A 477126-nucleotide genomic window follows, 5' to 3' on the forward strand; every position below is an offset into this window, starting at 1 on the left:
AAATAACTAACTGACTGAAGTTGTTCATGTGTACTTCCCTCCCCCACCCCCATTATAGTTCAAAAACATGATTCTAGATTCCTGGTGCTTTACCTAGTTGGTCTACTTTACTGTCTGTCTTATAGCTCAAGAAAAAAGGGAATTTATGAAAAATCTGCAAATTAATCTGTGGCTTTCACATTCAAGACACAGCATTATATAAAAGCAGACCTTTAGCAGTTCTAGTTTACCACCAAACCTCAAACAAGGAAATGCACAAACCCAATTCCCCTGGAAACAACCTGAATGCTGAATGAGTACTCCCTCCCTATTAAGAAAACACATATTAAGGTTTCATTTTATAACTCGCAGTTAAACATGATTTAGCCTTAACTTAATTACAAGCAAAGTCTCAATAGGATTTACTACATAATTAAAGAATGAACATTTGTGAACCCTCACACAATTATGCAATGGTGCTCTTATTTGTAATCAGTTGTGTGTATTCTGTCATTATCAGTTTGCATTATTTAGTCTGTTGCAAGTAAGTATCCATTGTGCATACCAGTAAGTATGGAATGTGTGTATTTAACAAAATAAAGTAGCCAAGAACAAATGCTCAGTTACAACCTGGATGGCACCCATTGGCAGAGCAGGCATTTTACTGGGGGTATCCAAGTAAATTTACTTGGTCATGGATGAAATGGCAACCCCTTGTCACTGTATAACACACTTCAGAGTCCAGAGCCCTACCCACACTGCAGCCCAGTGTAGCTGGACCATCTAACAAAACTAATGCTTGCAGAGTAAAGGCTCAGTTGAACACATTTCAAGAATGTAGCTCGGACTTCGACACACAAGAACTGCTTACTTATTTCTGTTCCAACCGTTCTCCCGTCCCATAGGTCTGCCATGAGCAATCAGAACTTTTATGCAATATGTCATTTTGTTTCAGGGTGTTCCGACTTCCCAATATGTACACTTGAAATGCCATTTACAAACCGTCCTCCGCTGAGGTACTGTTTGTCAGACAGTACCTTTAATTATTACAAGGCCCAGATCCATGAATGGCAGTAAAAAACAAAAACCATGCTAGTAATACAGTACTTGTAATACCTTAATAGAAACTATTGTCAAACATTTCCTGTACACCCAATGGATTCCGGTTATATATTACATATTAACAAAAGCCATCATAAAGTGCTGAAGTAACTGATATTAGTAAGAAATAATGGTTGGTAGTGAACTTTTTTACTGAAACTCAGTTGGTCAAAAAAAAAAAAACATCTCTGTGATCGGCTATTAGACAAAAATGAAGCTTTAGTTTAATGGGAAGATCACCAAGCATGGCCCAAAGTAGAGTACATCTATGCCAGTTTTGGAGGGCTGCTCCTGTTTTATAGGTCTCTTTGAATCAGCACCATTCCAAGACCTGGGAATATCATTTAAGATGCTCTAATTAGGCTAGAATGTACCCAAACCAAAACCATGGAACTCCAGGATAGGGTAGGAGAACCCCAAGTCTCGTAAAGAGAGAGTAAGACTAGATAATTAAAGAATGAACTTTGACCATTTGAGAACCCTCACAATTGTGCCATGGTGCTCTTATTTGTAATCAGCTGTGTGCATTTTTTCCCCCCCATTATTTAGTCTGTTGGATACTGACTAGCATTTTGCATACCAGTAAAGTGTGGAATATAATTCTGTATTTCAATTCAATTTATTTTTATATAGCACCTTTCACAACAAGGCTGCCCCAAGGTGCTTAATACTGTACATTGTCAATACAGAACAGAAGACAATGGAGGAGAGGAACCAAAAACTCCTTAGTAAGGAGAGGAAAAACCTCTAGAGGTCCAAGGTCATCTGGTTGCTCAACCCCTTTGGGAATGCTAACATTATAAAATTTAAAAAAGGAAAAGATGAGGGTATTAATCCATCCAGCCATCATGTCTGTGTGTTAGTACTCCATGCAGATCTCTGTAGATTCCTCCTAAACAATAGCTATTTCCACAATGTCCCTCATGGCAGTGATGCAGCATCCAACTCAGATGGTACCCAGCCCGGGCACCATCCAGACATGTGGGGAGGAGAATAGGATAGTTTGGTCAGAACACATGTACAGGTGGTGGGCCAACACAGAGAAACACAATGGCATGTACAGCAGCACCAGCAGCCATGGTTGCAGCAGGCTATAATGTAACAATGTACTTTATGTAACAAAATAAAGTAGCCGAGAACAAATGCTCTCGGGAAACAAAGTCTACAGTGAGTGCTGCATAATTGAATGATCCATCAACCAAAAACTCAATTTTGCAAATATTCAAACATGGTTATTTGGTTCACATTAAATTGCATATTCTCTTACGTCTTCAATGTATTACACTAAGAACTTGAATATTTAATCGTGGAACTCACATAACCAAAAAATTATTAAAGCACCCAAAATCCCTGGTTAAATACCTAGGGATTTTATTAAATCTGTTTTTTACATTACTGTAATATACACATCACACTACTGAATACACTAACATTTTTATAGGGAAGTATAAAACCCATTGCAATAGCTATAAAAGAACTTGGAGAAAATTTGTTTTGTTATGCGCCTTGGTAAAAGTACAAATTTCCCATAATACATACTGTGTGGGAGTTAAATTCAGCACCCACACACTGGCTGTTAGTGTTTCAGTGGCACAAGTGCTGTTGAACTCATTTTAGGTATCCTTGCCAATACAACATTTCAGATGTCCTTTCACAGAGCCAGAGCAGTGTGAGAGAAAGTAGTTGCAAAAAACATGCATACTCCCTCAGATTATACCTTCTCCCTTATTAAACATCTTTTTTTTTTTTAGGTTACTGGACAGTTTTTTTTTTGCTATATTTTTTGGAAAGAAAATCCCACTGTAACTTTCATGTTTCCCCCCCCCCCCCCCCCGCTGTAGGCTCTCTCATTTCAAGTCTCATGTCCTTACAGAGTATCCGGGGAAAAAAAAAGAATAAGTTCAGAATTTCGTGGATAATGGCAGGACACATTATAGGACTGATTAGGACCGGCCAATTTAAAGGGTCTGTGTTTTCATGTTTGGCTGGTTTTACATCATGTCTTATCCAGCCCTGTCGCCTGATTCAAAGGCCCTTACATTCCTGCGATCTGCCTTCAGGGCAGAGAGGTTTCTTCAACTCGGCGGTAGCGAAGAGAAAGGACAGGGGCTATTTTCATGCAATTGTTTTAGTAAAAATTGACGCACTTTCCTAAACTGCTGTGGGTAGAAAAATAAAAACGTAAAATAAAACTGGATTTTTTTTTTTTTTTTTTTTACAGAAATATACACAGGATCCGACTGTGCACATCTGGAAAATTCCAATAAAGTTGTGGCGAGCTCCGAGGAAGAAGGGAGGAGTTTGCCAGCTGCTAGAACGGTCACACCCATGACCTACTGTATAGATATAGCGGAGTGCAGGAGCTTCACGGTACCAGAGCCGTAGGATATCCATAAACCGCAGATTGCATAGATTTACCTCTTCTGTAGATAACGCTAAAGAGGATTTTAATACGACTAAGAAATAATTTTACACCGGAGGCATTTAGCATAGCCGTAAACGAGGTAAGATGAAGTTTGTAGATACAGAATTCTATGAAACTTGCATATCGGTGAAGAATCATTGTATTTTTATACGTTTTAAGCAAAGCGATTCCTTAATTTTCTCGTTTTCAGTTGTGATTATTATCGTGCTTTTACTTTCATTCATGATAATTTCGCTGTAATGAAAACTGATTTTTCCTCTCCTTTAGTCAACTAAGAAGGGAATTCAAGTAACTGCACTGAAGCTGTAAGGCGAATGGCTTTTCTTTTTAATAATGTCTGTAGCTGTACAATTTCAGGATCTTTTTGTTTTGCTTATGGAAAGGCTGAGTCATATAACGGGATTTCTGAATTTTATTTGCAACAGCCAATCGCTTGAATTCGGAAGCGAGAGAGTAACATTAAAGCTAAACTGCAAACCGCTACTTTTAATAAAAAGTACAGTACACTTACAGTACATTTGCTACGAAAAAGTTCAAAGATTAGAAAAAGTGAAATTGTTTTTTTAAAGAATGATCTTTTGAGAATTGATCATTTAAACAGAAAACGAATGTCATGCGTTTCAAGATGAGTAAATAAACATTTAAGGTGCTTTTAAAGCCAAAGCACGAAATCTGATTGAGGTTTGAAACAAATCATTTCTAATTGAATCCACGTGTATTAAATTACCTATTCCATTGATAGTTCTAGTTATACTGTACCTAGTTTAAAAATGACGACGTCTTTGAGCGGTGATGGAATTTAGTGATGTAATCTCAGGAGTGAATGCTGATGAACAGCTTCAGACATTCCACCCCAAAAAGAATGAAGTACAACTCCGAACCTATAGCAATCTACAGTATGTGGTACTTGACGTGAAAACTAGTCTTCCGATTTGTCTCGCTTTTTTATATCCGAGCTATTAGGATCCTTCTACTCTTGAATTGCCGATCAGACAACTAATAAACTTTTGTATAGTCACCATGTCAAAATTAGAAAAAGACCTGATAATTCTGTCAATACCAGCATGACTGTGATAAGTGACTAAGACGCGTTGTTACATAAATGCTCAACAATTATTTCCTCAATAAGCCCTTTTTAAAAGTGGAAATTTCAAAGTTAAATATAAACACTAATTATGTAAGCACTGCGTTCAAAAGCACTTTCAATTTCCATTCCACTGTTGCATTTAGAGGTTTTCTTTGACTGGGAGACCATGAGATCAGTTTATTTAGATCTAAGCCTATAGTCCGTTAGGGAAGCACAGCAAATGACTGCGATTCGAACAGAATTAGACAATTAAAGGACTAAGATGCACGGAGTTGCGTTTCTGTATTCTCCTTCCAAGACAACTACTGGTTTTTGCTCAGATATGCTTTTTACAGAAGCATATTTTCAATTAAATGGGTTTCACAATTTCGCTGTAATATGCTCTGCTGCCTGTTTTTGTTAGCAGTGGTTTCTGAAGGCACGGAGTGGCTCATCCTCCATGTTGTGCTTGTCAGTGTTTTAAGAGAAAAATCTATCACAATTCTAATCACAGGCACCTTTACAGTCCCTCCAAAAAATATTGAAGGTGGGGTGGATTAACCTCCCGCAAGCCTAACGCAAGAACCGCCCCGCCACTAATTGCAAGCTATGGTGTCATCTTGCATTTCTAGAATGTCGCCAAGTTTCATTTTCTCAGACATATCATACTGGGAGAATTTATAAAATGTTACATTTCCATAACCAAAATAAATATGGATAAGCTATATTACTTACTTCAAAGCTGCATGTTGCTAAGTGAGAAAAGAAAAAGGATCTCTAATTACTGCATAAAGGTTCTCTTTGCAACTTCAGGCCCCTTTTTCTTGTGATGTCAGTCTTTAGTGGGTTAATTGATTTACCAATCAGAAACCCCCACTTCTAGCATTCTCATGCAGTGCACTTGCTTTAAATTACATCTAAATGTGTGAATTAGATCTACAGATGACAAAGACCAAAAAAAGGAAAGGAAAAGGAATTCCAGTGTTTACATTGTGGGCTAAGAGAGACTATAAAGGGGGAATAACAAGGTAAGTTGCCAGTGTTGGTCCACAAAGCATTACCTTTCAGGGACTTTTACCTATTGTTTCAGGTTGCAGGAATGTGAAACTGTGTCTATGGTCACCATTGTAGAGGAGAATTTATTCACTATTAACTTATTTGGCTAAATGAAGTAATCAAGTTTAAACATCTAGGTAATGCTGAATTTATACAGCCTATCACAAAGCAATGACGCCTGACCAATATGCATTGTAGGTAATCAGTTCTGTCTTTTCTCCCTCTTACTTTAATTTAATATTTTAATATTAAAAGAATGTGCAGAGTTCTTTTTCATTTCATTTTGCAGAATGTGCAAAAGAATGTGAAAAATGAAACATTTAAAAATATATATTTTTGCGGTTTTATTTTAAAGTGCTTTGAGGCAATATCATATGATGAAAGACGTTACATTAAATACATCTTGAAAGTGGAGGCCAACACATTTGTTATTGCTTTTCTTGGGACTTCTTTTTTTAGTTGTACATTCATTTCTGTTTGAATTTATTACCAGTGAACAAACCTCTTGCGCCTAAAGAGCAGCTATTACAATTTTCTTATACCTAACCTGCATAATAGTAAAATCTTCACACTTTTGTATCAGTCCTATCAAAGGAAAATTATTACATTCAAATTGAGTATGTAATAATTGATTCTGTTTGGTCTAGAGTTATTTGAGGCATTTTGGAAACTGTACTTGTTCCTGATCTCTGGGTTTCCATTATCAGATCTCGACACTCCTCATAGAGGAATTCTGTGGTTAAATCTAAATTGGACCAGTTTCTTTACGCAAACAGTCAGCATTTGTCTATGACCCCCTAGTTATTGTGGATTTTTAACAAGTCATGCCTTTTCCTGTTGGAAGAAATTCAATTGTCATCTTCCGGAAACTTGTGTCTTGTGGTTTTGCTGTAAAAATTATTTGAGCTATGTACTGTATAGTATGTAAGGTTATGACAGACTCTTGTCATTTGTCCAGATTATTTAGAACTTCTCAAATTACTCTAATTGGCCTACTAAAACAGCTATTCAGTCTTCACAGTTGCTTTTTCGATATTGGTTATATTTACTTTCTGTGACAGAAGGATGATCAATCCTAAAGCGAAAGGTCACTATTGGAGAGTTTAGTACAATTAAAGTCTCAATCTTATTATAAAGAAAATGGAATTGGTATGAGTCTAGTACGTTCCCACTGTGTCAATGGTGTAAATATTGGTCTTCTCTATAGCCATGCATCGGAATGCTGTTCATGGTTAATGCACCAGAAACTGTGGATTTGTGTCTGAGCCATTGGTTGCATTGTATTGTGATGCAATTGACTAGATAATGTATAACCCATGTGTGTGGAGCCATGTGCACATTTATCAGCTGGTATAAAGGTTGCTTCTTTGCAGGTTTCTCTACATGAAAATGTATTCTATTTCTGCTATTTGTAAATAAGTAAAATAGGGCTGTGTCTCCCTAGTCAGCTGCAGCTTAACAGAACTGGAGCAGTTTAAGCCAATAATTTGTTGAATTGGCTCATGAAAGGCTGAGCTGGAATGTGATGATATGCAATAAGTTTGCCTTACCATACATTTATAGGACATGTGAACTGGATAGGTGCTCCAACAGGAAGAAGCATTATTTATTTTCATGCTTTAAAGTTATTCTGACCTGGAGCCATCGCTGTGATGACTCAGAGGATCATTTTGCATTCTGAGTGACTACACTGATCATTGCAGCTTTGATTCATATCCTTGAATAGATGAAACAGGGTGTTTCTTGAAAACAGTAATTATTTGCAAAGATCTGAACAAATTCAGTGACAATAGACTCCAGAAGTTAAAAGCCCCTACCTTTGTTGACACATCTGAAACCTGTGGCTGCAGTAGACTTACATGGTGCCGTGTTACAATTAGTTTCTCAGTTCATTTACTTAGGCTGCAGTATCTCAAACAGTAGCCTACTGTAGGTGTGGAAGATGAACCAGTATCGGCTTGATCTTTTCAAAACTGTTTCATAAGCCATTAATGTCTAGAACAAGGTTATTCAGAATTTGAATCACTTTGAAAGATTAACTTTCCCTACAACTGCTGCTTTCTGTTTGCTCTGTATTTATAGTGGTGGCAGAGGAAGAAAGTATATTGAGCATCAAAAGATGCTTCTAATTGCAACAAAGTCATAAAGTTATTGACTGGAAAATTACAAACTTTTTTGTTGGGTGTGCTGACATTGAATTGAACAGACATGACATGGGTAAATTCATTATGATTAACATTTGTCATCAGTAGGGTTAATCAACAGGGGCTCTAATGTGAAAGTCACAGACTAGTAGCTCATTTACCATGGCATGCAATACAAGCTGTACATCTGTGACACAAGCTTTGCAACAGGTTCCAAAGGACGTCTTGCTAGATATTGTACCATTCGTCTTGTAGGGACTAGATATTCAAATAAATATTCAATGCGCCTCAGGTCTACTGCATAAGATGTCCAAAATATGGGAACATAATCTCTAAGGGTAGCTTAGATGTGGAAAATGAAGAAATATTGAAATAAAAATAGTCACAAACAAAAGGAGGGCATTTAGCAACCTATTAGTTAGTAGTTCATTGATTCAAGCATCTCATCAAGCCATTTCTTAATACAAGCTAGTGAATCCACTTCATACTCTTGTAAGCTTGGGTAAAAGCGTGTTTTCGTGTAGTTTCTGCTTGTCATCTGGTTCATGTTTCTCTTCTCTTTCTGAAAAGCTAGTCTTTTCTGCCAGTGAGGGCTAAGGAAAAACATAATCTCATTATGTTTTCTATTCAAGACAAAAAATGTTCAGTTCCTTGAGCCACTCGGTGTTGGTGACTTAATTATGCGGTCCTTCATTTTTATTTTTTTTTGCCCTTTGTCTTTGCTCTCCATGTAATCTCTCTTAAGATTTTCTTTGGTTTCTCCCCTGACATTCTCATTTAAATCTTTCTGGATTTCTTAGTCTCTCACATCTAGTGATTATATGATACTTATATAGCTTAAGTGATTTTGGCTATTTCAGGAATACAAAAATTCATTGGATTTTCATCAGTTTCTAACCATTTCTAATCAGGTCTAACCATTGCTAATTGTACACCAGGAATAAAGCCATAAAACTGTTTTGGATTCAAAACAGTATTTCCAAAAAGCAAGTAATAAACTAAAAATAAAGTTATAACTGCAACAGGGAGATGGAGTTGGGGCAGCCCAGAAGTACCACTTTGATATCAAGATGTATCAAGGATGGTTGGATGAGCATAAACAATCCTTTAAATGCAATAATCCCTGACCTTTGGATCAAAAGCATGACTAAACTTCTCTTCAGAATGTTCTTATTGGCCATCAGTTTTGTTTTTTTCATATCATTAGAAGAACTGCCTTGGATTAGCCTTCAGAAGCCCTGGGGATTTCTGAATCATATGGAAACAAATGCTTAAGCTTATGTCACCTGCTGCATGAGCACCGAGTAATAGAATAAGTCTGTCTTGTGTAGAATAATCAGTCATGTGAGGCATGGTTCCTCTTTCACAATGTAGATATTGGCCTTTTTGCTCAAAAGAAGAGTTTCATCAACATTAATATCTAAAGTGCAATGTCTGTTCTCTTAAATGATTACAGCTTGTGTCTGAGTAAAAGTACAAGCTGCTTCCTCCTCTGTTTCACCTGAGAATTTCAAGATGTGTCCCTCCCCTGAGGATTTCAAATGCATGAACAACTCCCCATGCTCTAAAAGAATCAAGCATTAGAATGCTTCTCTTGATGTTTTAAATTAACATAAAGTCTCCTAGCCCTTTCCACAATAATGCCTAAACACTGCATTATACCATTAATCGTGATCCTACAGTAAAATGATTAACAGTTTCTCAACTTGCACTAGAAGTCTAAAATACTGTTTAGTTATCACAATCAATTGCATAGGAGCCAGTACCTTATTACTCATTTTTAGGTTTAGACATCCAAAATGCATTGAGATCTCCTCTTTTTTTCAGATCTCTTATTACCATTTTTGTTTCCATGTTTCTTAGAAAAAAAACTTTAGATTCATACTTTTCTGCTATCATCGTGGGCAAAGTAACCCCTTCTGGAAACATTTTAGAAATGCCCAGATTTACCAAGTAAAAATGGAATGGGAAGAGAAACAGAGCCTCTTTGTTCTGTGCTGACAGTCTCCCTGAATATTGATGCACATGTATTATCTTTTGAACTTGTTTGTTACCATGGTGTTGTGCAAGCACGAGCCTCAATAAGTTAAAACCATCACCAGATATCTGAAACGGGCAGTGAATTTATAAAGGTGATGTTTGTAAATATAAACAGAGGTATGCGTCGCTCGTCGACTGAGAGGTTTAGCTCCACCTCCCCAGGCACCATTTACCTGTTGTCACTGGTTAATGGATTCATTGTTCTGTAAAATCACCCGGGAATGGTAAAACAGGTTTAATTATATTAGTCTGACTAATTTTATCTTCTGTTCAAAGTTCCCAAACTAATCTAGTCAATAAGTTCATTGATTTGCAGTGCAAAGATAAAAATTGATTTCTTTTGAACAATCACAGCAAGAACAATCCCGGATTTGATCAGGGACTGTGGCCAGTGTTTTATAGGCCTGGAATATGATGGTATTTACTCCTGTCCAATGAAAACAATGTCCTCTGCAGCTCCGTTGGAGACTTGTAGATTCTGGTATGAAAAAAGTGGGGGTGTAAAGGATTGTCAGTGGGGGAAAAAAAATGAATTTATTAACATGAAAAAGGTATTCGTTCTGCTGACCAAATAGGAGAAATAGTACTAAAGACTCAAAAAGTTTTTATTCCAATTAAGCTGTTTAAGTTTATTATTGAGCTGTTTGCTTAACTGCATCATTATAAATCGGCACACTGGATATCCACCCCTGGCGTTCTTTTTTTTTTATTATTATTCCTGGTATTTGAGGCTCAAAGAGAACCACAGAATGTCCATAAAATATTCTGTATGTGTTGTATTATTAACATCCTAAGCATGGTTAGATGAATTGGTTAATTAATTAATACAAGTAACTGTCAAGTGTCATTTTTAGAAACTCAGATTTAGCTTTGTGCTCTGTGAAGTGTGGCCTTAACCCCAAGATTTTGTATTTGTTTCATTAGTAGAAATTTATTTTACGGATCACATGCAAGCCTTGTGTTGCTTCTTACTTACTGAAAGCTTAATGAGCAATGGTAAGTAATTAATGCATAGCTAATTCGGGGCTTGTTAGTGCAATAGATAGGCTATGTTTTGGGCATTTATTAGTGACAATAACAAAAGTACTGAGTTAGCATTTATACAGGTGTTTTTCATCATTTGGTAAGTGTTAACAGACAATATTCTTCACCTTTTCAGGCCAACTAATCAATGGACTGTTGCAGGTAGCCAGTTCCATGTTAGTTTTCCACTGCTTTACAAACTGAAGGGATACTGCCTCCCTCTTTCTGATCCTTCTTTTGAAATTCCTATGAACAACAGAGTAAAGCTAGGTCAGTCTCTTAACAGGAATTCAGACCTCTAGAAAGTTTATACTAACGTAGTCTAGAGCAGATTTTTGTTTCGGAAATATTTTGTAGCCGCTTAGTTACAGCGTGTTTCTGATAACTTTGATCAGTGTTCATTCAAATGTTTTGCCTTAGTGGCAGGGTTGAGAGTGGAAGCTAATGAAGGTGCTGTTTTTTGATAGAACTTGTACTCTTAACAATGAAGAGCTGTGCATACTGAGCACAAAGTCTGTCTTGGCTGTCTGTCAAAACAGTGAACATTCCCTGAGAAGTTTAAGCATTGCTGTTGAATAAAATAATTCATGGGTCTATGTCATGTTTCTTGCAATAAAAAAGCTCTTAAGTGTTTTTAGTGACAACTGTGAGTTGTTATATTTACTGTGAGTACAATTTGGTGTTCTCTTCAAAATGCCATTAAGAAAGCACTTTGCCAATTATTGTGCAATAAATAACACCTTTACGTTTATAAATGTCACGGGTAGAATTTTAAGAAAATAATACTTAGGACGTTAATTATGTTAAGTTCAGGTAGTAACATGCATGCCTTTCTTTGAAAATAACACTGAAGGTTTTATTATTCTTTCTGTAACACATACCTCTTCCAAGAAGAGGACAAGAGTTGTGTAGCAACTTCACTTAAGTGGTATTGGTTTCATACACAGGCCATGCTTGTTAGTTTCAGAAGGTAGTTATCTGGTAGATATAATTACTGATGTCGGGGATAGAACTTTATTAATGCAGAATATCCTAAGCTTACAAAACGAATATGAAGAGGATCTTAAATCAAAAGAGAAGGGGGCTATTTGAATACGTTTTTATACAGGATGTGACGGTTTGGGCCTGTTTATGTGTTATCTGCAAATGAATATACTGTACCATTTAAGATATAGTTGGGTGTAGACTGAGCTCCTTTATATATATATATTAAGCTTAAAAATTTAGAATGTTTTTGTTCAGGTTAAAGGCAATGCTAGATGGGCCCCTGCTCATTTGTAAGTCTTCCTGCATTGTTAATCTCTGAATGGTCTTTGAGTAGGAACAGTCTTTGACTTGTTGGTATACCAACAGATAGCATCTTGTCATCCATGTAATCCATGCCAAAGGAGGATTTACCAAAAGCACTGGCAGCAGGGAAGTAACACGTGCATGTGACTTTTGAGTTTTTTATAATATAATTACATTTTAGTGAAAAATGTTACTTTGCTATGTACAATGCTTTTAAGTTTAATTGTTAGGTATATCGTAAATTAATGCAATAGATGTTACTGGATACATGAAAGGTAATCCTACCAGTTTTTATACCAATTGATCCTATCCTTATCATTTGTATTGTGACTGTACTGTTGCATTGGAAAATTGGATCTTCCCTCATTAATATATTAGTAGCAAAAATATTATGTAATTTCCGTCAGGACACAAAGGTTGGAAGTTGTGGTTTTAACTAAAGAGCCACCTTTGGAACACTTGCAAATAGCTTTGAATTTGTCAAATGGATGTTCTGGAAAAAATTTAAAGAAAATCTTTAAACCTTTTTTGAGGTATTACGGAGCAAACAACGTTTACCAAAATACAAGATGTAATGCACCACTTTGGAATTTCCTGTTCTTATGCATTTCAGCATGTCTGCACTTATACTACCATGGAAAGGATGACTACTACTCACCTGTTATTGTGAAATGAGCACTATTGAGCAATATGGCATTTTTTCACTCTGCGAATCCAACTGTGATGGCAGAGGAGTTTGCAATGATTAGGGAAATGATGCAGCTCTCACTGGAGCTGGAGGGCTTTACAAATGTTTTCTTAACATTAATGAAGATATGCTACTCTATCCAAATGAAAATTGCCTCTGTACCCTGTATTGAAATCGGAACAATTCATGTTAACCCTGTACATGTGACCTGGTATGAAAATGTATCTATGCGTACAGTTCTTGTGCTGTTACGCCAGCGAAATGCCAGATGGGTGGTTTACATTCACAAAGAACATTTACACAAGAGACTGACATCATGAAATCTGGGTTTGCAGTGTGATATCTGGTTTAAATTAACTGAAAGCGCAGTGATAATCTGCTTTAATTAACCTGCAAAGCCTTGTGTGCTTGTTTAGTACCGCTCCCCTTCTTGTCCCTGAGGATGTCTGAATAGGAGCTCGTTTACATTTTCACCTGAAATGTGGATTTCCTTGTGAATATGGGTGTGGATTTTGTATTTCATGTCATTCCCACCTGAATGGGATTTGGCGTGGCCTTTTCCAGGGCTGTTTTTGTGCACCACAAACATGCTTGTGTATGGCTGCTTCTTGGGCCAATGCCACCGCAGGTAAAGATCCCCAGTGACAGCACTGCGAGCTCACCTGACATGTTCCAGGTGTGGTTGTTAGGCAGCAAGCAGAGGGTACTATTCACCCAGTCACAGTGGCCAGTGTGTTTCCACTCGGGGAATGCCAGTAACGGCAAACTAATATTTCCTAGACTATAGCCAGTGATTTCAGGATTCAGTAAGAACCTACAGTATAAAACAGAAAGCTCCCTACTGTTGTTTCTTATATCACAGAAAAAATTACAGATGCTTTTTTTGGTTAAAGTCCAGTGGGGGATTGATCTAAAAAAGGAGGCAGCAGAGGAATCTGGTTGTTGACTCTGTCTCGCGGTTCTGGGAATCCTGAGATTTGATTCTGTCCATTAGCATCTCTCTGTGTGGGGTTTTCTCCTTGTGCTCTGGCTTCCTCAGAGATGTCAGGGATTTGTTTGACAAATCTACATTGTTGCTTTCTGTAGTCCTATAATAGGCCATCATCACTGTCAGGAAAAGAGCTGTCCCAACCAGAGGAAGTTGTCAATTTTGTGGAATAGAGTCTGTTTTATGCAATCTTCAATACAAATAAGCAGCTTTCTGTTAGTGCTTGTGAATGGACAAAGAGTGGAACATAATATTATTTCAGGTTTTTTCAAGTCACATTATCAAAATAAGTACTTTATATAATCATTACTACTTTGTGACATTTAATTTGCTCTTTTGTGCTTAATGATGCCTTCATGCAGTATGGCAGAAGCACATCTTCAGATTATAAAGTACATGTTCCTGGAAGAACTGCAGTCCGCTTTTTCATAGAAGCGTAAACTCACTGTTCCGGAACATAATTTGATGGAATGCAAGTATAAAGTCTCCTAAAAACATTACTTTGTGACAGAAGGGGGGAAGGTTAGTCTTTCTTTGTGAGTGAAGGTGAATCAAAGATTTTTATCTTGCAAATGTGGTTTGGCTGTTGTAATGCAATCCTCCACCCTGATTCCTCAGAATCATTGAAATTGCTCAGATGCCAAAATGTGACTGAAGCAAATGCAGTAATCAAAAATTGACAGGCATAGCACACTTCACTTCCCAGAGCCACCACTTAGATGTCTTTTAATTTGTTTTTTGTTGTCTCCTAGGTAATGATGAATTTTCAGACTTCCAAAAAATGTTACATTTAGAGCTTTTATTAAATACTGGTGTAGATTTTACACGTGCCACAATAACAGATACAGGAGTGTTCTTGTACTATTTACTAAAGATTAAAAACAAAAACTCTACTTGTCAGTTCTGTTTGTTTTGTAGTTTTGAGTTTTAAGGTGTCGAGTGACCTCGGCACAATATGGCCACAATACAGTATATGGTCAATATACAGTAGAAGAGTTAGAAGTATAGTCCAAGTCAAAGGTTTGAGTACAGTACACCTTCTTGAAACCAGGTGTTTCATGATTATCTGTGCTATAAACTTATCTATAAACAATATTTAATTACATGATACAGTATGTGTACTTATACGCTTAAGTGAACTGCATTGAAAATGACAATTTTTAATTTTCAGTAAAATGAACACCCAAAGCAAGCAGATTTCAGTCTGAAGCCCTGGTTAGTTAAATGTCAGAAATGTGTATAACATGGTGTTAGAACACTAAAATAAGTTTAAAATTGTCTTTGTTAGGTGTTCTCACAGTTAACTAGCAAGTTAGGTTGCGTGAAGCTAGCCTCAAAGGTCCAGTTTCTGTGTTTTTGGCCCAGGCAAGTCTCTTCCTCTTATTCTGCACTCTTAACAATGGTTTCTCTGCAACAGTTGTTCCTGGTAGGTCGGCTTCACACAACCTCATCTGAACAGTTGATTTTGAAACATTTGCAAACATCTAGTTGCATTGAGCTCAGCTTGTATTTCAGGGGCAGTTAGTGACTGGTTTTGCAGACTTGTGACTTGTGAACGTATTCTCTTATTCCGAGGTCCTTTGGCCTGCCGGACCTTTTTCAGTCCTTATGAGTGCCAGTGTCTTCATATCGTTTGATAGTCTTGGCCACAGCAGTAACTGACACTTGCAAAGTTCTTGCAATTTGTCTTAAAGATTGACCTTCATTTCTTAAAGTAATTATATATTTTTTTTCCTTGCTTAACTGAGCAAATGATGCCATGTTCATTCAGGAATTACAAACTTTTGCCCATGCTCCCTATACTTATAGTAATCGTGGACCCTGCCCTGTTTACCAATAATTGGTGACAAAAGGTAAATGAGGTAACATCTAACAAAGACAATTTTAAACTTCTTTAAGTGTTCTAACACCATGTTATACACATTTCTGACTTTTAACTAACTTTGGCTTCAGACTGAAATCTTCTTGCTTTGGGTGTTCATTTTATTAAAAATAAAAATAAAATACATTTTCAATGCAGTTTACTTACTGTAAGATTATAAGTACACATATCATGTAATTAAATATTAAGTGTTTATAGACAAGCTTATACAGTTTAAAGCTCAGATAATCATGAAACATCTGGTTTCAAGCAGGTGTACTCAAACCTTTGACTGGTAACGTACTGCATGTGGCTAACAAGACTTGCTTTTATGGTTTTATTTTTTGCATTGTAGAACACATTGAAGTAAATATGCTTAGGGTATAGAAAGCACTTGTATTGTTGCATGTGGAAATTGTATTAAATAAGTTAGTAACTAATAGTGAAAAGGGTTACTTCAGATACTTCACATTTTTGATAAGCCAGTCTTTATATTCACATATGAGTCAAGCATGCATAAAAATGGACTCACTGTGCAAACAATCCACCTTGAATGTATATATACAGTATATTTGCTGGCTCATGCAGTCTTTGCTCAGATCCTGGTATTATGCAGATACAGAGTATTTAATGTCGAATCTATCATATACTAATTAGATATCCTGGCATTTCTTGAAATTATGCCATCTTGCATTTTTCTCATATTCAACAGTGAATTGTACAGTTGTGTGATTATCCATACTGTATATCATATTAAATATAATTGCAGAAAAAAATGTATTTTAAATATAAAGGAAAATAGCCTCACTGTTGCTTATTCCTTGTGTGTGGAAATGTAATGTCTAACAATTATTTTAGTCACTGATCATAAGAATTTATGTGAAATTAGTTTTTATGGCACCACTGTGTTAACTTCATAGTTGCTGTAAGATTAAATTATATTCTGTCAGTTACTAGGAAATAACTGATTTTGACACCAATAATTTATTGTGCAATGTCTTTTACTGTTCTTCTCTTGTTTCTTCCTGAAAATGTCACATTTATCTCACAGGGTGCTTAAAAGAAAGTGACAAAAGCATGAAGAATTGTTCCTCAGATGTCTTATCTGTAGCTCTGCACCCTGGCACATTCTCAGCATATTTATCTTTCAGGATAAGGACGCAGATTGAATGAAAACCTTGTACTTTCTGGCTTGTATCCAATGGCTTCCACCATCTGGTACAGGGTTTGAAATTTGTGATAAGTGGGCATCTTGAAGTTTTTTAATGTGGGCCTGGTTCAGACAACAGTTTTGAATAACTTTAGTAGCATACTGTTTTTCTGATCCAAGAACAAAATGATTCGTTCTCACCTGAATTCGGGTTAATACAACCAAGAAAATAATTCTTGAAAACAGCTCTAAATCAAAACAACCACCATTATCTGAATACTGAGACAGGGTGAAATCTGCTTTAAATCTCTTATCCCTGGTGTTTACAGTTCTACATTCATTTAAGGTTATTTCCCAGATCTGTTAAAGGATATTTTTACATTTTGGGATTAGAAAGAATCCACATTGAGTGCATTTCAAATCACAGTAAAAGTAAGAAATACACAGAAACTTGTAAAACCTCAGATTTTATACCGCAAAATAGACAACATTTCCAGGTTTGTGCAGCACCATATTCTGTGATTCAGAATGAGGCAACAAAACTTCTGGTGACGTGATGCGGCCCTATGACATTGTAAACAAGCAGGCTAACCTGATGGAAATAATGTTCTTGACTTCATGACGGTTTTGCTGACAAGTGGAACTTATTAACTCTGCATTCGGATCACATTGGAAACTTTCTATGGTGAAATGTCTGCTGCACAACTACATTGCGCTACTTTAGTCATTACAATGACTAACGAGCAGGAAGGGCTGCATCACGTCACAATTCGTGGGAACTCTCGCTCTCGCCCGAGGCAAGACCAGGGCTTTGCGCCAACATGGCGACTTGCAGTACTTTTGCAAAGGTGACAGTTTTCTTGCTTAATTTGAAATTTATATTTTTTTCTATACCGTCAATTAATTTATTTTGTTACTAAGTTTTTAATAACTGGTCTGAGAGACTGCAGTTCCCCTTTAAATCGCATACACTGATTCAAAATCTTTCCACCTTATTTTGTTAAAGTAATTATAAACATGAAAATATAAGACGGGTATGCTCAGTATAGAAAAAGGAGGCAATATGCACTTTTTTAATTTTAACAATACTTTTATGTGGCAATAGAAAATGCAGTATGAACTTTTCACGTGTGAAGAAAGCTTTAGGAGGTTTCTTGTTGCTGTTGTTTTTCAGAATGTAAGGGATATAAAAATCAGAAGCAGCCCTTTGGACTTGACGCATATCAGGGTATATACACCAATTTTTGGAGCATACATTAATATATTAATACCCTGTGTATTGTATGTTATAAGGTACTTGGAACCATCCAGGCACACATACATGCAAGTGTTTTCAAATGCTGTTCTAAACCCGCCACTGAGAAAGTGTCCTTCTAATGCTAGTCTGCCAAGGATCTTCACATCTAAAATTTATAATTCTGCATGTAGAGATTTTTATTTGCCTGATACAGTACCAGTTTTTATTGTAACATGGCACTCTGAGTAAGTCTTGCATTATTAATATTGTTTTTCAAGTAAATATTCGTTCTTTCTAGACCTTTCTCAAAAATGAAGAATTGTCTACAGTTTCCCCAGCATAATACTGTTTAATTTATTTCTGGCTCTGAATAGCTCTTTGTTTCCCATCCCTAAATGGGATGGGGACTGAGCAGTGCTTTTGGCACTGTCAGTGCTGAGATAGCAGCTGCTGTTTCATCTGTTTCTGAATATGCAGAGTTTTTGCTTTCCCTGAATGTGCAACCCTGGGATTTTTTCCCCTGTATTTTTTAACAAGGACACAATTAAAACAAGCCTGTCACAGTGTCTGTGTGCACTTGTTCAGTAAGATGCCCCTCCATTGTATTGAGAACAAGCTGCCAGGATATGAAGTGTTTTACAGTGGGCTACTATGTTTTTATTGCACCTTAATTTAAGGCTAACTAAGATACAAAATAGTCTTTTCCTTGATCTTCATTCATTCCTTCCTCATTTCACTTCCTGTTTGCTGGTCTGTGGTTCTCTGTCAAGAATTTTGCTTACAAAGTTGTATGCTGTAGGAACAGGCCATTCATTAAAAACAAAATGTGTAAACGTTTTTGGAAATCTGTCTGAATTTTTATGGTGATCCCATTTCTAAGAAGGAATCAGAAAACCTTTCTGCATAATATATCATGATTATGGTGCACAATCAAACTGGTCTGTTTATGTATTTGTGTATATCAACAAGAACAAAAAATAAATTAGTCGAACTACACTGTTGCACACACAGCAACTCAAAGCCAACTACAAAGATGGAATGACATGTTCAGTGGTATCTCACAGGAAACAGCTGGTATGTTCCACAATTCCTTTCCTTACAGAGCAGATGTATGTGTGTCCTATAATGGAAGGAGCAATCTTGTGCATGTCCTCTGTAGATGGTTAAATGGCCTTCTAAGATGCTCTTCTTACATTCTTCAGGTACAGTGTGCCTCTGTGTTTATGTGAAAAAGTATGCCTGCTACATTACTGCTTTGTAGGGGCTCTCTATGGTAAAAGTCTGAACTGTGTCTTGTGAACCGGTTTCAGTTCAGGCAGCTGCACTTATTAACATAGCATTGGCCACTGTTCAGAACTGCACCTGGGATTGAAAGCTAAAATGAAAACAATTCAAAATACAGGTTTATAATGATGTACCATATATAGCTGTGTATGCTATATAAAACCACCTGCATCTGGCAAACAAAGAAAATAATGTGCATGTGAACATGTTACCAGAATAATGAACCATCCTCTTTCCCATAACCTGTTATACCGTCATATGATATTTAAGGAGTATTTTATCTCGATACATCCACAACTTTGGTAAAATGTCATTCTTTGCATGAATATTTGCATCAGAGCCCTCTGATACCCAAGTGCAAACTACTGTTTTGTGTTTTGCCTGTGTTGTCTACTTTCATGCTTTGTGTGTTATTCGGTAGATTTTAAAAAACCTTTTCCTCTGCATTAAAAAAATTCTGTCAACATGAAGTAAAAACTTGAACCCTTCATCCTTACAGGACTGGTAGCATTGAACAGCAGCATGTCAGTGAAGACGGGTGGGGCCCAGACAAAATGGGTCGCTCTCAAGAGCAAACTGAACACCTCCCCAGACCCCGACACCCAAGCAGAGGCCAACCTCGAGAATGCAGATCCGGAGCTGTGCATCCGCCTGCTGCAGGTGCCCACGGTGGTGAACTACTCGGGGCTAAAGCGCCGGCTGGAGGGCAGCGACCGGGCCTGGATGCTGCAGTTCCTGGAGCTCAGCGGCCTGGATCTGCTTCTGGAGGCCCTGGACCGGCTGTCCGGCCGCGGCTGCTCCCGAATCTCGGACGCCCTGCTGCAGCTCACCTGCGTCAACTGTGTGCGTGCCATCATGAACTCCTCCTACGGCATCACCTTCATTGTGGAGAACGAGGGCTACATCCGCAAGCTGTCGCAAGGTAGGCTCCAGTCTTGCAGACTGTTGGGCTGCCTCCACCTTCCAGTTCTCTTCCAGCCTGAGCTTTCCATTAGTTCTTGAATCGCTTGCTAATAGCGCATAAAGGTTATGTGAAAACATGGTTACGTTTCACAATTGCCACCTTGGATTTCTTCTTAAGTGTTTGCAACTTTGACTAGCCCACCAGCTGTAAATTGCAAACTCAGTTCTTGGTGGCTGCTTAGTGTTTGCTTCTTGATTCTACCAAAGAGTATGATACTCACTGTCAAATACTGAGCTTATAATTTACAAGTGCCACAGGGATCAAAGTTCTGGTTTAGTCTGAACCCAAGTCAAGATTTCACACTGCTTTCTTATCAATGGTAGTTTTTATTGGTCCTGCATATTAAGTTAAATGTCACATACAGTATGGTCAGACATGTATGCTGCATTTTATAATAAGAACAAATGTTTAATATTTTAATATCAGTATTGCATTCTCAATAACAAGTGAAGAATAATCTGCTATTCTGGTCTAATTTGTCTTCTATTGCAACAGGTCAGGAAGGTATCTATCAACTGCAATAATTGCGCTGTGAAAATAAAAAAAAAACAAGTTCAATTGCAGTGAAAGAAAGAATTGTTATTCACAATGTGTCCCTACAAAACAATAACAAGAGCCTATTGTAATGTTTACAGCAATTATTCCAATGACACTGAAGACATAAAGACCAATCACAGATTACAGTAGGATCAGACATATTTATAGAAACATATTTTCAATCAGTTTTTCCCATAAACATTTTCTGAAATTTCAGAAATTGACAGAACCTTCCAAAATACTGTATGTCTTTCTTTGACGTTGTTGAGCACAGATTTATAATTTGGTGCAATTAGCTGTATTGTGAAGAAAGACCTTGGTACTTTATTTAGTGGTACTGCCCTTTTGGATCGAATATAGGACTGTTTTGTCTCACAATAAACCTGCTTTATAGATCAGTATGTTTCAACAGTAAGATATCATCCATGATTGACACTACCAGTTTAGGAAAAAAATCTACCTGTTGATTGCATGATTTGCATAAATTGCTAAATAAAGGGTTTAAACCAGTTTTGTTATAATTAACATATTCCTGTCAGGAGATGTGAGAATTGAGAATTCCTGTTGAGTATTAAATGTACTGTAGTTTACAAGGTTTAAAACAAACAGCCTTGTTTTTGTAGCTGTGAAAATTTACTAAAGGTCCAATAAGTCAGTTATTGTTATGGAAGAGTTAATAAAAACAGGATTTCTGGACTGAAAGATGAGACTATTCACTGAAATTTATCAAAGCTTTCAATCAGACACCCATTGTTACTGCTTTATTTTTACAGTATGTCAGCTTGTCATGAGTTTATTACTGCTTTAGTATTCTGAATACAAGTACTATGCTCTCTAAATGCCCGAGCTAGGGTTAGGATTTGAGCAACATCTAGACATTTTGTAATGCATTTGCTGTGCTTTAGGATGTATTTGAAATGCAGGAAAAGTGTTGTTTTTGTTATTTCCTCAAAAACAAATCGGCCCAATTTTGCAATTTCAGCTGACTTGTGCACATGTCAATCAAAAATCAGAAGCTTGAAAACAGACTTTTTACATGCTAAAATCTCTTATTTATTGTACTTAAAACCAAAACAAAAATATGTTTTGCCAAAACTTAGTGGTAATTGATGTACTTATCAGTAAATGGTACCAAAAGGCTAAGTGTATTCCCTATTTCAGCAGCAGGGTACAAAAAAATAAAATACTGGAAATTTGAAACCAATTCACAGCAGAAACATTTAAAAATCTTTAAAACTTACTTTAAGTGTTTCGGGATAATTTGGAGTCATTTAGGTAACTTTTTGAACAAAGTGTTATACTGCAGGGCTTTTGAAATGCTTTTAGTGCGAAAACAAACTTGTCAGGGTTTTAAAAAAGCAAAGAATCTTTACATTTGTCACAGGGCAGTTTATTTTCTGTAATAATGGATGGAAAATGAGCATTGCACGTTTGTTTTAATGTATCTGCTTCAAATAATTAAAACAAAGCATATTTTCTGTGGTGGGGAAAAATGTAAAGAAGTCTTAATGGCCTTATTTTCCTTGAGAGGAGGGGTAATGGGTTTGTATGTCACTAATCCAACAGATTGAGAAATAGTAAATATTATTGATTTCAGCTCTGGACACTTCAAATACTATGGTGAAGAAGCAGGTGTTTGAGCTGTTCGCTGCTCTCTGCGTATATTCCACTGAAGGCTACAACTTGGCCTTCGATGCTCTGGAACATTATAAGGCAAGTAACTTGCATAAATGTGTAGGGTCATGCTCTTGCAGAGTACAAAGGCACTGCCTGAAATGTTAGAACTATGGATGCAAGCATATACTGTAATATGGTATCTGTTGGACCTGATGTGTTGCAATGGAGCAAAAATTACAATGCATAAACTAGTGCCTATTTTGAGTCACCAGGTTATTTGTATTTTAACAATCCAGATTTTTACATCTGCTTTAGAACATGTTTCTCTTTTTTTCAAAAAGAAATATGTATATCCTTTATTTTATGAAAAAAAAATAGTTAATCAGAAATCAAATTCAATGTAAAAAGAAAATGTTTTCTTTGTGGCTTTTATTTAGCATGTATTTAAATCAGCACAATATAACCAAACTTCAGCTACTGTACATAACACCAGCACTGCCTGCCCTGTGTACATGATTTTGCTGTACTGTATATAATTACGTTCAAGGCGCTAGCTGGCTGTGATTCTTATTGGGAATAAACAGCTTTAAGAGCGATTTATGCAGCCTTGAAAAAATAATTTTTGATTACATCCTAAGTAATTTAAAGCCTTTTTCCAATCTATATTGAAGGTAACACACAAAATCTTTGTTTGCATTTTCTGAGCTACACATGCTTTAATTAAAGTATTTTTGGAATAAATTAAGCTCATTTTGTTCAAGGGCAGAAGACTTTTGAATATAGCAGAGGCAAAAAATTGGTTTGCAATGTTTGTTATGTTATCATAAAAAAAGTGGGCAAACACCTCTGAAAAGTTGGTGGATGTCCTTAAAATGAATCATTTTTGTTGTGCAGATCTGAATGTTAACTTGCATTTATTTTTATTTCCCCAACAGATTGTAAAGACCCAGGTGTACCGGTTCAGTGTCATCATGAATGAGCTACAGACCACAGACAATGTGCCTTACATGTGCACCCTTTTGAGCTTCATCAATGCACTCATTCTGGGAGTTGAGGACCTGCATCTTAGGGACAAAATCAGAAAGGAATTCATAGGTGCCTTACTACTCTCTTACTAATCAATCAGAAATACAATCCAGAAAATTATTTTTATGTTTGAATGAATCTGAAACACTCTGCAGTTCCTTGAAGTTGGCCCACTCACACACTGACATTGTAGTTTCTCACAGGTTGTGTTATGCTCAATGCTCTGGGCTGCTGATCCCTTAAAACCAGTTAGGGCCTGAATGTAGTTAATGGGAGATGTCATTCTGACCAGTTCACCAGTCCAGCCACATCAAACTTATGATTGTGTGGTTGATATTTATTTTTGTACATTCGAGGCCAGCACTTATTTTGTCTTTGTGCCAAAGATGTATTTTTGTACGCATTTCCTTCTGAAGAGATCAGAACTGCCCTAGCTGTGTTTCTAGGCTTAATAGAATTGAATATGCACCTTTTTAAATTCAATATCTGCAACAATTAAAGCTTTTGAACTAAAATTAAAAGGAACTGCAGGCACTTTGGGAGGTATAACCAAGGAAAGCCAAATCCATAACAAACTAGTGTTTTGCATCCAAGACTCTTAGTCGTGTGAAAATCACATTTCTACAGCTTAAAAACTTGAATATACCTTTCGGTCACTAGTGTCAGCCTACACTGTGATAGACAAAACTTTAAATGGCAAAATAGACTCACAGTAGTCTTTTTTAAAAAAATTTAGTTTATAATACATAATCACAGTAATGAAAATACCAAACAAAACATCAGTCAAGAAAGACATGAGCAAACCCATGCCTTTCCTTTTCCCATCTCCAGCTGCTTAGAAGGGGATTCTTTGATTTTAATAATTTTAGAAATACTTATTTAGTATTTAGTATAGTACTTTAGTCTGAAGTACTATAAAGCCTTTTCAATTCTACAAAATCTCACACCTCCATCCTGGATTTTCCAAACTCGAGAAGCACAGTGGAAAAGTAGGTGAACACATTACTGAATTGTGTCACACAACCACTTTGTATAATCAGGGCAGCCAGAAATCTAGGCAAAGACATAAGGTAGGTAAATGCATGAATCGGTATCTGTAGATTTGCACCTTTTCAGATGTACTGGACTTTCTTTTTTTGCTGCTGTTTAACTGTGAAACAAGTCATTCTTAAGGAAAGACAATAGAAATCAATTTTAATTTTTCAGGTGGTACTGTATATTAATGCCAGTATCACTCATTAACCTCATTCTGGGTCATCATAATCCTTTTACTGTTTTACTGCCATGAACCTGAGGTACCATATTAAGGTTGCTAGTGTTTAAATCCATTAATGGCCTCTCAGCATAAGTTTTTTTATCCCCTAAACAAGAAGGCAATTAAAGAGACAACAATCTGTCCGTTTCTAACACTGTACCTGGTTCCTTTGTTACAGGTGTGTCATGCCTGAAAATGATTTATCAGGACTTTATCCCATTCTTTGGGAGATTTGTACAATTTACTACAACATCTACCCATTAAAATAAAATGGGTTAATGTTAATGGTGAACCCCGCAGCAGCGCAAGCTTTAACAAGCACTACTGATCCTACTGATGTTATCCATAACAATGCTTTCCCGTCACATCGTGCTTATAGCTGCCTCCTGTTTTTAGTTTTAGCGTTGAATTAAAAGGACCAAATGCATAACCCGCTGTGACTAAGACTACCTTGATATGTGTAATATGGTTCGGCAGAAACATACTGCTGCGGTCTACGTTTTATATTTATAATAAAGATTAATTTAAAAGGCTGTACAAGGTTTAAATATAATATTTTTTAATATGCTTTAAAACTAAACATTTTATCGTGAATAATACCAATTTTACAAAAAAAATAAGACTTCATCTATATCATCTACATGCCTAGAGAGAACGAAGCCCCGCCGAATGCAACAGCTAACTTTTAATTCTCAGTACTACGAATACGAAAACATTACTCTTGTGAACAAGAAACACACGAATGCTTCTTACAAATATTCGTAAATACGAGCATATTATGTGATAATTTTAGTATATAAATTATTCTTAGTGCATGATAATATGTATATACTTCTTTTAATCTTGTTGATTGAATTCTAAATAGTATACACGTGAAAGCAATTAGGTTGGTCTTTAGTCCTGTGGCTCAAACAATACATGTTTTCTAACTTCCATGTTCGTAAACGAAAGGCAATGAATCATACCTTAAAGTCAAGTGTTTAACAAAAGTTAAAAATAAAAATAAAAATACAGAAAGTAAACGTCTTCCTTAAAAGGACAATCCAGTGATCATGTGTATTCTTCTTTCCTTGTTTTAGGGCTACACTTGTTGGATATACTGCCGAATTTAAGGTAAGTGTGCAGTATGTTTATGTTGATCGATGATACAGATACTTTGTTACACCTGTAATGTCTACTGACAGACAATGATTGCATGAAGCTGAAAAGCACCCATGGTTCATTTGCTGTGTCCAGTTTGCAGCGTATATGGTTTGCGTAATCTTAATACATTCTGGTCTATATCTTTACATTTGTTGCTGTACAATTGTACTTTTGATTACGTATGTTCTGGGTTTAAAGATTTTCATCAAATAAACAAAGCGAGATAACGAAATCGGCAGTCGTGCACAATAGCGATTATCGGACTCTAAGGCAATTACCCACATTAATAATTGCCTGCTGAAGAAATGAACAATATTTAACCGCCCCTCCCCCTTTTTAAGAGATCCTTATAAACCCCACAGCATGATATCCGCATGATTTCAAATGTAACATAGTCCGTAATCAATGTTTTCCAGCTGTAGTAAATCATAGAATAATATATGATAGTTTATCCCCTAGTTAATAATATGAATGTGAAACTGGTCCCAATGATACTTCTATTCCCAGATTATTTAAATTTAGATTTTATTGTGCAGGTTATCCAGAATCATGATAATCTTCCAAATGATTGTGTGTGGAGGCCCAGTGGTCACATAGCAGTTAGCTTCACAGCTCTTGGATCCTGAGTTGCTTTCCAGATTGTGGTACTTTCTATATGGAGTTGACATGTTCTCCTCAAGTCCATGTGAGGCCATGTGAGTCTCCTGCTGCTCCAGTTTCCTTCCAAAGGCATGCAGGCTAGACTGTTTAGTTTATCTTGTCATTGTCGGTGCATTTCCTGTCCAGATTGATGTAGCCCTGTTTTGAACCACATGTTTTCTGGGTCTGGGTTACTGAGCCCTTACTGGGAATAAATGTCTTACGACAATGGATAGTGAGATTTGACATTTGTGTATCCATAATGTACTCTGAGATTTTTCAAAGTGACTGATACAGGAATAACTCAAATGGCTCTCAAATTAAAGATTTCAGCATACAGCATGATGTATACATTGAACTAAAAACTACATGTAGGCAAATATTTTTGTTTGTTCAGGAACTCTTCATTTTCATTCCTCCAGGTTTTGAGAGCTGTATCTGCTTTGATGATGCAATTTCTTAATTCTTACCAACAGGGAGAAGGAGGATGTAGACCTGATTATCCAATGTGAAACATTTGAGGAAATAATGTCTGAGGATGAGGAAGAACTGTTGAGGATCTATGGAGGCATCGATATGAGCAACTATCAAGAGGTTTTTACCACACTCTTTAATAAGGTTAGCATTTATAGCATGTTGCATGTGCAGTATTTGTTATACAAAGGTTAAGGGACTACAGTGCGTGTCAACTGTGTGCAATGACCATGTGTACTGTATGTCTTTGCTGAAAGCCTGTTATGATTAGTGATTCCACCTCTAAAACCCTGTGAATACATTCAGGTGAGTCATTACACATTGGAGGTTGTATAATCAGCTTGCCAGTGTCAGTGGAAATACCGTACACTACAAGAATATTTTTAAAAAATCCTGCCTCTTAATTTCCCTAATAAAACTTTAGAATCCTAGAACACATAATACAGAGTGGGAGTTCAAGGGTAAGAAATCCATTGTAAGGTATTGTATGGTCATTTTGAATTGCACGAATAGTAGCAGATATATGAAAAACACAAGACTGGCTACTAATCTGCCCATCTGGATGCTTTTCATGTTTTTCATTTCTTGCCAATGTGAATCATTTTTAGTGGTCTAAGGCTGTAGAGGAGACAGCAGTCCAGGATGACTACCTGAACAGTTTGTCATCAGTGAAGCTGAAAGCTATATGCGGTGTAATTCGTATTTGTAATGAATCATTCAACAAATATAATCATGTGGTGACTTTTGTGATCGTAACATGGGAAATATATTGATATTATCCTGAGCAACAAAACAGAATTGTTCAGTTACTTTATTTATTATTTTTCATTCCTCTTTATTTTTTCTATATTTATCATTTTCCTGCTGTATTCCAATACCGCTTTTTTTCTGTTTTGCCGTTATACCTCAACACCTTTCCTTTTTTGTTTCTGTTTTATATTGCTCCCCTAAAACCAGAGCCAGCAAAGTCTCAATCTACTTTGTGTTACATCATATGTTCCCCAAGATTCTTTAAGTCCTGTTGTGTGAGCTGGGAGATTTCACTGCCCACTCGGTGTATCTCATTTTTTCATGACCGGAACCTGATGTTCTCTATTATTCACGGAAGTATAGGTTATGATCACAATCTAGAAAAAGAATAGAAAAAGAAAGGCTTAATATCGTAGTAGAAAGTAATAACATGAAATAATAAGATTTATTATTTAGAACATGATAAACAGAATATTAAAGGCTGATTTCATAAAACAAAAGAAATATTATAGCCATAAAAGGTCTAACAAAGTCATTGAGCCATCAGTTTTTGCATTGTTGCATTCTTCTCCAATTGAGAAGTGTCATGGTTCCAACAAGACCAGAGTGTTTTTGGTTTGCAGCCTTGCCAAGTTTGATAACAGTATTGAGTTCTTGCTGGGGCCCGGTTATTTCTGACCCAAGGCCCAAATCTGATATCTGTGGGACAAATTCAACATAGCCATCAACAGGAGTTAACTGCTGTCTTCACCAGGTACACTGGAAGAGGTGGAGCATTCGACAGTAGTCTGTTTAGAGGCTGTTCCGGTCTATGTGATGATACTGACATGGTTCTGATCATGTAGAGGGTGGTTATAACAAATATTATGTAATGTTTTGGTATTGAAAATATATTGGGACTTTATTTTGTAATTTATGCATTTGGTGATTTTATCAGTATAAATTGCATAATGACTCTTGCAGGCCTGGATGAAGGGTAGATCATTTCTCTCCGTTGTGTTTCAGGTGAGCAGTACTCCTGTTTCTGTCCAGCTGCTGTCAATTCTCCAGGGTCTTTTGCATCTAGGGCCTGCAAACTGCAACATCTGGCAAGCACTAGATATCCTCACCAACAGAGCTATACTGCTGGCCGAAGACGGTGAGTCATCTCCCCACCCTTGCCAACTTGCACTCTGGAAGAATGGAATTTGAGCAAAACTTTCTACTTCCAAGTTTTTTGTTTTTCAGTTCGTGACGACTCGGTTGAAACCATTATGAAACGTCTGGTAATCTCCAAAAGAAGATCCTGCTGGGAAACTGCCACTAATGGAAGTTCATCAAAGAAGGTGGACACGGGGGTGCAGACTGAATTTACAGGTTTTGGACATGAGAGATCCATCCACTGCCCTGTTTCTGTGACTGTGCCAGCTTCCTGTCAGAGTGGGAGAACAACGCCTTCACCCCCTCTACCCGATACGGGGAGTCCAATACCTTCTCCTTCAACACCTGTGCCTGGGGTTGTGCCACCTCCTCCTCCACCTCCCCCTCCTCCACCTCCTCTGCCAGGCATGGGTGGGGCCATGCCCCCACCTCCACCTCCTCAGCCAGGCATGGGTGGGGCCATGCCCCCACCTCCACCTCCTCTGCCAGGCATGGGTGGGGCCATGCCCCCACCTCCACCTCCTCTGCCAGGCATGGGTGGGGCCATGCCCCCTCCTCCACCTCCTCTGCCAGGCATGGGTGGGGCCATGCCCCCTCCTCCACCTCCTCTGCCAGGCATGGGTGGGGCCATGCCCCCTCCTCCACCTCCTCTGCCAGGCATGGGTGGGGCCATGCCCCCTCCTCCACCTCCATGTCCAGGAATGGGCGATGTTGTCGTGGCTCAGACCTCCCACTCCCTCGGTTTTTCCGTTCCAGCTTCTTACAGGTCCAAATGTTACCCCACCCTCAGAATGAAGAAACTCAACTGGCAGAAGCTTCCTTCCCAAGTGCTCACAGGTAGGAGAACTTGCACTAACCCAAATGTAAAAAAAATGCACATAAAGTCACCAAAATGACTGGAAGTAGACTTGATCATACTTCTCCCCAATATGATGATTTCCTGTAATTTATTCTGTTTCTCAGGCCCAACTTCCCTGTTAGATGTCTGTCATGGTCGCTTTGTTCAGTGATGGTATTCTTAGTGTGTATGATACCTGATATATTGTGTCAATAAGGAATAGGTGAGGGATGGGTAACCCAAGTCCTTAAGGAATGTAAGATCCTCTAATTTATTCAATTTCTTGTATAAATTAGTTCAATTAAATTCATTTAAATGTCAAATCATAGTTGTACAGTACACGGTTTTAGAAAACTTTTACTCATTGCTGTTTTGAAAGCAGTGAATATAAGATTTTACATGCCATGCTTTTACTTCTCATTGATTTGGCTCATGCACCGTTATATGATGAAATCAGTGTTGCTCTGTTTTATTAAAGAGAGCATCCATGTCCTGTCTCCGTCTGTATACAGATAGCCATTCCCTTTGGTCTTCAGTGCAGCAGCAAAGCAGCCCCTTGGAGCCTGACTACTCCAGCATTGAGCAGCTCTTCTGCCTGCCTGTGGCCCAGCCCAAAGGCAAGGAAGCCACCACACCAGTCAAGAAGGAACCCAAAGAGGTGAGCAGTAGAGGGTTCTCAATCTGGCCTACTCTGTTCACCTCACGCTTTTAGAGTACTGCTACAAGAAATACCTGTAAGAGATAAAAAAAGGCTTGTGTATGGATTTTGATGGAATATGGCAAATCTGAAACAAATATGCATATTATACGACAGTGGAAACCCCTTTTTGTGTCGCTTTGCTTTCAAATTAGTTTTACATGAGCACATTTTAGTTTTAAATTGTAATGCGTTAGTGTTCACTTCAAAATGCATTTTTAATGATGGACTTTTTGCATTGTCAATCTCTAAATCAAACATAGTGGGAGTTTTGTCACAGAGCCACAATGACCTCATCATGTTTATTTTTATAGATATTTTGTGGTGGGAATGGTACCAAAGCTGAACAATCATGGCCTCTAGTGGTCAGTAAGAGTAATTGCACTCAGGGTGTTGTCCTTTTTGCAGAAGCCTGTTTGTAAAGGTACCTGCACTAAATTGTGAAATTAATATTAAATGCAAATACAATGAACTATAAAGGCAAAGGCCATGTAAACAGAAGCAATTAGACCAGTGGACAAGAATCACTAAATTAAAATTGAGATTGTGTGTGTTGAGGGCAGGTGTATCTGGAATTGAATTATACAGAACACCTGTTTGACCAGTTTTCATTGATGTGATTTTTTTTGTGGTCAGGAAGGATGACAGAGGCCTCATACTCTTCAGTCCAACTATTCATTACCTGCTACTAAGACAGAATTCTTTCAATGGGTGGGTTTCCCAGCAAGGGAATACAGGTGTTTTACCTTTTGGTCTTTGTTTTATCAACAGATTACGTTTATTGATGCCAAAAAGAACCTAAATCTAAATATATTTTTGAAGCAATTCAAGTGGTAAGTCATTTTTTCTTCTGTTTCAGAATATTGTCTAATATACAGATTGAGGCAGTGGTTTAAAAATGTCCTTTTGTTGTCCCAGCTCCAATGAAGAATTTGTTGCCATGATTCGGAATGGCGATCGCTCCAAATTTGATGTGGAAGTATTGAAGCAGCTTCTGAAACTTCTTCCTGAAAAACATGAAGTGAGTTTAAAGGATAATCTGCATGGATTGTGTCTTGGGACATGTGTGGGAGAAAGAATCTGATTTAGTCTTTTTTTTTTTTGGGTGTACTGAGTGTTTATACTGTAGTCCAGTGATGCTTTGAGGTGTAGTTCACCTTGAAATGTAGTTAACCGTTTTGAAGGTGTGGAAAAGCACATCATTCATTTTGCTTATTTTGTAATGATCCTATCCTCACATAGAAGTGATATATTGCTACATTTACTTAAACACTGCTTTATGATATTAATGCTCATTCCTAAGATTTATGATCCCATCGCAAAACCAGTCAACAAGTGTCATCACACTACACATTTTCTACAATGCCTTTTAAAGTAGATACAGTAGAACTGAAACACTAGGTAGAATAGTTCTAAAGAAAACACTGATGGGGGAAAATGTATTCATCTCAATTTACAGAAAAATAGTTATGTAATTTCATGTATTGCCACTGAGCTCTGATTTTTTTTTTGTCCTTATGCACAGTTTGTATTAACTTTTTTTTCGAACAGATTGAAAATCTGAAGTCATACCAAGGAGAGAAGGAGAAACTGGCAAAAGTGGATCAATTTTATCTCCTGCTTTTGGCTGTCCCATGGTACTTTTATTTTGATCATGCATAGAATCTCCAGTCTTTGTCAACATATATCATTTATAAATAATTGGATAGATTGATATATTTTTTTTGGGGGGGGACATGAGCTCATCTTATGAGAGAAAAGAACATGTGCGTATTTTCCTGTGTAAAGTCATCCATTAGCCGAGTCTCTTGCAATGGGCTGTTCCAGTCTTGAAGAAGATGCTGAGTGACGGATCTTTCTCTCCCCCCCAGCTACCTGCTGCGGATTGAGTGCATGCTGCTGTGTGAAGACACAGCCTCCGTGCTGGAAATGCTGAGGCCTAAATCTGAACTGATCCATACTGCCTGTGAAAGTAGGTTTAAATCCACATGAGGTTTTGTGTGACTTTTCTGCACGTTTAAGTTAATGTAGGGTACGTGTACATTGAAAGTCCGCAAATCTAAATTAGAATCCACTTCAGTGGGCTTCCACAGAGCAGGGCTATTTATGACTGATTTAATGAATGAAAATGTTATCCGTTAGCATGTTGCCCTTAAATCATCAAACATATATTCAGATTCAGAGCCAGCCGAAATGTTGGGTTTCTTTTCTTCTCTTTTCAGCATGGAATAAACCTATTACTTGTTCCTTTGACGCAGCTACTGTACCTACTTGAAGTATTTTCAGATTTGCAGGAGATTGGGCTTCATCTTTCTCCTGTTACTCTCTACACTCTGATGGTCATAGTTGGCTTTGCTGTAATACGGAAAAGTTTTAAGTAAAGGTTTATTCCTTGCTAAAAGAGAAGAAATAATATATGCTATATATGCATATAGTTTTATGCAGTAATATAACTAACTGGTGTCAGAAAAATTAGTTATGCAGGTGCATGAGTGGCACATTGCTAATATCCACTGAAATCAATTTAAAAGTGATTTAATATGAATCTAACATGTTTATTTAAAATTAATTCTTGAGTAAGAAGTGTAATGAGTTTTTTTGGTAAATTATAATTGGTGCCGTTTCTTTTAACTTTGCATTGCAGTGCTGAAGCTCTAGTAGATTTGTGCTCTGCAGGGCTGTAGGAAGTCTGTTCTGTGCCGTTTGTAGTCTACTGTGTGAATTTTTAATTTCTTCAAAATTTTTCTGAACTCATGAAACCTTCCCACAGTCTCCACAACAGTCTCATCTTTTTCCTCATGTCTAGGTCTCCTTACAAGCACACGATTGCCAAATTTCTGTAGACTAATTCTTGATGTTGGGAACTTTTTAAACTACGTAAGTGTTGAACGCTTCGTATTGAAAGAAAAAGCTTTCTGCATGTGTTATTTAAGGGATCTTGAATAAAATAGTAAATGATTTGTGTATGAAGCCTGGGTGTTTTCAGTTCAAATGTAAACGTGGAAAATTTTATTTTTAGACTTAATAGTACCATTTCTTGGGAAAATCTACTATCCTTTACTGAGCTTTCTAGCATAAGATATGCTTACTTCTCTCTACATTGCATTGAAGAAATAGCTTATAAGTCCATTCTGAGTAGCATTCATTTAATCTTTTATTTGATTGAGTTATATTGATTTAATTGAGTATATTGACTTATTTGAGTTAATTGAGCACATTCTCATTTACAATGGTTTCGATTTCAACCCATGAACCTCTGGCTTGGATTCCATTGCACTAACCATTACTCCACATTTATATTGCCATTATGTTGCCAAAGAGAAGAGTTTATGGGAGCCTTTAAGTCTATATTGTATGTTTTGGATGGAAGTGCAGGAAATGGAAACTGAAAACATGAAAAAACTTCTGATTATTTTTTGTGCTGTTTCCTTCCTTTTGTAGGGAACTCACACAGGAAATGCAGAAGGATTTAAAATTAGCACCCTTTTGAAACTAACCGAGACCAAGGCAAACAAGTCGAGGATCACGCTACTACATCACATCCTGGAGGTAGGATTCAGTTACCTTCAAGTCCGAGTTGTAATAAGTAGGACAAATTGTCACCGTGACAACAGTAGTAGTCCCTGCTGCAAGCTGTTCCCAGTGCTCACAGCACCACCACTAGGCAGCCTTATTTTCACATTTTTCCCCACAAAGGCCCAAAATGCACTGCTAGGCGCGTGTATACCTTAATAAAGAAGGAAACTAACCATCTGCTTCGAAGAATGAATAAAATTGACTTGCATCCGGGAGTGAAAGCAAGTAGTTGGATCCACATTTTTTCAACAAGTGGATCAACACCATGTAAAGTATATTGAGCCTCTGCCAGTTCTCCATTCTCGTACTGCCCAATGTACACTGAAGTGAAAGAGGCCCATAGACCAGTTGTTGTAACAATACTGAAGGGAATAACAATCATATCATTATACAGAAATTGTATTGTTTTATTGCCAGACCTATTTCCTCTGCTCTGATATATCATGTTGGGGCAGAATGCGGTTAGATGTATTTTGTTTCTTTTGCTCAGCGTTTGTATTAATACTAATGAAACCAATTGCTGAATGTCTTGTTTGTGAAAAGCAGCTCTTGAAAATGTTAACTTTTATGACAAAATGAGTATGAAACTACATGACAAAGCTTGAATCTCTAGGCTTGTCAGTGTTTACACCTCAGCTGGAAACATACTACAGGGCACAGCATACATGTTAGAGCCAACATGAATAAATCTTTGAATAAACGGCAATTTTTTTTTTTTCAGGAAGCTGAGCAAAACTACCCTGATTTGTTAAACCTACCAGATGATATTAAAGTCTGTGAAAAAGCTTCAGGGTAAGAGATAGTGCACACTCTTATTTCTTTTGATTTCTTGTTATGATTTGATTTCTCATATGCAATTACTAGTTACTTGCAAACATCCAGTGACTACAGCTCGTTTAATTTTAACTCTCACAGTGCTTTCCTCTTTAATGGTTATCCACAACTCCCCTTTGATTAAAATAAGATCCCAGATCCATTATTTTACTGTACTTGTCCAAAAAGTGTCTATTTCAGAGAGTTAATTGAATGAGCTGAACAATGTGTTTGTCCTTTTTTTGTATTTTATCTGCTATCTCCACACATCTTAAATTAAAATGATGTGCATTTAAAGAGTCACTTAGATAATTGCACAGTTTATTTTAAGTGTTTGCAACAATATTTTAACATGTGATGAGAAAAAACAATCTCCAGTTTTTGTTTGAGGTGTAAAACTTCCTTTGAAAAATCCATCCTGCTTTCTTAAGTCTGTGCTGTGTTTCAACCTCACAGAATCAACATAGAATCCATCCAGTCAGAAGCTAGCTCCCTTTCCAAACGCCTGAAAGATGCCGCAAAGAAGTTAGCCTCATCTGTGGAAGATATGAAAGAGCAATTTGAAAAAGTGACACAGGTATGTTTAAGAAATTAAGTAAACCTTTTATCATGGGGACACACTTTAAAGCCTTTTGGCCCATTTGAGATATTACAGTGTAAATATAGTCCTAAAAAAGAGGCCATTAGTTAATAATAAACTTAGTTTTCCTATCTGTAGAAAAAGAGCTTTTTTTCTTTATTTAAACATACTCCTGTATAGCTGAGAAACACAGTATCCCCTAGTTTAATAACCTTGTTTGACCTTTCCTCCTTCTAATTTTGTCCTGCAGTGGACATAACTCTTCCATAGAGGCTGGGGAATGTCTGAAGGCATATTGCTGGCTTGGTCTTACAGCAGTGGACTGGAAAAGTGCTGTAGCATCATGTTAGCCAACAGAGGGCATCTGTCTTGTGGTGTCATGGCTGCAATGTCAGCAAGTGAAATCTATTGGCATCAAGGGAATATTCTATAAATAACATTCTATAGGTAATAGCTGATGAGATGGGGAATAGCAATTAATATGAAACTAATAGTAATCCATCTTCCAAAAACATTACAAGTAAGATTTAGCATATGGGGCCTGTTGTAAGTCTTTCTAGTTTTTATTTTAAGTGCCTTCAGGTTTTCCTCTTTTCACTAGCTTTGCACAGAGAGCAATTAATTATATGAGGGAAGTCACTAAAGAATGCATGAGGACAGCTCTCCAACTTCATTCTTCTAACAAATACTTCAGGATCCATCTTACTTGGTGTTGCCCATCAGGGTCTATAGCTGGCGTCAATTAGAAATAATATACTTTTCTCATCTCGGTTTAAAGGAGTAGATTCAAGATGGAATCAAAATCTAAAATGCAGGGAAGCTGTTCTACATACAGTATGAGCTATATGTGCAAGAAAATAATAAATATTTCTGTTAACAGAATTCCAAACTAAATAGCCACATTCTCTGATTTCTGCACAATGTGACTGAATTATGCATTATTTGGCCATACCATTTGAAGTACAAATTTAAAACATGATGTACAATGTCAGAGGTTTAGATTTTGTAATGGCAGGTTGAGTAATCAAATGGTTTGTTTCCAAATTGGGTAACTTGAAAAACAATCAAAGGACATTTTCTTTGGTGAATTGGAATGAAATTTGTCCTACTATATGTAGACTAAGACAGATTCCCTCTGAAGACTGTTTTTGAGAACATACAAAAGTGTGTTATGACCCTAAAGAGCAAGGCTGTCCAGTCGAGGCCTTGAAGGGTGCGTCTGTAGGGTTTTTAACTGTCTTAAAGGCAGCAGCACTTTAAGAATTTAGAGAAACTGTTAAATTGGTTCGGTTAAGCCAGTAGCAATTTGACGTAGCTCATAAACAGCCGACCTGGACAGCTGCTATTGAGGGTGCAGACAGGGCTTTGGTTGTTATTATGGAACACGGATAGAAAATCAAGTTTTCTAAATCATCTCTTTGAAATAAAATGCAGAACTGTGTACAACTCGGACGATATGTTGACTTTTACTCACGAATAATCACTGCTTCCATTTCTAGCAAAATCTAGAAGAATGTATGAAACTTGAAGACCGTTTTGTAGCCATAGAAAAGAAGAAAGAGGAGCTAGCTACTTACCTGTGTGAAGACCCAAGCAAGCTGTCCTTAGAGGAGCTTTTTAACACCTTAAACACCTTCCAAGGCCTCTTTGTGAAGGCTCTCAAGGTACAGTTACACCATAAACTGTAAGCCATATAGAGACCAGATTGATACCATTTGCTTAGAGAAGTCACTCTTCAGTCTAGTAAGGGTATTATTTTCCTCATATTGATTGAAAACTCAGAACCAAGAACTATGTCTTTGAACAGCTAGGCACAGGACAGACTGTTAAATATTGGTCCTCATATTCTGACTGAAGGTGATTTAATGTCTTTCAGGTTTTAAAGATCTGTTAGCCTTTTCTAGTTTTATCATTATTAAGAAAACACGTTATTTTGACTGTGAAGCTATCTTTTTTATTAAAAACTATAATTTGCTTTCCATTTTCAGCTGCTTCATTTTTATGCTTCTGTGAGTCCTTTCTCTCTCTCCCCCCCCCCCCCCCCCCACCTTAAACTTGTACGTCATAGTACTGCTGTAGGATGTGCAGCTTTTGTACAGTGGGAATCGCATTGCTTTCTCTCAGGTTCAGTCCCAGCTCTGCTCTACATGGAGACGCCTCTCACAGTGGTGGGTCCTGCTACACCAATACCCCAGCCTCCCCTTCTCAGGAGAATTAATGACTAATAGCTTTATATAAGCAAAGTTTTGTGCAACACAGAAGGCAATTAGAGAGTTACTGTCTTGTCAAGTAAAACCCCGCCTGTTAACTTTCAGGAGAACCACACATGGAAAGAGCAGGCTGCGAAGGCAGAGAAGCGGAAGAAGCAGCTTGAAGAGGAGGAGTCCAAGAGGCAGAAGGGGGCAAATGGAAAGATAAGTAAGTCGTATGCAAGATAGTAAACATGGATTTAGAAAAGGAGGATCTTGCTTAGAGTCTGTTAGCGTTCTTTGAACAAGCAACAGCAGCAGTGTTAAGTAACTAGACTATATGTACAAGTATGTCTGGCTGGTCTTTGAGGTGATGGTTTAACACTGAACTGTCACTAGAGAGGAGTTCATTAGATTACTGGTGGTGGTTAAGTCCTCGGGTGGATTGTAATTAATAGTGTTTGGGGATGTAAAACATTTCCACTACGTTAGTGGTAGGTGGTTTGGGTGTTTGATAGCAGCCAGGAAATACTGCAGAAAAGTCTGCTTAGCAAATCTCTACCATAAAGTCTTCTTTGGCTTCCTGTATTTTCCTTTGTGAGTTTTTATGAGTTCAGATCCCTTGAGCCATCGAAGTTATGGGTGGAGTCTATGTCACAATTGCATAGAATGTCGAGATTTTCCAAAGGCTTGAGTTAAAATAACTCATGAAGTCTTTATTCTTAAATGACCGGCAGTAGGAATTCAATTAAATGTGTTTGGTGGCAGCACAGTGGTACGGTAGTTGGCATTGCTGCCTTGCAGTGCTGGGATCCTGGCTCAATTCCAGAGCTGGGGTGCTATCTGCGTCGTGCGTGTTTGTATGTTCTCCCTGTGTTTGGGTGGGTTCCCTCTGGGTGCTCTGGTTTTCTTTCTTGTGCACACTGCTTGAGACACTGTCACGGGGTAGATGGAGCCTGAATTGCAATGGAAAAAGCAGTTCGAAAATTGATTTATTGTTTGATATATATATCTGTTAATGCATGGATCACCTTACAGATAAGGGGTGAATACTGAACTGAGGTGGTATAATGTGTTACAGGCATAATTTTTGGGAGCACTGTTCTTCATAGGTTTTATTAGTGTTTTAGATTCTGAAATGGCTGACTAGTTACGTTATTAGAGAATACCAAAACAGGAGGATTTGTAAACACTAGAAGCAAGGAAATTAAAAATGAGTGTGATATTATTGTAGAATTTAAACCAATGATATGGTATAAATGTACAATACAATAATAAGCACTCATTTAGAATATTGTGTAATATTTCTGCTCTAGCTATGTGTTGCTGGACCGATGTGAGAGATTTTCCTGGGCTCAAAAGGGAACGTCCTACTATGAAATTCTGATAAAACTGATATTTTTTAAGTCTTGACTTGGAAGTGCATTTAAAGTGGAGACCAGGAGGCACTTCTTTACCCAAATGGTGGTGGAAATCTGTAACACATTAACCAGCCATGTTAACTCCAATATCCTGGGATTTTATCAAGAAACAGTCAAATTAGATTAATAAGTTCCTAAAAACAAAATGTGCAAGAAGAACCCAATGTCCAACCTTTCTTACATTCTTGTGAGCCTGATGTTTCAGCAGTCCATGGCCCATCTGCAAAGTGCGTTTCCTGCCTCTTCGACCGACTTTTCTTCAAACTGCACATGAGCCAAAGCTGTTTCTCTGCTTTTTGCAGTAAGAAAAGTCCCCGCAAAGCAGGAGGAAGGCTGCATTATCGACTCTTTGCTGGCTGACATCCGGAAGGGCTTCGCTCTGAGGAAGACTGCTCAGCCCAGGTGCGAAACAGAAAGCCTTCCCTCTAGTGAAACACACAGAGGTAAAACACAGCCTGGTAAGGACAAGACTATTACAGTACCTGTCCCTGCTTCGCCACAGAAATTAACTGGTTATGCCAGGTGTTGTATCGCCTTTGCAGCTCGGCTTTCAGCTGTGTTCCTGTTTCACCATTTCTGCTGTTTTCAGTGTCACTCCTGCAGCTTGTCAGGATTTGGTCTTGCTGTGCTTCTGATTTTGCCTCTAATGTGTGTGTGTGTTTTTTTTTTTTTGTCATTTGGATGTAACATAGATATGACTGAGAAAAGTATTTTTGTTTACTAAAGAGGAATTTTCAAGTAACCTGTAAGGTGCAGGATGATACCATAAGTTCTTCTACCACCACATGTCTACAAGATGGTAGATTCGTGTTGGAATACCATCTTTCTTTGTAGATTAAATATCATAATGAATTCATTTTGACAAGTGTAGCCACACTCTTTACTAATGGATTTTTAGTAAACACTAAATTTAGTAACTTTTTAGTGATGCACCTGAAGGAAATTGCCCTCTTTGTATATTGGTTCTAAGCCAAATCTACAAATCAAATTTATGATAAAGGATTTATTAAAGGGCTGTCTAACAAACTACTGTTTACTGTAGAGTTGTTGCAGAGATGTTAAAATTCAGCTTCTAGTTTATTTATTCTGCCAAATTTGTAAATTACTATTAGGTGATCCCTTTGTTTTTCAAAGACGGCCTTGGACAGCAATAAGACAAGTCATACTTTTGTTTAGTCAATGTACATCCTGCTCGGTATTTATATTTATTTTTACTACTGTCTTCCAGTTCAGTTTGTGTCCCAGTCACTGCTACTTCTGAGGCATTGATAAGGGACTGAAATAATGATCTGCTTTCCAAAGGCGTCACCTTGACATCTGCCGGGAAACCAGGAGGAACAGACCACACAGGCTACAGTTGCTGGGTTTATCCTCCTTCCACCACCTATTTACAACTATAAACTCCCAGCACATTTATAATGGGGAGATGTTGGGGAAATATCGTTTAACACTGTATGTCAGTGGTTAGCTTAAGCAAAATCTTCCATCCAAGGAGGCTTCTACCCCAGCAGAAGTACCTGGTGTAAGCTGCAAGAGTTACAACCCCTTAATTTGAATGTTCTCATCTCCTTTTCTCCAACAGACAAGTGTGCTATTTCTGCAGGTGAAGAAGGAGCCTCGGCATCCACAGACACCACGACGGACAGCAGTCAACTAAACGGGACCACGACACAACCCCTGGAAAAGGACGACACACTTTCTCCTTCTGCAACCGACCCCATAAAAGAGGCAGAACATGACGTTGGTAATCTACAGCCTGGCCTCCCTGCTGAGAACCCACCAGAGGATGATGTTTCAGAAGAGAAGAATGCAGCTACAGAGCTTCTTTCTTCTCCTCCTCCTCCTCCTCCTCCTACCATCCCGGACAATGACCCACCTGAACTGAACAATAATGGAAAAGGATATGAAGTGGAAACAATGACTTGTGCAGCTGACGAAGCGCAGGAGGACTGTGAGGCTGAAAAAAAGTTTGCAGCAAACTCTGACAGTGAAGTGACCATCCAGCACAGTGGAGGTCCGTTTCTGCCCAGCGACCAAGACTGTTGTGACCCTGCCTCACAAAATGCCGACAGAAGTAATGACATGCCATCGGCAGCATATACAGATGATAACTGTCACGCCTTATCCCAGAGCTCTACTTCAAACTCAACCACCAAAGAAAATGATGTGATTGATGGTCAGGATATTGTAAATGTATCCGAGGTGCCAATCACAGTGAATGATTCAGAAGGAAGTTCTTCCAAGTCAGCAGACTGCACAAAACCTGAATCTAAAAGGCTGCCTAAGCACTTCAGAAAGAATAGAAAGAGTGGAGAAGGTAATATATTTAATTTTTGTTGTTCAGCCTAATAAAGATACATGTATAATAGTATAAAATTACAATATTTGTCTTAGATTCAAAGAAAGGTGTTTAAATGAGAAATGATTATGTATTTTTAAAACCTGTTTTGGGCACAATGGTGATTTGGCAGTTAGCAATGCTGCCTCACAGGTCCCAGGATCATGGGTTCGATTCTGACCTTGGGTGTATCTGTGTGGAGTTTGCAGGCTACATCTTCACTCACATGGGTTTTGGACAATTGCTCTGGTTTTCTTCTTTGCCAAAAAGACATACTTTCTGGTTTGGATTGGCTCCATTTATTGCTATAACTATGTTTGCTATATGGTCCCTATTTCTCTATTTTTCATTGATTCCCACTGTCAGTCCTGCCTTGTGCCCTATGCTTTCAGGACAGGCTATGGCTAAGACCCCAGTTGAGCTAAACGGCTTTCTGAAAGTGGGTTGAGAAAATATATAGCTTAGCAATTGATAAGACAGTGTGATTTTTTTTAAATCTAAGAATCTTTTTTTTTTTTTTTCTTCCACACCCACACGTTTTGGATAATGGCCAGTTGTGTGTGTCACATCTTGGCTTATGCCTGCAAACCCTGCCATTTCATATGGGGGAGAGTGAAGAAGTGCAGACAGACTTCTTCGACACACACCTGCCTTTGAGCCGCTCGTCTTTGAACACGTCACAGGCTAGTCATCCCAGTTCTGGAGGAGGGGCGTGGGTCTTGCCCACTGTGCCACAAACCTGAAAGTCATTGCCAGCTAATCCCACTTTACCTGAGTGGTGCTCAGTGATACATACACTGTGACTGGGGGAACCCTGGTCACAGTTGCTGTTATGACCCAGGCTCAAGCACATGAAACCTGGAGCATAGACCTCAAACTGCTCTCAGGATGCAGGTCTCAATCTGCTCAGCACCTTTGCAGGTGGAACCACTCAGCAGCCCCAGTAGATCTCTTTGTGGGCCCTGATTGGAACCGACATGTCCTTTTTTTCTAGAAAAGACGATTCCCACTAAGAATTTTAGTTTTTGTTCCAACTTTAAGGTTGGACTATGCTCAAACTATCTGCTATGTGGAAAATTCATATTTGTCTCAAAGTCAGTGCAGATATTTGAGAGTTAGATAGAAGTCTGTTACTTGGTATTCTGAAATTTTGAAAATAATATTTAAATTTTAATGTATACGTACTACAGTTTTTCTCCTAAATTAAAATAAATCTATGATTGAAAAATATTTTACAGAAAATTAGCTTTAACGTTAGTTTTTCCAAAAACCGGTAATGAATAAAATATTGTAAAGTTTACTTTTCCCCAAATTTTTTCACAATAAGAATACCTGCAATCTGAGGAACTATTTTTTTTTAGATTTCTATGAAATGTTGAATCGACTCGCGTTCCTAAGAAATAGACTCAATTTTCCTTTTTTCATTGGGAACCTTCTGACCACAATTAATTATTTTAATATAATAAAGGCTAAACCACAGAAGATTAAACTTGATGACCCCGATCTGCTGTTTCATTCCTTTGTGATCTCCCCCCCCCCCCCCCAGAAAGAAATGTTTTTGGTTCAGATGTACAAAAACTCCTAAAATAAATCCTGATTGTTTGTTTTGCTGATTTTTTTTTTTTGTACAGTTAAGGTCTATGTACTTTGTGTCACTACTTGCACAGCATTTAATACCATTTCCTAGTGACTTTTCACTGTAGTGGTGTGAGTATTTTGGGTTTAGTCCCTGAAAATTCTTTCATTTAGGTATTGTATCCAAACCACAGAGTTCCAAGATTTTGTACAGCCATACAACAGGCAAGTAGCCTGCTCTGTTCTGCAGTAAGTTTTTACTGTTCTAGATAGAGACAAGTCCGCTCAGTGCACCGCCAGAGCTTTATTCCATGTGACACACCTTGTAGAACTTGTACCTCTACATATAACACATCTACCTTGCAGAAAGTTAGACTTGCTGCATTTCCAATCTATAGTGCTTTTTGTTGCGAAATAAAATAAAAATTGACCAGAATCTGTTGTGACAAAGAAACTTTAAAGACATGGGGAAAATACTCATTTTTAAAAATCAAGTATAAAATGTCAAAAAGCTTAGCAGTATTATTTATTAATTGTTCACTCTGTTGGTTGTGTAAAACCATGTACATTGCTTCAGTTTCTCATTGTGTTTCAATTTTCTGAAAACAGCTGTTCACAATGGAAATGGACACAAAAATTCTAAAAAGGGTTGTGTGATGCAGTAAGGTAGGTGAAATAGATATGTGTGAAACTAACAGCCTCTCAAGGGCATATCCTTGTGATTTACAGCTCTGCTAACTAACAAATCCACATTTCTTTAACCAGGTCCTTGCTGAATTTTGTTTTAACTGATCTTCCTTCTCATTTTGGAGTTTTGGATATGCCTTCTTTCATCTCTTGTCCAGTAACATCGTGAATCCATCCTGGTCATTCTAAATTATTGGGATCACTAGGGAGAGGGCACAGTTAATCTCTATAGCTTGAGGGGGAAAGTATGGGGCCAAGAAACATTCAGGTACGTTTAGCAACTCCAGCAAAGTGCACTGAGCTGGGTAACAAGTCTAGAGTACATGGTAAGCATCCACTTGCAAGGAGGAAGTGAGATTGCGTCTTAACCTAGGATTAGTTAAACAATATAAATCTCACTTTCTTGTTTAGTGCAAGAAGGTTATTCTGGTTTTCTTTTCCATAAAATAAATACATTTAATTTAAGTGGAAGTATATTTCATTTTTTCTTAGTTGTTATACAAGATCAGGCTCTGTAAATCAATTTAGAATTAGTCTTATCTTGCGTTGTAATAATACAATATGAAACTTTGCTTTAAGTCTGAGTGCAGATCACTTTTCATTATGCCATTGAAATGAAGAGTTGAACAGCTCTTTGGTAGTATTATGTCCATTGTCAATAAAAATTACACCTTTTCATAAAAACTAACACATTTCTTTCCTGTGGCTGAGGGAGAACTCCAACTACAGTTCCTTATGTCGTTTTCCCCTGCAGTAACTCAATACATTCTTACAAAGGGGAATAAGAATGTTTTTGCAAGTATGAAGTCACTTAACTCCTACTAAACAGAAGAAAATGTAGTTCTTACACTGTTTTGTTTTCTGCCAAAGTGAAAATTGGAACTTGTTCACGAAGACGTCTTTTCTATGCGGGAGGGATGAGGCTGATACATTTTCCTTTGGAGGGCCTTTTTTGCACTATGTTTGCTATTTCCAGAGAGATAGCACAGATTACAACAATATGGATGCACAGAGAAGGGCATCTGGATACTGGCTCCCTGTAGTGTCGCCTGATCTTTCCCCTCCAACGATGGCCTGGGCATCTCCAACTGTCAGAAATCTGGCAGAAACATGTGGTCTGTAAACCACCAGAGACTGGTCTCCCCCATTCTGAAACACAGAAGGGAACCTTCCCTGGATACCTTTCTAATTTCTCCCCACCAAGGGGTCTCCCTTACTGCCACTAATACCAAAACCCAGACTTGACCTGGTCTTTCCTGGACTTTGGGGCTCAGCCTGTACTACAAGAGAACACCTTTATTAGTCATGTCCAATGACTATAGTACTTTTGCTCCTGTCATATATCTTTTATTTCTTTCACAGATGCCATAAATGATCCAGTGGGATGGTCCCCAATTAAATCAATTCAAAATGCAGTTGGCTGCTCATGTTCAGAGATTATAGATTTAAGTCTAGGTCTAGGATACATCTTTTGGGGACTGACTGAGCTTCTCCAGCCCCTGAGTGTTAGTGAGAGTGGGAGGTAGTGTGGTCAGCTTTGATAGTATGAACTTCCAACACACAACTGACCCATGTGGAGTACAACGTGCTGTTGCAGTGCTGTTGGCAAGAGCTGCATCAGTTTTTGTTGTGCCTCTTTTCTGCTGCTCTTCACAGTTTGAAGAAGGCCTAACCTTGTGTATGGTTTTCTTAATCTTTTCCATACTGGTGCAAGTTTTATAGCAGTGAACTGAGCTGATGGAAAACCCCAAGATTCCTTCTGTGGAGGGGAAGAAAATTAGGGTTGACATTGGAAGCAATTCCAATTATGTGTTTTAGAAATAAAATACTATAAGCTTTTCTCGCCAAGTCCCTCTTTGTTTTTAAAAAAAGCTATCGTACATGTCCATGACCAGGTCCTTACAAATAGTCAAGCATCTTGTTTAGAATTTTATTATTAGTTTATTAGCAAAACAGAGCTTCATCCATTATTGCAAAATTGAATAAAGCCCTAGATTAAAAGTGGTTTCCAGTAAGTTACATGAGATGCCTTTTTGATTTAAGTCCAGATCTCAAAGATTGCTATTTATATCTAATTCATTGATTTATACCAATGGGTGACTGGAGCAGTGGAAAACCAATTTTCAGTTTAGCTCTGCTTGCCAGCAGGTATAGGAAGATCTGTCAGTTTCTCAAAGGAAGCTGTGCATTCTCCTGATGCAATTATGCCAACACATGATGATGATCTTTTTAAATTAAAGAAGAATTAAAAAAAAAAGGATCAAGCTTCATTTCTGCTTTTGCATTAACAAATATGACATTTCTGTTCAGTTTTAAAAAACATTATCTCAATGCGGAGAAATAAAAAAGAATTATCTAAAATTTTAGTCAGTTTTCAGTAAAACTGCTGCTGCAGAGACTATTAAGCACCATACAGCAAATACCTTAATCTTTAGCTTATAAAAGACAATTGCCCAGCATTTTCTGTGAATGAACAGACTAAAATCACTTTTATTATTCTGAACTTAATCAGTGGTTAATTCACAGAACGTTTGGTCTTTCCCCTTTGTCAGATTAACATCCATCTTCAACTAAATAAAATGCCAGAGGTGCTCCATAAACTGATGATCATGTACTGCAGCTATGCCCTTCAGAAAAATATTTGTATCTGTTTCACTTACTGTTTTTGCACCAGAATCCATTATGTCTTATCATAAAATCACGTGGCATATTGTACAAATATGTCACATTATGGACATTATTTAAAGGACTTCTTGCAAATTCAGCCTGAGTTAATCTTCAATATTTTCACTCTTCGTGTCCCTTCCAATCACTAACTTCACTGCACTTAATGATTTCATTTTCAATTAAAAGTGTTGATATCTTCAAGTAAAAATAAAACTAATTTGGTAGTTGCATTCTGATTAAACAATGAATCTAGACTGCTGCTAGGGTGAAGATGGGTGGAGAGAGAGGTGCTAACAAAGATACATGCATAGAGGAGTCAGTAAGTGAGTAGTATGATATGACAATTTTGGCTCCCAAACTTCTTAATGACACCATTTTGAACCAGAATTTCACATCTATATTAAACAAAATGGAACAGTAAAATTCATTGAGGGGGAAAGACAATGGATAAAGGTTGTACACAAGAAGAAGCTTTAAGGCTGATGTATTGAAGAAGATGGATGTAGAAATGTTCTGCTGGTATATTGTGAATTGGTTGTTAGCAGTTCATGATTAAGATGAGTGATACAGTGCACATACTCCTTTTTTACTGTAGCTCTTTGGCCACAGTGATATTATATCCAAGATGATCACTACATGTGATTTTTTATGAAAACTATAAATCAATCACATGCTCAATTTCATAATGAAAGATATGATATATTTTGAATTTTTAAAATAATTCAACCCACGGACCTGAACTGGGTGAAGTGATCAGAAAATGGATGGGAAATCAAAAGTAATTTAAGATGGACTAGTATACAGATTTCTTTCATCTTTCATGTTCTGTAATGGTAGATGTTATTCCATTTAACCCACTTAAGCCTTTTCATCTGTCTTATTTGTCAAACAGCTGCTGCGTTTTTTGTCATAAAAGCAATATGTCTGATTTCACGCAATGTCATCTTTTAAAATGAGAACTTTATAAAACATAAGCAGTAGGTCTGCTATTTACATTTGCCTTAATTTGTGCCTAATGGTTACCTAAATGTTTGATCAAAATTATGTTTCAAAAGACGGACCTTTCCTTTATGGTAAACTCCCTTATATGTCCTGATAACAATTAGATTGAGTCTCAAGATAACTTTAGAATTTGAATCTTGTTTTAGGCATCCTGTTAAGTGTTAACCATATAATTGTTAAAAATACTGAAGCACAACAATTTAAAATAGGTTTACCTTTTATTGAAGAACATTTTCTTGAAATAAAAATCTCATTAAATTTCTAATTCCAGTTTCTCCTTTGTGTTTTGCAGGTTTGTCCAAAAAGAAGAAGACAAAAGTCAAACAGAAATCTTGAGATTTTAAGTGGAGATCTCCTCACAAGCCTTGAAAAGTATTATCACAGAACTCTGCAAACTCCTGTGGGAGTAGCAGTTCTTGTCAACTGTGTTTATGGAACAAATCAATTGTTTGAAATGCAGTTGAATTCAGCAGAACGAACACTGGGATTTGTTTTACACTCCAAGGCTCCAGTTAATTCCCCTGTTCACACTTTTGAGGGAAAATATGATCCTTCTTTAAGAATTGAAGATCTTCAGAAGTCAAGCACATGAATAGCCCACAACGTGCAGCACTGGCAAAGATACAAGTTCATTATGGACAACATCAGAAAATCAATTGTGGCTGATCCGACCAATTGTACGACACGGTTACAGAAACCTGCAAGAATGAATTCCTAATTCTTCTTCCATGGAGAACTTTGTAAATACGTTTTGCATATTTGGGAGACAAAAAATTGAATATTTTCAAACATGTAATCCATACTTTTCCACGTTGTCAACAAATGTATAGCAAGTGTTTCCAAGTTGCTCCGTTTTCTCTGTCACAGAAGCATAACAACACAAAACTAAGTGGCCCATATCTGACTTCACAGGTTTCGTTCACATTTGACAATACAGTGTTGCCACTGTTAGGCCATTAATGGTCTAAAGCCATGAGCATTATTTCAAATTGAATGTGAATAAAGATTAATCAATGAAAACAAAATCATATGTCTCTACTGAGCTATAGAGAAAGTTTTAGTGAACATTTGAATGTAATTACAGCAAGGAAGATCTTTGTGATCAGCAGGCATATTTTTTATTTTCCCATATATTTCTTGTGGGTTGCAAGGTGTCATGGCACATTGGGGCCTGTGTCTTGATTGCAGACTGGAGCACTGTCTGTTAGGAGTTTGCGTGTTCTGCCCCTGTTTGTGTGCATTTAGTCTGGGTACTTAAGTTTCTTCCTGCCTCCCAAAGACATGCTGGCTAGATTATGTCTTTAAACTGTTCTCTGTGCATGTTTTTCCTTCCAGGATGTAGTCTTGCCTTGTGTTCCCAGGATAGACAGTGGGTTGCAGCAGACCTTAATAGGAACAAGCAGCTTCCATGAATAGATATATTCCTTGCATATACTTAGTAATGGTCACCAGTATTAACTTTTCAGTGCTAGATGGGTTATTTATTAGTTTTATTTTTATTGAAACAAATAATGTACACATAAATATATTTGATATACTGTATGTGGTGAAAAAACGATGTAATCTTTCAAAGGTTCTTCAGAGAAAGAACTTTTGTAAAATAAGAAATAATTTATGATTTCCATTTGTCGCATTCAAGAGACCAAGCTGACTACATACAGAAACATTTTTTTGTGGGTTGTAAAAACACATTATTGTAGTGCTGTGTAAACATCAAGAGATGACTTTGATCAAAAAAGGGAAACAAATAGGTGCAATCCTGGAGTAATCCTTGAGGGTTTTTAAAGATGATCCATAGTATGAGTCTTGATGCATCTTGAAGGTTTCTAAAACACATTTTATAACAAAAATGAAAATAATAAGATCTACCTACAGTATGAATGAGGAAAGCTCACAAGGCAGTAGATGTACAGGAAAATGAGGGTTAAGCTCCTTCATTAAATTTTCTTTATGTTCTTAAGGGCTGGAAGGTGATACCTACTGTACCAAAGCATGAATATTAACTTGCACATCTTAACACTTGCCAAAAGTCATAGGCATTTACTGTAGGTCAGTCCCCCTTAGCAGTGTATCTTGGTCACAACTGTGGACTAAAAAGGGGTATGAACATGTGTACTTGTACAGTAAATCCACTTTCCAAAAAAACTCCAATGATTTGTTATAATACAGAAGAGCAAGAGAAGACTGTTTCCAAACTGAGAACAAAGCATGGTTTTAAAATTGTGTTTTAGTGACAACCTGGAAGTTGCGCAGGCTTGCTGCTTTAATTCAGCTGTTACTGAGGTAAAGAGAAAAGACAGTGTGTGCCTTAGTTTTCTGTTGTACATGTACTGTATGTACAGCAGTACAGTATGTATGTTATACTGTACATATCCTTCCTGCTGGCTGTTCCTGCTTGGATTTCTAATTGTTGTGCTCAGTGAAAAGGCTTACCAAAGCCATACACAGTCATGACATAAGAAAGAGTCAGATGTGTTTAAGCACATACATCTTAATCAACAGGCTCAAATACACTGCACATTGCTAATTTCCTTCTCCTCTATAGCAATAAGGTATTGCAGTAAGGTTTCATGCTACTTTTTCTTTACTAGAGTCTAGCACGGCAAATAATACTTTAAGTAGAAACATGAATAAACATTTTTTTAGAAATCAATCAGAAATAATGCATCATATATAAAGTACCCCTTTAAACCTTTTCTTCTGTACAGGTCAGATTGCTATGTAATACTTTTATTAATGTATTTTTGCAGTGTGTTCTTTGAGCTGATTAGCGTACTGTGTCATTGCATTTTTACTTATTGAAGCTGTCAACATGATCTGAAACGAGTCATAATTCCTTAATGTTCTAAATACATTTATGAAAGCTGTTTGAACTGATCTGTTCTTATGAACCGCGATATAAATGATATCAAACCTTCATGTAACTGTTCATTTTTTGTTTCAGAGAACTTTCATAATGTAATCAGATCACAGTAGTGGTTGTATTTCTGTGGACCGGTTCAGGGAGTTTAATTTACATATACTGTACTTCTGTCTCTACTGGAACTGTGTTTGGTGTGTTACTACCAGTATTTGATTGAGTACTGTGTTTTGTTAGCGTCTGGTATGGCGAAGCCTCAGCTTTATTCACTAGCGTACCTTAGCGTGTACTGGATATGTGTACTGAATGCGTAGATGATTGATGAATGGCTACTTAAACGTATTCATCACTAACAAAACGTCTATATAAAATTTAGCTCTTAGTCGAGATTTTTATTGGATATATTTTATTAAAATTAAATGTTTTGGTGAAATGAACTGATTAATAGAAGCTGGCGAATAAGAAGCCAACTTCAGCCTCGTTATCTGAGATGCATTTGGAATATGTTAGCAGTAATAAACATGCAAATTACTTCTAGTTAACTCAGTTTGCATAGACTTTATTCTACATCCTAGTGCTAAGCAGCTTCAATACCTATTTTTAAAAATGCATAGTACTGTAAAATATTTCCCTACAGTAAAACCGCTATAAACGAATTAAATTACACACATTTTAATTGTAAAAAAAAATATTTTCACAGTCCTTCCAAGCTTTGATTATTCTAATATAATCGCTAATTTGCAATTATCCTAAACGAGATTAAATATTCAAGATGAAAACATACGAATTTTAAAAGGACATTTGCCTTACATATAAAAAAATACAAACATGCGGATTACCAAAGTCTAAGCATAATATACAAAGCCAGAAGGATAACAAAATAAAGAATGCGCTATCATTCAAGAAGTTTCATTGTTGCCAGTAAACTCTCATCTTTTTGATAAAATTCCTCTGCGCTCTACTGTACACTGTATAACCTCCTCCGCCGCTCTCAAGTCATGTGAAGTTGTTTATGTGCTGACATCATGGTGACCCGTATTTGGTTACTGTAGGCTCTGGAGTGCAGATTCAGGGAGATTTTTTTTTTATTTTAGACGGGCTGCAGTTGCAACTGCGCTGGTGTAAACATGTCGGGCGGCTGGACAGCAAACGATCACAAGAGTTACACGAACCCTCCGAGTTCGGGGGTAAAGCGACCTCGAAGCGACGTGGGGAACAGGGTAACAGTCGTATTGGGGGCTCAGTGGGGAGACGAAGGCAAAGGAAAAGTGGTCGATTTGCTAGCGACAGAGTCTGACATCATTTGCAGATGCCAGGTAAAGACAGAATTAATCGTGAAAGTTGTTTAAATTAAGGTATTTGGCTTATGGTGTGTTTATTTATCATCATAGGTTTGTATCATAGATGACAAGGAGCAGGAGAAACATTTATCTTGCGTGTTTTAACGAAGTTTAATTTTTACCTTAGTTTCATTCAGATGGCTCGATTATTTGTTGGTCTATGTCACTGTTCCATTACAAAGATAGTATAAACGAAAGGGATTTAGGTTTGAAGGACATAATGGAGTCAAAATTGTTCCGTGTCAGTGGCGGCGTCACTCATATTTACATCATTATTGCACTTTAAATAAATTGCGTTATTGCCGATATCAACCCTGATAATCTGAAGTTGATATCAGAAACCTTACTATCATGACATTTAAAAACTTAACAGTTCACTTAAACGATATTAATCGAAATATAACACATGCTCGTCTTACAACTAAACAAGAGCACACATAGACCATTGCATGTAATTTAGATTTGCAGACTGTGAAACAGACGCACTGTGCTGTTAATCAAGTTGCGTGGTATGCTACTTCAAAGTTTCCTGACGGTTATTAATACAGACAAATGATCATCCGATGTAACCGGAGTAATATTTTTCTCGGCACAAGATTGGAAGCTCTGTTAAATGAATGTAAGGATAGCTAGGAGGCTCCATTACAGTCTAGGCTGCTGGTGTGTGCTGAACATCGTGTCTTAAGCTTGGACGCTAAAGGTCTTGGGGCCATCAGTGGCAGCCAGTACCCTCACTGAGAAATGTCAGGGCAAGTTGAGAGGATGCCAAGTCAGCAGCATAGGATGCATGGTAGTATCTTGTCTATAATAACTCAGTTGTGGGTGTGTTTGGAGACTAATATGATGCAGAACCTGGTTTTATTTTGTCATTAACCAAATTGTTCTCTGGACGTTTCAAGCTGCTGTAGGTGGGCTGTTCTCTCTCAATATCTTACCACAGCGGAATGCCTCTAATTAAAGAACTGCATACACAACAGGTGTTTCAACACAACTGTGATGAAGGTCACCTACTTACAACATCCAGCCCATGCAGGGACCCATTTATAGACCTCAGAAGGGGGCTGGTGAAACTTAACATGGTCACCTTGTCCCAGTGTTTCTGCGTGTAGCTGCTGGCCTGGAGGCATGACCATTACAGTATGTTAAGAAGCAATGAAAGAGATTTTTTTAAAATAATAAGGTTAAATTGCACACTATGATGATTTTATTAAATAAATTATAGGGTTAAATTGGACTGAATGAAGCTAACCCTATTTTGGCTTTCATTGTTATTTGGGGAGTTATGGATTTCATGCACTCATCATGGCATGACATGCGCACACACACATGCAGACACGCATACAGGGCGAATGGAGAGTCTCCGGTTCACCTAGCCAGCAAGTCTTTGGAGGGCGAAGGACATTTTCACCAGAGGACCTGATGAAAACCCCTCCAGGTTATCATTCAACTGAATTCTCCATGGATTGATGAAAACAATTGGTTTGATTTATCCACCTCATGCTGCTCAGCCTTCCCCCAGCATCATTCAATTATTAAAGTTTTCTTTCACTTTTTATCAATAATGATCATAGTGAGCCAACATTTGGTTGAACTTTTATATTTACAGAAGAACTGCGACACTCCACTCTTTAAATGCTGCAGCTGATCACACATCACACCATCAGCTTACACAGTCTCTCCACCTTTTTACAGTAGGATACTCTCCATGGTATTTCTACCGGTGTGCTAGCACCAGGGCTTTAGCTGCTGACATTGCCAGTGATGAAACTTTCCTTTCAGATTTAAAAGGATTAATCCCATTTGATCTCTGACATTGACCGCAGAAGTGTTAGTATGTTTTCATTGCACTATGCTGATATATTACTAACAGACTTCTGGCTTCTGGGTTCTCAAAGTCTTTTTAATTTTTTTGTGTTGTTTTAATAAAATTTAACATGCTACAATGGCAGCACAAAATCAGTACAATCTCGTCCACCAACTGAAGTTGCCATCTCTCCAAATGTTTTGTGACTTGCAGTGAATTCTTTGGTATATACAATGTCCAGTTTTTTCCTAAGATATTCTTTATCCATGATATTCTTCATCTCACTTGCAACTTTGTGATTCACAGTGGAAAGAATGGAGTTTAGGATGAAGAGAGGAAACCATGTTTGCAAAGTGTGAGACAAGATGAATCAGGCACATGTGCACTAATGGCTCTTCAGTGGGCTTGGCAAGGAAATGTCAGTGTAGCACAAATGTATGATTTAGAAGGTAGACTTAGAGTCTGTTTGCTAAGTGTGGTGGACAGGCCACCAATATCTTGCTCTAAAGATGAGGAGGATGTCTAAAGCGACACAATCCCTATTGTAAATGCAAAGTTTTTGGCTGGGAGAGCAACTGATATTTCAAGAAGAAAAGTACAAAAGAGCCATCAAGTGGTTTATCTAAAAAAGGAAGCCCAGAGGTCTATAGTTCTGGTCTGGGAAATGTTATTAGTCACATCTGACTGAAATTCTGTGATTAAGGTAGTAAAAATGAAATGTATGATTCTCTCATTTTTAAAAAAGGTCTCGTTCCAGCTTCTTAGTATATAGCAGCATATCACCCTGCAACTCACAACTGGCAACCCACTGAAGCTAAGCAGGTGTGAGCCTGGTCAGTACCTGGATGAGAGACCTCCTGGGGAAAAACTAAGGTTGCTGGTAGAAGAGGTGATAGTGGGGCCAGCAGGGGGTGCTCATCCTGTGGTCCACGTGGGTCCTAATGCCCCAGTATAGTGACGGGAACACTATACTGTAAACAGGTGCTGTCCTTTGGATGAGACGAGGTCCTGACTCTCTGTGGTCATTAAAAATCCCAGGGTGTTTCTCAAAAACAGTAGGGGTGTAACCCCGGCATCCTGGCCAAATTTCCCATTGGCCCTTACCAATCATGGCCTACTGATAATCCCCCTCTATGAATTGGCTACATTACTCTGCTCTCCTCCCCACTGAAAGCTGATGTGTGGTGAGCGTTCTGGCGCACTATGGCTGCCGTCGCATCATCCAGGTGGATGCTGCACATTGGTGGTGGTGGAGGGGAGACCCCATTACCTGTAAAAGTGCTTTGAGTGGAGTGTCCAGAAAAGTGCTATATAAGTGTAGTCAATTATTATAAACCTTAGCGTGTGAAGAAACCACTACTCAGCTGCCTAGTTAATTATTATATGTTTTATCTTGTTCAGGATCTGAGAGCATTTCACAGTTCTGTTCTGTGAAAATAGCTATGCAGGTAGATGATGAAACAAGGAATGGCATCTGAGATGTCTTTGATTTGTGAAACGTGTTACATAAGGGGGACCCAACTGGAATTCAGTTGCCATGGCAATCTCAATGCCATTTGACAGCCCTGAGGGGATAAACTGAGGTCACGTTCTTAAAGAAATATGAAATGTGAGAAGGGCAGACAGAACGCTCCCAGACTCTGGCAGCAAGCTAAAGCCAGAGCAGTGATGTTGTCCTGCCACAGCCTCTTGAGCTAAAATAGATCCTTCTGTAGAGGAAACTAGGGCACACTTGACTCCTAGGCAAACCTCTGGTATGCAGGGTGAGCAGGCAGTACAGGGATTCAGAAATAGATATCAACTTGTTTACTCTTGAAAATAAAACCAGAAACCTATAGAGAAACAAGTTACATGCAGAAAATGAAGTATTATAAGACCATGTTTGTTGGAAAAAGACTTTGTGGGTATTTGATGGTCATGAGTTGAAAGATACAGTGCCTTGCAAAAATATTCAGGCCCTTCCTGTGGTGCCCCATTTTGTGAAGTTACACCATGATTCATACACCTTTTATAAACTTAATATTTTGTTCAAGACGTGAACTGAATAATTCTAGTGATAAGGTAAGTTACAGTAAATGGCAGCAAAAATTAAAAAATGAACCCTGAAATATGTTGATCCCATAAGTATTTAGACCCCGGAATTCAATATTTGGTGGATATTGGCAGCAATTACAGCCACAAGTCTTATTGTGTGCGTCTCTACCAACTTTACACTCCTGCTTAGTCCAATTTTTGCCCATTCCTATTGGCTGATTTGCTGAAAAGCCAAGCTACTTGGGAAACATTTCTTGACTGTGAAAAGCACTTTTCAAGTCTTTCCACAGATTTGCAATTAGCTTCAATTCAGGACTCTGAGTGGACAACTCAAGGACATTCACTTTTTTATTCTTGAGCTTCTTCAGTGTAGCTCTGGCCTTGTACTTTGGATCACTGTAATACTAAAAGGTGAATTTTGTCCCAGTTTTAGGACTCAAGTAAGGTTTCCTCTAAGTCTGGCCAATACTTTGCTCAATCTGTGTTCCCATCACTCTTGACAACCTTCCCTTTCCCTGCTGATAAGAAGAACTACAACATAATGCTTCCAGTGCCATGCTTGAGAGTAGGGGTGATGTTGACTGAGTGATGCACTGTGTTGGGTTTGTGTCAGATGGAAGGCTTTGCACTTACACCAGGTAGTTTCAGTATTGTCTTGTCTAAACACAGAGTCCCTTTGCCATGGTTGTAGTATCACCTTGGTGCTTTGTATTCTGCCATATCCTGTAGATCAGCTTTGTAGAATGACTGGGATATTTTCTCCCATCTCAGTCATTGAACTCAGTAACACTTTCAAAGTCACTGTTGGCTTTACAGTTGCATCCCTGACCAGTTTCCTCCTTGTTTGGCTGCTGGTTTGGAGGGGCAGCCTGATCTAGGCAGTGTCCAGGTGCCTTTCACTTCTTAATGATTGACCATACTATGCTTAAATTGATATTAAGGGTCTTTGAAATGTTTTTGTACACTTCTCCTGATCTATGCTTTTCAATGGCTATACCATGTATTGAAAGCCTTAGTCGTAATGGTTTTGTCTTTGCTTGAACCTCAGATGTTTTTATTTTGAAATAATGACAGCCACTTTTATTGCACACAGATAGAGACCAATCAAATAGTTATGTGTAAGGGAATTTTGTGCACCTACATTATTTTAGGTATTGCCATAGGAAAGGATTTCAACAGTAACTCAATCATGCAATCAAGACGTTCCCATTTTTCTTTGATATTAATTATTTACTTCTTTCTTTCTGTTTTTTGCTTTGTATTTGTGGAATATATTGTGCATTTAACAAATATTAACTGCTACTTTTGAGTGTCATGACAACAAGAGACTTTCTTGCAACCAAATGTGAAAAATTGTACAAGAGTCTGAAAACTGTAAGCTGTTATCTACCTGCTTTTGACATTCAAGATTCAAAGCAAATAAACAACAAGCTAACAATGGAACAAGGGATGCAGACTCCCTGTGCCCATATGCACAATGTACATTGAAGAATTGTATCCCAAGCCAAAGATTCTGGTTGGAAGTCTACAAGCACAACAAGTGGAAAAAATAATGGACAACGTCCCATACACCATAGATTTCATATTCTGAAAGTGGATAATGTAAAACACACATGGTCCCTTCAGGTGTCTCTGCATTTTGTTCTATGATACCAGTCATAACAAGGTTTATATGCCAGGCACAGTCTCCACCGATTCTGCTGAGCTTTCTTGACTCCAGGCTGCCATGCCTGGCAAAACAAGAATTCCCTAGCTGATTCTGCCACATTGAAACCTGACTTTAATGAGTCATCTTTGTTCTGATGCTGGGATTTTGGTGTACTCTGAATTTAAACCTATGAACTCCACACTATGGCATTCTTACAACTTCTTCTTTTGCTTTTTTTAACAGCTGAGCAACTCAAGATCTTTGAGAATATGATGAAAATTAAACCTACTTTCTGTTTATGTATGTGTTAAAGCAACATCATTATTGTGAAATGAACTTAATTATCTTGAATTTTGTTTGCCTTTGGGACAGGTGTGGCTGGATCTGTTAATAATATAGGCTTGAATTTTCTGAAACATATTACACCATCTGTTATCTTTGCCAGATCTTTCATCAGTTGACAAGTTAGTGGCATGTTACTGTACATGTCTACATGTAGAGATAATGACAAACATCTTTAATTTGCTTAATTAGAACAATGCTTGAAGATTGAAGGTCTTGAAGGTCTGAATCAAAGTTTGATCTGAGATGTCCTTTGCTGTCCTTGAGACATGCTATGGTTGTCAACACCTAGTAAGGGAAAGGCAAAGGGGAACTATATATTTCTTTAATTGCTTTTAATCCCCATTGGTGATGAATGAATATACTATTTATAATCAGTATTGTGTGACCAGTGCTAAATCACAAAGTTGTCTAACCCATGTAGGAAATGTTGATTTGTTAAGGCTGACTAGGTAACAGACTATATCTGTTAACAGTCAGCATCATATAGAGTGTCTGTGACAGATAGTTCCATCCATCCATTTTCTAACTGCTTCAGGACAGACAGTTGTCATTTTGAAATGTCCAGTCCTAGCTGTTTATCAACTGCTGTTAAATGGAGTTTAAGTATGAGAGTGATGAAAACAGCCAAATTAACCTCTGCTATCAGTATTTGTTATCACCCATGATGTCATTTCCTCACCTAAAACATTATAAATACTATAAGTAATCCCCTTCTCTCCCTCTCATACTTATTTTTGCATCTCACCACCAAACATCTCCACCTTTGCCACTACCACTTGGTCACCCCTCACTCTACAGGGGGTCGTGGCCTCGTTGTCCTATAGCCAATTGGGTTAAGTAAAATTTTGTTGTGAATTAAACACTAAATATACCTTTCACTATGGTTAATTCTTGTATGTTGTTATGTCTAGTTAATACCCGATTAAAATATAATAATTATATTTAGTCATACTAGAAAATGTTGCTTTGGCCCAAGATAATACTCTTAACAAAGCCCCCTTACAGAGTTAATCAGTTTGACACTGAGTACAGCACCAGCAGTGATGAAAGTCTTAGACAGGGTGTATGTACCATCATCTGATCCATTGTGAGGAGATCTGGCTTGCAGAGAAGTGTTCTCCCAGACATCTCTGAAGGCAAAATAACAAGTCTGGGAGTTCAGCAAGCCTACATAAGGGAATAAAAAAGACAAAAAGTATGTCAGAGGAGCATCTTATCTAGGCTGCAGCTACAAGCAAATGTTACTGAAATGCCACTGTCAACATTTGCAGTTGAGTAGTAGCTTTGTATGCCTTTAAGAGCCATGAAGAAACAACAGCAATAACCATCCACAGTGTAATACTATCTGCTGTCTTGAGGTTTTAAAGGTCCAGTATAGGGGATGTTAGGAAGAAAAAAAAACATTAAGCCTAAGTTAAACTCAATCCATTATTAAGGTAAGTGTTTGTTTCTCTGAGTCAAACTACAACTGTTAGTCCCACTGCTGGGAGTAAATAGGAGGATGTTGTTTAACCTTTTTTGGGTAAATAAGTATGTAACTCACGTAAGTTTGAAATTTTTGCTGACTACAGGGAGGAAACAATGCAGGACACACTGTGGTTGTGGATGGAAAAGAATACGATTTTCATCTCCTTCCAAGTGGGATTATCAACACCAAAGCCATATCCTTCATCGGTGGGTTTCATTCCTAATGGTAACTGCCTGAAGATGGATACTTTGGTTCTGAGTCATTTACTTGCTCACTTTCTTAATGTAGTATCTAATTTTTCTCTGCAGGAAATGGGGTTGTGATACATTTACCTGGCCTTTTTGAAGAGGGTGATAAAAATGAGAAGAAAGGTACTGTAGGGGTACTTTTATTTCTGATGTTTTTGTTGGAAATATGGAAATAAGGCAGAGGGGAAACTAAACTACCTTTGTTCCACAAGCGCTCTGAATTTACATAATCTTATACTCTGCAACATGTATTGACTACATGCTAATCATTTCATTGTACATTATTGTATCGTTTGAAATCAATAGCTGTAAAACAATGACATAACTTGTTTTCCTTTGTTCTTGCAATTTGCACATCACTCAGGCAATAACTGGAAGACAGACATAGGCCTCTGTCACTGTTCTTCTATTTTGTCTCTTGTTTGAAATATTCATACCTTCCTTGTTGGCTAACTACCTGTCTTTCTCACATCCCTTTTCTACTTCACAGGGCTCAGGGACTGGGAAAAGAGATTGATCATTTCTGACCGAGCCCATATTGGTATGTAATGATCCTAGACTTAAACATGGGTAAACTCCATTTTTATACAGAGGGAAAAAGAAGAGGAGGCTATACACACAGCATTAAATCAGGGGCTAGTGGGGCCCAAGTTAAATGGTCTGTCTTTATTCTACACAGTGTATTACTGGGCAATGATAAATAAGCAGTGTGAACAAAGCTAACCAAAGGCAATTTTGAAAATAGTATATTCTGTATATATAAATGGTTATGTTGTAAGTTTAATGTGGATATATGCTCAGTTTGACCAAATGATGAAATTATTTGTAATTGTACTTTTCTTTTCCCCTTGTTGACAGTGTTTGATTTTCACCAGGCGGTAGATGGACTTCAGGAAGTCCAGCGACAGGAGCAAGAAGGGAAAAAGTAATAATTTTCCAACAACCGCACCATCAATTTTAATAAGACTAGGCTGACAAATCAGATTTCTTTAGGAGTTGAAATGTGTGATTTACACATCCACCAAACACGTGGTTCGTTTTCATTCCATGTCATTGAAGAGATGTTTGAACATGCTGCACATATTTAATTAAAAAAGCAGCTGTCAGTGTTGGGCTTCAATGTAAGAAATGAGAGGAAGCCATTCGGTCCAAGTTGCTCATTTGCTTGCTGATTGACACATTAATCCAATAATTCCACCCAGATATCCCTGAAGGTATCTGCGTCAATAGGTTACATCCCACAACTCCTTATTTAAATAACTGCTTCATGATTTTAGTGCTAAATGCAACTCATGGTAACACTTGTCTCTTTTCGGGTCATTGTTTACCCGTGGCTACTGTTTACCCGTGTCAAATTACTTTCAGGATTTGAAAAACAGTACTTCTATCATGTTCACCCAGATTCATGACTAAATGTTTCTTGGAAAGTTTATTTTCCATTAATTTGTTAGGAATTGTGCTCATTCAAACTTTTCAGAGAGCAATACTGTCTGTTTTTTGTAACATTTTTTCCATTTCAGTTTTTTTTTCTTTTTCTTAGATAGAATTTCACAAAGAGAAAAAAACGTCTGTAACTCTGTCCAAGCCTTTGGCAAGTTATTTTGACATTTGCTTTCGCTGGATAATTGAAACTGCTGCTGTCCTTTACTTCAACAGCATTGGAACTACAAAGAAAGGAATTGGACCTACTTATTCCACCAAAGCAGCACGGACAGGCCTGCGGGTGTGTGACTTGTTAGCCGACTTCAAGGAGTTCTCTGCTAGGTAAAAACCTATTCACTCAGGCTGTCTGTTAAAACATTTTTAAATGAGAACAAAACACTGTTATAGTTATTAGTATTTATTTGTGCCACCCTAAGATAATATCATTTGTTTTTTTTTTGTTATCTTTTCAGATTTAGAAATCTAGTCCAACAATACCAGTCCATGTTTCCTTCTTTGGAAGTAGACATTGATGGTCAGCTGAAAAAGCTAAAGGTATGAAACCTTTAAAAAAAGTATTCAGACAAGCATTGTCTCTCTTGTTATCGTTTTTACACTAGGCAGGCAAATGTTTTTCTTTAGCCCCCTTTATAAAAAGGTAGAGGAAGAACAAGACACTTCAGACAAAGTATTGAAAATGTTCATCTAGATTTCTACAAATTACAAAAGTATCTATTCCTACATTGTTTTGCAAAACAAATAATTAAGAGCAGTGTTCTGAATGAAACAAATCAATGTTTAAATAATCCTTATTATATAGTCTTGTATATGTAATCTTGAAAGAGCTTGCACTCAGGTCTGTATTAAGTCTGGAACACTTTTCTAGAAACAGATAAAAACTGAAACATAAACCATCTTATTTTCTGTTTCTGAGTGCAAAACACAACGTCTGAATTAAATACTTCTATAATGCTGCTTTGCAAGTAGATATTCAATTAGAATTACTTTTATTCACCAAGTTGATTTAATTTACAAGGAATTTATTCTGGACCTGCAAAAACATTCTACGTCTACCATCTTCCACAAACAAGACTAATAGACAAAATTAAGCGAGAAATAACTATAACAAGGAATTCTAGTTAAGCAAAAAGGCAGTCCTCGGAAAGTCCTAGAAAAGAAGCTGTTCAAATACCAGGGGGTGCTGGTTTTTATAGACTGGTACCTGTAGCTCTTCCTGAGGGAAGTTTTTAAACAGGTGGTAACCTGGGTGAGAGGAGTCATCTGCAATCTTTCCTGCCCACTTCTTTGCTCTGGAATTGTATAGATCATCAGTGGAGGGTAGATGACAGCCAATGATCCTCTGTGCAGAGTAAACAACACACTGCAGTTTGAATTTGGAATGGGCAGACATTTTGCCAAACTAAACAGTTATAGGGGCCGTCAGAATGCTCTAAATAATGGCTCTGTAAAACTGTCCGAGACTTGGTTCGGAGATACCTTTGCAGAAGAACGCCACTCCATAGTGAAGGATACAAATGTAGAGAAATCATGCCAGATGCCACTATTTCATGGCCTTGATGATATTGGATTTAAAAATGTACTAAACATTTGAGTGTGTTTTGTCATTCTTGCGTGAAATAATATAAGAGCCCATTGAGAAGGTCAGCTTCTGTTGTTCATACTCTTAAATGTGGACAAAAGGATTTTTTATCGACCAGGAATATGCAGAGAGGATAAGACCCATGGTGAGAGATGGTGTCTATTTCATGTACGAAGCCATTCATGGGCCCTCAAAGAAAATCCTAGTCGAAGGTGCCAATGCTGCCCTGTTGGACATCGATTTTGGTAAGAAAATACTCCCTACGCAGTGACGTAATCAACAGAGTGAAGACGTGTAATGAAGATGAGAGCGCTGCTGAATGCAGGTTTTAAGACCCTGTGGGTTGCATGATGTTATTGTAGTCCTAGAGTTTACAGCGCCGGATTGCCCTCCCAGTTTCTTTGGCTGCAGTCTTCTTTACTGGCAGCAGAGGGCAGAAATGTTGCATAAAGATGACAAGAATGACAGGACTTGAACCCATTAAGCAATGGAAAAATCACATTCCTCTTACTGAAACCAGTATGGTTTCTGAGCTTGTCTTTTTTTTCTTCCAGAATATATACCACTGTTTTCTCAATTTTTTTTAGATATTTAATTCCTCAGAAGGAAAAACAAATGTGGTAGCATTTTTTTTTTAATGATAAAGGATGCACTTTGATGGAAATGTGCATTTCTTTGATTTATCTAAAAGGATAAAGTTTTCTTTTTCAGTTCTTATGTAGTGTATATATATTTAGCACACAAATATTATTTAATGAAGCACTACATTACATACAGTGCTCATCATTCTTAAAATGATATATATGTTTATAATAATAATAATAATAATAATAATAATAATAATAATACTTGCTTACACTTATATAGCGCTTTTCTGGACACTCCACTCAAAACGCTTTACAGGTAATGGGGACTCCCCTCCACCACCACCAATGTGCAGCATCCACCTGCGCCAGAACGCTCACCACACATCAGCTCTCAGTGGGGAGGAGAGCAGAGGTTTAACCTGAACCAAGTACATTACAGACTGAAAGGAATTTGTGACTTGTTTAGCAGGGTGTTCCATTCGTGTTCCATTGCAGGGTGTTTATTCGGCTCCCTTGTCTCTGCTCTCCAGGCACGTACCCCTTCGTGACTTCCTCCAACTGCACTGTGGGTGGGGTGTGCACAGGCCTGGGCATCCCGCCTCAGAACATTGGGGAGGTCTATGGAGTGGTGAAGGCCTACACTACCAGAGTGGGCATTGGGGCCTTCCCTACGGAACAAACCAATGTAAGTGCTTATAATGACGTTCTCCACAGAGAGCATTTACTATAACCATGATAGAAAGGATTTCCACTCTGTATGGGACATCTAAGGGAGTTTTAGAGATGAATCCTGTTTAAACTTATTTCGCTGACACTTTGTTCTAAAGCCATATATATTTGTAGTTATTTATATATTTTACTTGAATAATTCTCACATAATAAGTTTGTTTGATATGGAAACTGCAGTCAGCACACATTGTTTGTTCAAAAAGCCAGGTAGGAATGGAAACCCAAAGAACAATGAAGGAGTGGGCAGGATCCACATGCTATTGAAGAGGCTGTTGTGTTTGGATGTGAATGGGAGGCTAAGAAAATGGATTAAGCATAATAGCGGGTTCTTATGAACCATACGTTTTCAAATGAAATAGTTTTAAATACTGGTGTTTCCCAGGGCTGTATTTGACACCTTTACTATTTCCCATCTATACAAATGACATGAAAGTGCAGGAAGTTTAAAGTGATAGATGATAGAGAAGGACTGGACAATTACTTTGAACAGATAAGTACTGTAAATTGAAAAGGTGGTGTCAGGCATACATGCTTCATATTAACATTGATAAAACCAAAGAAGTGGCTACTTCTGACAGTAGTAAGTTAGCTTTTCAACCTCTCTCTCTTATTAATCAATCTGTGGTGGTTTTTCAGTGTTTGAAATACATAGGAACAGTAATAGATCAACATTTAAACTTTGCAGAGAATACCAATTTACCAAGGCTAAGCACCATTTATTTTTGATCATGAACTTGAAAGGGTTTGACAATAAAATATTTAAGAGAGGATTTATAGGATGTTGGTAGAAAGCATCCTTATTTCTGGTATCACAATGTGGTAAGGTTGCCTGAGTGTTAAGAGTAAGGGGAAATTGGCCAGAATTATTAATATTGCTGGTAAAACCATTGGCTGACCTCAGAATCATTGTAAAGAGCTTTATCATATTGCAGTTCAGAGGAAAGCTCAGATTATTATTTACAACCTCTAATAAAAATAAGACTTATTAAGCTTGTAAATGGCAAATTGGTCTGTGCTTCAGGAGATTGGGGAGCTGCTGCAGTCCAGAGGCCATGAGGTGGGAGTGACCACAGGCAGAAAGAGACGCTGTGGCTGGCTAGACCTCATCATCCTCCGATATGCCAACATGATCAATGGGTTCACTGCGTGCGTTGCCAGTTCTCATCTCTCTCCTGTCAGGGCCTCTGCCTGTGGTTACCTCAGTGTTGTCACAAAATCTGAAAACCTGCTTGATTTTCCTCTGCAGTGTTGATATTGCTTCATATTAAAAATCAAAGTTTGCATGATTGTGCAATACTTACAGACGTAGCCCTTTTTGTAATACCATCATTTTTTGTTTTTATGGATAACAAGTAAAGTGGACCATCTGACTGGGTCACTGTGTTTGCTATAAACCTATGGTAAATGCAAGAATAAGGGGATTAGAGCCAGTTTGCAGAGTATAACCAGTAAATGAAATCACATTCCAGTTTTTATTACTACCTATTTACAGCTAATAAAACTTTTAAAACAAATATTGTTTCAAAAAGTTTAGATAAAGAAATATTGGGAAATCCATTTAAAAAACATTACCATCTCCCCATGAGCCTCTAATCGAGCTGAATTTCTTTTCCTTTGTTATTGTCTTTTTGTTATTAACCCGACTTGGGTTATTTTGTAAATAATGTCCTCATGTTTTCCAATCATCTCTACAGTTTAGCATTAACAAAGCTGGATATCCTGGATGTTCTGGATGAGATCAAAGTGGGCATTGCATACAAGCTCAATGGAAAAAGAATTCCCTATTTCCCAGGTACAGCCTGATTGATCTATTGTAGATTTTAGCTTCTTGGGTTATTAAATGAATGATTTTGTAGTGCCCTACTTCCAGAACAGTAAATGTTTTATTTTTGTTAATTTCTTTTTGCATGTTTTTTTTTGTGTGTGCATGCATGTTTGATTCTATTTAATATTGGTAAGCACTACTGCCTTACAGCACCAGGGCCTTAGGTTCAATTTCTGGAGAAATATCTGCATCGTTTTTGTATGTTTTCCCTATTTGCATGTGTTTCCTCTGGGTGCTGTGATTTGGGTGGGTTAATTGGCTTCTGTATAAATTGACCTTGGCTTGAGTTTGTGCATGTCTGTGATTGTCCTGCGATGGACTAGAGTCCAGTTCAGGGTTTATCTTGCCTTGCATTTGTTGCTTGCTGGGATAGGGTCCAGCACTGAATGGATGGATACATATTTAATCGTCCTACAAAAACATCTTTTGAAAGTAATTCTTTAAGCTCTCTGCCAGTAAGTGAGTTTTGGAAATATAATGAGTGAGAGACATTCCATTTAGCACTGAAACACGAAGGAATATCCTCTTAAAAATTACTCTCAGTTAGATGACCAGTTGATTTGGGGGCATTTGTCCAGCACTCCTACCTAACAGTAATAGAAGTCTCAAAATCAATCACACCCTATCTCTGTCAAGACCTAACTAAGCCTGATCTATGATGACTATGGAGGGTTTCTTGAGTGTATTTGCTCTGTGAGAAGAAGCATTCTTCATTAGACTGCTGTAATGCCCAATTCCTTATTACACTTCTGCTTCTTCAGGTTACCCAAAGCCATATGTTGTGCTAGAATAGTTCAGACACTAAACAGTAATATAAACCTGTGACAACACTAGGAATATACTTAGTGTACAAGAGGATATGCAACAATTAAGAAATCAACAGTACAATGACAAATAATACAAAAGACTCCTGTCACCGCTGTCCGATTTGTTAAATAACGTCAAAAGGGAACGTTGAGAATGTGCAGAATGACCTGGAAGGATACAGTGAGGTTATCCTCTTCTTTTTCTCAGCCAACATGGAGATCCTTCACAAAGTTGAGGTGGATTATGAAACCCTACCAGGCTGGAAGACCGACACCACTGCAGCGAGAAAATGGGACGACCTGCCACCCAAGGCCCAGAACTACATTAGATTTGTGGAGAACCACATAGGTGTTCCCAGTAAGTCACAGACAGGGAGGGAGACTCCAGAAAAACAGAGCTACGAAGTCTCTAAAAGCAGAAGTACACAAAGCACACTGTATTAATTTAGGAACAAGTAATAGGTTTATTCCATGCTGAAAAAAAGAAGAAAGAGAACACAACGTTTCGGCCGTGGAGCCTTCTTGAGGTGTGACACCTGAAGAAGGCTCCACGGCCGAAATGTTGTGTTCTCTTTCTTCTTTTTTTCAGCATGGAATAAACCTATTACTTGTTCCTTTGCAGCCTACGCATGCTGACGCAGCTACCCACCTGTATTAATTTAGCTACAAATTAGTTTATTTTGAAATTTATAAACAGTGGTATAGGATCTGTAATGACCAAGCAGTCAGGACTTCCATTTAATATCTCATTAAAAGGATGGCATCTCTTAAAGAGCAGATCTTTGAGATATGGGTCCAAAATGAAGACTGCCACCTACTGGTCCACCTACGCTGTTTGGCAAATAATTAGCTGGATTCAGTAATTAAGATCAAAGCTGCAGGAAAACCAAAATAACTCTGAAGTCCCCTATGACTGGATTTGTGCAACCCTATAAACAAATGTTATAGTTTGTTGAAGAAGATACAGTATTTTAGACAGCCTAAGGAAAAGGAGCGGTTTTACGATCAGAAAGTAGTCTATAACATTAGGAAGCCCTTTTGGTTGATGCCTTTTTATCCTTTTTAGACTGATTTATTACAATGCTACCTTTTTCTCTGTTTCAGTAAAATGGGTTGGTGTTGGGAAGTCAAGAGAGTCCATGATCCAGATGTTCTAGCTGAAGAACTGCCTCCCTTTGGTCAAAACAAATATGCTCATGGTGGCTTTGCTCCTGTTCACTTCTTTTCACACATGGTAGATGGCATTTTGTGGCATTTTAACTGAATGTTATGCAATACTAAGTGACAACAGAGTCTAATCTCAGAGTTCCCAGTAATTTTACAGGATTTAGAGACAGGGTACATTTTTAATTACTACTAATAAGATGTATTGAGATGCAGGCATTATGACAGTATGTATGCTGTAGACATTGCTCAGTTGATTAATCAGTTGTCTTCAGTGCATCTCTCAAAAATGTGATTCCCCCAGGGAACAGGGTCACTTCTTTTCAGGTATATAACTATGGGTTAAACTGATGTTTCTTGCTGTCTTTTCTCATGTGTTTCTGTAGAATTTGCTGTGCCAAAAGAAATACTAGACTTACTGATAAGCAAACTGGAAGACAGTATTAATCTCAACAAACTTTGTGTTGAGAGGAGGAAGCTGTCTTTTACAAAGAGAACTGTTGCACTGCTTTCCAAAATATATTAGGCACTTGATTTTTAACTCTGGATTTAACAAAGCTTTTTGAATGGGGCCTACTCACTCCATCACTCCTGAAATATTTTCTTTAAAAAACTGTTAGCTGTAGTAAGTCATTATAACTGTAATGAAATACTGATTAATCGAATATTTGTGAATAGTGAATAATTGAATAGAGGGAGGTTAAAATTATCAATAAGATCAGTAAAATTAACATTAAAATCATGATATGCAAGCAAATTTATAAAAGGAACAATTTTACACCCCTTGTTTTGTCAGGGGATACTGAGTGTCATATAGGGGTGTGTTCTTTGTTTCTTCAGCATGATATGGTAACAAAGTGATTAACTTAAACTGCTCTCTTTTATCAAATCAAAGATCCAAATCGGGACTAAATTTATCTCCGAAACATATGCTAAACAAGTGGGAACATATTATCCTGTGCAAACAAATGTAGCACTAACAAAATGAGAGATTTGCTTTAGCTTGGTGGATATCACAAATAGAATATCAGTATTTACGCAAATATTTAAAACAGTCCCTTACTTAAGGTCTGAAGTCAGTCTATTGACTGCAGAAATTACTTGGACGTTCTGTAGTCCTACTCTATAAAGAAAGAAGCTCTCTTTGAGCTAATTGCTTCTTCTCTCGCTTCTGTTCTTTCCTCTTCTGTCCTTTCACTTTCTGTGTGCATTTTCTTCCATCTTGGTCCATCCATTTCCCATGAAGACTGACTTAACTGCAAGTGGTGTAGTCCTTATTAAAAATGAGTACATTTGTTTGGCCTCCTGGAACTTTGGCCAATGTGATTGCCTCAGTTGAGAAAACAAGATTAGTGGAAAGTCTGTGCAAACACTCCCAAGACTGCCCATTGTTTTACCTTTCAGGAATGGATATGAAATTTAAAAACTGTGAAAGTAACATTATCATATAACATCTTACAAAAATTTGCTACCATAAAGTTAAATGTGCCCTGTCTCAAAGTCTCTGGTGACAATGGAGCTTCCTCAGAAAATCAAATATGTCTATTGTAAAATTACTGAAACAATTTACAAATGTCCTTATCGTGAGGCTTTTATCTTCTATTACAGTTTCATTTTTGTCTATTCCTATACATATATTTTAAAATGAATTTACTTTTGTTGACACCAAATTTCAATTGTAATTTATTTATTTGCTTGGTCTAGTAAGTGGTGGTCCCTTAAATGACATTGACGTCAATTAAAATCAATGTTTCTGTATGAATAGAAGATTCAAAAAGCTCTTTTTATTGTGATGTGAAAAAACAACATCACTAAGAATTTTACAGTATTACTAATTGCTTAATTGCTATTTATGCTGTATGACTCATTACATAATACAAGGAGATAAGAATTTCCCCTTTGTGGTTCCCCTCTTCACAGGGAGAAAAGCCAAGTCTATCCTAAGAAAAAAGTCAGAATGTCAATACAAGTACATAATTTTCCATCTGAAAGTCTCAGATGGAAAGTCTCATACTGCCTATTCAAATATATCTTTTTTGAGAGCTACAGTTGAGCACTGAATGGAAACCCATATACTTCTGCTGTGGTCTTTTTTGCAGTGTTTCATTGAGTGAAATTCCATAAATTCAGCTTCAGGTCTCATTAACTGCAGGCAAAGGCCAGAGCAAGAGTGACATCATGCTGACATCCCTCTGATGACACTAATTGCAGTTCTTGGGATATTTTTCATAAACAAATTTACATGTCCTAGGGCAGCTGTTTTACTTTAAAGAAAAAAAAAAGTCCTAGGTATTTTCTATGAGCCACTGTTTTTTAACAGATTGAGAGATGTAAAAGCAGCATGGCCATTAAAGCTAAAGTTATCGCTTTAAAAGAAAAAAAGTGAAGATAAAGTCTCTGCAGAAACCATAGCAGAGTCAGCTAAATAAAACAAAACAGGGTCAACAGATCTTAAAAATTAAACCACCATAGGATTGTACAGGATGGTAACATGTGGATGGTTGAACAGCTTTTTGAAATATTTTAAAAGTCTTCAGTAAGTTTACTTCCCTTTTTAGTGGTGCTGAATACTTTTATCGGGAAAATCTGGACTCAAGAAATGAGTTAGTAGTAGCCCCATCTTTCCAACCTTTCGGTACATTTGCTTTGACTTGAATAAACTCTGGCCAGTACATAATGAAACCGTCATGGATTTTACTTGCTCAACACCTTTGCCCTTTTCCTAGTATATAGAAACAATGGAGAAATTGTTATTTTAAAACTGTAATAATTGACATTATATTTTTTTGTGATTTTTTGTGAGGTGCTGTTTATTATAATTCTATGGAAGGTTTCCAGTGCTAAGATACCTGTTTTTTTTCCACATTATTTGCTGGTTTGCCAAGTGGCTACACCAGGGAGCTTTTGGCAATCAGTCTGAATTCTGTGATGTGTGCAGCTGAACCTCATTTTAATTCAGGTTTAAAATGAACTCCTACATTGTTGGGGAGACAGAGCTGATATAGTAAGCCAATAAGCCATTTTTCCCTAAACCCTATGAGTAAGAAAAGATGTATCTTTTTAGAACTATATAACATTCGTATCTTTTTCAAGCCCAACTTGCTGCTGTTACTATGTTGGATCTGTCTTCTAGCAGTTGGTGTTGAAAATGATTTAATTGCATTGCTGTATTAAAGAATGGAAATTTCCAATGCAAATAAAATCAAATACACATTGCATATTTTTTTTCCATGATGTATTAATTTAAAGGGTAAGGGGACAAGGAGTTAACATTTTTTCTTGACTGTTTAACAATTCCATACAGTATATATAAACTCAAGCACAATTATACTTATTGTTTAATTTCATTTTTACTGTATTTCTGTAGCATCTCCGCATATGTGACACTGCTTACATAAAATAAATATGACACTTTAATAAAATTAGATACCTCAATAAACACTGGTGAACTTAATAAACACTTCTCTGAAATATATGGTGCGATAGAGACAGAAGGTTAGAACATACGTGAAAACCTAGATGTATGCGATTTCATTTGTTTTGTTCTAGGGGAGGGGTTGGATACCCAGGCCTCAGAAAGCCAGAGTCTCCCAGCTTTCATTCTATCTGAGCTCTGAATGGCTTGCAGTAAATTAATAGAAAATTTGCTCAGCAGAAGTTAGTGTGCTAGCCTTTTGTCACAGGATACAGGTACTTTTGTTACAGGGTAGCACAGTAAGATGTATTAATGACTTTATTAAATCAGGGAAAGAAAGGCATTTGGCATTTACTGAACAATCCAACATTTCATATTTATTTTGTACGAATCCTGTAAAAGAAACAGACATTTTCTTTCCTAGTGACAGCTCCTATTAGCTGGTGCAGATCAGCAATAAATAAGCATCTTGGCTACAGCCCAGGCAAAGACATCCCTGAACTGACACAGCAGAAGTCAGAGAGTCTCCTCTTTCCATGTACCCTGGAAGGGAGAGAAAAATGAAAAATGAGATCAAACTATGCAGCTTTCTGGCTTGTGTTTCCCCCTGTGTGATAGTGTCGTGGTCAAGAGAGGCTGCTGACAGCAAGAAGTGGCACCATCTTTGTTCATATTAAAGGGAAAGTATGATGCTTTCAGCCATGGGCAGTGATGAGTGTCTAAGGTGAACAGTAAGAACCTTACTTGGATGCAGTTTAAATCAGTGCCACCCACTACTTGTGCTCATGGCAAGCCAATCCAAAGTTTTATACTTATCATATAATCTTCGGTACCTAAAGACTTGGAAAGTTAGGCAATTTAAACAAATGCTTGAGTCACTTAAATCATTCAGGTTGTGTCCGGATGTTGGAGCTTATGTTCACACTACTCACTTAACAATCAGTAGTAGAGTTTCATGGCCCCACAAACAATCTGGTATATCTAGTACCTTTGTAAACCTATATAGTTTTTTGTTTTGTGTCCTAAAACAAGAATCACTACCACTTCATGTCATAAAGCTTACATCCTGGCTGATGTTGAAAGCACAGTCATATTCGCTTTTCCAGCGGTAGACCTCAGGCTGTCCATAGATATCTCTGGGTAATGGAGCACCTGCACCTCTCGTGAAGCTGGTTGTAGTTTTTTTCCCCACCACTTTCTGCTTCTTTGCTGCAAGAAAAGTAAGTATAATTTGGGGCCCAGGCTTTGAAAAGGACTTCAAAACAAGTGTGCAACACGTTCAGAGAAAAATAATACATGTAACCAAAAACATCACACCCAGCATGGTTCATGTACAGTACAGTAAATAAACTTATTTAAACTACTTAAATAAACAGTAAGTATACTATACCATCACAATAATACAGTATACGGTATATAGTACATGGACAGTATATACGGCGAATCACACGTACGTGAAAAAAATGAATTTATCACGGTCTGAGACATGGTTGGACCAGCCATATTAAACCTGAAACAAAACAAAGTAGAAAATATTCATTTTCTCCTTTGGTCACATATTTTCTAACCGACCGATCAGCACGAAAAACATTACACAAAACATTAACTGCGGTTTCCAATGCATTTAGTGTTTAAATGCATCGCGTAATTCAGTGATTCAGAACACTGTCGACAATTACATGAAAGAAATAGATGTACAGTACCGAAAACTATTACTATTACCACACTGTATGCAACGGGAAGCATTGTTTCTATGTTTTTTCTTATAAATTAACTTACACCCCTAAAGTAACTATTGTCATGAGGAAAACGTACGTATTCCTGTTTTTGAAATTACTATTACTGGTACTTTTGTAATCACCTAATTAAAATATCATGTAAAAGGCAGTTCATAAACTTACCCGGTGATTTGTTTTGCTTCAATTACCTAGTTACGCATTTAAACGCATTCCAGGTCATGCTACTATGGAGATAGGACTTGAGAGTGTTGAAAGCTAAACCACATTAATTAAGCACATGCATTTTTGCTTTGATGACAGATTAATGAAACCATTTACAATAAATTATTTTAGCTGCTAATTACATAGGGAAAATGTTATTGTTAAAATATGACGATCTATAAAATGTTTGCTATATAAATACGTAATGATCATGTCGTTTATGAAAATATAAAGTGAATCAAAATGGAAATTAGAGATTGACATCAAAGATTGTAATCTTTTAATTTAAGTAGTCACTTTAAGTAGTTTTTGTGTACTTGCAGCACAATAATTTCAATATAAATTATATCTGACTGATTTTAAATTAATAATTCCATACATATTATAATTCAATAATTCAAATTAGGGAATTATCAATTTAAATCTCTCTCCATTTGTGTAATTATGCACTCACAGCTGATATGATTTTTTTACGTTTTATTTTCTGTGCTACAAGAACAAAGTTTAATCCTACCTGAATTATTGAAAAATTATATATCGGACAAACATTTCTTTGAACACAGCGATATTGTAAATATGTGATGCAAATATCAGTAATAAGACAATGAAAATACAGTTTTCTGCCTTGATTTTTTGGAATGAACACAAACTGCAACTGCAACACCTGAGAACCACTCAAAAGGAAGGATTTCTCCGACGTCACTGGGTTAGAGTTTAAAGGTCGCAGGGCATACATTTCCCGCGAAAGTTGGTGTGTTTTTCAGAAGTATTTGTTGGTTGTTTAAATATTTATTATTATTGTAATTTCTTGCGTTTAAGTTTCTTTTTAAATACAGTCATTAAAGAAACATGCCAAAGAGAGCCTATCCTTTCGGCGAAAGCTTCTCTTTGCAGTACAAAATTCACATTGGACAGAAAGAAGTGAACCAGGGTGTATTTGGAAACGCGTACAGACAAGAGATCTACGGTAAGGTTTTGTTGACGAGATCTTTTTTTGTGGGGAGGGGATGGTCAAAAAATGTTACTGTTTATGAGGTTTTGCCTTTTCTTGCTTGTCTTGCCCTCGTCGCTGAGTAACGATAGTGCATTTAATTGCAAAGCCCCTAGAGTATTACACGGAGTCAGGTGAGAGATACTTGGGCATATTTACCTGTGATTGAGTAGTTCTATGCCCAGAGTTGGGAGAAAGTTAAGTATTTGATTTGCATCGAGCCTTCCTTAATAAAAGTCACGGCTATAATGTCAACTCAGAAATACCTATGCCATTGCTAATGGAGAACATCTATACCTTAAGAGGTGAGGTGTGAGGACCCCCCCCCCTTGGTCACCTGCTTGATATGAACTTCAGGTTTGAGCATCTCGTCTGAGTCTGCTTTGAATACGGTGTAAACTATTTGAACGTCTGGCTGTCTCTCCAGGCTGACGTTTCAGATCTACATCTACAGCCCGTGCCTCAAAAAAAGGGGATATTTCGCCTTATGTTAACGTTTTCCGTTTGCAGCGAAAACGAAGGGTTTGCTGTTCAGTGGCGCCAAGGCCGTTATGGAGAGGATCTGGAAGGCGGAATCCGGTGTCGGAGTCGATCCGAATGATTCTTCTCCTCGCCTGGCAGCGGCGGTCACCCCCACTCTGTTGAGGGGGCAGACGTTGATAGGGCACGATGGCAAACTGAGGAAATGCGACACTCGTTCTGGTGCAGGTAAACCTTGGCGAACGCTAAGCTGGCTGGTTCCTTTAATTCCGTGGCAAACGAAAACCGTTTACTCCTGCCGGTGTCCCGGAAAGTGGCGCATTTTCTTCACTTCATTTTTCTAATGAGCACCGTCCTTTTTAATGTGAACGTGTAGTTGCCTTTCAGTCGCATAAATCGCTTGAATGAATCGGTATGCTTGACATCTATGATTTGTGCGTAAATTCGCTTTGATTCATCGTATTCTGTGAAATTATTAGAGCTACTGAGCTTCTATTCCAGTTCACCTCCAGGCCGGCCGACTGTAACTTCCCGACCAAAGGCGAAATTTAAAGGCCCGTCCTTTGATTTTAGTGTTATCTCCCTGCCTGTGGAGCCCCGTTCCCTCCATTGAGAGGGACTCTATTGTAAAAGTAAAAATGGCGTTTAAAAACTTTCACTGAGAAAATAATTGCCTTTTCTTGTACAGCCCTCTGATTTTAGTTATGAAGTGAGATTTTATGTGTAACTATCAAAACTTTCCCTATCTTTAATGTGTAACATCCTTTTCCAAGGTAACTGGCCACATTTACAACTGAATGGTTTAGTGTGCTGTTCTTTCATGTTGGCTCCCTCTTTGAGATGCTGTTTTCTCTTGCGGTGAGCCATTTAATCTGCTCTATGCTGTGTGAATGTGCTCTAACCTGTGGCCTGCACTCTTTCCTAGGTACCCATGATGCTCCTGGAACGTGCTGTGTGTGTCTGAAAGCAGCTGGCGTGAAGGCACACTGTGCGCAGTGCGATCGCTCTGCCTGCCCAAGCTGCAGCCGGCAATGCAGCAGCTGTACCAGCCTGTGCTGCTCTGTATGCACCATGGTAGAGTAAGTGTCGGGAGCCGTGCCTGTTTCAGAAATGACTGTCTATGGTAGTAATGTCTGCACGCAGTCCTGGATAGTTCCAGTCTTTAGGATTGTATAGAGCTCTTAAGCCAGCAGGCCTGTAACAGTGCTTCCCTGGCACAGCACCCTGCATTAACCAGCACTGCTCAGGCTGTGGCCAACGCTCAAACCTAATATTCAGGATTTCATGTATGAGTGTAGGCGACTGTAGGGGAACGGTATAAGACATAAGAGGTCAAGAAAGGATGTGTCCTTCTTGTGCACAGAAATAGGATGGACCGTTTTGTCCAGAAAACGATTCCAAAGCCTAAACAATTGGGTGGGGGGGATCTAATTAAATAATGCAATACCTTTTGTACATACTGTAAAAAAATGAATTTCTTTACAATAGTTTTATAACTTTTCTAGTAGTTTTCTGTAATACTTGACTGTATGGTAAGTTTATCCTTTTTAATGAGTTGAACCCACCTGTAGAGTACTGCTTCAAGTCTGTTCCTGTTTTTTCATTGTGATATGACAGATTTTGTAGCAAAGGGAAATGGCAGTTGAACTTCAGGTTTCACCACATTTTCTTACTTCTGAATTTGGCTTTTCTAGAAATTAAGTGGTGTTCCTTAAGCATATTCTGGTTGCTTTGGGGATCTTGGGCTCATTTTCCATCCCATAACGAAACATGCAAAATAGTTACACATTTTTAGATTTTTTTTTTTAGAAACATTTTGGGAAATGCCACTCTAGATGAACTTTAAAATGCCCAGCTCTTGATAAATACCATCCTAGCAAGTGAAATTAAGTATCTTGCAATTACAAACATATTTAATTGTGCCCAAACGAGAAATGCAAATGGTTATGTTTAATTATTTGGACACCTCCAAATAGTTTAATACAGTTCAGTTGAAGTATAAGGACTTATTTGTAGTAATATAAATAAATCAAGAACATGTGCTCTGTGGTTACAGAATGGTCTTGTTCCTTGGTGCAACAACTGCTGTATGCGATTCTCTTTTTTTATATTCCATATTTGGAATTGCCAGTTTCTAACTGGTTTACTGATCTTGCATCTGTATCAGAGAGGGGGTACATTCGTGTTACAGATCCTTTTACCACTTAATGGATCACCTTTTGAACTCCAAGCCAGGGCAGAGACAGTGTTGATTGCTAAACTCTGCAAACTTATAGATTCCATGTGACTCCCAGGGGTAGCTGTTGCGTGATAAAGCAAGGATATGCAGGCTAATTCAGGTCTGTCTGACCTTGGTGGCTTTCAGCCAACTGTGAAGCACTGCTTGGAGAATCCCAGTCAGTGACGTAATCCAGACATGATCTGGCAATGTCTGCACTGTAGGGCTCAACCTGTGTTCCTTACAAGTGCTTTTAATGGCTGAGCCACTTGGAAGCCTTAAAGTCAGACAAACTAAAAGCAATTATTGAGCTTTACCAGTTTAACAGTGCAGAAACTTGATGTAATGGAGTATAAACCAGGACCTTATTGCAATACTGGGGTCCATAATAGGCTGTAAAATCACAATGTACAGTAAGTAGAAATAGTAATAGCACAGCAATAAAGAGGGGAATCAAGGATTTAAGTGTCTGTAAAGGTGGCTTTTGAATAGGTGTTGGAAGTTTTGGTAATGGTGCAGTTTGTTTTAGATGCATGGTTCTGCCACAGGGAGTGCAAGACAGGTTATTGAGCTGGATCCAGCAGAGCAAAGAATGAGATGTTGTAAGGAGAGCTGAGGGAGTAGTGAAGAAACCGGTAAGGGTGGGGGTTTTAAACTAGACGTGGGCAGATGAAGCCAGCTAGGAGAGAACCTCTGTGTGCATTGAAGAAGCAGGAGGCTTGTTGATGTAGGAAAGCCAATTAGGAGTGAGTTGCTTCATTGCAAATGTTGAGTCTTGCCCTAACTCAGTCCAACATGAGTTAATCTGATGTGTGTCTGTGTGTCTGTGTGTCTGTGTGTCTGTGTGTCTGTGTGTCTGTGTGTCTGTGTGTCTGTGTGTCTGTGTGTCTGTGTGTCTGTGTGTCTGTGTGTCTGTGTGTCTGTGTGTCTGTGTGTCTGTGTGTCTGTGTGTCTGTGTGTCTGTGTGTCTAAACTGGTTTATAATTTAGTCAATCAGATGAAGTTACTCTGATCTGAGCCACAAGTTCTTGATCTAGTAGGCCTTTAGAAAAACTCGCAAGGAAGTTGGAATACATGACTAGGTGTCAGGAGAACAAAATGGAACTAGAACCAGATCTCTGAAGGATATTTGAACTCCATGCAATACAGTATGTGGAGTGGTGATTTAGGAAGTTGGCTAGATCAAGTGTAAAGAAAAAGGCAGAAATACTTGATTTCTCATCAGTGTGTAATGATGTAATTGGGGGGGGGGGAATTAGGCCTGCTCTGAACCCAGCACAGCATTTCAACCAATGATGGTTTGATTAGTCTAAGTCTTGGATGAAATGGAACATTCCTATAACTAAAGACCCATAGTACATAGTTTGCAAAAGTAGATCTTGGGATGATTTAAGTGATTAGCATTCTGATTTTCCCCAGTGTTGGTGGATCATTAGGTGACCAGGGGTACTGCTGTAGTTGAGATGACATGAATACTGGGGCATTAAAGATCTCATGGCATTTCTAGTCTCTTTTCTGCCTGATCCTCAGTGTAATGGGTTGCTGGCCCAGCTGGTTGCTGCACATCAGTGGTGGATGAAGTGGGTCCCCTCCTGTGTCTAAACTCTTTTGGCCTAAAGCACTTCTAATGCTAGAAAAAGCGCTTTAGTTAAAGAGAACTTGCTTTTTGTTGATTGTAATGTTTTAATCTAATTCAGCAGATACTTTCATGGATGACATCCCTTTTGTAATTCAAACATTACGATGCTTTTCATGCTCACTGTTCACATTATCATGAAAATCCCCTTATAAGTCACTGATCTTTACTATGTACAGTAGTAATTCAGCCTTCCCACTTTCAACTTAAGACAAATTTGCTATAGCCTGTTTTGTTCTCCCACACGTGGGTATTGTGTTGTAGATCTTGAAGTATTTTTTGGTTTTCTGCTGGTTTAACTTATTCCATTAATCTTCTGCAAAGTGTCTTTTTATAGTGAAAATGTAAATGCAGTGTAATAATTCTACTTCAGCCAACATGTATGCAGAAATAATATCCCAGTTCATAACGCTTAACTGTTCTTTCCCCCAGTTACAGTGACCGGTATGACAGAGTGCTGTGTTGTGACTGCTCTGCCTGATCAATGGGGAAATGCCTTGGATCGCCAGATGAAAAGCAATAAACTGGACTTCTGCTTCCATTGTTTGCTTTTGCACCTGGAAATGCTGTGGACTGCAGTTGCAGGTTTTAATGCATGTTCTGTATAATAAACTTTGTAAATATTTTTATTTTTTGCCAAATAAATGTACGTTACCTTTCTCATATCTTTTTAAATGCTTGTCCCTTATCTGTTCTGACACAACCAAAAGATGAGAGCCATCATCCAAAGCTCTTCAGAAACTACACATGGCTGCAAGTCTCAGGAATGGCCATTCCTTTTTTCTGGGGTGTCTGCAAGATCATGTGCTATTAATCCAAACATGTTAGGGTGACTCCAAGGTGAATTTCTCCATTTGATAAGGGTTATACTAACCTTTTTACACCTAGTCCCTTTTATTGTGTACAGAGAAATGGTTGCTGGTATCATGTCTGATATTTTCTGGCATAGTAGTACATTGCAAATAAACTCAGTACATTTCATTTGATTAACTGTACTATTTTTGAAGGGCTTTATAATAAACACTTCAATGAAAAAAGCAGCATTGCTAAAATTTTTGTATCCAAACTGGACTGTAAAAATCCTTCAACTTGATTAAAGAAGGTAGGTAAAGTTGGGAGCCTTATGAAGGAAAGGTATGATTGCCTGTTTCACAAGGTGTCATACTCAAATGTCTATAGAAACTAGCCATTATATTCCGGCTGGGGATTATTTAAAACAGATTGTAGTCTAATTTGACTCTCCCAATATCTACAATTACTCTTTGTAACTTTCATTTTAAAATCAACCTGAATTCTTTGATTACTCAGTGTCAGATTTGATTCAGTTGGAAAATTTAAAACTGATTTACTTCTTGCCAGTGGGTGGCAGTGAAAGATCTCATAAAGCAAGATGAGATTACAGCAGGCTTAACCTGTTAGCAATTCTGGTGATTGTCCTTGTCTGTGTTTTTATTTGTATATTAAAATACCAAAATAAGAAACTGAACTGGGGGGGTGAACTGTGAATGCAGCAGTGTACAATATCTGCTTCATGGAAGGACTTTGCAGAAATATAACATCAGCATTTTTAGCACCTGTCTGAAAGTTATGTAATCTGGAGTGGTTGACATGGGAAATGATTTTGTAACCTGAATCCTTATTTCACATGAAGCTGCTGAAAGGGTGCTGGTTTTGTATGGCTATCTACAAAAGAATGCAGGAAATTGTGTAGTAAAGGATACAGCAGTGTAGGGCTGAAGGATATGCTAGTATCAGTGGAGGGGGTTATCACAGGTTGGTTGATAAACTGAAATTTGGGTCTTGTCAATTTACAGCAGACTTTCTATTTGACTTCAGACTCTACTTTGCCAGCCTAATTAAAATGTCAATTTTCTAGAATTGTTGGCCTTATTTCCATTGATATGTGCTGTTAATTTATGTGGTATACCATTCCTGTTGTAAAAGTACTGTCCTCTAATGCAAAAAAAGCATTTGTAGCTAGAATATGATTGGAGCATATCCATTTGCTCCCCTTTCATAGTGTTCTCTTCTAAGTCCTGTCTTCCCTTTGAAATGCTTCTGCAGTGATGTGTACTTGTCCCTCTTTAACCTGCTCTCTTTTTAACACCACCTGTACTTGCCTACTGCCAACTGAAAAAACTATATCTTGTCAGATTACTTCACATGTCCTTCTGATATTTTTGCATTGTCCACTTCTAAAAGAGGTGACGTAACTGCATACAGCATTACTCTGTACTTTTCACCACCGCACTCAGTTCCAAAGTTAGAATTATAGCTCAACCTTTATTAAAGTGGTACAATATTATAATGTCTTAACCAAAACATTGATTTTTTTTCCAAGTATATTGCACAGCCCACCCTTGTTTAAGTTTTATTCCAATTTTCACATTATTAGCTTTATTATTATCCATAATGCACCGAATTTCCAGAAGAGAAATGCAGTTAAAAAGACAGGTGGACTGACTATGATCTTACATAGGCTGTAAAGCAGATTACTATATGAATTGATTTATCAGGATCATGTGTACAAAGCTTAATAAAAAGCTATTACTGAAATTCATTTTTTTCAAAATCATCTTGCCTTAAATTAATCCAGCTTGATGTTTTTGGATCTGTTAGGGGGTCATCTTCCTGGAATATAGAATGCCACATTCTGCCCAAACAGCTTTTTTTGCAGATGAAAAAACTGATTTAATGCTGAATTGTTACAATGCAAAGGCTAATCTATAACTCTTTTGAGAAGATCAACACTGCGCTTTTAAAAGTTCATGTTCCTTTTCCTCTAACTACTTTACTTTAATATGCATTTTTTACAAAGTACATTACTTAATTGTTTTAATTTTATTTTTCAGAATATTACAATACTTTGGTATCAATTATAAATTAACTACAATAACATTGTGGTGTTTGCTTTACAGCTTATTTCAAGACATTAAAGAAGAAACATGAGTTGTAAATAGGACTGGATTTGGATTGTAGCTGGAACATATGCCACCTGCCAGTATTTCTTTCTCTTTTCCCTGGCTATTAAAAGGCAAAAGCAGAAATATGTATGGGCTGACAGAATTCTTAATAAATTGCTTGTATTCAATTAACATTTAATTCCTTGCAGATAAAGACCCTGTTATCTTTTAAATCCATTTTGATTTGGCATGCATTTCACCATAACTGGTAGAGATAGGATCAGCTCATTTCATCTCTATAACACTTGTCATTCCAAAGATTGCAAGAAAGCTTCACATATGGTGCAGGCAGAGATCCACTTCATTCATCACTGAGGTACAGCACCTACCTGTATAAGGCACGGTGGCCTTTATGTATCGGAAGCCCACACAAAACAGCAGTACAAGCCCAGAACAGAATTTTAGCCAGGACCCCAGTCTTCACATCCTCTTTTTGTGGAAAAAAAAAGTGCCATGCATTCTTTGTGGACTATGTAGTTGGCTATGAAAGACTGAAGATCTGTTTGACACTAGTAAGTCTAGTCCATTAATGGCATGCATTTGTATAGTGGTGCTTTATTTCCCCAAAAGGTTTTTTGTCCACACTCTCGGATACCAGGTAGCCATGACATTTTTTTTTTACTTTTTATCTAAAGGATGGTATGTCATAAAGCATAATGTCGGCTGTCATAAGCATGGGGTGCTGGATTTGGGAAAATTTGAACCTGAGGAGAGACTGCCACCAGAACCATATACAGCAGCAACCTAGTTTTCCTATACTGTATATCAATGTGTAGGGCCATGGAACTGAATAGAGAAGTATATTTGTTGTTGTTTTTTCATTTATTTATTTGGGTACTTGTAAGAGGGCTGAGTTTCTTGCTAGGAAATAGACCTTAATTGTGAACTGTTTCTCTGCATATTTTTCTCAGTTATTTTTTAGTGATTCTGATTTTTTAGTGATTGATGGTCACTTACCGTAGGTTTAATAATAGGACTAGAGCTGATGTAATGCTCTTTGAGTTAATAGCATCATCATCCAGCTTGGTTTTTATTATTATTGTAATTCACCAGTATCTACTGTTTCAATGCTATTGCTCCAATATGCTGTCACCAAGGCATGTCAAGTGTTCACACTTCAAAAAAATAACCGTTTTCTAGAAAATATAATTCTCTGCAATAAGCTGTGGTAACACAGGTTTCTTCCATTTACAAACATTAAAACCGGGGCATAGAATCTCCTATGGGAATCGGGATAAAACGGAGCAGAGGACGTGATTAGGTATACAGCATGAAGAAGAAATCAAGGATTTCATCTGTGCTAATGCACTTAATTTGCTTAACATAATATAATGAGAAGTACTGGAGATGAGAGGATGTCATTTTGAGGAAATGTTTGCTTTCAAAAACTTCAATTTAATGGGAACATCTTGTGACAAATCATCATTCGGCTTGTCAGAAAGAACTTTATGCAATTCTGCCATGTGGGGAGTAATTGGAGAGTTTAGATGTAGGTCGTTGTCAAAGATCTGTGACGTGTGAGCTCTGTCAGCCAGAGCATGATTCAGAGTTTTGGGGAATGCTTCCAAGAGACTTGAGAACTCGTAGATGTTGGAGGCAAGGTCAGCCTCTGCAGTTAAATAAGATCCTTCCTGTCCCTATGACAAGAACTAACTGACGGCTGCTGCATAGTAGTCAGGATCTCACAAGAGCCATGTGAAGTTTTGTCTCAATGCACATGATCAGGAAGTGGCTAGGCCAGCCTAGAATCTGTGCCAGACAACTGACTGTGTCTCTTTACAGCTAGGGGGTGGTTGAGGCCAAGTGAAATAATGTTCATTCACCTTTGACCTTAGTGTGCTCTGCGAAGAAGCTTGCTGTTGCTCATGCTGTATATATGGGGAAGGGGCTGGTTATGTACAGTAAATTTTGAACCTCTTTTCTATGCAAAAGATGCGCTTAGAAATGGTGATGTGGAGAGATCTCATGAAGGGATACACTGATCTGCATTTGAAGTTAGGTACTGTACATGCAATCAACAAGTTAGAATTGCAGCCATTTGTGTGACTATTCAGTCACTGTAAAGGAGAACTTGGTTAACTTGTTAATTCCTTGGTTTGTATTGTGTTTAAAATTTGTGTCATCTCAGATTTGTGTTATTGGAGGATGTACTCAAAGCTCAGAAATGTTTTCTTTTGTAATGTGCATTGCTTAGTTTTTAGTATTCCATTGTTTTGTATTTCTAAATGCCTAACTTTGGCTGTTTATTAAATTTTGACAGGACACTTTGTGTGTGTGCATGTGAGTAAGCTTGTGGGCATGCATTCTTCATCAAGCAGGGTTGGCCTGCGCTGTGAATCAGGGTTTGTATATGAGGGCAGCATCTCTGAGAGCTGGTTCAGTGAGCAGGCAGCAGCTGTGACTGGCAGGGTATCGGCGTGCCACAGCACATCTTTTATAAAACCCGTCTGCTGCACAAGCTACTTAGGGAATCTGTCTTAACACATTCTTCCATGAAGGCACTGCTGTTGCTTCCCTTTCAAGATGTACTACAGTGTCTTAAAAATACAGATTATATGTGCCATTCACTTTGTGGACTTGCTGTGTGTTTCTTTTGCATGTTTGCTGTGGTTGAAGCGTAGTAAGGATTGCCTTAAACCTGTAGGGATCTAATTGGGGCAACACAATAATTTCCCCAGTCCTTTGGGTCTCCCTGCTTCTCGAGCCTAATCCAAAATCTGGCAGGCCACAAAGAAAAATGTTTGCTTTCTTCACATCTCTATCACAGACTTTATGTTTCGAAGCTTTTTTCTTTCTGAAATTAGCCGAGTGAAAACAATTACTATAGCTTTAAAAATGTTTGCTAGATTGCCCTTTAACTGGAGTACATACTGTATAGATGTTCTCTTCAAACTGTTCTAGACACATCATACTGATAAACTGATAGAAATTACATAATAACAATAAGTTGAATACTGGTGCAGCAGAGGTTTGGTAATAAGAGTTGTCGTCTGCCTTCAATGTTGCCCAATCGACTAGTATTTCTAGAGTTGATTGAACTTATCTCGTTAATGAATTGGTAGCAATTAGGTTCTAGACTGTATCAATTTCCTAAAAAATTGATCATTCTAGCTCCTAGACGCTTGATTAGGCATAGGTGCTAGGCTTTTGAAGATTTCAGTATACTGGGTGTATTGCTATTTGGGCTCTGAGTTTTGTTGCCACATGAACAGCAGTTGGTTTGACTAAGTTCCAAGGCACACAGCAGATAAAATAAGGACCAAGATGTCCAAATCTGCAGAGCCATGGTGTGTTGGATAAGAAAAACATTTTTGATGTCCTCACTGGTGTTACCACTGTGCCTATCTGCAGTCTGCTTGAATTACTGATGAATAACAAGATCAGCAATGTAAAACTGGGGACTCCAAGCTGCTTGAAGCACCTCTGGCCATGTTATTCTGAAGCCTGCGGTAGAGTTTGGGTCTACTGAATGTGCAGTATGATGAAGTGATCAAAGTCCAAGGAAGTTATTTTCATGAAGCATACAGCCAACCAAGAACCTGGTGAAAGATTAAAATTCTGTCCCTTCTTAACACAAGTCCTGCTTGTGTTTGTGCCTTTAAGTTTTGAACAGCTGCTTTTTCTCAACTGACTCTGGGGGTTTGCTGAAAGTCTGAAATGCTGTCAGGAAGTTTTTTTGTGGTTTCCTCGCTGGATCAAGTGTGTCTGCAGAAAATATTGAAACTGTTGAGATGTCAGGTGGCATGTCTCAATGAAAACTGAAGTTTGCTTGATTTATAAGGCACGTATGAAAAGCAGTCCCCAAACAATCAAATAATTTACACCTTCAAAAAAACAGTCCAAAATGCATAAAGTCCTTCTCTCATCACACAAGTTGTACAGTATATCACTCAGAGAACTACTGCACTCGTACTGTACATTTCTTTTGCACAACCGTGATGATGCAGAAATTAACAACTTAACATTTGATTCGTTAGTTCTTATTCTTCAATGTTTCATTCTTCTAGGTCATGTGTTTGATGAAGACAAGTAGAATTGCCCTCAGTTGCACTCAGGTACAGCAGCTTAGTCACATATTGGTTCCTAAGTGGGAAAAGAAGATCTGATGGAATCAGAACATGGTCAGTGTTCATTGATCTTTGAAGCTTGTCTTTCAGGTACAGTATATGTTACAAAGGTAGAGTATTTGTAAAGGTGTGCAAAATGTAGGCTATTAATAACAGAATAAACACGTTGCAAATTTTACATTGTATTTAAAATTACAATCTAGAAAGAAGCTTCTGAAGAAATGAAGCAGCATCTGTTTTCTTTTCCATGCATGTTTTGACTTCAGCAGTATTTCTCAAATGGTAAAAAGGAGTTCTAATCACTGACTTCAAATGTAGGTCATATGAAAGCTCAGAGTCCAGAATGACGCCCAGATAGAATTGCTGTCATAAGTTATCGGAGAAGGGTTAGATAGATTTACTCTCTGTTTAATTTACTGTTTTCTCTTTTTTTAACAAATTAAAGGCCTCCTGTGACTAAATTTGTTAGACATTCTGTGAAGAAAGACACTGTCATGACAGTTTGGGCTGAAAAGGATGCATTGGTGTATGTCATCAACATTGAAATCAAAGCCTAGTTTATTTTTCCTGATGAAAGTCCTTATTCTAGTGGTAGTATTTACACCCGAAACAACAAACACCAACAAGCTTTCAATTTAGAACTGTCTTTATCGTCTAAGACACAATGAAAGTGTTGAGAAAGATAGGAAAGTCAGTCTACTCTAAAACCTTTCCAGAGAGACCAGTGCAGATATTTCAAAAAGATCTCAAGATTTATGACTCAAATGGCAGCCCGTCCAATCCACACAATTTTACTACAGCCACTTCCTTAATTATTTAATTGATAATTAGCAAGATCAACAAAGCAAATAAGAATCTTTTTATTCTAAGTACTAAAATGGAGTGGATAGGAATGGTTTCAAATCAATGGTATTAAATGCAATACAGAGATCTAACATAAAAGGAATGTTTGATACTAAGAGGAGATCATTACAGACCCACAGCAAAGCAGTCTCAGTTCTACGACCAGAATGAAATCCAGACTAAATTTCTCTAGCGTGTTTACTTTGCAGGCATTATAACTTGAAAAAAATGTTTAGGCATCCGCATGCATGAAAAGAAATTTCGTTTTTATTGCACGAAACATTATGCAGTTTTTTGAGGACACTTATTGATTTAATTTGTCTTGCAAGCCTGAATTGCATCCAAATTTATGCATATCATTGTACTGCTTTTATTTATTCATGTTGCTTTTAAGAAATAATTGCTAGATAAGGCTTTTAACAATTTGTAATTATAGATATTTCAGAAAAGACATTCGGAAAAAGTCCTAGAATGCATTTGCAAGATTGCAAGATTTTCTGCTGTAGAAGTTCATGAATCCGCTGACATTGAAAGACCAGTTTAAATTTGGATTTAATTGATTTGTGCAGAATGGGGTTGTTGACTGTTTCACTTTTCTAATGTCAGTATGTTTTTCTTTTCCGAGCAAAGGCAAGGGGCCGTTTAGAAAATACTATGAATTAATAGTCGTCCATTCTAGTTAAAACTACAGAAATTGAAATGATCCTGATTGGCACAATGGCATGGTGGTTAGTGCATGTTGCCTCACAGCTGGATCCTTCAGAGACCACGTCTTTGCCAGTCACTGTGGCCATGAATCCCAGCAACAGGTAAAAAAAGATCCCACATCCCACACCCACCTGTACTCGGCTAACATAATGACTCCTCTTGCTGGGGGGGGGGGGGTTGAGAAGTATCTGCTGTAGCTGCTTCCATTTTTAAGTCTACATCTTCCACTGAGCTGTGGGAACTTTCAGCAGTTTGTTTTGGAATCATACTGCAAAAAAAAATCCATTGCAATATTATTTGCTTAGCAGATGACCTTATCCAGGGTGACTTCCATAAAATGAAATTCACATTACCAGTTGTGAACATACAAACAAAATGAAAGATAAGGCCAGCACAAGCTGCATGAGCAGTAAGCACGAGCAGCGCCAGGAAAAACGAAACACATCTGAACAAGTGTGCAGACAATGTAGGCACCAAGCAGCAACCAGGCAGCCTGCACAAGGCAACAAGTTGGGCTGCAATCGAAATCAAAAGTGAGTGGTTATCAGAACCACAGCAGTTCTCAGAGTGTGCTTGTATGTGACTGGATTTCCTAAGTAAATTTCAGGGTTAATCACTACTCAAGCTAAATAGGAATTGCATTAAGGCAGTACATAAAATAAATCATTGTCAGTTTTAAATGGAAAAAGACGACATTTTCAACTGCATCATAGATTCTATGTGGTTCATTCTCACTCCAGGTTGTGGGTTTAATTGTATGTGGAGATTACAGGGTTTTGATGGGTTTTCCAGCATTGTCACATATACAGGTACAGTATATACAGTATAGAATTCATCGTAACGCTGAATTTTGAAATTAAAAGAATGACATTCCTTTATTTTAATAAAAATTGCACTTATACTGAAAGCAATACCTTTTTAAAGTTTACAGAGAAACATAGTTATCCTTGTAAGCGTAAAGCATCAGGGAGAATTTGCTCATTTCAGAAGGAGGGTGCCAATATTTATATCTATTACCTTTTATCTCTGATTAAACTGAAATCATTACTTCCACTCACTAGGAGTGCTTAATACACTTTGGCGATATATCACAGACATGTATTGTATAGTTTAGTTAACAATACTTTTTACACTAGTTAATAGTGTCATTCCAGATTAATTCTGGATTAAATTCCAGTTAAGTGTGCCAATAGTCTGTGACTGTATATAGAAAGATACAAAATAAGTCTATAAGGATATTTCTGGAAAACATCAACACTCCTTGAACTGTTTTACTGGGTTTTGCTGTATTACAATATGAGGTATCCACTGTCTATAGGACTGCTTTGTGACACCAAATATTCCTGACAGGCGTATTTGTGACAAGAACCCACTGGTGACACTTGGGCCCAGAACTTAAATGTATTCAGTTGTCTTAAACCTCTTCAATCCTTAATGCTACTGTGCACTTTGAATGAAAAATAACAGCTGCCGACTGCTGAAGTTTTTACTCTCCTATCCCCCCTCTCCCTCCTTCACTTCCACCATCTCAGTCTAAAAATGACATGGTTAGACTTCAAAACCAGCTGCTTTCCCCTGGCACATGCCAGAATCCCCTTAAGGAAAAAAAAAACTTTTGCTAAACGACTCCAAATGTATGGCTTTGTCTTTCACCCATTCTTGTGTTTACCAGCTGTGCTAGGAGAACATTCGCACTATACTTTGAAGCAGATGCTAAATATATATACAATAACTACAAGTGAAATTCAGGCAGCCATAGGATGGCATGAACCCACATGCCATCTTAATATTTTAACAGCAAGTCACACAAAACCCAATGACCCCAGCTTGAAGACAGGTGATCACTTGGCTATTTCAGCTCAGTCCACTTACTAATACTTCTTAAGGTACAGGACTATCCTCCAGGGGTATATTCAGAGACATGTTTTGCAAGGGATCTTCAGAATCACAAGAAACACATTTTTGTTAAAGCTAAAATTGATTCCCTTTAAAGTATAAAGGTTCAGATCCAAGAAATAATTAAAGGTGGCTATGAGGACAGACGTCTGATTGATATTCTGGTCCTCAATCCAGTGGTTGCTGTCTCAAGGGAATCTTTGCCCCCTGTAGTGCTTCTCTTTTCCTTTTGTTCATGTTGAGTCTAAAGCAGTTTTATCAAATACCTTTTACATTTCTTCTGCTTCATATTCAACTGAAAAAATACAGGTGGAGTTATGAATTATATTCTTTACATTTCCTCATCTTACAATGAATCAGATACGCTTCTCCAGTGGCATCATCATACCTGCAGGATTTTTAGTTCAAATTGAGAGAGCAGTCAGTTAAGAACATTTGGCCCATCTTGTTTGTCTATTAGTAGCCAACAGATCTGAGACTCTTGGGTGTTTCTTGAAAAAAGAGAGGATATCAGCTTCTACAACATGGGTAGGGGACTTTTTCCAGACTCATACAATGCGTTTGATAAAAAGTGCCTTCTGTTCTGAATTTTAAATGTACCTTTCTGCTTGTGTTTTCTGGGTCCAGTTTCACTGTGAATTTTGAAGAAGGCCATTGGGTTGACTTTGGCCATCTGTTGGAGAATTTTGAATACATGAATCAGGTCCCTTCATTCTTTTCTGTGTTGAAGACTAGAAAGAATTGGTTATTTTAATCTCTTAGTGTGGGGCATTTCTTTAAAGCATAGGCATGTACAGTACTTGGTTGCTTTTATTTTGACTGATTCCAGAGCAGCAATATATTTTTGTGATGTGGCGTCCAGAGGTTGTATTGTAATTGTACAATTTGAATATAAAAGCAGGGTCTCGTGACACAGCATTACAAACACGTTCAACAAGATTATGGTTTAGACATGACTCTTGGCAATAAGTCACTAGTCAATCTTTTCCTGCCCGAGAACTAGCATTCTGGAATCGATTCCATGCTAGTGACCACAAATTACTTACTTTTTCCTTTTTTATCACAAAGAGAGATCTACAAGGAAATCAGGATCATTAACCTTTAATTAGTCATTGGTTTGTTTACCATTTCATTCTCTTTGAATTGACCATTTAAAATCCTTCCTCAAACTGCTAAAACTGATAAATTTAGACTTAATGTTGTTTTTGTTTTTTTAACTCCTGAGCAATGCATTGAAATGAAACATTTCATTGCTGTAAATAAGGTTATAAACAGGGATACTATTTTAAGAGATCACATTTTTTGGCTCACAGTTTGATTTAGGTGAGTGAACGTTAAAAAAAGGATGTTTAAGTTTGCAGTGGCAGTAGAAGGCACATGTAATTAACAGTGTATCAATGCTAAAAACACAGCATTGTCTGGCTCCTCAGTACTCTTCCTTTTATTTCCTCTCAGTTATTATCTCTTTAAAAAATTACGTGAAACCTCAGTCATTCTGAATCCATTGTAATGAGATTAGTATTGTTTAATTAAGAGAGTTTCTGTTGCTGTGAAAAATTGTACAATTAGTAAACCTTACATTAAATATTTTCCAATTGACCATAAATTATCTTTAAAAGTACAAAGTATATTAAAACGTTTTTTTTCAATATATCAGATATCTCCTGCTCTCCCGTAAAGTAGTTTGTGTGCTGTTTTTAATCCCAACTGCAGTTGTTACTCAACAGTGTTCCAGCAGTAACCTAACAGGACATACCAGTATTCCATGTATTTAAATATTTTATAGATCTACAGTATGTATGAAAGGCTAGGGATTGCTTATATGCACAGTGTCTGGCAGTAGGAATCAGACACAATGAAAGGCAGAGTAAGGGAGCAAGGGCTCTGCTTGCAGTTGTAAGAGGAAGGTGAGTTTTATAACCACTGCATTTCAGTTTTCACAGTCTAGTGAAAAGAGAGCCAAGGGCACAGCACCTGCAATTGTTTTTGTCACTCGCACATTTTAGATGTTTGAAGGATTTCATCTGAGGCCAGATGCAGACTCTATTTGTTGGCAAAACCAAAAACTCATTTTATAAGATTTAGATATGCCTGTTCAACAGTATTGAATACTATATGGAGGGATTTTATTTCTTATTGTTTTTAAGAAGAACAAGACAGTACTTTTCATCCATTAGGACATTGTGCATTCAGCCATTATCGAAAAAGGAAACGCCACACCACAGCTCAGTGCTAGAAATATGTTTACCGAAGAATAAGAAAACACTTTGTTTTTAAATATCTGTTTTTGCAGCTAAATTAATTTTGCCTTCATCTTGGGAAAATATTTTTTCACTTTTTAATTGATTTGTGTGTTATAAATGAAAACTAGTTATACAGTACGTTTTCCACATTTTGTATGTCTTGTGCTTCACAAAAGAGCCTTCAAACAGGTAGAACACGCAGCAGCACTTCCCACACAGTCATCTATTCTTGTTTGTGCACTGCTGATCGTTTCATTTGTGACAAAATGGCTGCCAAAAACCCAAAAACAATGAATAGAAAAACTGTGACTGAACAGAAAGAAATATTATTCCAGTGTAATATTTGTCATAAGTCACAGACTTCATTTCCATTTCGGTTGCAGGCATGTTAGCTCTCCTTCCTTTTCAAGTGTGGCCACCTGTCTTGGGTTTAAAAAAAAAAGACCAAGCACCAGCTGTCTCTGGCAGGAAGGTCAAAAGTCAAGGGCACACACCGCTGGTCATGGTGTGATGCTTGACATTAACAATACAGCTCTCTGTTTGGTGGGATTACAAGAGAGGAGAACAACTTTAATTAAGTGAAGTGTGTCCCTAAAATAGTCTCGAGCACCTCCCAGACACACCCAACATTTTACCTTCCATGAAACAGTGGCATTATTAAATTAGACGTCTGAAACCCTGATCTCAGAGAATACGACAGCTCCACGTTTAAAAGTAACAGACTTAGAATTATGTTTACTGGTGATAATTAAGCAAGCGTTGGGTCCAATCAAGTCATTTCAGTTGAGTCAAGCTCAACACAGAAGGTTCTCTTTGCAAGACCAGAGCTGCAATTCCTTTTTAACATATTTTCATACTGTATGGTAGTGGACACGTTTTGAATACTGTAGCATACTTTAAACAATTTAGATGGGAATTTTGTGGGTAATTAGGCCATATTTACAACAAAAAATGATATGGTGCAGATTGTCACCTTGAGTCCCGTCATGAACCAGGCACATTTGTATAGTTCAGCTGTATTGTAATTCAAGAAGACTATAGAAGATTGCATCGGTCAAAAACTAAAATGTTAATTGTTGTAACAAAAGAAAGTGATACCTGCATTACGTTTTATGCGTAATTTTACTAAGGGAGAGAACAACTGTTTTGTCAACTGCTGTGTTGTATCTTCATACATAGAAGCTGGAAGGAGCTATAGTAATAACAGTCAAAATTAAATATCACTGGAGAGGGGCACTATTAAAACAGTCATTATGGTGATACTGCAGTTCTTAGTTTATTTTCTAGTGAACAGCTTAGCGCTAAAAGAATCATTTCTGCACAAATACTATGGTAAATGAATATATATATATTTTCCCTGCTATTCCTGGGAACACAAATAGCGCTAAAAACTTTTGAGCCGAGTTCATATTTTGATTGACATTGGCTACCCTGGATCACAACCCTTGTTTACAAATAAGCACCACAGATGACGCTTGTGGGGTTTATCAAAGATCTCGGAGACAGCGTCTTCATTGTTCGGTGACAGGCGGAGCAGTGCAGTCATGTACGCTGCTCATGCATTAAGTAAGTGCTTGTGAGTTCTTGGTAACAATGGAGCGGCTGAACTACTACTGTGGTTACAATAGGGGCTGAAGGACAGAGCTGGGACGCATTGTGGGGACAGTCTCGTCTACAGCTCGGGTGGGGGGCGCTGGGGGGGGAGGGTGGTGGGAATTGAAATGCGGCTCCATTGGGATTGTATAGCGGAGCAGCTGGATGTCTTTAGAAGTGCAGTGGGGGCTAATTGCAATCCCTTCCCAAAGAAAGTGACCAGTGAATTGGCTCAGGGGCTTTACATTCGGTGCGCTTTTTGTTTACTCTCTTGGCGTCGTATAATCTCGAGTAACCAGAACCGATCATTATTTTTCAGCTAGAACCTTCAAATACCATCTTTAGAAAAGTGTTTTTAGAAGCTATTCCAAAACAAAACTAGATTATATTAATTCAATCCCACTGATTTTAAATAGTAATGAGAACATGTATTAGCCTGTAGCCGTTGACACAGGTGTGCCTTTTTATTTACTCTGAATGTCAGAAATAACTGTATATTGTCAGTATTCAAGTTGTGTTATAAGTCGTCATATTTTAACCTTCAACCTTCTGCCTCTTAGGCATGGGATATTAATACTTTTTTTACAGTTTCTGTATTACATATTAGTTCTGCAAGCTGCTTTTACCCCTGTTATAAGTAAAGTGATTTCAAATTCAACATCCTTTTTCTTTATAACATCTCAAACATAGACTGCTACAGCCATTCTTTCAAATATGGGATGTGTATGGCTTCAAGAAAATTCTGAAAGCTCACACATGTACTTGAAATCCAGTTTATATACCAAATATACCACATATTTAAAAAATAATCTACTGGACAGTTTAATATTACCCACTATGACTAAGACAGTTTTTCATTTGTTGGGCGTTAACAGAAAACAACGCTTTATCTCAGGGCTTCAGAACAAGCCCAGACAGACACATCTGCATTTACCACTCAGGCTCGCTTATTTCATTGACTTTACTTAAGCAGACCAGCAGAAAGTTATATAATGGTATCTGTTAATTGGCACAAGTAATGCAAAGTGTAATGCCATATTATATGATCTGCTATTATGGACAATGAAATAACAAATTCAATAGAATATGTAAAGACTGCCACACACAGTAACTCATGACAGTGGTAGTACCCATTGACTGCACAATATCTACATTAGCACTCATTCATAATATAAATCTTAAAAAAGTAATTATAGACAATTATTACATGTATGTTTATAGAAATGACTAGAGAATCTATCAAGCCTAACTATAGCACCATTTCAGTGGAAATAAGATTGTAGAAGCCGACCAGCAAGTATTTAGAAAAGGTAAGTATTACAACAAGAGATAAGGAACTGAACATATGAAAGGTAGTTTTACTAATTTTCAAATTGCAAGCAAGATTTTGTTGCATTAATATCTTTGGATTGACAATTAAACAGTTAATGAATAGAAAACAGAATAGAGGTAAGACGTGAATTCTAAGCTTGGGATGATGTAACTAGTGAGATATCACAGGTGATCAGTTTTAAAACCACTGATCCTCTTAATTTACACTGAGGATCTATTTTCAAGAATAGTGTTTTAAACTAGTCAGGTTTGCAGTTACCAGAATAAGATTAGCAAACACAGCAGAAGTAAAAGGAAATTTAAAAATAGGACTGGGAAAACTGGACTGGCAGATGACAATTAGAGAGTTACATGCAGTTAGTGTACACATAAATTATAAATTTAAGATGAGAATACCTGATTTTGAATATACTACAGTATATGAAGAAGACTTAGGAGCTAACTATAACATCATTTTCATATTCTACATATATGTAGAAAGGTATTAAAAAGGCTAAGATATATGATTAATACAGTGGAATTTAAATCTAGGGATGTTCACATTAAAATTGGACAATGCTCTAGTAAGGCTTCATATAGAATATTGCATACAAGACTGGTCACAACACCACAAAAAGATTCTGCTGCTCTGGAATATGTCCAGAGAAAAGCAACTGCATTCCAGTCTCAAGGAATTCCCAGTCTTAACGGAATGTCCTATAGTCACAGGCTAAAATAAGTGAATATTGTTAGTCCTGGAACAGGGAAGATTTTGAGGAAAAGCATCTGAAAAGGTCAGCTCCACTGACTTGTTTAGAAATACAATCAAGAAACAAGAACCAGAGAACACATATGGAATCTAAGCAGAAGTACACTTAAAACTGAGAACAGAAGGCCCTCTTTGCACAGAACTGTAGAAGTCTGGAACAAAAACACCCAGCTATGTTGTTGAAGTTGATACCTTGGATTCTTCCAAGGTGCCCCTTTAGTATGGTTTCTTGTTCTAATGTAATACCGTTCAGAGTTGTCTGTAAACAGTTTCGTACTATCGGTTATTTTTTAGGATAGTTTAACATATTGCAGAATACCTGGCTTCATCACCTTGAAATTCTATAATAATTCACTAGGTCTGATTTTCAAAATCTTTTTAGAATTTGTCACTTTTCAGTCTGTCTTGAAAACATATAAATCTCAAATTAACCAAACAATTAAACATGTTTCCTACTAGGGAACTTGCACCACACTGAGCAAATTGGGAACTATCAGTGAACAAGGAGCTCACATTAAATACAAAATACGAGAGAGGTGGAAAAAATTATATTTCCATCTGTATAACTATGCTTTGCAATTCTCTTCCAAGATGGATTAGTTAATAATTAGGACATTATTTTAGACATTTTAAATCCTATTAAGAAAACAAAGAACATCCTAAGTGTGTATGGTCTTTTATAAAAATCACAAGAGAAAGCATCTTCACCTCTATGAACACTATCAACTTGATATAATTATTAGTGTACATCCAACTAAAGATGCCCAGGTATTTTCTGACATTCAGTCAGGAAGATAGACAGGTTGGGTAAACATGCAGTTAATCTTTTAGCTCAAGTTTAATAAAAAAATAATGCTTCGCTGCCTTATTCTCACTTCGCACAACTACATATTATTCTTCAGAAATGTAATAATTAGCAGGTAAAACATATTTCAAGACAGATGAGTATGAGTATATGTAGTTGTATTCTGACACCAAACGGAACAGCTTAATAAAACTCCACACAGGGAAGCCCGGTTGATTCTTTTTTAATTTATGCAAAACTAAGGACAAAACAGGCCTAAATCAGGATTGTCACAGTTCCACAGCACACATACACACTCCCAAGCACGCGCACACTCAAAAATGCGAACACAAATTCACACAAATTAAAATAAGCGCCAACAGACCTAAGCAATGCCTTTTTGTAGCATTCCGATTGTCCTCTATAGCCTATAAAGCACTAACACTGAAGCATTTGTTTTCTATAAAATAGACTTTTCTTATAAAAAAATTATATTCAACTCTAGTGGCACTTCTACAAATTCTATAAAAAATTTCCATTGACATTTAGTAGTAGCTTTCATTGTACACATCAAAATTCTGAGATACAGTAAAATTTCTGCACAAGAAACAAACAATAAATACTTTTCATGATTATACACAATTTCACAGTGTGGACCTTAACTGCAGTAGACAAGATTCCAGTTTTAATATACATATACACATTTCATTTTTTTAACTTAAAAGACTAAGTTAAAAATTAATATAACATCCCTAAGCTGCAAGGTGCAAGGGATGCTCTAGCAGTTACTGCCACAATTACTCTATGAATCTGTACTCCAGTGTTTCACCTTTAACCCCTTAAAATCCTACTGAGCCACATGTAGACACATTCATTTTATGTGTTTGTGTTTAAGGCTTGTTTGTTACACAATGTACTGCCCTCAAAGTTGTGGTATACATTACTCTCAGTTACAAGCATGTACTTCTCAAATACATAAGGCTAAAATCAGTTAAGCACAATGTGACTCAAAACCTCTCAAATAAACCAACTTTGTTGGTTCTGCTTAAGCAATTTTATTCTGTTAAAATTCTCATATCTTATAATGGTGTTTAACAGAACACCACATGCTTTTTTACATTAGGGTAGGGACCAAATTCAGCACTTTGATCGAATTCTAACTTTGCAGCAAACAGATGAGATGAGGAATTCAAACTCCATGTATGAAGTTTGGCCCTTTGTGTCTACAAGGCACATAGAACAATTCCGAACATATAAATAAAAACACTAAAAAAGTCAGACAATCATAATCCATCTCCGATACGCTCTACACAAAGAATTTATATATTCACAGTTTTGTTTTCCTAAATGTGAACATTTTAAAATCAGCAAAGAAAAAACTAGAGCAAACTAGCTGCATCAAAGAAGATATTTCCTTCCTTCGTTAAAAAATAATTGGAACTTCTCTCCTGTGTGTGTTCAGGGTTCAATTAGCACACAGTATAAACAGAAACATTTTGGAGAAATCACGAGATCAAAATGTTTAGAAAACAAATAACCACTTTTCATGGAAATACTCTGAAAGTGGATTTTCCTCTCAAGTCAAGCATAGGGTCAAAACTAGGGGTAGATCGATGAATGCTTAACTCCAAGGCACCATTCCTTCTAAAAAAAACATCACCTGTAATATACACAGCCCTTTAATCTATGTACATTTAAATACATTTCTCCCCCTAACTTTCTAATTACCACGGTGTACCGAAATTAAAATATTTACTAATACACTATAACAACTCTAAATATATGAATGAAAGTGTTTTTAGATCATTTTCAGAAACCTGATAATTTCGAAATATTGAAAGAGTTGTAATCCAGTTACTTGTGTTCGAAGTTCAATGTAACTTCTTTTAGTGTGCAATCTTTATTCAAAGTGGTACAACAAAGCACTTCTCTTAAACATGCCTGGAAAAAAAAGTAGATCACTTTATGCGGTGAAATGAAAAAAAAAAGTCAGCAGTTACAATTGTTCAGCTCTCCATTCAAAAAAATCCCTCACTCCAAGAAGTTCATTCTTTTTAACAAAAAATAAGAAGTGCAAGGAGTTTCTCCTTAGCAGAGGAGAAAAATACAGTCATTAAAGTACATTCTAAATCATAAAAGTGAAGAAAATAAGGGCACACAAAGTTCCAAAATACCTATGATGGGAACATAGGAAAGTTTGTTTTCTATAGAGATATTCAGAAACTAAGGTCTACTAACCCAAAGCGTCCATTATTCTCTTTCAAATGAGCTGTTTTTCTCTTGCTGTCTTTTGTTTTGCCAGTCTGAGCTGATAAAGCATCCATTGCTTATTTTCCCTGTATTGTTTCCAGCAGTTAAGTACAAGAGCCTGCAGTATTATAAATGAGCCTTAAGAGCCTTAAACCCTTTAGGAAGAAGAGAGAAGCTTAGGAAGAAGCTACCACAGCGTGTTTGAAAGTCTCTGAAGACTGTGCCTCTAGAAATTTTGTTCATCTAAAACCTGCACGTTGGGAGGTAAATAAAAAAGGAAAGACTGCAGGCTATTGTAACTTAAAAAATATTTAAGAATATTTTTTTTAATAGCAGCCTATACAGGTCTTGGGTAATGAAGCAACACTTTGAGAATGTAATATATGCATACTCAAAACAAGTGCTTTTTTTGTTTCTTGGGTAGCAGATCTTAAAAGTTTCATTTAAGATGTTTGATCTTTATCACTGAATACGACACCACTAAAGAGGTGATTCACATTACAGTACTGATATATTGCAAATAAAAAATCAGATTTTAGCCGACACCACTGAAGTTAGTACCTTTGTCGGGAGCTAAACAGTCCTTCAAAATGTATGTTCATTGAACAAGCCAAGATTCTCAATTAGTCATGCATAAGAACTCAAGCTAAGTGTGTTGTATCTATTAAAATAAAAAAAAAAGATATATCAGTGTGCTTTGATATTGTAAATAAAAAGTAATACTAAGCATCATACTCTAGTAAACCCTGAACCAAAACAAAAATCTAATAAATACTATATCAAGTTTTATCAGGAAAGATAAAAAGAAAATAACTTAGTTTAATTTTAGTGCTATATCCAGCTCTTGTAGCATCTCACACAAGGAAAATTAAAGTGAATCCAAAAACAGTTCTAACGCATCCACAGTACTGACCAAAAAGGCTCAAAAGATAACTTGCCAATTTGTGAAATTAAGTTAAGTCCACTAGAGTTGCTCAGACTATGTGCAGAATTAACTGAGTTCAGTAGTTTTCTAGCTGTAGTATATCATATAGACTGTAACTTACTCAAAACCTGGAGAGATACCGAGATACTTTAACCACTGCACTTTTTAGAGCTACTCCACTGGCAACAGGTGGCAAAACAAATGCTTTAGACAGGTCAGAGAATAAGAACAAATTATATAATATAATGCAGCTTTCCGAGAAGACTTATATGCGTGTACAAATATACAAGATCCTATACAAGTTCTTTTTGACTGATAAACACGTACCATAAAAGCAGATAAAGACGCATCTGGGTCAGTTTTCATACTCAGCATATGCGTCAGTACAGCAGGCAATGTCACCATAGCCAAATATATTGTTTTGTTCTCCATTTCAACCGAGTCAAGCCATAAAGCACAGCAGCATTCAATTTCTCAGCATTGTCTTAACTATTCTTTCTAGTGCATGCTTCCAGGATCATTAATTCACAGTAAGGACAGGAATGCGAGGACTTTAAATAAACTCCTTTTAAAGGCTCCAGAAGTATATCCAGGCCTTTCTAGATCTTGCACAAAATGAATTTTTAAAGAAGAAATCTCACTGGCTTTTTGTTTAAGCTACCAGCTGCAGATTCAGTGAAAGGGGTCACAGAACACATCCTATAAATAAACATCAACACACTGTGTGGAAAAAAAATCAGTGAAATACTATCCTGTTAGGTGTGCTTTCACCTCCTTTACACTGTAACTCTTCGAATTATTTTCTTCTTGCACTTGTATCCTGGAACTACCAATTATGGTAATTCATCATAAGCCCAGTGCTACTGATTCCATTTAAAAAACCCTCATATCGGTATATTTCTTAAATTAAAAAATAATAAATAATATGGAAAACAAAGATCAGCAATAGATTACCACAATTGGACCGGTTGTGATTTCCTAGACTTTTTTTGTTCAATTTACACAAGCCCTAGTGATGGAGGTGTTGCTGTACACCGACTAGTGAATCTGTGGTTTGCTCTTCCTCATCACTAAATCTTATGCTCTTGGCATTTTAAACTGTGGAGCCCTGCGCCTGCAGGGGATAAAAAAAGAAAGAAAGACAGCGCAGAGCATTTCTCCACAACCTGTCATGGATGGAGAAACTTTGCCTGCTGGTGTTGACCAGTTCCCAACAGTTAAATGCTTACTGGAAGTTTCTCAAAAGATAAATTCAAGTCCAATAAACGTTCCGACTGCCATAGTTTAGGTGCTCCCTGTTAATTTAGTTGATTGAATGCTGCTACGCTGCTTTGTAAAACAAGACGTCTGCAGGGCCTCCTCGTCTATCGCGATTCTCAATTAGTGACACCCCTGACAGGTTTTCATATGTACAGGCTTTACATAGTGGCATTCCGTTACAGGTGTGTAAAACCACTCCGTCCTCCCTGTGGCGCGCGGAGATGGATTATCCGATGGCCAGTGTCTTGACCAGGCCGCAGTGGAACTTGCGGATGTGGCGGTAAAGGTCTCCGGACTGGGTGAAGCGCCGCTCGCACCACTTGCAGGCGTGCGGCTTCTCGCGGGTGTGGACCACGGCGTGGCGGCTCAGGTTGTGCGAGTACTGGAAGCTCTTGCCGCACTGGGCGCACGTGTAGGGCTTCTCCCCGGAGTGCGTCCGTTCATGGCGCTTCAGCGTGTACATGCAGGAGAAGGTCTTGCCGCACTGCGAGCAGGTGGGCACCGAGCCGTCGGGCGACAGCTTGGAGCGCGGGCCGTCCTTCTCGCGGAAGTGCGAGCTGAGGTGGAGCTGCAGGACGTGGGGGCTGGGGAACACCTTGCTGCAGAGCGGGCAAACGCAGATCTGCTGGCCGGGCGGCAGGAGCACCCCGCTGGAGGTGGAGATGTCCGAGGAGGCCAAGTCGTCCTCCTCTTCCTCCTCGCTCCCCCCCAGCGCCCCCCCCTCTTCCCCTCCGCCACCTCCGCCGGCTCCCCCCCCTCCTTCCTGCTCCATCAAGTCATCCTCCCGGGAGAGCAGAGCCGCCGAGGAGCCGTTGTTGCCTGGGAAGAGGGCAGCGAACCCTGTCACCACTGAGCTCCTGGCACTATTCCCAAAGCGCTGGCTCTCCGGGCTCATCGGCTCACTGTCCTCCTGCTCTGACAGCAAGTCGTGTTCGTCTTTAACAAGTGGCTCGGTGCCCTGCTGCTGGCTGTCGAAAGCCAGCTGTCCCGAGACATAGGAGGGGTGTAAGGAATCTCTGCTAGACAGAGGCTTGAAAGACAAATCCAGAGCGCAGTCCGTGTCATCCGAAGCCCGGGACCTCTGGGACAGAGATGCCGTGGAACTACTGACATCAGCTTTTGTTTTTCCAGCTGTTCGGACGCAGGACTCGGCCTCAGCTGACACATAATTGACACCTACAAGGTCCAGGGACCCGCCAGGGTGACCGTTCGCCTTCTGCCTGCACTGTGCAGACCTTTCACAATCCGTGACAGCCAGCCTCACTTCCCCGTTGTCTGTGTCAAATTCATCTGCTGTGGGCGGCTGCTGCTGCTGCTGCTGCTGCTGCTGCTTCTGCTTTAGATGCTCTCCGTCTGAAGAGTTCTCTTTTTCCAGGCAGCTGAGCGCTATCCTGTCCTTAATCTTTTCATCCAAAGAGCACAGCTCCTTATCTTTTAGCTTGCCTTTGCACACTTTTACAATGTCGTACATGTGAAGGTAGCTGGCAGCCGCCAGAACATCCTCCACAGGCAGGGTGCTGAATTCCAGCTTCCCCTCATACATAAATTCAAGGAGCAGGCTGAAAGCCGGGGCTGTCACAATGTCACTGTTCAGATGCACAACGTCCCTTTTGTCTAGCTGGTCCCTGTAGAAGAGATGGAAGTACATGCTGCACGAGGCCAGCACAGCTCTATGGGCTTTGAATCGCGCCTCTCCGACAAGAACAGTACAGTCACAGAGGAAGCCTTGGTGACGCTGCTGACTCAGACACTGCAGCAACTGGCGGCTATGGTCTGGGAACTCCATTCTTCCTTCATAACCTGATCAAAAACAGGAAAAACTGGATATTAAAGAAACAAAAGGCAGACACTCCAAGGACTGCAGCGCAAGTTAGCAACCAGTATTGTCTTGGAAGCGAGTACAGAAAATAACAAACAAAACTAAAAAAAAAACGTAAAACAAATTCCATTTACCTCGAACCTTTATAGATTTTAAGTAGCAACCGAGAACAAGATTTAAAAATAGAACTCCATTGAAACACTAAATTACATCATAACACCGCATGTCTGAAAGCAAACCAAATTCAGGAACAGGATGGGCAGCTGTAATAAACTACAACAGTAAAACAAAAAAAAAACACTTTTTAAAAGCAAATAAAAGTTTGTCGTAACAGCGGTGGCCCTGTTGTATATTTTACGTGCACTTGTCTGCATGTGCAAGAATTGTGCCGAATGAACTTGGCAAACACCGCCTATACTAAATGCGCCTATGTGCCTTCGGGATAACTTTCTAAAAACTACACAAACTATTCCTTACTCTAAAATACCACCGGTTTGTTCTAGCTTCTTCTGCGTGCCCTCTAATGCCCCCGTCGTAGATGGCTGTCACCGCCACTTCGCAGACTTACCTTTCTCTCCAGCTAGCAACATAACAGATTTCGATCAGTGATCAATACTTTTTTTTTGCACTTTCCATGTAATTTCAGAGGTAAGTCACCGAACCCATACACACGGCGATTGGTAAGCTGGTCTTCAGGTTTAATTTGATAGCATACATTTACACACACACAAAAGCAAGCCTCGCGTATATCGCCACTAGTCCAGCGAGCAAGGTTAAGAAAAAAGCAAGGGGAGTAAAGTGAAGTGAGTGCTCTGTTTGCTAATTACACTGCAAGCTGTGGAGTCAGCTGCTCTGACATCACCGCAATGGAAATGCTACCTCCAGCTGTGCTCCTTTTAATGCCATATGTTACTCCAAATCGAGCTACCAGCTAACCCACAGCTTGTTTCCTTTAAAGTTCCAGCAGCCCATTTATAGGCATATGAGATGACACAAACTTATTTTACACAGCCTCCATTCGAAACACAAACTCCACTGCAATCAAGTCGATTACCCTTAAATAAACACGCTTGTGTCCTCATTCACAGGTTGGCTACCTACGATAACGCACCACGACAAATACTTGCTCCAAAACGGAAGGCGGACGATTATTGTTTATATTCACAAAGTTCCTCATAATCGGCACACAAATGCGTATTAATTCTGAATGTTTGCGGCGGAACACTTGTCAGAGAAAGTAAAACTCGTCGTCGCTAGGGCCAAGTTAGGGGGCAGTAGCAATTAGCAACACGCATAAACTCCAACTCACAAGGAGGTGTACAACCACAAATGAACTCCGCTGCTGCTGCTGCTGCGCTAGCGCTAGACTGTGCGGTAAGGTAATCTAGTAAGTTTCGGTTACTGCGATCTACTCACACATGAGGCTGAAGCAGCCGAGGAGCCTGGTTTGAAGTGTTCCAAGCTGCAGAGTTGGCTAAAACTACCGTTGTCCTTTCATGATGTGCTCCCAGATGTTGCGTCTCCTGTCGTTTCTTGTGAGTCTCTGTCTGTCCCTGGCAGCCTAGCAGCGCCCTGTAGTGTGTTTGTCAAGCAGGTTGTTAATGGGCCAGTCTCGCGATAGTGCCTACTACAATAGGTACTGTACTACTGCATAACATCACACAGTGGCAGCAAGTAGCAGCTAAGCCTGGAAGGGAAAATCATGCACGTATTAATTTAGAAAATTATAGCATCAAACTACATCCGAAAAGTTGCGTCGATTTCGTTTAATCCACCATTCAACGCAACTTTATTTTCCCTACATATTAATTTGTTATCGAGAAGTTGGAAACTAACAGTATTAAACTCCTGTTCTCTTGACTCACTATTATACCTATTACAATTCGATACCTTTACACAAAGCCAACACTATGTAAACTTACAGTAGCTTACAGTAGTATAGTAGCACTTCAAAAATATGAATAACGTGCTGTTAATATTATTTGTAAATAGATTCAGGCAGCTCTAAAATGTTATAAAATATGGAAAATGCCTTCCTTCATTCTGAAATAAATTGGGAATAAAGGAAGGCAATTACAGTGGGGGTTTTTTTAATGAAAGCTGAAAAGACCAATTAAAATAATTTTAAATAAGAGCCATGGGTATAATCAACAATGAGGGGGAAATGTAGTAAAAATAGAATTAAAAAAATATTTCTACATTGAAATGTTTTTCTACTTGATGCATTTTCCGATTTGCTCCTTTAAACCTGAACTGATGGCAACCTTTTAGATTTTACTGTAGCCATATTCCCAGTGACCGATCGTGACTCATCTCCTGTTTGAAGCTGTGTGGAATTCTCATTGTGGAGCTGCTCAAGTGCTTTGAAGATTGTATTTTTTTTTCTTACACTCTAGGCGTCACAAAGAAAATGTCTTTCTCTTTTCCTGACCCAGACAAAAAAATCCAAGCCTTTAGAAAATGCGCACAGGGACACAGACACAGCACAAGTGGAGCTGGTTAGCAAGGGGTTAAATTTATGGCCCAGCACGAGATTCCACGCCACATGTTCAGTTTTATTTCAGGGGGTCAGGAAGGCCCTTCATGAGAATAGGAAGCCTTTCACCTCCGGGTCATTGGTGCATTTCAAGGCAGGGTCACCAGTGATCAAAGGTCTTTTTCCGTCTGTGCTCTGAGTTCTTTCCTGTTTCTGGCCAGGTGTTGACATGACTCTCTCAGCTGGTCCTGACTCAGCAACGCCCTTACAGGTAATCTCTGTGTAGGAGACCACAAATTGTAGAGCCAGTGAATCCTTCTTTATGTCTCCTGAGCTCTCAGGCATTAGAAAAAGAAAGAAACCTTAAGCAAAGTGGAATTGTTTATAATTAGCTGCAAAGTGTAACCTAAATAAAATAATGTCAAGGACTCACCTGCTGTTACTAATCCCAACTCGTTAATACAGGCACACACAAGTGTGCTACTGCCTTTAGCCAAACTGCCCCACCCCCTCCAAAAGCATGTAGTCCATATCCAGTGCCCCCTCCCCCTTGCACACTTTTGTTCTAGGTGGCTTTATGTGTATAAATGGAGGCCCCCTCTTCATGTCTCCATTATGCACTTATTCTTTTGACTTTCCTTTGCTGCTGCAGTACTGGGTAAAGGTATGGCCATTACAGACCTCAACTCAAGGACAGATCCCCAATCCATCATGTGGGTGGAGAGCTTAAGCACTACACTATTCATTAACTGTGTTATTGTTACCCCCATGGCATCTCAATGGACCTCAGTCTTGGGCACTCACAGTTCATCACAGCTCCCTCACTGCATGTGTCATGTGAATTTAAGAAAACGTCTTGTGTAGCTGCAGAAAATGTCTTGTTTAATTGCATATATTTAAGGATTTGCAAGATTTTTTAATAATCACCTGCAGGAAATTCCCTTCTGGAATTCCATACAATGCTGTTAAAGAGCACTGGGTGGAATTCTAAGCGTTGCACAAGACAATGCTCAAATAATTGCAACACATAAATGGGTCTCAAATAAAATAAGCTTATCTTCAATAACTTGGAGCCTTGATAATAAGGATACAATGAGTGACATTTTCTTTTTTTGGTTAAATTGTTTAAATCATTAACTTGAGTAGGGTTGCCCCCTCTGTATGCTTAATTAATTCACCATAGTTAGCTAATAGTTAATGGACACCAGTCAGTTAAGGCTTCAGAAGAATTGTTTTCGAGTATTTGTTTGAATAGTTAGCTCTCAAAAATGATAATTTGCACATAATTTCCTTATGATTTATGAAATGCCAGTCTACCCAGACACTTGCTTAAGCAAGGCAATAAGCAGGTGCTGGCTCAGTGTTTTACAGGTGTTTCACAGCTGTTTTTATTAATTAACATTCCAATTAATATTTAAAGAACACACCATAAACAACAGTTGTTCAAAGAAATATTTCTCATCTAAAGTGAACATTTTGCCTGACCATAAAAGTTGAGCTAACTTATTCAGTTTTATTTTTATTTTATTTTTTTCAGACTGTAAACATAGCAGAAGTGAGCTCAAATGTGAACAAACTGCACCATTAATCATGAAAATATATTGTCTGTCCTTACATTATAATGTACAGTACCTTACAAACGTATTCAGACAGTTTTCACATTCTGTTGCTTTAATGTTTGCAACACTTTGAAGTAGCAGTTAATATTTGTTATATACATGACATATTTATTTCATAGCAAAAAGGCTGAATTAAACAAAATAGATATCATGAAAAAATTTAGAAGTCATGATTGGATGACATGAAGTGTTCAAAACTTTTGCTGAGACAAAGCAAAATTAATTAAGGTTCACAGAATTACCTCAATGAGCCACACAGTTAGTTGAGCAGTATCTGTAAGTCCATTAAAATCAAGTAGCTTTCCAGACACCTCAGCGATAAATTTGTATAAAAATAAAGATCAGAAGAAGGGTATAAAGACATCTAAAAGACTTCATATTTGTTTGAGCATGTGGCTAATCATTACAAAGTGGAAGACTCTGAGAAGCTGGGCAAGAAGGAAAAGGCCAGTGACATTGGAAGAGTCACTAATTTTAGTGGCTGAGATGGGAGAAAATGTTCATGGCTCAAAAATATCCCCCAAACAGTTCATCATTCAAACAGCCCTAAACGTGGCTTGTATGAACTGATATGAACTGAAAAAGATTCAAAACCCTCATGGGGTTTGCAACAAAGCACCAAAGCGATACTACAGATATGTGCCAAAGGATTCATGGACAGACAAGACAAAACTGGAACGTTTTGGTCTATTCTGCAAAGCTCTACAATGGATTCAAACCCAAAACAGTGTCTGACTTAGTCAACACCATCCCTACTGTCAAGCATGGTGGTGGCAGCATTGTGTTATAGTTCTGTTTGTCATTACCAGGGAATCAGAAGCTATTGTAGCATGATGTTTAATCCACTGTACAAAGTTTGAAGATATTTAACCAGAGAAGACTTGCAGCTATAATTGCTGCCAATGGTTCTTCCACCAAATATTGAGTTCCTGGGTCTGAAAACGTAATGGAACATATATCATATTTTTCTCTTTAGTTTTCTCTGACGTTTACTGTATCTTGTTTTATGCTTTAAAAATCTTGTTTAACCTTTCAGGTTTTGAATGAAATATTAGATTCAAAAACTGTGTGTGCAACATTTTATATTTTCACAAAATGGGACACCGTAAGAGGGGTCTGACTTTTGCAAAGCACTATATGTCTGCATACAAACTTACATTTCTAGTTCATGCTTTCATTTTGATTTTATGTTTACACTAGTTTGTTAACTGAGCTGGATGCAATGTATATACTAGAGTTACGCATTCGGGACCAAATCCTTTTCAAATTACAGCACCTACAGTATCAAAACAAACATACAACATGCAAAAGTAAAACAAAAAAAGTCATTATGGAAAAATAACCTGGAATCTTACTTTCTCTAATCCCTTGTGCTTGTTTCAGATGTTTATATTATTAGATAATGAAATATGAAAAATCTACATAAAGCTGTCCTGAGTTAAAAGTAACTTATACTTCTTGTCAATATGTACAAAAATAGGGTATACATTTATATGTATTTAAAAAATTATATGGATTTGAAGAGTCTTGTGGCTCTGCACAGCAATTTCCCAGGAAAGAAAGTATATCAAAATCAATGTAAAGAAATTTAGATTTTTAATTTATAAAAAATTCTATAAAGTTAATGCTTCAGTGAGTAAGATATCATGTAATTACTTGAGCTATACTCTTACCCTGATATATACAGAATATATTCATATAGAGTGTATATAATGTATTCTGTGTACTATATCCAGTGTACTATGTTGTATAGACATTTATGAATGTAAATTAATTGTAATGATAATAAGCTATTTTTAACTAAAATACTTCATGTATAAGGTTTTTAGTTAAATTATTTCATTTTCTCAATATATGCAAAGGGATTCAAATCATGACAGTATACACTGCTCTGATTGCAACACTGTATGTCGATGTGCTTCATTCAACTGTAGAAACACCTTGCCTTTGTGATGTAAATATAAAGTAAAAATTGCATGATCACTTTAAAATGCATGATAGAAAAACAGATTTGGATATTATATACAAAGTGACCTAAGGAGATATAAATGCAATGAAGTGTATTTATTACATTGTAACTAATACACATTCATTAAATTTGTTGCGACAAGATGCCAGCAAGGGTCACTTTGATGAACCAACTATGCTCACACTTGTACAGATGTTGCTGAGTGATATTTTCTCTGTGCACTCTCTACTTTTCCACTAGGGAAGCCTGGGGTTTTAATGTGCAGAGGATAAAAGATATTGACTCAGTCTCCAACAAATCAAAACAGTCATTAATTCTAAGAGCCATTAAGGTCCCGCAGAGACGACAACCTTGGTTTACAGCTGCTTGTCTTGTGTCCCCCCCAGCTGTTCAGGTCACCTCTGCGCCATGTTCCAGCTGTCACTTCTTCTGTAGGGGCCATTTGCTGTAAAAACTTTATTCCCACAGAGACTGGGAGAGGGGCGGGGGATGAGCTGTGGAACTGATTGGGTTTTTCAGTGTCGGCTCTGCTAGTTAAATTCAGTTCTTCTTACCAGTGGGCATCTCCAGATACTGTGATATCAAATCTATAACTGCTGTTGCCCTCCCTTGATGATCATACTGTTGTGAAGAACAACTTGAAAAGCAACTCATACACAAGATTCATGTGAAGAATTCTGTGGTATTTATTTAACAAAAGTGGTGCCATTGTGTTCTTTTCATTGGACACTGAAAATTTAATAAAAAAGAGATTACAATATTCATTTGTCTAAGGCAGGAAGAGTCAATTTACCAATAGATATTTAAACTACATCTATTTACAGCTCCTATCAGTTTAATTGCCTAATATTGTGTTGTGATTAATTCAAGGGGCTTCTAAGGTGACCATGACAATACTCTGCTTTACCATAACAGCTGTTTCTAAGAAATATTTACAATATTGGTCCATAGTTTGCTCATAGTGCCATATTGTGATGCTGAAGATAGCTATAAAAGAATGTTAACATAAAAGACCACAATGAAATTAAAGATAGATCTTAAATAAAGGTTTATTTCCTTTCATTGGTTTATTGTGTCCAAGTGACTTAACACTTAACTTAGTTCAACTGGTACATTATCTGTAGCTTAGCCATGTGGTCAACTGGGTAAGATAACTGAAAAATTGATATGTACATACTACAGTAGTAAGGCCATGACCATTAACCAGAGTTCTACTTTAAAATCTAAGCAACTATATTGTTGTGCTCTGTGTTTTATAAAGAGAGCATCTATTGTGTCCATCACAATGATTGGTTTGCCTGTGGTATCATATCAAAATCCTTAATGACACAAAAGTTGATATTTTATTTTTTGTGTGTGCATGTATTATCTTTAGTTTTATTTTTTTCTGATTTTTAAAATGTCCTTTGACAGAGTTTGGTTTCTTTTAAATTAGGCTCTTTTGATGCAGGGCTAAAACCCAAATGAAAACGTAGTAAGTTAATAACTACCGAATCTCTGTCCCCGAATCCTGTATGTATTGAGTTCCTTTTCTCCGTGATATTTCAAGGGAATGGCATAGGCAAAAAGGTGATATTATAGAGTAAGTTCTGCTGGGCTGGTTTTTGACTAGACTTTATTCATTGTATTCTTTTTGGATTGGGTTCTGGCTGCATACAACACCTTAAGTATTAAATATGAATCAATTTTCCCTAACTATAGTAATGACTTTACTGTGTTCAGCAGCTTTGTTTAACACCCTTAAATTGAAGTAACACTTCAGGGGAATTTTAGCATTAGGTGTTTTAAGCAGCTGGTCACAGAGATCAAAGTAGCCACATCCTGAGCACATGGCACTTCACACATTGCAAAGTGTGGTGTTTCAATCTGATGCCAGGAGTTACTATGCCTATTGCTGTTTTTGTTAACAATAGATATATTTTGCAATTATTGTAACATGTTGTAAAAAGCAGTGCATCATAACTTAACATTTAACACCAGCATAGGGTTGTAGATTGTAACATTGAGAAGTTAAACCCCCACAAATATAGCAATGCTGATGTCTGATTAATATACAGTGGATTATATCTTATAATTGGGATATTAGATTCTTAGTACCATGTATACCATACAGTATATCATTATTTTCTAACTCCTGTGCCAGGACACCACTGTGTTTGCTGGTTAAGTGTTCCAGCTGATCTTTAAATCTTTAGTGCTGACTTTAATTTGTCTGTTTGTTTAGTCTTATGGCTAACTTGTTTCCGTTTTGAGTTTTAAAAACACCTGACTTTCATGGCTGCTGTTTCCAACAACTTCAGCAAACAGAACATTAATCATCCTCTCCTCAACTTCCTTCTGACTAAACAGCTCTTAATAGGTGATTAATGTAAGATGAACAGACACAGGAAGGAATGACAAGATATAAAAAACTCCATCAAGTGGCGTTTTTTCCCTTTCTCCAGAGGTCCAATTGATAACACTTAAGGCAACAGACCCATGTGATGCCAGTTCTGATACTCTGAAATTGGTACAGGGTTGATACCAATTATAAATCCCATTGGACCAATTAAGCAAATATATGAATATGCCACAAATAAAACACTGAAATCAACTAGCCTGTAATTAAGGACTGGGCTGGAGCAAAACAAGAATTCAGAGTCCCTTAAGAGAAGGGATGGGAACCACTGCCATATGAGATTAAGAATTTCACTAATGTAATATTTATAAATATACAATAAATTGTAATATTTAAAAATGCCTTTCGCATGAGAATAGCAGAAAAGTAGAATTTTCTTCTATCGAGCAAAATTAATTTAATACAGCAACAAATGTCAGTATTGTGCAGAACGCTCTAAAAGTAGAAATGTTAACTGCAAAGACTGACACACAGAGAGCAAAAGGCATAGCATCATGGGTTGGAAATAAGAATACATTGCTTTTGTGCATACACACACAGAGGAACATAAACAAGTACCAGACATACACATAACCGCATAGCCTGAAAGTGGGAGAACTGAGACAGAGAGGTGAAAAAAACAAACAATAGCCGTGTCTTAACAAAAACAAGACAGTCTCTCAGCAGAACCAGTTCCATTATCCTTTACATTAACTATTCAGACATGCAACTCTGGGTCCTTTTCTGGAGGAGGAAAGACGTTCCAGCATGACCAGTACAGGTTCTAGTATGACCAGTACTGGTTTTGCAACTAAAACTTGAACGAAATGAGCATGATGGCCTGAATGAGATCCTCTCGTCTGTAGCTCTTTTTTTCTGATGTGAACACAGTGCATTTCATTGCTTTCTTCACAAAACCGTTAGAAGTGTGACAAGTTTACCACAACATATCTCTTTTGTGTAAGAGGAGACAAAAGATCGTATCGCTGAACATTTCATAAACATTCATAAACACCTCAGGCGATGATACAATGAGAGAACTGTTATATTTCTCACTAATTAGTGCTTGGAGGTCCCTGCCTCTCTCCCTTTTGTTTAACACAAACAAAAACACTTGTGCGAAGACAGCACAGTGCCAGATGCTTTATGAATATGCCTCTTGCTGGGTTTCAGCAGTTACCTCCAAACTCATAAGCTGGGGATTCCCCCAGAGAATTTCAGTGTTATGCAATAGCTGAAGTGGAGGGATGGAGACAGATAGCAGTGGTATTCAAAAGACAAAAGACATGGGAAAACTAACGCATTTCATACTGCTCAGAAGTGAGGATTTCTTGATGAGTCAGTTTTGAAATTTTGAATCGGCAGAGAGCACAGCATGGTTCCAGTCTTTCATGAAAGTAACAGAAAGAGTATCCCAACTCCCAGTTAATAATGAAGTCAGCAAATCCTTGTCTCTCAAAACCTGGCATCAATTTGAGAACAATGTTGTTTTAAACTTAAAGGCTAAAACGTGGCTCATGCATTTGTATTGTCAAGGGTGCTACAGTAAGTGGTCTCTGAGAACCCCAAATTAAAAATGTTTGGCCTCCGTTTTTTATTACACAATGATGATTAACAAAAATATTTTAAAAGAACATTTATATAAAGCCAAAATCGATTTTTGTATCTGTTCCCAAATAACCATATATTTCAATACAACAAATAAACCTAATAATGTTTCTTAACACAATGTGCGGAATAAAATTATCTGACAGTGACTGTAAAAGACTAAATCTATGTTTGAAATCCAAGTACTGTTGCTTGTTCTTGCTGTGTCTACAGAGATGCCTTATTGTTGTGCTTTTAAAGGCTTGTGATACTTTGCTCTGGCTACACATTTCACTAGTCTATAAAACACTGTAATCTTACAGTCCAGTTTCCTCATATTACATATCAGTCTTGATATGACTCTAACACTATCATTTTTGCAACTAATTTCCAGGGAAGAAGAATAATAATAAAATAATAATAATATTGAATTTGCCGTTTTTGTGTCAACATACCTTGACATTGTATTACTGCAATGGATGACTCAAATATTATGTTTCTAAGGAATGATTTATTGTAGCTTGTCATTGGTCTCTCATTGCTCCTCACACAAAATTGGTAATGATCTAACAATAAGAACACAGATAAAACGCAGAAACTACAGTAAAAATGTGAAAATCAGATGATATATCTATAAAATCTAATAAACATTTAATAGCAAAAATGATTTTAAAAAAAAGTTCAATTCTTTGAAGAATAAAATGGTTTCCACTGCAGTCTCATGATGGACTGAATGGTTATAATTGTTTTGATGCACTTCTGGGGTCATAAAGACTAAAATACTGCAGCACTGTCCTCCAGACATGCTTTTTTTGGATTTCTCCTATCAGCTGAATGACATTCCTTCCACTGGACAATGTTTGTCAGGCAGGAAGGTGCCGTGGAGCTGCATCTTGGACTTCTGTGTTTCATTGTCAAGACCTCCTAACAAAACCCCTGTTATGGACAAAATTACTTTATCTTCTTGTCTGTTAATCAGGGGATTGTTTGAATGAGCTATTACCTCTTTATAACTTATGTATGTCAGTAAAAAGCAATTAACATAATTAGGCCTTTAAAATTCAATAATGAAAGATATTTTATTACTGTGAGCAGTGCATTACCAGAGATTTATGCAAACTGATACAAAGTGCAGTAAGGCTTTCAGTGTCTCCATAGGGAACATATATATTTTTAATTTTGCACTTTAATTACATCGATTGAAAAATTATGAAAAAGCACAATAGAAAGTCATTCTTCAATTAACTTCTCTTGTTATGTATCCTATCATGTGTATTTATGTCCTTTGTTGTGTTTAGTAACTATTCCAGTATAAAATGAGATTTGAAACAGCTCCCAGAACATACTGTAAGTTAGTTCAAAGTGGAAGCAGAAGAAAGTTGCATGCTCTAAAGCCCAATAAATTATCTCTTACTAACCTGATACCAAAATCCTATTGGACAAACATACTTCCCAGAGACCACTGGGAAGATAAAGGTTTACTTTGAGACCTCTTCTACCTTTAAAACTAACTCCCAGCCAATTTAAAGGAAAGAAAGGATGTGCTTTATTGTCTACATTTTATTTACTATATGTACAATAACACTGATGATATAAAAATTTTAATTAAGTTTCCATTTTTCTATCCTTAGGTACAATAATTGCTTTTGCTGACTGCTGTGCTTTTGGTGAAGAAACGTTGGAGGATATATAAGTGAGATGTATTATATACTACTGAGGAAAATAACTCCCCTTTTCAAGATTTTAATAGCACAGCACTTTAATGAAGAATGCATTTTAATTAATTAGATGCATATTGAACATGTTCGACACTATCATACTTCCTTACTGCTGCTTAACAAATATATTTTATGGTCATTTTTGGTGGCAAAGGTAGAAAAATCAATAATATACTAATCCAGTTAAGAAACAACAGGAGTAAAGTATTGGGATTGCATCCAAGAGAACATGCAGACACAAAAAACTACAACATTCAAAAGTACAAAAGATACAAGTCACGTTTTCCAATTTTTGTTATTTTTAATTTGGAATAGTGATAATGAAATTCTTAGTCCTTAACATGGAGTGCTGACTTTGCCAAAGCAGTTTTATTTGTTAAACTCAGAAATTAAACATAAATCACCGATGCTTTCGTAAAATGTAGTGTGCTTTCAATTCAAAAAGAATTTAGAATACTACTCTCCTCACTACTTTAGGAGTGATTTAGTGTTTTGAGTATGATGATTATAGCCAGGTGGTGCTAGAATTTTTAATTCAAACCATGCATCAAAAGCGTGATATTCTATTATTAAGAATGTCAATTAGAAAGAAAGTATGTATGACATAACTCAAGTGCTTTATGGTGAAACGGTGGTCTTTACACATAAGCAGAAAAGCCCATAAAGTTCTGCAAATCACTGAAAAAAAATATGTAAGCACTTTTAGCTTTGTCTTGCTGTGATTTTTGAAATGTTAGAATAGTTGTAAAGTTGCGTTCCTTTTTTAATAATGATGAAGTGAAGAGAAAACTGTTTGACAAAGCTAGAGTATTACTTTGAGGGGGTAGGTTCTACGAACCTTCTCATACTAATGAATAAACTTTAAAGTAAAAAAAAATGTTTTCCAATACTAATTTTTTAAGAATCGTGGAGCTAGGTAAAATAGATGTGCAGAATGATTGACACTACCCAGTTTGTTAATAAGTTTACATACAGTACTATAAGCCACTGAAGAGAAATCACGACACTGTGAGAAAATGGATCAATCAAAATGCAAAGTACAGTTCTGCTCATACAACGGAGACACGAGTTGCCGTTAACACAAATGGGTGCAAATGACAGTTTTGGGTGCACGATCCTTAGTGAATGTGACCCTCTTATTTTCAACACTGACTGTCTGGCTTGAAAGTGTGGGCGAACAAAGCAACAGTTGTGCTTTGGGGCTGGGCTGGACTGCCCAAGGTCTGGCAGAGTACGAGCGGTGTGGTTTCTCACATGGGAATGGGCTTCCTGGAGATGCATTCTTTCTTGTTACCATCAATAGCATTCCCCACCAGTGTTACCACAATACATTCCTTGTGAGGGGGGAACAAAGGGCTCACATTCCTATGGAATCTGCTATCAAGTCATAGCGCTCAAGCCTGAGGCACTACACTAGTAAGCTGTTATAAATTTGCACAGCAGCTTTGTATGTCTACCTGTATCATTTTGTCAGCATCGCCGAACTCCAGCTGAACAGTTACTACAGCTGCAGTAAGAAATCTCTTTTAAAAATGTGTCCGAATAAACAGAACCAAGTGGTTTTTAAAGCAAAAAAACAAATAGCCACCACCCCTTTGGAAAAGCCTGCTGTTGCCTTAAGCAAGCACATTCTTCCAACTTTGAGCCCATTTTAAAATAATTTAAACATGTAGTGAGAATAGAAATCATGTTTGTCGCTTCCAAGTGCTACTACATTTTCAGCTCTGATTTCACTACTGACTGGGTGCCAATGCAAACCAGCTGATGTGGCTCAATGGCATAATCTGCATAAACATTTATGCACAAATTATTCATCAGGGTACTATAAAATTCAATAATAAAGGACAGTAGTTTTGCTGTTGCTATGCAGTTGTATGATGTTTGCACTAAAGCGTACCCATAGCTGTAGCCTACATTAGTGGTTTGCTTTTTGATCATCATTAAGCCTGTGCCAGATGTGGTCCATCACCATTGCACTCTTACACGCCTGAATTTATAAAGGCACCAGGCACCATTATTCCAAACTCAGGTGTGCAGTGTTTGTCTATTTTTCCTTCTATCCTTCTTCCCTGTCTTTTTATTGTTCCCTGTTTATGTCCTTTAACTTTTCCTGTGTACTGCTGACTCAGACATTCCCCCTGAAAATGCTTAATAGTCATTTTTATATGTGGAGCTGTGATACTTTTTACAGTGAAAAAAATAGACAGCTGAGATATGTGCATGGAGGGAGACACAGTGGTACAAAAATGACCATGTAGTAAAAGTGGCAGGAAGGGAACCATGATGTGTTCTGAATGGACCAGAGTGCTGATGTTTGGCACTTGTGCTGCCAGTTATGGGAGGAAGCTTTGCTTAGTTGTCAAGCACAACTTCTATCCTTTAATGTACTTGACTGATTTCAGGAGTCACCAGCAAAAGGAAAAGCTACTAATTCACAAAGCCAGACAGACAGGTTTTCTTCCAGGGTTTTATTTTTCTGTGGAATTGCAGTGATGGATGTATGCCAAAGCTCATTAATGCAAAAAAAAAAAGCATGTTAACAGTATGTTTAGAATCATAGTGAAGTCAAACTATAGTGTCAGTGTTAAATTCTTAAAGTGTAATGGTTTATGTGCAGGATCTCTATTTTAAGTATTATCCTGGTCTTTATACTGGTTCTATCAAAAACAATGTTGTGATGCTGTTTAGCATTTTTGTCTCAGTGCCACACTACGTGTACGGTATGTCACAACAAATGCTATTTCACATCTGTCTGATATTTTTTAAATACTGAAGCAACAAACAGTTTCGCCCTAGTTTTAACAATAAAAACAGTGTCCTAAACATAAATAAAAAAAAACATTGTTTTAACATAAATACAGTGTGCTACAATTGATAAAACCCATACAATGGAAAACTGAATGGTTAAAATAATAATGATATCCTTGGGCAAAGATTGCTTAACCATCAGGAAGGACAACTAAGGACTAAGCAGCAATATTTTTTATTTATTTGGAAGGTCAGCTATATCCCAGGGTCTTTATGCCATTGATCTGTTACAGTGAACTTCAAAAGATCATTGTCAGTCATTAGGACTAGTGCTTGCAGGCACTTAAAATGTCCTTGGAGTTGTTTGAAATCCTCACTTTTCAGCTGTTTTATTCTGTACAACCCCAGTCTCCAGCTTGTGGCACAATAGAAAAGGGAGTTTGGATGCTGTTGACTGCAGCCTCTTGTCTTGGAGCTTTCTGGTCACCGTTTCAGTCAGGGGATTTCCTCAGAAGAGTAGACGCACATCTCGGAAAACCCAGCATTTTGGCCTAATTCATCACACGACTCCTACTTCTAAGAATACCTGACTATTCGAAACTGAAAATGGAAATGCACTGCATAACTTTAGAGGGGGAGGGGGGTGGTACTTCCCACAATTACAGGATGCTCTTTACATGTGTGCGCAGTTTCAGATACTAGGGTTGCCAGAAAAGAGATCTATCTTGACTGTCTGTTACCAAAAAAGGTGACATACATATTTAGAAAGTATTTTTGGTAGTGTAGTTCTGATTTATACTCATTATTTTCATTCATTTTAACTGTATCACAGACAGCTGTGCACCAATTGTTACATTCACTGACTATCAAAAAAGCAACTTAAAAATAACCAGATGTAGTCATATGTGACATCATACTATCTAATTTGAGGCTATAAATCTTTGGTTTCCATTTTTTAAGATGTTAATTCCAAAACCAGAGCTTTTGTTCTTCTGTTCTTTTCAAACATTTCTTCCCCTAGCCTCACAATCACAACTAATTAGTTTGCTTCAGCTTAATTAATTGCCTTAGCGCTGCTCTGAGACATATTTGAATTAATTAATTGTATGTCTAGATCACAAGGATTAGGTGTCTTCTGAATATTGAAGTGATGCAGAATAATGATATAAAGAGGCTATCAAGTCATCAATTATTATTACATTTTTACTTACAATTTTCTCAGCAGGTGTGTTTCACATATTCTGAATTAAAATATCTGGTGAATACCCAAGAGACAGCTCCAATCATTAGGTTTTGATTTTAAAAAATCACTTGATCTGCACTACACAATTAGAAATGTATCTGCTGGTGATAAATGACAATGTGAATATACCTAGATCATAGAAACCAAACCATTATTATTTCGGGTGGGTAGCTGCGCCAGCATGTGTAGGCTGCAAAGGAACAAGTAATAGGTTTATTCCATGCTGAAAAGAGAAGAAAGAAAACACAACATTTTGGCTCACACCCGAAGAAGGCTTCACAGCCGAAACGTTGTGTTTTCTTTCTTCTCTTTTCAGCATGGAATAAACCTATTACTTGTTCCATTATGCAATTATTGTGGATATATTTAAATACTAGAAACTGACATAAACATAAAATATTTTTCATCATACTGCAGTATGTTTCAGGTTACATTTTTGTTTTTTCTATCCTAACCAGTGTGACTGTGAAATACAATTTCTTAGATTTTAGCTGAAACATGTATGCATGTGAAATGTGTGTACTTTAAATAGTTTTAACTCTAGTTTGCCGGAGTGGCAAAGAGAAATAGTAATAAAAAATATATAACTTTTAAAGGTAACTAATAATTCCTTCTGCTTCAAGACATGTTAGGCACAGTAGCCAGAATATGAATAAATCTACAGTCTGATTCACTTCAAATGACATAAGCACACTGATGTTCTCAACACATGCATTTTATTTGTCAATTTGTGGAATGTTGGTGGTGAGGTGAATGTACAGTATATTTCCTGTTTTGTAGAATGTTTCTGAACATTTAAGGTTCTGTCCTGATTATTAGTTAAAAATTAACAGGTGTCAATAAAAAAAAACTAACCACCAAAGTCAGTCGGAAATTCTTGGAGTTACAAATTATGATATGAGGATTCCACCAGACCAGTTAGGGGGATTAAACCAAGTATTATCTACTGTTGTCATATCTGGAATTTGCTGGTGCAATGAAGGTGAAACTAGATGTTAAAATTTGGAAAGGAAGTAAAAAAAAGCTAAAAAGCGCACAGTCAGCGTGTTGTTATTGAACCTGATAAACTGATTTTAGGTGCTAGAGGGGAATTTTGCCGTTTACAGTTCTTTGCTATTGGAGGCTTTTAAATGCTGACTTGATTTGAAGAATCCTGTTACACAAATATTTATTTTTCTAAGGGTGGTTAAATAACGTTTGTTGTGGTGTATGCGTTAGGGTACTGGCTATTTGCTTAAATCCCGCTGAGTGGAGGCATGAAGAGTCATCATTCTTCATTCTTACAAAGCAAGGCAGCCGGCGGAAAGTGAACCTTTCCGAGTTGGGGAAAAGGCAAATAAGGTGAAAGAGCATTGATCTGTCGGCTTTAGGACCCGGGAGAAAAAGGACTGTGTGACACAGGAGCAATAGAGAGACCAGGCTTGGGAGGTGTAGTGGAAGAACCAGCAAGAGAAACGGAGTAAATGAGAAGAATTTTGCAGACTATTGAAGGACATAGCAGCTTAATAAAACGCGTAGGGCGTCCATAATAATGACCCGAAGTCACTTGTGAAACCTTGGAGCAGGTAAAGTGTTGCATTTTTACTGATTGCTTTTGGTCTGTGCCCGAATGCAGCCATAGAGGCAAAATCCCATTGTAGTGAATGGGATGCGGCTATTTCTCACCCAGGCTGCCCTGGCTAGGCCCAGAGCACAGTCAAAAACTAGCAAAATAAGATAAAAATACATGTACTATATTCCGATTTCTTCAGCGCATTTTACTTTACGATATTTTCTACTTTATAACGAAGTTACTTCACTACCCAAACTTTGGTGTTCTGTTAGGCTTTACCGCTGAGAATTTAATTCTTGAAAAATTCTCTTGATTTTTAATTGGTCATTTTTTTTGTATTGTACACCGTCGTGATCGCTTCTGAGATGTCTAGGCCGATGGTTGTATCTCTCGCCTTTCTCTGCACTCTGTGGAAGTTTGAATTTAAACGCACATCTCCGAAGCCTCAGTTTGAATTTAAAAATCCACTCAGTGTTTGTTTCCTCACTTCACTGAGTAAAGTAAATACAGCTTCAGTAACAAGCGATTTAAAAGACAAACTTCAGTGGCCGTTTTGCAGATTTGTTCTCTCTCTTCAGAGCAACAGGAATCGATTTTCCGATATTGCCTTTGCATTTGGGTCTTTTCTAGAACGTGTCGCTTTAAGACCTTTTGCTTTTTACAACAGGCTTACATTTGTGCTGGCGTTTCTTATATAAAAAAGAAAGTATTTTGATGCGTCCGTGCAAGATATTGTTAGAATATATTTTTTCTTGAGATAAATATTTATATCTCAACTCTTATGTTTAAGGCTTGGCGCCATAAACATTTAATTAGGTAGCAATGCATTTTTTTCAAATACCAAAACAGTTGTCTTTATATCTGCAAATGTTTACGTCGTACGGTGGAATGCTACGTTTTGCTACTGCCTGACGTTTAGTGTAAATAATCGGTTTTATGAAGCGCTGTCTGGAAACGTTACTGACATCTTACGCCTATGCACGATCTCGAACCCTAACTTAATCTGAGTTAATTTCAGTTTTTGCAATAGACTGTTACCCAAGTTGAATAATAAGTGCTCGATAAATTATAGCCAAGATTTCTACTAAATAGCAAATTCACCATTGTCTTAGTTTTTCAGAAATGACGAAGAGTAATCACAGGGTTATGATAAATGACATTAGCACGTGGGCAGTAGAAGACAGGTCTCCCACAGCAGTACTGAAGTGTTGTTATATTAGAACGAGCTGTCTGATTCATTTTTTATTCGGCAATCCTGTAGTAAGTTCACGCTGGAGAACCTAAGGATTCTTGCCAATATCAACAAATGGGCTTTAAAATCCACAGCAGCTTTATCTCGAGAAAATCTGATAGTGAGAAAAAAACGAACATTATCAACCGTTTCTGTGATTGTACTTTTTGTTTCGTCGTACTATCGTGACAAACATAAAAATGGAGCACTCTTTAAAATTTTAGTCTGCAGTCTAGCACAATTTTCTCTACCACAATTACACTGCACTATCAAGTCAAATAAGTAACAACATGCTCAGTTTGCACATCAGCATTTTACTAATATTATTGCTTTATCAGTTATATCCCTTTTGAAACCTAACCCTATTAATGGCAAATAGCAAATTAGCTATAGTCATAAAGCAAAAAAACAAACAAACCTAAGTTCTCTTTTATGTGTTGCACTGTGCAGAAAGTAGCTATGTAGTGAATGTGGTCCAATATCAGTCAGGGAGGTACAGTGATGGAGGTTTCCATCAGAAAGGTGATGCAGCAGCATCATAATTAGTCTTACATCATGCAGTCATTTGAAAATTGTACAGTCCTTTTTGATTTGGAGAATGCCCATAAACCTGAGGAGTGCAACTAAGAAGTAGTTTCTGATAGACTGAGGATATTCACTCTTACGTTCTACATCTAAAATCAGACACTGGAGCCTCTTCAGAGGGATGTTAACATGTAACATCTGAGTCTTTGAGAGGCTATTTCAATTGAAATTGTGATAACTTCTTCATCTTTCAAGACCACAAGTCACACTCTTTTGTGACTTCCTACTCGGGGTGTCTCTGCTTTCTGCTTACATTCCCTGAAAATTATTTCAGTTTCATTAGAGGCTGAGTTCATTTGCATTAGCAAACAACAACCTGGATTTACCACAGGTACTCATCTGCATTTTTTTAGTTAGTGTGATGTGTTAAAAAGGATCCATTTGAAAGGTTCCTCTTTCCTCTATTGAGTAGACCAACTGAGGAATTTTGCCCATTTATATTTAAAAACAAGCCTTTCCAGTTTAAATTGCCTTCTCAGCTTTGGAAAGCTCAAAGCCATTTTCACCTCCCAGTCGGAGGCTGTGTATTATGACATTTACTTCTCACTAAATGGCCAGACAGTCTTCATCACTCACAGTGAATTGGAAGGATTTTTCTTTGTTGTGAAATCCTAGAATGCTGGGATAGCTCTGAGAGACTTTGGTGTAAAATACTGTCAATCCTGGTATAGTTTAAATTTGGGCCTTGAGAACTTTGCATGCAGCAGGCCTTTGTATTCACATTGCACATGATAGTAATAAATATTAGGAGGGTTTGCAGATGCATGTGTGTAACTAATTGGGTGTCATTTCTAAATCCCAGGAGCCTGGGTGCTACATTAGTGCTCCTCTATAAGCTTATCAAACTGAGTGCGTCGAAGACATGGACTGGATCTGTCCTCTCTACACCAATGTAGTACAGTGTGCCACCATTACCATAGTGATTTTAACTACCATGTAGCAGTAGCCTGACTGTAACAAAAGTAAAATACCCGCAAACTAATATTTAGCCTGTAGCTTTGCAAACTATTCATTAGGTTTTAGCAGCAGCTTTGCCGTCATACAGTTTAGAAGCTGAGTAAGGATGGGTCTGATCAGTCCTGGGATGCAGCTGGGATGTTACAGCTGTAAGAGGTGGAAAGGAATCAGTAGATTGCACTCCGGACTCTGGAACTGAATTTCGAAACCAGTGCTCCAATATGTTGACCAGGGTCACTGTGCTGTCAGAGGTGTCATCTTTCCTTAGAGATGTTAAACTTGGTTCTTTACTACAATTTTGTCATTAATTATCCCCTGACATTCACCTTAAGTGTAGGTTTGTAAACCATGGTGTCTTCATTAAATTCCACTCTGGACTTTCAAAGTCTGGCTTCCCTAAAGTTCCCACTTATTTCAGTTGGTGAAGCAACGTCTCACTTCTTCACCTGCTTTGTTGTGGTATGTGGTCAAGTGAATGGCGCACTTCAGTCATGAATGAATTGAGTCTTCTTCTCTTCCTGTGTGTACTTCTCTTCTTTGGGATGAGAAGTAGTCATTTTTATTAAGGATTTCTTAAGGAATTATTATAGTAATAAATTATTAGTCGGGTGCAAAACAGAACTATATTGGAACAAATAAAGATTTATTCCATACTCAAAAGAAAAGTGACACACTGTTTAGACTGTGGAGCCTTCTTCAGGTGTGTCTGAGAAAACAAAATTCATCAAATTTCCTCTTCCTAAAAGCTTTAGATAGATAGATACTTTATTGATCCCGTGAGGGAAATTGCAGTGCAACAGCAGCTTAACACACACAACACACAATAGTACAATACATACAATACAATACAAGAGTTACTCACAGTCCGGACACACAAGAGCAAACTAGAACAGAACAGTACACAGAAAATCGTATCACACATATGAATATAAATATAGATGTAACCATAGATATAAATATAAATGTATTGCACAGGTCCCTGGCCTATATTGCACAAAAGTGGTTGTAAATGGGGAAAAAAAAAAAAAAAAAGAGAACAGATGTAGCAGTAGATGTGTATATGCGTTTAGTCCAGAAACAGGTCACTGTCGATGTTGCCTCTGCCAAGACGCAAGGTGGATGCGTTGTACAGTCTTATGGCAGACGGCAAGAATGACCTCCTGTAGCGCTCCCTGTCGCACTGTGGATGAATCAGTCTATTGCTGAACGTGCTCTTCATTCCTGCAAGCCTGTCATAGAGGGGATGGGAGAAGTTGTCCATGATGGCCTCTAGTTTGGACATCATTCTCCTCTCAGCCACTACCTCCAAGGGGTCCAGGTCAGACCCAATGACAGAGCTTGCTCTCCTGATGAGCTTGTTCAGCCTTTTGGAATCTACTGCTCTAGTCCCAGAGCCCCAGCACACCACTGCGTAGAAAATTCTACTGTAAGCATACTCTTGTGTTTTAACAGATGTAGACTAGGGGATAAGATGTAAACTCCAGTGAAAGTACATTGCATGTAAAAGATGTCCACAGCAGTGTTTTTGCACCATGTTGACATCAGCTAGGTCCACTGCTCTTTGACAGTTGCCAACCAGACAAAATAAGCTTAGTGTGTATTTAGCCTCAGAAGTAAAGTTTCTGTAAAGCCTCTCAGGATGTATGACAAAAATCACCCTCTAATGTAGTGGTTCTTAACCTGAGGTGCACCCTGGGGGTGTGAAAGATACCAGATTTTTTTTAGAAAGTGAATAATTGAAAATACAAATTACTTAAATCAATGATTCTTTATAAGTAATGGGAGAACCAGAAGGGTGGAAACTTCAGTAAAGCTTAAGAACTACTGCTCTAAAAACGTTCTTTCCAGAAAAATAAGCAGAAAACATCTAATTTGCATGCACAGGCTGTGTTGTATAGTGGCATAATATTGTCATGAGAAACCCTGAGAGAGCGACACACGCGTATGTATTTTGTTGACTGGTGTAAGAATTTCTGGACAGGTTTTATTTTTAATGAGGGGAAGCCACAAGAAACCCATGTGACAGTTGAGGCCAAGCTTTTTTTCTGCTCAGGTATCTGTTTGGACACTGTTTGAATATAAGGGGGGAGGGGCTGAAAAATTTATGGACAACAGACTTTGTGGTATCATAGCAGTGTCTGCCAGGAAAGCAGGCCCAAATAGGAATAAAATAATGGAAAGAATAGGAAACATCAAGCATCGTACTGGAAAAATCGTTTTTATGAATTTAACCTCTGCGAATGATGACTTGTTTCCATGTAATGCTCAGAGTCGAATCATATCTGGATTTTGTCGCATGGTTAAAACAAAAGCCAGTCAACCACTGCAGTTTATTTGAATTTATTGTGCTACTTCACACAGTTTCACAGGAATGATTAGGAAAAATAGGTCTTTCTCAAATTAAAATGGCTAAACCTTTCCCCCCCACCCCCCATAATTACAGTGTTGAGTCATACCATGGGAATTAGGAATAGAGCACAAGAATTTCTTTTGGTCCAAGATTCTGTTGCCAGGGACTCAAGGCTGGGCATTTTCTTATCCCTTTGAAAAGAATTGAAAACTGCTCATTTTCTAAATGCTTTTAAGTTGCTCCCTCCTTCTTACAGAAGAGAAAGACCTTTAATCTTAAGTAACTTAACTTACGTGGTCTTACGTAATTAACAGTAGTATTTGAAATGTTATTCCCTTGTATTCCAGGAAAGCACTCTGTTTAGACATATACGATACAGAAGCACAGTGATAATTAGCTTAATCTTTTGTTGCCATTTAGTATTACCTTCCAGGTAGTAATATACTTTTCATTTAGTTATCTAAGATGAAAATCATATTCACCATCCCAGAGATTTGAATTACTGTGGCAGCATTACAGACTGTCGTACTCTTGACATCATAATTCATGGATTTCTGTAGGAGAACAGTTGCAATGCACGAGATTATGACTAATCATCCACTGATCAAAGTAAAAAAAAAAAAGTCATTCATGTCAAACTCTGTGGAACGTCTGTTTTAATCATTTATTTATAATTTATTTATGGCCTCCATTGCAGGCCATTGTTTAATTTCTGCGTGTCCTAAAATAATCAGAATGTCAGACTTATATTTCCATTTTAATAGACGTCACGAGAAATAATGCTACTAAGTTGTGCTGTGGAAATTTGAAATATTCCTTGCGTAATTGTATATTCAGAGTTTCAGGGTTACGAGCAAATTGATTTTGATTTGGCTTTTAATTGGAAAAATCATTTTCCCTGCCATTTCCATTTAGAGATGAAAGTTACAGAAATGTGTTTTAAGACCAGTTTCGCCTCATAACTGCTTGTGTCATTTCGCCACAGGTCAGAGGCTGTATATATTGCATAAGGCTTTAAAAGTCTTTTAAACAGGTTTGTTTTTTATATTTATATTTTATAAGATAATAAAGGTACACAAGATTCAGCGGAACGTGTGTGTGGAGATTCTCATGCTATCTCCCTCTATTCACATCACATGACTTTTTTTTCCTGTTACATTGCTGCGCTCTGCATTTGCTATGTAGTTGCTGATAGGAAAAGGTACTGCTGGTGTGTCTGCCCGCAGAATTCTAAATTAGGTCACAGACCGGAGCAGTATCAAAGAATTCCAGTCTGAGTCAGCAGCAAAGCTGCTAAGTCTTGACAGATTTAGAAAGCAGGTACCAAAAGGTGAGCCAAGTACAATATAGACTTAAGAAGTATTGCCGTCCCTACATCAGCAAGATCAATGTTGTGGATGTCTCCACTACCTGTTGTAAAAGGTATTTTGAATGTAGTGCACTGGACAGATACTGTAAATGCAGCTCAAGTGGGCCTGCATCAAGAGTGAATTTGCTGTTCATGTTTCCATAGTGTGTGGTAAACTGAAACCTTTGCATTTTTAATTGTTTTTGTCTGATCACAGGTTTTGATTGTAGATGGATTTGTCTGTGATTGCCTTTTAAAGTAAAATCAGGACAGCACAGAGGGGTTACAGTTAATGCTGCTGCTTCACAGCTCTTGGGCACCTTGTGTGGAGTTTGCAAGTTCTCCCTGCATCTGTGTGAGTTTTCTCTGGTTGCTGCGGTTTCCTTCCATCTCCCAGACCCATGCTAAGTAGGTTAATTGGTGTCTGTAAAGTGTTTGTGTCCTGTGGAGGGTGCAGCCATGTCTTGTGCTCTGTAGGTCATGCATAAGCTCCAAGCTGCTGTGACTCGTACCAGGAAAAGGTGATTATGTGGTAGTAGATGGATGTTTACATCCATCATACATATGCTGTTCGCATGCAGTTTAGTTTTTTACAGTTTCATATGGTTCTTATTTTTAAAACATTTTAAATTTGTAAACAATTTCCATGTAATATTAGCTATTTACATGTAGTGTGTTGGTGGTGATGTTAATCACTGGGAATTTTAATACTTAAGTCTTACTCCTTTCAGAACAAAGGCTACTGTTTCAGTTGTGCAGTGAGAACAGTGAAGGTTTCTCACACAGTTAATAGTTTTCTTTTGAACTTAATTAGGCAACTGTCAGCTAAAAAGGTATTTAGAGGAAAATAGGTCAAAAATAGACACTGAAAAGGGAAAAAATAGTTTTAAAATTACACAACAACCTCTTTTCTCTTATTAGCTTACAAATGCGCTCTCTTATTCGAGGTGGTCCATTTTAAACAGAGGGGATGGTGGTTGCTAAGTAACGCAACATTAAAACAAACAACACACTAAAAGCTGTAATTCAGAACTGTGCTAAACCAAAACTCCCTGTACATAGTCATTTGAATTCACAGGCTGGAGCAAGGATTTTGTTTGTATTTGATTATGTTAATGTGGCCAGTTTTATACTTATGGTTGTTGTTTATATCTATTCCAATATCTACAGTGCAAAAGTCATTGTGTATAGCATCTGTGTCAATGGAGTTGTTCTTTTTTGGACATCTGCCGTGAGGCCATATCAGAATTTCACGAGAGTGTGGTATTTGTTTTTTTTTAATTTACTGGTAGTTTATATTTGCCTGTTTACAAAAAATCAAATTAAAAAATGATGCTGTATAACTAAATGTAAATGTAAAATTCTTCATTTTTTTTTCCTTTTTGAGACCAGTGAAGAGGCACATCATTCTCCTTTGAGAGCAGTGAGGCAGCATTTGTAACATGGTGCAAAGCATGCATCTCAGATATACACCTTGTATTGTGTCCAGAGATGGCCACACAGTAGTAGTCTGTGACTTTCAGAGTTGACACCCTGTTGATGCCAGTTGTCATTTTGTCATTAATACCTCAGTACATTTATTGCAGTTACAACTAAGTTTACGCTCATGCTTTGTATATGGCCAAGGCCAAGTAGCCTTCCAGAAAGCCTGTAGTTGAGCAGTGTTTAAGGAATTGCTCTCTCTTATCTAGGCTGTCTTGATGAATGAAACACTTGATTGCAGTAAGATCTGTACTCCGATAATCCAGTCACAAGACGTGCATCATGATATTTTCTTGAATGGTCTCAAGAAACTATTTTCAACGATAAAACCTTGTCACCGTCTGCCTTACGTTCTTTGTGATACATTAGGTTTCACTTCTTAAGAGCTGCTCGCCATCCTGCATTATGCAGTGAAATTCTCATCAGAAATTTTGAATTAGTAACTCTTCCCACTAACATTTCACATCTAATTATGACCAGAGTTAAGTGAGTGTAGGGCTTTCCAGTAACGGTCATTGTGACCTCTTTGTCTGCTGTTTGTTTCATCTGAGTTTTTGATTATTTAATAAACCCTCGGCTTGACTATATAACCATTTACTTTTAACTTTCAGCTGTGCAACTGGAAGATTTTACATGTCCAGATTGTAAACTGTAACATTGTAGGAGCAGAGAACAATTTAAAATGTATGATCAGTCACATTAGCAGTCGAATTAAGTCACTTAAGTAACTTAAGAGTCCAGTTAGAATGAAAACCCACGGATGATGTGGGTGTGAGTACCTCCCATAGAACTTGAACTGACCCAGCAGTCTTCCACCGACCGAGTCCACCTCTGAGGTGAAAAGTGGGATTCGTTCTGTGAGAAGAGGATGTATTGAAAGTGAAAGCAAAATGAATTGCATGTCTTTCTACCGTGTAAGAAAAGCAATATGGTTCATTCAAAAGAAAGTTACTCTCCCCGTATTACCGAAATTGGCTACATTTGGAGAGACGGAAAATGGGGAAAGCAAAAATAAAAAAATCATCATTGTAGGCATGACGTATCTTATCTTGTTTATCAGCACTAGTGGAAAAACTGGTTATTTCAAAATTTAACCAGTTTAGCTCACGTGTTAGGTCATGTGAAGACTATTTAAAATATTTTTTTCTGCTGATGTATAAACTGAAATATATAATCACTTAAGAAGCTGCATCGGGTAGAAAAAACATAATTCTGTGTGTTCGGCACTGATGTGGCTTAGTGATAGATGGGAAACTTGCATGTGTTGTGTTTATTCAAAGTCTGTTCATAGAAGAATAGCTTAAGAACAGCAAAACGACAAATCCAAAGTGCTAGGAGCTGTAAAAGAGAGCTCCTTTTTGGTTCTGCATTAAAAAGGACTTCTGCAGCTGTCCTTGTGTCTTTTGTGAGATAAAGATTCACAGCAGTGGAAAACCCGGTTGGCTCAGAAATGAAAACAAAAATGTGAATGAATGAAGTGATTGCAGGCTTTTTTTTTTCTGGTTGCTCTGAGTCACACAGCCGTATCTCAGCCCGTGTGACCTCCTGTAAAGTGGAGGGTTATTCAAGTGCCTGGTGAACATTGGCAGCTGCCCAGTTTTTCCATAGCTCTCACACAGCAGCAGCAAGTAGAGTGATCACAGCACACAAAGTCCTTCATCCTGGCACATCACACATGTACTGTGCAGTACACTACGGAAAGCCAGGGAATACTCTAATCCTGCTGTTTGATCTGAATTTAACTTGGACTGGTGATTTATCAGAACTGTAGTATGACACGGTGGGACTTTTTGTGTTGTCAAATAACCAAGGGAACAGGTTGTTCCTTTCTGTGGGGACGGGAGAGTCGTGAAGCAGCAGTCTCTGTGAGACATTTGAAACCAGCTGTATAGAGCCTCCTTTTTGAACCCATGAAGGTCCTATGAAGTTTGAGCTTGCAAAATGCAAAACTTTTGTTGAGTTCTAAAGCAGTATTTACTCTATAATCCTTTAGTTGTGGCACCTTTTGAGATTTTCTCATGTGGTAATTGAGCTAACAGGCTATCAATAACACAGTAGTACACTTATAGGATGAGGTGGCCCATTAAGGATAGGTTAGTCATTGCGAAGTGATACTAATAGAAGCAGGAGGAATAATGTCTGTGTTGGTGGGCAAAGATGGCAGGACACTTTTTAACTTTAATATGGTTTGAATAAGGTAGCTGGAGTTGAGAACTGAAGCTGATTTTGCCAAGGGGTAAAAAGAAGTCCTCAGCTGGATTTTCATGGGATTGATTGAAATTACCATTTGAAATAATTACATTTAAAAAAGGGGTACAAATGAGTGAGGTCTTGGTAGCGTAATATAGGACTGCCTGTTTTCTGATACTTCTGACTTATTACTTGTTAAAGTAAAAGTGGTTTTCAGCTTATTGATAAAGTAAAATGAAATTTCACAGCCGAAATATTGCTAGTCATGTCATATTAAGTTGCTTCTTTGTTGTGTGCTGTGACGAAAAAATGAGGGTCATCGATAGTTTAGTGAACACAGATAATTTCCTGTAATGCAAATGCTGTCAAAATGCTACTTGTTTACCTTTCTGCGCACTGCATGCAGAAATGGGCCTCGCCCATTTTCTATATTGAATTGGTTCTTAACAGTTAATTTTGAAAGTGCTTGGTAATTGTAACAGAAGGACAAAATATATATACAACAAAAGAGTTCTTAGATTCATTAAAATTTTAAATGCAGCAATTGGAGTGCCATTTTCATTTTTCTTTTAAAGAGAAGGTGAATTTTTAAAATTCTCTCAGAGGGCTGGTTAGACATGGAGATAAGATGCACTGGTTAAACGGAAGAAAAGAAAACCAGAAAAACAAGCAATGCTGGATACCCAGGGAAGTTTATTAGTTCCCGAAGTGGATGTGGCCTTTTAACATGTTTGTATTGTGGCATATAAATATACAACAGTAGGTATGACTCAATCTCCTCTCTGTCGTTATGTGAACATTGAAGGAGAACATACCTATGCTTGTCGCCAAACGTGTACTCCTCTTAAAGTGTTACGTCTACGTGTAATCTAAGATGGGCATGGATCAGCATTCAAGAGGAAATGTTCTGTGAAATGATGCTTGCTGTCGAATGTTATCGGGAGTTGTCAGTAAAGCTAATACAGCACTCTTTGGAGGTAATATTTACAGGGCAGCAGAAAAACTATTCTGCAGCATTTTCTGTGCCCAGTGAAAAACTGCAATCTTCTGTTTAGTTCCTAGCAGAGATACTGGCTTTGGCACTAATGCCAAATAATTCTTATTGCCTGTATTAAGAATGAAAGGTCATAGCCTCTCCAGATTTTATCCTGGTAAAGTCTGTTTTAATGCAGTTAAGACCATGTGGAACAATATGTAAATCTGCATTCATTTTTTTTTCCACTGGAATTTAAAAATGCTTCAAATATTTAAATTGCAACAATATTTCAACAACTGTAGCTTTAGTCTTGTTTCTTTAATTTTGAAGCCTGTTTATGAACAGGAGCTCAGTTTAACATTTGTTTAGACATTTCTTCCATATTTACAGTTAAAGAGGAGTGGTTACGCTAACTGCTTAAAACTTTTTTAAGGGAACCCAGATTCTTGACACATACTAACATATGAAAGGTGACAAACCAGTGGAGTCCATTCAGTGCATCTAACTCATTTTATAGTCAGTAACTAATTGGTCTAATGATCTCATCCAGCTGTTTCTTAAAATTATCTAATATCGGCTTCAACAGCATGGTTAGGTAGCCTGTGCCATACGCCCACAACCCTCTGGGTGAGAAATATCTCCTGTTCTCATGTTTAAATGCACTTTCATGTACTAAGAGTGAACAATTTTGGGCCATGTTTTGAAAACCAAGCAAATAATGAAGTTTATTTTCTTCTTCTGCCTCTCACATTTCTCTGTGTGAATGCCTTAGTTTGGATCAGTAATAATTCACAACATCATAATAACCACCTCTGTTGCAAAAAGCTACCTTTAGGTTCTAGGTTCATAAGAAAGGAATAAGCCCCAGCCTTGTGATGTGACTTATTGACAGTCTATCAATAGGTCAGTACAATGTGTTGTTTCCTGTTGGTGTAGCTTGTCAGTAAAAATAAAATAGACTTCCAACAAAAGTGAATTGTGATGAAGGATGGGACAGGTTTCCATAGAATTTTCTATAGTCGCAGTTGGATTTTAACAGTACCCCATTATTTAAATTAATTTACAACTATTTAAAATAAATCAATATTGTCATCATCAGCCAAAATGATAATTTCCTTGGATGAAAGCCTGTTCAAATTATTACACTGCTGTCATAATTAATTTCCATCTACTGCAAAAGACTTCATTTAATCCTTGGTAAGCGTTTTGAGAAGGTCGTGTTTTTTAGTTTCTTGTGATCCCGTTCACCATAATTTGTTTTAGCAAGGCTAAATTAACAACTTTTCTTTTGTGCTTTAAGAATAAACATTTTAAACACGGATGATTTTTTCAAGTTATGGATAAGTCTTACATTATACTGTTTCTCTAAGGAGTGCAAAAGGTTACTTGGGTGTTAATATGTGGATGGAAGGGAAATGTTTGACCTGAACCTGGGGTTAATTTTTATTTTTGTCCTTTGTGGTTTAATCCAATAGATTACTAAAGGAACAGGCTTCTCCAGTGTTTCCTCCTTGGTTTGAGCACAGAACAGAATTGGACAGAGGCGTCTTCCAGAAGACTGTCTGAACACTTATCCCCGTGGGCCAATATGAATGAGGTTGTGATTGTGAAGGAGGGATGGCTTCACAAACGAGGTAATTTCCTCTGTCCTTTTCCATGAACTTTAACTTGTTTTACAATAAACTAAACTTTTTATAAACCTTTGCATTCAACTAGACTTTTTACTACATTACTTTGTAGTCACTTGGAAGTAACTCGGGCTTTCAGGAGATTTACTCGATATGTAAAGTAGCTTCTCACAAAAGTAGAGTAGAGTGTGAGATTGTTTAAAATAACCATCATGCTGAGTTTGGCATGTCTAGGAAGCAGAGAGTAGGTTTGTTACACAAACTGCACATTGTTAAGATGAGAACTGTTTCTAAGTAGTTGTGAATCTGTTACATTGTGGAAATGCAGGACATTGAATTTCACCATTCTTTGCTGACTATTTAGCAGACAGTAAATGTGTTGCATACACTGCAACATCACAGTACTAAGAAGCTGGAAAAAAATTGTAACTACTTGTGCATCACTTAGATGAAATGCAGAATATTGAAATTGACCATTATGTGCTGAATTAATCTGTCTTTGGTGCAGATGGCCCTAAACACCTGTTGAATGGTTGACAACATTTTGAAAGGATATTCATGTTATAAGAAATTCATACAGCCTTTAAAGAACCAATTTAAAATGCATATTTTTTCTCTGTGAGCCTAAACCTATTTTTTTATTTTCTGTATATTTAAATATGTACATTACTTCATTACTTATGAGAAAAATAAGGTAATGTAAAATAGGCTTGAAGAGATGCCATTTGTGTCTTGCTTTGCTGCCTTAGAGTTTTTCTGTTGGTTCTAATTGCTTTGATTTTATACCTTTGTTTTGGTTTTGTGATTATCTGTATGACTTAAACCAATATAAATGGATGGAAATTAAGGAGGATTACTAAGAGCAAAATGTTGTCCATTGTAATTTCATCATCAAGGACATGCAGAATCAAAAAATGGCTGGTCACCTAATTTTGTTTCTATTATATATATAAATGACCTGATTATTCATTTAATGGTTGTCTTCCCCTTTTAAATTCCAAACTGTTTATGCTGTGTGACTTGTTTCCATTTGACTCTCGGTGACTTCAGCCCCATTTGAGAAAAATTGCCATGAAAACGCCCAAAAACCTGAGTTTGTTAAGTTAATGTTAATTGAGGTTCTCTTTTGGCCTTAAGATAGAGTTGTCTTGTAGTACTTCTGGTAGACTGTTTTTGGTCCTGAATTATGTTTGCTGTAATCTAAGTGGGAGCATTCTGAAAAGGACTTTTCTGCCTAAAGGTAATGAAGAAAAGTAACTTAGCTATTCTTGGAATGAAAGGAATGGGTGGCTAAGATGAATTAGCTGGGTTGGACTGGTTGGGGATTGTAGGTGGTGGCTCTAAGAAATCATTGTAAAAGGAGTCACTCCAATGGTTAATGAAAAACTGAAGAAGGGTCCTGCCTGTTGACATGCACTGTGAAACACATCCCAGAGCATTTCTTTCTCCATGGACAAAGTGTCATTCTGGAAATGTCTTAACTGAAGCAGAACAGTTTGGCAAGTAGAAGCCTATGCAAAAACAGCAACTTGGAAACATAATGATATAAACTAGGCCTCAGTCTAAACAAGAGTTAATGGAAACCCAGGGCTGGAAGCCAGGCCTACCCATAATTTTCATAAAACTAAAACAAATCTTAGAAAAGCGAAGCTGTTGTTCTCTTGAAAAAGTCCTAGTTGGTGTTAGAAGTAATTTCCAGAATGATTGCTATGAAAAAGGTGTCTGTAACGTAATTTTATTCTCCATTTTCACATCATCAGTATTTTTTCAATTACTGGTGGACAAATTCCAACTTTTATTTGCTAATAATGAGGCTGTGTTTCCAGGCATTTCATTTTTCCTAAGGTTCAGAGTTACCTCCTAACAAATAAAGTTACAGTGCTGCACAACCATTTTAACTTTACATAATGGATGGTGTTCTTACTGGAAAATTCCATGGTATTTCTAAGATAATCTAGGATTCCTATCTGTTGTGTCTAAAATTGCTGGAAGCCGTTCTGCAGCAGTTTTGTGTAAAGTATATGCAGTCCATACGTTTTATTAGAATTAAATCCATCCATCCATCCATCCATTTTCTAACCTCTTCATTCGATTCAGGGTCACGGGGGAGCCAGATCCTGTCCTGGCAAGCACTGGGCGCAAGGCAGGATTCACCCTGGATTGTACTAGTCCGTTACAGTAGAATGAAATCACTTAAGGAAAAAAAAAAAATTTCAAGAAGAAGATAATATGTGGAAACAATATAAATCGTGCTGAATTATGCTGTCGATGCCCAGGCTGTAAGAAAGGGGATATAGCTGTGCAATTCAATACACGGCCATTGCTTACTCTATTGATACATCAGAATGGTATTTTATGAGGGCATTTCAGTTCAGCTTGGCACACAATTTAGTCACTAACATTTCTGGGCAAAAGAAGCCACATAATTGAATTCACAGTGGATGTATTATATGCAGTGGGAAAGCACCATATTTTGCCATTTTTATAGAAATATTCTAGTATAGTTTGAACAATGGAAGCAGACCAATACGTATGGTTTGGGACTTTTTTGCTACAGTATAACATCAGTTTGTGTCAACCTGCATCTAATAATTTAGCATTAGTTCTTTTCGGTGTTAGGCTTGCATTTTGTCATTTAGATGTGTTCTGCATGTGCAGGGTAACAGTAATAATACACACTAAAATACTTGGCAAGCTTTGGATAAATAATTATGTAGCCTTTGACAGTGTTCCCTCATGTTCAGTCTTTTACCTCTGACGCTGCTGTTTTGTGGTTCCTATAGTTTTCATTTGCTTGAAAACACTGAAAGAGATCACAGAACTAATTTCCCAGAAACAGTGCAGGCAATTTTATGTCGGCCTTACTTTACTCAGCTGTACTTGTTGACCACTTTACTGCAGTGCTGTGCGAATGATGATTATCACCATGGATGCAAGCAATCTTGAGGTTAGGCATTGTATTGTATAATTAAAAAAGGTTCCCTAAGCATGTAGAAATCCCCTACAATCAGATAGTATGCCATATAGCTTATGGTAGTTATCTTTTTGATGAAGATATAGCTTACATTGATGCTCAGTTAAGAAGTGTTTATTGTTGCTGACATTTCAGTTAACAGAGAAAAAAAACTACCAAGTTTTAAATATGACCCAATGAATTCAATGACATCAGTTACAACCAATAAAATTCTTGTCTTGTATGAAAATGAGTCTTACATGCTTTGATAGTATGTAATGCATCTTTATGGCATTGCTTATTGTAATAGAAATCTTGCTATGTTTTCATTTGATGTGAACAGCAAACGTTTCATGAACAGAACTCGCTGTTGAGAATTACAGTCCTATTGCCTGAAAGATAAAACACATTGCATTCTTTCCTAAAATAACTCCTTGGTAGGATTATGATTTGGTGTGGTTGTGTCTAACCTGTAGATCATTAATCATGATAATGGTAGAAAAATCTGGCTCAAATTAGGGTTTCATAAATTTTACTATACAAATGGTCTTTTTCCCATGGAAATGTCTGTTATGTTTGAATAAACTAAAACTACCTTCTTATGAATGAATTATACCATTCATTACCAAAAGGTCTTTCATAAAAATTCAGACGTAGGAAAATTGTTTTGGAGACTCATGAAAATGCCTCTAATGCACATTCAATCTTTGAAGACAAAAGGCCATTTGTTTGGTTTCTGAGAGATACTGAAATATTAAGCCTGACATACAGTTCTCAAGGTTTAATTTGACTTCTGACTGCAAGTTTAATCATGCATTTTATTTATAAGTGCTTTTAAAAAATTCAAAGCATCACAAATATTCACACTTAATGCACAAGAAATGTAGGTAAATCACAGTACAAGGACAAAAACAAACAATAACTGTACATTAAAAGCAAAAGTACAACATAAGTCTTCATGTGAGATGTAACAGTTTGATGTCTTGTATATAAGCATTATGATCTTAAAATCAAACCTATTACAGTGGGAGTTAATGCAGTTTATTCAGGACAGGAGGTTCTGAAGCAGAGGTTTTAACTTGCACTCACAGAAGAACAGTAAACTTTTATTATTAATAATAATTCAGCTGCAAATCTGGTTTCAGAGCTGAAACTAGGAACTCCCAAGTGATTAGAAAATAGTCTGGATTTAAACTGGTGCCTTCAAGTTGTAAGTGATTCAAGCTTTCCTTTACCTAGTATTCGGTTTACCTAAACCTTGAAGATGTAGCTTTTTTTCGGGACTTTACAACGTCTGACTTTTTGATTGAAAAGGTCTTTTATTCAGTGACAACAAAATGCATTTCCTCCATAGATTTAATAGTTATAGCTTATGTTTCCTTGGTTCTTTGCTAAAGATATATTGTAAGTGAGAAGAGACATCTAGGTATGGTTTTGTAAAGCATTTATCAAAATTTATACATGGTAAAAAACAGTTATGGGTGTCAGACATGGTATTTAATGTGTATTCATCAATGGATGAATGGCTTTCTAGAACTGACCCTGGACCAACAAAAGGGGAATGAGTACCAGCAGACAAGCTTCTCTGACCACCCACCTGTCAGTGCTATTCATGTTTTGGCTCATTGTGAACCCTGCAGTGCCTAACCACTGCTGGCCATCAGATGCTCAGAAAGGGGCAAGAATCATCATTTTGCCAAAAGCCCTTGCTAATTAAAACCCTTCCTGCCCCAGCCGTGCTCTGCCAATGGTACTCTGATGCTTGAGGATTCCTGATTACAGAGCCAGCTAGTGACCGAGTCTGAACCATAGAACTTAACCCTATCTTCAAGCAACTGCCTCTAATGGCTACTTTATTTCTTCATCTTATTATTCAGGGAGCATCTTAGGCCAGAGGTTAAGGTCTGGAATGCTGTAGGCGAGTTGTTCAGAAGAGAAAAGATGTAATTAGATGAGGCAGTGAGGTGTTTCAGGATCCTTCCAGGCAGATGTAGGCTGAGGCTGCACAAGCCCTTCTTTTGGAGAAAAAAAGTCTAAATTGGTTGGCAGAGTTGACAGTCCTGGTGGCAATAAAAGAGGTCTCCGCTTAAAAGGAATAGTGAAAATACACTGTGTTGTTTCAGATTCCAAGTAAGCAAGTGATAAAGTTCATGAGTTACTGTAATTGTTGTTTTTAAACTTCTGGTTACGTCGTGAACAAACCATTCAGAAGTGTTTGACCGCAGGAAGTCTCTGGCCTACACTTCTTTGTATACTAAACCTTACTAACCTCCACTTTAGGTTTTATATTTAAGGAAATAAGACAGGAAGGAAGGAGTGCTTTCTCTGTTCCTGCATATTTTTCCATTGTCCACTAAGGTACTGTATTTAACTGCAGTTGAAGCTCGAATAGTTGGTTTTGGACTTGAAAGAGGAGTGGTTCAAATTTAATTATATAGTCTCAGTATTATGTACATAAACATTACTTTTAGGACTTGTTCATTCTATTCTTTGTACAGTAACATAATTTTAAAGTAAATTATACCTTTAGGAAATACACCTTGTGTGCTTGCCTATCAAGAGTGGCTAACATGTAGAATAGCATGTAGTATATACATGTATTTTGGATCAAATTCTTCGCACATGAAAATTTTAGCCCTCATATATTATTTAGATTATTCTGTTATTTAGAGTCCCGTTTTTAAAAATGCAAAACTGGACCCTATGTAATGCTATATTTTTATATTCTGAAAGCAAGCATTGGGAATCAAAGAAACTGACGTTGTTGACCTTGTGAAAAGATTTTTTGCACATATGGCCGTGGTCAGGACCAGAACAACAGTTGACAGGCTCTGGCAGGAGCTGTTGAATGTTGTTTGGGGTATCAAGCAGTTTTGAACTATCAAATTGGATATTGAACTGAGATAATGTGAGATACTTTAAAAGCCACGATACTCATATATAATTTGGAATATATTGAATCTTCCCAAAACTCGTTTTAGTTTTTATGGAAAGCAAGGATATTTAATTTTGACCCCATCAGTAGTCTGATAGCTCTTACAGCTGGTCTGAATTTAAGTTTGTGAGGGGGGGGGCTGTTTTTGCTTTTCTTAAAGCATTCTAAGATATTGCTTGACCTAAAAATAAATAAATAAATGAATTAAAAAACAACACACAACAAACAACCCTTCAAGAATGCAAGTTGGCATGCTGTCAGGATCCAACAGCTGTGCCTGGCTAAATGTCACCCGGAACAGCCATGTTTTTGATTTTAGGGCATCAGCCAGCTTCTCTTTGAAAAGACTTCTTGACAAGATGGGTTTAATGTCAAATCATTGTCACATTGTATGTAACTCTGGTGCTACACTGCAGTTGGTGCTGCATATTTACTATTAGGGCCATGATCTTTTTTTCTGGTGGTTTCAAATCCCTTCTAGCTGATTTTCTTCTGATTCTGTTTAAATGTTGAAACTGACAAGCATTAGAAAAAAAAATGTCATTATAGTATGTCTTGAAATGTCTATGAATGGACTGAGCCAATGTACTCTCTGTTGTTCAGGTGTCAATAAAACTTTACCTTACTAAATGTTTATAGGCCTTCACAGACATGAAACAACATGTTTTTTCTCTGAATTTGAAATTGACGTTTGATTTTCATACTTTAGTTCTTAAAAGCTGCAACATCTTTTGACGTTATCTGCAGGTCTTTAAAAGGAATCTTTTAAAAACCGTCCATATGGTTTCAGTTCTATGTCTAAGAACTCTGCTTAGATGATGACCTGAAACTCTCCAGATAGATCTGATTTCATGATGCCTGCTATTTACCAAGACACATATACAGATTGTTAGTCAATGTTTTACTTTCTGGCCTATATTTTGTTGTTGGTGATACCTTCTTAGCTCTTTTTGTATTGCATACAGTGTGAAGTGCTTTTATTTGTAATCAAATAAAGCCAGCAACAGTCATCTCATAATGTGGGCAGGTGTTTAACAATTAACATGTTAATTATTAAAATCGGGAGAGGGGGTGGTGGCCAGTCCTGATCCTAGATCAGTTGAGCCCACTTGGAAGAACTCAGTTTTCACCCCTTGAACTCGGGAGCAGTTCAGCTAATTATTTCAGAGATTGTCTGAAATGAAAACAAGTGTATCTTGCAGCTCCCAAAGAGCACAACTGGACATCACTTAATTGGACTTATCTTGATAAAGTGACAGAAAACTCACATTTATTCCTAGACTTTAGAAATTGATGACTTTAGGGTGACCTTTAAAAGACCTGCTAAATTTTGTCTTCCCAGGAGTCACCAGAAGGTTGACTCTGCCATGAATGTTACCATGCTCTGGGAATTACATCAGACATGTGTGTCACAAAAGCATGATCCATTTCAGTTTTTATCAGCATCTGGCTCTTACATCACCCAGTGGCAACAGCCTGATGTTTCAAGCTTCTTACTTTTAGTTGGTATGTAGCGATATGAAGTACTGGAATTGGCTTCATTATTCTGCTCTCCTCCCCTCTGATAGCTGGTGTGTGGTGAGTGTTCTGGCGCACTATGGCTGCCGTCCCATCATCCAGGTAGATGCTGCACATTGGTGGTGGTGGAGGGGAGTCCCCATTACCTGTAAAGCGCTTTGAGTGGAGTGTCCAGAAAAGCGCTATATAAGTGTAAGCAATTATTGTTGTTGTTGTTGTTGTTGTTATTATTATTATTACTTAACTAAACTGTTTTGCTTCCTAAGAACTATTTGTACAAGATCCTTGGACTGTTAAAATGATAGTGATTAATCTGCTTGAGCCCTCAGAATGGGAAGCCATGCTGCTAACTTTTCCCACTCAGTCTTTGTATTTACTCAATATCTGTTTTTCTGTGTTTCAGTATCTGTAAGCTGTACATCTTGTTCAGCATTGTCCTGACAGAGCAGCTCAAAATACTTTATTTTTACATTAAAACATTTTGGAAATGTATACAAGTTTATTTTTTATAGCTGCTAGTATACCATTAAATTCATTGCTTTTACTTTAACTCAGGGAATCAGCCTGCCCCGGTAAAACTGTAATTCCCAAATGTGCTCCACACTGTTCTTTCTCTGCTGAACTTGTGACTTCTTTGGCACCACAGTCTTAAAAAAGGTTGGGGTTCTTGTGGCAGAGTAGGTCTGTTCTTTACCTTCAGACTAGGTGTATTGGCACCAGCAGAATAAGCCATTCTTCCATTCATAAGACATTGCTAGAGCTGTAGGTCTCCCTCCCCCTTTTAGTCACAATCTTTGAAAGATAAACCGCAACAAATTTAGACATTTAGACAAATTCTAAATGTGTTAGAAAAGCTATCTTGAAAAAATTTCTGGGAAACCTTAACTGCAAATGCTTCTAATGTGATATTACTGTGAATCAACAACAGTAAATGTGATTAAATATAAAAACCGGAAGTGCATTGTGTTTCCAGTAATACAGTAAACAAAGCTCAAACTCAAATTCCCCTTCACTCTAGCCACCAGCTCCTAGATAGGTCATTACAAGTAACACATCAATATTCATAAGAATGAATTATGTATAGTTCATGATGCAGTATACGCATGAATCCAAGAGGTATATTTTTCTTACTTTTGGCATACCGTCAATCTGACCTTTTTACGTTTTTGTTTTTACATTTACCTTGTTCTTACAAATGTAGTGCATTTTTTCTAATAATGTGTAAGGTGAAAAATAACTGCAGTTTTTCATCTCTCCTAAGGATCAAGTACTGGTTCACAGAAGTGTTTTGTCCAAAGCCAACAAGTTTTCATTTAGTTGCAGCCAACTTTGGGAGCACTAAAACTACTCTGCCTCAGTGCCCTGAGCAGCCGTGTTCAATCCTAGCTAGAAAAGCAGTGCCACAGAGGTTGACGGCTGCACGGGAGGATTTTCTTTCCCAATGGAAGTGCATTGGCTCTATTTTGGTTCTTTGCCTGTTGGGTAATGCTGATCAGCTGAAGAGGTGGCTCGGGAAATATTGCAGGTGCCAGTGTTTGATTGCTGTGCCAGAGCTGGCGGTGACTCTGCTTATATGACTTGAAATAAATGAATAACAATTATTGCAGTCTCTGCTGTCTCCCTCTAGTGGACAGGGTTATTTTCTTAACTTGTCCTCTGCTGGTGGGTGCAAATATTTTCTGTGGCTTTATTTTTCAGCCCTATAGTCAAATGCAAAGCTGCTGTAATAATCCAAATTTGACTTCTGATTACAGGGGATCTTTTTAAACTCACATCATTTTTTATGCTTGATGGTCATTGAGGTATTGCTTCAGGATAAGAAAGGAATGAAATGGAACTTTCTTCTCGATTTATATGTGATAAACGCAATCCAGTAGACCCTTGCTGCAAATAATTGGGATAAATATTTAACCAGCAACTGTTACTCAACAACAGAAAAGCTGTGTCATTGTCTCTCTGTTGAGTGTGCATCTGCTGATGCCTCCTATCAGATGAACATGTAAGGTTTCAAATGGAATGACAAAGTGGTTTCCTTGGTCTTCATTCTTTCCCTGCTTTTGAAACTCTGACAAGACGATGACAAGAGTGACTAATGACAACTGTCAAATCCCTAAGATCTGAAATAAGCACAGTTTATGGAGGAGCTACTGTTTATAAATCATATGCAAGCCTGAAGAGAATGCAGTGGTTGTCAAGTTATAAGTCTTTTGTGTTTTAAAAACAGTTAGTCTACAGCCAAGCATCCACTACTATATCAGCATTCTATCATCACTACTTTCCTATTTACTTCTTTTTACTACTCAGCTGCAGCTTTTTAGAACACTTTTTCAAATGTCGTAGATTCCCCTTTGTTCCTTGTAATTTAATCAGTTCTGTGATTGCTTCCTGCACAAGCCAGGAATCACAAAAATGTTGATGTGTACATTACTTTTCAGCCAGTGTGATGCTTTTTTCATCTGACATATTTAATGGAAACTGACGATACCCCAAAAGGACTCATTGCAAAGGATCTCAAGTCGCAGTCATGATATCAAAGCCTGATAACCCACTTCTGTCTTATTCTTGCCTTGCAAAACCTGCTTTATCTGGAACTCCATCAAAATACAATAAGATTATAGTAGAAAGAAATGAAAGCATCCTTTGTAGTCTTAAACGTTCAAGAAACTAGGAAGACCCTCACTTTGTACCAGTTCAATTCAGCCCTTATGAGCAGGCATATATTCGGATTGTGTAGATGGTGCAGAGAACATTTATGTTTTTTTATAATAACAGGAAACATTTTTTGGAAGAAGATGTAACCAAAATAAGATGACTAGATTGTAGTATCCAGACCCTGATGCAAAAAAAATACAGAAATGTTAATCAGGTACAGATTGCTAAAATTGCTGTTTAACCATGCAGTAGAATTAAAATACAATTCTTTTGCAAAATACTGAGCACTTATTTTTCTTTTTTAGTTACTAATATTTCAACATCTTGGTGTGCTGCTTAACAATATATACAATATATTAAATATAATCAATTATTAACTGATATTGCTTGTTTTATTTTCAGGGCAATATATATATATATGAACATTAAGGACTTTTTAAAGATCTGAAAAGAAAAACTAAGTGTAATTAAAAATAGATATCAAGATAGCATTTCATATGTTTTTAAATTCATAGTAACTGTGGTACTGTGGTGCTGCCTCACTAAAAACAAAAATACCAATTTAGTGCTGGTTTAACACTAGGTTTATGCACTGTTTCATTCACGGTGTTTATTTTTTAGGGTGACTAACCCAACTTCATTGTATGGTAGCACCACTTCTGTTATCAGTAATCATACCCCTATATCGTGTGTATGTCCATTAAGAGTTATGTTCTAAAACTAGTTTTAGGTCAAAGCTGTTTTGTTTGACCTACAGAAATAAATTGACTTCTCTTTCAATGGCATCAGAATATTAACTGGCACCATTTGTTATGTATTCATTCTGTTCAGCATTATTTATACCATTACATCTCTCTTGTTGTTATCTGTACTTTACCCAGAAAAACACTATATAAGTGTAAGCAATTAATTAATTACTCGCACACTTTGCATGTGTGCTGTGGCGTTTGGCAATACAGGCTTGCTGCGAGAACCTTTTTAAATGGATTTCAAGTGTTTGTAACACGAAGATGTATTGGTGGACCTGAGGAGCCACTGGGATGGATCTGCCACGCCTGCAAAAAACCGTGCTGCTGGACCTCATGTGATTGTGAGCTCTGTGTGATTGTGGGTATTTTCTGGAAGAGAACGCCAGAAGAGACCACTCTCATCAGCATTGTGTAGTTGTGGTAATCTTATGCTTTCATCCTGGATTATTTTTTCCCAGTTTCTTAAGGAATGGTTCTGTCTCTTCGGTGGATGCACTCAAAGCTTCACCGAAGGTTCTTTGATTCACTTAACCGTAATGTTTACAGAATCACCAAAGCCATCTGTCACAGCATTTGAAATTCAATTTCATGTGTTTGGCCAGTGTATTGACAGATCACAAATGAGCACCAGGAACGCCCTTTTGCGAACAACCGCCCAACCCCCCCTCCCCACCAGGTTTTGTCCATTTCATCTGAATTCCATTAAAGGAAGTGCGTTAAAGCGAGGGCTTTCTGAATTGTCTGATACAAACACTGTTTTACATTCCTATACTAAGAGTGTGTAAAACCATGTTAGATAATATACAATGCCACAAGCTGAGATTGCACTTTTAAATGGAAAAAAACAGCCCATGTTCTTAACAAGTCCTCTGCCTTGGCAGTAGAGAGGAGAACAGACTGTCTGTGGATGTTCCACCTCTTGCCCCTCTCAGTATGTGTTCAGGAAGGGGATTAGTGTGTTGTGCTGAGGTGTAATATCATGCTGGAGGATGAGCTGCTGCACAGGAAAAACTGCTGCATATTTAAAGTAGTGACAGCATGGGGAGCCGGAGTTTGCAGATTCTGAAACGGAGCAAAGGCAGTCGTATGAAACCATTGGGGAAGGGGAGTGTGGATGGCGGTGCTTAATTACAAGGCTGTCTGGGCTGAAATGATGGCAGTATTAACAGAGCACAGCTGCACAGGGCTGATTTCCTGGTCTCGAGCACAGCGCCATGTGGGAAAGCCTGCCTTCCCTGGTAGGCTTGCTGGAATTGTGCCGCTTCATGCAGTTTAACAACCTGTCTTTCCTTTTTTTGATGCCTGTTTTTTTTTAAAGATCAGAAACGGCCACTGATGTAATTTGTTTTAGCACCTTTCAATGTTTGCTAGTTTACCAAGAGAGTTACTTAAATATTACAAGGCAGGATTTCTTATCTGGGTGTCAGTTGCTCCCCCACCCCTTTGTGGTGAACTGTGGTAACTATCACCTAGTGGTGAGAACTGTTCACTGCAGTTTCATAGTCCTCACTTGTCTCACTGTTAAGGTGTGGAAATTAGCTAGACTGGCTTTAGGAGACTTTGAACTGCAGATATGAGGGTTTAACACAAGAAAGCTAAAAGGTAATTTCTGTTTATGTTCTTCTCACATTGAGTGGACACTTGAACTTTATCAGAACTACCCTCCAATTGTTTATCAGGTAAAACACACTGTGCCCCCATTTGAACAGCTTTCCTAATAGAAAAATCTTTGCCTTATCTTAGTTAAAGACCTCGTATTAGCTCAGTAACTACTTTTGCAAAAACAGATACAAAATCGAATTTGGTATGTGTTACATGAATCGCTTCACACAAACACATCAGTTCAGTTCAGAGATCAGGCTGTTGAACCTCGAGGAGCTGAAATGTTGTGCTGACTTCGTAAGAGGATAAAGAAAAAAAATGATTTGGCAGCTACCAAATGAAGGAAAAGGATATTTAATATAAACTGGTCAGTCCCTTTAATACCACATCCTCTTTATACTTACTCCTACAGTAAGTTTTTTTTTTCATGTTACTCTTCTGGGTATTTTCTACCTCTGCTTCTTTTTCTCACTTCTTTCCATTAACCTGCAGTCAGGTTTTAATGGACATGTGGCTACCCTGTGGCAACAACCCTAAATGTCACTTAGCTCAAATGCTTTTGTGCCCCCCTATAAATGCAATATTGTGCTCTACAGCGGTGGTTCAGAATGATTTATAAAGAATGTGCTGGAGTCTGTTTAAACAACTACAATTGTGTTCCTATGCAGGCGTTTCAGTAGAACATTTTCTGTCACTCCTGCAGGAAGGCTGTGTGGGCACCGACTCGCAGTTCAGGTCAGAGCAGAAGTGATGCAGACTACTCTATTGTCACAAGAACACACATGACCATGGTTCCTCAGAAAAGATGCCTTTTCATACTGCGAAATCCTTTATACGATCCTTTTACAAATGTGATGATGTAAAAATCACATGTGGGTAACAGATTTGTGTGTACTTTATGACATTAGAATGTTTTCCATTGGGTTCCCTTTTGACCTTGAAGTTATATATTTAGAGCTATTGCTCACTTACTGTGACAGATGCTGTGTGCTTGTCTTTTGTATGGAAGTGGAAAATCAAACTTTTGTGCCTTTTCTCTAACATTTTTTATTCCCTGAAGCACAAGTGAGTTTTAAAGATAGGGTTTTTTGCAGTATTTTTCATGTGCCCATTAATAATAATAATTGCTTACAGTTATATAGTGCTTTTCTGGACACTCTACTCAAAGCACTTTACAGGTAATGGGGACTCCCCTCCACCACCACCAATGTGCAGCATCCACCTGGATGATGTGACGGCAGCCATAGTGCGCCAGAACGCTCATCACACATCACCTATTGGTGGGGAGGAGAGCAGAGTAATGCATTACCTCAGGTTGCAAATTATGTTGTGATGGGAGATCCCAAGGGCCGCAGGGAGAGCTTTGAATCTGCTAATCATCATAATCCAATTCCCCATCTTCTGTTCCATCACAATTGTAACGATTTTTCATTTTGTGGATGAGAGACGCTCTTTCACTTCAGCCTTTCAGTCTCTTGGGGAAAATGGGTAGGAAATGTGTTGAATATATGAATCCTTGTCCAAAAAAAGTGAGCTTTTTCCTTGTTTTTAAACAGAGGCAACAAGTCAGCGAATGGGTTTTTTAAAGAACCCTGTACAGTCCATGGCTCGGCTGTTGTGCATTTTGAGTCTGAGTTTTTTTTATTTGAAAGAATGAGTTTCAAGTCATACCAGTGTAGTATAGCAGCATGCAAGCATCCCCCATACACAGCTCCACAGGATCCTGGACTGCATAAGTATATATTATATTAAACCCCTGTACATAAGATACTCGGCAATGTTCTTCTCTCCTTTTTCATGGTGAATCAACCCCATTCTGTGGTTTCTGTTGGTCATACTTATGCTGTTGTAGGTTCTGGAATTGCCTGAAGTTATCTTTTTTTTTGTCTTCGAAACAGTAGTACTGCTTAGAGTTAATAACACAGTGTAATAGTGATGATGCATCTAGATTCACACCTGGCAGGTTGTCATTTCAAACCCCAGGTGGGGCATTGCTGTTATACTCTCGAGTACACCACACAGATTGCTTCTGTAAAACGTCCAGCTGCATAAATAAGTACAAAGGTCAGTTACTTCGGATAAACAACAAATTAATCTATAAAACATGGATAGGTTATATCATCTAGGCGAAAGTAGTCATATTTAATTATTTCTTGTCTAATACTTGTTTAAATTTTGAAAAAAAACTTCTAGATTGATTTTAAATTCTGGGTGGAATAGGCTCTGAATCTCTTCTCTTACCAGAAAAGGGCAATTTCATGAATGAAAGGTTGACTTCTAGACTAATGTGTCTCATTAATGTTATACTGTATTTGAAATACCCCTTATCTGCATATTGCATCTGCAATATAGAGTAATGTAATCTTTAGCATTCCTCCATAAACTAATTTTGATTTTTGTAAAAACTGAATACTAGGCTTCTCCACAGACGCAGCTGATGATGTTAGTAACGATTCTAGTTTCTTTGTAGAGTCTGCAAACGCGTTTAATAGAAAGTATCACTTCAGTAGTGGCTGGGAAAGGTTTAGCTCTTTCTGTTCTCCTGTGACACATTGGCTGTAATTTTAAGTTTGCCCAAATGTTATCTGAACTTCTTCAGTGAAAGATGCTTTATACTTGAATCAGTTGTACATTAAATGTTTTAGATTACATATCAGTACAGTTATCCTTGTACTGTGTACATTTATTTCCAGAACATTATGTTGTACGTTTATCTCTTAGCTTTACAAAAGACGTTCTAGTAATGTTTGACTAGCCCTGCAATAATTTCACTACTTTTTTATTTGAAAACTGGAGAGGTATTGGGGTTGGAGAGACTGCCGAGTTATACCTTCCCTGACCCAATCTGTTTCTGTCTAGTTGGAAACTGAACGGTTAAGAAAGCCAGCTGTTTAGCAAAGTACTTTGAGTCATTTGAAATTCATTCAGGTCCTTGTAAAGCATTTCACAGCAGACTGAGATCCCAAAAACAAAAGTAGGGTGCATTTCAATAAGCGTCAGCACTGTGATGCACATTCATTGAAACTGCTTGCTCAAAACATGCACCAGTGCTTCAAAAAAACAGTCTGGTGAACAGTCTGGTCCTTATGTAGGCTCAGTTGTAAACTTATACTATATGAATATTTAAAACAAAATTGAGTTTCTACAGCAAGACTCCCTGTTTTTAGGCCATTCTGTCATGTGTCTTCATGTCTTCATGTTATAGGGAGCTCATGTCTGGGTAATAAGAAGCAGCATCCTGCTAAATGTTGTGTAAAAAGTAAATTGTGCAGCAGCAGATGTTGGGAGCGGAATGGATAGGAGCGGAACAGGAGGACAGTGACGGGCATCTCTGTCAGTTGTCTCCTCTCTCGGCAGGCCTGCTGTGTGGGTACTTTGGTGTGGAAGAACAGCCCGCTCCACAACTGTGAAGTTTGGCAGTGCTTGCGGCGTCTGGGCGTACTTGTGGGTTAGCACAGTGTCTTTCGACTTCCTGGTTTTGCACAAATGGCTCTACTTACAGCATCAGAAATCGTAGCAAAGTGTTTTTTTTAGCTGCTTACGACTGAAGAAAAGTCGCTTTGGGCACTTCTTTCATCTTCTGCTATTCCCGTACCAGACCTGTGCTCGTAGCAACCTGAAATGGGACCACACCACTGGAAACTGCACAACAGCCCTCATCATGGCGCAAGAACTATAATTGCTCTCTTAAGGGAGAGGTGTACTTTTATAGCAAAAATGGTTTATTTCTCATTAGTAGTTCAGCTGTCAGCTATGTCAGGTTGTTTTTCAATTTTTTGCTGAGAATTAGTAGAGAGCTAGACTAGTGTTTTCTTTGAAGATTACGTTCTGTCAACTGAGTTATATATATAGAGTTTCTACTCATTTTTAATATTGATATTGGCTTCAATTGTATAGAGGGGTAGCTTCTTCCATAGCCCCACACAGTCATTTGCATGAAACAGTCCCTCCTGTTCTTGGTTTTAAAAGCACTCCCATGTTGTTTCCCTTGCTGTAGTCTCATTTGTATTTTTTGCTGTCTGAGCAGTTTTTCCCATAGGTGTGTGTGTTCTTATGATGAGTATGTTTTTTTTATTTAATATTTTTGATGTAGTGAGATCTTAATGGAAGTTTTATAAATTCCCTGATTAATTGTACTTATTCTTATTCCTTCAATTTGTTTCCTATTACGATAGCTGAGTACATTGTATGTTTTACACCCTGCTAGCCCCCGCGCATGACCGATCGAGGTGTGATCAGAGACGGGGAGGAGTGCTGTCCATGTTCCTTTTTGTTAGTGTGTGTGTGTGTGTGTGTGTGTGTGTGTGTGTGATTGTTTGTTTGTTTGTTGTGCGCATTAACCCAGTTAACTAATCCAGGGGCCTGCCTGTTTACAAAAAAAAGGCAACAGCAAAAAGAAAACTTCCCACAGCGGCGATATGGTAATCAGCAGGTGTCACTTGCCGGGTAGAAGAAGAGAAGGCTGTCTTACGAGCGTGAGAAAACGAGGCAGGCTTTTTTTTTTTCTACCACCAGACCACCCCCCCCCCCCCACCATCCCCACCACCCCCCAACACACACTTTTTTTTTCCCTTGTGGCAGCAGCAGTTGTGGCAGAATCTGCAATAGCAGGAAAAAAACACTCGAGCCGCAATGGTTTCTCCCCGAACCTGTTGATCGTGGTGCCAAAGACTCAGCAGTGGAGGACCATCCAGCTGCATGAGAAAGAAAGAAACAAAAGCAGGGAGGGAGGGGGGGAGACAAAACTCCTCAGCGGCTTTGCCTTGCCTGTGAATTGGCCCCTTGTGAGAGGCAGGCAGCCTTATATGGTCAGGGAAAGAGCATAGGCCCGGACGAAGCCTTTGGAGTGGCAGTCTGTCAGCGCTGACCTCTCCATTGGAGAGCACTCTTGACTGCAGGCTGAGGCGGCTTATTGAGATGCAGGGCACAGGGAGGCTGGCCGCAGCTGCAGGCTGGAGGCAAAAGAAGACGACACAGAATAGACCGGGGGGACGAGGGGTGTCCAAAGAAAGCCAACAAAAGATACGCCCCCCTGCTTTTTTTTATTTCCTAATCCTCCCACAGAACCCCCCGCCACACACACACACTCTCCTGTCTCCGGCCCCGAACAGCACAAACAAAACGCATAAGCCCTCAGGAAATCCTGCTGCTGGTAGTCGGGATGTTAAAAGTGTCCAGTTTTGGGCCACAAACCCAACAGTTTGTTCTTTCTGAACTGTGAGGTTGTTCACATGATATGTTTATTAAAGAGCTGATGTGGACATTTGAAAAGCTATATGAACATGCACACATAGAGCGGGGAGGTTTTTTTTTTTCCCCAGCACGTGTTCATTTAGGTCACTTTTCACAGAAGATGCATTCACTTGTGCTGCCTGTTTATCTTTTCTGGCCTGTCCTGAAAGGACTTAGTGTGTTCTCAGACTGCAGAGGTTTCTATGGACATGAACATATTGTCACACCTACAGATTGTTGGGGATCATTAGTTGACTGTGTGAATGTTGGAAGAGGGTGGGAATAAGGGCATAGTTTCATTTGCCATAGTTTCTCATTTCTGTTATTTTCATTTCTTAACTACTCTCATTTGACTAAGCGGGGAGAAAATATAAATTTCATATTAAGTAACTTCAGACAGAAAACTAATTTGGTATGGTTTCAATTAGAACATGTAAAAGACTGTTTTATAGCACAATATAGTTTGTGTTGCTTATGGTTCATGTTCTGGGCAGAGAGGTATAAAATAATGAAATGCCATAATATGTGGTTTGACAATTTTATATTCAGTCTATGCTAATATTGAGATCAAAATATTTAACAAATCTTGATAAATATAATAGTTTTATCTGTCCCTGCAAATGTTCAAGGTAAAGCCCTTTGCTGTAATGCAGTTTAATTGAATTAATTGTGTTGTAGAAGAGACTTAATGCATATGCTCAAATACATATTCTAACAGTACTAGTGTGTGCATTAAGAATATGTGGTGTGTTTTCCTGTTAAATCAACCTTGAAAATGACTTATTTCAATTTTATCAGTTACCTACCAATGAATCATTGAAACCAAATTGGGAGCAATTGGTAGGTTTAGTTGTGAGATCAGTGATTTCTTTTGGAGTATTTAGACAAAATTGTGTTAGAAACTAAGACAACTTGAGTATAACTCAAAGTTGCTGCCAGAACAATCTCTTCCCCCCTCTTCTTTGAATATAATTAATCTCTTTTGTGTATGTTCCATGTTATGCATCTTATATTTAATGTAATGTGTATTTTAAACTGTTTTTCATACTAAGAATGTTAGCATACATTTTTAGAGCTTCAGTTATCATTCTGAACATAAGGTAAAATTGGTTTTACTTTGAAAAAATACTGCTTTTAGTTGAGTAAATTTTATCACAAAAAGTACAACAATGGATTTTCAACTTAATTCCTCCGGGCTTTGCTTTTGCCTACATTTAACGCAAAGATGTGAAACTAATGTTTGTTAATCAATTAAAGTTGCAATTTACTTAGAATACTCAAATTTAAATGTCGTGCATATAGATCTCAGAAACAGCTGTGCATGCTTTCTAAATTCATGTTGTATAGTTTCAGAGTAAGCAAGAGGCTTGAAGATTTACAGCCCTTTGCAGTGAAGTGGCAACACAAATGAATTCAGATGGCTTTAAAGAACTTCCAGTTTAAGCTGTGCAAACAAAAGCAACAGTATAGATGCAAAGTAGTCACGGCTCATTTTGTCCTTATTATGTCCCTCATGGAATTAGTCTAAACATACAGGGTCAAAATGCTGTCTGAATAAATGGTAAAAATAGATCTTTGATTCTGACAAGTTGCAACTGAGAGAAACTAGAGACACAGGTTTCAAAGTTGTTAAACACATGCTATGAATCAGACGGCAGCAAGAATATTCAGTCTTTCTATCTTGCTTCCAACTATTATCTCCTTTGAGATGCAACAAGCTTAGACGTCCTTGTAACCTGTTTCTGTCTTATTTTAAAACTTAGTGAAAAATTATTCATGTAATGAATTCCCAGTGAGATTTTTCCTAAATAAATTTGAATCCCAGGCAGAAACACATTCACAAAGATACAGATACCCCAATGAACCCGTTCAAAGCCAGAAGTCCACAGGACTTGTTAGATGGTGGGGTGGCACATGGCAAGTCGATACCCGGTCTCCTAGTATTGGTATTTCTTGGTATTCTGTGTGTTTGTGTGTGGTTTGAGAGGTGTGCTACAAGCATAGTGACTACGTCCATAGTGAAGCCATGCAGCAGTTGGCAAATAAAGATAAATTCTCTTTTGTTTGGCAAGGCTTGCTGTTCATTATTCTCCACTCTGCCCAGTGAGCATCCCAGGAAACAGCAGCTGTTTGTGATGTAAAGACACTCTATCAGGGCTAGACAGCTCCACTACTGTGCTTCAGTCTCCAGATACAGAAAAGAAGGGAGGTGTTTTCTTTTCTTTTCTTTCCACCTTTGATGGCTTTTTTTCCCTCTATCCATCCGTCACCTTGCCTTTTTCTCTTCTCTAACACGGAATAAGAGAACCTGGAATTCTGTGATGTTATCTTTCATTAAAAAAACCACTTAATTTAAAACAGATATACAAGTGATTACATTATAGGTAACAAACATAAAGTATTATCAGTGCTTTCACTTTGTACTTGCATGGTGTTTTTACCTGTGTTTCTTTTATTTTCTATTTTTTTATTTTTTATTTCTTTTTATATTTTGCCGATTTAAAGTTGTTAGTTAACACCCACAAAGATCTGAGCACCACAGCTGGATTTTGTGAACAGGCTTATGCATTTAGTAAGATGATGTTTATTGACTGCTGGGCTACCTGAAGCATCAGATATATCAAAGTCTCCCAAATGTCAATCGCTGTCAAAAACTGAAAAAAGATTTTGTGTTTAAAAGTGTTGCAGGAATAGGTTCCTAATTAGTTGGTTCACATGAACTATGAAAATGTTGCTGCTACACCATTAAAATAAGTGTAGAATTGGCAATGGTTTAATTACAATTCTAACTGACTACAGTACTTTTTTAAAAACACAGAAGTACAGATATTTTTTTTAACCAAAAATCAGTTTTTGGAGTGCAACACGTAATATGTCTAATGGTAGTTAGGCATACCAAAGAGAAATTTCTGCAGAAGAGTGATTTGCCCAAGATATAGAGAAGTTTGAAAATTAATCTTGCAAAAAGAGAGAGGGATGATAAGTGTTTTTGCTCTGCTATTTCTAATTTAGAAACTCTACAGATGAGTAAGCAGAGACAAATCTAGAGTGCTAAAAAGAGTTCTCCTTTTGATGTTATCTAGTGTTTGGTCAGGCTGTCTAGCTTGTTGTTTCCTGTTTTGTAGAATTAAGCTGTTCTTATCAGAAATGTCCTCAGCATTTCAGGCATATCAAAATGTGCTCAATACTTGCAGGCAGGACTGTTGAAAATTCAGACCTCCTGTCTGTACCATATATTCTTAATTTAATACTACCATTAGATTATCCTTCAAAACTGTACAGTAAAATCAGTTTAATGGGCTTTATTGAAATTCAGACATACCGTATTTTTTTCAATTAGTAGTATCTGTATAATAACGTCAACCTCTTATTTTCTTTTTTTGTACACCAATGTAATAACAGTTAGAGAAGAGACTGTTAATTCCTAGGAAACCTTTCGTAATTGGCAAACAATAAAGGCAGAATGTCATCAATGGAAGACCTTGCTGGGCCAGTGGTATTTGAGCCTATTTCAACAGGAAACAGGAATTTCTTGCCACTGTCAATCAGCAGAGCCTCAGATTCTCCAATGAAAGCATGCTATCTCCGTTTTGCATGCACAGAGTTATGAAGCAGTACAAAACATTTGTTTTTTTAGAACATATTTAATAAGAGTTAGAAATGACTGTGTAAACACAGTTTAAAAAACGTAGTGGGTTAGGACCACCAAGTAAAATCAGGAAATGTAGTCTTATGTGTGAAATAACTATTTTCCTTGTTTACCAGGTAAAAGAGGATCTTTAATTTCCCTGTACTTTGAAGTGATGACTAAGCAATACAGAATCTCACAATAGTTTTGACAGTTTTTATTATTAATGTTGTTGGTATTAATAAGTGATCCAATTGTTTGTATCTTACTTTCCCAGAACCAGGCCTTTATTGGATTAACCAATGTAATTTACAGTGAAAAGTACTTATTCTAAGTACTGAATAGGCTTCAGTATGCTTCAGTGTGCTAACTAGGAACACTCTGGATCAGCATATCAGCACATACTCCTGTCACCTATAAAATGCACTGGCTCCCAGTGAAAATTAGGTTGTAATATAAGCTTTTCTCCTTGCGTTAAGGTATTGAATGGTTTCCTCCAGATTATCATAAGGGTTTATTGAAACTTAGTCCAAAGTGAAATCTGGGATCTGCTGATTCCACCCTTCATATTCTAATGCACAAAGTGGGCTATAGTGTTTTCAAGTTCTGTACCACATCTGTGGAACTCACTGCCCAAAAGTCTCTGTGATCTTCCATTATTTCACATTTTAAAACATTAAAACATCATCTTTTTGCTAAGGTTTATGATATATGTCATATAATTTAGTTAGTTAGTTAACTGGAATATCAAATATCATTGTTGCATAACAAATAGATAACTGTGCTTGTAATTTTTTGCTGTTGTTCCTTGGATGTTTTTCTCCTTGAATGTAGATCAAAATTGAAACAAACAACCCAAGCAGAGAATTTTTGGCTTTGAAAAAGTGAATTAGAAAGCAGAATAAAAAGGAGGTCACTCAGAGCTGGTTGAAGAAATATCTGACAGCTGAGTCAAAGGCTATAAGAAGGATGCGGAAATGAAACTGGTCAAAGTGCAACTGAAGCAGACAGCTGTGTTGTGAATTTTTATCTGATTTATCAAAGTTTGTGGCATCTGCAGTCCAGCAAATAAAGACGGGGAATGCCACTTTCATTTCAGCAAAGCAAGTTTTTTGGTCCGTACATCCGCAAAGCTGAAAGTGTTGAAACAGCTGTACCATAGGACAAGAGGGTGCCACCATGGTTGTGTAAAATACCTAAAGCATTAGAATCGTAAGTGTTAAATAAGAAGACTGCTTCTTTTAATTCTGATTTTCAGTTAAATGTGTTAAGATAATTTGTAAACGACCTTAAAACTCAAAACACTGGAAGAAAAAATGGACTTTGGAGTTGGCCTCGGTGGTCTTCTATAAACCAGAACTGTGAGACGGAGCTCTCGGGGCTGCACCACAGCTACACAGAGCTCGGGATAAGATCGGTCTTTGAGCTGTTCCAACCTCAGCTTTTATCAAGTGCTCTCAAAAAGCATTTGGTGCCAGAAGCCATATGTGTGGTAATTTGTGTGGCCAGGAATTTTAACTAATTAACAGTAGTCCCGCATTTTACACTTTAAACAGTTCTTAGAAACCCTGGGGAGAGACATTCCTGCATAGCATAGTTTAATTTTAAGCTTCATTTCTGCTATGCAGAATGTCACAACAGAAGTTAATTCAATTGGCGAAAGCACATTTATTGTGTTTTTAGTATCCATAACAGTACTTTAGGCCCTGTAAAGCAGAGCGCCTGCGTATAGCTGAGCGAATTGCTGCCAAAGCAGTGATTCTGAAGGAACCAGACGGGGAGATTCTGGACACCTGTCTCGTTGGCCTGAGGTGGAGCGTCACTGCAGGGCCAAAGGTGTCTTGTGCTGCTGATTGCTGTTCACTCAGCACCACGCCCAGCTGTCGCTGCCTGTCATGGGGAAACTTCAGTCTGCTGCTGTGTCCCATCTCCTGTCCTGTAAGGCAGATTAATTTTAGATTGAAACCTCTTAATGTGCTGCTCCTTCAGAGGCTGCTCTTATTAAAAACAAGTGAGAGTGCTGCTTGCATTTTGCAGTCAGATTTGCTTGCTAGGGGTGCAGGTTTCTTATGTAGTTTGCTATGCCTTCCTGATCATTTTCTGTTTTTAATTATTATTCAGTAGACCCTTCTAAGGCACTTAAACTTTAGAAACAATGCTTTTGGATGTTTAATTAATCATCTCGGTTACAGTCCTTGTAGTGGAGTTGATGAGGTGCAGACAACACGCTCTCTTCCTTCCACATGTTCAGTGAGGCCAAGTGCTTCGGTCACAATGCAAGACCATGGTGTAAACAGCAAACTCCCAGGACCTGACACAGCTCTCCCTTCTCTGGAAGGCCCATTCGTAGATGGCAATTGACATGACCCAAAAGCTTATGAGGCTAACCCTTTTATGCTCAAACAAACAATTGTATTCTACTAGAAAGTCCCACGTATATTCTGTTCATTGCCAAACTATTATCGTAATTTATTATTAAATAATGAAAAGAAACATTAATTTTTAGAATAGTTTTTACCTACATCGCAAGGCAGGTAGAGGGAAGCCATAACAATTGGCCTTAGTCTTTAGACACGCATATCCTTTATCTTTTTAATTAAATTAATTACAGTGCCAAGTCAGTTTTGGGTGGCTGTATAAACCTATTGTCCTTAACATTTTGCACATACTGTACCAGACGGCTTTGGCAGCGGGTGTTTACAGGGGTAATCAGGTCAGCCAAGCCATTTAGTTTAGCTGAGCAGAGCGACAGGCAGTGTTTGTAGTTCATTACTTTTCTAACCTGGGTGCAGTCTTGGATGGATGACAGCTCCAAAAATCAAAGTCATTTTAATAGCTCTGAAGCTTTTTGTTGTAAAAAAAATGGAACATGCAGAAGCAAATACTGGATCTCTTTTCCAAACCTAGATGATTGATGACATGACAATTGACATGGAAAAAGTATAAAAGGCTTCTCTAGAACCTATGTTGAAGTGACCATCCTTAGTATGCATTTAATCTTTCCTAAATGCACTCAAAACACTTGAAATTTGCTAATTACATATTTTTGGTTTATTTTAATGGTAAGAATCAAATGTTTCTTTTTCAAATGAACAGCATCAGACATCGTTTCTTGTAAATTATTTTGTTTTTAAACAATGACAGCTTTTGGTCAGAGGTCTAGAAAATTGGTTTTCAAAAGCTCAGTAACATAAACATGTAAACTTTCCCCAGGAAAATTGAATGGGGGAAAAAAACTTTTATTTGGAAAAAAATTGAAAGGAAATGATGCATCATCATGCCTTATGCAGAAGGTATAAGACAATGTATAAATTTGCCATAATCATTTAGTCTAGCTGTCATGTTGATTAGACAGGCTATTGCTTTTTTGATTTTGTATAGGAAAATCCTTTTGTTGCAGTAATTATTGATATTTTTTCCCTGAAAAAATCTGAGACAAAAATCCAAAACTGCTGCAGAAGCTTAACTAATTTCTAAATTAACTATGGTTATTTAAAACACTTACACTGCAAAATGGAGATGAAAAATCTTCCCACGTGTCATTATGAAAAATGGCAACAGCAGTAATAACATATTGGACATCTGCTCTGAATCTAAATTTAAAGTATACAGTACTTTTGGGCAGATGTTTCTTAACTTAAAATGATTCATGCTGCATTGTCGGCACTGCAGCAAATCAGGTGTTTACGATTGCCTGTACAACATTTTAAATAGTTTAATCCAGTCATTTTGATTGATACAGAGTTTTAACATATCACAGTTTCAAGTCATTGTAACTAGCACCGACGTGTGTGTGTATAACAGTATTTTCCACTGCTTCTTCTATTCTTATAAAGTACAGTGCTTTGAAAAAGTATTCAGCCCCCCATCCCTTTTTTCACACCTAAGTATCTCACAGTTTGGAATTTTATATTTTTAGAATGGGAAGTTTTATTTGATAGTCACACATTCATCTTCACATAGCCCCCCCCCCCCCAAAGAGAAAGATAATAGTTATTAAACATTAAAAAAAATGAAATATCATAATTTTAATAAGTATTCATCCCACAGGGTCAATACTTAGTTGAACCACCTGTGGCAGCTATTACAGCCAGCAGTCTTTTTGGATAAGCCTTCATTAACTTTGCACACTGAAATGGAGCAATATTTGCCCATTCATCCTTGCAAAAGTGCTCAAGCTGGGTCAGGGTACTTGGAGAGGGGTGACGGACAGCAAGTTTGAGGTCTTGCCACAGCTTTTCGATAGGATTAAGGTCAGGGCTCTGACTGGGCCACTCAATGAAATCTATTTTCTTCATTTAAAGCCACTCAGATGTTGCTCTTGCAGTGTGCTTTGGATCATTGTCCTGTTGAAAGACAAACTTCCTCCCCAGTTTGAGCTTTTTGGCAGAGGGTAGCAGGTTTTTGTCCAGAATTTGTCTGTAATGTGCACCATTCATCTTCTCATTGATTCTGACAAGATTGCCAGTCCCAGCCACTAAAAAGCATCCCCATAACATGATGCTACCACCGCTATGCTTCCTGGCAGAGATGGTGTTACATGGCTGGTGTGCAGTGTTTGATTTGTGCCATACATACCTCTTAGAATTCAAGCCAGGAAGTTCCACTTTAGTCTTGTCAGACCACAAGATGTTCTGCCACATCCCTGCAGTATCTTCTAGATGGCGTTTTGCAATCTCTTTGAGGGCAAGGATATGTTGTTTTTTTTCACCCAGGGCTGCTGCTTTCCAACCCTACCATAAGAGCCCTTTTTGTCGGATACCTTGGAGATTGATGACTCGCATACATTATCTTTCATGTCACTGACTTCTGTAGCTTGTTCAATGTTACAGTTTGCCTTGCAGTAGCGTCTGTGATAAGTGCCCTTCTTGTCTGGCAACTAAAACTAGGGGGCGACCCTGATCTAGGCAGTGTAGCTGTAGTTTTGTACTTCTTCCACTTCTGTACAACGGACTGCACTGAGCTCTTAGGGATGTTCAGTGCCTTGGCGATGGTCTTGTACACTTCCCCAGATTTCTGCCTCTCTATAATCAACTCTCTTGTTTAGAATGCTCTTTCATCTTCATTTTGAGTCGTTTAAAAAAAAAACTTCTCCACCGTGCTTCAGGACCACGCAGAGAGAGGGATATTTATATTTACAATAGCATTGACAACAGGTGATCCACTAATTTCTGACACAGGTGGAGTCAATCAACAAATTGTGTGACTTTTGAGGTAATGTTGCACCTGTGCAAATTTGAGATTGCAATTACAAGAGCTTTGAATACTTTTTAAATTTAAACATTGCTGTTTTTTAGTTCAAATAAATTGAGGAAAGGTGTTGGAATTCAAATTCAGAATCTGTGGCAGTGAAATGTAAAAAAAGTGTTGGGGGGCCGAATACTTTTTCAAGGCACTGTGCACCATTTGTCCTTAAATCAAAATTGTGCTTTCCTTCTTTGAATAACTTGAGGATGCTCAGCTAACAGGGAATTTCTCATCAGGATATTGTCCTCTTTTGTATTCATGAATGTGTTAAACCTTTTAGGTTCTTTGTCATTTTTGTATTGATTACCCAAAAAGATTAATTAAAATAATTTCTCCAAATTTTTGGGATTGCCATTTCACACTTTCAAATGAGAAGGAAACAACGTACAGACATACAGTAAATGTAAGGCAAACCTATCCCCTTACAGTCGTTCAGGTACTGCTGAATGAATGACAAACAGGCCCAGTTTCTCATTATTTATCTGCCATGGCTAGAAGAAGAGATCTCAGTGGCTTTGAGACAGGGGTGATTGTTGGGGCAGGTTTGGCAGGAGCTTCAGCAACAAAGACAGTTTAACTTGCTGATGTTTCACAAGCAACTGTGGCTGAGGTGATGATGGCATGGAAGTCTGAGGGAAAGATATCATCGTATAGGAGAAGCTGTGGATGAAGGCGCATACTCATCGACTGTGATGTCCGTTCATTGGATCGAGATGCAAGACAAAACAGACGAGCAACTCTGAATCAATTGACTGTAAATGTCAATTTAAGGCTTGATTAGGCAGTTTCATCAAGTACTGTCCATCCTGACCTTCATAGAGAGGGATACTATGGTCAAGTTGCAGTTTATAAACCCCTTATTACACCTAAAAATACACTGTTACAAGTAAAGTGGTGCAAGCCACACAGGCAGTTGTCTACTGGGCAGTAGAAAAAGTCATATGGACAGATGATTCATCCTTCACTGTGTCTACAACGAGAAGATAAGAACATGTGTGGTGCGTGCCAAATGAAGCCTACGGGTTCGAGTGTTTGATTTTAATGGTGGAGGGTCCTGGTGGCTCAGTAATGGTGTAAAATTATTTTCCTGGCATGCCTTATGTCAGCTCAGCCCTTTAAAGGGCAAGGAAAATACCAATAAATACAAAGCCATTCTGAGTGATCACATTCATCCTATGGTGAAGCATTTCTAACTGATGAGAGTGGAATCTCCCCCAGCTACAGGGTACAGGTGGTCACTGAATGGTTTGATGAGCATTACAACACTATAAATCATAAGCCATGGCTGTCCCAGTCACCAGATCTCCGCACATTTGAACACTTATAGGAGATTCTGGAGTGGTGCCTAAGACCGCATTTTCCACAACCATCAACAGGATACCAAATGATGGAATTTCTGATGGGAAAAATGGCGTTAGAATCCTTCTAATAGAATTCTAGCTGTTCTGGTGGGTTGTGGCGGCCTAGTGCCCTATATTGACATTTCATGTTGGCGTTTCCTTTATATTGGCAGTTAAGTATATTTAAGTCTAAAGTGGATCTTCTTTGGAGCTCTTTGCAATACATTGAGACATTTTAAAGCTAGCAATTAAACCATAGCCTGGCATACCATGTTTTTAAACCCTAATATTTCAAGACAACAGGATTTGCTCACAGCTTTCCAAGTATGGGCTGAGAATAGAAATAAGTGGGTAAGAACAAAGGTAGTGTCAGTCAAGAACTGGGCTGACTATTAAACATCAATCTAAGAGTTTCACTGAAGACAGGCCAATTCATAGGCAAAGAAGAAAAATCTCTAAATTGACTGATTCTCTCAGCTAAGGCCTTTCAGTCACAGGAAATGGGCCAATTAAAGACAGCTTGTGCAAGCACTGCATGGGGTTAATTTCTAGCAATCGTAATTAAAAATAAATTACACTGTATATTCAGGCCTACTCCAGTCTAAGTCTTTATTTTATCACACTTTAGTGGTTTCTCATATTTTAGAACATCTGGTTAGGAATTTCATCCCACACATCAACGCCGTCATTTTTTTCCCTCATTGACAAGTCTTTGTGCATACTGGAGATAAATGGTGTTAATGGTGCCCAGTTTATAAAACAAAATTAGGAACAATCTGTAGGTGTGTCTTGTTAACTTTTGAACCTTTCGTCACTCTGCTGGGTACAGTTGTGCCAGACGTACTGCTGCCTTAACAAGGATAAAGTGGCTTGAACTTGCTGTGATAAAATGATGTATGAAAAAACACTGAGCACAAAATGGATCAGACACAAAGCCATCCGTATGTGGTAGCTTGACCTTGATTATCATTACAGTCCTGTTGATTATACTCTTGTTTATGTGTTTTGGGGTGATATATCTGTTGCAGGGCTGTTGATCTTTATAATGGGTTTAATGGAATAGTAAAATTAGCTAGTTGACATATGTAGTGCTGCCTTGTTTTGTAAATAGGGCATAAATTGAGGAATCTTATGAGTAGTTCAAAGAATAAAAGTTTTCAAAATTCTTCCAAAAAAGTAGATTGAATTAGCGCAAGTGTTTTTGTCTTTTGCAGGAGAGTACATCAAAACTTGGAGACCAAGGTATTTTTTACTGAAAAGTGATGGTACGTTTATTGGATACAAGGAGAGACCGCAAGATGTGGACCAGCTTGAAACTCCTTTAAATAATTTCTCAGTAGCACGTAAGTTTGTCCTCTGAACCTTTACTAATTAAACTCCTTGCCACCATTGTGTAAATAAATTATTGCTCAGGAAGGGAGCCTCATACATGGATTGCTTTTCTGTATCATATTTGCAGTGTTATTTCCAAGATAAATCTGCTTTGAATATTTGTGATAATCATTTCAAAATACTAGGTTTACAAGAATCTACTTTTTTTACCCGGGATTTTAACCACACATACTCTTACACCTTTACATTTAAAAAGTATTTAAAATCTTTGTTCCCTACACATCTAACTGAGCAAATGAATAACAAAGAGCTATTGCCAACTGAGAGACAGTATTTCCATCATAATCATAGTAATGCAACACTCTCCTGCATCAGGAAAGTGCTGCTGTAGCTAAATATAATTGATAACTGTTTGTTTTCAGCATTTATTAAAACTACCACCTAGTAGGTGTATAAATTCCAAAGTGGGTGGAGAGGGGATAATGCTCTTTAGCATTGCGGCAGTATTTCATTTAAAGTGAGTGAACGGGGAGGAAAATAAAATAAAAAAATTGAAGATTGGTCTGTTCTGTTGTGCAGATGATTGAACAGAGTAATTAGACAGCATATTGTTCACTAAACAAAACATTTCCAGTTGACATTCTTGAGTTATAGTGGTTATTAACTAGCTGATCTCAATTATTTATCTTGCGGCACTGTGTAGCCTGCTCCATCAGCAGACTTCCAGTCTGAAGTTCAGGAGAGATCGGCCTGTCTCCTTAAGCACTGAAAAAAAGAATGGGGAGATGTCTACTTCTCCTTTCAGGGGTCCGATTGATTTTTAATGGCTCCATGATGTTGTAGTGCTGTTTTAACTGATGATATAAGGTGAGACTCCCAGGTTACAGTTTGATAATGACAGCATGATCAAACTAAATAGATGTATAGAATATATAGGTAATACATTGGATCATCATCAAAGGATTACTCCTTTAGATCTTTTTGTCAAAGAATAGCAGGTATAAATCTAAATGCGTGTAAACCGCTTCTGGATGAAAGTGGTTTCAATATACAATCTTTGGTAAATTACCCCCAATTTTAATTTAGTCTCTACTGATAGTGCCGTTTCTTCCCCTTTTACTGTAAAAGTATTTGTGAAGTTAGGATCATGTCTTCTCAATAAAAACTGAGATCAGCAAATGTTTACCTTTCATTTGTCAGCTTCCTTGTTTCACCTTTGCTGCTGTAAAGCAGACTGGCAGTCTGACTCAGCCACCCCCCCCCTCCCTATCTAAGCCTAGTTTCCTTCAGCTGCCCTGAATGGCTGATGGTGGTCTCAGCCATGTCAGCTGCAGTCATAGTAAAGATAAATGAATTAAAGCGCCGGCCTTTCCTCCCTTTGAATGTGGTCAGAATGCCAGCTGATGAAGACAGAGCGACCGAAACCCAATACATTTATCATCCGCTGCCTGCAGTGGACCACAGTCATTGAGCGCACCTTCCACGTAGAAACCCCAGAAGAGCGGTGAGTCACCCCGACACCCCTCCTGTGTCTTCCCAGTTCTGTCCTGCTAAGGCCAAGCCCTGTCCGTATTGCCGCCCTGCTGGGTTTCTTCCTACTGACATCTTCCCAATGTAAGATAATGTTTTTATGGCTTTTGGATTCACTTTTTTTCCACATCACTTTTTATTGCATTCATGGTAACATGTGGATAGGAAGTAGACCAAGTCTTTCCGCCCTGCTGAGCTTCTGGATTCAGGTGCTGTGTCCTGCAGCTTTCAGAGTGATTATTAAGAATTTGGCCAGGCCACCTGCTTTTTTCCATTACCTGCTGATCATGCCAGTAAACCATCTTGCACTCATATTTTGTAACCCATGTCAATTCAATATAGTGTCTGGCCTAAGCCCTGGAATGGATAGTAAAAGTGTAGATATTTGTTTTTTCACTTGGTAAACAAATAGCTGGGATGGCTCTATTTGATTTTTTTTATCCAGAAGTTAGGAATTAGTCAATTTCACCAGCACAATAATTATTCACATAACACCATAGTTGCATTTCATTCACCTTTGTCTGCATTCTTTATTATTTCAAGGTTCTCTTCTAATGTTGGGGCTTTTCTTTGCCTTTTATTATCGGAAGCACTGGTATCAACTCATGGTAAAGGATAATATTGTACTACATAAAAGTGAATATTAATACCACATGAAATCATGACCATCTGACTCATTGGTAAACACAACAGCGAGCGAGGTGAACGGCAGGGATGTTTTCGTCCGCACAATAGCTTAGCTTGCTGTAACTTTGCACTCAGCCAAGCAGTCTGTGCTATTCGCGGGGGTATTACGCTTTATGGAAAAGAGTGTTCCTTAAAAAATAAAGCGTGTCATTGTGTCATGCGGGTGTCATGCTGCTGGACTGCGGGGCAAGCTGGCTGTGCTGTGGCCACCGGTGACGTCATTGTCAGCCCCCCCGTCTCCACCTGCTGCACAGAACTAATCGCCTGACGTCTCGGAGCACCTGGAGTTGGTTTACGACAACACCCCCTCCAGGTGCTCCTCAGAATGAGTACTTGGACCTGACTGACCTGGGGGCTCTGTCATTGAGTGTGGACACTGAGCCCCTGGAGCCTTGCTTCTGAGTTTATTCCCATGTTTGGCTGGCTTGTTCTCCGACCCCCTGCATTGTTCCCGGATCACCCCCTCATCTTTGTTGGCATGTGTCTCTCTGGCTTTGAACTTGGACTGAAACTCGATCACGACTTCCGGATTCATGATTCACCACTGTGCTTTGTTGGCATGTTTTCCCGGCCAGGAATCTTTGCTTGTCTTGTACAATGAATCCGGACTGTGATTTCCTGCACCACGCTCTGGCTCCCTGGCTAGCTACACCCCATTTGCGTGTGGCTGGCAAGTCTGTAAGCAGCCTGCTCCCCGGCTCAAGAATGCGTGTTCCCTCCTCCCTCTGGTCTCAGTAACGTGCAGCTCGGGGGAATTCCCTGTGTGCTGTTTGCAGACTCTCCAACTCATCTTCCTCTCAGTTTGGTTGTCTGACACTCGTGGATTGGACTCGAAATCCCACCTCAGGAGAGCATTATTACAGTGGGCAGGTTCTGTGTGAGGAATGCCTATACTTAAAGATTTAATAGAACCTAATTAGTCCATATAGAGTGTTCTGAGCAAGAAAAGAACAAGTTCATCAAAGCCAAAGGGATCTTGCGAACCTTCAAAGTTGTAAAATTTTAAGGGAAAATGGCATGGAGCAATTTTTTTTTGCTTCAGTCATCCGTGCATTCAAAAAATGTGTTAAGCGGCTGAGAAGTTGTTTGATTTTAATTAAGATAGAAAAAAAAACTTCAGTGTTTATGCAGCCTACAAAGCCTTACTGTATTTTTTTATTACCAGTGGAAGATTCTCTGATAACCTAAGTGCATCAAGTTAGGTTCGAACCATAGTGGATAAATTCAGCTTTGTTTGATAAGCCGTTTCAATTCCAAATGTGATAAGAGGACGTTAGATTGACTATAAATAAACATTCCAAACCAGGAACTATAATAGTTTTCGTGTCAACCCTTTTCCCTTTAGAGAAGAATGGACAAAAACCATCCAGGCTGTGGCTGACAGCCTCCAGAAACAGGAGGAAGAGATGATGGATTGCCGGTCTGGTTCCCCCAGTGATAACATAGGCATCGAGGATATGGAAGTGTATCTGACCAAACCCAGACTCAAAGTGGTATGTTTCCTTGCTGCCATACCGAGGAATAGTTACTCTCGAGCAATCAAACCAGAAACCACAAACCTTCCTTAATTTAGACAATGTGGTGATCTCAAGCTTCTAAGTGGAACCATAGCTAAGGTTTTGTTTTGACCATTTGTAACTAATGCAAACTATGCAAATATTTTGCTTCTTTTGCAATTATTGTGGTGTAAATGCGAATGCAGTGCTTAGATAGCAGACCAAATAACATTTCTTTCAATTATATTTCTTTAACGGAGGTGACCTGAAACGTTTTTGAAGTTGGTGTTCCAGTTATATCAATAGTGCATATTGTTGCACACAAAAAATGTGCATGTATAAATACTTTAGTAAACATCCATTTTCAACATCTGTTCTTTAAAAGAGTTGTAGTCACCACTGTGTTGTCTGCCGCTGTTCACTCGCATACCATCGGGCATATTTTACTCGTTCAAAACTTGGCCAGGTGGAGAAATATCCTGCAGAGCAAAGAGTAGACTGAAAAAATGATGAGCAACAACATGGATATAACACCATGCATAAGAACCTAACATCATTAGTTAGGAGTGTCCAGTCTTTACATCATGCACACTGTTGGTCTCATGACTTTTTTTCATATTCTGATCTTTTCAGTTTTTCTTTTTGGGTACAGAAGCTCAAATCTTTGGTAATTTATCTGCTAAAATGTTAGCCATTTGGTTGTGATCTAAGTTAATCGTGATAAAAGTGTACTTTGTAGTATAATAACTCCTTTTACTTTTGTAGTGGTAAAGGGAGAGTTAATAATGAGGAGCAATGAATCAATTAGATCTGTGTAGAGAATATAATACTTTTAAACGTGCATGCAACTTTTGATTCTAAGGCATTTTCATTGCAGTATATATAGTGAAATATATGTACATTTGACAGTGAGGGAGACTTCCAGAAGTGTAGGTTTTTTTGAATTCTTAACATGCGCATTGAGAACATTCTTAAGACCTCCCCAAGGTTAAACAGGTGAAATGTCCTGTATTCTCCTCAGATCATATGGTTAACACAAAGACAGGGTTTATATTGCCTAGCAGTTGATATACGTACTAATGCAGACTTTTGAGATGTTTCTTTCTAAAAAATTTTTTCAGATACTGGAACTTTCCAGTTTGTCTTATCTCTGAACATGCAAAGGTGCAAAACTGCTGTTATGCCTGAAAGTGTAGGAACCTCATTAACTTTTTTTTACCATAAATATCCAGATTTATTGTGTGCAATAAAAACTGCAGATTGTTAGTATTTCTGATAAGCTTTAAACATATTTTTTTTCCCATTCCAGACTATGCATGATTTCGAATACCTCAAGCTTCTTGGTAAAGGCACATTTGGGAAAGTCATTCTTGTGAAAGAGAAAGCAACAGGACGATATTATGCCATGAAAATCTTGAAAAAGGAAGTGATTGTAGCAAAAGTGAGTATGTTCTCAAGCATGAGAAAGAGAGTGAACTTCATTCATTTTGGACTTTTTTGAATGGTACTCATTGTCGCTTGTACAAATGCTCTTTGTGATCTCTTTCAGGATGAAGTAGCACACACACTTACAGAAAACAGAGTCCTACAGAGCTCCAAGCACCCCTTCTTAACGGTAAGAGCCATTCCTTTATGCACCTTACCCAAACACTCCACGAGAGCCACAAAATAACTGAATAAGTGGCCTTAAAAATGTGGGGAAGAAGTGTCCTTGAAACGAGGTACTAGTTTTTCTTTTAAAGAATTTGAGTAACATTAAATAACCCTCTGGAAAAAGGATTCAATGAACACATAAAGACTCTTAGAAACTGGACAGGCATTATCATTGCCTATCACTTCACAAAGATTTTCACAATGGATTGTCCTCTAAATTGTCTATTTAAAGTATCCCAGGAAGAGATTTACATCATTTATAAGGGATAACATCTTTATTTCCTAGAGCAATCTTGAATAGTCATCTATTTTCAAATAAAAAGGACAACAAGGAACTTACCTTGTTAATGATTGACAGTCTGATTTTGTTTTTCTCATACTGCTTTGATATCATATACTTTAGTTTCACATCTTACCTGTGTACAGAACCGGTTGATTCTGAATTTGTCTTAAACCAGAGCTCATAATAGTGACTGCTCTTTAGGTGAGCAATAAGTTAAGTTTTTTCCAGTTTTGGTGAGATTTTAAATGTAATTATATGCTATGTCTAAATACCTGTTCTAATATTATGTTGCAGTTTATTTTGTATGGTATGTTTTTGAAAAAGTGTTTTGAACAAGGGATTCATAGACCATAACAGAAGCATTTCTAGAGAATTATTGTCCATCTCAATTTTTCAGCTCCCAGAACCTGTTTCTCTCAATGTTGCTGAACTCTGAGAGAATTCATTATTTTTATTTTTTCAGGGGTTGAAGTACTCATTTCAGACCCATGATCGGTTGTGTTTCGTTATGGAATATGCTAACGGTGGTGAGGTAAGAAATAAGCATTTCTGTCAACTAAGTGGTTTTAGTTTGTACAGAATCCTGTGATGAAATGTGTCCAAAATTTCTCAGTTGCAATTTCTGTTTAAAAATTGGTCAGGTAGTTGTCTGCCATTGTCAGACTGTGAAAATATACTGAGAGCTAAATGCTGGTGCACATTTCTGAGGGAAATTTACTTTGGAAGATGAGTCTGTTTGAGTATTTAAATGTGCTTTGTATCCCAATATATTGTTGTTTTTTTTACAATGAGGGTTCTGAAATAATGCCTGTTGATGTTGCTACAGGGTGATCATAAGAAATACGAAATGAGCTACATGGTAGCTCGTTTCTAATTGATTTGAGGATCTCAACCAGCTTTTTCTAGAAAGAAACAAAGGTATCGGCTTCAACAACAAGGTTGGTTAGCTTGTTCCATATTCCCACATCCACCTGTATTGAAAAATATAGAGTCCATACACCAGTGCTAATCCCCTTACAAGAAAAGTATCATAGCAAGAAATCTCTGTATTAACTGAAAGAAATTTGAATAATAGAAGAATGGAATTTCATTATCACTAACTGGTAGAAGAATTCTGACAATGTAACACAATTTAATAAAGTTTTACTAATTTAACCTACTGTAAGAAAAAATATATTAAGCATAGGCCATTAAAAATACTCATTGCGTATTATCTTTAGGAATAACTATGGATTAGAAAATTGCTAGTGTAGGTATAGCACCTATCCCTATAAAGGATGACAGAACTGCCCAACTTAGGCCAACTAATTTTGCTTCTATTACTATTCAAACAACAGTAATTAAAACTTTACTACAGGAAAGTCTGTGTGGCAGTAAGATTTTAAAAAATAGCTACCTGGATTCAAGATTTGGAAAAGCTAGTTTAACTTGAGTTCTTTGAACAAGTAATAGTTGGTACAGAGCCTATTTGACATTGGATATTTAGGTTTTCTGAAGGTTTTAGTCAAGTTTCATATAAAAGATTAATTCTGAAATCAAAGGCAGAAGGCATTCAAGATAATTGTGTTGCATGGATTAAGAATTTGTTAATGAACAGGAAGCAGAGGGGGCTGTTAAAGTGGGATGTAATTAGTGGAGTCAGAAGAGTTTAGAGTTACTGAAAGATCGGCATTGGAACCATTGTCCTGCCTAATTTTTATTAATGATCTAGACTCTGGCCTAGTAAACTGCTCAAGTTCACAAATTGCTTAACATGGGAAGATGAGCAAACACTATCGTAGCTGCAAAAGAAATTAAGAAAGACAGACCAAATTTAGGATTTGGCAAACTCCAGGTAGATGAGATGAGATTTAATCTAGACAAGTGCAGAGTGGGCAAATATAGGAGCCAAAATCTAAACTATGAATATAAAATAAGAACTGACAGGTTCAAAGTCTTTGCTTATGAGAAACACTTAGGTGTTTCATCTTCTGAAAAACATGAAGAGGCAACAAAAAAGGCAAAATGATGGGATAGTTAAAATTTTAAAAAGCAATTTTTCATTAGAATTGTAAGACCTTATTTATATTGTGTACAGTTTTAGACACTGTGATGCTAAAATGATATTAGTGAAAGGATATTGTACTGTGGAATCAGTACAGAAAAGAGTCACTACATTCTCATTCAAAGGAATACCCTGCACTGATATGCTAAAAGAACTAGATATTTTTCGTCTTTATCAAAGATGACAATGAGGTAACCTGATTCAAGTGCCCAAAATCCTCAAAGACATTGAGAGTTAACAAGTCGACCCTCTGTGGACCTTTTAAGGAAACCAACATACCAACCAACAAGTGAACCAGGTGAAACAAGCTTTTTAAACTGAGAACAGGAGCCCCTTGTTACACAAAAAATTTTGGTAGTCTCGAACAAGATACCCAACCATGTTGTTGAAGCCTTTTGTAGAACTATCCAGATCCTTGAATCTGTTAGCAATTAAAAACCAAATAAGCTAAATTGTCTGAATGGTCTCCAGAAGGGTGTGCTGTTTTTTAGAACCCAAGCCCACTGTAATAAATGTGAACTGCTGAGAGGTGTTGCTTTTTTCAAGAATCTGACTAGAGTGACTAGTCATGTTTACTGCCCTCTAACAGTCCTGCAGTGTAGGAGTGGTGTTCTAGCTAAGTAACCTTATGTTTATGTCTCTCCTGCTTTGCTGCACAAACTTAAACTAAAAAGGGGTACTAGTGGGGAAAAAAAAAGCAAAGGGGAGGCTGGCAACCGGAGCTGTGAGTTACCAGCCTGGCATATAGTTCTTTTTTTTCTGTTCGTGACCCTTTTCTGTATGTAGCTTCATCCATCTATACCAGCTGGCAAAGACTGTTCTTTCCATTCTAGCTAGATTCATACTCGGGCTATATAATGTGTTGAATTGCACAGTAGAGAGATTGTTTTTTTTAATCTTAAAGGAAAGTGATGAGTCGGCAGACAGGATACCAGAGATGAATGCAAAGCTCTTTCAAGGTTCTAGCCCACCAGGAGAATCAGGCTGCTCACACACTCGGGTCTTTTAGTTCACCCCGTACCCCCAGGTTAATGCCAGCTGTTGCTGTTCCAGCTGTTCTTTCATCTGTCGAGAGAACGCGTTTTCTCGGAGGAACGAGCTCGGTTTTACGGGGCAGAGATCGTCTCGGCGCTGGATTATTTACATTCGGAGAAGAATGTTGTCTATAGGGATCTAAAGGTAAGTAAATCGGGCTCAGAGTCATGGTTATAAATACTGTCGTCACAGGAGTCAAGGATTGAACAGTTTCTGTATTCACGTTCTGGCTTTAAAGGAGGTGAAACGAAAGTCGCAGCAGGCAGTAACTTTCCTTTGACTGGTGACTCCGTGTATTTGCAAGTAGAAGATGTGACTTACTTTATTTACAGTGTTAATGTATTCATCCTACATAAATATGCTAAAGCTGAAATTAAAAAAGCATTACCAGTTTCTTTCCTGAATAATTTGGTGTTATGGTCTGATAAAGTCAAAATAGAATATATATTAATATATACAATTCTTTATATAAAATAGAATCTAACATTTATTCTCGAATTATCCTCACTGTTTGGGGTTTAATGAGTGGGCTGCATATAAATATATTGTAGACCACAAGATAAGGAATTTTCATTACTAAATAAACCATCTATACCTTTAAACTTTGTTACTCTGAACAAGGAGACTCATAAAAGCATTTTCTACTGGGAGATTCAGTTTGTAGTAAGATAGTGCTTTCCACATGTTGTAAGCCATGAAGCACAAGGTTACTCTTGGGTTCAAACACTGGTCATCATAAAGATCCAGAATCCGCAAAGGACTGTTGAGGAAAGGCTGGTATTGGCCTTGACACACCCCTGACAAAAGAAATCTACTAACAAAAGGTTTAACATCTGTCTTCCATATTGTACTTCCATTAACCTTGTAGTAAACATGGCCAGGAAGAATGGAAGTTACGTTTAGCAAAATGTGTGAAAATGCACAAAAAAAAAATAAGAGTCTCATTGTGGAAAATGGATTGAAATCTCACCATCAGAAGATATTATGGATCTTTAATTGTCCCATCACTTTGCCTAGTGTACAGGTGCCCTTTACAGCCACTACTGTCCCTCCTAGATGTGATTCTGTTTCTTCATGGTAGGGCTGCAGCTACTGTTTAGATCCCCTGGATAGTCCAGGATAGTACCCTAGGAGAATATACAGACTTTTGACATTCCTGATCACATTAGAGTTAAAACTGTGGACAAATGGACACTACAGTTAGTTTTGAAGTTGCAGGATATACAAAGATGTCTAAGAACATGTGAAGATGTGACCTTGACATTTCATGCTTAGTAGCTATTTACTACTAAATGATTCTGGAATGTCCCACAGTCATGCCTTGCACAGCATGATAACATTTCAGTCTCAGGTCTGGGTTGATGCTTTAGGGACAAATATTATCATTAGAGAGATTGTAAAAGGAGTGCTAAAATGTAGCAATTGCTGCATAATATTAAAAATAACAAGGTTAGTGAATAAATACAAATATTAAATAGTTTTTTCATCAAATTCAACAAACAGTAGACAGCAGCCCTCTTCAAGTACCATTCAGTCTTGTGCAACTAAGTTAGTTTACACATTTAAAAAACTGATAACAAAGATGGCATTGTCTGATTACAGTTGCAGATCAGTAACTTATTTGTTTTTCCTTTGTGGTTTGATTTTACTGAGAACTTTGCCGGTTATTGGATTTCAGTAAACTCACAGTAGTTTTTTCTTGTTTTCTTTAGCTGGAAAATCTTATGCTGGACAAGGATGGCCACATTAAAATCACAGACTTTGGCTTGTGCAAGGAAGGGATCAAAGATGGAGCAACGATGAAGACGTTTTGTGGGACTCCGGAATATTTGGCTCCTGAGGTACTGTTCAGAAGGCTGAAGCAGTTGTGCGACTATGACCTGGGATGCCCTATGTGTTAAGGGGGGAGGTGGTCCAAGGGGGTCAGTTTACCACCACAATAGTGAGGCCTCCTGCGATAGCACGTGCTGAGGCCAAGCATGTTGTCATTTCCTTTGTCTAATAGGTGGCCAGTATCAACCGATTAAGGTCATCGGGTTCAATTTCACGTATTATTTCCTTGTCATCCAGTAGTTTTTTTTCAGGTTGCTTCAGTGTTATGGGATTAAGTGTTGCATAAATTGCAAATCGGATTTTACCTTAAGCAATTTTGTTAGTTGTTCCTGAATGCAGGACACCAAAAGACTGTATTATTTGGGACCAAAACTTCAGCAGTAAAACGACGCAGCTGTTTCAGTGCTAGTCGGGTGCTGTGGAGCCTGAAGTGTGTTAAAAGATGAATGGCTTGATGTGTGAGAGTATTGGACAAGCATGTCTGATCATCGCCATTCTCAGCTAAAGCACGGCACAGTAGTCATTGCTGTGAGTTGGAATGCAAAGAAAGAGTTGGGCCTTTTGAGACTTTTTACTCATGATTTTTACATTATTTAATATCGTTTTACCTATGATTTAATTATCATTAAATGCCAAGGTGACCCTGAAAAAGTGGTTGTCATAGTCAAACAAACCATACATGAACCAGTGGTTGACTGGTGTGTTCTACTTTAAGTACAGTTGTGGTGTGAAAATATAAGGAATTGTCTGCTTAGGGGAGATATAGACAAATATGTAAAATGCGTTTTTGGTTAAAACATGATACATCAAGGATAAAGGCCTCAAAGTCCTCTAAGCTGTGAATTAAGTTTCTGCTTGATCTGCATCTTTTTATCCTTTTTTGTGGTGAACCCGCTAGTAAGTTGGAATTTATGCGTTTCTGGAGTTCCATATAGATGGAAAACCATCTCATTTCTTGCTCATTTTTAACGAGGGGCTTCTAAAACACGATTCTTCAGAGAGTGAAGGTGCGTGATGAGTGCAGGTCACGCTGCTTGCAGTCCCAGAATGTGCCGAGGTGGGGTGGGAAGGGGGGGGCAATGTTGACACAGTTGTTGGCTCGTTGTTTTTAGTCTGTTTTTGGAATTTGTTGCGGGTTTGGCTGTGCTTTGGGAAACGTGAGCCTCTGCCCCATGAGAGATGCCTCAGCAGCTACAGCTGCCTTGTGGAACGCTCAAGTCACCCGCACAGCTGCCTGGGATTTTTTCCCTGACCTGAATAAAGTCCAGGCATGGTTCCTGTTGTCTTTCAAGCCTCTTGTGCGTGTTGTGGAAGTTGTTCTCAGTCTGCCTCTCTGGCTTCTGTTTCTGTTGCACTGTAGCTCCAGACAAAGAAACTACTAGATTTAAAATGGGTTGGAAGTTATAGATTATGTGTATTTTCACGTATCAACTGGCTCAAGTGTTGTAGCAAATAGAACTACAACAAAATATTATGTTGTATTTATGTTCTTTCAAAAATATAATTTTTCTTAATTTTGAGACATGCATTTAATAATCAATTGCTTTGCTAAGGTAGGAAGAGGTTGAAAGAGATTTGTACACTGTACTTATGTTAATCAAGATGCTTACTTGCAGTATTTCGCCAAAACAGGCTAGTGGAGAGACAGTCTTACGTAAGATTTATTAACATAGTTTGCAACAGTCTGTTGCAAGGGAAGATGATTACAAAACAAGTAAGGGGAAGAGCTTCAGTATTAAAGCTGTTGTATTCTGTTTAAGGGTCTAGGTGGAAAAGGAGTTGGTCTGCTTTTATAAAGCAGTGTGCAGTAGTCTTCAAGGGATCCCTTCTAAAAGCATGTTGTAATCACTCCTTCTGTTTGTTCGAGAACATCGGTGTTGTGATTGCATGTGTAGGTATTCCAAGGAATAACTTCAACCTGTTTTTCCACTTACATACTGTAAGCAATTTCTTCCTGGTGTTTCTGCGGTTTCCCATTCTGTACAGTTTATGTGGGCACTCAGGTGTTTATCAGATGAACTGGATTTTCAGTTTTAAAAGCAGGATGAATAAGAGAGACTTAATAAACATTACAGTGAGCTTCAGTTTGGAGTAATTTTTATTCTGTATTATAGATTCAGCCTCATAGATATAGAGATATGTGTCCTAGCTAAGACAGGTGGTAGTAAAAAGAAACTACAATGGTACCGAATGAAGATTTTTCTGGTTCTGTTCCGGATAGACAAGGGAACACCTCACATAGTTTGGGATTGCCTGTAATTTCCATTTAAAAATACCAGCCTTGAGCAGAATGTATTCATTTAAAAATTGGTTTTAATTTATGGTAAACATGAACGTCTAAAGATTTTTGCCACTTAATCACTTATTTTCTAAAAAGGTTTTCCCCCTGTGCTTTTTAGTGAAGCATGCTGTTGATGTTGTAATAAATGAACTGTCCATCCATTTAAAAACGTGTGGGGGGAATGATATGCAAATTAGCAACATACTTCTGCAAAACAGAAGGTATAAATTTACACTTGCGTCTTTAGATTCTGTTCACCCTTTTAAGTCATTTAAACATTTTAAAGATTTTTGCATGTGTGTCTGTAGTGTATTACATGGTTTATGGAGACTTGAAACACTTGAGAAAAGTGTTATTAGGCATAATAAAAATGAATGTCTGAAAAAGGCAGTCGATTTACTGGCACACTTGACCTTTGACGGTCCTGTTTTATTAGCTGGGTTTTGAATGAGTGAATTCCTTACCCACCACAGTCTTAAGTGCTGTAGCAGCTGATGATCTGAGTGACTGCACTCAGGTATCCACCCCACGTTATGTGTGCCTTCTTTATTCCATATCTGCGATGGAACGGCATGAGTTTCCTTGGAAACGCAAGAACACTGAAGTAGACCTAAAGGAACCAGCCAGGACACCCGTACAGGTTACATTACTGTAAACAATGACCTTGTTGTCTGTAAAGCTTAGGAGTGCCTGCTTGGACGTCTGGGAATATTCCATTAGGAAAACCAAAGTCTGGTTGGTTCAGACTGGGATTAGCTTTGTTTTGTGACTGCTTGCTGGACGTGAGCTCTAGCCCTGACTGGAAAACAGCTTAGTTATAAAGAATACATTCACGTGTTAACAGATTTTGATACACCTACACAAGAACAATGTTCATATGTTTTTCCTTAGTTTGCTAATTAAAAGGCCTTGTTTTTGTAATGTTGCTGCATCATAAATTGAGATAAACAGATCTGCAAAAAGTGTTTTTTTATTTATTTATTTTTATTTGCTTTGTAATAGGAATATAATAGGCAGTTGTAGCTTGAAATAATTGAAAATCACATGCTGCAGAGATGTGATGAAAAAAACATGCATTTCTGTCATGATCCAAATAAGCACTAGGTGGCAGCAGTCAAATACCTGTCATTTGAAAGCAATTAAGGACTTGACTGGGATTTGTACCCGATACTTTATACCCGATTTCCCAAGCTGACCAGCAAATACATAATACGACATTGATTGTTTTTTAAACAAATTGTAAAGAAGATACTTGTGGTGTTCCATGTACTTTAATGCAGTGATACTGTAAAGCACTAGTCCATTGGAAAAAAACATTTGTGATATACACAATAATCACTGTCATTTAAAATGTAAGAAACATTCTGTCCCTTTAAGATTTCACTGGGCTTAATGGCCACATTAAGCATTTCATTTTAGGAGATATTGTGCAATTACTAAGTTTTTTTTATTGAGCATTTAGTTGGTGAATGGATGAAGATTTAAGAGGTGAATGGAAACTTGTCAAAGTGGTATGAGAAGTAGTCAGTTTCTTTGCTGTAGTGGCTGAAGTATGATTGCATACTTGTATGACACTAGATTCAGAGTAACATTTCTTCAGCTTTTTAAAGTAGTGTTCGTAATACTTGTTCTGTCAGAATTGCCAGCTGAAATTCTGTTACGTTGCGTGCGACTTTGCTTCAGAGTCTCAACTCTCTGAAGCAGACTGGATTGCTGCCAGTGAAAGGAGAAGAGTAGTCTCAGTGCATGTGACACTGTGGCATCTGCTTAGTGTGCAGTGTGCAATGTGAAGAGAGGGATGGAAGAATTTTCATTATTTTTTTCATTCAATAATTGTTGAAATGCCTCTTCAGCATGGGGGATCAGACAGGCTAACATTACTGTTTCATTAAATTCAGTTCTCAGTCATTGTACTTCTTATTTTAGCTTTCAGATTTTGTTTTCAGTGGCTGCTGTGCAAGTTTATATTTACATGAGAAGCCAGACTTTCAGACAGCTTTGCATCTGCTCAGCCAAGAAGCTGTCCACCTAGTTGTCCTAGTGGCTGGCTTTTAAGACCACAGTCATCAAAAGCTATCTGTGGCCACACTGCAGTTTTGCTTGTGAAATGTCCAAAATGCTACTGAAAGGATGATTAAAAGGGGTTCTGAGAGGCCACTGGTTTATGTACAGAGGGGCTGTGGCCTCAGATAGCTCAGGGCTGCCTTAATTTTTTGAACAAATGGTGTGCAGAAGGACGTGCGACGCCATAAAAAAAGAGATTAGGTTTTCGTTTTTTTCTGATGCTTAATTTAAAGGTTATCACATCTCCTTTTGTGTGTTTCTTGTTGAAGATGAAGCAGCTCTGGAAATCTTGGAGATAGTACTGCTTTAAAACAAAAATGATGTGTGGTGTAACTTAGAAGGCAACTTAATTTCTCCCAGTTTGATAAGAGAGCATAAAGTGACAACGTAAGAAAGTTTCAGATGTGATTCCCTCCTCACACAACTATAAACGTCTGCATGCGGCTCCATCCTTTATAAGGGGATGACGTCTTTTAAAATGCATCCGACCATTTATAACCTGTTGTTTTGGAAGCAGTTTTTCCTTTTTCCTTGGGGGCAATTGTATTTTTTGGAGCTGCACTCACGCCACTCCCCTGTGCCTCCAGTGCAGTGAAATTACAGCCCTAATTACTTGTAAAGGATGAGGTTGGCTCCTGGAATCCTGGCAGATAAACAGCTGTGTTGGTCTTCTACATATATGGGGCAGCTGCAGGCCCAGCTGTCGTTTGGTGTGAATCACACGACAGGAGCTTCTGGAAATAGAGCTCGGGAGAGTAATCCTATCACTCGACAGGCTTCACATTCTGCCTGCCCGTTAAACCACATCTTTGACTGGAAAATAAAAGAAAACTTCTGCTCAGGTTAAAATAAGTTAAATGATTTTTGTTTTTGGAGAAAAGTGGACGGGCCAGTGACATCTCACTGATGTTATTCCAGTACAGCAGTGCTGAATGTCCCGATGTCTCTGTATGTCGTGAGTCGTAAAATTCCCAGAGCAGCCGCTGTGCAAATAGCCTTGTCACATCTAATCAGAAAACCACCACCAAGCTGAAAAAAAAGTGAAGAAAATGAACCTGCTCACATTGTAATCCTTGTGTTACATTGTAAAGCTAGAAAACGCTGGAACTTGATACTGTTTTTACAGATATGGAGGAAGCTCAATTGTTTCATGTTAAGAAATTATCCATCTAACCCCTTTTTCCAATTGAGGGTCGAGGGGATCCGGAACCTGTTTTATTAAATTATTTAGCTTTATCTGTAAAGAGCTTTGAGTGGAGTGTCCAGTAGAGCGCTGCATAAGTACAAAGAATTATTATTGTTTAGATGCAAATAAACACAAATCTCAAGAATTTTTAAACACAAATTCCACTGGATGTTTTTGGTGTGGAGGTGCGAAAGTGATACAGATTAGCGCCATCAACAGCTGTTAAAATAACTGAAATGATTGATCTTTCAGTAAGTCTCACAACAGAGTGTAGCTAGCTTATCCAATGTGTTTTTAAGTAGTTCGGTCTGTTTTTTTTTGCTATGGGCAGTGTCCAGAAAGTTGTGGGTGATATAATTGCCGAGGAAAATTAAGAAATTTATACTGTTATCACAGCCTTTGTCTTTGATGAACAAATAAATGTGTTTTCTTCTGACATATCTCTACCACATCAAATGAATTTTTACCGAGAAGCTGGTATGAGAACCTCTGCAAGATCATACTGTGCGTTTTGTAGATAGGCTGCACCAGTAGAGGCTTGTAGTTCCATCTCAAGCCACACGAGGGTGACAACACCCCCTACAGAGTCAAGAATCAGTACTTGTTCATTAGGGAATTCCATGTGATCATTCAGGGAACATTACTCAAATTGAAAATTCTGTTTTGTCTCACAGCTGATCCAGTCTTCTCTACTAAAGCAATTTATGAGAACAGCTCAGGGGGATAGCTGCATTCTTCACCTAGGCTCTGGGAAAAAAGTGCTTAAATGCTGACCATTCAGAAGAATGATCCCATGTCAGGGGTGGCAGAGATCACAAAAAACTTCAGGGCAATTCACTGTTAGGCCAAAAGGAACCAGAGGTAGTAGACTAGAAATCAGTTAAGACATCACTGTTCGGACCGAAGAGAAAGAGACCTGAAATTGTGAGAGTAAGTGCTACTTCCAAGGTGGAAGAAGGCCCACGGACCTGGGAATATCAGCAAGTCAGAGAAAAGCTCTAAAAGATGTCCAAAGACAACTGAAACGCCTTAAACAGTTGTTGAGTGAGCCGAGTTTCCCTGTTACAGATTAAGGTACTGAAAATGTCCGAGGATCTGGACAGGGGACAGAAAGTGGAGAAACTTTTGGCTAGCTAAACCACTTGTGTGAAAGATCTCTAAGCTTTGAGAATGAAAGAGGAGCAGCAGAATAGCAGCAGGACAGGTCACGGCAGAGTCTGACAAGTAACTAGAGATGAGAATTCATCTTGGCATCTGAGCAGTACTGGATCTCTATATGGAGAGGAGCTGATGGGTCCTGTGACTCTTGTTGGTTCCACATCCCCCTACACGGGTTAGAAAAAGAGACCGATCTGTGATCCTGGAGGGGATTCTAAAATAACCAGGAATAAACTGTGTCCTCAGAGGGAGAGGTTGTGATGAAGAGAATCATAAATACCACTGAGAGAAAGAGAGGTAGTTAACAACAGAGAGGATCATGTAGGAAAAATAATGGGGCAGGTAGAGAAGTATAGTTCCCACTGAATGAAGGAGTAATGGGTAGCTGGAAAAGAGATCAGTGGATAAAAGCCAGAGAGAGTGGAAGGAATCCCGTATGGCGCAGAGAGAAACGCTTATATGATGTGACGTCTGGTACAGGAGGACTCATGGTTGCACACAGTCAACAAGGGTTGATGGGTAAGGAATAAAGTCTTCCAGTGAACTACCCAGATCTCCAGAGATCAAAGGTTTAGTCTCATGTGACATTGTAAGTGGCCTGAGGAGTCAGACAGGTTACCATGGGTCACATGACAGTAGTTGAGTAAAATACCAGGAGAGTGATGGTGATTTTCCTACAACTGGATTAAAGTACTGAAAATTATAAGAACCTGTTTCCAGATCATATTGTAAAAAAGAGATTCTCAATTTCTAATACTTTATTTTAGTTTAAGCCCTGCATTATGCATGTTTAGAGAGCCAGTAAGCATCATGTTGTAATAGTAGTGTTTTATTTTTTGTAATAGCTAGGATTTGCTATTCCAGCACATCTAATAAGTGCTGGCTTTGGTTAACGATACTCATGGCTGGGGTTGGGGAAGTAGGCCTGAAGCTGTAAACATTGGGGCTGCATGCAACCAGGGTAGTAGAAAGAGACTGTACAACCATAGAGTATTTTGCTGCTTTATTTTTTCATTTCATTCTTTGTTTTTCCATTTCTTACATCTAATAAGTGCCCAGGTGAGAGATGGATAATAATAATAATTGCTTACACTTATATAGCACTTTTCTGGACACTCCACTCCAAGAGCTTTACAGGTAATGAAGAATCCCCTCCACCACCACCAATGTGCAGCCCCACCTGGATGATGCGACGGCAGCCATAGTGCACCAGAACACTCACCACACATCAGCAATTAGTGGGGAAGGGAGCAGAGTGATGAAGCCATTTCAGAGATGGGGATTATTAGGAGGCCATGACTGGTAAAGGCCTTGGCCAGGATGCCAGGTTATACCCCTACTCTTTTCAAGAAACGCCCTGGGATTTTTAATGACCACAGAGAGTCAGGACCTCGGTTTTACGTCTCATCCGAAGGCCAGCACCTTTTTCAAAGCATAGTGTCCTCGTCACTATACTGGAGCATTAGGACCCCCACAGACCACAGGGTGAGCGCCCCCTGCTGACCTCGCTAACACCTCTTCCAGCAGCAACCTTAGTTTTTCCCAGGAGGTCTCTCATCCAGGTACTGAGCAGGCTCACACCTACTGAGCTTCTGGGGGTTGCCAGTTGAGAGTTTCAGGGTGATATGGCTCCTGGCCTTGTACAAAGTAGCACTAAATACAATTGTTAACAAACTCAATACTTCAATAACAAACTTGGGTGATGAAAATGTATATGGAAAGGAAAGTGGAAGTTAATATTCTAAAAGTTTGTGACTTATTTCCACAAAGTCCTGTTAATAATCCAGTTTAGATCACTCAGAAGCCAAATACCTGGAATGAGGGGGAAAAACAAATGTAACAGCCGGCGGTAGATTTCCACAAACTATTGGTCTTAAACTTTTCTTAAAATTTAACCCAACATAAAAATATGTTATGCAATACCATATCTGAACAAAACTGTCCAGTATTATAGCCTGTTCAAGACTATTCCAATCCAAAAATGGAATGGAATTTTGTGATGACACTCAATAATGGCAAAGAACAATACAACAGTGGTTTTTGAACAACTGAAGTGTTTTTGAGTTCTCTAACTTTTCCACTAACTCTAATGGTACTGCCTTGGAAAATAGCACCTACTGGACAGTTTCCATGTGCGTGAAATGAAAAGGGAAGTAGGTGTGTGTTTGTGTGTGTGTGGAGGGGACAAGTCTCTGCTCCCCTTCCTATATTCTATCTGTGAAGCAATTTTCCACACTGATGACAGAAATGAGGAAAAGAAACACCAGACATTGCAATAAAGATTCATGTCTTAGACGGGCTGGGTGAAAGCCTTTGTGGTAAACCAACTCTTTGTGACTTTTCTATTCGTATCCTCAAAATTTGAAAGTTTTTATACCACTACACTCTCTGTCAAGATGTCTACTTTTCCACGCCAGAGAGTGTCCATGAGAATTGAGAAATTTCTTTCTGCAAAGTTTGATGCGGTGAAACCACCTTGACGTGGTGTTGTTAGTGGCTGTGGGACATCAGAAAGCCAGCAGCCCTGAGGACACAGTCACTATACACGCACCAAATAGAGTGGTGAAAGTCAGTGATTTAGACATGTGACTTAAAAACTGTGAACAATGAAAAGTGTCACTTAAACACAAATTTACAGAATTCTGGTCTTTGGGGTCAAAACTTGTCCAGCTCCGTATCTGTTAGAATTACAACAACTATGTTGTTGTAAAATTTATTTTTATTGCTTAAAAATAAAGATATTCTTTGTCCTAGTTGTATTGTATTTTCCTGTATTGTTGAATGATCACACTGCATGCTCTTTGGAAAAGTTTGGCCTGTCTTTCTTGTTTTGTTTTTGTACTACAGCTGTAATGATCCAAGAACGATGTCAAGCCATTTCTTAAAGCCTTTCACAGGCATGAGCTTCAACAGTGTGTTAGTGAGTTTGTTTTAGAGCCCCACCACTTATGGTGCAAAAACATATCTCCTGTTATCTGTCCTAAGTAGAAATTGAGTTTTGAAGCATTCACATCTCTAGGTCTTTATGATTATTGATCTTTGAAGATGTTCCTTAGGTTTATTTGATCAGTACGTTTCAGGATTTTGAAGACCCAGATCAAAGTTTTAGTTCCCTTAAGTTGTCTGGTTATGAAGTTCCTTACAGATCAGGAATTGATGTGCTTGAACTGACTCAGACTTATTCTAGTGACCAAAGCTGGACAGTGTTGCAGATGACATTAATGTGACAGTGCTGTTCCCCTTTTGCAGGTTCTGGAGGACAACGACTATGGGAGGGCAGTGGACTGGTGGGGGCTTGGTGTGGTGATGTACGAAATGATGTGTGGCCGGCTACCCTTCTACAATCAAGATCATGAGAAGCTATTTGAGCTCATCCTGATGGAAGACATACGCTTTCCTCGCACTCTGGCTCCAGAGGGGCAGTCCCTTCTTTCTGGCCTACTTAAAAAAGACCCCAAACAACGGTGAGCTACTTTACACCCCCACTTGCGTACACTGAACTGCACACATCCTGCACGTATTTGGAAGATATTAAAGACCAGGCATGGGTGTTGCATCACCTAAAACTAATAGATTCAATGAGGAGGAGGAGCTTAAATTCTTCATAAAACTCTTGATCAGTCCTTCAACTTCTGGTTTCGCGACTGTTAAGTAACAGGAGTAAAGTACCCTTTTCAAGTGTAAAAATTGCATAGTCCATTAAATCCATGATCCTTTGGGTATACCATAGGTCTGGAGCCCTACCCACTAGCCTGTACTGCCCTGCAGTGCTGATAAAATATAGATCCCCATTTCATTGAGGACTTGTAAAATAGACAGCAAATCCATCAATGAGTTCTTTAACAGTGCCAGGGCATTTATTGTGACAAAGTATCACAGCGCAGTAATTTAATACTGTATTACTTGTCCACATGATTAAACCTGTTCAGATAAGACATGCCAGTGGTTACCTGACATTCTGTGGATTCTTCTTGTCACAGGTTAGGGGGAGGCCCGGATGATGCCAAGGAGGTCATGCAACACAAATTCTTTGCTGGGATTGTGTGGCAGGATGTTTATGAGAAGAAGGTAACTATACTCATCAGACTCAGGTTTATCTTAAAAACTAAAAAGGGGACCAGGGAATTAAAAACAGAATTTCTAACCTTGCCTTTTCGAAGTCACTGATTTTGTTGCTAATCACATGGGTTCTTAACATATCAGCTGCCACAGCAATTAGATGAGCAACACATTTTGTGGTGAAATGGAATTAGGCTATTGACAGAAGCAGTTTGATCCAGCAGTTTGATATTGACAGAAGCAGTAGGTGGAAAAAGACTTTCAGTAGATTTCTTTTGTCTCCATAGTTTTGCCATTTTTTGTTTTCTGTATTGTACAGTGGAAGTGACAAGCTAGGTCAATTACCAGCAAATTGTGATGAAACTTTGAATTCTCTGTTCTTCCTTGTGCAAGAGTAAACATCTAAAAGGCACTGGATGCAGGCTTAGATGTATGTTTCAAATTAAAAAAAACTAAACATTTTATTGTACATGAATTGTTCTTGAAGTACAGGGCTTTGTGAAAGTTGTCTGTTTGAACTGAATTGATTTCCAGAATATTGATATGATTTTCTGTTTTCACCAGTGCACACATTTAAATTCTTGGATTTTGATTACTTCAACAAGCTTTTTTTTACTTTTGTAAAGGCATAGAGAGACCTTTAATCTGAGAGATGATTTTAAACTTCACAATTTCATTTCTGTCTCTGCAAAAATTGTTTTTTTTTTCTCTGAGGTAACTTTATAATATTTATTACATTGAAAAAACATCTATATAATAAATGTTGAGGTCTTGCAGAGAACAAAAAGGGTCATGTTTTTCTCAGCGAGGCGAATTATAAAGATTTAATAAAATACACAACTCTTGGAGGTTGTTTTTTTGGTCAAACAAAACAAGCTGAGGCTCACAGATGCTAACCTTGAGGATGTGATGTTCTCCAGACAAAGGTGGATGTTTTATTCATGGCTCAGAGGTCATTAAGGTACAATGGCTTCTTTTCAGCACTGTCTGTCTTTTTCAAGGAAGATGTTCATTATGGCATTGGCTATGATTAGAACATAATCAAGGAAGTAATTGCTTGGAAATGAAATAAAATCTGAAGTGTTTGTGTTATTAAATTAGGAATGTCATTCAGAAGTGGATAAGGGTAGGCAGAGGTGGTGGCACCTTTCCAAGTCACTTCTGGTCACCAATGACTATTCTGATCTGTTCCTTCCTAAATGTTAACATTTCTCATGTTTAGGATGGATAAACTTCATAATTTAATACGGAGATTGAGGAGCAGCAGCTGTCTGGAGGAGGCTCCACAGAAAAAGATTCACATAGTTGCTTCTGTAGTTACCTCATTGTCAATATTTTGAATAAATTTAAAGGTTTTGTGTATTTTAACTTTTGTTGACTATTGCTTACATTCTGACATCTTTATGTGCTGACGGAGGAAAAAAAGCATACAGAGCATGTTCTACATTTCCAAAGAGAAAGTGTCCTCTCTGCATTGTGACCCTGTGATGTATCCTAACGGTCTCAGCTGGGTGTTTTCAATTGAGTTTCAAGGGCATTTTGTTTGAGATAAGCTGCAGAGTAGCTGTTTTTGCTGATCCAGTGTGTTTTATTCCCACAGCTCATCCCTCCATTCAAGCCCCAGGTCACCTCTGAGACCGATACCAGGTATTTTGATGAGGAATTCACAGCTCAGACCATCACAATCACTCCCCCTGGACAAGGTAGCGTGCAGTCACAGCAGCTTTAAATCTATTAAGATAATGTGATTTTACATGCTCACTGGTCAAAATTTCAGGAACCTCCTCCAGATAACATGCTGGGCCTCGGTATCAAAAACCACTTGAACAGAAAGTGGCCTGGTGTATTCCACAAGGTTCAGAAGGACGAAAAGCAGACAGGAAAGGCAGTAGCCTCATGGTCCAAAAGAAGCCAGACTTCGCATTGCGCATCTCTGGGTTCCTAATATTTTGCAGTTGTTTGTGTTTCTGTATGTGAATAACATATGTGAAGGTATAATGTGTTTTTTGCCCGAAATACTAAGTGCACTGTAGAATAACTATTTACATTCTGTTCGGCATAACGCTTCCTAAGGAAAAGGATTTCCCAGCCAAATAAAAAAGTATTAAAATCCAGCCATCTTTGGGGTTGAACACAGAAGCCTTCCTGTTAATGTTTTTATACTGTTACCGCATCTTATACCACAACTGATTCATGGGAGCACATTGAAAAGGGAATCAGACTCTTTGTTAAATAAGTGTCCTAATTAACTTATTAGATTTGACAAAGTTTTCTATAGTACAACTGTACAAGACCAAGAGCAGTGTTTCATACATGTCATTGATAACCTTTCTAATTATTTGTTTAAAGTAAAATGTGGCAATGCTGTACCACCCCTGTTTTATACTTTTCATGTTTATTTAAATTTAAAATCTGATATATCTGTATAACTGTGGAGATAGATGAAATAGAACTACTTTTGATTTTCTGCTTCTCGCCTACAGCTTGTATAAGCTACTAAAATAGTCACTCAGAGGCAGAAAATATTCCAAATATGATAGTATAATCTATAGAATATCTATGAACTCTAAAGTTGAATTTTCTTTCCTCCATTTACAATTCCACTTTTGAGAGTGCATCCCAAGATGTTGTTCTTAATTAGTACAATTAAGATTGGACAATTGAGACATCAGAGTGTATAAATTTGGTTAGAGTACTTCCACAATCTCCTTTAATGGCAGTTTTTGTTTCCTTTGTGGGTATGGTTCCCTCTAGTGGACATATGCTTAAGTATTTTTATATTCTGACAGTTTGCCCTGTAGCCTGCAGAGTATACAGTATTTCTGTCATATATGAGAAACAAAAGTACTACAGGTGTACTGCAGCCTCTGTGCTTTTTGGACTCTCTCAACAATGTTGAATTTGTGCTTTTAATTGTTTAAGCCCGGACAGTATGAGATGTGAATTGTAGGCATGTCGCAAGTGTAATTTAAAGAGAGCAGACACTCCTTATTCTAGTTTGTTCCAACCAAGTTGATAATGAAAGGCTGATTTATATCAGTTTTCTGTCTGAGGCCTTTTTCAAATTACTTCCAGCTGTTAAAAAAACTTAGCTTGAACCTTGTGCTAATTGCTGATTTTCAGGGTTGCCCTTGTGACAGCTGATATATAATTAATTGGACATAAGCAGAAGAAAAGAACTCACTGAGGCAGTTGTCTCAGTGTCATTCCTCCTGTGTTTGGTCATCATTAATAGATTAATTTATTAAGACCTGTTTGGTAAAAAATCATGCAGAGAAATCTTAATTAGCAAGTTGAGGAGAGACTACATTAAGTTCCGTGTAGCTGTTGAAAATAATGCACTTTAGGATGATTTTGAAATTAAGGACTGTTTAGAGAAAAAAGAGTAAACCAGCACATGCATCAGCTCCAACTTTCACAGGTGATTAAGGACCCAGTTGGAACAAAAAGTAGCAAACACGGAAGTCTCAGTATGTGTGCTCTTTTAGTAGTCTCATCCTAACGAAATAAAGTCCTCTGACAATATTCCAGCTTTAGACACACAGGAGAAGGCCAGGTGGAAGATACTCTTGTGATTAATATGCTCTTGTCCCAATATGCCATTGGGAAGACAATGGACGTTCAAATCTAAAAAGATTTTTAACATCCATCAAGCTGTAAAGTCACTAGCTGTGCAAATTGACTTTTTGGAGCATTAATCTTGTTTAAGAAGGCTGCATTGCATCCAGTGTTTGGAGCAGAAGTGAATGTATGCCAGACGAGAAGTAAGTGAGAGCTTTCTGAAACCAATCCCTGAGCTTCAGCATTGCTGCTTTCTGTTTGTTCCCTAGATGACAACATGGAATCAATGGACAGCGAGAGGAGGCCTCACTTCCCCCAGTTCTCATACTCTGCAAGTGGGACAGCCTAGAGGAGCTCTCCCTTTCCTCTGGTCCAACCATTTCCACCAGACCCCACCAGACTGCATTCTGAAAGATGTCAGCATTTCTGTTTTTTTTCTTTCAAGGCACGTGTTTCAGATACTGTCATACAGTTGATTCTAGAAAAAGTATTCAAACAACAGAAAAGCAACCTTCCTTTATCAGGTTTACGAGATGTAACACTACATTTCTTAATTTTTCCTTTCTGAGATTCTGACATGACTTTTACTTTGTCCCTGTCAAAAAAAGAGACAAACTGAGTGAGTTTGCAGCTCATTGTGGAAACGTTAGGTTAATATTGCTATGTCTCCCTATATTGCGTCAACAACCAAATCTTTCTTAGCACTTCTGTTATTTACATAAAATATAAAGTACAAGGATAGAATTGTTAGTAAAAATCTAAACTCTTATCTATTTTTTCTATTTATGCAGGGAACTGTGCATGCCGGTATTCACAGAATGGGCTGCCTTTGTTTTAAAATTAAAGCTTAGCCACTTAAAGTCAGTATCCACTAAATTCACAGTATTGCAGTTTTCTCCAATTTTGTAAAAACTGTAAAATAAAGTATCCCTAGAAACGTTACATTTTGAAAATATAGTTTATAGAAAATGGGCTATTATGAACTTTTTCTGGGATTACCACAGTGCAAAACAATTGACTTTCTTCATCAATAATCATGTGACATCACTACAATTGTCTGCTGACTTGGTACATAGTGCAGAAGGTATTAGGCTGAGTGCAAGGACTATAGCTGCATAGGTAGTTAAACACTCAAACACAAAATGAGTAACAAATCAAAAAAGCAAAATGTTTAGCTCAGGGTTACATGTAGCAGTTTTTCAGTTACCTTTACAGTCAAGTGGAGGTAAATAATTGCTTTGTTCATCTTGTAACATGGCTTTTTAGTGCTGTTTGTATTTTTGACCACAATCAGCTGCCTCTTCATTATTTGACTCTGATCTACAAAAAAAGAGAAGAGAAGCTCTGGACAGTGAACATGCTACTAATGTGTGTCAAAGAATGCTAGATGACAGTATAAGTAGCTGAGTTCTCCATTTCCAAATAATTTCCAAATTTCTACAATTTGGCAAAACAGTGCCTTACGATTCCAACCAGTTCCGTGGCTGTAGAATGAGTCTTAAAGTATGGACAGGTATCCACTCCTCAAGGACAGATGTTAGCTGCAGCAGTTGGTGGATGTTGCATGCTAGCATTTAACAAATAAAATGGACCATTTTATTAAGGTAATGACCAATTTGTATTTTTTTTGTAAGAGTAACATTTTATATTACTCTGCATATATATTCAACTTTGCTGTGTATATATAGTGTACGATGAATGTCCAGAGGATTTGAAAATTATGCTGCATCCAATCCACAAGAACTGTTTTTTCTTTCAAACCTAAGAAGCTTCAAGTTCAACAGACTGTTTTAGAACATTGTTGCTTCTGTAAAAAAAACTTTTTAATAGTTATAAATGTATTTTCCTCAAAAAACAGACCTTGATAACTCATTCCTTGAATAGCAGATTATATACATTTTACTATTAAACAGTTTTCAAGCTTGTATCTGGCTGAACAATCACTGTTTTTGTCATTTTTACATATAATTCCCTGCAAATATGTGCACTACTGCATGTTTTAAAACAGGCAGTGAAACAGCACATCTACATTGCCACTGAAAGAACTGAGAGTGATACTTCAATGAAGTACTCCAGATACCTGGTGTAACATCAATGTAACATATCTCAGTTATATTTTCAAATAGCTCTTTAACATTTTATTTCTGAAATCTAGATGGCAAATGAAATTCTTATGTACTGCACATCGCAATAAGACTTGCATCCAAAATTGCTGCGGAGGGGCCTTTTAGTGCAATATAGGCTCCATGAAACTACCTGAACAAATGAGTAGATTGTGCAATAAGATGAATAAGATGCACACTGCATTTGGAGTTTAATGACCACCAAGCAAATGCTTACATGCAGGTGCTCATGGGAGATTTGTTGAGGAAAAATACTTTACAGCAGACACCTCTTTCTGACTGTGACCAAGATTGTTAGACATGGCCATTGGAATGGTCCAGAATTGAAACCTTTTTGTTCTAAACTTCAGGAGTGTGAAGATGACTGGTCTATCTGGCCTTCTTAGTCTTGGGAGACTACAGTAGTAGCCCTTAGTGTGTGAGGCTCAAGTGGCGTTGAAATGAGCTGAACAACCAGTCATTATAGATCTGGGGAAAGAATATGAGCAAGCTGTCAAGTTTTCCTTTCTGTTCCTCAAGAATTTGAATTTCTGAATTTTTAAACAATCTGTTGGTAGTGGGAACACATGAACGAATAAAGCTGCACGGCTGTTTTAAGAGTATGATGTTTTCCTCCGATTCTGTGTAAATCAGTCAGTATCCTAACAGGAAACATATCGACTTGTGCTCACGGTTTGTGGTAATATGATCTGAATCTCAAACCCATTTGCGCATTTACAGGTCATGCTCAAAACTGAGTAACATTGAAAAAAAAGATGAATAAACTTTTTAATATTCCTTTTGTTATGCAAGGGGAGTAAATACCAGCCAAAAGATTTCCAGTGTTAAAAAAGATGAAGTGAACTTTTTGCTAAGTTTGTATTAGTGATTGATTTGGAAACACACCTAATTTGTTTTTCATTATCCAAGTGTAAATGAAAAGATGATACAGTATGACTTTTTCTTTCTTTAAAAAATTCACATACAGTGTTTCCTTTACTGACTGATATGTATGCAATATGTAAAACCTTTTATGAATGTAATCTTTGGATTTTTTTCATTGTAGTTATTCTTCCCCGCCTTCTTTTTGTAAGTTTTGTACATTTACTTGTGGGCTTCTTAAGCCTTGGTGTGTCTGAACATTCATAGCATTTAGAAGTTGTCCTTCAAATCATATGCTGTTTGCTGTCTGATAATTGCTACTATCCAAAATGTAGACCCAGGAATGCCAGGTCTGCAATTGAAACTCACCCACAAATGTCACGTTGTCTCAGCAAAAAGATTTATTTAAAAAAACTCTTACAACAGCTGGAAGAAATGAATTCTAAAGACACCAGCTTTAGTGAACAAAGAACATTAACTTTTTTACACACTGTTCAACTGTTTTTACATTTAGTATTTTGTTTCATTAAAAGTGCTGAAATAAAGGGTTTTAACTGAAGTAGGTGGCTTCTGTGTTTAATCATTCCAGATCAGTTGCTTTCCTAATATAAGAAGTGCACAACATCAGATAGTTTTTAATTTTTTTCAGCTGGTCCTTTATTTCTTTCTATAGTCTTATTTTTCTCCATTCATATTCATTTTTCTCTGTGATTCCTTCTGTTATAACCTTGCATCTTTTTTTATAAGTAACTGAATGTTTACTGTGCATTTAGCAATGCTCACTGGGTTGCTAGATCGTTTTTGTCTGTTTTTCAATTATTTTGTCTCATGTATTCCAAAACATCATTTGTGGAACAATGCCTAGTATTGTTTCTTTCACTTTATGTGATGAAAACCACAAATGCATAATACATTATGGTACTATGTCACATTTTTATTGATGGACTTGAATTACATCACCTGGGGTTTCTAACCCCACCTGGGTCTCAGGCAAAGGAATAAGACAAAGGGAAGAGCATGAAGCAAGACCACAGCCTGATATAAAATGGCACCAAATCCACACCTCAGAGGAGACTCCGTGAACACTTCAGTTCTACAGTGAAAAACGGTGGTAGGCAATCAAGTGCTAAATGCTATTATAACGTTTTCTGTGTAATATTAATTTGTCCTCCTGTAGTAAATAAAGTTTATTCAATCTGACTTGGGCCTTTGTCCTTTTGTTTTGAATCTACATGAGAGAATCTTGTAAGGGTGCGTTGAATTTTAATCCACCCTCACACTCAAATTTATTCCTAATTTCATTGCTGAAGTGAAAGTGAAAACTTCCTTTACTCCGCTTTGGAGTTGTGAAATCAAATCATCTGTTCATATCAAATTTATCCACTCCTGAGCAGTTCCTTTGGCTGTTCTCTTTGTACCACTGGACTTTCAAATGTACGCTGCCAGCTTTATGAATGGTTTGTGCTCTGTGGCTTGACTATTCTATTGCTCTTTATGGAGTCCCCTGTGTACCTGTTTTGATGTAACTGGCTGCTCATGCCCCAGGTTGAAATTTGCTGTCAGGAGATTTGCAGTTGCTCACCCGTTTTATCCTGCTCTTTGAATTACTGCATAGATATCACAGTATTGTTGCCCTATTTTGATATCTTCCCCTTGGGGTTCCATGCCGATATCACCTTAGATACTGTTTCTTGTGAAACATCAATATGTTGAGTAAAAAAAGTGTAACATGAAATAGAAGTGTGTTGGCATGAATATGACATTGAGAGGTGAGCTGAACATTTTGCTCTGAACAAGTTTGTATTCTTACCTTGAAATAGGGGCAGGGGGAGTAGATAAACTCACGTTCTATGGCTAGTGTATGTGCCTCTCTTGTTCAAGTTCTCTTGAAGTTGTTGTATTATGGTCATAGAGGGTGGGAAGGCCATGGATTTTTCAAATATGACATCCTATAACGAATGCAGTGATTTTCCTGATGAACAACGATTTTATTTTCCAGCAAGTAATGTTTAATCCAATCTCTAGTCAAATTCCTGAAATGGGAAAAAAAGTTAGCCCTACTGAAATATCCACAACATTAACTTTGTCATAGGACATCATAATTCATTAATTCAATGTTATCGAGTTGAAAGATAAAAAACAGACTTGAAATAGAAATAGCCCAGTCCCATTAAATGTTTAGAATTGCTAGAATCTGCAAAGGCCATGCTGGGTGGGGGATTTCAACTATTAAAACTTAAAATAGAATATCACTACTCCCAAATAGTGAGGACCAAGATAAAGCAGTCTTTACAAATTATTAAAAATCTTTTTTCATTCTTTTGACAAAACGATAACATATGAAACAGTGGTGAGAGCAAGTTTCATCTCTTAAGGATCTTTTTCATGTGACTGCATAAGTGTTAATTAATGTCAGTGTTGGATTTTGGAGGGCAGGGTGCAGTTTGCATTAGAAACCACTGTATTGGATCCACAACCGTGGCCACAGTCCTGATGGGAAACTCCTCAGGGAATGGCTGTGCCTAGTGGCCACCATTACAAACAGTCAACAAGATAATAGTCAATTCCTGGGCAAGGCAGTGGCTCTGTGGCTAAGGATCTGAGCCTGTGGCTGGAAGGTTGCTGGTTCAAATACCACGGCCAGCAGAGGAATCCTACTCCTTTTGGCCCTTTAGCAAGGCCCTTAACCCCAGCTGCTCCAGGGGTGCTGTATAAATGGCTGACCCTGCGCTCTGACCCCAGGCTTCTCTCTCCCTGTCTGTGTGCCTGTGTGTCTCATGGAGACCAAGCTGGGGTATGCGAAAAAACAAATTCTTAATGCAAGAAATTGTATGTGGCTAATAAAGTGATCTTATCTTACCTACATACAGAGGTGCGGGCGTAATTACAGGCAAAAGGCTGAATGAAAGGAGCTGCACTGTTGTGAGAGAGCAGGCTGTGGCAAGTTGAAAGGGAATGGGCAGTCATAATTGACGGGGTTGAGTCTCTTTGTAAGTGGTGTCTAATTGGGGAGGAACGCTAGGGTCTCCTGGGATGAAAGGTCAGGTTTTAAGGAAAGCCCGTCAGGGTGGCTGTAATCCCTGAAACAAAACCCAGCCAATTGTTGGGTAGAGGGAATGGCGCAAGACCTTCTTTTATGGGCATGGTTTCAGAACCTCTAGGGGGAGCTTGGAATATATTCAGCTACCAAAAGGAACAGTGAAGTGACGGAAGGACTGTGCGGCTCTTTGTTTCAAGAAGCTGGGAGGGGAAGGTGGGAGCTGAACTTGCAACATTACTACAGGTTGGGAGGTTTTGTGCATTTCCAATATTCCAAGTAATTGGAAACAAAATACACAAGCTGTTCATCCGAAGATGTTTATTGAGAAATAGAAATCATAAGTGAATTGCTGGAAGAACAAAAAAGTATTTAGCAAAAATATGCCTAAAACCATTTATGGAATGTAGACTTCAGCTATTCATTTTATTTCACAAAAATGTGTTTTCTTTTATACATATATAATGGGCTCTTTAGAACTGCTGTAATCTGAGGGTGAAGAGCTTTACAGAAAGCAACAACAATAAAGAAAACACAAAGCAAAACACAGGAATCAGAAAAGAACCACAACAAAATAACCTGTGTCATGCAGCCACTATGCCGCTGAAGAGCAGCTTTGCATTGAAGTAACAGTAGCATATTCCACTCAAGGACATGTTAATTTTAAATTGGATTTCATGCATTTGTTCAAGTACACTTGCCTTATTTATGTGTGCTTACAGTAGTTTATCAGTAAATCTCAGTAAATCAATATTTAATGAAAGCACCCTATTTCTATTTTGCCCATGAAAATTGGGAATATTTGGACAAACACTTCCAAACAACAACACATCAACACATTCATTGGGTCATAGAACACAGATCTAAAACTGCCTTCTCTTATTTTACAATTATTATTTATTTGAAGTACCAATGCATAATTCTCTTGGGATTTTTTATTAACCACTCTGTGTTCTTCAATAATTTTAATCGGTAGTATGTTTTTCTTTTAATGATGGTGTCTGTGCCAAATGCAATCCATGGGACACTACTGTTTAATTCTTTGAGGCTCTCGGAATGATCTAAATGGTCTGAATGGTCCAATAACACTAAATGTATCTACAGAATTACCAAATAATCTTTATCAAACAATATATAGCTCAAACACCTTTGCCACAGGTAACTACACCCCTTCTTTTAGACTAAACTGCAGTTTTCCTAATACAGTATATAATGAACATACTGCAGTAATATACACAGAGAGTATTAGTTAGCCAGTGCTTTAAAGGCAAACATTCATTATACCCGTTTTTTGTAATAAAAAACAAATAATGTACACTGTTCTCTAAGTGAAAAAACTCTCACATCTCATATCTACTCCCTCTCACAGTCCTCCATGTAAAGATTTTAACATTTTTTTTAAATGTGGCATTCTGCTACAGAACCTTTACATTTTGTATCACTTTCAGAGGCCTCCACTACTGTAGTTGTTTGTGTATGGGTATACAATGTAGATTTTAGAATTAATATTTTGAATTTCACAGCATGCAGCCCACATTTTTGAATTTTTCAGATCAAAATTGAATTGCTTGTTTTTTTCCTGCACATAAAGACTATTATCACTGTTAGTTTAATTGTTAAAGGAGAGTCTAGCTCACCATGCAAACAATAATCCCATGTTTATCTCTAAATAAAATACATCATTGCTCCCTAGGGCTCAACTAAGGAACTGTCAATTAAAATTGTTATTAATCTAAAAATGTAGCATAACAGACAATCTTTCACATGGTCTATCAATAACATTTTATTCAGAAAATAACAAAGGATAGGAAAGGATATCCTTGCATTTATATTAATTATATATATATATATCATTTATATATATTATATATTATTTATATATATATATCATTTATATTCTGCTGTATGGATGGTAGATGGTATTTTTATTTCCCTTGTCCATGCAGAAATACAAACAGAATTCCTTTTACCTCTCTTAATGTATTTTACTCATCCTCAGACAGTTCTCTACAGAACAATGTATCTACTTCTATTCACATAGGAACAGATGAATTTTACTTTCACTTGAATTTTTTTCACAAGGTAGTTAAACCTTGCAGTTCCATCATTTAAGTTGTGGGGGATCTGAAATCACTTTTCTGCTTGACCTTTGGCACCAAATTAATTTTCGAATTCTGAGATTCAGAACGGGCCTCCAGATAGCTCTTGAATTTCAGTGGCACATAAAGATAGACACCTTCACCATCAAATATAAAAAAATAAAATTAAAATCTCTTGATGAAGCATCCTTCTGCCTCCTGCCACTGTAAGTTGATATTCCATTGAAATAAAAAATTCCACCAAGTCTCGGCAAAGAAAATTGTCAGCAGAAAATAAATGCTGTACAGAAATGTCTGGTTTTGGCAACCAACAGCTCCATCTTGTGGAAACATTATGGCAAGAGAAGAGCCCATGGGCTGATTGATGTGGTTGACCCTTCTCAAGTATAGCTATGTTTCCATTCAGTCCTGGAAAAGAATAGTGTCTCTCTACCATGCACCCGATCATTGCACCCCTACACAGAATCTAATTAATTAGCTGGTTCATGCATAACATCTTGTATCAGGGATGGGCTGAAGAGATACAATACATTCAAAAAATATTTACTCCCCTGTAAAATTTTAAATATTGTTGTGTTATGACCAGAATTTTCAATGAGTAAAAATGTTTTTCCCCCTTGCTTCACCAACATACACTGCAATTTAAAGCGGCAAAAAATTTATACTGTGTAATAGATGCCTGGAAATGAAAAATGGAAATATCTTTTCTGCTGATGTGTTCACCCCCACCATAATCAATACTTTGTAGAAGCTCCTTCTGCTGAAATTATAGCTTTGAGTCTTCATGTGAATGTCTGCATCAGCTTTTCACATTTGGGGAGTTTCACCCATTCTTCCTTGCTGACTTGCTCAAGATCTGTCAGGTTGGATTGTGAGTGCTGGTGAACCACAATCCTTCCACTGAGTCTCCATGGGATTCTTGTTCTTGTGCCACTTCAATGGTACTTTGGCTGTATGCTTGGGGTAGTTGGAATGTGAATTTTCATCCTAGTCTAAGATCTTTTGTTGAGTGAAGCAGGTTCTCCTCAACTATTTGCCTATATTCAGTTCCATTCATTATTCCTGACATATTCCCCAGTCCCTGCTCTGAAAAGCATCCTCATTAGATGATGCTGCCAACACCATGCTTCATGGTAAGGATGGTGTTACTTGAGTTATGAGCTGTGTTTAGTTTGCGCCAGGCATAGCTCTTTGCATTCAGGCCAAAGAGATCAATTTTTGTTTCATCAGACCAGAAACATGTTTACCACATGGTCTCAAGGTCTGCCACGTGTCTTGTTGCAAACTCCAAGCACGATATTATCTTCTATCTAGCCACCATTTTATTGTGGCTTAATCTGTGTAGCGAAGCAGAAATTGTTGTTCTTGGACAGGTTCTCCAATCTCAACCATGGTATTCTGTACCTCTGACAGGGTGGTTATTGGGTTCTTAGTCACTGCTCAGATCAAGGTTCTTCTTGCCTGGTTGCTCAGTTTGGGAAGATATCATGCTTTTGGAATCCTTTTCATTTCCTAATGGTTGACCTGACTGTGCTCCTGGGAACCTTCAACAATCTAGATATGTTTTTATACCCCTCCAGGTCTATGAGTCCTCACATTTTTATCACAGAGTTGTACAGACAGTGCCCTGGTAGCTGCTTTGTGGTAGGGTTTCTGCACTGACATGCACTGTCAACTAAGAAATCTTATATAGACAGGTGTATTTCTCTTGAAATCACACCAACCAATCGAAACGAACTGGTGGACTCCAATCACATTTTACAGTGATCTGGAACGGAAATTAGATGCACCTGTGCTCTGTTTGGAGTGTCATAGCAAGGGGTGGTGAATACTTGTCAAATCAAGACATTTCAGACTTTTCTTCTAAATTACATACAAAAATCCAAAACTTTGATTCCATTTTGACATTATAGAATAATATGTATAGATCATATTTCTATTTGACTTTGCAACATAACTGACTGTTAAAAAATCCAAGGTGAGGGGTTGCATACTTTTTGTAGGCACTGTAAGTCCCTGCAGTTGTGTATATAGTTAGATTGATTAAAGAAACCTTTATTTCTAATAAAATAAACCTTTTATTTCTTTACTTAAGAGTGCAATGCAACTTTAAATATTGCAAAATATTCATATTATCATATTAAAAGAGATAACTAGTTATCTATACTGGTGTTATCTTATTTATCCTTTAAATTGCATTTGTATTTCTGATATAAGGTATGTACAGAATGATGATGACTGCCTAACTAACCTAATGATAACTATTTACTTATTGTTCCAGAAGAAATAGATTGTGTTTCACTTTCTTGCATTCTTGTCCTTTTTCGTCATAAAGACATCTTTGTTATCTCTATTTGTTTGAATAGATAATAGTTTTCCCTTTCATTATACACTACCGATATTAATATGAAAGTAATTACATGAGGACAAATCACATTTGAATGCAATAGCTTCATTTTACTAGGTCATAGGACAGCTATTTAACTTAGGAGAGTGTTGGTGTTGCCAAATATTTATTGCAAATTAACCAATTAATCTTAACAACGTTTCTTCTTCTTCCTCCTCCTCCCCAATTCCAAGGTCTTCTATAACCCATATCATAATTGCCTGAAACGGTGTTGACAAAGGTAATATTATTTTAGCATTAATGGAACATTTCAATATACTTTAGAGTTCACTTTTTTTAGGGATTAAAACAATACAGATATAAAGAGTCAATTCAGCCTGTCTAGCTCATTTGGTTGATAGCAAACCAAGAGGAGGGATTTAAGGGTATGAACTTCAAAGTCTTGCCTGGATACCTGTCCAAACTCTCACTGCCCTTTGATAAAGCTTTCCTACATGTGATGTTCAAAATCTGTCTATTAGTGAATGGTCATAGTCAATTCATTCACCACAAGGACAAGGATAATTGTCTTCCTTGAATAAGCACAACAGACGTGCTGCAGACGGAAGGCGGCCAGGGAGAGGAAGGAAGCTGCGCGACTCCAGAAACAACTAGAGGAGGAGTACAGCTCAGCTAACGGGGAAGGAGCCTTCAATTCAGCCCGGGCACGGAACCTGAAGGAGAGGCTCCGCAACCTGCACATTGAGAAAGCCAAGGCTTTCCTGGTTCTGGCACAAAGGGTGCATTAGGAGAATAATGAAACCTGTTCCTCTTATTTCTTTAATCAGGTCTGGGAAGCCCAGAAAAAGAGGGTGATCCACAGCCTGAGATGGGGAGATGGAGAGGAAGTGCTGGACAAGAGCCACAAGGCGGAAGCGGCGACCGCTTTCTACAAGAAGCTCTTTTCAGAAAAGCAGACAGAGGTGGAGGCAGGCAATGCTTTTCTGAAGGGACTGAAGGCACAAGTACCGGAGGAGGTAAGGAAGGACTTGGAGGGTCTGATCACGGCAGAGGAGCTGAAGGCGGCACTTTGGTCCATGGAGAATGGCAAGGTGCCGGGGCATGACGGACTCCCCAAGGAATTCTACACCTGCTTCTGGGACACCCTGGCGGCAGATCTGGTGGAAGTGGTGCAGGAGATCTTCTGCCGGGGGAAACTCGGAGACACCATGAGGGAAGGTGTCATCTCACTGCTCTTTAAGGAAGGAGATGCCGCAGACCTCAAGAACTGGAGGCCGATCACAATGCTCTCCATGGACGTCAAGATCCTGTCCAAGATACTGACCGCCAGACTGAGAACCGCCCTACCCCAGATCATCAACAGCGACCAGACGTGTGGGGTGGAACAGGGATCCGTCAGCTGGAATCTCCAGCTCACCAGAGACGCCATCGCTTGGGCTGAGGACCGGAACGTGCCCATGATGGTGGTCAGCCTGGATCAGGAGAAAGCCTTCAACAGAGTAAACCACAGTTATCTGTTCAGGGTGCTGGAATGCTTAGGTTTTGGAGAGAGTTTCAGCCGCTGGATAAAGATACAGAACTCTGTCGTAGGCAGTACTGTCAATGTAAACGGAAACCTGGGGGATTTAATTCCCCAGGAATCCGGAGTACGACAAGGCTACCCCCTTTCACCCCTTCTCTATGTTCTTTTCACAGAGCCCTTAGCGGAGGTGGTGAGACAGGACCCTGTCATCGATGGCCTGGCGATACCGGGAGGCGCGGGGCAAACCTTGAAGATCTCCCAGTACGCAGACGACACAACGCTGTTCCTGAGTTCGGACAGGGGGTTGAGGAGGGCCCTGCAGGTCATGGAGCAATACTCCAGAGCCTTGGGGTTGATGCTCAACCGCCAGAAGAGCAAACTGAAGTTCTTGGGGCCCCGGAAGGACAGAATGACGGTGCCGGAGGGTCTCAAGCTCTGCAAGGAGCCACTCAAAATACTGGGGGTTTCTTTTCAGAGCCAGGACAACGAGACCATCAACTGGACCGAGAGGATCGCCAGGGTGAAGACGAAGCTGGGTCTGTGGAAAACGTGGTCGTTGTCCTACACAGGGAAAGTGATGGTGTTGAAAGCAGACATCCTTTGGTTTACCTGAAACTTGACTGCATCTTTTTCTGCAACCTCTGTTGGGCGCTGTGGGAGCCCATCAGCCACAAGTACCAGTACTTTGCCAAGCTGTGGCTCTCCATCCCAATGGGGCACCAGGTCCAGTGGTCAAACACAAGGCAGAGAGGCAACCATTCTACACCCATGCTGTCAAGTGGAGCAAGAGGGTACGAGGCCACGAGACAGCCAGAGCTCTGCACCAACCACAGAGCCCTGTACAAGGAGGTGAAGGGGCAACTGGTCGCCGACGAAAGGCTGTGGGTTCCCAGACAAGTCTGGGAAAGGACGCAGCCAAAAGAATTGGACAACCAACTGAAGGACCTCATCTGGATGGCTGTACACAAGAGGCTGGCTACCAGAGAGGTCCTCTATGACACTCGATCACCAGGAATCCGCATTGCCCCCGGGACATGTGCTTCATCGAGGAGATTCAGGAGCATGTGTTCTGGAGCTGCCCCTTCGCCAAAGCGGTGTGGGGCAGAATGTACAACATTATGCAACTCCTGTGAGCGGGAGTGGTGCTCAGTTACCAGTACATTCTGCTGGGGCTGGCACCAACCAGATTGGACAAGAGGACGTAGTTCCTACTGTGGCTGCTGCTGTCCCACACAAAACAAGGCCTGTGGAACGCGAGGAAAACTCTCATCCGGCACAACGCAGAGTGGGGAGCGAGGGAGCTGGAGGAGAGGATCCTGGCGGACCTCAGAAGGAGGATGAAGCGCGACGTCACCAAATGGGGTTTCCCTACGGCGAGGGAGCGCTGGAAAGGACTTTGGGCCCTGTACAGGGATTAAGGGACACAAGCAAATGGTAGGGCTTGGAGGGACTCTCTAAACGCACAAATCCGGCCCCGTCATCCACCTGCACAGATTGATAACGGACAATCACCGCTGTTTGGAGTGTTTTTTATTGCACGCAAAGTTTTACAATTGTGAAAATGTTTCTTTTTTTTAGATGTAGCTACAGAAATAAAGTATATTTTGTAAAAAAATAAAATAAATAAGCGCAATCCAGTCATGGTGAACTATCTATCTTTGAATTCTTCCTTTGCTTCCTAATTCAGCCATCTTGGAGGTCTTAGCTCCTTCCCAGATATTCTTCCTTTTAGATAACCTTTCTCATTTAGTTTTGTCAAATAATCCATAATCTCCAAAGAGCTGACATTAATGTTGCATTACTTCAGGTTTCACAATAATCACAATTATTTATACTTATGTACTGTTTTTCAGGACACTCCACTAAAAGTGCTTTACGGGTAATGGGGACTCCCCTCCACCACCATAGTGTGCCAGTATGCGCACCACACAACAGCTATCAATGGAGTAAGAACTGGGTAAGCCAATTCATAGATGGGGAATCATTATTAGGAGGTCATGACTGGTAAAAACCAGGCGGAAAATTTGGACAGCACACCAGGATAATATGCCTACTCTTTTCTAGAAAGGCCCTGGGATTTGTAATGACCATGGAGAGTCAGTTCACTCCAGTTTATTGTCATATGATAATATGTTGAGTGCAATGATATGAATATTTGCATGTATGCTCCAATACAAAGACATTAAAGGAATCACTAAAAACATAAACACAGAACAGCAGCAGCAACAACATCAACTTAAATAACATACAACTTAGAAAAAAAACATCAGTGTGAGCCAGTGGTAAGGTTAGAGTGCGTTCATGCTCCTATAATGCTTACCAGAGGGAAGGGGGGAGAAAAATTAGAAACCAGGATGATTGGTATCCTTAGCAATACTTCCAGACCTCCTGTGATAGCGAGCTGTAAAAATACTCAATAAGTCAAGACCTCGTGATTCCTTTAATAATTAGATTAATTCACCTTATTGTGAATCTTAATCACAAGCAAATGTTGAGTAGTATATTATGTAGTGGAGATCAAACTGTATTCTTATATAACCACTGCTTTTGCTGCAGTAATATAAAGTACCTTATTAGTGGGAAAGGATAGAGGCTTTATTTTTTTTCCCCTTTTTCTACTACTTCTGTTTAGTTAACTAAACAGAAACTATTAAACTGTAACTTTAATAGCTTTGTGCTCTTTAAAGTGTGGTCAATTGAATATGGAATCAGTCATGACTGGGAATACTGTGTAATTAAATCCAAGGAACAAACAGAAACCATGTTATTTGTCAGTAGGTACAAGTAGAGTATTCCTCATTATTTCAAATGATCAACATTGTGATTAAGGCACATAATTCTGAGAATTTAAACAGATATGAGCAAAAGTCATATACATTTTCCATTTTTTTTTATTACTCACTGTTTTCCCTTTTTACTCAGAAACTGAGTAACACGTAATTCTCATAGACCTGTATTTTGTAGCAGCAAAAACAGCCTTTTAGCTTCATGGATGTACAGTATATAGAGGGACAAATGATGTTTGTGATGAGGAAGGCCTGGCAATGAATCAGTCTGATTTCATTAGAAAATGAGATGGGATATATCCACTACAACAGTTCATATTGTTTGTATAATTGACTTTCAATCATTGTGAACATTTTTTATGATTCTGATCAATTTTATAGGCACTGAAACTAAGCTGTGTTCTTTTCCCCAAACTAAGCTGTATTAATAACAAGATGTTTATATAGTAGTAAACACTAGTGGTGGTTTTAAGAAAATTGTTCATAGTCAGAACATACTGTACACATTGTAGCCTGATTTTGTCAGATCTCTGTGCACCTCTGGGTCTCGTCTGTACCAGGATGAGAGGTCTCTAAGGAAAGTAATGTTCCTTCTGCAAGTGATGTTGGTAAAATAGCAGGTGGTGCTCTTCCCTGTGGCCCAGAATTCTCAAACTAATGTCCCAGTATGGTGACATGAGACATTGTGCTATAGCAGGAGCCATTATTTGATCATTGAAGATCCCCTGGAAGAGATGTTAACCTTGGTGTCCTGTATATATTCCACTCTAGTACATCCTTGCCTCCCTAAAGTTCCCCCTAAATTTAATTGATCAGTTACAGTATATTTGGGAAGCAGTTTCTTAGATTTCTACCTGATGTGTTATGTAATAATCATCAAGGTAGATTCTGTACTTCAGTGGGGGATGAAGAGGTTCAATATGTAATGCACTCTGAATGACCGGGCACTACTTGATTTACTTATCATGGAGTTCTCTGAGTTGTGCTTCGTTTTGGAATGACACTGCTGTGTTCCATGTGTCTGACTGTAAACATCTAGGTGGTGATTGGCTTACAATATCCACACCTTTCCTGCTAAGCCAACGCCTGTCAAAATACATGCTCCTTCTCTCTTGCTCTGTTTAAATGCAAGTGTAGATATTCAGATCTACACAAATGGAGATGGTGCTTAAAACAGAATAGTCCCTCCTGGTGTGGGATGACTTTCCTTTTGTTGCTGAAAGTATGCATGCCTTCATAGGTGAGCTATGTGAAGAAGTTGACTAGGTGTGTGCTGTAACATTTTTACACTTACAAGAGAATGTTAAGCTAACTTGCTTTATTTTTATAGACATACCACGTTTGCAATAGAACCAGTGGATGAAATGAGTTTTGGAATTAATGTATCTGTACAATTCTGATTTTCAAAGTGGTGAAACAGGCCAAATTGGACTAAGACCAAACTAAATCCAGTACATCAGATTAGTTTTCTTCATGTTTGCAGTCGGCCTTTATAAATAAATCAAATTAATGTATAAATTTAAACGTTTTTAGCTTATAAAATTGTTGTTATTGTTCTTTTATTGCTGTCTTCTAAAAAACGCGTTTTATAAACAAAAAACACAAGACGATGTAATGCTTCACTCTGGAAAAGTGATCTTTACAACACTTAACACCATAATTCTGACATAAGCATAGCCCACTTTCCGTAATGACGTGTATTAGGGCAAGTGTTCAGACCTGTATTTCCTGCTTCAATTCAGTGCAGGTACCAGTCGCCAGCAGCCTAGGCGTTAGGTTTGGCTGCTCCGAGCCGGTTGCGTCATTAACCTGCTGGGCTGGTGGAGGCGGTGCTGCTCTTTGCTCTGTGACAATCGCGCAGACTGAGAATGCCGTAACAGCGCAGTCAAACTGCTCGAGAGAGGGTGTGTGTGTCATTCACCTGGGCTTGCTTTGCCTTCATTCTTTCATAAAATAGGATTGTGTTGCTTCGGATTTCACGCTCCAGAGGCGAGGGGTGTTGCACTTCCATTTTTAATGGTGATATCGACATTTGGCACTTGCTTTTCGGTGGGAATCTGGGTCTGGAAAATAGGTAGGTTGCGGAACCGGGATTGTGAAATTGACAAAACGCTGGCTGGGAAACAGCTGATTTCCTGAATGGTGTCTGGCCTACGGTTTCCAACAAAACAGGTACCCTGTAGTGCTTGAGTCAAGGAACCAGAAAAGCTTCTCTAGAGAGGTCGAATAATATTTCGCTGCGGGTGCTTATGTTGGAAGAAGAAGTGGGTGGCTTTAAATGGGTTATAAATGTAAGGAAAATTCCCATAATACGCAAAAGGCGCAGTGATTTCTCTACCCCTCCCCAACCAAGCACCATAGGTGGTGTAGGAATGAGCAGTGAAAAGCTTCTCCGTGCAACAGAAAAGAATCGTTTATTTTTAAAAAAATCTTTCATTCATACCTTCCAATATGTGTCCCATAAGACTGGATTGGGGGGTATTCACAGACTGTCTACGTGTTGTCTCAGTCTGTGATATGATGCGATATGTCCTGTACCAGCTGGCCTGTCTGCTTCAGTTATTAACCCAATATTTTCCCCGGTGAATTGATCCGTCTGTCATTCGTATCCCACTGTGGTTAATAACGTTGGTTATCAGTACAACAGATGCATAGGACCTGATAAAAGACATTTTTCAACGAAATCGCTGTGTTAAATAATTAGTTCACATAAAATGTTGTGCCTGTACGTACCGTGTGGGAACCAGGCTCTTTTAAGGAAAATGCAGTGCGCAGCATTATAATACGATTTTGTAAAAGATACTGTTAATAAGCTATCCTGAATTAAATAATTTATACTGTATGCTCTAAAACATTCATGACCGTGTTATAAATCTGTTTTAAAGTTGGACCATCTGTCGTTTTAAGGTTCGTGTTTTAACCTGCATGTTTGTATTTTTATATACAAAAGGAGAATGGTTTATAGTTGTTTTCTACAGTATACATACTGTATTATATTGGATTAAAATGTATTAAAAATATTTGCCGTTTGACACCTTAATTTTATCGAGAATGATCGTTCGCCTGTATCTGACATTTGTATTGAAATTAATTAATATATAAATATGCAGTATCCAATCCAAATGTCTCATTAAATAGGGGTAATTCCCATTTTCGGCAATTCCCAGTCGAATAGACAGTGGTAATTCGTCCTGCCATAGCCTGGTGTATGCTGGTATGGTAACAGTGCAGCTGTTTGTCTTTGATGGACAAAACGTCAGATGAGTCTGAGGTTTTAGTCAATTAGAACTGAAAATAGCAGGGATGCATACATTTGAAATCCGGTTGTGATTCTAACATTTTTATAACTATTTTCCTGATGTGTATTATTTAATATTAAACTTACAACGAGAAAAAAATATAAATAAGCCAGTTCGTATTATTTTATGTGGTTGGGGTGGTAGACGTGTGTATATGAAATATTTTCAAGTAAGCACTTCTTTTCTATATGTATAATAATGTTATATCTGTGCCTCCAGGAAGTTTAAACTGAATGCACAGAGCAGTAGATTTTAACAACAGAACAGGAGACTGTATTCTGTCACAGCATTGCCTGTGCTTACAGATGAATATATCTGTTGCTTATATGATTTCATTTAGTTTTCTTTATGTATACGCAGTATAACCAGGGAGTTAATAAGTATTTACTGCCTGTGTTTATATAACTTTACGATTCACTGATATATAGTGTAAATATCTGAATTTTCCTGTTTTAAACCTATCTTTTGCCAGCTAAATTTAAGAAGTCATCAATTTAAGAAAACCTCCACATTGTAGGTTGATTTGTAAGTATATACTGTAGTGTCAACTAAAAAAGTAAAAAGTTGGTGTTTTTACGAACAGTAATTGATATTTTGACTGTTGCTAAGCACTTAGGATGGTTTGGTATACTCCCATACTCAAAAAGGAACTTTCTGACACTTGGAACATAAAGAAAATGTCTTAACAAACATTTTCATTGTAAATATGAGCAGCCTAATAATTGGTATGGTGTGGTATTATAAGAACCTAGGAATATTTTGTACACTTTCTGCCCTGCCGTTTCTCAGCACTAATGGGAATTCTAAAATCTTCACTTGTAAGATAAATTCAGAAAAATTGCCTAATTTATTTTCTTCAGTGCCCTTGTGTGAACTTCGGACCTCTGTTTTCGACATCATACGCTGCCAGTCATAGCTTGATATTCAAATTACAACTGAACAATGAGACACAGTAATAAGATCAATGTGGTGGATTTGGCTCTATTAACAAACAAGAACATTTAATGTAATGAAAATGGAAAACAAAGTCAGAAAAATTGTATACAGTTACGTGTACTGAACAATCCAGGCTCAGCTTCCTTTTTGAAATACTGTAAAATTTGTAAAGAATTACTAAGAAACCAATTGTCTGGTTTTTAACTTGACATGACAGTTTCTGTTCATCTTCATGGGTAAAAAAAACACCCAAGAAGTATGTTTTTTGTCTTGGGATCCAGTGTGATCCACCATTTGCCATTTCATTATTATTGTTCTGGATACACATTTTCTACCAAATATGTTTTAACTGCAAGATTGCTACATTTTCAGGAGACTCCTTACTCTTTTTCATACTTCATACTTCAGTAGAGCCAAGTCAGCCCTTTAGTTTCCATAGATTAAGGATATAACCCAATGAGGTAGTGGTGTCATTCTCATCTGTAAATTGGAGAAGCTGCTGGGTGGAAGGTGCAGGCAATGGAACAACACGGAAAAAGAAAATTACAGCATTGTGCCATTTAAAAAGACCACAGGAGTTAATATTGTGGGTTTATGCATGTTAGTTAAGCTTGCAAGTGTGAATGTGAAATTGACTGGATTAGAGGTGTTTCTTGTTGTACAGTAGGTGATTTATTGAAGGCTGCATGGTCCTTGGTTTAAAAAAAGACTTTATTAAGAAATTCCCAGTATAAGTGCTGGTTCTACCACTAGTGTTCTGTGCATCTCTCCCTGTGTGAGTCATTGAACCTCTCTGAGCTGCAGCGTTGAGACCACTTGTGAGTGTCATTACTGCAGGAGTTGTAAAAGAACATTTTATCCCTCTTCTCTCTGTCGGTTGCTTGTGTTAAAATTGCCTGCTTCACAACTACACATTTTAATCAAGCTGTCTTTTAAAGTAAATTTAGTCTATTTTTTTTAACTTATACACCTGTTTATTTTAGAATCACCAGTGGCATGACTCACATTGGGAGGGAGAATGTTGAGGTATACAGTATGCACCTCTGACCTGCCCATCTATCAGCCATTTGTCCTTGGACACACTGCATTCACTGCTGTGATATACAGGAGGTTCAGCAGGAGAGGTGTATCTCTCAGTGGCCTCAGATACAGTGAGTAGTGCCTGTAGATAGTGCCTGTAGATAGTGCAGAAGTCCTAGGTCTTGCTGCTTCGGTGAGACAGGAGACAGGAGAGCCCTGGTAGACTAATCCAATCCCTAGCTGAGACAATTGTGCACTTGCTTGCAATTGGCTACTAAACATGACCCAGGCTTGAGTGCTGCTTGTTTTCATCATTTAGAAGGCAATAATCTTCAGCAGCGAATTATCTCAGTCAGTATTTTGATTTTTGACAGATCCTTTTTTTAAGTTTTGAAGGTTTGTTTAAATATGGACAGATGTCTTCAAAACAGGCACTGCACATTCAAAAATGTACACAACCACCACGCATTTGAGATATCTGAAATTATCAAGTCATTTGGAGACTAAGTTTTTTAAATGAATTCAGTGCAATAAGACATGAACTATTGGTGTCTTAATAGCTAGTTTCTCAAAATATTTTCAGCAGTGCCAGCAGCTCCATGTGGTACCATTCAGAAAAACAATTGAATGAAACCCCTGCTTTTTTGGAATGTGGATTCTTTTATTTGTTTTCCTCTCAGTTGTGTCGAACAAGAACGTGGAGTATGCTTGCTGTGCTGAGGGACCAGACTGATTGTAAGAACGCACACTGGAATTTTATTTAGCACAGCGGGTCAGGGCAAATTTCTTCTTTATCTGTGGAGCTGGTGGAGCTGGCAGGCTCTTGCGTTCCTAGGAGACAGCTTTGATTTTGACTGCACATGACAACACAGTTCAGGTTTATTAAAATGCCTACTTATGTGCTAGAGCTTTTATCAAGCTACATAATTTTAGTACTTCGTGGCCATTTTTGGACCATTCTGATATTAAACCAGAAACAGCAGATCGGCAGTGCATAGTGTAGCTGTGTACTTTTATTCTTTGATGTTGGTAATTGTGCTCTGAGTATTTCACGTTCTTCATCTTCTTCATTTATAGAACTTTATTCAAACCCATCCATCCCAGAATATGAGCTTTAGTACATTAATGGTAGCTAAGCAGCAGATACAGTACTCGGTCTATACCAAACATTTAGGAAATGCACTTAAAGCAAAGAGGTAGTCACCATAGCACCCTCCACTGAAAACACACTTGTCCAGCCTCCTTTCTTAGGTTAACATGTTTCAAGTGAACATGAAATTGTAAAATTATTTTTTACATTTAAACATGTCTTGTAGAAACAGCTACATGTTGATGTTCCAATCTAGCCTAGCATGGAACTTGATAGCCACTCGCTTGCTACATTTCATCAATGGCTATGCTGTATGGAAAGGGTAATGTGCCAAATCCATTATCAGCTTACAAAAATAGGTTTTATGCAAAATAATTTAAATGCTGAAATAGCTGTGTCATGATGGCTCAACTTTGATAGTGTTCTAAAATGGTTTTCATTTGTCTTTTTAGCCTACCACAAATGATTTATTCAGTAGTTTCTGTGCATAGGTGGGACCCTAGGGCTTAGATGGCATTTAGTTTCCTTATTATTGTACATAACACATCATCTGTTTAACATAATGCAGATGTAGGACAGCAAAAAAGCTTTTCTCTCCCAACAGTTAATGTTTTGATGACAGGTTTTCCACTAACATCATATCAACCAGAGACTGACACTTATTTTTGTGCCAAATCACCTTTCTCTACTTGAACCTTATACAGTTAAATATTATCTAAAATCCATCAAGCTCTTATTTCTCTTTTTGATGTACTACTGTTTTTTTCATGGAAACATTACTCAGGAAAACATTTTAAGAGTGAGTACACATACCTGGCTTTTTTAAATAAGAATACCTACTGTATATAGCAGAAATTCCTATAGGAAATGTTTTTCAGCTTTGTCCATTTTAAGGCAAAAATGTAGCATGTAATGAATTCCTATTAATTTCCTGTTCTGTTGCTATATGTAAATATAAGTAGGTGTGGGGGAAGGGTCATTATAGTAGGGTTACAGAAGACACCATTCTATGTTGGTGGCCCCAACATGAGTGCCGGCCACCCATTTCATTATTACTTGAGATGCTGAATTATTTTTGAGCCCGTCTGTGCAGTTTGGGTCACTGTTCTTTTGCTTTGTGTCCGTGCAGGATGCTAAGAGGGTTTTAAACGAGGCCCCTGAAGATGAGTGTGACGTCATGGTTCCTGGTGAGCAGCTTGGGCATCCGCCACCGGCTCCCACGAGAGATGATTTTCGTGGGCCGCGAAGACTGTGAGCTCATGCTGCAGGTCAGTGTCTCGTGGGCTTCTCTCCACACTAATGTGACCCTGCCGAGCACACAGCCGCTGTACAGGAGACAGGTGTTTGTCTCAAACCAATACTGCAGCCTCCGGGGAACCTGAACTCCAGGGAACAGTGACAGGAAAAATGATTTTTTTTTTTCCTTTTTGGGACTTACACTTCAAATAAAAGCCAACAGCAACAGGATTGGTAGGACTGATGGGAAATACTAGTGGCAACACAGTGATCATGGCTGGAACAGATTTTAGATTTGTAGAGGTCGAAGGGTGGGGCTTTGTAGGTAAAGACAATTCTTTTTGTGTTCCATTTGAAGCCCTATTATTAGTTTTATCCCTGTATGTTTCCAAAATCATTGTTCTTCAAACAGTGCAATTAAACTGTTTACAGTACAAATGGTGTTAATGGCAGCGTTTAAGAAAATAACTTTTATTTATGATTGAGTGTACATAAGTGTACTGTTGGCTTTAAAAGACTGACACTAATGTATTGAAATTACATGCGATTTCCATGTGAACCACGAAAAGAAGATGGATGTCAAATTTATTCACAATTCTACTGGAAAAGGAACTGCCGGAGAGTGCAGTGCTAGTGGGAGAATGGCTTCTGACAAGACTTCATTAAGAGACATAAAATCAAATGGACAAAGAACACACTATTGTCTTCCCTGTATCTGCAGTACAGTGAGAGTCACAATGAACAACCAGAAAAGAGAAGGTTTCTGGAGCTGAAACTGTAAATAATATGTACTTAATTATTTTTTCTTAGCTGTTTTTTACATAAAAATGTATTGTTATATGTTAATAGTGCGATAAAGGACCATTTCGCCCTTGGTGTCTAGAAGGTATGACACAAGCAAGTCTTTAACTTTATGGTGTGAATTAGGTTTGAAGAGATGCTTCAGTCTGAAGAGATATTTAGTAGACTTTCCTATGAGAGGTCTTGATAGAAAATAGAAAGAGCTGTTAATGGAAGATTATTTCGTTAACAGGGCTACACTTAAGAGATGCAGCTATTACATAATCAGCTGTCACATTGTTGAGCTTAATTTATGACTTGGGGACTTGGTAAACGAATTAAAATTTGAATTTGGTCCCTTTGATCACAGAGGTAGCAGTATATATCTGAGGGTAGTGTGGGCTGTATTTCTGTCTGTCAAGGAAATATCATTTGTTATTGCACAATAACTAGAACTAGATTTGTGGAGTTAAATTGTTAAATGTATATATGTTTGCTGCGGCACAGAGATTCATACAGACTGGACAATCTTAATATTCAAGATACACAGGAGAAACTGCTGGTTGCCATTAGCAACCATGGAATATATTTATATAGGAAAAAAATCAGAGTAGTTCTGAAAGGCTTAATATAAAGGTCTGTTTCTCCACCAAAAAGAATCTTTTCTTGTTCATATTTTTATAACCTTAAATTAAGAACATGTTGTTCTCTGCGTAACTGCAGTTTAATTTAGCTTTCTAGTTGGGTAATGTAGTTTGTTTTTTTTATTTTGAGATGTGAGAAGGCTTACCTTTTTGTACTGATTTAAAAGCATTTGTAAAGTTGTTTATAATTTCTTCACAGTTTGTGGTTTGCAAAGAATTTGACTAACCTCTATTCTGTGGTATGTTTAATTCTAAAGCTTTTGTTCTGTCCTGTTCGGGCCATTTTTGTAGACTAACCTCAGACCCACCCTTTTCTTATAATGGATATCATGGCCTCTTAAGAGACTTGAGCTTTATTCCTGGCTTTTGCATACAGAAGCAATGTGTTAGCCTACTGTGAAAGGAGCCTTTGGTGTCATACCATTAGAAGCCACGTCAACCACCTTTTTTCTTTCATAAAGTGCTCACTATTATAGTTGATTTTATGGCATTGTGCAGTGCGGGAGAACTGAACTGCACATGTATACAGACTTATCACCCACAGGTGTGGCCTTTGCATTGTTACTAAGACAGCTGATATGCTTTTTCTTAGCAGGGTAGCTTTTAGATTCTAGCCAGTGGTTTTAATTCTTTAAACCCATTCAACAATTGCAAGTCATAATTGAAAATATTCCAACAAATGGATGAAGATATCTTCCCCATGATAATCATAACTTTGGGGCATGATTTCAGTCTTTCACCATTGTGTTTTTTTAATGGGACTGGTTATCCAACCACCAGTTTTCAACACCTAGGATTTGATGTTAAAAATTACATTTCTAAAACTTAGGCTGTTTTACATTTAAAGTGTGTTCATTTTTAGCTGTAACTATTAATTCAATGTTCTTAATCTTTGAGCGATGTTGGGAATTTCATGTATGATGTCTTGTACTTGGGTTCTGACACCAGGGCAAAAAGAGTGTCAGTCTCTTTCTGTGAAATAGACCTAGAAAACCTCAGATCTTTGAAATAAAGGGGATTAATTAAGAAGCCTTTCGGATGAATTGGTACTCTGATGTCCTCCTCTTATTCCCTGCTTTGAAGTTGCAGATGAGGGGGTTTAAGTGGTTAATGACTGGAGGCAGTGCCAATACTGTCGGGTTTTAATTGTTGTTGTTTGTTTAATGTGCTGCATGCTAATGAGGAATTCCCATTTTCCAAGTTTTTTTTAGTTCTGTGAAGTTCACGTCTGATAAAGAGACATTTTTGTCATGTATTACAGTTTAGAATCTACACAATTACACTACGGTATTTACTAGAATCAGCCAGGAGACTGAAGAAATTGCTGTATTAAGTGCGTGGGAGGTATTTCTAACAGCGTTTATTTACCCCTCATAATGTAAAATCTATTTTTTTCACCATACAAGTCCAATAGATGGTCAGCATACATTCAAAATGTGATGTCCCTTATGTACTGTCCTGGTTTTTTTTTGTCATGAATTACATCACCAGGTTGCCCTTTTCAAATTTGTTCTGATGACTTGGCCGTAATACCTTTCATTTAATACTCATGCGCAATAATAATGTTACATGTGTTAACTTAAAAAAGATGTGCATTCAATTATTTTTAAAGTATTTTAATATATAGACAGCATTTACCCTAATTATTAATTATGCGGTGCTAACAGGTTGGTGTCAGTAGATGAGACACTTTGAAAACATAAAAGATTATGACACTCTTGGTACTTACTTTCCAGGTTTTTGCAAACAGATTTTTTATTTTATCTGAGGTTTAGGGGTATTGCGATTGCTAATTTTATAATTCGCTAAAGTCTGTCAGGAGCCTCTGTTGGCCAGTTTTACCAGAACTTGAAGGATACAGGACAAGATAACATTTTGTCAAGGAGATACATGAAACTGCCCTGGAACTGCTGCCCTGAGTCAGAATCTGCAGAACTGTGGCTACATTCATAGTATTAGATGTGTCTTCTATGTGACAGTATTGGTGGCAGACTGTTTACCTTTTGGCTTCAGCATTCGTTGGCCTACTTGTGTGCAAAATAACTTGCGCGTTAATTTGTCCTTTTTAATGTACATTTGGAATTGGTCATTTTTCAGTTACTTTTATATCCATACATTTTGGAATTGACAGTACAATATATTTATAGCATTACAGCTGCCACTCCTGTTCAGGTTGGATACATGTAAATCTGCTCCTCTGAACTGCCTACCTACAGAGCTGTTCCTCATTTAACATTCTGTGAGCTCCACTGTTCCTGATAGGAGAGTTCATATCTGATTGGGGAGTGTCTCTCACTAACATCACTGCAAGCCAGCAGGGTCCTGGCAAATTACAGGTCAGGTGTGTGGCAGAAAGATGAGGGAAGCCTGGGTGACTAACTTAGCTGTGAATTTTGCTCATAGTTACCAAGTGTTTTGGCCTAGTATACAGTAGATTAGTGGTATTGGGAACATAGGTATGTAGCAGTGGTTGAGCCAGTCTGGACAAGGACAACAGCATCTATAAACTTAGGTTTTACTTAGATATGAGATATGTATTCTGTAATGAGTAGACCAGTAGATTAAAGCTTTGTGGCATAAACCTGTTTAGTCTAGTCTACTGCGGTATAAAGAGTGGTTCCACCCAGAGGAAAGCACTGCCCAGTGAAAAAATGAAATATCGCACTGGATATCATTATTTGCATCACAACTGTTGAGAAGCAATTCTGTTTGCTGCAGATGCATAGTAATATGTATGAGACATTCACATGAAGGCGATGAGATTTAAGGAGACTTCATATGTAGGTTTTCACATCACACATCTTTTAGACATTATGCTGTTTTGATCATAATAAAATAAGGAGGTAAAGGTATAATCATGATAAGAAAATGTATTTTTAAGTTCACAAATTAATTAGTACCAATTGCAGGGAAAGATATTTCTATTATTTTTCAGTAGGTGCTGCCTACAAAGTGCTACTAATTAAGAATTGGATTGTCAATATATACAGAGTTTTGTATGGAAGTTGTGATTATCTTAATATTGAAGGAGGATTCAATTTTGACTATTAATAGTAATATTTTGCCAAATGATACTAAAACTGGCTTTGTGAATGAGGAAACTTAACATTATTTAGTAAAGGGAATGTTTTGTGGTACAAACAAGTCTTTTGCTTCTCTGGAGACAATACTAGAATCACTAGAATTTGAAAGCTTTGGTACAGCCACAACACAAGAGACCATCCAGTAGAACATGCATAACACATGACATCATTCTTAAATAATGAATTGTCAGGCTGCAGGATTTATTGATATACAGTACTTACTCTGCAGAAAAATACTCGTCAAGCACTGACTGCAGCTGACTGCTCATTGTGTCATGCAAAATGCAGAAGGAGCCTTGTCACATCTACTGTTTCACCTTGGTTTTTATGAGAATATCCTGGAGTTTGAAAGTGTGTATGAAGAATAGATCAGAGGTGTTACCATAGTGGACTGGCATTTTTCCCTATCTTTGCAGTGAGAGCCACCACACAGTATGAAGAAGAATTGATTTTCATTGCTTGACAATTGCTATGATAGCACCATGGTAATTTTTTTTCAGCATTCATAATGCTGCAGGCTGAATCCCTGAGGGCTGCAGCTATAGCACAGCTTTCCTAGTGAAACATTTGTAATGTACGTTTTATTTCAATAGCGTTTAGAGTGGCTCTAGAACAACAGATTCTGGATACAGAAGTAATAGCAGAATATATTATAGACTGAAAAACTATACAACAGTATTTTAGCAAGTGAGAAATGCAATAAATATGGTGATATATGCTATGAACTGCTGGAGTAACCTGTATTCATGGCTTTGTGTCAGTCTATTTGAAAAGTATTTAATACATATTAAGTGTCCTAAGAATATGATCCTTTAGATGGATTAAATTAAATGCTACAATATATAACATTAAAATTCATACAAAGTCGACTTACAGGCAGGCAGTTGAGAGCACAAATTATGATATTTAATATAAATTTAGTTTTAGATTGAAAAATTCTAATAGCATTAGAATTAATAGAATTATTATAACAATTAAAATGGAATAGGTGAATAAGCAGTATCACAGGCATTTGGTACCTATTTTCTTTCTGAGGGAGATACCTTATGTCTACTTCCTCTATTACTAAAGTATAGGTATCTTGCAGTGTCTTTTTAACAGACTTCAGCAGTAAACGGTGGTAATAAACTTGGTACTGTACTTTATGCTGAATCGTACTTAGTTTCCAGTCATTTTACTGTTACATAAGACATTTAAGCATCCTTCCTGTTAATGCTCTAACGAAGTGCTAGTGTACACATTCTCTCCTTTTAAAGATTCCTTTCTGTTCATCCTATAATCTTTCTAAAGCTTTATTACACAAGTCTTTCTCTGGTTCTTTTCATCAAAAAACATGTTTACTTTATCAGAAAATCTCCATGTGTTTGCATACTTAATTTCAGCCGTAGTTTATTTTAATTTTCAGTGCTACGGATTAATTTGCCTTTGATTCACTATGATAGTCAGGCCAGAGCTTTCAGTGACTTCCTGTTGGAAATGGCATGGAATTTATCATTTGGGAGTATGCCATTTTTTTAATTGTGCGTTAAATTGGTAATAGTGCTTCGTATACAGTGTTATTTATCACATTGTATAAATTATATCTCACTGCTCATCATTGTTTTATGCTCTTTAAGTCAAAGATCTCCAGAAGAGAAATATTAAATTACAATAATTATTGTTAGTATTTATAATCATTCCTTACATTCTTTTGGAAACTCCTCTCAAAGTGCTGTATGGGTAATTAGTACTTCCCTCCATCACCACCAATGTGTTGTCCCCACCTGGATGATACGATGGCAGCCAAAGTGCTCCAGTACACTCACCACACATCAGCTATCAGTAGGGAGGAGAACAGAGTGATGAAGCCAATTCATGGATGGGGATTATTAAGAGCCCATGATTGGTAAAGCCCAGAAGGAAATTTGGCCAGGACATTGGGATAACACCCCCAGTTAATAGTAATAGTTAAAAGTAAACAAATGAATAATACATCTTTATATAATTTGCTTTTTTCTAAAAGCCATTGCTTTAAACTAAAAGAATGTGCATATCTGTGTGCAAAAAGTAATCTAAATTTACATCTTATATTACATATTTGTAAACCCATAGCTCCTTACCTAAAATATTCTTTGTATTGTTTGAGCAAAAATTCAAGCTTGCCAGTAAGTTCTGTGCCAGTCTTTTTGGCTCTACTGCCAGGTGGTAGCTTTCAATTTAGGGAAATGACAAGTAAGCAAAAATGGTTGGTAGTAATGGTAGTAATTAAATTCAGTTATTTTCTACCCATCTAAAGTGTATTGCATTTGCCCATATGATATTTGGACTAATCGTGTGTTAGGAATTCCATGTTAATATACTGGGCCGATTTCACTGTCTTCTGCATCGGGGAAAAACAATATGCAAGTGATTCCTTATTTAAATTTCAGATATCTCTTGCTATGCTTATCGAATATATATTAAAACTTTTCTTGTACTGATTTTCTTTTGTTCCTTCTTGAAGCAGTCACTCTTGAGAGAATTGTCAGTTATGCTTAAGAGCAAGTGTTTACAAAGCTTTACATTTGCTCTCAGGTTATTGATTTGGGAAAGGCATCACCTGTTGTATGTGGGGGTTGGGGTTTTGGTAAATTGTGATGGGTGGGGGAAGTGTGCAGAAAAAGCAAAATTTGCTTTAATCAGGTTTTTTGTTTAAGGTATCGGGGTTTAGGGAAAGGTCTAAGCGACACTGTCCTTGTTTAAGAAGTGTAAGCACTGACACAGGAAGAAGAAAATAGGGACATTATAATCCAAATGCGTTCTTTGATTTAAAACAAGTTAATCTGAGCTGTTTCAGTACCTGTGTGAGATTTAAAAGTGCACTTTATCCACTTCTCTTTCAGGACACAGTAATACTCCAGGGTTTGTCGATTTTAAACAGGCTTCAAGTCTGTAAGCAGGCAGTCTAAATCAAGTGATCAATAAAATATTAAATATCCCTCCACTTAAATGGTGATCTTGAAAGCAAAGAAGAAAAGGTTTAGCTGATCATATTTTTAGTTTTTTAATGGATAGACTGACATTAGTGGGTTTATATTTTTTTCTTATTCTGTGGTATTTTTTCTTTTCACTGGAAAAAATAACTGGTCATATTTTTTCTTTGTTGTATCTGGCCTAAAGAGATGGGTGCAAATTTGATAAACATCTGTTGTGAAAAATCAGTGTATCATAAGCTAAACTGTGATATACTGTGTAGAGTTTGCACTAATTTCTGGTACAGTTGCACACAGTGTACAGTATTCACCTTTTCTGAACAGGCAGTATTTTCTCTTGCAATTTCAGGAAATGGTTTATTTAATTAATGTGAGGGATCATCTAAATAAAATGGATCTAAATCCTTTGAAGTCATTATCGCCTCACTTTGTTATATTGGTTCTCTGTTTGATAGCTGTTCTAATTTTTTATTAATTATTAAATTGGTCATCGTTATTGTTGTCTTTGATATTTTGGTGAATGTTGCCTGCACTGGGGAAGGGATGCCCTGCAGGTTGCTGCTCAGTTTCTAATGAGGGGAGGTGAAGCAGAAGGGTCATTAGAATGCTCTTGTCTTTTCAGTCCCGCAGTGTTGACAAGCAGCACGCTGTCATCAACTACGACTTGGCCACAGATGAACATCTTGTGAAGGACCTGGGGAGTCTCAATGGGGTAAGCAGGGAGAGATGCTGAGTACACAAAGCATTTCTTCTTTATAATAACCAGGCTCACCGGAGGAGAAGAAATTGAGATAATTTTGTGCTGTTTGTACTTTTCATTCTGGGGTTTGTTTTGTATTTATACAGTACCACTCCAGTCAGCTGTCAGCTGTTTATATTTCTTCACAGCAGGGAAACTTGCAATTACACTGTACAGGGACAGGCGAAAAAAAGAATGTTTATGAATGGTTCTTCCAGAAATTACATTAGTTCGTCTTCAAAGTGCATATCTCGCTCATTCACTCAAGACTTGTGAAGAACATTATGGAATGATAGTTTTTTTTTTGTTGAATTCAACAACGAAAATGGAAAACAAGACTACTATTACAACACCTTAAAACACAGCTAGCGTGTCCAGACAGAATGACCTCATGTAAATTCTGCCCCTGACCTTTTTGGCTATTTTGTGTTGTCTTCTCTGTGGTGCATCAATTTAGACATTTCAGTTTGTTGTAGATGTGGGATGGCTGCAAACCATCGTTAAATCTGAGTGCAACCCAAGCAGTGAATGGGACACCAAAACTGTGTGTGGGTAGTAGAGAGGTCTCTATTACAATATTGCAGACACCAGACAGTCCTGTGCTTCACTGTCTTTACCAGCAGTCTCACTCAAGTGCTCAAGTGGCCACATTGTACTGCCACTGGATTACATAATGATCCCCTAATGATGTAATCCACCATGCAAATACTTTTCAGATGTCACTGGCAGACTATAATTTATGCTAAGAGGAGAAAAGCAGCAAAGCACTGTAGATAAACCTTATACTGGTGTGAGGATTAAGATAAGAACATTGCCTGAATGGTGGTTCTTTTGTTAATGATTCGACTGGCATCGTTCTTCGCAGCAACTTACAAGGGTTACAGAAAAGTAAAAACAATTTTTGGTTTAATTTTACAGTAACAAGATGTGTCAAGTATCAAGGTGAAAGTTAATAATCAGTAGGCTTGTTGTTCTGTTTCCTATTTACTGCAATTAACATATTGAAAATGTTGTTCCATGGGACAGTCCATGCCTAAATGGTGATCCTATATGTGTATAAACTGTTTTTTTGTCCCCCCACAGACGTTCGTTAATGATTTAAGAATTCCTGACCAGACCTACATAACGCTCAAGCTTGGCGATGTCATACGATTTGGATACGATATCCTTTGCAACATATTTTAATAGTTGGTTTTTGTTTGTTGCTTGTTTTGGCTCAGAAAGATTTCTGTAGTATATTACTGGTTCACAGGCTCATTTGGATATTTTGATTTACTGCTAGAGTTGTTTCCCATTGATACTATGGAGTTAGTTTTAGAAAATGACATTTGATGAACCACAATCTTTCTTTGCTTATGTAATCTGCATTATTGTACATTCACACTGAACCAAAAAAAAAAAACAAACACATTTTGTCCTTCAAAACGAAAAATGTTGGAAAGAGACAGACTATGACCGAGACACAAATCTCTGACAAAATGTTAATCCTCTATGGTTTAGCCAGAGGGCTTTAGATTATGTTGGCCGCTGAATCTAAAAGCTTTTGCATGTACAGTATGAAGCCCAAAGCTTAAAAATACAGTTTAAATAAATGTGAGGAAAAGATGTTTCTATTCATTTGCACAGCAGGATTAGTTGCATTCATTGTTTGAAATCAAGAAACCTAAAGTTGCTTTTCCCCTCATTACATTCTGCTGGTGTAATTGGCTTTAAAAAACGTATACAGACCACAGCTATGAATCATTTTTTGGATCGGTTATTTCCATATATGCGGCATATGATCATAAGCAACCCTTGGTGTGCCACTAAGAGAGCTTCTGAATGTTATTAAGAAATTGAATTTTGCTTCTTCTTCAGGATAATTATAATTCTGCCTGTTTACCTTTAGTAGGTTTTAGCTTTTGGTAACAATAGAGCCTGCAATGCAAGCTTTTGAAAAATAAAAGCATGCAGATTGTTATGTCGTTTTGTTTCAGGATGAGGAAGAAAAAACAACGTGAGGCTACTTTGTAAGATTTAGAAAAGCCGATGTCCCTTTAGTGTTAGCTTCTTACATGTGTTTTCGATCATCATATTTCTTTTCAAAGTAACTATACAATGATGCATTTTCCTCCATGCTTTATTAATCATGTCTTCTTTGTGGTTATGACTCTTTACGTTCACATTTATAGTTTTCTTAACATAGCTGTTACATCCCCATGTCTATGTATTAGAAAGGAGTCAGCACAGGGTTCCTGAAGAGGCCCTCAAGGTAGGCGTTCTGTTGCAATATTGTGCGTATGCATTTATTTTCTATGCCAGTCTATACCAGTCTAGCCCTTAGTGGGGATTTCCTGGCTGCTGTGATTTCTGCTCTCGAAACAACAGCTGACAGCTTTCAAGGGCCAAGCCAGATTATAAACTAAAGAGCAAATTAAAAAAAAACAGACTTCTTACCCCTCCCACTCCCATTCACTTGATTAGGTTTGCCACAGATTAAGATAAGTCTCTGGTTGGATCTAACATGTGGAGCTGGTAGCAGCAGAAACAAATAACGGACTCTCAAAATAAAGAAAGTTGCCAGGCTGTTTAGAATGTCTGTCTGGATTTCCCCAGTGTTTGCAATCTGTCATTTGATGGGGGAAGATTTGGTTTTGTATTACTGAGTCACCATTCTCATGGATATTGTTTTCAGACCAGATTTTGAGTTGAACAGACTCTGTTACAATGCCTCATTTCATAGTTTCTACCTACTTTAGGACACAAGAATGTTTTTGGTAATGCACGGACCAGATAACCTATTAACTGAAACCTGTTTATTCTTTGTTCAGAAATCATTAAAAATACATTTTCTAAAACAGTGAAAGTGCTCTTGCCTGATTAAGCATTATGTAACTCCCTCCCTCACTTTTGAATTTCAAACATTTGTCACTGCTTTGAGCTTCTGGACCTGTAAATCTTGGTGAAGCACAGAACATTGTCAGTATAAAATGTGTCCATTTTTCAAGCCTAGGCTAAAATTTGGAATCCTAGACATTTGTGTAGATGTCTTTAATGGTACTGTGTGGTAAAGTGTTTATTACTCGTGCAATGAATAGTTCATTGCCTGTGCTGAGCAAGAATGCAGAGTTTACTACGGATTTGGATAAGAACTGGGAAAAGGAGACTATCATGTGTCCTTTCTCAGCACTCAGATGCACTGACTCTTGGTCTTCACCACTCTCGTTTCAGCATGAGAAGTACACAAGCCAGCTTCAGATGAGCGTGAAGGGGCCTGAGGGCACGAAGACTGAGCACTCTGACGAGAAGGCAGGAGGTTTAGATTCCTCCCGGTGTAAACTGGAGAAAGGAGAACGCAAATGCCCGTCAGGTAACTTCATATACCTTACTGCTGCTGCTTCAAAATTGGCTACCAACTCCTTTGCGCTGTTGAGAAATACCGAGTTTACTTCGAGTTTTGAATGGCTGCCAGCTAATTGACCTGTTCGTGTAATTGATACTTGCCTTGTCAGTAATTACACACTGGAGCCTTCTTCACACACCTGAAGAAGGCTCCACGGCCGAAACGTTGTGTTTTCTTTCTTCTTTTTTTCAGCATGGAATAAACCTATTACTTGTTCCTTTGCAGCCTATGCATGCTGACGCAGCTACCCACCTGAACTACTTGTCAGTAATTAATCTTGGATATCAAGCCCTTATGTGTTTTTGGGGAGCCAGTATTAGGAAAATGCTTACCACTCTGTTGTAATCTTGGAACAACATCTTTTAGCATTGTTTGTTTTTTCTTGTTTCTGAAAGCTAAGTTTTATTGTGCTTCTTACATTACAGAGCTGCAATTTTATTTTATTTACTATAAATGCATTTCAGTTCTAACATTTTTAAGGTGCATTTAAATTTTAAATTCAATCTTAGAATATACGACAAGTAATAAGCGGAATTAAAATGCAACAAATGTGAATTGATACCAAAAACATTTGTTTTTTAAGTTCCAATATATATTTATATACCACTTTAAGGCAGAAAGTGATCTCGAAAAAATGCCAATTTACAAAATGACACTAAATATATCTATGAGCAAAATGACTGATCCCGTCTTCTGTTAGTGAAGTTGACATAGGGTAGGTAATTATAGATGAAAATTATATGGGAAGCTTGACCTTGATAATGTTTGATTATAGCACAAGACGGTATTCATCAAACTTGTGATATTGCCATGGCTGAGAAGTTTGAAAGATCTTCCACCATGCTGAAGCATCTGAAATAGATATGTTCCTGGGTTTCTGAGCATAGATGTGCACTAATGCAGAACTGCTGTAGGCTTTTTAAAGGCATCACCGTTAGTCTAAGACCAAGAAAGGACCTGTATTATATAAAACATGTAGGTTGGTTTTGAATTTGTTTGAGAGTAGTCAGCTGTATATTTGGGTCTAAACGTTTTTCATTTGTTTTTGCTGAAAAAAAAACACAATTTCAACAGCAAATCTTTATTTCCTTTTAAGATAAAAAATATTTTTTATTTGTTTTCAATTAAACTTTTACCTATGTTTTTAGAAAGATACTGTATCTGAATTTGGAGTAGAATTCACCCAAGTTATAATAAATGTAAAACTGTAATCTCTTTATGAGTTAATGTAATGTGAAAGCTGTGCTTTCTTCCTTTTAGACATATACAGTGCCAGGGTGTACAAAGTTCTCACATAATATACAACTTTAAATAAAAAGTTAAGTTGTGATGTACTTCACATAACAATGACACATTGTACATTTGCGTTTTCCCTGCAGATTGTTGTTTACAGGGAAATATAACTAAAAATAAGTTTACACAGACAGGTTGTTTTTTTTAAATACTATGAAAATTATTTTTTTAGAGAAGACCACATCAACTGCAATGTGCACACTTTATAGAAGAGAGACCTTTGGCAGATACCTTTGATCCTGACTTCTGATGTGTTTAAGCAGAAATGGTGAAGTACTGACAAAAATGAAGGGTTACAGTATGGGTGTGCAGAGAGCAGCTCTTTCTATGTAAATTTTAAAGTCTGTTTCTTGGGCGACATCCTGTCATAATAATAGAATGTGCTGACAGCTGTCTGAGATAATAAGAAGTTGCACGTTTTTCTTTTTAACATCTGCTAGTTTTATTTTTAAGAACACTTTAAGCATCTGAATTCATTTTAGATTTTTCTGCTCTAAATATAATTCTCACCTGAAAGCATTGCCATTCAAGGAGTCTGTGAACCCTTTAACCTCCCATCACTGACCTAGGTCACACCTGGGAGCAGTTCACATTTACAGATCAAGACATCAGTCAAGGAGTTTATACAAATAAAGAAGTTCCTTGGTGTGTTCACACAGGTATGTCACATTGAGCTTAGACTTCTTGAACAGAAAATGACACAGTCCTCGTAGTGCTCTATGAAATTTTAAGAATGATCACTTTAGGATCATACCAGCTCACTCAGCTCACCAAGAGTTACTTACTGTATGTAAAATTCTCAGCTGAGGGTTTCGGTGGCCTGAATTTCAGATGTTATTCAATCAAATATCAGAAAAGCAATTACACCCACAATGGAGCATATTTGAGAACTAACTGTGTTGTGATACAAGCAAAACTCTGATCTGATTGTTTGGTAAATATGCTTGATAAAATGAGTAAGTAATACTTAGTTTAGATTACAAGTACAGATAAATTAGAATTTTATCTAAAATCAGGAATTCCCTAGTTAGTCTTTGGTCTTTCCTTTCAGAGCAGAATTAACAAGAAATTCATTGTTACTTGATACTTGTTTCAGTGCATAACAACTATATTCTGTAAGGCTCTGTGAAGGTCTTGGGTGTTCCAAGTGAGTTAAAGGGAAGAGCTCTCAAGTCTTGCTTTGCTGGCAGTTTAAAGCGTCTGTCACATCCTGCTGCTGTACAGAAGGCAGACTGTTGGCTCTAGGCCTGTTGCTAGTCTGCACTGTATTTAGTCTGACCAAACCCAACTAATTTTGTGTGTGTTACTGATTATTTCTCTATAGAGAACTGTACGCATGCTGAAGGACACTGAATGTGAGCTAACAACTCCTTAATTGTAATCAAGACAATATTTTCAAGTAGATAAAGGATATTCTATCAAAATATTAAAGTCTCAATGTTGTTGAGACTTTAATATACAATAGATTTGCTTAAACTGTAAAATGAGGCTAAATTGGGGAAAACAGTTTTCCTGCCTGCTGGCTCAAGCAAGGCTTTTGGTTTTCTGTATTTTTAGATCTTGGATAAATGGTATGTGCACCATGCATGTAACTTAGGAAAATGGAAGTTTTGTATTCGGTGTGCAGATGTTATTTTGGAATGCTTTTCCTAACGATGGGAAATGCCGATTTTTTGTGAAAAGCCAGCAGGAGCGTTTCTGAAGTCTGATGTGTGAATGTGATCATTCGTCTTCGAAATGTGAAAGTGTGTCTTTTTTAAAACAAAAATGAACTAGGTAATGTACATTTTTGTTAACGTTGTCTATTAACATTATCTAATAAGTTTTGATAATAATATCTATTTTTTAAAAAGGTTTTTTGACAGGCTTCAATGTCGATGCCATCCAATACATTTTAAGTTAATAAATGAACATATCTTATGGTTCCTATCAGGTACCCAATAAAGGCCAATATAGTTAATATTGTCACCTTTTCATTCTAGAATAGAATATTTTGTACACACACTTCTTTAGTGGTGGCGATAACACATTTGTACAAATGGCAATGATTTGTGTAATTGATCTGCAGATTGCTTTTAAATAACTCTTTTAGTTAAAAGTGATTTAGATAGTGATTGTAAACGTTGCTATCTATTTTGTGGCTTTCCTGAATGACTAGTAGTTCCTGGTATTTGGGACATGAGACATGTGAAGCAGGCTGTACTTTTTACAGAACGATGGAATCAAATATAGAAAGGTTGTATTGGGAAGATGTTATGCGTCCCATACTAATAAATCAGTCTAATTCTATTCATGATATAAAGTCAAAGAAATGCTTTTGTCCTCAATTTCCTGTTATTTCTGCATCATACTGTACATATCCTAACATTTCTAATTCTTATTGCATTAGTTCATATGACGAACTAACAACTCCAGCAAAAGTCAAATTTTATTAAGACTTTATTAATTTATTGAATTAATTTATTAAATGGGGTTGGGAGAATTTGTGGGTACAGAGCTATTTGCACTAGCATCCTTCATATATTGTACTTTGAAGTGAAAAATTGAATAATTTGTGAAGTACAGCTAAATCTACACACATTTAATGGCTATGCTTGCCTTACTTGGCTTCCATACATCTTGAAGGAGACATTTCACAAACAGTTTTCATGGGAATAGTCAGAAAGAATGTCAAATGGCAGTCTGAGCAGAAGAACTACTGTACTGGGAACCTCTTAAGAACATGTTTAATGGGTCAAGAGACAAGTAAGAAATAAGACGTCAGGAAGGAAACCAAAGATATAAACCACCTGCAAAGTCACACAGTAAATCCTTTTGTGAACTGTGTGCCCGAGATTGCTTTGCTTTTTGTTCCCTTCTCCTGCCAGTTGGGATTAGTGACTCACTTTAAAACAAGTCCCAGTAGCTGCAAGCAGAAAGGTCGTGCAGCCATTCTTGTTGTTTTATTCTTCCAGAGTCTCATTATTTCACAATTAACTGATGTGTTAATTTTGAAAGGATATATTTTAGATTGCGCAGTGTAGATCAGGAAAGTTGTTCCAGTGGCTTTGTGTCCTGGAATAACATTCTATAAATTCTACCTCACCTGAAGCTCAGCGTAAGTGATGCAGCTCCACACCCTTTTGAGAGCGAGACATTGTTATTGTGATGGCAAAATATTTCATTTCCTTTGTCGAGGAAGCAATCTGTGGTGAAATAAAATGGGAGAATCAAGCTAGTACTTTAGTATTTGGCTGGTTTCAGATAGTAAATGTAATTTCAAATAACATTTTATTAAACAGTTGTGATTTCCATCCTGCTGTGACTTTTATTCACAATTCAGTGAGGCATTGTTGTATATGAAGTGTAAATTCAAGTGTTGTACTGATGTTGTAACCAATGTTGTGCTGACTGCAGTGCTTTGTAAGAGAGGTTACAGATCTTTTTATGTTTATCTTTTTCCTTTCTCATCATATTACATTTGAGATGTTGGTAGGAAATGTTTTGCTTGGCTGGTTAGTACAGTAGATAATCTGAGCAGAACCAACAGACTGTCACAACAACTATATCCATAGATCCTTTTTTGTGTTCTCCACACTTTCTTTCCCTGAGGAATCTTGGAATTCTTCATTTATAAGGTTGTATGAATAGATCATTTTTTTGCAATAGAAGTTCTGTGCCTGCAATCAATGTTAACTTGTTGAGTTTTTCATGCAGGCATTTCTTACAGGCCTGATATTGTGAAAAATCTGCCCTATAGAACAGTCTACTTAAAAGGCAATTCTATGGTTTTAAAAAGGTTTTTTCTTTCATTTTGTTAAAAAGGTTTTGTTAAAAAGGTTTTTTCTTTCATTTTGTTAAAAATAAATTCCCCAGAAGACACATCATGCATTTTTTCTTGTTAGGTTTTGTCCATTAAGTCATCTTTTATTTTAAGAAATCCACAAGCAGCAGTTTCTCTGTAATAAGAGACTACAAAATCTATCTGGCATATAATTTGCAAGCTTATGTTTTTCGTAGTGGTTTTGTTCTACCACAAGTAAGAATCAGTGACTTGTTAACTCAAAAGGTATTTTTCTTTCAAGCTAAACCAGTTTTAACATGGAAATTTTCAGGAGGCCCGCATTCAGACTGGATTTAAGCACTGCATATATTATATGTAGAGAACTTTTAAAATGTAGAAATGCTTCATTTTAAACAAGCATACAAAGCTGTTCTTCATTAGAAATGATCATAATTATTTTATCACATTGGTATGACGGCTATGTTTCTGGATTCTGTTTATTTAATTTCCAAGCACCAGTGCCATCTTGCCTGTGTTGTTTGTGCTGTAACTCTCTTTTAGGTTTGCATGTGCTGTCATGTTTCCTTGGCAACACCTGCCTCGCCCTGCGAGGCGTTTCTGACATCCTGGTTTATTGTAGTCAGCATAGTCTGGGCTACATGTCTTGAGCTTTTTAGAAGTCTATATCTCAGTATCTTGCTTTCAGTCCTGGCCTCCCAGTGATTGCCAGGGATAAGATTTCACCAGATGCACACATTTTGTTCCTTTTACCCTCAAGCCAGCCCTTTTCTCTGATGTATCTGATAGAAGACATAAATGTAGCTTTCAAAGAATCCTGAATAGTAGTGTATTTCACAAATTGTATATTCTAGTTTGTGACATCATCACCATGCATTTGAAGATTAGAGGATACAATGCTAAATGTGCTGTATACTGTATAACCAACAGCAAAAGGATTTTCATTTGTTTGACTGTTGGTAGGGGCAAAACTGCATGTTTGCATCCATATTTTCCCATAACAAATTTACAGAGATGTGGTGCTGTTCAGCGACAAATACAGTCAATTGCAATACATATCCCATTTATTTTAGCAGTCCTTGCTGCAGATGCACAATTTTGGTATGAAATGAAGACTGCTCAATACGTAATAATACAATGTGTGCTATTTGTAGTGTTAAATTGCTTTTTGTCATGTTTTACTTTATTGATTATATGATGCAGATGACTTCACAAAGAATGTAGTCAGTGGAAGAAAAAAATAATTCCATAATGTCTCAACATCTTGCTTGATAAGGACTCTTAGAAAATTAATTTTCAGAAGCTTGTTTTTTTCTTGGGAGACTACTGTCTCAATACAATGGCAGTAGTTACATATATTTCATTAACAGTATTAAAATAAACTTGCTGGTGATTTTAAAAGGCAAAAACCTTCACACCTCTCAGGAGGATGTCTGCAGTTTGGTGGTCTTTAGCCATGTCACAATCCACGTATGTTTAAACCAAAGAACACATGCTTGGATATTAATTTTTAAATATGACTGATTTCACAAGCTAAACTATATTAACAGTTATGGTTTTGTTTTGATTTTGTTAAAAATAGTCTTATTTTACACAGAATAAAAGTGCAATAAATAATATGTAGTTTTTCCAGGTGTTTGATAGGGGCCACAAGTCAGTTTTTCCATACGGTTGCCTTTTCCTTTTAACCTACAATATAGTGTTGTTTAATGTAAACAGTATAATATGTTTTTTTTGTCTTTATTATTTTCTTTGATGTAATTCATAATTGTACATGATGGAAATGTCATTTACTTGTGCCTCTGTTTCTTTTTCCAACCCTGGTCGTTTTGATTGTTATTATCTAAACAGTTGATCATAACCACTGGGTAGCTTGACTCATCCAACATTCAAAACATGAAGTCATTTTATAAACTGAAAATCTTCAGGTTGCAATGACTGTATTTTGCAATGCCCTTGCATATGCTTATCTATCATCAGTGTGATGAGAAAATTTGGGTAATTTTTTCATATATTTTTTTAATCCCCTTTTCCTTAAACATGAATCTTGCATATTGTAAAACTTGAGCACATATTTCACAAAGACAGCAGAAGATTCTAAATCCTCTGGTCTGGGATCATCACATTTTAATACCCCTTGGTTATGAAAGTTAGCTCCTTTTGTACAGTGTATTGCTGATGGAAAAAGTTGTGCCTTGTAAGATAACTGCACTGTACCCGGTGCCATGTTGTGATGATATTCTGTTTCTTCTGTGTCCAGAGACCCCGATGTCTCGTCCCACTCCCCTCTATGGCCAGCCCTCATGGTGGGGGGAGGATGATGCTGGGAACAAGGTGCACCACACTGAGGGACGAAGAGCAGATGAGCCTCATTCAGGTCAGAGATATTGAGGTCATATTCAGTTTTAGTCTAAATGAAAGGCCTATTGTATTGAATTTACATATTTCTACATATATTTACATTATTCATTATTCATTCCGGGCGGCACAGTGGAGCAATGTTTAGTATTGCTTCCCCATAGTACTGAGGTCAGAAAACCTGAGGTGCTTTCTTCCTGGAGTTTGTATGTTTTCCTTGTGTTCAGGTGGGTTTTCTCTAGGTGCTAAAGTTTCCTCCCACAGTCCGAAGACATACTCGTGAGTTAATTGGCTTCTGGGAAAACTGGCCATTGTGTGAGTTTGGGTCTGTGTGTCTTTCCAGTGATGGACTGGTGTTTGTCCAGGCTGTATCCTGCCTTGTGCCTGTTGCTCGCTGGGATAGGCTTTGACTCCTCTGTGACCCTTTTTTAAATCTAGAATTACTATTTTTTTAACCCTATTACTATTTTTTTAAAATTTAGAGTCACAAATCGTGTGTTTATCACGTCTTGGCTCTTGGCCACAAACTCTGCAACCTCCCATGAGACAACTCGCCTACCTTCTAGTCATTGGTTGTCACAAGCTACACCGTGCCATGCAGGTTCAGCCTCGATTGGAGGAGAGGACTAGATCCTAGGACCTTACTTGACTTAATCACAAACCTCCCCTTGGGATATCTCAGCCAGTGTTGCACCACAGTTTGTGGAAGCCCAGTCACAGTCAGCTAGTTACATAACCGAGGCTTGAACCCATAATACTTGGATTGTAGGATCAGTGGGCAAGTGTCCTTACTAGTGGACATGCTCTGGGACCCTGAATTCTTGCGTTTTCAGATCATTTCTTGTCAGTATGGTATTGACAGGCTGAAGATTTATTGGGCCCTAATTCATAGCTCAAGTAACCTCTAAGAATGCTTTCACCTTGACATGCCATTAAGCTGTAAAGCCTAGAAATCTCAACTGAAGGATTAATATCTATAAGCAAGTGCAAGGAGCATTATTCTTTCTAACAGCTTTCCAAATACTTTTATTTTCTATAAAGGTTTTTGGATCTTTCTTGGTATTTATTTTTACTGGACCATTTTCCCATTTAGAGAATGTAACAGCCTGGTGCTAAGTGGTGTATTTGTAATATAAATTGCCTTCTCAAATTTGAAGTCCCTGCAGTATTTGTAAGCAAGTTGTATAATTTTGATTTAGACCTGCAGTAGTCTTCATAACTGTCTGATATGAATGAGTATGAAAAAATGTTCTGTTGTCTGGCTTTTTTTCCAAATCAACAGACAAATTATATAAAAACTAGTCTGCTGGTAGGTTTCCCTTATAAATCAGTGAGCTCAGCTGAATCATGGATAGATGAGAGGAAAACCAATTTATCATGGAAATGTAGCATTTCATTTGAAAAGCAAATGATGAAAAAATTGGAGCTGCTTAGACAGAGATATGTTTGTTTAGTGCTGGTTTAGCACTGGTGGGAAAACTCCTTGCAGTATTTAGATGAATGTTCATGAGTCTGAGGCTGAGCATTAAAAAATTTCAAACTTTTAAGGATGGCCCTGAATGTACCCTGAAAAATGGAAACATGTTTATAGCAACAGCCCAGTGCATTGAGAAAAATGCAAATTAGCTACAGTGGGAACAATGCAGTTTAATACTAATGGGGAAGATCATAGTGAAGTGCATGGAATGTATCTGCCCTGCTATTTGCAAAGAGCCTAAAGTGAGTGCCTTTTCACAAATTTGTCATAATAGGAAACCTGTGATTTACAAATGTTTAGCAGGAAGCTGTTTCTATTTAGTTGTTGAAGACCAAGTTCATTCTTTTCTGTTTTTTTTTACAGTGAAACAGCTTTGTAAAGGCTAATATGTTATCAATCAATCAAAGTTTATTTATCAAATGCACAACAATACAGCATGCAGCAATAGTTGCTGGAAATGAGATAAAATCACAAAATTAAAGTTACAAGATAAGGTTACATAATAATAGATAAAAGTGCAATAGAAATTGAATAAAATAAACTCAGACAAAACTCAATATAAATAGAGCTGCAATGTGTCCAGGGTGTATGCAATACATTATGTCCAAGTAGTGCAGTATGCCGAATAGAATGAAAACTGTATGTCCGTGTAGCCATTACACGTGATTTGCTGAACAAACTGCAGTTTGGCTATTTAGCAGTCTTATTGCCTGGAGGTAGAAGCTGTTATGTAATCTGTTGGACTTTGAATGCTTGGGTACCATTTACTGTATGGTAGGAGAGAAAACAGTTTGTGACTGGGATGACTGGGGTCCTTGAGAATGGACCTGGACATCTGGCTGAGTAGATATCCTGGATGCTTGGTGGTTTACAGCCGGTAATGAGCTGTGCTGACTTCACCACCGTCTGCAGTACTTTGCGATCCCGGGTGGAGCAGTTCCCATACCAGGCAGTGATGCAACCAGTGAGGATGCTCTCAATAGCGCACGTGTAGAAGTTGGCCTGGATATGTGACACATGCCAAACGTCTTTAGCCTACGGAGAAAGAATAAAACATTTTTGAACAACTTCATCAAAAAATAAGTGGCCATTTTGATTTATGTTTACTCAAGTGTTCATTTACTTTTATTAGTTTTAGCTCATTATTTTAATTTAAATTTAATTTTAATGTATAAATTGTGACTGAATTATGAAGATGTCAGAAAGGCAGTATGTTTAGAATCTTTGAGTCATGTAGAATTGTACAGTATGTGAAAGAAAGTAAAAAAATCAGTCTGTTTAAGCAGGTGATTTTGCTGCAGTAGTGTGTCTAAAATACTCTGCTTGTTATCATACATTGTACAGTGCATGTAAATTTATAGCAGTGAGACCTTGTTTTACTTTACAGGTTCTGTACTTGTTCATTTAAATAGAACGTTTGGTATAAATTCCTAAGTGAGAACACATTAGATGTGATAGTAACAAGTAGCAGCATGTTCAGGTAATCTGTCCTCAGGCATGTCTTGTAATTAATAAAAGATTGATTGGTGTGTACTAGAATGTTACACTTAGAAAAAGCCTTTCAGTTCTTAGACTGCTCAAGCATTGCAGGCTCTCTATTTTCATGTGTGTGCTATAAAATTAATGTTTTTTTTTCTGACATGTGTATTGTAATTGATTGCTGTCCTTATAGGCTTTTTTGGTTTCTACCAACAGAGAGCCCCAAGGACAGCACAAGGCATGACCCAGAAATAAATGGCACCATCTCTGACTTTAGAGAATCGCAGGGTAAGTCCATCTATTCTTACCGGCGGGAGCCGAGCTATTTCGAGATCCCCACCAAGGAGTTCCAACAGCACACCAAGTCACCAGAGACTGAGGTCCACGAGATTCCCACCAAGGACACGGACACTCTGGCAGTGCCTACCACCCCCACCCCACCTGTCGTCCAGAGCCACGCCTCCTTCACCATTGAGTTTGACGAGTGCACACCGGGCAAGATGAAGATCAAGGACCATGTCACCAAGTTCTCCTACCGCCAGCGCAAGCTGCCTGGCAAGGATCTGGCCACCCCTACTGAGGTGATGTCTGCTGAGAGCAAGGTGGCGGACTGGCTGGTCCACAGTGACCCCAGCATGATGAGGAGGAAGCCCCCCTCCGAGGATGTTTACAGCACCAAGAGCGACCTGCCCGTCCATGTCAAGATTCTGAAAGGTGAGTTCTCTCCCCTGTTGTTTTTCAAAGCCGCAATTCACACATCTTTTATGCTTGGGAACGGTTTGTGACCGCGTTTCACCTTTTTTGTAAAACATTTTGTAAAAACATTTCTTTCACCTTTTCTTTGTAATTTTCTTTTGTGCTTGTTAGGTAAGACTCTAGGATAAGCACTTAACACTGAACATACTGGCATGTCTTACTGAGTGGAACGGTTAGATAAAATGGGAAATATTGATAATATTTCAATAAATAAAATATTGATAGAACTTTGCTAGAGTACTAATTACTAAAAACAGTTGCAGTATACTATAGCTCTAGTGAGAACGCAAAAAACTCCACTAATTTTAAACTTTAAGCTTTGATTGTGCAGTTTTGCCCCTTGTTAGTACTTACCCGATTATAAGTGTAGAAAGAGATGTAATCGTGAGTAAATAAATCAGTGTTGAGTAGTTAGTGGTTTAGGCTCTGGACTCTGAGCCTTGGGCCTCTATCCTAGGTAGGATATTCTTGTTCAGATTAAGAGTGAAGTCCTGCTGTACAAATTATCATTGTAAAATGAGAATTAATCAATTGACTTAGTTGCTTAAATAAATTGTATAAAGTTAATTTTTTCTCTACAGTTTGTTGTCTCCCCTTCTTTGTGAGTAGACAAACAAGGAATCTGAGATCTGACAAAAAGCACAGTTTTCCTATTCATATGTAAAGGAGGACTGTTTTTGAAATATTTTCATTTCTGCTCTCTAGTCTAAAGAAAACTCTTTTCCACGCGTTTGTGTTCTGTGCAGGCCATCATCATGAAGATGGGACTCAGAGTGACTCTGAGGACCCCATCCTGGCAGAGAAACCAGACAAACAGCAGCATCACCAGCCAGCTGCCCCTTTGGCTCCCTCGGAGCCAGCCTGCTCTCCACTGGGATCACACTCTCCCCCTCGGAGCCAGGCCAAGCCGGAACCGGAGGAGGTGCTCAACCAGCAGGCTTTCGTTATTGAGTTTTTTGATGACAACCCCCGCAAGAAAAGATCTCAGTCTTTCACTCACAACTCGGCCCACGCCGACTCTTACTCCGCCCTGAAAGCTAAGCTGGAGAAGCGTAAGGGGGCCCTGGCTGGGGAGAAAACTGCCATGGTGGCGTCAGGTCACATCCCACCAACGCAGCAGGTCACAGTGCCTCTGAAGACCCATGGTGCACCTCAGCGGGCGAGTTCCCTGAAAAGGGAGAAGACTGAAGATCGCCTCTGCACAGGATCGTCTCTGTTCTCTTCCCGCACTTCTGTCACTGTCAAGCCCTTTGGAAGCATGGGAAAGAAGTCCAAGCTGGCCCAGGAATTTGCGGCAGAGTTCCTGAGAGAGTCAGCCCATGGCGTCTCTCCAACCCGTGAAAAGACATCTCCGCCTCCTGCTTCTGCTCCACCAGTTCTGGTTTCTCCTTCCCTCTCTCATCCTCCTGCTCTCTCTTCTCCTCAGTCTTCACTTCCTCTTCAGTCTTCTACTCCTGTCCCAGCCCCACTGTTGCCCCTTGCTGTCTGTGGCATGGATCTGAAATCCTCAAAAGCCTTGAGGAATGAGGAAGAGGACAGCCTCAGTGATGCTGGAACCTACACCATTGAGACCGAATCCCAAGACAAAGAGGTGGAAGAGGCCCGCAACATGATTGATCAGGTAAGGGGAGTCCTACAGTACGTGTTAATCACTTATTGCCTTGATGGTATGTTTTTTGTTCAGTGTCAGTAGTGACATTCCATAAGTTCCCATTTATGTTGCAGAGTATTAAGTATGTTTGTAATTAAGTTAGTTCATTTTATGTGGCCTATAAAATCTTCATTCCACAGGAATTTTAATCTCACTACAAAAATACAACAATGACAATAATCTGATCATCAATTGTAATTGGCAGTATTTAAGACTTTAAGGTCCTGATTAAGTCAAAACTTCAACCCATACATCACAAAAACAGGTCACTTCATGTTAGACTTGTCACAGTTGTCCTCAGATTCCCTCCTGATGACATTACAAATTCAGTACTGGCAGGCATTTGGTTGTCTTAAGTCTATCATATTCCGGGTAATGTGTAATATTCTGTTGGTGAGTTGTTAAAATTTATATGTAATCTGGACATTGGTCTGTTAAATACAGTATTTGTGTTCTGTGGAATCATTCACTGTTTTTTCTAGCAAAACAAATTGATCCAGGTTGTTTACGTTGTCCTGGAGAAAATGGATTTTCATCTAAATATAGAGCACTCAGAATATGAAATATACCCAGCAGTGTGTTTACACAGTCTGCTTATGACTTTCCAGTGTCATCTTGTAAATTGTACCAAGCAAACTGAAAAAGTCTGCCAGAGCAGTTATATATTTCCTGTAAAACACAGTCAAGCTCTCACATTTTGTACGTATTGTAACAGCACTGTACATGCAACATAAAATATTTTTCAGAAAAGACTTGAGCAGATACTGTGAATGAGCAGATAAAGTTGAGCAGGTAAATGGCAGACTACGGAAGGGTCCTTTCTTTAACAAACCTTTTTACCAAGATCAATATTGTTAGCATTCTTGAGATAGTGAATATTTAGTCAATTAATCAGTCTCTGATAATAACTGATAAAAATAAAAAGTGTCATTTTTGCAAGCTTCTGGAGTCTTTTTCTGTATTTTTTTGTGTTCCATCACTACCATTTTGGTGGAATCATTGGATTATTATGGTAGATATTCTAATTTTGTCATGTTTTTATTTAGTATGGCAGTATTGCATATAAATACGGTTTATTACAGGGACAACAATTTCTCAAAAGTAAACACTCCTCATCTTTTCTTACAATGTTATTTTGTAAGCTGTGATTCCTTGTTATCTATTTGTAACTTTTTGCAATGTTGACAAAGTCATAAGACATTGATTCTGATTATAAATTAGAAAACCTACAACCAATTACTTAGAAAGTTCCTCACAGCATTGAGAAAAGAACATTATATCATTTCTTGAGAGACCAGCTAAGCTTTTTTCATCTGCTATAGAAGACCAATTAGGCCTTCAGGGCTTTAAGCTTCAAGTCAAAATTAAGCCCTGTGGTATGTGTCATAACGGAACGACACCATCTTAAGAGAAATTATATTACTACTTACATTCAGTGTGAGTAATAAAGTGATATAAGGCTCTTCCTTAATAAAACCCAACATCTGACTTTGTCATTACCATATATTAAAGGGGAACTTTAATGCTATTTTCATATTTCGGGGGTTCGAAAGAATCGGCATTGATGAGTGCATTTCATACCTCAATGAAAGTAAAATGTAAACAGCTTGTAAATTCTCTCGTTTTCATCACAAAATAAACTCAATTTCCAGGTATGCGATTCAAAATGAGACGACAAAACTTCCGGAGATATGTGCCGGCCCTATGACATTGTAAACAAGCAGGCTTATGAATACATACAGTAGCTTTTAATGCAATAGAAATATTGCTTTCGGTTTTAAGACAGTTTTGCCAACAAATACAATGTTAACTCTCCATGCCAATCAATTTTGGAACATTTCTGCAGTGAATTGTCTGCTGCATAACCTGTATTTATTCATTTGTACATCACATTATATTAGTTATTAAGGAGACTAGTGAGCAGGAAGGGCTTGTTGCAATTTGTAGAAACTTGAATGCGAGTTTGCGACTACGTGGTGACTTACAATACTTTCACATTGTGAGTTCATGATTTTGTGTTTAATTTGAAATTTTACATTTTTTTCAATAATGTCAACAAAATTATTTTGTTACCGAGACCTAATAATCGCTCTGAGAAATTGGGACTGCAGTTCCCTTTTTACTGTCCTTAGCCTTTCAACGCTGATTTGATTCAATATTGTTTTAAATGCTAACTTCAAAAAAGGAAAAAAAAAAGAAGCTCTTCGAACAGCCATAGAAGAGAGGATTGTCTGACATCTGTAGTTTGAGTACGTAAAGTGTGTTTCCTTTAGTGACAAATGACTTCTAGGCTTATCTTTTGGACTGAGTCCAGGAGAAACATCACTGTCTGTAGGAGATAAAACCTGAAGATTGTTGTGATGCTTGTTTTTTATTTTTATGAGTGATGGCAAAAATAATTTATCTTTTGGGTAAAATGCTGTAAAATATAATTCTACTTCCTGCTAAAGTTGCGAACAACTCCAACCTAAGCAGCCTTATTTACCTGCATTTTATCCTGTTCTTCCAAGTCTCTGACCCTCCCCTGTGTCCCTTGTGCATGCTGGACCATGCTCCCCTGATGCGTCATGCTAGCAATGAGTGCGAACACACCAATCAGAAATCTCCCCAGGGCTGAATGAAAAGCAGTGGTCCAGCCTTTGGCCTTCATATTCCTCACTTCCAAATTTAGCTGTCTTTTGTTCATGACCCTTGTATTTCTGTACAAGGAAGAGAAAGGCATGTCAGCTGCAATTAATTTGTCTGCTGCATTCTGTTAGGCTTCTGTTTTAGACTTGTAAAATTGAAATTATTTATAAGAATTTAAAAGATATTACTTGAAACGCATGGGAAAAGATGCACTTAAATTGATTCAAAGCAAAAAGCTTAGGACCCATTTCAAGCAGCTGCCTTTAGACATTAAATATCACTGTTCCATGATGTACAATATGTTGTGCGATTTCAAGGATGGTGTAAAATCAGCCATGTAATTCCAAAGTGGAACCTGATTTAGCTGATTTTGTACTTCTGAATTTACAGTTTTAACTAGATAGCTCTCTAATAACCTGCATACACATGGCGGTCATAATATTAGGCCATGTAATACTATAATAATAAATAACTATAATTCTGTCACTTTATTCATAATCCTTAGCTTTTGTAGTTAACTGTGTCCGTAATTAAATGCTTAAATGCCAGACCACTGCAAAATTCTGAGTATGTGAAAAAATGACTCAGTTTACTCCTGGACCCTGTTGTTTAAGTGTTTGGCATGTCGTTTTTTTTTTAACCTAATTTGCCTGGGTGTGAAAATTTTGTGCTTTTGAACAACATGTAAAATTAAGGTGTACCTGCAATGAGAGCTAAATACTGCTCCTTGAGCGAATACAACTACTGTTAAATGGAATTATGTGATTTGAAAATATGTCAGTTTAGATATTTGCTACCATTTGTTTCCCGAGATTAAATATTTTTAGTACAGTCTTGGGAAATTAGAATATAGATTCATTTCTTAATCGGTATCCTTAATGACAAGGCCTTTATATTGTTAGAAATTCTAAATCTGTAGAGGAGAATAAAGCTTGTTTAAAGACCTACTGCTTTTTGTTACACCTTATGTATTAATTGATTTATTTATTTTTTTCTGTTTTAACTTGGTTTACACCTTTCTTCATGTATTGTGACTTATGAAGGGAAGTATAGAAAATGTTGTCCACATAATGCCTTTTAATAGTACTCTGTTATGCTGCGAAATGAATCTGCTGTCCATCACCTGATCCAGACCACCTCTTCTCACACATGCTTTATCTTAACAGGTGTTTGGTGTTCTCGAGTCCCCCGAGTACACCGGCGTTTCTACGGGCATATATAGGCCCGTAATTAATGATGACAGGGAAGAACAAACTAGCTGTCGGCATAGCAAAAGTAGTTCTCTGGATCAAAAGGCAACTCCAGTGCAGGGCTATAATCCAGCTGCCATTAGTGGCCAACATGCTGGAGGAGCTCAGGTAATGCGTCCTAGCCAGCGTGTTACTCACTGATTCAACACACTGGTCACATCTATGCCTCAATTATTTCATCAATCATTTCTAGAAGAAGCACAAATTAGCATGCACGCATTTGTTGAGTTGAAGTGACATTTTGATTTTCTCCTTGCTTCCTTTCTATTTTTCCTTGTTTATTTTTTATTCTAGTGTTTCACCCTTCGTCTCACCAGTTGAGGTTTCTCTCTGCTGGGTGGAAATTATTTTATAGCAGTGCTGGGATATGTACTTGGGGGTTGATGTATTTGTGCGTTTAAAAGGCACACTTTTGCCAGTATGAAAGTCTTCAACATTTTACTTATCCTGACAAAGACATTTTGGCTACATTGCCATTTCATTGGTCTTTTTTTATTTTTATTCCAGTTGTAACTGTAACCTGTACCTGTAACTACAATATCTGTCAGATATCTCAGAAATATCTCAACCTCAAAAATCAGTATTTATTTCAGTGCTGCTTTTTAAAAGTCATTTCACAACACATGCCAGTAAGGAAGACTCCAGTATTTCAAGAAACACAAAGAAATACAGCAGTATTTCTCTACCAGGTTATATTGTAGTAATTCTAAAAGTTTTTCAATAATTTAGCATTGATTTGTATACGAAACAAATCTAAATCTTTCTTCATTTTGTGTTTATATATATTCACTGTTTGTGTACTCACAGTGGGTGAGGTTAAAAAAACTAAAAGATCTGAGCAGCATTCATAGAATTGTAAGTTATTAAAGAAATTTTCCAAATTTGTTTTAAACTCTGCCCTCACAGTTCCAACAGGAACCTCTCCTAAGCACCATGTATTTGCATGAGGCCTGAGGATGTCTACTTTGTCCTCTTATCTAACAAACATCCTTATTACACCAGGACTAAGGCTTTTTCTGTCTACCAGTTGATTTAAATATATAGTGATTTGGGAAATACTGTATGACCAGCCTGATGAGGAAAATGTGAAAATCTAAACACTGATTTTTCTTCTCTTCTTCAAATTTGGGTATCTTCTACCGAAATTTGAAGTTCAATACAGATCTCGGAGAAACAGTGTGGTGTTTGACATGGGCTGTGAAATGACTTAATCACTCTAACAACTTCAGTGCATTGCTTCCCACCAGTTCAGAGTTGTCAGTGACCACAGTTGGTGTTGCTGTTGCAGATGCGACCAGTTGGCCCTGTGGGTGTCGGGGGTCCCAAGTGGGTCTCTCGGTGGGCAAGTCTGGCAGACAGCTACAGTGAATCTGGGTCCGCAGGGGGTCACGTAGACGCAAAGCATCAAGGAGAAGTGGCTGATGGAGGTGAGGGGTCAAAGACAAGACAAGATTGCAATTTGTGTCCATTGCCACAATTTATTCACGCCTATTTCTGTAAAGTAAAATGTACCTTCCTTACATTTTAAAAAGAGATGATACAAAGAGCAATGCTAAAGGAAATGGCTGTGGAATCTTTCTAGTCTTCCACAATTTCCACAATGGAATTTCAAAATATTGAATTAAAATATTGTACAGCTGTTAGTTGTGTGTAATTTCGAGCACCAGTTGAGTGAAATATGAAGGCTTGAAAGGCAGTTATTGCAATAGTCATTATTTGTAGAAAAGTCTCATTACAAGAGTTTTTTCCCCATTTGTAATGAGTCATTTTTACAATATGGTTGAATATTCTAAAATCTGGCCCACTACTTACTCTCATGATAAACAACTATGTTGAAATCAAACATAATCATAGAAAGTAGTTGTTCTACATGTGAGGATTCCAGAAATCTTTTTTTTTGCCTTCCACCACAGTGTCACCTCCTAGTACATTAAACATGTCAGTCTTGACTTATGTAAATTAGCTTTATCTAACTAACCTATTGCAAATTGGAATTTGACAGTTACAGGTGATGAACGCTTTTGCTAAAATGTTGTGCTTGTTTCTCTATATAGAAGGGCAAATCATCCACCAAGCCGTGTCTGTCCGAATTATCGAAAACACTGATTCTGAGAGCAGCCAAGGTTCGAGAACAAGAAGGCTCCTTCCACAAGTGCCACCAACAGACAAGCCAGAAAGCCCTACACCCAGCATTCTCATCAAGCATGAGCCTAACACTGGCTATGAGACACCTGAGAGGGGCTCCAGCACTCCCAGACAGCAGGAAACTGCCCAAAGGCTGTGTGTTCAGGATGACCTGGACCCTGACAGTCTGAGTGATGCCAGCAAGTCAGACGATGGCTCTATAGTGGAAAGGAGCAGGAAGCGCAGAACAGGGAGAACAATTGATGAAGCCAAGCAGAGTAAATCTTGGGGTGATAAAAGTGGCAGTCAGAGCAGAGTGGAAGAAAAGACCTCCGCTTCAACAAAATCCACATCCTTTTACATTGGGACAGAAGAGACCCCTTCCAAACCAGACATACCACATAGTATAGTCCTCACTCACGCTGAGAGAGATCATGACATCTCCTCCTCCAAGCCTTCTGCAACAACTGTTTTAATAAAGCCTTTAAGGAGCCAAGACACCCCAAAGCCAGTCAAATCAATTCCCTCAGCCCATAAAAGTCATTCCCAGGAGAAAGAGGCCCTGCCTCCAATAGAGCCCCCTATTTCATTTGTCAGACAGGAAAGCTTCACCAAAGATAGACCCAGTGATGACATCCAGATCAACAAGCTTCCTCACATCTCTAGCCACCCAGCTTTGAAGGATCTAAGTGTAGGGGATGCCTTCAGGACAGAATGCAACCAGGACACTCAATCTTTCCTCAAGGAAACAGAAAATGCTCTGGCAGCTCTAGAAGCCAAATTCCAGGCGCAGGGTCATGGCCAAAGTCAGAAACACGACAGGTCCAGTAATTGCTTGGAAGACTCTTTGTCTGGAGAGTCTGACGTAGATACAGCCAGTACTGTGAGCCTCGTTAGCAGCAAAAATGCTCCCAGCACAGCGCCAAAAAAGAGTTCTGTCATATCTAGTCTCCAAAAGGAGAAATCATCGTCAACTCCTTCCATCCAGGACCAGGGTAGACAGCCCACTGCACGTGAACGACTTTCTGAGAAGCGCAGGACCAATGTAACAGATAACCCTAACAAGATGGAGTACACCAAGCGGTTCCAGCTGCGCCGCAGCACAGGGAATAGGGGTTCTCTGGACTTCACAGAAGACCTTCAGAGCCAGAGTCTTCCCTATTGGCCCGATGCCGTTTCCTCAGACCATGAGTCCAGCTCTCGGCCAACCGCACGGAAAAAGCTCACGACTCCACTGCAGAAGGAAGACTCCAGCAAATCATCCAAAGGACCCGTCTTCCAAGCACTCACTCGTTCGAACAGTCTGTCTGCTCCACGGCCAACCAGGGCCTCTATGCTACGCCGGGCCCGCCTGGGAGAGGCCAGCGATAACGAAAGTGCGGAGACAGACAGGGCATCTCTCAACTCGGACGTCAACGCGCCTGTAAAATCTCAGGCAGACGCTAAAAAGCTGTCTCGTTTAGACATTCTGGCCATGCCTCGCAAGAGAACAGGTTCCTTTACCACTCCCAGTGACACAGAGTCTTCAACACCAAGGTCAGGCTTCTCGAACCGGAGCATCGAGACCAGTAACTCTGTCCGCAAGGCAGCAGTTCCGGAGCCCAAGCCTGGTCCTAGAAGGACCACTGGGACAACAGGAAAACAGACCATAACCAGGGCACGCTCTAGCAGTGCTAAATACTCCAGTTCGTCCAGTGAGTAGCTTTGCAAGTTAACCATTATCTCAATGCTGGTGAAATTTGTTTGTTTTGTTGGCTCATTCAATTGTAGTATGCAGTTCTTAAAACTTTTAAGAACTTTTAAAGATGTTAAAAAACATCTGCATATGAAGCACCTTGTTCTTTTCAGAAGACCTACTGTATAAAGTAACAGTACTCCGTTGTGATCTGTCACAGCGAATGGAAGCTGAATGCATTTCATAACGTTGAATAAGACAAAATCTGAAATTTTCTTTCCAGTAACTGTCTTTTATTTTTAGGTAGTCTTAGCTAAGTTGAAGATGATTTCCAAAAAAAACAAAACAAAAACAAATCATAGCTCAGTGGTACGTAAATTCCTTTACAAGGCATATGTTTTTCTATTCAGAATGAATTGGTTTAATGTTAAAAAGGTGTTTTCGCATTGGTGACTAACATCTCCAGGGTAGTCTTACACCTTGTTTCCATTAAGCAGGAGTGTTAGCAGTAGGAGATTATATTTCTTTAAAAATTGGATCTATCTGTGGCAAGGTTGATCACAGTTTCTCTGCCAATAGATACAAGGAATACAAAAAAGATTGAGCACCTGCTAACACTAACAAGGCCTTTGACAATGTCTCTTTCTCGAAGTAGATACGGTTTAAAATATTGTTTGAATTTGCAAGTTACTTCAGAAATGATTTCCTTAGCTTTTTTTTAATAAATTGTGTAATTCTCATAATACAACAATGGAAACAATGTGATAAGATTTTTTTCTGTGGATATTTCTGCACAGTCCCCCAACAATACAGTACTAACTTTAGTTAGTACCTTGATAGCAAGGTCAAAGAAACTAACCAAGGCTGATTGCACCAGTTTGAATTAAATCCAAAAACACACTTTGGTACTATTAGTTAATTGTGAGTATGTGTTAATCACATTTGTACTACACTACTTCCATAAACTGTTGTAGGATTACTTAATCTTGGATTAATCTAATAATCATCTTTAAAATGTATTCTTAATGGAAACATTGAATGTTGAAAGTCTAAAGTGATGGTTGATGTTTTCAATAAGGGCCAAACATACTGAAGAATGGGTAGAAGTTTATATTTTATCGTGAATTACAAACTATAAATGCATCACCCACCATAAAGGAACATTTACATTTAAACCTGAATTACTTCTAATCCAAATTTAACTCAAAAACCTGTTTTTACAGTTTTTGTAAACTGATAGAAATGTTATATGGGTTGTGGTTGTTGCCAAGAGCCAGATGTACCTAAAACACACGCACCACAATGTTTTGTTTTTGATGCAGCAGTTCACAAAGTTAACATTCTGTTGAGAGAAAAACACAATGAACAGCCTCAGTATACTAAAATATCTGTTATGACACCTTAGCAAAATTAGCAATTTGTAAATATTGCAGTGTTCTCCAAATACAAATAAGTAATAGCGTAATTGCATATAGCCTTGTGTGTTTACAAGCTCAACGTGATACCTGGTCAAAACTGTATGATTACAGATTTTGTATTGCATACCATTTGAACATTCATAAAACAGGTGGATTTCCTATTTTTTGTACACATGCACTTGGAATGAGCTGTAGGGCTTAGCAACACATGTACAGTATCATGCTGTATATGTACAGTATATACTGTATGTATAACTGATATTTTTGGGAAGTCAGAATTGGGCAGTTGATTTAGTGATTGTGCTTTTAGGGAAAGCAATAGTTGCCTCACTGTGAAAATGCAGACTGGAAGATACCTACAGTTACTGCCAAAATATCGTAAAATTAGCAGGAGCTCAGCATACAAGGTGGCTAATCTTGTCCCCACCATAGGGATACTGTCGCTTCTATGAGTGAGAGGCTCCAACATATATATTTTAGATAATCCAATAGCTCAATAATTGTGTACCTGACAAGTCTGTACCTATACCAAAAAGTTGATCCTAAATTATGTAGTATAGCATGAATACAAACTATTTTTTTCTTATCCTACAATTCGTTTGTTTTTGGTGAAGACAGTATTCCCACCTTGCTATAGTTTTATCAGCTATAGTTAATAGACTGTTTTCCCAATCTCTGTGACAGTTTAAAACAGGCTTTTAAATACTCTTAACAAACTGGTACAACTTTAAGTTTAGTCATTTCTGACAATTTTAGTACAGCTTTAGTACATTCAGTATATCATTTTAGTATAACAGTCATCAAACTCAAATACTAATTATCCTCCATTTTTTTTAAAAAACCTCACAAATATAATTGCACTTGTTTACTGCACCCCACAGTACTTTTGACTTTTTTGCGACCAAACCAGTCACATAAAAGTCTAAAGTGATGGCTGATGTTTTCAATAAGGGCCAAACATACTGCAGAATGGGTAGAAGTTGTTAATATATCTGGCCGCCCTTTGTGTCCATTAATATACTGATATTTAGTAGTTTTCAAATTACATAAATCTCATTTGCAAGTGTGAATTTAATTGGGGTTATTCTTATTTTTATTTAATAAATGAAGTGTTCATTTGAGGCGAAACTTAAACTTTGTGAAACCTGAGGAATGTTAGGAGTTTGATCAAAACCTAACCATTGTACACTTATTGATAAGACTCTCCCAATCCTTCATGTTAGGTCCAGTACTTAGCAGTATGAATTTAAATAATTTATTGAATAATTAACAATCATTTCTGTAGTTGTCCATAGTGGCCATAATGATTTATTGTTAAGAAAATAAAATCTGATTTCTTTTTACATGCATACAGAATGTGCCATCTAATAAGCATACAGTATATTATTTTTCCCGATCACTAATGAAACATTGCATTGCATTAAAAATTCACTAAACCAGTTTTAATTGAAGTACAGTATGTCAGCCATGTTGTGTAAATGGAGTTTCAGTCCTCAATGAGCATTTCACAATTACGTGTGCGAAAGGTCTTCACTCTCCCTCTCCTACCCTAACACAACAGGAGACTGGTGTTTGGGTTCCATGGTGTTCTCTCATGTCCTTTCTTCTTTCCCACTTCATTCCCACTTCACACCTTTCCACCCCTCTATGCCCCCCAACCCCACTTCCCGAAAACCAATTCATTCCTGAAGGCTCCAGAAGACGGCAGAAGGGCTCAGATTACACGTCCACCTCAGAGGAGGAGTACGACTCCAACCACGGCTCCTCTAAACATAAACGCTCCCATGCTTCAACAGCCACTCAGACCGCAAGAACTCAGCCCGCAGGGTCAGCCAGACAGAAGTACAGCTCCAGGGAGACTGAGGAGGAGGAGGACAACGAGGCTGATCCCTACCAGCACTGGTCCACACACAGCGCCGAGATAGCGAGGTACCACGGAGCCAGTAAAGACACTCAGTTGCAAATGAGCGGAGTCTTGTATTCTGCTGAGCAAACGGCACGGTTTGAGTTTTTCACGCTTGCTGGAATACTCATGGCTCAATCGAAATTTGCTCTGTATTTAATAGTATAGTAGTCATGCACTTAGAGGTGGGGGCCTGCAAGTGCTTCTTAGCCAGTCAGATTTGAAGGGCTCACTTTTAGAGTAAGGTTTATATCTCCAAAGTAAATATACAGTTGTATGCAAATTTTATACAAAAAATGTATAAATTACAAATTTCTACCTATTAGAATTAGTGATATTACCAACTTGCTGTTATAACCCTTTAAGAACCTTTGAGTAGTACTCGGAAACTGCCATGAATATTAAGTGTCCCAGGAAAATGGTAGAATTGTTGTTTTCCTATAGTTCCTCTGAGACTGTGATGTAGGTATTACATTCATCTAGACTGTTCCTCAGGCCTTGGATCATACATGATGCGTTGTTGCGTTTTCTTGCAATTATGTGTTTGATCACTGTATGATTTTGTTGCCATCGAGTTCCGCTTGCCTGATTGCTGGTCACCGGAGCAGTGTTTTCGGCTCTGTCTGCCCCACGCAGGCTGAGTCAGGACCTGGCCAAAGACCTTGCAATCCTGGCCAGAGAGATTCATGATGTGGCCGGAGATGCCGACTCCCAGAGCTCCTCGGGGACGGGGCCCAGCACTTCTCTCAGCTCCGTGCCCAACACCCCTGCCTCCACCATCTCTGCCAGAGAAGAGGTATGGTACTGGCTCAGGCACGCCACTTCGGCTAGCTCCTTCATTTGACCAACCTTTCTGTTTATGGACATCTCATTGAATTTTCTTCCATTTCAGTTACGTTTATAATCTGTATTAAAACGCATAGTAAATTTCATTTTAAAAAGTCTTGATAAAAGCCAGAGTAAAACAGGTCACCAAATTCTGTACTGCACGCTGTCCAGATTGGTGTCTGATGGTGGATTTCAAAGTTTTCTTGAATTTGATTTAATTTTCTTTCAAAGGTGTCACACTTTTGGTCAGTTGTCTACTGAATGGTATTTCGTATCTTTGGCGTGTAATGGTGAAATATGAAATTCAGAGCAGTTTAAGCACTTTGAGGGTGAGAAGCTGCTGCCATGACACAAAGTTCGAAAGTCATCCATAGACAACAAATGATATCAGTTAGACATCTTTGTTTTGGAAAAGTTCTGTACAGTATGAGGCTTATATAGAAAATACACCACATTTTGCGTAGTCGTTTTAAATTACAATAGGTCATTGACAGAATGTGGTAAATTGACACCTTGAATAATTCTGGATATAACATGTCTGTCTTCTGTTGTTTGCTTGATATAGATTTTTTTTTCTCTCCTTATGTACAGAAAACATTTCCATCTCCCCGAGCAGTCCGTTCATCCCAGGTGCATAATCCATTTCTACATTTTGCTTCATCTTTTCTTCCTTCTGTGACCTTCTTTCTAAGTATTGGCAGGGACCTATTTTCTCCAAGTTCAACTAGTTTTCATAACAAAAAATTAAAAAGCACTGAACATAAAAGGATGCATAACACAAGAAAACAATAATTATACTAGGCTTCTACTGTATTTCGTACTTCTTAAGACTTCTTCAGCTTTTGTCTTTGTTGCCTTTCAGTTGGTCCAACACATCCCAGAGGCCAGTCTGAACTTCCAGAAAGTCCCTCCTGGTTCAGCTGGAGTTAAGAAGGAAGTTGATCAGAATATGAATGATCAAGACATCAACTCCAAGCGCCGAGCATGGAATAGAGAAGAGGTGATTAATTTAGGTTATTTTTGCAATTTAACAACAGAATCACATTTTAAAGAAAACTGGGTTCCTGCTAGCATTCATATTACACTAAAATTTCAGTGGTAAGACTATGTGATCAGATAATCATTTTGTCTAGATAATGGAATTAAAGTAGAGCAGATGATGAATGCTTAATTGTCTTAGTAATAATACATATTTTTGTTTCCAGGTTATTTTGGACAACCTGATGTTAAACCCTGTTTCACAGCTCTCCCAGGCTATCCGGGAAAATACTGAGCAACTTGCTGAGAAAATGAAGTGAGCTATACTGTTTTTGTCTTCCTTCATAATTACAAAAGCTTTCTTATACATGATTGTATTAATGCCCAAAAAATAATTTTCAAAAGATTCTTGTTGATCTGTGCATTAGGTTTGTGTATATCTTAATTTACCTGTATTTTCTGTGTTGATGGCGTTTCTGTTCTGTCAATTAAATCAGAACTGAGGTACCAGAAAATACTGTATAAGAGTCTGTGACTCTTCTACAGAATATATGCAATTTGCGATCTCCCTTGGTGAATACTGCAGTATCATCCATGATGAACACTTCTTAAGAGTTTCTACCTTTATTTACATGTTGCAGAAATAAGTAGATTCTTAAGAAGTAGATTCAAAATTAGAAATCTGTCATTGGATTATACAATTAAATCTACCAGCCATTTATTAAAAATGAATACTAACCTCTGAGCCGTTATAGACCTAAGGTGTAGGTAATGTGTAATTTGCCTGTCTAATGTAAACATAAATTTTTTTCTGATTGGAATTTTGTCAGGATTTTATTTCAGAACAAGATGGAAAGCTGGGAGGAAATTGAAGCAAAAATTAACTCTGAAAATGAAGTCCCGATCCTGAAAACATCTAACAAGGTTACCATCTTTTTTTCCAGATTTAAAGGCAGCCTGAAATGAGACCTAACCAAGGCCCGCTCCTTTTCAGTTGTTTTTAATTTGTAGAGAAATACCATAGTAAACCACAGGGCTTTAAAAATTTTTTTTTTAATTGTTCATTTAGTCTTTTTTTAAATCACTTCAGTACAGTTCTGTAACTGATTAACTTATCAGTTCAATACAGCTGTGCCACTACAGTTTAAAAACAAGGCAAAGGTACTGGACCTACTGAGGTGACCCTCTACCTCGCAGGAAGAGCCCTAACTATTAGGAAATAAAAATATTTTCTGTATTCTCTAGGCTAGTTTGCTGATTGAAGTAGCACATCTCATTCTTTGTGCAGCCTCTCTCATAGATAGGATGTTTTCAACAAGTGCCAACCAGGTGGACTCTATTAGTCCAGTAGAACATGGTTATCATTCATTGTTATAATTGTTATACTGTATATTCATTGTTATACTGTAGCATTGTGTTATGTCATGGCTATTTATATAGTTTTCTAATCAACACATTTTTTAGATTTTTAACCCTTTTCATTTGCCAGACACTGAATACATGTAAATCACATTACTTGAGCTCAGTAGATTATTAATTCTATAAAAAAAGTAATAAACCCATTGAAAATAATATTTTGTTCTGTTCCATGTGCTCCTGGTGTAAAACATGGAATGTTGTGTTTTTATTTTTCATCACTGTGTTAAAAGAAAAAGTGGAACACATTCCATATGCTGTACTGTATGTATCTTTTCTCCCTTATACAGCAAGTGTCTCTTATTTTTCTTTTCAGGAGATCAGCTCTATTCTAAAGGAACTAAGAAGAGTTCAGAAACAACTGGAAGGTCAGTGCTGCACATCCATTCTAACTTTTTTTCTCTTTGTACTGTAAATAACAAAGGGCAGAGGCTCATTGGACAGAAGAGTTTGTAGTCTTTACTTTTAACATTTTCCTGTGAGAGAATTTACTGTTGATTTTTTTTATAGAGGTAAGCTTGCAGAATTAAATATTAAGAGCTACTGTAACTGCACTATAAAAAACTCACTATCTTTGTGTTTGAGTGTCTGTGCTTTATGCAGCTGCCAATTGGCAGTACGTTTGGCACATAGATGTACAACAGAAGGTTTTAGAAAATTTGTGGATCCATGTATTACAATATACAGTATGCGCATAATAGCATAGTGCGAATTTCTGTTCTTTTTTGTTAAAAAGTTTTGAATGCAACTATGACGTTCTTATTTCTAAAGTAATTTGTAAAGATTGGAATTTGTAAATTTGTAAAGTAATGGAAAGATTTTTCGAAATTACATTTTGTTTTTTCTCCTTAACTAAGCTTGCAAGTGTGTACGTTACAATCCGTACATATTTTGAAAAAAGAGCCACATTTGTTGTCTTGACAGCACTATAATTGGCACATAGATACAGAATTATGACAACATTCAAGAAAAAAACAAAAATCACCCAGATCCATGCGTTCATAAATGTGTAATGTGTTTCTTGCTAAAAATGTCCACATTTACAGTAAGTTTGTTAATTTTCTTTACCTAACTTAGTTGCATTCAAAGTCCACTTTCTTTTATCAAAAAATGAACTGCATGGAAATGAATATTGGTTTACAGAACTAAGTGAAAATTTAACTTAAAAGGAATCGATTTTTTTCTGCAAAAAAAGAAACTGGAACAGGTGTGATTACACAGCAAACTACAATAGAATTGCAGAAGGGATGAAAACAGCAAAAATAAACTGCTGAGTTTAGCCCATTAAAATAGCAGGCAGCAGTTCAGGTTATATGATTGTTTTTATATATATCACCTCTCTCCAGGTGAATGTAATTCGTTTTTTTTTTATCAAATTGATTTCCACTTCATAGAATGTCTTAGAAGGTAAATGCACTCGGTGTTTCTCAAATCTTTGTAGAGGAGTGTAATGGCCGACACAGTGGTGCAGTTGGGGTGAGATTGACAGCCTTGTGACTTTTTGCAGTTATCAACACTATCATTGACCCCAGCGGTAATCCAGAGCTTGGAAACAGACTTGGGGCCGCGTCAGCCGGAGCTAAAGCCAGAACTCTTTCCAGACCCCCAACACAGCTCCAAGGCGGCATCCAGCAAGGGGGAGGTGGAAACGTCAACGAACGGGCCAAGAGGGGAGAGCGTGCCGACGATGATAGCTACGCAGGCTGAGCGTTTGTCCGACCCAGCTGGGCCGCACCTGTGATGGATGTATACGTGGTGTCTGTGTGATGAGCGAATGACTGTGTGGATCGAACTGTAACAGAATACTGCTGTATGAACTGCTGACACGTTGCACAACAACAACAAAGAACAAAATTAGCTTGCTTTAATGAATGGATTGTAAAAGAATGTACATTTGCCTTGTTTCTTGATAGGCAAGTCTTATCACTGTGGAGCAGCACATATTTATTCCGCATTAAGGCCAGGTTGCCAGGAATGGGGAAGGAGGGATGGGCAAAGTTGAGAAAATAAAAAATCCTGTCAGGAAGCAGGTATTTTTTGTGCCATACTTTTTTTGATAAAAAACGTCACAAGCAACACAAATTAAAAAGCAGCCCTTTTTTTCAGGCATATAACATAGCCTAAACTATTGAGCTGCTGCACATATCGGACTTTTTGTACCGGCCAAAACGCTCTGCAAACTAACAGCTTTCGTCTCATTCATGGACACTACATTTTGTCACATCTAAAATGTTGGTGGCGATTGTCTAATTTGTGTAATAAATAGGTGTTCCCTTTTTGTTTGCCAGCAAGACCCTTTAGGGGCTGCTTGATAAAAGACTGTCTGAATGTTAGAGCTTTTTGCAGGTTCAGTTTAGCTTTTTTTGTCTTGTTTGAAAAAGGGTGTTGAACTGTTAAATTCAATGCTTCTATGAGGAACAGGAAAACAAATATCAAGAACTGCAATAAGTAATGTTTAGTGCGTACTTTGATTCTGGTTGTAGTTTCTGGCAGCATTTCGCACAGTGATATCACAGTGGAATCATGATGGAAGCATTGGAAAGCTGATGTTTGTTTTCTTACCCTTGAAACTTTCATGTCACAGCTTTGTGGTGTTATCTAGGTTGTATACATTTATTTTCCACTGAGATCTAGTGTTGTAGACACAAACCTTCTCGGATCTCTTTCCAATACCTGCTGCTTCAGAAATCACAAATTTTCACTTGTTCCACCAAGTATTTTAAGTACCTGCAAGTATTTCAAGAAAAAAAATGGTTGTACCAGTTGCAGCTCACTGTATAAAGGAGAAAATGATTTTCTAATGTACTTATAACTACATTCTGGAAACTTAAATGAATTAATTCATTAGCATTGAAAAGCAAACCATTGTTAAAATAAAAAAGAGAGTATGTTTATATTGCTGCACCAAAATTGTATGATCTGTCATGGACTATGTGTATGCAGTGCTTTTACCAGGTTTGTAAATTCAAATATGAGCTTCATGCTAGTGTTATGGTGTCTTCAGAAAATCTGCCTTCCACTGTTTTAATGTTGAATATGGTGGAGTGTTTTCTTAAACATTTGGAAGGACATTATTCTGTGTACATCTTGAATTCCTTCTTAGTGCTGTGGGTATTATATTTCTGTTGTCTTTGGGCTTTCATGTCTATTAATTTTGAACATTGAACAATCTTCAAAGAATATTAAACATCTAGCTTCCTGAGCCTTTTTTTTCTAGAAGTATGAAAGCTTTAATATACAAAATAAATGCATAAATTTACTTTGAATGGAAATGCGTAGAGATCTTTTGCCAAAAGACGAATTGGTAACAATTAACTATAAATGCCACTATAAACAGTACTACAGATGAAGGTGAAAAAACGAATCAACTTCCTGTTCAGGAGCTGTTCAGTTTGTTTTTCTTGAACTGTTACAGTTCCCTTTGCTGCACAGAGAAGCAGCTTCTTGGGGTTGATGTATTTTTAGCATTTCTGCTCTATTTGCTTTTGCAGGTCTAATGATTAAACCAGCGCAAGCTTCACAACTTTCTACGATTTAAGTTTCTTGAAGATCTACAACTAGGTGATTTTAGTTCTTTACCACAAAATTGGTAGGGCACTTGAGCATCTTATGCCCTTAACATCTGAGCAAAGGTTAAGAGAAAGACTTGGTATAACCCCATAAGCAGTAGAATTTTGCAACCTGTAGCTCTTCTTAGGTGATAAAGGTATAAAAATAATAGAGAATATAAAACAAATTCAACATGTTTTGAACATGTTTTAAGCACTTACAACACCTTCTTTGGCCATTTGTGGTGGTGTGGCTCTTACTCGTACATTAAGCTGTTATAGAATGTGCATATGTAATGTTTTTGGAATGCTTTCACATTCACAGCTTCGCCTTCAATACATTTTTCAGAAAAACTGCTTTACTCCCCAAAGTGTCATACAGTATGTAACGGTGAAGTTGAGCCTTTGATTCTCTTTTGGATTTTTTCTCTTGCTTCCAGCTTCGTTACTGCATTTACATTCTGTGTTCAACAAAAGAAATCTGGTCCTGAAATTCTATCAGTTCTTGCTTTTGCTTTTTCTGTAAAATGTATCGCAAGGTACAGTCATAATTAAGGAACGGGGGTCAGTTCATTCGGAAAGCTTGTACTGGAATGTGATATTTGAATGTCTTTTAGCATCAGAATGATGGTACGGAATCTCTTTTCTACTGATTGCTCTCAGTCCAGCACTAGTGGTTTATTTAAAACTTTACCACAGTAGCATTAAACCAAAGAGCATGATGCCATCAGTCGTGCATCTGCCTTAATCTGAGCAGTATTCCTGACTATTGGAAACAGTTCTGTTGTGTGACTCCTTTGTCATTGTTACTCCCTGTATCACCAGTTTCTGAATATCTAAAAGGCGGGTACAACATGCTTATTGTCAGCGCAGCTCTAAATGAGCAAGTATTAGCTAAATCTTAATCTTTTATACTAAATAGGAAGGAACTTGCGTTCAGTAAATTAAAATTATTTGCGGTTTTATCATTTATCATCCTGTAATTACACCTGCATTGGAGGAAATAGTGGCTGTATATGAGTTTACCTCCTTGACAGTCACATATCTTTTGTAGGTTACCTGCCCCAAACACACACATACTGTACCATCAAACCTCCTTCTCCAAGTTTGCTTGCACTACTTTAAAAAGCCACTGTGTCCTTCAGTTGTTGTTGTTGTTGCTGTTGTCTTCAAGAAGAAAAGATTGTATAAGGTGAATGCTCCTAAAAAATAGAACATAAGACTATTTTGTGAAAACGCTTGTGTACCTTGTTTAGTTTCTTTAGGTAATACTGAAGTCTATTAGACAGTTCACCACATGTGCACTTTCATTTGAGAGAGTCCTTAAGATGAGAGGTGCTGTGAGAACAGCAGAAGACTTCTGAAACCAGACTTTCATCACAGATGTACCACTACACTATTTGCAAATAGGCTGTTTAGGAAACATGCACAGTGTTATGTTATTGTAGTAGAACCTGTAATTTGTTTGTGTTTCTTAAACCGTTTTTAAGGGTGCACTGGAGTTTTCTGAATTGTTGCAAGCCTCCAGGAACGTATGCCGTTATCGTAAATGGTGACCTGTTGATAGGGCCCTGTGCTCATTTGTGGCCGTCTTAACATCTGATTGCTGTGACATTGACGCTGCTGCTAATATGCGATGTTTTCACTGGGTCATTTTTTGTTCCTTTATATTCGTTTCTTCTTTGCATGTGACACAAATTGAATCTGTATACAGAAGAAGAAAAAAAATGGACAACTTTTATCACTTGAATTTTCAGTCACTTCTGTAATTGTTTTCCATAGAAGATGTAATTTATTTGTCATTTTGAGTTCTTCCAGATTTTTTATTTTGAAATTTTTAATCAGTTTAAAGATGCTATACATATCATTTTATGCATACTTTTAGTAAATATTTGATTTTATTGTCAAATTTTGATTTATAATAAATGGTTCTCAATCATTAAGCTAAGGTGTTATTTGTGGTGGTATTAATCATATACTGTATAGTACAAATCAGATAATTTATAACTGCACCATTCAGTTATTGGGGAAAATGACTTTTTTTTAACAGGTGCATTAATATTTTACTGAACAGACATGACATGGATAAATTCACAAAAAAATAGTTTTCATTAACACAGACACTGCTGTGCACACACATTTTAGTAGCGTGTGTGGCCAGCATTTGAAGTAATGCAAGCTGTACGTTTGCAATGTCTACTTTGCACCAAGTTGCAGCTGTCTTCTGACCAAGTCTGGATATCTGTCTGGACAAAACGTGTTTACTGATCTCCGAGAACCTAGATGCCCCAGCACATTCAGGTTTATCCCACCAATAGATAATGGGGCTCAAACATGGCAAGTAGGACATACACAGCTTAACTGTCACATGCTCTCACATTAAAGTAATAGTTGCATGTTTAACATGAGGACATGCAATGGACATTCCTGCTGGAATCTTATGCTAGTTTGACCCCACTGGAAGGGATGAGTGTTAGGTCCCAGAATGTGATCATATTAGTTACATATAATCAAATAGCTATGTCAATCACTACAAAAGGGGTACTGTAGTAACTGGCCTTTTCATCCCAGATCATCACACTTGTTCCTCTTCATAGATCTTGCAAGGTATTGTCTACCAGGTCATAGCCTACCACTGTGAACCCATGGCACAGTGGGTAAAACAGTGGGTAAGACAGCATGAAGACATTCTCTAAATAATCAGGACTGGTTTGGTTCTTTTGTGCTTGTTTTTCTTGTTTAATACCAGGATTGACAAATTAAATTTAAAATTCAATTTCAAATCACCTTCTCAACTGTGCCCAATAAACTCTCTCTGCAATGAAGTGATTTAGTGCCCATGCAACTATGTATTATTAAAGTATATCATGGTTACGGGTAATCAACCAATCAAAAATATTTGATGGATGCATGAAAGCTGTATATTTTTGTAAAATATGTATATAGAGAGATGAACCTTTTGATACTCAATATATACAGTGCCTTGCGAAAGTATTCGGCCCCCTTGAACTTTTCAACCTTTTGCCACATTTCAGGCTTCAAACATAAAGATATAAATTTTTTATTTTATGTGAAGAATCACCAACAAGTGGGACACAATTGTGAAGTGGAACGAAATCTATTGGATTTTTGAAACTTTTTTAACTAATAAAAAAATGAAAAGTGGGGCGTGCAAAATTATTCGGCCCCTTTACTTTCAGTGCAGCAAACTCACTCCAGAAGTTCAGCGAGGATCTCTGAATGATCCAGTGTTGTCCTAAATGACTGATGGTGATAAATAGAATCCACCTGTGTGTAATCAAGTCTCTGTATAAATGCACCTGCTCTGTGATAGTCTCAAGGTTCTGTTGAAAGCGCAGAGAGCATCATGAAGACCAAGGAACACACCAGGCAGGTCCGTAATACTGTTGTGGAGAAGTTTAAAGCTGGATTTGGATACAAAAAGATTTCCCAAGCTTCAAACATCCCAAGGAGCACTGTGCAAGCGATCATCTTGAAATGGAAGGAGTATCAGACCACTGCAAATCTACCAAGACCTGGCCGTCCCTCTAAACTTTCAGCTCAGACAAGGAGAAGACTGATCAGAGATGCAGCCAAGAGGCCCATGATCACTCTGGATGAACTGCAGAGAACTACAGCTGAGGTGGGAGAGTCTGTCCATAGGACAACAATCAGTCTTACACTGCACAAATCTGGCCTTTATGGAAGAGTGGCAAGAAGAAAGCCATTTCTCAAAGATATCCATAAAAAGTCTCGTCTAAAGTTTGCCACAAGCCACCTGGGAGACACCCCAAACATGTGGAAGAAGGTGCTCTGGTCAGATGAAACCAAAATCGAACTTTTTGGCCACAATGCAAAACGATATGTTTGGCGTAAAAGCAACACAGCTCATCACCCTCAACACACCATCCCCACTGTCAAACATGGTGGTGGCAGCATCATGGTTTGGGCCTGCTTTTCTTCAGCAGGGACAGGGAAGATGGTTAAAATTGAGGGGAAGATGGATGCAGCCAAATACAGGACCATTCTGGATGAAAACCTGTTGGAGTCTGCAAAAGACCTGAAACTGGGACGGAGATTTATCTTCCAACAAGACAATGATCCCAAACATACAGCAAAATCTACAAAGGAATGGTTCACAAATAAACGTATCCAGGTGTTTGAATGGCCAAGTCAAAGTCCAGACCTGAATCCAATCGAGAATCTGTGGAAAGAGCTGAAAACTGCTGTTCACAAACGCTCTCCATCCAACCTCACTGAGCTCGAGCTGTTTTGCAAGGAAGAATGGGCAAGAATTTCAGTCTCTCGATGTGCAAAACTGATAGAGACATACCCCAAGCGACTTGCAGCTGTAATCGCAGCAAAAGGTGGCTCTACAAAGTATTAACGCAAGGGGGCCGAATAATTTTGCACGCCCCACTTTTCATTTTTTTATTAGTTAAAAAAGTTTCAAAAATCCAATAGATTTCGTTCCACTTCACAATTGTGTCCCACTTGTTGGTGATTCTTCACATACAATAAAAAATTTATATCTTTATGTTTGAAGCCTGAAATGTGGCAAAAGGTTGAAAAGTTCAAGGGGGCCGAATACTTTCGCAAGGCACTGTATATATATTCCTGACCTTTCGATCTTCATAAAATAAGATACAATAAGACTTTATTGCAAACCATTAAAGCCATTTCTGACTATATTGGAGGTGCATGCAAATATGTTAATTATTATTTATATTCAAGAGACATTAGTAAAATGGAACTTATATTTATTCAGATTCTGCAACACACCTATTTGGCATGTGTGGATGTTTACCAAACTTATTATTACCAAATAAATGTTTACCATTTATTACAAAAATATATAACTTGTTTCATTTTTAAAGGTGGCATTATAATCAAAGTGCATTGTTGCTAATTTTCTTGGCCAACACAAATTTAACAGAAATGTGTGTGCCACACATTGTTCTATGGAGTACAGTATGTTCAACAGGACTAAATAAGAGCTGTTTTACCTAATCATTTTATACAGCAAATTCAAACTGGCATGCTTTTTGCAAAGATGAGTTGCATCACACTAGCAGTGTACCAATGATAGACACTGAAGCACTGAAAGGGGAATTTTGCTGATGTCTGTAAAGGCTGTACCAAGAATATTCTTGAGTCAAAAGCGAAAATTCATCCTGCTATAGTTTTAGTCTACTGTGTACTGTGCTGTGTTCTGTGTACAGAGAAAGGGGAACTTCTTTATGAGAATCTAAAATAGGAAGTGAGTACTCCCAGCTGTTCATTAAATACAAGTCTTAACTGTTAGAGCCATTCTCACAAGCTGAAAGAGACGAGCAAGAACAGTGCCTACTGCCTCTGCCTAAGGAGATATGGTAACGTTTAAAGCTTAATTTTTTGCTGAGATTATCTGATCCTCTGATGTTGATGCATATTAATCTCATCATTTAAAAAAGCTCATTTGAACAGGTATTGTCTGAGATTACTAAGTACTGTGTTTAGTTGAAGAGGTTTTTAAATGACTTTTAATTCAGCTTTAGAGGCTGTTGTTGTTTTTCACATTTTGAACTTGTTCAACACTTAAGGAAGATGGCACTCAGGAATAGGGTCCACTCATAACCTCTGCTCCTGTGTCTATTATCTTTATAAATATAGAAGCAATTTGTAATAAATTTTGCAGTATATTTAGTCTTACTGCTAGCAACCACTCAAAACCCATAAGCAGCGGCTATTCATTGTTTAACTGGGGCTGTATATTTTACTTAGCATCTAAAGACACTTGTCATTTATAACTGCAACGAATTCACAAATTCATGAAAATGATAAAAATGATCAGTAGTAAGTGTATTGAGATTGTATTGAACAGACAAGCATAGGTAAATTCATAATGCTGGTTAACATTTGCCTGTAATAGGGTTGGTGAACAGGGTCTCTGCTGTGAAAGTCAGAGTCTAGTAGTCTGCATGGACTCCAATGGAAGCAGTAGAAGCTGTACATCCGCAATACATACTGGAGACACGTGCCTGTAAACTGGTCTCTAAACCCTAGATATCAACTCTTGTCCCAGTTCATCCCAAAAATGTCCAATGGGACTGAAGTCTGGCAAGAATTATACTATGCACTATAGCATAGATGACAGTTTAGCTCTGGTGATAACATACTGTACATTGTCCTGCAAAACTGGTGTTACATCAGGAATTAGGACTGCAGCTGAAGAGCCAAGACTTGTTCAATGTGGCACCATGCAGTCAGTCTTCTATCAGTCACTCTGGAATTCTGTAGTGACTAAACAGCCCTGCCCAGACGATTACAATTGAACCTCCCAATCAATTTAGTAAGGTGTCATGACTCGTGGTCTCCTAGGTCGTGGCCTGTCATTGATGAACTGTTTGGCTCTAACCTCTTGCAGGTTGGAAACTGCTTGCTGGCTCTTGAGAGTACTTCGTCCCAGCATACAGTACTGTTGACACAAAGGAATTGTTTTCTTGATAATCAGGGCATATTGGTTCCTTTGTGTGTTGTTATTGATTTTCACCAGATTTGACATTAAACATTAAGCATGTTACAGTAAATTACGTCATCACCTGAATTCAACATTTTTGCTAATTAAGTGATTTAATTAATTAATAATAATGGCTTACACTTACAGTATATAGCGCTTTTCTGGACACTCCACTCAAAGCGCTTTACAGGTAATGGGGACTCCCCTCCACCACCACCAATGTGATTTAGTGTGTACTGTATGTAACAGTCCTGCATCCCTCAAGAACGTTATAGTCTGTAATGAAAGATTGGTTAATCAAATAAACCCAAAACAGGATCCATAATTTGTTTTTGTTTTTTTCAGAAAACATGCAGAAATATGATTATACATTTCTTTTGAATCTTGGTACAGATATATTTATAAATATTTGTCAGTGGAACAAACTTCCCAGTCATGTGGCTGAAAATAAAGGGCTAGATGAGATACTGGGACCAATAAGTTACTAATTACCGAACTGAACTAGATGGTTCAAACAGCCTTCTCTCATTTGTAATCTTTCTTATGATATTAAATTGTTGCAAAGGGTGAAAAGGGGAAGTCATATGAAGGTTAAATTGAAACAGGAACCTATGTTACTTATTCACTGAGTTAAAAAAAAAAACAGATTAAATGCTTGAAAACAGTGAGAAAAAAATGTAAGACAAAACCAGTTGTCTTACAAGAAACCATAATCAGCGTAAGGTTATCAGAAGAACCACACACATTTAGCACAACAGTAGTAGCGTGAAAATCGTCTAACTGCCTCCATAGTTGCTGAACCCTAAATAGAACTGGAGACTTGATTTCTGAATAGACTATAGAAGACTGGAATTGCTGCCAGCGATGCAGCACTGATGATGCCTCTACAGTTTGTGTAATGCAAACTGATTTTCTGGCTTAGACTTAGCTTGTGGTTACTAGCAGGTCTAAATTAACCCCAAAGACAAAGGTACAATATGTATTTAATTTTATCATTTGGTCTGTGCAGTGACCCTGGTACATTTCAAAGTTCACTGAACCTGTCTGTCCAATTTAAAGTGGGCTACCTACTTCACCTACAGTATGTATTTGTCAAGGCTTATCTAGGACATTTTAGTGGGCTGAGAGTTGTCCAAAATAAACTGCACTGTAAATGTCTAATTAAATGTAGAAAAATCTGCTTACATTGGGGTTCAAATATTAAAATGTTATGTCATTGTCTTTAATATTAATTATTTTGGTTCTCTGTTTTGTTATTTAACTTAATTGAGAATTAATAGCAAATTATTACAATTCCTATTCTATTTTGAACATAGATCTAAAATAACAGATATTGGAAACCTGACATAAAGCAGGTGTTTAAGATTGTGATCCTTACACAAATATAAGGAGCTATATATTTCTGTTGCTTGACAGGAAAGGAATTTTGTCACAGGTTCAGCAATGTCTTCACCATACCGAAGTTTACATGACAGTTATGTTGCCAACACATGGGTAAGAAACATTGTTCATGTTTTCCTCGAATGTATTCTGCTTTGATTTGATGTATCAAACTAACCTAGTAGCTTGATATTCCAGACTTTACCAAAATCTCTGGTTACAGTCCTTTCAAGAGTGTTCCATATCATTCCTTTATCGTAATTATAGTATGTCATTCTGGAAAGAATAACAATTCTATTATTCATAAAACAAATCACAACCATGCCCTTAATGTTCTTTATCCTATAAACCAAATTTCATTACTTTCTTCTGTATAGCGCTACACACCACTGGGTAGATTTTTTGTTTCATATAAATAATAGTCTCATTACTTTTTGTGTTTATTCTTCTCTTAAGAAGGGCCCCTTTTAATTGTTTTTATTGGAATGTGGTAGTTTTCTGTCTCTTTCACCCCTACTTTTATTCTGTTTTGCCCCTTTTCTTTTTGAAACAATCTCCTCAAACAAAAATAGTCACTGACCCTTGCTGATCATGTGATTTTAATCTGTTTCCAGAGTTCCAAGTGGCTTGTGACATCAGTGCTTATTGGAGGCTCTCTGACTGTACTGACAATATTCATTTCAAGTGCTCTCTTAGAGGGGAAAGCTACAAATGGAAAACCTAGCTATGCTGGAGAAGCATTTACGGATAGTAACCACTTTGACAGTGAGGACAATATGCCCAATTATGAAACTATTCAGGAGGACAAAAATGTTTGCAGTGACATGAGCAGGTGAGAAGGCAGGTTCTTCCTGTATCAGAGGAAGTGCTTTAATACGTGGTTGTAAATGGAGACACATAATGAAATCTCATTGACCCAAAACTACATGAAAATACTTTTTAAGCAGATATTCACTGCACTCTTGGAAGCACGTATTGTGTAAAGCAAGACAGCTCTGCTCCTATGGCAGGAATGAGCTCTGCCCACTCACCTATTTTAAGGCATGTATCCATGTTGAGTGTGGATTTGATAGTATTGCAAATCATTTTTTGCAGCTTTTGTATTTGCATTTCAAAATAGTAACTACATCCTCTTTTTTCAGCATTTAGTAGCAGGAGATTTTATTTCCACAGAGAAAAAGTGAAATGTTTAACTCACTTTCAGTTTCAAGGGGAAACAAGACATTACACTTTGTAGCCTACAAAATAACCTGATCAATTGTTGATTTTTAATTATTCCTTTTTTGCTTTCTGTGAGTGTTAACAAAAAAGCTGCTTCCAGTACATTCTTTGTTATCACAATACTTTGGACCTTAGTTTCACAGTCAACTTAGGGTCTTAGTTTGACCCTTGTTGATCACACTGTGAGCATATAGTCAAGATAACAGGTAAATATATGCACATTTTAATTTATACCAAGTTGAACTGTGAACACCCTAAATGAAAAATAAATCTGACTTTTATCCCAAGTTGTACTGTTGTGGTGAACAAGGTGAGACAGGGATTTGAATGGGTTTTAGTTTAAGTAAGGTACTGACTTATTAAAAACCTTTATCATTACTTTACCTAATATTGAAGCCTTTCCTAGCTTGATTTTAGTTGAAACCATCCCACTCGATATGAAGTATGAAGGAAACTCCACCTTTGGACAACCATTGTACAAGGCCTGGACAGATCTCCTCAATATGGCCACCAGGAGTATTGACGTAGCCTCTTTCTACTGGTCACTGACAGGGGAGGATATTGGTGTGAAGACTTATACCGATATACCCGTGAGTTGGAATTCCATGTCTTTGTACAAACTTTAACATGTACAACAAAGCCATGGTTTTACCTAGTAAAATCATATTTACTTTAATTTACTCAGAATTTGTGAAGGGTCTGTACATTGTTTCCTTCAGCTGATTTAAGAATTTAAAAAGTCATCATAAGCCAACAGCAGGGAGTAGTTAGGGTTCTGGCCTTACCAGGGGTTGTGAGCTCTGATCCCAGGTAATGCTCTGCTGTATGGTTGATATAGGTTGTAGTGTATCAAAGCATCTGCTAAATAACACAACCATGTTTAATTATTGACCCATTATTCATCTTTGAATAATGAGCACAATTACACCACCACCTAGCCTTCCCAAATACATCAAAGGCATGGAAGGGAGTCCATTGTAGCATTTACAGGGCATCTTAAAATAGCTATTCCCACATACACTCAGGTCTATATCTAAATATAATTAAAAAAAACCAACTAGCTAACGATAGCACTAAAAACAAATACAAAAGATAAGTCTTCCATGGACTAACCACCATATCTCCCCATCTTAGCCTAGCTAACAGCAACAAAACCAAATGCCCAGCTAAACTGAAGAAATTCAAAACATATGAAGAAACACAAAAAACAAAACATAAACCAGAGTGCAATACAAATCTTACTCAAGAGCTGGTTTAAAAAAAAAGCCTCCAGTTTTTCCCAGGCATTACTCTCCCCCTAGATCTCCCTCTGGGCTCCCTGCCATCTGCTTATATAGGCTTTCTGGAGGTCCACAGCTGATGCCAATTAGGATTTTATTTCACTTAGCACAGAGAAAGGCAGGCAAAATCATACCAGTAGAGGGAGGTAAACGCTGACCTGAACATAACAGCACATACTGTATGATGCATACAGACAGGTTTTCCTATAGGCCATTTCTGTTTAATTTTTAAATGCAAGAAAAAGCTTTTAATCATACTTGAGTTCAGCTCATGCTTGCTTTAATGAGCCTCTTTAATGATGATGGCGCAAAAAATTACAATTTATCCACAGGGCAATACACAGTGGACACAACAGATCTTATTCTTTCATTATTGTTGTTGTTTTTAATATTATTGTGATGGTGTAAAAATAAATACAACTCCTTTCACTATCATGTGATACAATTGTGGAAATATTTTAAGACGATTTAATGCCTTAGAATAAAAAATAATCATCCCTGTAGATTATTTAATGGATTTGGATTACATTTTCAAAGGGATAAAGACTAGAAAGAAACAAACAAAGTGTTATATGTTTTATATATATTATAACCATATAACATGACCCGTAGTGTTTTGGAGGTCATTTGTTCTTCAGATAATCAGTTAATTTCCACAATCTTTGTTTTTCAGGGGAAGGATATATTAAAACAGTTTGAGGACATGCCTTCCAGAAATGTGTCAGTGTGTGTGGCCTCAAGCTTTCCTTCCATGGCATGGAACTCCACAGACCTGAACGTCTTACGTGGGAAAGGTAGGATGTTTTCTAGCACCAAGAACGAAATACAGTTGTGTGGTTTAGCCTAAGGCTATAACTTTACTCTAAGCTGTTTTGTCTTATTTTCTGAAAGGTGTCCATGTAAAAAAAGTGAATTTCGGGCATTTAACAACAGGTGTGCTTCACACCAAATTCTGGATCGTCGATATGAAGCATGTCTACATTGGTAGTGCTAACATGGACTGGAGGTCTTTGACTCAGGTAAACATTTAACAGTTATACCCGCATTCCTATTCTTTAGAAGTAGACTAACATCTAGTGTCTGGATAAAGTCTGAATATTTGGCCTTGCTCGCCAGTTGAAAATGACAAACTGACTGGGTAGAGAGATGAAGTGTCTGTTGTCAAGTGTTGGGTTTGTGATGATGTTGGTGGGCCGGACTTTTAATTTACACCATTCATGAGAGCAGTTCTCATGCATATTGATTACTCTTATACTGCATGTTATGGCACTTATTCTATATGTACTCCATTATATTTCCATTAAACAATTAAGGGTAATTGTAAGTAAAAGTAAATCGTGCTTCAATCTTAAGAACATAATAGTGTTTTCAAGTGAATGGAGGCCATTTGGTCCATTTCACTTATTTATAAAAGGCTCTCATCAACTTCAAGAGAACATACATATTCCACAAGGTTATGAATATTTTCAATAACTTCTATCCTCTTCTTCTAGCTAACAAGACAGCCTTTGGTTGATGAGGGCAATGGTGTGTGGGATGGAACTGTGCATTCCAACAGTTTCACCAGTTTTCAATGAGATTGAGATCCAGGGATTGTTGTGGTCAGAGAACGTAATCAATGTCTTTTTCATGTTCATCGAGCCAAACACACATTACCTGGCACTTGCACAGTCTATTCATATGACTATTGTTCTCTAGTGCAGGCAAAGGAATGTATGTTTAATATTTAAGTACATGTATTGTACTTAAGTACTATAGTGCCAAGATGCACACTACTGTGCCAATTTATTGCAGGTAAAAGAGCTCGGAATTATCATCTACAACTGCTCCTGTTTGGCGAGGGACCTTCATAAGATATTCCTTTCATACTGGACACTTGGGCATCACAATGCCACAATCCCTGATCCCTGGCCTCCTTCCTTTAACACCTCAGTCAACAAAGACAACCCCTTGCTAGTGAACATCAGTGGAGTGCCGTCTAAAGTCTACATTTCTGTAAGTGGCTTTTTCAGTGTGCTGTTAATCGAATTAATAATGAATCTAACTTTGGCATTAGGGAGTTCCGAACAAATTTTCTGTACAAAGATTATTGTAGCCTCAATAAGGCAGGTTGTTTTTTTTTAATAAAGATTGTGGAAAGGTGTTTTGCATAAAAAGAGATTGTGACACTGAGTTCTCATCACATTTTCTCCCAGTTATTTGTATTGGTTTTCTCGCTTTGATTTTTTTAACCTGTTTTGAAGGGCTAAAGGCCCTACCTCAATATTTGCACTGCTGTATTGGACGTCACCCATTTGCAGTAGTTAAAACTAGGGGATAGTATGTAAGTAGTATGTTTATGAAAAAAACATGTAGAAAGCTTCATATAGAAATGTTCTTCTACTGCATATGGTGCTTCTATCTCCAGGGCTCTAAGTTGAATCATCTTTTAAAATGACTTTGCAGGATGAGTATTAGGATTTTTTTGTCACAGTGTTTTACGCTTTAATCCTATTTATTATTCTTAAAGATCAACTCCATTGTGTGCTCCTGTATGCAGATGCCCTTCTTTCAGTGTTCTTTTCTTTTCATCTTCATGTTTTTCAAGCTAGGGATTAGTCTAAAGCCTTGCCATTAATACACACGATAACATCTTAAAAGGAGACATTTTTAATTGCTATGGTGTGACACTGGTAATTATTCTCATACAAGCCTAACAAAATCTCCTGGATGTAAAAATAAAATGGCAACACAAATGTTTAATTTCCCCTCCTATGGATCTGTGAGCTAATTTTCAAAGCTATTTTACTCAGAGCCACGAGTGCTTACTGGCAGTCATTTTGGAGCAATATCTTCAGAAGCCATATTCAGTACATTAGTGAACAAAAATGTAAAAATAATTGAGAATGACAATGGATTAATGTACTTTAATACGAAAAAATAAATAAAGTCATGTTTTTTTGCATGATAGCTATTGTTGAATCTTGGGATTTGTCTCATTCAGGGTTCCCCTCCTGCATTTTGTCCCAGCGGTCGAACAAAGGACTTGGATGCCATAATATCAGCAATCAATGGGGCAGAAAGGTTTATAGATGTGGCTGTGATGGAATATTTCCCCACTTCTCGCTTTAAGAAACCAACAAAGTGGGTAACTGGATTGATTTCTTTGTGAAAATGAGTGGGAGTGGCTTGCCATTGGTCTTGCATATTTACTTACCAGAATATTACATGATAACTGACCAGAATGAAGCAACACAATATGTCTAAGAGTCCTTTCCTTACTTATTCGGATTAAGAGAAGGCAGTGAGCTTCAGTATATATGGCAACCAGCACAGGTGAATGTGAACTGATCAGTAGAAGTATAAGTTCCCTTATACTGTAAACTGAGGTTCTCTGCCTTCTGCTATCTAAATGCATGTTGAACAATAACTTAACATAAATTATTATTCAGATTACTTAATAATCCTACAGTTGGCATGGTGGCACAGTGGTTAGCACTACTGCCATGTATCACTTCGGGTTCAAATGCATGGATTTTCTCCTGGTGCTCTGGCTTCGAACAGTAATCCAAATACTAGCAGGTAAATTGGCTTCTGAGAAAACTGGCCCTGGTGTGAGTGTGTTTCTGTCTGTGCTTTACAATAGACTTAGATTGGCATCCCATTGTTTGCCAGGATAGGCTCTGGCTCCCCCATGACCCTGGAATGTACAAAGTGGATAGAAAATGGATGGATGGATAGGTAGTAGTAGTAGTAATAATAATAATAATAATAATAATAATAATAATAATAATAATAATAATTTTGTGGTGTAGTTTCAACTCCTAGGAGTTATGATTCCTGTCACATGCAAAATTAACAACTATTTGCCACCTCCTTCCCAACGTTGGTGTGTTAATTATGTTTAACACTAGATGGTAGTATAAGCCTTGCGAAGAGAAAGAGATCCTTAAAAAATGGGTTGAATTAGTTGAAAAATAAAATTCTGTTATTATCGGACAGAAAATTCACATTATTGAAAGTAAAGTAAAGCAACGTAATTGATAAAATTACAACTATAAACATGCAAGTTCTATTATTATGCTCAATTTCTCAAATGGGCCTGATTTCACCAAACTATTTCACAGGTAAAACATTTCCTCTAAGAAGTGTTCCAGAACAATGAAGCTAGTTATTCAAAGTATTTATCAAATACATTTGTCTAGCTTTTTAGATTAGAGGATGGTTGGTTTTATACAACAGTGAGAAGTCTGTTTCCCTTTCTCTGTTCTAGATATTGGCCAGTCATTGATGATGCATTGCGGAGATCAGCTTTCGAACGACACGTTCACATTCGCCTCCTCATCAGTTGCTGGCAAAGCAGTGACCCATCCATGTTTGCTTACCTGAGGTCCCTCAGTGCGCTTAGTTACCTACCTACCAATATCAGCATTGAAGTGGTAAAGTTTTATTTTCATTGGATTAAACAAAAGAAGCTTTACAGCATTCACAGGTCTTTAAACTCACAAGAAACTGTACTTCAAATTGAACATTTTGAAGAAAGTTAACAAGAGCAGTTGGTATGCTTTGTTCTTATTCAATGTTCTTATTCATTTTGTGTCCAAAATTAAGAATTCACTTGTTAGACCCATGTCAGTCTGTCAGGAGTTCACTTAAACTGGTCAGTACACTTCAGTTTTAACTTAACCATACTTACATACTGTAAGATAATTAGCTTTCAGTGTTTCAGAGAGTTCCATGCTGGCCTATTCAAATAGTTGCATCATACAAAAGTAACACTGAGCCAGGATGTTTGATACACATAAAAATAGGACAACAGGGAACACATTTGTTGGGCATAATGTCTTATACATATTAGAAGGGGCAATATCCAATCCGTCTCATCACCATTTGTGGCCATAATGATGTGCATTTGTAGAGAAACAGGGTATACCAGCATAATTGACAACACAGTTATTAAAACAGGCCTGACTGATTAGCATGTGACTGTTTTATGAATGCAAATATTATGTCTAGTAATACACCCTGTCAAGCACAGAAACAGTTGAGAGAATTAATTTCTGTACTTGTTTTCATTAAAGAGGTGCTAGCCCATGCCACATTGCACCTGCTAAAACAATTAAACAGTCAGTCAGCATTCTGCTTATTTTTTTGCGGAACTGAAAGGGGTTATTTGGGGGGAATTTCACTTTATCAATTTGTTTCATCAGCACAAGTGATGTTTAAAGGGAGGTTGTTTGGATAGGAATAAATAACAGAAATCAACACAAACTGACCAACAGCATTAATACCGTAATCCACTAACAACACAGTGCTTTTGCACCGATACTTTTATGCATACCGAATAATTATAAATTAATTGTGAATGTATCCCTAGACTTCATGATCAGACCCTTTTAAAAGGATTTACTAAGAGTCTAAGACACACTATTTCCTTTATGGATGACTTTTTTCATGTCAATTTCTGATTTAGCATTAAAGACATCTCAAATAGAGCTGGCGATCCTTCTTCTCAGAAATAGTTCTGTGCCCCAGTAGAACAGAAGGAAAATGAAGTCTCCCCAAAACCAGTCCTCTTCTCCCAACCTCATTCATTACTCTCTTTTTCTTTTTCAGAAACTGTTTATTGTTCCAGTGGGGAACCACTCAGACATTCCTTTTGCCAGGCTGAACCACAATAAATACATGGTGACGGACAAACTAGCTTACATTGGTAAGGGACAAACCTCTTACTTCCATTTTGTGATGGTATGAAATGGAGTATTTTTTGCTAATTTATTTAACACATTGGACAATTTAGCCAGGCAAAATTGTGATGCTCGCTGTCCATAGGAGTTGGATCGTTGGTCTAATTCTCATAATAAGGAATGACTTTCATCTGTCGAACACATCTACTGAGTGTAAGTGCACTTAGAATATACAGGCCAATGGAAGACACTTAATGTCTTCCAAATGAACAAATATACTGTAGGTAGCATGGTGGTGAAGTGGTTAGCATTAAGGCCTCATAGTGTGGGAGCTTTGGGTTCAATTCCAAACCTGCAGTGCTATCTGGGTGGAGTTGGTATCTTCTCCCTGTGTTCACGTGGATTTCTTCTGGGTGCTTTCTTCCCACAGTCCAAAGACATCCTGGCAGGTTGATTGGTTTATGGGGAAATTGGCCCTGGTGTGAGTGTGTCTACATTTATGTCTGTGTGTCTGCCCTGTGATGAACTGGCATTCCTTCCAGTGCTTTATCTGCTTCAGTCCGATGTTTTCGGGGATAGGTTCTGGCTCCCCAGCAATCATAAACAGAAGAAGCAGTTAGAAAATTGCTCGATAAATGGATGAACAAAAAATATATGATTGAAAGCTTATTCCATCCCCAGAGCTGTTTAACCAAACTGTTTACATACTGTCCAGCAATATTAATACTGATATTTTAAAATAATTCTCTTTTCACAAGGTGCAGCAAGTAAGAACTGCAATTAACAATCACATACAGAGATTATGAATATAATCCTTTGCATTTGTGTATTTATTTCTTTTAAATTTCAGTTGGTGTGCTTTTGAAAGCATTTAATCTTTTTTTCTGTCTATCCCCATGGCAGAAATGGATTTGTATGATGTACAATTATAATTGTATCACAATCTGTATCAGTTTACAGATTAAATATTAAATCTTATAATTATGCATCTATATAGTGGGTTTTACTCCTAAGTGTAAAATCTGGGTTAAAGCAGGGACATACAGTAATATTGGTTACAAAGACATTTCTTTTTTTAAATTGAAGAGCATTCATGGAAAAACTTCTCAGTATAATTAATAATAATAATAATAATAATAATAATAATAATAATAATAATAATAATTGCTTACACTTATATAGCGCTTTTCTGGACACTCCACTCAAAGTGCTTTACTGGTAATGGGGACTCCCCTCCACCACCACCAATGTGCAGCATCCACCTGGATGATGCGACGGCAGCCATAGTGCGCCAGAACGCTCACCACACATCAGCTATCAGTGGGGAGCAGAGCAGAGTAATGAAGCCAATTCATAGAGGGGGATTGTTAGGAGGCCATGATTGATAAAGGCCATTGGGAAATTCGGCCAGGATGCCGGGGTACACCCCTACTCTTTTCGAGAAACGCCCTGGGATTTTAAATGACCACAGAGAGTCAGGACCTCGGTTTTACGTCTCATCCGAAGGACGGCGCCTGTTTACAGTATAGTGTCCCCGTCCCTACACTGGGGCATTAGGACCCACATGAGCCGCAGGGTGAGCGCCCCCTGCTGGCCCCACTAACACCTCTTCCAGCAGCAACCTTAACATAATTAACATTTGCACAATCTAGAATTAACCTGAGTCACTGTATTTTACTTTTGTCCTTATCAATGCCTCTAGGAACCTCTAACTGGTCTGCAGATTACTTCAACACCACAGCTGGGGTGGGTCTGATTGTCTCACAGGAGCCTCAGCAATCGGGACACTCTGAGCCGACTCTGCAGGAGCAGCTGAAGGGGGTGTTTGAACGAGACTGGAGCTCACAGTTTGCCATAAACCTCAGTGATTTGGGGAAGAACCCTGACTGTAAACACAGCGAAGACCTTGAGGCCACCACTCATGTGTAACAAAAAGGCAAACCAGAGTTTTTAGGGAGAGCTAAAATTGAATGAAGTGGTCAAAACACAATTGTTCCAAGTGGATGGTGGATAAAAGGATAAAAACTGATGATTTAATGTTGAACTACAGAACCTGCTGAACCTACTGTAACTCTCTGGGCCTGGAGTATTTCCACCCCTTGTCTATACAGTAAAAGCAAGGCAAAAATGATAAAGACTCCAAAAATTTTTTCATATAGTAAAACGCATTTATTTCACATGGCAGTTCTTCAGCAGTCATTCTCTATAGTGGCCATTTACATCAGTTCTCTTTGATTTATCTTTACCCTTTGTCTTAATCTCTGTGATATTTATTTATATGCAGTACTGTATGTCTCCTTTGATGAGGACTTTTCCTGTTCCTGTAACTTTTCCTGTTTTTCCTGCTTTATTTTTGCTTTCACAATATCTTGAAAAGGACACACATAATTGCTAGATTTAAACATTTTTAATTTATATTGATGATAGCCTCCTGCAAATATTTTTTGCAGTTGTTCTTTGTGTATTACTCTTCTGCTGCAGTTTGATTGTGACATGTTGACATGTTACTTAAAATGGTGCTGACAATGATTAACTTGATGTATAAAAAATAAAAAAAAATAGAAGAAAGTTATGTTTTACTTTATGACATGTATATGTGACGTGTATTCACTATAGCTGAAGACAAAGTGTTATTGTAAAAGTCCATTTTTCAAGGGGTTAGACTTGGGAATTGAAGTTCATTTAAAAAGCTCACAAAAATCTTTGAAGCATGCAATATTTAAAGATAAGAGCTACAGGAAAATGCTCAGAACCTTCTTAATAAGTTGCTGTTATGCCTATTTCTTTGTTGATTATGAGAACAAATACAGATTAATACAAAACATGAACAGAGGCTTATTTCCATTATCAGTAAATTCTCCTTTACTGAAGGAGAATTTGCTTATGTACTGAAGTCTACATAAGCAGAAAAAATATTCCTTAGAAGAAAATGCCCCTATATTAGGCAAAGCTTTTCCATACAGCATAAAAATGATCCAAAACGGCCGATGCAACTAAGGTGTTCATTAGGAGGAAAAAGTGTAAAATCGTATACTGCTCAAGTTTATCATGATTCATTACGTCTTGAAGAAGAGGTTGAAACACGCAAAGAACAGTCAAGAACTCAAGGTTGTTGAGGCAAGATCGGTGAGTTTAATGGATTTAAGTGCAGACTACATGCAGTTATGGCTTCACAACTCAAAAAAATGTAACATGAAATTCTGAATGTTTTTAAATTGTACGATGGAGAAATGGTATGATACACAATTATTGCATAATTGTCTTCCTTTAAAAACAATGCAAATATTATTAACATAGATACCTGATGCATAAAAATAATGATCGAATACAGTTTTTTTATGGAATACCTACAGTCTATTCATTACCCTTTTTAAGAAGGAAAGAAACGCGCTAGGTTATAATAAACTGAAACAAAAGAACATATCCATACTAATTAAACATACTGTACAGAATCCTACCCTATCAGCCAAGTCTTCCCATGACTTTTAGACACTCTAGATGGAGCGCGAACTCTGTGGTACTTTTGATCAGCTGATTGGAGAGTAAGGTTAAGGGTTAGAGTTGAAGATATCGCTTCCTGTGTTTGGTCTGCGTGTGTGGATGTGGATGTCATATGCTGAGATCATCTTTAGTTTGAAATCAAAAGGTTTAAAAGTCGTTGCAGAACAGCCATGGTGCTTCTTGAAAACGATTCGGTAAGATGGTTTAAAATATTATTTCGTGGAAGAAGGCTGCATTGTTGTAAAATTATTTCAAATACTTTGTTTCAAGTAGAGTGTTCATTCATTTTTGTTAAAATATAGATTTAAATATTTTTTCTTCGCATTGATAACTAAAAGACGCCAATAAGTGTCTTATCTACATATTGCATATTTTAAATCAACAAGTAAAATATTTAGGACGTAAGTTAAGGACGGGAACAGGATGTCTTTCCTCCCACTACTGTTAGTTCGTTGATATTTTAATTACTACAGCTTGGTGCCCACTTACAGTGGACGTGACCTGTTTTTCGTGTTATTTGGTCTGTGAAAATGCATCAGATCAGCTATAGCTGTAGTTTTTGTTTCGAGTTAACTAACAAACATGAACTTTAAAATGTACTTTATAGATGTATCGGCTTTACGAAGCCTTTGAATAATACAGCCATAACCAAATCTGTTAACGAGACAGCACAGAACATAAAATGTCGATGCTACTACAGTTTCTTTTCCCATTTACTAAGGATCTATAATGAATGGGTCTGTCCAACTTACACAAGAAACACAACGTTTTAACCGAACGACAGTTACCAGCCTTAGAAAAACGTACTGCAATATGTCAGGTTGATTTATTTTAAATGGATTACTGTTTTAAATTGGTTATGGGTACAGAATAAACTATCCCCTTTTCTTCTCAGTTTTTGACAGAGCTGACACGGCTGTTTCAGAAATGCAGGACCAGTGGGAGTGTGTACATCACATTAAAAAAATGTAAGCTGAGTGGACTTTTAGTGACCCCAAGTTATGGGGGTTATTTTTTTAAAGGTACACTTGTGGACGCTATGGTTTACTTCCATCCCCCAATGGCAAGATGTGCTGGCTGTGAATGATTATGCCTTTCCACTTGGATGTGCATTGGACTGGTGTTTCATTCAGGGGCTGAGCAGTTATACAGTATGCTGTTAGTATTGCCTTGTGTTTTGTGCCCCTGGGATTGGCTTTGCTCTGCACTGACATAAGTGGCTTTCTTATAACGGGTGGATGTTTGAATGTTTATATGCAGCACTAGCTTTGATGAGACTTCAGTTTAACATATATAATGGTTTTGAGTTGAATTAATTTTCTAAAAATTAACAAGTTCATGTGTCCTTCTGTATAGATGACGGGAGAACAAAACCTGTACCTAGGAAAGGAAATCCAGAGAATTTTGAGCCTGTAGACAATAAGTGTCTCATCAGAGCCACAGATGGAAAGAAAAAAATTAGCACAGTGGTGAGTATTGACATTTTATGGAGCGAGTGTTATATCTTTATTTTCCACTTCAACATTACCCTAAGTCGCTATTGAAGTTTGAAATCAGACCAGAACCCTATTTCTTGTGAACACAGTGGATAGATTACAGTAGAGATCTTGGCCATAAAGTTAGAGCAAAAATCAGTAACATCATTTGTTTCTTGGAGTTTGGTTGAAGATGTGACTTGTGCCCTTGTCATTCCTTTTAGGGAAAAAGAGGAGAATTAACCTTTTTATAATAGTCTTATGTATTTTTGTTTAATTTTAATCTATTATAATAAAGTATAGGCACCTTTATTCCTTAATTCCTTAAACCTCTCTAGTTGTGTTCTCTGTAATGGATCTAACTATCCTTATGTAAAATAGTTAAGCAGAAGCAAAAACTTTTTTTTAAATTTAATTTTAGGTAAGCACCAAAGAAGTAATAAAATTCCAGATGGTAAGTATTGTATGAAAGTACTTTTTGCATTGTGTATTAGATCTTGGATGTATTTGAATTAAAATAGTTCCACATTTACACATCCACATTTAGCATTACATTTACTGTTATGTTGCATTTATTTGTTATGCAGCAGAAGTATCTGGGTGTATAGTAGATTGCATTTACCAAATGGTCATACATTGATCTTAGTTTCAATTTTGCATATCCAATATGTTGTTTTTTCTTCTTTTCTGTACAGTACATCTAGAAATATTAGAGCTGTTTATGATTAGAAACAACTGTGGGGTTGTCAAAGTAACAGTATAGTGAAACAGTATTCAGAATTCATAGCAGAACTAGCCTTGAGCACTTCGGATTTTTACAAACTAAAATATTTTAATAAGTTGTCCTTCATAGATGGAAGAAAACAGACAAATCTGAATCATGACTAAAGATGGCATTGCTTGTATACACTGATTTTTTCCCCCATCATTTTTCTTGATGATAATGTCATGTATTAGTATTACCACAATTGAAGTGTCATGAGAGATTTAATGGCTCTGTTAGTGCATGCATATCTTGTACCTGGTATGTGCTGTGAATGTTTCCATTGTGGCCAAGTCTGGGGAGAAATGTGATGAATGAGAGGAGCTCTGTATTAACACAGCTTGTCCCCAAACCTGCTTAGGCCTACTCGAACCTGTTGAGGGCCCACATGGACGGACTGAAGAAGAAAGACAAAAAAAGCAAAAGCAAGAAGACCAAAGCCACCCAGTGAAAAGACAGTCTTGTGTAAAGTGCTGCAGCACCTTCCTTTGCTCAATAGTTCAAGCAGGCCAGCCCAGATCCCATTACCTCTCACACACCTACATTGAAACTGAAGCCGCAGAACATATAAATGCAAAAAAAAGATTGACCTCCTCTCAGGACCTTTAATTGTAGTCCTCTTCTTGGAAAACTGGAATGGTTTTTGCTTTTATTTTTAAATCAGTTGCTTGGATGGATCAAGAATTAAATGAAATTCTTTCAAAGGTTATCTTTAAAATAATTTGCTAGTAGTAACATCTGCGGTCTGAGGATTCAGGTTTAAAAGGTGTCTACTGCTAAACCACCACAAGAAATCTGCGGCCACTGAGGAAGCAAACGGCAAGAAAATACCTTGTTACAGACTTATAAATGTGTACACTATGAGATTCCAACAGAAGGAGCATACTGCCAGGTTTCTGGAAAGCCGGGTGCTGCAGACAATCTCTTCTAAGATGCGTGGGTGACTATTTAGTCTTTTCTCAAACATTTTGTTCATGCTGGAAAAAAGTCTTTAGTATATTTCAGTGCATTTGTATCAGTCATGAATATTGTATCTCGCCAATAAAACAGCAGGGGCATAGATTTCATTTTTTATAAACGGTGCTAAAATAATTGAAGTAGAGTTAGTTTAGCTTTGCCTGATCCATTGACTAAAACATGTTTCCGGTGCTTGAAAAGAGTTACATTAGTTTCTGCTAACAGTTAAGTGATTGAAGTTCATGGTGAATTTTTTTTTTAATTTCCAGATTGCTGGCAATTCTTTTTTCTGTTAATGAAAAAGTTATGAAACAGGTCTGGAGCAAAGACATTGATGAACAGATGTATCTAAATTATAGAGCATCCTGCTAATAAAAAAAATACTCCACCACCACATTTTGTTTCTGCTGTTTTTCGAATCTAAAAAAAGAAATTGACTACCAGTTTTGTTTTCAGATATGACCACCAAATTGTTTTTAATGTGGTCTTTGTTCTAAAGATACCTGATGGTTTATAATGATCCTGCGTTAACAAGTCATGTTTTTGTAATTTACAAACATAATTATAATAGTTTATAAACGGTTACCTGGAAGAAAAAAAAACAACATTCTTCGACAAAGTTCAAAGTGCTGGTTTATCTTATTGTAATAAGAAACCAGGAAGAAAAAAAGATTATATACAAGAGGATCCCATTTTCTTGATTTACTGTTAATTGATCAGTAACAGCTTTGACATCATTCATCTGGCTTCATCAGTGTGGAGACACCGACTATTGTGTGATGTACTAATGATATTTTTTATGAAATCAATTCTAATACACTGAACACAGACTAGTAAAAAAAAAACGTTCTACAAAGTAAACTTACATAGGAAACAAGTACAACCTTAAAACGGATATCCCAAGTTTTAGCAGGGTATGGTAGTCCAGGTTAACTTGATTTGATCAAGTAGTTTCTGATTAATTTTGTCATCATGTATCTTTGTGATGTTTAAAGACTTGTCTGATGCCTGCTTTCGTCCAGTCATTTTCCATACATTTTAGTTCCAGATTTTGCACAGCATGCCATTTGGGGTTGTAATTTGGCTCTCTGTCAGTAGGTAATCTAGGAAAAATATCTTTCAATTTCTTCAACTATATTTAATAACTTTAACCATTCTTAACTTGTTAAACAATTTTTGATGACTTTTGAGCTGAGGTTTCTATCATGAAAGATGTCATAACCCACTACATAATGGCATTTCATTACAACTCCTGGTGGTAGGGATAGTATGTGGACTGTAGCTTGAATCTTTGTCCATTTCCTTCTGGTCATTAAAGTGCTGTGTTAGGTGGCGACTTATTGGGAAGTTGAGAGGACAAAAGGAGCAAGCACATTCAAAAAGTTATACTTTTTCCTAATAAAGAGGTTAGAACATCTAAATGAAAAATTAAGGATATATACACATAGCTATGGTATGTTATACAGTATGTGATATGTGGCCAGTCTGTAGATAATGAAATAGGCCTTGCAAAAACAGGTCTCATTTGAAGTACAGAGGTGATTAAATGGCTGTGCCTTTTTTCTCTGGCCTTTCCTTGCTTGCAATGACAACATTGTTCCTCTTATTCTTCTCCTCCTCTTGGTATCCCCGCTTCATTATTCTGGTCACATACAGGAACAGAGTCTGGAACAGAAAACAGCACAGGTACACACAACTCTGGGGAGTCTGACTCAGTTTACAGGCATGCTTGCATCTCAAGCAAAGAAACTGCTGAGTGATTATGAAGCAGCCACTAACACTGTATAATTGGGTATTAACTAAGAGGGAATAATGCATTAGGCACGTCTGTGCACAGAAATGAGCAGTCTTTATTTGCAGCTACCCTATGGTGTTGCCACACTAATGAAGTACCAAGCCGCTCCAGGAATTGATTACGTGACTTCTGGCTCTGTTCTGGATTCCTCATCTTATTGTTTAACCTAGAGATTGGATTCCAAGTGAGCTATTATTATAAGCCTTTTCTTTCTCCAGAAGCCACTATTGCTATGAAATAAATGTTTGGCATTTAAAATGAAAATAAAGTGATTAAATGACACATTAAGTGAGGTGCTTTTTATCCTGCACACTGCTTTCCTAATGAAACCATTCATTAGTTCTTTTGCACAGATAGATGGGAGAGAAAAGGGTATCAACACTCCAAAAATAAATAGGAAGTGATCCTGAGATACATTGGAAGCATTATGACATTAATGATATGATGAATTATGCCTATAATGGCATAGTCTCATTATGATATAAACCCTGATAATGGGTTTACTTTATCATTTTGTATACAATAAAAAAGGTGCTGCCCTAAAGCCTTAAAACAATTTATATTTTTATTTTTTTTCATTTATTCCTGGAGTAGCATTAACCAGGTAAAGGCAAGGTTCACAAAATCACAGTTTTCTGCACTTACACTTTGACATGGACACTTCCTGAGCTACCCAGAGTAGCAAGATTAATGGATGTTTAATTGTGTCCCCAACTGACCAAACAAAAACTAATAGAGGCTCACGTACCAAGCTAAACTTTCAATGCCTTCCTTGACTCCTGTGCCAGAATTAGAACTAAGTCATTCTCCCTCAGCTTGTCTGAGACATTTTTGTATAGATTTGTTATTGGTTGTTGTTAACAGAGCTCACTATACTATTGCTATGGATAAAAAAGGTAGCTCAGCTATTTGTAAGACGCAATATCAAATAATAGGCAGCACAGTGGTTAGCCTTGCTGTTCAATTCCAGACGTGGGAGAGGGAGCTGTGTGGACTTTGTATGGAGTTTGTACAGTATGTTCTCCCTGTGTTTGTGCAGGGTTTCCTCTGGGTGTTCCAGTTTTCTCCCGCAGTCCACAAAAACACTAGAGATTTAATTGGCTTCTGGGAAAATTAGTCCTAGGTATAGTATGAGTGTGTGCCTGTATTTGTGTCGGTGTGTCTGCCCTGCAATGGGCTGTGATTCCATCCAGGGTGTATCCTGCCTTCCACCTGTTGCTTGCCAAGCAAGGCTCCAGATCTCCCGCCACCCTGAAGTGGACGGAGCAGTTAAATGGATGGATGGATTATCAAATATTTCTTAAACTTTCATCTAGGTCTTTCATCATCACCTTCATTAAATTCTGTGGGGAAAAGCATATGAAATGTGAGTAAAGTTTGATCAGATTACAAGTCATGATTAATGGAAAGAAATATATATATATAATTTAGGAACTATCAGCTTGATAACTATGTAGCAATGGAACAACAAGGTTATACTGATTGATGTTTTAATCACACTTCACATAACATAGACTGTCAGAGTAATTTATCAAGCCGTCTTTGCAGAGATGTCCTCAGATCAACAGCTTATTGCAGCAGCCAGTGTATCACCACTTTTCAAAAATACTCAAGGAGACCCTAGAGTTTAGCCCAAAGTCACAGATCTGTAGCAAAGCTGTAGAGCACAGACATTTATAGACTTGAAAAAAGCTTCAGAAGTTGCCTCACTAAGATCTGAAGCAGCTGTTATTGCGCCCTTAAAGTGACTCTCTTGGAAGGACGAGCATGTCCTTGGTGCTTCCCAAAGCCGTTTTAGCTTCAAAACACATCAAAAGGGTTTCAGGTAGCAATTAAGATGAGAAGCAAGAGTGCTTTTGCTGTTTTTGCTTTGTTGTGCCAGAAAAGTGTTTTTTTATGTGGATGTGAAAGCCTGGTTGGAATTTTAAACATAAAAATCAATTAAATCTTGTAAGCATTCATTTTATATATATATACTGTAATGATTACAGGAGCCGTCATGATCAAAGTGGAGCACTTAAGAAAGTAACACAGATACCCTCTTTATGTAGTCTGTTTAGGTGCCATTCGTGTTCGATTTCAAATACTTATAGCTGGATTTTTTAAATTACAAAGACTTACAGTATGTAAAACTCAACTGACATTCAAATCAGCACCTTAGTTCTCTGTACCCTGATGTCCATCTCTCAGGCTGTACTGTAGTACACTACCGTAATGCCAGTTTGGTATTGTTACGTTACGTAACAATTCTTGATTTGTTTGAGAAATATATTTTTCTCCTTAAAAAATATGTACCTTTTGTTTTCTAACAACATTCAGTTGTGATTAAGGAAAACATTGGAGATTAATCTTTCCATAAACATTGGATAAAATCTTCTGTAGTTATGAGAAGTGGCCATTTAAAGTCTGAACGTGTTGAAGTACTACTCTTAGTGGATTTGATTAACCTGCTTTTTGTCTAGCTATTGTGAATGAAAGATTATTTGGAAATCTTCAGAAAATATGTTGTTTACAAAGCATAATGTTAGGTTTTGATATTTAATTTGAATTAGTGTTTATATAATTCAGAAACAATACTTAAAAACAATACTTGGATCTCAGAGGAAAGTTAAGGGGAATTATTTTTTTATCCACACGTTAACGTCTGATCTTGTGTTTGGGGGGAGGGGTCAGGATAGGAATCCTTCCTTAATTACATGCCGTACAGGTTCTCTATAGCGCTGCTTAAATCGTGACCTAAAAGACCTTATACAGTACTGTTTGTAAGGTTTGGGTTGTAGAAGTTCCTCGGTATTATTCCAGAAAAAGAGCAGCAAATGAAATAAATCCCCTTGTATCGCTTTTGAGACGCAGTGCTAGACATTCAAAGTGAACAGGTTTACAGTAACAACACTGAAAGGCAAGTAAACCAATTTATTTCAAAGTTGTAATAATAATAATATGTTGCACTGAAACTGACAGCAGCCTGCAAGAACTGTTTTCTTCAAGCAAATTCCGTAAATGGTGTACGTTACGATTACGTTTAGAACATGGTTTTCTTGTTGAGCAATGAAACGTTTATTCGTGTTCATGTAACACATTCTTTTAAAATGTTTTTTTATTTTTCTGTCAAGAATACAATACCTGTTTTGGGAAAATTGCATGAGTGGGGTGAAGAGGTTCTGGCTCTTTTAATGATACTATACAGGGCTAGTTTTAGCCAGACGCACCCATAAGTATATATCAGAATCAGATTTTTAATTTATGTTACAGTATTTTGACTGCGTAGTCTGATTTAAAATGACGTACCATTAAATATTAAGTACTGTCTGCCTACTATATTTAACTGAGTACAATCATAAATTTAATCATAGATTTTAAAAATTGCTTTAGTTTATTTGGTAACACCATCTCACGGGAATTAATTATATTAGAGAATTATACCGTCTTTATGTCAGTAAGTCTTTATGTTAAAGATCACCTAAAGACAGCATGCAGTCCTACAGTAAAGAGATACACATGTTTGTAAGCTAGTGAATTTAATTCTATATTATTACATATCTACCTGCTGCTGCATGAGAGATATTTTAATGTAGGGTTAACCATAAGACTCACTTTAGTTAAATTTTTAAAAATGAGTTGGACATTATAAGTATAAAACAAAGTTTTTTCATTCATTTTGGGAAAAGATTGCAGTTTTTTCATATTGCTAGAAATACAGCATATCTAGTGATAAAAAACAACAACAACAGATCACCATATGCTCGGTCTCAGCATTGGTCAAACATTGCATTTTTACATTTTGATTCCATTTTATATAGCCACAGCTCATGACTAATCAAAATTCATCAAACACCAGCCCTGTTCCTTCCAACCTTCTAACATATAGTATGGTATGGCATTAAAAGAAAAATACAATAATACAAATAATAGCATGGATGTCAACATGAAAAGTTGCATTAAAATACCAGTACACACATGGCCGACAATCCTAATATATTTTAGGCCTTTTGTGTTCAATGACAGACTTTTTAGAGCACACACAATCATAAGACAACTGCCATGTCTTAGCTATAGGTTTTATGGAAGAGCTGCTCCACAGTAATGTTACAATTGACTCCAGTTAGCAGGCAGTATGGGTGGGACCCTTCCTTCTGGGAACCAAGGTGCCTTTGATACAAGCCTACACTCCTACTTGGATGTGGGAGAGCGACACTCTCCATACCACTGTGACAAAATGCTTTTTTGTGTGTAATTTATTGGTGCTAAGACAGATAGTTTGGATGCAAATATCTGTGTTTACAGAGGTCCATGGTTTTAAAAGGAGTTATGTATTTATGTGATAAACACAAAATGCAGAATATTAACTCACCAATGTCTTGTAGCTTTGCTTCCAATATAAACCATGAGCATATACAGTAAGTACAATGGGGAAAACTTTTTGTATTGCTTATTGATACAGATCTATATACTGTACAAGTAGCTGTCAGGGTGCTTCAACTTTGGTCTTGAGAGCTGATGTGTCTGCAGATTGTTTAGGTTTTTTTAAGATGGTGCGCGTTTCCAATTAATAACAAGCTGATAAATGTCTTCAGGTGCAAAGTTGGAAAGAATGCTTGCAGGCACACTGGCCCTCCAGGCCTGGAGTTAGTCCACATCAAATTAGCTTTAAGAATTTGCTATGACTGCTCTCAATCTTTTGTCTTGGACAACACAAATCTATCAGGTTTTCTAGGTCACCGTTAAATTACCAATATCCACACAAGTGGAACAATGTCATAGTTATTGATCAATAAAGCAAGCAATCTGCAAAACAGAAAAACTGACGTAATTTAGAGATCATTTGTATTCTGTTTTGTAATTGTGGACCAAAATTCTGTTAAGTAAGTAGATATTTTGCTCAATTTATCAATATTTTGCAGGTGCCAATCTTTATAAAAAGGAAATCATTGCATAGGATATGTTTTATCTTAAATCTAAAGCCACTTGGGGTCACTGTTTACAAAGGGAAGAAAATTGGTGTACTACAATTTAGTCCTTAAGCGGGCCACTCTATACTAAACATCTCTTTGCAGAAATGACAGTGTCCAAAGCAGAACTAATACTGTTTTTCCTCAATTTTAAAATATGCATTAATCATCATGAAGCAAACCTGTCCTTGTTTTCTCCTTCATACATATGGCTCAGTTTATCTAAATTAAGCTGTTGGCAAACACTGTAGGTGCTGGTGCAGTTTTGAGACCTGCCAAACATCAAAGGCTGCAAAGCATGTTGTAAGTGACCTCCATCAGCCCTAATACTGTAGAATGTTTCTACTGTAGGAATGCAGCTTCTTTTGATCTACAATAAATTGAATCAGGATCACAAGTCTTTTTTTTCTTCTTAGGAAAACATTCTTGCATTCCACATAGGATGGACAGTCATTGTTCTGAATAAATCTTCAGGTAAGTCAAATGGGTTGCTTAATAAATATCAATAAATTTGAAATAAAATTAGTAAAAGTAACATTTTTCCTAAAAATGTTTGCGATTATAATAGCCTCCAAATGTCTTAATATTCTTTTTGACTGTAACTGTTACTATCCTTACTGAACTGTAACTACTGTACATGAAAAATGAAAATCCCAGTGTGAAATCAGTATTTTATACTAAGAATACTTTATTGTGCCCTCTTAACTCTTCTTTCATTAAGTCATTCATGCTATTCATCATGACATTGGATTTGATGCATGCTTTGTATTGTTATCCTTTTGTAAAATCCTTATTCAATAAAGTTTGAAATGTACATCAGAAGGCACTAATTGTTGACTAAAATAGCTTCGTAAACATTGTAATCCATATATTCTTCTGTACTAATTAAAACATCAGATCAGAGGATGCAAACCATCCCAAAAGCAGATCAGATCAATTTCTGTTCTTCATAACAGAGATATTGGTCTTTTTTCAACTTGACCTTTGTCTTTGTGCTAATCATACACCTGTTGACATTGTCTAAAACGTAATTTGAGTTTTGTTTGACTTGGGAGTCAATATTGTTGCTTGGCTAATGCATGTCTTTTCTTTTTAATGTTTATCATGGAACTTTGTCATAGACCCCAAATTCACTGATGGGGCCACTAGTGGGATCATTGATGATTCATGATGGTTTTTTTTATAATATCTAAATGTTTCTGTTATATGTAATTTATCCTTCTAAACTACATTTCTGGCTCTACATTTGTGTAAAACAATCATGTTCTCCTCTTGGTAGAGCAACAACTATACCATTAGCCTTCTTACAGATGTGAACCACAATCAAAATTGGGATATTTTATGGCTTTTTGTAATCTTTACTATAATTGCTAGAAACAATTGAATTAACAGCTTTATGCTCAACATAGTGACAAGGTTTAAATAAAGCTGAACATTATGAGTTTAGAAATATACATCATAATATCATTATCAGTATTTTCAGTACTCATTTTCACATATGATCACTGTTTTATAAATGTTGAAAAATCTTGATGTACAGTACCTGTATTTTCTTTTCTAAATCACCTTTTTGTTATAGTTTATCAAATATATGAACAAATTCAGAAGCCACATTAATTTAGTAAGAGTTCAGTGGTTTATTTCGAAACCTGTCATGTTGTAAATGACTTTGTCAAAGTGATTCTTTATTATTTTCCAATATTGCATGGTAACTAATTTCTTACTGTAAGACATGAATATATCTTTTATGAAAATGGTGCCCTGTGTTCACTATAATAGTTTTCAGAAAAATTGCAGAATGCTTTTCAGACCTTAAATATTTAATAAGGGTGATTTATAGATAAAGTGTGTATAGCTAGGCCACGGGCACTTCCAGCTGTTTGTGTTCATAACCGTGTCATGACAGGATAGCAGAACATCTTTTTTTAAAAAGCCAGTGCCTAAGGAGGCTTAATAAATGTCCTCTTAGCATGATGTTTCCTTCACACACTCTCCACTTTAGTAAGGAAAGTATGTATATTGTAAATACCTCTTCCTGCAAATAATTAGTTTAGTAAACAGCCTTCAAATTTTTCTCTTTAATTGTCTGTTTGCAGTTTTGCAGTTTCTATCGATTCCGAGGGCTCCAGATCTTTACCTGCCATGCTTCCTCGACCTCGGAGGTCCACTTCTCTTTCAGGATTGGCTGGACAGCACAGATAAACTCTGTCCCCACATACTGAAAAAAAGTCATTTTAAAGCTTACCACTCCTAATTTGAAAACATTTTGGATAGAGTTTACCATTGAACATTTTACCACTTTACAATTAACAATAGCATATCAGGTGTTTATGGATTTTTTTTAAATCAGGTTTATCAATTTTAAAAGTCGCAACACCATAGCAAGAAGGCAGTGCTCACAGACTTTTACATTTATGATGTCACCTGTTAGGAATATCAAACAAGATTTCTTTGTTTTAACAGATATCCATATCTAATGATTGGAAGGTGGAAGTCTTGAAGAGAAGCAGCTTTAGTTCAATTTGTTTTTGATTTTTAAAATAAGTTGATCACTTTGTGTACAACTAGATTGAAACCACTGGGGATTTTGATGAGAGTACCTCCAAGTTGGTTTGGGGCTGCTCTGTCAGAAATGTAAACACCTGAGATGTTTTTGAGTGGAAACTGTCAACTCTAAAACTCTTCTTGTTCTACAAAAAGGCTTGTGTATCCATGCCACACCTAGGAACTGATAAAAGTTGGATCTGAAGGACAATGCAGTTAATCTAGGTGAACTAGGTAATTTGTGAAGAGTTAAATCTCTTAAATAAGACAATGTAACATCTAGGTAAACTAGGTAATTTGTGAACAGTTACAGTAAGTCTCTTAAATAGGATAACGCAATTCAGCTCAGTGAACTAAGTAATTTGTGAACAGTTAAGTCTCTTAAATAAGAGTGGATGTGAATAGATCTTTATCCTGTTTTATCAGCTGTGTGAGTCTCTCAGACAGCTTTACTAAACATGATAAATCACCTTGCAGATGTTTCTTACTTTAAAATGTTGTATCAAGGAATTCAGCAGCCTTTGAATCTTCGAGAAATATTTCAATGCTCTGCTGCTCTAGTTAAGCAAGTTATTATACTTTCACCTCAGTTTTTTCAATTCACAGGTCTTTATCTGAGAAAGAGATTCTCATTAAAAGTAGTCATTTATGTGGGTAAATTTAGGAATTGAATGAAGTGCCTAGTCCTAATTAAGAATGCATCTTAAAATGTATTGCGATCCTCTATTTCTGTTATAAACTGTTATTTAACGAGAGAGGTTTTAACACTATACAATTCAAACCATAAACCTAAAAAAAATTGACAACATTTTCTTTCTTTGTTAGATTTATTTGAAATAAAATACAATATAAATATTAGTTTATTCATTTATTCTTTGCTTCAGTTTTGTTTTGTAGGACTCTTTTTTATATCATTGTTAGGCCTAATCTTAACCCCAGAATAGGCCCTTACTAAAGGTGTTATAGCCAAACTGAACCTCCTACATTCTAAATTTGACCATTTAAAAAAACACTATAACAATATTTAAACTACGTCCTTTGATTTTTCTAACCCTGACCTTGAATATCATGTTACTTGAAATTCAGACCACCTTTATACAGTTACTGCTCTAACAACAATTCTTAAAGAACCTTAAAACTTACCTGTCCAAGATTTTCATATAGTATCAGCCATAATACTCTAGAGTACCGTGTCCCAGTTGAAATGGTTTATTGATGATCCACACATGGATGAATTTTACTAAATAAAGTTAATTAGCAACTTTACATTTTAGATGGACTTACCACAGTATGTAGTGGTCACACTTTTGTTTCGCTTATACCTCAGTTGTAACAATATTAGTTTTAGTCAAATACTGCTGCTACCTTACGATATATTAAATTAGAGTTTTTTAAATGTTGTTTTTTAACACCACTGCAGCTATATTTAAATTCAGACTCATTGATTTTTTAACCCTTAGTATACTTCTAATATAGATAGCAAATTAAACCTACATTTGTGATGGGATATGAGGTTGTATGGTTTTACACGTTACAAAATGGGTGTCTTTATCTGATAAATTAAGCACAATTTCCTACCCCATAGTACTTTGGAGGAGCATTGTATCGATAGTGGCTCTTTCCCAACTCCAGTGCCAACTGGTCCAAGCGGTCTAGCTGGTCTAATCTAGCCACAGTCTTCTCAATGAAGGACATCACTCTGAAGCCGACAGAAAGACCAACGTGATGCAGAAATTGTGCAGGCCTTTCTGGACTCTGTATGAGCAGTCTCCATCAATAAAGGAATAATAGCATTTATACAACATTTCACAAAGCCTATTATGCAATATTACCAAGGTGATGAACCAACAGTTATCAAATAACAGTACAGGATTACTAATGCAATTTTATTCATGAATACTCTATAAGAATTCCAAGCACTTAATGCTGAGTTTAGTTTAAGAAAAAAATAGTGTTTGATTTTCATCTGAGTTATTCTGTGGCACTGAACCCAAAAAGGTGACGAAATTGCTGATATCCTGTCTTTCAAGAAACTGCTGGATAAGATCCTTGGATCAATTTGCTACTATCAGATGGGCCGAATATTCTCCTCTCATGTGTAACAATTCTAATGTTCTTGTGTACATACGATACATCTCCGAAAACTGCCACAAGATTAGTAAAACTGATTTTATATAAAATACAAGCAGAAATGTGAGCAGTCAACTCCTTGTGGTTTCTGAGATGTGATTGTCCCTAGAGGGGTATCCCCTTTTTAGTTTTGGAACATGAAGTTAAAAAAATGCTAATAGCCTTTGAAACAAATGTACAGTATGTATCCACCAATATTCACACCAAATAGTTATCTAGCCACAGATGCTAAAAATCACAGTACCATAACTGTAACACATACTTTTACTAATGATTATTTTATCAGTGTTGGGTAGTAAAAGGAAGTGACCTGGTTAATGTCAAGCTGAGATTTTCACACAAAGGATCCTGTTCCTATTAATCTTGATCCAAATTCCTTAATACAAATACTTTGCAATGCTGTTTCCAGTGCATTATTATTTGTAGTTGTTTCAAATACTTTTTGTATTCATTTGTATATTTGTGCTCATAAGCAAAAAAAATGCATTTGTTTGTATTGCACACAATTAAGTAAGTGGTATATTTTCTGACTCCAATATTTCCTGGGGAGAAACAGACATGGAAGTCACCAAAGATGATAATTTTTCATCTGCCATCTTTAAAAAGTAAACTTTAGTGGGAATATCAGGACTGGTAATAGAAATCTTAATATAGCACTTTTTATCCACAAGGATCCCCACAGGGATCACCACCTGGGTGACGTCAACAGATCAGTTGGAGAAGCGTGAAACTGCTTCACCATCGAATTAAGTGGAACTTTAAGAAGAACAGATTGAGTAGACCTTAGCTAGGACACTGGGGCTACTCTTTTCAGGAAGTGCCATGGGATCTTTCATGGCCGAGTGGTCTGTATCTCAGTTTATCAGCTAATCTGAAAGACAGCACTGTCTGACAGCTGTCACGGATGTCGGAAGGGGCATGCCGTGGAATGGCCAGGAGAGCAAAAAAAAACCTACGTGTAGTGGCAAAATGGGGGTTAGCCCGGGCTCAGGAGGTTAGACGATATCAGGTAGAAACCTATTCCCTCAGGCCGCGGAGGAGACAACCTGGTGCTAGGTGGGTCTCAAGACATCCGAGCCCTCAATGCTGAGCGAGGAGGAAAGGGTGACCTGGAAATATATAGCCCCACACAAATACACACTGGAAGGACAAGCAAAGCATAGGGACACTAGTAACAGGACAAAGTAGGAGTGCCCTCTAGCTGTAGAGGGTGTGACAACAGCACTGTGTCCCTAGTCACTATAATAAGGCATTAGATTTGGAAATTCTGATCCAGAGGGAAGTACGCCACATACTGGTCCACCAACACCACTTACTGTAGCAATCTGCTTTTTCTTGGAGGTTTCCAAGGCCTGACTAGCCCAGGCTTCTTTAGCTTTTGGAATCTGAGTCTTTATCCATAAAATATTCTAGAGATCAACATTAAATACAAATACACTGAACAATCAAGGGCAATGTGCACAGTGATGTGCTGGTAAAGTTTATGTTCAACAAAATCTCAAGATTGGTGTCATGGCCAACTCGGTTGAATGAACACCATGTGCATTCTGATCACATTGTACTGTACAATATGTTGTTTTCCGTTTCACTCTCTGACTAGTAACAGTGGGCGGCAATATAACTTGGGAAAGCAGAAATAGAAAAAATGCTGAAATAAACCTGAACCGAAAGCGTTTTTGACAGGCAGAATAGCATTTTTGGGATATACTGTGTTCCAGCTAGGGTAAATAAAGCAGTTAATTGATAGAAATGTTAAATCTTATTAATCTCCATTGTCTTGTAAAGTAGTTGATTTTTTTCTAATTTGTTTTCAATGGGAAGGGAGGCTGTGGTATTATCGTGAGGTGTTTAAGTGTAAATGGGAATGTTTGTTTCTTCACCTAAATGTCAACTAACATACAAAATGTTTTTGCTTTAATTATTAGCTTTACTAATTGCTGTGAAGTAAATATGATAGTGAATTTACAGATTAGGTAAATGTGTATGAAGGTCTTTCAAGCACCTAAGGAATTGTGAAGTGTTGTGAAATTTTGGAGGCTTGGTAGTGTAATAAGTTTGAATGCTTGAATAATGAGGAATATTTAAAAACACTCTTCAGACATAGTCTATGAAAAGGCTTCTTTGGATTTGATCAATTTTATAATTTTTTGCCAATTGGTGTCAATAATCAGGGTATAGAATGTGTCCTAAAAAATGAAAATCTCTTTTGTGTCTTTGAGTCTCAATAAAGAAGAAAAGTATGGTTTACAGTCACATTTCTGTGAGTTTTAGATGGATTAAATCACTCTCGCTGGGTATGAATTTCATATCATGTGTTGAAAAAAGATTTTAGTTTTTTAAAATAACTGCTCAAAATCTGGTGTTTTCCTAAAATGTCTTTTAGTAATATTAGGGCAGTTTTCATCCAAAATCCAGACATACTGTATGGTAAAGCAGGCTTGTCGAATTGCATGACATGACCCCATCTTCTGGTGTTGCCAATGTTGACAGCCAGCTGCTAAACAGAAGACCAACAGAACTGTCTGCCTCACAACAGAGTTGGAGCAGTAACGGCATACCAGGGAAAAGCAAAACAATGTAAGTCTGCTATCAGCAAAATAAGCAGGAGCCATTGGCTTTGTTCCATATAATGCAATAATTTACACCCAAAGCACATCAGCAATACCTTCTTTAGACATTTTTGTATCATGACTCCATATAAAGCTTTAAAAATGAACTGAAAACACATTAAAATGTATTATTTTTTCATTCATTTTTTTTAACAATGCCAACAGAATAAGGCACCAGAATACTAAATCCCCAATCTCTGAATATAATTCCCTTCACTCAGTGCTGACTGGAAAATTGAAAGGCAGTGAAGTAAAGCAAGGGTTTATATAATTTATGCATATGAAGTGAAACAGCATGTTCCACATCAGGCTCTTGTTAGTGAGAGTATTTGGATTGAGGGAGTGAAACTTGACAGTGTTGATCTGTTGAACGAGTTTGAGAACTACTTGACTTTTCATTTAACCAGAGTTGCTGTGCTATTGTACTGTAGCTGCTTTGTGGACCTATATCTTTGATGAAGATCACATCAGGAGGGGAGTTTTTTTTAATCCACTTATTAGAAATAATATTTTCTAAAAAATACAAGCATCCTATTACTGAAAAAGCAAATATTCATTAATCAGAGAGTTCCATTTTCATTTGTGATGCTTCTCTTTGCTACTATGAACTGACTTTCCTTTGCAGCTATTTATTGGCATGTTTTCTGGTGTCAGTGGAAGAAACAAAAGTCCCTGTTATTACAAAGATATTAGTATATATTCTAAATCAAGGCAGAAAAAGGTAATATTATTGTTTGAATCCAAAAAGTTTTTAACTTTTTTTTTCATTATGCAGACAATTGGTAAAAATTATAAGAATTTTTGCTCTGTAAATTATAACAGACTATTGTATAACTCGTCTGTTATTTTTTAGTACTTAATTCTTTATTCATAAAGCCTTTTTCACTCTCCATGTAAATTGAAGTAGTTCAATAGAGCCAGATTGCAGAATGGAGAATTAAAATGTCTAATAAATAGTCAAAAGCACTGACTTGAGTCCATGAGCTCTCAGCTCCTTGCTTGCGCGTAGCCTCTCAAGATCTTCCACATCTCTGAACAGGAAGAAAACATCTTTGCATTCTGGATGGGTTTCAAACAACCTGTTGCCAAGACAACACACACTTATGAACTTTCGAGATGAGTAATGGCACATGGAAACATTTCTTTGTATTTTTTTAAGATTATGTTCAGACCATGTTTTTACTTTTCTGTAAGCTTAGAAATTATCTTTTGTTACACTGTAATAACAGGAAAAAAAGATCATATACATGTAAATACAGCACCATAGAAAAAGTTCATAATTTAAAATAGGTTTTTGGACCTGTTACTAGTGAATATAATAGTACCAAGGACTGATTCCTTTGAGAGTAGCAACATAAAATCTAAAACGCAGATTGGTGTGTGTACATTCATAATTGCCCCTTTATAAAAGGGTGTGTGGCTCTAAATAAAGAGTATGAACAATATTTAAGAATTTTTGTATTTATTGGCTAGGCATTAATTAATTAATTAATTAAGATGTATTTCATCAAGGCTTAAATCATAAAACAATGCTGCCTAGCAATTTTTTACAAATTATTTAAGGATACTTTCGAACCGACTTTATCATATTCTGTTTCCTGTAGTATTGCTGACAACTTTAAACCTGCAGCAGTTTGCAGCACAGTAAACAGATTAAATGCATTAAGCATGTTAAATGCATCAGGTATGGATGACACATTGTGGGTTTCCATGACGTCCTAGTCATTAGAAAACATAAAGTTTTACTTCGGTATGACATTTGAAGATGCAGTCAGGGGAGGCACCTTTTTCCCTTGCTTTTCAGACCTTTGGTATAAATGTCAAGTTTTAGCACAGAGACATTCATCATGAAGTTGCACGACAGAAAACTAATCTTTCCTTAATGTGTAAAAGGTGCTCTAAAACCTCTCTATCTTGTTTAGTCTAGCATCATACAGTATACTTCTTCTTATTTTTAAATAGTGTAGATCCTTTGCAAATGTTATGGCATTAGTTTATTGTTGAGATTGTTCATGCTCTTGGGATGACAAATGTCTCTATGAATAGAGGCCATATTGTACAACGATCTCTGTTGAAAGCATTGTCCTCTGACGCACATTAAAAAGATCAAGATGCACTTCCACAGTGGCACAAATTACTTTAAGGCCTCATTGCAAGACAGGACATGAGGAGGTATGGGGAAAAAAGCATTACAGAGGGATTCTGTTAAATGCAGATCAAATTACTCAGTTGTTTTTATCATTGCCTCCTTTTATAGAATTGCTGAGAAGACATTAGATGTCTCTTGAGATTTACTCGTACTGCTGCAGCAAGCAAGGTATTTGAAAAGAGGATGAGACGATCATGCCAGTAACTACTTATCTCTGATAGAAACCTGCTATGGCCACAGGTAATATGTTACTGTACCAGTAATAATCTTAGTATTGGTTTGTCTTGTTCCTAGTAGTCAGTTTGCAGTCTCTACTGATGAAATACAATACCATTTCTTGTCAGGGTAGAATTAGGAGCTTTTGATAGGATTATAGCTTATAGATGTTCACAACATATCACTCACTCACTTCAGAAACACCACAAGTAAAATAAACATTATTGTTCAACTCTCTCCTAATTGTCTTCTGAGTTTTCAGTGGTTACCTTTGGTTATCTTATTAATTGAAACCAATACAAAAAACAATAAAAATAAGAATATTTTCTAGAGAGCATTCGAGAAGTTCTTTTTTTTTGAAGAAGCGAAAACAACGATTCCAGTTCTGAACATTGACAGATTTTCTTTTGTACAAATGAAATTTAGCACTGCATGTGTCCTAAATAATAATAAAAATCCTACACATAAATACTGGGGGATTATTTGTAAATTGTGAAAATAAAATAATTGGGAAATCTACTCTGGGAGAAAGCGCCACAAAATGATTTAGTGGGAGGTGAATATAATCAGCTAAACCTAGAACAAGAGACATACTCTATTTCAGTTTTAATTAACATATAATCAGTAAATTGTTAATTAAATCAATATACAATTTCACCTATATAACTATGTCTGAACAACAGTGTTAATAACATATACCCATGTCTTAGAACTGGGGAAAATAATTAGGTTTTGAGATAAAAAATACAGTACAAGTTTAAGAACATTACCTGCCTATTTTACTCTTGGCTGTTCTACTTTATGTGTAGATATAAACGAAAGAGAACGTTGTGTTCTCTTTCTTTTTTTTTCAGCATGGAATAAACCTATTACTTGTTCCTTTGCAGCCTACGCATGCTGACGCAGCTACCCACCTGAACTACTATGTGTAGATATACTGTATACTGTAGATATTTATTACACAAAGAACAATAGCAGATCATTAGGGCTTGTGTAGTCACTTTGCAACACTGATTGCTCTTAAAGCCACTGCTGACTGTATAGTACTATTTTCTACTGTTGCTGAACGAATTTGTTACAAATTAGAGGCATACATTGACTTTGTATTTGTTGGTGTTATCATGAAATCTCTGAATATTTTTTAATAGTTTTGCAGATGATTATGTTGTACGTTGTTAAAATGCTGCCTGATTGAGGGGTTACATTTTTAAAAGTGGCATTATAGCTTATGCTGTTAAGAATGTATTGCAAGGTAGGACATGGATGAGTATTGGGAAAGAATTTCTTTCTTCTCAGAACAAATGTAGAGAGATCAGGAATGCAGAGGTCTTCACTTTGAAAGCAGTGTGTCAGATTTGCTATGTTGATTTTTTTATTAATATTGTCATCTTCTGGCAGCATCATTTAGGTGATGTTGCAGCACCATTTCTTGTTAAACCAGGCTTTTGCATACAAAACACACCTGAGGAATGATTGATAGTCCCATTGCAACACTACGTTTTGTAGACAAATGTTTTGACATGGTTTCTTCATCTGATGTTGGGCAAATTGATTTTTAATACTTTTGACAAATCACAGTGTGCAGACACCAACTTGATTTGGCTTCTAGATCATTAGTAAAATAACTGTCAGAAAAAAATCAATATCAGAAATTCTACTTTGTACATTTCATTTGACAGATACTTTTACAAGTAAAACGAGAAGAAAACGTGAAAATGTATGATACAAATGCTGTTTTATATGATACAGAACTATATCGAAAACATGTGCTTCCACACAGGTGTGGTTCCTGATTAATTAAGCAAATATGTATAAAACTGCTGGGCAGGCCTGGCTGCCCAATATTTTGGCTACAATGGCTAGAAAAAGAGATTTCTGTGACTTTTGAGAGGGGGGTGATGAATGGACCACGTTTGGCAGGAGCTTCAGTGACAAAAACCGCTCGGCTTGCTGATTGGTTAATGTCATGTTGTCATGGAAATCTGAGGGAAAGCCATCATCCACTAGGCGTAACTATGGGCGAAAGCACATACTCCTCAACTGTGAATCTTGATGAACAATGAAAATCAATGAAAGCCAGGGCCATCCCAGTCACCTGATCTCAACCCAATGGAACACTCATAGGAAATTCTGGAGTGGTACCTGAGACAGGATTCTCCACCATCATTAACAAAACACCAGATGATGGAATTTCTCATGGAAGAATGGTGTCGCATCCCTACAACAAGAGTTCCAGACACTTGCAAAATCTATGCCAAGGTGCACTGAAGCTGTTCTGGTGGCTTGTGGTGGCCCAGTGCTCTAATAAGGCCAGCAGCCATATCACTCTGCAACTCACACCTGGCAACCCACTGAAGCTAAGCAGGTGTGAGCCTGGTCAGTACCTGGATGGGAGACCTCCTAGGAAAAACTTAGGTTGCTGCTGGAAGAAAGGGTCGCTCTCCCTGCGGCCCATGTGGGTTCTAATGCCCCAGTATAGTGATGTGGACACTATACTGTAAACAGGCGCAGTCCTTCAGATGAGACGTAAAACCGAGGTACTGACTCTCTGTGGTCATTAAAAATCCCAGGGCATTTTTCGAAAAGAGTAGGGGTGTAACCCTGGTGTCCTGGTCAAATTTCCTATTGGTCCTTACCAATCATGGCTTCCTAATAATCCCCATCTATGAATTGCCTTCATTACTCTGCTGTCCTCCCTACTGATAGCTGGCGCCCTATGGCTGCCATCGCATCATCCAGGTGGTGGTGGAGGGGAGTCCCCATTACCTGTAAAGCGCTTTGAGTGGAATGTCCAGAAAACCTTCCCATCTTATTCGTGAAAGCAATGACTGCATTTTGATGAGACCTGTTTTTAAATTAATTAACTGTCTATGCGGTCAAGAACTAAGGTCTTCTGAGACATGAGCCTGGAGGTTCTTTGCGAGACCTTCAGACGTCATCATTCCAATAATTTCATTCCAATAATTTATTTTCCATTGCACTGGAGAGGCACATTCTTCACGACAACCATTTATGCTTTCAAGCACCTGAGAATCCACAGGGGTTACTGTCACTGAGAGCTAATTGTCTAAGCCCACCCTACCCTGAACACATGATTCACAGAGCTCAACCTGCATGTGGGTGAACACCTTTACTGACTGAGCCATTAAAGAGAGGATTATAATAAAAGAGAAACTTTTATAATAATGACTATAGCTGATTTCCACTGACATTACGTGACTACTAACAAATATACTAATCCTTAGCCAATTCTGTAGACTTGGGGACATCAAGCAAACTCCATCAGAAAAACTCTAGTACTATTAGTTTTATTTTAATTCAATTTAGGGGTTTAACCTATAATATTTTATTCTGTCAGTGAAAAACAAAATAAAACTTTCATATATAAGTATAACGTTCGGTTATTAGCATATTTGTGACTGTACTGTCTTTAACTGGAATCTTTTCCATAATTAGTAATAGTCTCTCTTCGTAGTAATATAATCATTTTACCAGCTGTGTATATATTAACTCTAAAATATGCCTCTGGCAGCCTAGTCTCCATTTTGCAGTTTTCCACATCTTGAGTGCTTATTCTGATAAAATATTTATGGGTAAAATATAAAGAATACTGTGCATTGCATGCTGGAGTTTTCAAAGTCCTGAGCTTCTTATGCTGCTGAGTAGCAATAATATTAAATATGATATATGTTTCATTTTATAAACAAAAATATAAACGATAACAATGAGCTATCAGCAAACAACATTCATTTCCCTTGTTCCTTCATTTGTATACAGCAGATCCTTTTGCTTTTTCTGTGACTACAATTCTTTGCTTGTTTGTGCTATTCTAACTAAATTTATTAGGCAAAACAATGTCCTCTCCTTTATTTAGTTCTAAAGTTCATATAATACAATTTCTAAAAAATGAATTTCTGGCACAAGAACGCACTATACAGTTGAATGCTCTCAGTCTGAGACATATTTAAATGTTTGCTTTTCTTGAGATGTCAAAGTCTTATCACAAACTACATGCAATTGATTTCCCAAAATGCATTTGACATCAAATTTCCCTGATGATTCCTCTATCATTTGACACTGTATTTAAAAGCAATGGTTGCAAACTCTGAAAAACTCAGCCAATTAATCAAGCAGGACTTAAGAAACTATGAAAACAAGTGCTAGAAGATGCTGTGGTGCTGAGCACCAACCAGCCACTGAGAAACAGTCCTTTACTATACTCTCATTGTGATCAGGTATACTGGCAATGGCTTTATACCATTTTTTATGAATTATTTGACCAGATGGATAAAGTCTGGATGGATCTCTTGGTAATCACATACAGTATATGAACTTTAATGGGATTTTAGCTTTATGTGTTGTTCAAGAGTATATATTTTGGGAGATTACTGTTTCTGAGCCTTATAGTTTCAGAAGCACACAAGGTCTCAAATAATAAAACTGCTCCGCAGTTCTACCGTAATTCACATTTACAAACTTGTACATGACTGTACAGAAATATTAATTAATCTTAACTGAAGTAACACATTTTGCAAAGCCTGGGGGCAACTCCTCATCCTTCATATTATATACAGCAACAAACAGCTCTTTTTCAACTGTATGAAACTTGCACTACCTGGTTACATTTTTCCTTTAAGAAAAGTGTGGTTCTTCTTAATAGGAATGGGCCATGAAACACAGCTGAGAGTGTGGGGATTTCCCACTGTGCAAAGGTTATGCCACTTTCAAATAGAGTCCCCTGATATTACCTGCATCTGCATGCCTTATACATACATTTATGAAGCAGCAAATACCAGATGAGTGTGCTGCTTCGAATTCGTCCACCATCTGTTCAAATGAGTTTAACCTTCTTCCTAGTAAATGCTCTGATAATAGAAATTGAAGATGACATTTTGGCAACAAAGAGTGCCAAAGAAACGAGCAGTTGAAAATAGAGCCCCATGTCTCCTCTTAGGGGGAAAGAGACGTTGAGTGATGGGTGTTTTTATTTTCCTCTCGATGTCATACCAGCATGGATTTCTTTTTAGTCTTAGAGTGAGTTTAATACATTTCCTTCTTTTTCTCACACAACAGGCACAATTAATTTTAAAATCCCTTTACATTTAGCTATGACTCTTTTTTTCCCCTTGTTATTAATAGTCCCTCTGTTATTTGTGGTGGATACAGCCTTGGGGTAAAGACCTGCAGGTTCCTCTTTTCTCATACATTTTCAAAGCTCTAATGAAGCACTGAGGTTCTTGTGGAAGGAAAATGCACTTGTGTGAATGTTAAACTTCAGCTTCAATAAAAATTAATTCCAAATTATTAAACCATGGTATTTAGTTCTTATTTACAACTTGTATGTACAAAGATGTGTGAAATGTCCAGCTACACAGCCATTTGTGCTCTAAACGTAAGAAGAACAAAAGAATAGACTTAAATAAAATCCGTCCCGTAATGTCTGTGCATTGGAAATCTTAATTTAAAACTGAACTTTACCTGTTACATAATCCATCTCTCCAGACCTAGACAGACAATCATCTTGTTTTGTTCATTGTCTTGGCATCAGACATTAGAAAACTTCATAAAATACATTTAATAGACTTTGAAGTCTGAAGGTCAAGAGAGGAGATCTAAAGAAAACAAGAAATAATGTGTTTTGTTGTCTGTGTTTTATGAGTGGACTGCTCTGCACAGCTTGCTGTGAATTCTCACTGAACCTATTCAATGTAAAAATACTAACAGAATGTATTTGGCTTGAGTAAGTTAACAATCGGGGGCCTGAATAATTGTCTGAATTTTTTTGTCAGGTGAGGGGGGCGTATAGTTTAATATCTGTATTTGGATTTATTTTTCAGGAGAAAAGCTTCTTGAAAGGTAGTTGAAAGCACTTTTATGTAGAATACTGAAATGCACTTTATTACTGCTGTAAAAAATCTACAGGTGTACTTTTCTGCTCAATAGTACAGTTTTGAGTTCTGCCAAGTGCCACTCAGATTCTATATTCCGCAAGTAATTACTCCGCAGGCCGTGAGCATGCAACATTTGTAACTAGATTTTTTTTTGGAGCTGCTGTGTGGACAGGAAGTGAATTCTTTCATTAGGTTCACTAGATTCATTAGAATTTTAATCTAATTGATTAAATTAATTTTAATGAATAAATGAATTTATTTCATGATTAGAAAACTGCAGAGAGTAGAAGGAAGAATGTACCTAATATTTTCAGAATACATTATTTAAATGAATAATATACAAAGTCAGCTTAGATAGACATGCTGAAAAGCTTTTTATATTAGCTTTTTATAGAAGTGTGTAGGATCTCAAAGAGTTTTCACAAATACTTCCAGTAGTGTAAGGCTACAAAACTGGCATAGTTGTAATTAGAATCTAGAAATCTTGTCACATGTGTTTTGACAAGTGGACACTTTGTAGTTAATGTGATCCTGATCAGACCTTGTGTCCACAACCCAAACTTAATTACAAAACCACACCTTGATGGCAGATTTGAGTTGGGTACAGTGGCTTCTTGAAAACAAAACACTACCATGTACTGGGTTTACAGTTTGAAATTAGCCAATGAATCAGATCAGGAGATATTCATGGTTACAGGAAAGCAGTTATACAAAAGTTGTGCATTCCTACTGTGAGATATTGCACTCATCTGTTAATTCCTTTAATTCTGTGTTGCAGTTTTTAAAGAAGTTACATATCTACAGTAGATAAAGCTTAATTCTTTTTTGAAAATCTTGCATATTTCCTAATTGAAAAATTATATATGATAAACTTAAAAAAGAATGTTGTCAAATGTATTCATCCTTTTGATTGAGCTTATTAATCAGTTAGCATTTCTTTGTGTCATCTCTGCATTCTGCCCATTTTATCATTCTAATACTGTACCAGAAACCTAGGCAAGAAAAAAATGCAAGTGAAAGAACCTTTAAACACAGCCACTGATGATGATTGGCCTGTGTTAAACCAGTTGTCTGTGCAATCTGTAGAAGAAAATTACAAAAACACAAGCCAAGCATAACAGCATATTATAAAGGTAACTACGTGAAATAAGGCATCATTTATCACAGAAGCTTCTTCCCAGATGTATTCATTTTTGCAAACTCCCAGCTGCAAGACTAGGAAAGTTTTCAAATTCCAATGCCCTTTGTGAAAAGAGATTCTAGAATGACAGAGCTATAGAGAGCAGATTGTATGACCCTTTCACTCCCTGTCTTTGAGACCTAGCATACTCTGTAAAAATGTGAAAATGTAATATTTGGATTCTGACCGTGTGAAGGGCATGTACCACCCAATGGAAAAAGCTGTCAAGATATTATCTTCCGTTGGCATCTGAATCGATATTCTCGATGTTGTGCTGAAATACATCAGCTGACCTTCTCAGCCCTTACAAATGAGAAAAAAAAATGAAAATAACCTTCCTGAGATGAGATGTTTCATCTAAGGTGTACTTTATCCAAATCAGTATGATTTTAGGTATTTGTACTGTATTAATTAGTTCAGTTAATCTGTCCTGCTTTAATATTTTGTATATAATAGTTGAATGCTAAACATGGTTTGAATATTGCATAGGAACTAGTTTATTTTCTGGCATTCCTTAATCAGTGTGAAAAAATATGCTAAAATATATTTTTTGATGAGACAGCAACACTACCAAGAATAGACCTATATAGTACATTGTGTTTTCTGGTACAGTGCATGGTATGGGTTATACCCATAAGAAAATTATTCTTTTTTTAAGAAAAGAATAATCAATCAATTTTAAATAGCCTAACGACACAACCGAGTGTAACAGTATTAGAAAGTGGCAGGCAGGAAAGATTTAATCATACAGCTTTACACACCTCCAGATACAAAATAGGATAGTTTCTTCTAATTTTGTAGAATGTTTCAGTCATTGGTAGCACTGAATTGTAATTATGTGCATCAAAAGTTGCTCTTAGGAAAACTGCATCTTAAATTATAGAATGATACAGACAACTTCAATAAACAAAGGGCTACCCATGGATTTTTATATACCCCTAACAGCATAATACATCCTTTTTGTACAATTGAACATAAATGAAGACAATTCATTTCTGTACAATACTATTGAGCTATTCTTTGTTGTTTTATTGTCTGTATCTTTTAAGCAGTACTCAGAAAAAAACAAATTTCTGAACAGTAATTTTGATAGCAAATTACATAAAGTGTTTAACATTTTTTTCATAATAAGCATTTCATACCTTTCCAAAATTATGATCTTGTCAGCTTTCAAGAAATTCTTTGATGCAGAAATGATTAAGAGACTGATTTTACAAAATATGTTTTAAGTTGGCTGTCTATCACCAGGTCTGTATGTAGCTGAGGACATATAGCTCGAAGCTAAAGAATGTTTTTGATTTCTCAGTAGGAGTAAACAAAAGAAAGGAAACATTTCAAGAAAAAATAAGCAATATGTTCTGCTCAAAATGACTCACAGCCTGAGTTACAGTACTTTGGAATTTTTATGACATTTGCTATCCTTTGTTAAGTTTAAGAATTTAATTAAAATTGCTTAAACTGTAGGAAGCTTATGCATTTGACAGCCACCAAGGTGCTTTAATCCCAGACTTTTTGCTTTTCTTATAATTTGAATTGCAAAATTGATTTTTCCAGTTATTTTCCTAGCTCTGTGAAATAAAAACACAGTAGAGAATTTATATATTCATTATTACAGTATTGTTCCAGTTCTAAATTATTGTTTGCCTAATTAGAGCAGATTATATTCTAATATTTTGCTATACTGTAACTTTGGAAAAATAGCCTAAAAGATAGGGCAGTTATCCATCATAATGTTTGTTAATTTATTTCAAACACAAATTGGTCTGCTAGACTACATAAAGTGAATAACTGGAAGAATACCTCACATTACACTCTACCTTTTAAAATGAATATGTCCATAACAATTCAGTATGAACACAGAATAAGCTGCCAACAAAAGGAATATCAGAAATGACAGTAGAAATACTAATTGTGATGTCAGAGAGAGAAAGTTACTTGTCTCTGACATGTAGAAAGGATATACTGTATACTGTATTATTTTACTCTGGCCTTTAAGGGCTGCCCGCAAGTGAAGTCCTGTATGGTGTCTACATGGAGAACATGAAGAATGTATGCACAGCAGTCAGATTTCTCTGAAAGAATACTGAGGCTTAATATACCTTCAAGATTACAGGATGTGCCTCTGTAAATTTTGTAGTGAGAATACAAAAAGGTTGCATGTAAACCCCTTCTTTCTGCTTATAAAATACTAGTGCTTTCTTAATATTCTACGGAAGAATAATGCATTTTTTATACTTTGAAACTCATTGTTCCTATTCTTCCCAGGTGAAGTATCAAATCACTCTACTCACAGCTTTCATACTAGTACGGGGACTATAGACCTTCCACCAGAAGTGGACTTACTGGACCAATTTCCTGTATCTAACAGTTTGAATCCTACAGTACCTGCAGTGGTGACTACACCACAAGTTCACTGTAGTCCAATAAGAAAAATAAATCACTACTGTGCTTAAAATCAATAATAATGGATCCAATTCAAGTCAGAGTGGGTACTTAGCCAATAGAGAGAATTCTGGTCATACAGTAGTTGTCAAATACAGTAGCAAGTCTACACTCAATTCTGGTGTTCGAAGAATCTTTCATTTTGCCACGATTTATTTCTTGATCATAAACTGTAATATTCTTCCTCGTTTCAAACTTAGGAAGGGTTACAAATGAGAGAAGTTCATTTGGTAATTTAGCCATTTGCTTATTTTCATTTGTCTTATCATAGTTTACTGGACATACATGTGGCATTCCAGATTTGACTGTTCGATACCATCATTCTGTTGTTCTTTCTTGCTGTGTGATGCTAAGGATTCACCATCCATTTTCAGATTCTTTGGTAGGGATAATTCAATTCTTAATCTTTATAGATGGCTAACCTGCATTACTTAATGTTCTGCCATGCTTTTGCTGTACTTTGAGCCTTTTAAACAGCATTAGAGTCTGATTTAGAGGGTACCCAGAAGCCAAATAGAGCACTTTTCACTACTAATTGAAAAAGAGGTAGGCAATCTAGAATCCTAAAAGTGGAGATACAAAGCATGATAAAAGAAAAATAAAAATTGAAAGAATCTACAGCAAAGCAGGACATAAATGGAAAATTGGAACTCACATGATTTATCAGTAAATCTTCATGTGATTGGACAGCACATATGATCGAATGGCTTATAGTGACACAAATTGCACATGGACATAACTGTACAGTACTGGAAATTCAAAGGTTTTCTGTTCCTATTTCTTTACATGCTGCTATGTACTGCTGACACATGACAGATAAGAGCTTCATAGAAATTCATGAAGAGCTGGTTTAACTACAAGATTGCCTCATTATGAATTAGGTCTGTCTACCACAAAATGCAGTCAGGTGGAGAAAATATGACAGGCCCAGATTGGTGCCCAGAAATACCTCATTATTTTGTACTATATATACATAATTTACATGTTTAAATGCAATCATGAGGAACAGAGCATTACATCAAACTCAGAATTTCAAGTTTTTCCAACAAAGAAACCGTAGTTTTCCACCGCAGTGATGGCAAATGGCACTGCACGGATGAACAAGTGAAAGGTTAACTGTGACGTTTCAATTTTATTTCCAAAATTTAAGGGCTACTGATGGACTCCACTGCATAATTCTAAGTGGATGTTTAGGAAGCTGCTCAATGCTTCTGATGTAGGATTTTATAAATGGCATATTTGGCTAGGTGTCATGGTGGTTAACACTACTGCCTCACAGCTCCATAGGTTTAATAATAATAATAATAATTGCTTACACTTATATAGCGCTTTTCTGGACACTCTACTCAAAGCGCTTTACAGGTAATGGGGACTCCCCTCCACCACCACCAATGTGCAGCATCCAAGCCAGAACGCTCACCACACATCAGCTATCAGTGGGGAGGAGAGCAGAGTAATGTAGCCAATTCATAGAGGGGGATTATTAGGAGGCCATGATTAGTAAGGGCCAATTGGAAATTTGGCCAGGACACCGGGGTACACCCCTACTCTTTTCGAGAAGAGCCCTGGGATTTTTAATGACCACAGAGAGTCAGGACCTCGGTTTTACGTCTCATCCGAAGGACGGCACCTGTTTACAGTATAGTGTCCCCATCACTATACTGGGGCATTAGGACCCACATGGACCACAGGGTGAGCGCCCCCTGCTGGCCCCACTAACACCTCTTCCAGCAGCAACCTTAGTTTTTCCCAGGAGGTCTCCCATCCAGGTACTGACCAGGCTCACACCTGCTTAGCTTCAGTGGGTTGCCAGTTGTGAGTTGCAGGGTGATATGGCTGCTGGTTTGATTCTAGCTTGGTGTATCTGTGTGGAGTTTGCAGGGTTTCCATGTGTCAGATGGGTTTTTGCCAGATGCTCTGCATTCTTCCCATCTCTGAAAGAAATACTGGTTATATTTCATTGGGTACTCTAAATTGTCCTTTTCAACAGGTGTGTGGGGGTGTCTTCTCAGTTCTGGTGAAGGGAGTTTACAGAAATTGAAAAACAAAATGAGCACATTGGACTGAATGTTATCCTCTTTTGTTGCCACTCTGATCTTCAACAATCTTTTTTGTCAGCATTTTAGTTCTGCAGATAGCTACTGTGTATTTTTAAAGTTTTGAAACTGTGACCCTGCTATCCCACTTTGGAATACCCAGAGGGATTTATTGCTACTTCTCTAAAACTTACCCTGTCATGTTCTTGTTCTAGTAGTGCAAGTGCTACAATGCTAACATTGCAGTATGCTGAGGGAGAGATGTGGATCTCACTGACAAGCACTACTGTAGAAATCGTAATAACAGATGCCTAATAAGACCCATACCAATTAAACTTAGACCTGAAAAACTGAATATTTTCATGACATGAAATATCATAAGAATGGTAAAGGACTAAACACATTGAATTGGCTTAGCGATTAGTGACTTGCATACTCTGGTTGAGAGTTTGATGTGGCAGTACATCTTGTAACTGAGATATACATTGGAAAAAGCTGGCCTTGTTTCATATTTAGCAAATAAGGATGTCACAAGGTGCAAAATAAACACAGAAGATGTAGGAGACTATGGATCCTGCATGTGTACACAATTTTTCCATTCTACTGTGTTTTGCAAATTTATTAGAAAGTCTTGATCCCTGTTTGAGGAAACATGCCTCAGCTGAAAGAGATTCATGGTTTTGCATGAATCGGCATCAGCAATTCAAGTTGTATATTTGTGTCTCAGCAGTGTAGATGGTATTATCTGTCCTATTCCTTGATCTGCAGATGTCAAAAATGGCTTATGACCTCTTGTACAAAGAGAGCATTATGCAGTACACTCACTTGCTAAGTCATAGGATCTTGGATTTGAGCGGATCTGTAATATCAATAACAAGAGAAGATCAAAACCGGACAGAATGATTATTGATCTTAGATAGTGGCAACATGCCATTAATGCATGAGAGCCAATGAAAATAGACTCTAATTCAAAGCAATTAATGAGACAACAAAGACATAGGAACATAATCTGAAAAAAAAACAGGCTCTTATAAACCCCCCTACGAGTGTGGTAAAATACTTTGGGATGTTTTTTTCATGGTCGAAATGTTTTAATAATTGTTGCTCAGAAAACATACTTTTCCAAATAGGATCTATGGTACAGTAAGTCAGTGCTTGCTAAGGCTTTTCGCTAACTGCTTCATCTAGTATCAGCCTTTGCCCTACAGGATTTATGAGAAAAAAAATAATGGAGCAGATGTTTTATTGTATATAGTCATCATATTTTTAATTTTGTTTTTATTGCTTTTGTAGCAAAACTACCTTTTGTGTCTGTGCATTGTAGTAGGGAAAGAGCTTACTTTACTCAGTTTTAAAACCTCAAGGGGCAAAAAGCAAGCAGATATCTCTGAACTGTATCATATAGCTGTAATTTTTTTTTGTTATTTTTTTGTTTTTTTGTTTTTGTTTATTTAAACATTTTGATTTTTTATTACACTTGTTGCTTTTGTACTGTACATGGCTTAGGTCTTTTCTAGTCCAAGGGTGAGTCTGCCTGAAGGCTACAATAATCTTATTTCAGGTATGGATGTATGAGGGAGTCAGATGAGATCTGAGCTGGACATAAGCCTTATTGATCTGTATTCCACTGTTACATGCCATTCATTCAGCCTGCTGTGCTGAGGTCAAGTGTGCCACAACTGGCTGCTCTGACTTGAACCAGACATATTAAGGTCAGTCTCTTTGACCGTCTGGGCTTTCTTCAGGGAAACATTTCCCAAATCTAATTTGCTTTCCAATGCTCTTCATCTTTTGCACATAAATGTCTTACAGTCTGTACATAATAACACCAAAATCTCAAGTACTGCATTGCTGTTATATTTGTTTTTCATTTTGTTGTTTTTTTCATCAGAATCAGTTTACATGTATAGAACATGCTGTTTATCGGCATAGAGTCATGCTGTTTAACATTTCCATTCTAAAAAGTAATTTTAATTGAGCCCTTTTTATTTCTCTGGGTTAATGTGTGGCTTTGTGTAGATATAGTTCCAGAAATGCTTTCAACTGTTATGTACAGTAACAATGTTGCATTCTGTTAAGTACAGTAACTGCATACATAAGTAATTTAAATGTAGTTAAACTAAATAAATCTGATGTCGGGGCGCTGTGTTGACACATTGGTTAGCATTGTGGTTTCAACCTTAGGTGCTGTCTGCATGGAGTTTGTATGTTCTCCATGTGTTTGTGAGGGTTTCCTCTGGGTGTTCCAGTTTCCTCCCATGATCCAAAGACATACAGTACTAGTCCAGTAGGTTAATTGCCTTCTGGGAAAACTGGCCTTAAATGTGGGAGTATACATGTCTCTCTTTGTGTGTGTATGTCTGCTCTCTGTAGCCTGGCTTGCACCCATTGCTTGCCAAGATAGACTCTGACTCATGCATGACCCTGTATAGGATAAAGCAGGTAGAAAACAGATTTTATTCAGTTCAGCCTACAGAGTATGAAGGGCTTTATAATACTATGAAAATTATTTATACTAAAAAAAAGTGTAATGTACAAAGTTTAGTAACTTAATGCAGAACAGGAGTTTACAGTTTGGTGGAAATAATACAGAAATAAAATAAGAAAATACAAAATGGAGAGTATCACAAATCTATAATACAGTATATTTACAGTATATGTGCAGGATGATGACCATGAGCCAAAGCACAGACAGACTGCAAGAGCACTTATGATCACAAAAATGCATTCCACTGTGCCATAACATGAATAAATGGGTGTAGTAAACAACTACATTGAACTTTCTCCATTATTTAAGTAATTATGCTTTTCTAGGCCAACTAAATGTGGAAGTAGCATATTCTGATTTCATAAGTGAAGACTAAAGATTTATAAAAGGTTGCAATTCAGGAACACTGGAACAGTGGAGAGGACCCAAGGACTTTATTTAAGGTAGATGTTTATTTAAAGATTGGATATTTTGGCTTGAAACAAAATGAAATGTTTACTTTTCAAAACTGAGAAACTCCAGATCTTAGCTGAGCACCAGACGTTCTTGTGCTTTGAGGGGATTAAACTGTAGCAGCACAATTAATAATTTTCTCCTTGTGGGATGCATTTAGGATGGGATTAAACTAAGATTTACCAACTACTAGGTGCAAACCTGAAGAAGGCTCCACAGCCAAAATGTTGTGTTTCCTTTCTTTTCTTTTCAGCATGGAATAAACCCGTTACCTATTCTCCTACTAGGTGCAAACTACAGTCACATTTATATGTGGCAGTCATTTTGGCACAAGGTTATTTTTTATTTTCTACCCAATTTAAATGTCCAATCAAGCACTGAGTCAGTTATTTAGGATTGACAGGTGGTTCCGAGTTTTGATTTAAAATGGCCCTTAATATGCTAACTGTCTGTTCTGTTTAAATCTGACTAAAGCCTTATGGAAATTGTATATTTCCTTCCAGTATGGTTAGACCTAAGATTTCCAAAAATTAATCTTTTATATTTGATACAATATCTACTTCAAGAAGGAACTGAAATAATATACGAATAAATTACTTTGGTAGAGAGTGCCATGATTTTTTGATGTTTTAAAGTGCAACAACTCAAATTAGAATCACCAATTTATAATGAACTCACTCTTAAATCCCAAATTGAATTGGTAAAATGTGGATCTGTACATTCTTTCTTTTGGGATACCCACTTGTTAACTACTACCCCATGAGCTCTGCAGTGTCTAACAGAAGGAAACAGACTTGAGGAGTCGAGTGTTTCTCAATGACAGCTTTGTATGTACTGTACGCAAAGGCTCTGTAGCAAAACCCCAGGAGTTGCTGCTACATGACAAGCCAGGCATAGCCTAGGTGTGTCAATCATATCCAACCTTGGCAGGGCTTGACAATGTTTACCACTACCTGAGGAATATCACTTCCAGCCAGCTAATCATATAGCCCACGGTCAAACTGACAACATCTGGAGATTAGAGCAAACATTCACTCTACAATGAGCACCTTCACTTGTTGAGCCACCCAGGAGCCCACTAGTATGGTACTTTTTTTTCTTCTCCTAACTCAGCTTTAGATACAGTAAGATGAAGGGAAGGAAAAGGAACTCCTTCTTAGGCATATTTATAGTAAAATACTGCTTTACACAGATTGCCTTACTGTAAGTGCTTTCTGATTAACTGCTTAGAACATTTAGCTTTCTAATTACAGAGTGAAGATACAGCTTCTTTTCCTCTATTCTGAACAAATCACCTGTCAGAAAAAAATAATTATGAGGTATTTATGTCTCCATTTATGCTTCTGAAATTATTTTTAAAAAACTGTCATAATTTAATTAATTTGTCACAGTACAACAATGGCTCAATAAAATATTATAGAGATAGCTGTTTCCATCAACGTCTGTCTCACAGCTACTTGTTAGAAAAGCTGGAATTTTTTTATACATCACACTTTGTAGACTAAGATATTGCCCCATCAATCAATTGACACAGCTTCTAATGGTTTCATATCAAAAGGTATTATAATTCGATTAATCTTTTTTCGAGATTAAAAACCTTGTCCCCTAGTGTCAACTAATCTCTTGGGCTCTTATTGATCAAAGATATTAACTCTATGGTGTTATTTTTCAGAAAATGTCACAGTAAATGCAAATTTATTAAGTATATACTGTATGCCCATTGATCTTTTCACAATCCTCATTTGAATCGGTACAACATTGAACTCAATTGTTTAAGATATTCCCTTTTGTTTAATGACAGTTTACACAATAGTGTTTATTGTAGTATTTCTGTATAATTTCCAGTAGCATCCCTGTATACAGTAGATACCAAACACCATCCCTGGTTCTAAAAGGACACTAGTGGTACATCAAGTTCTGTTTGTACAGTTTGATTGTACAAATCGAAGCAAGGAGGTGTGTTTTCAACGTATAGTCGAAATGCATCTAATTTCCTGTAGATATTCTTTAATTCCATTTATTTTAGCTTGTAGCCTCATGAGTTTTAACTACTAAAATGTAGCTTTACCCAAGCTGTATGGAAGGTGGTTAGCACATCCTTCCCTTTTGATGATAGAGGAAACTTAACAGTGTGTTTAATATCTAATATAGAGAAATAAACAAAAGCTATAATATAGAAAGCTTTTCTGAAATGGTTCATGTAGGACCATACAGCTACTATTAATTATATTAATATATGTTCAGTATCCCAGAATATTTTTTTTTATCTGGTGTTTAAGTAATAGCTGTAAGTGCCATAGTGGGAACATAAATACATATAGTATACAGTACAGGAATAATTAAAATATATTCAGCTTGAGCAATTGATGGGCATATTGTACAATAGATGGGGCATGGGGTTAATAATGGCTAATGTAGTTAAAATATCAAAGTAGTTCAAGTAGGTAGCTGTGTCAGCATGCGGAGGCTGCAAAGGAATAAGTAAAGGTTTATTCCATGCTGAAAAGATGCATGGAATAAACCTTTACTTGTTACTTTAAAATATCAAGCTATACCGCTTTCTTCTGCCTTTAAATTGGAGATGGCTGCTGATTTGTTACTCAGAATACTGAAATTTAAAAATTTTAAAAACTGTCAAGTTGTATTTTGGATTGATGGTTGGTGACCGATTTGTTTTACTATTGATTTTTTTATTGTATTATCTGTACTAATCTGTGGTGCAAAAAAAATGTTACCTACAGTGAATATTCACTATATCCTGCAAAAAGAAAAACATTTTTTAGTTCATGGGGTCAATTTTTTTTTCTTTGTAAAAAGGAAATAAATAAATACCACTAATACCTGTAATTAAAGGTCAAAGTGTCCTCTGTGATATAAATTAGCATTCAAAAAGAATTCTGAGATGCTCTGCAATGTCTCTCAGGATTAAAAACAGGTGTAAACAATGTGGTGGTAAATGTTGAAATGTTGAAAACATGACCTGTCTGTTTGGGTCATGTGGACAGTTGTTTTTTTTACCAGCAAGCCTCTAAGATTTAAAGGAGCTACAAGGCAAATTTTCTTATCTTTTAAAAAGAGGATATACTGTATTGTGTGCAATATTTTATCGGAATCACAAATATATATTCTTTATATAAAGGATGCTAAAATAATATAACAAACCAAGGACAAATTCAGGAAATCATAGAAACATTAGTTAAAAAGAAACTGTAAAGATTAATTTACTATAATATGAAAAAGAATGCTTATTCGTCTACAATAATGACAATCTGCCCTGGCACAACTCAGTATAAGTACTAGCTCATTAAATTACTAAATTACTTGCTGCTAACATTTTTTCTCTTTTTGCTGTCAAAACAGTAAAGGAAAGATATAATTCTCTTATCTTGTTTATGTGGCTTTTGAATGATCTAGTTTTTCCAACACCCATTGGCAGAATTTGGGTCCTAGAGCTTAATGTTTCAGAGTTGACAATTTGTTTGTTTGCTGTATTTGGGAGACTGCTGTTATGATAGAAATTCATGTTTTATTCAGCAGAGGGGTTATTTTGCCATAAATCTGCCTCATCAAATCAAATTACCACTGATATAATCCTCTCTGACTGGACAGTGAACGATTTCCTGCCTTCTCTAATAGCTACTGTATATAGCAGCCTTCTGGCAACTGAGCAACAATCAATTCTACTGGTTGAAAAGTATCGCACACAGACAGCTGGGTTTGTACGTTAACTGGCCCAGACCTTTTGTCCTAATTACATTTAAACTAAATCACTTTTGAGGGTTTACATCAGTGGTTATACAAATCAGGACAAATCTTTTTCTAAATACCATTGAAGCCTGCAGCATTGCAAATAGTCTCTTTTTTTTGTTTTGGTGAGGGCTTTTCAGAATTTGTATGACAAAACTGCCTTTACATTTACTGTATTATAATTCCAACTTTAGCCAAGAAAAATAATTGTTGTGGACTTCAACATTCTAAGGGTCTCATTAGCTCATATGGCTGCGGTTGCATCATCCAGGTAGATGCTGCACATTGGTGGTGGTGGAGGGGAGTCCCCATTATCTGCAACGCGCTTTGAGTGTAACCAATTATTATTATTATTATTATTATTATTATTATCATTTTTGAAAATCCAGGGATCAAAAGGTTTCAGTGTTACAACTACATTGAAATAGTGTGAGATATTGCTTGCATGTTTAAGCCATTCTGAAGAAATGGCACAGTTTGCAGCCTAGTGACGTGTATCTTAACCACTGGGTCAAAATATGTTTGTAATGTAGTCTTTGTAGTGTATTAATGATTTACAGTATTAGGAGTTCAAGAACAATCAAAGGTGGAACAAGGCATAAAAGTCTTCTTGCTTTACTTGTATCAGCTTAAAGAGAAGCCAGAGCTGTGTCACTAATGACTGCAAAAAGAGTATGAAACACATATATTTGTATAAGCTGACCAGCTGGTATTGAAGGCCTAATTAAGGGTGAAAGTTTGAGTTACAGTTTTGTCTCTACTGTATAGCCTTTTGATTTACCATTAGTGCTGGATTATTTTATATCTTCATCCACTTAGATAATTCAAATCATATTATATGTGATAACGGTTTTTGGTATTTTGGCTTAGAATAGTTGTCATTATGTCACATTACATACACCACAAAAATTACTTCAATAAATGTCTTTCTGGGTTAGATACACACAATCAATTGTAAAGCATTACTCTTCCAAGCATGCTTTAAACAGATGTGTTCCTCCACTAAGTGTTCTTTGCATTAACTGAAAGAAATACTCCACTAGACCCTGAGGCTGCAAAAATTACAAAGACAAATGACAGCATAACCACTAATAACTCAGAATCGATCAGAATACTAACACAAGAGCACATAAAAAGGAAGATAACGAATTACACACAAGTACAAAAACATTTCTTTTCATATACTGTACAGGACACTTACAGTATAATGCCAGTCGGCCATCTCTAACAATTGTATCACGAAAAACAGTGAGTGGAGTAGTGAAATGTGGCACACATATAAATAAGGACATGGCAAAGTTGTTCTTGTGGATAAACTTGCCAGAGGGCAAAAATACCACTGGTATCCACTAGAGAGTATTTAGTGCATTCCCATAAAATCACCAGCACGTCTCCCTGGTGTCTGTAGTATCATTGAGCATGGGAATATTTTCCTCATCATCCCATTTTTGTGTGTGACCAATTTTATTGCTTCTTAGTGGACAGTGTTCCAAAACATACAGTTTGTTTGAAGTGAATCGAGCAGAAATCCTATAAATTCATTAAATTAAATCAAATGTGAATGTAACTTAACATTATTTTTCCGAATGGATTGTTCAATTTACCAGACAATGTATGAAGAATACCTGTCTTCAGTAAAGAAATATTGTACTTCAGTTTCTGTGGTGAATTTTGGAGGTGTGGAAAACCATATATATCCTTGGCATATGATAAAAAAAATTGAAATTCTTCTTCCCTTAAAAAAAGCAAAAACACAGAAGTGGTGTCCAGTATCGTCTTAATAGTACTGTTTAATATATTATATAATGTAAATGTACTGTAATGTGTTGAGGGGAGGCGCAGCTGCTGTGTGTTTTGGGGCTATCTAACAGCTTTCTCCCTGTATCCTCACACATCAAGTGAGAATTTCACATGTAAAAAGGTTGCACTGAAAATGTACTGTGAATCTCACTACAGCTGAGAGCACTTACTCAGAACTCAAATAAAGAAAAGGCCTTTATGTTTACAGTTTTTCAAAAGCCAGTGATTTATCCTTAGTATTTTATGCACAGAATAGCTGGGTTATGTATCGTTTGAAACAAGGTGCACAGAATAGCTGGGTTAGCACAGACAGACAGAGTGGGATAAGGAAGGTTGAAGGTGATGTATGTGTATGTTGTTATCAATTTTTACCAATATAATAGGCCTGTCATGAGGAACGTGTACTGGTGAATCACAGGAATGAGAAAACGAGTCTCTCCATACTGGGAGCGCTAGTGTAATCAATCTTGGAGTCAGTGTGACACCAAATTCTAATAGCATGGAGTGGTGTAAATCAGCAGTCAAAGTCCATTACTAACCTGTTCTTTTATTAACTTCAGTTTTACCTAAGCTTTTGGGTTGACACTGATAGTAAAATCACTTTATGGTAGTTTTGTCTTAGGATCAAAACTACTTAACCTTAATTTGAACAACTGCTAGGGACCAGGTCATTAAATAATGAATGAATGTGCAAGAAACCCCTAAACCTTTGTGAATGCTTGAGGTAAAATGAAATACCTCCATCACTTCTAATTGAATTAAAAAAAACATGCCCAATCTTAAACGGCTTAGTAAAAATTAAGTATTTTCCTAGTGGTTTAAAAGGAAATTACAACTAAATATCTGAGCTTGTGGGTATCTCCAATATATGCAGTACTTCCTTATGGCAACATGTACTTAGGTTTGGGGTACAATTTCAAGTTCAGTGGTTGGCAATCCTGGTCTAGATGATCCACGCACCTGCTGGTTTTCATTTCACCCCACCTTAAATTAGATACTTGAAGCTCTACTTGATCTACTGTAAGTAGTTGCTTCAGTTGAATATGTGCATTTTTCTTTCTAGTCACAAGTATGTTTTTTTTTCCACTTACAAAGTACAACAGTTAGTGCTACAGCATGTTTAAGAGTTAGGAACAAACAGCTGTAATTAATCTTATTATTATCAAGTCAATGAAAGGTTTCATTGTGTAACTGAAGGCTCAGCTGGAACAAAATCCACCAGGACCAGGATTGGGAACCACTGCTCTAACGGATGATTGAAGACACATTGCAAAACAAAATGACAGAATTATTGGTCTGGCATTACAGTAGAAAATGTACACATCACAGTCTTGAAATCAGGGTGCCTGAAGGGAGTACATGAATGTACTCTTAAGTCCTTGTCTAATATGTTGTAGACATGCCAATTGTAGCCAATAATCCAGTTTTTGTAATAAGTCAACATTTCACAGGAAACCTGAACACTATATTTATTTCACAAAGCCCTTCCTAGCAGGTTACCCTTATTCTACCTACCACCATATTTAATATTGAATTATGCAATTTATATCAACAGTAGGTTAGATTTTGATCACCCAGCGATATTATACGTAACCCATTTGCCCCAGGTGTTGTTATTCATAGTGATTATAGTTAATAATCAATTGATAAATGTAGAGACATCCAGCGACACCCTGAGCTGTGTACGTGAATACTCAGCAGGTGTTTTTACTGCATCCTGTTTTTTAAACTGCGGGGACGTTTACACAACGAAAAACCTGTACTATTTCCAAGTCGCTAACTGCAGGTACATTACTGGCTGCACAGCGTTTTGCTGGTTTGCAAACAATAGTCTTGAATCCCACTGATATACAGTATAGAGAAGAAAAAAGGTTAAGAGGTAAATTTACTATACTGTACGTGTAGTAAATTGTTGTAAATCCTTGATTCCAAGGTTAAAGAAACTATATATTTTATATATACTGTAGCTAACTACCGTGTCTCGCAACATACTGCAGCTGAATATACTGTACAGTTCATTGTTGGTACAGTTGAGCAGTTTGGGTTCATTTTCCCAAATAGTCCTTGGTTTTAATATTAATCAGGGTCGAAACACGAAGCCTGTGCTTCGTGCTGCAAGCGACATTTATTTGCTGAAACTATTGTTATAAACCAGTTTACATATTTGTATAAATTTGTAGCCGAGATTCGTGGATGTGCTTTAAGTGCTCTCTAAACAACCCACACTTGCAGGTGGTAAGATAAAACGTGACTCTGTGGCAGAAAGTGAGTAACCGGATTGAAAAGGCAATAACCACGTACCTGACAAACATTATTATCCCAACTTTGGCGATATCTTCTTGTATCACTTTCCAGGAGTCTTTGATCTGTTCGATGTGATGATCACTTAAGTGTGGAAGAGCTTCCTCTTCTGTAGCATCTATCTGCTTTGGTGCCAGACCCAGTCCAGATATTGCGCAGCCCATCCTTTCTACGGTTTATGCAAAACTCGATAACCATAAAAAAAATAATATTTATCTTGGCCTTGACAATTAGTAGTCAAATGTTATCATTTAGGCACCGGGATGTCACGTACTGTTAGACATATAACTTTTATGCACATTACGCTCGACCGTACACTATATTCTTTACAATAAGAATGTTGCGATAAGCGCACAAATTCAAAACTGACAGGCTATTAATAGAGATTCATAGTGGGAGTGGTGAAAATACATTTTCTCGTGAAAGGCATCTAAAAAATGTATAAATATGGAAATAATTTTATTTTAAGCAATACAAAATGAAATGATAAACTATTGAATTGAAATAGTTGAGAAAATAGATGAGAATATATGAGAAACTTGAAAATAACGGTTAATCCGATATCTAATGATCTGTACTTCTTCAACAGAAGCGCTAAGGTTCACCATCAAAGTAGACTTACAGTACACACTACTGCATAACTAGAGTCCTGTTAGCACGGAACTTTAAAATAAATCTTTCATTGGTAACAACCTCTGGTACGACGAAGGAAAATCCCCTTAAACAAGTTATCGCTGATCAAAGGTTTTTTACAAAACACAAAGGTCACCGTGCAAATAATTTCCGAATGCATTCAGCCAGCGATTTATAGAAGATATCAGCCACGGAAGTGCATCTTTTTCGGTGGTAACGTTAAGCGTAAATGCTATTTTACTTTAATATTTGTCCTTGGTGATCCTTGGTATTAATACACAATAAACCGCAGTTATTTTTCCTTTAATCAACAGAAATTGCTCACGAGCGGTTCTGTTCTCTCTTCTTTAAAAGGGAATCATTTCTTTTCAATTGAAAGGAAAAAAAATCGAAGTAAACCGCTTCAGCTTTCAGTTTTTGATGAGATTATTGTCCAGCTTTTTATCACTCCTCATTCTCAGATCTGCCTTCTTTAGTAATTTCAACTTTAGCACTGGTGTATTTGCTAGTAACAGGGACGCCCCATGAAAAGCGTACTGCCTATTTTCAGCGACAGGGTTACATCTGTGAATTCCTAGTTGAGCTGTTTCGTTCAGAGCCTTCACAACTGTGAAACGTCAGCCATCATCCGCGAAGGAATGACAGATAATGCTTGCAAGGCAGAAATTCATCGCTCTAGCTAGGTAATGTGTTCGGTTATTATTCAAATCAACACAGAATCCTCTCAATGTGTTAGCCATTCCTTAATAATTGATTTGATTATATCACATGGATTTATATTTGGATAGTAAAACAGCATTTCATAGGGCAGGACTGCTGTGAAATTTGAACCGCGCACAATAATGCTTCTCACATCAATCACCCAGAAGTGAGTTACGGTATTTTATCATGTAACCTATGTTTCTGAGTTTTAAGACGTTACTAAAACGGTTTTTTTTTGTTCAATGTCAGTAACATTTTTATTCCGCCCCATCGTTCTATCTGTAAAAGACAATATGTATTAAAATTCCAAATCCAATCAATTTTATTGTGTGAAAAACAGTTGTGAATATTTGTATAAACTGTTTTGTGCATTCGTTGGTATTGTCAGCTATTTGAGCTGTCGACGTGGTGCCAATCACAGTGATTTATTTTTAAGAAAATGCATTAACGTTCAATGCTCATCTGAGGGACATGAGTTAACACTTCTACCACATTCTTTGCATACAGTAAATATTCTATGCACGGACGCATAACTAAAGTCTGGGTGAATAGTGCGCTTTACAGTGTCGAAATACTATATTGTGGCAAATTACCTTCGTATGAACATACTGTACAGACTTTCTGAGCTGCAACCCCAGGCTCCTCAGAATGATCTTGGACAGTTTCCTAGGGCCACTCCCAACAGCCACAATGTAGATGAGATTGAAATAAAGGTCAAACTCTGCGAAGACTGTGCCTTTTTAATTTGTACTGAAAGCCAGATATGTTTGGTTCCCGGCAATTTTGCAGTTCTTCAGTGCTGTAAAAATAATAACCAACTATCTAACGCAAATCGGTTAAAACAGCTATTTTTTAACCTTGGTTAAACCACTTAGAATATCCACCAGTTCAAATATTCTTATGGAATAAAGAAAGTTAGTAGTTATTATATTTATACATCTTAGCACTCTTCTTGAAACATCGATGCAGATACATTCAGTGGATTCTCAGCTACATGTTAAATGAAAAGCAAGTTTTTTTTTCTAAAATTGGATGAATTAAATTACAGTCCTGAGAATCGGAATTCAAAGTTATTTTGTCAGAAACTATAGGTTTAGAAATTCCTCAAAAAATTCCTGCTATTCTGCTTTACTTTGTCAACGTAAAAGGTTTATAAAATACGATGCTAAAATTCAATCCTTAGAAGGTGGTTCGTAGTTTTTAGACTACCCATTGGTAGGTAGATAATATATTGGAAACGAACAAAGAACTATTGAAGTAAAATCAGGAAAATATGCAAAATTTGTCCGCCAGAGGGAGTCACTCGTGGCTTGTGAAGAAACTGAATCATTATAAAACTAATGTGTATTGAAGTGGGGGATTTATTTCCAATATATTGTTGCTGTAGATTATAAACACTGAAAATATTGAACTGTTTTCATATGTACTGTATATGAAATGTCTAATTTATTTTCAAGCCTATTCCTGTCTTAACTATCAAGTTCAAGTACAACACTTTATTGTCACAACAACTAATTGCAGAGAATTTGGTTTGGTGAACTCAGACAATTAAAGACATACAATATAAATAAATAGAAGTGAGTCCTGATATAATAACAATGAACCTGCAAAAATATCAGAATTAAAGTGCAGAGTTTATGTATCTCTCAGTCTCTAGGTAGGTGCTGTTAAAAAAACCTAACAGTCCTTGTTTTGACAGACCTTAGCCACTTACCAGAAGGAAGGACAGTAAACAGAGGTTGGGCAATAACTATCAATAATAATAATAATTGCTTACGCTTATATAGTGCTTTCTGGACACTCCACTCAAAGCGCTTTACAGGTAACGGGCACTCCCCTCCCCCACCACCAATGTGCAGCCCCACCTGGATGATGAGATGCCAGCCAAAGAGCACCAGCACGCTCACCACACATCAGCTAACAGTGGGGAACAGAGTGATGAACCCAGTTCATAAATGGGGATTATTAGGAGGCCAAGATTGGTAAAGGTCAATGGGAAGTTTGGCCAGGACGCCGGGGTAACACCCCTCTTTTTGTGAAACATCCTGGGCCTTTTAATGACCACATAGAGTCAGGACCTCGGTTTTACATCTGTAGGATGGTGCGTTTTTACAGTAAAGTGTCCCTGTCACTATACTGGCGCATTAGGACCCACATATTCTGCAAGGTGAGCGCCCTCTGCTGGTCCTACTAACTTCCAGCAGCAACCTTAGTTTTTCCCAGGAGGTCTCCCATCCAGGTACTGACCAGGCTCGCATCTGCTGAGCTTCAGTGGGTTGCCAGTTTTGAGTTGTACGTTTAAGTGATATGGCTGCTGGGCAGAGTGGGAATGGTCAATGAGGAACTTTACAACTTTGGGTTTCAGTCTAGAGAAGTAGAGTGACTCCACAGAGGGATGGTGGTTTCCTACACTGCTCTCTCAAACTGCTTCTTTTCCTGGGATGAAGTGTTGCAATACCACACAGTGATGGAGAAGGTCAAAACACTCTCAATGACAGGTCTGTAAAACAGGTCATTGCTTCCTGTGATACACCACACTTCTTCTCCTCTCTCAGAAAGAACAGCCTCTTGTGAGATTTCTTGACCATGGTGGATGTGTTGGAGGTGGTACAGTACCTGGGAACCTCCCCACCACCTCTACAGCCTGACCATGTACAGTGATGACAGTGCTCCTTTGCCTCGTCTAAAGTCTGTCACAAGTTTTTTTGTTTTACTGACATTTTAGAATTAAACTAAATAGAACTAGGTTGTTTAGGCTGCACCATTCAACTGATTCAACTTTTACCACCCATAATGTTATTACTAAATTAAAAATGCAATAACACAAAATGCTATTGTTAGGTAATAGAAGTAATTGTCTTCTTAAAGCAGTACAGTTCACACATAGGCATGTTACAACAATACTTGTTTTCTTTTGCAGCACTTAGTACTGTATTGAAGGCATTTTTATTGTTCTGCAGAAAGTTTGTGGATATCTGAAGCCTAAATATATTCTTTCCACTAATGTAAGTAGCAACCAAAGTCCAGAACAAAGCTGATTTTTTTCTGTATGGACTCCAATTCACTGAAGTCTCATTTATTTTGCTAATGTAGTTAAATGCTTTACTGTACCTACCAGTTTTTAGTTAAATCACTCCCCAGCAAATTTAATATTAATAATAGTTTTAATAATAGTACTGCAGGTTTTCTAAACACAGGAGTTATTAATTGTTCATGCTTACTTATGGAATTATATAAGGTATCACTCTGGCAAACTGACATATAGGGAGAAAATGTATACAATAAATATTGAATAAAGGAGAGTGTCTTTTTGAAAATATAGTACATCTCTTATAAAATGGTACTTGTGGAATAAATAGTTCCCCTTCCTATAGTTCCATTCTAAGTATTTTGTAGTAATTCCAGGATTGCCGCATTGTCACACGTGCACTCAGTTTTAATACCTAGCCTTTTCTATGTTTTCCTCAATACTCACACTGACAGTGTGTCATTTTCAGTGTGCCTGTAGATGTAAAATAGTTCCATTAAGTAATGAATGGCTTATTGTAGATGTCAATTTTAAGTGACTGGTATAACTGTAAAGCTCTGTTGGATGCTATGCAGTGAAAGATTTTTCAGGTTTATAATTTTTCAAATAAAAAACAGAGATTTCATTTGTAAAGGATTTATATTTATATGATATTAATGATAATAAAAGTATATTTCTTCACAATAGAAAGGAGGGCATTCCTTTTTGATACCCAGTACAGTATAATTTTGTTAATTTTTTTACTGTTCAGAATATGTCTGTAACACTGTAACAAATAACACAATTTCCAAATGAAACCTTTATGAAAGCTCTATACAGTATCAAGAGTGTAGTACAAATGATGACCACAATAATATATAAACACAATAATAATACAACCAGCCATTTTTAAGGTCATAATAAAGTAATAAGGTCATTTACAAAAACCATTTATCAATAACAATACAACTCCTAAAAGAATTGTAATAATAAAATAAATCATTATGATATTATTATTTCTTAAATCATAATGATCGATATGGAATATTTATTTATTTCATACTGTAGCGATTGAGATCTTTTGTAGTCATCATATTCAGTTTTTCTAACTGTCTCCATTTGACATTTTGTGGAACTGTAACATTAATTAAGAGGACACCAAAAAGGAGTATAATACTGCTCTCCCTCAACGTGTTTAAGAAAGGCATCGAAAATGTTCTTCTTTAGTTTCTGATCCATGTGTTTTACTGCTGCCACTTTTATAATGTGAGCAATGTAGAGCATCCATACTTTATGAAATTCTGTTTTCATACATTCTGGATATGTCCTGGCAATATCATCTTCAATGTTTAAGTACTCTTTGTAGTTTGTAAGGCCTTCAGTTTTAGTCTTTATATTTTCAACAGTCTCATAAATTGTAGGCAATGTTATATATTTTTCATCATTCACATGCTTTTTACGTTCCTTTAGAGGCTTAAACATTCTTTTTAGAAATTTGGAACTATCTGGTATAGTTAAAATTAAATTGGCATTTTGTAATAGATCATGTGCTTGTTGGAGTTCTTTGCTACTGTAATTATTCTTACAATGTTCACAATTTTTAGACGTGCCTGACAATAAACAATGAAACAAGTGTTCGTCATTTTGTAGATGTGAAAAATAATTCTTGTACCCTGTAAAACCATAGTACTGGTCAAAACCAATAACTGAAGGAATTCCATAATCATCATACCATTTCTTGCAATAGGTATGAAGGAGGTCCATGCAAGAATGCTTTCCTTTGTTGACAATACATGGGCTGTTCTTAGTGAAAATAACCACCATATCATCAGCACTAATCTTATGGTCCTTTAAGAATATATCTGCTTTCTTACAAATGTATTCTTCTGTGTGGATTTTAAGTGCATTTCCTTCATTATTCAACTTTGCTTTTTTAAGATTACAAAAATCCACTAGTTTACATTTTTCATTACTGCGATTATAGATTCCAATGAATGCATATTGGACATTTGTATCAATTTGTTTTGGTACTTTTTCTTTCAGGTTGTCAAAAGCTTTTAAGAGTGATGGGGAGTTAGTCAAATTCTTTATAAAAGATAATTCAGAATAAGTGTATTTATGCCTGATTTCCTTTCTGTCGATATTCTCAGCCTCTTGCCAGTAGATTTTGGACACTGTTGTTGGATATGTAGTGTTATTTTTGGTTGTATTATTGGACTCAGAGCACAACCATTTAATTGAATTTGTTTTTGAATCTAAAATATGAAGATTATCATCCAATCTTATTTTTGCAGGACATCTTATTGTAACATTTTCAGTCTTTGTCCAGAAGACTTTTAACTCCATTGTTAAATATTTTGTATTATATTGGGTTAATGTATTGCATTCATGACACAGTATTTTAACTGAGGTGGTTTTTGAGTTCAAAATCAAATCAAGATTGTAATTCAGTCTGATTTTTGCAAGACTTCCCAATGTAGTATTTTCATCTTCTCTGCAAAATATCCAACGGAACTCTGTTGTTGGATATTTTGTATTATATGGGGGTAATTTATTGCATTCATGACATAATAATTTAACTGACATGGTTTTTGAGTTAAAAATCGAATCCAGATTGTAATCCAGTCTGATTTTTGCAAGACTTCCCAATGTAATATTTTCATTTTCTCTGCAAAATATCCAACAGAACTCTGTTGTTGGATACTTTGTATTATATTGGGTTAATTTATTGCATTCATGACACAATAATTTAACTGAGGTGGTTTTTGAATCTAAAATATTAAGACTGTTATCAGATTTGAATGTCTGAATGAGAGTTCCTATGTTGATATTGTTAGTTTGGTTACTGTTAATCTTACAAAAAGTATTTTTTTCTAAATTATTTGAAAAGGTTTCAGAACAGGTTTTCACATAAAAACTTTGAATGACATATTTCAGATGATACCAGTATAATTTAACAATCACAGTTAACTGATCATAAAATAATAAAAAGCAAGAAATTAGTCTAAATTGACCACAAAAAGGCTTTTCTCCAGGTTGTGGGACCGGGACCAAAATTATACTATTGCAATGCTTATCTGCAAAAAGGAACCTGTCATTCAATTTCAATAAGATGTGACTGTAGTTCCTTACAACAAGTTGTAAGTTGTAAGTTAAATGTGTCCAATTGTAGATCTTTGCATGGTCTTGGAATTGCTTATCTAAGTCAGTGGAAACAGTTTCTTTCTCTTTGCTTGGCAGTTCCATTTTGGATGTGCACCTTTCAGAAAATGCAACAGCTCCGTTTACACATCAACCCCACTCATGCTGGTGAATTGTATTCAGTTGTTAGTCTTCGATATGATGTCCAGTACTTGAGTTAGGTCAGACGGTGACTGGTCTTCTCAGCTATGGTCAAAATAAAAGGAAGAGGTCTATAGATTTATAGCTTTATACTGTGGTTTAATGACGTAACTCATGCATTTCCAGTTGAAATAAAATTGTGGCACACAGGAATGTCAACCAAAAACCTTTAGGGGCATATATAAGCTTTGGACGTCCAAGATCTCCCCTCCAGGCAATTAATTATACACAATTCAGTGCCAGTACAGTGATACAGCATACATTTAGACATAAGTAACAACATTTGTTACAGTATGTACAGAATATAGACCTACTTAGGAGGCTGAATGTAGCGATGAGCTGTAAAATGTCCAGAGGTATGTTCCGGAGACGAATCCCAATGTATTGCTGCTGATTGAAATTGGACAGCGAATCAGAATCGGGGCAGTTGCCGCAGGCACACGATCACGCGGAGGGGATGGCTGTGGTCTCAGATGGGTTGCAGATATGTTAAAATACATGTAAGAACAAAAAGAATTAGGTTAAGCAATCATATTTGCACATACTGTACTGTACCACAAGTTGTAAGATAAGATGATTTTGTACAAGTGGATTTGAAATAACTATTAAACTACCATATATTGGGAATGGTAAAAAAAAACAAAAAAACTTTTTATTCTGGGCAGGTGTAAATTATGAAATTACAAAATCTTGATATTGGTTCGCTTGTGTTCTAGGGAGAACACAACAGTTTAACCCTAATAAGTAATCAGGCAATCACTGCTAAAGGAATAAAAATCAGGAATTCAGATGTCTCAATGTGCATGTGGCATTTTGTAAACCTTTGTTAAGGATAGGATACAAAACAGAAAAGGTGAAGCAGCTACTGTAGATATGTACTGAGACCATTTTTTGCTAATGTGTATTTTACTGTTCTTGAAGGACCTGTACTCTTATACGTACAGTCAGTGTACCTCTATTGTATTGTCATCTCACATACTGTATAGAGAATTTGCAGTAAGGAACTTGAAAGCATGTCAATACAATACTGCATTAGTTAACAAATACATTTTTGTTGTCATTATTTGAGTTGATACTACTGTTACAGTTATATTAAATATGTAGTGGATTGAAAAAAATATTAGCTTTTTAAATAATAAATTAAAAAAAACTAGCATTTTTCTCAAGGCTTTAGGATCTTACATAACAAAATTTTCTTCAATGGGTTTGAGCAATAATATAATGGATTGACAATTTGATATTTTAGTATTTAAAAAACTACAATAAATGAAAATGGTCTTCTCTAATAAGTCCATATACTAATAAATGAAGAGTAAAGAGAACAGATTAACAAAAACTAAAAGAACATAATATAATAAACCCTTGATTCAACAGACTGATAGGGTGAAAGGGTGTCTGTTATTGCTGAATGTCTTTTAAATGATGAATGTTTTTCAGACAATAAACAGAAATATATGAGAAAAAATGATTTATAAATACTCTATATATTCTTTGTGGATCAGTTTCAACATAGTGAAAATTGTTCCTGTGCTTTTTTTTCATAAATACACAAGAACTTTATTTCATGTCACAAATATAGTGTATAAAATTTGTTAAAGCAAATGAAACACAAACAACACCCATAGCAATTGACCTTCTATTGGTACAATTGATATTTCTGAATTTTTATGAATGAATTTGTATGTAGTACTTGTTTTACCATGTTCTATTACTTGTGAATTTTACAGTGCTTTTTTACATATTTTCAGTACTTTTGTGTATTTTCTAAAAGGATTTAGCAGAATTTGTCTGTTAAATTGGAAGTCTCTTAAAGGTAAGTTTGTTAAACTGAGGGTTTATTGTACACTGATTATAATTTACAACATTTACAGTATATGTCTATAAAGATCCAGTTTTTTACAGAACCAAATCTCAGTAACCCAGATATCGCCATGATAAAAAACCCAAAAGTATCAGAAAGAGAGATTAAATAAGTAATAAGTATAAAGGCAAAGTAGTTGTTATACAATAAAAAATCCTACTCATGACCCTCACTTAAACCCTTCAAAACCATTGTCTACGCAGATACTAACCTGGTGGGAATCATTCTCCTTATGCCCAATGAATGGTCTGAAATACTGTACTACAGATAGGTTTCTCTTGCCTGGTGGATACAACAAATCATAAAACTATACCTCCCTTTGGCTTTTTAATTCGGTCCCTTGAACCTAAATTTCCTGATAAGTTTCTTTCTTTCAAGAGGAAGGCCTGAAGCGCTGGGCGTTTGATCTGTGCAAGATGGTGCCCACTCACATCGATGTGATTCATCATCGGAAGTAGAGAGAGTAGACAGCACAGAGCTGGCTGAACCTCTGATACAGTATATTGATGTGCTTATGTACAGCGACCTAAACCCTAGTATGCAATTTCATTACTATATAAGGGCATCTTATACAGTACACTGGTTCCGTCCATTTGTACTTCTGACTGAAATGGTTTGTGGCCTAGTATGTCCATGTCACAGCTTTCCTTTGTCGGAAATGAACTGGGTGTAGATCAGAATGATGAGCGGCCATATAGTAATCTATATACAGTAGGTACTCTAAAAACCCCGTAACACATAATAACTTTTATATTTAAATACATTTTAATACTGAACTGATGTACTGTATTTAAATTCAGCCATAAGATATCTATTGACGGCTGTGACCGATAAACCGTTTATTTGATTTTTTCTTGTGATTATCACATAGCCTTTTTTATAAAACCTGTTATAAAAATCTTTAAATATTGAAAGTCAGTTTACATCATCATGGATTTAGTCAGATCCTGTCCCTTGACTGCCAACACATACTTAAAAAACCTCCCCTGCTTAAGGTATAACATTATTACATTATGTCTTAAGGAGCATTAGCTAATCACATTGCATAAAGCATAACATAATACATTTCTGATCATACATACTGTAATGACACTTAAAGGCTTTGCGGCTGATTGTAAGAGCAACACAGATAAACTATTGTGTTCTGTTACGATAACCAACAGGAAGTTGAAAAAGTGTTAAAATGGCGACCTTTCTTTTTTTGATATAGTTTTGAAAACAGATTGTTTCTCAAATAAAAAACCCCAAGATATTGATAATGGCACAAATAAATTACCTTCCCTGTCCAAGAGGTAGATTTTACAAAAACAAAATTTTGATTATTGAAAAAATGTATTAAATACTGCTCACCACCTTAAGACTTCATCAGTGTGAATCCCCAGAGCAAATCTCCAAGTGAAAATGGCGGTTCGGGCAGATACTGTCGTGTTCTGACTCATTTTACAAATATGTAACTTCCGGGTTACAGTTATGGTTTTGTACTTTAACCACAAAACACACCCAAATACAGAATGAAGTGATGATGTTCCTGTCAGAGTTTTAATTAGAACAAAAAAATTTAGCTGCAAACAGTCAAAGGAGCAAAACTGATTTCAATGGCCTCTAGTGTTTCTAACATTTCTTATATATATAAATATATGTCCTCTGATGTAAATAGTTAGTTTGTAGTTTCTAGGAAATTACATATATTTTAATTTTCAATATCTTTTGCTTCTTTCCCAAGTGTGCAGAACATTGTTTAATAATTGGTCTTGTGGTTGTATACAGTATGTACTACCCTCTGGAATGGAAAATTAAAATGGGAGAGCCTGAAACTCTAATTTACATTCGAAAATGCTGCAATTTAACTCAGCAACCTATTGTATCTCATGGCTCCCACTCAATAGCAAGTCTTTATTATAACAGTTGGAGAGATTTCATTCAAATCTGAGTTTCTGTTAGCAGGCTTTTGAAAGAGACTATGCTCCTAATTATTTATTGTCCTGCATATCCAGACATAATGTGCTTTAAAAGCATTTTTAGATAGAGAAATGACAGTTTGTGAAGCAGAATTTAACCTTTTCTGTGATATTTTTTCTTCTTGTCTTTGACTGTTCAGACAACTATATTAGAACCCTGATCCTAAGCTCTCTGTTAGACCAGAGTAACATGTCAAGGTGGGATTTATTTCTAAAGGCCTACTATTGTAAGCTTCTGTAAAAATTCATCCAAATCTTCAGACTCATATTTCCTGCTGTTGAGGAGGAAAGGGGTTTCTCAAGTCGCATATCATGTTTGTTGAACAAGGATAAGCTGCAGGCTATGCAAATTTTTAATCCTATTGAGTAATGGTACATGAGACTAAGAGAAAAATAGATATTTTGTTTGTTTCTAACTTTTGAGTTACTTAAGCTAAACAGACAAAGGTAACTCTTATTTGCAACCTTTATTTTCTTTTAACATCACTTAAGGGTTGGGCTGAACAGAGATTTTCTTAAAGCCATTTTTTTATACAGGTTTAAGTTCAAAGAATGTCTGTCATCTCCCAATTGCTTTGAATGCAAAATACATCAAACTCTTCTAAACTGGCCTGCATTAACCAAGTTAATTTTAGCTTTTGGCTCTTGTTTAGATTTAAATATATTAATACATTTTTTTCTGGTTTCTTGTAGAGTAGGAATTTCCCTTTTTGTATTAGAATTTTTATTTTTGCCAAGTTGTAGGAAATTGATGGTACAAAGTCTAATTTTCTAGAACAGATAATGCATAGCCAATTACTATGATGGAAAAAGGTACATGTAATATACAAAATATTGTTGTATTACAACATTCTTTTTGTGGACAAAGATTATGCTTGTCAAATACTATAATTTCTTTTTGTTGCTTATCGTCATTCATATGTAAATGCCATCAGAGATGACCTTTCATATACACATGTATAGCCTCACAAATTAATCTGTGACATTTATTAAGGCTTTCATCTGCTACTGCTACAGTATCCGAGGTAATTTAATTAACATAATTTCATTATCTTTTTTCACATTTCAGTTTGCTTGTTTTATAAAAACTGTGCACTAGAGATTTATTTTCAGTAAACCTGATAAAGTATTCTCTGTGGCTGCTTCATTCATATTGATTCAATAGTCACCAAGGAAATGTTATTACCCATATAAATTATTTCTAAGAAAATTAATAATTTGCTTTTTTGTAGTTAATTGCTTAGATTTATCCAATATTCTATTCCACTTTAAATGTAAAGTGTTCTTCTGTTTACTTTTCTCCAAATGTGAACTTTACCAAAAATAAATTCTGGATTACTTAAATCCTCCTTATAATGGAAGCAAGGAACTGAAATCGTTACTTTGAATAAAGGTGTCTTTTAAATGACGACTTACTGTATTTATATTAGGCAGTCTAAGTATAAACCTTCACTGGATCTGTGATATGGTGTAATTTTAAATTTGTAAGAATAACCTGACTAGATGCAACATTCCGATTTCATCTGGGGTCAGTATATCTTTTTTCCTTAATTAACATTTAAGCGATTTGCTTTTAGTAATGTGCCTGTTAATCACATCAGCCTGCTGTTACTAAATAGTTTATCCTCTTCTGTCATTTGGATCAGAGTTTTAATCTATTCTCTCATGTTGGGATAAGAGTTTTGTTTTTAACTATTTTAAAATTCCAATGTCTCTGTAAACAATGTCTCAGTGGTTATTCCTACTGCCCTACGGCTGTGTACTCACGGACATGTACAGTATATTAAATGTATTCTTCCTCAAATCGTGTTTTTAACCACATCTATACCGCACACAAAAGACGGTCAACAGCTGGGCATTAATATTTGGGCGGCATCCCAAACTATTCTATAATATGGCATTTTGTTGTCATACACATGTAACACTTGCAATGGAGTGTGCTGAAATTACAGTATGTACATTTAAAAATGACTGTACACTTAAGTTCTGGCTGCTAAATAAATATCCTACATGTTCTGCTGTGATAATGAGAGTGTAAAGCCCTTCTATACAAAATTACTAAAAGCTCATCTGAGATTAAAAGGTGTGTCCTTATTAATATTTCATATTACACTTTTAAAAATGTTCATTTTAATATAGCACCAGGATGCTCCTAGCAGACTGAAAAAGATCAAATTCTATGTAGGTCATGTTTTTGGTATATTACGATTATCTGCTATTGTAGTTTTTGCAAAATACTACCTTCCTTATCAAATTATAGTGTCTAGAATTTGTCTAAAATTAAGACATTGCAGAACTTTAAGTCACAGAGCAAGTGGTTTGCCATCTTCTCAAATGTTTTTCTAAGACGATCAAATTAAACAACCTGAATGAGAATACTGTGGGGTATTTTAGAAGTACGTTTTTCATTTTTTAATGGAAATGAATTCACAAATCCTCAAATAGGAATTCAAAATGACAAAAGACAGACAACACAATCCGTTATATATTTTTTTTAATATTGTATGTATTGTATACACTTTCCATGAACCAAAATTACAACATTATATACAATACGTTTGTGGAAGAGGATAGCATAGATTTATATATACTTATAGACATAAAATTATTGTATAACAAATGTACATCACCTTAATAAATAAGAGAATTAAGTAAGGGTTTTAGTACCCAAGTTCAGTTGATATAATTAGGGTCCCAGCTACTTACAGATGAGAAATTTGGGTAAAAAAAGGAAAGCAACAGCATAGTGGCGATTTTATTCAGTCCACCACTAGATCTGGAAATGTGTGTTCTAGTTGGTTTGCTAATATTTGTGGTTCAGAAGTCAGATGCTGTAAGTGGTTATCCATTGAATATGTCCTTAGAGGTGTAGGCTTTGTGGATGAAATGTTTCCTCAGTAAGATCCATCTTTCTAACCTATTTTTAGTGAAGATATAAGCTGGATTTCTTTTTACATCCTGAATAAATGAGAACCCACAATTTCAGGCAAGAGACTGCAAAGCTGAAATGATTCACTTAATGACAGAATTAGATTTTGAACTTCCAGACAACATATGACATGCGTCACGTTCTGTATTAGTAGAAAGCAGGCCTTCCTTTGTATCAGAAAAAAAAAACATTTTTCTCATTTCTCCTATTCATGTGAAGTAATGGCATTGGTTGTAAAATCCTTTAATTGTCTGGCTTTCATCGAAAGTTAGAGATGGCTCTTTCCTCTCCCCCTGAAATGTTGGCATGCTTTGACTAGGTTCAGTTAATTTAAAGACAACAAAGTGGGTGTTTTGGAATGTATGGAGGGTTACCAGCCACTAGCAGTCTGATCAGAGGATATCAGATGAGAGGAAGGTTTTCTAGTTTTATGTTTTGTTGAAGGGAATAATACCTTTGTGATTTTTAAATGTAACAGTATAAAATAACTTATTAAAACAGACACTGGATTATTTTATGGGCCCTTCTGCCAGAGTCATTGTAGCTTTGAAGTGGCAGCTGGCAATGCTAATAATCCACTGACAACGCCAACATTTGAGAAGCCATGGTAAATATTTTTATTAATGTATCTTCTCAAGTCCCTTAATAACAAGACATTTACGTCTGTACTGTAAATGTCTTTTAGTGGAACACAATGTAAGTTTTTGTCAACATACTGTGTGCAGTACAAAATTTATTTCAACTCAATATTTTACTTTATAAAGAAGGGTTTTGAAGAGGAAATGTTGAATTTACTATAAAGTGCACTCTTTGTTGTACACACCCAAGACGTTTTTCAAAATTCATATCTTGAATCTACCATGCTGTGGTTGTCTTAAGATAGAGAAGTTAAATGATGATTTGTTTAATCTGTACCTGTATGTTGCAATTTTCCCACCAGAAATTTCCTAATGCCAGGAAATTGGCATTATAAATACTTAAACTTAATGAAACCAGGTTTTTAGCAGGCAGGTAACACAGAGCCAAGTCAGTAATAATTAGCCACACATTTTCATGATTTACTGCAGCAGTGTCTGAAGACCCAATTAAATCAATTGGTTTGACTTGGTAACTGAGGCCAGGTGGAATGAAGAGTAAAAGATCTTGTGGAACTCCATAACAGAAGCTGAAGAACTTTGAGATAGAAGACAGGTTAATGGCAGATATGTTATACTGAAAATTGGGCTGTGCCTTTTCATTATGAAAAAGTAAAGGACAACAGTATTTTGGGACTACAGTTGTGATTCCCCAGTTAATGGCAATTCTGATGCAATGTACACCCATTTTACAGATCTTGGAAGTATCATCCAGTTTATTACCAGCAAAAAGAGATTACATCAGCAAAATTACCATCATCCTATCAGCACAAATGTTAATAGTAGAGGACTTTATCAAGTCCCGTTCCTATAACACTAATGACAATTTTCCTTCCCATTGTCTGCCTGCTAACCAGACAATATTTCTACAACATACAGTATATACATATTTTTCATTTGCTTGAAAAGGTAAAGGTCCAGTAAAATATCTATTTCAATAACTGTGCAATAGGATTGCAGTTGTGACCGCCGCGGTTCTGCGCGGGCTCGTGCCCTCCGCCACCCGTTTCGTCCCGCAACACCTGGGGCGCCAACCCAGGTCTCCGGCATAACCCAACAGGGAACCAGCCGCATGAGCTAAAGGAGACCCTCCCTAGCCCAGGCAGCTGAGGGCACAGTGAGGGCGATGACGTCACCGTATCAGAACTAGCTCTGCTACACAATGGCATTTAAATCGTGGTTTGCTTAAGCCTGTCAGGGCAATTCTGTTGACTTGTAAGAAATTTTTTACTTGCATCTAAACCTGCACTTCTAATGGAGGACTAATTATATATGTCTCAAACTGCTGTGCATATCTGGCAGATGACTGTGAGGCGTAAAGACAAGAAATAATATTTTAGATTTAAAAAAAGTTTTATATTAAATTGTCAAACCTTTAAGAAGGCCAGATTGTAGGCCTAATTGTTGCTACAGTAAAAAAAATTGGCCTTTTCTCATCACAGAAGATTAAAGCATGGTCAAGTTGCAGGTCCATGTTATGTACTCATAACATCTTAAAAAATTAAATGAGAAACTTTTCACATCACGGCAGTTTAATGTCAAAAATACAAAACAAAAGGGAATGAGCATATTTGTACATTCTTATTTTCCAATAATTTTTTCTTAGGGTTTAACAGTATGACCATAAAGTTTTCTTTCTTTTTTTTCTCCCTAAAATATGTTTCTGCATCTGATGTGAAATATTAGTTGTCACTACACAACAAAATTTACTTAAAAAGATGCCTTAAATTCACAATGAAAACTGTAATAGAATAACAACTGAAACTTTTTTGCTCACAACAGTTTTTTTTTTCCTCTCTAGCCTCATGTGCAAGAGGTTTGTCCTTTATCTTTTAAGATGTAAGTGATGGTTAAGACAAAGTTTCTTAAATTACAGGCAACGTGACTGCAAAACATCTTGATAAATTATGTCAGTTCTCTGGGTACAGCAACTTATGTAAATAGTGGTAGGGTAATATCTGTCCATGATATGAGAAATAAAGGAATAAAAACAAAGTAAGGGGCAAAATAAGGAGATTGCACAACAAGGTATGAAACAATGACATTATTAAGGTGCTTGCTTTCCTTGATTAATTATCAGTAAATTTCACAGGCACACAAGCTTGAGCAAAAACAAATGAACTCCTCTGAGAATATCTTTGCATTAGGGAAAAACAACACCTCAATGCAAGCTAACCAAGTAAGAATAAAACAATGGTTCTAATGAACTGAGGACCTGTTTTTTACTGAGGGCAATCCACGTTATTTCATTGTTTTAAAAAGTACATGATTTTTTAAAGTGATAATTAAAATGTTAACTCAAGTTTCAAAGTATTCAGGGATTTGAGCTTAAATTTTGAAACTTTTCTCGTAGGTTTTTCACCAAGCTCTGTTGGCTGCTTTCAGTTTTTTTCATGGAACTTGATGGAGCTTTCCGGAATTCAGTGGCCTGGTCAGTCTTGCTTCCCTCCTCTCTCTGGCGATACTCCTCTGACTCCTGGTAGGCTTTGCACCGCTCAATAACAGCCATGATGGAGATCTTCTCCCTGGTCGTGGGGGAGCGAATTTGCACAAAGCTGTCATCAGCCTCCACAGCCTCACCTGGCTCAGAGACCGCTGCATCTGACTCCTTCTCCTGCATCTTCTCTATTACTATCACCTTCTGCTCATTAGGCAGGGTGGCCTCTCCGGAAACATAGTACGTGCTTTTCAGGTCTTTGTTTCGGAGTTTCTGGATTTCGCTCAACTGGAGCCCGCCGGTTCTGTGATCCAGGGAGCCCGTCCTGCAGACCCTGGCGTGTGGATGGCTCTGGCCTTCTCCGCTGTCCCTTTGAGGAGCCCTGCAGCCCCAGCTCTCAGATGTGCTGGTGGAAGCTGTTCTGCCACGGGCGTCCGGTGGCATGGAGGTGCTGGCGGAGTAACTGGACCGCCTCCATTCCGGGCAGCACACCGAGCTCTCCAGCATTTTCTCTGGGACGGAACAACTCCTGCCCACTGGTAGCTGCTTGGGATGGGCTCTGTCGGTCCCCCGGCTGGTGTACTTGGATCGCAGCTCACGGACATCAGGCCAGTTAAAGCTCTCGGACTGCACGGGACTGAGGGGACTCTTGGAGCGGGCTCTGCTCGGGGACAGAACGCGGGGGCTCCCCCCTGCCGAGGCCGGGCTACGCACCGGGCTGCAGCTGGAAGTGCGAGCTGGGCAAGGGTACTGGAGCACCGGAGACCTTGCGTGCGACGTGGGACTCATCTCCTGCAGGAGGACTTGATCGGAACTACTTAGAGCCAGAGTCAGGACAGGTTTTTCTGCAACACAGCAATGCATCAGTGAAACGTTAAACCAACAGCAGGAAATAAAGTAAATAAGGTTCAGTCAAAACAAAACCATGATGAAAACATTTATACGTAGAAGGTATTCAATCTTCTTTACACAAATAGCTAATGTGACCAGAATTTTAAACAGTCACTAAACAGATTGTTTTTTCTTTGCAACTGACTTGCACTCCATGCAATTACTTGAACCATGCTTCAAAGAAAACACAAGCAAATTGTACAGATAAGTACTTACAACTGATCAATCAGCAATTTAATTTATTTACAGTACATGTTCTAAATTGTAGCGGAACAAATCGATACATTATGACTTGAAGGGATAAAGCTGATCAAAACTCAGTGTAAATCCTATTGATATATATATTGATATAAACTGCTGTTCTGAAAAAAATCATAGGCTTTACTTGGCAGCTTTTTGTGTTAAAAGAAGAATGAGCATAATGCATTGTATAATCAAGAATTAGTGTCTTTGAGTAATGATTCAGCTGTATGAAAGGATGCTATTGGATTTGTTTTCTTAATGTTTAAGTTCAAAAGATACTTTACGTTCTTGGTTAGGGGTGGCCTAGTCACACAGTGATTAACATTGCTGCCTGGGGCCCTGGGTACCTAGCTGTGTAGAGTTTGTTATTCTCCCTTTGTTTCCTACAGGTGCTCTGGTTTTCTCCCACAGTCCAAAGACATGGGCGGAGCGGTGGCTCTGTGGCTAAGGATCTGCGCCTGTGGCTGGAAGGTTGCTCTGCCAGCTGCGGGATTCGTTGAATTCCTACTCCGTTGGGCTCCTGAGCAAGGCCCTTAACCCCAACTGCTCCAGGGGCGCTGTACTATGGCAGACCCTGCACTCTGACCCCAGGCTCTCTCCCTGTCTGTGTGTCTCATGGAGAGCAAGCTGGGGTATGCGAAAAGATAATTCCTAATGCAAAAAATTGTAGAGGGTTAATAAAGTAATGTTATTATGATTATTATTATGATTATTATTATTATGATTATTATTATTATGATTATTATTATTATAATACTGGTAGATTAAATGGCTTCTGTAAAAATTGGCCTTGGTCTGAACGTGTGTGTGTTTGTGTCTGTGTGTGTCCTGCGATGGACTCTCAACCATTCCAGGGTATATCTGCCTTGTGCCCAGTGCTTCCTGGGATAGGCTCTGGGCCACTGTTAGACAGAATTGGATAAGCAGTTATTGAAAGTGATGTGATGGGATGATGTTCTTGGTTTTCAGAAATCCTATAATGTGCACTGCTTCATAGCTTTTCCATCATTTCAAGTTAATTTTTATATAGTGCTCTTTATGCCAAAGCATCCCAAAACTAATACCAAAACATACAACAAATATATAAAACTCTACAATAAATAAAGGCATAATAAAAACAAACATGTCTTAACTTAAATTAACTCAGCTTTCAGAGTGCCTGATATCAACTGCAAAAAAATTCCAAAGACAGGGCGTGTAACAGCTAATATCTCAAAAAACAGCTGATGTTTATGGATGATGGACAAGGATGATAATTGTGGAGAGTGTTACTAGTGCAATTTTAAAGTCAGTACAAAATATGCAACCATTGAAATGATTTTAGAACTGGTGTTAAAAGGTTAAATGTTAAAAGGTTGAAAATTCCTAGTGATAAAAAAGGGACTGTAAAATGAATGCACTATTTTGTGATAAAAGAGATCACAATCTTCTGCCATTATCAAAACCTTAAGAATACACCTAAGACCATTTTCATCAAACTGATTAAAGATATCTGGATTCAAATCAGGCATGTAGGATATACAGTAATATTTTTGAATAAACTATTTCTTCAAATGAAAAATGTCTTAAGTGAAGCATATTGTGTTGGCCTTGGGGGCCTGATTAACACTCTATGGTAGCAGGCAACAAACAGCAGAAAAATCAGTTGAGAACTATGAATAGAAGAGATAGAGCCTTTTCTGATTTTGTCAGAAGAAATACTGTAATTAATCAAAGCAAGCATTTTAAAACACCTTGATCTTAACAAAATTCACTGCTTTACTGTGCATAAGATCTACAGAAGTGCTTAAAATTTTATGTACGAAATTATTAGGTATTGTAAACCTCTCCGTTTTTTATTTAATAAAAGCAGACTTTGTAAATATATTTATTCTGTATCTTTAAACATTAAATAATGTTTCCATTATTTAATAATGAAGCCCTAAGGCTGATGCACATGAGATAAAAAAACTTACTTTTAGAGAGTCCTACAGGGGTAGCATTTCTGATTAAGTAGTTTCTATTAGAAACTGCCAATTACAAATCAACAGCAAATTGCTTTCTTACTAAACATCTGGTACTCCATGTAAAATCATGCCCTGCAGCAAAAAGCCTATTTTTTTCTGATGCAATTCCAATTTCTCATCTTGAAGCAAAACCTACATAATATTTTTTCTTTGCTGAAGTGAAACCTCACAGCCGAAGGTTGTTTAAGCTTATTACTCTGTTCTGTATCATTTTAACAAAGTACTGAGGGATTTTATAATCCAAAGGGAAGAGAATGTCCTGCAGAGTCTATTAAAAAAAACAACAACAAAAAACAAACTCACCTTTGTTTTCTTTCTCTAGTTTTTCCTCCTGCACTGATGGCAAGTTCCTCTTATTCAGCTGGCCCTCTCCCTCTCTCCCTCTTGGCCTCACCACAGGCCTGGTGCTCTTGATTCTCTGACTGTATTGTCTTGCCAGATGGAAGACCTTATTCTTCACTTTTTCCATGTCCTGCAGCAGTGTCTCTTCATCAATGCCTGACCTGAGATGGATGATTCTGGGGACAGGTGCTCTGGAAACTCTTGCTCCAGTGCTCTCATCATGTACCTGGTTTGTTTCTGACATGCTGCCCTTTCTTTCGAGTCCAAAGATAGTTGGAGACATCTTATCTGGAGACAGCACACAAGACTCTTCGGTGATTGTGCTGAGATCACTTTCCTCAAGTATCATCAGAGGCTCACCGTATTCTCTGTCAGCACTGCCATTGCTGATCTGGCCTTTCCTCGACACTTTTGGACTCACTCCCCTTGAAAGATTTCCTTCAGTTGACTTCAGTTCACTGCTCTGTGGTTTTGCAGGAGTGCTGTTTAGCTCTTTTTCCATCTCCTGCCACACTGTAACCATTTCTGTTGATGGTTTGAACTCCTCATCAGTAATAAGAGTTTCAAAATTATGAGACTTAGACTGGCTACTAGGAAAGTTCACAGATCTTTCAGTTTCTGTCTCTAAAGGCATTGGCTTATTGTCCCTCTCTGTGGCTGGGAGATCAAAAACAGTCCAGGAAGCTGGCCTACTGCCAATGTCACCAGCTTTACAGGCAGTGCTGTCCATTTTTTTCACAGTTACAGGAGCAAGGACAGGATCATCCTTGGGGATGCTGTTGAATCTGCATACAGAGTTTCTGACAAGACCAGCAGGAATGTAGGTCAGGCTTTCCCTTCGCTTGATACTAAAGCTGGCATCCTGATGTTCTGCATGTTCATAATAGTTCTTAATCTTGTCAATAAGCAGGCGATCCTGTTTGGACAAAGTAGAGTCTCTCCTCCTGAAAGACGGTCTTTCTACATCAAAGAGGTTGTCTGAGTTTGGGGACAATGTCATGATATCTTGGCTGGCAGTGGCTTGGGAACCCACTGAGTCCTGAGTAACCATGTTCAGAGGGGGCTCAGAGCAGGCGCTGTTGAGTTTTTGAGCTTTCTCAGAGGCCTCCAAGCTTAATACACTGCTGCTTCTGCTTGTTAACCTTGGGGAAGGGCAACCAAGGGAACGGACATCCTCTGCTATTAAACTGCTCCTTCTGGACAAGTTACTTACAAAGCGTTCTGCAATGATACTGGCCTGGTCTAAAACAGAAGGGGGCAGAATGCTGTCCGAGTCATGCTCTATTGTTGTCTCTTCCTCCTCCTCTTCAGAAGACTCCCCACTGCTCAGGGTCTTTGCCTCCTCTCTTCTCTCATGGGGCAAAGACTCTTCAGTTATCTCCTCAATCACCTCATCCATGTCCTCTCCAGCAGTATCCTCAGGACCCAGGGAAGCTTTGGACAGCAGGTCTGGTATTCCAGCCGTCTCCATATCTGAAGGATGATCTTCTATGCACTTGTCTACATTCTCTGATTGGGCAACATTGTTCTGCAGCTGTTCCTCTTCTGCAGGGGGCTACGACAGGAAACATGGGAGAGTGTATTTCATACAGCTGCATCATATTCAAATTGAAAGCTTGTCTTTAGTTTAAAAGTATTAATTTACAGAATGTTTTTGGAACCATCTTAAAAGCGAAGCACATAGACCTCTATGGAATTTATTAGAAATCAACTTAGGATGGTAGTAATCAATAAACATATTATAGCATTTTAAAAGTAGTATATCTTAACTATTGCACTTAATAATTAGTGAACATCGCTGATAGTATTGGAGAATGCAGATACTTATTTTTCATACTTTTTGGTGTAATAGTCTTACTATTATTGAAAAAAGAAGAGAGAAAATAAAAAAAAAACAGACCTTTACTTCATTCTGCCTTAACTTTACCATTTCTAATAAAGCAAAGGTTAACAGTATAGCACTGCCCTCATTTTATTTGTTTTACAGCATCCAGAGGAAAAGAAGCATTCTGTAAGTAAGGGCGACACAAAGGCAAAGGACACAAGGAATATCTTTGAGACAGGCACTCCACAGAGAAGTCTGCAGTAGCAGATTGTCCTCCACATCAAAGTAATTTTAAATGGAAAAAAAACAGATGATAAGGCTTTCAATACATCAGTTACTTCTCACTTATGTTTAACATTTCATAGAGAAAAAATCATTGGTAGCTTTCTGGATATTTCTTGGGTAAATAATGTATGCATTTGCCAAAAATAGATATGGCTACACTGAAATTGAACTGATAAAATGACTGTCCCCAAACTAATACAGAAAAATGCTATCAGAGTGAGCAGATGGGTAATGATTAAAGTAATGTGTCACTGTGTATTTTTGGTGGTGTGAAAATTTGGAGTGAGGTGAAAAAACCTTGGAGTATAATTCAACAGAAGGGGATGAAGAGTGAATTTGATTAGAATTGTATAAGGCTATTTTAGTCCAGATCAATCTGTTTTTTTGGCAGCATCAACACTGATTTATCACTGCAGAGGCACTTCCTAAAGCAGTATATTCAATTAAAATTAATATTAATGGCAGACCACTTGAAGTTTTAGTTACATTATTATTACACTAATGTAATAATAATTGAAACTCCATTTACAGAACTTAATTAAGCCCAGGACAATTATGGACTGTAATTGAAAATAAAAATGAGCTTGGATTTCTTCAAACTTTGACTATGATCAAATGCAAATGGCATGATCCAGCAATGACACTTATCTTAGCTTTTCTAAACCCCACTGCCTTCCATTCCATCTACAGTCTTAAATTACAATAAATGCTTATTTGAGTTTTCTGCATATTGTGAGAGACACTTTGTGCAGATGTGAATAAACAGGAAGACTTACATAGCAGAAAAGTTTAACGACATGGAATTCCATAAGCTCAGGAATTGGCTGAATGTGGCTGGAGATACAGTATGTTCAATTAGTCCTGTAAGTGGTATGGAAAGTGGTTTAAAGTGTTGTATAGGTACACAGTCATTCATGATGTACACAGCCTTTATCGCTCATTAACCTGGATTTGTTTTCTGTATGTCTAGGAATACATGCCCACTTCACTAATACCAGTTTACCTGCACTTTCCTTTCCAGCGATCCACACAGGTCTTCCTGGCCAGATGACTGGCTGTTTTGCCTCTTCAATCCATTTTCTTCTATTATGTTAGGGCCTTCTTCATCCTTAGAAAAAGCAACAATATAAGAGATGTTCAGAGTAAAGTTAAAGGCATTTTACAGTACAGTTCAGCAATTTAAAGCCATTTTGTTATTCTGTATAGCAGTTAACACTAAGGTTAATTGCTATTCTGTTGTAAAAAGCAGAGATCTCTCAAAATCCATGACGTTGCTCCCAGCAGCTTTTGGGGATTTATGCAATTACCAGATCCTCTCATCTGGATCTCGGATAATATCCTAAGTAATTTAAAGGTAATGTACTGGTTGTCAGAAATCTCTCTTAACTCCTTTATATTTTGTGTGCTAACTTATAATGCACACACCTACAATTATATGAATAATTAACCTCACACAAGAGCATGTTTTCTTTGTAGTGTGAAACCACTAAGCAAAGAGTAATACTGTATTAACTCTCTATAGACACACATGAATTAAAACATAAAATGACTTCTCCTGAATGCAAAGCAACATTGTTTTCAGAAATACCCTACATCTTACTCCACTTATCAATAAAGACACAGGATGACATTCCATGGGATCTCAGTAAACAGCTTATATCTTGTATTTCCCTACATTTAAATGTGTTACTTCAGTAGTATTCTCTAGTGTGACTGATCTACATTATCTGCTATGGTTTCTGCTAAAGATATGTCATACTGTATACTATCTGGACATACAGTAGCTAATTGAGAAGAAATGCAAAGGAGCTGTATGAGTGATGGAATAAGTTCAATTTATTATATTTTATCAAAGTTTTCACAGTATGGTGCAATATTAATTTGCTTCCCCTGCCCACTTCCTCCTAATTATCACTAAGAAACCCCATTGAAGGTAAAATCAATCTGTTACTTAGCAACAGTAAACGTTAAGCATATAGCAACTGAATATCAAATATAAATAGGTAAAACCTGAAATTTAGGTAACATTGATCCCTTATGAAAGATAAAATGGTGCATTATATATACCATTAGCTGAAATGTTAACAGCCCTACATGATCAAATATCACTTTCTTTCTAGAGTTTTCATTCTACAAAATCATCTAGACACTTACAGTAGTAAAACTGATAATTTTTAAATACTATACCAAACACTAGATATAAGTATTTAAAGAATAGATTATTCTAATATTAAGGCAGGTCACACCAGAACTGTTTTATCAGTTATTGTAAAATGCTACAGTATGTGTAACTTGATTTTAAAATGCTGATATTTTAGAAGAGATCTATGACTAGGCTTGTTAGCATTATCAACATATAAAAAAATCTGATAAAATCATGCACGAACAAATCTTTAATGTATGTCATTAGTGCTGTTGACAAACCAATACACAATTTAATGTGGAAATGCATTATGCTCAATCAAGTGGTTTGCTAATTATAGACAAATGCTGCTTACTACCATTTTACATGAGTACAGTATGTAACCCCCCCAGTGCTGTTGAGAGCAGCCATGAATCACTGCAAAATGTGCTCATTTTCATGGAATGTGTGGGATCTAGCTTTAGTTTTAGAAAGCAAGTAACACCTTCAGACTCGGTTTTGTTTATGGATGCTTTTAGCTTAGTATTTCATTGTGGAGTACACTGTACTACTTACATTTCCTGTGTATTTATGTTGTGATTGCTGTATGTCCTTATACTTAATTGAAATTACAGTACCTGTACACACATTATTAAACTTTATATCTAAACACAGATAATTAGGCTGAATAAAAATATTCAGGGACCAGAAGTATGTTAATGCACTGTATGTTGCAGCCTATGCAATACTGATGCTAATATGAAATCAGAATATTTCCACAAGCCTTAGTGTAAACAGGCTGTATAATGAAGTGCATATAACTGCTTGAATAATGTAAAAAAAATCAAACAGAAATGTTTCCTTTCAGACAGAATACAGGCTATATCACATTTAAACACATTTTACACAAGTACTTTAAAAATCAGCCAACAAACCCATGTAGGAAAAATATGATCCTCTTTGTTGTGGCATTCTAAATAAACCTACCTATATGTACAGTAAGTGTAAATTGTACAAAGTTTTCAAATGTACGAAACAAGCTTCAATCACCGTTTTTCATTTTGGAGAAGATAAAATTAATGTTTGCATTCACAAAAATATATAAATGCAGGTCATGCAGTATCTTGATTACTTGTCAGTAGTTAAAAACAGGTTGATGAAGGGTGACCACCTTTTCCAGAGAACAAAAAAGAGTACACAACTATGTACAATAAAACATCAACCTTGCTGTAACAAAGTGCATACCAGCCATAGGAGTACAACATGGCACATATGACAATGTACCACGTTTTAAAATGAAAACATAATATAGACACCATATTATTAAAACTATCGAAGATTAGCTCTGTAGATGAAGGCTGAATAGGTCATTTTACTGCAGTACTGGAAAAGAAAAAGAGTGAAGCTGTAATGCAATTATCAACTCATACAGCAACTTCTGTTCCACCTCTGTTCCATTGCCAACAGCTTTTCATTGCCTATCGTTTTGTGTCCAAAAGGCAAAAAACACTACGGAAATATTTCCCTTGGAATAGGGAATGGGTAGTCACCCTTGTCTTCAAGAGTTTCTGTAAGTCAACAATGGAGAGCTTGTTAGTGCTTATGATTGCAATTAGTGTTATTTCCATGCATCTTTTGGGTTTTTGAAAGTGAGATGTCCCAAGAATCATCAAGATACTTCCATGCAAACTTCTGTTAGCTTCAGGCAGGCTTGTGAAGTTAGTCGGTTAAAGCTTTGTAAAGGACGAGCGGTCATCAAGCCTGGCAAAATTTATGTAGAAAAAAGACAAAGGAAACCCATTGGTGACAGAGAGCCTCACCGTTGTGTACCGAGCGAAAAGCAAAGCCCTGGCCCTATAGTGCCAGCAGGAGATGGCGGCCAGCATTGAGCTGGCAAAGTCCGCTACCTGGTCTTCCCCCATCAGTATCCCGTCTTCCATATTCTCTCCCTCCTCAGCTCCACCAAAGGAGAGCTGTGTTTCTTGGCTAGGCTCCTCACTGTCACTAGGAATCAGCTGCTCAAGAGAGTCTTTGCTTAGGCCCAATTCTTCACAGTCTGTCCTCTCCTCATCGTCTTCCATACTAGGCCTTTCAGCCTCGGGCTCGCCTAGACTTGAGTTGCTGACACTAGGTCCAACGTGTAGGGAGTCCCTGTCTTCCTGCAGGGCCCCTTCACTGTCTGAGTGCTGTATGAAGTTACAAAGATTTCTTTTTGTTATCGTATAATCGACTCAGGGGAGCGATTTCAACACGATATGATAAAAAAATTCAACACTTAAACTTTTGTATTGTCCACATTATTTGGTCAATTTGAATAGCAGATTTTTTTCTGTAATCGATTTAACTTTGAGTTTTGTTGCATACACCTCCATAGTCATCCAGCAAATGGGTATTGTAAAGCTCTTTCAACTTTAAGAGGAAAAAATGTCAAAATCCTCATTGGACCATCTGAGTGATTATAGACTCAGGTAAAAAAAAAGCAGTGAGTATTTTAATCAAGCCTCTCCACTGAAATAATGGTGTAATCAAATAAAAAAAACTGGAACTAAATTGTACGGAGGAAATAATATGATCTAATACCAATAATTTTAAAATTAAAAGATTTTTTTTTCAGTGTAGCTGCCTGATAAAATCAAATCCCACTTTTGTAGCACAAAAGGGGGAAAATGTAGTACAGGTGACATACAGTAATAGAAATGACTGAATGATGGTTTCAGAAATGTCTGTGCATGTAGAGGCGTTGCATGCAAGCAGTTTCTATGAATATCTTTGGTTCGCATTACAATATTCCCCATGTCTACATTTTGCCTTTAAAACATTCAGCAGACCAACAGTCAACTCTTCTTTAACTTTTTCTGTAAACACATTTACATTGTGTACTTATGTGCATATCTTGAAGGGAATGAAGTACATATACATGCGGATATACCTGTATACACTGAAGCATCTTGTCATGGAAAAACACAAATATGCAATAAATTAAAACTGCAGTTGAATGTTTTGCTTTTAAAATGGAACCCCCCTGAAAACTCTTTGAACTTAAAGCAAATTTAAAACTGATTTTTGGATCAAAGGACAGTATAGCATGGTATTATTTCATAGTGATTGGATCAGTGAAAAAGGCAAAAGAAGAGCAAAATATACTTGACTTATAAGTAAATTCCTTATCCTTACCTTGAGAAGGGCTGTAGTATCCAACCAGGGTATGGTAGAAACATGAAAAAAGCAAAAACAGTGAAAAAAACTGGTTTAAATGCATAAATGAAAAGTATTTAATATCATTGTCCAGCTACTTTATTATGCTTGTTGAGGATTTACTGCATACCATGATGACTAACATCCATGCATATACAGTACATACAACATCATGAAGTGAGCTGAACAGGTCTCATCCCATACTGTACGAATTTATCTGACCCCTTTTACTAATAATATTTCCATGATATTACACAAATTATTTTTAGGACATGAGACTATAATCTTGATTTATTTAGGAGATAACGCCAACTTTACGCTGATCCTTGCAATTGACGTAATACAGCCTTGTATATGTAGATAATTTACAGGCTTTTTTCTCAAGCCCAGTCAAGAATGTTTGTCTTACAGTCCTCCACATTAGCCACAGTTCTTGCACTTTGCAAGAAATTCAGAGACTTTTTCATACTTTTTACCTTTTGTGTTAACCCATATAACCCATATGGTGTCTTATAAGTTAAGTGATAAATAAGTACAGTTACAAATTGCTAAATCGTGCATCACTTGGAAACAGACAGGTGGATTAATCACAGCAATGCTGCTTTACAAAGCATGAATAACTCAATTAATAAAAGAAACTCGGGCACCTTTACCTCCTGCTATTAATTGCAACAATAGTCTTATTCCCTAAATAAGCTAGAAAAAATGTAAATGAAAATGACAGCTTAATTAAGCCTGCTTCAGAAAATTTCACATGAGAAAAAATACATAAACATACATGTATATCAACAGTTCAGTAATATTTCCCTTTCATTCCTTACAAATTAAAATTCATAAAATGGGAAATTCACTGATCTCAGGCCAAAACACATTTGACTACTCAAAAAAGCTCAAAGCATCACAAAGACTTAATAATGCAGCAGCCGCTCTTTTGTCAAAGGAGAAAAGAGAGCCTAGCGTTTGATCTCCTCAAGAGGGCAACAGTTCGGTGGCTATTTTTTCCCCGATCAGACTTTGAAGGGAGCGTGACTGTTCAATATCATGGTCTGTATCGCAAGCCCTCCGTCCTTAGTCATACGAGAAGACATTTGAGAGGAAGAGACAATGAAATATTGAGGACAACTCTCCCGTACCCTCCCACTCAAATCTACCTCCGAAAACTGGACTAGAGTTTTAAAGGAAACAACCTAGGCTATATAATAAATCCAGGCACAAGCATCACAAGTAATAATCGTATAAGGAAGAACATAATTCTTTTTTTACTTATACCAAGTACATTTAATTAACTTGATTTGACAGATGGTGTGAAGAAATTTTGGAAATGCATTTTATTTTTTACTCTTTTTAGCCCTCTAAGAAATGTTTACATTTCTTGACTTTCCTTATTTCAAAACATACTGTAGATGAAATGGAAAGCTGTTTTCTTACCTTTCGTGCTCTTGATAATCTGTTTAGTAGGCTCTAAAGATGAATGAGAATATAAAAGAAATTGATTTGGTGGAAATGAATTATCTGAATTCTTTGATTCACCAACATAATAAAGAATAATACTAATCTTCTATTAATTGATACTGTCAAATTCAGTGGCATTAAACAAATTGATTCAGGTAGGTATAACTACAGTAACTTATCACTTCTTATTGATGTACAGTTGTGAGAAAATCTTTGTGAATTATCTGGATTTCTGCACGAATGGCTCCTAAAATGTGATCTGATCTTCATCAAAGTCATAATAATAAATAACGACAGTCTTATTTAACAAACAAAATACACAACATTTAACATTGCCATATCTTTATTGAACAAATGGTTTAAACAATCGAGGTCATTGATGGAAAAAGTATGTGAACCCTTATACTTAGTAACTAGTGGAACATCCTTTGTTGGCAATAACCTCTGATCTAGCAATTCAGAGGTTAAATTTGTAACTGAGCTGCTGATCAGACCTGCGCAGCAGTTAAGAGGTATTTTGACCCATTCCTCTATACAAAACTATTTCAGATCATGTATATTTTGGGGATGTCTTGCTTGAACAGCCTGCTTCAGATCACGCCACAGCATTTCAATGAAATTGAGGTCAGGACTTGACCATTCCCATCAGTGCCCTTGCACTGATCTTTGTAGAATGCACATTCCTAGGGAGAGTAGCAACGGTGCTTAATTTTTTCCATTTGTAAAATATCTGCCTGGAGACCCAGGTCTTTAGAAATCCTTTTGTAATCCTTTCCAGTCTTATGAGCTTATAAGCTTATATAATATCTATTATTATTATTTATAATTAAATAAATATTATTTAATATCTGAAATATCTTTTGATCGTGCCATATTGCACTTCAACAGAATTCTGTTGTGAAGAGCAGGTAAGCAAAAACTGTGACTTTTTTATATGGCAGGGCAGGTCAAACCTACACCTGAATTGATTGGAACACCTGACTCATTGATTGGAATACCTGACTCCAATTACCCTCTTTTCATGATGTAATTATGCTAGAGGTTCACATACTTTTTCCATCAATGACCTTGATTGTTTAAACCATTTGTTTAATAAAGATATGACAATGTAAAATGTTGTGTGTGTTGTTTGTTAAATAAGACTGTTTTTATTTACTATTATGACTATTATAATTGTATTTACTATTATGTCCGGATAATTCCAAAGGGTTCACAAACTTTTTCTCACAACTGTATAGTGCAGTCACCTTAACTTTGATAAAAGCCTGGTTTTATCAAAGTATTAGCATGTGCATTCGAGTAAATTAATGGCAGATTGTTTTGTATAATTTATTAAGTGCCAGTTTCAAAAGAGTTTTTTTTTTGTTTAAATTTTGTAAAAGTTAGATACTTCAGTTTAAAACCAAACAAGTGAAAGAAGTCTGTGAATTTTAACACATTAGAAATGGGGAGCAGATGGGTTGAACCCAGAAACAGCCAAACCTTAACTGTTCAGATGCATAAATTGGAGCTTGGCCATGGTGCCATCCCAAAACACTAGCTACTGTACTATGCAAGGAGCCTGAATCTCTTGGACTTAACACATCATTTCATAGTGGAACAAATATTTCAATGTATGACAATATTTTAAGAAAATAAGCTCAATTATTTTTTAAGGTAAGAATAATGATCTTGAAAGAGGATTTGGTTAGTTTTTGATTTCCTTTGGAAAATGTTTTCTTGTACATATTTACGCTGATTTCTGTAGTGGGAGGACTATCACACTCACCAGACTGCCTGCGACCTTGCCTTCCTCCGCCTGGAAAGTCATCAGACTGGCACGACATGGCTTTCTTCAACCGTTCTGGGCTGTATTTGTATTTGCTTGGGTCTGTCAGTGGAAGAAGGCTATGAAATCCACAGTACTTCTACATGTTAAATCTATAACATCAATAATATATAATGGATCAACCAAGCTCTTCCTGTCAGAATAAGAATGTATCTCTCCTAGTTCTTTCTTGATGTGTAATACTTTGTAAAACATAAAATGCCACTTGGTTTATTACTGCTGTTTTATTACTGTTATTTTTTAAAATTTCCTTTACTGCCTGCCTTTCCCTATTCTCCCGGCTCTTGCATTTGTGCATTTGCTGTACATATGTTTTTCAATTTATTGATGTGTTGCTTTGGAAATATGTATACAAAGTGAATGGATAAATTCTGTAATGTTGATCTTTATTAAACTGTCTTATTATTTTATCTTAACAACTCTCAGTTCTAACACTTACATATAGAGTCCATTTCTAAGATGGCTTCCTTTGCCTGCAAAGAAAAGAGGAATCAAGCACTTAGACTATAAATCCAACGACTTCTACCTTATTCAAATATGATACATTCAAGTATCAAGGATGAACCTGTATACAAAGAAGCAGGAATCAAGATACCTTCTGTGGAATGATGGCATGGTGGTTTTCCAGAATGAGCCTTTTAATATGATGGGTCCACAGTCTTTTCTCTTCAACAGTTCTAGCCTGAGGGAAAAATGAAGTGGTTCAGTCATTCTGTTAGTTTTGGCCTATTTATTAAACTTTCCTCACCACACATTTGCCTGTAGTCCCATGTGAAGTGCCAAAAGACAAAAATACTAAACAACCCCATCAAAGAAACCTTCTCCTTTACAAGCATTACAATATACAGTAAATGTGTTGAACATGCATAGTAACATCATATTCTACAGTTCTGCATTAAATAATTAAAGAAAAAATTTTTTTGCAACTCCTGTCTGTATCAATGACAAAGGTCTTTTCTTCGTAAACAATGAGAGATTCACCTGGACAGTGTGAGGCTGTTTGGGATGTTTGTAGTGTGTCACACTGAAACTCAGAGAATCTTTTGCACTTTCTATCAACATCAGGGTGGAACACTAAAAAGAAAAAAAAAAACATGAACTCACTGTTATTGCAGCTTATATCTCCATTTTTGTTACAATAAAACTTTAAATTAAATAAATATGTAAAAAAACAACTGTTCTTTTAAGAGTATTAAAACACTCTAGCTTCCATTTCTATTCAGACCAAAGCACCCAAAGGAATGCAATTTTGGCACAATACAAAACAATTTTATCCAAAGGTACTATTAAAATCAACCGAGGGATCGCAAATATATCTTTTGACTAAAATTCTTTTTGTCCTAAAGCATTAAGAACTTGGGTGTCATCCTGGACACTGAGCTTCGATTAGACCTATATTCAACGTTTAGAAGAACTGCCATTTATAACTTGAGAAATACTGAAACAAAGGCCTGGATAAGAAGAATACAGAGATGCTGGATCATGTCTTTATAGGTTCCCTATTGACTGCTGTATGCCATCCAAACTCAGGCTTCAGCTTGTTCAGACTGCTGTTGCTAGTTTGCTGACTCACATGCATCTCCCCGATCATATCACTCTGGTGTTTAGGTCTTTGAATTGGCTGGCAATGAATTTTCAAGTAGACTTAAACTTTACAAAATCCTTCATGGGTCAGAACCCACTTGCTTTCAAGAGATTCTTTCAGCATCCTCCCAAATTCACGTAAAAAAATCATTTTGGGGAAAAAGACACTGAAGACTTATCTTTTTATTTGCACTTTTTACCATTTACTGAATTTGTTACAGCATATACCTTGTTTGTAATTCTTTAAAGCACTCTACGAGACCTTGGTAGGGCTCTGTATGAGAATACATTTGCATTGTATTGCAATACTGTATGTCATGGTTGCAAAAATCTTCCAAAAACATGTTCAAAACTACTAATGGCAAGCTGAATCCTGAAAAGAGGGGGTGATGGTTTGAATGGTCTCCTGTTATTTATAAATGACTTGCGTTCTTTCCAGTGGAGGATTGCAGCCTAGTGGTATAAAGGAATGGAGACGGCTCTTTACAGCTATGGCTACAGTACAACCTCTGTGTCTGCCTGTGTTCTTTCTAGCTGGGCCCTTAATAACCAGTGCTAATTCATGTATGAAATTGTCTGTCTACTCATTTAGTGTTTTCATTGGTTTAATTTTAGAAATACCCCCCAACAACTTCAGCTAAAAGAACTTGAAGCAGAACCTCCTAAAATTAATTAAGAAGAATTATTTAAGAATTCAGTCTCTCATTTCTGACTAAAATCCCTGAATAGCCAATTAAAGGAAAACGAAATTGGCACAGAACCTGTATTGATTATAAACCCTGTATTACTTCTTATTTCCCAGAACAAAAATATTAAAAATGCATCCAAAAGAGAGAGCTGAAATCAATTTGCCAGAGTGTTTGCCACTTGGCTGGAACAAAAAGCTGAAGAGAAAGTGGTCCCAGAGGATACAGGACTGAGAACCAATGGGCTAGACTGAGAGCCGTCTGTCCAGCTCTTCTGCTAGGCACTGTAGCACCACACATTAAGAAAATAAAAGTACATCAGTGAAATACACTCCTAAACAGAGACTATGCTGACCACCTACAGTAATGTGTGTCTTGTAGACATAGTGCTCTCCTCGCTTCTTAGTGATAAGTAACGTCTTGTCAAAAAGGAAGAGGGTGCGCTCATTCTTGGCTCGGTGAACTCGGAAGGTGCCCTCCAGGACCAGCTCCCCATAAGTGGTTAGGTCAGGGCCTTTCCAGTTGATCAAGAGAGACTGGATCTCCTAGAGAAGGAAATGCAGCAAAGTGTTAGACAGGTGAAATCATAGAGCAATATGAAATATGCATAAATGTATCAGTTGCTGATCACCACATTTATATAGCGCTTGTCATCCCAGAGGATCTCAAAGAGCTTTACATATGGGATAGAACTCACTTCATCCACCACTGAAGCATCACTACTTAGCATCCAGCTGGGTGACGCACACTGACAATTATGAGCCAGCAGCCTCACTACTAATTAGGTAGAGAAAAGAGAAAATGCTTCAAGACAATTGAAATAAAGGGGATAGTGGGACAAATTATTTAAGCCAAGAGTAAAATTTAGTCAAACAGTACTATGTGATCCTTAGTGACCCACTAGTCAGGAACTTGGTTTTAACATTTCATTAGAAATATAACACCTCTTACAGTACAGTACTGCCAGTTGCCATACAGGGACTTTCTGCATACTGGGTTTGAAAAGTCTGGTCCAGAGTGAAGATTGGATCCAGAGTCCAGAGTGGATCACTGAACCACCTACACCACTTACAGTAGCAACCTGTCTTTTTCTTGGAGGTTTCTTATCCCAGTACTGACCTGGCTCAGTCTTGCTTAGCTAGAGCTACAAGGTGGTAATACTGCTAATTCCTCAATTGTTAATGAGGGAATGAAATTCAATACAGAATTTCAACTGCATGCACCTAGATTTTACTCTTTATGCATGGGTCCCAACAGCCATTGTAAGAGCAAGAGAAACACATTTATTTCTGATCAACAGAGCATACAGTACCAAAACAAAACAAAACAGCAGTTTTATAGTTTCTTTTTTATGCTAGATTAAGACAGTGAGTATAAAAAATAAACTAAAAAGGAAAAGTTAAAAACAGTGATCTGTTTTAGTCATGGTTGCCAAGATGTCCTTGATGTCAGTTAATCTGTTTTAGGAACAGATTTAGCTGACGTAATGTATTTAAGTCAGATGTATTTCTTTTGCTGCAATTACTACAAGACAACAGATCTCCATTCTAACAAAATTTGTATTTTTCTCACTGATTTTATTGAATATTAGTAAAAACATACCTGGTCATATTTTCCATCAACACAAAGCATTCTCAAACTTGACTTGAACTTGAACTTTATTGCCATATGTAACCGGTGCTGGTACAATGGAATTCTTACTTACAGAAAGTCTCTCTGTAAGTAAGTATTGTTAACTGGCTAACAATACAGTTTACACTAGTAACAATAAACCTAAGACATGGTTTAAACTTTTACGGCCTTTTGTTTTCTATGCAATTTAACTGGGAGTACAAAATGTTTATAGATGATTGGGTTGCTTGAGCTACTAATGTTGCACTTTATTCAGAAGCATGCGCCACATGGTGGATGACAGCAAATAATTAACATCACTATGCTTTGAAGACTGAAGCACTGAAAGAAAAGAGGAGCCTTGCAGAGCATCCTGGCCAGAAATTGTAAAAGAAAACAACAAGACATTCTGTCGTCTGCCACAATAAGTTACATTAATGAATTAGCAGACCTGGAAAGATTTTGCCTTGAAGCCTGTAAGAGCACTACAGGAGATGTTAAAAGCTGGCAGAGTGAGTGAAGATCAGTGCCAGGTTGGCACCAGTTGTGTGCGGGTGTCGATTGCCCACCTGCAGCCTGACTGCATGCTCGTGTTTCCTCTTCATGTCATTGATGTACCAGGCCACACCTGTCATCGTGTAAATTGCCTCCTCCACCACTTCATAGCCCTCCTCTTCAGGGTCAAAATGCCTCGCAATTTCCTGAAAAAGGAAAAAGGAAAATAAAACAAATACACACTACACAGGGATAGCAAAATCTCACCTCAGATACTTTTTTGATGATGATTCTTTTTTATATTCAAGCTGTTAATGGTTGAGTTGATGCACTTCACTCACAGGGTTTGATCATTATAATTTCTAGGTATTTAACAAATGGTGATCTAAACATTCTTAAGAAACAAGCAAGGTTGATGATTTGGGGTCTCATTCTGCCTCTCCTTAAGGGAAACTTTATAAAAAAAGACCACTTCTCTGATCAAAGAGGCCTCTTAGGGCCTTGTAAACATTTTATTTTTAAAGCTTTTAAGCATTGTAAAGCTTCAAACCTTTACCTCTCTAATTAGATAATCTGTTTAACCTATTTCATCAGATGCCTTTTTTGCAGTCGTTGCTAAACACGGATAAACAAAATGACAACAAGTTCTGCAAGCAGATCAGGAAACAAAAAACACTGTGTGAACAATAAACTGCTTTGTCAAACTTTATGGTGCTTGACATTTACAAGACTGTCCATCTAAACTGGCTTGTTCGAAAACACAGAATCAGAAGATTTATTTAAATTACAGCATCACAGTGCTTAGTACTACTAAGATTTTTTCTAAGGTTTATATACACCTAACATAAAAACTTACTATTCTCCTTCCCTTATCATTCCCTTTATAGCTGTATCTTATTTAAACAAACAGATGGATTTTGGATACTGTTCAACTCATTTTAATAAACTGATCATTCAGTTTATTATCATTGTCGTGAGTGACAATGATACACTCAAGTGACTGACTGCTGCATAAGCAGCAAATCATTAAAAAAAGAGTGGATTTGGCACAGGCAATGAGGTGGTTTTGCCTTTTTGATGTGAAGCCTGATAAAAAAGTACCAATATGGCCCTGTTAAGAAGAGATCTACGTCTTTTTGACACTGGCATAATAGGGCAAACCTTAGATGGACTTGCCAGCAGTGGAGACAAATCCTGTTTAACAATGAATGAAGATTTTGTGTTGACTCTGCTGGACGTCAGTGAGTGCTTTCTGGGAATAGACGTCAAGTTGCTACAAAAGTCTACAGTACTTGTAGTGATTGATGGAAAAAAAAGTTTTAACATTTAGCAAAAGTTATTCAGAACTCCTATACTGACATGAAAAAAAGATAGCTGTAAATCAGAAAAATTGTTGCCAATCATTTTTTAACAGTTAGTATTGAAAAGCCAGCAGTAGTTAGTGAGTGTGGGGTGCAAGTTCTTTAAAAGGCTCCTCTGTTGGGGTGGGGAGCGGGGGTGGGGTGTTCATTCTCTTGAATTGCACCTAACAAAACACAGATTGCCGTTTCTCCTTCAGAGACCGGATGGTGTGTTTTCTCTTGCCAGATATCCTGCTTTGCATTGGTCTCAGTGGGCTGGGCCTCCGTACCTGCAACAGCAGGTGGTATTTGAGGATTCTCTGAACGGGCTTCAACAGATAGGAGCCCAGCGGGAGGGACCGTTTCAGCGAGGCCTGTCTCTCACGGAAAAACTTGGCCAGCGTCTTGCTTCTCATGCATTCTGTCAGTGCTGCAACTGAGCTATAAGGAGAGATTGAAGGAGAGCAATAAGGATGATTAATTGGTTTTAGACATGGCTCCACTATGAAATGCACTTACTGTAAATGCATCTTATCTGACAGAGCTCCTTAAAAATTGTTAGATCTATTCTAAGATGGTATAGATCAACATTTAAAAGAGAAATTTATATAAAGTTTTAACACAACCTTACACATTCATCACTGAATCTCATAACATAAATTTGAACTTACTGGATACTGAGTTTAAAGGGATGTACATGTAGAGGAATGGAATGGAAATATGTAAAGTCACTATAGAGGGCATTGTGCTACCACATATAGCCACATAAGTCCACCAGCATTTGGAATTCTGCAGGAAGAATTTAACTTCAAGGAAGGAGGATGTCAATCAATTCATGCCTGGTTGATGGAAGTGGAAAATGTGGTATTGGGCATCGTTCCAGAATATCCCAAAAATTCTTGATTGGGTTCACATCTGATGACTGATAAGTGAATGTCATATGGATAACATTAGTGTTATGCTCATCAAAACACTGGATGAACACATGTGCTCTGTGCATGAAGGCACTGTCATCCTGGAACACCCCATTCTCAGCAGGAAATAAACGCAGCAACATGGAGTGAAAATGGTTACTTAGTACCATTACCTAGCAATTAGTATAACCTTCTAATGGAATGAGTGCATGCAAACCATGCCAAGAAAATGTACCCCACAAGATTACAGAACCACCAAAACACCTGACTTTTGGAAATGAGCACAAAGGGCTGTAGAATTCATTAGGTTGGTGCCAGACTCAGCACAATCTGAGAACATGGTGACGGATGATTCAACTGACTATCTCACATTTCTTTTTGGTATTCCATTGCCCATGCTCTATGCACCCATGAACTCACAAACATGCAATACAATGTGAAAAGCAGTTTGTGTAGTGCAACCCAACTATAGTATCTTGTTCTGTGGAGTGCTCGGAGGACCATTTCTGATGAACCTGGATGTTCAAGCCCCAGGTCTAAATTTGGAGTCAATTGATTTGCAGTTGTTCACTTAATTTGTTTAGAACTTAAGATGAATACAGAGAAATCACAATTCTGGAATATGCATCTCTGCCCACTGTTGCCCTTTGTTGATGATGTAACTACTTTGGTGTTCCATACTAACATCACCTTAGACAATGTTTTTATGCTCTAAACATTAGCAAGTTTAGCTGTCTTGGTCACTGAAGCTCCTGCCCAACAATAACCCCTCTTCACTGTCACGGAGATATTGTCTTGCAGTCATGCTAGCCATAATTATAGGCAAGCAGACCTGTACAGCATTTTTACACATGTCTGTAAGCATGCTGAGATGTTATTTGCTTTAATAACACGAGTCAACGTGTGGAATCCCATGCTTTCAATATGCTTAATATTCCTAATTTACCCAGGTTCCTTCAGTTTTTGTGTCCACTGCCTGTAAATACTAACATCTTAAAAGTGAAAAGCAGTTTTACTCTTTACCTATCTATAGATGCAATAATTGAACTCAAAATTTGTTTTGGATTGGATTCTTCACATTTCATTTTCAGAAAATGTTAATCAAGACAAATAACTAAGTTTCTGGTTTCACCCTTAAAATAAAAGACACTGTCCTGGAAGAGGCTCCCTCAGTGCAAACAGTTTAAAGACTTCTCTATCCTATTTCTTGGCTTAAAGGGATATGAAGGTAACATTGGCTGCCATATAGTGTGATGATTTAGTATGTAGGTGGCTTATCACAGGATAAAATAAATCCCTTTGCAATGTTTGTTCCTCTGATCTAAGCCAAAAGAAGGAATCACAGGCATGTCTGAGACTGACGCACCCTTATGTCAAGTGTTGCTGCTATGAACTGAAACACATCAGTTACATTTAATCATACATACTGTACAGTGTGTGCACTTCCGGGGATTGAAGGAAAATCACAAAACTTATCACATTTTGATTAAATTGCTTTGTGTCAAGCTTCTCTTTCCTATCTGCTATATATTCCTCTGTTCCTGAATTATGATAAAAAGCAGTGTTTTGTAAGAGAATAACACAGGGAAAAAAAACATTAAGAAATATAGGAAGGGTATTTTACATAAAGTTAATCCTTTTAAAATTCTATCGCATTATATAAATCATATTTATAGAGATCAATACAGTGTATCTATGCAACCTATTTCAGCAAAGCTGTATAAAAGTATTTGCATGCACAGTTTTCAGCACTAGGTGGCAGAAGCAGACAGCTGCAAGTCGATTCCATTACTGTATTGTGCATCGTATATCCTGAACACCAGCTTAAGATGAGATAAACAAATACAAAAAAAAAATCCTTCCATAAATATAAAACTTAAGTGCTTCTCAATACATGTCACGTTTTTGGACAAGATTACAGTAAAAGTAATTTATCCACTGCAGTTGAAGGAAAATTGCAGAACTAGAAACAGGATTATACAGAAAGCATTATGCTGCTTGACTTCCAAAGTTTGGGTCTGTAATGAAATTCATGTTACCTGTAGCAGCTTGGTAATGATAAGGTACTGTATGTTGTGGATCACTGTGAACAGACATTCATCTAAGCAATGATCGCATGTGGTACATTCTGGCCATGATGTCGTCTGCTATTATGCTACATGAAAACTCTTCATCAGAATCAAAGGCACAGGATTTACATTCTGAAGCAATACTGTAGGTCTGTTTTACAGGATTTGCTTACTTTGGGTAGTTTGTGCAGTACTGAGTGTAGATATCAAAGTAGTCACTCTAAAAGGAAAGAGGGAAAAAGAAGCATCAATCATTTGTAAAAGCCTGCTTGTCTGATTTTTTATGCTGAAATTAATTTCTGTTAAAACGCAAATCATAACAACACTCTCTGTGCTTGTATAATTTTGGAATCAACACAGATTCGGGGCACCCTTTATTGTAAGATTATAATTCTGAATCTTATCTTCACATGACTAGAACAAACATTTTGTAACATAATGACAATAAGGCAGCTGAGCGAAAAGAGTCAGGAAAATACAGTGTATGGACACAGAAATAAAAAGGATTATTAACAAAAGGTGGGAATTTAGCTAAGTTGCATATTCTTTTTGATAGCTAACCATTTTTGAAGGCTCCCAAAAAGGTAACTTTATCCAAAGAAATACGTCCTGTTTTCAGCGCTAAATGCACCTGATATTCCCTCGTGACTAACATAGTGACTTCTGACTCGTATCACTGGTGAGGCAGTTTGTAAGGCAGACTTTGCCAAAGCATTTGAAAATTCTGAATACTGGCAATTTCTGATGACAAAAAGACAACTTTTCTTGGACCTGTTTGTGCAATGGCATATCTGTGATACTTGGTATTAATCTAGTCATATTTCTTTGAACACTTTCCAGGACAAAAATGTCATTTTTGGAACACTGTGACTAAAATTTAATAATTGCGTAAATATTAGCCTTCTTTGTTCAAATTATTAGACCGCCTCATGGTGGTCTGGAACTGTACATGAGTACTACAGTATATTTTCTCTGTAACAGGTTACTCATGACGCTCTCAATTACACTGTAGTGTATTCACACAAGTGCATTAATTTCTCTTTCATTTAGTCTTTTAGACAGAGAAATAAAAAAAAACTTTACCTTGTGTACAAAGCACCTTGCAACAGCCACAGGATCATTTTCACACATATCCAAAGACTGTAGGAGTTCACTTAAAAGAAAACAAATAATTAATGTCACACAGTGTGTTAGAATATGATATGCCCATGAATCACACAGATCTTTTTTTAAAAATATAATTGAGCTTCTACAACTCAGATATCAGGACCAACAGCCAACTCTTAATTAAAAATTTGCACAATGTAAAACAAAAATTATTTCCACAGCAGGATATTGTTTCTGTATGAGCCTGCACTTGAAACATTAACTCTACAATAAATCTGTCACTAATATTGTTCAACCCATTTGATATGTTTGCAGTACACATGTTGCTCCTTCCAAATGTACTGTATTCAAACCCTTTCTAGTGGTGTCCCATTTTGTAAAATGCCAAAATGAGGCATACATAATTTTAAGCTAAATATTAAATTCAAAAGCTGAATGCTCAATCTGAAGACAGGAAAAACAAAAGAAAAATATGGTATTTGTTAATTGCTTAATAAGACCTGTGAACTCAACATTTGGTGGAAGCACCTTTGGCAACAATTATAGCCATGGGTCTTTTTGGATATGTACAGTATCTACCAACTTTACACACTGGTTTGGTGAACGTCTGGCCCATTCCTGGAATTGCTTTATGGACATCAGTTTTCACAGATCTACAATAGCATTAAAGTCAGGAGCTTGGAATGGCCACTCGAGGACATTCACTTTCGTATTCTCAAGCCATTCCAGTGTGGTTTGGATCACTGTCCTGCTTAATTGTGCCAATGTTAAGTCTGAAGTCGGTTGTCCTATAAGATTTGCAAGTACTTTGCTTTATCTGCATTCCCATTAATCTTAACAGGCTTCACAGTCCCAACTACCTAGAAGTAGAATTATAACACACTGCTGCCACCACCATGCTTGACAGTATTGATGGTGTTGACTACAGTAACTGAGGCATCAGATGAAATGCTTTCCATTTAGACCAAAAAGTTTTCTAATTTTGTCAAATTTTACCATAATACTTTGTTAATTTTGTACATTACTGCAAACCCTATATATTTTTTCAGTTCCATACAGACTTCCTTTGTGGAGTGACTGGGATATTGTTGACCCATGAACATTTTGTGGAATGACTGAGATAGTTGACCCAAGGACATTTTCTCCCATCTCATCTCACATTTGCTTTGAATGCGTGGACTAGGTTGTATATATAACAAGTATTAATCACTACTTGAAAGTTTGATGACAGCAAGCTTTAAAACAATTACTATACACTCAGTGATGTATCTCTTCACTGTGGCTGCATACTCAACTAGTGTGAAGTTTGGCGTAAAAGCAACACAGCTCATCACCCTCAACACACCATCCCCACTGTCAAACATGGTGGTGGCAGCATCATGGTTTGGGCCTGCTTTTCTTCAGCAGGGACAGGGAAGATGGTTAAAATTGAGGGGAAGATGGATGCAGCCAAATACAGGACCATTCTGGATGAAAACCTGTTGGAGTCTGCAAAAGACCTGAAACTGGGACGGAGATTTATCTTCCAACAAGACAATGATCCCAAACATACAGCAAAATCTACAAAGGAATGGTTCACAAATAAACGTATCCAGGTGTTTGAATGGCCAAGTCAAAGTCCAGACCTGAATCCAATCGAGAATCTGTGGAAAGAGCTGAAAACTGCTGTTCACAAACGCTCTCCATCCAACCTCACTGAGCTCGAGCTGTTTTGCAAGGAAGAATGGGCAAGAATTTCAGTCTCTCGATGTGCAAAACTGATAGAGACATACCCCAAGCGACTTGCAGCTGTAATCGCAGCAAAAGATGGCTCTACAAAGTATTAACGCAAGGGGGCCGAATAATTTTGCACGCCCCACTTTTCATTTTTTTATTAGTTAAAAAAGTTTCAAAAATCCAATAGATTTCGTTCCACTTCACAATTGTGTCCCACTTGTTGGTGATTCTTCACATAAAATAAAAAATTTATATCTTTATGTTTGAAGCCTGAAATGTGGCAAAAGGTTGAAAAGTTCAAGGGGGCCGAATACTTTCGCAAGGCACTGTATGTATATAAAAACAGTGTCCATTACTATGTATTTATTACACCGAATCATCCACGAAAAGCTATTGTTAACTGGTATTAAATACCTTAGTAGCAAAGATATAATTCAAATTTTTACAAAATGCTTTAAAAGAAAGCTCAGTTGTTTTTATCCATATTTACTGTGAGTGTACAGATAAACTGTGGTATATTTTACTGATGCACAGCAAGGAAAGAGGAAAAGCTAAAGTAATAGGATAATGAAGAGTTATTCATTGTTATTAATTATAATTGTTATTTTCAACAACCACTCTGCATTGTTGCTTCTTTTTATTTTTAAATCTCATAAATCACAGAATCACATGATGGAACATAAGGAAAGCACAATTCAGCTAAACCCAGGCATGCCATGTCACAGCAATTACTTATTTTAAATAAACCATAACCCATTTTAAAAAAAATAAAATAATTGTTAGTTATGAAGTATGGTACAAAATGCTTGAAAACAGAGCTAGGAAGTTCAAAGTGCAGATTTTGTACTGGCACTGCCACAGATTCCTACCTCATGTGATGGAATATCTATCGTTCAGTATGCAGTGTATGTAGATGAAGCCACATCTGCACAGCCCAGCCAGGAGTCATACTCACAATGCCAAATGGTCAACCACTTGATGAGTGGTATTTGAATGCACTTGTCAAACTAGGAGAGAGACTTCGCCATAAGAGGCCTACTATACACAGTTAGCTTTGTTATATCTCTAGGCAGGATAGGGAAAGGAATTCACAAATAACACTGAATGGGGTCAACTTTTTCAATGTGCTGAGATAAATAAGAGGTAGGGATTATTAGGGCTTGCAAATATTGATTATTATTCTACACATTCTGAAAAGTATTTGGAAAGAAACATCACAAGTATGCTTTCTTTCCACATATAACACACTGAACAGACATGAACACCGTAAAATAACACAATGAATCATTACATTAAAAAATGGGTTGAGCGAAGTTTTGGGGGTATTCCTTTGTATTTGGTATTCCGTTGCTTCACACTAGTTGAGTATGCAGCCACAGTGAAGAGATACATCACTGAGTGTATAGTAATTGGCATCTGATTGGATAAATCTCATTCTGGAGAGTGGAAGAGATTATACTACAGGCAGGGGATAGGGATAGTATTTTTAAAATAATATACTGGACCACAAATTACTATAAAAACACCTTCTACCTTCATATTGCTTTTGCATAGCAGCAAAATAGCTTTAAGATGTTGTTAAATTTAGAAAGGTGGCTGTAAAAGCTTTAAAATACAAGAAAACATTATCTTTACAAACACTAAAATGAATGTTATGGGCATGTAAAAAGAGGCTTTCGTGTTCTCCTGTTCAGAGCATGCAAAATTCTTTCAAGAGTGGTGCTCCGTTTTAGAGCTATGTTGAGCCATTTTCTTCAGCTTTTGTATGAAGATAATATAATGCTCTCATTAACCAATCTGCTGCCACCTTACATTACTAAGATGACTTTAAAGAACTAACCAGTACCACAAAAAAGGTTATAATCTTATAGAAATAACTACATTGCTCATTTAATGTTCATATAGATCCCTGTCATTAATAAACCATTATCATACACACATTTTTCCAGTTGTGATTATCTGTGTTTCTATTTTTTGTTTTTGTTTATTTTATTTCATTATTGACAGTGAAACAAAAAAACATCATTAAAATTACAAAATAAAATTGAAAATGTGCTGGTAACAAAATGAAAGATTAAAATAAGTGACGTCTTTCTAAAAAAGCCCATCTAATAACTTTTAATGAGCAAGCGGTTGCAATTTTAATTTTGACTTTGCCTTTGAGACAGTCTTTTGTAGTTCTTCGGCTCAATACAAAGACATTGGTTTGTTTGTTTTAGGCTGGTCCAACTGAACCCAAACCTCCAAAACGGTAACCTCAAATAGAATACATATGGAGAGGGCAGCTGCAAAATGGTACTTCTAGTTAAAACCATAAAGAGAAGAAAATCCACAAAAGCACAGCAAAGGAACAAACTGCAAACTGGCATCAAATACACACTATATATCAGCATGCACAGCTGGAGCTGAATCAAGGTCAAACCATTCCCTTACTTACCATCTCAAACCAAAACAAAGAAATGCTTCCTTTAGGGTAGAAATAAAAATGGAGGATGAAAACAACAACAAAAAACGTCAATAGACTAAATGAACAGGAAATAACATTCCTGGCCTCTGTCTCATGGGCAAACTCAAGCACTTACACAGTATACACGGTATACACAGAAGGCTGGACTCCTTCTGCCCTAGTGTTGGTATGAACTGCGTTCATGAAATGGTGATGTTTCATGTCAAAGATATCAGTACTACAAAAAGTATGGCATGTGGAAATGGAAATGGTTTTCTAAAGAGAGGAAAATGTCTAATACAGTGCTGACTCCACTAAAGGCAAACAGATGAGAGTAGATAAAACACGAACAGCAGAAAATGTAATTTAATGCATGACTTGACCTTCTCTGGCACTAAAGTTGCCAGTTTAGAGTATAGTTCATGTCAATTTTCTGTTGTTTAAGGTGCTACTAATTGCATGGTAGGTATGCAATGGAAGGGATATTCAACTTTAGTGCTTGAGTGCCAGGCTCATGCAAGTCTTAAAGGCACCTTTCAATTAGCAACTGATTAAGACCTGGAACACAGCTGAATTTACTTCTTATTCATCTAATTAGTTCAATTTAAGCTCATTAGGATCTGAGCTGAAGTCCCGAAACCAATGTAGCCTTGAAGACCAGGATTGACTATCCCTGCTTAAAGTAAATATCTGCTTTTGTTTCTGCTATGTCATTGTGAATATTGCCACCTTAATAAAAAATATCTCTGAACTCTTTATAGAGTTATTGCCAGGAAGCGTAAAAGGAAGCTAAATTCATGTTGTGCAAACCAGCACATGAAGCAATAAGAAGCTGCCACGTGTAACGTTTATATGTGTCCTATTACACTTCCTTCATTTCATCTTTTCATCGGAGCTAAAAACTGATATGCCAGCAGCCATATCACCCTGCAACTCACAACTGGCAACCCACTGAAGCTAAGCAGGTGTGAGCCTGGTCAGTACCTGGATGGGAGACCTCCTGGGAAAAACTAAGGTTGCTGCTGGAAGAGGTGTTAGTGGGGCCAGCAGGGGGCGCTCACCCTGTGGTCCACGTGGGTCCTAATGCCCCAGTATAGTGATGGGGACACTATACTGTAAACAGGTGCCGTCCTTCGGATGAGACGTAAAACCGAGGTCCTGACTCTCTGTGGTCATTAAAAATCCCAGGGCGTTTCTCGAAAAGAGTAGGGGTGTAACCCCGGCGTCCTGGCCAAATTTCCCATTGGCCTTAACCAATCATGGCCTCCTAATAATCCCCATCTATGAATTGGCTTCATTACTCTCTGCTCTCCTCCCCACTAATAGCTGATGTGTGGTGAGCGTTCTGGCGCACTATGGCTGCCGTCGCATCATCCAGGTGGATGCTGCACATTGGTGGTGGTGGAGGGGAGACCCCATTACCTGTAAAGCGCTTTGAGTGGAGTGTCCAGAAAAGCGCTATATAAGTGTAAGCAATTATTATTATTATCTTTTAAAAATGCAGTATGTGCAGCAGCTGCAATTTTTTGTATTATATTCTTAGGGCTCTCAGTAGCCTCAAATATTGTACTTTTAAGCAACAACATAAACTGTGAAAAAAAGACAGAAACCAACAATCTGTTTCTACCCAAAGGTTCTGAAAGGATCAGGACAAAGGTTCTGACTTTGCTTTGTTCCTGATCTGATTCGATAGAGGTACTACTGTAGATCACACTTATAAATGGAGCTAAAAACTAAGGCATGAACGCAATGCCAGGGAGGTAATTGTTGCCTGTGATCTACATGGCCATTTTGTGGCTCAAGATTTTTTTAATGCTTTCAGATCATGTGCAGATGAAAGATGAACACATTTAAATTTTATTGCTAAGGAAAGGACTTATTTTTAACAAACAGCTTTGTTTTAATTTTCTCCAGTAACTGTAAAAATTGTCTTGGCAAGGAATGTAACCACATTATTTATTTTTTAAGAAACCACTCTGGCACAGATTTATCGTACTCCAGTGACATAGCTGTGCAGTAAATACACAAACCTTGGCTAGGGATCTAACAGGGCTAAACTGAAGAATGCATGGCCATCTACTCAGGCTGCCTATTGTTTTACTCTTACCTTGGAAAAAGGCAAAGAAAAAATGCTTTTATAAAACATAACTACTTTATTCTGCAAGATGTATCCAAGATATTCTGCAAGAAGAAAAAAATCATCCTGGGTAAATGAGGGACATCCAGTAATTTATAGCTACACGAGCATTTCTATGAATGACTCGTAAGCGTGCTGGGATGCCCTTTGCTTAACTCTTGCCTGAGTCACACCTGTGTGGAACTCCTTGCTTTCAGTAAATTTGGTTTCCCTCTTTTACCCTGGGCTTTGAATAATTAATCAACTGCTGTACCTCTACATAGCCCTTTACACGGTGCTTTGAATTAATGTTTCTGAATGAACATCATGCTTCGTAGATTTTGTCTCACTAATGTCCTGTTAATACGGTCAGAGACAGCTCATGAATTTTTAGTACTTGACATACAGAAAAAGTGAACTGAGTCATCTATGAATTCAAAGCATTGTCATCTAGAGGCAACACAAACAAAGTAATGTCATCTAAGGACATAATCTGTAAGAATTTCATGTTTAAGTGACACTTTAAATCAAAATGAAAAGAGTAAAACAATATTAATTCAAAGAGTAGTACTGTAAGTCTCAATCCACAAAACAAAACAAAATTACAAACAAAACAATTGATTAGGATTTGTATTATCCTTTCCACCTTCCACTGGGTAAAATCCATTTTAGCTTACTATCTGGGGTTACAAATTCAGAAGTTCTAAGCACTTAACTGCAGCCTACTGTGAATAGGGAATGCGACCATTTTAAAGTAAAATCCATTTGTTAGTCTTCAAAGTACGAAAAGACAGGCAACCAACTATGACAACTGTGATGGATAATATCTTTGACTAGATCCAGGTTTAAACACTGAATTAAGAAACCATGAAAAGGGGGAAAATAATGTGAACCATTTTTCTTCAGCTGCAACACCATGAAATTGCACCTACCTGTTGAATTCATAGATGTCCTCAATGTTTCCAAACAGGGCACAGACTTGCTCAGGTCGGATTGGCAGGTCACTTGTATCAATAATGTGGGCCAGGTAATCCTGAACAAAGTTAAAAAAAATAGTTATTGTCATATCTGCACTAATCATGCAGAATTTACCAAGGGCCTTTTTTCTTTAAGAGGGTTATAAATAAGCTATACAGTACGTTTATTTGCATTTTGAGAACTTGCCTATCAAAATTTAAAAGATATGATGACTCAATCTGTAAATATAAAATTTAAATATGTGAACACTTGACAAGGCACAACCATGCCTCATAATTTAGAATCTATCATAATGGCAGAGATATACTGTGTCATCTAGAGTTTCTGGGAAAAAATGAACCAGCTTACTGAAAGCAGCACCACAGAGCAGAAGAGGGCACGGTCATAAACCAGAAAAGCTTAGCTTTCAACAGCTAAATGTAAACCTTTAATACTGTAGTTTTTCTTTTATAATGCGGCAAGCTATACTTTTCTTAAAGGCTCTATTGAATCAAGTCCAATATCTCAATTTCATTGTCATCAAAAATCAGGAAGGATTCAGTGAAGAAAAGAATCTGAAATAGCTTTACTCAGGAAAGCACTATGCCATTAACTGACATCATGACTCACTTGTTCTGCAACTTTTGTTCCTCTGTTACTCTGTCTAAATACACAATATTATATTTGCTCACATGTATGTTTGGGGGAAAAAAAAATGGGTGGATGGCATTTTTAAAGTGAGAGGGCAAAATTTTCTAATGTTGATCATGGTAACAGTTTTTGGGATAATTCTATAGGTCTTAGGCTGTAGAAAGGCTACAAATAAGAACATGGGCTGCTTTTAAGAGACCAACAAGAAGCATCAGACATGGTATAACTATAGTCCAGTGCTGCTAAATTGCTGTTCCCCACCAAACTCCATCACTCAGGAATCCTATTATATAATCAAAACGGAAAATGTTAATAGCTTGCTGAAGGATTAACTAAAAGTAACTAAAATGTGGATACACACAGATGGGAACATTTCCTATACTATCTGAACAGAAACTGTAACCTAAGGCAGGTTTCACTTAATGTACATGATGTAGGCAAGATCCATTTTCTAACTGCATTATCCAGTAAATGGTATAAGGGTGGCTGTAGTCTACCCAGCAAGCATCGGGCGCAAGGCAGGATACACCCTGGATGGGATGCCAGTCCATCATAGGGCATACAACAACACACCCATGGCAAGATTTATATTTTAAGTATTTCTTTGGTATCGTGTTGTGATAATTTGAAAAGGATGGCAGCTATTCTAACAGTGTCCAGTACACAGGAAAGTAATCCCAGCATTGTGTTGTGACTGCTGTTACACCACAGTGAGAAATGGACTTATACAATGAAAGTTAAGCATTTAAAATGAGGGTTCATATACTGTAGAGAAACATCTGACTACCGATCTTCATATTCTTCTTTTTTGGGGATAACAAGTAAGAATAACAGTAAAAACACAACAGTGATATCTTTACTGGTAACTCAAATTGATGTGACTGATACGGGGCATTATTCTACATGTTGAAGTAAGGCAAAGTATAGTATGATATTATCTTTACTTACAATGGTTAATAAATGTGATCTAGCTGTTCTAGACTCTATAGATAATAATATTTCAACTGAAGTCAGTGTATGCCACTTGTGGAGGTAGCTATTTTTCTGCCAAAAAATGCATTTTTATTTCCTAAAGAATGGAGATCAGCTTGTGTTAACGGTTCTCTCCAGGTGAAGATGGCAGTAATACACAGATCGTTAATGCATGTTGTATATACACATAAACCCCATCTTTAAGTGGTGTGTTATTGTAACTTAACATCCGAGGAATAAAACCTTCAGAAAACACCATTCCTTAAGGACCAGGAGAAAAATAATTACAAAACGATTTCCTTTTAATAATGCTCTTTTTGACAGCATCATTGGAGTAGGCTGCTGAAGCAATTCATTTATCCCAGAAAACAGATTTCTCTTTCACTATTTCTGAACTGCCTCCTGGCACCTAGTCTGTTTTAGTAATCCTACTACAGGAGCTCCAGCTCTGCACACTGCACAGGCAGAGCCCCCCTGGGGTCTTTATTAAAATCTCCGGTAATGGCAAGGTTGGAATGCAGCCCGGGGCTCTTTCTATAGATTGTCTTTAACATGTGGGTTTTTCCTACACAACAGACCAGAAACTAACGGTCTGCACAAAACAGGGAGACACTGAGCCTTCGCTTTCAGCAACTACCAGAAGCTCTGCAGGCAGGCTGAATTCGCTCAAGCAGAATAAGCTTACACACATACTGTACAGTATATACTGACTGAGACACAGACATATACTGTACTTAGTCACATGCCCAAGATCATCTTCCTTCATCATTTGCACTCTGCTTGACCAAACATAGTACAAGAAGGAAGAGTAAAATTGATTATTTTGGTGTAAATTAACATTATCCTAACAGCTGTTATGGACAACCTCTCCATCAGTGATACTGCAGAGCCAAAAACCATACTAAGGTTACTGCTCAACACAGAAAGTCTTTCCATTTACGGGATTTAACTGGCATACGAGGAACAAATTGCCAATCGACTGTTGGAACATAGTAATTATAGTGGCTCAAACATAACATTTATCAAACTGAGATTAGAGGTTGTTTAGTTCACTCATGGATTAAAAAAAAAGATTAACGGTAACTAAAAATATTCCACCATACTACCTTCTAATACATTTATTCTGCGCAACAATCTGTCAGGCCTTTGTCACTTTTTAAGACTAATTAAAACTACAACATGTACACTAGCTGATTTCAATGATGTTTGAATGCTTCAATATACTGTAGCTGAATTTACCATTTACCCGAGAAGACCATAGTAGTGATGATTCCGGCTTTGAAGTTTGACCATGAGACAAAAACGTATTTCAATTCCAACTAAAATATGTAGGGTAATAGTAAACCATTTTTCCCATGCAATCAACTAGCACACAAAAGTGCTGTGCTAGAAACAAAAGTGTCAGTTTCACCTCAGTGCGTATACAAAATGAAAATAAACCATGAGGCACCGTGCCAGCAGATAGTTTATATAATTTCTGTTTAAATTTAAATGAAGCATGAAATATCACAAAATTCAATAGTTGTGCAAGTGTCCAACTTTTCCCAAACATCTGTGTTACAGTATTAACGTGCCACTGGAGAATGCAGCAGATGAGAACCGTCATCAGAATGATTTTGTGGTCTTGGACTTCAGCCCAGTCTGATGGACGTCAGCGAGTAGTGGTACAGACGTGCAGAGTGATGCATTAACTGCTGTGTACAACAGATCAATCAATGGGGATGATCAATTGCAATGGTCTGACCAGGGCTAATTGCAGGTCTAATCGCTACAGCATCGCCCACTGGGGAATGCCTTTTCATACAAAAAAAAATGACTTCAAATAAGGTGAAAATATACAGTCCTCACTCATCCATCTTTTCAAAAAACGTTCATTTTAACTCTTTCCCCCAAGCAATCAATTGGTTACAAAAAGCACTGTGGCTACATAGAAAAAGTATCAGTTTCATCCCACTGCCTGTACAAAATGAAAATAAATCTGAAAGTACTATGCCAACTACTGCTTTATATAATCTGTTTAAATTTACACAAAGCATGAAATATCTTACAGAATTTAATAGCTTTGCAAGTGTCCAGCCTTTCCTAAACATCTGTGTTACAACAAGAATGTGCCACTGAAGAATGTGGGACATGAAAAAAGTCAGAAAAACAATTTACTTTACTCATCTTTTTTTGGTGGGGGGTCAGAGGAAGTTGAATCAAAGTTAGAAAGGAAAGGCATGCAGAAAATGACCTCTTTTGCTGACACTTTAATTCAGGTAGATCTGTCATTTACTTTTTTCAGGACAGCTGTTTAAACCAAACCTGAAATATAATGCAAGCTGGGCAGCCCACACAGTTGTGCTTAAGGCTGTAGGAAGATGTCTTTCCAAGATCAGAGGTAGTACCTTCTGGATGAATGGAGTAATTGTAATGAAGAGATGGCAGGGCATGTTTCATTTGTAGTAACAGTCCCCTCCTGTAGACAATTATGGCTTCTATTTTCTAGTTATAGTGATAAAAAATGGCAGAGCATTCGAAACTGGGTAGTCAAGAAGCCATCCTACTTCCAACACAGAAACAACAAAAAAAAAAACATTTTAAAAAGAAAAAAAGTTTTAAAATAAAAAAACATTTGAGCATTGAATATACAAAATATACTGAGTACCAAAAGAAACACTATACATGCATTTTTTAAAGAAAATTTGTGACTAACTGTGATACACTGCAGTGACCTCTTAGCATAAGCACTAAACCACAACATTATTGAGTGTGGTGATTAGACACTGTGGGTAAGATGATCTGTTGATTGTCTAACCTGGGAAAGTTCACAGCAACCCTCCATATCAAAAGATCATGTTTCTGAGGGGTCTCTGTAAACCTTGTACATACTATTTCTGTTGAAGCGGAAGTATTTAATAAGGTGGACATACCGCACTGGTTTGAACTGGAATGGAAGAATGCTGGACACAAGGGCTACTATGTAATTCTATACTGTGTTATAAACTGTAGGAACACGTGCTACAAAACTAATCAATTGTGTTAAAAGAACTTATCTTTGGAAGAGGAAGATGTGCGCAATTCTGAAACGGTGCCAATCTGATAAGCAAAAGGAAGCGTGATTGATCACAGAAAAATATTTAAGGATTGTTCTAATTGAATCACCTTGAGAAAAATACACGGAGAAACGTTCTCTGTGTCCCATGCACATGAAATAAAAACTTCTTTTAACTTCTGAGATAGACTCCCGTCTTTTAATGGGAAGCAGGAAAATTTCTCCAGTAATGTCATCATTATGTTGGGGCAGTACCTCAGGTAGACTACCCAGCAGTGGTGCTAAGTCCTCTTTAGATTACAGCCCCTCCGCCCACAATCAAGCTCTGGGACTTCACTTCCTATGTGCTCATTTGAGCGTGACAACATTCCAGCAGGACAATGTGTATCTTCTTGCTGCTTGTGGAACAATGACTTTCTTGGAAAGTGATAACATGACAGTTATTCTGTGGATGTATGCCTTATTCACCAGACTTGAGTCCCATTAACTATTACAGTATCTGTGGGATGAGCTGGGATAACGTGAGACCAGTAAACTGGCACAGGCTTATCCAGGCTTCACAAGAGAGTGAGATGGGACAGAATCCCACAAGACAGGATCTTCAACCTAGCCAGTGACTCTCATAGTAGACACTATATTATCCAGCCCTCTTCGTGTCACGTTAATCAGCTTAAATTTGTTTACCCACGTCATGTCATGTTCAATAATGGGCACCTGCTACACAAATATTGTTTTCTTCCTGATGACTTTGTGAATAATATTGCAATGTTATGTTTTTTATATTCAGTACATTTTGATTTAATCTCAATATTAAGTCAGGTAAGGACAATTTATTATTTGTTATTTTTGGCTGAAACTGCCAAAAAGCTTCAAACATTCTTTCTCTGGGTGTAGAGTATGGAAAGCAGGAAAAATCTGTGAGTGACCACCAATATAGTCTCATAACTTAGCTCCAGTTACATCCTGTCAGTCTGCTAGAGGTTTCAGCACCTAAATGATTTCAATGTATTACTCAGCCCTGAGGAAAATGAAAGGAAGAGAGCGCATTCCAAGACTGTTTAACCTGTTCATATGTTAAAGTCATTACTGTACATATGTTTCTACATAAGTTGCCTAAAACACAACCAGTTAAGATAGACTAATACATATCCAGAGCAACTTTTGTAGGTTCTGTGTTGAAATTCGACACAGAAGAACTTAAGTACAAGTGAACGCAGAAAATGAATCAGTATTTTCAATTGGTAAAGGCAGTTGAAATCAAACATATTAAATGTTTTTGTACCATAAAAAAACAAATGGGGTGATGCATATAAGTAACAGAACTGTCAATACAACATCACCTGTCAATAATGTTGTGAACAATAATGTTTTTTACGTCCAATAAGGAGAACAGCTGTGTATTAAAATAAAAAGGAAGGTTGTTTCACTATACCGAAAGAGAAAAAAGTGTAAAGCAATGGCTGGATTCAATGAAGTGCCAACGACGGGGTAAGTCCACTTATGAGGCACTGTTCTGTAATTCTGATTGATTCAGTCCCTCTGTACGTCAGGACCTGCAGACCAGGAACACCAGTCAACCACAAAATCTAGCAATCAACTACAGCAGCGCAGTTGTACTCCCAGGAGTAGATAGGCTCAAGAAGAAGCAATGAAAAAGAAATCTCTCTGCAATGGCCTCTTGTCTTGTAATCAGGAACTGTTCAAACACTTATCCATGACCCCAATCTCAGGAAGAGAGAGTTTGGCCTCAAAATAGCTTTTGTTTTCCTCTTTTGGCTTGAAAATCCTGTATATGTACAGTAGCTCGTGTTTACAAAGTGTGTTGGTGCAAAAAAACAAACCAGTAAGTCTGCCAAAAGCTATTAATTCAAAAACAATAAACCCAGATAACATAACACCATTCACTGCACACAGTCTGCAAAACATTAAACAGCTCAATATTCTCTGTTAAATACTATTTCAGCCATGTACTAGCACCCATAAAACATGCTACTGACGCAACAGAGCACACCAAAGTTCAGCATGAACTACAGATCAACATCTGCTTGAGCTGCTTTTTCCACTGCAACATGTGTTTAGCATTTCTTCTATAATGACCAAGGAGCTTAAAACACAGAATGAGGACTCTCCTGGTGACAAGACCATAAAACATAAGTCTGCTCTATCTTAAATACTTATCACGCAGAACAATAGGATTTGTCTGTTACTTAAATTTTTTTGACACCCTTTGTAAGGTTAAACATACTAAAAAGAAAATTGTACTGGAAGAAAAAGGCTGACTTTCCAGTTTTTCTTATTTCCAAGAATAATGCTGTGGAGTTAGTTTAAGATTCCACAAGGATCTCCTTGTCCTTGTGAAATCTTTTCTGAGAAAGAATCCTTTTTCTGAGGAAAAGAACTTTACAAAACTCCCAGCAGGTGCCCTATGATCAACAGATAAGTGATGGCAATAAACAATGAAGAATTTTTTTTCATGGTGAAAATTCCAAACTCCTTTGAGAGTTCGAGATCCTATGTACATAACAAATGACAGAACAGCCTTCAAAAGCAAAATGAGGTTAGAGTTAAGTAACATCTGACTTGTCCACAGGTTTTATGAAAGAGCATTGAAAATCAATCTTGATCTTTCTCTGAAATATTTGCTCTCTCTAGAAGCTGATTCTCTTCAAACTATTTTAACACAATAATCTTTGGACTAGAGCTTTTTATTCCAATAGTGCTTAGTCTGTGCTTTTAATCAAAAGAATAATAATCTGTTACAATTTTATGGTACTCTGTGGCACAGTTGAGGGCTGAAAACTGCCCTCTTTGTTGAGAAAAAAACCCCTGAAAATACTAACAAAATCTTAAATATTCTCCAGAAAGGAAAGATGATCATTCATAAAAAGGAAAAGTAACTGTGAAAACAGTAACAAAAAAAGACTGGATTGTTCTAAGTCTATTTTTAATTTTCTCCTCCAATGACGAGGTTGTATAGGATGATTTTCATACTCAAAGTGTTCAGCTGTACTATACGTTTTGAAAACCATCTGGAATGTCTGTTCTTGTGATATCTTGGTTCTGTATGGGCACGGTTTTTATAAGCCTTTTTTTTACTGTAACACTAATTTCAAGCCTGAGGACTGGAGGCCTTTATGATTTTCATTTTAAGAGTCATGCCAGAGGCACCTACGAGAATATCAGACCAAACAACAAACCACATGTAAAAGCAGACACCTAATTGGCCAATCACCACTGCAGTAATGTTTCATGACTATCAGGTCTTTGCTACCCTGCTGAAAAAGATAAACAAAACCTGCACTGAAATAATAAACAGGACACAAACAAAAGAACACAGTCTGTGTGGGAAAAGAACAACAACAAAACAAATACTGTACCTTGTTTAGCTGTATCTGAAAGGAAATGTTATTATACTGCATGTATTTGAAAGAAGTAGAATTTAAAGCTATGGCTGTATTTTTTTTCCAGAGGCAGAATTAACAAATTAGGGTCAAATGAACCCTTATGCACAGTATGAGGCAAATACTCCAAACACTATTATGCAGGTGTCATGCTATTACTTATTTTCATATTTTGTGGTATTTTACTTTAAGGACATTTTACATTTAAGCCATTTGAGTGTCAATTTGTGTTTAGCTGATTTCCAATTAGATGAAAATTATTTTCCATACCTTGATATGATTATTACATGTATTCGTGCTTGACAAATTTTGAAAGGCTAACTTCATTTTCAATGGAGCTCAATACAGTCATGACATTCCCCAAAGCATTCCTTACCCAATTCAAACTCATACATTACATTTTCCACAAGAATGAGCTCTTTAGATGTTAAATGCTATAGAAAACCTCCCTAGTTTAAAAGTACATAAACTACACACTACTATATCTAAAGTATGTAAAATTGAAGGAGGAACAAATATAACTCCAAATCTGAGAGCATGACAGAAGAATAATAACATTTAAAACAGACTAAACTTAATGATTGGCCTAAATGCAGCAGTGTGATAATTAACCTGATATTTCCAAAATGGAAACAAGCTGCAGTGCCATTTTTGCATCAGTCAATAAATCATAATACTTTTTTTTCCTTGTAATGTATCTGAAGAGTGATTCTTCTCAAGCATTTATTGATACAGCCAAGATGGTGGCATTTTTCCATCTGGACTTATGTCTTAGTATGGTGACTGGGGACAATGTGCTATAGGATGTTCTGTCCTTAAGATGAGATGTTCAAAGTTCATTACTCCTCGATCATTTACAGCTCTTATTGCACTTAAAAAAAGTAGGTATATCATCCCTGGGTGTCCTGGCTAAATTCTGCTGTCATCCCAAATGAGGACCCACTTCATTCACCACTGGCCACCATTAGGTGCCAAAAGTCCCACTCCACAGCACATCAGGGGAGAAGCGAGACATTCATTGAATTCTCACTTCTCATTGAATTCAACAGGAATTTGAAGGAGACCAGTTTGTATAAACCCTGAAAGGAATTTCACATGGACACCAGGAATAGCAGCATTACCATGGTATCTTAAATGATCGAGTAGCCTCATCTTCCTACAGCATAATTCACATTGCTACCATACTGGGAGTTGGTGAGGTCTCCCATCCCAGTACAGATCAGCTCAGCTTGGTTGAGCTTCCGAGATGTGATGAGATCAGACTACAAGGTGACAATGGCTGCTACCAACAGGCCTTTCCAAAATGTGCCTTTTAGTATTGTATACTGTGCAATGTCCATATATTGCTACTTAAATTGTTCAGTCTTCAAAAATAATTAGTCGTCAAATTATTTTAAACATCTTTTTAAGGCAATGAATATGCTCAATGTTAAAAATGTTAAAAACATGAAGATCTACTGTAGTAGTACTTTATTATTTTATTTTGGAGGGCAGGTATTAGGAACTTTTCATAATTCCCTATTGGCATCATGTTGATGCATCAGTAATCCTAAGAACTGTGTTTCAACGTCTGTCAGCTCTGCCTTATTTACTGTAAACCATAACTATTTAATGTTTAGTGCTCTTTGTCACCAGAGAATACATAGGAAAATTGACAGATCTGTACAAGCAACATTAAAAAATTCAATTCATAATGCATTCAATTTCCTCACATTCCCTGAAGCTACTTTCCAGACCTCCTCATACTTTCCATCTGCTTTTGTAACAAGTCCATTTTATGTTTTGAATGATGGGCTACAGGGGCAATTTTAAAATTTAATAACGGTGCACTGAGTGCTGGAGGACCTATTTCTACTAACCCTCCTATCCAGCTCTGGAGCTACTGTGGCCTGTAAGAAGAAACCTTCTTCCTCTTGCCAGTAGACCTTGAAAATGAAAGCTCAACCACACACTTCACTACCAAGTCTGAAGCTCCTGAGCACGCTGCTCTGTTATTACAGGTGTGCCATACGCCTCTGATGTATTTGCAGAGTACCAAGGTGTTGCCAAGAGAGACTGTGTAATTTCAGAGACGTTGGCAGGCTACAATTCTCAAGAGAGGTATTCCTGTTTTGCCAGGAATGAAATGTAAATTTCCCAGCCATACTGTACTGTACATGCGTTGAAACAAAAACCTCCTTAAACTGTGAAAATAGAAAAAACTAAAAAAGGTCTGGTAAGATTTTTTTATACTCCCATACACACTTTAAATTTGTTTGAAATTGGGGGTCCCCAACCCTAGTTGTCAAGGTTCAGAAAACAGTGTTGTTTTTTTACTAAGACCTTAAAGCTGCGATGAAGGAGTAAACTGGTCTAATTAAGTCAAAGATTAATCAAGATTAATCAATTCACCACTTTGCAAGTGATGACTACTGAAAAATGCATAGAAAAACCTGTTGGATTCCAGACTTTGAAGATTAAAGCTGGGAACCCCTGCTTTAAATGTTACTCCTTGACTTGAAAAATGATGCTAAACTCTGTATGGAAGGTCTATTGTGCACAATTATTCATCTTGATACTTATTGCCAAGACAGGGCCTCTGAGTTCCGGAATGATTATATACTGTGTGTATCAGTATATTCTGTCACCTTGAAATGTGAATGAAATACCAGCTTTGTTTTCCAAAGATGAATTTTCCACAATGTTAAAGGCAAGCCAACAACTTTGTGTACACAGTTACACTAGAGTACCTTGACTGACACCTGAGGAATAAATTACCAGGTGAGTGGTAATTTGAATTCAACCACAAAACTCACAGAGCCAAACCTTCAACTCACTTTATAGAATGTAATCAAAATTTTGAGACTTTGGTTTGGAAAATGGGCAATAAATCATAAGTCAGTTATGGAAAACTGGAGATTTCACGATAGAGTGCTAAACTGATGGATCACTTTCAAAAGAATGCGTTTTTGATTTTAAAATTATTTTAAGCTATAGGAAATAGATATCCAATCTACGCTAAGCACAGTTAAGGACACCACAAAAAGACCAAAACTACCTCTGCCCTGAACAGAGATCTTCAATTTGTGTCTTTTGGTTGCTGGTGGTTGTAGGAATCTGATAAAAAGTATGTACAATACTTCAGGCCATACAAGACACACACCACTCAATCATTGCTGATCAGCACTACTAAAGGTGGCAGCACACAGGCACCAAAAAGGTGATGCAGGTTGTGTAAGTTTAAAAAAATACAGGCATATTAGGCAAGCAATATACAGTAGTCAATTTGTGAACTGATCCAAAGCTCACTGCACAGAGCTTCTTAATGGAGTTATTTTAGGAACAGGAAAACAATGCTTAAAGAGTTTAATAGACCTTGCTCCAATTTCCAAATGTATTCTTGTTTTAAAATAAAAACTTTTTGTTTATGTCATGAAGGTTATAAGTCATGTATTTAGTATACTTTCCCATGTTGCATCCTATGCGTACTTACTCAAAGAAGTAACCTGTTGTGCTAACCTAAATACAGATGCACACAAAAAACCTTCTATCCCTCCTATTCTGATCTGATCTCACATTTAAATGGATTAGAATCCACAGTGCCATGGATGGATGTCTTTCTAGAAACTAGTTAGTATCAGCTCTGAAAAGCAGAACCACACCAGCTTTGTTGGACAGCTGTGTTCCACTGAGCTGCCTTGTTATCATTATTGTATTAGCCATAAATCTTGGATTGATCATATACAGACACATCTGCCAAAAAGCACTTATGAGATAAAACACCTGGTTTTAGAAGAAAAGGATGACAAAGACTTCGTTACACTCATTTACATCTTGAGAACAGGTAATTCATACCTACATAGCTTACCAGTTTCCAATATGTCAGCTGAATCTATCAAAGCTTAAAGTTTAATTTTCAAAGACTTTATGTTTTGCTCTAAGATCTGGAAATATGCTTCCTGCATGAAGACACAACACTGAACAATTCACAGTACTTTTAACTGTACTGTTTATCCTCAAAAGACCATTTTTGGTCTAAAACAGCTCAATATTTGTCAAAAGTGACTGCCATCATGTAAACTCAAATGAGAAAGAAATTATTTTTCACTGCAAGCAGGAATTCCTGAAAGTCTTTGATAGACATTGCTTTAATTAAAAATAAAGCTTAAAGTATTAAATGCTTAATTAAACAAAGTATGTGCGGGATAAAAGCTGTTACTTGCAGAGTATGTCACTAAATATTTTCAGTTCATTAGTGCTTCACATACATCAAGTGACACTCATTACCTTTCCCACAATGGGCTTTGAATTACATGTTCTGTGAAGTATAAAAGAATGATAAGATTCATGAATCATTCTTGCAATTATATATCCCAGAAATGGAAAAATCTCTCCCTGAAAGTGAGAGATGCATGTGAGCATCTAAAAGCTGTCTAGGATTTTTGTCATACAACACAAAGGGGGTACTACACACTCCTGTCATTGGGTTTTGGGCAATTATGTTTAGCTTGATGTTAGCAATATCTTACTTGAAAAGTTAATCCAACTTTTGTTGTTTACGAAGTTGCACAACTAAAAAATGTCATCTCATTTTTATGTTTTGTTGAAACTGTTTATAGTCTTTTAAAAGAACAACATATCATGAGAAAATACAGTAACTGCTGGCAGTTTGGAATTATGGGGACATGTCTACATGACTTTCATAAAGAACCAAGGTCGGAGTTTCCACCAAAAAATATCACATCACCATGTTCTTTTTGTCTCAAGTCTTCCATATCAGCATTTCCCATTTTTGTTCCAAGTTACCTAACCAAGCCTCTACCCACTGCCAACAACTGATCACGTTTTGAAATTCTACACTGCTGTATACAAAACATGCTCATCTCAAATTCACACTTTTATATATTGACAACTGAAATATTCAGAACTGAAATCGCACTACTTGTCCAACAACCTCTAAAAACAGCAAATAGTCTCTTTATATTTCAGGATTTGACTACTATATACTATATGGCATTTAAAATAAGAATCCCATGTTAATTTATGGTAACAGATCTCACAGGAATAGATCAGACTGTTGTGGAACAGTCACTCTTCAGTACTCACAGGACTGTTCAAACTTCCTGCAAGAGGATCATGATGCTAGAACCCAGCGTTGACCCTGACTTCTACACAATCAAACCCTTCCAGGCTCTCACCTCCACAATGCTCCGCAGGTCCCGAACGTACATACGCTCCGTTTCAATGATCTCCATGACAACACGGTCCACGTAGGTAAGCTTAGGATTGGGTGCCATGGCTTTGGCTGCAAAGGGCGAGAGAGGAGCCTGGCGGGGACTTTCAGCACCGGCCTTGTTGGCAGCGTTGTTGTTGTGGTTGTGAGAGCGACTTGACCATAAATCCACGTCCGCCTTTTCCGTGTTCTCTATAAACATGCCTTCGGCCTGCTGTTCCTTTGTGATCCCCGTGGGGCTCAATTCCAAGTCAATGTCATCATCAGCTGCAGGTGTGGGTTCTGTAGAACCAGAGGCAGAAGCTGCAGCGGTCAGTGCAGCTGTACTCCCGTATAGACTCTGCCCGTCTCTGGAGGACCCTGAGGACAGCGTGGACACCAGACTCACTGGGCGGTCTGTGTCCGAGAAATCGGTGCTGACCGAGGCAGAGCACTCCGATATCGTCGCTGTAGACATTCTCTCATTGCTGCTGATGGAGGAGGCCGTGGACAACCGAGGAGATTCTGAAAGAACAGAGAATACATGGCACTGAAAAAACAAAACTCAGTGAATAATCTGGAGAGGTTAGTCCTCGTCAGTCGTCAGTCAGTCGTGCTACCCCAGTGTGATTTGAATTCTTTTACTTTTCCTCACAATTTGGCAGATAAAATATCTCCTTAGTGGGATTAAAATACAGGCAAAATTTCAAAAGTCACATCAGGTAAACATGTTCTTTCTTTTTCTGGATCAGATACTTTTAAAATAATTTTAATATTGCTGTGAATTATGATAAAGTTGACGTTTGATCTTTTGACATTGGATTAAACATCCTAGTTTTTATGTGGTCGTGATCCATTCTGGATGCCTGGATGTAAAGTGTGGTAGAATAGCAAACTCCCAGGGGCTTTGGAAACATCCTGGAGGTCAACAACCACAGCCTTGAGCCTAAACTGTGATTCAGCTGAGCCACGATATTAGGTCCTAGAACTGTACCCTCCCTGATTTACAAATTATACAAAAAAAAAGATACCTAGAAGCCTGACTCTTCATTATCAACTTAAACCACTTAACTTTTTATGTTTGATTGCGTGATGTTGTGTCTTGTAAATTACGTTTTCCATAGTGTGTCATTTAGTATAAGGTATTATTTAAACTAAACAAAGCTGACTCAAATCTACCTTTGTCTAATCTACTGTACATTGTGATCCTAATGTAAAGAACAGTTTTTTAAAATTATTTAAAATGTTTACTTCTTGTATTTCACCTGCTATTTTTCAATACATAAAGACTACCTGGATTATAATATCGTATGTGGTTCCACAATGTCTTTTCTAAAAGACTCCCTTTAATACTGTATATCAATGAAGGCTGAAAGATGATACTGTGTACAACTGTCCTCTCTAATGCCAGGAATGCTGATATCTGCAAGGAACATGAATGCAGATGAACAGCTGGCTAAATATTATATAATACCTTACATTTATTAAAAGGAAACGGACTACAAAAACAGAGTTTAGATTCTACATGAAAACTGTTTTAGGGGGGGACTGTGTGATACTCTACCTACCTACTGTACAAGTTTACCTAAAAGTTTACTACAGAACAATCTTTAAATTAAACAAACTAACACAATAATAAACAGCAAAAACAGATGCTTGGAAATATATTTGTTCCAAAACATTTTAAGCCAGGTATTAATGCCATAACCATTACTTTAAAGAGTGTCAATAAATTGGTTTCACATTACATGACAAAGAGTTTAAAATACAAGGAGAGAGTTTATGCTCATTGTAGGCAGAGTCCTGTTTAAATCACAATTTGAATAATCCAAAATATTCTGGTATTCTCCTCCAGAGAAGGAGGTAATGTACTGTAGATATTTTTGAGTAAAGGCTCAAAAGAAAATGTGAATATGAGATTGTGTAGTCTGTGTACAGGCAGTGGGACAGTTAATTTCACAAGATATGTACAATTGACAGGATGAGGCTGGAGAATGGGGTTACTGGTCTCTAAAAGACAACTATTTCTTTTTTGTGGAGAACCTGTTTTTAACATTCATTGTCATTCATCACAGATTATGACATTCAGTACTGCCTGTTTTTCTCACTTTAGAAACAGTGCTTAGTGTTCCCCAATACACACCTCTAGTGAACTCCAGCTTTTGAGGTAATTAAAAACCTTTGCTCATCTCTACTGTGATTCAGTCTGTGTGTCAGATTCAAAGCAGCCCAGGGGGTTTGTGAGGTCGGCTGTGACATCTGCAACATCAGAAAGCGAACAGGCCAATGTTTTTGAGTTCGTGTTCAACAGTAGATTGTAAAATACTGATGTTTTACAAATGAAGCCATTAATAAAAAAGGAAATTCACAGAATTTTGTGATTATTTAATACTACAAATCTCAGCTGAAGAATTCAGCTAGAGCTTTCATCTTTAATTGAAGAATTATTCATGTGAACTACAAAGTAGGACAAAATCCTAATTGCTATTTTCAGCTAATATTTTGATTAGTACAAAAAAAGAGTTTCATATATTGATACAAGAACAATGGGGGAATACTATAAAAACAAACCTGAAAAGGAATTGTAAATAAAAAGGACAATTAATAGATTTATTTTTCTATAAAATTGAAACAACTGACTAGTATCCTAAGAAACATTACAAAACTAGCATTTTGGTTTATAAAATCATATCTTCTTCTGATTTTTATTAAATAAATTCAGGCTTTCCCAGTAGTAAATTCTTGGCTTAATGAAGATGCAAAGTAATGTAATGTTAAAGGTTGCAGTAGCAGTAATGTTAAAGGTTGCTCTAGCAATGCAATACAAATAATATAACGGTGCTTCATCATCTTATGATCAAAGTTAATTTTTAACTGGAACCAGGAGACATCACAAAAAAAGGCTTTAATCTGTCTTTCATGTGTTAATGTAATCAAAAGGCACAGAATTGGCTCAGTATTTAATACATTTAAAAGAAAAGTAAATTTGGTTGTATATGTTTTGTTCAAGTTGGTTATTAATACCATATATCAGAAAGTGTCTGGAAGGCCTGAAGCACAACTTTGTTATGAGTGGTTGAAAGACAAATTAAGTGCTCATTTTGATAATGTCTAACTAAAAACTGTTTTGTGAAAATATGACTGCATAGAAGAACTATTTCATTTCACACATGAAAACCATCTTCCTTCCTATGTAGAACCACAATTTTCTTAAATGAAACTTGGTGTATATTAATTACAATACAGAACATCCATGGGAAAGCCCTGCTCTCTCTTGTGTGGTCCTGCAAGTTTCAGTGGTAGGCTAAACCTGCAAAATAAACAGTGGAAAGACTTGCTGGCAGATAAAGATGTAGAACTATATTTATGCTTTACAATTATAATGAATGCAGAAACTCAAAAAAACAATGTAAAGACTACCTAGTTAACTCTGTCAATGTATTTTTATCATGGGTGATGCAAACTTTTCTTTGGACAGGACTTGTCCTGAAAGACATTCCTTAAAGTGAACATTTGAAATAAGCTGGAAAACTATGCAAGGGAGATTTTTTCCCCTTAACTCAATCACCACTTACTTTCACCCATACCAATGTGTCAAAGCTAAACAGTTCTTTAGACTCCAGGAAACTAAATCATTACTGACATTCCAAGCTAACTCCATTCTCCAATCTGTCAGTGCAAAGATGATGACTTTTAGCATCATCTTTTTCTTGAGACCCTTTTTTCTGTCAGACTGTTTACTCACGACTCAAAGCTTAATGTTTATGTTTGTTTTGTGCCTGCAGTGAATGGCACATTTGGGCACCTAATCAAATTACATGATGAGTGTGAATATTTTGAGAGGGAAACAAGAAGTGGCATACAGTAGACTCAATCTTAAATAGTATCCCAGAAAAAGAAGTGTATAAAACTTGACCAATGGATATACAGTGCCTTGCGAAAGTATTCGGCCCCCTTGAACTTTTCAACCTTTTGCCACATTTCAGGCTTCAAACATAAAGATATAAATTTTTTATTTTATGTGAAGAATCACCAACAAGTGGGACACAATTGTGAAGTGGAACGAAATCTATTGGATTTTTGAAACTTTTTTAACTAATAAAAAAATGAAAAGTGGGGCGTGCAAAATGATTCGGCCCCCTTGCGTTAATACTTTGTAGAGCCACCTTTTGCTGCGATTACAGCTGCAAGTCGCTTGGGGTATGTCTCTATCAGTTTTGCACATCGAGAGACTGAAATTCTTGCCCATTCTTCCTTGCAAAACAGCTCGAGCTCAGTGAGGTTGGATGGAGAGCGTTTGTGAACAGCAGTTTTCAGCTCTTTCCACAGATTCTCGATTGGATTCAGGTCTGGACTTTGACTTGGCCATTCAAACACCTGGATACGTTTATTTGTGAACCATTCCTTTGTAGATTTTGCTGTATATTGGGATCATTGTCTTGTTGGAAGATAAATCTCCGTCCCAGTTTCAGGTCTTTTGCAGACTCCAACAGGTTTTCATCCAGAATGGTCCTGTATTTGGCTGCATCCATCTTCCCCTCAATTTTAACCATCTTCCCTGTCCCTGCTGAAGAAAAGCAGGCCCAAACCATGATGCTGCCACCACCATGTTTGACAGTGGGGATGGTGTGTTGAGGGTGATGAGCTGTGTTGCTTTTACGCCAAACATATCGTTTTGCATTGTGGCCAAAAAGTTCGATTTTGGTTTCATCTGACCAGAGCACCTTCTTCCACATGTTTGGGGTGTCTCCCAGGTGGCTTGTGGCACTGTAATTCAATCTTTTAATGTAAAACCAGAAGAATAAGAACCTACAAAGTCCAGTTCTTTTTTTTGCCATCACTTACACTATTGTGATATCTTTCATGGGACAGGTACATGATAATACACCAGTAAATGTCTGATAAGAACACCTGATCTGTTGAGTGTGTTCAAAAGCATAAATATTATAAAATTCTTGACAAAGTGCTGAAAACAAAACTGCTGCTCAAATGCCTTAAAAAGACACAGCCTGCTGCAGTGTAAGTTAATTCAACAGAAAATATCAGCATAATCATAATTATACCAATTATATGCTGCAAATTTATGCTCCCTGTTAGGTACTTTCCAAAACTGATTGGTAATTCTATAAAAAACTAATCTAGCTCTTGTAATATTTATGGAGTTCTACCTTTACTCTTCACATTTGACTCATGCTTAAAAATACAGGCTGTAGCATGTTTAACATCTTACTGCTAGCGTTACCACTATGGCCAGCTTTAGGAAACTGGGAGAAGTACTATTCTTGAACTGCATTCAGAACAGACAAAAATACCAACTGTTACTAGAGTAGTAAGAGTTAAATAAAGTATATCAAGAGAACTACTTTAGGTGATTGATATTATCCCATTTTAAAGATAAATAAAAATCAGAAAGTTATCAAAGTATTTAGGCAGCTTAAAAAATGTCACAGATAAAATAACGTTGGTAAACTTTTACAAATTGTAACTGATATTAAGATATAGTATTTAATTTTAGTGTGTGGTGACATTTTGAAATACAGCAGTGCAGCCAAAGAAATCCAAAAGATCTCTTTTTAAACTCAAATATCACATGGTTTATTTGTCAATTTAATTACTTCTAAAACTGTGAAGCAATAAGTGAAATAGAAATGATTTATTTAGATGAGACTAACATGTTTTGATCTGCAGTGATTGATGTAAATACAAGCCAAGTCACACCTTATGTGTAATACAATTCACAACAGGGCCTTTTCAGAGAACATGAGGGATGGAAGCACACTTACAAATCATTCTATCAGTAACAAACATTGCGTACAGATATGAAACCAAGAGATTCTGCTTGAAAAGCAAACGTAGATTATTTCTGAAAAGAAGAAAAATGACTTTCAAAAAAAATGTTTGCACATGGCTCTGTGGTACAAAGAGGTTTTCACAGGTAACTACAGTCACGTGACTTCAAGACAACTTTAAGGTCAAAACCAAACCTGAACAGGTCCATAACAAATACAGTGGAGACAGTTCACGTCACACCTTTCACCCACTAACAAGTTGCAACTGCAGGGATTTACAGTTTTGAGACTGGTGTGTCAGTCTGCAACAATATAATTCAAAAGAACTGTTTTAAATGTTCAGTCTGCAAAACATCTGACAAATTTCACATTAAGAAGTGAATCATTTTAAAGACTGGTTAAGCAAAAAAAACCTACTGGAATATTTATTACAGCCTCAAGGACAGCAAAATAAAAACAAAAGTCTACAGACTACTGTGTATGGCAAAGTGCCACTATTAGACGTTCCACTACAAGTTAACTAGGGTCAGAGATCTATATGGATAATAAGCAACAAGAATATACCAAGTTTATTTACAGTATTTTTTGTTTTACTGTAAAGGAACTATATCTGAAAGAAAAAGGTTCTAGGTGCAAAATTAAGAACAAAAATTAAGCTGACAGCTGCTGTCTGAGATGAAAGAAAAGGACAAAGGAAGGAAGTTGGCTGTTTAAATGGGATGCCCTCAGTTATTAGAGAATAATCTGGCTTTAAATATACTGAAAAGGAAAAAACAAGGACACTATTGAATTTCTTTGCTACAAAGTCTTCTAGATTTTTATAAAAAACATGGTAAAGACATTCACTTTACACACGATTTAAGCAAGTACAATGCCATACAAGGGAAAAGGGGAAAACATTCCCTAAAGAGCTCCAATGGAATTATTCTTAAAAGTGTAATTCTGAATCTGCAGTTTCCTCAAGTTCAAGAACACTTGTAGCACTTGATTGATCAAGAAAGAAGGTAATTCGTTCAATTTAGGGAACACTAGACTGTGAGACCTGAAGGGGCCTTTAGGTTTCTATCCCACTTGTTCTCCAAATTGCTTAATTTTGAAAATAAAAATCACCTGTTAAATTCATCACAGGTATAATTAGTTCCAGACCTTTAAACACTGATTGGTTAATTTCTACCTATAAATCTTGCTGTATACTGTAGCTGCTGTCCAAGAATGGTCTACAGACCATCGTCCTAGAGTAAAAAGATTTCATCCCACATCTCCATGGTGTCTCATATATAAAGATAACATTTCATGTGTGCAATTATAATGGGAGTCTTCAGTTTCAATGGATTTTTCCAGCTGTGTGTCACTGTCCTAAGCATATGTTTTCTATCAACTGTAAAAACATTTTGTAATTTTAAGTCTGATGGAAGAGTAATATGAGCTATTCTGTTTAAAGAAAACAGAATCATCCATATCATCCATATTGATTAAGTTTTGATTATCAGACCAGGAAGTACAGTATGCCACACACCATACTTAAATTAGGATTGAATGGGTATTTTGATTGTCACTTGCCACAAATCACTTCAAAATGCTGAGATTTGATACAATTTACCTTTCAAATGTGATTTTTGATTAGGAAAGGTAATAAAACAATATACAGTAGACATACCTACAAACCAGACCTGGGTAGGTTTGACAACAAATTTGTATAGAAGAGAGCCTGTTAAGCCACCTGATAAAAAACAAAACAAAAGGAAATCCACAGGTAGTTATACATGGGTGACAACTATCATGCCTGTACTAATATTGCTAGAAAAAACAGACTATTGTTTGGCTGTAGATGAAAACCTTATGCAATTATTTGAGACGCAAATGTGTAATTATACAATGGTCGTAAGCGATGAAATTCTAGGATTAAATATCGTGATTAGGTGTCCAAAAGTTGTAGTATGGCTTTGTATTAATTTAAAAAATTTAAAAGACCTGGATATACCATGTGAAAATCCTTGTAGAAGTTTTAAGGTAATATTCTGGATCATAAAAAAAAGTAGATGCCGCAAAATAGTATTGCACTATGCTTTTATCCTACACCAACCTTCATAAACTAACCAATAACTGTTGGAAAATAATGTTTTTGTTTTGCTTTTAGCAGGAACGTTCCTAGAGAAACCTTCCCTTCTGGCCATGATTAAGTCTATAATGCAAAAGGAAATGTTTTTTGTTTTAAAACAATACCTAACTCCTAAGCAGCTATTCTAGTTAGCCAAACACTGAGAGGCATGCCTTTCCTTTAAAAGAAAACAATTTCAAACTGCAACGGTCACTCAAATCCAGCCAGTCCCGGAAGTGCTTTGCTGGACTTTTACCCCCAGCATGAGTGTGATCTACACTCACAGCCTTTCGTGGACTTAGAGCCAACTGCAGAACACATGCAGAAAGAAGGCTACTGATGGGCATAATCTAATACAAAATTAAACCTGGCATCAGATCTTTTTTTTTCCAGAAAGAAAATCCCAACATGAAAATGTGTAAGAGAGATTGTGCATCTGGCAAAGTGAAACTGACTTTTCACTTTTTTTTACTGTTTGTGCCTTCCTTCCTGATGAATGATTATTTTTCAGATCTTCTGGTTTTAGGATATCCTTTCTGGTGACCCTGAGTATCATACTGTATGTTTCATGAATGTAAAGAGTCACTCCTTTTCCAAGGATACAGATGACAATGAAATTCCACTCAACTCTTTAGTCAAATCTAGTTTATCACAATCTGTTTAGCACTGGACTACATCGTACATTGACATCAAACACAAATCAGTCTGTTGATTTCTGAAAGCAGGATTTTAATGCTGCCTCATTGTAGAGGGAACACATTTCCTACTTACTGAAACACTCAAGTATAATTTAAGTGATACATGATACAGTCTTCTAGGCCATAATCCATTTACTCGAATATATAAACATTTACTCTAGCAGATGTACATAAATTAACAATTCACACAAAAGAAAATGATTCAATGCAGTTATGTTTGACAAATGCCCATCATATCCACAAGGTTTTTGGAACATGCAGTACAACAGACTAAACCAAATTTGTTTACTCATTCAAACCTCAGAAATAAGCATGATTTCCATGGCACCTTTTCACAAACTAAAACAATTACATTATTCTACAGTAATTTTACACATCTACAAATCTGTCTTTTTCTTTAAAAAATGATACATAGTGGAGAAGGTGAGACAGTCCGAAATGCAAGATTTGGTGTACAAATAATTTCTACCTAAATGCGTAACAAAGAAAGAAAAAAAAATAAAAAAAACTCAACAACAACAGCAAGCACATAGAAATTTTGATACTGTTTAATTACATCATCCCCTGCTCACACCATGAGTCACAGTTTGTCACCTTATAGTTTGCAAAATACTCAACATACTCAGGTTTCTACATGACAGAACGCTGAGTAAAGACAGGAGAGTCTTTATGTTCTCAGAATCAGTCTGCGTTTTTTGAGATTGGCCTAAAATTGCTATGAATCACCAATGACTGCAAGCCAAATATCCTATTACAACTGGCACAGCTACCCTTAACAATTGCATACAGCAAATAAGCAATAAACAGAAGGCTGTCAGAATTCATTGCTTACTTTACCATATATATTTTGTTAATCAAAACTGAAATGAGAACTTGTACTCACCAAACCACCTAGAAATCCGTTTGTTTATACCATTCATGATGTTCCTATCCTCCCAAACACTTCTGACACCAACTATCTCAACCATGTCTGGCTTTAGAACAAGCCCCCAAGCCTTCTCCTTGCTTTTGTTCATTAGACTTGAGGATTTATATTCCAGAGAGAGGAAGGGGGTTGAAGAAAGGATTAACGCAAACTAAAACTATATCTGCGCATGAGCTCCCCGCCTTGAACTGACTAGCTACATTTCAGTTACACTACATGAGTGAGGTTGGGAAATCATTGCAGTGCAGTCACAGGTGAAGAGGGAGGAGGGGGGGTTCATCACCTGGCCTCACTATACAGCCGCACACAGAAACACGCCCCTGTAAGGAAGCACTGAAAGGAAAAAAAAACAAAACGTCATCCTGCGTTAAGAGCAGGAAAATAAAGAGAAAAAAAATCCCCACCCAGACATGAGGAGAGGCCAGGGAGCAGCAGTGGTATGTGCTGTGGGGAAATGCTATCTCCAAACAACGTTTGTGGGGATTTTACAGCCACTACAGGCACAGAGGAATGACGGATACTCTACCACTTTAGCGTCTGTTTATGTAATGTGGTAAGGGTCCCATGTAACTGTAATGGTAATGTAAACTTAAATATTTACATTTTCCAGCACATTTTGCACTGTGTAAGCATTTGGTGTTTTCCTGCAAATAAGAAAAAAAACATCTATAGTGTTAACATATACAGCCTAGTTAACCTACATCACAGTCTAACAAAACATGTAAAGTATACATAAATGTCTTACAATCACAGTATTGGTCAAGGACATTAGAGTTAAACAGACTTAAAACTTGTGCAAATAACATGTCAAGGGCATGGCTTATCCCCTGCTGTTAAATGAGTGTGTGACAATGCAATTTCAGTGGTACTTAACATGTTGCCAGTTAGTGAAATAGATGGTACAGAAATTCCAGGGTAAAATACTGTATGTAATAGAAAGTGAGGTCCAAGGAAGAAGGGCTTATGTGGAAAAATGCTCCCTTTTCAGTATTATGATTTTACATTTTATCCCATAATGAACTATAATACATTTTAAAAAAATGGAAAAACGTTTCGAGATTGAGGTCTTCTAGCCTACTTCCAGGTGTGCCACATTCAAAACTGATACTCAAACACACTGAACAAACACCTGGAAATTGCATGGCTGGAAAAACAGACCAGAACTAAAGGCAATGTATTTCAAATATAATGGCATATTTTGGGGCTGATGTTAAATGCCTTTCAATTCAGATCTTTAAGCAAACGTAAATCTTTAAGTGACAATTAAAGGTTATTGAAATTTTATTGTGCTTGCTGGTTATAACACATGCTGTTGCCTTATGTACCTACATAACTTGGTAATCCCTGTATTTTACCTTGTATTAGGGCATCTGCAAAGAAAACTAATGTAAACTGATCGAGTTGTCAATGAATTACTTACAATCAAATCATACAGACTAATAAAGTGGAAAGTCTGCTGTTTGTACATCCCCATTATTTAACATTTATACAGCAGTGTAATTTGAGGAATTAAGAATTTGAGACATGGGATAAAACCTCCTATTACAATTGTAGATTTACTGAGGCACTGGAAATACACAGCTTTTAACATTTTGGTTTGCTCTTCTTATTCAACTTTTTGCCAATTGGATTTGACTGTAGCACACTGTTTGTTGTGGCATTATGGTACTTCGGTAAAACATAAATGTCTGTTTCAGCTGGTTAAGGCTTACTATAGTAAGGTAACTTTCTGCCAAATAACAGAGGTTGTTTACGGATAAAAAACAGCAAAAAAAACTATTTTCACTCCCCTCAGGAAAACTACCACATTTGCATACAATTCAAGGGCAAACTCTGGATCCCTAAGCAACTGACTCATGAATAAATCAAGAACAACACAGGTAAAATAAATGTTGGTGACTTCCAGAGCAAGAGTGTATGGAGTATGGGACAAACGTGAGTGGAGCCAGTGAGGAATATTTTAACCAGATCTTTTTGAATTCCTGACTTATTTCACTGCAATCTGTCTCCAAAGATTTCTAAAAGCAGTTCCTTCTTGTGCTGTTTCTCTATTGATTCTGCCACTCCAGATAGAAGTCGTTCCTTAGTAATGTCTCCTCTTGAAAATTAATCATTCTAAGCAGACTACATAAAGCTCTACAAGAGTGTAATCAGTCCATAGCAAGATATTTAATTCTCTGTAAAAACAGACCCAAATGAAAAATAAAATCTGCTTTTTTTGTTTTTGACAGTGCCTTAATATAATTTATTTCTCAGATATTAAGAAGTGTCTGTGAGAAAACCAAATTAATGATTAATCATGTCTGTGTAGTAAAAGAGTGGCAATCTTCATTTCCATTGCAAACATTTATTTGAATGCCTCACATTGAAGAACGATACCATCTGTAAACCACAGTGTGAAGGAGATGTTGAATGTCAAGGAATCAAATGCTACAAAACATACTCTCTTAAGATTCTATGGTTTTAGATATTAAGACCTTCAACTTGTCCTCGCCAAATCCTAACAGTAGATGTATCTAACCATATGGGACAAATAACGGAAGCAAATTTTGACAGTGAGATACTGATAAATTCTGACAGAAGTGTTTACTTCAAGATATTGCTGCTAAATGGGGTTCCAGGCATTACTGAACTGAATACTTTTATACTTGAGGCAAGTAAATGCTGACTGGACTGATTTTTTTGTTTAATAAATAATTAAGTAAAATTTGTGTAAAATACAATATGTACAACCATAGAATTGTAAGGGGCTGTACTTTCTTTTAATAAAGTTGGGCTGATTTGCCAGGGTCCACTGTCTCTAGAATTTTATGTGAGCTCAAACATAACACACCTGTTGTACCTACAGACTGAAAACTCATGAGCTATGACAACATAACCTAAAATGGCAGAATACAACATGAGTACAGCCTAAAAAAAACTGCAACTAATATGTAAGATTTCCTCAACAATAGAAATACGTGTTTCGATGAGCATAGTTTAAAGTCCTTCAGAATTTGAAGAATAAAGACAAGCTTATCTACACAGTAGAAGCACCAAGTGGAGATATAAATTTTGAAATACTCGAATCCTGCTAATCTTTAACGTAATTAAGAAGAACTGTTTTGCTGTATAAGGAGTTTGTTATCAAGCAGAAATCACAAAAATTGTGTTAAATTGATAGATTATTCATAAAGAGAAGTACGATGAAAGTTCAGAGCAAAACAGGAAGTCTGTGTGTTGTAATCTTCTATCTCCAGTTTGTCAAAACATGTTATAGCAATAAAGAGTCAACTACTGTTGACAGGAAATGGGTTAGTGATTCTGTATTCAGATAGAGCATGAACAAGTCAAGCAGAGCCCCATTAATCATGTGGCTTCCCTCTCCAGAGGTGTTCAGGAAGAATTGCAAAGCAACGACTGCCATCAGGCAAACTCAAAAACAATCATACCACAGCATGCAAAGCAATCATGTAAAACCTTTCCCAAAAGGTCTGATTAAAAAAGACTGTCAAAGCTCACATCATCCTGCTGGATTTTCTAAAAAAAAAAACCTGTTTTTTTTTTTTAAACAGTACATCAACTGATGCAATCTGATTCACTCCCAGGTGCAGAAAAAAAAGGTGCCATTAATAATGGCAAAGCTTCTGGCCCGAATGTCACGGATAATGTTAATAACATATTTCTGTTGAGTGTCAAATGAAATGAGACACTGAAAAAGGTGAATACTACATCTTTAAAGACAATCGTAATCTTAAAACAGGATACACTTTCTTGGTAAGCATTCAAACCTGACTTGATTTATATTTTCATCTGTTTTCTTTGTTTTATAGTAGTGCTTGTAAATGGCTTCAATTTTCGTTTAGCCATTACAAAAATCCCAAACTACAGATTTCATGTTGTCTCAAATCTTGCTGTCTCATAAACTGACTCGTTTTCAATAAGCTGCACTGGCTCAAGTTACTAAACAAATTTGGCACTAGATTAGACACAGCATTTGGACGGCCATGGTGTAGAAATCTCACAAGTCAAGCCTTTCTTGCAAACAAGCACAGCATTATCACTGAATTGAAATTGAAATCTGAAGATGCTTTTTATGTGTATTACACACAAGCACATACGTGTACCACATTTTGAAAAATCCACAGATACAGATACATAGGAAGTACAGATTAGACTTAAATGAAAGGCAGTTTTTAAAAAACTCTTCAAAAATAAACAAAGAAGTGCCTTCAAGTCCATATTACAGTTAGGCGTCTGATTTAACTTTGGGACTTTGGGTTTGGAGATGTGAGCAAAACTTTATGTAAGCATCTGCAAATGATTAGAAACATATCACAGGTCTCCAAGGAGTGCAAAAGCTTTCATTGACCTGCCAGGAGTAGAGCTATCCAGATCCATCAGCTGCTGTCTGTAATTTTTCTTGCATATCTGAACAACACAGTGGCATAGTATTGGCTAGCTTAACTGCAATTTATCAGTATACAACTGGATCATTCCTAAGCCTTCATTGACTATGCAACCACTGTAAGACAGGCATTAGAAACACCAGGCAATTAGAATGAAATCAACCACATTCCTTAAAACCCAATCTGGCATTTAAGGTTAGGAACTGAAGCAAGTATGTGTGCCAAAAATCATGGAATGTCTGGGTATTCCAGAAAAACAATGGTTGAAGGATTTGGAAGAGTGAAAAAGTGCTGGAATAGATTTTGTTTACGAAGTACGTAAATATACATGCACTGATGCTCAGAATTAAACCATCACCACAAGAACCAGAGACATTGCAGACATCAATTGAAACAGCTTTGTTTTAGATACATCTGACTTTATAATGAATGAAAATTTGAACTGATTACCGTTTAAAGATAAAATGTTTTTCAATATACTAGCCAACATCCTGGCAGGGTTTAATTTCAAATTATATTTTCATTCTGGCAGTCAATCAAAACAATGTTTTTCCAGTTATTCTCCTAATATGGCATGGTTACTTTGTCACCTTGAAAACCATAATAATATACAATAAGCAATGAGCTTTCTCCAACATCTTATGCACTTCTCAGCTCCCATGATGATTATTACTGTCAGCTGTATCAACATTCCTTTAAATGTGTTGGTTTGCTAAAAATATTTTAACTTTAAAACACTTAAGAAATGTTTTGTTTCAAGTTGTTGACACCCTTGTGCAAACATGCATTTCATGGTTTCTTGAAATAGTTATATGGAATTGTAAAACTGGAAAGTTATTCCTCAGATCCTACAGAATATAATGCCCATGTCACTGGTCAAGAAAACAATTTACACAGTTGCTTTTTGTATGGGTCTAGAACAGCTTAGAGCAGTGCATTATAAGAACAATTAGATGACCCAAAACCCTCATAAAGCTTGAATGCATCCAGAGATGGCCCTATGCAGGTTTGTTGTGTTGGCCTGGAAACAGAAGTACATTGTTTGTTTTTTTTCCAATTTTGTGCTTTGGAAAAAAAAGTATTCATTTCAAGGTGGTGAATGTGAAGTCAGCTGGCACTTAGACTAAATGAGAAGCTATGAAATCACAGTTTAAACCTAAGCCTTTTAGCTCTGTTCCATGGAATGCAGTGCCAGAATTATAAAAATGATAAAGATGCTGCCCATTGGTAGTACCTAAGGTCTGAGCTCATAACAAATACCCCAATCAGTACAGCTAAACTCGAGATACAGGTGACATATTTCACTATTTAGTTTACATACTGTATTACCAGGTTCACTACAGTTGAGTTACTTGATTACTTTTTAAGCTTCAGTGAAAGTTTCTTACCGGTCTGCAGTCCAGGCTCAATCAAAACTTCACCTCACTCAAAATGTGATGTAACTGCAGACTTTAAACCCAACCCTTGAGAGCAGCTTTCTGTTTCCTTTAGGCTTCTTTTATTCAGTGGAAAGCCACAGGAGTAATCAAGGAGTAGGCTCAGAATGTCTCACTTTGGAATTTATCCTGGTGTAAAGTGAATTACAGATATTCGTTTCCAGGTCTAGAGTGAAATACAGATTTTCACATCCAACATCCTAATACCCCTGGGATCAGTGTGGAACTGGCCTGGCACATACTAGTTCTGGATAAATAGCTAAGTAACATGTCATTAAAGGACGACTGACAGCTCAGGTTCCTGTAGGGAACCTCTCTGATTGGAGGGGGACTGCAAGGTGTGGTTAAACTAGAGATGAGACAGTCAGAGCCAAGAGCAAACAATACACTGCCAGTGCAGGTTGCCATTTCTGTAAAACTTAAGTGCAGAAATAGTAAAACAAACTTGGATCGGCTTGCGGTCTGAGCATGGATTTTGTCTAGATGACCAGGTTGCTTCAAAATGTCTTCACAAATTTCATGGTGTGACAGTAAAAAAACTGAAGACGAATCATAAGATCTAAAAATTGTGTTTAGCCAGGCTATGGAATATGTGTTTACATATAGACAAAATAAGCAGGATGTGACCACTTTCCACGGAATTCCCCTAGAAAGCTGAAGAAATCCATCCTCCTTAACCCAGTGCAAATTGATACACTTTGTTGACGAGCCCGTCTTTGGTGTTTGGGTTCCTTCGAGCACTGATTGATGCCTTTCAGATGTAACACATTCTAATTAGATTTTTCCATCATCATTCAACTAGGAAAGTTTTAACCAGTTTAGGCCTCATATCCTTGTTCTCAGCTCTCTGAGAATTTGCCTCAAGCATTATTGTTACGAAACAATAATTTTTTAGGATTTAAAAAATAAATTACACAACCAATAAAAAGATGATTTGGTCCACTGGCTAACACTACTTATATAAAAAATGAAATGCTCCAGATAGTGATGCTGGTGAGTCAAGATTTAAGCATTTTACCACATCAATAACACTAAAGCTTATCGAAGAAGGAAGAGCTAGAAAAGATGATAAAATATTTCTGTACTATGGCAGATGTTTACAGTAACTGAGTGTGCTCTCTCAGCACCATCCAGGACTTGTGAAAGATGGCAGAAACAGAGGATGCAAGCTGGTTAGAACCAGTATTGATCTTGTATTGCCTTATGATGAAAATGTTACTTGGCAGAGAATTCCAGTTAGTAAAAGGCCAGATTGTAAAAATTGTATTGTTATCTTAAGACAACAGAACAGGAGCAGGTAACCTTAGACTACAAGTTAAGGTGGGACTTCCTCTAACAATCCACAATGATAAAATCCACAATGAGACGCATACAGTTTAGGATTTTAAAACTGTTTATGTGATCTTGCAACAGGGAACTGAATTCTGAAAGAACAGTTCATTTCATCAACCTAACAGATTAATTAATCCCTGTCATTACTTAGACACATTATTTACAGTGCCTTGCGAAAGTATTCGGCCCCCTTGAACTTTTCAACCTTTTGCCACATTTCAGGCTTCAAACATAAAGATATAAATTTTTTATTTTATGTGAAGAATCACCAACAAGTGGGACACAATTGTGAAGTGGAACGAAATCTATTGGATTTTTGAAACTTTTTTAACTAATAAAAAAATGAAAAGTGGGGCGTGCAAAATTATTCGGCCCCTTTACTTTCAGTGCAGCAAACTCACTCCAGAAGTTCAGCGAGGATCTCTGAATGATCCAATGTTGTCCTAAATGACTGATGGTGATAAATAGAATCCACCTGTGTGTAATCAAGTCTCTGTATAAATGCACCTGCTCTGTGGTAGTCTCAAGGTTCTGTTGAAAGCGCAGAGAGCATCATGAAGACCAAGGAACACACCAGGCAGGTCCGTAATACTGTTGTGGAGAAGTTTAAAGCCGGATTTGGATACAAAAAGATTTCCCAAGCTTCAAACATCCCAAGGAGCACTGTGCAAGCGATCATCTTGAAATGGAAGGAGTATCAGACCACTGCAAATCTACCAAGACCTGGCCGTCCCTCTAAACTTTCAGCTCAGACAAGGAGAAGACTGATCAGAGATGCAGCTAAGAGGCCCATGATCACTCTGGATGAACTGCAGAGAACTACAGCTGAGGTGGGAGAGTCTGTCCATAGGACAACAATCAGTCTTACACTGCACAAATCTGGCCTTTATGGAAGAGTGGCAAGAAGAAAGCCATTTCTCAAAGATATCCATAAAAAGTCTCGTCTAAAGTTTGCCACAAGCCACCTGGGAGACACCCCAAACATGTGGAAGAAGGTGCTCTGGTCAGATGAAACCAAAATCGAACTTTTTGGCCACAATGCAAAACGATATGTTTGGCGTAAAAGCAACACAGCTCATCACCCTCAACACACCATCCCCACTGTCAAACATGGTGGTGGCAGCATCATGGTTTGGGCCTGCTTTTCTTCAGCAGGGACAGGGAAGATGGTTAAAATTGAGGGGAAGATGGATGCAGCCAAATACAGGACCATTCTGGATGAAAACCTGTTGGAGTCTGCAAAAGACCTGAAACTGGGACGGAGATTTATCTTCCAACAAGACAATGATCCCAAACATACAGCAAAATCTACAAAGGAATGGTTCACAAATAAACGTATCCAGGTGTTTGAATGGCCAAGTCAAAGTCCAGACCTGAATCCAATCGAGAATCTGTGGAAAGAGCTGAAAACTGCTGTTCACAAACGCTCTCCATCCAACCTCACTGAGCTCGAGCTGTTTTGCAAGGAAGAATGGGCAAGAATTTCAGTCTCTCGATGTGCATAACTGATAGAGACATACCCCAAGCGACTTGCAGCTGTAATCGCAGCAAAAGGTGGCTCTACAAAGTATTAACGCAAGGGGGCCGAATAATTTTGCACGCCCCACTTTTCATTTTTTTATTAGTTAAAAAAGTTTCAAAAATCCAATAGATTTCGTTCCACTTCACAATTGTGTCCCACTTGTTGGTGATTCTTCACATAAAATAAAAAATTTATATCTTTATGTTTGAAGCCTGAAATGTGGCAAAAGGTTGAAAAGTTCAAGGGGGCCGAATACTTTCGCAAGGCACTGTACATGTGAAACCTGTTAAAACCCTATATGGGACAATGGGAACAGAAACAGGAAATTCCAGAAACATTTAATCTCCATTGATGTATTGTCATTTTTTTATTTATAAGTGTAGCCTGATAGGGAGCCAAGTACTATATGTGCTTGTGCTAAAGGGGATTAAGTTCTATTCTCCTCTACCCCACTGGATCAACCAAGACAAAACCATACCAGGTCTCAGTGAGGAGTAATAAACAAACAGTGATATTTCACTTAGGATGTCATCACATATTTTCAATTAGTGGTACTGGAATAATGTGGGAAGGAAAGGGAAAACTCTTTATCTTCTAGCTTAGTTCCTTTCTATTTCAAAGCCCTACTTATGGAATTCCGAAAACAAATACCATGTATTTCTTACATTATTCTTCATTTCATGTAATATTCAGATAAATACAATATCTGACAGAAGCCTGTATTTACTGGCAGTGGTCAGCCCACAAGGCATTCCTCACCCATGGCAGAAATTGTTGTGTGTGGGCTCCAGCTGGAAAAGAAAACTATTTAAATTGTGCAGTCTTCAATTCATTTGGAAAAGGAAAACATATTGAAAAAGGAGGGCATAAACCAACCTCCTCTGAAAAGAGAATACAATTGATGAATGCTTCAGGATATTTCTAACTTAATAGTAATCATTCATATTAGATTTTTAACAATTTATTATAAGAAAATGCTGACAATTTCAAAGAGAAACTGGACAAACTAGGACTTGGAATGATCAATTTCTATAGTAGGTACTGTATAATGAGATCAGGAGGAGTGCGTAGGTTAAGATGCGTCATGTAACTCTTATCAAGCTACTGCAACTCCTTCTGGAAAAAAAAGGTCTCTCATGTCAGTCTGTAGGAGGTTAGACTGTGATTACATTTACAGTATTGCTTGAAAAAATGATCTAGGCATCAGAACATGGTGATATACTGCAGGGAGGTTAAACTTGGCTACACAAACTGGAAAAAGGAAAAAAAATCAAACCGATATAAACACCTGTATATATATATAAAATTAAACAAATATTTTAATAAAAATATGAACATCAAGGAAAAAAAAATCAAACCAATATAAACACCTGTATATATATATAAAATTAAACAAATATTTTTATAAAAATATGAACATCAAGGAATTTGTGTATTCTGTTTTCCCCAGTTCCTCCGTTTTTTTTATCTCATGGGTGATTTACTCTTCTGCGCTCTCACAAATATATGGATCTGATCATTTGCAAGAGCATTTGTTTATCTTACAGGCCATCTTTGTGCCTCCACTGGCAGAATTATAATAGACGTTTTGTCCTGAAGTCACAAGGGCTTGCTTTGGTGCTCATGCACCACATTAAATACAAAGGATTTCTAATTAATAAGCCCTGGAACAAATCAATAAAATGGTCAAACACACAAAATACTGAAAAGGGGCATCTACACTACCTCTACTTTTATATCCTTTTATGCAATTACCCACAATTTATATTTTAGTTATTGCCCCTAAATAAACACAAATTTTATTTTTAAATAAGAGTTGCAATTGCAACTTGTTGTAATTATATTTTGAATTACAGTAATCAATAAACTGAAACACATTTTGTGATTAGGCACTATAATAACATAATCACTAGATTATCACTATAAACACTATTTTCAAGACTGGCAATTGACAGGAACCATGCCAAGCATTTTGCCACCCCGGTGTCCTGGCCAAATTTCCCATTGGCCCTTACCAATCATGGCCTCCTAATAATCCCCCTCTATGAATTGGCTACATTACTCTGCTCTCCTCCCCACTGATAGCTGATCAGCGTTCTGGCGCACTATGGCTGCCGTCGCATCATCCAGGTGGATGCTGCACATTGGTGGTGGTGGAGGCGAGTCCCCATTACCTGTAAAGCGCTTTGAGTGGAGTGTCCAGAAAAGCGCTATATAAGTGTAAGCAATTATTATTATAATTATTATTATAAGCAAACTATATCCCCTACACTGATAACTCAAACATTACTTTATGCAGTTCTGAATAGTATATAATGGTAAGCAACATTACAGTAAAAGTTCATAAGAGAGATGTATTAGTAGCCCATAAGGTGACACCGTTGGACTGCTTTTTTTTCCTACCTCAATATGAAAAATCAGGCTTTTGAAACAATATATTATACCAGTTAGAGTTCAGTGGCGGATTGGTCTTTTTTGCCTTGAGATCCCAACTCTCCTTCCAAGACCTGTCATCTAGAAATTTTTCACTTCAGATTGTTTTAAAATTTGACACATCTTTCAATCACAAGTGAAGCCCTTTATAGTGGATTTTTATTGATTAAAAGGGACAAAAAATCTGTTTTTCCTTCAGAAGCCTTCTCTTTTTTGATTCTCTGTGTCTAAAAATAGGAATGACCATATAAAAGGTAATTCCGCATGTTTCAGCTTCAGATCCCTCATTTCCTTCTCTTTTCTGTTCTTTAGTATGGAATTAACCTTTACTCGTTTTATTGCAGCCAATGTCCACTACCACAGCTTCCCAGCTGAACAGCTTTAATATACCAATATTACAGACCATACATTGAATTGACTGTGCGCATTTCTAGATTCTTACATCTGGAATATGGAAGTACAGTACTGTATCTTCAACAATTTACTGTAAGCTGTTACCTTTTCATTCAAATCAAAAACTGATTTAGATCCATATCACAATGGGTTATCCTTTACAGAAGGGCTTTGTTAATTTTGTTTGCTTGAGGTATTATACTTGACTGCGAGACTTTAATTCCACCAAGTGCAATTCCAAAACTCCTTCTAATTCTCAGAATTCCCAGTCTTTGTCAACAACTCTGTAGGCAGCTGTGTAAAAACAGTGTCATCAAGTGATCTCCCATCGATATTGCTTTGCAATTCTTCTTGAATTCAGCATCTGCTTATCAGTAAAGTTCCTTCAGGGGGATAGACATCAGGTACCTGACAACACAAATGGGACTTATTTTTCTCCTGACACCTTTCTGTCTGACACCATTGTTGCCCAAACTAGAATTTCAGGAGTGTTGGATATGCTTGGATGAAGTCTTTTATTGCATACATAAGTAGCCTGATTGTACATTACATTGCCTCTCAGCACCTCAAGGTGACAGTGATAAATGCTCAAGGAGTGCCCGCTGAGTAATGATTAGCTCTGTGCTAACATTTTCTGTTAATGTTCTACTGCAAGCTTTTTGGTTTAAAGGGATTTTCAATAGCAGTCAAACAACAGTTGAATCTTGAGCATCAAATTACTATTTTCTTTCAAAAAATTTGAATGGGCTGTCTCACAAAGAGATTAGTATATTTAGAGTCAGCATTTGATATTTACAAATGCTCATTTAGATTTGAATAACAGCAGGCTGGAAATTTTTATAGGTTTTGTCTGTGCAGGCAGTGTGGCTATTTCAGAGTAAAAAAAAAAAGACTAAAGTTAAAGAACTACTAAGATCTCTTTTAATAGCAGTAAAGCATTTATTATATACTGTATACAATTCAATATAACTTTTAGAGTACTACAGTTAAAGTGCAGCATTTTTTTTAACTATCTCTTGTTTTCAAAATGTTTACTCGGTGGGTGTTAAAAGTAAAATCACTTCATTCAAAATGTGCAAGGATAAAAACCATTTACTTTTATCATTAGAAAAAAAACGAATAAGATTTTGGGGATCAACAGGGGACATCACTTGACACTGAAAATGTCACAGTGAATGAACAGATATTAAATATTAAATTCTGTGTATTGAATTCAGGGAAGCTTTCAAAATGCAGGCTTGATGAAAACCATCACTGTCACTCTTTCAGATAATAACTGGACCTCGTTGAAGACTTTGAAACATCTGTCACCAAATATGTACAGTAAATAAATCAATCCAAAATCTAGAAGAGAACACATATTAATATATGCAAAAAAACGTATACTGTAAGTAGGTAATAATAAGATAAGGAGCTTCTACATGTGCATGAATTACATTTTACTGACTGAACAGCCTTGGTTGCGATGTGGAAATTAGCACAGCACGCGTTTGGCCTCCAAAAGGGTAAGCTGAAGAAAAGCAGGTAGAGACCATAGATAGCTGACTTTCTAATTTCACTCTACTTAACAGTATTGCTTATGACTCAGTGACATACCTGACATAACCTGACACACTCTTCTGGGAGCTCAATAAGCCAAATCTGGACAGAATTTATTTATGTAAAATGGTTAACTGGAATTCTTAGGAAGAAATAGTTTAAAAATGTAGATGTTAAAAAAATCAGTGACTAATAAGTTAACTGGATGCTTTCAAAACTGGTAGAATATACAGTAGAACATAAGCAAGGCTTCAGATGAAAAGAATGCATTAGGCCCACAACTTCATCCAGCCATATTTTCAAAGAAATCATGACAACGGTCTCAACAAAATTGGTTGGGTAACTTGTTCCAAGCCCCCACAACCCTTGGAATAAAACATGCCTCCTGTTCTACACTAGCAGATAGTTTGCATTTGTGTTCTTTAGTTTGTATTTCACTAATGATTCTGAAGAAGACCATTACTAGTTAGTTAATGCAGGGAACCAATGTGTTACTCCTCTAACAATCAGACAAGAGATTTTCAGGCTTTTGCTATAACACCTTTTGGCACTATTTCTTCAAAAAGAAACAGTGTTCATAACATTTCAAACATTACAGTTACATTAGATAGATTAGACTTTATTGATTCCGAAGGGAAATTGATGTGTTACAGCAGTCCAGCCCAAGACAAGCAAAACCAGACATCAGAATAGACAAAAAATTATACAAAATAAATATAAAATAAATAAAAAAATACATAGGTGTGTGCAAAATATGAAGATCATAGTCACTGTAAAAACAATAAAATATGTGCAAAATGTGCATAGGTTTATACAGATTGATTGTCCAAAAAGTACAATGGAGCAACATGCTGTCCATAGACGAGCAAATGAAGGGCTAACAGTCCTAGCCTAGGGCAGCGTTATACACCCTGACAGCCACCGGGAGGAAAGACCTGCGGAAACGTTCCCTTGAACACCGTAGCTGGAGCAGTCCATTGCTAAAAGTGCTCCGCTGCTGTGTAACAGTCCCATGTAGCGAATGTGAGGTGTTGTTCATGATGGCTGTGAGCTTGGTCAGCATTCTCCTCTCAGCCACCACCTCCAGGGGGTCAAGGCTCAACCCCAACACAGAGCCAGCCTTCTCGATGAGTTTATTGAGCCTATTTGCATCTCTTGTCATGATGCTGCCGCCCCAGCAAACAACAGTGTAGAAGATGGCCGCTGCCACCACTGATTCATAAAAAATGTGTAGCAGTGTTCCACACACACCAAAGGACCTGAGCCTCCTAAGAAAATAGAGTCGGCTCTGACCTTTCTTGTACAGGGCGTCAGTGTTAACAGACTACTCCATCTTATCATCCAGGTGTACAGGCTTTACAGGCATTACAGGCTTGCAAAACATAGTTTGTCAGTTGTTATGAGATTTACAATTACTTTATAGGCACAACTGTAAAAAAAAACAGCAAGCTGCTTTACTGTAGTGTCAAAAACTACCAGAATGAATACCGTTTTCAAAAACACAAAGTTACTCATGAACTCTACGGTCCTGGGGCTTAAAGATCAAATGATCACCTACAAAGTTAGAAAATTATTTAAGTCTCATTTCTTTGCACATCCCATATTGTTTGTGTTGTTTGTAATTATTTATTGAAATGCTAACCTCCCAATGTCCGCTTGGAATGAATAGCCCATGAATTACACAGTATCTAGGTTTCAGTAGTCTTATTTTTACAGCAACACACCTCCCTTTACAATTTTTAAATGAATATTGTCCGGATGTCTCATTCAACAGCTACATACAGTTAGAAAAGTGACAGAATTGCAATGATTTAGAAAAACATTCAGCTGCTAGGATGGTAAGTGAAAAGCACCTCATGTTATTTCATATTGTGCAGACCGCTATTGCTTATAATTAACAGCCCAACTATTTTTAACAGAATCAAAGCTAAGTTGAACAGGATGCCAAAAAATAAAACACAGTTAACATGGGACATAGAAAACACTTTACTCACAAAATGGAAAGAGTGAAAGAGCAGTTTAAAACTCCCCAGTTAATTACTTCCAATACAATGTTACTTAAAAAAGCTTTGTTGCAGATTTACAGTATAAATTACTCAGAGAATTGTCATTTGGATAATTAAAATGTGCACAATAAGTGAAAATGTTGCAAAAACAAGGAAAGACAAGTATATTGCTTTTACTGGTATTTTCATACACAGTGATACTGAAGCACACTATTCAAGCACCATTGGAAATCTGTTTTGTTCCACATTAAGTGTTTAGTTAGTACAGTAAGCTACTTCACTATAAGTGAAATAGCTAGCTGCACGTTATATTAGCCCCTTGTCTTTACCAGGAGAGACATGAAGTCTTAATATCACTGTAAATCCTGTGGAAGAAGTTATTATAATTGGAACAGTGTTTAGTCTGAAAACTGTCAGATACTCCCATACTCCTCTGTTATTTTCAACGTAAATTAAACTAATCTCAGCACACTGAAGACAGCCAAAAAGGAGAGTGGGGGGGGTTGGTCTACCGAGATACATACTGCATGACTTCATCTGCCAGCCAAGCATAGACCAGGGCACTATAATCAGTACAAAGAAAGCTCTCTATTCTTATACCATGTAACTGGACTATTGAGAAGAAAAAGACAGCTTTATTTTCCCATAGTCCAATCAGCAGTCACTAGCACCAGACCATCATGTAAAAAAGCATTTCATCATAAAGTGCAGCAGGAAACATTTCCTAATCATTGTGAGAGAAAAAGTTTCCTCTTCATGAAGAAAAAAAAATACCTGATGAATTTACATAACTAGATTCCAACACCTTAATCAGTACAAATGTCCCATGTTTATTGTCATAGGTCATATGTTCATGTTTGCATTGCTATCAGGAACGTTCCCTGAATTAACATGTATTTACTTTTGGATCACCATTAAAGAAACAAGGTGTTGTGCTCTAGTCAGCGTAAGCTTGCACCACATCACAAAAACCATAGTCAAGCAGATTGTATTCCCAGTCAAAGTAGCTCTTTTCATTTTCAAACTTTAATTTTATTGTGCTGTAACACTTCAATATTCTGTATAGGTTTTCGATACCTTTCATCCAGTAATACAACCATACACAGCTTTATGTTTCTGTCTTGCAGAATTTTGATACATAAAAATGTCTAACTAAACTTATAGCATCAGGTTTCATACAATTCCAAGGTCGAACACAGTATTGATATAGAAACAACCTTCCTGTACATTACTCACAATGAACGTGCCATGTATATAAACAGTACAGGCATCAACAGAGAATTTCACCCATGACGTTTGTGATAATCCAGAGTGGGTAATGTTCACTGCTGTAAATCTGTACTGTCTCCTTTTGTTCATGGGGATAGAGATTATAAAATTATAATCGCCATCCTCGCTGTTCCTAATTCCCAAGATAATTCACACAGCTTTTAATTGCCTGAGAAAATCTCTTAACCATCTGTACTAAAAAAGCTTTTTTCAAGACCTAAAAACAAACTCCCAGCTATCTTCAGAAAAGTGTCAGCTGGACAAAAAAAAGTGTCAGCTTGTTTTTGTACAGTGGAAGTGCCTCAATTGTAGCAAACAGACTTTTAAAATAAAAATGTGAGACTTGGTTTGTTTGGTAATAACAATGCAGATACTGTTTCTCTGTACATTTTATACCAAATAACTTTCCATTTCTAACAAAATTGTGTTTTCTTTTGGAGAAGAGGAAAAGGGAACTTAGATTGAAGTGTTATTAAATATAAAGTTTTAGAAAGAAAAGGCTAACAACATTACAATTACGGTTATTTGTTCTGAAGGAAACTTAGGCTGTCATGCACAGCCTATGTGGCTTTCTTTAGCTCTAAACCCATCCTTTTAGAAAGTGACTGAAGTGATAGAAGAGATAGCCTTCTCCTTTGACTTGACTTTCACAAATGCTTCCCTGTTTATTTTCTGTGATGCTATCGGTTGCTACACAAAAGAAGAACTGTCTTGTTGTGAATGTGTCTGCAACAGCCTCAATGCTATGTGCCCTGTGCAAGCAATTTTTGTCCAGTGCTTTTGCATACTGCCACACAGCACTGTGTACACATACTGTAGCTCACAGTGCCAGTGTACGCTTGCTGCTCAGTAAGCAAGTGGAGCACAGCACCTCTTTCAAACTAAGACGGATATAATAGGATCACTTATGTTGAAATAGTTTCTTAAAGTCAGTGGCAAAGCCTCTGTGGGCAAAGGCTTGAAGGATACAGGCCTTTTAAGGTAGGATATTTTTCCAGTAAAGCTTCTGTCATCCTGACACCCAATTTTGAAGCCTGGCCAATGGACGGATTATTGAAATCCAAGCAATCCCTCATGATCAGTAAGGTCAGCAGACAAGCCTCCAGCACTAACGCTGTGCTATGCAAGGGCTGAGGCAAATGACCATTGAGCCAATGAGAAAAGACAGATTTGTGGAAAAGACAGTGCCGGCTATTTTTATCAGCCCGTGAGATTGATAATGTTACAACAGTCCTTTCTAAAGCAATGCTTTGTATGCTTATTAGCATACTGTACAATTTAGGCCAGTGTTGCTTTGCTTTAATGTCAACAAAAACTCTGTAACAACTGTGACTATCGGAAAATACAGCAGTTACAGAGGCAGACCATAGATAACAAAATCACATGATCACCTCTGCAGCTGTTACTCAGGAAAAACACTAAACATACATACAAATACACCATATTTTTCCTACAGAAATTTACTTCTCCTAGATAACTTTAAAATTCCAACAACTGAACTTATCTTCATAAAACATTTTATCGAATCTCTAAGACTAAATTTGTGAAAAGAATAGTTCTAGCTTGTGCTAGTTTGTGGATTTTGCTCTCTACTATTTCACCTGTGGCTCGTTGAGAAAACAAAGTTCAGTCGAAAAGGGAATGGCTGAAATAGGATACAAGACAAAAAAAAGCTATGAAAAGCCTATAGTCAGTGGACAAAAAGAATGGAATGGGTAAATGAGTGACCAAGCATACTGAAAGCAAAAGCTTCACACAGGTGTAGTTCATGCATTAATTGTGCAAATAATATGCTTAGGGTATAATTATTCTAAAGCACTTAGCAAGAGCTTCAGTGATCAAGAGAGCTCAACTTGCAGATGTTTCAGGAGGAATAGTGTCCAAAGTGATAAAAGCATGGAACTACAAAGGAAAGACATCATCTGCAAAGGAAAACATTGAAAGGGTACAGTGGACACGCATACTCCAGGATTGTGATACAGTATCTGTGCATTAATTTTAAATCCAAGACACAATAGGTGAGCATCTACAGGTCAATTGAAAGCATATTTCAACCTGCGGAAGGAGCAGCCTATTTCATCAAAAAGGGCACGCTGACGGCTCCATAGAGAGAAATACAATAGTAGGGCTGCAGAGCATAAACCACACTTCACGTCTGGTAATACGCGTTTTGTAAGTCCTGCCAATGGACTTCGAAGCATGGGAGAAATGTCATGGTCAGATGAACCATCCTTTCTTATTCTCAAGAAACAGACAAGTGCATGTGTGACACCAACCTAACGAATTCTACAGTCCCAAGTGCTACTGTAGGTTCTATGCAATATTCAATGTTTCTAGTGGTTCTATAATGTTGTGCAGTGCATTTTCTTGATAAGGTTTAGTTGCACTCACCAGAAATCACCCAATTATTATTATTAATGCTACATAGTGGTCTTCACTTCACCTTTGCAGCATTTCTGTCCTGCAAGGAGGGGAGTCTTCCAGGTTGACAGTGCCCCGATGTGCAGAGTACATGTAGTCACTCAACAGTCTGATGAGTCTGACACTGCTGTTATCCACACTTCATGCACTTTCAGTCACCAGATCTGAACCAAATTGAGCATTTAAGGGATATCCTGGTACAACACCTGAGACGGCATTTTTTAAAACCATCAACCAGGTGTGAGCAGATTGACTTTCTTGTCTTGAACAAAACGCTCCTGTACTGTACATGCCATACTGGCAACACATGGTATTCCAACACCATATTAAGTGACTTTACATTTTTTTTGTCCACTGCCTGTAAAAGTGAAAATTAATCTATCATCAGAAAGCCTTAAATTTCTTGTAAAAGCCATGACAATCTGGAGCCTATTCAAAATGCACAGGGAACAAGGATGGGACTACTGTACATCACGGACAAGTTGTCAATCTATGCCGGATACTCACACAGGTGCATGGAGACAACATCTTTCACTTTATTTAGAAAGCACCTGACAAAAATTCACACATAGAGAGAACATGCAAACACTACACATGGTGCCAATTCCAGCACCCAAGAGATGGAAACAATTCCAAGAAACACAAGAAGACAGTCCCTTAATGAACAGTAACATTACATCCTGGATTTAAGCTTTTCAGTCTGGGATTTAAGGTCTGAAGTCAGGTGAACTTTCAAGCCAATAGAAACATTTTTTTTTTTACAAAGAATACAAGGTAGTAGCATTTGCAAGTCAAATCTTTAGAGATATAAATAAGCAGGACCAGGAAGGGTACAAAAGGTAATAACTTTTTTGTCTGGCACATTTATATACAGGAAAGAATTGAGAAAAAAATGAAATTTAATTTCAACAGCTAGTTGAAAGTAATATCAACAGTCTTTCATACATGTTTTCTTCTTACCATTGGTGGGCAGTTATAGTAGGCATTCAAAACAGTACATTTTCACTATTTATGGATATAAACTGCCTACTATTTTGTACTATTAATACAATAAGTTGACAGAGCTTATTATTTCCAGAAATATTTTGATCAATATTTGTCAAAACTTATGTTCTTTAGAACAGCTGACATTTTTAAAACAGGTTTTAAAAACTAATCTAAACACTAGTATTCTGTATCTTGGAATTATTTTAATTTGAAATAATTTAAGGGAAAATATGGCATTTTTAAATAGACTGTGAAAGTACAAATGTAATTACTTACACCTACGTTATACAAATTTTATTTTAAAGAATATTTTTTTCCCCAAACCGCATCCTTAAACAGATAGTCAAAACGGTTACCATAGAGACACAGATGCTGATAACCTCCTCAGCCAAAATAACATGTTCAGATTTCCTTTTAAATAAGATGTGCTTTATTGGTTCATTACTCTGCCAAACAGTTTAAAACCACAAGAAAAACTCCTTCTCGGCAGACTATTTTGTTGTTTTTGAAGATAAAAGTACTATTGCACAGTTGAAGAGAGTGGAAAACTCACTTCTTTCTCTTTAGGCCATTTTAAAACAGAATAATGATAATTATTCTTATATTAACAATTAATATAAGAAAATATTTAAAAAAAACCTTTATGACAGTACCAAACACAGGCAAGCAGGAGAAGGAAGAATCATTTACATACCCTTGTGAGAAGGATGTAAAAATCATTTTTCCCCAAGCAGAGATTGTGTTGAAATTTGGTAAGAGAAGCCCCGCAACTTTTCGCCTTTCTGCTTCCCCCAGCTCAGTTTCTCCAAGCTCTGATACTGTATCGAACCCTTTCGTCTTCTGTGGACGCCTGCCCCTGTGCCAGTGAGGTACACCTGTCGCCCTTCTTCACCGACCTTTCATGCTGCCCAGCTGAGAGAGAGGAAGCTTCTATCCTATTAGTGTAAACTCTGTGAGCTTGCAGCCAGCTCCGCCTCTCACATCCTGTACTGCCCACAGCCGGTAGTCCTTTAGCCTTGGCAAGGCCAGCCGTCACACTGTGAACACCACCAGCACAGACACAGCGCTCTCCTTACACGCATTAACAAGAACAAATTATTAAGAACCACTGTTTCAGGAGGCAGTAAATAGGTTATTAAAGCTGGGCAGAACTGGATTTTAAAGGTTTTTTTATACAATTTAAGTTGGAGCATTTAAGTCATTCAGCTCCTACAATTACCTTAGCTCTATTTTAGATGCTTCGTACTACATTCCTAGTTTATAAGGATTAAGGAAATTAAGGAAATGTGTGACATTGTATGACCTGTTAATGTTTGACAATTGTTTTGCAATATTAAAGTATGAATATTCCCACTTCTGGAATTGTAGCTCATTTTCATTACCTTTACCTTAAAAGAACTGGAAATAAATCCTTGGAGAGTATAGCCACTGTTTTCCGTACGCATCAGTGAAATACAGTCTTTCAGACTAGGCAAACATAGTTTGTTTTCAAGTTATTACTGATTATCCTATTAATGATCAACCTCACTGGCAGCCAAAAGGCATGTTTGCTCAAAAAGGAAAAGATGAAATAGGACTTTATCCATAGACTGTTTACATATAAATGATTTTCAGTATGGCCAGACAGAATTATTATAAATACACTACGTCCATCGCTTATAAGTATAATTAACAGAACTCTGTAAATGGTAGAAAAGCAAAGTGCAGGAAAGAAAAAAAAACATTCAGTTATTGCCTCATTTCATGTCTGAAGAGTTTCGTTCAACATTTAAAGGATCTTTAAGGATCTTAGAGGCTCTTGACAATCTGCTTCTTTAAGCATTCCAGGGAATGTTTCAAGAACATGGGACAAGCATTTTGTTTCAGACTGTCATGACTGTTTAGAAGTGTCTCCTGTTTGTAAATGATCATTTTGAACAAGATTTAAAGCAAAAGAGATGACAACACTTGAAAAAGTGGTAGAAAACCACAAGAATGTCATCAAGAATCATGCACCTGGGACTGTGTAAAGTAAACCGGGCACGGAACATCTTGTAGACTAATCAGAGAAGCAACAGGGTGCATAGGTATAATCTAGCTAATCCATTTAACAAGTTTAAAACTTTCACATGTCAATGAACTGCTCTGAACACGTGCTCACCCACAAGGGGTTGTTACCATGGCTACAGCAGCAGCTAGCTTGTCAAAACAGTCAGGAGTCCTGGGGTATCAGGTATGTTAGTTTTAAAAAACAGCGGGAGAGAGCATTCACTTAATATTATTTGGCACTGTGAGTGTCTGGAACAATTATACCCCTAAAGATTCTCTTTCTACATGGTGGCCAATTCATTACTCCCATTATTTGCTTATGAATAGCACTGTCTTTTCAGAGAATCTAGGAGCTACTATGGAGTGTGGTAAGTACAAAACATTTCAACTCACCTACTGGTGATGAGGTCTCAGTAAATGAGCAGAGATTGGATGGTCCTTACTTTCTGTCTCAATAATAGCCTTTTCAAAAATATAATTTCATTTTCTATGCATAATTTAGTTTATCGGATCCAGAAATTGGCAATGAATATGAACAGCTGTATATCAAAAGCCATAATATGTTCATCCAAAATGAAAATATGATGCACTGAGTTTCAAATATTTTTTTCCCATGTGGGAGATTTTGTACGATAGGTCTCTTGCCAGGAACACTATGGAACTGGAGTATGAAAGTCCTTGTTAAAAGCACACAGCTATGACTGTGTGTATTTTATCAGGTTTAATCATGCTACCCCCCCATTGCTGCTGCACTGGATGTAATGGACATAAAACACTGAAAATTATTAAACAAAATCCTCAACGCAAAATAAAATACTGATGCAATCATTTAAACCAACTTATCCTACTGTGTTTTTTTTCCCCAAAAAACAAAGTAGACCACCCACAACTCGAAACATTCCCCAAGTATTATTAATCTGGCATTTGTATAATAACTGCTTGCTGATCTCTTTAATGAATTCTTTAAGTCAGCTCTTTTCTGTAACCTTGAGGAAGCACACTCCCTCAGCAGTGCAATCTCTTCTGGAATTCACTTTAGAAGCCCAGCTTTAATAAATAGAGTCAGGTGTTGAGATGTAGCCCATGTGCTCCATCAGTAAACCCTTAATGCCTACTAAGGGTGCACTGGCTTGTTTTCAGCTTCCGAAACCACATCCAGTAGCCTTTCACTGCAGTCTCTTCGAGGTCTCACCAATATAAACACTGGGCTGAGCCTTAGTGGCGCACAGTAGCACAAGTAGAATTCCAGACAGCTGCTTTGAGGTTTTCTGCAATCACTGATGCAAAACAAAAAAAACAGTAGAATACAGCATACAGTTCTTTAGCCTTTCTAATAGCAAATGTGCATTCTCAGAATTATCTATATTTACAGCACATTACTATATTGAATTTATGCACAAATAAAGGAATTTGACAACTTTCTATTTTTTCTCCCCCTCATCATTATTATCACTTCACTTTTCTTGTTTCAACAACAATAATGTATCAACTATTGTTATACCGATCATACTAGAATAAACCAAATCTCTGTAGTTGTGTATATATTGCATATGTTTAGAAAAATAAGATATTATGCATTATCATCCACAACAAATAATCAATTAATTCAAATGACATCAAAAACATTTATTCAACAGCTATTTAAGTGACTGTAACTGTTGCATGAGCACTATATCACTTCATTAGTGAGAGTGTTGCTGGGGCACAAGTGATAAGGTATAGTAATTTAACTGTTGAACCTCAAGCCTGATAAAAATCAAGAGAAAAATTTCAGAAACGTCCCACTTATGAAGGCAAAAATGCCTTCTTGCCATAGAAGGAGACTAGTTAGTCTAAGTTAGATCATTTTGGCTCACCATCTGGGCTGTTGACAGCCAGATATTTCTAAGCTGTCAAAATAACACAGCCAAACATAGACCATCAGAGAATGGCAATTTTCATCTAGCAATTTGCCCAGGGCTCATCTCTAGATGAAAAATAAAGCAAATAAAAGTTTATGATACCTGTATATTGTCAAGTGTAAGTGCAGATGAGTTCCATACCCTTTCTAATATAATATTTGACTATAGTCTTCAATTCTGGTCTTATTTTTGGTTGCACTTATGGAGCTCACGGAATACAGTATTGTTTTAGAACATCAGAAAGAATATCAGAAAGGTCACAAATTAGAAGAGACTATTCAGCCCATTGAGCTCCTTTCACCAGTCATAAGCAGTCCTCTTTGTATTAAGAATAAACCACTTAAGAATTAATGCAAACCTTGAAACCTGCCAAACTGGGCAGTTTAGAGGAAGCAATCAAATTCAAATTGCACCCAGTGAAAAATCATGCAAACAGGAGGAAAACGCAAACTTCATGCAGACAGATTCTCTAAGCTGCAATTAACCCAGGACCTTGTAACTGTTAAGTACTATGCCACTGTGCCAGTTCTCCTGGAATTTCTAAATGACTTTTTCACCACCAAAACTAATCAATAGGAAACTCTTTTAAAAAACTCACAGTAACGAGTTCCTGTCTTTAATGCTTACGCCTAACTCCAGAGTTGATGTTAACAGCAAGATTTCCACCCTTCCCAATCAGCAGCAGTTTATTCCCTTTCAGAAAAAACAAGAACAAAAGTCACTCCTGTGAACTTAGGAAGAGATGTGTTGCACTTTCTAAGCACAAACTCTGAAAATGCATGAAACAACCTGTGGCAAATTCCTAAACATATCATGGAACAATAGTTTGCCTTCCTTCGTAATTTTATAAAAGTATTGTCATCTAATATTTGAAGAGGAACTTGTTAAAAAATGCTTTACAATTTTTGTATTCACAAATCCAGACATATCCGTCTTAAGGATTCCTCTGGGCAATATCTGGACATGTTGTACTGGGTATTTTTGTGCTATTGCTGCTATTTCAATGTGAACTAAGAATGGGGTCAGTGGAATATACCACATCAAGCAGTTTTAGTGTCATTTATAAAACAATAAAAGTTTAGAACAAAGTCAAGAACTTCAACTGTTAGGAAACCATATTCTGCTGTAAAACACCAGGGTCTCAGAGCTCTATGCAGCTTAATAGTGGATCCTTGCCATTTAAGGTCTTTTTAAAGTAATTTATGAACTTGCTAATCAGAGTAATTGAGGTTTAAAAATGCATTTAGCTGGCACCAGGTCCTAAGTGTCACAAAAAGACTGAGCCATGTTTTTCACTTCTGTGTTAATCTAAAAGAGATACAAATAATGTGACAAAGTCTGTCTAAAGTAACTAGAAATAGAACATGAACACAAATATAACTGCTTATGCTGAATTAATCACATTGATTAAAAGCAGTTTGGTGCAGCTTATCCAGGACTAAAATGTTTTTTTATTTTAAACATGAAAAACGCAAAGGTTTTTTTTCTGTTGTCAACTACGTAAGACATGAATAGTAAAAAAAAGTGTCTTCATCTTGTACAGTATTTCCCAGATACTAAGGTAACAGGATCATGAGGACACAATCATTTCGTGTAAGAAAACCTTTTGTTGAGAAAAGGCTACTGAATGTACCACATCTCTCTATTTTCCTAGACACTCTGTGATTTTATTACAATTTAAGCTTATTTTTGACAGATCCCAAATTATCAATTACCACTATTACTTAATAAATAAAGCACTGACTTAATACTTTTCAGTGTAACAATTAAAAACTAAAAAGATATATATTTTTGAGCCCATTTTCTATGCATTTTGGAATTCAATGTAGTAAATCCCTTCAGGTCTGGGCAAGATGTTTATGCTTTTGAGATCATGTTGTGATCCTGTGTGGCTTTTGTAAAGGTCTAAATAAGTGTAGTAAGAACAATGTTGCAAATTATTTGGCAATTAGCTATCTAGTTTTAGTTCAAATCAAAAGACTGTTCTAATGGTGGAGCATGGATAAAACAAAATTCAAATAACAATCAAGAAAATGCTTCACTGGTTTAGGCAGAAATGTACCTGCAGTGAATTTACTGTACGGTAACTATACAGTGCGTAGACACTTCTGGTGCACAGATTGGAAAACAGGGTGAAGCCCTTTGGAAGGTAGTGATACTTTAGAAATCACATGCTTTTTAAGTAAATTCATGTACAGTTCCAAGTAGTCAATTGAAACCGAATTTCTAGTTTTACTTTAGGTTTCGTTAGATTATTTGCACTGTGACCTGTGTTTGACACCTTTCTTATGTTTGAATAGGTAATTCATTCTGCTATCAGCATTCCAAGCAGCCTGATCACATCAATTGCAAAACTCCTACATATTTCCTTGTGTCTCCCACTTGCTGCTCTGTTGAGTGCATGACCAAGACAAAAGAACTTAGCTGGATTTGGAAATGTTTCTAAAGCAATAATTCTGGTGCCCCTTTACTGAAGATGGTGTTAAATTGTTCTTATAAACTTGGGCACCAAGGTCATGATAACTGCAAATTTATGTTATAGAATTGATTCTGAAATTAAACTACTGGACAATAGAAAGCAATAGAATGTTTTATTTCTAATAGAAAAGCAATAGAAAGCCCCTGTCCAGCTCTTCAGCATCTAGTTACAATTGAAGAGATATAGCCTATTTCATAATGTCTCTGGGGAAGAACTCTGCTCATTGTTAACTTTATTAACAAGTAAAAAATGCCAGTAATAATCTTTGCATCCCACTGATACATCACTGTTGTGCTATGTTGTGTTACCACACATTACATTTCTAGGACACCAAGGAGGAAGCCAGATGTCAAAGGGCTAAATTCCTTGGATTGTTCTCTATGCCGTTCTGTCAATTACTGCTGATGAGTAAAGAAGAATTACATCTTTACTAGTGTGTAAACAATTGTTCAGTCAATTGTTTGATGAAGATCACAGTTTTAGAATTCCATTTATTCTATCATTCTACTAAGAATCCAACATTGAAAGTAGCATTCATCCTATTCATAAACATTTAAGTTGTATGCATTTAAATGTCAAAGTTTGAGATATGTGACTTTCATAATTGTACAATATATTCATTGAAATATGACAATATAATACAAAGTGTTGAACCTCCTACAAAAATTAAATGCCAATGAATATCATTTCATTTAGAGCGCATCATTCAAGTGTTTAAGGATAATTTTGAAAATGTGGAACAGACTTCAATATGATCTCACCTGTCCATCTTTAAATGGTGCAAAAATGGAAAAATATATGTAAAATGGAATAAGTTGATTGCTCTTAGAAATAAAGAGTAATGCTAGTCTCATAATAAAAAAAATATTTGTAAGACTTAAATGTTATTTCATTACAGAATCACAGGCCAAAGAGTGTTAATAAAGGAGTAGTGGATAGATACTTTGGTTTTGATTAAGCAGACCTAATCTAGTATGTACTGTATTTTAAAGTTCAAGAAAAATCACTTGCTTTTAGGAATATGGAAACTGGCTCATTCTTTGGAAAAGACCCTTATGTTACAAAAAAGTGATAGAACTGAAGAACAACCATTATTTCAAATCTCCCCTGCATGGTGGCTCGAGAGCTGAGCACCACAAGGGGGAGATATTCATCAAGGCAGGTCTGTTTGACATTTCTAAAATGGATGATGCATCTTTTCTGTTTAGTATTCAGAAATCTTATTTTTACAGCATTCTGTCATCTTAGAAAGAAATATAATAAATACACTGCTCATTTACCCTAGTACAATTTCTACCTAAACTATACAACTCATTCAATTTGGAAATTCCAAATTAAATTCACCATTTGACCAAGTAAACATGGAAAACATTAAAAAGTAAACAGATTTTCGAAGTGAACGGAATATAAAATTGATTAAGTACGGTAAAGTTTTGCTTTGCAGTCATTTGTATGAGAGGCCACATGTTGACTTTTTAAGCACCAGAAATAATTTTTATTTTTTTGAAACCACTGTTGAACACAGGCTCTACTGTACATTCTTGCTTAAAATGGCTCAATTTTAACTCTCCAAGTAAAGCAAATGTTAAACTTCTGAGGCAATGCTCTTTCTGACATATTGTATTATTCTGATCACTAATTATTACTACAGATTCAAACTGTGTGTTTAAGACCAGAGACTTTTTGGCTGAGCAAAGAGCTTCCCTGCTATCTTCTAATGATGCTCAAAGTTGAATGAAAAAGTTATTACTACTGAGTTACTGGAAGCCTAATCTACTTTTTTAACTTTAGTCATATACTGTGCAAGCCATGTTACATTACAATCCATCCACAGTTCTATATTGTTTCAAGCTTGATTGATTGTTCAGTTTTTGGAAAATCTTATCAATACTTAAAAAAGCATTGGTTAAGCTTTAATGACATGGAAGCCAAATTACAGAAGTATATTAAGATCTCTTTGTTCTTACATTTAATATAGCCCATTCTGTTATTACTGTTTGGCTTTTAGAAGTTTCTCTCAGGTATATGGAAAGTCATTAATGCAGATTAAATTAATTAATCCTCTTAAATGTGCGATACCTCACTTTATGACGTTATATGTAATGACCAGTACACAGCCAGTGCTGTGGTTGAATTTTGAGTTTTGCCTGCAAAAACGAGACCACAAGATGCTTTCAGATGTCTTTCCGATACCAAGGAAAGCTCTTGAATCAGGAACTGCACTGTGAGATTCAATATACTGTAATTAACACCAATTACAATTTGTATATTATGTTTGTTGTTTATTTAAAAATATTTATATTTTTATTGGCAGGCTTACATTGTCATATTTCTTTTTTATTATAACTCTTAACCTTTGTAATTGGAGACTTTAACCAGACTGCATTTCTCACAAAACAACAGCCAGAATTAATTCCTTCATTCACGGACTGTAGCCAAGCATTTTTAGGAAAAAAAATACGCTTCTCCATTCCTCATCAATCAAGTGAGCTTATATTTCTCAGCTGAATGCTTCTGATGTGGCCAAATACCATCTTGACACTAAAGCTCCTTAAATTGTTAACAGTTTTTCCCTCAGCATTCCCTTCTCAGACATCCAAAAAAGTATTTCAAGATACTGCCTGTGCTTAACGGCACCGACGTAAAAAACAAACATTTGGAGTTTGGCAAGTAAAATCATACATTTTCCAGGAGAAATTTCCAGTGAATAAATAGGGTACTGGATGACTTTAATTTGATTTTCTGTACTTTTGTACAAATGCAAGGTTTAGGATGACCCAAAAACAAATATTCCTCTTTGATACACACTGATGATCTCAATGTCAGCTTTTCCCTTTACAATATGTACAGTACATTTTAGAAAGACAGAAATTACCATAATAAGCATCAGATTTTAAAAGCAGTACTTCCTTAAGTCTTTCATTCAGACTACTACCCCCTCTCAAAGTTTCTGCATGTAAATATAGTGAGAGAGGGCCCATGTAAAACAGCCAGAATAGCACCAACTGAGACAAAACATGCATGAGCACAGGGCCCTTTTTGATCTGGTACTTTGTTGTCATGACAGTCCACACCCCTGCTCACCAGAACCTGAACAGACAAGCAGATTTTCAAGGAGGGGTAAGTTGGTTCTCAATTTCAGCTACTGCAAAGCTATACCTGCCACAGCTGCTGTATAAAGCCAAACTCTGAAAAATCATGCCAAAAAAAGCAGCTGTTTTGAAAGTAAGCCTTTGTATTACAAAGCATGTTATTATCCTCCCATAGGCAGATCATGGGAGTGACAATGCACTGAATGTTGAAAAAGAAGTCTCTTTTAAATTGACAGATATAGACTAGCAGATATTTTAGATTGTTAATATATTAAAATATTAAAAATTACTTTTGTTACCAAATTAATATTGTTAGAGATACTCTAAATCCAGAACAAGATGGAAGATTCTTCCTTTAAAAGGGACATTTTGCAAGACAAAGACTGCAGACTGAGTTCTTGTTAAACTGGTTTACCAAGATGTATCTATACATAATCCAATTACATAGCTTTCACTGGACATTCTAGACAGTCCTCAAAATTAAATCATACCTGTTTTTTTTTTTTCTAAAGGGAATTCACACGAGGCATGATTTACATTATCAAAGGCTGAGTTTGTGTTGTAAGGGACTTTGTGCTTTTTACCTATAATTATAATTGCCATCATGGCTCATATTAAACACAAAATTTAAATCACAGATCTTTTTATTGTTATGATCTCCTATCACTTCTTGATTTTGTAAAACAACAACATTTTGAGAAAACATAAATGTGTTTAAAATTACACTACTTTGTTTACCCAACAAATAACTTCAAAATGAAAATTTTGCTTGAAAAGTGCTTGGAATAATGACGACTCCCACACAAATTTGCATCTTAATAGTTTCTGTACATTACTTTTGTAATTTTTGATCTCCAAATTTATATCTAATACAGCTTTTCTGTTTTCTGAACTTTTCAGAAGCACTGCTCAGATGGCAACCAGAAAAATTCAATATTTGCCAATATTTTGACCCTTCATGAGAATTTTCACGGGAATGCAGCTGTAATGAAGCTTTGTTTACTAAACCTTAAACACCGCAGTGCATCTCTTTCAGTTAATGCAGTCCTTCAGTTTCAGGGCTGCAGCAGTTTGTTACCAAGAACTTCTGAAGCCCTCAAAGGGACTAAACTGGCTATTCTTTCTCTTAATGTCTCCACAGGCTGACCAAGGCCACTTTAGTTAATCTCTTTAAGTCATTTAACAAACTGAGCTGTTGAGTTAGTTTAGCACTCCATTCACTGCAGGTGAGACCCCTCTATCAGACTTTAGAGGGTACAGTTATAAGCTTAGCAAAGGGAAGAGGAAAAGTCTGAAATCTATGAAGCTTTTAATACATTTGAGGAGCTCTAACACATAATGGAGCCCACCCAGCTCCCTCTAATGGAGCAAAAAGCTCAGAGCCAGCTGTTTCACAGTGGAGGTGGCAGCCGAAGGGGCAGACAAATGAAAGAGCCATTGACAGGGAATTCCTGAACCAGAGGGAGGGTAAAAACTGCCAAGTCCATTTGTCAGTGAGGAAAAGCACAAAAACTACATTAAAAGGATAAAGAGCGTTTGTAATACCGTGTTTCAAGATTTTATTAAATATCAGTTATTTTTCTTCCTTTTGAAGAAAAAAATCCTATTCACTACCTACAAAACCTGTAGTCCCTTCTACTCTTTACCAGCTGGACTAGCCAACCATTTCAGTTTGATCATACTTAATTCTATTAAAAGAAAACATTCCACCACTTGTCTGCATTTCTCCTTGAAAAGGTTGCAGCTGTATAAACCCAGAGGACTGCAGCCAGGAAAGACAGGCACCAGAAAAAGTTTCTTCGATGAGGTATGATGTGATTATGCAGGGCCGGCTGCCTTACGTTTTCATCTTTTCAGCCCCCTGTATTCATCATTTTTATGGATGAACAAAAAAAAACTGCCTGCATTGATATACTGTACATTAAAAATCACAAGCTGAAATTCTAATGATGCTAGCCTCTCCTCTTCAGCACAAATACAAAACACAACCTTTCCTGGTAAGATGTCTGGTACTAAACATCAGCTGTCAGTTGCAGATTCATTAATCACCAGCACGAAACAGTCCATTCAGGTGCTCCTTAAGCATTACTACATGTTAGCTGTAAATGGGAAACAGATCTTGATCTGAAAAAACATTTCTAACAGCAGCACTCAAAGCTCATGAACTCCTAAACATCTGTAACTAACAAAAACATTGACCACCATTCTTGCTAAATGTAAAATTTAACAAGTGGTGAAAAAGTCCGACTTTAGCATGGAAGCAGCCATAGTCTTCACAGAAATGTCTTAATTTTCAGATCTATCAGCTTCATGCAGCAATAATAAATCACATCACACTTGCTATTAGTGAAATAAAAAATCTGAAAATCCACTAATTCCAACAAGAAGCACCCACTGCTCCATTTTGTTCGTAGCATGAGTATACACAAAGCAATTCGACTGTAGTGTACAGTACCAGGTATCTGGCACATTCACATCTGGATGAAAAAAGTTCCTTATTCATGCAAGACGTAGATTGCATATAGCTCATTTACTCGTGGTGATAAGTTAGTTGCAAACTGCTCAGATCTCATTGTGTTCTTTCCCCAAGATAAAACAAATCTGTTAGCATTTGAAGAAGGATCAAGAAGTTTAATAATTTCCTTGTTTTTCTGAAAAATGAATAAGGGTTTCCTACCTTCACCCATTGGAATTTCATATGGAGCACTAAGGGAGCCTTCAGGCATGGCACTGGGGGCCTCAGGGACTGCAAAATCAAAGAGATGAAAGTGAACTTAGTAAGAGATTAAACACTGTCAATATCATCATCTCACTACCTCACATTGTGGCTTCAGGCCAAATGATCCATCAGATCTTCCTTAAATGTAACCACTCAGACATCATCTTAACTGTCCAGTTATCAAACATTAAGAGAGCAACTCTTTTTTCACATACTGTATAGTAAGACTGGGAAATGCAAAGCCTTTTTTTAACATTTTATAAAACTAGAAATGTATTTTATAAGCCGCTGTCACTTAAAAAGCACTTGAACATTTGTGTTTGGGCTGCCAGTCATTCTTATATAAATGGAAGGGATTCAACAAAAAATTAAACAATAAAAAGCTGTTTAAGAAATGATTATTTCTTAATCTATAAAAAAACTCCTGTTTTTGTCAGACCTTCTATGCCAATTTACCATGAAAAAATGTTTATGGACTGTATAAAAGAAGCCATATAGTGATAGCCTCTGGATTTTAAACTGATTAATTTACATTTCTATAGAGTGTTGCTCTTCAATACATTCCAGCATTGCAAAGGGGGTGAAATGAACACATGGCTCATCCAGGTTTGGTTTTCAGCCCTTGCACACAATCTTGTACATATACCACACAACAGCAAGACCATGGAAACAAATGGGAAGAGAACAGAAGCAGGAAGCAGTCATAAGTAATCAATCAGATGAAGAAAAACGGTTTCTTCTTTCTCCATTGCACACTTTTCAAAAGAGGTACTGAAAGAATTTCTAAACTCATAGGACATGTCAAGATCTCACTGAACCCCCTATCTCATGGTAAAGAACTAGAAACCTGGGTTGAGTATTCCCATCACCACCCCAGATAACACTTAAATGTTTCCAGACATGTGACAAAAAAACAAATCACTTTCACAAATAAAAAACAATATAATGACCTTCCCGATTTAAATTTTTGGTTATTTGTCTGGATCTCCTTTTATCAGTAATGCGATAACTGTATACTGTGTACCATAAACCTCACCATGTAGCAGGCAATTAGTATCAACATTCAAGAATTCAAGTAATGACCATGGAGCAATTTTTTGTGTTCTCTGCAATGAAACATTGATTATGATTTTTAAGTGCTCACCATGCAGTGAATCAGCATATAGTCAGCTGCAATAAAAAAACCTGACATAAAGCTCAGACTCTATTCAGACATAGGAATTTCAGAGATAAGGCTGGGGTAGATATAAATTTAAAAATTCCTAATGAGAACACAGAACCCTATCAGAGACATATAAAAATATCAGGACATATCAGGGATATATAAAAGTATTATATATGAATTAATTTTTTTTAATAAACCAGAAATAGAACAAAATAAAATATAGCTTTTCCACTTAATGTGACCATAAATTAGGAGCTTTCATTTGTACAGCACAGGCATTCACTAAAAACTACATAATTTCTAAAACATACCTGTATTTAAGAGTTAATCTGTTATTTCCCCAATCACACACCACAATCCTTTTGGTTCAGATATCTGCTCCCACTCAGAGGTCATGTAATTAAATACTGTCAACTGCTCCAGGTTATGCTGAAACAACCAATCCAACCAAATATTTCTTCCATTTCTTTTACTTCTCATTGATCTGTCTAGGCAAGATGTTTGGCAGTCTGTCCAGTCTCTCAGGGTGGACAACACCACTGGTGACGTCAGGCCTTCATCTGGGCAGCACCCTGAGAAGCACCGTCCCCAATCTCTCACAGAGATCTCATTCCGAGAGAATCCGATTTTCCACGTGCTCTTGGCTTGTGCAGCTCCGTTTGTTTTTCTTTCATTTTATTTCCCTTGGATAGCCTCAGAGAGACCAGGGTTAGGAACTAATGCTGAACCTGCTTCCTCTCCTCCTAATTTCCTCAGCCACCTTTTATTTTATGGCTGCAATTAGAAGAGCAGGGGCCAGGAATCTACGTAAGCAAATCCCCCCACTAAACTCACACTGAACTCACAGTTAGAAAAGTTCCTATTCTCAAATGAATTAGTTGGACATCAATCTGTAATTTGCTGGTTATGAGCCAGGCAGTTACAAGGACAGAACATTTCACTTATACAGTTAAAAAACAAACCTGGGACTTCACTTCTTTTTCGTTCCCACAGCTAAATGGTTTTTATGTGCTTTTTTATCTAGATAAGGTTATTTAAACAAAGACCTTTAAGTCACTAATCAGGAAGTCAGGTAGAGGAACCTCACATAGCATCAAAATTATGAAAGAACTGTAGTCATATAAAACTTTAGTAACAATAATAGCGATATTCATCAGAAACTATAACTGTTCTTTAGGAAAAGGCGGAACTCAAAAGTACACCATGTCCAAATTCATGTATAATTACACTGGAACTACAGTATCTTCCAGTGTGTTACCACAATAATTAAAGGTTTAAAGGGAGACTGAGGCAAAAAGAGGCTAATTTAGATTGTATTTATCTCAGATCAACACTGGTATGATTCTCCGTTTCTAATATTTTGGTATTCCTACCCCAGACCTTTCAAAAGAAGATGTGTATGAACCGCACAAGTGTGACAAAGGTGAAATTTTGAACAAATAAACACATACTGTACAGCACTAAATCTAAGGAGAAGACTATGTGGGGCTATAACAGCTGTGGGAATCCATAACATATTACAGCATAAAAACATTTGATCAAGTAACCAATCTGGATGGCAAATCTCTGAAGACCAATCGTCCTGAGTTAGTAAATGCCATACATTATCACAGATAGCACAGAACGTCAAAAGAAGCTGATCCTTGTGTTCACATGAATCCTATAAACTAAAACCTTGCCTAAATTAAAATCTGATGACATTTTGCATTTCCCAGTAAATGTCAAAACCAGACAGTAATGCCTCAAATGATCTGTAACGGACAAGAAGAAAATATCCATAACTCCTTAAGAAGGACATTACACTACAAGGGTATTTTATAGCAAACATCAAAAAACAAAACTCACTGAATTTATGCTTCAGCCTGCAAATCACAGCTCAAGAAACAATTTCATGCTTAGGACCAGGTCTCAGTAAAGAAAATTAAGTGTTAATGATGATGGTAATTAATATGCAGTATGAAGGCAATGTTATTTATTTTCACTTCCGGCTCTGCCTTAAGCAAATAATTTTTTTTATGCTGTTGACTGAAAAAGACAGGACGGTAATCACTATACTAGATCGGAATAAATGGATCAATTACACATCTAGAATCTCGGCTGGTCTGGAATCTTATCAGTTCGAAAGGGAAATTCTTGCCATTCCCAGGAACAATGCTGTTCAGTATTCCGTGCTAGCTCGTGCCAGTCTCTTGCTAACATATGGGCTTCCAGCTGATATCGAAGAGGTCTGTGAAACTGTTCCCTGCATTCCGACAATAGCCACAAAGCTGCACTGTGCAATGGGAATTAAACACCCAATTGAGCTACGACAGTGTGCTCGGGGCTCATTCACTGACACAACACATATATGATCTGAGATTAACACAAAGTTTTGGCATCATGTGCTATACAATCAGTTCCACACATTTTCCCAATAAATGCACATTCTTTTCCAAACTGAAGAAATAATTTCACTCTTGCCTATTGTTCTATTTCAAACTGCCTCACCATTTAAATACTCTGTTAACTATGTCACATTATGAAGTTTTTTTCTGTAGCACTTTTTTTTTCTATTGCAGAGTACAGGAGTTTAAGAGTTTGCTTGTTAAAGACAACGAAACACAATTAAATAGACCTTTACTGTCTGACGTTTTTGCCATTCTCTGCTGCTCATATGATGAAAAGAAAGTGCAATACCCCAATCAAGCTCCATAGCAGAGCCGTAGTTTTAAAACACAATCTGAAAGGACTCCAGCTTCACCATGCTCAATGCTACATGAAATAATGTCTTTGGACATCTGGAGACTTTTTTCTCAATGAGGTCAGAAGAGTCAAATTCCTTTGGGATTAAGTATTATTCAAATGATTATGCTAAGACACTGCACTGTACTGGCACTTCAGTACTATGCCAAAACGACAAATACTGGGGGAGCTTCAGTTAAAATGATTGGCAACATTTTCAACCTCAAAAAGTGGCAAAATTATGGAACCTAGATTAATGATTAATTGTAGATTCCTGGTCTAAAGGTACTTTAAATATGGAAATACTGGTACGTACTGTTGTTGTTAATTGCCAAACCAATTTTTTATTTAGACTTAAGAACATAAAGAAACTGATAAGAGGACATTCAACCCATCTATCCCATCTGGTTACTAATTTTCCAGTCATTTCTTTAAGGGAGCATATGATATCAGGTTCAACAATATAGCTCGGCAGTTTGCTTCAGACACCCACAATTCCCAGATTTAAAATGAAAGCTTTTAAGTAACTGCCTTTTATTTCAACATGACAAATAATAATAATAATAATAATAATAATAATAGCTTACACTTACAGTATATAGCACTTTTTCTGGACACTCCACTCAAAGCGCTTTACAGGTAATGGGGATTCCCCTCCACCACCACCAATGTGCACCAATGTGTGATCACTCACCACACATCAGCTATCAGTGAGGAGGAGAGCAGAGTAATGTAGCCAATTCATAGAGGGGGATTATTAGGAGGCCATGATTGGTAAGGGCCAATTGGAAATTTGGCCAGGACACCGTGATTTTTTAATGGCCACAGAGAAAAAACCTCGGTTTTACGGCTCATCCGAAGGACGGCGCCTGTTTACAGTATAGTGTCCCCATCACTATACTGGGGCATTAGGACCCACATGGACCGCAGGGTGAGCGCCCCCTGCTGGCCCCACTAACACCTCTTCCAGCAGCAACCTTAGTTTTTCCCAGGAGGTCTCCCATCCAGGTACTGACCAGGCTCACACGTGCTTAGGCATCAGTGGGTTGCCAGTTGTGAGTTGCAGGGTGATATGGCTGCTGGCCATATCAAATGCCTCCATACTTTTATAAGACAAATTATACTATTTAATAGAAATGTTTTATACTGCGCATTGATTTTATTTGCAATAGCTTGTTGTTTCTTGAAACTTTAAAATATGCATTAGAGTTTTGTGCCATGTTACTGCATTTTCAAAGTGTACACTGTCACACTTCCACTTCTGCCCTCTGGTTTGTATCAGAAACCTCTAAGAATTTCACAGCAATTCAATATTTAAGTGGGAAAAGGAGCAGATTCACAGATTTTTCCACTCAGCCATCAGTGATTCAGCTGACTGACAAAACACATACTGTAAATATTGAATGCAGTATGTACATAATATGTGTCAGCCTCACGGCAATGAAGTAATCCTCCTTCGAGCACTTGTAGCAATAAATGCCAAGTGTAAACCTTGCTAATGCAACGGAATGGCCGAAGTTCGGCTTTGCTCCATAACAGCAAAAAGCAACGCGGTTTATTCAGATCTAGTCTGCAGCCTGATTCCACAGCTCTCTCACGTTCCACAGAAGGAAGGCGGAGGGTTAAGTGACATCCCCGGATGACCACAATAAACAAACAAGCCAAGGGTGTCCATCCACAGGTCACATGACTGGCACACAGTTGAAACACAAAGCCCCCATTTATCAAAGCTGAGATTCAGCATTTAGTAATGCTCTCCCTCACAATACAACACAGACAATGAACAATGTCCAGCAGGCCGCCCACAGCAGTAGACCCCACACAGGGTTCAGTGCAAGTCAGGGGTGATGTTTACCTTTTTCGGAAGACCAAGTGCCAGTTCCCCCGGACTGACAATGAAAAGTAAAGTTGCGGGGGAGGAGGGTATGGATAGCGCCAAAATATTCTCACTTCCCTTGACCAGAACAGCAATGACCACTGACTCAGTGAACTGTAAGCAAGACACGCCCTAATTCTCTAGTTTAATTAGATATTCCTATTCTATTTTGAAAAATAATTACTTACTTATTTTATCTTCTGCAAGTCCTTAAAAACATTTCAAATGAAGAATTATCCTGGCTGTCAAGAATTCAAAACACAACATATGTAAGAAATAACTGAATATTTTGTTAGTATTCTCTAGATCACCAAATCACAGAGATTCTGGAGACACCAAACAAAGTGTACAAGGACAACTGAAACTCAGAAATGGCCATTGGTTGCAACAAACTTAAAAAAAAAATACTTGCACAAGAAGAAGTGCACAGTCTGACAATACATTTAAAAGACACAAATCTGCAAATAAAGTCTGGGCTCTATAAGTCACCAGTCTTGAAAAAAACTTATTTCATTTCAAATTGAATTTTTGAATTAATTTTCAGGCTTTATTGAAAGCACAAGTGCGCGATTTAAAAAGTTTGTTTTCAAATTAAATTGGTCAGACTGACCCATATCAAAAAAGGTGTCATTTTACAAAAGTTCCACACTATTTTTTTCCACAGCCATCTGGCTTTAATTACATAAACTTTACTGATAACATAGTACTACGTTTACTAAGGGCTGAGTTTGCCTGAATTCCCACTGTACACTTATTCCAGAAACAGATGATCCTCAGAGAAAGTAAATAACCCAAGACATGCTAGTTTCCAGCTGGCTGTAAACCATATATTGCACTATTCTGTGAATCTCCAAAAGCTGGTGAGCTATAACAACAGTACAAGCAGCACATGCTGGCTCACTACCTAAAAACAGATCTTACAATTACAGAAAATAAATCTGAAAAATAGCTCTGCAATGTGCAGATGGAAAACAATGAATAATCAAAAATAAAAGAAACACACTTTTCAGAAGTCTTAATATCACAACGAGTCAGTACAAAAGCACCTGACTGCATGCACACACGGGCTCACACATTTAAAATTCTGTATTTCACAAGTGTCTTGTCCCAAATTTGAACTCCCTTTGGGGTAGTTGAAGCTTGTTTACCAATTGGAGACAGATGCCGCAGAAATTGTTTCTACAAAATTACTAAGAAATGACAACCAAACACTCCAACTTTTTTTAAGATAATGATAATCTGTCTTTAATCTCTGTTTCCACAAAACAGGCTCTCACAGTAGTTACAAACAACAAGGCAGTAGTAATGCTGAGATATGCGAGTATCAGCACAAAATCCTTAGTCAACAAAAAAGTTTGCTTGAAGTGCTTCACTACGATTCTCTACACAGAATTCTGTCTCTGCTCCATTATGGAATTTAAAACTTCCAGAAACAAACACAAAGGAAAACAGGCAATGTACAATGCCTAACAACTAGAAAATACTGAACTAATCCTGTGTCAAAAAATCCTTTTTTAATCCAACTAATTTCAGTACAATTCCAATAATCAACCACAATCCACACTTCTGAAATAAATACCTTAAGAGAGTTTAATGTTATGCCGACCCCTTAAAAGTCCTGACCTTTACATTTTTTACATAAACACATTTTCATCTCTTTAAACGAGAGTTTTTGGACTTGGCATGTTTGGCAGCTGTCTTCTGACTGTTAGTTGAAGGCTATCAAGATCTCAGCTTTGTAAAAGAAACAAAAGAACCCAAAAAAAGTGTGAGTGAAGCTTAAATCTTTCTTGGAGGGTTTCAGATAAACTTCTCTAGTTCTATATAAGGCCATAGGGAGTCACAGACAGTAAAATTGTTTACATCTGGAAGGAAGGAAATGACAAATCACCATGGGAAATTCTTCCAACTCCGATTAAGAGAAAATGGGGGTGGAGGGGGGGGGGGGCTGTCACTTTCATACATTCAAAACATTTTGAAGTTAAACATGAGAAAAGTCTAAACTAAGCAACACAGGTAAATAAGAAAGCACCTAGCAATACCTGGTTTTCTTTATAATCCTCAGGCAGGAGGGTCTCAGTGGAGGGACCACGGAATGTGTGTTGCTGTGCTGAAAAAATGTGTCAAGGCAGAGCTGATATGAACAAAAAAGAAGGGGAGTTTGTTTTAAAAAAATAGTTTTAATTTCTAAAGAGGTACTGTCAGAAGCAATGCTATGTGTACAACAACAGACCCTTCATGTCACAAATTACTAAAAAATTTAAAAGAAAATGCAAGTCTTACTTCCTGCAAATGAGTAGGCAATTAGAAATTCTAGGAGCTCAACATAGACTGCCCTTAAATTAAATCTGAGTTCTGTTAAGGGTTAAAATAAAAAAAAATGATGGGGAAACCATCCAACACAAGCATAAAATAATTACTTGTATTTTATATAGCACTTCTCATCCTAAAATATCTTAAATCTTCTTGCATATAACCACCTAGCACCCACCCAGGTGACATGCGGCAGCTATTAATTACTGTATGTACCAGCAAGAAGTGAGAATCTGCTGCAGCAGTTAAATTAAGGGGGAACATTAGTGGGGACAGCCTGGACCAAGAGTGGAATTTACCCAGGACACTGGGGTTAACATCCCAACTCTTTCAAAAATGGGATTTTTAAGAACCAAATAATCAGCAGCTCAATTTAATGTCCCACTCAAAGAACGGCATCTCCTTGATATTAGAAATTCTGGTTAAGAGGGACAGTGTGACACCTACTGGTCCACCACCACCCCTTGGAGCAGCAACTCGATTTTCACTGGGTTTGTGATATTGCAAAACTGACCAGGCCCGGCCTGGCATAGCTTCCGAGATCCAACAAGGCTACAAGATAGTAACTCAACTGCTGCCAGCACATCACACATATAATAGAGATGCCATGCTAGAAACCAAGAGCTAGAAAACAAACAGGTTTTTCAGCGGCTGTTCTAGTCCCGTTTTGACCTGCCATTCTGTAAGGTGTTTAAGAAGATGCACTGTACTATACACAATGCATTGGCAATGATAGCTTTGTTCCTCTACAGTAACTGTGGTTCTTTATATCAACTCTGCCAGCTCATAACTAAAATCTGGGTGGGCTTCAGCAGATTAGTCTTGTTGGCTTGGCCTATACATAAAGAGAGCAATCATCTCTTAGAAACAGGCTGTGGAGTTATCTGTGGAGTAATCTGGCAAATTAGCCAACTCTCAGGACAGAAGGTAAACTCAGAAGTGTTGAGAATTAGCTAAAAATAGGCCTAGAGATTGCAGTCAGCCGCTCTGTCCCACCACCATCCTGCTACAAAGGAAGCAAGCCCTCCCACAAACCTAACCCACCAAGACCCAAGAGAGCCTGCAGGCCCTGTGGAACTCATTGCAAGTGGTAAATCTAAAAAGAGCAGCATGCTAATGTTTGTGCTAAAAAAACAAGAGACAAAAGGTCATTTTTTGTCGGTTGTAATTGCATTTTATTTTCCTCCCCCACCTTCCTTCTCCCCTCCTACGTATGATCCCTCATCATTTTTAAATAATCCCCTAATTTCCCATGTCTAGCTTCCTGTGGTTTCCCTGTGACAGAATTCACAGGAGAACTCCATTCACTTAGGGAAAAAAAAAAACAGAAGAGAAACCTGGGCTAGTGATTTTCTGTCCAAGCGATGATGCTGATGCTGAATGTTGAAAAGCTAGATAGGGTAAAAAAACAACTACGAGTCAATATAAGCAAGAAATCACAAAAAAACAGTGGAATGAAGTTTATGTATACTGTATTGCATAACGCATTATGGCAACACCTCTAAATAAATATGGCTTACGAGTCATGAAGAAAGAAAAGCAATTCCTATGAGCTCATTTCTGGATGGTAGCCTCTCTGGTTTGCGAGCCAGCAAGTGTTGTTTTTGAGAAGCCTGTTGGGATGGCTTCATCGAGTTCTCAGGACTTTCAGGCTGCAAAAACATCATAACTCTTTCTCTGATAATGGCTTTTATAGTGTTCCATCATCAAAAAGCACTGTAAGCTGGCACAGTCCATCAAAAGCTGCTCGGAGGAAAAATATGGAAAACATACTGACTAAAGGCTGACACTACAAAACAAAAATCAAACACAAAACTATTAATTCATCTATTTTTTTCGGTTTAAATCAAGTTTATAGCTTTCATCATCAGTCAAGGAGTGTGCCATTCTGATAAGCAATCTTTCATGTCTGCACACCCAAAGAGCCTTATTAAGATAAACATACTATTGTGTGCCACTGCATGTTCCTCTACCACACAAATAGAAGCTCATAAGTAAACAATTCCTTCCTTACAATCGGCTAAATAAAACGGACATTTTAAGCACTACCCTCAAGGAGCATGAAGCAAATTTTGACGAGAAGGTATATAATATATAAATTACATAAAACAGGGCTGGCACCAAATGCTTAGCTCTTACCCTTTTCACATCACCCTCCACTGTTAAAAACAAACGTAGCTCTTTTATCTCAGTTCTTCCCTCAGTTATTTTGAGTTTAACATTTTGTTTGATGTGAGAGATGAAAGATCTTTCGATTCAACCACACATTTCATTGAAAGTGTGCACAAACAGCCCTGGGAGGACCTTCAAAGCAATGGATCAACATGTAACCTTCATATGTACCTTCAATCAATTCTCAATATCCAACCGTTTGAACAAACATATTTCCAGAACAGCAATCTTAATATAAACCTTAAAGCCTTGAGACGTAGACACCGTCTCTCAAAACACTTATGCTGGTAAATACGTTGTTCTCTTGCCAGTTAGGATAACAGAAATTGATTCATTTTGAAGGCCATTATCATAAAACGGGCCTGGAAAACAAAAAGAACATATTCTTGGCAGACAAGGACAATAAGCCATTAGATCATCTGCAGCATTAATCTTTTCATCTGTTCCTACCATATTGGCTAAAAGAGTTTAATAGATAAGATAAAGAGCAAGTAGCTAGGCAATTAAGCACAGAAAATCCTGGAGCAAACCAGTTGAGTCTTTTGCTGCAGTAGCTAGAGTGATATGCGACATCTTGTTTAGATTACAAACAGCTGGCTTCAAACACAAACATCTCCTGAGGAAACTGATAATTTTCTAACATTTCTGGCAAATACTGGTGAACTTAAAATGCAATGAGATTATAGACGGCTTTTATGTACCAACACATTTAGAATTCTTTTCACACAAACCACCAGAAATGCAATTCCAAGCAGTTTTCGCTATTCAGTCTGTTGTATCTACCACTCTTGGGTTTAAGTTACTGTATGTGTGTACAGTAGATTTACAAATCAAACACAGAGTACTTATTAAGTGGTAAAATATTACATGCACACCTGTAGGGAATGCAGGCTTCAAATTATATTGATAATTTAAAAGTCAAATAGCTGTAAAATTCCAAATGTAGACCGATTTTGAAATCAATAGAAATACACTTCACAAGTCTCTGTCCAGCAGTGTTTTTTTTCTGAAGTACAGAAATAATACAAAACATTGGCTATATGGATGTTTACATAGGACTTACAAAAATGGAACCCTACTCTTTGATCTCTTGATATACTCATTAATACTTACAAAAACAGTATAATTTTACACTTTGATCTCTGTGTAAACAGATTAATGTATTTCTCTCTCTAAATATTGAAGTGACACGGAGAGAAAAATTCCTTATAAGGCAAGTTAAACAACTTAGACTGAGTTATTAATGTTTGAAGTTTATTCATCCCACATGAGCATAAAGTTTCATTGCACTTCAGGATAACCTTTTCCTGGATCATCAAGAAAGCCAATTCCTTCCTGCCCCATGCTCTGCACATGCCCAGAATGATATCTGTAAGAGCTGCCTGCCATGCAGAACGCTACCCATATGCATGACACACCGTGCGTGACAGAGCATTTTAAAGTTCCTTTTCACACATTAAGAACGTCTGCACTGGAATTTGAAACTAGCATTCAGGAAAGACCGCTATGTGGCTTGCAGCATGTGTTTTGTGACTCCCTTTCATTAACATAATTACTGTAGGTTTTACTGCTCTGTAACCATCATTATGGTGGCACCAACTTGCTGCCTCACTCAGATCCCTAGCCCACAGAAACACAATGAGCAGTTAAAGTGGTAGACTCAAGGTCTGAAACAAACTCCATGAATAGAGCAAAAGCTCATCCTTAATAGTTTCTCACAGCTGTGTCCATTCTTAAGTGTAAAACAAAGCAACATGTAATGGGGCTAACTCTTTGTCAGATATAAATATGTTAAATATGTATTTAAAAATAATAAACAATATTATTAATATACATGAAGAATTAACAAACCTAAGAGAAAGAAACATTAAAAACATATAAAATAATAAATATATACAGACACTGCGACAGTATTCCCTTTAACCCTAACATAGGCCACAAGCAAAACTCTCAGGAACTACAGTTGTTTTTGTTCTATTGAAGCAAAGCCTCTGGAATATAGATTCCCACTGATATATTATAGTTCCTCCAACAATCTAATTCTAATGGAATCAGATCTGCAGAACAGCAAAATAAGCAGGAATCTGGTACCCAGCAGCTTTGAAAATACTGAAAAAACACTTTTAACACAGTTTGTGGATTTTGAAATCATGCTATTAATACGCTTGAAGCACCTGCACCTGTTTGGACTTCAATGTCTTGATTAGTCAACCACACATCTACTGTACACATACAAAAATATTCTTTTCGTATGCTTAAACCCCGATATTTGTTCAAAAGTCCATGAGTTCAAAATGTGCACTTCAGTGAGCAACAGAGGCTAGCACCAGGCATTCCTGAACTGCTGTCAAGCATGAATGTGTGTGAAACTCACATTTAAATTTTAAAGTATAAATGCAGAAATTCATCTCAGCTATGAAGAAATTCAAGCAAAGAAAGTGCCAGTTGTTTCCTCTTGGTGACATTGGATGGACAGAGATATTTTAATCAAGATTTATTCATTTTTTATTGCCATTACTTGGCTTTTGCATTCATACTTATTCAATTATTATTAGTGTTCTGGAAGCTTAGTATAATTATACCAAATTAGAGAATTAATAATTAACACAATAGGAAAATCGGTTTTAATTGAAAATAACATCAAGACATAAACGCCCTAATTATTTTTAGTAATTTCCTAGTAAACCAAACTAAAATGACTGAAACATCAGTAGAAGTATTTCTAGATATTAAAATGCTTGATAACACTAAGGCATTAACCTCTTAATATTTCCTCTCTGCATGTACATGCACCCTGCAGTGACTGGATTCTGTCTGGAGTATAGTCATGTCTTGCACCCTATGTCTCTGGTGCTAGTCCACCACAATCTTCCACACTATATAACAGATATGGATGATGAATGGACTACAAAAATATTACTTTAATTAATATTACCTGCGAGGGTAGGTCCCTTTTTAGGCCATAAAGGCCCATGGGGGAATGGGGGGCAAGGGCCACCATTTTTCTTGACCAATCCGACACTGGAAGTGGAGGTGATGTGGTCAGCATCACGCTCCGGCTGGCCTATTATCCCTGGAAGGATTAACACCCTCAATCCTAAATTGGAAAGCAGGCTGGGTGAACCTGGGAGCCGTCTGGAAGGAATTAGAGGTACCTGGGACTGAACCCGGGACCTTCCGGTTTGGAGCTAGACACCCTTGGCATCTGAGGTACCACGGCTCCAATTAATAAGACCTACTTTTTATTATCTTCAGCGTCAAAGAGAAAGCCAAAGGGAGTGTTCTGCACATGGAGTACTACCCCAGAGAGATTTCACACCCACGAAGAACTTATCTGATATGAATCAGGATATGAAGAAAGCTGTAGTACCCAAGTGCGTAACACACGACAGAGAATCACACATTAGCAGCTCACTCATTTGCTTCTGAAAGAGGAACTGGGTGCGTCTTAGACATTAGTGCATTAACAGCATTATTTCTGGAGTGGGGAGACGATTGGCAAACTAAGTTTTGAAGCCTGGAAAAGAAACCTCAACCCAGAGACTCAAACTGTATTCCAACTCAAGTAGTCAACTAACTTATTTTTTTACATATATAGAATCTTCCTTAGATCGTTTGTAATTGTTTACTCAACATATTTACTTAATGTGGAGGTGTGCTAACCTATAAACCACCTTAGAATTTGGTTATAAGCATTAAAGTATGGCAGGTTAATAACCGGGTATAGCTCAGATAAGTAACAGAGAGGCAAAACAAAACTCAGAATAGACATGACTAGTATCTCCAGGCACCAAGTTTGAGACCTCTACCTTTATATATTTTTTTTCACTTGTTCAGCTTACTGTGTATGCTGAAATTTCTATTTCAGTCTTAAGTCTAGAGTCAATGAAATTATCTGTGGATCAAAAACAGATTGCACATCAGTCTAAAACTAAATACAATATGGTATGCTCTTTGTAGGGTGCATGGAACACAGATGTGGGAGAATAATTATTTTTACTATTTCAAAACTTCACAAAGCTTGGAGTCAGATGATGCCATTCTGATCCTCTTAATTGTTTATGGGAAAATTCCTACAACTATATAAAGTTTTAAGCATCTCTGACCTTTTTCCATTCCATTTCTCCCTCTATCTTCTCAAAGAGATCAGTTCTCATGATTTGAAAATGGAAACAAAAAAACTGCTGGTATTTTTGTATATCAGTCAGGTTGGAAAATTTTGCTGCGCTTAGGTCACAGGACTGGCATATTATCACAATGCATTCCTGACGTTTTTAAGCAAATATTTTTTTTTCTCCAAAACAAGGTAGGTTGATCCTGTGAAAAAGAGAACTTGTTCAAAGTCCAAACCAGAGGGGAAGTTTTTTCCCAAATTGTGAAATCTTTTCCAAACAAAGCTAATAAAAAAGGTCTTTGTCAGCCTGATGGTTTTATCCCACCAAAAGAGATACTGCCATTATCTTTGGAAGAATGATGTCTTTTTTGTCAAACACGTAATATCTTACCTGCTCCCAGTTACAGTACATAGTTATTAGTAGGTTGATTAATGTTAAAGTCACCTCACGTCATTTGAGTGTGGTAGTCAGTAAATTCGAAGATATAAAAATGTACTCCTTCCTCTAAGGCAGGCACCAGTGTCTCATTAAAATCCTCTAATCACTCATTACTTTATCAACAGATCCAAGCTTTACAACTTGCTGACTATTAGAGAAATTTAAGGTAGATTAGGTATTGAAGAGAGTGTACATGTTAAGGGACATGAGGAATCCAGAGATACTGTTACTGTTAAAGAACTTGGCAGCCCCTGTGACATTTTCATCTATGTCTTTTAAATTTGTACCCATGCTTTGCATTTCTTATTTTGTGAGAAAAATCTAAGAATTTAATTCAAGAATCCCTTGAATACCTTGGTATTCTTATAATAGCCTAACCTGGAAAGTGACCTCATGGGTGAAGAAACTGTTTAAAATAATAAAAACACATTGTAATGATATGACAGTTCTGTGACCTAAGCACACAATTTCACAAAAGCAGAAATCAAAAGCAGGAGCATTTAAGACTAAAGGGACGTATTACTCCAATAAATCAAGAGTAACAATGGCCAGGAACAAACTCCCATACAATCTTGTTAAAGCAGATTCACTTTAATTTTTATGAAAAGCTTGTTGAGATTCTTGGATCATAAAACTACAGTATTAGCATATAACATGGACAACTGATCACAAGAACCTCTTATCATTTGTGCTCCAAAAAGACGAATCCCAATTCTTGTATGAAGAACTCTGTCTTTTAGTTTTCATTCTAACTGAGTTAAAAACTTTTTCCAACTCTTAGAAAGTCAGAAAGGGTGTGTAATGTAACAATTGGATTTCACACCTACTCTCATCGAGGGGTGTGGAATGTAACAATTACTCCTTTAGTGGAAGTGTAATACCATCTCATTCTAGACATTACTAATTGACCTGTTGTTTCAAAAGAAATAAGGAAGCAGCTACTTCATATTCAAGCTGGGGACAGACTGGAGTTCTGTTTATATACTCTTTACAACAAAAATAGTTGAAGAGCATTTCTGAAACCAAAGGCAGTATGCAAAATACTGGGAAGAAAAAGTTTCAATCAATCAAGATGTTTAATTACAGATAATTTTACTCAGCAATCGACAACTGAACTGGAACATAACCAAGAAGACACAGAAATCCTACAAGACCAAGAATGAGAATCAGCATCTTAAGGAGGCAACTGGTCTGACAAGCACAGCTAGTTCTTTAAGGTCACTCTGAAGGATGTAAGGGAAGAGTCAAGCAGAAAATATTAGAGTTCCAGAGTAGGGCACAAAATGAAGATCCATTTTTAAGAATGGGTTTAATGAGGGCATTCACATGGGTTTTCTATACTTAAAAGAAACATGGTCATTACAGCTTCGGTTTCACATTTGGCATAGGTTATAAATTGCATTTTGAAATAATGATTCACCCATTAGTTTTAATTAGGCTTGCTCTCAGAAGGAACACTTTGTGGAATTCACAGAAAGCACTGAGATTATGGATTCACTCATGTAGTTACTGTAGCTCCTGATGTATAAACAGCATATTTTTGTCAATGTTCACACAAAAAAGAGAGAGAAGATATAGGTTCAAACAAAGACAGTATCATATTTACATGACAGGCAGTGGCAGGAGAACAGATTTTTTTTCCTATCCTCAGCCAAAGATCCAAACATGTGCAGGAAAAGAACCACCCTTCTTCCTATCCCTGAAAAGAAAACAATCAGCTGGGCATCCCTTCCTAGTATGTATGGGAAAACAACCAGATAATCTGTGTAGATTGTTGAGGCATTGCTTTTAATTTGGATTTGCCCCCATTAAAATATGCTAATTACTAGGTACTCACTGCAGAGCTGTGTGAAACCTGTTATCCTAGAACCTCATCAATCTCCTAGAAAAAAAGAACTTGTTTCCAAAACAGAAAGGAGGGCTTTGTAAATGCACACACACTTTGCAATGGCAGCAAAGGAATTCAGCAGTCAATGTAGTTGCATACTCATAGGTGTTGCCATATAGTTCTTACAAATGAAAAGTCTAAGGATCACCGATATTCACTCCTGGTCCAGCACGGCCACTGTATCTTATGTAGGGGTGTAACCCTGGTGTCCTGGCCAAATTTCCCATTCGCCCTTACCAATCAAAGAATCATACCAACTGGATGCTGCACATTGGTGGTGGTGGAGGGGAGTCCCCATTACCTGTAAAGTGCTTTGAGTGGAGTGTCCAGAATTGTGCTATATAAGTGTAAGGAATTATTATCATTATTATGGTGTTCATTCCACTCTGGGCTGGGTCCCTCTAGGATCGGGAGAGAATATAACTGGTCTAGCCTGTTCTTCTATAGTCACCTTCTACCACTCTGGCACACTACAGGGATATGAACAGTGCAAACTGCAGTGATGTAAATCTCTTACTCTCTCAAGGTTACTATTATACACATAGAAAATGGCCTCAGGAGTGACCAATTCCTCCACGTTAGCAATGTAGTGAAAATTCCCCTGCTCTCTGTAACTCTTTAACAACTCAAAACATCTATGTGTGCAAAACATGAGCACAATTAAAAGCCTCAGTTAAGGTAAATGAGAGCTCAGCCGGAATGACAGGCAACAGACAATTCAGCCAGGCATTCTCTGGCCCATCACTTCCTTCTGTTATATTACACCTAGATGAGTGCACTAATAATTCCTGTGAAGAGAATCATGACAGGTGTAACAAACATAATGAGACGTTCCTCCTGGGAGTTGCTCCGTGTTCAGTGTCACTTTCCATAACATATTTAGTTAGAGATGCTTGATGTCTTGAAGCAACACACCATTTTGAAAGCCACTCAGCATGTTTCTATAACCACTTTAATTTGGTTCATGCATAATCATGTGAGAGCTTGTAGTAACACATTGGATATCCAGATAAACTGCCTGTGAACACCAAATAATGCCTTCTGTATAAAGTGAAGTCTGCAAATTATCATCACCAATGCAATTCTTCTTTTGTTTGTTACTGGAAATGTGAGATGTATGCATCCGGCCCATGAAAGAAGAATGTCTGGATTTAGAACAGACAATTTACACTACGCTTTGCTGCAGTTTTTTTCTATTTCCATGAACTGTCAAACCATGTCCAATAATGTCATGTTGAGTTGGAGCCTAACCCAGCAGACAACACAAGCACAGGAGGATACCTCCTGGACAACATGCTGGTTTATTCCAGGGCATATACACTCACGTATATGGGGGTAATTTAAAGAGACTTAACCTAAACAACATGCCTTTCAACTGTGGAAGAAAACAAATGTGCCTGGCAAAAGGCTATGTGACTACAGAGAGAACATGTAAACTCCACACAGAAAGCACCCAAAGGCAGAAACAAATCCCAGAACCATCTCAAACATAAACATAACAATTATTCTAGTATTATATTAATCCACAGCATTACACAAATTAGATCATGGTTCTTATGGACAGAAAGGCTATGGCCTCTCAGGATTCTGTATTCTTCAATTCACATTGGTTTTCATGGGGAATACAGGAGATAAAGCGTCCACTGTATTAATCTCACATTATTGGTTTTCCACAAAACAGTTTTGTTACAAAGTACTACTGCTGCACATCTCTGTTCTTAAGATGTATTCCTCCCTCCAGATCTCTTATCTGATAATAAAAGTGAACTACAATAACAAAATCAAATATATTCACAAAGACTGTAACAGTAAGGTACATGCGGATAGGTGGATATACAATACTGTGTAAACGTCTTTAAAAAGCCTTATCCGTCAACTGATGGATAAAAGAATGGAATTTCTGGAAACTTAAGTTCTCTATTACGCCCTGTTGTCTCACGAGTGAACAAACGATTTTGGTCCTAGAAGTACGCATTAGGCTTATGGAGAAGTTTTAGGTCTGCTCTGACAATCACAGACAAGTGGTACGATACAGTATACAGTATTAGCACATGGAGTTCGAGACGCCTCGTGCCTACCCTGTAAGCTGCTTATTTGCAAAGAGTTTCCAAAGTCCTCTAATAAACTTTCAAGAACGGACACTTCTGTCTTTAATTTTCACAGTTTTAATTTAATAGATCCAAATAACAGAAAAAAAATGATGAACTGCCTTCTCCACTCCCTCAAACTCCATTCCGGTGAAAGCAATACTGACAGCTCAATATTGATCGTGCGCTCAGCATAAACAAAGACTTCATCAACCAATTTTATTGTAGACCTCAACATACTTCAGTGTATAATTGTGTAGTTTAAAAATATCATTGTGGCTTACTCTTTGCGGTTATTACGGGAGTATTTCTTTCTTTTCTGGGCTCAAGGAACCTGCCTTCCCTTGAAATCAACCTCTCTCAGGCAAATAAAAAACTGTTTTAACTGCGCGACACAATATATATGTTTTGTTAGTTACACTGCTCTTGCGTACAAAAACTATCCTTTTCATCTGGTCTTTATTTGGACACTGCGTATTAACACAGGAAACAGATTTGTTACAGTTTAGTTGGATTTTTAGCTGCCACTAGCTTATCACACGTAAGTGCCCAAATTTGTTTTGCAAACAGATGTTTTTAAAGAAACTCTTCAGACTGTTTACGTTCGCAGATTGGATTACTTCAAAGCAATAAAAATCTGCAAACGTTCCTGTCAGCGCAGTTATACTTTTATTTCCTTCTGTTAAATAAATATGACTTTGAAACTTTAGATGCACTCACTGTAGTGTATCAAAACATAAACCACCTAACTCTTCTTTGTACTATACGCTCAAATCTGCACCTACACCTTTTCACACCTAAATACAAGACAGGTCAGTAATATATTTGAGTGCTCATTGTTTAGTAATGATATACAATGTATCCAGTGCAAATAGTGCTTCTTTTTTAGTTTTTTTCAATGACAGAAAATCACAAGTTCAAAACCGAAATTCAAAGCTCAGAACCATAGCGTTATTTCGTTGTTTCCACCTTGCAAACAAGTATGGACGTCAACATAAAAGTGCTCAGGTGTGTGTACTTGATATTATTAAATTATTTTTTTCAGGTCGAAATTGCGCTACAAGAACACAGTTACGCGGAATCTGTTCATTACTTACCAGACTCTAAAGGATATTATGAATCTTTCTTATTTTCGCAGAAAGAATTGAGAAGATGAAGCATTTGAAGTTATGCGCTGATTCAAAGTCATTCAAAAACCGCTAAAGTCCTCAGAAAACAATTCCCCGCACTACCATCAAATCCAGCAAAGGCAAGTCCGCCTGTGTGCAGAAAATAACCACACTAAACCTTCAGTCTGAAGCATGAGAAGGCACTACCTTATCTGCGGCTGCGCAGGAAATTCGGCAAAAAAAAAAGAAAGTTTTCTAGTTTTTTTTCAATCAACGTTAAGGGATCAGCACACAATTCAAACACAAAACAAATTAAACATCTGACCAATCCTGTGGAGTTAACCATTTTCCATCCCAATTATTTAAAATTGTATATATTTTCCACCGACTTAAACTCGCAGCAGTTTCAAATCTCAGATTACGTCAGTCAGGAAGTCTGGCTATTGGTGATGTTGGTACTGAAGCATTTCAGCGCATTTTTTAAAAGGGGATGGGCAGGTACGTCTGATTACTGTGTGGCTACGTGCGTACCTAACGTATTGTGCAAACAGTTTCGACATTTTAGAGAACAGGAGTATGACTGTCAATACAGTCTGAAACACAAGAAAACCTAGCTTTGTTATACCTAACAAATAGTATTTGTTACATACACAACCTACTTCACACATTCAAGACAGAAAGAAGTAAATAGAAAGTTAATTATCTATTTAATAATTGCTAATAAAATAATACAAGGGCCTAATAACATTTAAAAGCCCCTTAATATGTCAAATATTAAGATATCAAACATTAAGATGAGGAAGCCACTCAGACATTGCCAAATGAATCTGTTTTACCAGCTTCCTGATGGTACAAACTGATGAGACATGCTATTCTATAAGTCCAAAAGTGAACGTTACAGGGTTTGGTGACTGAAATAGAAGAAAGTGTCTATGGGTCAAAAATATCCCAAATAACACCATTATGGGTCTTGACTGGAACTGAAAATAAACATCTCAAATCCTGCATGGGGTTTGCATGAAAACACCCAAGCACTGAGTTAAAATTTGAACTATTTGGTCTAAATGCAAAGCTGTACATTTGATGCCTCACTCAGTCAAAACCTTCCCTCCTGTGAAGCATGGCAGTGGCAGATTTGTGTCATAGTTCTGCTTCTCATCAGCAAGGACGAGGAAACTGTGTGTTTTTCTTAGAGGGTGGTCACATCAATGAAACGTGGAAGGGTTAAGTGATGCTTTGAATCACAATGTTCTTGTGTGTTATCTATAATTTTCATTGTTTGGGTTAATAGTACTTTTTATTCAGACACACGAACTTGTCAAGGATCTCTGTGGTCATAACAGCTTGTGATATGAATGGGGTGATTTAAGATGGCCTTCTTGTCCTCTTCAATCAGAGGGGCTGTCTGCCAAAACAGTATAATGAAACTATGCAGACAAGCAACTGATATAGCTATATCACCCTGCAACTCACAACTAGCAACCCACAGAAGCTCAGGAGGTGTGAGCCTGGCCACTAGCAGGATGGGAGACCTCCTGGGAAAGGCTGTTGCCAGAAGAGGTGTTAGTGGGATCAACAGGGGGCACTCACCCCGCAGTCTGTGTGGGTCCTAATGCCCCAGTATAGTGATGGGGACACTGTACTGTAAGAAAGGCACCTTCCTTCAGATGAGATGTAAAACTGATGTCCTGACTCTCTGTAGTCATTCAAAATCCCAGGGGTGCCTTAGCCAAATTTCCTCCTGGCCTTTAACAATCATGGCCTCCTAACAATCCCCATCACTCTGTGTTCCTCCTCACTCATAGCTGATGTGTGGTGAGCGTACCTGTGTGCACTATGGCTGCTGTCACATCATCCAGGTGGATGCTACACATGGTGGGTGGTGGTGGAGGGCAGTCCCCATTTCCTGTAAAGCGTTTTGTGGATAGTGGATAGTGGATAGTGGAAAGTGGATAGTCCAGGAAAAAGCTATATAAGTGTAAGGAATTATTATTACCCTCTGTAATCAATACTGCCCTTTGTTTGTAGTCTATACTCATATAAAATATGTCAAACCCTTGTTCTAGCTGCTGAAATGAACACAATTAAAACTGTTGAAGTGCGTCTCAAAGTACAAGAGAGAAGACTGGTGTTTAGATGGCAAATCTAAACATCCACCCACTGTTTGAATAGCTGAACTTTTGTGTAATTAATTTGGAATTGTTATTTTAGAACATAAGAATGTTACAAAATAATGGGCTATTTGTTTGGTCTGTGAAAAACAAGACATAAAAAGCAGTTCAGTTACAAAATATTTGGTCACTGTGTTAAGTGCTTACAAGTTTCATAAAACCTTTATATTCACTTGCTAGAATATTAGAAACCTCCATCCTCTGTGAACAACAAAAATACCTTGAACAAAATATGGTATGCATTCTACAAGGTTTTAAAATATTCATAATTCTGTCCCATCCCATTTATGTAGCAAAACTGATTCAGTTCACTTTGTGTCAAGGATAATGATACTGTATGCACTTTCCTCCAGTAGCGTGAGGCTTCAATAGGATTAAAATATGGAAACTGCTCTGGCTAATAAAGGTGATGGCAGCCTGTCCCATGCTCCTTAAACCAGAAATGGATACTTGCCACTGACAGAGTCACTTCACTTGACTGGGGGTTTCTAATGTCTTGGCAAGCCAAGTGTATAACTGGTTTGCATTTGTTCCAAATAACATAAACAGGGCCAAACAGAATTATACTGGATATTACTGGAGAAGACTGAATATTATGGTAAGTAATACACAACATACACACATAAAATCATTTTACACTTTTATGCCGATAACAATACTGGATGATCTTTGCTGACAATGAACTTGATGTACTGGGTCTGTAAGATTTAGACAGTATGTGAATTAGGAAAAGGAACACCTTCAGCGTGCAGTTAATACAAACAGGCATTTAGCCACCTCAAAAGACCTGTAATGGGAAATATCTGTTGATCCTCGTCACTTAAAACAAGAAAGAAGTTTTCTTTCGTTTCACACACAGAGTCAGGTGCATATCATTGCTGGAATGTGTCTGAAAGTACCATATATATCATTATTATTAATCATACTTCATAGATTCATATATTTATTCATATACATTCCTTCTGAATATTCTATTATCTGATTTTAATTTAAAGGATCATAGACATTCCAAGTTTTAACAAATCATCAGACTTACACTTTTATTATCCTAGCACTTTGAAAAGGAGTACACAGCTTTAAGTCTTGGACAAAAGCAAGTGTTATATGGATATTATGAGCATTATAAAACTGCATTTGTAATACAGTTTAGTTTTGGTGAGAAGAAACCAATCTTGCTATCTAGTTGTCTTTCATTAACGTTAATCAGAATCTTCAGAGTCATGAGCACAGCAAAATGAGGTATTATATACATGAGCAGCCAATATAAAATATTGTACTGTACTTGCTTCTCCACTCCATCTATCCATTTACTAACCACTTCATCCAATTCAGGGTCACAGAGGAGCCAGAGCCTACTGGTCTCCATTTATCCATCAAATCTAATTGACTTATTGTTAAGTGTTTCTTGTCAATGACATAGTTTGTTTTCTCTATACATTCAAAAAGCAAAATACAAGTCTGTCAGAATTAACCATTCTCTTAAAATACAATGAATGTAGTAGTGGATCATCATCAAATTGTGATTCTACCTTAAGAAAAAAAAAAGTGAAAAAAACAGAACAGTGTGACTTAAGACTATTGAATAGCAGACTTTGCATTTTAAGTGCTTTAAAGCTAAACAATTCACATTATTCAGCCATACTTTGAATAATAACAGTAACCTTATCTTGTAATTACCTGATATAGGCCTTTGAATTAATGAGTGCAAAGGTTTGCTCTGTATTAATATTCTGTGATGTACTACTTTATAAATTGGGCTAAACTCTTTATGTTAATTAATCTTTTCTCATGATGCCAGCAGGTGAACTAGCCGGCCACTGTGTTTACTGAGGAGACTGCAGTATTGGTATTGTTGCATACAGTACCTCTCTGGGCTTTTTTCCTACTTTGCCAGTGTTTAACACAACATCAATAAGCCAACACAAGCTGCTCAGCAAATATACTGTAAGCAGTTAAAAGGAAGAATGTGTAATACAGAATCAAACTTAATTCAAGTTACCACAATTGCTGAATTCATATCAATACTGTGTTGTTTAAAAGCTTATCTGTTTACCATGAATTAGGCTGCTTGCTTATTAAGCACACCGTTATTTGATTTTAGATCATTCAGGAAAAGAAAATATACTATATGATCCCATGCAAACAAGGAAATGTTCATTGATACTGTAAAAGGGTAACAGACTAAAAAGAGGTATCACAAATAAATGATGATGCTTGCATGATTCAGAAAGATTGAAGATAAGAGGTCATTGAGCAGCTGCTGCTAGTTTTTGAGAGATAATTAAGAACAAGATGATATTCCGTGTGTTGGTGTCTAAAGTTCAGTCTTGTGCAATATGGGCCCCTTATCTAGCTCATGTGATCACTTTGCACAAAGCATTTGTTATAGTGAAAATATCCCGCAAAGACGTCTTTATAGCTACTGTTTTATACTACCGTGCAAAGACCATGGAGGCTTCACTTGTGAACTGTAGTTGCAGGAACTGTGCTCTGAAACAGGCAATTGGCAAAATTAAAGTAAGCAGAGGTGAAAGGAATTTTTCACTTCTTTAGTTTGAAAATATTTTGTTTCCAAACAAAATGCTTCATTTTCATTCTCCCTGGATTTATTTCCCTTCACTTGCCTTATTGAAAGAAAGAATAGCAAGAAATGAGAGAATGAGCTCTGAAATCCTCATAGTATATGACTACTGTGTTTTATGTAAGATACTGGGACTTGTTTCTATTGCACGTCTTATGTATTTATGTCCTGCAATTTGTACTAGAGTGGAAATACAGGTATATTAAAACAGATACAGACATACCCTTTCTTTTGTCAAGGTGGGAAGCAAGTCCCTACAAGCCTACCAACAAAAGAGCATCTGTTTGTCAACCTCAAGGCATATTTTGGAAAAATACAGCAACAGGCCTGTGTTATCATGTCAGATAAAAAATCTAAAATTCCAAAATTCTAAATCTGTAAAGAAAAAAAGTACCCAAGTACTGGAAACGACAGAATTTCCTCAAATGTTACTGAAGAGAGGTTTCTTTGTAAAAAATAAAAGACGCTCATTTTTGATTTGTGCAATAGTCAATGCTAACATTTTACTCTTTCACCAACAATTCATACATGCACTCAGTGTCAAAGCAATCCATTTAAAAGCAGCATGATACATTAGGGTATTAACAGTGAACCTATAAAATATTTATCGTGGAATATTTAGGTACAAGGTCAAAGAGCAAGACTTTTGTAGATTTGTATCATTATATCTTATCTTAAAAGGTATTGTTCTGTAGCATAAATGCCCTATAAAGCATTAGGAATGACCAATTAAAAAGAAGGTTTTCTTCTTTCCTGTTCATATTCAAAAAGAAAATTCATTTTTAAATAACTCTTAAGTTAGATAACTAGAGGAAGGATCACTTACTCAAATCGAACATTAGTAAACGGATGCATATGTTTGATAAGAACTTCTTGTTCTGCATCTGTGAACTTTGTTGGCAAAACATGACTGAGGATGTGTTGTGGTGCCAACCTTTGGCACAAAATGCACATACAGGATGAACTATCTTGGCCTCTGGCACAGCATTTCAATTTGTATGAGAGAGTAAGCTTTGACTATCACATGGTTCTGTTTGCAGAATAATATAGAAACTGAAGCTGTACAAAAAATTACTTTTTAATAGCAATACTGCCACCTTTTGGATATGACAAGAACATCATTCTCATTTGTGTTTGTTTTGACTTCCAAAAGCTAAATCTAAAAAGTAATACTCTGTATTAAGTTGTGATAGGGGGCTACTTTATAGACACTGCTCAAGAAGTTCCTAAATAATTCCACTACAGCAGAATTAAAGCACAATTTTGCAACGTGAAATGAACATGGACAATATCTCTAGGCTGTATTCTGAGGGAAACAACAGGGAAACAAAAAGGCAAGCTACATGATCACAAGGATTATTGCAAAGCATTAAAAAAACTTGAGATACTGTTATCTCAACAGTATCTCAAGCTAGATACTCTAGCTTTGAAGACTATGACCTTTTTAAGTTGTAATAGTGCATAGTGCATATTTAAAATTGGCAATATTATTAACATAAATTAAGAAAAAAATCATATTATAAAAGTTTAAAAGTTAACTACAGCAGAAATAAGAACATGAATAATAGATTTAAAAACATATCCACATATCAATCAATATTAGGTAGAGATATTTCAAATATCTCATTTAATATAAATAAACACATTGTAAGTTACAGTATATCGCACAACAGGACTCCCATATTATCAGTATGTATTATCAGTGAACTTCCTGAAAGTATGTTTGTCACAAGTGTACAATTTACATGTGCATTCCATGCTTTCTCTCCTATTTATGTTTGTCACCAATCACCAAAATTGTTATATTCATGGCAAAACATCAGCAGGGGACTGTTGAAGAAGAGGCATGCAGAGATAATAGAACACCTCAGCTATGATATTCTAAAAGGGGGCATTGGTGTGCTCGAAGCTTGTTATACAGATGTTTATGCCATGATTCCCATGATTATCCCAGATTTTGCTGTTCCAGATATGGCAGCAATTCCAAATTCCAAATCACTGAATAATCAACAGGACGTTAAATCATCAAGATCAACAATGTCGTGCCAGGACCCACTATTTTGTAATATCATTCTTCTCACTCTGCTAAAAACTTGAGAAACTCTCAAATGCCACAGGAGGTATCTCGATTGAGGACCGAGATCAACAAAGCAGCTTGTACAGGTATCCCTAACTCAATCTCTTATAGGACAGGAGAGGCTGATTTGGGCCACAGGATGGACAAATTCCTTTGTTGGTTGGACAAAAAGCAGATGAGTTGCAGAAGGACTTCTGGGGGGGAAAAAAAACTCATAGAGTGGATAGAATATCAATTCTGTTTCCAAGGTTTTACAGAAAGTGAGGCAGACACAAGCAAATGATGAGTAGTACAGATAACAAAATGAAGAATTTTAGTCCAAGATATTTAAGTAACTGTCACAATTGCCACTTACTTTGCCCTGCATATGCGTTTTAATCACAGATAGTTAACGAGAGTGAAAAATAGGCCAATAAGCATAGAAAATAAAACCAGCAAGCTATTAAAATGAAATGGCAGCTACCTGTTACTAAGGCATTTGGGATATAATTTGGAATAGAATTTCCTTACATCCAACAGGCTACTTCTGTGTTTACCAATATTGTGACTTCTGTAAGACATTATACTTTGAAGAAAGGAGAAGTGAGCTCACACCCAAAGAAGGCTCCACAGCCAAAACGTTGTGTTTCCTTTCTGCTCTTTCAGTTTAACTTTAACCTTTAACTTCTTCCTTTGCAGTCTTCGCATGCTGACGCAGCTACCTAGTTGAATTATTATACTTTGTTAATTTAGGAAAATAATTTTAATCCTTACGACACTAATTAGTGCCTTTTAAGTGTAAGACTGTTAAGATTAAATATCTAAGCATTCTTTTGGGTACCTAAATACTTGCCAGTTTCTTCATATTGCCAAAAATATAAGACTTAAGCACTTTTACTGAAATACGGTCCTTATACAGTAATTCTGAAATAAAAAATGAATAGAACACCAGATTTCTTGTCTTGTTCTAAAGACATTAGCTGTAATGAAAGAGAGATGGACTCATCAACATAATTTTAAAATAATGCATGATGTGAAATTGGTGCACAAAACTAAACATTTAGTTTTAGCGTATGCCTTTTTGGGAGTTTCATGTTCTGTTTTTAATTCTTAAAATCACCTTGCTTCTTCAGCCTTATAAAAGTTTTGTCAAATCTTGAAGAACCTGCACTGCTGCACTACTATACTAGTAAGTTGTTGCAAGCATGATGTATCTCATCAGCATTTGAGCACTTTCCTCTAAAATTCACAATTAAAAGTAGTGCTTTGTGTGTAGGATTTCTTTAATGAAAATTAATTGAATGAAAAAAGTCAACAAGGTGGTGAAGGTCCCCATAGCTTCTATAACATATATTTAATTCCGAAGGGTTGAAAAAGCCATGTAGGCCTGAGAAAGAAAATATCATTACCAACATGCAATGTACAATCAAGTCAATGCAAAATACTCTCTAGTTTAATCTTTAATCCCCTTTATTACAATTGTTACATACAGTAGTAGGAAAACAGCATGCCCTTCAACACAATGACACTTCAAAACACTGCATTAAAATGATTACTAAAAAAATAAAAAGGTGAATATCATTGGAACAGTAAAAAACATACAACACAGCTATCAGCAATGTACCTGAAGTACAAAACTGTAACACAAAGCCAAATATTTTTAGATAAAATTAGATAAAACAAGCAAACAAACATTGGAGTACTACTAATAAAATACAAGAAATGCATGACACTGGAGAAGTAGGTCTTCCTGGACAAGAACCACAGGTGAAATTTTAAGCTTGCGGAAAACAGTATCACAGTTAAAGCAAGGCCCGAAAGAAACCCAAGATGGTCCAATACCAGGCTTATAAGTTTTATTTTGGGAAACAAAACCTTTTAAAATGTCAATGAGAAAGAGCAAATAACACAGTTTTCTCTTTACCAGTAGATATTTGTAATTGTATTTGGTGGGTTTTAATAATAGCTGGTTCTCAAAAGGGCTGATGGATTCAGAACAGAGTGGATTCATTCACACACGCAAAAATATATTGTACTCTCCCCCCTCACTTCCATTTTCCATAATGCTTGTAGACCCACAGAATCTCCAAAACCCCTCTCTAAACTGCAGTGTACTTTTTAAATAACGCAATATACTTGGTTGTTTAAAAATAGAGTAACACAAGGCAAAAGTTACAAATGGATTTTAGAAAATTCTAACCAAAGGAACATTTGTTCATTACATCATTTCTTTTATCTCCGTTTTTTATTATTGTACAGTCAACAATTTTCAAACCGATTTAACTGTTAACAGAATATTGTCTGAATTATATTTTTATGGTATCATGTTTTTAATATCTGAATCAACATGAAGAGTTTTTAATGCAGAGTTTTAAGACAGTACTGGACTGCTTTCGTTTTCTTCTAGAAAAAGTGAACTTTCAGTATTCAGGTGGAAATGAATTAATCATGCTTGTTTGAGTGTTTGCGTCCATGCGTGTCTATTTGCACATGTGTATCTCTATATATGACTATATGTACACAACTATTTATGGAAACAGGTTAGTTATTGATGTTGGCTGTTAGCAAATCACGTGACAATCACATTAAGGACATTTTCATTAAGGAAAATGGTGAACACAAGAATAAACTGTATATACAATCCATCTGCTGATAAGACATGTTAGTAGTATCAGAATGGTTCTCTCTTATGGAAAAATATTTTGTCTTGCATAGACATCTTTCAACATAGCAATCCACAGAGACAATACCTGTGTTACCAACACATGCCTAGTGGAAAATCAACTTTGTACCTACCCACTGTTACAACAGCACTAACAAAAAGAAAATACTTCTATACATTTCCAACTAAGCACATTTTACAACTATTAAATAAATGCCCTCAGATGCCTCTATGGAGCATAAAAAAGTGTGAATAATCTTAAAATCTGAGCAACAACCACTCCCATCCAAGGACTGGAGGGTCATGCAAATCTCATTCCATTTTCATAAATCCCCCCCAAAATTAAAAATACAATACATATTACATTTGTCATCAAGCTCTTAGTTTAAGTACAGCAACAAGTGTAAAATATGGGAGGTAAAACACAGAACACATGCTTGGCATCTCATTGCAAAGGAAACAGGTTTTAATGAAAGTGCACAAATTCGCAGTTGAATAGATGTTACTCAAGCAGATATAATGTGTTTCTTAAAAGCCAATAAGACTTGACCCACTTAAACATATGGACGAAGATGCTACCTTTACCCATTTCAAACTCTGGAACCCCGAGAGCTATAGGTTTGCAAAACGATGACCTGGAGTAAAAGTTTTAGGAAGAACTTGGCCTGAGATAAATCTAAAAAGGAGGCATTTCAAAGCAGAGGCACCTGGTAAAGTCATGACAGCACTTCAAATGTGGATTATTTGGTAGGTTTATCACAAGAGGCCAAATAACATTAGCATTAAAAAGATCCTGTGTCCACTCCCCTACGCCAAACTGAGCAGAGAAAGCCTTTGGCAGAGGATGAGTCTGTGTGGTGAGGTTCTCAGATAGGCTTTGTGGTGGTGTTGTAGACAAGGCGCTCGGTGTCTTCGGTGGTGGAAATGGTAGAGCCGTTAACATTCACACGCGGCTGCCTTCTGGCCCGTTCTCTCTTATTCTTCAGGAAGCAATACCCTAAAATGGCCAGCACAATTGCTATGGCAACTCCAAGGAGAACAGCCACAGCAATGGAACCTTAAAGAAGTGAGAACAAAAAAAAGAGAATCGATATTCACAAGTCTTTTCAGAAGATTTTGCAAAGAGCACACGTATTGTATATGTGCTGGTGCACATGAACCTCTCTGACAATGGGTGGAAAACAGGTCCAGGACCAGTTCTTGACTTATTCAAAGTGAAAATAAGATAAAAATGGCTTCTAAGTTACAGTTACTGTAAACAGCTACATGCAGGTAATAAATAACACATTGATACTTTTTGTTACTACTGCCACGTTTACTAGTGCTCTAGGCTACTCTTTATAAACTCAGGTCAGACAAATAAAAGACAAACAGTTTGACAGACTAGTAGCAGCTCAATTCTCACAGGAGTCGTTGTATCCATTGTATCCATTGACAATCCACAACAGTACCAAAGAAAGTAAAATTTCCTTTCTGTGGATATATATTCTGTAGAATAAAGCCATTATAATTTTTTACCTTTTTTAACCTTTTTCAAGCATTTAAAAATTAACACTTGAAATACCAGGGGGTTGTATGAAAACCTAATGTGAGGCAGTGAATGGAAGCATTTACTGTTAATTTGTTCAACATTAAGCACATTATTCCAACATTTCTCACCTGATTGAGACTTGTCCGACTCCTGACGTTCAAATAATCCTCTTGCGAAGACATCTTTTTCTAAAAAATAATTTCATTTTAAATGAAGAAAATAAGCCTTGACACTGGCAGAATGTTCTCATTTCCAAGATAAAATGAATTTAGCATTTTCTCACTGCAATCAAAATGCATTTTACTTAGTAATGACATCAAGAGCTAGATTTAAAAGGCCACATTTATTTTAATAGCATTACAAAAGGTGATCCACAAAAAATACCACAGAATACACAGAATGATTGTCCAAAGCATTGTTGTATTATATTCAGTGATAGAACAAAATACAACAGTGGTTCTCTCTAAAAAAAATGCTTTAAAAGAAAAAAAATAGTTACAGAACTAAAACAAAACCTTTTGTTGCAACTGTTTTTGTTTCTATGTTGTTGACCACAAAACTGTGTGGGGAAAAGGATGTCACACCTGTTACTCCACTGCAGGCTTTCTGACATTCTTCCTCGGTCGCAAACCTGTTGTTACTGCCTTGACAGCCTCCAAAGTTGAAACGATGGCAGGTCTTAACCAGGGGGTCGTAGTACCATCGGGTCATGCTAGCACGGCATGGACCGGTCATGGGAGGTTCAGTACAACGGACTGGAACAAAGAAAAGATAAGTTTGTTTTAAAGGACAAGAAGGCAAGATTTTTTTTTAAAGGGGGGGAATAAGAATGATGCCACAAGGCAATTTCTAAAAAGTGATCTGCGTTCCTGAATACAAGACTTTCAAATTGCTACTAACGTGCTGCATCTCCCACTAGTTGAATCTTTAAGAAAAGCAAAAAGGGATCTTTTGTAAATTCTGCAAAACATGGCACAGAGAGAGAGTTCTGAATTATTCAAACAAAGAGCTTTCCTTTATAGGATCATTCTGACCAACAGAATGACCTCTCATATGAGCACATTGGCTCAAAATAAATTATAATTTCCTTAAAAAACTAAAATATTATCTATCCAATTAATCCATCACATATTCGCATAGATATAACTTATAACATCTAACATAAATTGTGGATAGTGTATATACTGTATATAATATAGATAAACAAACCATAAAAGGAAATAGGAAATGCTTCAAATAATTAATGGCTTACTATTTGCTAATTCTTTTATGTACAGTGGTGGACACAGGTAGGAATAACAAATTTAACAATTCAAATAAACATATATGGACAGCCCAAATCAAAAAGGATACTAATTTCAAATTTCAAAGAGCATGAAAAATACAAAAACTGCATAACGTAGGTTATGTAGAGCTCATTGTAAATGCTTTTGTTTTTTTAGCTATTCTTTATATCTGCAGGGGTTTCTTAACCATTACTGTACAAATGCTAAAGAATGCAGGTATGGTCATCAAGAACATTGAATTATAATACCAGTTATAATTTGTGTGGCTTTTAATATGTAAGCACTTTCAAACTACCTGTACGTCAGATATTAAAAATAACAACAGCACAGCAAACATCTCATATATAACAATTCATTGTTGTTGAATCTGCATTAACGTTTTGAAATAAAAGTGGAATCTTTAACATCGAGTTCGGTCTCATATCTTTGCAATGCTACAATGCTCCCCTAGCCATTGTAGAGTCCTTGTTAGCAGGTCAAGTAACTCATCACTAAATGCATCAACCACAACCGCAAAACATCTTTATGTATTTACAATTGTAAATGCATCACATTTCCAATTAACTTAATTCACAAAATTTGCGATGATATATTGAATCAGTCTTATACTAAATTTAACAACCACCTAAATACCTAGTTCATATAAATAATTTCAAAGATGGATCATGGTACTATTATAAAAAATAAAAACTGTCACTAGATCACTGGAGAAAACTTTAGTCTTGCCTTTTTCCTTCTCAATGTCAATCTCCAAGAGACGGTTAAAGGTTCTATTGACTGTAAGAGAAGAACAGTTAAGACATTAGACATTATATTTTTACCATATCAGAGGATCAGGTTAAAATCTGGATATTGGTTAAAAATAATGATAAAATAGCATCCTAAATGACCACAGGGTGTAGACAATGAAAGGATTATAATTTTAGAAACCTGAATAGGAATTACAATATATTTGTAGTATGCTATAAACTGAAGTGAGCATTTATCCTTATGGTAATTATTTTTTTAACTATAAAGCCAAGATTCAGCAAAAGAAACACAGAATGTTTACTATTATATCAATAAAAATAAACAAAATCCACACCTCTGCAAGTACAGACTTTTGGGACACATTCATAAAACAGGAACCACAATGCAAAGTTGTTTTCTTCTCTGAATAATTTAACAGACGGACAATCCTACAAATGTTTGCTGGACAGAAATATCCCTAAAAGGCTTAAGAACAACCCACAACACTCAAAGTGACAGAAAAGTTTTCAATCAAAAACATTCCTGCATTTTGGCTTAACTCACCTTCATCAAAATATATTTATTATGTGTTTTCTAAAATTAACAAAGTATGTTTGTTCATACCTAGGACAAGGACTTCCAACCTTTCTGGGAGGATCAATTTAAAACATTTAACAAGACAAAAGGTTTTAAATAAATACATCAAATTGGAAAACTGAGCGGATAACCATTTTTAAATGCCACGTTTTTCCCTCAGAAAGAAACTATACTGTATTATTAAATGCAGATATTCACTTGTAAACCAGTAGTGAGAATCCCAATTTTGAAATACGTTTGTAACTTACGGGACTGGCAAGAAGCCTCATCTGATCCATCGCTGCACTGCTCAATTTGGTCGCACTCCAAGTCACCATTAATACAACAGCCATTAGCACAGTGGAACTGGGATGTTGAGCATGGAACAGTACAGTCTATAAGAGACAGGACATGAGGAAATACCTTTTGCCTTGTACATAACATCTCATTCATTTTATATATGTATATATCAAATGTTAGCTGTTTCAGAAAGAGTGTCTATAACTCTCAACCATTCTTTTGCAATTTAACCAAAAAATGAGACATGATTTTACAAGTTAATGCTTTCAAAGACGGAGAGTGGTCAAAATGTGAGAAATGTTCAGATTTTCACCAAAATCTCTATGTTTACCTGATAAATATATTAGTATATAATATTACACATACTTTATAATATGCTACTATGACTGATTCACCTAGATTTTGGGAAAGCATCTTCAAGAACTCAAAGAGGACTGAGCAGTAATGGTGGTGTAAAGCCAGTGCTCTTCACCCCTAATCTCATTACATTTATAATTCCAAAAAATAGGTTTGGAGCATATTACTTTTAAAAAGAGTGTGATGTGACACGTTTTCCATCCCACAGCAGACATGCAAAGTATATTAAACAATGTCTGATAACAGGAAACAAACCATATTCACTTTAATTTTAAAGCCATGAGCAATTTAATTTTTATTATATTGAAATCCATCAGTGGTCATGTAGTTCATGCCACAGCACAACATGCCAATGTAGGTTTGTGAAGGACTTGCTTAAACACTTACCAGTAGGATGCAAAAATCCTCTACCTCCAGGCACCACTGGGGAATCAGTTGTAACTAAAAAACAAAACAAAAATACATCAGCCATCAGAGGGGAGGAGAACAGAGTGATGAAGCCACTTCATAGGCCAAGATTTGTAAAGACCAGGGGAAAATTTGGCCAGGACACCTGGGTTAATACCCCTACTCTCTTCGAGAAGCACCCTGGGATTTTTAATGAAAAATTTAGTTTAATCAGATGGTGCCTTTTTTACAGTATAGTGTCCCTATCACTATACAGGGGCATTAGGACCCACACAGACTGCAGGGTGAGCTCCCCATGTTGACCCCACTCTTCCAGCAACAACCTTAACTTTCCCAGGGGATCTCCCATCCTGGCCTTCTTAGCTTTAGTGGGTTGTCAGTTGTGAGTTGCAGGGTGATATACAGTAGCTGCTGGCAAATAGCAGATTAAGCATTTCCTAATTGGATATTAGACTGTGCTGTCCTAATATCGGTCTTTCTTGTATATTGGATATTAGTGTGTCAAGTACACACTTTGGGCAGTTACTGAATGACATTTACCTTTCACCCCATCGCAAGCATTTAAGCAATCCTGCTCCGTCAAGTAATTGTTGCGGTTTTCCTTGCATCCCCCAAAAAGGAAATCTTTACACTTCTGGTTAGCAGCATTGTAGTACCAGCGAGGAAACGAGCCCCGACATGGGCCAATTTTCACTGGCGCAAGACAGTGATCTAGGGAAGAAACAAATTTAAAGTAGAAAAAGAAACTGAAAGCTAATCCTGTAGCACATTAAAGCTCTTTTTGTTTCTGAAGTGTTCATGGTAAGAAATATAAAGCAGCACAAAATAATGCACAAGGCCTATGTATTTTTCAAACCAGAGATATCAATTATTGCTGATTTCAAATGAATGCCACATATTATGAATTGCAACTCATCTTAAGCACCGTCAGCCATGAGTTACTTCCAGATCCCTTCAGGTCTCTTATTCGTGTTCTGTGAGAATGGAATTTGCCATACTTGAGTAGTTTTCTTAACTTAACTCTTAACTTCTAACTTAAATTTTCAGCATTAATCAGCTTCACAAAAATGCCACATTATCGGGGTGAGGAAAAATGGGGCACATGTGTTTTCACAATGTTGGAACGTGGCATAATTACTGGGTAATAAATGTGGCACACACTCTTCAAACAATCAGTCCTGAAATTATTAATATCCCATCCAGGCTAAAAAGGAGTTCAAGCAAAAGTTTTGCGACTCTAACAGATATTTTATAGGACTATTTTGTGACAAATAGCATTGTTGCTGACACCTTTAATAATTACATAACTTAGTAGAAATAATATATGGTAGTGTTATATAAAGCCTAATTTTCACGTTGAGTGTTACATAATTAGGGGGTGCCTGTATAAGGTCAGTCAATGACAAATTCCAAAGAATTTAAGGGCTGCAAGTTCAGCACACATGCAGCAGAGTTATGCAGGAAAACAAGCAAAACGCAAATATCACTTTGCTTGCGTGTAGTCTTCTACACGTCCAATATGAAAATTAAAACTAAAAACACCTAGGTATTATTTTTAGACACCTTTCACTTGTCAGCCATTTTACTTTAGTCCTGACTAAACATGGTCAGGACCAAGCATCTCATTATAACCACCACAGAGAACATTGGCTAAAATAAATACAAATGTTTAGTTAAAGTATTTTTACTGTGATAATTAAGATACCAGTACTATGAATATAGTCCTTATCATCAAGCTTTAACAAGTAAAAAAATACACTAATCTCACTTTTGAATGTTTGTCCTTTTATCTAAAGCAAATAAGAAATTAAAATTACAAATACAAGTGTGCAAACACAGTATGATAATTTTCTATGTACATGCCACTTCTGGCCCTTTTTAATCCTACTACGTTCAATTCTTCTGTTATATTTTATATCCATTATTTCTGTACTGTTTATTCATTTCCTAAAACATGCATCATGCCAAAAGTCATTAATATGATATTAATGATATCTATGTTGTTTAACACTTCACAGTTCATTTAAGAAATGGAAGCACAGAAAAATTTGCAGCATTTCTGCCAGCAGAAAAAAAAACAGGTTTACCTTGATTTTATACTCAAGTATAACATTAATACTAAACAACTTATCAAGAAGGTGAAATAGAAACTAATCCCAAAGAGAAAGTAGCTTGGTATACACTCCCTCTACTCTAGAATTATTTATTAACATCGTTTCAACATATACAAGCCTACTTCAGGACAAATGCCAACCAATGTGACATTCATCACATTTTTGTTTGGTGGGATGTGTAGAGGAATGATTTATTCCTATTATTAAAAAATTAAATCTCATGGCACAGTGAAAAAGCAAAAAAAATATTTTTTCAAAGCATAAGGTTTTGAAGAGAAGTGAAACAATACAACACAGACAGTGAAAACGCATTCAAATTGGGTAGATTGGGTATACTTATATCTATATTTACATCTGTACTTATATTCATGTGTGATATGATTTTTCTGCGTACTGTTCTGTTCTAGTTTGTTCTTTGTGTGTCCTGGACTGTGAGTAACTCTTTTAGTGCACCCCTCACTGTACTGATTGTATTGTATGTATTGTATTATTATTATTATTATTGTATCATTCGTTACACTGTGACTGTGTTGTCTGTGTAAAGCTACTGTTGCACTGTAATTTCCCTCACGGGATCAATAAAGTATCTATCTATCTAGAAGGAAGCCACCAATATCAAACCTTGGACAAGAATCAAAGAATCTGATCGACTTTTTATTTAAAACCAAGCCAAGTCCAGGTTAATCCAAGATTTTACATTTTTGGATATGATCCGATCTAAAATATAAACTTTTGATTAAGTGTAAAGTATATTTTGTATCATAACTTTTAGGCCATTTGCGTTGCTAAAAGATAAACCTTGACCTTAGTATTCCAAATGCCCTCAAAGCATTTTTAATAAGCTACGAAAACACGTACAATTTGGGGATCATGAAAAAATATATTTAAAAAGTATATGTAAAATGAAAACTGCAATGAAAGTTTTGATCAAAAGCATCCACGTAACCTAACCCAACCCTATCTTTTGTTTTATTAAACAAAAATGTTAATCTGAAATGGGTACTGATCAAGGTTATATTTCCTTAAAATCCATTTAAAATTTCAATTAAGTTGGGGGAATTTTTAGGTTTAGTTTCCAGTGAGTTGCAGATTTCATGTTGGAAATGTTTTGCTACACCTAACAAAAATGCCGCCACCTCTGAAAATGAGAGCCCCGCACTATTACTCAGTGACTCAGCCCTGAAACCAGAAAAACCAGTTCCTTAGGACTAGGTGGAGAGTTTTGTCACTTCCTGTTTCAACACACACTGAGTTTGGAATGGACCGAATGCTCCATCCTGTATTTGATTCTGGGCTTGCTAGAATTTCTTTAGAAACCAGCCTCCAATTAAACTACCAAGGAAATCAAAATATTTAAATACAACCACACCCAATGCACCCCCTGTAGATTTGGGGTTAATGAATATTAACTGATATTAAATCAGTAATACTACTCAACAGGAAAATGTATTCAGGAATGTTTATTGAGACATAGTTTTGGCATAACCTACTTGACTGAGGGTCAACCCCCGGCCATAGAACAAGGAAGTTAGGATCCATGGGCAGAGTGAGGAGATAACCAAGGGGGAGCTATGAAGGTTACGATGGGAGGAGGGGTGGACAGAGGAACACAAGAAAGTTGTCTTACTCTGGTATTGATAGATTACTGTGATGTGGAGGATTATGAATAAGAGCAGTAAAGAGTTGTGAAGAACTTGGGTCCTGCTGTCCTTCCCAAACTTTCATTTAAAAAAAATCATAGTTGATAAAAAGCTCCAAGCTTATTTAAAACAAACGCCACAAAATGTTAATACTGGTGCAAAGCTGGGCGTTATAATAATAAAAATAATAATAATGTTGCTTTATTAGCCCTATACAATTTCTTGCATTAGGAATTAATCTTTTTCATACCCTAGCTTGCTCTCCATGAGACACAGACACACAGACAGGAAGAGAAGCTTGGGGTCAGAGCGCAGGGTCAGCCATTGTACAGCACCCCTGAGCAGTTGGGGTTAAGGGCCTTGCTCAGGGGCCCAACAGAGTAGGATTCCTCTGCTAGCTGCAGGATTTGAACTGGCAACCTTCCAGTCACAGACACAGATCCTTAGCCACAGAGCCACCACTCCGCCCTTATGGCTCATCAAATGGACACAAACAATTTAAAAGGGCAAAATTACTTTTAACGAATGAGTGAATAGTTACAGAACAACACTCAAATATAGTACATGACTTACACCTGTTCATACAGGGGGATTTCAAGATGCCAGCAAACTATTTCCACGTTTTTTACAAGGCAAACATACTGGTCAAAGCTGCTTTCATGTTACAGAAGATCTGATATTTTCATACTGGTGAAAATGGCTGATACTTTACCTTTAATTTCCTGCTTTGTTTTCTTTCACTTTTAATAAAGCCTTGGCTAACATGACATGTAGTCTGTAAACTGTTTAAATGTTAGTCTTGTTTCTTAGAAGTGGAATTCAAAATACAAAGTACAAGTGGGTGTACACTGAGACATGCAAATTAGACCTTATTTGCATTTAAACCCATACATTTTTCCATTAGGGTTTTAAGAAGGTTATAGCTAAACTACAAGATAAAACCCTCACCATTATAGACAAAAGGGAGAATTCAGGCAGTGACTTGGTAATAACTACCCATGACATTAAAAAAGGACATGGCTGAATTAACGTTAGTTCAGGAACGGTATAAGAAGGTGAACAACAAAAGCAAAAAAAAAAAAAAGCACACAGTAGCACCGACAATGGAATTAGTGCTAAACATTCAAGCTATTTGATAATACACCCAAGGAGTTGTTTTAACTGACAAAAGTCCAAGCATATAGATATAGCAAGAATTCCTAAGCAGAACAGGGCTAGAATACCTAAATATATGTTCTTCTCCCCTGTTTTTAATAGTACCAATTTCTAGAAAGAAGGTCACTTCGTTGAACAGAAGTGTCATTCTTTAAACTTTTCACCCATTAAGTAGATTGTAAAGTCAGATTCTAAATTGAAAAACGCTTATCAATGACTCTTGCATACAAAGGGAAAATAACTTATCTGTCCAAGACAGAAAGAGACAATTATTAAATTTAACTGGCATATGATATTTTTGACTAATATAAATGCAGAGTATTGTATGCTTTGTGCCAAACACACAGTACGCATCTCCCAAACTAATTTCTTTAGTGCTCAGCAAAGCAAATATTTTAGTTTATTTTTTGTTTCACAAAACAGGTTAAAATCATGAAGACTAAGACTAATTTCTATCCACGTTTGTTGTTAATTATACACGTCAGAACATCAAGTTTTACTGAAATTTGTAGTAAAACAAAGCCTTAACTATAACTAACTGTTAAAATTGCTGTTAGCTGTATTTCAAAAGTATGTTAAATTGCTTAAAGCCTCTGAACCTAAAAATGTCCCTAGTTTTTCCCTTAATTGGGTTCAAGAGTGTTGCAGAAAACAGCTTAACACACAGAAGACAATATCACAGTTCAGAAAAACGGTATATATCCTTATGAGTGACTAATGGTTTAATCAAACAAATTTATCTTTAGCTATTGATTGAAGGTGCATTTTAAATACAATGGAAGACAACCTTGTGAGCAAGGTTGGTGCATATTGCTTTTCAGTCAAACAGTAGAATTACAGTATACATTAGAAATTTCCAGTAAATACAAACTAGGAGACTTGTCTCTCTTAGCAAATGGAGGAAGAATGATATTTAAATGAATGTCTGACCTAGAGAACATCACATTCTGTCACAAAATGCTCTAATGACAGGGAATGTACAGTCTCATTTTTCATTTCATGTAAACAAGCAGAATAATCCAACAGAATATGGCTTGAATTAAATACTTTTATAATATATATTGCAATGTGGCACATCTCTTTCTACAAATTAGAACTTTGATCAAAGTTCAACATTCACTCCTAAAACAAAAAAAAACAAGCCTTGCTACTATTATATAAAACTGCTGTATTCACCTCATTCCAATCTATTTTAATCTAATATACTTTGATAGCAATACTGTAGAATTACAATACCTTTATCTGTCATTTTTATTTCAAGATATAATAATTTATTTATGGTTTTCTATCCAATAATGTATTTTACCAACAACTTAATTCCTGGAATTCTACATAAGTGATCTGAGCAGTTGACAATTACTCCATTTTAGTTTACTCCATTTTATGACAGTATTGCATGGTTTCTCAGCCTGGCCAAAATCCATTAGCCTCGATCTTAATAAATCCCAGCAATGACTCAAATTCAATCAATTAATTGATTTGAACTAAAATCCTTGTTGGAACAGTTTCAGAACACAGATTCTAGAAAAATCAGGAAGAAAGAATGCAAAACAAAAATAATAAGGGAGTTATGCATTTATAAGGAACTGCACTGTTTGTTACTTACAGGCTATCAGTCACTTCATCGCTATAAATAAATATGTCGAAATTCTCAGACTGTTTTGTTTAAATGCAGGACAGGACATGCAACAATTTAATCAAAAGACTTTACAGCTATAGTCTTTAGTATTGTAACAGTAAATATTTTTAACATTTTCTTCATATTATTATAGACTTTTTGTTAGAAACGTTTTGCTGACTTTAAAAGTCAAATAATGTGTTCAGATTAAACTTTGAAAAGCAGAACCAGTCTTGTAGAACAAGATCAAAGAAGAACAACTCTTCTACTTCAAAATCCCTAAGGCATTTTTTTCATAACAATGTCTTATAAGAAATGCATTTTAAATGTTTCTGTCTTGTTATGGTGGAAATTCCTAACTAGCTGGTATTTTCAAAGATACAGTATCTCAATGTATACACTCAAGAAACAAAAAATGACATCACAAAATATTACCAACTGCAGCCTATACAGACTGAAAGAGCTGGTGGAGCCAAACTGTTGTTGTATTATGAAGGAAATGTAAAAAGTCCAAATGTAAAAAGTCACATTTACAATACAACCTCAATAACTCTCAAACTAGAAAAGATAGGCTCTCCTGCTTGTTGAGGATTACGCTGTCTAAGTTTTCCCCAACTCTTTTTGAAGCACCAGCGCCTGTAAAGCTGGAAGAAGTTGTTGCATCGGTCCAATCCAATCCAGTAATTAACTGGTTTAGCATAATAGCTGAGTTAAAATGATTTTCTTCAGATACACCACAGAACTATGACCAAAGAAAAGACAGTCCTGGACTAAAACCATCTGACCAATTCTAAATGAGCATTTTGGAAATCTTTGGTGGAAGAGAGTTGAATATGTGCAGCACTATCTTGTTTCAGTAGACTGCATCTGTGACTATGGGGTTTCTATTTCCCACTGTAAGCATTTAGTCATCTACTGTATCTCTCTAGATTGAACCTGTAGGGACTAATGCAGACCCCTATCTATCCCGAAGGCAAGGTGACTGCTGGAGTATTACAAAACAAATGTGGAAAAAAGGGACAGTAAGAGACTTCTTACTTCTAGTCCACAAAACAAGGAACCAGAAATTTAAATTCCCATCAATACTTTTGGACAACCCTGCCCTAAGGGAGTCATTCAGACATGGAGGAGCTCTATATCTCTAAGATTAACTTTTATGAATAACAGAAAACATCCTTATAAATATAACAGATAAGAATTTTTTTTCTTAGAATGAAACAGATTAAAACTACAAATTGATTTTAAAAAATTGAGCTCATAAATGGTTGGCTATATATTTATAAGAGACAAAAATACAAGCAAGACAGAATACAGTTTTTGCTTTTAACATTTTACATACAGTACCCCTTTCTATGCCAATAATTTAATTCATATGCATCATGAAATGACTTTTTATTAATAGAGATTCTCTAATAACTGAGATAGTTCTGATACACTAGAATGATAAATGTTAAGAAGTTTTATTTCATTTTTCAGATTAAATTGATTTTAAATAAAAGTGTGAAGATTTTGAAGGTCAAGAATAATGCTAGTTATTGCAAAAAACAAAACAAAAACAAATGCCATTTCATGAAGTATCCACTTGTGGGGGATTTGAAGTAGTCTAAGTTATAAATGTATTCTTGAGCTCTTTCAACAGACTGCTTTTGTCTGCAAGTTTTTTTCTTTATTATACACAATGTAGACATTAGCTTTTCCTATACCTGCCGAGGACAGGGCTGATAAAAGTTCATCTTAAATCAACAGAACAATACAATACTATGCACAGCTGCAAAACATGAAAATAAGAGTACAACCGGAAGGTCCAAAAAATCATTTAGGATTAAAAACACGCTGCTAAGCCATGGTATTAAAATTGATTATTGATTGGTACCTGGGTACTTTCAATAAAAGGTCTGGATGAGCTCCTCAAGTCGATAAGCTACTAGCAACCAAACATGCATGATGTACAAATGGCCCCCTATCACATGCAGCTTTCTTGCACTGTTAGAATTGTTCTGAAATGTAATGCCATGCCATCCAAAACAAAAATATTTCAGGATAATACCAATAATTACAGTAAAGCTTATCTATGTGATGTCTGGACAATAGACAACAAAAGGACTCCTTAGCAGGAATGAAAAATCTGCTTTAAATAATGCATTAAACAGGAATATGTACAGTAGTACATATTCTGCATTTAAAATGCATTAAAACTTTCATTGAAAAATTAGATATTACTACTTGTGAGATGTGAAAAACATTTTTCCAACTATATATTTGAGCAAAATATATTTGAGAACAACAATATAATTAATATTATGAAACTGGAATAAAATACTGTTACCTAAAACTAGCAAGTCATATTACACAACCTAAATTAGAACTGTCAAAAACTGTGGGGAAAGAAAAGTGTCTTCTCAACTTAAATTGTGATATTTTTATGCACTTATATAAAGACACATGGTAATTATTATACAGGCTTACAGTAGGTAATACACAGTATAAACAATCAAACTGATCCTCATAAAGATCAAACCTCAAACAGAATTGCACAAGGCAAACCAATGGGGGGGATTAAATTCAAACTTAGATGAAGAACACAAACATTATTGAAAAACTTCAGTCTCTCTCAGTGGTGATCAACTCTAGGCCTGGTATGAATAAACAAGCAACCCCAGAATGAATGACACTTTCATCTGGTTAACCCCAAACCCAAACTATGGTGGTTGTACAATACTCACTTTCTGATTGCTCTGGTGTGAGCACAAGAATGTTCACTTGGGCGGAGTCAGACTGCCCAGCTTCATCCATCACTGAGAGCTGAAAGACGTACATCCCAGGTACGAGACCAGTCACCTGAGCTTGGTCATCCAAATCAGTTTTCTAGGATGCAAAACAAGAATTCATTGAGTCCAGCTTAGCTAAATTTCTTAAATAGTGTATGGTTCTCAATCAAATCTCCTAGCACTCTCAAAGTGTAACAGATGTAAATATCAGTAGGAACAAGTTTAATCCATGCTGAAAAAAGAAGAAAGAAAACACAACGTTTCGGCCGTGGTGACACCTGAAGAAGGCTCCATGGCCAAAATGTTGTGTTTCTTTTTTCAGCATGGAATAAACCTATTACTTGTTCCTTTGCAGTCTACGCATGCTGACGCAGTTACCCACCTGAACTAAATATCAGTAGTATATTTATCCTTATAGAAAGCAGTATTATATCAGAAAACCCATACCTGATATTTATCTCAGAGAAAATAAATGTATTAGAAACCTACAGAAGGTTAATGTTGTAATGTAATTTTAATAGAACTTTGATGAGGATGAAGGTAAAGAAACATAAGGATACTTATAAGGATATTAATAATTCAAATGTAATCAATGTTGGTTATAATGTAAGATGTTATTTGCTTAGCTAAACAGGATTTAATTCACTAAATTGTGTGATTAGGCCACGCCACACAGTGCGTTTTCTCAAAATTCACCCACCTGCAGTTTGGCTGATGGGTTTCCCTTGATCATTTTCCACTGGTAGTGGACAATCTTGTGGTCATCAGTACTTTCAAGACCATTCAGAATCACTGTCTCGTGGGGCTGGACCACTTTGTCCTGGCCAGCATTGGCAATTGGAGGTTTGTCATCAACATCTAAAACAAAACCAAATAAAGGTTTGATTAGAAAACAAATGTAAAAAGAAAAACCAGCTTGCTTATTTTAAATAAAAAACCCATCTGAAAATTATCAGTTAAATATTTAAAATATCACTGTTTTGTTAAAATATTTTTGGACAATATACGCAATTTCAATTGTGAACACTTCTTAAAATTTAACCACCCAGGGCAAGTGATGTTGATTTTGAACATGAATAATTGATGTGACAAGGATACTATGTGGTTAAATGTAATATTCAGGTTAAAAACAAAGATCACAAACTCAGTAAATTATACTGTATATATGCGTATCCATCTTTTGTGATGTGGGGGGAAAATGTATTTGTACAGAGACTTTTAACTCACAAAGAAAATTACTTTAACAAATATTTTTTTTTAACTTTCCCTCCCCTTACTATACAGACCTGTTTCCAAAATATACAGTACCACTCAATTTGTGAAAAATGAAAACTTGATTTGCAGCATAGCCCTTAAACTCAATAATACCGTCAAGAATAAATACTTTGGAGTGGTTCCTTAAAACATTATTCTCATCAACAATTTAAAATGATTGAATAGCAAAAAAAAAGAAAAGGAAATAATATATAAGATATGGGGCACTACTTGAGATTTAAAAGTTTAGTTTACTCTATACTGACAGGAGGGGGATAAACATGATGTAATTAGCAGACATGGCTGCCTAATGAACACCTAACATGCATAGGCTTGTACAGGGATTCACCAATCCAGCAGGTTTTAGAGCTTTCCATGTAAAATGGGGCACGACGGATCACGTGCTTCACAGGAGTTACAAGCTAAGCCGACGTTAAGAAACATTCTCTTTTGTCATGCATTTTTTCTTACTTAGCTCAATGATGCAAGGAAGCTTCATCTTAAAGAAGCTATAACACTGTAAATTATGACAATGTTACCAGTGCAAATAAACTATCATATAAGGCTATGTACTGCAAAAGAAAGCAATAAATATGACAGTTCTACAGTTCCACCATGTCTGGGACAGGCTGTGAGTGGTGTTCTAAAGAGGACAGTACAATTTGAAGAAAAACCATTCCAAACTAAAGGCTGGCATTATGTTAAGACATAATGCATCCTTTGTTTAATTTCAGTCTAGCTTCCAGTCAAACACTGCTTTTATGATGGCTCTTTTGGTTAGGATATAGACTTAGTTCAACAGAAAAATGATATATAAAGCACATGGGCAATTATTAATACAAATAATTATTTTGGAATACAAGCTAGGAAAGTGTGTGGCCACTCTTTAAAGCAAAGAGATTGCAAATACAGAACAGTGTTGTGGCATTCTGTCCCACTGAGATAATAGAACCATGCATCTGGTCTCTAAGTCCTGGAAGTCATATTGTCTTGTACTTCTGTGACATGCTCACTGACACCAATCAGAGCTGACTGCATCAAACAGTTGACCTGACTTATCTCTACAGAAGTTTTGCCTATTCAGCATCTGAATTCTGTACAGATTATTTTTATTTTAATTTTTACGGGGTATAGTATAATAATATACCATAATACAGTATAATATTTTAAAAATTATATTTGAAAAGATGCTTTTCAACATGTCAAAATCAATACTTTTAATATGATCAGGAAACATCAAGATCTATCATAATATTGACCAACCCTAAAACACAATGCATCACTTGAAACTTTCTGTATCAATCTGGCATCAAAGAAACTGCCAGACTGCAACATAAATGAAGACCAGAGGGTAAACACAAATGAAAAACTCAGCCATCACCAAATAAAATCACTGATCAGGTATCTGTGATGCAAAATGAAGGGAGAAGCATGCCTGTGGTTTGTTTGTAATATAACCGTCACATTTATGCTAAAGTGGTAGCATATTTTTGTCCTAGCCAGTAGTGGACACCTGGGTTATGGAGGTTAATAAGCAGCTTACAGCTTGAATCCATCATGTGACATTTATGCCATGACTTTCAAGATTTATCCATAGAAGATTTATCCTCAAATTATGAAATGCACTCTAGAGGTTTCACTGGCATCTTCAATCACTAACTAAACATCCCATTAAGCTTGGCTAACTTCGCCAGTAATTGGCTCAATCAAGTGACAGAATTTGAAATGAAAAACAGATCTGAAGAAATTCATCTTAAATAGACAGATAAACACAGGTATTTTGGAAAAATGCTTAACATATTCATTTAACCTTTATGTTGCCTAAATCAGCTTTTCACTGAAATGGTTTAAATTGATAGGCAAATTTAACCTACAAAAAACACTTAAATACACTCTCTATGCTACTTTCTCTCCTACAAAAATCATTACAATTTAAAGATGTGTTCAGTTTAAATACTGTACTAGATACTTCCACTACATTCTTGTCTTTGATAAACCTATTTGAATAAATCTTCCTTTTAGTTAGGAACTAATTCAGGAAATATGGATTACTATGTCAGGATAGGAGGAAGTAAAAGAAATGTTAGAACACTTTGGATTTATTCAAATTTCATAATCCTCCACGAAAAGGACATGTGATATGTTGCACTATTTTTAAAGTTCATGTACTAAACTCTGTAAATCAACTGCACACAGTGAAAATACATTTCACATTTTAAAGGTAATGCAGTGAATACAATGTTATCAACAGCTTTATCATTTCCAATACAACCATCAAAAGAGAAAGTGTCTTGTCAGCCTGGAAAGAGTGCTGTCCCTAGACCACAACCCTTTGGACCATGCATGCTTTTATTACACAGACTATTCTGAGAATTACAGACTTCTCACTCTACCTGCATAAGAGCAAAACTAAATGTTTGCCTTTACATTTAGAAACGAAGCCTTTTATGTTATTCCCATTTAGGCTGTATATTTGGGCTTCAGACAGAGGAATTGTTTCATGTTATTTTGAATCAAAAGATGTGGTTATTCACATACTGTAATTTCAAAGAAACATTTGATGAGAATGAAGATCCAGGTGAGACTGTAATTCCTCATTAACACTCCACAGCGAAATAAATCTTAAGAACTGGTTATGATCTTTATATTTATTTCCTTACAAAATAAAGATGTTTTAAAAATAAAACCTCAAACTTAAAAAATGAAATTCATCCAACATGCTCTAAGAGAGCACTGTACCCTGGTTAGATATAGAACAAAACAACGTACTGAATTCAGAACTTAAGACTGATCACATAGAGCTGAAAACAGCAGACAGAATATTCTTCAATAACAATGAAATCTTTCATTTATAAGAATGAAACAGATCACTAAAACAAAATCTATAGTCTTGTAAATGCTCTCCAATAAATAAATGTAGATTTTGTTAACAACAACAGAACAGACAAAAACGGGCATAAACTGTACTCCATCTATGTGCATATGGTTCAATAATAAATTTCAAACATTCAAAACTATAAGAAATAAAAACAGCAATTTCGCAACGTAAATTCAGTGATATTGGACCCAAAAGATTCCAGTCCTTAAATGTGAGTAGTTATATTGTGAATTTTATGTGTGAATAGTACAAATTCCTTGCTTTTATATACTGCTTTTCATTCCCCACATGTAGTTAATACAATGAACTTGAAATAAGAAAGAAATATTCACAAAGTTTTGGTTGAGACAGGATATAAGAAGGGGAGTTCTGAACATACTGCAAATTTGTTTAAGACATGTTTGGATACAGCATCAAGCACTACATTACAATACTCAAGCCTAGAAATGACAAATGCATCCATAAGCTCCTCTGTAGAAGATTGGAAGAGACAAGCAATGTTATAAAGATGAAAGAGGACCTTAACAACATTGTGGTGAGTTTCCAATATAATACTTGGATTAAAGATGGTCCAAGTGGACTGATTTAAGCACCATCAGAACTCTTAACTGAACAATCCTATAGCTGGTACAACGATCCAGTCACCATAACTTCAGTATTATTACACTTTAGATGTACTTTGATGCTCAAAATGACATATTGGCATAATGCAAACAATTGTACTTTTGAAGTGAAGGACTCCTGTTTGTGGTGAACTTCTAGGTCTAATAGTGAAGCCGGAATCCAAAGACCTAATGTTGGACTTGGAAACTAAACTAAAACTAAAAAACTCTGATCTAACCTATAAACAGAAGAATAAAATATGAAGGAGAACAGCTCCTTGGCTATGTTAGTTTGAAATATTTCTAATGCCATATAATGTTAGCCATTATTTCAGCTAATGTATTTGGTGTAAAAATGTTTGCTAGTTGCATGAAAGTCTATACAAAACTTGAAAATGTTGAAAGATTTCAAATGAGTAGCAAATCAGACCATGTATTAAAGATTCATTTTAAGAGGGGTTCCACACAATATTACAACACATCGTTCCTATTCCCATTACTACTCGAAAATGTAATTCTGGAACACAGTTCTAAATGGCACTGGGACCGTATCTTCAATTCTGTGACATCCAAAACTGACCTTTACACTTCCAAGCCCCCCAACCAGCATTCATTTGCATCAAGAACTCTCTTCAACACTTGTCAGATAAGCTACACATTAACCTCTCAATGTTTAGCCCCTGGTCCTTGGTTAACGATATCAAATGTTGTCAGGTTTTTGACAGTGAAGCTAACGCTGTATAAAATGTAGGTCATGTATTGTGTTGGAATAAAGCGGAAACACTTCTGTTGTAAACTTCTACTGTAGAAGCTGACGGGTTAAAAGTAGCAAACTACTGGAAGATGTTCAGGTACTCCTACGTACTCCAACTTAAAGGAGTACAGATCAAACATGCGACCCTGTTAAATAGGAAGTGAACGGTTTGCGGCTTACCGGGATTGTTTTGGGGTCCCTCCACGAATTCCTTGTTGACGGATTTCGATATATAATTGCTGAATCCTTGTTTTTTAGCAAACCTGCACACATAAGTCTGCTTGTAAAGGCAATCGAACAGAAAGCAATGCTTGATCAAGCCCTCCTCCTCCGCGTTTTCCATCAAAGCCAAGTTGCACTTCGGGTTTTTGCAGCAGGCCCTCACACATTCTTTTGTTCGTTGCACTTCGGGAGAGGATAGAAAAGTTGCTCCCTCTTTTACCGAGTCGTCTGTATCCAGAACGAAGCCGGGCCTCCCCGTGGTGAAGTTTATTAAGCATTCTTCTCCATACGTCTGTGCCTCTACTCTGACCGAGTACAGTATTTGCAAGAGCAGTGAAGTGCATAGGAACAATCCAACATGTAATGAAGTCATCTTCAAGAAAGGTAAAAGGGCTTTGGGCTTAATTGTTTTTTTTTCCTGGTGTGCTGTAAAATAACCAAGTAGGAATGATAAGATTATTACCTGTCTCACAGGTTTACTGTAGCTTATTACTTTGGAATGATCTACACATTGACCATTACACATATTGGGCTGCCTAATTTGTTTAAATTAGTTGGTATCTGAACAGTAAGAGTAAAACGTTTTGTATTCGGTTATTTTACGTTTTTCACAATATATGTGAAAATCAAGTAATACTTCAGTTTTTTATAATAAGGCCACACTTACCCTACTGCTCGAGATGGAGTCTCCGCTCTAGTTCACGGCTTATCTCGAGCAACCCCCTTCTTGACCAGTCCAGAATAAATACGCATGTAGACCGGGTGAAATTTTATAAACCTCCGTTTTACTTACTTACCCCTATGTTGGAAAGAAAAAAAACCTCACTGTCGAGTTTCAGTCAAGACTGACTCATTCAAGCTTCGTCTGGGTGGTTCCTCCCGAGAATAAGACGACACAAACAATTTAACCCTTTTTTGTTTCTCAGGTGTGTCACTACCTGTGTAGAACCCAGGAAGTGAAATGTTACACCACACGGAACACTCGCGGTGACGCATCTCGGGGGCTGGGTGTGAGAACAGTTGCGACCTTCTGCGGACATCACCTGTCACCGCCTGCGAACGCAGACAGGTGACTGGGAAAGCGTCGGATTTGCTAGTGCGGTATTTCCAGTTTCACAATGAAGTGGGTAAACATGTATTTGACAATTCTCGAGCTATAGGATAAATACGCTTGGGCAAACCTTTTGATACAATTTCGTTTAATTTTATAGCAAGGTCATTAGATATGTAGCCGTTCGGTAAACAATCAGTAAAATAAAAATACACTCTAGAATGCATGAACTGTGGAAAGGTTTCTTAACTGATCGACGAACAAACCATTAGCATTTTAATTAAATAGTTAATTTATCTTAAAAGCTGCAACATTTTTATGTGAGGCTGCCAGCAACACATCACGTTTTGTACAGTGTTGCTGGTTATCCATAGAGAAGATATCTGTAGAATAATAAAATACGTAACTGTAAAAAGCAGCAATTTACAATAGTACCCCACATATACAGTAACTTGGCATAGTCTGCAATAGTCCCATAACATGTATTAATATAAACTTAAATTACTACCTTTTAACGGGTATGACACTAAGATGACTGAGTTAAATGAGATATATCAGTTATTTGAATTCTGTGATGTCTCAGGATGATCTGCTCATCTGAATGATTTGCTAGAGATGTTCACACAGAAGCACAATTTTCACAAATGGAACCTCTCTGGAATATAACAGTGAGTCAATACACACAGAGTACAAATTATTTAAATTCATCATAGCAGCTTGATATGTCCATTTGAAAACCTTTACAACTTGGTGTTGCCAATGTGTCAGTATTAACTGAAAGATGCTAGAGGTTTCACACAAATGGGCTGTCAACTGTGTGTAACAAAGGTCATCGTGGATAATAAGACAGTATATCCGCTGAGCGTTATGATGTGCTATCCAACTTCAACAGCTAAAGTCTGCCGACCCAAAACTACTCTCAGTCACACAAACCTAGTGTGTGACAAATTCTTGCAACTGGAGCAGTCAGATAGAAGTTGAAAACATTCCTGCATGATATTCATGGACGACAACATTTTCAAGGGCAAAAGTATGTGTTTGCAGAAATGTGATACCCTGTTTGGGCAATTGGACAGTACTCTTCATAGACTATCCTGGACTAGCTTAAATTGTCAAAGGTTTTCCACTGTAATGGCCTGAGATGAACACTAACCCCATTCCAATCAGGAATCTTACCTAGAAAGCAAGTGACCGTGAGTGCATGGTAATGTACAACAATTGATAAACTTACCGATAGTGCAAAAGTATGTTGTGGGAAATTCTTCAGTAGAGAAGCCTTGTGCAGATTCGGCCTTTATTGAGCTCAATACACATAGAATGCACCGCACTAGGTCTGCCTTCAGAACAGACAGCTAAAAAAGGGATTCACAACTTTTTGTGTTTCTTTAAGCTTGCAGATATGTGATAAAGAAAGAGAACAAAGAACATTTATAAGCCAATTTTCTTGCAAAGCAGTTTTAACTTATCATTTTCACTACAATTCCCCTATTGTCCAGTGATCCTGGACTGTTAACATTCAATGACATGCACATTCTCTCACATCTTGTTTACCTTTTTAACATTCTTCTGACAGAATTATACAGTGCAGTGTTTCATATTCTGTTGAAAACAGAATTCTTTGTTAAACAGAGACAGAATAGTATTAAATTATAATAACAACTTGCTTTAGGGAAAGGCCTTGAGCTACTAATTGTAGCTTAGCCACCACCCCTGTAAACCCTTATATTAGGCTTGATAATTTGCTCATATGTGTCCTTCAAGAGGAATCAATCCATCTATCCATTTTCTAAAGCACTTAGAAGATCTTGAAGGAGGACCCAGAGCCAAACCAGGCAAGCAATGTCAGAGCAGTTTGTATGTTCTCTCCATGTTTACATGGATTTTGAGTCCTCTGGTATCTTCCCACAATCCAAAAATGTACTTGTACAGTAGGTTAATTGGCTTCTGAGAAAATTGCCCTGGTGTGAGTATGAGTATGTGTCTGTGTGTGGCCTGCGATGGATTGGTGTCCTGTCCTGCCTTGTGCTTGTAGCTTGTTGAGATAGGCTCCAGCTTCCCTGCCACCCAGAATTGAATTGGATGAAGTGGTTAGAAAATGTATGTATGGATAAATAAAGCAATGCAACAGCCTTCCAAAACAGTATGATAGAGTTGATGGACGGGTAGTATTTCAGAAAGAGGTTGAATGTTTATAATACATACATTTTTAGATCAGTATTGGAAGATAAATACTACATGCAATTGAATATGAGTAACTATTTAACTTGTAATGCATTAAAGAAATTGAAATAATGATGAACTAGGCAAATATAATTTACATGTATTGGTAGCATGTGGATTTCTGGGGAATTATAGATGTATGTAATAGTATGTGTTGAACTCCTCTGGAATTTTTACAGCTGTGCCTTGAATTTTCAATACATTTCAGAAATACATTATTAATAAATAAGTAAAGTTTAATAAGGAATAGTTCTTTAAACTAACCAATTAATAATATTATAATAATATAAGGGTCCACATTTTTCTATATATATATTATTAAACAAGATATAGTTAAAACATCAAAACAGTATTTAACATCGGTTTTGACAACAGAAACAGTTGCTCTTTATACTGTATAATAATCAAAAAGTGTTCTTTGAACTGTGTGACGCAGGTGTAGTAAATGGAGTCCCATTGTTTAAGGTTCATGGAACCTGCAGGTGTAGTGTAGTCTGCTAGTGGGTGTCTACAGAAAACCCTCTTAGTCTGCACATTTTCTGAATACAGACCAGCATGACGCAGGAAAAGCAATCCAGCTGAATGAATTCACAATCAATCTTTTTGTTTTTTAAACATAAATGCTTTCTTTGTGATTGCTCAAACACTTAAATGCAAACATGGAAACAAAGTCCTTTTTTTCTTGTGTGGTTACACATTGTGTGAAAAAGAGAAGAATTATGAGTATTAATGAATAAAGAGTATTAGGTACTATTATTAATAATAATAGGAAACAGTTTGGAGGAGCTGTTAGAACTCTGGAGCTGTTTCATTCCAGTTGTTCCTGTCTTCCAGGCTTTTTAAATGAGTACTTCAAATAACCACACACAACTGCACTGCACAACTGATTTTTCATTAGATTCAAATATGACTAATTTAACTTCTTGAGGATTATGGCAAATAATGCAATATAATGCAGCCTGATTAAAATGTCTGCTCAAATTTCAATGATCTAGAAATAATATTGAGTTTATCTGACATCATTATTAATAATCAATTTAACTGACATTTTTATCCTTTTCCTTTTTTTTCCTAAACATATTTTCATATTCTTTTATACAGTTTGGTTTACTGGGGCAGTCTGGGTTAGGCACCTTGCTCAAGGGTACAGCAGTAATATCTCAGCTGGGATGTTCAACCACAACACGCTAGGCAGTCAAGATGCCTAACAACTATACAACACTGCCACTCGTTAAAGCACAGGCTGCCAAGGGCTGGAAGTTAACCAGCAAGAAACCGAAGTTAGACACCAGCAGACCTGTACGTGGTGTTAACAAGTTCTGTCTAGTGGCATGACGTCTCTGCAGCTAAAAAGTAATAAACAGTTGAATAAAAATGTATAGCGTGTCAGTACAATGGAATTCTCAATTTACTTGACCACAAGGGGGACCTCTCGTAACACCAAATTCCTGGGTGACAGAGTAACCTCAGGTAGGTGGAATTAGGCAACACTTAATGCCTAAACTAATTACTAATTATCTACTGTTCTGGGCTTGTTTTATTTATTTTTTCATTGAATTATGATCTTTGTGATTCATCATGCTGATAATTATCTTGCACAATACCCACTTGAATCACATTCCAGTGCCAATGACAGCTGTGGTTACAGAAATGAAACAAGTTTACACACACTTTAAGTCTGACAGCCTCATCCCACTTGCATAGCACATAATAGGCTAAAGCCTTTCCAGATATAATTCTGTAGCATGAAATTGAGAACTGGAACATACCAATGTGCAGAGAATCAAACCTTAAATGCCATGAACTATTAACATTAAGAGCTAAGCCATCTGGAATTCTGGAGTGAGTGCTCCTCTCCTTCCTGCTTAAGGCATGCTAGGGGGGCGTCACCCTAAGGTTACCAGGGTAACAGTCCTATCAACAGTTGCCCATTTCCAGTTCCAGGATCAACCACTCCAGCCACAGGGTGTCTCTCTGCCATATGTCCAATGGGACAGTGACAGTTACACTGCCAGCCTCCTGCTTCATGACCATCCTTGTTGGTCATCCCTACCAACCAGCAGTGTCAGATGGTCTTCTTATATGTTCACCATTACACGACCTCACCAGGGAGGCAACACTCCCAGGCTCCTGCTCAGTTTCCTTTGCCTCTCTCTCAGGAATCTTTGTGCCTCCACTTGCAGGGCTGTCATGTAGGGTATGTAGGGTGCACTCCTAGTGGAGCAGATCAATCTAGTTTTGGGTGCACAAGTGCTTCTAAATCCTGATAAGGTGACAACTTCTGACAATCTCTCCAACACTGTACACAGGCCTTCCTGCTAGCTAGCATGGGGCTCAGCCTCTTCTTTTGCCTGTGACAGAGCACCCTGTTTGTCAACAAGACAAAAAGGATTGGTCTCACGTCTTAGTACTTCTAAAGGACCCCAGGTGAAGTGTTTCCTTGTAAACTAGTGAATCTTCCTTCCGGTGTCTGACAGGTAATCGGAGTGCCAACTTGGCAGAGGATCCCACTTGCCACCACTTGAAATGTCAGGTCTAAAGGAGTGTGAAGCTCTCTTCAGAATATGAGTCCTGCCAGGGCGCAATAGGAGGATGTCGCCGTCCAAGCGACAAGGCTTGGCTTAAAAGAAAGGAAACTCCCAAAACGGCAGTCTTCAAATGCAAACAAAACTGGGTTTATTGCCTTCAAAGAGTGAAACTGGGTTTATTGCCTTCAAAGAGTGATAACAACAAAAAAAAACTCAACGGAGCACCTCCAAAATCAGTTATTTATAGATGGCCTACCAGAAACCTCTCCCTTTAAAATCAGCAGTGTTTTTAGTACTGCTAATGTGGCAGTGTGGGAAACTATAAACAGAAGAGTGACTGGTGGCCATCTTGCACAACACAACACAACACAACACAACACAACACAACACAACACAACACAACACAACACAACACAACACAACACAACACAACACAACACAACACAACACAACACAACACAACACAACACAACACTCCATTGGGAAACACTGGAGTGATTTTAGGGAAAAGAAAAAGGTAAGTATCATTCACAGTTCATATGTATCACATAGACACTCACAAACATACAGGAAGGGTACAGGAAAGTAAAGGAGTATTTTACATTCATTTGGAAAAAGAATAAAAATAGGAGGCACCCTGTCACAGAGGACCCCTGCTCAACTGTTTGGTATGGAAGCTGAGTCCTTCTGGTGACACACAGTAAGGGTGTAATTGAACTGGTTTACTAACTCATCACTCTGCATGCAGGGGTGTAAACTAGGTCTTTTTCATTCCTAACCACTGGTACAGCTTGTTTAAGACCTGTGACTCTGCAACAAAGCACCTTGATCTTTCCCCAATACATGATATGGCACTGAACCAGGCTGGTATGTGCAATCCTCATCCGGTTCTGAGAAAGTTTTCTGGAAGGCCGGCAGAAGCTCTTTTAACTGCTGCTGCCTCGGGCTAAAGCCCGTAAGGGCTCTCTTACTGCCTCCCCTTTTCTGCCCCCCTCATGGCCATCATGGTGTAATCTCTCTCCCCAGAATGACTACTGCTTTAACAATCCCCATTCTCCTTTGCTCATAGTTATGATGCAAATGCTTCTCCACTCATTACTATAGGCCTACTGGAGTGGGGAAGGAGGTTGGCACCCCCATCCAGTCCTACCACTGGTTGCCCTAATCTCACCTCCAGATCAGACAAATACTTACAGTTCTGGGATCAACCATCAGCCCAGGGTTTCCGCCAAATATATTTCACACTTTTGGATCTTTGGTGATTTGAAAAAGTTCCAGTCCGGAACCGGATTTGATTAGGGATTGATATTCTGTTTAAAATTGTAAATGATGATCCATCATTCCAGAGAAGATACAATTAGGCAATTAATAAAAGCGTGAAAACAATGAAATGGCATACGACATTACTCAGGGAATAAAACATTTTCAGGAACTGGCAAAGCAGCAGACCCTTTGGTCCCTAAACATCCATGTGCATTGGAGATCCATGTAAGTGTAAAACCAGCCAGTATTTCTCAAAACAATACAAAATTGCACATAGGAAGATTCAGAACTAGTTATAAAAGAGATCATTCCCATCTGTAGGCTTTATAGATATATTTTAGTTTGCATTTGGAGAAAACGAGGGAAATATTATTATTTCGATCAATTTAGTAAATTGGAGCATTCAAAGTACTTCAATTAAAAAAAAGGTTGGAAAAAGAAGTCCAGAAGCCACTCATTTTTCTTACATAGAAGCTAGTTTGCATTTTTCCAGTCTTTCTGCTTTTAGAAGTGAGAGCAGACTACAAGCACCACAGTGCGCCTCAGAGCAAAATGTAATTAATACTCGCCCTGAGGTTTCTTGAGTATAGAAGTAACTTATCACATCTTTGTGTTCTTCCATTGTCTGAGCCTCAAAGGAAAACCATTTTCATTCTCATTAAACTGTGCTAAAGATGCTCATTATGTTCAAAGATAAACATTTTATTTGTAACTCTAGACACAAGTAAATTATTGATTGGATCTGATTCAAACACAGACAGTCTCTCTTGATTTATTAAAGAGATAGAATGGATGTACTTTAACAACACCCTGATATATGAAAGGTTACAAGACTTTTTAGCTTGAATGCAAATATGGTAAAAGATGGAGTTTAAGGAAAGTAGAACCTTCCTCTTAATCCTTTTTCACTGCTAACTGTCTTAAGGAGTGCTCGTGATTTCTATACAGTATATGTCTATACAGTATATAGTGTACACCTATTAAAATTGTCAGATGAACAATTGATGAAGAATAGACATATCCTTCATCAGTATGAGAGCTGTGCATTGAAATGCTTGCTTAATAGTTTAGGATGAAATATACAGTACAGCAATGACTGGTTTCTTGTGATAGGTCTGTTCTTCAAATAGCAGATGAAGACAAGACAAAAAGCAACATACTGTAGATGAACTCACTCCTTTTGTGTTATATATCAATAGTGTCAGCGATTATAGTGTCTGCAATAAATAAAAATATTTTTAATTAACTCATTAATAATGTTGATGAATTAAATGCCAGACATTGTACCTGGATAAATAAAATAATTATATCCATACATTTTTTAAATAGCATTTATTTAAAAAAATAATGGTCATACCATTCTGAGTAATCTTGCATAATTTATATTTCCCATTAACAGCATAATTGCTATACAAAAACATTGCTGAGTCACTACAAAACAAGCTATCCTGTATTGTATACTGACAAAAACATCATAGTATAAGTTGTTTTTAAAATGAAGCTATAGAAAATTGATCTTAGAGTTGATCTTTTAGCACAGTCGTTAAATATCTGACAATGTTATAATGTTAGAGGGTAGGAAAAGGGACGATAATGTTCAGTGCATTAAGTTCCTATATTGTTTAGGGACAACAGCCTACAACAGATGTTTCACTGATATTTTTTACATTCCTAGACACCAAACCTAAGAGCTGTCTTCTTGCTTTGTCTATTTTTATGTGTTATTTAAGTTGCTTGGGTGGCCTACATTGTTAAGTACTTTTTAATATATGACTCAACAGCTCTGTTAACAGTAGCATCATGCTTTGTAGTTAACTTGACAAAGTAGGCTTTGACTATTACAGTATATAGTTCACTGTGTGAACAAATCAGTTAATATATAATAATATATTTAGTTTATTTAGTTTTGATTTTTGTTCTTCTCATTTGTTATTATTGCTAAATATAATTAATATAAATTAGCCCTTGGCACTTCTATGGTCATTCAACTTTTAATTATTCACTTTAGGTAATGGGGTTCCAACCTAGTGCTATACATTCTATAGATGTGTTCAGGCAGTAGCAAAAGAATATGCTAATTCAATACTAAAGCAAATCATTTGTTCAATTTGTTTGATCAGAATGAACACACAAAGACTCTAACTGTCCCAGACTAGGGGTGAAGAACCCTACACTAGGTTTCTCTTATTCTCTTGTGTGTCTCGTGCTTAATGACCCAAATGAGTTCTTGGTTATGTAGGTTAAATAAACACTCAAATAATTTTAAACACTTTGTTCACTTAGTCTTTACATTTGGGAATGCTCAACCTAAGTGTAGTTGCCAAGGTAAGTTTAATACATTTTTCATACTTTGTGCCATCCAATTAAACTACATGAAAAATTAAAATGGTTCTGAATTTTGCTGTATCATTTAGTACAGTATCATACTATCATACATACTATCATTATAGTACTTTTTTACTTTCAGAGAGACTCGTAATATCAAATCATTTATCTTTGATGTAATCTGACACCAAGTTTAAAAAAAACAAACCTGATCAGAATTAGTAATATGAATTGGAATACATGCTTAAAGTTGCTCATATGATCAGTAGCATCCATATAGGATGGGAAAGATGCTATAAAAACAAAAATGAAAGAAAAATGTATTTCGCTTCAGAAAAGTTTCAGATCTAATTCAAAACTGAAAAATACATGTCCAGATTAAGTTGACATCAGTATTCTAAATAACAAATTCACCTTTCACATCAAAGGCAGTTGATTCTGTGAGCTCTGGATGACTAGTACTGGGAAGGACTGCCTACTTGTAATGGGGTCTAGGTTTAAGTGGAGTTGGCAGAATAGAGGATCCTGTGAGATCCAAAAATAACTGTAAATAGATCTCGACCATTCTTGCTCTACAGGTTTTTCCACATGAGTGGATGATCGTCACTGTGGGTTCTGGAAAGGTGAACCTGCTGGGAGCATGAGCAATCTTTGGTGTTGCTATGTTTAATTTCCCCTCCTTTTCAGGCTGTCTGGTGGTGCAGAACATAAGCTCAAGTGATGGAGCTGAATGAACTTGTCCATTCAGAAAGGCGAGCTGCAAAGCTGATCAATAATTCAATGTTTGTAACAGACGGTGCACTGCGGCTGGCACTTGTAGGGTTACGGATGAAAAAACACTTTTTTCATAATGGATAGGTGGGCACTCTGCTATTTAACTTGTCCACACTTAACATCATAGAATTATTTTTGCTATACTATTACAAGAGGTGTTCTTGAATGCCTTCAAAGAAATTAATTTTAAGGCTTTCCAAAAGGTTTTTTTTTTGCTTAGGAATGACACTCATTTGTGATTTATCATAGACTAAAGGAGTATCATAGACTAAGAATACATACTTGACCAAATGTATAGTATACAATTTCTTTACTATGATTATTTTTCTAGTTAAAAATGATTAGACTAGGATTTGATATTTTCCATCATTCATAGTCCACCCTTAAAATTGTTTACTGTTGTTTATCACTTTCAAGGTAATATAGTGCATAGAAAAATGTGATATGGCAGAGCATGAAAACTATGGATAAACGCGAGACAATTGCTGGAAATTTACCAAAGCAAAAAACATGGTATGAGGGTGGTAATAACATTGGAAACTGCAAAAATACTGTACTATCATTCTTCTCCTGTGAGTACTTATACAGATGACCTCCTTTCACAGTTGAAACAAAATGGAGACACAGTGGCTCTCACTGTAGTTTGGTACTTAAATACTTATCGCAACCATTGAAGGCAAATGTGGAGAGAAATGTGTTGGAGGTCAGCCAGAGTGCACACAGGACAGTTCAGTTCTTTATTGTATTGCCAGGAGACTTCATCCCTTTGTATAGCCCTCACTAGTACATTACAGGCACTGTTAGGTTCTGGCCTTCAGCACACAGTAGATGTGTTTAACACTTGCATTCTGCAAATGTCTAGTATTCTGTAACAGAACAGTATGCTTACACTATTGCAAAACAGCACGTGGTGTTTGTGCATGGAGCAGAACCCAATACTTTGCTTATTGTTAGCAGTTTTGTTAGTATTATGAGGCTTTTACCAGTGTTTCTCAGAACAGTAAATGCTGTGAGATTTATTGCTGTTCTCCTTGGGCTCTTTATTGACCTTTGTTTTGAAAGGACTTCTAAAATGTTACCTATAGTAGGTTAAAATTCAACAGAGTTATTCCCAGCTTTGTCCTTTAGCTTTCTACATTGTCTTGAAATATAAGTATGTATATATAAATAGTAAAACAATTTAACTAACTCTTTATTACATAAAATGTTACAGATCTATAACAGAAATGAACATACATTTTATTTGGAAGTTTCTAAATTTCTCGTGTGTTTTAGAAAAGAATGAGAATGTTGCCACAGTGGAAGGCCCATAAAGTGACCGATTTGTGAGCATTGGTTAATGAGTGACAGAGCTCAATATGTTGCTCAGAGATGGAAGCTTTTCATTCTCTCCTGGCATACAGAGGTCATGTGTCACCCTCATTGAGTGCATTGGATCTTCCTAGTTCCATTACTTTACTTGAAGCCTCAACACATTATATTACACCTCGATAAAATTTCCATTAAGCCCATCCGAATAAAAGAAAGTAGCAATGATAATGTCACAATTCTTTTTCGGTTAATGGCATTTAGTGGTTTAGGATGAGTGCTTTAAACTGAATTACAAATGCAGTCTTTTGTGATCTTTTTTTCACCTCACCAAATTGTATTATATGCCGGATGTTGTGGTTTTCTGTGAATGTATAAAGATTAATGTTATTCAAACTGGTAGTGTCTAATACATTTTTGAACAATCTTTACATGCTTTATTTGGAAAAATTCTGCCAATGTGTTGTTAGACAAATTCAGCTTCTTCTCTTCCCTCCACTCTCTCAGAGAGTGATATGACACGTGTTTGGTAGGTGTTACTTCTAAATTTAGAGTGAGAGATGCACAGCGTTATGAAAATCAGTTTCCAACATTCAAAAAACAGATCAGATCCATTCTGCTGAGCTTAGAAAGAGAGAACAGGAAAAAGAAAGGACCAGGGAAAATTCTGGGGCACAGGGTAGGGGCTTAACAGTAAATACAGAACTACGCCTCACTGCTTTGAAAATATTGAAGTGGTACTGTATGAGGGGATATGAATGGAATTAGAAAAAGTAATTTCAAGTCATGACAAAAAATAAACATTTTGAGAGCAATAGGCTATAAAAGTCACTCAACTGACTACAGAGAAAATCGTGAGTGAGCAGGTATGTACAACAAAGCTGTTGTTCAATCTCAAAATGTCCTTAGTAAGAATAAAGCACAGCCAAGTCCAGATTCAGTCACAGCATTGTGTTTGCCTACTTATACTGTATATTCTTTCATAGTCAGTGGCAAGAAATTATCAGAAAAGAAGAACAGCTCAGCTCATGAGTTTTATTCAAAATTATAAATCGAATTAATAGACTAAGAGTGCAAAATGTATCTTGAAACTGTTACACTACTAAGGCTTTTGTGTTGCTTTGCTGTAGTAAGTGATTCTAGATAAGATAAGATCATTTTATTAGCCATATACAATTTCTTGCATTAGGAATTTGTCTTTTCGCAAACCCCAGCTTGCTCTCCATGAGACGCACAGCTAGAAAGATGGGGAGAGAGAAGCTTGGGGTCAGAGCGCAGGGTCAGCCATATATATGTTGCCCCTGGATTCAATACAGTACAATAGTAGAATGATGTTGCAACTACAGCAAAAAAGGATC

General features: G+C 37.1%; 11 protein-coding genes and 3 long non-coding RNA genes across 40 annotated transcripts; 8 read left to right on the forward strand and 6 right to left on the reverse strand.

The window, feature by feature from the left end:
* Positions 1 to 3296: 3296 nt before the first annotated feature.
* On the forward strand, positions 3297 to 50177 carry inf2 (inverted formin 2). Of its 3 annotated transcripts, none has more exons than XM_088648477.1 (23): positions 3297 to 3584; positions 19832 to 20254; positions 22431 to 22546; positions 23386 to 23545; positions 25811 to 25844; positions 26990 to 27131; positions 28743 to 28875; positions 28965 to 29714; positions 30228 to 30373; positions 31184 to 31245; positions 31331 to 31433; positions 31964 to 32049; positions 32284 to 32384; positions 33219 to 33289; positions 33854 to 33961; positions 34710 to 34780; positions 35258 to 35378; positions 36881 to 37045; positions 37697 to 37799; positions 39294 to 39449; positions 40595 to 41308; positions 43514 to 43570; positions 47553 to 50177. In XM_088648477.1, the coding sequence occupies exons 2-22, from the start codon at positions 19855 to 19857 to the stop codon at positions 43567 to 43569; spliced, it is 3798 nt and encodes a 1265-aa protein (XP_088504603.1). In that variant the 5' UTR covers positions 3297 to 3584; positions 19832 to 19854; the 3' UTR covers position 43570; positions 47553 to 50177. The 3 variants fall into 3 exon arrangements, with proteins under 3 accessions (XP_088504603.1, XP_088504602.1, XP_088504600.1); XM_088648474.1 differs by having other exon boundaries at positions 3301 to 3584; positions 40574 to 41308; XM_088648476.1 differs by lacking the exon at positions 43514 to 43570 and having other exon boundaries at positions 3300 to 3584; positions 40574 to 41308.
* A 1001-nt stretch (positions 50178 to 51178) lies between these two features.
* On the forward strand, positions 51179 to 69033 carry adss1 (adenylosuccinate synthase 1). Of its 2 annotated transcripts, XR_015941668.1 has the most exons (14): positions 51179 to 51436; positions 58863 to 58965; positions 59068 to 59130; positions 59498 to 59548; positions 59866 to 59932; positions 60664 to 60771; positions 60903 to 60984; positions 62148 to 62274; positions 63147 to 63301; positions 64367 to 64491; positions 65040 to 65137; positions 66185 to 66334; positions 67081 to 68219; positions 68279 to 69033. XR_015941668.1 is itself a non-coding variant. In XM_088648478.1 (13 exons), exons 1-13 carry the CDS (start codon positions 51248 to 51250, stop codon positions 67131 to 67133), a joined length of 1371 nt encoding a protein of 456 aa, XP_088504604.1. In that variant the 5' UTR covers positions 51179 to 51247; the 3' UTR covers positions 67134 to 68907. The 2 variants fall into 2 exon arrangements, 1 of the variants encoding a protein (XP_088504604.1); XM_088648478.1 differs by having other exon boundaries at positions 67081 to 68907.
* A 1822-nt stretch (positions 69034 to 70855) lies between these two features.
* LOC148653455 (uncharacterized) lies at positions 70856 to 73997 on the reverse strand. 6 transcript variants are annotated; one of them, XR_015941669.1, is made up of 4 exons: positions 73828 to 73997; positions 72010 to 72065; positions 71619 to 71764; positions 70856 to 71098 (listed from the first exon to the last, which is right to left on the reverse strand). It is a non-coding gene; the product is annotated as an uncharacterized LOC148653455 (long non-coding RNA). The 6 variants fall into 6 exon arrangements; XR_015941671.1 differs by lacking the exon at positions 73828 to 73997 and adding an exon at positions 73010 to 73147; XR_015941672.1 differs by lacking the exon at positions 73828 to 73997 and adding an exon at positions 72457 to 72689.
* On the forward strand, positions 73202 to 78485 carry siva1 (SIVA1, apoptosis-inducing factor). Its single transcript, XM_088648479.1, has 4 exons — positions 73202 to 73462; positions 73997 to 74194; positions 74892 to 75045; positions 78253 to 78485. Exons 1-4 carry the CDS (start codon positions 73345 to 73347, stop codon positions 78299 to 78301), a joined length of 519 nt encoding a protein of 172 aa, XP_088504605.1. The 5' UTR covers positions 73202 to 73344; the 3' UTR covers positions 78302 to 78485.
* A 16740-nt stretch (positions 78486 to 95225) lies between these two features.
* zbtb42 (zinc finger and BTB domain containing 42) lies at positions 95226 to 102856 on the reverse strand. 2 transcript variants are annotated; one of them, XM_088648481.1, is made up of 2 exons: positions 102668 to 102856; positions 95226 to 101232 (listed from the first exon to the last, which is right to left on the reverse strand). In XM_088648481.1, exons 1-2 carry the CDS (start codon positions 102669 to 102671, stop codon positions 99659 to 99661), a joined length of 1578 nt encoding a protein of 525 aa, XP_088504607.1. In that variant the 5' UTR covers positions 102672 to 102856; the 3' UTR covers positions 95226 to 99658. The 2 variants fall into 2 exon arrangements, with proteins under 2 accessions (XP_088504607.1, XP_088504606.1); XM_088648480.1 differs by lacking the exon at positions 102668 to 102856 and adding an exon at positions 101820 to 102570.
* A 15386-nt stretch (positions 102857 to 118242) lies between these two features.
* On the forward strand, positions 118243 to 189529 carry akt1 (AKT serine/threonine kinase 1). Its single transcript, XM_088648482.1, has 14 exons — positions 118243 to 118553; positions 131135 to 131293; positions 160358 to 160486; positions 161868 to 161979; positions 164038 to 164185; positions 165498 to 165629; positions 165738 to 165803; positions 166588 to 166656; positions 169222 to 169347; positions 170916 to 171044; positions 180975 to 181189; positions 181706 to 181793; positions 183385 to 183487; positions 185615 to 189529. Exons 2-14 carry the CDS (start codon positions 131248 to 131250, stop codon positions 185692 to 185694), a joined length of 1443 nt encoding a protein of 480 aa, XP_088504608.1. The 5' UTR covers positions 118243 to 118553; positions 131135 to 131247; the 3' UTR covers positions 185695 to 189529.
* Positions 189530 to 201908: 12379 nt separating this feature from the next.
* On the forward strand, positions 201909 to 251786 carry cep170ba (centrosomal protein 170Ba). 5 transcript variants are annotated; one of them, XM_088648485.1, is made up of 20 exons: positions 201909 to 202024; positions 207595 to 207733; positions 215782 to 215871; positions 216982 to 217060; positions 218091 to 218149; positions 219109 to 219247; positions 226615 to 226731; positions 229885 to 230382; positions 231171 to 232045; positions 235870 to 236061; positions 237242 to 237380; positions 238008 to 239771; positions 242862 to 243099; positions 243710 to 243869; positions 244493 to 244531; positions 244764 to 244901; positions 245107 to 245195; positions 245710 to 245803; positions 246612 to 246663; positions 247803 to 251786. In XM_088648485.1, exons 2-20 carry the CDS (start codon positions 207629 to 207631, stop codon positions 248000 to 248002), a joined length of 5067 nt encoding a protein of 1688 aa, XP_088504611.1. In that variant the 5' UTR covers positions 201909 to 202024; positions 207595 to 207628; the 3' UTR covers positions 248003 to 251786. The 5 variants fall into 5 exon arrangements, with proteins under 5 accessions (XP_088504611.1, XP_088504613.1, XP_088504612.1 ...); XM_088648487.1 differs by having other exon boundaries at positions 201931 to 202194; positions 242967 to 243099; XM_088648483.1 differs by having other exon boundaries at positions 201932 to 202194.
* Positions 251787 to 255096: 3310 nt separating this feature from the next.
* pld4 (phospholipase D family member 4) lies at positions 255097 to 268457 on the forward strand. 3 transcript variants are annotated; one of them, XM_088648489.1, is made up of 11 exons: positions 255097 to 255215; positions 257759 to 257836; positions 258337 to 258554; positions 259350 to 259533; positions 260897 to 261017; positions 261115 to 261242; positions 262018 to 262218; positions 263207 to 263346; positions 264476 to 264641; positions 265819 to 265915; positions 267592 to 268457. In XM_088648489.1, the coding sequence occupies exons 1-11, from the start codon at positions 255213 to 255215 to the stop codon at positions 267816 to 267818; spliced, it is 1563 nt and encodes a 520-aa protein (XP_088504615.1). In that variant the 5' UTR covers positions 255097 to 255212; the 3' UTR covers positions 267819 to 268457. The 3 variants fall into 3 exon arrangements, with proteins under 3 accessions (XP_088504615.1, XP_088504617.1, XP_088504616.1); XM_088648491.1 differs by having other exon boundaries at positions 255144 to 255215; positions 257778 to 257836; XM_088648490.1 differs by having other exon boundaries at positions 255170 to 255309.
* A 969-nt stretch (positions 268458 to 269426) lies between these two features.
* On the forward strand, positions 269427 to 272981 carry srp14 (signal recognition particle 14). Its single transcript, XM_088648494.1, has 5 exons — positions 269427 to 269584; positions 270286 to 270358; positions 270747 to 270859; positions 271287 to 271319; positions 271990 to 272981. Exons 1-5 carry the CDS (start codon positions 269561 to 269563, stop codon positions 272077 to 272079), a joined length of 333 nt encoding a protein of 110 aa, XP_088504620.1. The 5' UTR covers positions 269427 to 269560; the 3' UTR covers positions 272080 to 272981.
* Positions 272982 to 273306: 325 nt separating this feature from the next.
* On the reverse strand, positions 273307 to 312507 carry xgb (x globin). The gene is made up of 5 exons (XM_088648492.1): positions 311316 to 312507; positions 287584 to 287691; positions 283452 to 283572; positions 281467 to 281547; positions 273307 to 274250 (listed from the first exon to the last, which is right to left on the reverse strand). Exons 1-5 carry the CDS (start codon positions 311477 to 311479, stop codon positions 274128 to 274130), a joined length of 597 nt encoding a protein of 198 aa, XP_088504618.1. The 5' UTR covers positions 311480 to 312507; the 3' UTR covers positions 273307 to 274127.
* LOC148653463 (uncharacterized) lies at positions 279412 to 282736 on the forward strand. The gene is made up of 2 exons (XR_015941676.1): positions 279412 to 279803; positions 281426 to 282736. It is a non-coding gene; the product is annotated as an uncharacterized LOC148653463 (long non-coding RNA).
* Positions 312508 to 316298: 3791 nt separating the features above from the next.
* On the reverse strand, positions 316299 to 322203 carry LOC148653464 (uncharacterized). Its single transcript, XR_015941675.1, has 2 exons — positions 319314 to 322203; positions 316299 to 319044 (listed from the first exon to the last, which is right to left on the reverse strand). It is a non-coding gene; the product is annotated as an uncharacterized LOC148653464 (long non-coding RNA).
* A 3092-nt stretch (positions 322204 to 325295) lies between these two features.
* Positions 325296 to 435068, reverse strand: LOC148653465 (pleckstrin homology domain-containing family G member 3). Of its 10 annotated transcripts, XM_088648498.1 has the most exons (21): positions 434626 to 435068; positions 422558 to 422625; positions 414712 to 414780; positions 380745 to 380807; positions 373285 to 373823; positions 360025 to 360125; positions 352791 to 352860; positions 351881 to 351927; positions 349015 to 349165; positions 347459 to 347590; positions 345641 to 345823; positions 343990 to 344082; positions 343604 to 343690; positions 343448 to 343481; positions 342949 to 343050; positions 341157 to 341189; positions 339708 to 339718; positions 338354 to 338719; positions 335415 to 335519; positions 332263 to 333856; positions 325296 to 329664 (listed from the first exon to the last, which is right to left on the reverse strand). In XM_088648498.1, exons 3-21 carry the CDS (start codon positions 414758 to 414760, stop codon positions 328697 to 328699), a joined length of 4728 nt encoding a protein of 1575 aa, XP_088504624.1. In that variant the 5' UTR covers positions 414761 to 414780; positions 422558 to 422625; positions 434626 to 435068; the 3' UTR covers positions 325296 to 328696. The 10 variants fall into 10 exon arrangements, with proteins under 10 accessions (XP_088504624.1, XP_088504623.1, XP_088504626.1 ...); XM_088648497.1 differs by lacking the exon at positions 422558 to 422625; XM_088648500.1 differs by lacking the exon at positions 380745 to 380807.
* A 7829-nt stretch (positions 435069 to 442897) lies between these two features.
* On the reverse strand, positions 442898 to 465255 carry spint1a (serine peptidase inhibitor, Kunitz type 1 a). Of its 3 annotated transcripts, none has more exons than XM_088648508.1 (11): positions 465097 to 465255; positions 464258 to 464725; positions 459290 to 459447; positions 458545 to 458686; positions 449835 to 450005; positions 449274 to 449327; positions 448499 to 448624; positions 447651 to 447701; positions 446223 to 446393; positions 445767 to 445826; positions 442898 to 445164 (listed from the first exon to the last, which is right to left on the reverse strand). In XM_088648508.1, exons 2-11 carry the CDS (start codon positions 464670 to 464672, stop codon positions 444974 to 444976), a joined length of 1539 nt encoding a protein of 512 aa, XP_088504634.1. In that variant the 5' UTR covers positions 464673 to 464725; positions 465097 to 465255; the 3' UTR covers positions 442898 to 444973. The 3 variants fall into 3 exon arrangements, with proteins under 3 accessions (XP_088504634.1, XP_088504635.1, XP_088504633.1); XM_088648509.1 differs by having other exon boundaries at positions 465093 to 465253; XM_088648507.1 differs by having other exon boundaries at positions 464967 to 465253.
* Between the last annotated feature and the right edge of the window lie 11871 nt (positions 465256 to 477126).

The sequence above is a fragment of the Lepisosteus platostomus genome, chromosome 10 (genome assembly GCF_059453375.1).
Source record: "Lepisosteus platostomus isolate fLepPlt1 chromosome 10, fLepPlt1.hap1, whole genome shotgun sequence".
Classification (NCBI taxonomy): Eukaryota; Metazoa; Chordata; class Actinopteri; order Semionotiformes; family Lepisosteidae; genus Lepisosteus; species Lepisosteus platostomus.

Bases quoted from the DNA above. Each gene is read 5' to 3' on its own strand.
- inf2 (XM_088648474.1), top strand. From the start codon at position 19,855: ATGTCAGTGAAGACGGGTGGGGCCCAGACAAAATGGGTCGCTCTCAAG. The intron at 32,385-33,218 runs GTAGGTTTAAAT...CCTCATGTCTAG, and splicing joins GATCCATACTGCCTGTGAAA to GTCTCCTTACAAGCACACGA. The intron at 41,309-43,513 runs GTAATATATTTA...TTCTGAAAACAG, and splicing joins GAATAGAAAGAGTGGAGAAG to CTGTTCACAATGGAAATGGA.
- adss1 (XM_088648478.1), top strand. From the start codon at position 51,248: ATGTCGGGCGGCTGGACAGCAAACGATCACAAGAGTTACACGAACCCT. The intron at 59,933-60,663 runs GTAATAATTTTC...TTACTTCAACAG, and splicing joins CAGGAGCAAGAAGGGAAAAA to CATTGGAACTACAAAGAAAG. The intron at 63,302-64,366 runs GTAAGTGCTTAT...TCTGTGCTTCAG, and splicing joins TCCCTACGGAACAAACCAAT to GAGATTGGGGAGCTGCTGCA.
- siva1 (XM_088648479.1), top strand. From the start codon at position 73,345: ATGCCAAAGAGAGCCTATCCTTTCGGCGAAAGCTTCTCTTTGCAGTAC. The intron at 73,463-73,996 runs GTAAGGTTTTGT...TTCCGTTTGCAG, and splicing joins GTACAGACAAGAGATCTACG to CGAAAACGAAGGGTTTGCTG. The intron at 74,195-74,891 runs GTAAACCTTGGC...ACTCTTTCCTAG, and splicing joins CGACACTCGTTCTGGTGCAG to GTACCCATGATGCTCCTGGA.
- zbtb42 (XM_088648480.1), bottom strand. From the start codon at position 101,841: ATGTTGCTAGCTGGAGAGAAAG. The intron at 101,233-101,819 runs GTAAGTCTGCGA...GTTTTTGATCAG, and splicing joins GTTGCTAGCTGGAGAGAAAG to GTTATGAAGGAAGAATGGAG.
- akt1 (XM_088648482.1), top strand. From the start codon at position 131,248: ATGAATGAGGTTGTGATTGTGAAGGAGGGATGGCTTCACAAACGAG. The intron at 171,045-180,974 runs GTACTGTTCAGA...CCCCTTTTGCAG, and splicing joins CGGAATATTTGGCTCCTGAG to GTTCTGGAGGACAACGACTA. The intron at 181,190-181,705 runs GTGAGCTACTTT...TTCTTGTCACAG, and splicing joins AAAAAAGACCCCAAACAACG to GTTAGGGGGAGGCCCGGATG.
- cep170ba (XM_088648485.1), top strand. From the start codon at position 207,629: ATGAGTGTGACGTCATGGTTCCTGGTGAGCAGCTTGGGCATCCGCCAC. The intron at 219,248-226,614 runs GTAACTTCATAT...TTCTGTGTCCAG, and splicing joins AGAACGCAAATGCCCGTCAG to AGACCCCGATGTCTCGTCCC. The intron at 239,772-242,861 runs GTGAGTAGCTTT...TCATTCCTGAAG, and splicing joins TAAATACTCCAGTTCGTCCA to GCTCCAGAAGACGGCAGAAG.
- pld4 (XM_088648489.1), top strand. The intron at 262,219-263,206 runs GTAAGTGGCTTT...TGTCTCATTCAG, and splicing joins CGTCTAAAGTCTACATTTCT to GGTTCCCCTCCTGCATTTTG. The intron at 264,642-265,818 runs GTAAAGTTTTAT...TTTCTTTTTCAG, and splicing joins CCAATATCAGCATTGAAGTG to AAACTGTTTATTGTTCCAGT.
- srp14 (XM_088648494.1), top strand. From the start codon at position 269,561: ATGGTGCTTCTTGAAAACGATTCG. The intron at 269,585-270,285 runs GTAAGATGGTTT...TTTTCTTCTCAG, and splicing joins TGCTTCTTGAAAACGATTCG to TTTTTGACAGAGCTGACACG. The intron at 270,359-270,746 runs GTAAGCTGAGTG...CCTTCTGTATAG, and splicing joins GTACATCACATTAAAAAAAT to ATGACGGGAGAACAAAACCT.
- xgb (XM_088648492.1), bottom strand. From the start codon at position 311,479: ATGGGCTGCGCAATATCTGGACTGGGTCTGGCACCAAAGCAGATAGAT. The intron at 281,548-283,451 runs GTAGGAAATTGT...ACTTTTTTTCAG, and splicing joins CTCCTCCAAAGTACTATGGG to TATGTGGGGACAGAGTTTAT. The intron at 274,251-281,466 runs GTAAAGATCTGG...TTTCTGTTCCAG, and splicing joins AGGTCGAGGAAGCATGGCAG to ACTCTGTTCCTGTATGTGAC.
- LOC148653465 (XM_088648495.1), bottom strand. From the start codon at position 382,899: ATGAACAAAAGCAAGGAGAAGGCTTGGGGGCTTGTTCTAAAGCCAGAC. The intron at 373,824-380,744 runs GTATGTCTACTG...CTGTTCTTTCAG, and splicing joins TACCCAGGTCTGGTTTGTAG to AATCTCCTCGGTTGTCCACG. The intron at 351,928-352,790 runs GTAAAGTTTTTT...CTTTCCTTTTAG, and splicing joins CAAGGTGCTTTGTACACAAG to AGTGACTACTTTGATATCTA.
- spint1a (XM_088648508.1), bottom strand. From the start codon at position 464,672: ATGACTTCATTACATGTTGGATTGTTCCTATGCACTTCACTGCTCTTG. The intron at 446,394-447,650 runs GCAAGACTAAAG...TCTTTGTTCCAG, and splicing joins TGACATTGAGAAGGAAAAAG to TCCGTTGTACTGAACCTCCC. The intron at 445,165-445,766 runs GTGAGAAATGTT...CACTTCTTTAAG, and splicing joins GTCGGACAAGTCTCAATCAG to GTTCCATTGCTGTGGCTGTT.